The sequence below is a fragment of the Choloepus didactylus genome, chromosome 15 (assembly GCF_015220235.1).
Source record: "Choloepus didactylus isolate mChoDid1 chromosome 15, mChoDid1.pri, whole genome shotgun sequence".
NCBI classification, from domain to species: domain Eukaryota; kingdom Metazoa; phylum Chordata; class Mammalia; order Pilosa; family Megalonychidae; genus Choloepus; species Choloepus didactylus.
This window is the reverse complement of record NC_051321.1, coordinates 38,266,116-38,821,432: the sequence shown is the minus strand read 5'-3', so window position 1 is coordinate 38,821,432 and position 555,317 is coordinate 38,266,116. Positions and strand designations below refer to the sequence as shown.

The following is a 555,317-nucleotide window of genomic DNA, read 5'->3' as shown; positions in this document are numbered from 1 at the left end:
ATTTAAAAAAAAAAAAAAATAGCGTCCAAGGAGGCCATCTCGATTTTCTTAAGGGGAGCACCAAGAGGTGACAGATGAGATCTTCACGGAAAGTCTCGTGGATGAGTGCTTCATACAGTGACTGGAGATTTGGGTATGAATCTGAGAGAAAGTATATCAAGGACCAGCTCCAATTGTGGGGAAAGATCAAGAGGATCAGCCATGGACAAAAATGAACATTAAGTGTTGGAGTTTGTGACCCCACACTGGTGTTCCTACAACACTAAATGAAGATTTGAACTACTTTAATACTTCCTGGTTGCTAACTGAGGTTCAAATATTGATGGATGACTCCATATTGCTAATCGTGTGTTCTGGCTATTACTCTTCTCTCCTCAGGAAGACAGCAGTATCTCTTGACAATATCATCAGGCTTTATTCTTTTTCTAGTTTTCACCACAGTGTTTTACACTTAACATAAGTGTGATGGCAACTTGATGCTTTGGTCCCGAAGTCATTAGCGTCGTGTTATCTCCAAAACATAGACGCCCAAACATTTTATACACTTCACATAGTCATGTTTTCTTCCTTCTGTCTTGAAGTAAAGACATGAGAAATGGCATCATGCATTACCCTTCTCCCAGTTCATCTCCCAGGGGAAGCCACTTAAGCTTTGGCATGCATTTTTAAGACAACAAATATGTGTACTGGTGTACATATATATCTGTACACATATGTATCCACAAGTATGAATTCATAAATGATATGACACATGGGATTAAAATGGTTCTTTACAAATTTAGATTCATATTATACATATTATTCTACAATTTGCTGCTTTTCTAGTAATCAATATATTTTGGAGGGAAACCTCTATTATAATAGAAATATGGGCAAATAATTCAAAGGACAGAGTAAAGAAGAGGAAATGGAAATGACTAATGTGAAAAGAACTTAAAAATAAAAACTGAAAATAAATTACATTACATACCTTTCAACTGTGTTGACTGGCAATGAAAATAGTCTTCAAAATGTGGACAAACAGGCAGTCTTGTCATTTGTTATAATGTCACTTTATCTATGCATCCCACCCTAAGTATCTTACTGAAATTTTGTAATCTCCCTTCCATCACTTCTTTTTTCCTTATCGCTCAATATTTTATTTTTCTTTCATCATTTTTGGCATTTTGCATGTTTTACATTTATCTTTCTCATAATCTTATGAAGTAGATAATGATTAGGTCTGCTGCTGTAACAAATTACCACAAACCTAGTGCCTTAAATCGACACAAGTTACCGTCTTACATTTGTCGAGGTCAGAAGTCAAAAATCAGTCTCATTTGACTGCAATCAAGTCAGCAGGGCTGGATCGATCCAGGGGCTCTAGGGGATGCTCCATGTCCCTGCCTTTCTCAGCCTCTGGAAGCCGCCAGCGTCCTTGCCTCATGACCCCTTCCTCACATAGCTCCAGCCTCTCGCTTCTGTTGTCACATAGCCTCCCGCTATCTGTGGTGCCCCTGCTTCCCTCTTATTAGGGCTCTGGTGTACACAGGGAACTGACCAGATAATCCAGGGTAAGCTCCTCATCTCAAAACCCTTGATTTAAGCAAGGATTAAATCCCTTTTACCATGTACATTAACATATTCCCAGTAGTGCTGGCCCATCCATATCCAGTGCCCTCTTGCTATGTGGGGCTCTGGGAGGTGCAGGAAAGATTCACCTTCTCAGGGAGGAGGGAGGCAGGCATGGGCTATTCCTGCTCACCTCAGACCCCTCTCACCAGGAGACCTGCCTCATTCATGGGGCCACCAACTCCACCTCTAAGATGATGGGCCTGTCTCGGTGTCTCCACCTGTTCACAATCTGGCCTTGGGCTTCACATATTGCTGTCTTCAGCGGCATCTTGGGCTGGCCCTTGGGTGTCTGGGGTCTTACAGTTAGGGGATCGGGAGTGGAAGCAGCTCTGCCCAGCAGCCAGGCTGAGACAGAGTCATGCCTGGGCCCAGGGTTTTAATGTGGGCACATGGGGGATGGTGAAGAAGAGAACCTTGCTGAAGCCACAGGAACTGAGGAGAACAGACTTGGGTCTGAAAGAGTTGTGTAAGGTTGGAATGGTTGGTATTGTTTCTTCAATACCTTGACAGAATTCACAAGGAAAGAACCTGAGTTTGAAGTTCACTCTGGGGGGTCTATTTTGATTACAAATTCAGTGTATTCGATCAGTATAGTGCATTTTAGATTCTCTTTGATCCTGTGTCATTTTGTGACATTTATCATACATTGTGCCTTGGGTCATGTCCGTGGATGGAAAGTGGCACACTCAGAGACCTCACCCATTGCAGCTCCTTTCCTCACAGGGAATCCCCTCAGGATCTGCTGGACCTGTATGACTCACCAGCCTCTCACACACTGTTGTCTTTGGAATAACTCATCCAGATTTAGGAGCTGTTTTTATTGGGAACATTAGACTAATCGAGCTTCCTCACCATTTGCAGAAAGTGGGCCTCCCTGACTGCATCACTGGACAGAAATGAAAGGGCCCCTTTTCCTCTCCACCACGTTAACTCCTGCCCCAGAAAGAGTGGCTGGGAACAGGTTAGCAACTGATTTCAATGCCCGCTGATAACTTGATACAGCTGCAAATTCCACCGACGGTGAAGGGAAGGCAAGAAACCCAGTGGGCCCTCACCTAGAGCTGAGCTTTCTCACAAAGCCCTTTCACGACCTCCCTGGGAAAGTGGTCCAGGCCAGAGATTTCTCTAGGAAGGGCAGGGTCTCGAATGCAGGTCTCAGGGAAAGGAGGGATCTCCTTTTCTTTGAGTCCCAAGACCAGCTCAGGGGGAAACAGACAAGGAGCCTCGGGTTGAGTGAGAGAGGATCTCACAGGCCCCCGGCCTCCTGCACTGGCCTGGAACACACAGGGCCCAGAGCCCAAACTTATTGAATATTTTTAACTGTGAGTGAGGAGCTAACGATTTCAAACCTTGGTTAAGGGAAAAGGAGGACTGAGGCAGAAATTCAGAGAGGGAGAAAAAGCCTCAAGTCCTAATTATCTCCACAGGGCACTTCCCTGGGAGGGACAGGAAGACTCAGGCCTTTTTGTGCACCTGGTTTCTGTCGCCCTCTGCTGGTCATTTGGGAATCAACAGCTCATTGAATTTCCATGTTAAGAGCACGGGGCTCTTCTCAAAATGCCAGAAGCAAGTGTCAGGGAAGCAAAGCAAACCTGGGCAGTGGCTGAGCCAGGGAGGCAGCCCAAGCCCCTGCCCTTTCCCACTTGTCTTAGTTTCCAGGCTGCTATGACAAACACCACAGAACAGGCTGGCTTAAAAAACAGGAATTTATCTCACAGTTTTGGAGCCTGGGAGTCCAAAATCACATATCGGCAGCCCACGCTCTCTTCTGGAATCATCCTGGTGGTGACTTGCATACAATTCTGGTGCTCCTCAGCTTCTACATGCACCTGCTTGTGTCCCATGGTGATCTCTCTCTTTCTGCCTGGTGTCCCTGGTCTCCATCTCCTCCTTGTAAGGATTCCAGCCACAGTGGATCACGGCCCACCCTTATCTTATTCACATACGACTCACCTTAACCAATAACTCATTCCAAGATCCTGTTTATATTGACTTCACGCCCACAGGACCGTGGTTAGAACTTGAGCATGTCAGTTTGGGGGACATGATTCAGACCCCAGCACCACCCTTTGACCTCCCCAGCAGCACACCTTCACCAGGCCCATCCCTGATGCTTGGCCAGTGAGGTAGAACCTGATACCCCATAAGCCACACCCTCCTAGACTGAGTCCTGGAGAGGACATGCAGATGCTGGTCACAGTAACACCAGCCGCTGCACATCCACTGTGCAGAATGGCTTCTCAGTAATGCTCACAGCTCTTGTGACTGTGTCCCAGGTCCAAGGACCACTGGGAAGCCCAAATTACCCTGTCACTAGTCACCTGTACAAGGAGGTAGACACCAGAGGATCGTGGTGTAATTTGGCACAGATTCAATCAATGTACTGATGATTTAAGTCCATGAAATATTCTCACATCAACAGATAGTTCCTTGGCCAGACAGCTGGGCACAATCACCTGGAAAAGTTGACACATGCACCCAACCACCAGAGCCTGAATACCTTACAGTGTGAGAAAAAAAGGAATAGCTCAAAAAATGATGGGATCAGTCAAAAGGATACCAAATCCAATCATTAGGAGACAATTTCAGAATCAAAATAAAGAATGGTATTAATGGACCATAGCTCATTGAATAAAATTTAACTCATGATTTCATACTGATAAAATAAGTGAATAAATTCACAAATTGAGAAATGGATAGTTACATCTACATAATTTCAAAGAATATACCCAGAAAATACTCCTTAATTCTGAAGGTAAGAAGAATAACTTCACAGGGAAAGGCACTTACAGACACCATCTTATGATGGGATCAACATGGGCGTCATCCATAATGGAACAGACTGAAATTTTTTGTCACCTAATAGGATGCAATGAGAAGAAAAACATCATTCCTGCCAAAGATGCATAACCTGAATCTAATCGTGAAGAAACATCAGACAAACCCAATAGAGGGACATTTTATAAATCCACAAACTATTCTCTTCCAAAGTGGCAATATCACTGAGGAATTTTTCCAGACTGCAGTTGATGAAAGAGAAGTGACAAGTAGTTGCAGCATGAAATTATGAACTGGAATCTAAAATGGACCTATAGGGTCTCATTGGGACTTGTTGGTGAAACACGAATAGAATCTGAGAATGAGACATCCTAATTTCCCGTACCATACCCCAACCTTTCTATCTGCTTGTAACCAATTAAATATGTAAAATTATGTAAATGTATACTTACATAAAATGTAGATCAAGTTTCTTTAGAAAGAAACCATTCTAATCCACAATGCCAGCCAAGCCGAGGTCTGTGTTACCCTGTGACTGGGGCGGGTTCCCGCAGATGCCCTCCCTGTCCGCCAGGTGGGCCGCGATGGGGAAGCTCCTCCGTGTGAGAAGCCCCTGACCTGGGAGATGGGGAACCTGGGTTCTAAGACAAGCTCCTCTGCTGATGCACGGGGGACACACCGCCTCACTGCGTCACTGAACCCCCATTCCTAAAAGAAGGGACGGCTTAGATTAGTGGGTCACTGAGATCCTTTCTGTGTCTAAATTATCTGGAGTTTTTCATTCTATAGAAAGACAAGGGATCAAGCAGGAGCTCAGCAGGAGAAGGAGGAGCAGAACATAGACACCCATCTCTCAGGGAATAAAATGATGGCTCTAAAGAGATTGCTGGAGTGTGTTTTGCCCCTTGATAAGGAAGTAAAGTTATTTCGCGTCAGAGCTATGTGAGCCAAGCAGCTGAAGAACTGTTTCTCTTTGACCTGGATGCAGAGTTCACCGAGACCTAGGCTTACCCAAGTTTTAAAAAGGTTATAAACCTGAACTTTTCTGGCCTCTTTCTGTAATCAATTGGTTCTACAATTATTAATTCAATTAATGTTTACTGTGAAAATCACTGATTAGGATGAGTCACAATATACTGAAGCATAGTACACACTCAGTGAATCTCAGGCCTCTGTTGAATTGAATGTTTGCTTGGAGGAAAGCATGCAAGAGTCAGGGATGTGGGTTCCAGCCTCAGCTCTGCCCACTGCTGCCCCTATGGGCTCAGCCAAGGCAGGGAATCCCCAAGACCCAGATTCCTTCTCTCTAAAATGGAAATACTTGTACCTTAGGCAAAGATAATTGGGAGAAACAAAGAAATGTAATAGGTGTGAAAGTTCTCTTTAAATTGTCTGTTTCCCTGTGAACATGAGGCATTAATCCTTTTAGAAAGAACAAAGTAATGTTCCCTTAGCAATAGACCATAAAATAACTGCACTCATCAGTTAGAATACATTCAATAATGGACTGTGGCTCATTGAATAAAATAAAATAAAAACAAGCTCTGGATGGTTCTGGTCAGGTTTTACCATGAGTGACACAGCAAAACTCTAGGTATGTTTCAGTCCTCAGGACCATGAAATGCTTCTCCCCTTGGAGGTCTGCAGCATCTGCACATTGTTAATGAATTCCTTACCTCCTATTGTACTTGTTGTTCCTTCAATAATCTCTTTTCTTTACTGCCCATTACTTCATCCCATTATTTCTGGCAAAGAGCAAACAAGCAACAGAAGCAGCTGTGCCTGGAGGTGACTGGGAGGTGACGAAGCCATGGTCTCTCCAGCCCTCCCCCCCATCTCCTCTGTGACAGGCTCTCCCCTCAGTCACGCTGAGCAGGTTCACTCCACAGTGATGCAGAAAGGGGGAGAAATCCAGTCCCTTTTCCTTCTTGTGAGCACCTATGGCCCTGTTATTCCTGGAGTCAAATGAAGGGATTCTATTTCATTGAACCCTGGAAATTAAGAAGTCACGTCACAGGTTCATCGCCTTACACCTCAAACCTACGATCTCTGTTAGCAAAGGCCTGAGTCTTTCAAGTCTGATTCAGCTGGTTTGGGCTTCAAGTAACCTCCTACTCAAATAAGAGCATGGGGCAGACAATAGTTCAAAAGTAAGGAGCACTTAAGACAAGAATTCAAATTCAACACATGTACTAAAGAAGCAAAAACTTGTAAAAGGAACAGATTACAAGGCAAAAATGAATTGATACATTACCAAGCCTGGGGACTTCTGTCCCTTCCAGATGTAGTTGGATATGAGAGCAAAAGATCTCTCTAGTCCAAGATACAGAGTATTTGTTGAGCCTTTGATTTAGGGTACATTCAATTAAGTCATATTCTATTTTTTTATTTGAACTACAGGTGATGACCACAAGTGAGTGAAGAACAAAGGAGGGTATTCACAGCATTATCAGAGATTCAAACTTAACCTTGAATGCCTGCAAAACTTTATGGAAAATGCTTCTAATAAGCTATGACTTCTGTAAGAGCAATATAACATATCCTCTACTTATATAAAAACTATAAGTTAGAAGAGAGATGACTATTACTTATATCTAACTTAACATAGTTTCTTATTTCATTCTATAATTAGATTAGCCATTACATCATGTCCCTCTCTTCCTTTCTTTACTTGAGCCTGTTTCTCCCACAGGACAGTCTTCTAACATAGGACTCAAACGATATGAATCATCTGTCCCAGTTTATAGAGTAAGGACTTTCCACTTTTTATCATTTGCAAATTATACCTGAGTATTTTGGGGTATAAAGTTCTGATAAATATACTTCTATATCAGAAGGAATAACTGGCTCTTTACCATCAGAACAGAAAGCATTAGGTAGTATATGAGAGCAGCAAGGCTCCTCACTTATCTGATCCTTACATAGAGAGGAGTCAGCATCCTCATTTTCAGATTCCTCAGTAGATATATTATCCTGTGACAGCCAGTAATGTGTACATTTGGACTAGCCAATATTAGGGGGCTTCTTTTTGTCTTGCTAAGATTATTCTTGAGGAAGCCATGGTGTAAGAAACAATGCACCATGATGAGCATCAGAATAGCTAAGTTCAAATCCCAGTTCTGGCACTAATGAGCTATGTGATACTGAACAGCTTTCCTATTCTCCCAGAGTTTCCTTTCCCACATTTGTTGCTTTTGTTTGTTTGTTTGTTTGCTTGTTTGTTTGTTTGGAGGGGGTAGTTAATGGTAAAGGGAGTGGATATTTACACAGCACTTATTAATTACTTGATGTATGTTGGATCATTCAAAGTGTATGATAATGTTTTATATTAGCTATTTTATGTTTAGGCAGCTGTGATGTCAGTATAGTACATTGAAATATTTCAAAATTCTTCCATTTTCAAGGACAAAAATGATTATAGTGTTTGATAAAGCATAACAGGAGAAACATTTTTAAACGCAAGGCCTAAATTACAAAGATTACCCTCAATCTTAAGCTCCCAATTGATTATTAGTCTAAGAATTGAGAATGTTTGGCAATTTTTTTAATCAAATCATTTATTTCAGGAACTGCCAGAGGTGTTATTGTTTTTTACTTTAAATTTAAATTGGTTCCACTCAAGACCAATTAAATAATAATCTCCACGTTGCAGCCTTGGAAAAAAAGGAAAACAAGACTAAAGAACACTGTTTTTCAATCTTTATCAGTGAGCCAAAGTCCAATCAGAAAGGATCCAAGTGGATCTAATTGACCGGTCACTTTATAAGGTCAAACAGTGCAGAGTGATATAAAGGCTTTGGACGGCACATTCATAGTAGCCTTAGTAAGAAGAAAAGGTTCCGATGGATCCAGTCGTGGCTCTGGTTCTCTGTCTCTCCTGTTTGCTTCTCCTTTCCCTCTGGAAACAGACCCATGGGAACGGGAATCTCCCGCCTGGCCCCACTCCTCTCCCAATTGTTGGAAATATCTTACAGTTAAATGTTAAGGACATCAGCAAATCTTTGAGCAAGGTAAGTAAGCTTTAGGCTCCTCCAGTGCCTTGCAAATGGTAAGTCAACTCCTGAGAGTAAATAAAATACATCTTTGGAGTCAATGTATTAAAATAGACCATTGTAAGGTGAAAGTTCCCCTGTAGATTTTATTGTTTTTCTTGCTTTTTTGTTTTTGTTTTTCTGTCATTGTCAGAAATAATGGAATGAAGTAAAGCATTTTGCAAGAAAAGAAACATTAAGGCCATCGTAGGGTAGAGTCAAAGGAACAAAGTGGCCAAGCAGCAAAAGTAGGGCGTGCGGCTGCCCTTCACTGTTTCAGTTCTTGGCTATAATTTCCAGGCTGAAGGTCAAGGTTAATAGAAGTGTTTTTGTGGTTGCAGATTTCATTCAAGAGGACATCTACTGTATAAATCATGTGTTTTGTTCATTTGAGCCATAAAAACTAACCTCTGAAGGAGCAAACTGGGCTTGATGTTAAGGAAATAGCTATGTGGGCTCAGGACCACCATCAGTGAATGAAAGAAAGTTCTCGGTCAGGGCCCACTGGGTGGGGACAGAAATCTTTTGGGCTCTGCAGAAGCTGCTGCCTGTGGCCTCTGGAGCCTGCAGGGTGGAAGGAGATGCTGCCTGTCCCGGCACAGCCTCTGTGGTGCCCGCTCTCTTTCTGTGTTAGCAACACCAGCAGAACTCAAATGGGCTGGGCTTGGAGTCATCTCGGGTGGTTTATAAAAATACAGATTTCTAGGCCTCATCACACAGATACTGAACAGAATCCCCACGGGAAGAGGTTCCAGGTGATCCTAACACTGTCACATGAGTAATGATCCAAAATGGGCAATTGTGAAGAGAGACACTCATCAGGCATCAGAGGTCAATCAAGCAGGACCAAAATGAGTCTTTTATTTATTATATGGGGGATCATGGATACAAAATTTAAATTCTCTAAACCTCAGTTTGTTTATCTGTAAAATGGAGCTAAATAAACCTCGCTCGCAATAATTGATGATACCTTTGCCTGGCACATGGATACCCTCCAGAAATAACCAAAATGCTTGTATTCAACATTTAGAATATTTAATACTGTGTGGCAGAATAAAAACATCAACAATATTCTCATAACATCAGTCTGCACAATATATGCACAAGTTAGAGACCAAACAGCCACTTCTTTGCTTATATCTGCATCTCCTTCCCATTTCCCAGCTCTCTGAAACCTATGGCCCTGTGTTCACTCTCTATTTGGGCTGGAAGCCCACTGTGGTGCTGCATGGGTGTGAAGCAGTGAAGGAAGCTCTGGGTGACCATGGAGAGGAGTTTTCTGGAAGGGGCAGTTTCCCGCTGGCTGAAAGAGCTTTTAAAGGACTAGGTAGGTGGATGTGTGCCTGTGTTGGGCAGAGGTGGTGGGGATGGGGAATAGGGGATTGAAAACAGAGACCTGAATTGCTCCTCAGGACAGCCTGGTCCATAGCAGGGCTGCCCAGAACCCCTTCCTTGGCCAGCATCTCCTTCCTAGTGCCTGTGTCCCCTCTTTGTAGGAGTCGTGTTCAGCAACGGAATGACATGGAGGGAGACCCGACGCTTCTCCCTCATGACCCTGAGGAACTTTGGGATGGGGAAGAGGAGCATCGAGGACCGTGTCCAGGAAGAAGCCCGCTGCCTTGTGGAGGAGCTGAGGAAAACCAACGGTGGGTGATTCTTTACTCTTATTACCAACTGTCATAGACCAGTCTCTTAGGAATCCTTGAGTGACATTCTTGGAGACATTTCAGGAGCAGCAGGGTCTTTCCTGAGAGTAGCAGCATCAGCCGTCAGGTGGAGGAGGCTGGATTTGAAGCAGAGCCCCAAAGAAGTTTCTATGACTCTATGCTTGTTTGTATGTGTGTACAGGGGTGTGTTTGTGTATACGCATCATTGAGCACACAGCGTGGGTATACAAAGCTCATTTAACCCTTTTCTGTCCTGAGCTCTGTTTGTTTACTTGCAAATCAGAACAACATGAAGATAGAGGGCTTTGAGTCTCATTTTCTCCAACAGTTAAAGAGCAGTGTTTCCCCCATAACTTCATTATGGATTTCCTGTTCCAGAACATTTCACCAGGGAACACTTTTCCGGGTCACCATGGGAATGACCTTATCATTTCCCAGCAGAGCATGAAACAAGTGACTTGTGCTTTTCCTTAGTTGGACAACAGGTATATGGGCAGCCTCACTGGCATGTCCAAGGGTTTCTTCAAGGCCCGAGCCTGAAGCTCTGCCCTGTCACGATGCTTGTCTGTGGAGTTCCTAGTGGACCTCTCACATCGTGAATTCCCTCTAACTCAGGATGATTTTTAAAATATCAACATGAATTATTTAACATGACTCATTACCCACACAACTGATTTATATATTTTAAGAAATATATGCTAAACCATAATTCTATAAAATACACAAAAACCAGGCTATAAATACCAGACTTGAAAAGGATTTGCTTAACTAGATTTGGACTATTATTAATAACACTTGCCCTGTCTTGCCTAACTATAAGTTGCCTCTGTTTTCTCCTCTGCCTATGTTTTCCCTCCTCTTTATTGGATTTTGTGTTAGAACCTTCATGGTAATTATGTTCCCCACACTGCCAGCTCTTCTGACTTAGGAAGTCCTTGCCTCAATACTCCCACTTTTTCCTTGGGTTCTAAATCACCCCCTTCAAAAGGAAGTGAAAGACAGATAATCAGATTTTAGTCATGAATCACACACACACACACACACACACACACACACACAAAGAAATCCCAGAGGTTTCCCAAATTACCTTTCACCTCCCTTGCTAGAAGAAACCTTTTCAGAAAACTTATTGCCCTGGAGTGTTTCCAGTTACACTTGCAAAGGGTCCTGGCATCGAAGCAGCAAATCACAAAAGGGTTCCTACTATTCAGTCTCTTGTCATTTCTTCACAACACTTGATTCAGGTGGACGTTAGTTACTTTTATAGATGTGAATTTGTGTGCTTTTTGCACCTAAAGCTTATTGATCACTGATAACAATTGTTTCATAGACAAGTTGTCATCAAAAAGAGAAAATTTTCCTCTGCTTTAATTTTTCCATTTCTAAAATGATAGAATTGACCTAAATGCTGGCCAAGTTTTAAAATTTATTCTGGCATACTGTGTTCTGTTGATGGCTAATACAGAGCAAAATCCCAGAAATCAACAGAGAGGAAAGCTTTGCCCCAATAAGTTAAATTTGAGGTTTTGATAGGTGATAATGGATACAACTAGTTCAGGATTATCTTTTTTTCTATATTACTCCTCAAGTTTGAAAGAAAAAAAACTTGATTTGCTTTTATTTTAGGCAAGCTACATGTTTTCTCATAAGTTTTATTCATTTTTGTAATTTTTCTTCTTATACATAAGGATTTCTTTTACTTTTTCACATAAATAGTGAATTTACACATAATCTCTCTCTTTAGATCTCCACTCAGTGGTTTGACATATGGTTCCATCAACTACTTATTATGTTTTCAAAATGTGAGGTTCCTAACTATTCTCATCCTTCCTATATCAATGCTTCTCAACAGGCTTTGTAGACAGAGTTAATTCTGCATTGATAATTTGAATTATTAGATGTCTTGAAAAGTGGCCTCTTTACATTTTTTTCTTTCTTTCCTCAAAATATTAGGCTTGTTGGGTTAGAAAATTATAAATAAATGCAGTGGAGGTAATGGGATATTTGGAAAACCATGTCAAAATTAAAAGGGAATGGTCAACTCAGGTTGAGGGGTAAAGTGAGGCATTGATTCTATGCATGCTGAATTTTTGACTGATAAGAGAATTTCTAGATACATATGGTTTTATTGCTTCTGAAACTACCTTTTAATTTTAGTGATTCTAAAATTATCATTTCCTGTATCTCAAAGAGAAAGAGTTTTATATGTACATATTAATGGTGTTTTAAAAAAGTTTTCAATTCTTTAGGGTCTCCCTGTGATCCTACTTTTATCCTGGGCTGTGCTCCCTTCAATGTGATCTGCTCTGTTGTTTTCCACACATGTTTTCATTACACAGATGAGGATTTACTTACCTTGATGGAAAAACTCAGTGAAAACATCAGGATTATGAGCTCCCCATGGGTCCAGGTGAGACCAAGATCCCTTTTCCTGAGAAGCCATTTATTCTCTTTTCACTGACAAGTTCTAAATTCTATATGGAGCAAACTGTGAAATGTGTGTTTGAACACCACACTCCTGGCCAAAGCTTGGCATCATAGAGTAAACATTGGGGAAAGATAGGCAAGAAACTGCATGCCCAGAATATTGAGCTGAAATTCAAGACCATCGGCTCCCTGTTCAGTGGTTTTTCCGAAGTCCAGTTTCCATAAAGTACTTGGTGACTTCCCAAAAGCATGCCCATAGTGCTCATTGGATACCCGAGACCTTTGCTGACAGGCTTCTATCGCCCACAAAGCTTGTCCTCTCCACAACACTTGGAGACGTCTTCATCACATTACTTGGCAGAAATAGCTTAATTTAGGATATCAAGGAGGGAGAATGTTTGGGATCACGGTGCTGCCAGGAAACACTGACTAAGGTGTAGGGGTGTTTGCTGGTCAGCTGGGACCCTAGCAGAAAAGGTCACTGGGTTAGATGACAATATGATTGGGTTTTATGGTGTCTGAGCTGGGCTGAGCTGGTCTATCCTGGACTCTGCCTAAATGATAGTTGTGTGATCTTAGAGTACTCACTTACCTGCTCTGGTGCACAGCCACCAAATCTATAAAATGCAAAGCTGGGTTTTATGGTACCTTCGAGTCCCTCCATGTTTTACAATACCATTTCTATTTATGCGGCTTCTCAATAAAAGAAACAGCAGGTACTAGCTTTGTGCTCTACATCAGGCCATCCAAATTCACTTACCCTCTGTCCTCATCTACAAAATGTGTATCATAGCAATCCATGCCATCCTTCACTCCAAACTTGTAGGAAAGAATTGTTGTAAAAATGAGAAAATTGCTATAAAGAAGATTTTATTTTATAAAAGTAATGTATGTGTATAGGAAATGATTATCATCTTTGATCCTCTGGTTAGAATGTTCTCCCTCAAATCTATCAGCACACAGACTTCAAGATGTAGATGCTTTTTTATTCATCATTATAGCTCCAGTTTCTAACAAGAGTTGGGCATTATGATGTGTCTTCATTAAATTTTTTTTTAATAACTGATTTTTTTTCCCTTGTAGTTCTGCCATGCTTTCCCTGTTCTCATAGATTATCTCCCTGGGAGTCACAACAAAGTACTTAACAACGTAGAATTTTTTTAAAATTTTACTTTGAAAAAAATTAAAGAACACCAAGAATCCCTGGACATTAGCAATCCTCGGGACTATATTGATTGTTTCCTGATCAAAATGGAACAGGTAAAGTGTCAAAGAAAATTCAGTTCTTTGCTTGTGTATTTTGTGGTCCCTTGATTGATTCTGTACATACCAGGGATGTTTAAAAGAACAGACAAATAATGCTTATGTCCCTATTGTGTACATGGAAGATTTTGCAATTGAATTGTTAAATGAGTAGAATACATGGATCCTGTTCTCCAGGCACTAATAAGCTACCTGAAGAGAAGCAGAATGCTCACTTCAGATGAAACATAACAATTACAAGGTTAGAAAATTCAAAATAGCAAGCATTAAAATGAAGATGGAAAAGATCATGGCACACAGCGTCTGAGAAAGTGAGAAGGAAAGGCTTAACCAGAGTTGTCTTTGTCAAGTGTGTTTCACTCTCCCGACTTCAATTTATGGGAACTCTAGTCAGTGAGTCCCTTGGACTTAGCATCTGCATTAACCCCATTCTCTCCTTCATTTACATGGGCAGTTAATGCCTAAACTCTCTGTATTCATATTTGTTGTGTCTCTTCCATTTGGTTATTCCTACCCATTCATGCATGTTTCCTAGAACAAGTTGCCTAGTGCCTCACATGTGGAATGCAAAGGCACTGGCTCCCCCTTGGATTTGTGAATTCAGTCACTGCCTATAGTCCATTCTAGGTTGCACCACCATAATACCTTTTGCACAACTTTAGTTTCATAATGAGTCTACAGTCAATACTGAGTCCCCATAAATTCTTTAGCTGATGAAAACTGCCAAACATTGATTCAGGCTTAAAAATATCTTACATGTTATGGCCCTAATTTACCCTTTTCTATGAATTGTTAGTCTACAAATAAGAGAAAACCCAATTAATAATAGCTTAAGAAATAGTGGGTTTATATTTATCCCCTACCAAGAGTCACTTGGGTCCATCCAAGGCCAACACAGAAGCCTTGAAGGATCGTGAAATCAAGTACCTTCCATTTTTCTTTACCGCATTTCCTATTTAGGCCTTCATCTTATGCTCATATCTTCACATGCCAAGATTGTATCTGCCCCTCCTCCATGTTCCCATCTGTCTTTGGACTAAGAAGTAAAGAGAAAAGTGACACCAGCAGGGTTCTGCTTATGTCTCATTGGCATGAACTACATTGTATGGCCAACACAACTCTAAATCAGGCTGGGAAATGGAATTTTTAGGGAAGATAGGTTGAAAGGAGTAGGAGATAAAGATTGGAGCAACTAACATACAGTCTCCAATACACCTCAAATACTGCAGTCTCCGTTTTTCTGTTTCCTTAACTTTAAAATAATCTCTGTGATTTTGGATTCATTGTAATTAAATATGCAGGCAAACAAATTCATCTAATGAGTCCATCAAATCATCCCTAGGAAAAACACAATCCACTGTCTGAATTTACCTTGGAAAACTTGACTGTCACTGTAATTGATCTATTTGGTGCTGGGACAGAGACAACGAGCACCACCCTGAGATATGGACTCCTGCTCCTGCTGAAGTACCCAGAGGTTGCAGGTAGGACCACAGATGGTGGACAGGGTGATTTTTGGCATAGAAATTGGCAAAGCACTGTAGTGTACTCAATGTTGACTCTGTTAGAGAATATCAGTTAGCACAGCCACCAGCTGTAATTTGTTGAAATTTGATGAAAGAATAAAAATGAGACACCTTTTCATAAAAGGAGTGAGGAACAGTGGGGGCAGGATGAGAAGCTTGGAAGCCCTTGTGCACTGTCTGGGGTCCAATGGAGATTATTTCCTGCAGACACATTTGCATTGGCCTCAGATTGCATAATGTTGTTAGTGAAAAGGCCACTTGAATGGTAGGTATGTGCTTGTAGAAATCTCTCCTCATTCTGAAAATACAGTGCTCTATTGCGGGGTCAGGGAAAATGGAATTCTTCCTTACTGAAGCCGTAAGCTTCAATTTCTGAAAATTCTGGAGTCTCGATTTCTGGAAATTCTAAAAATTTAGGGAAGCAACCTGGAAAAATGTGTACCGTCTGGCAAGTACTCTAAAAATAAGGCTCATAAGGAAGGTCCTGCTATTTAGGAAGAAGATGTACCTAAGGGTATTTTGTTATTCCAGAAGTCTGTGTCCAAAAAGCATACTACTTGCAATGATAACAAGCTCTTTTATCAATACTTTTTATCTTTTATTAATAGTTTAATATTATAAATTAACCTTTAAAGATATTCCAATTATGCATAGCAGATAGGCAACAAACAGTACCTTTTTCTGTATCAGGATCCTACTGAAATAACTATAAATTAATTATAAATGAGAACTAATGCTTTTAAAGTTGGAGAAGAGGAGAACAGGAAAAACCTGATAAATCTTCAATAAATTTCTGTAACACAGGACCAGAGGGAGACATGATAACTAACTCAGTAGAGAGAATGAAATGTAACCTAAACATTAGATGAGGAAGATTTATCGATAAGGAGAAGTCAATTTCTGCCCTTACAATCCCCATCAGTCTGGTATTTAGAAGTACAAAATGTTAAAGAATGTAGCAAGAGAAAATGAGGCCAAAAATAAGAGGGTCTCCCCACCCAAGTTTGCTCCAAAACTCCTTTCAGCATGTAATTCCTTCCCCGCCACCCACACACACATATAAAGATAGAGGCTTATTCTAGAGAAAGTATACTAAGAAGCCCTGCACTCAGGCACATGGGCAGAGACAGTGATGGAATGAGGGGCAGGGCTAGAAAGAAGGGTTAGGGAAGAGTCCACCTCTTGAATCCTGAGATCCTTAGCTGCTTTCCCCATCCTGAGTTCTGGAATCCAGCAGCCAGAAATTGATTGCAGAGCATGAACAGCTCCAGAGGAAAGACTTCCATTCTCTGACATCCACAAAAAAAATTATGCTGAGTGTCCAGAAAGAGAATGAAATACAAGCGTCTGCCCAAGACACAGGGTTGTGGAATTTCAGAACATCAGGTTTAAGAGAAAATCATTAAAAATTTCAGAGAAGAGGGGAGGGGCAAGATGCAGCATAGAGAGGTGTGGAATTTAGTTATTCCCATGAAGCAACTAATAAACAATAGGAACAACTAGTAAATAATCTGGAACAACAGCTGGGATACAATCATGACTGTCCACCACAGAACACAAGCCTGGAACGGGTGGAATGACTGAGATGGCAGCATAAAACTGTAAGTAGAAACTGCTGAACTGCATCTGGAGCCCACTTCCCCCACGGCAAGCTGAGCTTGAAGACCTCATTCTGGGAGAAAGCAGTATTCCCGGAGCAAGTGAATACAGCTCAGCCTAGCACCAACAGGGTTGTAATTAACAGATGTGGACTGCAGAATACAAGCTACAAATATAAACAAACCCCTAATAAGTAGCAAAGTAACCTGATGTCACATCCAGTGGAAAGGAGGTAGGGATGACTGAAAAAAAAAATTTAATTAAAAAAAAAATACACAGTCTTTAGAGACAGCTGATGTTAGAAAGCCAGGAAACTCAGGTGTCCCAGGAAAGGGAGCCCAGAAGACCACGAGCTATCACTGGCTGATAGGCGAAACTGCAGGGACTTGGACTGGCTCTGAAAAGGGGGTTTCTTTCCCTTTTTTCTCTCTCTCAACCTCAGTGACTCAGTGGAGAGAGCCTCAGTCATTTTCAGTTCCCAGCACTCTGACCCACACAAGGGTGGAGTTAACAGAGTCAGCAAGACAAAGGAGTAATTCAAGTGCAGAACTTAACTCCCTAGGGGGTGTATCTTCCCTAAGAGGAAAGAGGTGGGGCCCAGCTCTAGTGCTTACCCTCCCTTCAGAACACAGACCACAGGGCCTGGGGTAAAACAGTCAAAACAGAAACAAGTCAAGCTGAGAATTAAAGGGACCACGTGAGTTAAAGTCTTACACCAGTGTGGAGCAACAGGCTGAAAGGCACCACCTGCTGGGCAGGTTAGGAAAAACACTGCCGCTAGAGGCCTCACAGGAAACTCTGTGAATCTTCTAAGACACACCCTCAGAGAAACCCAATACTGAATATAACCCACTTCTGAGACCTGAGTCCATTCTGGTCTGGGAAAATCTGGTTAGCCAAGGAATCCAGATGCCTAGACAAAGAAAACTATAAATTCCATTAGCAAAAATGAAGATATGGCCCAGTCAAAGGAACAAACTTATACCTCAGTTGAGATACAGATGAGATATTGTTTCACTTTAATGAAACAATCAATTTAAGATTTTCAAACAAATATGCTAAATCAACTAAAAAACTAAGTCAATGAATTTAGGGGTGATATGGAGAAAGAGATGAAGGATATAAAGAAAACACTGGGTGACTATAAGGAAGAACTAGAAAGTTTGAAAAAACTATTGGCAGAATCTATGGAAAAGAAAGGCACAACACAAGGGATGAAAAACAGAATGGAGACATACAACAGCAGAATTCAGAGACAGAAGAAAACACTCAGGAACTGGAAAACAAGACACCTGAAATCCTACACAGAAAAGAACAGATAGGGAAAACATGAGCAATGTCTCAAGGAATTGAATGACTTTGTGAAGTGCATGAATGTACATGTCATGGTGTCCCAGAATGAGAAGAGAAGGGCAAAGGGTCAGAAGCAATAATACAGGAAATAATGAAGGAAAATTTCCCATCTCTTATGAAAGCCATAAAACTATGGATCCAAGAAGCACAGTGTACCCCAAACAGAATAGATCTGAATAGGCCTATGCCAAGACACTTAATAATCAGATTATCAAACATCATAGACAAAGAGAGAATCCTTAAAGCAGCAAGAGGAAAGCAATCCGTCACATACAAGGGAAGTCTGATAAGACTATGTGTGGATTTCTCAGTAGAAACCAAAAATATATCATAAATATATCACTATATTTATGACACTGAAAGAGAAAAACTGCCAACCAACAATCCTATATCCGGCAAAACTGTCCTTTAAATATTAGGGAGAGTTTAAAATATTCTCTGAGAAATAGACAATGAGACAGTTTGTGAACAAGATACCTGCTCTACAGGCAATGCTAAAGGGAACACTACAGACAAATAGGAAAAGACAGGAGTAAGAGGTTTAGAGCACAATTTGGGGGATGTTAGCACAACAATGTAAGTACACTAAACAAAGTTGACTGTGAATATGGTTGAAAGACAAAGGTTAGGGGCATGTGGGACAACAGAAAGAAAGAGGGAAAATAAAGATTGGGACTGCATAATTTAGTGAAACATAGGGTGCTCAACAATTGTGATAAAATGTACAAATATGTTTTTGCATGATGGAGACCAAATGAATATCAACCTTGCAGGTGTTAAAAATGGGGTGGTATTGGGGGAAAAAAAACAATCAATGCAAACTAGAGACTATAGTTGGTGAAAACATTGTATTATGCTTTCTTTGATGTGGCAGGGGCGATGTATGAAAGCTGGATGCCTGTTAAAGGGGGATATAAGAGAGGGGTGTGGGACTCCTGGCATTGGTTATGTTGTCTGACTCTTATTATACTTTAATTCTAGATTTCCTTTTGTTGCTTTTTTAGCTGTCATCTTTTTGTTCTTACTTCTTCCTTTTCTTTTGTCTCCTCACCTTCTTTGACTCTTCCTCTTTCTTTGAGGAAAAAATGGAAAAGTCCTTTTATAGATAGTGGTGATGGTGGTGAATGCATAAATACATGATTATGCAGGGAACCATTGACTGTTTACTTATGATGGAACGTATAGTATGTGAACAAAACCATCTTAGAAAAAACGGGTTGATGAAGAAATCTTGAAGGCATTATATTGAGTGAAGTATGTTAGACACAAAAGGGCAAATATTGTATGGTCTCACATATGAACTAATTATAATATATAAACTCATAGACATGAAATATAGGTTACCAGGATATAGAATAAGGCTAAAGAATGGGGGGTTATTGCTTATTATGAGCAGAATGTTTAACTAGGTTGAACTTTAGTATTTGGAAATGGACAGAGGTTATGGTAGCACGTTATTGTGAGAATAACTAACAGTGCTGTATGGTGTGTGAATGTGGTAGAAAGGGGGAGCTTACAGTCACATATGCCACCAGAAGGAAAGTTGGAGGTTAAAAGATAAGAATGTATATCAGAGTGAATCTTGTGGTGGACAATGTCCATGATTAACTGTACAAATATTAGAAATCTCTTTCATGAACTAGAACAAATATATGACACTTTAACTAGAAGGGGTATATATGGAAAAAATATAGCTTTTGCAAACTATGTACTACAATTAGTAGTATTTTAACATTCCTTCATCAACAGTAACAAATGTACTATACCAATACTATGAGTCAATTACAGATGCAGGGGAGGATCATGGGTATGGCAGGATTTGAGTTTTTTATTTCTATTTCTTTTGTGGAGTAATAAAAATATTCTAAAATTGAAAAAAATTGAAAAAAATTAGTTGTGGTGATGAACACACAGCTATATAATGGTACCATGAACAACTGATTGTACACTTTGAATGATTGTATGGTCTGTGAAAAATCTCAATAAAATTGAATTTTAAATAAAAAGACGGAAAAAATTTTCAGAGGAGAAATCAGCTCTTATCTATTGGTTTCCTATTATAGAAGATGAAGAGTTGGCTGTCTTCCCACATGGCACATATGCCTTTTTCTAATTTCCTAATCTCCCAATATGATATTTGTATCATATATAAAGGATTAGGAATCAAAACAGCATCAGAATTCTCATGAACAATTGTCATCTTGTGCATTTATAGGAAAGGGAGAGTTTCAAACCTGTAAGTTTGCGAAAATTGTACCCTTTCTTTTCATTTACTCATAAACGTACTGGAGGATTTGCTCCATTCAAATATCTGAAACCAAATCAGAGGAAGTCATGGGCTCCAGGAGTTAGGAGAACCTGGGTAGGAGAATGGAAGTTTCAGGGAGGCCGCTGGGCATCAGGCCTGGGAAAGAACTAGTTAGAATGGACTGTGTTACAGAGACGCTGTGAGGGAAGATGAGAAAAGAGATGTGATCGATTATCTGAGACCTGAGCACTTGGGAAAGTATTTCCAGGAATTTGAAACAGCTACAGGATCAGTTAGAAATCATTCTAAATCATCATCTAGAAAGCTTAGAATTAAAATAAAGATATATTTTAAGGGTACATATGTACACAAAATGAAACATAATTGTAATTATCTTACCAGAGAACATTTGTGTAGTCCTAATTATGTAAATAATGAACATTACAATAACCAAAAATTGTGATTTAAATATTTCAGGGAAAGGGGGGCACATGTGTGTGCATGTGCACATGCACATCTGTGTGTATGTTTGTGGATTTGTGTCTGCGTTTTCATGGTTTAAAAGTAGAGATGTAAATCACTCATCTCTTTGAACAAAAAGTCATTAGATAGTATCTTAAAATGATTAATTAAGAAAAAGTGGTAGAGACTTCCAGAAGATGGCAGTTAGGAGAGACAAGGCAAAAAAAATCTCCGTGAAAAATACTAGATAAATGCCAGGAAGTCACCCAGAACACCAGTTCTGACAATGCACCAGCTGGACAAGGTCTGTTAAATCTACAGGGACTGTGCACTTGGTTAAACCAGGAGTCTGCATTCTGAAACAAATGAGTAAGCCTGCTGAATATCCGGCAGCCACACTGCAGTGTGGGGAAACTGCGGGTTGGCCTTTGGAGGTGGACTAGTTCTTTTTTAAAAACCCAAAAGTGGCTGCGGATATGGCAGCAAGAACCGCACAGGGAATTGTGGCAGGAACGGTGTCTCCACAACCTGTGAGTACACCTCAATATCTCGCATGGACAATAGGCTTTCATGCACCCGCTGCTAATTGTCTCAGAGTGAGGAAGGCAGAGATTAGCCAAAAGGGGAAAAAAACATGCCCCTTACACCCATCTTCCAGGCAGGCTGGGAATGCTCCTGCCTGGCACCGGTGCTACAGCCCAGAACTGAGCCAAAAACCCCGTGTGATGGGAAGTGTTTCCAGCAATGCGTGCATATGCCACAAGACCTGGTGTGGACAATAGCCTTTTGTGCACCTGCAGCTAATTGTCCCAGAGCGAGGAAGGCAGAGCAGTATGAAAAGGGGGAAATTAACACACCCCATTCAGCCATCCTTTCAGCAAGCTAGGAACGCCCCTACACAGCCCAGCAGCGCAGAACTTCCCTTGAGGGACAGTATGCACTTGTGATGTAGCACAGCCTTCCCTCAGCAGAGGCCCTAGAAGGGCATGGCTTCAAAGAGGGACCCACTCAGAAATCCCAGGGACCATACGCCAATACAAAGGACTTGTGGGTCAGCAGCAGAGACAATCTGTGGTGAGACCGAACTGAAGGTTTAGACTCTTGGAACAGCCTTAAATCTCCAGGAACACCTGGGAGGTTTGATTGTTAAAGCTGCCCTCACTCCCTAACTGCTCAGACACACACCCCACATTCACTGAGGACAGCACCAACTACACACACAAAACTGGTGTGCCAATTGGACCCCACAAGAATCAGACCCCCACACACCACAAAGACAAACTTGGCAAGAACTGACTTGAGGGGAATAGGTGGCTCACAGATGCCAACTGCTGGTTAGTTAGAGAAGGTGTATGCCACCAAGCTATAGATTGGACAAATTAGAGAGAAGTCTTTGAATTAGGATATGTATCCTAAAGGAAACCTATGCAGTTAAACAAATGCCAAGAGGCCAAAAACAACAGAACATTTTAGAGCATATGAAAAAACCAGTTGATATGGATAACCCAAACCCAAACACCCAAATCAAAAGATCAGAGGACATGCAGTGCTTGCAGCAATTAATCATAGAACTAAAGACAAACAATGAGACCATGGCACAGGATATAAAGGACATGAAGAAGAGCATGACACAGGATATAAAAGACATGAAGAAGAACCTAGAAGAGCATAAAGAAGAAATTGCAAGAGTAAATAAAAAAATAGATGATATGGAAATAATAGAAACTGTCGACCAAATTAAAAAGATTCTGGATACTCATAATACAAGACTAGAGGGAGTTTAACAATGAATCAGTGACCGGGAGTATGACAAAATGGAAAAGGAAAGAACAAAATAAAGAATGGGGAAAAAATAAAAAAAAAAATGAAACGGCCCTCAGCAATAAGATAGATAATATATAAACATCCAAATATAAGACTCATTGGTGTTCCAGAAGGGGAAGAGAAGGGTAAAGGTCTAGAAAGAGTATTCAAAGAAGTTGTTGGGGAAAATTTCCCAAACCTACACAACATAAATACACAAAGCATAAATGCCCAGTGAACTCCAAATAGAATAAATCCAAGTAAACCCACTCTGAGTCATATTCTGATCAGGCTGTCAAATACTGAAGACAAGGAGCAAGTTCTATAAGCAGCAAGAGAAAAGCAATTCACCACATACAAAGGAAAAAACATAAGACTAAGTAGTGACTACTCAGCAGCCACCATGGAGGTGAGAAGTCAGTGGCATGACATATTTAAAATTCTGAGAGAGAAAAATTGCCAACCAAGAATTCTTTATCCAGCAAAGCTCTCCTTCAAATTTGAGGGGAGCTTAAATTTTTCACAGACAAACAAATGCTGAGAGATTTTGCTAATAAAAGACCTGCCCTACTTCACATACTAAAGGGAGCCCTCCCAACAGAGAAACAAAGAAAGGAGAGAGAGAGATGGAGAAAGGTTCCATAATATTAGATGAAGATGCATTTTGTAAGCCATATAGTGACCACTGAATATAAGTTTGGCTTTATTATCATCATAGTCATCATAAGACACAACCCTACATTAAATTATTTTTAATTCTGTGTTTCAGAGAGGAATAAACAGACATTGCAGAATGGTGACATTATGAAGGAGAAAACATACTTGGTATCACATCCTATTCCATGCTACCATTTCTTTCACTCTATTTCAAATGGATAACTCAGGTTTATGGTATAGCATTCTTTCTGAAACACTAGAAGTCAGAAGATGAAGATACTTGCCTCACTTTTCTGACTTGCTGATTGTAAATATGGTCATCCCACTCAACTTGTAAGATGACTCTTAGTTTCCTAATTGATAAAACAGGAATGAGACTAAGAATAATTAAAAACTATTAAATTTAAGTCTGAAAATATAGACTTCTATTGAAAATCCAAAGGAATATTCTTATACTTTTTGAGAGCATTGAAAAATGTGTCTTCTCAATTATGTTTTATTTGTTGGTGTAGATTAGATGCCATTGTCTGGAGATAGGCATGGGATACATAGAGCAAAGTTACATAGGGAGGAGTGTTGGTGAAAATGTCTATTTAAATATGGAGAGACATCTGTTACTGTAGTCATTGAACCACTAAATTTAAGTAACAATTATTAACTTCTATTTCATAAACCAAAACAAAGAACATTAATTGTGGACCCAAGATTTGCTATTTATTGCTTACTCTCTGATCCCTAAGCTTCTATAGTTTACAGTGAGAATTCCTATAAACAAAAGAAAATTATCTCAATGCATTTTGTTCCTTGGTTCAGAAAAAAATAGTTTGAATATCAGGGGTTATGTGTAGGCATGTTTGTAAATATACAAGGGAGGAAGAAGGGGAAGTACTGATCTCTATTCAGATTTATTCTGCAACCTATGTATGGTGAGAATAGGGCAACAATATCCTCATCTGTAAAATTTATAACACAGCACTATATTGTGATATCAAATAAGATGACTATAAATATCTGAAAATTAAATACTATTCTGAAACTCCAAAAAAAAATAATAGAGGGGCATTTAGGGAAAATATACCTATTGCAAAGTAACTACAGTTAGTAGTATTTAAAAAAAAATAATAGAGGGGCATTCAGGGAAAATATACCTATTGCAAAGTAACTACTGTTAGTAGTATTTTAACTTTCTTTCATCAACAGTAACAAATGTACCATACCAATACCATGAGTCAACAATGGAGGGTCAGTAGTTAGGGGTATGGGAGGATTTGAGATTCCTTTTTTTTTTTTTTTTTTTCTGTATTTCTTTTCTGGAGTAATGAAAATGTTCCAAAAATTGAAAAAAAAATTAATTGTGGTATGCATGCACAGCTATACAATGGTACCAGGGGCAATTGATTGTATACTTTGGATCTTTGGATAATTGTATGGTATGTGAACAATCTCAATAAATAAAAAACAAATTTTAAATAAAAAAATAAATAAGTGAAAGCAAAAAAAAAGAGAAAAAAGGAATAGTGGTAGAAAGTGTGATTATTTTGAAATGTGAAAATACATTTCAAAAGAAACCACAAGAATGGTTCAAAGTGGAGGTCTTTTTGGGGTGGGGAGAATGGAGAAGATACTATTGTAAATTGCACACACACAGACACCTGCAAGCAAACACATATGTCCATATAGATCCAGGAGTAGGATGTAATTTTTCAAACACCATGTATTGTTTTAATATAAAATTAATATGTGACTTCCGTTTTTCTGTCTGCAAGGACAGTAATTTCTTGAGTCAATTATGTACTATTTATATTTTGAGACATTTCATTATTTCTATGTATTGGTCATCCTGTGTTCTAATATATAGGCATTTACAGATTACCTTAATGCCTATCTTGTAAGAAAGTTATATATACCTATATTATACTAATTTTCTCTATGCCTAGGTATACTTCTGGGCATATAATTTATGTATATAACAATGTTGGGACACTTTTGTAATACTTCATGTAACCCTGAGTTGCTATGGCACATGTGCATTTTTCTCCTTTGCCATCAGTTCTTACTTGTGTCTTATCAGCCAAAATCCAGGCAGAGATTGACCATGTGGTTGGCAGACACCGGAGCCCCTGCATGCAGGACAGGAACAGCATGCCCTACACGGATGCCGTGGTTCACGAGATCCAGAGATACATTGACTTCGTGCCCACCAACCTGCCCCATGCAGTGATCAGTGACATTAAATTCAGAAACTATGTCATCCCCAAGGTAAGATTTGTTTCCCCTACCCTGCACGTCAATCCATTTGAAGTTCTCATATTCACAGTATGATTCCAATGCTCTACCTTCAGGGGAGATGAGAAATGTGCAATAATCATACCTATGACAGCACGATGGATTTTGTGTTGTTTCCAGTTAGGGATTATAAAGCTTTCCAACAGATTCTGATATCTGGCAGCCTAAGTCTTCCAAATTTGTTTTTCTTCTTTCTTCTTTAATATTGTTATGGTCACTCTAAGCTGTTTAATATCAGGTTCTTGATTTCCAAAAATACTGTGTGAGGAATTCGGGTTAGAATGGCATTAAATCTAAATATTCTTGACGTGTTGAGTCTTTCAATTATTTAATATGGTAAATGTTCCCAATTTGTTTGTGCTTTCTTCAATTTTCTCAATAATTTTTGATCTCAGTACAGTGGCTTACACATTGTTTATAGGCTTTTTCCTATGTAATTAATATTTTTGATGCTATTATAAACTACATAATTATTGTAAAAGACCTTTCCATTTTTTTCTGGTATATGAAAATAGAATTCATTTTATTAATTTAATAATATATCTAGTAACCTTGACAAATGCACTTAATATTGCTAATAGGTTGTCTGTACATTCATTTGGAGTATCTATGTACACAATCTTGCAATTTGGATAAATATTTATTTGGTTTTTTGTTTTCCAATTCTCCTTAATTTCCTTTCGATTTGTATTATTGCACTGAATAGGATTTCTAGGATAACTGTTGAATAGGAGTGAGAGTAATAGGCATTCTTGTTTTGTTTGTTTGGGATCTCCAGGAGGGAATGGGATTTAATATATCACCATTGAAAATGGTATTTTATATATATTTTTGTTCATATTCTTTATCCGATTAAGAAAGATTCCCCCTCTTCAGTTTGCATGTATTTTGTCATTATAATTTATAATTTTATCAAACAGAGGATTCTCAGATACAGTGCTCTATTATGGCCCTTATTTCCCCACTAAATGCACAGACGCACGTGCACACGCATGCTCCCATGCACACACACACATACCTGGATTTTATTTTCTATATTTTGTGTTTATATTCATAAAAAAAAATTTCTGCAATTTTTCTGTCTCAAAGTTTTCTTTTCAGATTTCTCATATGGGGGTAATGCTTGCCTCAAAGTAGATGGGAAATATTCCCTACAGTGGGTCTATTTTTATTGCCTCTCACCCCATTCACTCTACCATTTCTGACCACTAAATTCTGTTTTGGAATGCCCTGTAATTTTGGGTTAAATGCCAGAGACTCTATAGGAAAAATGCAGAGGCTCAGATAATGTTTGTCTTCTTCCAAAAAGGGTTCATCCCTCCTCCACTAGGATGACAGAATGATTTAAATCTCTTGGCCTCTTTCAAAGCTGGAAATGAACACAGCCTAAAATTGACTGCACCTGTCAGCTTACCTCTCTGAATATCTTCCCTCTCTGGAATCTTGACACCAATTTTTGTCTGATCACTTTTCTGTTACATTCTAACACGTGGTTTCTGGATTTATTCAGACTTTCTGGTTCATATACTACAAGCTACTTTATCCCAATTAATGCCAGCATATATTAATATTATAATAAAAATGGAAATAACTAAAAATCCTATTTTGAAACTAAAGAAAGGGCTGTGCATTTGCTAAGGGTGCAATTACTGTGCCATCTCTGGGGAAGAGGAAATTGAAGCCATTACCAAGAAGCAAAGAATCTTGCCCCAATCAAGGGTCAGGAATTTGAGTCCACTTTTTTTCTCACCCAAAGTCATAACTAGGAGAAGCTTTTCCTTTTTTGATATTTGGTTGAGAATTATTATTAAAATTATTTCTTCTCCTGTGACTAACTAAATTGGAAACAGAGAAATCAGATAGGGATCGCCGATATCACCCATTATTGCCCTTCCAGTTATTTCTGGCTTTTCAAGAACCAGCAGAGATTGCTATTTTAAACCTTAATTCACATATAAGATGGGGTAAACCCTGAAGTGATGAAACAGAGCAGCTGCTGCTTAACCCAGCTTGGTTACATGGAGAGAGGATTCAGAAGGTTTGGCACTCAAGTACTCAAGTGCTCAGTATCTCAAATGTATTGGAGGCTATTTTACCAAGATCATTGCCACTGGACTTAAATACATCCCTGTTTATTACTTGGTCTCTCTTACTGGAAATGTCACTGCCCTTCATTGGACCTAGGTTTCCTCAGCTACAGAACAAAAAGATTGGACTAAGTGATTTCCTATATTTCCTCCAGCACCGTGAATTCTTTATAATTCAATTTATCTATCTGTCCATTCTAGGGCACAAACATAATCACATCGCTGACTTCTGTGATGCACAATAACAAAGAATTTCCCAACCCAGAGAGGTTTGATCCTGGCCACTTTCTGGATAAGAGTGGCAACTTTCGGAAGAGTGACTACTTCATGCCTTTCTCAACAGGTAATAGAAATTCATGTCCATCTCTACTTCAGGGGACAAGAAATCTTACGGGATCAGTTGGAACTTGGATGCTGCATAGCCTGGGGCTCAGAGAACTGCTCTTTGTGTACAGTCGTGAGCACTTCCGCCAATGTCCAGGCACGCGCCCACCACAGGGTACATCAGCATTCTTGGGCCAGATCAGTGGGACTTTGGGGAGTTGACCCAGTTCTTTCTTCCAAAGAGAGAAAGCTAGAGAACCAGTTGATTGAATTCTGCCTCCAGATACATCACTGGACTACCAAAAACTCCTCCTAGAAGGTGAAACTCATCCAGACTGTTCCCACCTGCCCTGAGAAGGACACACAAATACCACAGCTTTGCTGAGTATCTTCTATGTGGTGCCCCTCACCCCTTAGATGAGTTTGGGGACATAAGTACCCAGAAGACCAGAATAGGCATTCAGAATAGGAACAACACAGTTAGAGAAGCAGATGAGTGCAAAGATCAGTACAGTCAAATACTACCTGTGCTGTAAGAGAGGTAAGCAAAAGCTACACTGGGAGGTGAGAGGTGAAATTGCCTGCTTTCTGCTGTCACATGCCCAACAGTGAAGGACAAAATGGAATAAGCAGCATTCTAATAGAAGAAATGACATTTCAGCTATGTCACAAGGGGCAGGGAGCAAGGAAAGAAGAGAGATCACGGCATGATTACAAAAGTCATGGACCACAGGGAATGGAACAGGATGTTTGCTTTAGAGGGAAAATTTCAGAACCACCTGCCAAGACACTGTGGGTTCAAGAAACCCCTGAAAATTGCAGGATACCATCAATGATTCCAGAGCACCTTGCTCTTCCTACAGACACTCTATTGGATAATGGGTCTCCACTCCTGCAGTGTGTGCTGAGTCTCTGGACATGGAACTGCCTTAGGTTTTCTATGACTTTTGATGTTGGGTTTGTATCTGGCACTGTGGATGCCAAGATGGCAAGGACTGAACCCTCCCTTCAAGGAATGCACATTTTAGAGGGGTAGATAAGTAAATAAACAAAGAATAATGATGCAAACTGATCCATGTTTCAATGGAAGCCTGAATATAATGCTGAGGAAATCCAGTGAGGGCAAAATTTCTACAGGTTTCTTGAGGGGATCACAAAGATTATAAAGAGGTAATGACATTTGACCTCGATTATGAAGGAAGTACAAGAGAAAGGCACCTTAGTCAAAAGAAACAGCATGGCACATGGCTTGAAACTGCCTAATGTGTTGGAGATTGATGAGGGGTGGGTTTGTCTAGAACTGAGATTTGAGGGTATGAGTGACGAGTGGATGGAAAGATCATGGAATGTCAGACTGGGAAGAGAATGTAAACGGCCAGGTAAAATATTTGGACATAACCCATAGGACAGGCATAGGAGCCATTCAAAATTTAAAAGTGAGGGAGTGACAAGTTTAGACATATGCCTTTGAAGGTACATGAGGAAAAAAATCATTAGTTGAATTTGTGCCAGAGGTAGAAAGGGAAACAGATACCCTCTTCTCAGTCATTCTCCCTTTGTCCCACCTGGACAAGGAATGTGGGTGTGATTCTCAAAAAAAATGAACAGAAACTTGAAAAGTCCAAAGAGCCACTATAATGCAGAAATACTCAATGAAGTAGTTGGCACAGTGCCAAGTACTTAAATATTTCTACAATAAATATTTGTAGAATGATACTAGGTGGACAGCAAGTGTCTCTGTCCCACTTACCATCTATCTATCCAACTGTCCTTTCGGACATACTGTCTTCACTCACCCATCAATTTAATCACTCATAATACAGTTACTGAGTGTTCTGTGATAGTTCAGAAACATGGCATTCAAGGAGCATCTTCCCTTGTGTTTACAATTTCCAGGAAAACGAATGTGCCTGGGTGAGGGCCTGGCCCGCATGGAGCTGTTTTTATTCCTCACCACCATTTTACAGAACTTTACCCTGAAGTCTCTGGTTGAACCAAAGGACATCGACACCACCCCAGTTGAGAGTGGCTTTGCCTCTGTGCAGCCTTCATACCAGCTCTGCTTCGTTCCTATCTAAGGAAGGGGCAGCTGTCTGCCAGGTGCAGTGCCGTCTACAGCTTCCCTCCCCTGGGGCACCGTTCACCTCCCTCCCTCTACTGGGGTTGCCTCCTCTGACCTCCCTCCTCCACGTCTCCCCATGCCCTGAAGATCCAGGGAGAATCCAACCTCCATTAAAGACACTTTCCTGCATTTCACTGCACAGATTTACCTGTTGTTCTCCCCATTCTCTGATATTTATATTGACTACCACATAGTTTAATAATGTATCTCATATTGAATTATTACTGTTATCACTGTGAAACACGGCAATAAAAATGATTAGTGTGTGTTGATTCACAAACATACAATGTTCTATGTGTTCTAAAGAAGAAATGTTAATTTTTGCTAGGTCAGTTCTGAGACCTTCCTTCTTTTGTACATAATAAAGTAAGAAATGAAAAAGATTTTAAAAAAATGGAGTCCAAGGAGGACTTGCCAGTTTTCTTAAAGAGAGCACCAAGAAGTGGTAGATGAGAACTGGACGGAAGGTCATTTGGATGAGTGCCGCATACAGTGACTGGAGATTTGGGTATGAACGTGAGAGAATGTGTATCAAGGAGCAGCTCCAATTGTGGGGAAATATTGAGAGGATCAGCCATGGGCAAGAATGAACATTAAGTGCTGGAGTTCTTGACCCCACGTTGGTGTTCCTACAACACTAAATGAAGATTTCAACTGCTTTAATACTTTCTGTTTGCTAACTGAGGCTCAAATATTGATGGATGTCTCCATATTGCTAATCGTGTTTTCTGTCTATTAGTCTTCTCTCCCCAGGAAGACAGCAGTATCTCTTGACAATAACATCAGGCTTTATTCTTTTTCTACTTTTCACTACATTGTTTTACACTTAACATAAGTGTGATGGCAAGTTGATGCTTTGCTCCTGAAGTCATTAGCTTTGTGTTATATCAAAAACATACATGTCCAAACATTTTATACATTTCACATAGTCATGCATCATGCATTAACCTTCTCACAGTTCATCTCCCAAGGGAAGCCACTTAAGCTTTGGCATGCATTTTTAAGACAACAAATATGTGTACTGGTGTACATATATATCTGTACACATGTATCCACAACTAAGAAATCATAAGTGATATGACATATGGTATTAAAATGGTTCTTTACAAATTTACATTCATGCCTTACATATTATTCTACAATTTGCTGTTTTTCTAGTAATCAATATATCATAGAGGAAAACCTCTATAATAACAGAAATATAGGCAAATAATTCAAAGGACAGATTAAAGAAGAAGAGACAGAAATGACTAACATGAAAAAAACTTAAAAATAAAAACTGCAAATAAATTACATTGCATACCTTTTCAACTGTATTGATTGGCAATGAAAATAGAGTTTGCAAAATGTGGACAAACAGGCAGTCTTGTAGTTCTAATGTCACTTTATCTACGCATCTCACCTAAGTATCTTACTGAAATTTGTAATCTCCCCTCCATCACCTCTTTTTTCCTTATGGCTCAATATTTTCTTCTCCTTTCACCATTTTTGGCACTTTGCATGTTTTACATTAATCTTTTCATAGATTTATGAAGTAGATACTGTTTATGTCAATTACTACTGCTGCTGTAACAAATTACCACAAACCTAGTGCCTTAAAGCAACACAAATTATCATCTTACTTTTGTGGAGGTCAGAAGTCAAAAATAAGTCTCATTTGGCTGCAGTCAAGTCACCAGGGCTGGATCCAACCAGGGGCTCTAGGGGATGCTCCATGTCCCTGCCTTTCTCAGCCTCTGGAAGCAGCCTGTGCCCTTGCCTCATGACCCCTTCCTCACATAGCTCCAGCCTCTTGCTTCTGTTGTCACATAGCCTCCCACTAACTCTGATGCCCCTGCTTCCCTCTTACTAGGGCTCTGGTGTACACAGGGAACTGACCAGATAATCCAGGGTAAGCTCCTCATTTCAAAATCCTTGCTTTAAGGAAGGATTAAATCCCTTTTCCATGTACATTAAAATATTCCCAGTAGGCTGGCCCATCCATGTCCAGTGCCCTCTTGCTATGCGGGGCTCTGGGAGGTGCAGGAAAGATTCACCTTCTCAGGGAAGAGGGAGGCAGGCATGGGCTATTCCTGCTCATCTCAGACCCCTCTCAGCAGGACACCTGCCTCAGTCATGGGGCCACCATCTCTGCCTCTAGGATGATGGGCCTGTCTCGTTGTCCCCACCTGTTCACTATCTGGTCTTTGGGCCTCGTGTGTTTCTGCCTTCAGTGGCATCTTGGGCTGGCCCTTGGGTGTCTGGGGTCTTACAGTTACGGAATCAGGAGTGGAAGCAGCTCTGCCCAGCAGCCAGGCTGAGACAGAGTCATGCCTGGTCCCAGGGTTTTAATGTGGGCACATGGGGGGATAGAGAAAAAGAGAGCCTTGCTGAAGCCACAGGAACTGAGGAGAACAGACTTGGGTCTGAAAGAGTTGTATAAGGATGGAATGGTTGGTATTGTTTCTTTAATACCTTGATAGAATTCACAAGGAAAGAATCTGAGTTTGAGGTTCACTCTGGGGAGTCTATTCTAATTCAGTGTCTTTGATCAGTATAGTGCATTTTAGATTCTCTTTGATCCTGTGTCATTTTGTGACATTTATCATACATTGTGCCTTGGGTCATGTCTGTGGATGGAAAGTGGCACACTCAGAGACCTCACCATTGCAGTTCCTTTCCTCACAGGGAATCCCCTCAGGATCTGCCGGATCTGTGTGACTCACCAGCCTCTCACACACTGTTGTCTTTGGAAGAACTCATCCAGATTTAGGAGATGTTTTCAGTGGGAACGTTAGACTGATCAAGCTTCCTATCCATTTGCAGAAAGTGGGCCTCCCTCACTGCATCACTGGACAGAAATGAAAGGGCCCCTTTTCCTCTCCACCATGTTAACTCCTGCCCCAGAAAGAGTGGCTGGGAACAGGTTAGCAACTGATTTCAATGCCTGCGGATCACTTGACGCAGCTGCAAATTCCACCGACGGTGAAGGGAAGGCAAGAAACCCAGTGGGCCCTCACCTAGAGCTGAGCTTTCTCACAAAGCCCTTTCATGACCTCCCTGGGAAAGTGGTCCAGGCCAGAGATTTCTCTAGGAAGGGCAGGGTCTCGAATGCAGGTCTCAGGGAAAGGAGGGATCTCCTTTTCTTTGAGTCCCAAGACCAGCTCAGGGGGAAACAGACAAGGAGCCTCGGGTTGAGTGAGAGAGGACCTCACAGGCCCCCGGCCTCCTGCACTGGCCTGGAACACACAGGGCCCAGAGCCCAAACTTATTGAATATTTTTAAATGTGAGTGAGGAGCTAACAATTTAGAAACCCTTGTGAAGGGAAGAGGAGGACTGAAGCAGAAATTCAGAGAGGGAGAAAAAGCCTGAAGTCCTAATTATCTCCACAGGGCACTTCCCTGGGAGGGACAGGAAGACTCGGGCCTTTTTGTCCACCTGGTTTCTGTCGCCCTCTGCTGCTCATTTGGGAATCAACATCTCATTGAATTTCCACGTTAAGTGCACAGGGCTCTTCTCAAAATGCCAGAAGCAAGTGGCAGGGAAGCAAAGCAAACCTGGGCAGTGGCTGAGCCAGTGAGATAGCCCAAGCCCCTGCCCTTTCCCACTTGTTTTAGTTTCCAGGCTGCTATGACAAATACCACAGAACAGGCTGGCTTAAACAACAGGAATTTATGTTGCAGTTTTGGAAGCTGGGAGTCCAAAACCACATATCAGCAGCCCACACTCTCTCCTGGCGTCATCCTGGTGGTGACTTGCCTACAATCCTGGCACTGCTCAGCTTCTAGATGCACCTGCTTCTGTCCCATGGTGATCTGTCTCTTTTTGTCCCTTCCCTGGTCTCCCTCTTCCTGTAAGGATTCCAGCCATAATGCATCACAGCCCACCCTTATTCACTCACAACTCAGCTTAACCAATGACACATTCCAAGATCCTGTTTACACTGAGTTCACACCCAGAGGACCATGGTTAGGACTTGAGCATGTCAGTTTTTGGGACATGGTTCAGACCCCAGCACCATCCTTTGACCTCCCCAGCAGTACATCTTCACCAGGCCCATCCTTGACACTTGGCCAGTGAGGTAGAACCTGATACCCTGTTAGCCACTCCCTCCTAGACTGAGTCCCAGAAAGGACATGCAAACGCTGGTCACAGCAATACCAGCCGCTGCATGTCCGCCATGCAGAATGGCTTCTCAGTAATGCTTGCAGCTCTTCTGACCATGTCCCAGGTCCTATCCACTAGGAAGCCCAAACTCCCGTCTCACTAGTCACCTATACAAGGAGGTTCTGAGGCCAGATCCTGAGGCCAAGATACATGCCTCTGCTGTCAAGGCATAACAAGAAAGTCAGAGAGGATGATGGACATGGAGGTGATAGGAACTAGAACAGAGCATGAAAATCTCAGGCAGGGCTTAGAAGGGAACTTGAAAATCAACATCTTGAAGAAGCTTTCTACCTGTCTTAGTTCTGCAAATGTGCTCTCAAATGGTAGGTCAGCAGGCAGAGAAACAAGCTATGGGATGTGCTGGTGCAGGCTGCAGTTTAACCCTCAATCTCCCAGGCTGTGTCCCCGCCTCCCTTCCACCACTGCTTCTCTCATTGCATGGTCTCATAGGTACAGAGTGTCCTGGCTCTCATGGAGCTTTTATTTGCTTGTTTATGTGACCCAAACCCACCCCCTGAGGAGCAGCATTCTGGGCATGGGAAGGTGGATACTGTGTGCAGATGTGGAGTCTGCAGTTCAGAGAGGGGAGACAGTGTTGCCTCAGATGCCCTTGAACTTGCCCTCCTGTAGGCTCAGGATAGGTCAGGCCAGTCTGGCCCTTCTAGCCTGGGAGGCAGCTGTCCCCTCACTCTCTCTCTGTCTATGATTTCTAGCCCTTTGAAACAGGTCTAATAAGATGTTGTTTTACTTAGTCCTTTTCCAAAGTGGTTGTCCCTTTTTACATTTCCCTTAGCAGAGATTTAGCATTTCTCGGTTATTCACATTTTTGCACATCTGTTTTCATGATTTTAAAATTTAGCTTTTTATAGTAAGAGTGTGACTTGTATCTGATTTTTCATTAATGTGTCCCCTAAGATAGCGATGTTGATTCCTTTCCATGTACTTCTTGAGCTGTTGTATTTTTTCTTTATAAATTGTCTTTTCGAGGTGTTCCCATTTTAAAATTTCTGTGAACTTTTATCCTTTGGGTTTCACAATTAATTATTTAACTGTTTATGGTTTAGGGTAACACAACTAAAGTGGGGTGAGGATGGCATTGATGGAGAGAATGGGGCTGCTTGTCTGAGAGGGAACTTAGCACCCAGCATTCCTCTGGAGGGTGTCACCACCCAGGAGGCAGGAGGTTTCCACATGGAGCAGGGGCCAGAAGATGCCTTGTTTGGGGAATCACAGCCCAAGCAGGTTGAGGGGAGTATCCACATGTGGTCAGCTGCTGATGTGGGGTGTCAGGGGATGAACAGGTAACAAGGGCCGCCCCCACTGAAGGGGGCCCTGGTGTGGTTTCAGAGCCCAGTGTGAGGAGAGTAGCCTGATATGAGGTGTCAGTACCTTATCAGGGCGGGGAGGGTGTCCACAAGGAAGGGTGGGCTGCTGTGGCTCATGGTAGCCCCAGCAGGGTAAGGAGGGTGTCCGTTCTGGGGAGAGCGAGGTGGCAGAAATAGAGGGCTGTTCCCGAAGTGGAATTGTTCAAGTATGTAAAAACATTAAAGATAATGAGATCCAACTTTCCTACTGTAAGCAAAGGAAGTTCTAATAAGGAAAGGGAAAAAAACTAGAATGAAACTTGTGGTATTGAATTAGAATAAGATGTACCAGAATGAATTTATAGTTGCCAGTATTTGTAGATAAAGATAGTAGTAAATATACATATAAATGTATAAATGTACTATCCATATTATCTATCTATATCACATATATATACATATATATATACACACAAGCATATATATTATATATATAGAGAGAGAGAGACTGCACTGTTCACTGAGAAGTCCTGGGAGCTGTGACAGCCAATTAGCAATGAGCACAGATCTTGGCTTCTACAGAACATTTTCAACTAAAAGAACCAAGCTTCCTTGGAGAAATCACTGATTGGAGAGCTGGGACAGGAAAAATATATACCCTGTGTATTAGTCAGTGTTCTTAGGGAAACAGAAGCAATAAGAGATATCTATGAACAGTATGAGATTTTATAAAGGTGTCTCATGCAACTGTGGGGGTGCAAGAGTCCAAATTCTCTAGGGCAGGACACAATGTCCAAATTCCATAGGGAAGACAGCGAGCTGTCACTTCAGTGAGGGTCTTCAATGATTTCCCCAGGAAAGGCTGGATGGCTGAAGCAGAGACAAAAGTTCTCTCTTCTGTCCACTGAAACTATCTCCTTCCCTTTAAATGCCTTCCACTAATTAGGTTAAATGTGTCTTACTGCAGAAGACACTCCCTTGGCCAACTGCAGATGTAATTAGCCACAGATTCAATCAATGTACTAATGATTTAAGTCCATGAAATGTCCTCACAGCAACAGATAGGCCAGTGGTTGCTTGGCCAGACAGCTGGGCACAATCACCTGGAAAAGTTGACACATGCACCCAACCACCAAAGCCTGAATACCTTACGGTGTGAGAAAAAAGGAATAGCTCAAAAAATGATGGGAACAGTCAAAAGGATACCAAATCCAATCATTAGGAGACAATTTCAGAACCAAAATAAATAATGATATTAATGGACCATAGCCCATTGAATAAAATTTAACTCATGATTCCATACTGATAAAATAAGTGAATAAACTCACAACTTGATGAGGAATAGATACTTACATCTACATAGTTTCAAAGAATATACCCAGAAAATACTTCTTAATTCTGAAGGTAAGAATAACTTCACAGGGAAGGGGACTGCCAGACACCATCATATGATGTGATGAACATGGGCGTCATCCATAATGGAACAGACTGAAGTTGTTTGTCACCTAATAGGATGCAATGAGAACAAAAACATTCCTGCCAAAGATGCATAACCTGAATCTAATCATGAGGAAACATCAGACAAACGCAAAAGAGGGACATTTTCTAAATCTACAACCTGTTCTCTTCCAAAGTGGCAAAATCACTGAGGAATTTTTCCAGACTGCAGTTGATGAAAGAGAAATGACAAGTAGTTGCAGCATGAGATTATGAACTGGAATCTGACATGGACCTATAGGGTCTCATTGGGACTTATTGGTGAAACACGAATAGATATGAAAATGAGACCATCCTAATTTCCTGTACCAGACCCCCAACATTTCTACCTGCTTGTAACCATTAGATATGTATAATTATGTAAATGTATACTTATATAAAAGTTAAAGTTTCCTTAGAAAGAAACCATTCTAATCCACAATACCAGCCAAGCCGAGGTCTGTGTTGCCCTGTGACTGGGGCGGGTTCCCGCAGATGCCCTCCCCGTCCGCCAGGTGGGCCGCGATGGGGAAGCTCCTCCGTGTGAGAAGCCCCTGACCTGGGAGATGGGGAACCTGGGTTCTAAGACAAGCTCCTCTGCTGATGCACAGGGGACGCACCGCCTCACTGAGTCACTGAACCCCCATTCCTAAAAGAAAGGAAGGCTTAGATTAGTGGGTCACTGAGATCCTTTCTGTGTCTAAATTATCTGGATTCTTTCATTCTATAGAAACAGAAGGGACCAGGCAGGAGCTCAGCAGGAGAAGGAGAAGTAGAACATAGACACCCATCTCTCAGGGAGTAAAATAATGGTTCTAAAGAGAGCCCTGGAGTGTGTTTTGCACCCTGATAAGGAAGTAAAGTTATTTAGAGTCCAGAGCTATGTGAACCAAGCAGCTGAAGAACTGTTTCTCTTTGTCCTGAATGCAGAGTTCACCGAGACCTAGGCTTACTCAAGTTCTAAAAGGTTATAAACCTGAACTTTTCTGGCCTCTTACGTTAATCAATTGGTTCTGCAATTATTAACTCAATGTTTACTGTGAACATCACTGATATGGATGAGTCGCAAAATACTGAAGCATAGTACACACTCAGTAAATCTCAGTGCCTCTGTTGAATTGAATGTTTGCTTGGAGGAAAGCATGCAAGAGTCAGGGACACGGGTTCCAGCCTCAGCTCTGCCCACTGCAGCCCCTGTGGGCTCAGCCAAGGCAGGGAATCCCCAAGACCCAGATTCCTTCTCTCTAAAATGGAAATACTTGTACCTTAGGCAAAGGTGATTGAGAAAAACAAAGAAGTGTAATAGGTTTGAAATTTCTCTTTCAATTATGTTTCCCTGTAAACATGAGGTATTAATCCTTTTAGAAAGAACAAAGTAATATTCTCTTAGCAACAGACTGAAAAATAACTGCACTCATCAGTTAGAAAACAGTTAGTAATGGACTGTGGCACATTGAATAAAATAAAATAAAAACAAGCTCTGGACGTTTCTGGACAAGTTTTACCATGAGTGACACAGCATAACTCTAGGTATGTTTCAATCCTCATGACCATGAAATGCTTCTCCCCCTTTCAGGTCTACGGCATCTGCAGATTTTTAATGAATTCCTTACCTCCGATTGTACTTGTTGTTCCTTCAATAATCTCCTTTCTTTACTGCCCATTACTTCATCCCATTATTTCTGGCAAAGAGAAAATGAGCAACAGAAGCAGCTGTGTCTGGAGGTGACTGGGAGGTGACTAAGCCATGGTCTCTCCAGCCCTCCCCCCCAGCTCCTCTGACACAGGCTCTCCCCTCAGTCAAGCTGAGCAGGTTCACTCCACAGTGATGGAGAGAGGGGAGGAAATCCAGTCCCTTTTCCTTCTTGTGAGCACCTATGGCCCTGTTATTCCTGGAGTATTCCTGGGCTTCAAGTAACCTCCTACTCAAATAAGAGTATGGAGCAGACAATAGTTTTAAAGTAAAGAGCACTTAAGACAAGAATTCAAATTCAACACATGTACTAAAGAAGCAAAAACTTGTAAAAGGAACAATTTTACAAGGCAGAAATGAATAGACACATTACCAAGCCTGGGGACTTCTGTCCCTTCCAGATGTAGTTGGATATGAAAGCAGAAGACCTCTCTAGACCAAGTTACAGAGTATTTGTAGAGCCTTTGATTTAGGGTACATCCAATTAAGTCATATTCTATTTTTATATTTGAACCATGGGTGATGAACCACAAGTGAGTCAAGAACAAAGGAGGGTATTCAGAGTAATCAGAGATTCAAACTTAACCTTGAATGCCTGCAAAACTTTATGGAAAACATTTCTAATAAGCTATAACTTCTGTAAGAGCAATACAACATATCCCTTACTTATATAAAAACTAAAAGTTAGAAGAGAGAGGACTATTACTTATATCTAACTTAGTATAGTTTCTTATTTCATCCTGTAATTAGTTTAGCCATTACATCATGTCCTCACTTCCTCCTTTTTTTACTTGAACCTGTTTCTCCCTCAGCACAGTTTTCTAACATAGGACTGGAAGGATATGAATCATCTATCCCAGTTTATAGAGTAAGGCCTTTCCACTTTTTATCATTTGCAAATTATACCTGAGTATTTTGGGGTATAAAGTTCCGATGAATATACTTCTGTATCAGAAAGAATAACTGGCTCTTTACCATCAGAACAGAAAGCATTAGGTAGTATATGAGAGCAGCAAGGCTCCTCACTTATCTGATCCTTACATAGAGAGAAGGAGTCAGCATCCTCATTTTCAGATTCCTCAGGAGAGATATTATCCTGCGACAGCCAATGGTGTATGCATTTTGACTAACTAATATTAGGGGGCTTTTTTTGTCTGGTTAAAATTGTTCTTGAGGAAGCTGTGGTGTAAGAAAGAATGCACCATGATGAGCATCAGAATACCTGGGTTCAAATCCCAGTTCTGGCACTGATGAGCTATGTGATACTGAACAGGTTTCCTGTTCACCCAGAGCTTTCCTTCCCCTCATTTGGTGTTTTTTCTTTGTTTGTTTGTTTGTTTGCTTGTTTGTTTGTTTGGAGGGGGTAGTTAATGGTAAGGGGAGTGGATATTTACACAGCATTTATTAATTACTTGAATCATGTTTGATCATCCAAGGTGTATGAATAATGTTTTATACTAGCTATTTTATGTTTACGCAGCTGTGATGTCAGTATAGTACATTAAAATATTTCAAAATGCTTCCATTTTCAAGGACAAAAATGATTATAGTGTTTGATAAAGCATAACAGGAGAAACATTTTTAAATGCAAGGCCTAAATTATAAGGATTACCCTCAAATCATAAGTTCCCAGTTGATTATTAGTTTAAGAATTGAGAATTTTGGCAAATTTTTAATCAAATCATTTATTTCAGGAACTGCCAGGGGTGTCATTGTTTTTTAATTTAAATTTAAATTGGTTCCGCCCAAGATCAATTAAATAATAATCTCCAGGTTGCAGCCTTGGAAAAAAAGGAAAACAAGACTAAAGAACACTGTTTTTAAATCTTTATCAATGAGCCAAAGACCAGTCAGAAAGGATCCAAGTGGATCTACCTGACTGGTCACTTTATAAGGTCAAACAGTGTGGAGTGATATAAAGGCTTTGGACTGCACGTTCATAGTTGCCTCAGTAAGAAGAAAAGGTTCCGATGGATCCGGTCGTTGCTCTGGTTCTCTGTCTCTCCTGTTTGCTTCTCCTTTCCCTCTGGAAACAGACCTATGGGAACGGGAAGCTCCCGCCTGGCCCCACTCTTGTCCCAATTATTGGAAATATCTTACAGTTACATGCTAAGGACATCAGCAAATCTTTGAGCAAGGTAAGTATCCTCTAGGCTCCTCCACTGCCTTGCAAATGTTAAGTCAACTCCTGACAGTAAATAAAATGCATCTTTGGAGTCAATGTATTAAAATAGACCATTAAGGTGAAAGTTCCCCATAGATTTTCTTGTTTTTGTTGTTTTTTTGTTTTTGTTTTTCTGTCAATGTCAGAAATAATAGAATGAAAGAAAGCATTTTGCAAGAAAAGAAACATTTAGGCCATCACAGGGTAGAGTCAAATCAACAAAGTGGACAAGCAGCAAAAGTAGGGCGTGCAGCTGCCCTTCACTGTTTCAGTTCTTGGCTATATTTCTAGGCTGAAGTTCAAGGTTAATAGAAGTGTTTTCGTGATTGCACATTTCATTCAAGAAGCCGTCTACTGTATAAACCATGTGTTTTGTTCAGATGAGCAACAAAAACTAACCTTCTCTGAAGGAGCAAACTGGGCCTGAGGTCAAGGAAATAGCGATGTGGACTCAGGACAGCATCAGTGAATGAAAGAAAGTTCTCGGTCAGGGCCCACTGGGTGGGGACAGAAACCTTTTGGGCTCTGCGAGAAGCTGCTGCCTGTGGCCTCTGGAGCCTGCAGGGTGGAAGGAGATGCTGCCTGTCCCGGCACAGCCTCTGTGGCGCCCGCTCTCTTTCTGTGTTAGCAACACCAGCAGAACTCAAATGCGCTGGGCTTGGAGTCATCTCGGGTAGTTTTTAAAAATACAGATTTCTAGGCCTCATCACACAGCTACCGAATAGAATCCCTATGGGAAGAGGTTTCCAGGAGATCCTAACGGCGTCAGTTGGGTATTGATCCAAAATGGGCATTGTGAAGTGATAAACTCATCAGGCATCAGAGGTCGACAAGAGGGACCAAAATGTGTCTTCTATTTATTATATGGGGGTTCATGGATGCAAAATTTAAATTTGATAAACCTTAATTTCTTTATCTGTAAAGTGGGACTAAATAAACCTAGCTCACAATATTGATGATACCATTGCCTGGCACATCAGACACCCTCTGCAAATAACCAAAATGCTTATGCTAAATGTTTAGAATCTTTAATACTGTGTGGCAGAATAAAAACATCAACAATATTCTCATAACATCAGTCTGCACAATATATGCACAAGATAGAGACCAAACAGCCACTTCTTTGCTAATATCTGCATCTCCTTCCCATTTCCCAGCTCTCTGAAACCTATGGCCCTGTGTTCACTCTCTATTTGGGCTGGAAGCCCACTGTGGTGCTGCATGGGTATGAAGCAGTGAAGGAAGCTCTGGTTGATCATGGAGAGGAGTTTTCTGGAAGGGGCAGTTTCCCACTGGCTGAAAGAGCTTCTAAAGGACTAGGTAGGTGGATGTGTGCCTGTGTTGGGCAGAGGTGATGGGGGTGGGGAGCAGGGCATTGAAAACAGAGACTTGAATTGCTCCTCAGGACAGCCTGGTCCATAGCAGGGCTGCCCAGAACCTCTTCCTTGACCAGCATCTCCTTCCTAGTGCCTGTGTCCCCTCTTTGTAGGAGTCGTGTTCAGCAATGGAATGACATGGAGGGAGACCCGACGCTTCTCCCTCATGACCCTGAGGAACTTTGGGATGGGGAAGAGGAGCCTTGAGGACCGTGTTCAGGAAGAAGCCCGCTGCCTTGTGGAGGAGCTGAGGAAAACCAACGGTGGGTGATTCTTTACTCTTATTGCCAACTGTCATAGACCAGCCTCTTAGGAATCCTTGAGTGACATTCTTGGAGACATTTCAGGAGCAGCAGGGTCTTTCCTGAGAGTAGCAGCATCAGCCCTCAGGTGGAGGAGGCTGGATTTGAAGCAGAGCCCCAAAGAAGCTTCTATGACTCTATGCTTGTTTGTATGTGTGTACAGGGGTGTGTTTGTGTATACGCATCATTGAGCACACAGCGTGGGTATACAAAGCTCATTTAACCCTTTTCTGTCCTGAGCTCTGTTTGTTTACTTGCAAATCAGAACAACATGAAGATAGAGGGCTTTGAGTCTCATTTTCTCCAACAGTTAAAGAGCAGTGTTTCCCCCATAACTTCATTATGGATTTCCTGTTCCAGAACATTTCACCAGGGAACACTTTTCCGGGTCACCATGGGAATGACCTTATCATTTCCCAGCAGAGCATGAAACAAGTGACTTGTGCTTTTCCTTAGTTGGACAACAGGTATATGGGCAGCCTCACTGGCATGTCCAAGGGTTTCTTCAAGGCCCGAGCCTGAAGCTCTGCCCTGTCACGATGCTTGTCTGTGGAGTTCCTAGTGGACCTCTCACATCGTGAATTCCCTCTAACTCAGGATGATTTTTAAAATATCAACATGAATTATTTAACATGACTCATTACCCACACAACTGATTTATATATTTTAAGAAATATATGCTAAAGCATACTTCTATAAAATACACAAAAACCAGGCTATAAGTATCAGACTTGAAAAGGATTTACTTAACTAGATTTTGATTATTATTAATAACACTTGCCCTGCCTTGCCTAACTATAAGTTGCCTCTGTTTTCTTCTCTGCCTATCTTTTCCCTCCTCTTTACTGGATTTTGTGTTAGAATCTTCATGGTAATCATGTACCCCTCACTGCCAGCTCTTCTGACCTAGGAAGTCCTTGCCTCAATACTCCCACTTTTGCCTTGGATTCTAACTCACCCTCTTTGAAAGGAAGTAAAAGACTGAAAATCAGATTTTAACCATGAATCACACACACACACAGACAAAGAAATCCCAGAGGCTTCCCAAATTACCCTTCACCTCCCTTGCTAGACGAAACCTTTTCAGAAAGCTTATTCCCCTGGAGGGTGTCCAATTGCACTTGCAAAGGGTCCTGGCATCGAAGCGGCAAATCACAAAAGGGTTCCTACTATTCAGTCTCTTGTCATTTCTTCACAACACTTGATTTAATTTGACCTTAGTTATTTTTATAGTTGTGAATTTGTGGGCTTTTTGCATCTAAAGCTTATTGATTACTAATAACAATTGTTTCATTGACAAATCATCATAGGAAAAAGAAAATTTTCCTCTGCTTTAATTTTTCCATTTCTAAAATGATGGAATTGATCTAAATGGTGGTCAACTTTTAAAATTTATTATGACACACTGTGTTCTATTGATTGCTAATACAGAGCAAAATCCCAGATATCAACAGAGAGGGAAGATTTGCCCCAATAAATTAAATTTGAGGTTTTGATAGGTAATAATGGATATAACTAGTTCAGGATTATCTTTTTTTCTATATTGCTCTTCAAGTTTGAAAGAAAAAAAACTTGATTTGCTTTTATTTTAGGCAAGCAACATGTTTTCTCATAAGTTTTATACATTTTTGTAATTTTTCTTCTTATACATATGGATTGCTTTTACTTTTTCACATTTATTAATTCAAATAGTTAATTTACCCATAATCTCTCACTCTTCAGATCTCCCCTTGGTGGTCTGACATATGGTTCCATCAACTACTTATTATGTTTTAGAAAATGTGAGGTTCCTAACTATTCTCATCCTTCCTATATCAATGCTTAATTGTCAACAGGCTTTGTAGACAGAGTTGATTCTGCATTGATAATTTGAATTATTAGATGTCTTGAAAAGTGGCCTCTACATTTTTTTCTTTCTTCCCTCAAAATATTAGGCGTGTTGGGCTAGAAAGGTATAAATAAATGCAGTGGAGGTAAAGGAATATTTGGAAAACCATGACAAAACCAGTTAAAAGGGAATGGTCAAGAGGAGGCGGGGCAAGATGGCGGACTGTGAGCTGTATGTTTTAGTTACTCCTCCAGGAAAATAGGTAGAAAGCCAGGAACTGCGTGGACTGGACACCACAGAGCAATCCGACTTTGGGCATACTTCATACAACACTCATGAAAATGTGGAACTGCTGAGATCAGCGAAATCTGGAAATGGGCTCCACCACCAACTGTCCCGTGGGGAAAGACACGTGGTGGCACCTGTGTCCTGCTGTTTGGAGGAGAAAGCCTGGGCTGCTGGTGCAAAATGGGTAACCATGGAGAAGACTCAGACAGAGCAGGTGCTTTCGCCCATGCCACCAACACCAATCTGAGTAATTCCGAAGGTGTCTCCTCATCCCAGAAAATAAAACCAAGTGATGACATGTAGAGCCTTGATCCAGAAGGGCAGTAACTCTATGCTTGGCACATAATCAGCACTTGATAAATCTACATTGGAAGAATGAATGAAAGAACAAGCTTTGTAATGTTCTGAGGCATTAAGCATTTTTGAAAGATTGGGATGTCTCATTGCTAGGGATAATAAATAACATAAGCACTTTTTCAACAAAATAACTCCAGAAAAGTACACCCTTTGAACTCCAATATTCATAGCAGCAATATTCACAGTAGTCAAAAAGTAGAAGCAACCCAAGTATCGTTGACAGATTGCACATAAACAAAATGTGGCATATCCATGCAATGGAGTATTATTCAGCCTGAAAAAGGAATGAAGTTCTGATACATGCGACAACATGGATGAACCTGGAAGATGTGTTGAATGAAATAAGACAGACACAAAAGGACAAAATTGTGTGATCTCATTTATATGAAATATCTAGAATAAGGAAATTCATAGAAACAGAAAGTACTTTAGAAGTCTCCAGGGGCAGGAGAGAAGGGGGAGTAAAGAAAAAAAAAAAAGGGAATGGTCAAAAAGGGGGGTGCAAAATGAGACAAAATAGTTTCAGTGGCTGAGAGATTTCAAATGGAGACAAGAGGTCACTCTGGTGGACATTCTTATGCACTATATAGATAACACCTCTTAGGTTTTAATGTATTGGAATAGCTAGAAGTAAATACCTGAAACTACTAAACTCCAACCCAGCAGTCTGGACTCCTGAAGACAATTATATAATAATGCAGATTACAAGGGGTGACAGTGTGATTGTGAAAACCTTGTGGATCACACCCCCTTTATCTAGTGTATGGATGGATGAGTAGAAAAATGGGGATAAAAACTAAATAACAAATAGGGTGGGATGGGGGATGGTTTGGGTGTTCTTTTTTCACTTTTATTTTTTATTCTGATTCTGATTCTTTCTGATGTAAGGAAAATGTTCAGAAATAGATTGTGGTGATGAATGCATAACTATATGATCACACTGTGAACAGTTGATTATATATCATGGATGATTGTATGGTATGTGAATATATTTCAATAAAACTGAACTAAAAAAAAAGGGAATGGTCAACTCAGGTTGAGGGGTAAAGTGAGGCGTTGATTCTACGCATGCTGAATTTTTGACTGATAAGAGAATTTCTAGATATATACGGCTTTAGTGCTTCTGAAATTACCTTTTTATTTTAGTGATTCTAAAATTATCATTTACTGTATCTCAAAGACAAAGAGTTTTATATGTACATTTTAATGGTGTTTTAAAAATGTTTTCAATTCTTTAGGGTCTCCCTGTGATCCTACATTTATCCTGGGCTGTTCTCCCTGCAATGAGATCTGCTCAGTTGTTTCCACACGTGTTTTGAATACACAGATCAGGATTTTCTTACCATAATGGCAAAACTCAGTGAAAACCTCAGGATTCTGAGCACACCATCAGTCCAGATGAGATCAAGATCCCTTTTCCTGAGAAACCATTTATTCTCTTTTCTCTGGCAAGTTCTAAAACCTATACGGATCAAACAGTAAAATGAATGTTTGAAAACCACAGTCCTGGCCAAAGCTTGGCATCATAGATCAAACATCGGGGAAAGATTTGCAAGCTCTTTATACAATACAAGAAACCGCATGCCCAGAATATTGAGCTCAAATTCAAGACCATTGGCTCCCTGTTCAGAGGTTTTTCCATCAAAACTCAAAGTCCAGTTTCCATAAAGTACTTGGTGACTTCTGAAAAGCATGCCCATAGCACTCAGTGGAGACCCGAGACCTTTGCTGATAGGCTTCCATTGCCCACAAAGCTTGTCCTCTCAACGACACTTGGAGACCTCTTCATCACATTACTTGGCAGAAATATCCTAATTTAGGATATCAAGGAGGGAGAATGTTTGGGACCACGGTGCTGCCAGGAAACACTGACTAAGGTGTGGGGGTGTTTGCTGCTTCAGCTGGACCCTACCAGAAAGGTCACTGGGTTGGATGACAATATGATTGGGTTTCATGGTGCTGAGCTGGGCTGAGCTGGTCTATCCTGGACTCTGCCTAAATGATAGTTGTGTGATCTTAGAGTAGTCACGTACCTGCTCTGGTGCACAGCCACCAAATCTATAAAATGCAAAGCTGGGTTTTATGGTACCCTCAAGTGCCTCCATGTTTTACAATACCAATTCTATTTCTGAGGCTGCTCGATAGAAAGAAACAGCAGGTACTAGCTTTATGCTCTACACCAGGCTGTCCAAATTCCCTTACCCTTTGTCCTCATCTACAAAATGTGAATCATAGTAATCCATGCCATCCTTTACTCCAAACTTGTAGGAAAGAATTGTTGTAAAAATGAGAAAATTGCCATAAAGATGCTTTTATTTTATAAAAGTGATGTATGTGTACTGGAAATGATTATCATCTTCGATTCTCTGGTCAGAATGTTCTCCCTCAAATCTATCCACACTCAGAATTCAAGACGAAGATGCTTTTTTATTCATCATTATAGCTCCAGTTTCAACAAGAGTTGGGCATTATGATATAAGTCTTCATTAAATTTTTTTTTAAATAACTGATTTTTTTCTCTTTTAGTTCTGCAATGCTTTCCCTGTTCTCATAGATTATCTCCCCAGGAGTCACAACAAAATACCTAAAAACGTAGAATTTTTTTAAAAATTTACTTTGAAAAAAATTAAAGAACACCAAGAATCCCTGGACATTTAACAATCCTCAGGACTATATTGATTGTTTCCCGAACAAAATGGAATAGGAAAAGTGTCAAAGAAAATTCAGTTCTTTGCTTGTGTATGTTGTGGTCCCTTGATTGATTCTGTACATACCAGGGATGTTTAAAAGAACAGACAAATAATGCTTATGTCCCTATTGTGTGCATGGAAGATTTTACAATTGAATTTTTAAATGACTAATGTACAGGGGTCCTGTTCTAGAGACACTAATAAACTACCTGAGGAGAAGCAGAGTGCTCAATTCAGATGAAATGGAAATAATTAAAAGGTTAGAAAATACAAAATAGCAAGCTTTAAAATGAAGATGGAAAGGATTATAGCACACAGCGTCTGGGAAAATGAGAAGGAAAGACTTAAGCAGAGTTGTCTCTGTCAAGTGCGTTTCACTCTACAGAGTACAATTTATGGGATCTCTAGTCAGTGAGTCCCTTGGCCTCGGCATCTGCATTAACCCCATTCTCTCCTTCATTTACATGGGCAGTTAATACCCAAACTCTCTGTATTCATGTTTGTTGTGTCTCTTCCGTTTGGTTATTCCTACCCATTCATGCACGCATTTGCTAGAGCAATTTGCCTAGTGCCTCACATGTGGAATACGAAACCACTGGATCCCCCTTGTATTTGTGAATTTGTCTCTGCCTATAGTCCATTCTACATTGCACCACCATAATATCTTTTGCACAATTTTAGTTTCATAATGAGTCTGCAGTCAATACTGAGTCCCCATAAATTCTTTAACTGAAGAAAATTGCCAACCATTGATTCAGGCTTAAAAACATCCTACATGTTATGACCCTAATTTACCCTTTTCTATCAATTGTTAGTCTACAAATAAGAGAAAACACAATTAAGAATAGCTTAAGAAATAGTGGGTTTATATTTATCCCCAAGAGTCACTTGGGTCCATACAAGGCCAACACAGTAGCCTTGAAACATCATGAAATCAGGTACCTTCCATTTTTCTTTACCATACTTCCTATTTAGGCCTTCATCTTCATGCTCATATTCTCACATCGCAAGATTGTTATCTGCCCCTCCTCCATGTTCCCATCTGTCTTTGGACTAAGAAGTAAAGAGAAAAGTGGCACCAGCAGGGTTCTGCTTATGTCTCATTGGCATGAACTACATTATATGGCCAACACAACTCTAAATTAGGCTAGGAAATGGAATTTTTAGGCAAGCTAGGTGGAAAGGGGTAAGAGATCAAGATTGGACCAACTAACATACAGTTTCCGATATACCTTGAAATATTTTTTCAAACACTGCAGTATCCATTTTTCTGTTTCTTAACTTTAAAATAATCTGTGTGATTTTGGATTCATTGTAATTAAATATGGAGGAAAACAAATTCATCAAATAATTTCATCAAATCATCCTAGGAAAAACACAATCCACAGTCTGAATTTACAAAGGAAAACTTGACAGTGACTGTAAGTGATCTATTTGGTGCTGGGACAGAGACTACAAGCCCCACACTGAGATATGGACTCCTGCTCCTGCTGAAGTACCCAGAGGTTGCAGGTAGGACGACAGATGGTGGGCAGGGTGAATTTTGGCATAGAAGTTGGCAAAGCACTGTAGTGTCCTCAATGGCGACTGTGTTGGAGAAGATCCATTATCACAGCCACCAGCTGTCAGTTGTCCAGATATGATGAAGGAATATAAATGAGACACCTTTTCATAAAACAAGTGAGGAACTGTGGCGGCAGGATGAGAAGCTCTGAAGCCTTCCAGCATTGTCCGGGGTCCAATGGAGATGATTTCCTGCAGACATATTTGCATTGGCCTAATTTGCATAATATTGTTAGTGAAAAGGCCACTTAAATGATAGGAATGTGTTTGTAGAAATCTCTCCTCTTTCTGAAAATACAGTGTTCATTTCTGGATCAGGGATAATGGAATTTTTCCTTATTGAAGACTTAAGCTTCAATTTCTGGAAATTTCTGGAAATTCTAGAAATGTAGGGAAGCAGCCTGGGAAAATGTATACAATCTGGCAAGTACTCTAAAAAGTTAGCTTCATAAAGAAGGTCCTGCTATTTAGGGAGAAGATGTGCCTAAGGATAGTTTGTTATTCTGGAAGTCTCTGTCCGAAAAATACAGTCCTTGCAATGATAAGGAGATCTTTTATCAATACTTTTATCTTTTATAAATAGTTTAGTCTTAGAAATTAACCTTTAAAGAGATTCCAACCATGCACAACAGATTAGCAATACACATTGCCTTTTCCTGTATCGGGATACCACTGAAATAACTATAAATTAATTATAAATGAGAATTAGTACTTTCAAAGTTGAAGGAGAGAACAGGAAAAAGCTGATAAATCTTCAATAAATTTCTGTAACACAGAGAGCAGATGGAGACGTGATAACTAACTAAGCAGAGACGATGAAAAGCAAGGTAAATATCAGATGAGGAAGATTTATCAATAAGGAAAAGTCAGTTTGTACCCTTGCAATCCCCATCAGTCTGGTATTTAGAAGTACAAAATGTTAAAGAAAGTAGTAAGAGAAAATGAGGCCAAAAATAGGAGGGTTTCCCCAGCAAGTTTGCTCTACAACTCCTTTCAGCATGTAATTCCTGCCCGCCTTCCCCCCATATAAGGATAGAGGTTTATTCTAGAGAAAGTATACTAAGAGGCCCTGCGCTAAGGCACATGGGCAGAGACACGGAAGGAATGAAGGCCAGAGCCAAAAAGAGGGGTTAGGAAGGAGTCCATCTCTTGAATTCTGAGATCCTTAGCTGCTTTCCCCATCCTGAGTTCTGGAATCCAGCAGCCAGAAGTCCACTGCAGGGCATGAATAGCAACAAAGGAAAGACCTCCATTCTCTGACATCCAGATAGAAAATTCTCACCAAGTGTCCAGAAAGAGAATGAAATACAAGCATCTGCCCAAGACACAGTGTCGTGGAAATTCAGAACATTGGGTTTAAGAGAAAATCATTAAAAATTTCAGAGAAGAAAATCAGTTCTTATCTATTGCTTTCCTACTATAGAAGATGATGAGTTAGCTGTCTTTCCACATGGTGCATATGACCTTCTCTCATTTCCTAGTCTCTCAGTATCATATTTGTATCATATATAAAGGATTAGGAATCAAAACGGCATCAAGAGTCTCATGAGCAATTGTCATCTTGTGTATTAACAGAAAGTTTGCAAAAATTGTACCCTTTCTTTTCATTTTCTCATAAAGATTCTGGAGTATTTGCTCCATCCAAATGTCTGAAACCAAATCAGAGGAAGTCATGGGCTCCAGGAGTGAGGAGAACCTGGGTAGGAGAATGGAGTTTCAGGGAGGCCGCTGGGCACCAGGCCTGGGAAAGAACCAGTTAGAATGGACTGTGTGACAGAGCAGCTGTGATGAAAGATGGCAAAAGAGATGTGATCGATTATCTGAGACCTGAGCACTTGGGAAATTATGGCCAGGAATTTGAAACAGCTACAGGAGCAGTTAGAAATCATTCTAAATCATCACCTAGAAATCTAGGAATTAAAATAAAGATATATTTTTAAGGGCAAATATGTACACAAAATGAAGCATAATTATAATTATCTCACCAGAGAACATATATGTAGTCCTGATTATGTAAATAATGAATATTAATATAACAAAAAATTGTGATTTAAATCTATTGGGGAAAGGGGGGGTTGCACATGTGTGCGGATGTGTGTAGATGTTTGTGGATGTGTGTCTGTGTTTGCATGGGGTAGTGGTAGAGATGCAAATCACTGATTTCTTTGAAGAAAAAGTCATTAGATATTATCTAAAAATGATTAAGTAATAGTGGTAGCAAGTGTGATTACTTAGAAATTTGAACATACATTTCAAAAGAAACCACAAGAATGGTTCAAAGTGGAGGTCTTTTTAGGTTGGGGAGGATGGAGAAGGTACTATTATAAATTGCACACTCACAGACACCCACAAGCAAACACAAATGTCCATCTAGATCCATGAGTAAAATGTAATTTTTAAAACACTGTGTATTATTTTAATATAAAATTAATATGTGACTTCTGTTTTTCTGTCTGCAAGGACAGTAATTTCTTGAGTCAATTATATACTATTTATATTTTGAAACATTTCATTATTTCTATGTATTGGTTATCCTGTATTCTAATATATAGGTATTTACAGATTACTTAATGCCTAGCTTTTAGGAAAGTTATATGTATGTATATTACAGCAATTTTCTCTATGTCTAGGTGTTCTGTGGGCATATAATTTATGTTTATAACAATGTTAGGACACTTTTGTAATACTTCATGTAACCCTGAATTGCTATGGCAAATGTGCATTTTTCTCCTTTGCCATCAGTTCTTACTTGTGTCTTATCAGCTAAAATCCAGGAAGAGATTGACCACGTGGTTGGCAGACACCGGAGCCCCTGCATGCAGGACAGGAGCAGCATGCCCTACACGGATGCCGTGCTGCACGAGATCCAGAGATACATTGAACTCCTGCCCACCAACCTGCCCCATGCAGTGATCAGTGACATTAAATTCAGAAACTATGTCATCCCCAAGGTAAGATTTGTTTCCCCTACACTGCACCTCAGTGCATTTGAAGTTCTCCTGTTCACAGTATGATTCCAATGCTCTCCCCTCAGGTGAGATGAGAAATGTGCAATAATCATACCTATGACAGCATGATGGATTTTGTGTTGTTTCCAGTTAGGGATTATAAAGCTTTCCACAGATTCTGATAGCTGGCAGCCTACGGCTTCCAAATTTGTTCTTCTTCTTTAATATTGTTCTGGCCCCTCTTAGCTGTTTACTTTAATATCAAGTTGTCGATTTCCAAAACCACTGTTCTAATAATTTTGTTAGAATGGCATTAAATCTATAGAACAAATTGGAAAGAATTGACTTCTTGACATGTTGAATCTTTCAATTCTTGAATATGGTAAATGCTCCCAATTTGTTTGTGCTTTCTTCAATTTTCTCAATAAATTTTGTTCTCAGTGCAGTGGCCTGAACATTGTTTATAGGCTTTTTCCTATGCAATTAATATTTTTGATGTTATTATAAAATGTATGATTATTTTAAATGACCTTTCCAATTTTTTCTGGTGTATGGAAATAGAATTTATTTTGTTAATTTAATAATATATCAAGTAACATTGACAACTTCACTTAATATTGCTAATACATTGTCTGCATATTCATTTGGAATTTCTATGTACACAATAATGCAAGCTGCATTGATATTTATTTTGTGTCTTATTTTCCAATTCTCCTGACTTTGCGTTATTGCACTGACAAAGATTTCCAGGATAGTTGTAGACTTGAAGTGAGAGTAATAGGCATTTTTGTTTTGTTTTGCTTTGTTTCGTTTTGTTTTGTTTGGGATCTTTAGGAAGGAATGGGGATTTAACATCTCACCATTGAAAATGATATTTTATATATATTTTTGTCTATATTCTTTATCAGATTAAGGAAGATCCCCCTCTTACGTCTGCATGCTTTTTGTCATTAATGGATTTATAATTTTATCAAATGGAGGATTCTTAAATACAGTCCTCTATTTTGGCCCTTATTTCCCCACTAAATACAGACACACACACACACACACATATACACCTGGATTTTATTTGCTATATTTTGTATTTATATTCCAAAAAGAAATTTTTCTATAATATTTCTTTCTCAAATTTTTCTTTTCAGATTTCTGATATGGAGGTAATGCTTGCCTCAAACTAGGTGGGAAATATACCCTACAATGGGTCTATTTTTATTGCCTTTCACCCCATTCTCTCTTCGTTTGTGACCTCTAAATTCTGTCTTGAAATGCCCTGTAATTTTTGGTTGAATAACAGAGATTATATATGAAAACTGTGGGGGCTCAGATAATGTTTCTCTTCTTCCAGAAAGGGTTCATCCCTCCTCCACTAGGATGACAGAAGGATATAAATCTCTAGGCCTCCTTCAAAACTGGAAATGAACACAGGCTAAAATAGACTGCACCTGTCAGCTTAACCTCTCCAAGTTCCTTCCATCTCTGCAACCTTGAATCAAATATTTGTCTCGTCAGTTTTCCGATGCCTTCTAACACATGGCTTCTGTATTTATTCAGACATTCTCATTGATATGCAACAAGCTACTTTATCCCAATTGATGCAAGCACAAATTACTATTATAATAAAAATAGAAATAACTAAAAATCCTATTTCGATACTAAAGAAAGGGCTGTGCATTTGCTAAGGGTGCAATTTCTATGCCATCTCTGGGAAGCAGAAATTGAAGCCATTACCCAGAAGCAAAGGATCTTGCCCCAATCAATGGTCAGGACTTCCAGTCCACTTTTTTCTCACCCATAGTCACACCCAGGAAAAGATTTCCTTTTTTAAGATTTTATTGAGAATTATTATTAAACTTATTTCTCTTCTGTGACTAACTAAATTACATTCCTTTGTTTCTTGGCATGTTTGTTTCATTCAGAACATTGACATTTTTAAAGAGTCCAGGCAATTCATGTGTAAAATGTTTCTCAATCTGATTTCAGTGATATATTTCATGAGATTAGATCCCAGTTATGTGCTTTTAACAAGAAAACTACATAGGTGATATGTTCGTCCTACAGCATCGCATCAGGGAGGTGGGGGCGCACAATATCAGGCTATCCCATTATGGGTGATGCTAAGTTCCTCCCTTAGTAAGAGATGTCTGCCAGCTCTCTCCATATCAGATGTGCCATTTTTCTCATGTAATTAATAACAATCTCTGGCATGGTACTTTAAGACATTGTGAATATCCTGTTTCCAAACTGTTCACCCAACAGATTTAGCATTAATTGATGATCCTAGCCTGAATTGGTGATCCTTACCTGAATTGCTTTAAAAGGATGTTATTTCTAATTTTACTATCCCTTATTTGGCTTGTATTCATCTGCAAAGAAAGGTCTTCCATATTTTTAAATTAAGAAAATGAATTGCATTATTAACATTTGACAGTTATTACTGTATTTATTATCCCAGGAAAGGTCATTTTTAATTACATCACTCCTCTATTCCAAAAACCCTATGAACAGATTCCAGTTATTTCTGGCATTTCAAGAACCAGCAGAGACTTCTATTTTGAAACATAAATCACATATAAGATGTGGTAAACCTGAAGTGATGAAATAGAGCAGGTGCTGCTTGATCCAGCTTAGTTACAAGGAGAGAGGATTCAGAACTTTGGCACTCAAGTACTCAAGTGCTCGATACCTCAAAATATAGGAGGCCATTTTGGCAAGATCATTGCCACTGACCTTAACTGCATCCCTGCTTATTACTTGGTTTGTCTTGCTGGAAATGTCACTGCCCTTCTTTGGACCTGGGTTTCTTCACCTATAGAACAAAAAGATTGGACTAAGTGATTTCCTATATTTCCTCCAGCACCGTGAATTCTTTATTATTCGATTTATCTATATGTTCATTCTAGGACACAAACATGATCATATCACTGACTTCTGTGATGCACAATAACAAAGAATTTCCCAAACAGAGAAGTTTGATCCTAGCCACTTTCTGGATAAGAGTGGCAACTTTAAGAAGAGTGACTACTTCATGCCTTTCTCAACAGGTAATAGAAATTTATGTCCATCTCTACTCCATGGGGACAAGATATCTTATGGGATCATTTGGAACTTGGATGCTGCATAGCCTGGGGCTTGGAGAGCTGCTCTTTGTGCACAGTCATGAGCACTTCTGCCAATGCCCAGGCACGCTCCCACCACAGGGTACATCCGCATTCTTGGGCCAGATTGGTGGGACTTTGGGGAGCTGAACCAGTTCTTTCTTCCAAAGGGAGAAAGCTAGAGAATGGGTTGATTTCTGCCTCCAGGTACATCACTGAGCTACACAAAACTTCCTCCTAGAAGGTGACACTCATCTGGACTGTCCTCACCTGCCCTGAGAAGGCCACACAAATACCACAGCTTTGCTGAGTATCTTCTATGTGGTGCCCCCCTCACCCCTTAGATGACTTTGGGGACATAAGTACCCACAAGAAAGGATAGGCACTCAGAATAGGCACAACACAGTTAGAGAAGCAGATGAGTGGAAAGATCAGTACAATCAAACACGACCTGTGCTGTGAGAGAGGGAAGCACTGGCCACACTGGGGGCTGAGAGAAGTAGTTGCCTGCTTTTGTCTCTCATGTGCCCAACAGTGACACACAAAATGGAATAAGCAACACTGTAATAGAAGAAATGACATTTCAGCTATGTCACAAGGGGCAGGGAGAAAGGAAAGAAGAGAGATCACGGCATATTACAAAAGTCATGGACCACAGGGACAGGAACAGGATGTTTGCTTTAGAGGGAAAATTTCAGAACCGCCTGCAAAGAAACTGTAGGGTCAAGAAACCCCTGAGAATTGCAGGATACCATCAACGATTGCAGAGCACCTTGCTCTTCCTACAGACCCTCTATTGGGTAATGGGTCTCCACTCCTGCAGTGTGTGCTGAGTCTCTTAACATGGAACTGCCTTAGGTTTTTCTGTGGCTTTTGATGCTGGGTTTGTATCTGGCACTGTGGATACCAAGATGACAAGGACTGAACCCTCCCTTCAAGGAGTGCACATTTTAGAGTGGTGGATTGGGAAATAAAAAAAGAATTATGACACAAACTCATCCGTGTTTCAATGGAAGCTTGAATATAATGCTGAGGAAATCCAGTGAGGGCAGAATTTCTATAGGAATTCTGAGGGGATCACAAGGATTATAAAGAGGAAATGACATTTGACCTCGGTTATGAAGGAAGTACAAGAGAAAGGCATCTGAGTCAAAAGAAACAGCATGGCACATGGCTTGAAACTGCCTAATGTGTTGGAGGTTGATGAGGGGTGGGTTTGGCTAGAGCTGAGAGTTGAGGGTTTGGATGAAGACTGGATGGAAAGATCACAGAACATCAGACTGGGAACAGAATGTAAAGGGCCAGGTCAACTAATTTGGACATAGCCCATAGGACAGGCATAGGAGCCATTCAAAATATTAAAGTCAGGAAGTGACAGGTATAGACATATGACTTTGAAGGAACATGAGGAAAAAAATCATTAGATGAATTTGTGCCAGAGGTAGAAAGGGAAACAGATACGTAAGCCCCCTCTTCTCAGTCCTTCTCCTTTGTCCCACCTGGACAAGGAATGTAGGTTTGATTCTCAAAAAAGATTGACAGAAACTGGAAAAGTCCAAACAGCCACTATAATGCAGAAATACTCAATGAAGTAGTTGGCACAGGCCAAGTACTTAAATATTTCTACAGTAAGGATTTGTAGAATGATACTAGGTGTGTAGCAAGTGTCTCCATCCCTCTATCCACCTATCTATTCAATTGTCCTTTCATACATCCTGCCTTCCACTCACCCATCAAGTTAATCATTCATAATACAGTTACTGAGTGTTCTGTGGTAGTTCAGAAACATGGCATTCAAGGAGCATCTTCTCCTGTGTTTGCGATTTCCAGGAAAACGAATGTGCCTGGGTGAGGGCCTGGCCCGCATGGAGCTGTTTTTATTCCTCACCACCATTTTACAGAACTTTACCCTGAAGTCTCTGGTTGAGCCAAAGGACATCGGCACCACCCCAGTTGAGAGTGGCTTTGCCTCTGTGCCGCCTTCATACCAGCTCTGCTTCGCTCCTATCTAAGGAAGGGGCAGCCGTCTGCCAGCTGCGGTGCCGTCTGCAGCTTCCCTCCCCTGGGGCACCGTTCACCTCCCTCCCTCTACTGGGGTTGCCTCCTCTGACCTCCCCCCTCCACATCTCCCCATGCCCTGAAGATCCAGGGAGAATCCAACCTCCATTAAAGACACTTTCCTGTGCTTTGCTGCACAGATTTACCTGCTGTTCTCCCACTTAGTGATTTTTATATTGACCACCACATACCTTAATAATGTATGTAATATTGAGTTATTACTGTGGTATCACTGTGAAACAGAGCAAAAAAAGTGATTAATGTGTGTCGATTCACAACTATACTATGTTCTGTGTGTTCTAAAGAAGTGTTAATTTTTGCCAGGTCAGTTCTGAGACTTTCCTTCTTTTGTATATTATAAAGTAAGAAATGAAAAAGAAGGAAGGAAGGAAGGAAGGAAAGAAGGAAGGAAAGAAGAAAAGGAAGGAAAGGAAGGGAAGGGAAGGGAAGGGAAGGGAAGGGAGGGAGGGAGGGAGGAAGGAAGGAAGGAAGGAAGGAAGGAAGGAAGTAAGGAAGGAAGGAAGGAAGGAAGGAAGGGACCAAGGAGAACATGCCAGTTTTCTTAAAGGGAGCACCAAGAAGTGGTAGATGAGAACTGGACGGAAGGTCATTTGGATGAGTGCCGCATACAGTGACTGGAGATTTGGGTTTGAAGGTGAGAGAAACTGTATCAAGGAGTAGCTCCAATTGTGGGGAAATATCAAGAGGATCAGATGTGGGAAAGAAAAATCTTTAAAGTGTTAGAGTCCATGACCCCACGTTGGTGTTACTACAACACTGATTGAAGATTTGGACTACTTTAATACTTCCTGGTTGCTAGCTGAGGTTCAAATATTGATGGATGTTTCCATATTGCTAATCATGTGTTCTGGCTATTAGTCTTCTCTCCTCAGGAAGAGAGCAGCATCTCTTGACAATATCATCAGGCTTTATTCTTTTTCTACTTTTTACCACATTGTTTTACACTTAACATTAACGTGATGGCAAGTTGATGCTTTGGTCCTGAAGTCAATAGCAACGTGTTATCTCCAAAACATAGATGTCCAAACATTTTATACACTTCACATAGTCATCTTCTTCTTCCTTCTGTCTTGAAGTAAACAAGTGAGAAATGGCATCATGCATTATCCTTCTCCCAGTTCATCTCCCAGGGAAGCCACTTAAACTTTGGCATGCATTTTTAAGGCAACAGATATGTGTATTGGTGTACATATATATCTGTACACATAAGTATAAATTCATAAATAATATGACATATGGGATTAATATGGCTCTTTACAAATTTAGATTCATATTATACATATTATTCTACAATTTGATGTTTTTCTAGTAATTGATGTATCTCAGAGGAAAACATCTGCAATAACAGAAATATGGGTAAATAATTCAAAGGACAGATTAAAGGAGAAGGAATGGAAATAACTATTAAACATGTGAAAACAACCTATAAGTAAAAACTGCAAATAAACTACATTACATACCTTTTCAACTGTATTGATTGGCAATGAAAATAGTGTTTGCAAAGATGTGTGCAAACAGGCAGTCTTGTACTTTGTTCTAATGTCACTTTATCTATGCACCCACCCTAAGTATCTTACTGAAATTTGTAATCTCCCCTGCATCACCTCTTTTTTTCCTTATTGCTCAATATTTTATTCTCCTTTCAACATTTTTGGCACTTTGCATGTTTTACATTAATCTTTCTCAAAAACTTATGAAGTAGATAATGCTTATGTCAATTCTTATTGCTGCTGTAACAAATTACCACAAACCTAGTGCCTCAAAGCAACACAAGTTATAATCTTACGTTTGTCGAGGTCAGAAGTCAAAAATCAGTGTCATTTGGCTACAATCAAGTCAGCAGAGCTGAATCCATCCAGGGCCTCTAGAGGATGCAACATGTCCCTGCCTTTCTAAGCCTCTGGAAGCCTCCAGCTGCCCTGACTCATGCCCCTTCCCTCACATAGCTCCAGCCTCTCGCTTCTGTTGTCACATAGCGTCCCACTAACTGCGATGCCCCTGCTTCCCTCTTACTAGGGCCCTGGTGTATACAAGGAGCCTACCAGATAATCAAGGGTAAGCTCTTCTTCTCAAAATCCTTGATTTAAGCAAGGATTAAATCCCTTTTACCATGTAAGTTAACATATCCCCACTAGGGCTGGCCCATCCATATCCAGTGCCCTCTTGCTATGTGGGGTTCTGGAGGTGCAGGAAAATTCACCTTCTCAGGGAAGAGGGAGGCAGGTATGGGCTATTCCTGCTCATCTCACACCCCTCTCAGCAGGAGACCTGCCTCAGTCATGGGGACACCAACTCCACCTCTAGGATGATGGGCCTGTCTTCTTTTTCCCACGTATTCACAATCGGGCCTTCGGCTTCACATATTGCTGTCTTCAGCAGCATCTCGAGCTGGCCTTTGGGTGTCTGGGGTCTTACAGTTAGGGGATCAGGAGTGGAAGTAGGTTGCCCAGCAGCCAGGCTGAGACAGAGTCATCCCTGGGCCCAGAGTTTTAATGTGGGCACATGGGGAGATGGAGAAGAAGAGAGCCTTGTTGAAGCCACAGGAACTGAGGAGAACAGACTTGGGTCTGAAAGGGTTGTGTAAGGTTGGAATGGTTGGTATTGTTTTTTCATACCTTGATAGAATGCACAAGGAAAGAATCTGAGTTTGAGGTTCACTCTCGAGTCTATTTTGATGACAAATTCAGTGTATTCGATCAGTATAGTGCATTTTAGATTCTCTTTGATCCTGTGTCATTTTGTGACATTTATCATACATTGTGCCTTGGGTCATGTCCGTGGATGGAAAGTGGCACACTCAGAGACCTCACCCATTGCAGCTCCTTTCCTCACAGGGAATCCCTTCAGGATCTGCTGGATCTGCGTGACTCACCAGCCTCTCACACACTGTTGTATTTGGAATAACTCGTCCAGATATAGGAGCTGTTTTCATTGGGAACGTTAGACTGATCCAGCATCCTCATCATTTGGAGAAAGTGGGCCTCCCTCACTGCATCACTGGACAGAAATGAAAGGGCCCCTTTTCCTCTCCACCATGTTAACTCCTACCCTAGAAAGAGTGGCTGGGAACAGGTTAGCAACTGATTTCAATGCCCGCTGATAACTTGATACAGCTGCAAATTCCACCGACGGTGAAGGAAAGGCAAGAAACCCAGTGGGCCCTCACCTAGAGCTGAGCTTTCTCACAAAGCCCTTTCACGACCTCCCTGGGAAAGTGGTCCAGGCCAGAGATTTCTCTAGGAAGGGCAGGGTCTCGAATGCAGGTCTCAGGGAAAGGAGGGATCTCCTTTTCTTTGAGTCCCAAGACCAGCTCAGGGGGAAACAGACAAGGAGCCTCGGGTTGAGTGAGAGAGGATCTCACAGGCTCCCGGCCTCCTGCACTGGCCTGGAACACACAGGGCCCAGAGCCCAAACTTATTGAATATTTTTAACTGTGAGTGAGGAGCTAACGATTTCAAACCTTGGTTAAGGGAAGAGGAGGACTGAGGCAGAAATTCAGAGAGGGAGAAAAAGCCTGAAGTCCTAATTATCTCCACAGGGCACTTCCCTGGGAGGGACAGGAAGACTCGGGCCTTTTTGTGCACCTGGTTTCTGTCGCCCTCTGCTGGTCATTTGGGAATCAACAGCTCATTGAATTTCCATGTTAAGTGCACGGGTCTCTTCTCAAAATGCCAGAAGCAAGTGTCAGGGAAGCAAAGCAACCTGGGAAGTGGCTGAGCCAGGGAGGCAGCCCAAGCCCCTGCCCTTTCCCACTTGTCTTAGCTTCCAGGCTGCTATGACAAATACCGCAGAACAGCCTGGCTTAAACAACAGGAATTTATCTCACACTTTTGGAGGCTGGGAGTTGACAATCACATATTGGCAGCCCACACTCTCTCCTGGGGTCATCTTGGTGTTGACTTGCCTACAATCCTGGTGATCCTTGCTGTCTATATGCACCTGCTTCTGTCCCATGGCAATCTGTCTCTTTCTGCCCCTTCCCTGGTCTCTCTCTTCTCCTTGTAAGTATTCCAACCATAATGGGTCATGGCCCACCCTTATTCACTCAGGTTTCACCTTAACCAATTACACATTCCAGGATCCCATTTACATTGACTTCACACCCACAGGACCATGGTTAGGACTTGAGCATGTCAGTATGGGGGATGTGATTCAGACCCCAACACCACCCTTTGACTTCCCCAGCAGCACATCAGCCCTGGCCGTGATGCTTGGCCAGTGAGGTAGAACCTGAAACCCCGTCAGCCACTCCCTCCTAGACTGAGTCCTGGAGAGGACATGAAGACACTGGTCACAGCAATACCAGCCGCTGCACATCTGCCATGCAAAATGGCTTCTCAGTAATGCTCACAGCTCTTATGACCTTGTCCCAGGTCCGAGGACCACTGGGAAGCCCAAACTCCCCTGTCACTAGTCACCTGTACAAGGAGGTAGACACCAAAGGACCGTGGCCTGCCTGAGGCCTGATCCTGCAGCCTAGATGGACGGCTCTGCTCTGAAGGCACAAGAACCATGTGAGACGGGATGACAGACATGGAGATGATAGGAACTAGACAGAGCATGAAAATCTGAGGCAGGACTTAGAAGGGAACCTGAAAATCAACATCTAGAAGCAGCTTTCTACCTGTCTTAGCTCTGCAAATGTGCTCTCAAATGGTAGGTAAGCAGGCAGAGGAACAAGCTATGGGATGTGCTGGTGCAGGCTGCAGTTTAACCCTCAATATCCCAGGCTGTGTCCCTTCCTCCTTTCCACAATTTGCTTCCCTCACTGGATGGTCTGATAGGTACAGAGTGTCCTGGCCCTCATGGTGCTTTTGTTTGTTTCTGTGAGCCAAACCCAACCCATGAAGAGGAGTGATCTGGGCATGGGAAGGTTGATACTGTGTACAGATGTGGAGACTGCAGTTCAGAGAGGGGAGACAGTGTTGCCCCAGATGCACTTGAACTTGCCCTCCTGTGGGCTCAGGATAGGTCAGGCCGGTCTGGCCCCACTAGCCTGGGAGGCAGGCGTCCCCTTTCTCTCTTTCTCTGGCTTTCATTTCTAGCCCTTTAAAAGAGGTCTAATAAGATGTTGTTTTTACTTGTCCTTTTCCAAAGTGGTTGTCCCTTTTTACATTTCCCTTAGCAGAGATTTAGCATTCTCGGTTATTCACATTTTTGCACATCTGTTTTCATGCTTTTAAACTTTAGCCTTTTTTACTAGGAGTGTAACTTGTATCTGATTTTTCATTAGTGTGTCCCTTAAGAATAGTGATGGTGATTCTTTTTCATGTGCCTTTGAGCTGTTGAATTTTTCTTAGTAAATTGTCTTTTCAAGGATTTCCATCATAAAATTTCTATGAACTTTTATCCTTGAGGTTTCACAATTAATTAATTAGCTGTTTATGGATTAGGGTACCAGAAATCAAGTGATGTGAGGAAGGCATTAACACAGAGAATGGGGCTGCTTGTCTGAGAGGCAAATTAGCACCCAGCATTCCTGTGGAGGGTGTCACCACCCAGGAGGCAGGAGGCTCCCACAAGGAACAGGGGCGAGAAGCTGCCTTGTTTGGGGAATCACAGCCTAAGCAGGTTGAAGGGAGTGTCCACATGTGGTCAGCTGCTGATGTGGGGTGTCAGGGGCTGAGCAGGTGAGAAGGGCTTCCCCCACAGATGGGTACCCTGGTGTGGAGTTTCACAGCCCAAGCACAGCGAGGAGAGTAGGCTGATATGAGGTGTCAGTGCCTTATCAGGGTGGGGAGGGTGTCCACAAGGAAGGGTGGGCTGTTGTGGCTCATTGCAGCCCCGGCAGGGTAAGGAGGGTGTCCGTTCTGGGGAGGGTGAATTGGCAGAAATAGGGGGCTGTTCCAAAGGGGAATTGATGAAGTATGTAAATATATTAAGGATAATGAGATCCAAGTTTTCTATTGTCAGCAAAGGAAGTTATAAATACGGAAAGGGGAAAAACTAGAATGAAACTTGTGGTGTTGAATTAGAATAAGATGTACCAGAATGAATTCTGGTTGTCAGAATATGTACATAAATATAGTAGTAAATATACATATAAATGTATGCATGTACTATACATATTATCTATATCATATATATATATACACATATATATAAACACACACGTATGTACATTATACACATATTGAGAGAGAGAGAGAGACTACACTGTTCACTGAGAAGTCCTGGGAGCTGTGACAGCCCAGTAGCAATGAGCACAGATCTTGGCTTCTACATAACATTTTCAACTAAAGAAGCAAGGTTTCTTCTAGAAATCACTGATTGGAGAGCTGAGACAGGAAAAATATAGGATGAGCCTGTGTATTGCTCAGGTTTCTCTAGGGAAACAGAACTAACAGGAGATATCCATAATGAGTATGGGATTTTAGAGAGGTGTCTCACACAACTGTGGGGATGCATGAGTCCAAATTACATAGGGTAGGACACACAAATCCCAATCCCGTAAGGCAGGCAGAGAGCTGCCGCTCCAATGAGGGTCTTCGATGAATTCTCCAGGAGAGGCTGGATGGCTGAAGCAGACAAAAAAGTTCTCTCTTCTGTCCGCTGAAGCTATCACCTCCCATTTAAATGCCGTTCACCGATTAGGTTAAACGTCTGTTATTGCGGAAGACACTCCCTTGGCCAACTGCAGATGTAATTAGCCACAGACTCAATCAATGTGCTGATGATTTAACTCCATGAAATGCTCTCACAGCAACAGATAGACCAGTGGTTGCTTGACCACACAGCTGGACATCATCACCTGGCCAAGTTGACACATGCACCCAACCACCACAGCCTGGAATCTCTTACTGTGCGAGAAAACAAGGAATAGCTCAAAAATTGATGGGAAGTCAAAAAGATACCAAATCCAGTCATTGGGAGACACTGTTGGCATCAAAGTAGATAATGATAGTTAAATAAAATTTAACTCATGATTCCATACTGATAAAATAAGTGAATAAATTGACAACTTGATGAGAAATGGATAATTACATCTACATTGTCTCAAAGAATCTACTCACAAAATACTTAATTATGAAGGTAAGTAGAATAACTTCACACGGAAGGGACTCCCAGACACCGTCTTATGATGTGATCAACATGGGCATCATCCATAATGGAACAGACTGAACTTGTTTGTCACGTAATAGGATGCAAAGAGAAGAAAAACATCATTCCTGCAAAAGGTGCATAACCTGAATCTAATCATGAGGAAACATCAGGCAAACACAAAAGAGGGACATTTTGTAAATCCAAAACTTGTTCTCTTCCAAAGTGGTAAAATCACAGAAGTCAAGGAAAGACTGAGGAATTTTTCCAGACTGCAGTTGATGAAAGAGAAATGACAAGTAGTTGCAGCACGAGATTAGAAATTGGAATCCGAAATGGACCTATAGTGTCTCATTGCTTCTTAATGGTGAAACACGTATAGAGTCTGAGAATGAGACCATCCTAATTTCCTGTACCATACCGCCAAATTTTCTATCTGCTTGTAACCAATTAAACATGTATAATTATGTAAATGTGTAATAAAATAAAATTTAGATAAAGTTTCTTTAGAAAGAAACCATTCTAATCCACAATGCCTGCCAAGCCGAGGTCTGTGTTACCCTGTGACTGGGGCGGGTTCCCACAGATGCCCTCCCTGTCCGCCAGGTGGGCCGCGATGGGGAAGCTCCTCCGTGTGAGAAGCCCCTGACCTGGGAGTTGGGGAACCTGAGTTCTAAGACAAGCTCCTCTGCTGATGCACAGGGGACGCACCGCCTCACTGAGTCACTGACCCCCCATTCCTAAAAGAAAGGAAGGCTTAGATTAGTGGGTCACTGAGATTCTTTCTGTGTCTAAATTATCTTGATTCTTTCCTTTTATAGAAAGAGAAAGTTCCAAGCAGGAGCTCAGCAGTAGAAGGAGGAGCAGAACATAGACACCCATCTCTCAGGGAATAAAATGATGGCTCTAAAGAGAGCCCTGGGGTGTGTTTTGCCCCCTGATGAGGAAGTAAAGTTCCTTAGAGTCCAGAGCTATGTGAGCCAAGCAGCTGAAGAACTGTTTCTCTTTGTCCTAGATGGAGAATTCAGCAAGACCCAGGCTAACTCAAGTTCTAAAAAGGTTATAAAACTGAACTTCTCTGGCCTCTTACTTTCATCAACTGACTCTGCAATTAGTAACTCAATTAATGTTTATTGTGAAAATCACTGATTAGGATGAGTCACAATATACTGAAGCATAGTACACACTCAGTGAATCTCAGGCCTCTGTTGAACTGAATGTTTGCTTGGAGGAAAGCATGCAAGAGTTAGGGATGTGGGTTCCAGCCTCAGCTCTGCCCACTGCAGCCCCTGTGGGCTCAGCCAAGGCAGGGAATCCCCAAGACCCAGATTCCTTCTCTCTAAAATGGAAATACTTGTACCTTAGGCAAAGGTAATTGAAAGAAACAAAGAAATGTAATAGGTGTGAAAGTTCCCTGTAAATTGTGTTTCCCTGTAAACATGAGGTATTACACCTTTTAGAAACAGCAAAGTAATGTTCCCTTAGCAATACATCATAAAATTACTGCACTAATCAGAACAAATTCAGTCATGGAGCATAGCCCATTGAATCAAATAAAATAAAAACAAGTTCTGGAGGTTTCTCAACAAGTTTTGCATGAGTGACAAAGCATAACTCCAAGTATGTTTCAATCCTCATGACCATGAAATGCTTCTCCCCCTTTCAGGTTTGCGGCATCTGCACATTGTTAATGAATTCCTTACCTCCCATCGCATCTGGTGTTCCTTCAATAATCTCTCTCGTTTTTTTGTCTATTCATTCATTCCATTATTTCTGACAAGGACAGACTTAAAAAGCAACAGAAGCAGCTGTTTCTGGAGGTGACTGGGAGATGATGAAGCCAAGGTCTCTCCAGCCCTCCCCACCCAGTTCCTCTGAGACGGGCTTTCCCCTTAGGCACCCTGGGCAGGTTCACCTCCACAGTGATGGAGACAGGGAGAAATCCAGTCCCATTTTCTTTCTCATGAGCACCTATGGCCCTGTTATTCCTGGATTCAAATGAAGGGATTCTATTTCATGTGACCCCTGGAAATTAAGAAGTTATGTCACAGGTCCGTCGCTTTACACCTCAAACCTATAATCTCCGTTAGCAAAGGCCTGAGTCTCTTAAGATCTGATTCAGCCAGTTTGAGCTTCATCAAGCAGCCTCCCACTCATATAAGAGTATAGGGACAGACAATAGTTTAGAATAAAACAGCACTCAAGACAAGAATTCACTTTAACACGTATTTACAAACATAGCACTTAAGGTAAAAGGAACCAGTTTACAAGACAAAAATGAATTGATATGTTACCAAGCCTGGGGACTTCTGTCCCTTCCAGATGTAGTTGGACATGAGACCAGAAGACCTCTCTAGTCCAAGTTACAGAGTATTTACAGAGCCTTTGATTTAGGGAATATTCAATTAAGTCATATTGTATTTTTATATTTGAAACACAGGTGATGAACTACAGGTGATGAACCATGAGTGAGTCAAGAACAAAGGAGGGTTTTCACGGCATCATGAGAAATTTAAACAATCTTGAATGCCTGCAAAACTTTACTGAAAACATTTCTAATTAACCTATCGTTTCTGTAAGAAAATATAATGTACATTTTGCTCATATAAAAACTAAAAATTAGAAGAGAGATTACTATTACATATCTCTAACTTAGTATAGTTTTCTTATTTCATCCTATAATTAGTTTAGCCATTACATCATGTCCCTCACTTCCTCCTTTTTCACTTGGGCCTGTTATAGCTTCTCCCTCAACAATCTTCTAAAATAGGACACAAAGGATATGAATCATCTGTCCCAGTTATTAGAGTAAGGCCTTTCCACTTTCTATCATTTGGAAATTGTACCTCAGTATTTTGGGGTAAAAGTTCTGATAAATATGCTTCTATATCAGAAGGAATAACTGGTTCTTCACTATCAGAACCGAAAGCATCAGGTGGGGTATGAGAACAGCAAGACTCTTCAGCTCTCTGATCCTCACACAGACAGAAGGAGTCAGCATCTTCATTTTCAGATTCCTCAGTAGAGATATTATCCTGTGACACTCAGTGGCATGTACATTCAGACTAACTAATGTTTGGGGGTTTTGTTTGTCTTGCCAAAATTGTTCCCAAGGAAGCTGTGCTGTAAGAAATATTGCACCATGATGAACATCAGAATAGCTAGGTTCAAATCCCAGTTCTGGCCCTACTGAGCTTTGTGATACTGAATAGGTTTCCTGCTCTCCCAGAGTTTTTCTCTCCCCTCTTTGTTGGGCTTTATTTGTGTGGGGGGGGGGGCACAGGAGGGGGTAGTTAATGGTAAAGGGAGTGGATTCTTACACAGCACTTATAAATTACTTGATGCATGTTTGATCATTCAAGGTGTATGAATAATGTTTTATGTTAGCTACTCTATTTTTGGGCAGCTGTGATATTAGTATAGTACATTAAAATATTTCAGAATGTTTCCATTTGCAAGGACAAAAAGGATTATCCTGTTTGGTAAAGCATAACAGGAAAAACACTTTTAAATTCAAGGCCTAGAATACTCAAGTCTTAAGTTCCCAATTGATTATTAGTCTGAGAGTTGAAAATGTTTAGCAATTTCTTTAATCAAATCATTTATCTCAGGAACTGCCAGGGTTGTCATTGCTTTTTAATTTAAATAAAATTACCAAAACCAGAGTCCCACCCAAGACCAATTAAATAATAATCTCCAGGTTGCAGCCTTGGAAATAGGAAAGCAAGACTAAAGATCACAGTTTTTCAATCTTTGTCAGCGAGCCAAAGTCCAACCAGAAAGGATCCAAGTTGATCTACCTGACTGGTCACTTTATAAGGTCAAAGAGTCACAGTTGGAATGAGTGGGGAGTGATATAAAGGCTTTGGACTGCACGTTCATAGTTGCCTTAGTAAGAAGAAAAGGTTCCAATGGATCTGGTCGTGGCTCTGGTTCTCTGTCTCTCCTGTTTGCTTCTCCTTTCCCTCTGGAAACAGACCTATGGGAACGGGAAGCTCCCGCCTGGCCCCACTCCTCTCCCAATTATTGGAAATATCTTACAGTTAAATGCTAAGCACATCAGCAAATCTTTGAGCAAGGTAAGTATGCTTTAGGTTCCTCCAGTGCCTTGCAAATGGTAAGTCAATTACATCCTGAGAGTAAATAAAATGCGTCTTTGCAGTCTATGTATTATAATAGATCATTGTAATGTGAAAGTTCCCCTGTAGATTTTTTGGTTTTTGTTGCTTTTTTGTTTTTGTTTTGCTATCATTTTCATAAATAATAGAATGAAGTAATGCATTTTCCAAGAAGAGAAACATTTAGTCATCGTAAGATAGCATCAAATGAACAAAGTGGACAAGCAGCAAAAGTAGGGCGTGCAGCTGCCCTTCACTGTTTCAGTTCTTGGCTGTGATTTCTAGCCTGAAGGTCAAGGTTAATAGAAGTGTTTTTATGGCTGCAGACTTCATTCAAGAAGCCATCTACTATATAAACTGTGTGTTTTGTTCAGATGAGCCATAAAGCTAACCTTCTCTGAAGGAGCAAACTGGGCCTGATGTCAAGGAAATAGCTATGTGGGCTCAGGACAGCATCAGTGAATGAAAGAAAGTTCTCTGTCAGGGCCCACTGGGTGGGGACAGAAACCTTTTGGGCTCTGCGAGAAGCTGCTGCCTGTGGCCTCTGGAGCCTGCAGGGTGGAAGGAGATGCTGCCTGTCCCGGCACAGCCTCTGTGGCGCCCGCTCTCTTTCTGTGTTAGCAACACCAGCAGAACTCACATGGGCTGGGCTTGGAGTCATCTTCACTGGTTTTAAAAATACAGATTTCTACACCTCATCACACAGCTACTGAACAGAATCCCCATGGGTTCCCAGTTGATCCTGATGCCATCACCTGGGTATTGATCCAAAATGGGCAATTGTGAAGAGAGACACTCATCAGGCATCAGAGGTCAATCAAGCAGGGTCCAAAATGTGTCTTCTATTTATTAGATGGGGGATCATGGACACAAAATTTAAATTCTCTAAATCTGTTTCTTTACCTGTAAAATGGGGCTAAATAAACCTAGCTCACAATATTGATGATACCTTTGCCTGGCACATCAGACACCCTCCAGAAATAACTAAAATGTTTATGTACAAGCATTTAGAATATTTAATACTGTGTGGCAGAATAAGAACATCAACAATATTCTCGTAACATCAGACTACACAATATATGCACAAGATAGAGACCAAACAGCCACTTCTTTGCTAATATCTGCATCTCCTTCCCATTTCCCAGCTCTCTGAAACCTATGGCCCTGTGTTCACTCTCTATTTGGGCTGGAAGCCCACTGTGGTGCTGCATGGGTATGAAGCAGTGAAGGAAGCTCTGGTTGATCATGGAGAGGAGTTTTCTGGAAGGGGCAGTTTCCCACTGGCTGAAAGAGCTTTCAAAGGACTAGGTAGGTGGATGTGTGCCTGTGTTGGGCAGTGGTGATGGGGGAGGGGAGTAGGGCATTGAGAACAGAGACTTGAATTGCTCCTCAGGACAGCCTGGTCCATAGCAGGGCTGCCCAGAACCTCTTCCTTGACCAGCATCTCCTTCCTAGTGCCTGTGTCCCCTCTTTGTAGGAGTCGTATTCAGCAATGGAATGACATGGAGGGAGACCCGACGCTTCTCCCTCATGACCCTGAGGAACTTTGGGATGGGGAAGAGGAGCATCGAGGACCGTGTCCAGGAGGAAGCCCGCTGCCTTGTGGAGGAGCTGAGGAAAACCAGCGGTGGGTGATTCTTTACTCTTATTGCCAACTGTCACTGACTACCCCCTTAGGCATCCTTGGGTGACAACCTTGGAGACATTTCAGGAGCAGCAGGGTCTCTCCTAAGAGTAGCGGCATCAGCCCTCAGGTGGAGGAGGCTGGGTTTGAAGGAAAGCCCCAAGGGAAGGAACATCTTTGTCTCTATGCTTTTGTGTGTGTGTGTGTGTGTGTGCACATGTGTATGTGTATATACATAATTGTGCATACAGCGTGGGTATACAAAGCGCATTTAATCCTTTTCTGTCCTGAGCTCTGTTTGTTGACCGGCAAATTAGAACAACATGAAGTTAGAGGGCTTTGAGTCTCGTTTTCTCCAAGAGTTAAAGAGCAGTGTTTCCCCCATAGCTTCATTGTGGGTTACCTGTTCCAAAACATTTCACCAGGGAATGCTTTTCCAGGACACCATGGGAATGACCTTATCATTTCCCGGCAGAGCATGAAACAAGTGCCTTGTGCTTTTCCTTAACTGGGCTACAGGTATATGGGCAGCCTCACTGGCGTGTCTAAGGGTTTCTTCAAGGCCCGAGCCTGCAGCTCTGCCCAGGCACAATGATTATCTGTGGAGTTCCTAGTGGACCTCTCATCATTGTGAATTCCCTCCAAACTCAGGATGATTTTTAAACCATCAACATGAATTATTTAACATTACTCATTACTCACACAACTGATTTACATATTTTAAGAAATAAATGCTAAAGCATAATTCTATAAAAGACACAAAAACCAGGCTATAAATGCCAGACTTGAGTAGAATTTACTTAACTAGATTTTGGCTATTATAAATAACACTTGCCCTGTATTGCCTAACTATAAGTTGCCTCTGTTTTCTTCTCCGCCTATCTTTTCCCTCCTCTTTATTGGATTTTGTGTTAGAGCTTTCGTGGTAAGTATTTACCCCCCACTGCCAGATATTCTAACCTAGGAAGTCCTTGCCTCAATACTCTGTCTTTTGCCTTGGATTCTAAATTATCCTCTTTGAAAGGAAGTGAAAGATTGAAAATCAGATTTTTGCTGTGAAACACACACACACACACACACACACACACACACACACTCAGAAATCCCAGAGGCTTCCCAAATTACCTTTCACCTCCCTTGCTAAAAGAAAACCTTTACCAAAAGCTTATTCCCCTGGAGTGTTTCCAATTACACTTGCAAAGGCTCCTGGCATCCTCAACAGCAAATCACAAAAGGGTTCCTACTATTCAGTGAGTTGTCATTTCTTCACAACACTTGATTCAAGTTGACCTTAGTTACCTTTATAGATGTGAATTTGTGTCCTTTTGCCTCTAAAGCTTATTGATCACTGATAACAATTGTTTCATTTACAGAGCTTCACCAAAGAAAGAAAATTTTCCTCTGCTTTAATTTTTTCCATTTCTAAAATGATGGAATTGACCTAAATGGTGGGCAAGTTTTAAAATTTATTATCGCATACTGTGTTCTGTAAATAGCTAATACAGAGCGAAATCCCAGAAATCAACAGGGAAGTTTGACCCAATAAATGAAATTTGAGGTTTGAATAGGTGATAATGGATACAGCTAGTTCAGGATTACCTTTTTTCCTATATTGAAATGAAGAAATGAAAAGACTGTGTTAATCAATTTAACCTTTTTTGCTTGCCATACTTGTTATTCAAGTTTGAGAGAAAAAAAAATCTTGATTTGCTTTTATTTTAGGCAAGCAACATGTTTTCTCATAAGTTTTATGCATTTTTGTAATTTTTCTTCTCATACAACATGGATGGCTTTTATTTTTTACATTTATTACTTCACATAGTGAATTCACCCATAATCTCTCTCTCTTCGGGTCTCCAATTGGTGGTTGAACATATGGTTCCATCACCCTCTTATTATGTTTTCAAAACTGTGAGGTTCCTAACTATTCTCATTCTTCCTATATCAATGCTTAATTGTCTACAGGCTTTGTAGACAGATTTGATCCTGCATTGATAATTTGAATTATCAGATTTCTTGTAAAGTGGCCTCTTTACAATTTTTTTCTTTCTTCCTCCAAAATATCAGGCATGTTAGGTTAGAAAGGTATAAATAAATGCAGTGGAGGTAATGGGATATTTGGAAAACCATGACAAAACCAATTAAAAGGGAATGGTCTATTTTTCTACTAATAGGGGAAGGAAACAAACAAACAGACAAAGGTACCCAGTGCTCTTTTTTACTTCAATTGCTCTTTTTCACTTTAATTATTATGGTTATTTTTGTGTGTGTGCTAATGAAGGTGGCAGGGATTGATTTTGGTGATGAATGTACAACTATGTAATGGTACTGTGAACAATCGAATGTACAATTTGTTTTGTATGACTCCGTGGTATGTGAATATATCTCAACAAAATGAAGATAAAAAGAATTGGAAAAAAAAAAGGCAATGGTCAACTCAGGTTGAGGGTAATTTGAGACACTGATTCTATGCATGTAGAAATTTTGACTGATAAGAGTATTTCTTGATAGATATGGCTTTAGTGATTCTGAAATTATCTTTTAATTTTAGTGATTCTAAAATTTTCTTTTCCTGTATCTCAAAGACAAACAGTTTTATATGTACATTTTAATGATGTTTTTAAAATGTTTTCAATTCTTTAGGGTCTCCCTGTGATCCCATTTTTATCCTGGGCTGTGCTCCCTGCAATGTGATCTGCTCCATTGTTTTCCACATGCGTTTTGAATACAGAGATCAGGATTTTCTTAGCTTAATGGCAAAACTCAATGAAAACCTCAGGATTGTAAGTTCCCCATGGGTCCAGGTGAGACCAAGATCCCTTTTCCTAAGAAACCATTTATTCTCTTGTCTCTGACATGTTCTAAATTCTATATGGATCAAACTGTGAAATGAGTATTTGAACACCACAGTCCTGGCCAGAGCTTGGCATCACAGAGTAAACATTGAGGAAAGATAGGCGAGCTCTTTATAAAATACAAGAAACAGCATGCCCAGAATGTTGAGGTGAAATTCAATACCATTGGCTCCCTGTTCTTTTTCCATTAAAACCCAAAGTCCAGTTTCCATAAAGTACTTTCCATTAAAACCCAAAGTCCAGTTTCCATAAAGTACTTGGTGACTTCCCAAAACCATGCCCATAGTGCTCAGTGGAGACCTGAGACCTTTGCTGATAGGCTTCCATTGCCCACAAAGCTTGTCCTCTCAACGACACTTGGAGACGTCTTCATCACATTACTTGGCAGAAATAGCCTAATTTAGGGTATCAAGGAGGGAGAATCTTTGGGACCATGGTGCTGCCGGGAAATACTAAGTTGTAGGGGTGTTTGCTGCTTCAGCTGGGACCCTACCAGAAAGGTCACTGGGTTAGATGACAATATGATTGGGTTTTATGGTGTCTGAGCTGGGCTGAGCTGGTCTATCCTGGACTCTGCCTAAATGATAGTTGTGTGATCTTAGAGTAGTCACTTACCTGCTCTGGTGCACAGCCACCAAATCTATAAAAATGCAAGGCTGGATTTTATAGTACCCTCAAGTCCCTCCAAGTTTTACAATACCAATTCTATTTCTGAGGCTGCTCCATAGAAAGAAACTAGCTTTATGCTCTACATCAGGCCATCCAAATTCCCTTACCTTTTGTCCTCATCTACAAAATGTGAATCATAGTAATCCACACCATCCTTTACTCTGAACGTGTAGGAAAGAATTGTTGTAAAAATGAGAAAATTGTTATAAAGATGCTTTTATTTTATAAAAGTGATGTATGTGTATAGGAAATGATTATCATCTTTGAACTTCTGGTCAGAATATTATCCCTCAAATCTATCAGCACACAGAATTCAAGATGGAGGTGCTTTTTTATTTATCATTATAGCTCCAGTTTCTAACCAGAGGTGGGCATTATGACATAAGTCTTCATTAATTTTTTTTTTAATAAATGATTTTTTTCTCTTTTAGTTCTGCCATACTTTCCCTGTACTCATAGATTACCTCCCTGGGAGTCACAACAAAGTACTTAAAAACATAGAATTTTTAAAAAAGTTTCCTTTGAAAAAAATTAAAGAACACCAAGAATCCCTGGACATTAACAATCCTCGGGACTATATTGATTGTTTCCTGATCAAAATGGAACAGGTAAAGTGTCAAAGAAAATTCACTTATTTGTTTGCTTGTGTATGTTGTGGTCCCTTGATTGATTCTGTACATACCAGGGATGTTTAAAAGAACAGACAAATAGTGCTTATGTCCCTATTGTGTGCATGGATCTGCACTAAGCTTCATGGAAGATTTTACAGTTGAATTGTTAAATGAGTAGAATATCTGGGTCCTGTTCTCAAGGCACTAATAAGCTACCTGAGGAGAAGCAGAACGGTCACTTCAGATGAAATGAAAACAATTACAAGTTTAGAAAACATGATATAGCAAGCATTAAAATGAAGATGGGAAAGATCATGGGACACAGTGTATGGGACAGTGAGAAGGAAAGGCTTAACCAGAGTTGCCTTTGTCAAGTGTGTTTCACTCTCCCAACTTCAATTTATGGGAACTCTAGTCAGTCAGTGCCTTGGCCTTGGCATCTGCATTAACCCCATTTCTCCTTCACCCTCATGGGCAGCTAATGCCCAAACTCTCTGCTTTAATATTGTTGTGTCGCTTCCATTTGGGTATTCTCCTACCCATTGTTGCATGTGATGCCTAGAGCAGTTGCCTAATGTCTCACATCTTGAATACAATAGCGCTGGCTCCCCCTTGTATTTGTGAATTGAGTCTCTGACTATAGTTTATTCTAGGTAGCACTGCCATATTATCTTTTGCACAGTTTAAACTTCATAATGAGTCTGCAGGCAATACTGGGTCCCCACAAATTCTTTAATTGAAGAAAATTGCAAACACTTGATTCAGGCTTAAAAATATTTTATGTTGTATGACCCTAATTTACCCTTTTCTATCAATTGTGTTTAATCTACAAATAAGAGAAAACCCAATTAAGAATAGCTTAAGAAAGAGTGGGTTTATATTTATCCCCTACAAAGAGTCACTTGGGTCCATCCAAGGCTAACACAGTAGCCTTGAAACACCAAGAGATCAGGTACCTTCCATTTTTCTTCACCATATTTATTTCCTATATAGGCTTTTATTTTCATGCTCCTTCCCTCACATCTCAAGATTGTATCTGCCCCTCCTCCATGTTCTCATCTGTCTTTGGACTAAGAAGTAAAGAGAAAAGTGGCACCAGCAGGGTTCTGATTATATCACAGAACAGTTGTACATGGCCAACACAACTCTAAATTAGGCTGTGAAATGGAATTTTTAGGCATGCTAGGTTGAAAGGACTAGGAGATAAAGATTGGACCAACTAACATACAGACTCTAAAATATCATAAAAATATTTTTTCAAATAGTGCACTCTCCATTTTTCTGTTTCCTTAACTGTAAAATAAGGTTAATTACTTTATTTTGGGTTCACAATAATTAAATATGCAGGCAAAGAAATTCCTCAAATAATTTCTTCAAATGATCGTAGGAAAAACACAATCCACAGTCTGAATTTACCATGGAAAACTTGACAACCACTGTCATTGATCTATTCATTGCTGGGACAGAGACTACGAGCACCACCCTGAGATATGGACTCCTGCTCCTGCTGAAGTACCCAGAGGTTGCAGGTAGGACCACAGATGATGGGCAGGGGGAATTTTGGCACAGAAGTTGGCAAAGCACTGTAGTGTACTCGATGTTGACCTTGTTATAGAAGATCCATTATCACAGCCACCAGCTGTCATTTGTCCAAATATGATGAAGGAATAAAAATGAGACACCTTCTCATAAAAAGAGTGAGGAACTGTGGGTGCAGGATGGGAAGCTCTGAAGCTTTCAAGCACTGTCTGGAGTCCAACGGAGATGATTTCCTGCAGACACATTTGCTTTGGCCTAAGATTGCATAACATTGTTAGTGAAAAGGCCACTTGAATGGTAGGAATGTGCTTGCAGAAATCTCTCCTCATTCTGAAAATACAGTGTGAATTGCTAGGTCAGGAATGATGGAATTCTTCGTTATTGAAGATTTAAGCTTCAATTTCTGGAAATTTCTGGAATGTAAATTTCTGGAAAATCTAGAAATTTAGGGAAGCAGCCTGGGAAAATGTACACAGTCTGGGAAGTACTCTAAAAAGTTAGCTTCATAAAGAAGGTCCTGCTATTTAGGGAGAAGTTGTGCCTAAGGGTATTTTGTTATTCCAGAAGTCTCTGCCCAAAAAATAGAGTTCTTGCAATGATAAGAAATTCTTTTATCAATATTTTTATCTTTTATAAACAGTTTAGCCTTAGAAATTAACCTTTAAAGAGATTCCAATTAAGCATAGCAGATTAGCAACACACATTCCCTTTTTCTGTATCAGGATACCACTGAAATAACTGTAAACTAATTATTAATGAGAATTAGTACTTTTGAAGTTGGAGGAGAGTAGAACATGAAACGGCCAATAAGTTTTCAATAAATTTCTGTAACACAGAGAACAGATGGAGACATGATAACTAACTAAGCAGGGAGGATGAAATGTAACCTAAATGTCAGACAAGGAAGATTTATCAATAAGGAAAAGTCAATATGTGCCCTTGCAATCACCATCAGTTGGTACTTAGAAGTACAAAATGTTATAGAAAGTAGTAAGAGAAAATGAGGCCAAAAATAGGAGGGTTTCCCCACCAAGTTTCCTCTACAACTCCTTTCAGCATGTAATTCCTGCCCTCCTTTCTAAGGATAGAGGATTATTCTAGAGAAAGTATACTAAGAGGCCCTGCACAAAGGCACATGGGCAGAGACATGGAAGGAATGAAGGGCAGGGCTAAAAAGAGGGGTTAGGAAAGAGTCCATCTCTTGAATTCTGAGATCCTTAGCTGCTTTCCCCATCCTGAGTTCTGGAATCCAGCAGCCAGAAGTCCACTGCAGGGCATGAATAGCAACAAAGGAAAGACCTCCATTCTCTGACATCCATTTAGAAAATTCTCACCAAGTGTCCAGAAAGAGAATGAAGTACAAGCATCCGTCCAAGACACAGTGTCATGGAAATTCAGAATTTGGATTTAAGAGAAAATCATAAAAATCTGTGGAAAAGAAAATCAGTTCTTATCTATTGCTTTCCTACTATAGAAGATGACAAGTTAGCTGCCTTTCCACATGGTGCATATGACCTTCTCTCATTTCCTAATCTCTCAATATCATACTTGAATCATATATAAAGGATTAGCAATCAAAACAGCATCAGGATTCTCATGAGCAATTGTCATCTTGTGTATTACTAGAAAGTTTGCAAAAATTGTACCCTTTCTTTTCATTTTCTCATAAAGATTCTGGAGTATTTGCTCCATCCTAATGTCTGAAACTAAATCAGAAAAGGCATGGGCTCCAGGAGTAAGAAGAACCTATGTAGGAGAATGGAAATTACAGGGAGGCCCCTGGGCACCAGCCCTGGGAAAAAACCAGTTAGAATGGACTGTGTGGCAGAGCAGCTGTGAGGGAAGATGACAAAAGAGATGTGATCGATTATCTGAGATCTGAGTACTTGGGAAATTATTTCCAGGGATTGGAACAGCTACAGAATCAGCTGGAAATCATTCTAAATCATCATCTAGAAAGCTAGGAATTAAAATAAAGGTATATTTTTAAGTTAGACAAATATGTACACATAATGAAACATAATTATAATTATCTTACCAGAGAACATTTATGTAGTCCTAATTATGTAAAGAATGAATATTAATATAACCAAAAATTGTGATTTAAATCTATTGGGGAAAGGGGGGGCGCACGTGTTCATTTGCACGTGCACGTGTGTGTGTGTGTTTGTGGATGTGTGTCTGTGTTTGCATGGGGTAGTGGTAGAGATGCAAATCACTCAACTCTTTGAACAAAAAGTCGTTAGATATTATCTAAAAACGATTAATTAAGAAATAGGATAGAAAGTGTGATTATTTAGAAATTTGAACTTACATTTCAAAAGAAACCACAAGAATGGTTCAAAGTGGAGGTCTTTTGGGGGTGGGGAGGATGGAGAAGGTACTATTGTAAATTGCACACACACAGACACCCACAAGCAAACACATATGTCCATCTAGATCCAGGAGTAGGATGTAATTTTTAAAATACTGTGTATTGTTCTATTATAAAATTAATATTTGACATTTGTTTTTTTGCCTGCAAGGACAGTAATTTCTCGAGTCAATTATATACTATTTATATTTTGAAATATTTCATTATTTCTATGTATTGGTCATCCTGTGTTCTAATATATAGGTATTTACAGATTACTTTAATGCCTAGCTTTTAGGAAAGTTATATGTACATATATTATAGCAATTTTCTCTATGTCTAGGTGTACTTCGGTGCATATAATTTATGCTAATAACAATGTTGGGACACTATTGTAATACTTCATATAACCCTGAATTGCTATGGCACATGTGCATTTTTCTTCTGTGCCATCAGTTCTTACTTGTGTCTTATCAGCTAAAATCCAGGAAGAGATTGACCACGTGGTTGGCAGACACCGGAGCCCCTGCATGCAGGACAGGAGCAGCATGCCCTACACGGATGCCGTGGTGCACGAGACCCAGAGATACATTGACCTCCTGCCCACCAGCCTGCCCCATGCAGTGATCAGTGACATTAAATTCAGAAACTATGTCATCCCCAAAGTAAGATTTGTTTCCCCTACCCTGCACCTCAGTGAATTTGAATTTCTCATGTCCACAGTATGATTCCAATGCTCTGCCTTGAGGCGAGATGAGAATTGTGCAATAATCATACTATGACAGCATGATGGATTATGTGTTTCCAGTTAGGGATTATAAAGCTTTCCGCAGATTCTGACAGCTGGCAGCGAAGTCTTCCAAATTTTTTCTTCTTTAATATTGTTCTGGCCACTCCTAGCTGTTTAGTTTAATACCAGGTTGTCAATTTCCAAAAACACTGTGCTAGGAATTCTGTTAGAATGGCATTAAATCTCTAGAACAAATTGGAAAGTATTGACTTCTTGACGTGTTGAATCTTTCAATTCTCGAATATGGTAAATACTCCCAATATGTTTGTGCTTTCTTCAATTTTCTCAATAATTTTTGTTCTCAGTGCAGTGGCCTGCACATTGTTTTTAGGCTTTTTCCTATGTAATTAATATTTTTGATATTATTATAAATTCTATGATTATTTTAAATGAAATTTTGAAATTTTTCTGGTATATGGAAATAGAATAGATTTTATTAATGTAATAATATATCTAGTAACCTCGACAAATTCACTAATAGTACTAATAGGTTGTCTGTATGTTCATTTGGAATTTCTATGTACACAGTAATGCAAGGTGGATTTATATTTATTTTGTTTCTTATTTTCCAATTCTACTGACTTTCATATCTCTTTGCATAATGGCACTGACTAGGATTTCCGGGATATATGTTGAGTAGAACTCAGAGTAATGGGCATTGTTGTTTTTTTCTGTGTAGTTTTGGATCTCTAGGAAAGAATGGGGATTTAATATCTCACCATTGAAATTGATATTTTATATATATTTTTGTCTATATTCTTTATGAGATTAAGGAAGATCCCCCTCTTGTGTTTGCATGTTTTTGTCATTAATGGGTTTATAATTTTATCAAATGGAGGATTCTCAAATGCAGTCCTGTATTTTGGTCCTTATTTCCCAGCTGAACACACACACACACACACACAACTGGATTTTATTTGCTATATTTTGTATTTATATTCATACAAGAAATTTTCCTGCAATTTTTCTTTCTCAAACTTTTCTTTTCAGATTTCTGATATGGAGATAATGCTTGTCTCAAACTAGATAGGAAATATTCCCTACAGTGGGTCTATTTTTATTGCCTCTCACTCCATTCTCCCTTCTGTTTCTGACCACTAAATTCTGTCTTGGAATACCCTGTAATTTTGGGTTAAATGCCAGAGATTATATTAGAAAAATGCAGAGGCTCAGATAATGTTTGTCTTCTTCCAAAAAGGGTTCATCCCTCCTCCACTAGGATGACACAAGGATATAAATCTCTAGGCCTCCTTCAAAACTGGAAATGAACACAGGCTAAAATTTACTGCACCTGTCAGCTTACCTCTCCAAGTTCCTTCCAGCTCTGCAATCTTCATTCCAATTTTTGTCTCCTCAGTTTTCTAACTTCTAACACATGGCTTCTGTATTTATTCAGACTTTCTACTTGATATGATACAACCTACTTTATCCCAATTGATGCCAGCATATATTAATATTATAATAAAAATGGCAATAACTAAAAATCCTATTTCGATACTAAAGAAAGGGCTGTCTGTTTGCTAAGGGTGCAATTCCTATGCCATCTCTGGGAAGAGGAAATTGAAGCCATTACCAAGAAGCAAAGGATCTTGCCCCAATCAAGGGTCAGGAATTCCAGTCCACTTTTTTCTCACCCAAAGGCACAACTAGGAGAAGCTTTTCCTTTTGTGATATTTGGTTGAGAATTATTGTTAAAATTATTTCTTCTCCTATGACTAAATAAATTGGAAACAGAGGAATCAGATAGGGATCGCCGATATCACCCATTATTGCCCTTCCAGTTATTTCTGGCTTTTCAAGAACCAGCAGAGACGTCTATTTTAAAACATAATTCACAAATAAGGTGAGGTAAACCTGAAGTGATGAAATAGAGCAGGTGCTGCTTAACCCAGCTTGGATACATGGAGAGAAGATTCAGAAGGTTTTGGCACTCAAGTACTCAAGTGCTCAGTACCTCAAATGTATTGGAGGCCATTTTACCAAGATCATTGTCACTGGCCTTAAATGAATCCTTGTTTATTACTTGGTCTGTCTTGCTGGAAATGTCACTGCCCTTCTTTGGATCTGGGTTTCCTCACCTATAGTACAAAATGATTGGACTACGTGATTTCCTGTATTTCCTCCAGCACTGTGAATTATTTATAATTCAATTTATCTATCTCTCCATTCTAGGGCATGAACATAATCACATCGCTGACTTCTGTGATGCACAATAACAAAGAATTTCCCAACCCAGAGAGGTTTGACCCTGGCCACTTTCTGGATAAGAGCGGCAACTTTAGGAAGAGTGACTACTTCATGCCTTTCTCAATAGGTAATAGAAATTTATGTCCATCTCTACTCCGGGGGACAAGAAATCTCATGGGATCAGTTGCAACTTGTGTGCTGCATATCCTGGGGCTTGGAGAACTGCTCTTTGTGCACAGTCAGGAGCACTTCTGCCAATGTCCAGGCACGCTCCCACCACAGGGTACATCCACATCCTTGGGCCAGATCAGTGGGACTTTGGGGAGTTGACCCAGTTCTTTCTTCCAAAATGAGAAAGCTAGAGAATAGGTTGATTGAATTCTGCCTCCAGATACATTACCGGGCTACCCAAAACTCCTCCTGAAATGTGACACTCATCCAGACTTTCCTCACCTGCCCTGAGAAGAACACACAAATACCACAGCTTTGAGTAGTATCTTCTATGTGGTTCCTCTGACCCCTTAGATGAGTTTGGGGACATAGGTACCCACAAGCCCAGAACAGGCACTCAGAATAGGCAGAACACAGTTAGAGAAGCAGATGAGTGGAAAGATCAGTACAATCAAATACAACCCGTGCTGTGAGAGAGGGAAGCACTGGTCGCACTGGGGAGCAAGAGGGGAAGTTGCCTGTTTTCTTCTGTCAATGCCAAAAGTGAAGGACAAAATGGAATAAGCAACATTCTAATACATTTCAGCTATGTCACAAGGGGCAGGGAACAAGGAAAGAAGAGAGATCATGGCATGATTACAAAAGTCATGGACCACAGGGAAAGGAACAACATGTTTGCTTTAGAGGGAAAATTTCAGAACTACCTGCCAAGAAACTGTGGGGTCAAGAAACCCCTGAGAATTGCAGGATACGATCAAGGATTTCAGAGCACCTTGCTCTTCCTACAGACCCCCTATAGGGTAATGGGTCTCCACTCCTACAGTGTGTGCTGAGTCTCTGGACATGGAACTGCCTTAGGTTTTCTATGACTTTTGATGTTGGGTTTGTATCTGGCAGTGCAGATGCCAGGATGACAAGGACTGAACCCTCCCTTCAAGGAGTGCACATTTTAGAGTGGTGGATTGGGAAATAAAAAAAGAATTATGACACAAACTGATCCATGTTTCAAAGGAAGCCTGAATATAATGCTGAGGAAATCCAGTGAGGGCAAACTTTCTACAGGAATTCTGAGGGGATCACAAAGATTATAGAGATGAAATGACATTTGAACTAAGTTATACAGGAAGTAAAAGAGAAAGGCATCTTATTCAAAAGAAAAAGCCTGGCAAATGGCTTGAAACTGCCTAATGTGTTGGAGATTGATGAGGGGTGGGTTTGGCTAGAGCTGAGCTTTGAGAGTGTGAATGAAGAATGGAAGGAAAGATTGTGGAACGTCAGACTGGGAACAGAATGTCAAGGGCCAGGTCAAGCAATATGGACTGAACCCATAGGACAGGCATAGGAGCCATTCAAAATTTTAAAGTTTGGAGTGATGGGTATAGACATATGCCTTTGAAGGTACTTGAGAAAAAAAAATTTTTAGTTGAATCTGTGCCATAGGTAGAAAGGGAAACATAGACGTAAAGCCGTCTCTTCTCAGTCCTTCCCCCTTTGTCCCACCTGGACAAGGAATGTGGGTGTGATTCTCAAAAATATTGACAGAAACTTGAAAAGTCCAAACAGCCACTATAATGTGGGAATAGTCAATGAAGTAGTTGGCACAGTGCCAAGTACTTAAATATTTCTACCATAAGTACTTGTAGAGTGATACTATGTGGACAGCAAGTGTCTCTGTCTCTCTGTCACTTATCTATCGAACTGTCCTTCCAGACATATCGTCTTCCATTCATCCATCAATTTAAACATTCATAATTCAGTTAATGAGTGTTCTGTGGTAGTTCAGAAACATGGCATTCAAGGAGCATCTTCCCCTGTGTTTACGATTTCCAGGAAAACGAATGTGCTTGGGTGAGGGCCTGGCCCGCATGGAGCTGTTTTTATTCCTGACCACCATTTTACAGAACTTTACCCTGAAGTCTCTGGTTGAACCAAAGGACATCGACACCACCCCAGTTGAGAGGGGGTTTGCCTCTGTGCCGCCTTCATACCAGCTCTGCTTCGTTCCTATCTAAGGAAGGGGCAGCCGTCTGCCAGCTGCAGTGCCGTCTGCAGCTTCCCTCCCCTGGGGCACCGTTCACCTCCCTCCCTCTACTGGGGTTGCCTCCTCTGACCTCCCCCCTCCACATCTCCCCATGCCCTGAAGATCCAGGGAGAATCCATTAAAGTTGCTTTCCTATATTTCACTGCACAAATTTACCTGCTGTTCTCCCAACTCTGTGATGTTTATATTAACCACCACATGCCTTAATAATGTATCTAATATTGAATTATTACTATGTGATCACTGTGAAACAGAGCCAAAAATTGATTAGTGTGTGTTGAATCACAAACATACTATGTTCTGTGTGTTCTAAAGAAGTGTTAATTTTAGCTGGGTCAGTTCTGAGACTTTCCTTCTTTTGTACATAATAAAGTAAGAAACAAACAAGATTAAAAACAAAAAGAAACGACAACAACAACAACAAAAACAGAGATCAAGGAGGACATGCCTGTTGTCTTAAGGGGAGAACCAAGAGGTGAAAGATGAGATCTCCACAGAGGGTCCCTTGGATGAGTGCCGCACACAGTGACTGGAGATTTGGATTTGAACATGAGAGAAAGTGTTATCAAGGATCACCTCCAATTGTGGGGAGATATTGAGAGGATCACCTGTTGGAAAGAATGATCATTAAGGTATTACAGTTCATGACCCCATGTTGGTGTTCCTACAACACTAAATGAAGATTTGAACTACTTTAATACTTCCTGTTTGCCAACTGAGGTTGAAATATTGATGGATGTTTTCATATTGCTAATTGTGTGTTCTGGGTGTTAATCTTCTCTGCCCAGGAAGAGAACAATATCTCTTGACAATATCATCAGGCTTTATTCTTTTTCTACTTTTCACCACATTGTTTTACACATAACAGAAGTGTGATGGCAAGTTGATGCTTTGGTCCTGAAGTCATTAGCATCGTGTTAGCTCCAAAACATAGATGTCCAAACATTTGATACACTTCACATCATCATCGTCTTCCTCCTTCTGTCTTAAAGTAAACAAATGAGAAATGGCATCATGCATTACCGTTCTCCCAGTTCATCTTCCAGGGGAAGCCACTTAAACTTTGGCATGCATTTTTAAGACAACAAATATGTGTATTGGTGTACATATATATCTGTACATGTAAGTATAAATTCATAAATAATATGACATATGGGATTAAATGGTTCTTTACAAATTTAGATTCATATTATACATATTGTTCTACAATTTCCTGTTTTTCTAGTAATCAATATATCTTAGAGGAAAACCTCTATGATAACAGAAATATGGGGAAATAATTCAAAGGACAGATTAAAGGAGAAGGAATGTAAATAACCATTTAACATGTGAAAAGAACTTAAAAATAAAGACTGCAAATAAAATTCGTTACATACCTTTTCAACTGTATTGATTAGCAATGAAAATAGAGTTCACAAAGATGTGTGCAAACAGGCAGACTTATAGTTTGTTCCAATGTCACTTTATCTATGCATCCCACCCTTAGTATCTTACTGAAATTTGTAATCTCCCCTCCTTCACCTCTCTTTTTCCTTATCGCTCAATATTTTATTCTCCTGTCACGATTTTTGGCACTTTGCATGCTTTACACTAATCTTTCTCACAAACTTTTGAAGTAGACACTGTTTATATCATTTCCTATTGCTGCTGTAACAAATTACCACAAACCTAGTGCCTTAAAGCAACACAAGATATCATCTTACAGTTGTGGAGGTCAGAAATCAAAAATCAGTCTCATTTGGCTGCAGTCAAGTCAGCAGGGCTGGATCCGTCCAGGGGCTCTAGGGGATGCTCCATGTCCCTGCATTTCTCAGCCTCTGGAAGCCGCCAGCATCCTTGCCTTGTGACCCCTTCCTCACATAGCTCCAGCCTCTCGCTTCTGTTGTCACATAGCCTCCCCCTAACTGTGATGCCCCTGCTTCCCTCTTATTAGGGCTCTGGTGTACACATGGAACTGACCAGATAATACAGGGTAAGCTCCTCATCTCAAAATCTTTGATTTAAGCAAGGATTAAATCCCTTTACCATGTATATTAACATATTCCCAGTAGGCTGGCCCATCCATATCCAGTGCCCTCTTGCTCTGTGGGGCTCTGGAAACTGCAGGAAAATTCACCTCCTCAGGGAAGAGGGAGGCAGGCATGGGCTATTCCTGCTCATCTCAGACCCCTGTCAGCAGGACACCTGCCACAGTCATGGGGTCGTCAACCCCACCTCTAGGATGATGGGCCTGTCCCATTGTCCCCACTTGTTCACAATATGATCTTTGGGCTTCACATGTTGCTGTCTTCAGTGGCATCTTGGGCTGCCCCTTGGGTGTCTGGGGCCTTACAGCTAGGATATGGGGAGTGGAAATAGCTCTGCCCAGCAGCCAGGCTGAGACAGAGTCAGGCCTGGGACCAAGGTTTTCATGTGGGCATGTGGTGGGATGGAGAAGAAGAGAGCCTTGCTGACACCACAAGAACTGAGGAGAACAGACTTGGGTCTTTGCCAGTCTCAACCCACAGACAGCAGGCCAGGTTGTGCCAAACTGGAGTCTTGTCCACAGTCAAAACCCTTTTGAGCAAAGCAGCTGTCCAAGTCTTCAGTGGACCGTTTCACAGCACCTTCATGGTCAGCCAGATCAAGGTTTGTAATGGAGCTCCAGAAATTGGAGGCCATCTGACTGTCCCCAAATCTTGGGTTTCCCATCTATTCATGGTTTTCTACCATAAATATTCAAGTGCTCCTTCTCCCTTAACTTTCTGAAAGAGTTGTGTAAGGTTGAATGGTTGGTATTGTTTTTTCAATACCTTGATAGAATTCACAAGGAAGCAATCTGAGTTTGAGGTTCACTCGGGGGGGCGGGGTCTATTTTGATGACAAATTCAGTGTATTCACTCAGTATACTGCATTTTAGATCCTCTTTGACCCCGTGTCATTTTGTGATATTTATCATACATTGTGCTTTGGGTCATGTCCGCGAATGGAATGTGGCACACTCGGAGACCTCACCCTATGACAAATACCACAGAACAGGCTGACTTAACAGGAGTTTATGTTGCAGTTTTGGAGGCTGGGAGTCCACAATCACATATCAGCAGCCCACACTCTCTCCTGGAGTCATCCTGGTGGTGACTTGCCTACAATCCTGGTGATCCTTGCCTTCTAGATGCACCTGCTTCTGTCCCATGGCGATGTGTCTCTTTCTGCCCCTTCCCTGGTCGCCCTCTTCTTGTAAGGATTCAAGCCATAATGGATCAAAATTTAACCTTTTTTAGTAGGAGTGTGAGTTGTATCTGATTTTTCATTAGTGTGTCCCTTATGAATAATGATGGTGATTCTTTTTCATTTGCCTCTTGAGCTGTGGTATTTTTTCTTTGCAAATTGTCTTTTCAAGGTGTGCCCATTTATAAATTTCTTTGAACTTTTATCCTTGAGGTTTCACAATTACTTAATCAGCTGTTTATGGATTAGGGTAGCAGAACTAAAGTGGGGGTGAGGATGGCATTGATGCAGAGGATGAGGCTGCTTGTCTGAGAAGGAACTTAGCACCCAGCATTCCTGTGGAGGGTGTCACCACCCAGGAGGCAGGAGGCTCCCACATGGAGAAGGGGCCAGAAGCTGCCTTGTTTGGGGAATCACAGACCAAGCAGGTTGAGGGGATGTCCACATGTGGTCAGCTGCTGATGTAGGGTATCAGAGGCTGAGCAGGTGAGAAGGGCTTCCCCATGGATGGGTGCCCTGGTGTGGAGTTTCAGAGCCCAGAGTGAGGAGAGTAGCCTGATATGAGGTGTCAGTGCTGTATCAGGGTGGGGAGGGAGTCCACAAGGAAGGGTAGGCTGCTCTGGCTCATTTCAGCCCCAGCAGGATAAGGAGGGTGTCCATTCTGGGGAGGGTGAGGTGGCAGAAATAGGGGGCTGTTCCCAAAATGGAATTGATCAAGTATGTAAAAACATTAAAGATAATGAGATCCAAGTTTCCTACTATCAGCAAAGGAAGTTATAAGTAAGGAAAGGGAAAAAACTAGAATGAATCTTGTGGTGTTGAATTAGAATAAGATGTACCAGAATGAATTTATGGTTGTCAGTATATGTAGATAAAGATAGTAGTAAATATACATATATACATGTGCTATACATATTATCTATATCAACATATATACATATATATACACAACATATATATATTATATATATATAACACATATATTGAGAGAAAGGCTGCACTGTTCACTGAGAAGTCCTGAGAGCTGTGACAGCCCAGTAGCAATGAACACAGATCTTGGCTTCTACGTAACATTTTCAACTAAAAGAACCAAGGTTCTTTGGAGAAATCACTGATTGGAGAGCTGGGACAGGAAAAATATAGGATAAGCCTATGTATTAGGGTTCTCTAGGGAAACAAATAACAGGAGATATCTATAGTGAGTATGAGATTTTATAAAGTTATCTCACACAACTGTGGGGATGCATGAGTCCAAATTCCCTAGGGCAGAACACACAAGTCCCAATTCCACATGGCAGGCAGCAAGCTGGCATTCCAATGAGGGTCTTCAATGGATTCCCCAGGAGAGGCTGGATGGCTGAAGCAGACACAAAAGTTCTCTCTTCTGTCCGCTGAAGCTATCACCTTCCATTTAAATGCCTTCCACTAATTAGGTTAAATGTCTCTTACTGAGGAAGACACTCCCTTGGCCAACTGCAGATGTAATTAGCCACAGACTCAATCAATGTACTGATGATTTAAGTCCATGAAATGTTCTCACAGCAACAGATAGGCCAGTGGTTGCTTGGCCAGACAGTTGCGCACCATCATCTGGCCAAGTTGACACATGCCCTCAACTACCACCTCCTGGAATAACTTACCATGTGAAAAAACAAGGAATAGCTCAAAAATTGATGGGAAGACAAAAGGATACCAAACCCAATCATTGGGAGACAATTTCAGCATCAAAATATATAATGATAGTAATGGACCACAGCCCATTGAATAAAATTTAACTCATGATTCCATACTGATAAAATAAGTGAATAAATTCACAACTTCATGAGAAATGGATAGTTACATCTACATTGTTTCAAAGAATCTACCCATAAAATATTTCTTAATTATGATGGTAAGAAGAATAACTTCACAGCGAAGGGACTGCTAGACACCATCTTATGATGTGATCAACATGGGCGTCGCCCATAATGGAACAGACTGAAATTGTTTGTCACCTAATACGATGCAACGAGAAGAAAAACATCATTGCTGCCAAAGATGCATAACCTGAATCTAATCATGAGGAATCATCAGACAAATGCAAAAGAAGGACATTTTATAAATCTACAAACTGTTTTCTTCAAATGTGGCAAAATCACAGAAGTCAAGGAAAGACTGAGAAATTTTTCCAGACTGCAGTTGATGAAAGAGAAATGACAAGTAGTTGCAGCACGAGATTATGAACTGGAATCTAAAATGAACCTATAGGGTTTCATTGGGACTTATTGGGGAAACATGAATAGAGTCTAAGAATGACACCATCCCAATTTTCTGTACCATACCCCAACTTTTCTATCTGCTTATAACCAATTAAATATGTATAATTATGTAAATGTATTCTTAAATAAAATGTAGATCAAGTTTCTTTAGAAAGAAACCATTCTAATCTACAATACCTGCCAAGCCAAGGTCTGTGTTGCCCTGTGACTGGGGTGGGTTCCCGCAGATGCCCTCCCTGTCCGCCAGGTGGGCCACATGGGGAAGCTCCTCCATGTGAGAAGCCCCTGACCTGGGAGATGGGAAACCTGGGTTCTCAGACAAGCTCCTCTGCTGATGCACGGGTGATGCACCGCCTCACTGCGTCACTGAACCCCCATTCCTAAAAGAAAGGAAGGCTTAGATTAGTGGGTCACTGAGATCCTTTCTGTGTCTAAATTATCTGGATTCTTTCACTTTACAGAAAGAAAAGGGTCCAAGCAGGAGCTCAGCAGCAGAAGGAGGAGCAGAACATAGACACCCATCTCTCAAGGAATAAAATGATGGCTCTAAAGAGAGCCCTGGAGCATATTTTGCCCCAACAAGGAAGTAAAGTTATTTAGAGTCCAGAGCTATGTGAGCCAAGCAGCTGAAAAACTGTTTCTCTTTGTCCTGGATGCAGAGTTCAGCAAGACCAAGCCTTACCCAAGTTCTAAACAAGTTATAAAACTGAACTTTTCTGGCCTCTTACTTTAATCAACTGGCTCTGCAATTAGTAATTCAATGTTTACTGTGAAAATCACTGATTAGGATGAGTCACAATATACTGAAGCATAGTACACACTCAGTGAATCTCAGTGCCTCTGTTGAACTGAATGTTTGCTTGGAGGAAAGCATGCAAGAGTCAGGGACACGGGTTCCAGCCTCAGCTCTGCCCACTGCAGCCCCTGTGGGCTCAGCCAAGGCAGGGAATTCCCAAGACCCAGATTCCTTCTCTCTAAAATGGAAATACTTGTACCTTAGGCAAAGGTAATTGAGAAAAACAAAGAAATGTAATAGGTGTGAAAGTTCTCTGTAAATTGTCTGTTTCCCTGTAAACATGAGGTATTACACCTTTTAGAAAAGGCCAAGTAATGTTCCCTTAGCAATACATCATAGAATAACTGCACTAATCAGAACACATTCAGTCATGGACTATAGCCCACTGAATGAAATAAAATAAAAACGAGTTCTGGAGTTTTCACAACAAGTTTTGCCATGAGTGACATAGCATAACTCCAAGTAAGTTTCTATCCTCATGACATTGAAATGCTTCTCCCCCTTTCAGGTTTGCAGCATCTGCACATTGTTAATGAATTCCTTCCCTCCCATCGCATCTGTTGTTCCTTCAATAATCTCTCTCGTTTTGCTCTCCATACATTCATTCCATTATTTCTAACAAGGACAGACTGAAAAAGCAACAGAAGCAGCTGTTTCTGGAGGTGACTGGGAGATGATGAAGCCAAGGTCTCTCCAGCCCTCCCCACCCAGTTCCTCTGAGACAGGCTCTCCCCTCAGTCTCCCTGGGCAGGTTCACCTCCAAAGTGATGGAGAGAGGGAGAAATCCAGTCCCTTTTTCTTTCTCATGAGCACCTATGGCCCTGTTATTCCTAGAGTCAAATGAAGGGATTCTATTTCATGTGACCCCTGGAAATTAAGAAGTCATGTCACAGGTCCGTTGCTTTACACCTCAAACCTATGATCTCCATTAGCAAAGGCCTAAGTCTCATAAGGTCTGATTCAGCCGATTTGAGCTTCATCAAGCAGCCTCCCACTCAAATAAGAGAATAGGGACAGACAATAGTTTAAAAGAAATGAGCACTCAAGACAAGAATTCAACTTTAACACGTATATACTAACAGAGCACTTAAGGTAAAAGGAACAAGTTTACAAGTTACAGGGTATTTGTAGAGCCTTTGATTTAGGGTACATCCAGTTAGGTCTTATTCTATTTTTATATTTGAACCACAGGTGATGAAATACAGGTGATAAACCATAAGTGAGTCAAGAACAAAGGAGGGTTTTCATAGCGTCATCAGAGATTTAAACTTAATCTTGAATGCCTGCAAAACTTTACTGAAAACATTTCTAATTAAACTATCACTTCTGTAAGAGCAATATAACATACATTTTGCCTATATGAAAACTAAAAATTAGAAGAGAGATTACTATTACATATCTCTAACTTAGTATAGTTTTCTTATTTCATCCTATAATTAGTTTAGCCATTACATCATTTCCCTCACGTCCTCCTTTTTCACGTGGGCCTGTTTAGCTTCTCCCTCAACAACCTTCTAAAATAGTATCAAAGGATATGAATCATCTGTCCCAGTTATTAGAGTAAGGCCTTTCCACTTTCTATCATTTGGAAATTGTACCTCAGTATTTTGGGGTAAAAGTTCTGATAAATATGCTTCTATATCAGAAGGAATAACTGGTTCTTCACTATCAGAACCGAAAGCATCAGGTGGTGTATGAGAACAGCAAGACTCCTCAGCTCTCTGATCCTCACACAGACAGAAGGAGTCAGCATCTTCATTTCAGATTCCTCAGTAAAGATATTATCCGGTGACACTCAATGGCATGTACATTCGGACTAACTAAGGTTTGGGGGTTTTGTTTGTCTCACTAAAATTCTTCTCAAGGAAGCTGTGGTATAAGAAACATAGCACCATGATGAGCATCAGAATAGCTAGTTTCAAATCCCAGTTCTGTCACTACTGAGCTTTGTGATACTGAACAGTTTCCTATTCTCCCAGAGTTTTTCTTTCATTTTTTATTTTTCATTTTTCCATTTTTCATTTTTCATTTTTTCATTTCTTTCATTTTTATTCATTTTTTCATTTTTCATTTTTCATTTTTTCAATTTTCATGTTTTCATTTCTTTCATTTTTATTTATTTCTTTCATTTTTCATTTTTCATTTTTTCTATTTTCATCTTTTCATTTCTGTCATTTTTATTCATTTTTATAATTTTTCTTCTTATACATATGGATTGCTTCTCCTTTTTCACATTTATTACTTAAAATATTGAATTTACCCATAATCTATCTCTCTTCAGATATCCCCTCTGTGGTTTGACATAAGAAAACTACTTATTATGTTTTCAAAAATGTGAGGTTCCTAACTATTCTCATTCTTCCTATATCAATGCTTAATTGTCTATAGGCTTTGTAGACAGAGTTGATTCTGCATTGATAATTTGAATTATTAGATGTCATGAAAATGGCTGTTAGGTCAGAGTCGTACAAGAATCCACACAATGCAGTGAGTCAAAGTTTTAAGTAGAAAGTTTAAGGTTTATTAGAGGATGAATGCTGGTGGGGGGCAGTGAAAAGAAAGAAAATGGCTCCAGCTCTCTTTATGAGAGCAGCATTTTTTAAAGAGAAAAAAAAACCATGTGGGGAGGTGTTCTAGTTTGCTAATGCTGCTGGAATGCTAAACACCAGAGATGGATTGGCTTTTATAAAAGGGGGTTTATATGGTTACACATTTACACTCTTAAGGCCATAAGATGTCCAAGGTAACACATCAGCAATTGGGTACCTTCACTGGAGGATGGCCAATGGTGTCTGGAATACCTCTGTTAGCTGGGAAAGCATGTGGCTGGCATCTACTCCCAAGTTCTGGTTTCAAAATGGCTTTCTCCCAGGACATTCCTCTCTTGGCTGCAGTTCCTCAAAAATGTCACTTTTAGTTCCACTTGGGTTATTTGTCCTCTTTTATCTTCTCCAGAGAAAGAGTCTGCTTTCAAGGGCTGTCTTCAAACTGTCTCTCATCTGCAGCTCCTGTGCTTTCTTCAAAGTGTCCCTCTTGGCTGTAGCTCCTCTTCAAAATGTTACTCACAGCTGCACCGAGTTCCTTCTGTTTGTCAGCTCATTTATATGGCTCCAGTGATTTAATTTAGACCCACCCTGAATGGGTGGGGTAACACCTCCATGGAAATTATCCAATCAGAGTCATCACCCACAGTTGGGTGGAGCACATCTCCATAGAAACACTCAAAGAATTGCAATCTAATTAACACTGATAGGTCTGCCCACATAAGATTACATCAAAGATAATGGCATTTGGGGGGACATAATACATTCAAACTGGCACAGGAGGGAATGGTGTCCTGTGCTTTGAGTGGGTGAGGGCTTATCAACGTCTGAACTGATTGGTTACTAGGGTTCTAACACACTACTCTTCTTTGATGTGCAGCCATATTATCTTTATAGAGGAAGTAGGCCTCTTGGCTTGCTTGTACTTGTTCATCTTATGGACCTATCTGTTCTTGTCTTATCCACCTTTTGGGGTCAAGGTGCCACTATGACTGGGATTTCTAAAACGGCCTTTAACCATTAGTTTATGGTGCACCTGGTATCTATGCGATAAGCTGCAGGGGGTCTGGATCAGACATTCCTTCTATATGTTAGACTTTTTCTGGGGTCTGACAGTGGCCTCTTTACATTTTTTTCTTTCTTCCTCCAAAATATAAGGCATGTTGGGTTAGAAAGGTAACATAAATGCAGTGGAGGTAATGGGATATTTGGAAAACCATGACAAAACCAGTTAAAAGGGAATGGTCAGCTCAGGTTGAGGGGTAAAGTGAGGCATTGATCCTATGCATGCTGAATTTTTGACTGATAAGAGAATTTCTAGATAGATACGGCTTAAGTGCTTCTAAAATTACCTTTTAATTTTTGTGATTCTAAAATTATCTTTTCTTGTATCTCAAAGACAAAGGGTTTTATATGTACATTTTAATGGTGTTTTTAAAATGTTTCCAATTCTTTTAGGGTCTCCCTGTGATCCCACTTTTATCCTGAGCTGTGCTCCCTGCAATGTGATCTGCTCTGTTGTTTCCCACACTCATTTTGAATACAGAGATCAGGCTATTCTTACCTTGATGGCAAAACTCAATGAAAACATCAGGATTCTGAGCACCCCATGGGTCCAGGTAAGACCAAGATCCCTGTTCTTCAGAAACCATTTATCCTCTTATCTCTGACAAGTTCTAAATTCTATATGTATCAAACAGTAAAATGAATGTTTGAAAACCACAGTCCTGTCCAGAGCTTGTCATCACAGAGTAAACATCGGGGAAAGACAGGCAAGCTCTTTACAATACAAGAAACAAAATGCCCAGAATATTGAGCTCAAATACAAGACCATAGGCACACTGTTCAGTGGTTTTTCCAGAGTTCATTTTCCATAAATTACTTGGTGACTTCCCAAGAGCATGCCCATAGCACTCAGTGGAGACCCAGACCTTCGCTGACAGGCTTCCATTTTCCACGAAGCTTGTCCTCTCCACAACACTTGGAGCTCTCTTCATCACATTACTTGGTGGAAATATCCTAAATTAGGATATCAAGGAGGGAGAATCTTTGGGACCACAGTGTGGCCAGGAAACACTGACTAAGGTGTAGGGGTGTTTGATTCTTCAGCTGGGACCCTAGCAGAAAAGGTCACTGGGTTAGATGACAATTTGATTGGGTTTTATGGTGTCTGAGCTGGGCTGAGCTGGTCTATCCTGGACTCTGCCTAAATGATAGTTGTGTGATCTTAGAGTAGTCACTTACCTGCTCTGGTGCACAGCCACCAAATCTATAAAATGCAAAGCTGGCTTTTATGGTAACTTCAAGTCCCTCCATATTTTACAATACCAATTCTATTTCTGAGGCTGCTCGATAGAAAGAAACAGCAGGTACTGCCTTTGTGCTCTACAAACCTAGGCAAGCTAGTTGAAAGGAGTAAGAGATAAAGACTGGACCAACTAACATACAGTCTCCAATATACATTGAAATATTTTTTCAAACACTGCAGTTTCCTTTTTTCTGTTTCCTTAACTTTAAAATATTCTGTGTGATTTTGGATTCATTGTAATTAAATATGCAGGCAAACAAATTCATCTAATTATTCCATCAAATCATCCCTAGGAAAACACAATTCACAGTCTGAATTCACCATGGAAAACTTGACTGTCACTGTAAATGATCTATTTGGTGCTGGAACAGAGACTATGAGCACCACCCTGAGATATGGACTCCCGCTCCTGCTGAAGTACCCAGAGGTTGCAGGTATGACCACAGATGGTGGGCAGGGTGAATTTTGGCATTGAAGTTGGCAAAGCACTGTAATGTACCCAATGTTGACTGTGTTAGAGAAGATCCATTAGCATAATCACCAGCTCTAAGATGACGGAATAAAAATGAGACACCTTCTCATAAAACAAGTGAGGAACTGTGGGGGCAGTATGAGAAGCTCTGAAGCCCTTGTGCACTGTCTGGAGTTCAATGGAGATGATTTCCTGCAGACACATTTGCATTGGCCTCGGATTGCATAATGTTGTTATTAGTGAAAATGCCACTTGAATGGTAGAAATGTGCTTGTAGAAATCTCTCCTCATTCTGAAAATACAGTGCTCTATTGCTGGCTCAGGGATGATGGAATTCTTCCTTATTGAAGCCCTAAGCTTCAATTTCTGGAAATTCTGGAATGTAAATTTCTGGAAATTCTAGAAATTTATGGAAGCAGCCTGGGAAAATGTACACAGTCTGGCAAGTACTCTAAAAAGTTAGCTTCATAAGGAAGGTCCTGCTATTTAGGGAGAAGATGTGCCTAAGAGTATTTTGTTATTCCAGAAGTCTGTGTCCAAAAAGCACACTACTTGCAATGATAAGAAGCTCTTTTATCAATACTTTTTATCTTTTATAAATAGTTTAATATTAGAAATTAACCTGTAAAGAGATTCCAATTATGCATAGCAGATAAGAAACAAACATTACCTTTTTATGTATCAGGATCCTACTGAAATAACTATAAATTAATTATAAATGAGAATTAGTTCTTTTAAAGTTGGGGAAGAGGGGAGCAGGAAACACCTAAGTCTTAAATAAATTTCTGTAACACAGAGAACAGATGGAGACATGATAACTAACTCAGCAGAGAGGATGAAATGTAACTTAAACATCAGACAAGGAAGATTTATCATAAGGAAAACTCAATTTGGGCCCTTGCAATCCCCAATAGTCTGGTATTTAGAAGTACAAAATGTTAAAGAATGTAGTAAGAGAAAATGAAGCCAAAAATAAGAGGGTCTTGCCACCCAAATTTGCTCCAAAACTCCTTTCTGCATGTAATTCCTCCCCACCCACCCACACACACATATAAACAAAGAGGCTTATTCTAGAGAAAGCATACTAAGAAGCCCTGCACTCAGGCACATGGGCAGAGACAGTGATGAAATGAGGGGCAGGGCTAAAAAGAAGGGTTAGGAAAGAGTCCACCTCTTGAATCCTAAGATCCTTAGCTGCTTTCCCCATCCTGAGTTCTGGAATCCAGCAGCCAGAATGGATTCCAGAGCATGAACAGCTCCAGAGGAAAGACTTCCATTCTCTGACATCCACAAAAAAAATTCTTGCTGAGTGTCCAGAAGGAGAATGTAATACAAGTGTCCACCCAAGACACAGGGTCGTGGAATTTCAGAACATCAGGTTTAAGAGAAAATCATTAAAAATTTCAGAGAAGAGGGGAGGGGCAAGATGCAGCATAGAGAGGTATGGAATTTAGTTATTCCCATGGAGCAACTAATAAACAATCGGAACAACTAGTAAATAATCTGGAACAACAGCTGGGATACAACCATGACCGTCCACCCATAGTACACCAGCCTGGAACGGGTGGAATGACTGAGATCACAGCATAAAACTGTAGGTAGAAACTGCTGAACTGCATCTGGAGCCCACTTCCCCGATGGCAGGCTGAGCTTGAAGACATCATTGTGGGTGAAAGCAGTATTCCCGGAGCAAGCGAATATAGCTCAGCCTACTTCCAACTGGGTTTTAATTAACAGACGTGGGCTGCAGAATACAAGCTACAAACATAAACAAACCCTTAATAAGCAGCAAAGTAACCTGATGTCACATCCCATGCAGAGGAGGTGGGGCTGAAAGAAAAAAAAATTTTAATAATAGAAAAAATACAGAGGCTTTAGAGACAGCTGATCTTAGAAAGCCAGGAAACTCCAGTGTCCCAGGAAAGGGAGCCCAGAAGACCAGGAGCTATCTCTGGCTGATAGGCGAAACTGCGGGGACTTGGACTGCCTCTGAAAAGGGGATTTCTTTCCCTTCTTTCTCTCTCTCAACCTGAGTGACTCAGTGGAAAGAGCCTCAGTCCTTTTCAGTTCACAGAGCTCTGATCCACACAGGGGTGGAGTTAACAGAGTCAGCAAGACAAAGGATTAATTCAAGTGCAGAACTTAACTCCCTAGGGGGTGTATCTTCCCTAAGAGGAAGGAGGTGGGGCCCAGCTCTAGTGCTTATCCTCCCTTCAGAACTCGGACCACAGGGCCTGGGGTAAAACAGTCAAAAGAGAAACAACTCAAGCTGAGAATTAAAGGGACCACATGAAATAAAGAGTTACACCAGTGGGGAGCAACAGGCTGACAGACACCTCCTGCTGGGCAGGTTAGGAAAAACACCACAGCTAGAGGCCTCACAGGAAAGTCTGTGAGTCTTGTAAGACACACCCTCAGGGAAACCTGATACTGAATATATCCCCCTTCTGAGACCTGAGCCCATTCTGTTCTGAGAAAATCTTATTGGGGTAACCAAGGAAACCAGATGCCTAGACAAAGAAAACTACTAATTCCATTAGCAAAAATGAAGATATGGCCCAGTCAAAGGAATAAACTTACACCTCAATTGAGATACAGTTGAGATATCGTTTCACTTTAATGAAACAATCAATTAAAGATTTTCAAGCAAATATGCTAAATCAATTAAAAAACTAAGTCAACAAGTTTAGGGATGATATGGAAAAAGAGATGAAGGATATAAAGAAAACACTGGGTGACCATAAGGAAGAACTAGAAAGTCTGAAAAAACTATTGGCAGAATCTATGGAAAAGAAAGGCACAACACAAGGGATGAAAAACAGAATGGAGACATACAACAGCAGATTTCAAGAGGCAGAAGAAAACACTCAGGAACTGGAGAACAAGACACCTGAAATCCTACACACAAAAGAACAGATAGGGAAAACCATGGGAAAATATGAGCAATGTCTCATGGAATTGAATGACAATGTGAAGAGCATGAATGTACATGTCATGGGTGTCCCAGAAGGAGAAGAGAAGGGAAAAGGTTCAGAAGCAATAATACAGGAAATAATCAAGGAAAATTTCCCATCTCTTATGAAAGACATAAAATCATGGATCCAAGAAGCACAGCGTACCCCAAACAGAATAGATCTGAATAGGCCTATGCCAAGACACTTAATAATCAGATTATCAAACATCATAGACAAAGAGAGAATCCTTAAAGCAGCAAGAGGAAAGTGATCCATCACATACAAGAGAAGCCTGATAAGACCATGTATGGATTTCTCAGTAGAAACCATGGAGGCAAGAAGGAAGTGGTGTGATATATTTAAGACACTGAAAGAGAAAAACTGCCAACCAAGAATTCTATATCCAGCGAAACTGTCCTTTAAATATCAGGGAGAGTTTAAAATATTCTCTGACAAATAGACAATGAAAGAGTTTGTGAACAAGATACCTGCTCTCAGGAAATACTAAAGGAACACTACAGACAAATAGGAAAATACAGGAATAAGAGGTTAAGAGGACAATTTTGGGTGATGGTAACACAACAATGTAAGTACACTGAACAAAGTTGACTGTGAATATGGTTGAAAGACAAAGGTTAGGGACATGTGGGACACCAGAAGGAAAGAGGGAAAATAAAGACTGGGACTATATAACTTAGTGAAACATTGAGTGCTCAACAATTGTGATAAAATGTACAAATATGTTTTTACATGATGGAGAACCAATGAATGTCAACCTTGCAAGTGTTAAAAATGGGGTGGTATTGGGGAAAAATACAATCAATGCAAACTAGAGACTATAGTTGGCAAAAACATTGTATTATGCTTTCTTTGATGCGGCAGGGGCAATGTATGAAAGCTGGATGCCTGTTAAAGGGGGATATAAGCAAGGGGTGGGGGACTCTTGGCATTGGTTATGTTGTCTGACTCTTATTATATTTTAATTCTATATTTCCTTTCGTTGGTCTTTTAGCTGTCATCTTTTTTTTTCTTACTTCTTCCTTTTCTTTTGTCTCTCCACCTTCTTTGACTCTTCCTCTTTCTTTGTGGAAAAAATGGAAATGTCCTTATATAGACAGTGGTGATGGTGGTGAATGCATAAGCACATGATTATGCAGGGACCCATTGACTGTTACTAAGGATGGAACGTATAGTGTGTGAACTATACCACAAAACCATCTTAGAAAAAACTGGTTGATGAAGAAACCTTGAAGGCATTATATTGAGTGAAATATGTTAGACACAAAAGGGCAAATATTGTAGGGTCTCACTGATATGAACTAATTATAATATATAAACTCATAGACATGAAATATAGGTTACCAGGATATAGAACAAGGCTAAAGAATGGGGGGTTATTGCTTATTATGAGCAGAATGTTTAACTAGGTTGAACTTTAGTGTTTGGAAATGGACAGAGGTTATGGTAGCATGTTATTGTGAGAATAACAGTGCTGAATGCTGTGTGAATGTGGTGGAAAGGGGAAGCTGAGAATCACATATGTCACCAGAAGGAAAGTTGGAGGTTAAAAGATTGGAATGTATAAAAGAGTGAATCTTGTGGTGGACAATGTCCATGATTAACTGTACAAATATTAGAAATCTCTTTCATGAACTGGAACAAATATATGACACTATAACTAGAAGCTAATAATAGAGGGGTATATATGGAAAAATATACCTTTTGCAAACTATGTACTATGGTTAGTAGTATTTTAACATTTCTTCATCAATAGTAACAAATGAACTATATCAATACTATTAGTCAATTACAGAGGCAGGGGAGATCCTGGATATGGGAAGATTTGAGTTTTCTTTTTTATTTTTATTTCTTTTCTGGAGTAATGAAAATATTCTAAAATTGAAAAAAGTTAGTTTTGGTGATGAACACACAGCTATATAATGGTACCATGAATAACTGATTGTACACTTTGGATGATTGTATGGTCTCTGAAAAATCTCAATAAAATGGAATTTTAAATAAAAAGAGGGAAAGCATTTTCAGAGAAGAAAATCAGTTCCTATCTATTGGTTTCCTATTATAGAAGATGAAGAGTTGGCTGTTTTCCCACATGGCGCATATGCCCTTCTCTCATTTCCTAATCTCCCAATATGATATTTGTATCATATATAAAGGATTAGGAATCAAAACAGCATCAGGATTCTCATGAGCAATTGTCATCTTGTGTATTTGTAGGAAACAGAGAGTTTCAAACCTGTAAGTTTGTGAAAATTGTACACTTTCTTTTCATTTTCTCATAAACGTACTTCAGAATTTGCTCCATTCAAAGTTCTGAAACAAATTCAGAGGAATTCATGGGCTCCAGGAGTTAGGAGAACCTGGGTAGGAGAATGGAAGCTTCAGGGAGGCCGCTGGGCACCAGACCTGGGAAAGAACCAGTTAGAATGGACTGTGTGGCAAAGCAGCTGTGAGGGAAGTTGACAAAAGAGATGTGATCGATTATCTGAGACCTGAGCACTTGGGAAATTATTTCCAGGAATTGGAAACAGCTACAGGATCAGTTAGAAATCATTCTAAATCATCATCTTGAAAGCTAAAAATTAAAATAAAGATATATTTTTAAGAGTAAATATGTACACAAAATGAAACATAATTATAATTATCTTACCAGAGACCATTTATGTAGTCCTAAATATGTAAATAATGAATATTGATATAACCAAAAATTGTGATTTAAATCTAATAGGGAAAATGGGGGGGAGTGTACATGTGCACGTGCACGGGTGTTTGTATGTTTGTGGATTTGTGTCTGTGTTTGCATGGGGGAGGGGTAGAGATGTAAATCACTCATCTCTTTGAACAAAAAGTCATTAGATAGTATCTTAAAATGATTAAGAAACAGTGGTAGAGACTTCCAGAAGATGGCAGTTAGGAGAGACAGGGCGAAAAAACACCTCTATGAAAAATACTAGATAAAAGCCAGAAAGTCACCCAGAACACCAGTTCCAGCAATGCACCAGCTGGACAAATTCTGCTAAATGCACAGGGACCGTGCACTTGGTTAAACTGGGAGTCTGCACTCTGAAACAAGTGAGTAAGCCTGTTGAATATCCGGCAGCCACACTGCGATGTGGGGAAACTGTGTGTTGGTGTTTGGAGTCAGACTAGCTCTTTTTTAAAAACCCAAAAGCGGCTGCAGATATGGCAGCAAGAACCTCACAGAAGTGTGGCAGGAACAGCGTCTCCACAACTTGTGAGTATGCCTCAATATCTGGCATGGACAATAGGCTTTCACGCACCTGCTGCTAATTGTCTCAGAGCTAGGAAGGCAGAGGTTAACCAAAAAGTGAAGAAACCATGTCCCTTACAGCCATCTTCCTGGTGGGCTGGAAATGCTCCTGCCCAGCACTGGTGCCACAGCCCAGAGCTGAGCCAAAAAACCCCTTGTGGTGGGAAGTGTTTCCAGCAATGCGCACACACGCCACAATACCTGTTGTGGACAATAACCTTTCGTGCACCTGCAGCTAATTGTCCCAGAGCTAGGAAGGCAGAGTGGTGCGAAAAGGGGGAAATTAAGAGGCCTCATTCAGCCATCCTTTCCGCAGGCTAGAAACACCCCTACACAGCCGGGCAGCCCAGAACTTCCCTTGAGGGACAGCATGCACTTGTGTCATAGCACAGCCTTCTCTCAGCAGATGCCCTAGAAGGGCATGGCTTGAAAGAAGGACCCACTCAGAAATCCCAGGGACCATATGCCAATGCAAAGGACTTGTGGGTCAGCAGCAGAGACAATCTGTGATGTGACCGAACTGAAGGTTTAGACTCTTGGAACAGTCTTAAATCTCCAGGAACACCTGAAAGGTTTGATTGTTAAAGCTGCCTTCACTCCGTAACCACTCAGACACACACCCCACATTCAGGGTGGACACCACAAACTACACATGCAACACTGGTGCACCAATTGGACCCCGTAAGAATCAGACCCCCATACACCACAAAGACAAAGTTGGGGAGAACTGGATTGAGGGGAATAGGTGGCTTGCAGACACCACCTGCTGGTTAGTTAGAGAAAATGTATGCCACCAAGCTGTAGATCAGATAAATTAGAGAGAAGTTTTTGAATTAGCATACATATCCTAAAAGAACCCTATCAAGTTCAGCAAATGCCAAGAGGCCAAAAACAACAGAAAATTTTAAAGCATATGAAAAAATCAGAAGATATGGATAACCCAAACCCAAACACCCAAATCAAAAGATCAGAGGAGATGCAGGACTTGGAGCAATTAATCAAAGAAATAAAGACAAACAATGAGACCATGGCACAGGATATAATGGACATAAAGAGGAGCCTAGAAGAGCATAAAGAAGAAATTGCAAGAGTAAATAAAAAAAATAGATGATCTTATGGAAATAAAAGAAACTGTCAACCAAATTAAAAAGATTCTGGATACTCATAGTACAAGACTAGAGAATGCTGAATCAGCAACCTGGAGTACAACAAAATGGAAAAGGAAAGAACAAAATAAAGAATGGGGTAAAGAATTGAAATTGACCTCAGGGATATGATAGATGAAATAAAACGTCCAAATATAAGACTCATTGGTGCCCCAGAAGGGGAAGAGAAGGGTAAATGTCTAGAAAGAGTATTCAAAGAAATTGTTGGGGAAAATTTCCCAAACCTACACAACACAAATACACAAAGCATAAATGCCCAGCAAACTCCACATAGAATCAATCCAAATAAACCAACTCTGAGTCATATTCTGATCAGACTGTCAAATACTGAAGACAAGGAGCAAGTTCTGTAAGCAGCAAGAGAAAAGCAATTCACCACATACAAAGGGAAAAAACATAAGACTAAGTAGTGATTACTCAGCAGCCACCACAGAGGTGAGAAGGCAGTGGCACAACATATTTAAAATTCTGAGAGAGAAAAATTTCCAACCAAGAATTCTTTATCCAGCAAAGCTCTCCTTCAAATTTGAGGGGAGCTTAAATTTTTCACAAACAAATGCTGAAAGATTTTGCTAATAAAAGACGTGCCCTACTTCAGATACTAAAGGGAGCCCTACCGACAGAGAAACAAAGAAAGGAGAGAGAGAGATGGAGAAAGGTTCCATAATATTAGATGAAGATTCATTTTTTAAGCCATATAGTGACCATTGAATATGAGTTTGGCTTTTTATCATCATAGTCATCATAAGACACAACCCTATATTAATTATTTTTAATTTCATATTTCAGAGAGGAATAAACAGACATTGCAGAATGGTGACATTATGAAGGAGAAAATATACTTTGTATCACATCCTATTCCATGTACCATGTCTTTCACTCTATTTCAAATGGATAACTCAGGTTTATGGTATGGCATTCTTTCTGAAACACTAGAAGTCAGAAGATGAAGATACTTCCCTCACTTTTCTGACTTACTGATTGTAAATGTGGTCATCTCACTTAATTTGTAAGATGACTCTTAGTTTCCTAATTGATGAAACAGGAATGAGACTAAGAATAATTAAAAACTATTAAATTTAAGTCTGAAAATATAGACTTCTATTAAAAATCCAAAGGAATATTCTTATACTTTTTGAGAGCATTGAAAAATGTGTCTTCTCAATTATGTTTTATTTGTTGGTGTAGATTAGATGCCATTGTCTGGAGATAGGCATGGGATACATAGAGCAAAGGTATATAGGGAGGGGTGTTGGTAAAAATGTCTATTTATATATGGAGAGACATCTGTTATTGTAGTCATTGAACCACTAAATTTAAGTAACAATTATTAACTTTTATTTCATACACCAAAACAAAAGAACATTAATTGTGGACCCAAGATTTGCTATTTATTGCATACTTAATGGAAAATACTGAACGATTTTAGCTTCTGAGTTCAGATAGAGTGTTTGGCCAAAAAAAAATCTATTTACTCTCTGATCCCTAAGCTTCTATAGTTTACAGTGAGAATTCCTACAAACAAAACAAAATTATCTTATGCATGTAGTTCCTTGGTTCAGATAAAAATAATTTGAATAGCAATAGCAAGGGTTATGTGTAGGCATGTTTGTAAATATACAAAGGAGGAAGAAGGGGAAGTATTGATCTGTATTCAGATTTATTCTGCAACCTATGTATGGTGAGAATAGGGCAACAATATCCTCATCTGTAAAATTTATAATGGCACTATTTTCTGATATCAAATAAGATGACTATAACTATCTGAAAATTAAATACTATTCTGCAACTTTAAAAAAAAATAGAGGGCATGTAGGGAAAAATATACCTGTTGCAAACTAACTACAGTTAGTAGTATTTTAATGTTCTTTCATCAACAGTAACAAATGTACTATAACAATACCATGAACCAACAATGGAAGGGGGTTAGTTAGGGGTATGGGAGGATTTGAGATTCCTTTTTTTTATCTGTATTTCTTTTCTGGAGTAATGAAAATTTTTCTAAAAATTGAAAAAAAAATAATTGTGTTGATGGATGCACAGCTGTATGATGGTACCAGCGGCAATTGATTGTACACTTTGGATCTTTGGATAATTGTATGGTATGTGAACAATCTCAATAAATAAAAAAATTTTTGAAATAAAAAAATAAGTGAGAGCAAAAAAAGAATAAAAAAAAGGAATAGTGGTAGAAAGTGTGATTATTTTGAAATTTGAACATACATTTCAAAAGAAACCACAAGAATGGTTCAAATTGGAGGTCTTTTTGGTGTGGGGAGAATGGAGAAGGTAATATTGTAAACTGCCCACACACAGACACCTGCAAGCAAACACATATGTCATATAGATCCAGGAGTAGGATGTAATTTTTAAACACCATGTATTGTTTTAATATAAAATTAATATGTGACTTCTGTTTTTCTGTCTGTAAGGACAATAAATTCTTGAGTCAATTATATACTATTTATATTTTGAAACATTGCATTATTTCTATGTATCGGTCATCCTGTATTCTAATATATAGACATTTACAGATTACTTTAATGCCTAGCTTGTAAGAAAGTTATATGTACATATATTGTAGCAATTTTCTCTATGTCTAGGTGTACTTCTGGGCATATAATTTATGCTTATAACAATGTTGGGACACTTTTGTAATACTTCATGTAACCCTGAGTTGCTATGGCACATGTGCATTTTTCTCCTTTGCCATCAGTTCTTATTTGTGTCTTATCAGCTAAAATCCAGGAAGAGATTGACCGCGTGGTTGGCAGACACTGGAGCCCCTGCATGCAGGACAGGAGCAGCATGCCCTACAAGGATGCTGTGGTGCACGAGATCCAGAGATACATTGACCTCCTGCCCACCGGCGTGCCCCATGCAGTGATCAGTAACGTTAAATTCAGAAACTACGTCATCCCCAAGGTAAGATTTGTTTCCCCTACCCTGCACCTCAGTGCATTTGAAGTTGTCATAGTTACAGTATGATTCCAATGCTCTGCCTTTAGGGGAGCTGACAGTTGTGCAATAATCATACGTATAACAGCATGATGGATTTTGTGTTGTTTCCAGTTAGGGATTATAAAGCTTTCCAACAGATTCTGATATCTGGCAGCCTAAGTCTTCCAAATTTGTTCTTCTTCTTTATATTGTTCTGGCCACTCTTAGCTGTTTACTTAAATATCAGGTTGTCAATTTCCTAAAATACTGTGCTAGAAATTCTGTTAGAATGGCATTAAATCTCAATATTCTTGACTTGTTGAATCTTTCAATTATTGAATATGGTAAATGCTCCCAATTTGTTTGTGCTTTCTTCAATTTTCTCAATAATTTTTTATCTCAGTACAGTGGCTTGCACATTGTTTAAAGGCTTTTTCAATGTAATTAATATTTTTGATGCTATTATAAGCTACATAATTATTATAAAAGACCTTTCCATTTTTTTCTGGTATATGAAAATAGAATTTATTTTATTAATTTAATAATATATCTAGTAACCTTGACAAAAGCATTTAATATTGCTAATAGGTTGTCTGTATATTCATTTGGAATGTCTATGTACACAATCCTGCAATCTGTATAAATATTTATTTGGTTTTTTGTTTTCCAACTCTGAATTTCATTTCGATTTGTATTATTGCACTGAATAGGATTTCTAGGATAACTGTTGAATAGGAGTGAGAGTAATAGGCATTCTTGTTTTGTTTGTTTGGGATCTCCAGGAGGGAATGGGGATTTAATATATCACCATTGTTAATGATATTTTATATATATTTTTGTCTGTTTTCTTTATCAGATTGAGAAAGAGTCCCCCTCTTCAGTTTGCATGTCTTTTGTCATTATAATTTATAATTTTATCAAATGGAGGATTCTCAGATACAGTGCTCTATTATGAACCTTATTTCCCCACTAAATACACACACGCATGCGCGCACATGCATGATTGCACACACACACCCCTGGATTTTACTTTCTATATTTTGTATTTATATTCATAAAAAAAAATTTTCTGCAAATTTTCTTTCTCAAAGTTTTCTTTTCAGATTTCTCATATGAAGGTAATGCTTTCCTCAAAGTAGATGGGACATATTCCCTACAGTGGGTCTATTTTTACTGCCTCTCACCCCATTCGATCTTCTGTTTGTGACCACTAAATTCTGTCTTGGAATGCCCTGTAATTTTGGGTTAAATGCCAGAGACTATAAAAGAAAAATGCAGAGGCTCAGATAATGTTTGTCTTCTTCCAAAAATGGTTCATCCCTTCTCCTCTAGGATGACAGAATGATCTAAATCTCTTGGCCACCTTCAAAACTGGAAATGAACACAGCCTAAAATTGACTGCACCTGTCAGCTTACCTCTCTGAGTATCTTCCCTCTCTGGAATCTTGACACCAATTTTTGTCTCAATTTTCTGTTACCTTCTAACACGTGGTTTCTGTATTTATTCAGACTTTCTAGTTCATATGCTACAAACTACTTTATCCCAATTGATGCCAGCATATATTAATATTATAATAAAAATGGAAACAACTAAATATCCTATTTCAATACTAAAGACAGGGCTGTGCATTTGCTAAGGGTGCAATGTCTATGCCATCTCTGGGGAAGAGGAAATTGAAGCCATTACCAAGAAGCAAAGGATCTTGCCCCAATCAAGGGTCAGGAATTCCAGTCCACTTTTTTCTCACCCAAAGTCATAACTAGGAGAAGCTATTCCTTTTTTGATATTTGGTTGAGAATTATTATTAAAATTATTTCTTCTCCTGTGACTAACTAAATTGGAACTAGAGGAATCAGATAGGGATCGCCGATATCACCCATTATTGCCCTTCCAGTTACTTCTGGCTTTTCAAGAACCAGCAGAGATTTCTATTTGAAACCTTAATTCACGTATAAGGTGTGGTAAACCTGAAGTGATGAAATACAGCAGGTGCTGCTTAACCCAGCTTGGTTACATGGAGAGAGGATTCAGAAGGTTTGGCACTCAAGTACTCAAGTGCTCAGTACCTCAAATGTATCAGAAGCCACTTTGGCAAAATCATTGCCACTGCCTTAAATGAATCCCTGTTTATTACTTCATCTGTCTTGCTGGAAATGTCACTGCCCTTCTTTGGACCTGGGTTTCCTCACCTACAGAACAAAAAAATTGGACAAAGTGATTTCCTATATTTCCTCCAGCACCGTGAATTCTTTATAATTCATTTTATCTATCTGTCCATTCTAGGGCACGAACATAATCATGTCACTGACATCTGTGATGCAAAATAACAAAGAATTTCCCAACCCAAAGAGGATTGATCCTGGCCACTTTCTGGATAAGAGTGGCAACTTGAGGAAGAGTGACTACTTCATGCCTTTCTCAACAGGTAATAGAAATTTAACTCCATCTCTACTCCAGGGGGGAAGAAATCTTATGGGATCAGTTGGAACTTGTGTGATGCATATCCTGGGGCTCAGAGAACTGCTCTTTGTGCACAGTCAGGAGCACTTCTGCCAGTGCCCAGGCACGCTCCCACCACAGGGTACATCTGCATTCTTGGGCCAGTTCAGTGAGACTTTGGGGACCTGACATAGTTCTTTCTTCCAAAAAGAGAAAGCTAGAGAATGGGTTGATTGAATTCTGCCTCCAGATACATCACTGAGCTACCAGAAAGTTCCTCCTAGAAGGTGAAACTCATCTGGACTGTCCTCACCTGCCCTGAGAAGGCCACACAAATACCACAGCTTTGCTGAGTATCTTTTATGTGATGCCTCTCATACCTTAGATGAATTTGGGGACATAGGTACCCACAAGCCCAGAATAGGCACTCAGAATAGGCACAACACAGTTAGACAAGCAGATGAGTGGAAAGATCACTACAGTCAAATACGACCTGTGCTATGAGAGAGGTAAGCAAAGGTTACACTGGGGGGTGAGAGGGGAAATTGCCTACTTTCTGCTGTCACATGCCCAACAGTGAAGGACAAAATGGAATAAGCAGCACTCTAATAGAAGAAATGACATTTCAGCTATGTCACAAGGGGCAGGGAGCAAGGAAAGAAGAGAAATCATGGCATGATTACAAAAGTCATGGACCACAGGGAAAGGAACAGGATGTTTGCTTTAGAGGGAAAATTTCAGAACCGCCTGCCAAGAAACGGTGGGGTCAAAAAACCGTGGGGTCAAGAAACCCCTGAGAATTGCAGGATACCACATTGATTCCAGAGCACCTTGCTCTTCCTAGGGACCCCCTATAGGGTAATGGGTCTCCACTCCTGCAGTGTGTGCTGAGTCTCTGGACATGGAACTGCCATATGTTTCTCTATGGCTTTTGATCCTGGGTTTGTATCTGGCACTGTGGATGCCAAGATGACAAGGACTGAACCCTCCCTTCAAGGAATGCACATTTTAGAGGGGTAGATAAGCAAATAAACAAAGAATAATGACACAAACTGATCCATGTTGCAATGGAAGCCTGAATATAATGCTGAGGAAATCCAGTGAGGGCAAAATTTCTACAGGGTTCCTGAGGGGATCACAAAGATTATAAAGAGGAAATGACATTTGACCTCGGTTATGAAGGAAGTACAAGGGAAAGGCATCTGAGTCAAAAGAAACAGCCTGGCAAATGGCTTGAAAATGCCTAATGTGTTGGAGATTGATGAGGGGTGGGTTTGGCTAGAGCTGACAGTTGAGGGTGTGGATGAAGACTGGATGGAAAGATCACGGAACATCAGACTGGGAACAGAATGTAAAGGGCCAGGTCAAATAATTTGGACATAGCCCAAAGGACAGGCATAGGAGCCATTCAAAATTTTACAGTCAGGGAGTCATGGGCATAGACATATACCTTTGAAGGTACATGAGGAAAAAAATCATTAGTTGACTTTGTGCCAGAGGTAGAAAGGGAAACAGATATGTAAGCCACCTCTTCTCAGTCATTCCCCCTTTGTCCCACCTGGACAAGGAATGTGGGTTTGATTCTCAAAAAAGATGGACAGAAACTTGAAAAGCCTAAGAGCCACTATAATGCAGGAATACTCAGTGAAGTAGTTGGCACAGGCCAAGTAATTAAATATTTCTGCAATGAATGTTTGTAGAATGATACTAGGTGGACAGCAAGTGTCTCTGTCCTACTTACCATCTATCTATCCAACTGTCCTTTCGGACATACTGTGTTCCATTCACCCATCAAGTTATTCATCCATAATACAGTTACTGAGTGTTCTGTGGTAGTTCAGAAACATGGCATTCAAGGAGCATCTTTCCCTGTGTTTCCGATTTCTAGGAAAACGAATTTGCCTGGGGGAGGGCCTGGCCCGCATGGAGCTGTTTTTATTCCTGACCACCGTTTTACAGAACTTTACCCTGAAGTCTCTGGTTGAACCAAAGGACATCGACACCACCCCAGTTGAGAGTGGCTTTGCCTCTGTGCAGCCCTCATACCAGCTCTGCTTCGTTCCTATCTAAGGAAGGGGCAGCTGTCTGCCAGCTGTGGTGCCGTCTGCAGCTTCCCTCCCCTGGGGCACCGTTCACCTCCCTCCCTCTACTGGGGTTGCCTCCTCTGACCTCCCCCCTCCACATCTCCCCATGCCCTGAAGATCCAGGGAGAATCTAACCTGCATTAAAGAGACTTCCCTGCGTTTCACTGCACAGATTTACCTGCTGCTCTCCCCACTCTGTGATATTTATATTGACCACCACATACTTTAATAATGTATCTCATATTGAATTACTACTATGTTATCACTGTGAAACAGAGCAATAAAAATGATTAGTGTCTGTTGATTCACAAACATACAATGTTCTGTGTGTTCGAAAGAAGAAATGTTAATTTTTGCTAGGTCAGTTCTGAGACCTTCCTTCTTTTGTACATAATAAAGTAAGAAATGAAAAAGATTTAAAAAAAAAAAAACAGAGTCCAAGGAGGACTTGCCGGTTGTCTTAAGGAGAGCACCAAGAGGTGACAGATGAGAATTCCACAGAAGGTCATGTGAATGAGTGCCGCACAGAGTGACTGGAGATTTGGGTTTGAATGTGAGAGAAAGTGTATCAGGGATCAGCTTGATTTGCGGGGAAATATCGAGAGGATCAGCCGCGGGCAACAATGAACATTAAGTGTTGGTGTTCTTGACACCACGTTGGTGTTACTACAACACTAAATGAAGATTTCAACTGCTTTAATACTTTCTGTTTGCTAACTGAGGTTCAACTATTGATGGATGTCTCCATATTGCTAATCGTGTGTTCTGGCTATTAGTCTTCTCTCCCCAGGAAGACAGCAGTATCTCTTGACAATATCATCAGGCTTTATTCTTTTTCTAGTTTTCACCACATTGCTTTACACTTAACGTAAGTGTGATGGCAATTTGATGCTTTGGTCCTGAAGTCATTAGCATCATGTTATCACCAAAACATAGACGTCCGAACATTTTATACACTTCACATAGTCATGTTTTTCCTCCTTCTGTCTTGAAGTAAAGACATGAGAAATGGCATCATGCATTACCCTTCTCACAGTTCATCTCCCAGGGGAAGCCACTTAAGCTTTGGCATGCATTTTTAAGACAACAAATATGTGTACTGATATACATATATATCTGTACACATATGTATCCATAACTATGAAATCATAAATGATATGACATATGGTATTAAAATGGTTCTTTACAAATTTAGATTCATGCTTTACATATTATTCTACAATTTGCTGTTTTTCCAGTAACCAATATATCGTAGAGGAAAACCTCTATAAGAACAGAAATTTAGGCAAATAATTCAAAGGACAGATTAAAGAAGAGACAGAAATGACTAACGTGAAAAAAACTTAAAAATAACAACTGAGAATAAATTACATTAGGTACCTTTTAAACCATATTGACTGGCAATGAAAATAGTGTTTGCAAAATGTGGACAAACAGGCAGTCTTGTCATTTGTTCTAATGTCACTTTATCTATGCATCCCACCCTAAGTATCCTACTGAAATTTGAAATCTCCCCTCCATCACCTCTTTTTTTTCCTTATGGCTCAATATTTTATTCTCCTTTCACCATTTCTGGCACTTTGCATGTTTTACATTAATCTTTCTCATAGATTTACGAAGTAGATACTGCTTATGTCAATTCCTACTGCTGCTGTAACAAATCACCACAAACCTAGTGCCTTAAATCAACACAAGTTATCATCTTACAGTTCTGGAGGTCAGAAGTGAAAAATCAGTCTCATTTGGCTGCAGTCAAGTCAGCAGGGCTGGATCTGTCCAGGGGATCTAGGGGATGCTCCATGTCCCTGCCTTTCTCAGCCTCTGGAAGCTGCCAGCGTCCTTGCCTTGTGACCCCTTCCTCACACGGCTCCAGCCTCTCGCTTCTGTTGTCACATAGCCTCCCGCTAACTCCGATGCCCCTGCTTCCCTCTTACTAGGGCTCTGGTGTTCACAGGGAACTGACCAGATAATCCAGGGTAAGCTCCTCATCTCAAAATCCTTGATTTAAGCAAGGATTAAATCCCTTTTACCATGTACATTAACATATTCCCAGAAGGGCTGGTCTATCCATATCCAGTGCCCTCTTGCTATGTGGGGCTCTAGAAGGTGCAGGAAAATTCACCTTCTCAAGGAAGAGGGAGGCAGGCATGGGCTATTCCTGCTCATCTCAGCCCCCTCTCACCAGGAGACCTGCCTCAGTCATGGGGCCACCAACTCCACTCTAGGATGATGGGCCTGTCTCGTCCCCACATGTTCACAATCTGGTCTTTGGACTTCACGTGTTTCTGTCTTCAGCGGCATCTTGGGCTGGCCCTTGGGGGGTCTGAGGTCTTACAGCTAGGGAATGGGAAGTAGAAGTAGCTCAGCCCTGCAGCCAGGCTGAGACAGAGTCATGCATGGGACTAGGGTTGACTTGTTTTTCTTTATAATAATTTTTTAATTAAAGAAGTTGTAAGTTTACAGAAAAATCATGTAGAAAACAGCATCTCTATATACTTCCTCCCATTATTAACACTGCATTAGTGTGGCATCCTTGTTACAATTGATGAAAGAATACTAAAATTGTAGTATTAACTATAGTCCAGAGTTTATATTAGGATGTATGTTTTCCCATATACCATGCTATTATTAACACTTTGCATTAGTGTGGCATATTTGTTACAATTGATGAAAGAATATTAAAATTGTACTATTAACTGTAGTCCATAGTTTAAGGTAGAGTCCCCTGTGTTGTAGTCCTAAGTTTTATCTTTTAATTTTTATCCTAGTAGCCTATATATAACCTGCAATTTCCCCCTTTTAACCACATTCACATGAATGATTCAGTGCTGTTAATTACATTCACAATGTTGTGCTACCATCACCACCATCCATTTCTAAAACTCTACATATGGGCACATTGGGGGATGTGGGAGAAAACAGCATTGCTGAGGTCTCCAGTGCTGAGAAGAGGCTCAGAGCTGAGCCCAGGCCAGACTCATCCCCAAACAAAGGTCAGGCTCTATGATCCAGAGCCATCCTGAGCTGAGCAGCTATCACAGTTGCCACAGTAGCCATGTCACAGAACCTTCAAGATCAGCCAAATCAAGGTTTGTGATAGATTCTAGAAATCAGAGGCCAACTGACTGTCACCAAGCCTTGGCTCCCCCACCCCAACCGCACATATGCTGCAGCACTAAAAACTGTTTACCAGTGATCTTGGGGGCAGGGGATACCAGTGTGATTAGAGGGTAATGCTAGTACCTGGTACTCTGCAGGTTCTCTGGAATGAACAGCCTCGGTGTTGAAAATGGATGGGGAACGTAACCAGTGGTTCTCAGATATAAAGAAGCATCATGAGTGATAAGACTCTCTGTAGCTATGTGATAATTCATGGGAATAGCAAAGGATCAGAGGCAGATGGGAATTCATTTCATGGGGACACAGCTTGGGGACACAGGGTTAAGCTGCAGCCTGCACCAGCTCCCCCCCAGACTGTACTGTACCATCCTATATAGCCTGTTGCTGTACCATCTGAGAGCACACCTTCTGAGCAGATTCTGGTAGAAAGCATCTTCTGGGAGGATGATCAGGTTAAACCCCACCTGAGATTTTCATGCTCTGTTCTAGTTCCTATCACCTCCACGTCCATCATCCCCTCTGATTTTGTTGTTGTGCCCTGAGTGCAGAGCCTTCCATCTCAGCCTCAGGATCAGGCCTCAGGCAGGCCACAGTCCCTTTAGTGTCTACCTCCTTGTACAGGTGACCAGTGACAGGGGAGTTTGGGCTTCCAGTGGTCCTCAGACCTGGGACACAGTCATAAAAACTGCAAGCGTTACTGAGAAGCCATTCTGCACAGCAGACATGCAGCGGCTGGTGTTGCTGTGACCAGCATCTGCATGTCCTGTCCGGGACTCAGTCTAGGAGGGTGTGGCTGATGGGGTATCAGGTTCTACCTCACTGGGCAAGCATCAAGGACAGGCCTGGTGAAGGTGTGCTGCTGGGGAGGTCAAAGGGTGGTGCTGGGGTCTGAATCATGTCCCCCAAAATGATCCTTATAAGGAGATGACTGAGCAGGAGGAGAGGGAGACCAGGGGAGGGGCAGAAAGAGACAGATCGCCATGGGACAGAAGCAAGTACACTGAGAAGCTGAGGAGTACCAGGACTGTAGGCAAGTCACCACCAGGATGACTCCAGGAGAGAGCGTGGGCTGCTGATATGTGATTGTGGACTCCCAGCCTCCAAAACTGTGAGATAAATTCCTGTTGTTTAAGCCAGCCTGTTCTGTGGTATTTGTCATAGCAGCCTGGAAACTAAAACAAGTGGGAAAGGGTAGGGGCTTGGGCTGCCTCCCTGGCTCAGCCACTGCCCAGGTTGCTTTGCTTCCCTGACACTTGCTTCTGGCATTTTGAGAAGAGCCCCATGCTCTTAACATGGAAAATCAATAAGATGTTGATTCCCAAATGACCAGCAGAGGGCGACAGAAACCAGGTGCACAAAAAAAGCCTGTTTCTTCCTGTCCCTCCCACAGAAATGCTGCTGGGAAAAGAAGATATCCATATTCCAAAAAATGAAGGGGGACCCCTGGTTCATACCATATACAAAAATTAACTCCAAATGGGTCGAAGTCCTAAATATAAGAACCAGAAATATCAAACCCCTGGAAAAAAAAAATCAGGAAGCATCTTCAAGACCTGTGTTAGGCAATAGTTTCTTAGAAAATAAAAAATGGAGCAATGGTAATTCATTAAAATTAAAAACTTTTGGACATCAAAGGACTTCATCATGAATACAAAAGACAACCTACAGAATGGGAGAAAATATCTGGAAACCACATATCTGACAAGGGTTTTCTGCACTTATATATGTACATATATAAAGAACTACTACAACTCAAGAAAAAAAATTTTTTTAAATGGGCAAATCCTTGGGAAGACTGTTGCTGGAAAGAAGAGGTTAGGCCTGCCTACAATTGTGCCTAAGAGTCTCCTCCTGAATGCCTCTTTGTTGCTCAAATGTGGCCCTCTCTCTCTAGCTAAGCCAACTTGGCAGATGAAGTCACTGCCTTCCTCACTACATGGGATCTGACACCCAGGGGAGTAAATCTCCCTGGCAATGTGGAATATGGCTCCTGGGGAGGAATCTAGACCCATCATTGTGGGATGGAGAACATCTTCTTGACCAAAAGGGGGATGTGAAAGGAAATGAAATAAGCTTCAGTGGCAGAGAGATTCCAAAAGGAGCTGAGAGGTCACTCTGGTGGGCAGTCTTACGCACAACAGACACAACCCTTTTTAGGTTCTAATGAATTGGAATAGCTAGCAGTAAATACCTGAAACTATCAAACTACAACCCAGAACCCTTGAATCTTGAAGACTATTGTATAAAAATGTAGCTTATGGGGGGTGACAATGTGATTGGGAAAGCCATATGGACCACACTCCCCTTTGTCCAGTATATGGATGGATGAGTAGAAAAATGGGGGGAAAAAAAGGCACCCAGTGTTTTTTTTCACTTTAATTGTTCCTTTTCACTTTAATTTTTATTCTTATTATTTTTGTGTGTGTGGTAATGAAAATGTTCAAAAATTAATTTTGGTGATGAACGCACAACTATATAATGGCACTGTGAACAACTGAATGTACGCTTTGTATGACTGCATGCTATGTGACTGTATCTCAATAAAATTGAATTTTAAAAAATGGGCAAATTACTTAAATAGATATTTCTCCAAAGAAGATAGGCAAATGGACAATAATCACATGAAAGATGTGCAACACGATAAGCCATTGGGGAAAAGCAAATCAAAACCATATTGAGAATCACTTCACACTCACTAGAATCCAATTTGGGGAGTTATTTGGGAAGTTATCTGCCATTATTTCATCAAATATTCTTTATGGCCCTTCCTGTCTTTCCTCTTCTTCTGGATTCACAAAACATGGATATGTCATGCACTTGTTTGTATCCCAAAAGGCTCGGGGACTCTGCTTATTTTTCTTCATTCTTTTCTTCTTGTTATTTCTGAACCTAGATACTCTCAACTGATCTGTCTTTAAGTTTTCTGATTCTTTCTTCTGCCTTCTCAAGTCAGATATTGAGCCTCTTAATGAATTTTTCATTCAATTATTTTACTTTTAACATACCCTCTCAACATACACACACACACAAAATACACATACATACGTACATATACACACAAGGTTATATTTTAATAACCATTGCTAAAAGGCAGCAAGTATACATGACAAACTGTCAAGAGATCATTTCATGGAAGAGAGACTGGAGTAAATTTTATATTTTATTCTAAACATTTCTTAAGCTCATAGGATAATTTCTAATTTTTAATTGCAATGTTTTCCCACATTTTCCAAAATTATAACTTTAAATAAACACAAAATACAATATTTATAATGTTCTTTCCATTTGGTATGCACTACAGATGAGATGTAGTTTATGATCTCAGAATTGTACTCCAAAAAGAATTTTTATTGGAGATGAAATATTTAGCTTTATTTCACGAAGGGTATTTGAACTTGATCTTGAAGGACTGGGAAAATTAGAAGAGATAGAGACCAGAAAGGGCATTTCTACTGCTAGGAAAAGGGGAATGATGATAGGCTTGAAGGCCAGCATGCATCAGACTTGCTCAGATAAGGCTGGAAATTCTCAATCTGCAGTCTGACTGTGCTGTTTCTTCAGACTAGAATGAAACAGAGCTCAAAGAAAGGTGCTACAGAGCCTATCCCAGATAGAATTGGGGTGGTGTCGATGTCCTTTAGATCAACCAGAGGTTTTAAAATAAAAAGCTGTAAAATGTTGGTCAGGACTATAAACAGTTCCATGTGAGCCAGCCCCTCTCCAATACAAACTCTTTTTCCTAAAAATGACACATAAAATAAAAGACATTTAATTATATTTCTGAGTTAGCACACAGGGGAGCTTAAATAAATGCAGAATGAACTCATAAATAAATAAATATTATAAATGACTAATTAACCTATGGCTTCTTCAAACTACACCAATACGTGGTGTCCTTCCCTTCCTCAGCACCTATTTCTGTGTGTGCTAAAGTAAACAGCTTTTCTGTACCTCCATGGTGGAACTGCTTTGCTGAGGCTTGTCAGTGACCCCTTTCTATACACACACCCACAGACATCTACCCAATTGGTATGATGCAAAATACTGTACTTGTCCATCTGCCCCATCTGCCTCTGTGCCAAAACTCAACAATAGATATATTTATCTTTATCTGGATTCTAAAACATAATCCTAACCTTGCCACTTCTGTGCTTAAAAAAAAAAAAAATCAAGCGCTTACCATTTCAAGGTAGTAAAGAAACATATATATAAAAAAAAAGAAATATCAAAAACAGGCTGCAAGCAATTTTTAGAGCCTCATTTCTTTCCACACCTTCCACTCAGTTACCGTAAACCCCAGCCATTAACTATTCAGTCCCATGTTTTATCTCAAATTCTGGACATTCCTCTGAAATTCTGGAATGGTCTTCCCTTCTGCTCTACCTACTGATACTCTCCACATCTTCCTAGACCTGGCTGACATGTCAGTTATTCCAGACAAACTTTTTCAACAGAATCAGGGAACATTTCATTCCTTTATCTGTTTTCCATAATGTTTCTGATACAGCACATTTCATGTGAAATTATTATTATGTCTCACAGACTGGAATATAAGCTCTTGAGGTAATGCCTCAGATCTTATAATGGTATCTACTGGCGGGATAAAAACAAGCCCCCATGTCTTTTGAAATGAATGGCAATCTTAAGCAGGCTAGGTGTGGCATAATGGATTTCAAAATACTGGAAGAAAGTGGTGGCTTGCTTTGAGATTCCTGGGCATTGCACATAATCATGGGACCACAATACCAGGGTGTCCAGACACTTATTTGCAGATATTCAATCAGGTGCAAAGCTCCTATTTCTGCCCCTGTTTTAGTTACATCTATAGAAAAGGCTCTGCATTCTCTACTTTCCCTCCTGTTGCTCCTCTTGAGTGTGCTAACAGTCTCCATTCCTCCCTTCCTCCATGCCTGCTTTATGTCCAGGAAGCTGACTTCCATGAATTGAATTAACCAAGAAATTTTCTTCTTGGCTCTAGATAAATTCATAAGATTGGATGTTGAAAATGTCAGAGTATTTATTCCCTTAGTTGCATCCTGCTAGATGCCACAATTTTGATAGTATTTGCATTCCACTCCTTGTAACACATCTGTTGAGGCATGGACTCGCTCTTTATTAAAGGTCTATTCAGGTTCCAGTAACACCTTCCTTCCTTTGTCTCTTACAACCTAGGATGGTCACATCTTCCCACCGATGACAGTGCGTGAGCACTTTACAACACCTTATTACTTCCCTCTGAAGGAAGTCTCTTCATCAAGCTCTCTTTAATCAACCTTTTTGAACATGCCATCTGTTTCTTTCCAGGACCCTGACAAACAACACTCAAATGTTACTTCCTGCAAGAAAATTTCCCTTACCCTCCAACTACTCTCCCTTGTCCCTGAAGAGGTCAGACCAAAGCTCCTCTCTCTGGGCTTCCACAGCAACCTGTACCATAGTATTTGTCACAATGGAGTCTCAAGGCCTGTCAATTCATCTTCCTTTCTCAGTAAAAAAAGATCTGTTCCTTATTCACATTTGTATCCCTGCTGCTGAGCATGGGACTTCTTTGTACAAGGTGCTCAGGGAAATTTATTGAGTGAACTGGCTTCTCAGGACAGGTGAGAAAGGCCTTCATGGAGATGGACCTCCAGGAGAAGCTCTTGGTCATCTCAGTGATAAGACAGGAGGCAGATTTCACCGAGTGCCGCCTCCGACCCAGGGAGGATTAACATAAACTTTGCGAATGGTGCCTCCGGGCTCATACAAATGGCAATTCATCCAACCTAGAGCAGCTTCCCTGAGAAGCCCTTCCTCATCTCACTTAACCCCTGATATACAAATGAAAGTGAAGCTCACTTGCCTGTTGAAAAAGGCATGAAGTAGTCACTCATCTTGAAATTACCACTTTCATCCAGGAAGTGGCCAGGGTCAAACTTCTGTGGGTTAGGGAATTCTTTGTCATCAAACAGGACAGAAGACAAGAGACGCTAATATTTCTGTGCCCTGATAAAAACAGAAAAAAATAAACTGGATTATAAAGAAGGTCATGGAGCGTGAAAAAAATTAGGAGTTCCTCATCTGATTCTTTTGTGTTATAGATGAGGAAATGGAGGCACAAAAAAAGGAAAATTTATTTGCCCCATGACACCAAACAAATTAATGACCAAGCCTAACAGGTCTTAAGCCATTTCCAAGGCACTGTTATTGACTTCAAGGCCATCCTCAGCACTCTGCTATCTGATACCAATACTACCTTGGCATAAAACCAAAAACGTGCCCTGGAGGGCATTACTCTTGACAGATAAACTGCAGTATGGTTTAACTGTACTGGTGATATTTTTCATAAATTTGTTCACTACAAAAATTGAGAGATTCAAGAAACTCAGCAAAAATACTAACAGGCTTCCGGCTCCAGGTGCTGGGCGGGTGGCGAAGCGAAGTCCAAGATGACCGCGGCAGCTTCCTCAGCCTTGGTCTTCAGGGCCTCGGGCCTGACCGCAGCCTCCGGCTCGTACTAAGTCTTCTGCAAGTGACTCCCGCACTCTGCTTGCCTTCTTCGACTTGGCCTGGCAGCTGTGCATGAACTTGCCATACGTCTACATCGCAGACTCCGTTATCCTCAGCATCCGCTTGCAGGTACACTTTTGGAGCCCTGACTAAATTGCCCGCGTGGTGGCGGACGCACCCGCGGCCCGACAGCCTACTGGGGCTGCCCCGGGAAAGCCCCGTAGTATCGCGAGATTCCCAGGAGGCTTTGCTCGCCCGACTGTCTCGGATTTCTTGCAGGAGCGAGAAACAGGAATTATGCGATTCCGGAAGCAGAGAATTTAAATTAAGACCCATGGAAATATTTAAGACTTGCAACCTTAAAATAGAAACAGGAGAAACTTAAGGATGTGACAAAGGGCAGAGGGTGCATTATAAAAAAGGGAGGCTACTAAAGTTTTTAGAAAAAAATTTTTATGTGTGCAACAAACTCATGGCCCAAACCGTAAGGAAACCAGTACACTTCAGGAATTTTGGATTGTTTTGTAAGTAATACAATGAATGAGGAAGAAGACAAAGAGATTAAAGATATGATGTGGTAGCATGTATTTCTTCATCCCACAGGAGTAAACATCAGCAATCAAACTTGAGGTGAAAAACAACAAACCTGTACAGGAGAGGCATTCTCCAAATACCAAGCAGAGTAAAATGCTGCTGGATTTCTAACAATGGTGGTACCGTAAGAAAGTGAACTCTATTTCATTCTCCCTGTGAGTAATGTTTCAAGGACAATGTCAAGACCTTGGAACCTGAGAGAAGGGAATGCAGTCATAGTACAAAGTTTGGCTGTTCAGTGAATCACGTTTAAATAATCGTAATAATGTAAGTGCTGTTTATGTTTTTAATCTTTTAAGGGACTACTTAATTATGGTTACAAAGTAGAATGCAAATGTTATCAGCTTTGATAATGTAAAAAAATTAGGGTTTGCAAGTGGAAATATTGAAGGGGGAGGAGAAAGTAAATGGAATGATACTGGCGTCCTTATATAGTGGGAAGTTAAGAGGTACTGTGTGTTGTTGAAGGAAGAAAGACGTGTTATATTACTTAAACTCTAGCCATAAAGTCTAAAGTGATATATATCTTTATTAAAAAGGGAGGAGAGTAGGGGAAAATAGCATGAAATCAACAGGAAATGCCTAAAGATGGAGAGTTCAGTCGGGATATTTCAAAAAGAAAAATTGTTAGTAGTACTTCATGCATTTGAATGTACAAATAGATTTTTAGTTTTTCAAAGAGTTTGGAGGTTACTTAATTATGTATAGATTTAAAACATGAAGAAAACAAAACTGAGGCAATTGTGAACTCCAGGAGAAGTTAAAAGTTGTTAATGAACTACACTGCAGACGTCAACTGTGAATAATACTAGTCTATATATAAAGTAGGCCACTATTTTGTAAACACTGAATATCGATTTAACAAGAAATGATTATATAACATTGGGGGAATAGGAGAGGGGTGAAATGTGTTATGTAATTGGGGAAAGTCAATCAAAATCTAATATAAAAAACTATCCAGAGTAAGGAGTATAGACATGGTACTTAGAAAAATGGAGGTAACTACAATAAGAAATAGCTAAGATAAACATGGTTGTCTGGAGAAAGGAAATCAGTGGTAGATAGAGAAAAAGCAGAGCAATGCTGTATTTCACTACCAGTCTAATGGTATTGTTTTTTGTTTTTTTTTTTTAACTATTTATATGTATTTCTTTGAGTAAAGCTAATTTATATAAATTTCATTTTTTAAAATTTCCCAGATAATTGAAAGTATACGACACTGATTAAGATCCACCAAAGTAGAATGGGATTGAATTTTTAAATCAGGCAGACTTCTGTTAAAATACAAACTAGTTTCGTGGCTTTAGGTGAGTCTATTTATCTTCCTAACAGTTTCTTAAACTGTTAAATGAAGGTAAAAATACCCACTTTTGAAAGGTCAATCTGAGATTTATCAATGTCTGTCTTAGTGCTGGATATATACAAATTAAGTATTATATGTTGTAACAGAATATAATATTAAGATGTGAATAAAACATAAAACACACACACACAAATACAAACAGGCTTAACACAAAGTGAATCTCACCTAGGAACTTTATTCTTATTGGTGAAATATCAAATGCTTTCCCATAAGATTGAGCATTGGAAATAAGTAAAATGGTCTTTATACCAAGATGACATGATTGTTTACATAGAAATCACTAAAGACTATAACTACTAGAACTAATAGGTAAATATAGCAAAGTCACATGATTAAAGATGTATATTCAAAAGTAAATAGTATTCTAGGAGCAAATAACTGACAACTAAAGATTTAAAAATTAATCTGTAGTAACATCAAACATCACAAAATTCTTAGGAATAAATCTTGCCAAAAGATGTGCAAGACCTCTACACTGTAAACCAAAAATATTGCTAAGAGAAATTAAAGAACACTTAAATAAATGGAAATAGATACCATATTCATGGATAAGAGGCTGAATGTTGTTAAGATATCCATTTTCTCAAAATTTATCTATAGATTCAACATATTTAAATAAATATATCGCTGTAAATTTCTTAAATTTTCATGATGTAATAAATTATTTTAACATATAATGTGACAAGTTAAAGATACATATTATAATCTCTATATCAGCCACCAAAACACCCCAAACCAAAACAAACAAAACAAAATAAAGGAATAATTAAAATGCCATAAGGCCTAACTATAAAGTTTTTAGAGGTGATAGAATAGAATGGTATAAAATATTTGATTAAAGTAAAGTAAGGAAAGGGCAAATACAGGAAAAAGTGCAAGTAGAAATCAAATGCCAAGATGATGGACAATACAAGTATATAGGAAATCACAGTAAATGTAGGTGAGATAAACATTCCAATTCAAAGGCAGAGATTATCACACTTGATAAAAAAGACAAGAAGCAACTGTGTATTTTTTTCAAAGAAACAAATTGAAAGTAAAAGTATGGAAAAAGATTTACCATGCAAATTTTGACCTTAATAAAGCCAGTGTGGCTCAACTAATAGCAAACAAAGTAGATTTCAGGATAGAGTATTACCAGAGATAAAGAGGGGCATTTCATAGTGATAAAAGGATCAATTAATGAAGAAAACATTATGGTGCAATAAGTGAATACATCCAATAACAAATTTGCCAAACATGAGGTAAAAACTTACAGAAATTTAGACCTACAAACAAATCTACTAGACAATAGAACTGCCAATTACATGATTTTAAGGGTTTTGCATTGAAATGTGCTTCTTCTTCTTGCATCCAAACCCTTCAGTGAAGTTACAATTGAGGAGAAGTCAGGGCTTTGGGACAGGCATTTTTAAGCTGTAAGAGAACTGAGTCTGTTGAAATGCTGATGGAAAAGAGCCAGTAGGGAGGGAGAGGAAGAAGATAAAGTAGAAAGAATAATTGATTATTCAAAGAGGATCCGTGAAAAATGAGAGGAAAGAGGTCCATGCCACAGGAGAAAGGTTCACTTGAGATAGATGGAGAGCCCTTCTTCCACAATAATAGACATGAAAGAGAAATCAAAGGGTGTGGATGTAGCCAAGTTTATAAATTTAGTGGAGGAGAATTGCAGGAGTTCCCTTCCAATGGCTCTGATTTTCTCTGTTGGGGGAAGACCACATCACCTGAGGAGAAGGAAGATGGTGGAGAGGAAGAAGTTGTTTGAGGACAGTTTGATGTTAAGTTATCGTGGTGCATGATGGAGCATGATGGAGCAACTTGCATCAGGTTATACAGCAGGATTGTAGAACAGGATTGAGAGTGCCTTTGGGGATGGTGAAAATAACACTAGCATGCTAAGCCTCCTGCTCATTTCCAGCAGGGATCAATAGCTCAAGGGCAGGCAGGGAGGAAGGTGACTGATGGGTTGAACTACTGACAGGTAAGTGAAACAGATAGTGGGAGGAAAGAGTGTGGGATACTGATAAATGGTTAAGAGTGATACAGCATACACTGGAAGGCAGGGAAGAGGAGATAGGATTAGGCTAACGGACAGGCAGAGTATGGAACTATCCATGACTGAAAATCCTGGAAATTTTGGAAAATTGTGCCAATGAACTAAAAGGAAAGGAGTATGTAGTCAGGCAGTGAGGTGCCTAAATTATGATTGCCTCATACCTACTGAAGGTTAGGCAATGTATAATTCTACCATTGTGATAGTTGATGACCTCAGCTTCCTAAGGAGGACTATAGATGAAATAGCTCTCACCTTGGAAATAAGGTATTCTCTGAACCGAATGTCCCATGTCACCGCATGGGGCAGGCCAGAGGAGAAGAGGTTAGTGTATCTCTGGATCTCGTGGAGCACGGCATTTGTGTAGGGCATGCTGCTCCTGTCCTGCATGCAGGGGCTCCGGTGTCTGCCAACCACACGGTCAATCTTTTCCTGGATTTTAGCTGAAAAGAAACACATAAGAATGATGGGAAAGGAGAAAAATGGCACATTTCATCCTGCCCACTATCTGTGGTCATACCTGTGATTTCTGGGTGCTTCAGCAGGAGCAAGGGCCCATATAACAGGGTGTGGCTGGTTGTCTCTGTTCCCACTCCAAACAAATCCCATACCTTAGTAAGTCAAGTTGTCCGTGGTAAATTCTGACTTTTTGTTGTGTTTTTCCTAGCAATTATGTGATAGAATTACTTGATAAGAACAAAAGGCTTACCAGTAACATATAATAGCACAAGTCAAAGAATTAAAATCCCTTCAAACTGTTAAACCTAATCAGTTACAAACTTCCAACAAGTCCTTTCTGATTCCTCACTTTCCACACACTACAGCCAATCAGCCCCTCTTTGATTTCTTTCAAACAGAACTTTTATCGAGTCATCACTGCTACTCACTGTCAATTCTAACATCTATTGACTGTTTTATCAGATCTACATGTCTCATTCAGGCATCCAGAATCCTCCTCAAACTGCATCACTCCTCCCAATCACATTATTCCAACCTCATTAATTATTTTACCCACCACAGTTCCTCAATTACAATCAAGATAGGTAACCTCTTTGATCCTTTCTGCCAATCTATATCTTTTGACTGGGGAGTTTAATCCATTTACATTCAGCGTTATTACTGTGAAGGCATTTCTTGAATCAGCCATCTTATCCTTTGGTTAATGTTTGTCAGATATATTTTTTCCCTCTCTCTCTTAATGTCCTTTAACATACCCATACTGAATCTCTTTAGTACTGAACTTTTCTCCATATCCCTCTCTCCTTTCTTTGTTTCTCTATTGGTAGGGCTCCCTTTAGTATATCAAGTAGGGCAGGTCTCTTGTTAGCAAATTCTCTCAGCATTTGTTTGTCTGTGAACAATTTAAGCTCTCCCTCAAATTTGAAGGAGAGCTTTGCTGGATAAAGAATTCTTGGTTGGCAGTTTTTCTCTCTCAGAATTTTAAATGTCATGCCACTGCCTTCTCGCCTCCATGGTGGCTGCTGAATAGTCACTACTTAGTCTTATGCTGTTTCCTTTGTATGTGATGAATTGCTTTTCTCTTGCTGCTTTCATAACTTGCTCCTTCTCTTCAGTATTTGAAAGTGTGATCAGAATATGTCTCAGAGTAGATTTATTTGGATTTATTCTATTTGGAGTTTGCTGGGCAGTTATGATTTGTGTATTTATGGTATTTAAAAGATTTGGGAAGTTTTCCCCAACAATTTCTTTGAATATTCTTCCTAGACCTTTACCCTTCTCTTCCCCTTCTGAAACACCAACAAGTCTTATATTTGGATGTTTTATATTATCTATCATGTCCCTTAGGTCCATTTCGATTTTTTCGATTTTTTTCCCTATTCTTTCTTTTGTTCTTTCATTTTCCATTCTGTCGTCCTCCTGGTTACTGATTCGTTGTTCAGCTTCCTCTAGCCTTGTACTATGAGTATCAGAATCTTTTTAAATTGGTCAACATTTTCTTTTATTTCCATAAGATCATCTATTTTTTTATTTACTCTTGCAATTTCTTCTTTATGCTCTTCTAGGTTCTTCTTCATGTCCTTTATATCCTCGCCATCCTTTTCTTCATGTCCTTTATATCCTGTGCCATGCTCTCGTTGTTCATCTTTAGTTCATTGATTAATTGCTCCAAGTACTATGTCTCCTCTGATCTTTTGATTTGGGTGTTTGGGCTTGGGTCATCCATATCATGTTTTTTCATATGCTTTAAATTTTTCTGTTGTTTTTGGCCTCTTGGCATTTGCTTAACTTGATAGGGTTCTTTTAGGATATGCAGACCAATTCAAACCCTTATCTCTAATTTGTCAGGTCTTCAGCTTCGTGGAGTACACTTTCTCTAACTAACAAGCAGGTGGCATCCGCAAGCCACCTGTTCCCCTCAAGCCAGTTCTCCCCTACTTTGTCTTTGTGGTGAGTGGGAGTGTGAGTCTTGTGGGGTCCAATTGGTGCACCAAACTTGTGTGTGTAGTTGGTGCTGCCCGCCCTGCATGTGGGGCATGTGTCTGAGCAGTTCAGGAGGGGGGGCGGCTTTAATAATCAAATTTCCCAGGTGTTCCTGGAGATTTAAAGCTGTTGCAGTAGTCTAATCCTTCAGTTAAGTCTTGCCACAGTTTGTCTCTGCCGCTGACCCACAAGTCCTTGGTATTGGCTTATAGTCCCTGGGACTTGCGAGTGGGTCCCTCTTCCAAGCTGTGCACTCCTAGGTCCTCTGCTGAGGGATGACTGTGCTCCAGACTGTGTTTTAAAACCTTAACTTGGTTTCAGAGGCTAGATGTCTTGCTTTCTCTAAGGGCTGGTATCTTCTGTGTGGTCAGCAATCTTTGGGGCTCCTTGGCATTTCTCAGGTGTGCATTGATACTTCTAAAGCTCTTGAGATATTTCAGGCAGAAGGTCACATGTGGTGCCTTCAGTGTTGGTCCTGGAGATCTGGGCAATGGACCAGTCCCTAAGCGTGCCTCAGGCAAAGCTCACGACCACGAAACCCCCTCAGGCCTCAGGCACCACGGACGCTTCCGCCCTCTTTGAAGATTCAACACATTGGATCACAGCATTTACCAATCCCTGAACCTATTTTGTCCCCCCTGTTAATCTGAATCAGATTTTCCTCCTCTGTGAAGATTTCTTAGAGGATTTCTGAAGGTGAGCTTTTCTGAATTTTTTTTTGCTTTCTTATTCTTTCTTTTTTTTTTAATTAGAAGATTTGTGGGTTTACAGAAAAATCATGAATGAAATACAGAGTTCCCATAAAACACCCTATTATTCCACTTGCATTAGTGCAGTACATTTGTTACAATTCACAAAAGAACATTTTATAATTGTTAACTATTGACTATAGTCCATCATTTACAATAGGGTTCACAGTTTGTGATGTACAGTCCTATTTTCTTTTTATTTTTTATTCTAGTAACATACAACCTAAAATATTCCCATTTAACTACACTCACATACATAATTCAGTGCTGTTAATTATGTCCACAACACTATGCTACTACCACCCATTCCTATATTCCTTCCTTTGTTACATCTTTTGTAACATTTGTTTTAACATTTGTTTTAACACCCAATTTCACTTGGAAGAACAAAGCTAATTGAGGCACATCACCCACAAAGATGAATTAACAAAACAGGGTTCACATTATACGTGTTCCATTTTAATCAGGAAGTAGTCAACAAAGTCCTGAGGGTTATCAACATCCAGGGATTCTTGGTGTTCTTTTATTTTCTCCAAAACAAATTTTCTTTGTAGAGCAAAGTTTTTAAATATCACATTATGACTTCCTGGGAGATAATGTATGAAAAAAAGGGAAAGCATTGTAGAACTGAAAGAGGAAAAAATCATTCATTAATTCACTCAGGAAACACCAACAGGTATATATCAGACCCCTTGCTAGATGCTGGGTAGATAAAGATGAATAAAACATGTTTCTGCTCTATAACATAATTGGAATTTGAAGGGGAGGATACTGACAAAATGGCACTAAGTACAGTATGCACACGTTACAAAGCAATTTCACATCATTTAATTCATTTCCTAACCATAACTCTCTGAACAGCTAAGGAACATGCCACTGTTGTCACCTCTTTCCAGCTGAGAGTACTGAGGTTCATAAAAGTTCGTCAATGATTCTAAGACACCAAACTAGTGATATTAGGGCTTGAACCTAGTATTCATCCCAGTTTACCCAACATTGTATTTCTCCAGGGAGTCACCTAAAAATTATCAGTGCATCCATCCCCTTTTGTTCTAATGAAGAAATAGTACATAGAAATATTAAGGAAGTGCCCAAATCACTTAGCTTATTTTTATTCAGATATTTTAACCCTCAGGAATGTGCACATTCACCTTACTCATCTTGGCTATGCTGCTCCTAGATTTCCCTGCCTGGCTTTAGACAATACCTTAATGACTTAATGCCTTTGGTAAACACCAAAGCAATGTATTCAGGCTGTAACTTGAAACAAATTAGATGAAGAGTCAAGGAGTCTAAATTCTAGGTATGGCTCATTTCTTGCCTTGACCAGCTAGTTTGCAAAATATGCTTCATACCTCCAGTTCATTTTCCTGTTCCAAAAAATGAGGGGGTAGACTAGTTGGTCCACTCCTTCCCAAGTGGAACACATCATGACCTTATATCTGTACAGAATTTTAGTTGTTAAAGACTGTATAACATAGGTTACTAACATTTTCTGACAGTGTACCCTAGTAATACCACCCTGACCTATACATATGAAAAATCGGAAACAAAAGTTTCTCAATAATACCTTAACTATAATCGATGTACTCTGATACTATTTTTATTTTATTCTACTTTACCTTATTTAATGTTCTAAATTTCATTTCAACACACTAAATTGATTGGAAAACTCACTAATAGGTTACAAATGGCAGTTTGATAAAACATTGCTTTAGCCATTTTAAAATAGTACAGAGGGACATGGAAGTCATGCACAATAGATTAGCTAGAAAACTATAGATTCCCATTTAAAGAGAATCTTGTCCTCACTGCCATCCAGGGGGAGCTGCAAATTTTGAGGTTTTCATGAAAACTGTTGACCACCATTGCTAAAGTCTCATTAGAGTAGTCAAAACGACTGAAAAATGATGCAGCAGATCACTTTGCAGGGAACACAGCCCAGGAGGAAAGACGGATCACAGGGAGATGCTAAAAGTAATAGAAGTTGAAAGTTAGAACACAATTTTCATAAAAATCTTAAATTGAATGTTTAAAATAATAGGGAAGGTGTGACTTTTAGGATAGTTTAAACTACCCAGATATGCCATCTCTATAAACTCAACATGTATAAATTAAATTTATTGTGTTTCCTCAAACAATACTCTAAACCAGTCCACTTTATTTATTAATTTTCCCCAAGTATTCTCTTGTTTACAACATTCTCCAATAAGAGCTATGAGTTAATTCACAAGAAGGAAAATAAAGAAAAAGATGTCGTTTTAAAATATCTTAAAATGGAATTTAGCTCTCCGTATGGAACCCCTTCATGATGCCCACAGAAAATTGAGCAACACAGTAAGAAATTGGGAAACATCAGAAGCAGCAGAAACTTGAAATTATACCTTACAAAACACCGTTGAAAGAATTGGGTGGGTTTTTTTTTTTCATTTTATTGAGATGTATTCACATACCACACAGTCATACAAAACAAATCGTACATTCAGTTGTTCACAGTACCATTACATAGTTGTACATTCATCACCAAAATCTAATCCCTGACACCTTCATTACCACACACACAAAAATAACAATAATAATTAAAGTGAAAAAGAGCAATTAAAGTAAAAAAGAACACTGGGTGCCTTTGTCTGTCTGCTTTTTTCCTTCCCCCATTTTTCTACTCATCCATCCACAAACTAGACAAAGGGGAGTGTAGTCCTTATGGCTTTACCAATCCCATTGTCACCCCTCATAAGCTACATTTTTATACAGTCATCTTCAAGATTCATGGGTTCTGGGTTGTAATTTGATAGTGTCAGGTATCTACCACCAGCTACCCCAATTCATTAGACCCTAAAAGGGTTGTCTATATTGTGCGTAAGAGTGCCCACCAGAGTGACCTCTTGGTTCCTTTTGGAATCTCTCTGCCACTGAAGCTTATTTCATTTCCTTTTGGGTGTGTTTTTATTGCAGAAGAGAATAATAATGAGAAAAATTAGTTCTATTCAGATATTTGAAAAAAATGTAGTATTAGAAACATGTTTCTTATATGTAGTGAAGAATATATATATTGTTTTACTGCTAAGAGCTTTTAATCTTCAGCCATTCCCTCTTCTCCTTCTGCTTCTGATCTGGACAAGCTGATTATTTAAAAAAAAAAAAAAAAAAAAAAGCCTGTTTGCTCCCTCTGGCAACAGCAGATAGTTCAAAATCATACAATCCTTGACCCTCCACATGGGAACTTCACCCCAGCCCCAACCCCTAATCACCATAAAACCCTAAGCCAGTCTCCTTTCCCTGCTCTCTTGAGCCATTTTCAGTCCTGCTTGGGAGCCACTCTGCTCTCCACAGAAACTCAGTGTGTGTGGCATTATCGGTCTCAATATCTGAATCAAATTTTGGGTGGGGAGGTCCCACAACAGTGTACGTCCAGAAGGAAAAACTTTCACCAGGATTAAAAATTAGAAGTCACAAGAAAAAAAGATTCTACTCAACATGTGAAAGAAAATTCAATTACCCACTGATGAAATGGGCTTCCTTAAGAATGTGAAGTCCCCATAGTTAAATGGAATTAAGCAGAGCCTGGGTAATCAATTCAGAAAGCTGAGATAAGGACAAATTCACTATGGGAAAAGCTGAACCAGATATTTCAATCATTTGCAATCAAAGTAGACCTTTAGCTAAATGAAATTTCATGCAGAAACCCAACCAGGGCTGCTTTGGGTAAAGAAGGAGCCGTGCGCTTTGCAAATAGATCAACCAGGGCTTTCCAGAGCATATCTGGGAAACACTGACCTAGCTGATCTTTAAATTCCAACCCAACAAGTTTGAGCAATTAGAGCCTTCCAAAGAAAAAGTGCATAATCAAGTTCTAGAACAGCATGAGAATTCTCTCAATTCATGGCATTGGTGAGAGAAGAAAAATATTTTTAAATATGTAATTTGAGGAACTATCCTCTAAGATCATGTGAAACCAGAACCCCGCCTGGAGCTACACAAACATCATTGTTTGCCAAAGCATAGAGAAGCAATGTTCTAGCTCATGTGCTCCTTGAGCATTTTTTTAAAGTGTGTATTTAATAAAACATTTGTGCACAAGTGTCAGTGGGTTCACGATCTTTGTTCCCCAATAGCCTACATGACAGATGATTTTCATGGACATTGTACATTTCCAGGGATGTGACTGATTATCTGGGCATTGTAGTCATAAGAGCCTGAGAAATTTAATTCAGCCATTTAAATATGTCAAAATCAACATTTTTTTAGGAAAAAATAAAGCTAATATAATTTTGATGACATTCTTGTTAAGGAGGATTTTTTACTTTTTTGAGATCTCTATTTACTCCATACTAAGTGAAGGAAACATGGAATTTCAGGGAAGTAAAAATGAAACTTTTTTTTTGTTGCAAAATATTATTGTCCATATTATTAGCATCATCTCTCTGCCTTTGGTTTGTTTATATTTACCATCATGTCATTACCAAAAGAAGTGAGAATGAATGTCACCTACACTCCTAGGTAATGTCGATTGTGCAGAACCCATTCTTTATTCATCCATATTTGCCTATTTCTTTAGTTGAAGTAATGCTGGATTCCCTTCCTAAGAAAATGAAAACTATAAAATAACATGTAAAAACTATGATGGTCAATAATCATGACACAGTCATTGTCCATAAGCAATAATCACTGCCTCTTTGCTGCAGTCCCTCATGTCTAACCGAAGCACAGATGAAAAGGCTTCTGGTTATGTCTGTTTACAGTCTCGCCAGTTGTAACTTCCTCCTTTTATTTCAAATGCAAGAAAACCTAGCAGAGTCAGTGTCCACGCAGCATCATTACAAGGGAGATTTGAATATTCTCTAGTTTTATTTTTAAAAACTAACCACACAACTGCCAAATTTTAGTACTTTGATATAACTAAATGAAATTATTACTGATTTACCACATGATCATCTTGACACTCTCATGTTTTTGGTACATCACTGAGGTTGCTGTCCTGAAAAATGAACTACAGATACCTTTTTATCATAGTGCTCATCCTAATTTTAAAATATAATAATTTGTGTGATTATTTGTTGCTCAACAATAATTGTTCAAAGTACTGAGCATTATACATACATAAGCATGTACATATCACACATAACACTTGTTTAAAGTAGCTCAATTCTGCTTGAAATATAAATTAAGTGCATAAAACATTCCCCAGATAATATGTATCAAAACTCAATATTCAAGGACTCACTAATTCCATTTCCAAATTTTATTTTAAGAAAACTGTCAGAGGTCTGCAATGATTCTTATGGACTGCAGTTTTAATAATAATAGCAGCAAAGAACTGGCCAAAAAATTAAAAACTGGTTAAATAAACTATGGTACATCCAAAATAGTGGAATACAGTAGTATTCAGTCATGTTTTTGAAAAACATTTCAAAGTTAAAGGTGAAAATGTTCAATATGTTAAATTTTAAAATAAGGTTACAAAACAGTATATACAATATGATCTTCATATTCTTATCCCTTCTTCTGCCGGAGCGCTGACCCATTCCTAGTTGATATGTATCAAAAGCCCAAACAATGTTTATTGATGCTCTAATCCCACTTCCAGGAATTTATTCCAAGGAAGTAACCAGAAACATGCAAATAATTATAAGAACTGCATTTTTATATTAACAGCAGCAAAAAAAAAAAAAAAAAAAAAGAATCAGAAATAATCTCTCTGACCAATTGGTTAAAAATATGATGCTATTTCACCATAAAAAATATAATTTTATTAAGTTAATAATGTTCTTGAAGGGTATTTAAATATTGAGGTTGTAAAACTGCATATATCCCATGATTCTGATTTTCTTATCCCTTTCCTCCCATCTCCTGCCCACCTGCTTCTCATCCACTCCCTCACCCAGGTCTCAGTGTGTACACTAAGCAGATTTGTGTTACTGCAGCTCCCTTCCTCCATACCTGCACTCCTCCGGTGAGCTGTAATGGAGTCCTACACATTGAGAAGGATTTGGCATACCCTGGAGGAGTTACTTAGTTTTTCAAGTTAATGTGGCCGAGACTGCAAGCTGATTGCTAAAATCCATGTCCTCATCTTTCTATACACACAGCTAACTATACTTTCCAGTTCCCCTTGCTGTTAGATGCAGCCCTGTGACTGAGTTGTAGCCCATGGAAGGTGAGAGAAGTTTTGTGCACCAATTCCATGCTGGCCTATTAAAAAGACTATTTGCTCTTTTCCTTGTTCTTTGTTCCTTCCACTACATGCAAACAGATGAATCCTAGTGATACTGGAGGCCATATGCTGAAAATATCCAAGTCCCTGTCAGCATGGTGCCTGACAATGCTATTATGCCAACCACTTCATTTCTTACTACCGTTATGTGAACAAAAAGTAAACTTCTGTTGTATTTGAACCAACATGCATTTTTAAGTCTGTCTGCCTACCCAAGCTACACAAATGTATATATATATGTGGCTATACAAAAATACTGTTGTATTTGAACCATCATACATTTTTTTCAGTCCATTTGTCTACCTAAACTATTATGTTAATTGCTTACAGAAATACCCACTGTTGGTTTTCTTTAATGCTTCCACAAAAAACAAAGCTTCCTCTTGAATTTGATCTTCAGTAGTCCTCTTTCCCATCCCCAGATTCCATAGAAGCATGAGGGAGAAACGCTGGGTTTTCTTCCATATTTCTCCATTGCGAAAAACAATTCCTGGAAGAAAAAAACAGAGAAGAAAATCTTCCATTATCATGAAATTCTAGGAGAGAGTTTCATCTCAAGAAATGATACTGGCACTGAAACAGAGATCTAAATATAGTGGTTCCAGCCTTGGGAATTCCCACTGATCCTTACCTCATCTGACTCCTCTCTTAACTCATCCCAGGATTTTATTGTTGGGACTTTTGGTTTTACAGATTCCTAAACTCTTCATCCATTAGCTCCTATGAACCCCAGAATAACTCTGTGAATCAAGTGCTTTGTGCCCATTTTACTGATGAGAATGCAGAAGATCATAGAGGCAAAATGCTTACCTCTGATCTCAAAGTTAATAAATCATGGTGGGTCATAGGTTAAATTTTCAGGGCTGATTTTTCTGTTTTGTAAGTCCATTTTAAGAGAAGCAATAAGAGAAGTCAATTTTCAAGGAAGGTGAGACAATTTTTCTGTCACAGAAGATGGTTTGTCACAATCTGTTCTTCAGATAAGGGACACTGTCCTTGATAAATTTGCCCTTCCATTTTAAAATTTCCCCTCAATTTGTTAAACCTTTTCCATAAAAAGTGTTCCTAGCACCCAGAGAGTTCAACTTCAGTCTTTGAGAGTCAAGAGAAGACCAGGGGTAAAAACAATGCTCATAGGAAAGTTTTCCAAGAAGCCTCTTGAAGAACAGTGTGGAGCAGGAGATGACCTCATTTGGACTTTGTTTCTTCTCGCCACAACACAGTGAACCTCCAAAGTACTGGATAGATTAAGGCCACCTCACAAAGCAAATGGAAGACAGTTTAAGTATTTAATTGAAAAGCTTCTTTTAATATCATCAGTTCCAATCCAGAGTCACTAGGTGTTTCTTCATGATCCTCTTTTCAAAGTATATATGGGCTTTACATTTACATTCTATTTGATTCAAATTTTTCTTATGCTCTTTTAGAAAAATAGAAGATTAAAGGCAAAGTTGGAAATATTCCAAGCCTATGTTGCTTCTATGCAAGCTTCCTAAAATTCTCTTGGCATCCATGACTCAAACCAAGAAGCAAAATATCTGGGAATAGGATAAATTTCATTATTTTCCTCCTCCCTCCTTTTCCTCCATTTCTTTCCCCCTGCAAATCTCCTGTTTTCCCTCTATTTATTTCTTTCTGTCTCTTTCTAATTTCCTTAACTGATCATCATTTAGAATCGACATGTCTTAGTCACAAATTTCTAGAACATCAGTGGTTAGATGGTTTGCTTTCATTGAATTTAAGGTTTCATCAGGATTTTGTGTCATCTTCATAGATTTTAAATATGGATTAGTTATCCTTTATAGAAAAAAGTGTTCATGGACTTATGTTAAAATTATGAAATGTGTTTTCATAAATTTCTCTAGAAGCTAATTTCCTTAGCCTTTTTGGAATCTCTGTATCTAACAGACCTACAAAAAAGAAGCATACCTAATCTGTGGGAGACTCTCTCCATCACTGGCATATTGCCTCTTACAGAAAATGCCTCTCCCTGATCAGTCAGAGCTTCTTTCACCACTTCGTATCCATGCAACACCACAGTGGGCTTCATGCCCAAACACACAGTGAACATGGGGCCATAGACTTTTGCTAGCTGGAAAAATAACAGGATATGCATGTAATAATGAGAATTTCAAAACCAACAGTGTAGATAAGTGAGGGGAATTTTTATGTTCTTATTGAAGGAACAGTTTAATATTTTATCCAATCATTTAAAAATATTTCAATTTTTAGAAACAGTAATTTTAAAAGACAATTTTAAATGGTAATTATTATTATATTATTAATAATATTGCCACTATTACTATAATTATCAATAGTTATCTTTTTCTTTTTCAATGCAATTTTATTGAGATATATTCACATACCATACAGTCATCCAAAGAATACAATCAGTTGTTCACAGTATCATCATATAGTTGTGCATTCATCACCACAATCAATTTTTTTAACATTTTCATTATTCCAAAAAATAAAAATAAGAATAAGAACAAAAATAGAAGTAAAATAAAACACCCAAAACATCTCATACTCCTTTTTTCCCACTATTATTCATTTTGTCCCCGGTTTTTCAAGTCATCTGTCCATACACTGGATAAAGGGAGTGTGAGCCACAAGGTTTTCACAATCACACAGTCACACCATATAAGCTATATAGTTATACAATCATCTTCAAGAATCAAGGATACAGGATTGCAGTTCAACAGTTTTTATTTCTTTCTAGCTATTCTAATACAATAAAAACTAAAAAGGGATATCTATGTAATGCATAAGAATAACCTCCAGAATGACCTTTTGACTCCATTTGAGATCTCTCAGCCACTGAAACTTTATTTTATTTCATTCCTCTTCCCCCTTTTGGTCAGGAAGGCTTTCTCTATCCCACAATGCCAGCTCCAGGTTCATCCCCAGGAATCATGTCCCACATTGCCAGGGAGATTTAAACCCTTGAAAGTCATGTCCCACATAGGGGGGAGGGCAGTGAGTATACCTAGTAAGTGAGCTTAGACAGAGATAGGCCACATTGGAGCAACAAAAGAGGTTCTCTGGGGTTGACTTTTAGGCACAATTATAAGTGGGCTTAGCCTCTCCTTTGCAGTAACAAGCTTCATCAGAGCAAGCCCCAAGATTGAGGACTTGGCCAAAGACAATGGTAGTCCCCAATGCTTGTAAGACTATCAGGAATTCCCCAGGTGGGGAAGTTTAATGTTTCCACATTTTCCCCCAGTCCCTCAAGGGGGCTTTGTAAATACCTTTTATTCTATGCCCAAATTACTCTAGAATGTATTGGAGTTTCAGATTAACCTGTACAAACCAACCAGATCTCATCCCCTATTTAAGGTTCCATGTAATTATGCTGTTTGAATAAACTGACCATACAAGTTAAATTATATGGCATGCTACAGAAAATATAGATTTCACACCAAATAAACATCTCTTCCTTCAGTCTCAAACAGAAGTTGAGGTTTTAAAATACAGTCAGTATCATTCTTTTCCCTTTAGTCTGGTTTACCTTATGTTCTAATCAAGTCCATTGCATTATTATCTCTTTTTCAGCTACTTTAACAGTTGCTGTATGGAGTAATGCTGACATTCATAGCTGCCGAACTCTGGCTCTGAGTCTCAGGTGTTACACAGATACTCGAAGTTCCAGGTACCAACCAGGTTATACACAAATAGCTCAGCATGTCAGAATTTAGAGATAACCATTACAATTCATGACTATATGTGACTGCTTTAAGAGATTACAATCTAGGAAGCTTTACCATAAGCCTTCCCCTGATAACCTATGCTCTCAGATTCAATTGTCTGAGTTTGCACATTATAGTTAGTCCATATTAGTAAGGCATTGTAAAGTTTGTCTTTTCGATTCTGGCTTATTTCACTCAACATATTGTCCTCAAGGTCCATTCACCTAGTTGCATACCTCACAACTTCATTTCTTCTTGCCACCACTCAGTATTCCATTGTATGTGTATATCACAGTTCACCATTTATCAGTCAGTGTACCCTTAAGCCACCTCTATCCATTGTGAATCGTGACTACTGCTGCCATAAACATCAGTGTGCAATGTCCACTCATGTCCCTGCTCTCAGTTCTTCCAAGTATATACACAATATCAGGGTTGCAGGACCATATGGCAATCTCATAGTTTGCTTCCTGTGGAACCACCACACTGCCCTCCAGATGGGCTATGCCATTCTATTTCCCTACCAACAGGGAATAAGTACATCCCCCTCTCCACATTTTCTCCACCACTTTTATTCCTCCGTTTATTTTTTGAACAGTTTTGTTCACACACCATGCAATCCACCCTAAGTAAACAATCATTGATTCCCTGTATAATCACATAATTATGCATTCACCACCACAATCTATATGAGGACATTTCCATTTCTTCCCCTAGGAAAGAGGAAAAGGAGAAAAAAAATGAAGATTAAAAATACAAAACATAGAAGAAAAATTAAAATAAAATACAATGAAAGGGTCAGACAACACCACCACCACCAAGAATCACAATCCAAGTCTTTATCATCTATCTTTCCTTCTGATGTCATATATGCCCCTAGCCTTCCTCTTTGAACTATATTCACCCTAATCTTTGTTTACAGTACCTACAATACTGTGCTACCAACACACAACTATTATGCTATCCATTCCATTTCTAGATCTATACAATCAATCCTGTTAAACATTCTGTACTCCTTCAGCATCAAATGCCCAATTTCTAACATCTTTCTATCTCCTGATAACCTGTGTTCTCAACTCTCAAATTTTGCTCAACATTGTTAGTCCATATTAGTGAAACCATACAGTATCCATCCTTTTGCTTCTGGCTAATTTCATTCAACATAATATCTACTGTTGGTGCCGATTCGAATGTATTATGTCCCCCAAAACACCATTATCTTTGATGCAATCTTGTGTGGGCAGATGTATCAGTGTTGATTAGATTGTAATTCTTTGATTGAGTGTGATTGAGTGTTCCATGAAGATGCAACCCACCCAACTGTTGGTGATAACTCTGATTAGATAATTTTCATGGAGGTATGGCCCTGTCCATTCAGCATAAGCCTTGATTAACTTACTAGAGCACTATATAAGTTCAGACAGAAGAAGCAAGCTTGCTACAGCCAAGTGGGACATTTTGAAGAATGCACAGGAGCTGAGGGAGGAGCTGCAACTTACAGACACATTTTGGAGATGGCCTTTGAAAGCAGACTTTTGCTCTGGAGAAGCTAAGAAAGGACAAATGCCCCAAAAGCAACTAAGAATGACATTTTTGAGAAGCTGCAGCCTAGAGAGGAACATCCTGGGAGAAAGCCATTTGAAACCAAAACTCTGGAGCAGATGCCAGCCACATGCCTTCACAGCTAACAGAGGTTTTCCAGACTCCATTGGCTATCCTTCAGTGAAGGTACCCCTTTCTTTGGACACCTTGTGGCCTTAAGACTGTAACTTTGTAACCAAATAAAACCCCTTTATAAAAGCTGATCCATTTCTGGTGTTTTGCAGAAAGGCAGCATTAGCAAATCAGAGCAACTGTCGGCGATTTTGTCTCTTGGATTTTATATGTCATATCTTATTATTTTTCCTCTCTCTTTTTACCCTTACTGATAGTCTTCATTTCTACACTCTTCTCCAAATCTCTCTCCTATCTTTTCCTATCTGCCTGTAGTGCTCCCTTTAGTATTTCTTGTAGAGCAGGTATCTTGTTCACAAACTCTCTCAGTGTTTGTTTGTTTGAAAAGATTTTAAACTCTCCCTCATTTTTGAGGGACTGTTTTGCCAGATAAAAATTCTCAGTTGGCAGTTTTTCTCTTTCAGTGTCTTAAATATTTCACACCACTACCTTCTTGCCTCCATGGTTTCTACTGAGAAATCCACACATAGTCTTATTGAGTTTCCTTTGTATGTGATGGATCGCTTTCAGAATTCTCTTTGTCTTTGACATTTGACAATCTGATTATTAAGTGTCTGGAGTCAGTCTACTTGGATCTCTTCTGTTTTGTGGTATGCTGCGCTTCTTGTATCTGTAATTTTATGTCTTTCATAAGAGATGGGAAATTTTCAGTGATTATTTCCTCCATTATTCTTTCTGTTCCTTTTCCCTTCTTTTCTCCTTCTGGGACACCCATAACATGTATATTTATGTGCATCATGTTGTCATTCAATTCCCTGAGACCCTGCTCATATTTTTCCATTCTTTTCCCTACCTGTTCTGTTATGTGTAGGATTTCAGATGTCCTGGACACTAGGTCATGAATCCTTTCTCCTGCCTCTTCAAATCTGCTGTTGTATGTCTCTTTTGTGTTTTTCATCTCTCTTATTGTGCCTTTCATTCACATAAGTTCCACCATTGTTTTTTCAAACTTTAAAGTTCTTCCTTGTTTGCCCAATGTCTTCCTTATATCCTTCATCTCTTTTGCCATATCTTCCCTCAAATCATTGATTTGCTTTTTTAATATTCATTTTATTGAGATATATTCACATACCACACAGTCACACAAAACAAATCATACATTCGATTGTTCACAATACCATTACATAGTTGTACATTCATCACCAAAATCAATCCCTGACACCTTCATTACCACACACACAAAAATAACAATAATAATAATTAAAGTGAAAAAGAACACTGGGTGCCTTTGTCTGCTTGCTTGTTTGTTTGTTTCCTTCCCCTATTTTTCTACTCATCCATCCATAAACTAGACAAAGGGGAGTGTGGTCCTTATGGCTTTCCCAATCCCATTGTCACCCCTCATAAGCTACATTTTTATACAATTGTCTTCAAGATTCATGGGTTCTGGGTTGTAGTTTGATAGTTTCAGGTATCTACCACCAGCTACCCCAATTCATTAGCACCTAAAAAGGGTTGTCTACATTGTATGTAAGAGTGCCCACCAGAGTGACCTCTCGGCTCCTTTTGCAGTCTCTCTGCCATTGAAGTTTATTTCATTTCCATTCACATCCCCCTTTTGGTCAAGAAGATGTTCTCCATCCCATGATGCCGGGTCTAGATTCCTCCTCGGAAGTCATATTCCACGTTGCCAGGGAGATTCACTCCCCTAGGTGTCTGATCCCATGTAGGGGAGAGGGAAGTGATTTCACCTGCCAAGTTGGCTTAGCTAGAGAGAGAGGGCCACATCTGAGCAACTAAGACACATTCGGGAGGAGGCTCTTAGGCACAATTATAGGGAGGCCTAGTCTCTCCTTTACAGCAACAGTCTTGCCAAGGGCAAATCCTGTGGTAGAGGGCTCAACCCATCAAACCACCAGTTCCCTATGTCTGTGGGCGTGTTAACAACCATCGCAGTGGGGTAGGCCAATACCCCTGCATTCTCTGCCAGCTCCTCAAGGGGGTTCTGCATATTTGTTTCCTTGTTTGTTTGTTTTTTTAACGTTTTTATTAAATCAACTGTATGAAAAATAAAAAACATAAAAAAAATTAAAAAAACATACAATAAAAGAACATTTCAAAGAGACCACAACAAGGGAGTAAGAAAAAGACAACTAACCTAAGCTAACTACTTTACTTCCAACATGTTCCTACTCTACCCCAAGAAAGTAACCTAATATAGCAACATTTCTGTGAACTTGTTCCTGCTATATCCATCAGAAATTAACAGACCATAGTCGTTCCTGGGCATTCCCAGAACGTTAAATTTACCCCCGATAGCTTATCTGTTCTTATTAGATTATAGTTCCCCCTTCCTTAATTACTCTCTATTGCTAGTTCCCCTGCAGTCTACATTATAAACCATTTGTTTTACATTTTTCAAAGTTCACATTAGTGATAGCATATAATATTTCTCTTTTTGTGCCTGGCTTATTTCACTCAGCATTATGTCTTCAAGGTTCATCCATGTTGTCATATGTTTCATGACATCATTCCTTCTTAATGCCATGTAGTATTCCATCGTGTGTATAAGCCACATTTTATTTATCTACTCATCTGTTGAAGGACATTTGGGTTGTTTCCATCTCTTGGCAATTGTGAATAATGCTGCTATGAACATTGGCATGCAGATATCTGTTCGTGTCACTGCTTTCTGATCTTCTGGGTATATACCGAGAAGTGTAATCACTGGATCAAATGGTAACTCTATATCTAGTTTTCTAAGGAACTGCCAGACTGACTTCCAGAGTGGCTGAACCATTATACAGTCCCACCAACAATGAATAAGAGTACCAATTTCTCCACATCCCCTCCAGCATTTGTAGTGTCCTGTTTGTTTAATGGCAGCCATTCTAATTGGAGTGAGATGCTATCCCATTATGGTCTTAATTTGCATCTCTCTAATAGCTAGTGAAGCTGAACATTTTTTCATGTGTTTCTTGGCCATTTGTATTTCCTCTTCAGAGAACTGTCTTTTCATATCTTTTGCCCATTTTATAATTGGGCTGTCTGAACTATCATCATTGAGTTGTAGGATTTCTTTATATATGCAAGATATCAGTCTTTTGTCAGGTACATGGTTTCCAAAATTTTTCCCATTGAGTTGGCTGCCTCTTTACCTTTTTGAGAAATTCCTTTGAGGTACAGAAACTTCGAAGCTTGAGGAGTTCCCATTTATCTATTTTTTCTTTTGTTGCTTGTGCTTTGGGTGTAAAGTCTAGGAAGTGGCCGCCTAATACAAGGTCTTGAAGATGATTTCCTACATTATCTTCTAGGAGTTTTATGGTACTTTCTTTTTTTTTTTTTTTTTTAAGCTTCATTTTATTGAGATATATTCACATACCATGCAGTCATACAAAACAAATCGTACTTTCGATTGTTTACAGTACCATTACATAGTTGTACATTCATCACCTAAATCAATCCCTGACACCTTCATTAGCACACACACAAAAATAACAAGAATAATAATTAGAGTGAAAAAGAGCAATTGAAGTAAAAAAGAACACTGGGTACCTTTGTCTGTTTGTTTCCTTCCCCTATTTTTCTACGCATGCATCCATAAACTAGACAAAGTGGAGTGTGGTCCTTATGGCTTTCCCAATCCCATTGTCTATGGTACTTTCTTTTATATTGAGATCTTTGGTCCATTTAGGGTTAATTTTTGTGTAGGGTGTGAGGTAGGGGTCCTCTTTCATTCTTTTGGATATGGATATCCAACTCTCCCAGCCCCATTTGTTGAAAAGACCATTATGACCCAGTTCAGTGACTTTGGGGGCCTTATCAAAGATCAGTCGGCCATAGATCTGGGGGTCTATCTCCAAATTCTCAATTCAATTCCATTGATTAATATGTCTATCGTTGTGCCCGTACCATGCTGTTTTGATTACTGTGGCTTTATAATAAGCTTCAAAGTCAGGGAGTATAAGTCCTCCCACTTCATTTTTCGTTTTTAGAGTGTCTTTAGCAATTCGAGGCATCTTCCCTTTCCAAATAAATTTGATAACTAGCTTGTCCTAGTCTACAAAGTAGGTTGTTTGAATTTTGATTGGGATTGCATTGACTCTGTAGATGAGTTTGGGTAGAATTGACATCTTAATGACATTTAGCCTTCCTATCCATGAACATGGAATATTTTTCCATCTTTTAAGGCCACCTTCTATTTCTTTTAGTAGAGTTATGTAGTTTTCTTTGTATAGTTCTTTTATATCTTTTGTTAAATTTATTCCTAGGTACTTGATTTTTTTAGTTGCTATTGAAAATGGTATCTTTTTCTTGAGTGTCTCTTCAGTTTGTCCTTTTCTAGCATATAGAAACATTACTGACTTATGTGCATTAATCTTGTATCCCGCTACTTTGCTAAATTTGTTTATTAGCTCTAGTAGCTGTATCATTGATTTCTCGGGGTTTTTCAGATATAAGGTCATATCATCTGCAAACAATGACAGTTTTACTCCTTCCTTTCCAATTTGGATGCCTTTTAATTCTTTGTCTTGCCAGATTGCCCTGGCTAGCACTTCCAGCACAATGTTGAATAACAGTGGTGATAGCGGGCATCTTTGTCTTGTTCCTGATCTTAGAGGGAAGGCTTTCAGTCTCTCACCATTGAGTTTTGTGCTGGCTGTGGGTTTTTCATATATGCTCTTTATCATTTTGAGGAAGTTTCCTTCAATTCCTACCTTTTGAAGTGTTTTTATCAAAAAGGGATGTTGGATTTTGTCGAATGCTTTTTCAGCATCTATTGAGATGATCATTTGATTTTTCCCTTTTGATTTGTTAATGTGTTGTAATACATTGATTGATTTTCTTATGTTGAATCATCCTTGCATGACTGGAATGAACCCCACTTGGTCATGGTGCATGATTTTTTTAATGTGTCTTTGGATTTGATTTGCAAGTATTTTGTTGAGGATTTTTGCATCTATATTCATTAGGGAGATTGGCCTGTAGTTTTCCTTTTTTGTAGCATCTTTGCCTGGTTTTGGTATTAGATTGATGTTAGCTTCATAAAATGAGTTAGGTAGTGTTCTGTTTTCTTCGATGTTTTGAAAGAGTTTAAGTAAGATTGGTGTCAGTTCTTTTTGGAAAGTTTGGTAGAATTCCCCTGTGAAGCCATCTGGCCCTGGGCATTTATTTGTGGAAAGCTTTTTGATGACTGATTGGATCTCTTTGCTTGTGATTGGTTGGTTGAGGTCTTCTGTTTCTTCTCCAGTCAGTCTGTGTTGTTCATATGTTTCCAGGAAATTGTCCATTTCCTCTACATTATCCAGTTTGTTGGCATACAGTTGTTCATAGTTTCCTCTATAATTTTTTTAATTTCTTCGGGATCTGCAGTAATGTCACCTTTCTCATTCATTATTTTGTTTATATGGGTCTTCTCTCTTTTTTATTTTGTCAGTCTAGCTAGGGGCTTGTCAATCTTGTTGAACTTCTCAAAGAACCAACTTTTGGTGTTATTTATCCTATTGTTTTTTTTTGTTGTTGTTCTCTATGTCATTTATTTCTGCTTTAATCCTTGTTATTTCTTTTCTTCTACTTGGTTTAGGATTGGTTTGCTGTTCATTTTCTAGCTTCTTCAGTTGGTCCATTAGTTCTTTGATTTTGGCCCTTTCTTCCTTTTTAATGTATGCATTTAGTGCTATAAATATCCCCCTGAGTACCACTTTTGCTGCATCCCATAGGTTTTGGTATGTTGTGTTCTCATTTTCATTCATCTCTGTATATTTAGCAATTTCTCTTGCTATTTCTTCTTTAACCCACTGATTGTTTAGACGTGTGTTGTTTAACCTCCAGGTATTTGTGAATTTTCTAAGTCTCTGATGGTTATTGACTTCTGATTGTATTCCATTGTGGTCAGAGAATGTGCTTTGAATAATTTCAATCTTTTTAAATTTATTGAGACTTGTTTTATGTCCCAGCATATGATCTATTCTGGAGAAAGTTCTGTGAGCACTAGAGAAGAATGTGTATCCTGGTGATTTGGGATGCAATGTTCTATATATGTCTGTTAAATCCAATTCATTTATCAGATTGTTTAGGTTTTCAATTTCCTTAATGGTCTTCTGTCTGGTTGATCTATCTATAGGAGAGAGTGATGTGTTGAAGACTCCCACAATTATTGTGGAAACATCAATTGCTTCTTTTAGTTTTGCCAGTGTTTCTCTCATGTATTTTGTGGCACCTTGATTGGATTCATAGACATTTACGATTGTTATTTCTTCTTGTTGAATTGCCCCTTTTATTAGTATGTAGTGGCCTTCTTTGTCTCTCAAAACATCCCTGCATTTAAAGTCTATTGTATCTGAGATTAATAGTGCTACACCTGCTTTCTTTTGGCTGTAGCTTGCATGAAATATTTTTTCCCTCCTTTCACTTTCAATTTGTGTCCCTGTGTCTAAGATGAGTCTCTTGTATGCAACTTATTAATGGTTCATTTTTTTTTATCCTTTCTGCGAACCTATGTCTTTTAATTGGGGAGTTTAATCCATTTACATTCAACATTATAACCGTGAAGGCATTTCTTGAATCAGCCATCTTATCCTTTGGTTTATGTTTGTCATATATATTTTTCTCTCTCTCTCTATTAATATCCTTTAATGTACCCATACTGAATCTCTTTAGTACTGAACCTTTCTCCATCTCTCTCTCTCCTTTCTTTGTTTCTCTGTCAGTAGGGCTCTCTTTAGTATCTGAAGTAGGGCAGGTCTCTTGTTAGCAAATTCTCTCAGCATTTGTTTGTGAAAAATTTAAGCTCTCCCTCAAATTTGAAGGAGAGCTTTGCTGGATAAAGTATTCTTGGTTGGAAACTTTTCTCACTCAGAATTTTTATATGTCATGCCACTGCCTTCTCGCCTCCATGGTGGCCACTGAGTAGTCACTACTTAGTCTTATGTTGTTGCCTTTGTGTGTGGTGAATTGCTTTTCTCTTGCTGCTTTCAGAACTTGCTCCTTCTCTTCCGTATTTGACAGTGTGATCAGAATATGTCTCAGAGTGGGTTTATTTGGATTTATTCTATTTGGAGTTCGCTGGGCATTTATGATTTGTGTATTTATGGTGTTTAGAAGATTTTGGAAGTTTTCCCCAACAATTTCTTTGAATACTCTTCCTAGACCTTTACCCTTTTCTTCCCCTTCTGGAACACCAATGAGTCTTATATTAGGATGTTTTATATTATCTATCATATCCTTGAGGTCCATTTCGATTTTTTCAATTTTTTTCCCCATTCTTTCTTTGTGCTTTCATTTTCCATTCTGTCATCTTCCAGGTCACTGATTCATTGTTCAACTTCCTCTAGTCTTGTAGTATGAGTATCCAGAATCTTTTTAATTCGGTCAACAGTTTCTTTAATTTGCATAAGATCATTTTTTTTTAATTTAGTCTTGCAATGTCTTCTTTATGCTCTTCTAGTGTCTTCTTGATGTCCTTTATAGCCTGTGCCATGCTCTTCTTCATGTCCTTTATATCCCATGCCATGGTCTCATCGTTCATCTTTAGTTCTTTGATTAGTTGCTCTAGGTACTGTTTTAGAAAAAGAAAAAAAAAAGATAAAAAAAAAAAGGGCCCTCCTCGCAGATCTAATGGGTTATTGAAATGCTAAGACACAAAGCAATTAGGGCCATTAAGGAAAAGTCCAGGGGGCAGAGAGATCAGTTTTTCTTCAGGATTTGCATATGAGCCTCAGGGCCTGAGCTCTGCCCTTCCCCTTTCTGTGTTCACCAGAACTCCAAAAAGCCTCCACTTTTCTTTTGGGGCTTTTCTTGTTGTTTCTTGTTATCCCTATCTCCTCTCTGCTGGGCTGGCTGCTCTCAGATTCTCTGCTGTCTGGTCTCAGTCTATCTATGGTTGGAGTTTGGATCAGTAGAATGAGTTTCCGAGAAGAGCTGCCACTGCAGTTCTCCCTCCTCGTTCCCAGCGCTGACGGCCCCTCCTCCCATGGGACTGAGCCTGGCAGGGAGGGGCGCGGGTCCCCTGGCCACAAAAACTTACAGATTTCGCTGATCTCAGCAGTTCGACGTGTTCATGAGTGTTGTATGAAGTATGCCCAAAGTCAAATTGCTCTGTGGTGTCCAGCCCACGCAGTTCCTGGCTTTCTACCTGCTTTCCTTGGAGGAGTAACTAAAACATACACCTCACCACTCTGCCATCTTGCCCCGCCCCGACTTGCTCTTTTAAATTGATTTAGCATATTTATTTGAACATCTTTAATTAGTTGTTTCAACTCCTGTATCTCATTTGAAGTTAAGTTTAAGCCTGTGACTGGGCCATATCTTTGTTTTTCCTGGTGTGAGTCATGATTTTTTGTTGTCTAGGCATCTGGTTTCCTTGATTACCCCAATCAGATTTTCCCAGACCAGTAGGCTCAGGTCTAGGAGGAGGCTGTATTCAATATCAGGTTTCCCTGAGGGTGAGACCCAGCAGATTGTGAGACTTTTCTGTGAGGTCTCTAGACTCTGTGCTTTTCCCATCCTGCCCAGCAGGTGGTGCTTCTCAGCTGCAGCTCCCCACTGGCATAAAGAGATGTGGTGCAGTTAATTCTCAGTGGACTCTGTCCTGGCCAGTGACTAAGGGTGTCAGAAGCCAAGTGTAAGCTGTTTCTGTTCCCCAGCCCCCAGGCCCTGGGGTCTGATAAGCCCTTTAGGGAATTATCTCCTACACTTGAGTTTTTCCTTTGACTCTCTGACTATCTTCAATCCACCCTTGCCTGGGTCAGTGCTGACAACTGAAAATACCTGAGCTACTTAGAATGAGAGAAAAAAAAAAAAAAGGAAAAAAGAAAGAAGTCCTGTTTTCAGAGCCAGTCCCCAGTCTTCCAGTTCATCAGGCAAGAACCAGAATTGGTATCTGGTTCTGTGCGCCCCTTTTCTTGGGACACAGCCTTTTTCCAGTATTCTGAGCTCAGTAAACTCCAAAAGCCTCTGTTTTTATTTATTTATGTATTTTTCCATCAGTCCCATCTCCTCTCTGCCAGGAGAAACCTCCAGATTCCTTTCCTGCTGGCTCCAGGTTTATCTGTGTTCATAGTATGTATTCAGTAGTCCAAATTTGTTCATTAAAACCACAATTTGAGCTTGGTTGAGCTACATTCCCTTGCTCCTGGCAGGGACTGCTTCTTTTTCCCACAGGGAAGTTTTCCAACTCAGCCTTCCATGCCAGTGGGGGACAGGTCCCAGCTCCATGGTTTGGGGAACTTTACTTACAGTTCTATGCTGTGATCTCAGCCATTCCACCCATTCCAGACTGGTGTATGATGTCTGGTCACAGAAATCCCACTAACATTTGTTCCAGATTATTTACTAGTTGTTCCTGTCTATCTGCTTGTTGTCTAAGGGACTAACTAAATTTCGCATCTCCCCATGCCACCATCTGCCCCTCCTCAATAGTTATCTTTTATTCAGCTCCTACCATGTGAACAGGGCTGTATAATGCACTCCACTCATATTATTTTATTAACTTTTTTCTGTGACACCTATATTTGTACTAATTTTCTCCTTCCTTTCTACAGTTACAATAAATGATGTGTTTCTCCTCTTGTTTAAGGACAGGCTTTCCATCTCATCCAATGTCTGAACTAATAATTGTCCCTCATTATCCATTCTCCACATCTTCTTTATACTACTAGAGATCTCTTAGTTTTAATATGTGAGAAAATAAAAGCCTAGCCACAAGAAATTTCCCAGACTCCCTTGATGCTAGAAGTGACTACGTGCCTAAGTTTCTATGAATTTATATTAGCAGATGCAATATGTGCAATTTCTACATTGTTCCATAAAAGGCAATTTCTTGATCTCCCCCTACCCATGGGTTAAAAGGTTAACATAGAGATGGCCCCACTGTGACTATGTAAATGAGGGGCACAAGATTATAGAACAGTAAGACAAAACTGGTTCTTTAATGACCTTATATAGTAGACGCACCCCACCAGCACTGACCTCTAAATGACAATGTGAGACAGAAATAAGTTCCTATCTATCTTCTTTAAACCATTGTATTGTTAGGGTCTTTCTGTTATGGCTGCTTAGTTGGTACCCTAAATCATGTAGGACTTATACCCTTTCACTGTGTCCAATGTTGGACTCCTTTGGCCACCCTCCAACTTATTCTCTATAAAGTAACCAGAGGGACCTTTTCACAATGCAAATGTTAACATTATACTCCTTTAAGCACATTAACAGCATCACATTGCTCTTAAGAAAAGACCAATTTCTTATAATTCTTATAAGCCTTGTATGTTTTGGCCCATGTTTACTTTTCAAATCTCATCTTGCACTATGCTTTTTCTTACTTTTTAGGTTAGAACCACATTGGTTCTCTTTAAGAGTCTCCAGCAAGTAACTCTCTCTCAGAATGAAAAATACCTGAAGTGAACTTTTATCTATATTTTGTCTAATTAGTGCTTAATCATTCTTTAGATCTTGGCTTCAACTTTACTTCCTCAGAGAACCCTTTGCAGACTGCTTCCCCAACCCAACTCTCCAAGTTGTATGGCTTCTTTCTACTGTCCCCCTGTTACATAGTTCGTAATTATACACTTATTTGCATGATTATTTCATGAATATATGCCTCACCTACTAAGCTATAAATCCATGGTGCTAGAGTCTCTTATTTTTTCATTCATCATTGAAAATCCCCAGCATCTAGCATAATACCTAATGCAAAATAGGCATTTAATTACTTGTGGGATGTATGATATACTCAAGTAACCTGTGCAAAATGATTATTATTCTTATTTTAGAGAAATGAAAATTAAAGCTCAGAGAGATTTAAAAACTTGCCCAAGGCCATGAGTTAACAAACAATGAGTTGGGAGGCAGGCACAATCTCTTCAAATCCAGAGCCCAAAGCACAAGAAGGAGCTTCCAGGGGCAACACTCTAGCAACCAGCTGTCTCAAAGAAGAGACAGATTTTGACTAATTCCTTCAGGCTTCAAAGAACTACTCCTGTGTAAATAGCTAAGGGTAGAGCAGTTATTGACTCATTCATGAACAAGTATCACAGAAAATATACTGTGTGAAAATTCCTGAATCCTTAATTAAAATCAATGTGTGCCTTTAGGAAAATTTTAGCATTGTTACTCAACAATAAGAGGATTTTTTTAAATTGAAAGTACTTTCATTGCCATTAGAGTTTACCAAAGAATAATTACTAAACCTAGGTCACAATACAGATAGGGAATTCCTAGTTTTAGCAATTTCAACAATCTTCTCATGGCTCTCATTCCCTTTTGCAGACTTTCTATACCCATGCTAAAATTATGTCTGGATGTCCAATGGATGCTTCACTTTAAAAGCTCTCTTTAAAACTTCATGTCTGCATTCATATTTTATTTAAATATAGGACTGTCTTCTTTACTCACTGCAGCAACCATTGGGAGAAAACTAATCATACTTACCATACATAAGGACTTGGTGATGTTCTTAGAATTTAACTGTAGAATATTACCAACAATTGGGAGAGGAGTAGGGCCAGGTGGAAGCTTCCCTTTGGCATAGTTCTTTTCACATTAAAAAAAGGAGAATCAAACAAGAAAGAAAAATCACCATGATGGCAAAGAGATCCATTGATGTGCTTTGTATAAGGCAACTGAAAAATTAAAATCCAAATATTTTTATAAATACTAAGGGCAATCTGATCAGCAAACATGTACTTTGAACTTTTGAACAAATATTGTTTTCATTTGGAGCACACTTTGGCCTGTTGATAGAGATGAAACCAACTGTAGATAGCAGTTGATAGCAGACAGGAAACAACCATGTCAGTAAAAGAAACTACATATTACCAGCTCCCTTTCTTGAACATTCATTGCCAGTGAGGCTCCTATAACAAGAGCCTGCATTACCTGTTCTCACTTGGATGAGGAAATATACTCAGACTTGGAAAAGCTAGTTATCAAATTTATTTGGAAAGGGAAGATGCCTCGAATTGCTAAAGACACTCTAAAAAAGAAAAACAAAGTGGGAGGACTTACACTCCCTGACTTTGGAGCGTATTATAAAGCCACAGTAGTCAAAACAGCATGGTACGAGCACAAAGATAGACATATTAATCAATGGAATCAAATTGAGAATTCGGAGATAGACCCCGAGATCTCTGGCTGACTGATCTTTAATAAGGCGCCCAAAGCCACTGAACTGGGATTTAACAGTCTTTTCAACAAATGGGGCTGGGAGAGTTGGATATCCATATCCAAAAGAATGAAAGAGGACCCCTACCTCACACCCTACACAAAAATTAACTCAAAGTGGATCAAAGATCTCAATATAAAAGACAGTACCATAAAACTCCTAGAAGATAATGTAGGGAAACACCTTCAAGACCTTATATTAGGCAGCCACTTCCTAGACTTTACACCCAAAGCACAAGCAACAAAAGAAAAAAATAGATAAATGGGAACTCCTCAAGCTTAGAAGTTTCTGTACCTCAAAGGAATTTGTCAAAAAGGTGAAGAGGCAGCCAACTCAATGGGAAAAAAATTGTGGAAACCATGTATCTGACAAAAGACTGATATCTTGCATATATAAAGAAATCCTACAATTCAATGACAATAGTACAGACAGCTCAATTATAAAATTGGCAAAAGATATGAAAAGATGGTTCTCTGAAGAGGAAATACAAATGGCCAAGAAACAAATGAAAAAATGTTCAGCTTCACTAGCTATGAGAGAGATGCAAATTAAGATCACAATGAGATACCATCTCACACTGATTAGAATGGCTGCCATTAAACAAACAGGAAACTACAAATACTGGAGGGGATGTGGAGAAATTGGAACTCTTATTCATTGTTGATGGGACTGCATAATGGTTCAGCCACTCTGAAAGTCAGTCTGGCACTTCCTTAGAAAACTAGATACAGAGTTACCCTTCGATCCAGTGATTGCACTTCTTGGTATGCACCTGGAAGGTCTGAAAGCAGTGACATGAACAGATATCTGTATGCCTACGTTCATAGCAGCATTATTCACAATTGTCAAGAGATGGAAACAACCCAAATGTCCTTCAACAGATGAGTGGATAAATAAAATGTGGTATGTACACACGATGGAATACTATGTGGCTATAAGAAGGAACAATGTCACGAAACAAATGACAACACAACATGGATGAACCTTGAAGACATAATGCTGAGTGAAATAAGCCAGGCACAAAAAGAGAAATATTATATACTATCACTAATGTGAACATTGAAAAATGTAAAACAAATAGTTCATAATGTAGAATGTAGGGGAACTAGTGATGGAGCACAATTAAGGAAGGGGGAATGGTAACCCAATAAGAACAGATAAGCTATTGGAGGTAAATTTAACGTTCTGGGAATGCCCAGCAATGACTATGGTCTGTTAATTTCTGATGGGTATAGTAGGAACAAGTTCACAGAAATGTTGCTATATTAGGTTATTTTCTTGGGGTAGAGTAGGAACATGTTGGAAGTAAAGTAGTCATCTTAGGTAAGTTGTCTTTTTCTTACTCCCTTGTTATGGTTTGTTTGAAATGTCTTTTTTTTAATTGTATGTTTTTTTAATTTTTTTTTATATAGTTAATTTAAAAAAAAAAGTTAGTTAAAAAAAATGAGAAAAATATGCAGGGCCCCCTTGAGGAGCTGGTGGAGAGTGTGGGGTGTTGGGCTTCCCCACCTCAATGGTTGCTGATGTGCTCACAGGCAAGGGGGACTGGTGGTTTGATGGGCTGAGCCCTCTGCCGTGGGACTTGCCCTTGGGAAGACTTACTGCAAAGGAGAGGCTAGGCCTCCCTAAAATTGTGCCTAAGAGCCTCCTCCTGAATGCCTCTTTGTTGCTCAGATGTGGCCCTCTCTCTCTAGCTAAGCCAACTTGGCAGGTGAAATCACTGCCCTCCCCGCTAAGTGGGATCTGACACCTAGGGGAGTGAATCTCCCTGGCAACATGGAATATGACTCCTGGGGAGGAATCTAGACCCGGCATTGTGGGATGGAGAACATCTTCTTGACCAAAAGGGGGATGTGAAAGGAAATGAAATAAGCTTCAGTGGCAGAGATTCCAAAAGGAGCCAAGAGGTCACTCTGGTGGGCACTCTTACACACAATATAGACAATGCTTTTTAGGTTCTAATGAATTGGAATAGCTAGCAGTAAATACCTGAAACTATCAAACTACAACCCAGAACCCATGAATCTTGAAGACGATTGTATAAAAATGTAGCTTATGGGGGGTGACAATGTGATTGGGAAAGCCATATGGACCACACTCCCCTTCGTCTAGTTTATGGATGGATGAGTAGAAAAATGAGGGAAGAAAAAAAAAAAGGCACCCAGTGTTCTTTTTTACTTTAATTGCTCTTTTTCACTTTAATTTTTATTACTATTTTTGTGTGTGTGGTAATGAAAATGTCAAAAATTAATTTTGGTGATGAATGCACAACTATATAATGGTACTGTAAACAATTGAATGTACGCTTTGTTTTGTATGACTGCATGGTATGTGAATATATCTCAATAAAATGAATTAAAAAAATTTTTAAGTAAATTTTGGGTATTTTTCAAAAATAAAGTGCAAAATAGCTATGAGCAAAACTAGAAAGAAAGTTAAGTGGTATGGACAATCGCTCTAGAAGTTTCCTAGCAAGTACAGGAATCACATATAAATCCAAAATAAATGTTTCTTTAAATATTTTGTAGACTGAGATTTTACAGACTGAGCTGCAAGGACACAAAAGTATTTATTTGGAAGTCTTAGAGTTGCAATTCAGGGAGCACAGATTCAGGTAGCAACCCAACTATCTTCTACTGTGGGGCTTCCAAGCAAGGGTTTTTAAAGAAAAAGATGAAGATTATATACATTGTTTGTAAAGAAGTATGATGGGTGGATATTTGAGGCTTTCCAAATGCCCTTCAAGATAGTTTGCTGATTTCCTTGTCTTGCAGTTGTTTTAGGGAACTTGTGTCCTCAAAAACATTGTTGCTTTTGGTTGTACACCCCATTAGATCACTTAATATATTTAAAAAAAATGCTTTGAAATAGCCATGATTATGGCAGGATACCACCCTGCCCAGATCATTCAGTTAGTACACAGTAGAACCAGAATTTGAATCTAGGACAGCTGATGCCTCACATCTGCCAGCGATAGTTTAAGAAGAGAAGCAATGACTGCCCATACATCAGCAGCCTGAAGGGAAAGGAGTCCCTATCTCAGAAGCCATGGGCAGAAAAGCCGAACACAGGACTCCCAACATTGTCTTGTCTTCCACACAGCTGACATGAGCTGTGCTCAGTCCTGCAGCAGGAAAGATCAGTCTAAGAGGAAGGCAGCAAAGAGGTCCTGAGAGACCAAAGATTCCTCCATCACTTCTGCAGAAGCAGAGAAGCGTGGTAAATAGGCAGACGTGAAGAATGTGGGCTTTAGGCAGAAGGTGGAGAACTAACCACATCAAAAATACCTTGGTCCAGAAAAACCCCCATGTCCACATTCCACAGGCAAGAATAGGCTATATTAGCTCAGAATCCAAATGTAATAAAATCAAAATGCCATTCTTTATACCACATTACCAAAAGAAACAAATTTAAAAACAGTTATCTGTAAAGCCACCACTAGATTTTATGTATAAAGTACCTAGGATCGTGAAATGCTTTTTAAAAAGAAAGTAAATTGCTTTCCTTAATTCAAAAATAAAATTCTTTATGTTTGTGGAGTTCTGGGCAGTTTATAGAGCACTTTTGTGAATATGTTATCATTTGAATCTCATAATCAACTCAAGAGAAAAGCATTGTTTATCCATTTTACAGATGAGAAAAATGAGAATCAGAGCCAAAGGTATTTGCCCAAATCCCTTCTTTTAGGACAAGGTAAAGAAGACTCCAACCCTGGTTTAATAATTTGTGGCCTCTTCCACTCTGCTGTGGAAAGTTTTTCTATTAAATTATGTGTGACAACCATTTGCTGAGCAGTTATTATGTATCTTGCAGAGTCACTTTGGCTTTAAACAATTAGTTTAAAATTAAACCATTACTGTGTCAATTATTTCACCATGGATAAATAAAAAGGAGAGTTCAGAAAAGTTTGTCCCTTTGTAATCTTTAGAACATTGAGAAATCAGGACCAAAGAACTTGTTTAACCCAAAGAAATGAAGTTATTAGCCATCAAATCCCATACCTGGTGCACCTGGTCTCAAGATGCTTGCTACTAGAGAACAGCAATCCCTTTGCCTCAGAAAATTGTTATCTTGACTCTGCCAAAACAACCTTCCTGGAGGTGCATCTGCCTGGCCCTTTTACTCTTCAGAAAAGGAAGAAAGCATAGAAATAATTGGACTGGCAGAGATCCTAGAAATCATCTAACGAAATGCCTCAGTTCCTTATTTTAGGAGCAATGAAATAATGACCGAGTCAGGCAAAGACGTTTGCACATAGTCACACAGAGAGCTAATAGCAGAGCTGCTGGTTGAAAGGCCTTTGCTCCCTCAAATAGAAGATTTTTTTCAGTCTTCTCTAAGGAAATTTGTTAAATGGCATTTAAGGAGGGAAAAACTTGCATTTAGAGGGATGGACAAGATGGTGGCATAGAGAGGAGTGGAATTTAGTTAGTCCCCTGGAGCAACAAATAAAAAACCAGGAACACCTAGTAAATAATCTGGAATAACTGGTGGGGGACAACTGTGACTGTCCACACATCATACACCAACCTGGAGTGGGTGGGATGGCTGAGATAGCAGCATAAAATCTGTAAGTAAAAACTGTGGAACTCTGCTGGGAGGCTCCCTCCCCCCATGGCAGGTTGAGCTGGAGAACCTCGTTTTGGCCAAAACCAGTCCCAGAGCAAGTGAATATAGCTCAGCCTAGCTCCAACTGGGGTTTTAATTAACAAATGTGGACTGTTGAATACAAGCTAACAACATAAACAAACCCCTAACAAGCAGACAGAGGCTTTTAGTGATGACTGACCTCCTTAAAGAACCAGAGACTCCTGTGTCCTGGGAGGGGAGCCCAGAAGACCAGGTGTTACCTCTGGCTGACAGGTGAAACTGGGGGGCCATGGACTGGTTCTGAAAGGGGGCTTTCTTTCCCTTTTTCTCTCTCTCAACCTGAGTGGCTCAGTGGAGAGAGCCTCAGCCATTTTCAGTTCACAGTGCTATGACCCAGACGGGGTGGAGACAACAGAGTTAGAGACAAAGGAGCTATTCAAATGCAGAAGATAACTCCCTAGGGGGTGTATCTTTCCTGAGAGGAAATTGGTGGGACCCAATTCTAGTGCTGGCCTTCCCTTCAGCACTCAGACCCCAGAGCCTGGGGGAAAACAGCCAAAACAGAAACTAAAGGGGCCATACCTCCTTACACCAGTCAGGAGTGACAGGATGACAGGTGCCACCTGCTGGGCAGGTTAGGAAAAGCACAGCTGTTAGAGACCTCATAGGAAAGTCTGTCAATCTCTAAGACACACACAGAGAGAGACTTGAAACTGAATATAACACCATTCTGAGATCTGAACCCATTCTGGTCTGGGAAAATCTGATTTCAGTAACCAAGGAAACCAGATGCCTAGACAATAGAAAACTACAAACTACACTAGGAAAAATGAAGATATGGCCCAGTCAAAGGAAAAAACTTACAGTTCAATCACAGTACAGTTGAGATATTGTTTCACTTTAATGAAATAATCATTAAAGATTTTCAAAGAAATGTGCTAAATCAAATCAAAAACCAAATCAATGAGTTCAGGGAAGATATGGCAAAAGAGATGAAGGCTATAAAGAAAACACTGGGCGAACATAAGGTAGAAATCAAAAGTTTGAAAAAACTGCTGGCAGAATCTATGGAAATGAAAGACACAACACAAGAGATTAAAAACACAGTGGAGACATACAACAGCAGATCTCAAGAGGCAGAAGAAAACACTCAGGAACTGGAGAACAAGATACCTGAAATCCTACACACAAAAGAACAGATAGGGAAAAGAATGGAAAAATATGAGCAACATCTCAGGGAATTGAATGGCAACCAGAAGCACATGAATGTACATGTCATGGGTGTCCCAGAAGGAGAAGAGAAGGGAGAAGGGGCAGAAGCAATAATAGAGGAAATAATCAATGAAAATTTCCCGTCTCTTAAGAAACACATAAAATTACAGATCCAAGAAGCACAGCATACCCCAAACATCTGAGTAAACCTAAACCAAGACATTTAACAATCAGATTATCAGACATCAAAGACAAAGAGAGAACCTTGAAAGCAGCAAGAGAAAAGTGATCTATCATATACAAAGGAAGCTTGATAAAACTATGTGCAGATTTGTCATTAGAAACCATGGAGGCAAGAAGGAAGTGGTGTGATATATTTAATATACTGAAAGAGAAAAACTGCCAATCAAGAATCCTATACCTGGCAAAACTGTCCTTCAAACATGAGAGCAAGTTTAAAATATTCTCTGACAAACAGACAATGATAGAGTCTGTGAACAGGATACCTGCTCTACAAGAAATACTAAAGGGAGTACTACAGACAGATAGGAAAAGCTAGGAGCAAGAGGTTTGGAACACAATTTTTGGTGATGTTAGCACAGCAATGTAAGTACACTGAACAAAGATGACTGTGAGTATGGTTGAAAGAGGAAGGTTAGGAGCACGTGGGACACCAGAAGGAAAAAGGAAAGATAAAGACTGGGACTGTATAACTCAGTGAAACCTAGAATGCTCAACAATTGTGATAAAATGTACAAATATGTTTTTACATGAGGGAGAACAAATGAATGTCAACCTTACAATGTGTTAAAAATGGGGTGGTATTGGGGAAAAATCAATCAATGTAAACTAGAGACTATAGTTAACAGAAACATTGTGTTATGCTTCCTTTAATACAACAAAGGCAATATACCAAAGCTAAATGCCTATAATAGGGGGACATAAGGGAAGGGTATGGTACTCTTGGCATTGGTGATGTTATCTGACTCTTTTATTCTACTTTAGTTTAATTCTATCTTTCCTTTTGTTGCTTTTTAGCTGTCATGGTTTTTTTCTTCCTTTTTCTTTCTCTTGTGTCTCTCTATCTTCTTTGACTCTTCCTCCTTCTTTGTGGAAGAAACAGAGATGTCCTTACATAGTTGAATGGTGATGGTGGTGAATGCATAAATATGTGATTATACAGGGAACCATCAATTGTTCTTATGTTGGAATGTATGGTGGGTGAACAAAATCATCTTTAAAAAAAAAACAGGTTGGTGAAGAAACTTGAAGGCACTATATTGCATGAAATAAGTCAGACACATAAGGACAAATATTGCATGGTCTCACTGATATGAACTAGTTATAATATGTAAACTCATAGACATGAAATATAAGCTACCAGGATATAGAACGAGGCTAAAGAATGGGGAGAGTTTGCTTATTATGAGCAGCATGTTTAACTGGTTGAACTTAAGTGTTTGGAAATGGACAGAGGTGACAGTAGCACGTTATTATGAGAATAACTAATAATGCTGAATGGTGTGTGAATGTGCTGGAAAGGGGAAGTTTAGAGTCACATATGTCACCAGAAGGAAAGTTGGAGGTTAAAAGATAGGAATGTGTAAAACAGTGAATCTTGTGGTGGACAGTGTCCATGATTAACTATACAAATATTAGAAATCTCTTTCATGAACTAGAACAAATGTATGACACTATAACTAGAATTTAGTAATAGAGGGGTACATAGGGAAAAAATATACCTATCGCAAACTACGTACTACAGTTAATAGTATTTTAACATTCTTTCATCAACAGTAACAAATGTACTATACCAACACTAAGAGTCAATAATGGTGGGGTGGTGGTTAGGGGTCTGGGAGGATTTGAGTTTCCTTTTTTTGTCTTTATTTCTTTTCTGGAGTAGGAAAATGTTCTAAAAATTGAGAAAAAAATTAATTGTGGGGATGGATGCAAAGCTGTATGATGATCATCTGGGCAATTGATGGTACACTTTGAATCTTTGGATGATTGTATGGTATGTGAACAATCTCAATAAAATTAAATGTAAAAAAAAACTTGCTTTTAAATGTGAAATCTCTTACGCAAAAACTTGGGATATGTGGAGGGCTGAGAATCTTCTTGGTAGTCTGTCCTACTCCAGATGGAGGTGAATTATGCCCTCTGCAGTGCCAGGGCGAGCAAAGGGTTAGGGAGCAGCGTTCTTTTTTCTGAAACTCAAAGAAATTGGCTATTGTTAATCTTTGCCCTTTGCTCTTGGTAACCATCAAAATCTTTAATGTAGGCTATATGGGAATATTAGAGTGCAGAATCCCTTTTAAGATATCCTCACCAGGATTCTCATTTGTGGGTAGGTGGTGGCTAGGTATAAGAATATGCTAAAATAGATTGTAGTAAATGACACATATGTCTCAAAAGGGAGACACTTCTCAGTACCACAGATTGCATACACAACCACTGTAACCTATCGGGGCATGGCTGCCAGTGCCTGCCTGGCAATCTTCCCATCTCCTTCTGAACCATCAAATGTCTACCGTGAGACTGAAATTCAAGTTCTCTTCTATAATCTGGATTGTCATAGAGGTCTCTTCTTTCCTGAGTAAAAGTGATTTTGTAACTTCATAACAAACTGATATGGAATTTCAGGAGGAATAAAAATGGCAAATTAGCATCCAATGCTGTGTTTGACATGCATATGTTATTCTGAGGGAATCCACATTAGTTAAGTTAATATAGTGAAGTTAGGGACCTAATCTTTCCTATAATCTTTAAAATTCTTATTAAATTAATTACATGCCTAGTTCAGCTATGATGAATCCAAATTTTTCTTTTTCCTTTTAATTATTTTATTTTGCGATAATTATAGATTCATATATGCAGTTATAAGAAATAACAGAGAGCCCACATACCTTTACCCAGTTCCTTCCAGAGGTAACATCTTGCAAAAATATAGCACAAAATCCAACAAGGATATTGAAATTGATAAAGTCAAGGTACAGTACAATTCCATCACCACAAAGATCCCTTAGGTTGCCCTTTTATAGCCACACTCACTCCCCTCCCTCTACCTCCCACAACAATCTCAACCCCTAGCTACTACTCTGTCCTCCATTACTATAATGTCATTTTGAGAATATTATACAAACGGAATCACATAGTATGTAACCTCATGCAATTGGCTTTTTTCACTCATTGTTAAGTCTCTGGAGATTCATCAAAGCTGTTGTCTGTATTAATGGTATGGTTTTTTTTTATTGCTGAGTAATATTCCATGGTATGGATGTATCACAACTTGTTTAAGTATTTACCCACTGAAGGACTTCTGGGTTCTTTCCCAGTTTGGCTATTACAAATAGGTCCACTATGAGCACTCCTACATGGTTTCATAGGAACATGAGTTTTCATTTCTCTGGGATAAATGCCCAGGAGTACAGTTGCTTGGTTGTATGGTAGTTGCATGCTTATTTTTATGAGACTCCCAAACTGTGTTGTAGATTGGCTGTACCATTTTACATTCCTACTAGCAATGCATGAGTGAGTCAGTTTCTCTGCATGCTGTATCGATGTGGTGTTCCTTCTAAATTTAGTCATTTGATAAGTGTTTAGTGATATCTCATTATGGTTTTAATATGCATTTCCCTAATGGCCAGTGATGTTGAATATCTTTTCATGTGTTTATTTTCCACCTATATACCCTCTTTGGTGGAGTGTCTTTTCATGTCTTTTGCTTGTTTCTAATTGGGTTGTTTGCAGTTTTTTGTTTTGTTTTTGTTTTGTTTTGTTTAGTTTTACTGTTGAGTTTTGAGAGTTCTTTATATACTCTGGATATTAATCCTTGGTAGTTTGCAAATATTTTCTTCCATTCTGTAGCTTGACTTTTTAAACTGTTAACAGAGTCTCTCACAGAGCAAAAGATTTTTAATTTTGATGAATTCCAATTTATCAGTTTTTCCTTTTATGGATCACACTTTTACTGTCAAGTCTAAGAATGTTTTACTTAGCGCTAGAGTCTGAAGATTTTCTCCTGTGTGTTCTCCTAAAAGTTTTATGGTTTTACATTTTATATTTAAGCCCCTGAGTTAATTTTTCCATAAGACATGATGTTTAGGTCGAGATTCATTTTTTGACTATTGATGTCCAATTGCTCCAGCAACTTTTACTGAAAAAGCTAATGTTCCTGCATTGAGTTGTTGTATTAGTTTCCTATTACTGCTGTAACAAATTACCATGATCTCAGGAGCTTAAAGCAATACAAACTTATAATACTACAATTTTGGAGGTCAGAAGCCTGAAACGGGTCTTACAGGGCTCAATTAAGGTGCCATCAGAGATGTGCTCTTTCTGGAGGCTCTAAAGGAAAATTCATTGCTTGCCTTTTCCATACTTCAGAGGCTGCCTCTGGCTCATGCCTTGGCTCATGTCCACATCACTCCAAAGCTGCTGTATCTTCACATCCCCTCTTCTAACACTGCTTCTGTCATTACATTACCCTCTCTGCCCACTGTAGTCCTCCTTCCTCCTCTTCTAAAGACCCTTGTGATTACACTGAGCCTGCCCAGATAATCCTTAACTTAATCACAGCCATGAAGTTCCTTTTGCCATGTAAGGTAATCTAGTCACAGGTTCTGGAGATTAGGATATGGACATCTTGGAGGGGCCATCATTCAGCCTACCACAAAGTGCTTTTACACCCTTGGCAAAAATCAGCAGGGTATATTTGCATGGTCTATTTTGAGGTTCTTTATTCTATTCCATTGATCTATGTCTATCTATTGCCAATACCACTATGGCTTCATGACTGTAGCTGCATAGTGAGACTTAGTATTGGGTAGACCTCCCTCTTCTCTTTTTTCAAAATGTTTAGATACTCTAGTACTTTTGTCTTTCCATATAAATTTTTTTAAATTCTTTTTATATATACAAAAAATCATGCTTGAATTTTGATAAGAATTGCATTAAACCTTTATATAAATTTAGGAATAATTGACATCATTGACTATAATCAGTCTTTCAATCCATGAACACAGTATGTCTCCCTATTTATGTAGATTTTCTTTGATTCCTTTAATTAGCATTTTATAGTTTTTAGCATACAAGTCTTTTACATGTTTTGTTAGATTCACACAACTTGAGGAAGTTCCCTTCTATTCCTATTTTTTAGTTTTTATCATTAACGGGCATTGGATTTTGTTAAATGCCTTTTCTGCACTGATTGATCTGATCACAGATCTTTTCTTCTTTACCCTATTAATATGGTGAATTATAATGGTATTTCAAACTGAATCAGTCTTGCATCACTGGAATAAAGCCCTATATGTCATGGTGTATAATTCTTCTATAAGTTACTGAATTCTATTTGTTAATATTTTATTATGAATTTTTGTATCTATACCATGAGGTACATTGGTCTGTAGTTTTCTCTTTTCTTGTACTATCATTGCCTGGTTCTGTTATCAGACCATGTTCCAGTTTGGATGTATTATGTCCCCCCAAAACACCATTATCTTTAATACATTCTTGTGGGGGCAGATGTATTAGCGTTGGTTAGGTTGGAATGGAGATGTGACCCATGGAGATGTGACCCACCCAACTGTAGGTGACAACTCTGATTGAATTATTTCCATGGAGGTGTGGCCCAACCCAATTGATGTGGGTCTTGATTAGCTTACTGAAGCCCTATAAGAGCTCAAACAGAAGGAGTTCAGTGCTGCTGCAGCTTAGAGAGACACTGGAGAGATAGACATTGAAAGCAGACTTTTGCTGACACGTCAGTGAAGTGTTCTTCAGTGAAGGTAGCCTATTGTTGATGCCTTTTTTGGACACTTTTAGGGCCTTAGGACTATAACTTTTATGTAACCAAATAAACCCCCTTTATAAAAGCCAATCCATTTCTGGTGTTTTGCATAACAGCAGCATTAGCAAACCAGAACAAATTTATGCCAGCTTCAAGTAATGAATTGGCAAGTGTATCTTCCTCTTCTACTTTCTGGGAGAGATTGTATACAATTGGTGTTAATTCTTCTTTAAACATTCGGTAGAATTCTGCAGTGAAACCATCTGAGCCTATAGATTTCCTTTTGGGGAGTTTTTAAACTAAATTATAGAGCTATTCTAATTCTATATTTCCTATTGGGTGAGTTGTGACAGTTTGAGCTTTTTGAGGAGTTGGTCCATTTCATCTAAGTTGTAAAATTTATATGTGTAGAGTTGCTCATAATATTCCATCATTATTTTTTTGGTCTGTGATGATATCTCCTGTTTTACTACTAATATTGATAATTTGTCTCTTCTCTCTTTTTTCCTTATCATTCTTGCTAGAGGTTTTCCAATTTTATTAGTCTTTTCAGCTTTTTGCTCATTGATTTTTTTCTATTGTTTTTGTTTTCAAGTACCTTGATTTCTGTTCATATCTTTATTATATTCTTCCATCTGCTTGCCTTGGTTTTATTGTACTCCTCTTCTGCTAATTCTTTGTGGTGTGAACTTAAATTATTTATTTAAACTTTTCCTCTTTTTTAATGTAAGCATTTAGTGCTATAAATTTATCTTTCATCACTGCTTTAAATGCATTGCCAAAATTTGCATATGTTGTGTTATTATTTTCATTCAGTCCAATGTATTTTTTTTAATTTTCCTTGAGACCTCTTTGATACATAGGTTTTTTAGAAGTGTGTTATTTAGTTTCCAACTGCCTTGTTACAACCAGGGGTATGAAAGTTCTGGCTCCCTCCTCGGCCTGCTCTGACACATCCAGCACCCAAAGTGGGGGTGTGGCAGGATGTGACACGTCGTCAGAGCCCATAAAGTCTAGGCTCCTCACTAGGTCTTCGCTAGCATGGCTGGGGGAGAGGCCACAGTTTCTGTGATGTTTGGCTGGAGTGGAGTTGTTATTATCTCTAACTTTTCTTTCTTGCTAGGCTGCCCCTTTCCTGTCCTTTGACCAAAGACAGCAGACTTTTGTTGGAGCCTTTTCCTATCTGCACCAGTTGGTGTTTCTGAGTTGCCAGCTTCTCCAGCAAGAAGACCATGTTATATGAGACAAAAAGAAAACACAAGGAACTCACCACCATGTTGCTCCTTGAGTCCCAAGGCCCCCAGTCATTTCTGTCTTTTTCTGTCCACTTTTCAGTATCTTCTTATGTTTGTTTTATATATAGTGTCCAGGGCTTTAGTTCCAGGAGGAATAGGGAAAAATAGTTCTACTCTGTCATCCCTGAAATGGAAATCGAGATTCCAATTTTTAAAGTTATTTCATTTATGATAGTCATAGAAATTCTTGTCCCTGTGGGAGAATCCAGAACTCCAACTTTCAATAAGAATGTTTTCAGAAGTTCTAAGGAAACAGTGAAGTGGCAAATGAAAGGAAAAAATCTCTGAAATTTTGCTTTTCATAACGTCTTTTGAAGGGTAAAAAGTTTTAATTATGATGAAATCCAGTTTATTGATTTTTCATTTATACTTTGTGTTTTAACTTCCTATGTAAGAAATATTTGCCACACACAAAGAACTAAGATTTTCTCATGTTTTCATTTGAAGTTTTGTGGTTTTAACCCTTACATTTAAGTATGGGATAAAAAATGCAAATACTGTTCTAGCACAATTTGTGGAAAAGATTATCCTTTCCTTACTGAATGGCGTTGGGACTTTTGTCCAAAATTCCATGTTGACCAATCTCATATACATGGGTCTATTTCTGTACTTTCTATTCTGTTTCCTTAATCTATATGCCAATCTTAATAAAAATATGACAACATTGATTGCTCTAGCTTTATAAGTCCTGAATTTAGGTATTGAAAGTATTCCAAGTTTGATCTCCTTTTTCAAAGTTGTTTTGGATATTCTAGATCCTTCAGTTTCTCACATACATTTTAAGATTACTGTGGATTTCTTTAAAAAAAAAAGGCTTTTAAAATTTTGATTGCAAATGCATTGAATCTATAGAATAAATTTGGGAGAATTGACTCTTAGACAATAGTGAATCATCCAATCTAATAACATAGCATATTTCTCCATTTATTTAAGCCTTCTTTAATTTCTCTCAGAAATTTTTAGCATATACGTAGCATATGAAAGTCTTGTATATCTTTTGTCAAATTTATCCATGAGTATTTCATTTATTTTGCTATTGTAAATGCTACTGTTCTTTTAATTTCAGTATCTGATTATTTGTTGCCAGGATATAGAGATTCAAATTATCTTAGTTTATCTTGTTTCTTGCAATTTTACTAAACTCACTTATGAGTTCTGGAAACTCTTTTCTAGATCCCTTAGGCTTTTCTACATAGACAATCATATCATCTTTGAATACAGGTATTTTTGCTTCCTTTTGTTCCTAACCGGGTGCCTTTTATATAGTTTTCTGGGCTCATTGCGCTGGTTGGAGCCTCCAGTATAATGTTGTATAGGAACAGTAAGAGCAGATATTCTATTTCCATCTTAATCTTGGAAGGAAAGTATTACTTTCACCATTAATAATGGTTTTAGTTGTAGGTCTGTAATAGAGAGACTTCATACAGTTAAGGAGTTTCCCTTCTAATACCTAGTTTGGTGAGAGTTTTTATCATGCACAGAATTTGGATTTTATTACTGCTTTTCCTGCATTTAATGAGGTGATCTTATTTTTAAAACTTTTTGTTTACTAATACAGAAAATTACATTGATTGATTTTCAAATTTTAAGCCAACCTTGCATTTTTGGAATAAATTTCATTTGATCATGATGCATACAGTTGAGGCTAGATAGATGTATATAAATCTCTCTATATAGATATATAAATACATAGTCATTCTACTAAAATTGTATTTAGAATTTTTGTATATAAAACATCTATGAGGCGGAATATAGTGGAATAGAATAGGCAGAACTCACTCCTCCCACCATAAAACAACTAGAGAAAAAGCAGAAAATGACCAAAGCAGCAGTTCCAGAGGCTGGGTAACCAGAAGGACCTCTACATTATGTAAGGAAGACCTGGGTGGGAAAGCAGAGAAATGACAACTGAGAAATTGGGGTGGGTGTACTCAATCACAACCACCCCTCAGTTCCTCCACAGTGCAACGGCTGGATCGGGCAGCTGAAAGCGGCACACCCCAGCTTTGGAGCGGTAGGGGAGGCATTCTTCTGAGTAAGAGCCAAGTGTTCTTGTGTAGGAACCCAGGAGCCAGCAGACTCACATTATCCACACACAGAGATGCTGCTACAGTGCCCACCCCCCATACCTGAGGCAGGCTGCTGCAGGCACCAAGACTTGGGGGAGTCTGGGAAGCCCACCCCTCGGGAGGAGAAAGGAACACAGAGCACAACCGATCTGACAAAACACCAGCAAGAAAGACCCTCTGAGTCCTGCTGCCTCAATCCTAACAATGCAGGGGCCCAGGGTGCTCACTTCTACACACACAGAGGCGGGGTTGAGGGAGCTGCATTGCAACACCAGGTGCCCTTCCCCAACCCTCAAAGCAGTCTTGCTGGCCAGGGAAAAACAGTGCACTCCTGGGCTGGCTGCTGGCTGAACAAGTTGAACCTCTCAGTCCTGCAGCCTGGAGTCTTTCCACACAAGAGTCTTGGAATCACAAGACCCATCACACCTATAAGCTGGAGTCTGAGCCATGGTGCACAGTGCCCATGCTCCATCCCCAGAGCCAGAGGCTTCCAGCCTGCCCAGAAGCCTGCAGCCTTGACTGGATCTTCACCTGGTCTGGACATTTCCCAGCAGGCTGCTACAGTCAGGGACAGGCCGAGTCGTGGGGAAGAGGTAGCCCAAGAGCGCCATCTGCTGGGAAGACTAGGGAAGTGCAGTCTAGCAAGCTGCTCTTGTGCCCAGCCTACAACAGACTTCAGAAAAGGGCTGCACTCCCTGTGTTAGGCACTGGACTTCATTTGGCTGGGAATTACCAACAAACCAGTGCCAAAGGAGACCTTCAAAGCAAACCCAAGCAAAAAAAATATTAGACAAGTAAGGGAAACCAACCTTCAAAATAACATTATCAAGATAATCAAATGCCAAGAAACCAGCAAAACATCACAAATCATATGAAGAAGCAAGAAGATACGGTCAAGTCAAATGATCAAATTAAAAAGCCAGAGGAGACACAGAATTTGGAACAACTAATCAAAGATGCTCAAACAAATCTAAATAACTTCAATGAAATGGCTAAAGAGATAAAGGATATTAAGAAGACATTAGAAGAGCATAAAGAAGAATTTGAAAGAATAAATAGAAAAATAGAAGATCTTATAGAAATGAAAGATACTGTAGATCAAATTAAAAATATTCTGGACCAGTGATATCATCAACATGGCAATGTAAACAGCTACTAAAAACGTCTCTTCAGAGATTCACTGGAAAAAAAGGACAATTCTGAATTGTTTGAAACTCTGGAGGAGGATATAGACTGGATTAGGACCCTGCAAGTGCTAAATTGAAGAAAAGAAATGAAACATCAGATAGGAATCTTCTGTCCCAGACCAGCTGGTCCTCTCCCCTCCCCCCCTCACTTGATCTCATGTGGGAATGGCACAGAATCAGAAGACAGGACTTCTCCCACGACAGACACAGACTAGAAAATCTTTAACAGCAGTGAGACATTCCCCCACTGTTTGAAGACCCAAGGGACAGGGGAGGACATCTCAAGGCCCAGATCAATGAGGGACAAAGAGACTAAGAAAATGTGGACAGAGACAGTGTTTCCAGCCCTGGGTCTGAAAGCCCTTCCCCCACCCTTGAGGGAAGAAGCAGCTGGTGGCCATTTCCTTGCCTTTGGGATGGCTAAAGTATTGGGTCAGCTGAGGAAGTTCTCTGCCAGAGGCAGAGCCCCACATCAAGCCAGATTTGGGCTGGCAAACTGAGGGCATAGAAATCCTGCAGTTTCAGCACACCTGTATAAAAGCAGCCTGTGCTCAGAGGCAAAGCAGCCTCTGAGGATGAGTAAGTTACTGAACAGCGCCATCTGCTTGACATTCTTGAAAGTGCAAGGGACTTGAAATGCTTTTAAAATTTGCTCTAAACCCTTTCTTAGGACAACAGGACTGGTCTACACACTGTATAGAAAGCTGGCCCTGTTTTGGCTGAGAAATACAGAAGACTCAACTGTTAAAGCAGGGCTCTAAAACAAACCAAGGTCTTGCTGGCCAGCAGAAAACAGAGCACCACTGGAAGCCAGCAGATCTATATTACCACACAGAGTGAAATTGCTGAGGTCCTAGTGTCTACCTCCTATCCCTGTGGCAAGCCACAGTGGATGCCTGATTTGGGGGGGAAGATTGGGGTGCAAAGCAATGTGACAACTGGCCAGTGAGAGAAACAAAGAAAAGTTAGAGATCAAAGACAATCAACAAGAAAACCCTAGGCAAAAAAGAGAAAACAACCTCCAGAATAAACTAATCAAGAATATCAGATGTCTAGTCAGCAAAAAATCATGAGGCATACCCTCTCTCTCTAACTAAGCCACCTTTGCGGGTGATCTCACTGCCCTCCCGCCTATGGGGTCCTGACTCCCAGGGGTATAAATCTCTCTGGCAATGCAAGATATGACTCCTGGGGATGAATCTGGACCTGGCATCGTGGGATTGAGAACATCTTCTTGACCAAAAGGGGGATGCAAAATGAAACGAAATAAAGCTTCAGTGGCTGAGAGATTTCAAATGGAGTTGAGAGGTCACTCTGTTGAACATTCTTATGCACTATATAGATAACACTTTTTAGGTTTTAATGTATTGGAATAGCTAGAAGTAAATACCTGAAACTACCAAACTCCAATCCAGTAGACTTGACTCTTGAAGATGATTGTATAACAATGTAGCTTATAAGGGGTGACAGTGTGACTGAAAACCTTGAAGATTGCACTCCCTTTATCCAGCATATGGATGGATGAGTAGAAAAATGGAGACGAAACCTAAATGAAAAATAGGGTGGGATGGGGTGGGGAGGTGATTTGGGTGTTCTTTTTTTATTTTTATTTTTTATTTTGATTCTGATTCTTTCTGGTGTAAGGAAAATGTTCAAAAATACATTGGGGTGATGAATGCACAACTATAAGATGGTACTGTGAACAGTTTATTGTACCCCATGGATGACTGTATGGTATGTGAATATATCTCGATAAAACTGAATTTAAAAAAAAAATCATGAGCCACATCAGGAAATACGAAGATATGGCCCAGTCAAAGGAACAAAGTAGCACCTCAACTGAGATTCAGGAGCTGAAACAACTAACTAAAGATGTTCAAACAAATCTTCTAAATCAAAACAATGAGTTGAAAGAAAATGTGACAAAAAGAGATGAAGGAGAAGGACTTCTGGGAAGATGGTGGAGTAAGTGAGGCAGAACGTGCTTCTCCTCCATGAAAATAACGAGAAAGGGGCCAGAGGACAGCAGGGACCATGGTTTTGGGGTATGACCAGCCATAGAGGGTCCCCCACAGTATGTGGAGGAGACCGACAAAAAACAGAGGAGAGATGGCAGCTGGAGGGATACAGGGAGTTTGTTGCCTATCTGGACTGCACCCCACCCCAGGCCAGCAGCAGCAAAACAGCTGCCAGGCAAGGGGGTTAGCAGCAGCTCTCCACTCCCACGCACCTACCTTGACAGTTTGTGATCCTACACAGTCAGGCAGCAGGGAATTCCTGTGAGGGAACCCAGTGGGAAGCATTTGCTCTGCCCCTATGGAAGTCTGGGGAGGGGGGTGCAACAGCGAGAAGCAGGAAGGTCACAGGCACCATACCAGCGATCAGGAGCTCCTCCCACACCCCAGAGACTCGCAGGCGCCAGGCAGGCAGAGAACCAGAAGGCGGGGCCCACATTCCATCTACAGGGTGCCCTTGATTGGACTCCCTGCCTTCCTGCTCAGGGCCCACGTCACAGCCCCAGGACAGGCATTCCCCAGTGCACACAGAGGTCCAGTGCACTGATTGGTTCCCCATCTGGTTTGGACTCTGCCCACTGCACAGGAGAAGTTTTGGGAACATCTACCTGAGAGCGCCACCTGCTGGTACTTTAGGGAAACTGCACTCCAGCTACCTGTAGCTCAAGAATGCCACCTGCTGGTAGAATTGGGAAACTGCACTCCAGCAAACCAAATTATATATAAATGCTCAAATAATTCTGCATTTCCCAAAATAACCCTATCAAGACAAGCAAATGCCCCGAGGCCAACAGAAAATTACAAAGCACTCGAGGGATCTAAAAAATATGGATGAGCCAAATGAACAAATTAAAAAGCCGCAAGAGACACAAAATTTGGAGCAACTAATTAAAGAAGTTACAAACAAGATGGCAGAGTGGTGAGGAGCAGAATTTCGTCTCTCCCCTAGAGCAGCTGGCAATTACCCAAGAACTATATGAAACAGTGTTTTCGGGGTCTCCAGTAACCAGTCACACATTGGACACAAGTTTGGAATTGGAGGAAAAGCTGAGATCGCAGCGAACATTGCTTCAGTCAGCCACGCCCCTGACAGGATCAGAGTCACCAGAACTAAAGGCTCCACACCTCCTTACACTGGTGGGGGAGCTGCGGGCTGGCCAGCGCCACCTGCTGGACAGGAGAGGAAAAGCACCAATTCTAAAGGCCTCATAGGAGGGTCTCATTCTCAGGAAAACTCCATACCCTCCCAATGAGACCTGGGCCTCACTAGACTGGGAAAATCTGACTAGGGTCGACCATATCTGAGGAGACCCACTCACAAAAAGGTTACATAGAGGCAGAGCAAGAAACAGAAAAAACAAGAGGGGAAAAATTCTGATCAACTAAATAGAACCTAAGTTAGAGGTCTAGAATAAGTTGAACTGAATAACAGAGGCCAGAGAACAAAGCCAACCAACAAGAAAACCACTAGGTAAAAGACAGAAAACAAGCTCCAAAATAAACTAATCAAGAGAATCAGATGCCTAGACAACTTAAGATAAGAAGCCATACCAGGAAACACGAAAACATGGACCAGCCAAAGGAACAAACTAATAGCTCAGCTGAGACACAGGAGTGGAGGCAACTAATGCTAAATAAATTTGATGAAATGAAGGAAGATATAGCAAAAGAGCTGAAGGATATAAAGAAGACACTGGCTAACCATAAAGAAGAATTCATAAACTTAAAAAAACAAATGGCAGAACTCATGGGAATGAAGGCCACAATGGAGGAGATGAAAAACACAATGAAGGGACACAACAGTAGATTTGAACAGGCAGAAGAAAGGATCAGTGAACTGGAAGACAGGTCATTCGAATTCATACACACAAAAGAACAGATGGTGAAAAAAATGGAAAAATATGAGCAGGGTCTTAGGGAGCTGAGTGACAACATGAAACGCACAAATATACGTGTTATGGGTATCCCAGAAGGAGAAGAGAGGGGAAAGGGGGCAGAAAGAGTAATAGAAGACATATTCACTGAAAATTTCCCAACTCTTATAAAAGACAGAAAATTAGAGACTCAAGAAGTACAACGTACCCCAAATAGAATAGATCCCAATAGACCTACTCCAAGACACTTACTGGTCAGATTGTCCAATGTCAAAGACAAAGAGAGGATTCTGAAAGCAGCAAGAGAAAAGCAATCCATCACATACAAGGGAAAGTCAATAAGACTATGTACAGATTTCTCTGCAGAAACCATGGAGGCAAGAAGACAGTGGCATGATATATTTAAGATACTGAAAGAGAAAAACTGCCAACCAAAAATTCTATACCCAGCAAAACTTTCCTTCAAAAATGAGGGAGAGATTAAAACATTTTCAGACAAACAGACACTGAGAGAGTTTGTGAATAAGAGACCAGCACTACAAGAAATACTAAAGGGAGTGCTACAGGCTGATAGGAAAAGACAGGAGAGAGAGAGTTGGAGAAGAGTGCAGAAATGAATATTATCAGGAAAGGTAAAAGGAGAGGAAAAAATAAGATATGACATATAAATTCCAAAAAACAAAATGGTAGTAGAAAGTACTGCCCTTACAGTAATAACACTAAATGTAAATGGATTAAACTCCCCAATAAAAAGACACAGACTGGCAGAATGGATTAAAAAACAGGACCCATCTATATGCTGTCTACAAGAAACTCACTTTAGACACAAGGACAAACATAGACTGAAAGTGAAAGGTTGGAAAAAGATATTTCATGCAAACAACAACCAGAAAAAAGCAGGAGTAGCTATATTAATATCAGACAAGTTAGACTTCAAAAGCGAAACAATTAAAAGAGACAAAGAAGGACACTATATATTAATAAAAGGGTCAATTCATCAAGAAAACATAACAGTCATAAATATTTATGCACCAAACCAGAATGCCCCAAAATTCATGAGGCAAACACTGTGATCACTGAAAGGAGAAATAGATACCTCTACAATAATAGTTGGAGACTTCAATACACCACTCTCATCAATGGATAGAACATCTAGAAAGAGGATCACTAAAGAAACAGAGATGTTGAATTGTATGATAAATGAACTAGACTTGACAGACATTTATAGAACACTACATCCAACAACAGCAGGATACACTTTTTTCTCAAGTGCTCATGGAACATTCTCTAGGATAGACCACATGTTGGGTCACAAAGCAAGTCTCAACAAATTTAAAAATATTGATATTATACAAAACACTTTCTCAGACCACAATGGAATGAAGTTGGAAATAAATAAAAGGCAGAAGGTCATAAAATTCACAAACATATGGAGGCTAAACAACACCCTCTTAGAAAACCAGTGGGTAAAGGAAGAAATTACAAGAGAAATTAGTAAATACCTCGAGGCAAATGACAATGAAAACACAACTTATCAAAACTTATGGGATGCAGCAAAGGTGGTGCTGAGAGGGAAATTTATTGCCCTAAATGCCTATATTAAACAAGAAGAGAGAGCAAAAATTGAAGAGTTAACTGCTCACCTGAAGGAATTAGAGAAAGAACAGCAAACTAACCCCAAAGCAAGCAGAAGGGAAGAAATAACAAAGAGTAGAGCAGAAATAAATGCAATTGAGAACAGGAAAACAATAGAGAGAATCAACAAAACCAGAAGTTGGTTCTTTGAGAAAATCAATAAAATCGATGGACCACTGGCTAGGCTAACAAAAAAAAAAAAAAAAAAGAAGTTACAAACAAATCTCCAAAAAAACTTCAACGAGATGGCTAAAGAAATAAAGGAAATCAAGTAGACCCTACAAGGGCATAAATAAGAATGTGAAAGGCTAAATTTAAAAATAGCAGACCTTATGGAAATAAAAGACATTGTGGATCAACTTTAAAATACACTAGAAATACACAAGAGCAGATTTTCAGAGGCAGAAGAAAGGATAAGTGAACTTGAGGTTAGAGTAATTGAATGAGAGCACACAAAAGAACAAATGGGAAAAAATAAAAAAATCTGAAATGGATCTCAGAGAAATGATAGAAAGCATGAAGCGAACAAATATAAGAATCACTGGTGTTCCAGAAGGAGAAGGGTAAAGGGCTAGGAAGAGTGTTTCAAGACATTGTTGAGGAAAACTTCCCAGACCTTCTAAATGACATAAACATGCAAATCAAAGATGCCCAACAAACTCCAAAGAAAATAAATCCAAATAAAATTACTCCAAGATATATACTGATTAAATTCTCAAATGCTGAAGAGGAGAAACTTCTGAAAGCAGCAAAGAGAAGCAATTCACCACATACAAGGGAAACAACATAAGACTAAGTGCTGACTACTCAGTGGGTCACTCAGTGGAGGTGAGAAGACAATGGTACAACATAGTCAAGATTCTGAAAGAGAAAAATTTCCAGCCAAGAATTCTTTATCTAGCGAAACTCTCCTTCACAACTGAGGGAGAGGTTAAAATTTTTACAGACAAACAAATGCTGAGAGAATTTGTTAACAAGAGATTTGCACCTGCCCTGCAAGAAACATTAAAGGGAGCTCTGCCAGCTGAGAGAAAAAGAAAGGGGAGAGAGATCTGGAGAAGAGCACAGAACTGAAGAGTTATCAATAAGGGTAACTTAAAGGAAAAGAGAGAGAGAGAGAGAAAATATCTAACAACTAAAAACCAAAGGATAAGATGGCTGGTTCAAGAACTCCCTTCACAGTAATAACTTTGAATGTGAATGGATTAAATTCTTCCAGTTGAAAGACACAGACTAGTAGAATGGATTAAAAAATATGACCCAGAGATATGCTGTTGACAAGAGACTCATCTTAGACCCTGCAACACAGAGACTGAAAGGGAAAGGATGGGAAAAAAATATTCTATGCAAATTGCAATCAAAAGAAAGCTGGGGTAGCTATACTAATATTGGACAAAATAGATGTTAAATGAAAAGATGTAATAAGAGACAAAGAAGGACACTATATATTAATAAAAGAGATAATTCACCAAGAAGAAATAACAATTATAAATGTTTATGCACCCAATAAAGGAGCTCCAAATTACATAAGACAAACATTGGCTAAACTGAAGGGAGCAATAGACACATCAACAATAATAGTGGGAGATTTCAATACACCACTCTCTTCTATAGATAGAACTAGGCAGAGGACCAGCAAGGAAATTGAGAACCTAAACAATATGATAAATGAATTAGACTTAAGAGACATATATAAATCATTACATCCCAAAGTACCAGGATATACATTCCTCTCTAGTCCCCTTGGAATGTTTTCCAGGATAGTTCATATGTTGGGACACAGAATAAGTCTTAATAAATTTTAAAAGATTGAAATTATTCAAAGCACATTCTCTGACTACAATGGAATGCAACTAGAAATCAACAACCACCAAAGAACCATATATTTCACAAATATATGGAGGTTAAACAACATACTCCTAAACAACCAGTGGGTCAAAGAAGAAATTGCAAGAGAATTTGGTAAATATCTAGAGAAAAATGAAAATGACGACAGAACATATCAAAACCTGTGGGATGCAGCAAAGGCAGTGCTGAGAGGGAAATTTATAGCTCTAAATGCATATAATAAAAAGCAAGAAAGAGTAAAACTACGGCCCTAACTGAACAACTGAAAAGGCTAGAGAATGATCAGCAAACTAACCTAAAGCAAGTAGATGAAAAGAAATAACAAAGATTAAAGCAGAAATAAATGAGCTGGAGAACAAAAAAAAACAATAGAATAAATGAAACCAAAAGTTGGTTCTTTGAGAAGATCAACAGATTGACAGACCTTTAGCTAGACAGACAAAGTCAAAAAGAAAGAAGACCCAAATAAACAGAATCAGAAATGAGAAGGGGGTAATTACTACAGATCCCAAAGAAATAAAAAAAAAAAAATCATAAGAGGATACTATGAACAACCGTATGCCAAAAAGCTAGACAATTTAGAGGAAAAGGACAATTTCCTGGAAACACATGAACAACCTAGACTGACCCACGAAAAAATAGAAGACCTCAACAAACCAATCACAAGCAAAGAGATCCAACGAGTAATCAAAAATCTACCTACAAATAAAAACCCAGGGCCAGATGGCTTCACAGGGAAGTTTTACCAAACTTTCCAAAAAGAATTGACACCATTCCTCCTCAAACTCTTTCAAAAAATTGAAGAAAAAGGAACACTACCGAACTCATTTTATGAAGCTAATATCACTCTGTTACCAAGACCAGATAAAGACACTACAAATAAGGAAAACTATAGGCAAATCTCCCTAATAAATACAGATTCAAAAATCCTAGACAAAATACTTGCAAATTGTATCCAAAGGCGCATTAAAAGAATTATACACCATGACCAAGTGGGGTTCATTCATGGCAGGCAAGGGTGGTTCAACATAAGAAAACCAATTAATGTAATTCAACACATTAACAAATCAAAAGGGAAAAATAAAATGATCATCTCGATAAATGTTGAAAAAACATTTGACAAAATTCAACATCTCTTTTTCATAAAAACACTTCAAAAGATAGGAAATTGAAGGAACCTTCCTTAACATGATAAAGGGCATATATGAAAATCCCATAGCCAGCATAATACTCAATGGTGAGAGGCTGAAAACCTTTCCCCTAAGATTGGGAATGAGTCAAGAATGCTCACTATTCCTTCTATTATTCAACATTGTGCTAGAAGTTCTAGCTAGAGCAGTTCTCCAAGACAAAGATATAAAAGGTATCCAAATTGGAAAGGAAGAAATAAAATGGTCATTATTTGCAGATGATATGATCTTATATTTGAAAACTCCTGAGAATTCAACCACAAAGCTACTTGAGTTAACAAATTCAGCAGAGTGGTGGGATATAAGATTAATGCACATAAGTCAGTAATGTTCCTATACACTAGTAATGACCTAACTGAAGAGGCAATCAAAAAAGAAAATTTCATTCACAATAGCAACTAAAAAAATCAGGTATCTAGGGATAAACTTAACCAAGGATGTAAAAGACCCCTACACAGAAAATTACAAAATTTTACTAAAAGAAATTAAAAAGGACCTAAATAGTTGGAAAAAATATTCCATGCTCATGGATAGGAAGACTGAATATTGTTAAGATGTCAATTTTACCAAAACTGATCTACAGATTCAGTGCAATTCCAATCAAAATTCCAATAACCTACTTTGCAGACTTGGAAAAGCTAGTTGTCAAATTTATTTGGAAGGGAAGGGGGCCTTGAATTGCCAAAAACATCCTTAAAAAGAAGAACAAAGTGGGAGGACTTACACTTCCAGACTTTGAAGCCTACTATAAAGTTACAGTGGTCAAAACAGCATGGTATTGTCATAAAAACAGACATACTGATCAATGGAATAGAATTGAGAGTTAGAAGTAGACCCACAGATATATGGCCAACCGATTTTTTATAAGGCCCCCAAATCCACTGAACTGGGACAGAACAGTCTCTTCAACAAATGGGGCTGGGAGAACTGGATAGCCATAACAAAAAGAATGAAAGAGGACCCTTACCTCACACCCTATACAAAAATTAATTCAAAGTGGATCAAAGACTTCAATATAAGAGACACTATCATAAAACTCCTAGAAGATAATGTAGGGAAACATCTTCAAGACCTAGTATTAGAAGGTCGCTTCTTAGCCTTACACCCAAAGCACTAGCAATGAAAGAAAAAATAGATAAATGGGGACCCCTCAAAATCAAAAGCTTCTGTACCTCAAAGGAATTTGCCAAAAAGGTGAAGAGGCAGCCAACACAATGGGAGAAAATATTTGGAAACCATGTAACTGATAAGAGACTGATATCTTGCATATATGATGAAATCCTACAACTCAATGACAATAGTACAAACATATCAATTATAAAATGGGCAAAAGATATGAAAAGACATTTCTCCAAAGAGAAAATTAAAATGGATAAAAAAACACATGAAAAAATGTTCATCTTCACTAGCTATTAAGGAGATGCAAATCAAGATCACATTGAGATATCTCACAACAATAAGAATGGATGCCATCAAACAAACAGGAAACTACAAGTGCTGGAGAGGATGTGGAGAAATTGGAACTCTTATTCATTGCTGGTGGGACTGTACAATGGTACAACTACTTTGGCAGAGAGTTTGTTTCAGAGTTTCTCAGAAAACTAGATATTGAATTACCCTGTGACTTGGCAATTCCACTTCTTGGTATATACCCAAAATATCTGAAAGCAGTGACACAAATAGACATTTTTTTTTCTGAGGCTGTATTCCAGGATAAGTAGGAAAGAGTATCACATCTGCCATGGACTTGGGGGTGGGGAGTAGTGACATAGGTATAGTGTACTCATTTTCTCTGCTGAGCATTCTCATGCTTAAGTGACTTGTTCTTTACTCTCTGTTCTCTTTTTCCTGTCACACTTCAGCTTATCCATATTTTGAAAGCAGTTGAGTTGCCATATCTTCCACCTAATTTATTTTTAGGGTGGGATTGACCCATCTGGCTGGCTGGGCTGGGCTCTCTCCATGCTGCTGCCTTCTAAAGCAGTGTTTTCTCTGAAATCTTCCCAAATGGAGATCAGTTTTGGGTCTAGTCTACTGATAAAACCTCCAATTTATCGATGCCTACTTCGACTCTGGCACCCAAGTTAAGCACTGTCTTTCAGATGTGTTCTGACCAATATGGAGGCCAGGGGGATTAACAATATGTCCCTTGATCCTGTTAATGCAGCTTCAGGGTTGCGTTGGATTTTCCTCTGTGCACAAACAGATGTTTGTACACTGATGTTCATAGCAGATTGTTCATAATTGCCAAGAGATGGAAACAATCCAAGTGTCCTTCAACAGATGAGTGGATAAACAAAATGTGGTATATACACATGATGGAATACTATGCAGCAGTAAGAAGCAACAAGGTCCTGAAACATATGGCAACATGGATGAACCTTGAAGATATAATTGTGTGAAATAAGTCAGATACAAAAGGAGAGATGTTATATGTTACCACTTCTATGAACTATCTGAACATTGTAAAATCAATGTATTAAAATGTAGAATATTGGGGACCTAGTAGTAGACAGTAGCTGGTGAGGGGGAATGATAATCTAGTATGTTCAGATATGTTAACGATGGTAAATTCACAGGTATGGTAATGGACAGGGGTGATGATTGTTAATAGGATTACAAGTATCAGAGCTGTACTGAAGGTGGACAGGATTGAAAGGGGTTGTTTAAAGGCATGTTTCCCACAGATCAGCACCACAAATATAGATAGGTGCTTGCGTGATATACTTCTAAGGTATAACATTAGCACAGAGAGATGACAACAAAAAGGTATCTGGGAAAAATCTACATATTGCACACTAGGGACTATAGTTAATAGGAATACCATATTAGTATTACATAAATACTAGGGACAAATAATTGAGGGCTGACAGGAGCTACGAGATGTTTTGGGTCATAAGAATTGTTTAAAATGGAGAGTGATACTGTATGATTTCACTAATATGAAATAGAATATGTAAAGTCAAAGTCTTAAAATATAGAATATAGGATACCTAGAAATAGTCAGAAGCCAGAGAAGGGGGTGTGGTAAGCTAACATGTTCATAATGTAAAACCAAGTTGAACTTAAAAAGCTTGGAAATAGATATGGGGTGAGGGTAGGTCATTACTGGAATATAAGGAATAGTGCTGAACTGTAGGTGAATTTGGCTGAAAGGAGTTGTTTAGAGTCAAACATGTCACCAATTAACACTACAAGTTTAAATAATTTCTTGCATGAATTTCTACAAATGTACAACACTGGTACAAAGAATTAATAAGAGAATGGTATGTGGGGAAAAATACCTACTGCAAGCTATGGACTATAGATAATCTTAAAATTCTTTCATCAACAGTAACTGGTGTACCACACCAACACTAGAGGTCAATAATTGGGGGAGATAAGGGATAAGGGATGTTTGGGGCCTTCTTTTTGTCTATCTAATAATTTTCTTTGAAGCAATGAAAAGAGATGACAATTCAGTGTGATGATGAGTGCGCAACTAAGTGATGATACTGTGAGATACTGATTGCATACTTTGGATGGAATATACAAGGGAATATTTCTCAATAAAATGTGCAAAAAAACCTTGAGGCATAAGGGGCTGTAGTTTAATTTTCTTAAAGTGTTTTAATCTGGTGTTGATATCAGGGAAATGCTAGCTTCGTAAAATGGTTTGGGGAGTATTCTCTTTTTCCATTTTCTGGGAAGGTATTTTAGATATGGTATTATTTCTTCATTAATATTTGGTAGATTTCACCAGTGAAGGCTCTGGGCCTGGAGTTTACTTTGGATGAAGAACATTAATTATGAATTCAATTTCTTTAATATAGCTATCAAGCTATTCAGGTTATTTCTCCTTGAGTGAATTTTGGTAGTTTGGGTTTTTCAAGAAATGTGCCTATGAGTGTCCTCTCTGTTTTCCAAATCAGTCTGGTCAAAAGTTCATCAATTTTTTCAGTCTCTCAAAGAATCAGCTTTTGGTTTCATTGATTTTTTTCAGTTGGTTTTCTGTTTTCTATTTAATTGATTTCTTCTCTTGCCTTTATTATATCCTATCTTCTAGGGTTTAATTTGCTCTTCCTTTTCAAGTTCCTTAAGGGGAAAGCTTACAACATTGATTTTTGAGAACTTTCTTTTCTAATACAAACCTTTAGTGTTGTATATTTCCTTCTTCACAGCTTTAGTTTTTTCTTTTTGAATTTTATTTTTAAATAAATTCAAAGTTATAGGAACAGTTGCAAAAACAATACAAATGCCATACACAGAACTCCAGCATACCCTGACCCCCCTCCCCCAATACTCCAATCCACCAACTTTAACATGCTGTCACACAGCCATTTCTTTCCCTCCCTCCCTATCATCCATCATCTATTGCTCTGTCTTCTGAACATATGAGAGCAAGCTGCACACATCCTTGAACAAACACTATAATTCACATATACAATTCCCATGAACAAGAACATTCTTTTATGCAATCCCGTTAAGCTTAGCTAAGAAGTTCAAGAAATTCAACATTGATACAAAGCTTACATTCTATATTTCCTTTTTTTTTTTTTCCTCACATCTCAACTGTGTCCCTTTGAGCCTCCTGTCCTCCATCCTCAGATCCCATCCAGGATCATCCTTGGCATTCAATTGTCATCTATTTAGACTGTCTTTTTTTTTCTCAATTGTGGAAACATGAGTGGATAAACAAAATGTGGCCTAAATCTTCCTATTCTACCCCCTCCCTAGCATTCCATTAGTGGAATTAATCACATTTAGAATGTTGTAATGCTATTACCTTCCCACCATCCATTACTAGAAATTTCCCTTCACCTCAAACAGCAACCCTACACTCATTTCTTAACTCCTCATTGCCCCTTCCCCCATTTCTCTTAACCCATACTCTACTTTTCATCTCTATGGTCATATTCTCTGATAATTTCTTTGTGTTTACTGTGGGGCTTAAAATTAACCTCTTAAATCCATAACAATCTTGGTTTTCTTTGATACCAACTGTGCTGGTTTGAATGTATTATGTCCCCCAAACATAATGTCTTTTGTGGGCAGACATTATCAGTGTTGATTAGATTGCAATTCTTTGAGTGTTTCTTTGGAATGCACTCCACCCAGCTGTGGGTGATGACTCTGACTGGATAATTTCCATGGAGGTGTTGCTCCGCCCATTCGGGGTGGGTCTAAGTTGATAAGTGGAGCCATATAAATGAGCTGACATAACAGAAGGAACTCAGTGCAGCTGTGAGTGATGTTTGAAGAGGAGCTACAGCCAAGAGGGACACTTTGAAGAATGCACTGGAACTGAGAGAGGAGCTTCAGCTTACAGAGACATTTTGGAGATGGCCTTTGAAAGCAGACTTTTGCTCTGGAGAAGCTCAGAGAAGACAAACGCCCCAAGAGCAACTGAGAGTGACATTTTGGAGAGAAGCTGAAGCCTAGAGAGGAACGTCCTGGGAGAAAGCCATTTGGAAACCAGAACTTTGGAACAGACGCCAGCTATGTGCCTTCCCAGCTAACAGAGGTTTTCCAGATGCCATTGGCCATCCTCCAGTGAAGGTACCCGATTGTTGATGCATTACCTTGGACACTTTATGGCCTTAAGACTGTAACTATGTAACCAAATAAACCCCCTTTTATAAAAGGCAATCCGTCTCTGGTGTTTTGCATTTTGGCAGCATTAGCAAACTAGAACACCAATTTAACTTCAATAGGACATAAACTATGTTCCTATACTCCTCCATCCCCCCACCTTTATATAGTTCTTATCAAAAATTACATATTTTACATTGAGTTCAAAACTACTGATTTGTCATTAGAGTTTGTGTATTTTATATTGTGTAGGAAGTAAATAGTGGAGTTACAGTTCAGAAATTATTGACTTCTATTTGTATTCCATTGTGGTCAGAGAATGTGCTTTGAATATATTCAATTGTTTTTTTTTTTTCTTTAATTTATTGAGGCTTGTTTTATGTCCCAGCATATGGTCCATTCTGAAGAAAGATCTGTGATCACTAGAGAAAAATGAGTGTCCTGGTGATTTGGGATGTAAAGTTCTATATATGTCTGTTAAAATTCTCTATATCTCTCTCTCCTTTCTTTGTTTCTCTGTCAGTAGGGCTCCCTTTGGTATCTGAAGTAGGGCAGGTCTTTTATTGGCAAACTCTCTCAGCATTTGTTTGTCTGTGAAAAATTTAAGCTCTCTTTCAAATTGGAAGGAGAGTTTTGCTGGATAAAATATTCTTGGTTGGAAATTTTTCTCTCTCAGAATTTTAAATATGTCATGCCACTGCCTTCTTGCCTCCATGGTGGCCACTGAGTAGTCACAATTTAGTCTTATGTTGTTTCCTTTCTAGGTGGTGAATTGCTTTTCTCTTGCTGCTTTCAGAACTTGCTCCTTCTTTTCAATATTTGACAGTCTGATCAGAATATGTCTTGAAGTGGGTTTATTTGGATTTATCCTATTTGGAGTCCACTGGGCATTTATGCTTTGTGTATTTATATTGTGTAGAAGATTTGGGAAGTTTTCCCCAACAACTTCTTTGAATAGTCTTTCTAGACCTTTACCCTTCTCTTCCCCTTCTGGGACACCAATGAGTCTTAAATTTGGACTTTTTATTTTATCTATTGTATCCCTGAGATCCATTTCAATTTTTTCAATTTTTTTCTCCATTCTTTCTTTTGTTCTTTCATTTTCTGCTCTGTGGACCTCTAGGACACTGAGTCATTGTTCAACTTCCTCTAATCTTATATTATGAGTATTCAGAGTCCTTTTAATTTGGCCAACAGTTTCCTTTATTTCCATAAGATCTTCTATTTTTTTATTTACTCTTGCAATTTCTTCTTTATGCTCTTCTAGGGTCTTCTTTATGTCCCTTATATCCTGTGCCATGTTCTTCTTCATATCCTTTATATCCTGTGCCATGTTTTCATTCCTTGATTGTAGTTCTTTGATTAATTGTGCCAAGTATTGTGTCTCTTCTGATATTTTGATTTGGGTGTTTGGGATTGGGTTCTCCATATCATCTGGTTTTATCATATGCATTAAGATTTTCTGTTGTTTTTGGCCTCTTGGCATTTCCTTTGCTTGATAGGGTTCTTTCAAGTTGTAAAAAAAAATACCACTCTAATTTTTCAGAAATACAAGTTGTTGGTGTACACTTTCTCTAACTAACCAGCAGATGGCGTCTGCGAGTCACCTATTCCCCTCAAGTCAGTTCTCTTCAACTTTGTCTTTGTGGTGTGTGGGGAAATGAGTCTTGTGGAGTTCAGCTGGTGAACTCAGTTTGGGTGTGTTGTTGGTGCTGTCCGCCCTGAATGTGGGGTTTGTGTCTGGGTGGTTAGGGAGGCAGGGCAGCTTTAATATTCACACCTCCCAGGTGTTCCCAGAGATTCAAGGCTGTTGCAAGAATCTAAGTCTTCATTTCAGTTTTGCCCCAGACACTCTCTGTCGCTGACCCACAAACCACCAGCATTGACGTAGCGTCCCTGGGTTTTCCAAGTGGGCCCCCCTTCTCAGCTGTGATCTTCCAGGACCTCTGCTGAGGGAAGGCTGTGCTACATCACAAGTGCGTGCCGTCCTTCAAGGGAAGCCCCAGGCCGCCAGGCCATGCAGGGGCGCTCTCAACCTGATGCAAAGATGGCTGAATGGGGCATCTCAACCCCCCCCCTTTTCACACAGTTCCTCCTTCCCAGCTCTGGGACAACTGGCGCGACTCTGTGCTGTGGGTATGGCCCCAGGCAGGAGTGTCTCCAGCCCACCGGGGAGCCAGCTGCAAGCAGCGGGGTTTCTTTCTCCTTTTGGCTCTCCCGTCTGCTCCCCTGGTCCTGAGGGAATCTGCAGTGGGCTATCCTCCACGCCAGACACCAAGAGGTTGGCTCAGCCCACTCCTGCCGTGCTTCAGTGTGCGATTCCATCGCAACTGCAGCCACTCCTGGGTTTTTCCCTTTTTTTTTTTTTTTAAAGAACCAGTCCATCTCCAAACACCAATCCCCGGCTTCTCCACACTGCAGCGCGGCTGCAGGACTTTCAGCCGGCTTACTCACTTGTTTCAGAATGCAGACTCCTGGTTTCACCAACTGCACGGTACCTGTGGTTCTAGCAGAACTTGTCCAGCTGGTGCATTGCTGAAACCAGTATTCTGGGTCACCTTCTGGTTTTTATCTAGTATTTTTCACAGGGGTGTTTTTTGGCCCTGTCTCACCTAGCCGCCGTCTTAGGTTCTTCCACTGCTTTAGTTTGTTATGTTGTACTTCATTTTCATTCAGTTCAAAATACTTCCCAATTTCTTCTATGGTTTCTTCTTTGACAAATGAGTTATTCAGAAGTGTATGATATATTTGGGGATTTTCCAGATAGCTTTCTGATTTCTAATTTAAGTCCATGTGGTCAGAGAACACACTGTACAGGACATTAATCCTCTTAAATGTATTGAGATTTGTTTTATAGCCCCAAATGCAATCTATCCTGATAAATTTTCTACAAGCTCTTGAAAAGAATGTGTATTTTGCTCTTATTGGGTAGTGTTCTATAAATGTCAATAAGTTCAAATTAATTAATAGTGTTATTTAAGTCTGTTATCTTACTGATTTTCTGCCTACCTGTTCTTTCATTTTTGAAGAAAACTATTGAAACCCTTAATATAAGTGTGGATTTGTCTATTTCCCCTTGCAGTTCTATCATTCAGAATTGTGATCTCTTGATTAATTGATCACTTTATCATTATGAAATAACCCTCCTTGTCTCTGGTAATATTATTTGTCAAAAATCTACTTTGGTATTAATATAGCAACTCTACTATGTTTTGATTAGGGCTGATAGACATTTGAGTTGTTTCCACTCTCTAGCCATTATGAATAATGCTGCTATAGGCATTTGTGAGATTGCTTGGTCATGTGGTAAATTTGGGTTTAAATTTTTAAGAAACTGCCAAAAACAGTTTACCAAAATGGTTGTACAATTTTACATCCCCATCATCAATGTATAAGGTTGCCAGTTTCTTCCTACTCTAACACCTCTCATCTACCTTTTGTCTTAGAGCCATTCTAGTGAGTTTAAAGTGGTATAAGTGAGTATCTCACCATTTAATTTCCATTTCCCTAATGACTAATGTTCTTAAGCATCTTTTTGTACGTACGTTAGCCCATCCCATATCTTCTTTGATGAAATGTTCATTCAATTTTTTTCTTTTAACTTGGTTCATTGAATTGTAAAAATTCTTTATACACTGTATGCAAGCTATTTATTAGATATGGGACTTGCAAACCACTAGCTTGTCTTTCACTTGCTAAATGGTGTCTTTTGAAGAGCAAAAATTTTTAATTTTGATGATGTCCAACTTATCAATATTTTCCTTTAAGAGCTAGGGTGTTTTTGTTTTGCTTTGTTTCGTTTTGTTTTTGCATCTTATCTAAAAAATCTTTGCCTAACTCAATTTTCTAAAAAATTTTCTGTTCTGTTTTCTTCCAAAGTTATCATTTTATCACTTAAATATAAGACCATGATCTACTTTGAGTTCAACTTTTTTGTATGGTGTAAGGTAAGGGTCTGATTGATCTTTTTGTTGCTGGATTATCTGAGGATTTTTGCATGTATAATCATGAAGGATGTTGGTATGTAGTTTTCATTTCTTGTGATGTCTTTGTCTGATCTTGGTATCAGGTAATACTGGCCTCATGGAATAAGCCAGAAAGCTCTCCCTCCTCCTGTATTATCTAAATAAGGAATTTTTTTTAAGTATTCGTAGAATGACGCCAAATGTTTTAAAATTTCAATCTCATAATTTACATAAATTGTTGTCAAATGGAAATAGTTAAATGTTGCTATTTTAAAAAATTATGTCTTTTGAGTTATCAAATGCAACACACACTACAGGCATACAATTTTATTCTACGTGGGTATGTTCTTCCTAAATTTATACAGATTTACTGATCAAATAAACTAGCATTATATCTACTAGATATTTAAGATGATAAAAATAATAAATTTGCATTTAAGCAAATTGAATCATTATTCTGACAAACTTATTTTAACACTAATTATGTTTTATAATATGTCAGTTTAAGGACAGTTTCCAAGATCTTTTTGGTAACTTAAAACCTACACTTATGCTAAATTAAGTATGTACGGTATGCAGGATGTGTTTTTATTGAGGAGAAAGAGTAATCTTGTCCTAAAGTATAAAGACTGGTTGTTCCAGTTTGAGAAGAAGGGAAGATTAGGACAAAACTTGAATGGAGATGGAAAATTGTAGAAAGTTCACAGAAAACAATTTTATTTGTCATGGTAAGAGCTGGCTAAGATTCGAGAAGTTTATTAAAAAGATTTTTAAAGAGCTTTGGTATTGAACATAATGTTTATGCAAAACTAGAATTTTGTTTTCTCTCTGCTAAAATGACAATATTTTCTTGGATTATTGGTCTGCTCTTAGTAAGAGGTTATAAAAATTTTTGTTTCTGTTTTTTTTACCTTCTAAGTAATCTGCTTAGAAGGCAAAACTTCTGTGTCTTATCATACTAATTTCCTGCGCTTTATGTTGACTTTACCATGTGTTTTGTGGTTTAAGAGAACCAAGTCTTCTCACTTTTAAAAGAAGTAAGGTTTTGTTGTTGTTGTTGTTGTTAGAATCAGGTTAATGCCTCAATTTACGTCTAAAATCTTTTTTTCTTACTTTGGTTAAATGGGGAGGCAATATTATTTAACAGTGACCCAGGATCCTATTTAACCAAATGTTCAAACCTAACAACTTTTGATATTTTGCCCCCCCAAAATCAAACCCTAAATAATATCTTTTTAATTTCACACTGTCTTTAGAATTTCCCAGAGGGTTCCTGGAAAATCAAAAGGATCTTTCACCATGAAAAAAAGAGAGGTGCTAGAAATAATTAGGTTTATTTGATATGCTATGAGTTGCATGGGAAGTGTCAGCCCAGAAATAATAAATTAAGCTGCAAGGCAATAAAGGCATTTATTTAGGGTCTTAGAACTGCAATTTGGGGGGTGCAGATTCAGGTAGCAATCCAAATCATGTCACATCTTGGCATTTCCAGGCAAGCATGTTTAAAGGAAGAGATTAGACCAACTGTTGGTGGTTGGTGGATATTTGAGGTGCTTTAATTGTCTTTCAGGTTAGATAGTTCACTAAGTTCTTTATCTTCTGGTTTGTTTATGGCATCTAGATGTCCTTCGGATTTTGAGGAACATTGCTGCATAAGCCTTTGCATACTTGGATAGTTTGTGACACCTGGCTGAGACCTGCATAACAGTAACCTCCAGAATGAACTCCTGACTCTGTTTTAAATCTCTTAGCCACAGTAGCTCTATTTGGTTTTATTTCTTTTAACAGAAGCATTGTCAAATCAGAGGTGCTTAACCTTCCTTAGGAAAAGGGGTAAAAAAGTTATTAATATAAATATTTCAGAAATTATACAAAGTTCCTAGGGATTTGCTGATGTCCTGGCTGTCTGTGATATGTCCCAGCATGGCTCTGTCTGACATTAATTAGGCAGCAACGGTAGAATCTCATCGCTCATGATTTCAGTTATTCTTAAAAAAAAAATGGTATATACCACAGAAACAACCAAATTTTCTTCTCACTTGCATTTTCTTTGTAATGAATTCTCATCAGAACTTTCATTTTTGTGATACAGGGGTAAGTTAGCCGTGGCCATTTCAAGTCCTTTGTCAGCCGTAGAATTTTTGGTGGTACTCTGATGCATCCCTGAAAACACCTGCAGTCTGTGACAGGCCAGAGTGCTTCATCTCCAACAAAGGGACTGTCTCAGAAACCCATGGGAAGGACCATGCAAGGGAATCTGGGGCACAAGCTTCTTTCTAATGAAATTCCTTAAAGAACTTTGAGACCATACTATGGAATTGAGTCATGATTTCCAGAAAACTAGTGGAGAAGCTGATGGGCTCATGAGATTACTAACACAAGACAGAGCAGAATAAGAATTAGACAGACTGAATGAACAGATAAAGAATGATTATGGGTTTTATTTGGAATATTGCTGATGTTTTAATTTCTATTTTCTAAATACAAGGAATCCCTTTCTCTTTTTCCTTAAGCTATCTATCACTCATAAAACATTAATCTTTTTCTCCCTACCTGATCCTTCTAGAATTTGGAAACTGTTACTGAATATTTTCATAGCATTATAGTTATTTGCATAGGTTCAATAAGAATCTGTTATCCTTGTTAACGGCATAATTGGAGACAGTGGTTATATATTCAAGGCTTTGACTAGAATATCATATTTGAGAATGATGCTCATTTAATCAGATATAACTGGAAACTTTTAAGCAACTATGTCTGACTCTATGGATAATCAGTGCTTACAAAATCATCTTGGAAAAAACTGGCCTGGCACCTGGCTTACGGAGGTCCCAGCCTTACAGAAGAGTGAGGGAGTCACTTTCTGGCAGGCATAGGAACCATATACTTTGGGACCTCAAGAAAGAGGAATTCACCCAAATCTAGAGGTACTATAATTGAAATCTGGTGGTGAGTTGGCTTGGCTTCCTATCCTTGAGAGGCTTTTAAAAATCCAATTGAGGTTCCTTACGAAAACTTTCAGCAAAACAAACTTAAAAAGGCCTATGTGGTAAATCATCATTCTTGCTTCACTTATGTAAATAAACAAACCAAATCTAATGAAACCAGCCTTATTTTATGATCATAAATAATCTATCTTTGGGGTTATCTTTATGTCACTTATATCCTGGGCCATGGTCTTCTTGATGTCCTTTAAATCCTTTGCCATGTTTTCGTTCCTCAATTGTAGCTCTTTGATTAATTCTGCGAGGTACTTTATCTCTTCTGATAACTTCATTTGTGTGTTTGGAGTTGCATTCTCCATATCGTCTGGTTTTATCATATGCATTGAGATTTTCTGTTGTTTTTGGCCTCTTGGCATTTGCTCTGCACGACAGGGTTCTTTCAAGTTGTAAAAAAAAAACCTATCTAATTTTTCAGAAACAGTTTGGTGACATCCACTTTCTCTAACTAACCAGCAGATGGCACCTGTGAGTCACCTATACCTCTCAAGTCAGTTCTCTACCTTGTCCCCGCAGTGTGTGGGGAAATGATTCTTGTGGGGTCCAGCCAGAGAACTCAGCCCGGGTGTGTTGCTGGAGCCGTCTGCCCTGAATGCGGGGCGCTTGTACAGGTGGCCAGGGAGAAAGGAAAGCCTCAATATTCAAATCCCCCCAGTTCCCAGAGATTCAAGGCCGCTATGAGAGTCCAAGCCCTCATTTCATTTCAGCCCCAGCCCCTCTCTCTCGCTGTCCCACAAACCACCAGACTTGGCGTAGCGTCCCTGGGTTCTCCGAGTAGGTCCCTCCGCCCAGCCACGATCCTTCAGGACCTCTGCCGAGGGAATGCCACACTACATCACCAGTCTGCGCCATCCCTCAAGGGAAGCCCTGGGCTGCCGGGCCGTGCCAGAGCGCTTTCAGCCTGATGCAAAGATGGCCAAACGGGGTGTGTCAACAACCCCCTCCTCACACGGTTCTTCCTTCCCAGCTCCAGGACAACTGGCGGGGCTCTGGGCTGTGGGCATGGCCCCAGGCAGGAGTTTATCCAGCCCTCCAGGGGACCAGCTGCTAGCCAGGGGTTTTCTTTCTGCTTCCGGCTCTCCCCTCCGTTCCCTGGGCCCCAAGGGTGTCTGCAGTGGGCTGTCTTCCAGGCCAGACACCAAGAGGCTGGCCCAGCCCCCTCTTGCTGTGTTTTACTGTGTGGTTCCCACGATCGCAGCTGCAGCCGCTCCTGGATTTTTCCCTTTTTTTTTTTTAAAAGAGCCCGTTGGTCTCCAAATGCCAAACCCTGGCTTCCCCAGATTGCCGCACGGCTATGGAACTTCCAGCCAGCTTACTCACTCATTTCAGAATGCAGACTCCCAGTTTCACCAAGTATACAGCCCCTGGGAATTAGCAGATCTTGTCCATCTGGCGTATCGCTGTAACCGGTATTCTGGGTCACTCTCTGGTCCTTATCTAGTGTTTTTCACAGAGGTGTTCCTTTGCCCTGTCTCACTAGCCGCCATCTTAGTTTACCCTTCAGGGCAAAGACCTTTGGGGTTATCTTTGATCAAAAGGTTGAATTATGTTACCTCTCCCAAAAACATGTTCTCAATATTAATCCATTCTTATGAATATGAACCCATTGTAAATAGAACTTTTTAAAGATGTTATTTTTAGAGTGTGGCCCAACTGAGTGAAGGCTTTATGAAGAGAAAACCACATGGAAGAGTAAGAGACTGGAAGTCAACAGAAGTTGGAAGAGAAAGGGGAGGGCATTGTCATGGGCTTTGCTATGCGATGGAAAAGCCAAGGACCCAAGGACTGCCAATAGACAGCCCCAGATCACCATAGTCTTCAAGGAGAAAGCATCACCTTGCTGACACCTCGAATTTGGACTTCTCCCAGCCTCAAAACTGTGAGCCAGTAAGTTCCTGTTAAACCAACCCATTTTGTGGTATTTGTGATCACAGCCAGGAAACTATTTTGTCCTTCAATAGAAAATTAAAACACACTCTTGTGGGTTATCAAATTCTGCTCCTGTTAATTGTCTTTGAGCTACTTTATACCCCTTTATTAACTACAGATAACTGCATGATTTGTTACCTACCTGTAAATTGGACTGGATCCTGTCCTCTTGCACACCTTGTCAACCCTTACCAAATTCTCATTTCTTCCAGTTTCCTTTGGTAGCAGGCTACAACTCTCTAAAGTAATATCTCCAATTTTTCTTCCACCCTCCTGAGAAAACATCACTGAGAACTAAAACCTGTCAGCCCAAATCCCTACCAGGTCTCTAGGTTGCCTTGTAGCTGGCCTTTCCCCAGGATCTGAAGAAGCACTGCAAGTTAAACTCAACAACTTAAAATATACATTTAAGGATTCATCATTGCAGGAGACAATGATGGACTAGGTTTCTCCCTGGACAAGCCACTGACTGAGTCACTAAGGAAAACTGGCATCCCACTTTTAAGAAGACTGACCCTAAAACAACTGACTAGTACCACCACCTCTCAAAATATGGTTCAACTGATTTTCTAGGAACTGTGCCATCAACAGTCCTGAGTGGACTATTCTTAGATCCTACTTCATCCCATACAGATCTGTGATCCCTCTGAGTTGCTCAATGATGAATGAACATCATCTTCAACAAAGGGGAGACTTATAATGTTGAATATTACCTGAACCCTGTGATCCCGGAAAACAGTGGAAGATAAAAAATCCCCTACTCATTGGGTTACTGTCCAAGATGGACTTAACTTCTCCTTAGCTTAAATGAACTTTAGATAAGCTTCTCCTTGCCTTTGCAGAATTCAAACAGGACATGTTCCACCTGACCTCAACAGTAAACTCGGGAGATTATATCATTAGTGGACACACCCCATTGCTAGACCTCCCCCCCCCCCCCCCGCTCTTCAGTAGTCTCCCGTTAGCTCATCCCAGTCCTTAAAAACTCTCTGGCCCTCCACTTCAGTGAATTTGAGTCCTCTCTCTCTCCCCTGTTGTGATAGCCTTCTAAGTCACTCTCTTCTCTATTACATATAGCTTTGAATGAAGTCATCTTTGCAGTGCACTGAACATCATTGTTCAGTGCAGTTTTTTCTTTGACAATAACTAGGCTTGCGTTCTGGTTAGAAAAGAATAACACAGAGGATACATGATTAAACAATAGTAAAAGACACGTTATTACACTGTCATATCTGAAGACAAAAAGTAATTAAGATATTTAAAATATTTATGCTATGTGAAAGGCAACGATAATGGGGGGAGAGAATGGGTGAATTATTAATGCAGAGCAAAATACCTTAGAATTCCTTTCTTCCCATTATCCAACCTCTCAATATACCCTTCAAATCTTTTGTCCTCCTCTCAAACCCCAACTTCCAATAACTCAAGGGAACACCCAGCCAGCAAAGTAGCAAGGCAAATGGTTTCCAACAGAAGGGCAGAGACTGGAGGATAGGAAGTAACCTTGGGCAATGGAAATCAGGAAACTATCATTAATGGAGGTGACATTTTCACTGGCTATTTAATGATGATAAGAAGCAGGATAGGAAAAGAATCCAGAGCAGGTGTACCAAGTAGTGGGATGCACGATGCCCCAGAGGATGGAAAGTTGCAGGCGCCAGCCCAGCAGCCATCAGTCTGCCCTTCTTCAGGCAGGAATGAAGCAGATCTGGTACGAGGGTGGCACTGAGACAAGCCCAGTGATATCTGGGGTGGTGTCAATGTCCTTAGGGTCAACCGGAGACTTCAGGGTAAAATTCTGTAAAATGGTGGTCAGGAATAAAAACAGCTCCATGTGCGCCAGGCCCTCACCCAGGCACATTCGTTTTCCTATAAAGAAAAAATAACCCACAAAATTTAGGTTCTCTTTGAATCCTGTTTCTGAAATGGCACAAAGTGAATACCCCATAATTATGTCAAGAATGATTGGGCGAGTGGGTCAGTGGATACATGGACGGATGGATGGACGGATGGATGGATGGATGGTTGCACTTCCTATCCTTACCTTCAAGGATATTTACTGAGTGCTTGCTCAATAAAAGGAACTTCAGTAAACATTCACACAGTGAAACTGTTCAGCTTTTGATATTTGTACTTTCCAGAACAACCTGCACATTGATCTGGCAAAGGGATGGAGGAGGAGACAGAGGAAGGAGAGCTGTATAATTGTATTTTTCCTTCTAGTTCTGGTACAGAATTTAACACAAGGTTGATTCCTCTCATGCATTTTCTAAAGCACATGTAGACTACTTCACTCCCCTATTTAAAGACTTTACATGGCTCTCAGTGCTTGCCCTATAAGATTAGGTTCAAATTGTAAGGCCCTTTGCCTTCTGTCCCGTCTCGCAGTCCATGCTGTTTCCTTCCACACTTCCCACCCTCTACTCTCAGGTCCAGCCACGCCCAGTATTCACCCATTCCCAAACAGGACCTGCAGTTTTAAGCTTAAAATCTCATTCTGTTCCCTTTGACTGAAATGCACAGTTCCCCTCCTCTTCCCGGAGGAATCCTACACTGCCTTCAGGACCCAGCTCACATGTCATTTCCTGTGTGTACATCCCTCTGAATCCCTCTGGCAGTAGAATCTCGCCCTGTCTGGGTTCCTCCAGCCTCACATTCATGTTTCCACGGAAGCCTGGATCAGCCTGAGACATAATCCTCTCATTGTTGATCTTCCTCCCTGGCTGGGACGTGGCTCCTGAGACAGGGCCCTGTCCTAGACTTGGTGTCCATAGCATGACACCCAAGTCAGGCAGCAAATGCCAGGGAATAAAGGAGACTCAGGGCACACAGAGTTCACTGTGGGGGTGGGCACACCAATATCCAGGTTGGATGATGATGGTTCATGGAACATTTCAGGGCTTAAAAATCATTGCAAGTATCCTGCTACACTCCCAAGCTTGTCGGACCCTACAGTTCCTTGAAGGAAGGTTCTGACTATACCTAGAGCTTAGTCTACAGCAGCCACAGAGAAGCATCTAAAGTTGATGAGAGAGCTCTCTCTCCAGGGCAAACAAAGAAGATCTTCACAGTGTTGGGCTTCTGAGATCACTTGGGGACAGAGTGCAGTTACTCCAGACTCCTGCTGCCTCATCTTTGGAGAAAATGGAGCCAGGCCCCAAAGTACCACTGACCTGGTCCTATAAAGAAGATGTGTCATGAAGTGGAAAAGAGCTGGGGCATTGGGAGGGCTTAGGATCACTATAGAGAGCAGCTGTGACAACCCCAGAGAACCCCTCCTTTTCTCCAGGAGATCTCTTGTCTCAGATGGAAACAAATTAGTCTTGCCTGCTGAGAAAGCCATGAAGTAGTCACTCTTCTTAAAGTTTCCACTTTCATCCAGGAAGTGGCCAGGGTCAAACTGCCCTGGGTTAGGGAATTCTTTGTTGTCATGCAGGACAGAGGTCAGTGATGTTAAAATACCCATGCCCTGGAATGAACAGGAAAAATTCTTTGTAAGGAACACATGGAGCTGGAGATATCATTGAAAAGTACTAGCCCAATATCCTTAATTTATAGATGATAAAAGCTATTTCCAAGTAGAGGAAATGACATTCCCAACCCCACAGAACAATTAAGTGCCAGAGCCCAAATTATATCCCAGGTATCCTGACTTCAATTACAGTGCAAATTCCCCAAACTCTCATTTCCCTATCCCAAGATTAAATGATTTCTATAAAGTCACATAGTTAATTTTAGTTTATAATTAATATGACCTTTACTTAAATGATCATTTGAATTTTGACAAAAGGTGACTAAGATACCCAATATGGAAAAGAAAGTCTTTCAACAAATGATGCCAAAACAGTTGGAGATTCACATATATAAAAAAGTTTATCAACACATACCTTGCACCGTACACAAAAATTAGTTCAAGATGGACCTAAACATGAAACCTAAAACTATAAAACTCTAGAAGAAAATAGTAGAGAATATGTTTGTGACATGGCCATAGACAAAGCTATCTTACTATAAAGGAACAAATTTATTAATTAGACTTTCCCCAAATTAAAATTGTCTGCCAAAAGACATCGTTAAAAAAAATAGATAAGCTACAAATGGGGAGAAAACAGTCACAATAAATATTTAACAAACAATTGGTATCTAAGATATATAAAGATCTATAACTAAATTATAAAAAAGACAACATTAAAAATGGGCAAAAGATTTGAAGAGACATTTCAAAAAAGATATGCAAATTACTAACAAGCACACAAAAAAGTGTTCAATGTCATTAGACCCTAGGGAAATAGAAACTAAACCTCAGTGAAATACCACTACACACCAGCCAGAATAGCTAAAATCTAAAAGACTTACAACACCAAATATCAGCGAGGATGTGGAACAACAGAATTCTAATACATACTTTTTGAAATATAAACTGGGACAACCACTTAGGAAAATTTCCCTGAAGTTTCTTATAAAATTAAACACACCCCTATTTTATGGTCCAATAATTCAAGACTTGGTAATTACCCAAGAAAAACAAACAAACCAAAAGACATGAAAAAGAACAAATTTTATTCAAAATGGCTCTATACTGGAGACAGCCTAGGTGTCTACCAGCAGGAAAATGGATAAATAAATTGTATATTTATACAATGGAAAACCACTCAGCAATACTAAGAAACAAACTACTGATACATGCAACAATATGCATGTATCATATGCATCCTGAATGCATCCTGAATAAGAAGCCTTACACAAATGGCTACATACTTACCTATGGTAGAATTCCATTTATATTACGTTATAGAACTGCTCTTGGTTGAAAAAACTTCAATACAGTAGTAGAGTGGGCATAAGGGAACATTCTAGGGTGTTGGCAATTTATGTTGTGTTTTGATAGGGCTCTGAGTAAAAAAGGTGTATGTATTTGTCAAAATTCATTGAATAGTACAATTGTGGTTTATGTATTTCATAGCATGTAAGTTTTACCTCATCAGTTAAAAAAGGAACCTCAAACAAATAGTGAACTCTAGTAAATGATACACATGCTGAAGTGTTAAGGGGTAAAATGAACTGATGTCTACAACTTACTTTGAAATGCTTCAAAAGGTAATATTGGTTGATAGATGCATATAGAAATGGATAGATATATGATAAGACAAACATAATACAATGTTGTAAAATCTAAGTAGTGGAGAAGTGGGTTTTCACAGTACAATTATTTCAAAATCTATGTTATAATATTTTCATAATAAAATGATGAGGAAAACTTTTAAAAAGAGATCCTGTTTTACATACTGTTTTATATTCTGCTATTTACAATTAACAGTGTAGCATGAAGAAGCTTATGTTTCCATTAGGAAAGCTCCAGATCATCATCCAAATAATTGCAGAGTATTCCATGACATGGCTGTACTATAACCCATCGTTCCTCCAACTGTGGAAATTGGAATTGACTCTCCTACTTGCAAAATACATGATTCTCAGATAAAGTAAACAGTTCATATATGTTTTGCAACTTGTAAAATGCCATGTATGCAGAGGAAGGACAGATAAAAGGCTAAAGAAATTTAAGAAGTTATCAAGAGCTGTCGTATCCAATATATTTCAGGGCACAGTGAAGCTCCTGACCTTAGACCTCTACCCAAACCACAGTCCTCCAGAGACATCCCTACAATGGTTCATTCCTTCTTTCACTTTGTGATGGTGGAGAACTGACTGGATTCTCTGCAATTATATTGTGCAAACAGGTACTCCAAGAGCATTGGCATAAAGTGAAGGAGACACAAGACTTGCCTTGGGGATGAGATATCCTCTGAACTGAATGTCCCATGTCACTGCATGGGGCAGGCTGGTGGGCAGGAGGTCAGTGTATCTCTGGATCTCGTGAACCACGGCATCCGTGTAGGGCATGCTGCTCCTGTCCTGCATGCAGGGGCTCCGGTGTCTGCCAACCACGCGGTCAATCTCTTCCTGGACTTTAGCTGTTAAGACACAAGTATGAACTGATGGGAAAAGAAGAAACCCCTGTTTTCCCCAAAACTCATAATGCAGTGTCTGAACATTATTTTTGGCAAATCAAGAGCTAAATGTAGCTTTCTAGGCAAGTCTGAAGTTCATGAGAGCTACCAACCCATATGCCCAGAAGAACACCAAACCTAGACTGGTCCTCTATCAACAAATACCCACACCTACGTCAACTCACAGTGGCTGTGCCTGCCCCAAATATCTTCCCTTGGAGTCAAGACCTGCATCACAACTTTTCCTAAGGCACACTCATTCAGTCACCCTATCTTTTGTAGGTGGCTTTGTCACCATTGGAAACTACTGAACAGATGACAGCTACAGAAATATAAATTTAAATGATGAATCTTTTCCATAGTAGGACTATCTTTACTTGCTCATTTTTGTTGTCATACCTGTGACCTCTGGATGTTTCAGCAGGAGCAGGAGTCCATATCTCAGGGTGGTGCTTGTTGTCTCTGCCCCAGCCACAGATTACTTGCAGTGATTACCAAGTTTTCAATGAAAAATTTAGAATGTTGATTGTTCTTGTCCTAGGAATAATTTGAAGTAATTATTTTACAAATTAATTGGACAGCATATTTAATTACAATTAATTTAAAGCAACTCAGGATGTTGTAAAATTAAGCAAACCTAAAAATTGGAGAATGCCGTATTAGAAGTTGCTGTTTTAGCCTCCTTGCTGAATTGGTTATCATCATTTTCTATGTTACAAATCTGTAAGTCTTTTGCTTTCCCCACTCTCCTTTTGTCTTTGTAAATATTTAGTTTTTTAAAATTCCTTCATATTCATTTTAGAAGGACTTGTGATGGAAACACAAATATGTGTGTTCAACTGGTGTGTGGTATGGCAGACACTGTAGTTGTCTTCATTTCCAACCTCCTTCTCCTTTGCTCTCATATAACACAGTGACTGTAAAAGTAAGTATCAATTTATCACACACACACACACACACACACGCAGAGACAGGTTTAGCTATGTAATGATTTTTAACAATGAAGCATAAGGAGACATCTGTTGGTTTCATATATCCTCCTTCTTTCAACATAGATTTGAAGATGAAGGTGGGACAATATGCTAAGAAAGTTGAAGGAGAAAATGGAAAGCATCTGGGTACCTGACGCTATTACTGAGATACTGAACTGGACTTGGGCCTGTTGTTTTGGGAGAAACACACTTCACACACATGATGTCACTGGTCAGCTAGACACCAGAGACTCAAGCGAGCTAAGCAAGCAGTGTTATTTCAGACTTCTACCAAATTCTCTGCATTTCCAAAGTTGTAATGATTGTGTAGAATCTCATCATGCCTGTGCCGGTTTGAGTGTATTGTGTCCCCCAAATACCATTATCTTTGTGGTCTTGTGTGGGGCAGGCATTTTGGTGATGGTTGGATTTGCTTGGAATGTGCCCCACCCAGCTGTGGGCAATGATTCTGATGAGATGTTCTCATGGAGGCATGGCCCCGCCCATTCAGGGTGGGCCCTTATCGGTGGAGCTATATAAATGAGCTGACTCGGGGGGGAAGAAAGAGAGTGCAGCTGGGAGTGATGTTTTGAAGAGGAGCAAGCTTGCTAGAGAGGAACATCCTGGGAGAAAGCCGTTTTCAGGCCGGAGCTTTGGAGCAGATGCCAGCTGCCTTCCTAGCTAACAGAGGTTTTCCGGAGGCCATTGGCCATCCTCCGGTGAGGGTACCCGATTGCTGATGTGTTACCTTGGATGCTTTGTGGCCTTAAGACTGTAATTGTGTAGTGAAATAAACCCCCGTTTTATAAAAGCCTATCCATCTCTGGTGTTTTGCATTCTGCAGCATTAGCAAACTAGGACAATGCCAAATCTAGAAAATGAAAAATACCCTAGCTATCCCTTGAACTTCATTCTCCCAGTGCTCCAGAACCTTCTACAGAACACCAGAAATAATTTCCCTCAAACATCTTCATGCTGGTTCAAACTCCTACCTAAAAAACTCTAAGATTCCCAACCCACTATTCAAGTTTCTTCAAAAACACCAACCTCTGCCCAAACTCCTATTTTATTAAACCCAGTTAAACCTCCTGCTTTCATCCACTGCATCTCTTTGAAAGCCACACCTTTGGACCTCTACTGCCCACTTCACTGGAAATCCCCTCCCCTCACTATCAATTTATCCCATCATTTTCTTTCAATACCTAATCTAAGCTGGGGATATTCAGGAAGACTTCCTAGGTTATGCTCATTCTTCCCACTCTGCCATATACGATCTCCACTCATCAGTAACAGCCTCACTGTTTCCCATACTGAATTGTATTTCATAGTGACACTCATTTCTCCTGAAGTGTGTGATGTGTTTGATTATAAACGCCTTTCTTCCGTTAGATTATCAACACCTGCAGAGTAGGAATCAGGATTCCTTGTTTTTAACCTTTCACATTTTAAAATCCCTGTGATGCCTGGTACTGTCACTTATTTAAAGTCTAACTGCTTATAAAGTAGTGTTTTTTTTACTAAGCCAACTAAATGACCCCAGAAAGTACAGTACTAATCAATGAATTATATAACATAGACAGCCAATCATTTGTTCACATCTTACCTTTTCCATTTGGATCAAGAAACAGTCAATGAAGTCCTGAGGATTATTAATGTCCAGGGATTGTTGGTGTTCTTTTACTTTCTCCAAAATGAAATTATGTACATAATCTTTATTTTTAAGAAATCTATTATGACTTCCTGGGAAATAACGTTGGAAGATAGGGAACATATTGCAGATCTAAAAGGGGAAAGACTCATTTATTCAACGAAAAAAACATTTGAGCACTCCTATATATCCCACTCATTATGCCAGGCCATGGCCTCTTGCTTGAGGGATAACTTCATACTGTGCACACAAAACAATTCTCTACACTGATGAAGAATTTGAGGGAGGAATCCTACTAGATGATCAAAGACGATGTCATTTCCTTCAATCAATTCTCACATTCCTGCATCAAGTTTTTCACAGCAATCCTTAGATATAGGATGGCAGGAATTACATATGATCCACATTTTGCAGATAAGGACAGAGGCTAAGACAGTTTGGGCAACTTCTTATAGAGCACAAAACTAGTCACTACTCCTTCTACTTCCACCAGGCAACCACTAATACCCATAGTTTAGAAATGCTAAAGGGATTTTCAGGTGACTATTGCTTCAGAATCTCTACAAGTTACATACACTGTTATCTTAAAAACCAAGAGATTTATGTTTGTAATATCACGATATATATAGATTTCTATCATGAAATGAAACCCCATACTTTATAGTTGAAGTGGCCTTGGACTAAGAGACTAAGTGGTTTCTATAAAGTCACATTGTTAATTGTAGTTTGGGAAGAGTGCAAGACATAGCAGTTCAGCAGACAGTAAATGTGTGATATGTACCTATAATTCATACTCACATCCCAACATTTTAGCATCCCTGACCCAGATATCTGGAGTCCTGGCTGCTAGGGTGGCTACTGTAGCATGTGACTCTCTAGCTATAGTTCATATTATCTGTTGCCCCAAATCGTGCCTATTCTCCACATCCCAAAGTAGGATGTTTCAGTCCTGCATTACATTCAGTTAGAATGTTGCCCCTGCTCTACAGTAGAAGAGCTAAGAAGTCTGACTGGGTGGTCTGTGAGGTGTTCATGAGATTTGGACGTTCACTGAATATTGTAGGCTTGATCCTAGAGAGCGCCAGAGTCATCTATGTAGACATGGCGGCATGGGAGATGGTGAAAACATCACTAAATAGGGAGCCAGTGGGCTTGACTACAGCCCTAGATTCCACTTGAGCTTCATGAATAACCTTCCCTAAAAATTTGCTTAACATTTCTGGGCATTAGTTTTTTTATTCATAAAATTGGGGGGTTGGAATAAATGATCACCAGAGACTTTCCAAGATGTATAGTCCATGACTTCAAGCTTAGAGCAACATTTTGGTGTCCAGCTACTGTACATCATAGCTTGGTCCACAAAGATTTTTGAACTTTCCATCTCAAGAGCATAAATAGTTCCTGAAGAAAGGATCTTGACCTCACCTGGATCCATGCTGAGCTGAAGATCTTGAAATTGTCATTGAGTTTCTCCATTAAGTTAAGAAAACACTCATCATTATACTCAAAACGATTTTTGAAAATGATGGAGCAGATCACATTGCAGGGAGCACTTGCCAGGATAAAAGTGGGATCACAGGGAGATCCTAAACAGATAGAAATATTTTTTAAAACTAATACAAAAATCTCTTAGTTTTTAAGATAATAGTATATTTAACTTTTAGAAGTTTTGAAGCAATAGCCATCTAGAAATCCCTTTACCATTTTTTAAAAAGAGAATATCTAAATCAAACATACCCTCTTTCCCCCAAAACCAAACTAACTATTCCATTATAGCTAACATAATAATGGTTTTCCAAACACCCACTTACCTAATCTGCCTCTCAGGAGTGAGATTAGGGTATGAAGAGTGAGGCATTCTTCCTGGGCACAGAATTTAAGGGGGCAGCAAAAAACTCAGCAATTAAGAAAAATCATATTTTATGCAATATTTTAAAAATCAGAATTAATGCCAAAAATAAATGACAAAGATAATGTCAACAATTTTTTGTATTCTAAATGGTTATTTGTTCCAGAAGACTAAAGTAGTTGAAATACATCAAACAATTAAAAGGTTGGTATATTAAAACTCATAATTTCAAGACTAAATATTTTATTTATTCCTAAAACAGAAATGATCATAATTCTACTTTCCTGGCTTTAAAGGAAGCAAACGCATCAATAATATTTTCATTAAAACCACTAACCATTTAAAAAATACATAAAACCTGTGTATAAGGGCATACATTTTTCCTTTTGCTTCAAGCTCCAGTATGGCTCGGTACAGCACTGCTGCCTCGACTCACCCTAGTCTGTAACCCCATTAATTTGCAGGCAAACAAAACAAATATTAAGTAAAGCTATTTTTAATATCCCTTACATAGAGAACTTCGGAGGAAGATGGCAGAGGAGAGAGCTACTCCTCCTATAAAAAACAGACAGTGGACAGGCAGACCCTGTCTGAAACAACTGTTCTGGGGCTCCGGAAGCCAGGGGAGCACTGTGCAAGCTCCAGGGAAGAGCAGTTCAAGAAACTGCGTAACGCGCTCCGCGGCAGCTACTGGTGCCCATACCCCTCTCATGAGGTGAGCTGCCTTGGGTCTGGTCCCTGGGTGGCTGCTGCAGATGGAGATGGAGTCAAAACCCTTTTCCCCAAGAATGGGGGGTGGGGGGGAGGGGTACGGCTGAGCACTGATCATGGCTTTTGATCAGCAAATTTAGGTCGCTGATCTGTGGCTCTGACCCGCAGTTTCAGCTTGCCCTGGATGGGAACCATCAACCATGGTTTCAACCCCACCCCTGACAGGGGCAAAGGCAGTGGAGGTTTAAAGATGCAGGGCCTCCCTAGGGCTGTGGGGAAAAGTTCACGGAATGGCGCCTTCTGCTGGGCAGGCCAGAAAAGCACAGCTTTGGGAAGCTGACAAAAAAGGCTTTCCTGACTTTCTACCCAGGGCTCTTTGGAACCAGGCTACACCCCTTCATGGGTCCCTGACCCTACTTTGGCTGGAAATTCTGACTTGGGAAAGTCCTCTTGGGGAGAAGACCCTGCTCCCAGAATTTGTCCTACAGGCAAAAGCAGCTAGAGGCAGACACAGTGAGTTGTAAGTTGTCACATTTGGCCATCATTTCAGATTTTATCTTCATTTTATGGATGAACTAATTTAGGCAAAGGTAAAATGCAGTCGAGTGTATCTATAAAATGAGATTGTTGTGAGCAACTGATCAATAACCTAAGTATGTAAAAAAAGCCAATTCCCACAATTCTTACTTGTAGAGAGAATTAGATGACTTGAGCTGTATGCATTGTGAGGAAACTACTAGACAATGAATAGTTAACTGGCCCTGTGCCAGGTTTGTTTCTAGATTATTAAATAAAAAAAGACTGAGCTTTTAAAGGAAGTTGTATATTACCAAAGGAGATATTTTGAAAAGCTTTGAGACCTTCCTTTCTGCTTCTCAAACCAAAATCTTATTTTCACTCTTTCTCTTTCCTCATTTAAAAGAGGGAACTAAAAACTGTGGATGGGGGACATTTGGATTCCTAGATGACATTCAGGATCACATGAGTCAAAGCTGAGGTGCCACTGGAAACTCAACAGGAGTCATTAGAGTTGGCAATGGGAGGTAAATAATTACACTAAGATCCTAGTTCATAATAACCACAATCAAATAGAGTTAAAAACAAAAATAATTAAGCAGAACTGAGAACAGAGCCAAATTTCAAGCATAAGGATATGGTAAGTAGTATCTACTAATAGCTGAAATCTTATCAAAAGTTATTTTTACCCCAGTATTTGTGTATCTTTCATAAGTTTCATATACTTTTCCTTAAACTATATGAAACAAAACAGTAGTTACTGAATAATTAAACCACTTACATTACTAATTTATTATTTAAAAACCACATTGTGCAAGGATAGCTCTAACCCATCTGTTTTCGGAAGATCTGTGAGCTTAGCATGGTTTCTACATTTTAAGAGGCACAACAGTTATGTAAGTACCCACGTGATACCCTTGATTTTATTCTTGACCTCCAAAGCCTAAAATATTTACTTGCTGACATTTATATGTAAAATATTTGCTCACTGGCCCAGGATTTTGTTCACCCTTGTTTTTAGTGATAATGAAAATATGAATCAATATTTCCTACCATTGGGACATTTTGAGTAAAAAAAAAATTTTTAAAGCTTGGGTAATGATACAATTAAATGAGACTTTTATATCCCCACTGGTACCTATAATTGCATGTGTACCCCCAGAGAGAAGCTTCCTTGGTCCTCCAGCTGAGGGCTAACTTAGCCATTAATCAGAAATTGCAGGCAGCTGCTGCAATTTCTCCAAGGCTGTAATTAGAGAAGAGATCAGTCTGTTAAGGTCAGCAACCGAGTAAAGAATCACCCACCATTGGTTTTCCTCAGCTCCTCCACAAGGCAGCGGGCTTCCTCCTAAACACCGTCCTCAATGCTCCTCTTTCCCATCCCGAAATTCCTCAGGGTCATGAGGGAGAAGCGTCGTGTTCGCTTCCACATTTCTCCATTGCTAAAAAGGATTCCTACCAGGATGGAAAACAAGAGAAAATCCTCCTTCAAAAATGTGGTGGTCAGAATAATGGCCCCACACATACCCGCCTTCTAATCCCTGGAACCTGTGAATATGCTACCTGATAGGCAAAGAGCTCTGCAGATGTGACTATGTTAAGGACCTTGAGAAGGAGAGACTATCCTGGCTTATACAGATAGATATAATCTAATTACAGCAGTCCTTAAAAGCAGAGAACTTTTTCTGGTTGTGGTCAGAAGATGTGCCTATGGAAGGGTCAGATAGACACAGGTTGCTGATTTTGAAGTTAGAGGAAGGGGATCGTGAGCAATGGTAGGTGGAAGTCTCGAGAAGCTGGAGAAGGCAAGGGAAGAGATTCTCCCCTAGAGCCTCCAGACACTAACACAGCTCTGCCTACACTTGATTTTGGTCCAGTGAGACTTTAGTCCCATGTAAGACTCCCGACCTACAGAACTGTAAGATGATGAATGTGTGAAGTTTTAAGCCACTAATTTTCGGGTAATTTGTTATAGCAGGCATAGAAATCTAGCACAATGTGGCATTCCTGGAGGGAGATTAGGAGGAAAGACCTGGCTGGCATGCCACTGTGCCAACCTCTGCCTGAATAGCTCAAGCTGCCACTTGTAATGGTCCCACCACCCACAAAACACACATACATACAATGGGTAGGACTTTTTCCTCCATTATCTCATCTGAACCTCACCAAACCAACAGGTAGGCACTGTTGTCCCCATTGAACAGATGTGGACGCTGAGGCTCAGAGAGGTAAATGTCTGGCCCAAGATCACACCACCACGAAGGCTGTGAGAAAAGCACCATCACCTTTTAAATGAATTCCCTCCTGAAATCTGGTCAACCAGAAATCACATTGGAGGAGAGATCTCTGCAGGGTTTTTTGCTGAGAAGTTAAGTTCACTTAACACTTGACATAAACGTTTTACTCTTACTCCATATTCTTCTAAACCTTCGGTTTTGGAGGTTTCCACAGTCAAAGGAAATGTATAAGAGCCGCTGAGCTTCCTTGGGGCAGGACAACAGGGGAGGCCAAGGACTTTTGCAGGAAAGAGCTAGGAGAACTCTAGAAGGGCAATTCCCATGCTCTCTGCAGCTGTCAGGGCCTGGGTGGGTTCACTGGGGGTCCAGGTGAACAGAACAACTATCTCCAACATTATTACATGCCTAGTACTGTCCTGCCAGCAACACAGGGCTATCACACTTAATTCTTGTAAGAGCCCTAGGAAGTGGGTGCTATTACTATTCCCATCTTTACACATAAAGAAGTAAGACAGAGAATTATGAAGGAACTTGTCCAAAGTTACACAGCTACATACAAAGACCAGATAGTCAAGGAAGCCGTATGGGTGGCCTCGAGGGTCTGCCTTATTCACCATGCTTATTGGACGCCAGTCCCAAAAGGAAGGGGAAGCAGTTTCGTGTGACTATTAAGATAAGCTGGTCCCACATCCACCCTAATCCGGACTGAACAAATACCCATTTTAAAAACCTTTAAGGTTTCTTGCTTTGGTCCACTCCACATGGTAATTTTTGTTCACCTGTTTCTAACAGAAGATTTGAGGCCAGATCAAGGAACTTCTAGGCCTTAGTGTAAATCTAAATAGCCTGCAACCGTCACAGCTCTCATCTGTCCAGACTAGGGGTACGGAGGGGTACTTTAAGGGAGGAACAGGTTAACCTCCATCCTTCCTCTGGCCATGCCCCACCACTCTTTGCTTCTCTGTAATTCTCTCCTTCTACCTCTTAATCCTTATCCCTAAATGTCCAAAACTGAAAACTGAGTTATATTTTTCCATGTTTCAAAATGATCCAAGGAACTTCTATGGAAGATGGTGGAGTAGGGAACTACAGGACTCACTTCTCCTACAAAAACAGCTAGCGGACAGGCAGGAACCGTCTGAAACAACTCTTGTGGGGCTCTGGAGGCCAGGGGAGCACTCTACAGCATCCAGGGAAGAGTGGAATGAAGAGACTGAGAAACTGTGCTAAAAAACTGTGAGTAACTCGGAGGCGGCGGCTGGTGGCCATCCCCTCCCTTGAGGCGAGCCGCTTTGTCTGCTCCCGGGCTGGCTGCTGCGGATGGAGAAGGCTGTGGAAGCCCCCTTCCCAAAAGCAGCAGTGGGAGAGTGTGCAGGGCTGAGAACTGATCACGGGTTTTGATCAGTGAATTTAGATGGCTGGGTCCCGGCTCTGAACCACTGTTTCAGCCTGCCCCAGACAGGGACCACCACAGCCATTGTTTCAACAGGACAGGGGTGAAGGCGGTGGAGGTTTAAAGACGCAGGGCCTCCCTTGGACTAAGGTGGGGAAAGGTGTCTGAAGAGCGCCATCTCTGGGCAGACCAGGAAAGTACAGACAACCTACTTAGAGAAAATATTTGGAAACCACATATCCAATAAGGGCTTAATATCCAGAATATACAAGGAAATCCTACAACTCAACAATAAAAAGACAAACAACCCAATTTAAAAATGGGCAAAAGACTTGAATAGACATTTTTCCAAAGAGAATACAAATGGCTAAAAAGCACATGAAAAGATGCTCAACATCATTAACTATTAGGGAAATGCAAATCAAAACCACAATGAGTTATCATTTCACACCTACTAGAATGGCCACTATTAAAAAGACAGAAAACTACAAGTGTTAGAGAAGATGTAGAGAAATAGGAACACTGCTGGTAGGAAAGTAAAATGGTGCCGCCACTATGGAAGACTGGCAGTTCCTCAGGAAGTTAGGTATATAATTGCCATATGATCTGGCAATCCTGCTACTAGGTATATACCCAGAAGAACTGAAAGCAGGGACATGAACAGACATTTGCACACCAGTGTTCATTGTGGCATTATTCAGAATTGCCAAAAGCTGGAAGCAACCCATGTGCCTATCAACCAATGAATGGATAAATAAAATGTGGTATCAACATGTAATGGTATAGTTTTCAGCTGTAAGAAGGAAGGAAGTCCTGATGCATGTGACAACATGGATGAACTTTGAGGATATTATGTTAAGTGAAATAAGCCAGACACAAAAGGACAAATATTGTATGATCTCACGAATATGAACTAATTATAATAAACAAACTCATTGAATTAGAATCTAGAATATAGGTTACCAGAAGATTGAAGAGGGTAGAAAATGGGGAACTGATGCTTATTTGTGCAGAATTTCTAATTAGGTTGACTGTAAATGTTTGGAAATGAATAGAGGTGATCGTGCACACTATTGTGAATGCAATTAACAACACTGAATTATGTGTGTGAATATGGGTGAAAGGGGAAGTTTTGGGTCATGTATGTCACTAGAAGGAAAGCTAGAGGATAAAACATGGTACTGTATAACACAGTGAACCCTGTTATGGACAATGGACTTTGGTTAATCATATAAACATAATGTTCTTTCATGAACTATGACAAATGTACATCACTATTACAAGGTGTTAATAATAGGGTGGTATATGGGAAAAATATATGGAATGCAAACTATGGACTTTAGTTAACAGCAACATTTTAAATTCTTTCATCAATTGTAACAAAGGTACTACACCAGTGCTAAGTGTCAACAAGAGGGGGTAAGAGGGGTATGACATTTTTCTTTTTGGAGTAATGAAAATGTTCTAAAATTGATTTTGGTGATGCATGCACAACTTTATGATTATCCTGAGAGCCACTGGATTGTACACTTTAGATGGATTGTATGGCATGTGAATATATCTCAATAAAACTGTTTAAAAAAAAAGAACTTTGGGGAAAAAAAGAAAAAGTTAAAAAAAAAAGAGATTCAGTTCTATATTAGTGGATTATTTCCTGCTGTGTCATATTCAGAGATTTGAATATGTATTTAATCTGGTTGCTTGTATGCTACTACACACACACACACACACCCCTACCAAGTCCTTGATGAGTTTTCTCTACCACTGAAACATTTCCCCTTCCAGAAAACTCCTCTGCATGGTCCATCAGAGCTTCCTTCACAGCTTCATACCCGTGCAACACCACAGAGGGCTTCATGCCCAAATGTACAGTGAATATGGGGCCATAGACTTTTGCTAGCTGGGAAACCAAAATACAGGGCAAACATTAATGACAAAGGCATTTTTTTTTTTGGCCTGATATGGTTGTATGTGACTCAGATAGATACTGTTTTGTACCACTGACTTTCTTAATCTGCACTCACAATATCAAATATTTCTTTTATACATATACCCCATAATCTGCTATTCATGGAGTGCGCAGTGTGTGCTAGACATAAGCCTAGGAACTTAGTGCAAACCTTATTCCAATCATCCTTTTAACAACCTCTCAAGATAAGGTTACTTATCACCATCTTACATATGGCAAAACCGAGACTCAAGGAGTTTATGGATCTTTCCCAGGGCTCCATGTCTAAAGAGGAGAAGAGCACAATTCAACTACTGTTTGGCCCAACTAAAGCCTGAGCAATGTGTCACCTCCTCGTGCCTGCCTGGGAACCAACACCCAAGCTGAGAGTCCAGAATCATCCAGAAGCACTTTCAAAATGCCTGTTGCTGGGCTCTGGCTCTGGGAATTCAGATTCAGTAGATCTGCAGTGATTACTATAAAACTCTATTTTAAATATCCACCCAGACCCCGTTTGAGAACCCCTGGTGGAACCAACACAGTAAAAGTGTTAGGGCAGCAAGGGTTGCTGAGGTGTGAAAGCAGCTCTAGAAAGAACAACTTCTCCCGTCCTGCAGCCCATGCAGCCCAGAGTGCTCTGCGGGGTTCTGCGGGGTACGCCACCACCCAGCGGACCCCGACTGATGAACTCACTCACTCTGGCACTGAAGCCCTGGCTCTTTCCTTGATTTCAATGATAGTTTTCTTCTTTTAAAAAGTTTATCATATGTGCTGAGCCCTCGAGCATGGGACTTGCCCTTACGAAGCTCATTACCACAAAGGAGAGTCTAAAGGTGTATGTAATGGTGCCTAAGAGTCTCCCCCTGAGTACCTCTTTGTTGCTCAGATGTGGCCCTCTCTCTCTCTAACTGAGCCATCTCGACAGGTGAACTCGCTGCCCTCCCCCCTACGTGGGATCCGACTCCCAGGGGTGTAAATCTCCCTGGCAACGCAGAGTATGACTCCCGGGGATGAATGTGGACCCGGCATCGTGGGACTGAGAGTATCTTCTTGACCAAAAGGGGGATGCAAAATGAGACGACATAGTTTCAGTGGCTGAGAGATTCCAAATGGAGTCGAGAGGTCACTCTGGTGGACATTCTTATGCACTATATAGATAACACCTCTTAGGCTTTAATGTATTGGAATAGCTAGAAGTAAATACCTGAAACTACCAAACTCCAACCCAGCAGTCTGGACTCCTGAAGACAATTATATAATAATGTAGATTACAAGGGGTGACAGTGTGATTGTGAAGACCTTGTGGATCACACCCCCTTTATCTAGTGTATGGATGAATGGAGGAATGGGGATAAAAACTAAAGGACAAATGGGGTGGGATGGGGGGATGATTTGGGTGTTCTTTTTTCACTTTTATTTTTTATTCTTGTTCTGGTTCTTTCTGATGTAAGGAAAATGTTCAGAGATAGATTGTGGTGATGAACGCATAACTATGTTATCATACTGTGGACCGTGGATTGTATATCATGGATGATTGTATGGTGTGTGAATGTATTTCAATAAAACTGAATTTAATTAAAAAAAAAAAAGTTTATCATAACAAATCTAAAGAAAATACACTGCTTGTGGGGGCAGTCTGAGGAAATGGGGTTGGGAGTAGAAAAACAGCCGGTACAGGTAATAGAAGGTTGTATTTTTTAAAAAGAGTGTATTCACTATAAAGACTTTGTAAACAATAATAAAATTGGCTAAAAGTCAGTCTGATTTCTTATTATCAACACCATGCACCAGCAATTCTAAACAATATCAGCGATAAAATACTTCTCCCTGCTGGGAACACTGTTCCCCCTTCCCAGCCCCTCGATACATCACTGCAAGAGAACATATGACCTTTTGAATAAACATACACAAATCATATGCACTGCCATTTCACAGCCAGGGAAAAATCATTGAAAACAAAGACCTAATGTGGCCCTTTCACCTCTTTATTGTTTTTATTATTTTGACTCAGGCATACAGAGTCCTGTGTGTTTTACTTCCTGCAAACCATGTTGCTTCGTTCCATTGTTGTTGACAATGACAGGCCGAAAATGAAGAAGGTAGGAACAATTCCCCTAGTCAGCGTTACAATTGCTCAGTATTACAATGATCTATTTGAAGAGTTGGCCTCTAGGAACATATTTCATTTAATAGTGGGGACCATTCCTATTTACCCCTTGCAAGCCCCTGCAAGAACATGTGTACTTACATCATCCATGGATTTGCCAAGGTTCCTAACATTTAACTGCAGGATATTTCCAATAACTGGGAGAGGAGTGGGGCCAGGAGGGAGCTTCCCTTTCCCATAGTTCTGTTTCAAGTGCGAAAGGAGAAGCAAACACGAGAGACACAGCAGTAGGACCAAAATTGGACCCATCGGAACATTTTCTTCCTGCTGAGACAGCTGGTAAGCTTGGAGTTCAACACCTTATAACACAGTGCTCCCTTGACCTTTGCTCCATTAATCATTAAAGTGACCCATCAGTGTCTACATCAACTTGCATCTCTTCCAAGTGGACTGTGGCTGGCCACTAAACATCAAACTTGTGCACCTCTACAAATTTGGAGAAAGTCTAAAGTACAGAAGACAATGTTTAATTAAAAAAGGAAAAGAAAACATGTTTTTCTCAGAAGAGAGGTTACAATTGAGTGGATGTTTTTGAATGGCCCAGATACCTGTTTTCAAACACCCAGCTGCAACCCAACCTAGCTGGTGTCTGGGAGAGGGTTGGCAGACAAAGCTCTTGTCTCACATCTTTACCTTTCTAGTAGCTCTCTGTGTTTTGTCTTAAATTCTATTCATCAAGTATCCATTACCCCTGGCCTTCAAGGAGTTTATAGTCCTCTAAGCAAGTTCATGTAGAAATCAGGTTTATCATAATAAAGAATAGAAAAGCATTGGTGGTTCAGAGAGAATTTGAAGAAATTTGGAAAATACATAGAAGTACATGAGGTTCAGAGAAAGAACTACGGGAATTCTTAGGAGTGAAGGATCAAGTCAATTGAAATCAAGGAAGAAAGGATTTGTGGGAGACCTAATACTTAATCAGGAGAGGGAGTATTGATGAACAAAGGAGCATTATCACATGAACTACTCCAATTGGTTTTTATGTTATTTTACTCATTTTCCAAGTTTGAAGATTAACTGTTAGCATAGGAAATCTTGGCCTGAGTGAATTTAGTTCAGACTATTCAGTTCCCTATTCTTGAAAAAAAGTTTTGTATTACCCTGACTTCTGAAACATTTATGAACCATAGATAGATGAATACATCTTTTTTACTACCTGTTAAACTAACTCACAATGTAAAAAGTTCAATTTAGCATCAGTAAAAAAAATCACCTCATAAGTGATTACAATTTCTCTCTTTTTTTTTTTTTTTTTTTGCAAAGACTAGAACAGTAGTTTCCAAGTCTGGCTGCTTAACAATGAAAGAAAAAAAGAAAACAACTCTTATAAATTCTGATCTAATTAATCTGGGATAGAGCTGCCAGACAAAACACAGGACACCCAGATAAACATTAATTTCAGATAAATACTGAAAAAAAAATTTAATATAAGTATGTCCCAAATATTTCATGGGACATATTTAGACTAAAATATTATTTGGGATTTATCTGAAACTCAAATTTAACTTATGTCATGTGTATTTATTTGCTAAATCTGGCAGCAAATAAATAGAGAGAAGCTCAGGCATTGATATATTGTTTTACAGTCTCCCAGAGGATTGCAATATGAGCCAGGACAAAGAAACACTAGAACAGATGACTATTTTTTAAAAATTGCTAGCATCCTGAACTCTCATGGTGACATGTTAGGAAGGAATAATATTTAGGGCAAACAGTGTGATTAAGGCCTCATTTTTTTTGTTTTTTTGTTTGTTTTTTTTAATGGATCTTCAATTATGTCTTCAGCTAAAACTGTAATACCTTGCCCTTGAAAACAGATATCTTCTGAAATATTTTAAGATGCTATATTAACAGTTACAGCTGTATAAACATAAAATAGCTAGAATAATGCATTCACATTGAATGGGAAAATCATCTATTGTGTAATTAATATGTGCTAAGCAATTCTCCACACACTTTGCTATTAAACTCCTAAAACAAACCTATTGTTTTTTATTTTTCAAGTTAGAGAAAAATAAGATTTGCCCATCACACAACTAGTGCACTGCAGGGATCATTTGTGCACCATTGTAGCATGCTATCTCCTACCTCTCAACTGCCTGGAGGACAATTTCAGTCAAAAAAATCATTAGTTACAATGAAAGTACCACCCACTGATGACTTTCACACAAAATAGGAGCTCCTTTCTGATATAGCTGGTCACAAGTGCTCAAAAGGAGCCAAACAAAAAACCAAGGGGCTGCTTGCTCCCTTCCCCATGGTGGTGGAGGCGAAACTTGCTCAGCCAGTTAAGGAAAGACCTAGTTTCAGAGAAAGTTAATGGAAAAGATGGAGAGACAAGGACTTTCCCCTTCCCAATGCCTTTCTGCTACTCCCACCAATGACTTCTGTAAGAGCAAGGAAAAGAGATTCTAGAGGGAAGAGCCTGTGTGGCCCTAGGTGGAAGACGGGAGAGAGGGACTGCTCCCAACAAACCAACAGCACAGAACCACTACCACCTGCAGACATGGAGGACAGCACGCAGAGACCACGGGGATTTAAATGCAACATCACTGAATTCTGACACTTCACACCAAGCCACTAATGGGAATGTGTTTTTCCAAACTATTTTGTAAAGCTATTTTTATCAGATTTGTTTTCAATTAATCAGAGAAAATATTTTTTAAATAAAATTCTACTTTGGTATTTTCAAAGTGTTTTTATCACATTTTCTTACAAGGAGACAGACAATGTACAAAGCATTTTGACATCCATTATATCTGTTTTGGTCGTCACAATTGTCATTTCCATAAAAGTATTCCCATTTTTAGAGGTGATGAAAGAAAACCCCAGGTATTCAATGCCTTGCCAAAGAATACAAAATCTGTGAGTGGCAGAAGTAAGGCTTGGACCCCTTTTCTGGAATATTGGATTGTTCTATCCTGGCAACCCATTAATTTAAGTGATTGACCAGTATTTCCTGAGAATCTAATGTAACTGAGTATTGTGTAAGTCACTGAATTGTAACTTTCAAAATAAACAGTAACTGAGTTTAATAAACACCAGTTGATTAAAATGTAATTTAGGAAAGTCTGGAAAAAAACAAATTCACTAGCTCTCTTTAGAGCAATCTTTTCTTCCATGAGAACTGAGTCTCTGCTCTGCTTTTCTTTTCTGCCAGCGATGCTCCTTCATTATCCTATCACAAATATTTCAGAACATTAGGGACCTCAGGGATCCGCTGGTCAAAGCCCTCACTATCAGTTTGGGAACTGATGAGTTGGCAAGGTGAAGCAAAACATCAGTAGAAGGTCTTGAACTAGAATCCAGGTTTCCAAACTCCTCACATTGAATTCTGAGACCGTCAGCCCCTTCCACATTCTGTTCACAGGAACCCAACAGCCAAATACAGAATACTGTAGGGGTCTTCCCTGGAGAAACTGAATATCCCTGGAGAAATGACTTTCACATGCTGGCATTTAGATAGAAGGGGGCCATCCAGTGTCCAGCACAATGAATAGAAAAAATTATCCCACAACACACACAAGGATCCTAAAACTTCTGATGGCTGGGATTAAAGAGATCTGCAAAGCTTCCACAGAGAGACAAAGGGTTTAGGATGAGAATGCTTTCAGAGTGTTCAGGAGCAACACCAGATGCCAGCAAACTGTGGAGTCAGGCCTTCAAACCTTTCAGGAAAATAATTATCAAAGTGGAATTAGATACCTTTCATTACAAACGATAGATCCTTCTACAACCTTCTCCGCACTCTGACTTTTCAGTTCCTGGGATACTCTGGCGATGCTCCATCCCTGTTCACATGGACCCACTATGTTAGAGGCAGGGTAGTGTGACGGTAAAGATAACAGACCCTTGAGCCAGCCTGTGGGTTTGATCCTAGATCTGGGGCTGAGTAGCCACGTGACACTGGACATGTCAGTTAAAGTCTCTGTGCCTCCATGTTTCCATCTGTTAAAAGGAAATGAATTGTTACAATACTTACCTCATTGGGGTTTGATGGCTCTAGAATCAGTCAAGGTGTGTAAAGTGTTGAGAACCTTGCCTGGAACATAGTCATCTCTATATGATGATATGGATAAATCATGATTTATTTAAATAGTCTCCTGGTGAAGAACATGTAGATTGTTCCCACCTGCTATTGCATCTATCCTGTAATGTATATCCTTGTACATATCTCTTTGTGCATATACTTGAATATATCCATGAAATAAATTCTAAGAATTTGAATTACTAGGTCAAAAAGTATGGGCATTTAAATTTTGATAGATCAAGTTGTTTAAATTTTTAAATATAATAAATTTGTAAATATTTTTATCAATGCCACAGGACTTTTTTAGATTTTTTATTTTAGAAGTTGTAGGTTTATAGAAAAATCATTCAGAAAATACAGAGTCCCTACATACCCACCCCCATTATTAACACTTTGCATTAGTGTGGTCCCTTTGTTATTATTAGTAGAAATAGCATTAATTGACATCATAACCATCACCCAGTGATTCATTAAAAAATATATTTTTAAGTCCATCTGTCTTAGACACTGTTCTAGGAGCTTAGAATACATCAGTGAGCAAAATAGACAGATTATGTCCCAATGGAACATTACCTCCTAACGGAGAAAAGCAGATATTTAACCAATAAACATAATAAAAATATAGACTGGCAAAGTGGTTAAAAACCATGACACAGGGGCTCTCTGCCTGAAATCATGCCCTGGTTCTGCCATCTACCAGATGCATGACCTTGGACAAGATACTTCTATTTATCTTATACCTCATTTATTTTCTTGGTATATCAGGGTAATATCTACTCCAATAGGGTTAGAATGTGGATTGAATGATTTCAACACATCAGAGTTCTAAGAACAGTACCTGCACTTAGAACACGCTCTCCACATGTTTGTTGAATACAGCAGGTCTTTTGGGAGTTAACAAGTGCCAAAGGAAAATGAAAAAGTGGATAAAAGGGCACAGGAGATGCAGGGTTACAAGGGAAAACCGTTAATGATTTCCAGTTAGATGGCTGCAGTAGGCTTCATCGGAAGGTGACATTTGAACAAGTATAAAAGGGCATACTTTACAATACTTGACAATACTTTATATGGTAAAAGGTTTTTTTCTCATTGTCATTCAAGTAGGTGAAATATAGTTAGTTGTAGATTTAATTTTGCTTTTTTAAAGTCTTTTCATATGTTCACTAATCATTTGCATTTTCTTTTCTGAAACCTGCCCATCGAACTCACTTGCTCATGAATCTGTTGCCTAATTGTTCTTACAAAGATGTTGTTAAGTCACAAAAAATCAAGGTGCCCAATAATGTGTCTAACATGGCTCCAACTGAGTGAATGGCCCCATGTCCACACCAGTGTGTGCATACGTGTGCATGTGTGTACATGCTGGTCTCCTCTGGGAGGTGAGCTGGGAGCAGAGAAGGGGCTGATACCTCCTCTTATTTCATATCCTACTAAAAGGAAAGATGAAAGAAAGGAAAAAATACTATTTTTCCCAATATTTTTATTATAAGCCTTTAGTCCTTCATTAACATAACATATATATATCACTACAATTTAAAGTATATAAAATGTCCAGTCTTCCATGTATTGCAGGTGAGATGGAGCTAAAGACTATAAGACCCTAACAACACATTGCAATAACTGTCATGCATTTGTGAACTTAGTGTGTGGGCAATACTTGGAAAATAATAAATCCTGCATACAGCTTCATAACTAGGCATATATTTGGGGGAGGAGGGAAGATAACACATTGGACAGTTTCTTAAACCATAATGATACATATTATTCTATATGGACCATTTCTGAAAACTAAAAAGTAATGGAAAGTATTCAAATGTTATATGTACATGGCAACACCAATGAGGGGTGAAGTGGATGATTGATGCAGAGCAAAACTTAAAATAATTTTCCTCCATTCCTTATCCTCTCAATATACCCCTACTGGCTGTTGCTTGTCCTTGAAATCTATCTATATAAAATTCTTTAGAATAATATAGACTAATTTTTGTAATTTTTAAATCTCTTTTACAGACTATATTGTGGAGTTTAGACATGTAGAATTAAAATATATGAAAACAATATCATAAAAGATGGGAGGTGGGAAACAGAATTATACTATCACATTGTGCTTGATGTAGTATAGCATTATTTGAACATCAACTGCAATAAGTTGATGTATACTGTAAACCACTAAAAAAAATACACAATTGACCCAAAAACATGTAGGTAAAAAAGAAAAAATATATAAACAAACAACTAAAATGACAAAAAGAAAATTAATAGTTTATATGAAATTCTATGAAAAATTTATATGAATATAATTTTATATGAAATTTATATGAAATATAAATGGTCAAACCAAAAGGTAGACAAAGGTAGAGATTGTTAAGCTGAATGAAAAAGCAAGACCCAACCAAACTGTATGCTTTCTACAATAAACCAACCCTAAATATAAGGACAAAGATAGACTAAAAGTATGGAAAAAGACACAATGTGCAAACACAATATGCAAAAAGATATAACATGCAATGAATTCTGGGGTGGCTATATTACCATCAGACAAGGCATATTATCAGGGATAAGGATAGTCATTTCATAATAACAAAGGAGTCAACTCATTACAAAGTTATAATAATCTTAAATGTATATGCACCTAAAAAAGAGCTTTAAAATACATAAAACAAAAACTAATAGAATTTGAAGGAGAACTAGGCAAATTCATAATCATTGCTAGAGATTTCAAATCTCCTCTCTCTGTAGATGATTACACAAGTAGACAGAAAATCAGTAAGAATATGTAAGTCTTGAAGAACACTATCAGCCAATTTGACCAGATCTGACATTTATGAAATACTCCATCCAAAACCATAGAATACATATTTTTTAGGATGCACATGGAACATTCACCAAGATAGACCATGTTATGATCTACAAAAAAAACTGATAACTGATAAATTCAAAAGGATTTAAATTATACAGAGTATGTTCTCTAACTACCATGGAAACAAATTAGAGATCAGTAACATAAAGATCCTTGGAAAATCCCCCAAGTATTTTGAAATTAAATACAGCACTCCTAAATATTCCATGGATCAAAGAAGAAATCACTTTAACTGCACCAGTAAATGGCAATTAAAGACTACATATTTTTTCCCATTAAGGTCGTTTAAACATAGAACACAACTGGGGTGTTTTATTTCATAATATGTAATTATTTCACTTTGCTTTTTTATTTCATTTTTTAAACATCCACAGACTTTAGGAACTTATAAATCTTTGCAAAAGTTTGAAAATATTCTATTTTTTAAAAAACAGGTATGCTTCTACAAGAGAGATATTCAAATAAGGAGAAAACATCAATCCTCCAATTTTAGCTTTGTGATCAGTTCTATTAAATCTGCTACCTGGGATATAGGTGGCAATAAGTAAGCAATAATTGTTAAAGAAAAAATTTGTTTAAATTTTATCCAATGCTTCATTCCAGAGGGGCAGATTTCAGAGGTTCCTTTACCATTCATTCAAAGGCCTTTGAACCTTCCTTCTAGTGGTGGTCTCTTTAGAGCTCAAAAGCAATGGAGCATTTCAAAAGTCTGTATGATGGAATTCAATGTTAATTTTCAAATAAAAGTAAAATAATAAATTTTTAAAGGAAGAAATTACAAGAGAACTTGGAAACTATTTTGAAGTAAATGAAAATGAAAATACAATATATCAAATTTGTGAGATGCAGCCAAAGCAGGGCTCAGAGGGAAATTTATAGCACTGAATGCTTAGAAAGAAAAAAAATATTCAAATCAGTGATCTAAACTTCTACCTTAATAAAGTAGAAAAAGGAGAGAAAATTAACCCAAAGCAAGAAAAGGAGGGAAATAATAAAGATAATTGCAGAAATCAATTAGAGAACCAAAAAAAAATAAAGAAAATTAAACAAAACCAAAGTGAGTTCTTCGAAAATATCAATAAAAATGATAAACCTCTAGTCAGATTGCTCAAGAAGAGAGAAGACACAAATTACCAATCTTAGGAATGAAAGCAGGGTCATCACTGCAAGAGGGTAAGTGACTTGCCAAAATTTTTCCATGGAGAAGAGAGAAGGGCAGGAAGAGGCAGGCCCAGTATCCAAACACACTAGAGCAGGAAAACAAAAACAAAATTTAAAAAATACAGCATTTCCTCAACCCCAAAGTGAAACCCAGAGCCCAGATTCATTCTGCTGGTGACACATTTGGGTTCAGTTTGTCCACTGTCCTTGACCTTTGCCCACCTGCCCCCTCCAATCCCTATGGAGATGGGATATGTGGGCTCAAACCAAATCAAGGAGCCTGAGGAACAAACCAACAAAAGCCCACCACAAAAAAAAATCACCCAGCCTTCAGCAATCTGACACCCTGATTTCCAGCTTCTGTAACACAGAACAAGGCAAGCAGGTTTAGTCCGATTATTTTCTTTTAGTTTTTAGTGTTCGTTATGGACTGAATTGTGTCCCCTAAAAAGGCATAGTCAAGTCCTAACACCCAGTTCTGTGAGTGTGAACTTAACTGTAAAAAGGATTTTTGAAGATGTTATTAACTAAGATGTGGCCAACCTGGATTAGAATGGGTCCTGATCCAGTAGATTTGTGTCCTTATAAGCAGATGACCATGGGGCACAGGAAGGAGAGACAGAGATGCAAAGCAAGACGGCCATGTGATGGAGACAGATTGAGCTATGCTGGAAGCCAAGGGGCATCCCGGATTGCCAGTGACACCCGGAACCCACAGACCCCAGAGAGAGCCTGGCCCCACCAACACCCTGATTCAGACTTTAAGCCTCCAGAATGGCAACACAATAAATTTCTGTTGTTTAAGCCAAATATTCTTGGTACTTTGTTAAGCAGCCCCAGGAAACCAAGGCAGAGCTTAAGAACACACACTGTGCTTTCCTCTTACCCTGGGCTGGGCTCACCTGTGTGTCAGCAACAACTGACCCTCACCCCAGGCCTTGAACAAGGGCCGCTGATCACACACTGGGCCAAGAACCTTTCTCCTCAGACCCCAGAGTTCCTGCAGAACCAGATATAAGCGGACTGCTTTGGTTTCTTCACTCCTGTTTTTCCTGTAGCAACCATAAACCTCAGATGCTTTGCCTATGAGACAAGACTGCTTAGAGGCTGAGAATACTATAATCTATACAAAATATATAGAAATTCATTATGTGTCAGAAGTTAGAAAAAATTCACTATGCACCCCTCCCCTAACAAATACTATGCCCAAATCACAAGATAAACTAGATGTAATCACAATAGAGTAAACCTTCTCTTAATTCAAAGCAGACATTCTGCTAAGGATTTGAGGTATATTTGTAATCAGAACTGGCTGCTGCTTCAGTGCAATAAAAATGTCTTCTGTCAAATAGTTTCAGTAATTCAATTCCTTGTTGGCCTAATCCCATCAGATGGAATTGCTTTATTTCTTGTTAAATTGATTCAATAAGAGCATGTCAAGAGAATATTTAGAGGGCAGGAGGAGGAAGTTAATCACAACCCAACCACTAAAACAGATCCGCTGGGTCTTCTTGGTGCTTGGCCACAGGGATTCCTTCCACAGAGCAGAAATCATAGTGTTCTTTATGACAAATGTTTGTTCATGTTCCTATACACTCATAATTCTCATTTGCTCTGGGTCCGGGTTCCCTGCCTAGGAAGTAGAGGTAGCAGTACCTGCCTTGCCTATTAGTAGGGTTTGTGGTGCTCACAAAACAACACAAGGCTGTGAACGTATTTTGTAATCCTAAAGTACCCATCGTCGGTGTAAGGAAGCATTTTACCTGATAAACTTTCTAGGTGCTACGCTTTCTTCTCAAGCAGGATTCAGAGGCAGGGTGGGGGAAGGTGAGGGGCCAACCTTCAGCTCCTGTCCAGGGACTGGGGGTGCAGGCCACACCTCCCCAAACCCTCTTCTCCTGCCATTCTAGGCTCCAGGTGTGGGACAGTAGACAGAGAGGCACCTCCTCTAGGGCCCATTATCCAGGGCAGTTGCTCTTTGTTGTCTGGTCAAGGAAGGAGGTAGAAGGAGGCAAGTGTGGTCCAGTCCGCTCTACATTTAAAATCTACCAAAATCCAGTAACTTCTCTCCATCCTCCACCACACTTGTCCACTTGTCCCAGCCTCTCCATCTCTCACCTGGATGGGGACAAGAGTCTCCTAACTGGTCTGCTACTGCCCACTAGTGTGTGTGTGTGTGTGTGTGTGTCTGTGTGTGTGTGTGTGTGTGTGTGTGTTTACTGCAGTAAATACAACACAAAATGTCCCATTTTAATCACTTTAATGTGTACAGTGCAGTGATATCAATTATATTCACAATATTATGCTACCAACACCACCATCCGTTAGTGAAACGTCATCGCTATCCATTAAGCAATAACTCTCCATTGCCCCACCCTCAGCTTCTGATAACCTCTAATCTATCTTCTGTGTCAATGTATTTGCTTATTTTAGGTATTATATTTCATATAAGTGAAATCATCTAATATTTGTCCTTTTATACCTGGCCTATTTCACTCAACATCATGTCTTCAAGGTACACCCTATGTGTTACAGTATGTATCAGAATTTTATTCCTTTTTATGGCTGAATAACATACCATTGTACATATATTCCACATTTTGTTTATCCATTCATCTGTTAATGGATATCTGGGTTGCTTCTAGCTCTTGGCTATTGTGAATAATGCTGCCAGGAACATTGGTGTACAAGTATCTGAGTTCCGGCTTTCAATTCTTTTGAAATACACCTAGGAGTGGAATTGCCAGGTTATATGATAATCGTATGTTTAACTTTCTGAAGAACTATTGGCAGTTCTTCTTTTCCAGGGCAGCTGCACCATTTCATTTTCCCACCACCACTGCACAAGGGTTCATATTTCTCTGCATCCTCACCAACACATTATTTTCCATTTTTTAAATAGCCATCCTAGTAGATGTGAAGTGGTATCTTACTGTGGTTTTGATTTGCATTTCCCTAATGGCTAATGATGTTGAGCATCTTTTCATGTGCTTAGTGGTCATTAATAAATCTTCTTTGGACAAATGTCTATTCAAGTCTTTTGCCAGTTTTTAATTGCATTGTCTGTCTTCTTTTTGAGCTATCATGTGTTTTGACACAGAAAATAAATCACCAATTTTAATAGATAAATCAGTTTATATCATGTTCCTGTGAAAAACTCTCCAAATCAACCTCATCTTAGAACAAAAAAAAAGGTGTTATCACATCTGTGTCATGTTGGGTTAGCTGGGAACCAACTATGACCTGGAGATTGGTGTGCAGAATATTTATCAGGGAGTGCTCTTTATTTATTTATTTATTTTAATTAAATTCAGTTTTATTGGAATATATTCACATACCATACAGTCATCCATGGTGTACAATCAACTGTTCACAGTACCACCATATAGTTGTGCATTCATCACCCCAATCTATTTTTGAACATTTTCCTTACATCAATAGGGAGTACTCTTGGTACCACTACCTATGGGAGGTGAGGTGAGGTGAGGTGAGGTGAGGTGAGGTAGCAGAACTGGGCAGAGGGAGATGTTGAGCTACCAGTGGGCACCGTCTCAATGAAGGCCTCAGATGACCCCTTTGAAGTTATCCAGAGCTGGCCTGCCTTCCCCCACCAATGGACCACTCCACGAAGGGGGCTTGAGGAAATTCTCTTTGACTGTGGCAATTCTGCCTTCTAGGTTTAAGGATATAAATCTAACCACTCTGTCTTTAGGACTGAAGCCACGATCACACATATAAAACAACACCAATTATGTTACTCATCCCCCACCCAATCTGTCATCATTCCATGGGCCACTTCAAAAGAAAACTAAGGTATAGGTTTTTGGAAGGATTCTCCCCTGCCTCATCTCTTCACCCTACCCCCTACCCTCTCTCTTCCCCTTCCTTTCTCCCTTCTCTCTTCCCTCTTTCTCCCCCCAACTCCTGGGGCTCTTCACATACCCAGCTGGAAGCAGAGCCAGTCACAGCCGTGAAGCTCTGGCACTGCCCCTCACTCCAGCCATGCTTCCGTAGGACAGGACACAGCCCCAAACAGTGACGTACTCCTTGCCAGGGAAGGCAAAGGTTATGTAGAAAGACACATCTGCTGGTCACTCCTGCTGGCCGCAGCATCCCTCCCCTGTCCACACCTGCTCTGCCACTGTCTCTCTCCCTCCTACCTGCCTGGCTGGGAGGGCAGGGACCTGTGGGCACCTCCCCAGGGCAGGCGATGGGGCCCCCGAGGAGCTGTTTTAAGCAGGAGCACAGCCCACCTTTCCAGTGTGTTCTTCAAGTTAAATGCCCAACTCTTCTCTACAGGGCTTGACTTCTGAAACCTGCTCTCAGATAGTTAATTTACGTTATTATTGATAAGCTGTTATTCTTTTGCAGTAAGAGGTATATTTAAATCAAAATCAGAATAGTGGGACATCTTGGGGAGCAGCTCTTCCTCCCAAGGCTGATGTTCTCTTTGTTTGGTGTATGCTATGTCTAGATGCCACCAAGGGAAAACTAAAAGTGGCAGAGGACAAATCACAAGATCGTCATGCATTCTTCTACCAAACAGTGTTATTTTTAGATGCTTCTATAATTTAAAAAATTCTCAATTATTGTTCCAAAATAACATTTTTCTAATACTTGACAATTTGTAAAGCACTTGCATATCAATTTCCTTATTTGAAGCATTCTAGACCTGAATGAGAAATAATATCCCAAGCCAATGACTGAGAAATATTAATCTGAAACATACATCAAAAATTGAAATTTAAAAAAGTATTCTAATTACATATATTTTTATCAAGAGTAAGCAAGTCTACAATGATATGGTTTCAAAAAATGCAATAACTGGTTGAGTCTCCAAGGTAAAAAGTTGTGAGGGTCAGACACTTCAAACAACACATTACTGTACCCAACCTTAGAGTCTTAATAACAAGATCAACAGTTTAATCAAACGCAACTCTTTGAAGAAAATACTTCTCCCATGCTTTGTGTTCCATAGCCTCGTTCTGCCTGAAGCATATTTGGAGCAGAATGTACACCAGTTACCTTAACATTTAAAAGCCCATTTTAGGGGCTGAGGTCCCACTCCTGCAAGGCTCAGACTAGGAAACCAAGGGCCTGTCTCCCAGGGATTTTACAGCCAGGCCCACCTACCCTGTCTTGAAGAGTCGCAACCATCTTTGAGAGAGAAAACGCCCCTCCCAGAAACAGGTCTCCCAGAGGAGGAGTTCAGGAGCAAAGTCAGGAGGTTGCAGTAATTCATTGCGAAGGGCACCAAAAGTCCAACTTCCTAGTTGCCAATGGAAATGACAGAGTGGACAGAACCGCTAAAGCAGCTGCCCAAGACCCAGTCACCTTATTGGTGTTCGTCCTTAACCTCTCTCTCCTACCTACTACTCCTGTTTACACACAGGAGGAAGGAAAACTAGCAAGGGAATCAGAGGCAAATGGATAGATTACCAAAGAAGGAAAAATTTCCTACCAGTTAAGTTCAATGGACGCTCCTCCAAGGCCTTCATCAAGCTACCCATCTAGGCAGAGATGCTCTCACTACAACAAGAAGAATTTATGAAGGGCAAAATTTAGCCAAGACTATTAGAAAGGTCACTCGAAGTTGTGCCTTGTGTGCCACTAACAACCCTAATGCTAGCAACCTTGCCCGGCCACCAGCCCTCATGGCCCCAGTTCAGCAGCGAGGAACATGCCCAGGTGAGGACTGGCAAGTTGACTTCATCCATACATCGCCTTGCCAAGGGTTTAAATACCTATTAGTCTTTGTAGACACCTCTACGGGGAGGATGGAAGTCTTCCACACCTGAACAGAAACTGCTACCACATTCTCTAAGCTACTCCTCAAAGAAATTATTCCTAGATTTGGGCTGCCTGTTTCCAACCAAAGTGATAATGGGCCTGTCTTCATCAGCCACATAACTGATCAGACCTTTAACAAACATTAGCAAAACTTTGTCAAGAAACCCATATGCCGTGGGTACAAAATCTTCCCTTGGCACTCCTCAGAACATACTTAGCACCAAAGGAGCCCCTCCAACTAAGCCCCTATGAAAAGATGTATGGAAGACTATTTTAACCCAGGATTTAGGGTTGGACCCAGAAATCCATAACCTAACTAAACACTTCACTTCCCTAGGAACCACACAAAAACTCACACAAGACCTAGGGGCCCAATTTCTTCCTGTCACAAAGTCAAATGTACCCCTTCCCAAGGTAAAACCTGGGGATTCAGTCTTAGTCAAGACCTGTCAAGAAAGCAGGCCCAGCTCTCAGAGCAGAAATGGAAAAGACCTTACTCTGTAATTCTTGTCACTCTTAGGACAGTTAAGTTCAGCAGAGTTTCCAGTTGAATTCACCTGTCCAGAGTCAAATTCCTCAGCCAGGATCTTACAGACCCTCCTGACCAGAGAGAATCTTACAGCTGTCAACCACTAGACATCTACTAAAGAAACAGCTAAGTACAATGAGCTTGCTTGCTCTCTCTCATGCTCTACTATTGCATCTCTCATTCTATCTGAACATCCTTTAAAAGGCCTCATAGATTATACTGCCCACTGCCTTAAGCTACCTCATTGTTGGCTCTCTCTAAGGGTTCAAGAGCCACTGTAGTTTGGCCAGCCAACAGCACATATTGGGGAACTGCAAGCTTTTCACCCTGACACTGTAGCACAAGGAACCTTGGTCTCATTATACATGGGGCTCCTTAGACTCCTTCCCAGGGGCACTTTCCTCTGAACTAATTTACAGTACATCAACCTAAAATACCCCCCATTATGGGTGCTATATACTCCAGCGTAACTGTAGCCCCCAACACCTCTTTCCCTTTTTGTGTCAAGTCAAATTCCACCAAGGGTCTATACTTAGGAGAAATACCCCCTCATCTGTGCAAATCCATAATTCATGTCTACTCAAATGAACGAACATGGAACCTTGAGGTGGCAGCTACGGCATTAAATCCTGAGCCCAAGAAAACCCTTGAATAGGAGGCCCTACTTTCTGCAACAATCCCGACTATTTCCTTACTGCTAAGTTAGATGAGGTGGGCAGCTGTTTTCTGAAAACAGTCCTTAATTAACTGCCAAGATAAAACTCAATTCTGCCAAAACAGGTCAAACTCCAGGTTCTTCTTAAAAACTACTACTCAGCAGGAGGAATGCTGCAAGTTAGATGAAAGAATAACTAGCCTTTCATCATGATGTCTTGGCAGAATAAAGTGCCTGTCAGCATTCTGTTTCTTGAGCTCCCTATGGCACCAGCACACGCTCGTTCACCCATAACTGCCATTCAAATGAGTCTGTCCAAAATACATCTTCATGCCTGTGAGGCAGATAAAGGCAAAAATACCTGTGGAGCGACCCCAGACCTGGATGGACACCAAGCAGGCTGTATTACATCAATCTGCAGGCATCTCGCCACCCTATACTCTGATGTCACTCTTTTTTTTTTTAAGAAATAGAAAACAATTTTATTAAATGTTAACACAGTTTATTAGCTAATCAACATCAACATGCAAAAATAAGCACTGAATACAAGCCTCTACAATTCGATTTTGTATAAACTACAATGGTTCATCTGTTTGGAAAAGTCATCAGTAGTTATTTCAACTCAACTCTTTGTTTCTGTAATGAATAGTATTTAGACTCTAATCTTATGGAACCATCCAGCAAGGCCTCTGCAGAAGCCCTGTCCAGTAGGTTTCCAGGTGAAAATATTCTCAAAGCCAGAAATAAGGTGGTGCCGACAACACAACACTGAACCCTATGCACAGACTGATGCAGCAGACGGACTTGCTGCTGGTCAGACCGGGCCCAAGGCCAGCGATGCATGCGGGCACGTGCCACAAGTCAAGTTCAGTGTGACGTGGTGCTCCCAGTCCAGGCCACCATCGGTCTGGTGAGGGACCAACTCTTGTCCCCGAGTCTCATGATCAGCAAAAAGGAGGGAAACTCAAGAAACAATTGATTTTTATTTTTGAAATGTTCTACAAGTTTCCCTCAGTGTTTAAGTCAGTCTTTAAATAAAAGTTTCCTTGGAAGCGTGAAAGTACTGTTCAGAAGTATCAAATGGTTGACTTAAATTATAAAATCTTGCCAATCAAAATCTGCTTTCAAGTACAAACTTACTAAATCATGTTTCCTCTCATCCTAGGAGCATTTATTGTTGCTCACTGATCTTTGGTCACAAGAACAGTAATGCCACGGCAGGTGGGTGCTGGGAGGGCGGCCGGCCTGGGGCTGCCACGGCATGCTTGGTGACCTGGCCTAGACAATGTACACTTTCTCAGCCTGGGAGAAGCAGGAGACTTCTTTGGTTCTTGGGCAAACAACCTTATCATCTTGGCAGACAGAAAGCAGGGAATTGTAGCCGCAGATGTATCCATTGGGCAGCATCATGGGTGGGTTGTTCTCATTCATTACGTCGTCTGAGATCTTGCAGACGAGGTGGGAGTTGGTGCAGTGGGATATGGGCAGGGGCTGCGCCAGCTTGTTCAGTGACTGGCTGCATGTGGGGCAGTCGGGGCTCCTGGAGCTGCCATCCCCTTTGTAACACTGTGATGTCTTGAACACCAAGAGGCCAGCCTGCAATGTCAGGGTGAAGACAAGCTGTTTCCAGCTAGTGCAGCTGGTAGTTGTCACAGCAGAACTGCTGAATCAGCATCAGCCACCCAGCCGGGTCCAGAAGGTCCTTCGTCTTGTGTAGCCAGGACTTGCTGTCATGGCACCATGTCAGGCAGTTTGCCATCCCCAGCCTCTCTGGGGACTCTTCCGCCTCCTTGGCCGTCAGGAACATCTCAGTGCTCACCAGGTCCTCGATGCCACTCTGCCATGCCAGCTTCGCTACTGTGCTGTGGTAGCCACAGTGCAGCAGGTGTTCCACCATCATGTGGTCCCTGTGTTTCTGCTTCCACAGGCTGGCAGTTGTCGGCTTTTCGCTGCTATGCCCTTTGAGCATCTCAAGCCTGTGCGTGCACAGCTTGGCGCTCTCGTCCTCGGCCTGGATGGACTCCATGGCCTTGCTCTCAAGGACACTGAGCTTCTCTACCACACCGTCCAGCAGGCTGACCATAAAGTCCATGGCGGGGGAGCTGCTCAAGGTCTTCTTGAGCTCAGCCACCATCATGGGGACATGGCTCATGTCCCAGTGATGCTTTTCTGAGCAGCCTGAAAGCACTTACTCAGGGTCTCGTAGGGCACCTTGAGGGTCAGCTACTCCTGCACCTTGAGGGTCATGGAGACCTGTACCACCATTTTGAACTGGCCCAAATGTTGGGGAGAAGCTGCCAGGCGTGGGGCATGCTGGGCAGTGATGTCCGGCCAAGGGGCAGGCCATGGTGGGCGCAGCAGGACTGGTGCATCTGGCCAGTGGCCTTTGGTGTCCCTCTTAAGACTGAGGAGGGCTTGTTCTTCGTCTGCGGAAATAATACTTACCTAATTCTACCAAGCAATTGGACTGGCTCTTGCTCCCTAGCCTATGCTAGCCAAGAACTCTCCTCATTGCAAGACTCTCATCCAGTTCCCCTTCAGTCCTTTACTGTGTTTTCCTGACCAAAACGTGCATTTCCCCTCCTGATCCCTCTTCTACTGGGAGTAGGCATGGGAGGACTTTTTACCAACCATCGATTCCACCACAATCTTTCCCTAGAACTCACACGTAGTGTAGAATCCACTGCCCAGACTCGAGGCCTCCTCCAGACCCAGAGTCCCTAGCGACAGTGGTGATCCAAACACTCACTGCAGCCCGAGGGGAAACTTGCCTCTTTTCACCTTCGAAAGGTGAAAGTACTGTTCAGAAGTATCAAATAGTTGACTTAAATTACTTAAGTGCTGCTTCTATGTCTACCAGCAGGTGAAAGTCCAGAAAACCTGTGAGTTCTTTGGAAACAAGTCCAATGAATTAAAGGCAATGCTGGAAGTAACTGGAATCCTTTTTCGCCTCTGCCTAATCTAATGACTTGGATCCTCCCTTTCCTAGGTCCTTTAATTCCTTGTCTTTTCATCTTGATGTTTGGCCCATGTGTATTTAACCTGCTTGTTAAATTTGTCTCCAACAGACTGCAAGCATTTCACACTAAACTCGTGCTCCCCCCTGAATATCAAGCTATTCCAGAACAGAACCAGCCTCCCCCAGCCCTAACTAGAATAGAGAAAGAGTTTTACACCCCCACGGGCAGGGACTACAGCACATGAAACACAGGAAGAAGCTCCAGAAGACTGACCTTCACCCCGAGCCTCCCCTTAAGATTAAGGGTGTCTGCCCAGGGGAGTGAATCTCCCTGGCAACGTGGAATATGACTCCCGGGGAGGAATGTAGACCTGGCATCGTGGGATGGAGAACATCTTCTTGACCAAAAGGGGGATGTGAAAGGAAATGAAATAAGCTTCAGTGGCAGAGAGATTCCAAAAGGAGCCGAGAGGTCACTCTGGTGGGCACTCTTACGCACACTTTAGACAACCCTTTTTAGGTTCTAAAGAATTGGGGTAGCTGGTGGTGGATACCTGAAACTATCAACCTACAACCCAGAACCCATGAATCTCGAAGACAATTGTATAAAAATGTAGCTTATGAGGGGTGACAGTGGGATTGGGAAAGCCATAAGGACCACACTCCACTTTGTCTAGTTTATGGATGGATGAGTAGAAAAATAGGGGAAGGAAACAGACAGACAAGTTACCCAGTGTTCTTTTTTACTTCAATTGCTCTTTTTCACTTTAATTATTATTCTTGTTATTTGTGTGTGTGGTAATGAAGGTGTCAGGGATTGATTTAGGTGATGAATGTACAACTATGTAATGGTACTGTGAACAATCGAATGTACGATTTGTTTTGTACGGCTGCGTGGTATGTGAATATATCTCAATAAAATGAAGATAAAAAAAAAAGATTAAGGGTGTCTAACTCTTTCAGGGTGGAGTTGAGGCAGGATAGAATAGGGCATTTAGGCTGCGGTCCCTGGTCTCCCGCCAGCTCCAAAGGAGCTAATACACAGCTACTAATTCCCAGGAGCAAAAATTTCCCCTAAAGCCCCCAAACCATAAAACTTGCAAACCAAGAGGCTGAAGGAACTCTTAGTACATATCAAAAGACCTACAAACACTGAAGAGCATCTCTTCCAGAAACAATGCAAACAATATAAGCACCCAGTGTTCCAAGTTTATCTTGTCTGGGAACAATGCAAATGATGAAAGCACCAGGTGTTCAAAGGTTACTACTGCCAGCAAAGACCTCACTATAAAACAAATTAAACCCCTGCCTGGCAGGCATCTCTCTCTCGAGCATACCCATGCTAATTTCTCTAGCACGTACTATCCTTTCAATAAACGCCACTACTTACTACTGGCCTTTCTTGTCCTTAAATTCTTTCTCATGCCAAGACCCCAAGCCTGGAGCATAGCTCCGCTCTGGTGTCAGCAGAGCTCTGGTTACAACACCACTAAATTGTATATTTGAATGTGATCAAAAGAGAAAATTTTAGGTTGTATATTTATTACCAGAATACAAATTTTAAAAAAACCATGGAACTGGACCACAGAAAGAGTGAGCCCTAATGTAAAGCATGGACTACAGCACAATAATAATAATATTGTTTCTTCAATTGTAACAAAGTTACTACACTAAAGCAAAGTGTTAATAATACAGAAAACTGTGTTTGAGATGAGGGTGGTATATGGGAACTCTATACTTTCTGCATGATTTTGCTGTAAACCTACAACTTCTCTAATAACAAAAAAAGTATAAAGTATTTTTCCTGACAATCAATGCAATTGCAGTATTGTAGCCTAATTGACCCTGAGTTATGGCAAAACCCAGTTTTATGATGAAATGTGATTCATAACCCAGCAGCACCAGCAGCACCTGGGAGCTTGTCAGAAATGCAGAATCTCGGGCTTCATCTTGGATCTACTTACTGAATCAGGCTCTGCACCTTCACAAAATCTTCAGGTGATTCTCATGCACATTAAAATGTGGGAAACACTCTCTAGAAGGCTTGACAAATTATTTTTATAATCAAGGCTCTTTAACCTGGCCACGGGGAAAATATGGAATTAATAAATTCTAACCCTTAGTCCTCAAGTAAAGTACGATAGGGCTACAGTTTATCCTCACAGGAGATAAACCATGTTTTGCACAAGGGAAGAAAACATTTAATTTTTGCAGATTTGCTTTAAGAACCCTCTCCATGTCTAAAAAATATTCTTGCTTTCTATTCAATACCTCTGTTAGTGAAATCCAGTTCTTAATACCTCCAGTGAGGTAAGAAAGTAGTGACTGGACACCACTCTGACCAACATTTTCTGCCCTGGGCAGAAAGTTAAGACACCTTTCCCGTTTTAAGTTGTCATCTGGTCATTCCCTGGCTCTGGGTGCAGGTCATGCTCCTTTAAGCCTCTCCTTCAACTTAGGGAAATTCAAAACAGCTGAGAAAATCTGGAGGAAATTCACCAAAAAAGGGCAGAACCCAATACAGGTAAAATTTAGATAATGCTTAGCATTGTCTTCAATGGAGAATAAAAGGGAAGAAGAAAATCCCTTTTGTCTTTGGTTCTTGTTTCGGTTTGCTAAGGCTGCCAGAATGCTGGTTGGCTTTTAACAGTGGGGATTTATTAAGTTACGTTACAACTCTTAAGGCTGTGAAGATGTCCAAATTAAGGCATCAACAAGAGGTTACCTTCTCTGAGGAAAGGCTGCTGACATCTGGGTTCCTCTGTCACATGGGAAGGCACATGGCAACATCTGCTGATCCTTCTCTCCTGGGTTCTGGTTCTGGGCCTTCCTGCTTCTCCCAGGGCACTGTCTTAGCTTCTCTGAGCTCTCTGAGTTTATTCTGTCTTTTATCCTCTCACAGAGGACTCCAGCAAGGGGATTAAGACCCACCTTGAATGGGTGGGTCACATCTCCATGGAAGCAACCTAATCAAAAGGTCCCACCCACAATAGGTCTGCCCCCACAAGACTGGATTAAAAGAACATAGTCTTTTCTGGGGTACATAACAGACCCAAACCACCCAGGTTCTTAAAACTTTGGTCATTCTGTTTTCTAAACAAAGAAAGGCTTTACCTGAGGTGGGAGACCTCCTGATTTTGGCAAGGAGACATTTAGAGACCCAGAAAAGTAGGAACTAGCTGGGAAAATTCACAATCATGCAAAGGAAAGAAAGCAGCAGCTTCAAGAGGCCCTGGGTGAGCAGCAATGGAAGTGCCACCAGGTAGATGAAGGCAAAGAGGAGGCCCTTGGGTTTTGCTGGGAGGAAGCAACAGGAAGTCTTCAAAAAAGCATCCTAGTCGGGGGCATTCTAGTAAGAAAGCTAGAATGCAAGGTAGTTAGAAGAGATTTGGTGGATCTGTAGGACCAAGGAAAAAGAATGTGGTACTTAGGAGGGAAGCAGAAATCCAAGACGTCTTTGTTTTAAGGTGCTGTCCAAAATGGTGGCCCCTAGCTACAGGGGACTACTGAGTCCTTGAAATGTGGCTTGTGCAACAGGTTGAAAAGATAGTATTTTGGATATATTGAGTTAAGTAAAATATATTATTATAATTAATTTACCTGTTGATTTTTTTAATGTGGCTGCTAGAAAATTTAAAATGTCATATGTGGCTCACATGATATTTCCACTGGACAGGGATGAAGTAATGTTCATTCCCTGAACATTTGTAGACTATCCCTGTCACTTGTGAGGCACTGAGCATGGCACTGAGGACATAAAGCTGAAAAAGACAGAGAGTTGGCTCTCACGGGGGCTTCGTTCTTTTCAGGAGACGAGTGACTAGTACCTTGCAGGATTTGCGGGATGAGTGCCAAGGAGCTGTGCCTTGGATTACGTGAGCATAGGAGAGCAGGAGCCAAGTCCACAGGCAGGGATGCTTCCTAAGCTCGAAAGACAACAGCTGTTAACTGCATCAAGAAGTGGAGGAAGAGCATTCCAAGTCAGAGAGAAGAGCTTGAACACAGCCTGCCTGACTCTGGCTGGGTTCCTCTTTAGGAAATTTTCCGAAAGCTTAGTAATTTAAGAAGTAATTAAGGCAGGTCTGATCAGAGATAGTCCAATATGTTCCTTCCATTCTGCCTTCATTTTAGGGTAAGCATGAAAGGGGGGAAAAATTAGAGGAATATGGTTATTATCAAGCACAAGAAATAGGCAATGTTAAATTGCTCTTGGCAGGAAATAATTTTATAAGCCAAATCCTAAAAAAATATAATAAAATGCAGGTAACAACTGCGTTATGCAACCTGCACTTCGGGAGGGTGATGCTGACATCCTGGTTCATTCTGTCAGGAAATGAATTAGCCACAGAGCCCCAGGTAACATTTAGAGTGGTCATGTGATGCTCTAGGGACCCGGCCTCCATTAGAAGTGATGCACCTGTATGTAAAACCCACTCCTAAGTAGAAGTAATTCTGTAGCTGGACAAGATAAACATCAAATATTTGATTGGCATATTACCCAAGGAGAAAGATTGGAGAAAGTCCTAAAAATCTCTCTATTACCCATCCATCCCCTTCCAAGCAACAAATCTGAATCACAGCTGTTACTGTTTTTGTAAATGAATCAAACTTGCCAGTGGTTCAGAGTTTTCATTTTATGTTGATTTCCTGGAATTGCCAAGTTTAAGCCATCTTGCATTTTAGACGGGGTTTAAAGTAAAGGCTAATACATTGCAACAAAACAAAACAAACAAAAGCTCTAGAGCTTTAACATTAAGTAATGTTCTAACTGAAAGGTCTCAGCTCCGGGTTTTGTAGCACTAGAATGGCTCATGTCTGCGCTGTCCGTGGAGTGTTCTAGGTGCAGAGACCCCAGCACACAATGCTAGGCGTAAAACTCATGTACTGCTGTCCAACTCAAATCCTTACTACTAGTGTAAGCACTGAAGAGGGAGTCCTTTCTTCAATATAAGCCTTAAGCAGCGCCCATGGTGGTGAAAACTGTGTAAGGGTAGATGATTTGGTCCTCTGGAGGAAAGGGTGTTGACTGGACTGCCCTGTCCACACTTCTTAACAATTGCTTAGTCTCAGTCTCTGGGATGGTGGCACCACTGCTTTGGGTAAATGACTCCATTAGGAGTTAGTCACCAGGAGGTGATCCTTGGTGACCTCAGATCTATGGCTCAGGCTCCTTAACGGTCAGGATTCCCAGGCTCTTCCGTGACCATTCCCCTGTGCTCTCCACAGGTTTAATACTGCTGGTCACATCTCTGAGTTTGTTTTCCTTCACAAAGGAGAGGGGTTGTGATGGCCACCACCAGCTTGGAGGGGAACTTGCCTGGAAATATTTCAAGGTCTCCTGGTAAAGCTCCCCATCTAACATCTAAGAAGCTCTCATTTCCTCGGATAAGCCCCCAGAACAGCCAGATGTGAAGAAAACATCTTTCCATTAAAACATAACCAAATATCTTACATTTGCAACAGAGAGAGAAAGAATTTGGATTAGGTTTCAAAGAAATATAAGAGCCCAGCCCATTCAGATGTCAGTTTTATCACACCTGGGGGAAAAGGCTTACAAATCTCCAAGAAGGGGGAAAAGCCTCAAAGGGAGAAGAGGCCTCCGAAGTCTCATCAGTCCTGAGGTGGGAAAAAAAGGACATATGGCCCAATGATAAAGGACAACACACTGCTTTGGAGTCTGCAAATTTATTGAGTGAAAACAAAATCAATGTCAGACATAAAATTCAGTTTGGTTCAAATTTAGCTGATGTCCATATGCAGCAGAGAAGAATTGGGGCAAGGAGATGTGGTGATGCAGGCAGGAGAACACCGAACAAAACAACCTCCCGTTAGTTGTACAAGCAGACACCACACGGCCAACGTGAGTCATTTAGCAGAGGCTGGGGGACTCGCCATTTAGTGAGCAGAGAGGAAACCAAGGTAAGCACAGAGCTTCCAAGAGAAAAGGGAGCCAGTCAGAGGACAAACTGCAGTAGGGACTGGCTGGAGAACAGTGGTCCAGCAGACCTTGCTGGTTCACTTGGGGAACACGGTGACCACATCATAGCCCTCAGGTGGCGTGACCCGTTCCCGGGCGTGCTTTTCGCAGTAGATTTGATCCTCCACGAAGAAATGGCCCTTCTGTTTCAGGTTAGTGCCACAGTCGGTGCACACGTAACACTCTGGGTGGCGGTGCCGGTCCCGCAGCTTCACAAAGACGCCGCTGCAGGAGGGAGGGCAGAAAGGGTCTCTGTTAGTGACAACCACCTGCAGGAGGCACCAGGGCTCTGCAGGAGTCATGCCTGGGCTGGAGCCTGGGGACGGCCAAGAGGCCCATCAGAGGGCAATGCTGTGCTCCCCAACTGGCCTTCAGTCATAACAGGTTTCTCATTCCTGGGGTTCAGTAGACCTCCTACTTCAACAGAGCAGCCTTGCTTTTTCTGTCTCACGTGCTCATAACCTTCTCCACCTGGCTCTGGGGCATGCAACCTACCTGGTCTCTTCTCTCCATTTTTCCAAGCAGGATTTTTCCCCTTAGCACCCAAAAAGTGCAACATCCATCACTTTCCACATTTTCATGATTTACCCAACCCGCCGGGCCTCTACGCTCTGGGGAGCAGATACTCACACAATGCCAGTGCCGCATTTGTCACACATGGGCAACTTCTGAGCATTTCCAATCGATGCAGCCACTTTGGTGACTGGAGCCTTAACACTTCTGAATCCTGAGGGCTTGTTGGGATCCCCTAAAATAAGGCAAACACTCAGGCTGTCAGGAAGGACAGAATCGAGTAAACATCATTTAGCTTTTTCAGAGCCACATAATGATCAAGTGAGGTCAAGGGCTCTGCTGTGTGATCCTTGGAAAATTACTTAACCTCTCTGGTCCTCACTTTACTTTTCTTAAAATAGGAGATCATTTTTCCCTTCACTGTTGTACAAAAGGATGAGAAAATATACACAAAGCCCTCTCACGGTACCTGGCATGTGGTCAGTCCTCAGTAAGTGGTAACTATTAATATTACTATCATCACTATATTCAACTGGCTGTACTTCCATGTCACTGTTTTCTGTTTTCTGTTAACTGTGATGTGGCCTAGCAGTATTGTGTTCACCAGTTAATTTCACATGTCTCTTTGCTTGGACTGCAAATTACTTGAGTTACAAGAACCTTGTTTTATTTGTTTTTTAATTTTGCACAGGGCTTGCAAATAAAGGAGCCTCAACAAATACACCAAAATGAATGATGAAATGCCATTACAAGTACATGACGGTCCATACCTTAGTTCAACATGCTTTGTCCCAAGAAACTAGAGAACACTCTACACCAGTGATCGTTTTGAACAGGCACCTGGCCAGGCCCTAGCCCAGACCTGTTGAACCAGCATCTCCATGTGCAAGGGCCCCAAGAGATTCTGTTCTGCACCTCTGGTTAAAACCCAGTCCCTTAGACTAAAGCAGCCGTTCTCAAACTTTACTATGCATCAAAATCACCTGGAGGGCTCATTAGAACAAAAATTGCCAGGTCTCGCCCCCAGAGTTTCTGATTGAACAGGTCTGGGGTAGGACCCAAGAATTTGCATTTCTCACAAGTTCCCAGGTGCTGCTGCTGCTGCTGGTTCTGGAATTACCTTTTGGGAACCACTGGACCAGAGCAAAGAAATAGCTTTCTGTATGAAGGGAGGGGGTAAGGACGGGGTGAGGAGACGGCCATCCCATAACTGCTGCCATGCTGAGCAATCCTGGGGCTCACAGATGTGGGCCCTGACTCTAATGTCCTTTGAGAAAATGAGTCCCCATAAGTTGATCAGTGATTTCGAATCAAAAATTGAGACACATATTCAGACAAGGGGTATAGTTCCTCTGACTGGGTGCGGCAGATTGTATATTTTATCCACAATTATCCACAGCCTCTCCATCCTTGCCATGCTTCCCTTGGGATCAGTGGTTCTCAACTGGAGGTGATTCTGCCCCATAGAGAACATCTTTTATTGTCACAACTTGGCAGGGGGGAGGGGCAAGTGCTACAAGCAGATTATCTAGTGGGTAGAGGCCAAGGATGCTGCTAAACATCCTAAAATGCACAAGACAGTCCCACAACAAGCTGCCAATACATCAGGAGTGTTGCAGTTGAGAAACCCTGCTCCAGGGGAGTACACATCTCCATCCCACTAACTTTGGGTTGGGCCCCACGACTTGCCAGTGGAATGTGAGCCATGTTCAAGCAAGAGCACTAAATGCACTTCTGTGGTTTGGCCCTGTCTGCATTTAGCTTCTGCCCTCTACCATGAGAACAGCACATACCAGAGAGTGGCAACTCCCTTCACTGGGCTCCCAGAATTAGAAGACACATGGTTCCAAGCCCAGCCCTGTCAAGCCCCACGAAGCCACAGCTGACCAGCAGCTCTCATGTAACATGAGTAAGAAATGCATCCACTATTGCAAGCCACTGCTGACTAATGCAACAGGAGAGCTGATGTAAGTTGCAGTTTAAGGTACTTTGCTGGCTTATGGGGGAAAACAAGAGGGAATATTTGAAAGCAGCCTGGGACTTATAATGACCCTATCATGGGTTGTTTATGGCACAGTCTCTCAGGTTTCCCTGATCAGTGCTGGGAACCCCCTGCATTAGTTCCCGATGTCCATCTAGCAACACATGATTAAAGGGAGCAGAAATTAGGAAGCTCAGGTTTTCTATTGTTCTAAGCTGTGACAAATGATGGTACAACCAGACAAATTCTACAGTGGGGCTTGCGGAGGCCTGCTTCTGCCCCATCAGCAGACCCAGAGAAGAAATTCCCTTGGTGCTTGGGTTATCCTCCAAGTCTGAGGCACCATGTTGCCCTTCCCAAATCTTCCTCCCCTCCTTGGCCACAGCCCCAATTCTGTTCATCATGGATTGTTGTGAGGTTTTCTGGGTTCTTTTTTTCTTTTTTGCATCAATTTTGATTTTTAAAATTCTGCATTAAAATATTATAAATCTTAATTACTGAGTTTTTGGCGCCCCCTTAAATTGTGTACCTGAGGAAAGTGCCCTGCTTCACCCTAATCCTGGCCCTGCCTAAAGGGATCGGGGAAGGGCCTGGGTGGGAGGCTTCTCCAAGCATCCTGCCTCTGCCCAAACAGGCTCTCGCATGTTCTGGCTGATGGCACTGGAGCCACCTCGGCTGCCACCCCCTATGGAAAGGAGAGATGGCAGCAACTCTACACACCTTGGCAGCGAGGGAACCAACTCAAGGAGGTCAGGTCACAGGGCAAAGGTGGCACGCCGGGCCAGACGGGCCTGTTTTTCACATAACTCAGCAGGAAAAAAAAAAAAAAAAAAAAAAAAAAAAATTACCAGGAAAGGGGAGGGGATGCAAGAGGGCGAAAGAAGAGAAGCCGAGGAGGCACATGCAAGCCCCCTTTGGTAGAAGAATGCACATCCCCTTCTGGAATGAAGAGAAGTGATCTTGACAAATGTGGACACAGCTGGGGCAGAGGAGACTGCTGGACAAAGTAGCCCCAATGCAGCGTGTCCAGCCCCAACTCCAACCCTGCAGCACCACCTGCTGGCATGATTTTTCTCTCAGCCAACATAGCAAATTCAAAGAAATTTCTCTTCCTTTCTTCTCAACTAGTTTACAGTAAAAATATTAGCTCCCTTTGTCACTCTGGGAAACTATAAAAGATTCCAAATTTCTCTTTCTCCAATGCATTCTGCATCCCAAAGCTTTAAGAAAAAAAATGAGTTAAATAAAGCACAGCTTTTTTCCTATCCTCTCCACCGCTCAACCACCTTCCATGGTTCCTTTAGGATCAAGTTCACGGTCCTTAGCCCAGCACTTGATGGTCCTCCATGAGCTGACCCCAGGAACCCTAGTCACCATCCAAAAGGAGCCTTGATAATTCCTGGGCAAGCCTTCAGCTTTCTCATCTCTAAGCTCTGGCCACATTTTCTCAGTTCATAACATCTCCATCCAGGAGACTGTTAAAAGTCTTCTCCTCTCTTCAAATTTTGGAATCTGATTCAGAGCAAGATGAAATTGAGGAACACAGGACCCTTTCTTTTAGTCCAGGGGCTGAATTTCATCCAAACTGAGAAGACCCACATCATCAAATCCATGGAGGTTTATTACCACGCTCTACAGCAGCAGCCCTCTCCCAATCTCCTGCAGGGAGCTCACTGACTGAGCACCTGCTCTTACCTAGTACTTTACAGACACAGCTTCCATTAACCCTGTCAAACACTCCTGTGAAATCACTATTACTGGCTTTACTTGATGTGTGCAGAAAGAGGGCTTAGAGAGATGAGCAACTTGCACCAGGTCTCATGGTTCAGATCCTAGATGCAGGGCTGCTTCTGCAGCACAGGGCTACTTTCTGAACCAGAGGCCCTTCTGAATAATAGTAGCTCTGATCAAGTGCTTTTACTACGTTGTATCAGCTTCTGCACTAAGCTCTGCACATTTTATCTCAAATAAAAGCAGGCATTCAGGTTACCTTCCCAGAGAGCCTTCTGCATGTGGTATTTAACTGGATGGAATTTATCCTGCTGCATTCAGCAAAAAATTTAATGCAAGTATACATTAGGAGGTATGGGAGAAATTGCAATATCCATTATCTCCTTTTTTACCAAAGAAAGAATTTTGGGGGAGGCAAGAAAACATCCAGCCTAAGGAGAAAAAATTCTCTAATTCCCAGACTCCCTTGTAACTATATGTGGCCATGTGACTAAATTGTGGTCAATTAAATACAAATGGAAATGGTATGGGACTTCTAGGAAGGAGAAAACTGACTCATCTGAAAGGAGGAGCCCCCAATTTGCCCTTTCCTTCGTCTTCCTTCTTGTTGCTTGGAAGTGGACATGATGGCTGGAACTCCAGCTGCTAGACAGGACTATGAGGTAACCTTGAGAATGGAAGCCATGGGCTTGGTTGATAGAGCACAGGATGGGAGGAGCCCAGATTGTGATGAGCATGGAGTGCCAACTATGTCAGGGCAGCTCAGTGATCTTGGGGCCTTAGTCCTTCTGTGACATAAGGGCATTTGACTCGGTGAGCTCCGAAACATCTTTCCATGTCCTAGTTTGGACTGAAGTGGACTGACGTTTACTCTCTCTAGTGAAGGGCTGCACACCCACTTAGAGTAGAGTAAATTGTGGTTTCTCAAACATTTTGACAAAGCTGCCTTCCCCTCAAGGTTGACCCCCAGTCCTATGTCAGTGGGGCCTAATACTGGAACTTAAGAGAGACTAGTGCTCAGTTACTTCCCAACAAGCAAAAGGGAATGGAGTGGATGCTCCTAGAACAATAGCTCCTTTTAGCATAAAAGAACACTTTCTTCCTAATTTCCTGTGGGTGTAAACTACCACTCTCTCTAAAGAACCCATGCAAATGAGGGGGAAGCAAAGGTATCAGGTGTGTGCATTAGAGGAATTTCCAGCTCAAAAAGGACTCCCCAGGAAGCTGAATCTGCAGCTGGGGGCTTTGAGGAGGGAAGTTACTCCTCCACAGGTGCCTTAGCTCCAACCCTCACTGGCTTCCCTGAGCAAACAATCGACCCCTTTGAAGCCCAGCTAAGGCGGGTCTCTCCCTATGTGATCCTCCAGATGTCCCTCCCAGGAGCAGTGACTCTCTTCACAGGGGAGGAGGTGGAGAGAGCCATAGAAGGAAGAACTCTGGGGGTCAGGAGACAAAGGCAGAGTGTGGAGGGCGGGCATCGGTGTGGGACCAGGCCGGGGCACAGAGCCCAAGTCTCCAGGGAAGTCACTGGCAGCTCAGATGACTCACAAGATGCACCCGTTCACAATAACCTGCTCCACAGGTTGCCTTTGCGAGAATGAGAAAAAGGCATCCCTTCCCCAATAGTCCCATCTCTCACTGATTCTTCATAAAATGCTGTTGGCGTTAAGACACTTTTATTGCTGGCTGCTTGAAAATTAGGATAAAAAATATAAAGTGCGTGACATCTCCAACGCAAAGGGTGTTTCCTGAGACCTGCAGAACCACGCAGGGTGGCCGACCTGAAGCTCTCTTGCTACAGTTTCAAACACAATAATAATTAGCAAGGACCCATTCTGTGCCGGTCACAGCGACAGCTGTTTTGCATGATTATGGTATTTGATCCTCACAACAATTTTTAAGGAAAGGATTTATATCCCCAATCAGCAGATGAGAGAACAGGCCTGGAGTGGTTCAGAGACTTGCCTAAGGTCACACAGCAAGGACGTGGCCAAACTAGGGGCTCAGGCCCTCAAGATGGAGCCACCCATGCTGGAGCAAGAACACACATGACCCCAAGTGAAAGTCCAGTGCCTGGTGTCATCGTTCCAGTTCATTTTCATTGTGCTTATCATTGCCCCTGGCCTTCCCCCACTGGTGCTCACCAACCACCGCAGGAATGCGGTCTGCTGGCTCAAGCCAGACAAATGGCCAAGGGACAGACCAACCAAATCCCACACCAGTCAAGTTCATTGCCAACCTGTGCACCCTAATGCACCTGTGACAGGAAACAGCCAGGTATTGAGCTTCTTAAACAAAGCCCAGACAGCGAGGTGTGATCAGGGCCTCTCAATCTCCATCTCTCCTTCTTTTTAAAGAGTTTTTAGCATTTTAAAGTCCCATGCATTCCAAAGCACAAAGTGAGCTTTCCTCCCACTCTGGGCTGTGCTCACCTGTGTTTTAACAATAACTGACCCTCACCCCAGGCCTGGAGCAAGGGCTTCTGACCACACACAGTGCTGAGTACCTTTCTCCTCCGACTCCAGAATTTCCTGCAAAACCAGGAATGAAGTGGACTGCTTTGGGGGCTCATTTAACTCCTGTTTCTCCTGAAGCATCTTGTAAACTTCAGATTCTTTGTCTATGACGAGACCGCTTGGAGACTGAGAGTGGTCTAAGCTGTAAAGAATGTTTGGAAACTCATTAGGGTATGTCGGAAGTTAGAAAAAATTCCCCAGGCACCCTCTCCAAAGCACAGACACCCTTGGATCAAAGGATTGACAGAAATTATCCCAGTGAGTCTTAACTCAGACACAGACCTGCCAAGATTGTGAGTGGTATTTGCAGGCTGGCTGCTTCTTCAGTGCAGTAAGAGGCTATTTTTCCAAATAGTTTCAGTAATGCAATTTTTTTTTGGCCTAATCCCATGGAGTGGGAATACTTTGCTTCTTTTTAAAGTATATAAACATTATGTCAAGAGAAAATTTAGAAGAGAGAAAATATCAACCACAAATTGACCACTAAAACTCAGCAGGTCCCCTCAGTACTGGCCACATGCATTCCATGTACAAAGTAGAAATCAGTGTTCTTTATTCCTGATTATATCAAAGAACTTCCCAAGTCCCTATAAACTACTCTCAATGCTCTTTGCAAGGAGCTTTGGTCTCCTCACCTATAATGCAGAGGTGACAGCACCTGCTCATTCCAAAGTAAGGGTGCGAACCTCAGCTCAGTCTGGGGTCTAGGCAAGCCGGGTCATGCCTCCTGCACCTTCCCCCCGTCATTTTGGGTTCCCAAGAGCAGGACGACATAGGCAATGTCCTAGGAGCTTCCTCCCTCGGGGCTCCATTTTCCAGGAGGAGGAGGCCTCTGTGACCAAGTCTCAAGGAAGCAAGAGTGTGGAAGGGAGGTAGAATCCAGTCAGCTCACCTGTGAAATCTATCCTGAATCTGACCCCTTCTTACTACCCCACCTCCACCTGTTTGTCCAAGCTATGCCTTTGCTCACCAGCAAGAATGAATGCCTAGCCACAGAACTTATCCCGCTGCTCCCATTCCACCCCACAGGGCAGGCTGACCAGGGGCCAGAGTCATATTTCAAATACACAAAACGGATTGTGTCGTGCTGTGGCTCAATGTATTCCCAGCTGACTCAGAACCAAATCTCTACAGCTCTAATAACAAAATAGAAGTTTAATCAAATTCAACTCCTTTGTAGTAAATACATTACTACAAAAAGTAGGAAGATCCTAAAGGTTCCACCCCTGTTGCCACCCCAAATGCAGCCCAGTCATCCCTTGCTCACTTGGCTCTCCTCATCCAGCCTTGCATCTGATTCTGGAACACACAGAGCACACTCCAGACTCAGAGCCTTCACCCCTACTGCTCCCGCTGCCTGGAAGGCCACCTCCCCACATATCCCCACTGCTCCCCTGCTTCACTCAGGCCTCTGCTCAAATGTCACTTCTCAGAGGGGGCTCCCCCGACCCCGACTTTAAATAGCCCACCCCATCCCCATCACTCTCCAGCCCCTTACTCTACTGCATCTTTGTCCATTTTATTTAGCATTTATTACTTTGTACTATACTTGTATTTCTTTATTGTCTATCTCCTCCTAGAAAGTCAGCCCCATGAGGGCAGGGACTTTGTTCACCATTTTACTACCAGCTCTGGATGGGTGCCTGGCACATGGTCAGAACTCAGCAGATATTGGGTAAGAGAATGAAAATTGTGAGCCTATCAGTCCCTCCTCCCTCCTTGCTGTGCCCTCTCCCTGCTCCTGCAGGTTCACACAGGGGATCCTCGGGGGCAGCAGGGCCTCAGGGGCCATGCACAGGAGCTGGGCAGCCCAGCCTCCTGGGCCCTGGATCCCTAACTTCCTCTCAGCCTTGGCTGGGGGACTTTGTATTCAGTGGAGCCAAAGAGCACACAGCAGATGAACTGGTGGTGGTATAATGTATAGGTGCAGATGGGTAGGCTTGTACAGTTAATCAAGCTGCCATTTATGAACAATAAAGGTACATGCTTTCCAGTCCACCAGGCTGCCTCCCAGGTTTAAGGATGCAGTCAGTGGCTGAAATGGTTTTTCTCAGCATATCTAATCAGGCTCTCTTTAGGGCTGAAACCATTTTACAAATGCAAATTAATTATATGAATTATGCTTACATACTCATTTCCACCATTCTGTAATTATTTCACATTCCATTTTAAAAAGAAAACCACATATGTTCTCCATATCACCCTCCCCATGTCAGCTCTCTGCTTCTGACTCCCTCTCTCTCCCTCTCTACTTCTCTCTCTCTCTCTCTCCCTCTTTTCTCTCTCTCAGCCTCCTGGGGCATTGTAAGTAATCCACTCAGGTCCCCCAGCTGGAATGAAACTCCAGGAGCTGCCTTTTCTTTCCAATCATGTTCTCATGAGAGGACACAGCCCCAAACAGTGACATGTGCTTTGCTGCTGCCAGGGAAGGTCAAAGGTTCAGAAGAAAGACCCACTGGCTCCACCGCTGGTCACTCCTGCTGGCCACAGCATCCCTCCCCTGTCCACACCTGCTCTATCACTGCCTCTCTCCTACCTGCCTGGCTGGGAGGGCAGGGACCTGGTGGGCGCCTCCCCAGGGCAGGCAATGGGGCCCCCCGAGGAGATGTTTTAAGCAGGAGCACGGCCCACCTTTCCAGCCTGTTCTTCAAGTTAAATGCTTACTTAACTCTGTCTTTGGGTCTTGCTTTTTGAACTTACCCTATAATAAGTGTATTACATTATTTTTGATGAATATTTTTCCTATTAGACTTAGAACTATTTTAGAATCAAGATCAGAACCATGGAATGTTCTTGGGAGGAATCTTTCGTCTTTTTCTGGAGTATGTTATGTCTGGAAGCCACCAAGGGAATCCTTAAAATGACAAAGTACAAACCACAAGGTCATCACCTATTCTTCCAGCAAACAACCTTTTAAAGCGTTGCCATGATTTTAAGAAACAAAACATTTTACTAATTCTGATATAATGATATCTTTCTACCAGTTGACAATTTATAAAGAACTTTCCATACTCATCCCCTTATTTAAAGCACTGGTATGCCTAAATCAAAAATAACATCCTAAATCCCAACGTCTATGTCTTAGATGCTAGACCATAAGATACTGACACATAATACCACAATATCTTGAAAAAATAATTCTAGGAAAGAACAGGCATAAGAAATGGAAAAAAAAAAAAAAACAAACCACAATCCTTGTTTTTATATACAGGAATAGCAATGAAAGCAAGAATTCTATAGTAATACAACTTCAGAAACTATAATAAACATGACTGAGAGTCACCAGGAGAAAAAGTTTTAAGGCTGAGAAGCTAGAAGTAATCACATTCTTCTGAACTCACCCTTTACAGTTTAAATAGCAAGGGTTTAATCAAATTCAACTCCTTTACATTACACCCTTTGTGTTTGGCACCCTGGGAGCTGAATGTCCACCAGTTACCAAAATGTTTCACATTTTTCCCACTATTTTAGGTCCTGACTTCCCAGGCTCAGAGTAGGAAACAAGGGCCTGTCTCCCAGGGCTTTCACAGCCAGTCCACACCCAGCCTGTCTTTAAGGATCCCAAGTCATCTTGAAGAGAGAAGATGTAGCTCCCGCAAAACTCATCTCCCAGAGGAAGAGGTCAGAGGCTGAGCCTGCAGACTTGATGTCACCTACAGGCCTGTCCAGCCAAAAGAGCACTGGGGTCCAGGGGGACAGACAGCAGCTCACTCCAGGGTGCTGGGGCCTGAAGCAGTTCAGCTACCCTGAGATGAAAGAAGTCTACTCCATCAGAATAATGAAGTAACCACAGTTGGGACATAAGGAGCAATTTAATTTTTTTTTTTTAACCTGTACCAGCAATTTAATTATCTGTATAAATCCCCACTAAAATGGGGAAGCCATGAGATAAACTTTCCACTGTCAATACAATTTTAATGGGTCATTTTCTCATAAAGTAGGTGAACTCTGGTTCTTCACTAAAAACTGCCCGTATGGGAGACAGTTTGGGTCAGACTGGGGGTTACTTGAGTTCTAAGAAGCATCCAGGACAGAAGATAGTCTCTTCCTAAAAATCTTATCCCCAACTAGGAAGATGAAGTAGATGTTTTTCTCCCTAGTCTTCCCACTAAGTACAACCAAAACCCCTGGACATTATATAACAAACATAAGAAGACTCTGACAGTTGGGATGAAGAAGGCAGACCAGCTAGGAACCTTGGAACCAGAGAAACACATGGTAGTGAGGTCTCTGGGTTTTCTTTTCACTTCATACATCTCACATTTGGAGCTAAAGAAGGCAGTGACCTGGATATGGCAACAGGTACAGACCAAAAAAAAAAAAAAAAAAAACAAACACACACACGCACACATACAAACAACAGTCTCAAGAAAAGCCTGCTCTTTCTAGCCGAAGGACCAGGAAAGGGAAGGCCTAGTAGAACAGAAACCTTCAGACAGACCACTCCACTCCAGTGAAAAACCACATAAGAAAAAAAAAAACTATGGCCATACCCCCACCATGCCAGAAAATATCAGTGGGGAGCTAGACTTCGACCCTTGCCAGGCTGTAATCAGGTGCCCCAACCACCCTCTTGAGGTGGTGTCAGAGAAGGTCAGGTAGGGAGCCCAGATTTCATCCCCTCCTGGCTAAATGGAGACAACCTCACCCCTCCATCCTCCCTGGATATCAGTGGAGACCACATGGAGAGCCTAGAGTTTCGCCCCCACCCAGCAGTAATGAGGCGCTCCTCCCTCTCCCCACTGCAATGGTGCCAGAGGAGGCCTGGCGGAGAGTCCAGACTTTCACCACCACTCAGGAGTAAGGAGGCCCCACTCGCCTCCACGGTCCCAGCAGAGGTCCTGCCGGTGCTGGTTCTCCCACGTGCATCCAGCCAGTAACTTCAGGTGTCATAGGAAAACTGGACTTCTACTTTCACTTGAGAGTGCTAAGGCAGCACCCCTTCCTGGCTGTAGTGGTTTCACAGGAAGCCAGTGGAAACAGAACATTTTACTAAGACCCAGAGTTTCCTAATAATAAAAATGTCCCGATTTCAACTGAAAATCACTCAACTACCAAACATCAGGAAAATCTCAAACTGAATAAAGACAATCAATTCATGCCAACACAAGATGACAGAGATGTTACAATTATTTGACACAAGTGTAAAGCAGCCATCATGAATATCCTTCAATAAATAATAACATGCCTGTAACAAATTAATAAATAAAGCCTCAGCATAAAAAATAGAAAGTCACAACAAAGAAACAAGATATAAAGAAGAACCAAATGGAAATTCTAGAACTGAAAAATACAATGACTCAAATTTTTTAAAAAACTCAGTAGATAGGCTTAGCAAGAGCATAAATGAGACAAAGGAAAAAATCAGTGAACTGAAATTTCCCAATCTGAATAACAGAGAGAAATAAACTGATGGAAAAAAAGAAGAAGAAAAGAGCCTCAGAGACCTGTGGCACCATAATAAAAGAGCTAACATTCATGTCATTGGAGTTCCAGAAGGAGAGGAGATGGAGCATGCAGCTGAAAAGGTACTTTCAAGAGTAATGGCTAAAAACTTCTGTTATTTGGCAAAAGACAAAAACCTACAGATTCAAGATGCTAAGCAAACCCAAACAAGATAAACCCAAAGAAATCCACTCCAAGACACACCATAATCAAACTTAAGAAGAATAAATACAAAGAAAACATCTTGAGAACAGGGAGAGAGAAATGAACGCCTTACCTATAGGGAAAAAGAGCAATTTGAATGACTGCAATTTCTCTTCAGAAATCACAGAGGCCAGAGGAAGTGGCATAACATTTTTCAAGTGTTGAAAGAAAAAAGTTATCAACTCACAATCCTATGTCCAGTGAAATACCCTTCAGGAATGAAAGAGCAATAAAGTTATTCTCAGATAAAGGAAAACAAGAGAAGCTGTCATCAGCGGGTGAAACCCTAAAAGAATGGCTAAGAGAACCTAAGATGGTGGCTAGGTGATACAGGGCAAAATAACACCTCCGTGAAAAATACTAGACAAAAACCAGCAGGTGACCCAGAATACCGGTTTCAGTGATGCACCAGCTGGACAAGGTCTGCTAGAACCACAGGGGCCATACACTTGGTGAAAACGGGAGTCTGCATTCTGAAATGAGTGAGTAAGCCAGCTGAAAGACCCGCAGCCATGCTGCAGTGTGGGGAAGCCGGGGGTTGGCATTTGGAGACGGACTGGTTCTTTTAAAAAAAAAAAAAAAAAGGGAAAAACCCAGGAGTGGCTGCATTTGCCACGGTGAAAACTGCTCAGTGGAAGCACAGCAGAAGCAGTCTGAGCTGGCCTCTCGGTGTCTGGCGTGGAGGATAGCCCGCTGCAGATTCCCTCAAGGCCAGGGGAGCGGAGGGGAGAGCCGGAAGGTGAAAGAAATCCCGCTGCTTGCAGCCATTCCCCGGCGGGCTGGAGACACTTCTGCCCGGGGCTGTGCCCACAGCCCAGAGCAGCGCCAGTTTTCCCTGAGCTGGGAAGGAAGAACTGTGCGAGGAGAGGGGAGGTGTGGAGATGCCCCATTCAGCCATCTTTGCATCAGGCTGAGAGCGCCCCTGCACGGTGCGGCAGCCCAGGGCCTCCCTTGAGGGAAGGCGCACAATTGTGACGTAGCACAGCCTTCCCTCAGCAGAGGACCTGGAAGATCACAGCTGAGAAGAGGGGCCCACTCGGAAAACCAGGGACACTATGTCAATGCCAGTGGTTTGTGGGTCAGCGTCAGAGAGGATCGGGGGAAGAACTGAAATGAAGGCTTAGACTCTTGCAACAGCCTTGAATCTCTGGGAACACCTGGGAGGTTTGAATATTAAAGCTGCCCTGCCTCCCTAACCACCCAGACACATGCCCCACATTCAGGGCGGACAGCTCCAACAACACACCCAAATTGAGTTCACCAACTGAACCCCACAAGAATCATTTCCCCACACATCACAAGAACAAAGTTGAGAACTGACTTGAGGGGTATAGGTGACTCGCAGACACCATCTGCTGGTTAGTTAGAGAAAGTGTACGCCACCAAGTTGTAGTTCTGAAAATTAGATTGGTATTTTCTTTTTTACAACTTGAAAGAACCTTATCAAGCAAAGCAAATGCCAAGAGGCCAAAAACAACAGAAAATCTTAATGCATATGATAAAACCAGATGATATGGAGAACACAATCCCAAAGACCCAAATCAAAATATCAGAAGAGACACAGTACTTGGCACAATTAATCAAAGAACTACAATCCAGGGATGAAAACATGGCAAAGGATATAAAGCATATGAAGAAGACCACAGAACAGGATATAAGGGACATAAAGAACACCCTAGAAGAGCATAAAGAAGACATTACAAGAGTAAATAAAAAAATAGAAGATCTTACAGAAATAAAAAAAACTGTTGACCAAATTTAAAAGACTCTGGATACTCATAATACAAGATTAGAGGAAGTTGAACAATGACTCAGTGTCCTAGAAGTCCACAGAACAGAAAATGAAAGAACGAAAGAAAGAATGGAGAAAAAAATTGAAAAAATTGAAATGGATCTCAGGGATACAATGGATAAAATAAAACATCCAAACTTAAGACTCATTGGTATCCCAGAAGGGGAAGAGAAGGGTAAAGGTCTAGAAAGAGTATTCAAAGAAATTGTTGGGGAAAACTTCCCAAACCTTCTACACAATATAAATACACAAAGCATAAATGCCCAGCAAACTCCAAATAGAATAAATCCAAATAAACCCGCTCCAAGACATATTCTGATCAGACTCTCAAATACTGAAGAGAAGGAGCAAGTTCTAAAAGCAGCAAGAGAAAAGCAATTCACCACATACAAAGGAAACAACATAAGACTAAGTTGTGACTACTCAGTGGCCACCATGGAGGCGAGAAGGCAGTGGCATGACATATTTAAAATTCTGAGAGAGAAAAATTTCCAACCACGAATACTTTATCCAGCAAAACTCTCCTTCAAATTTGAGGGAGAACTTAAATTTTTCACAGACAAACAAATGCTGAGAGATTTTGCTAATAAAAGACCTGCCCTACTTCAGATACTAGAGAGAGCCCTACCAACAGAGAAACAAAGAAAGGAGAAAGAGATATAGAGAATTTTAACAGACATATATAGAACCTTACATCCCAAATCACCAAGACACTCATTTTTCTCTAGTGATCATGGATCTTTCTCCAGAATGGACTAACATGCTGGGACATAAAAAAAACCTCAAAAACGAAAAAAAAAAAAAAAAAAAAAAAAATTGGATATACTCAAAGCACATTCTCTGACCACAATGAAATACAAAGAGAAGTCAATAATTTGTGAACTGTAACTCCACTATTTACTTCCTACATGACATAAAATACACAAACTCTAATGACAAACAAGTGGTTTTGAACTCAAGGTAAAATATGTAAGTTTTGACAAGAACTATATAAAAGCGGGGGAGTGGGAGAGGCGGGACAAGATGGCGGCATAGAGAGGAGTGGAAGCTAAGTAGTCCCCCTGGAACAACTACAAAAAACCAGAAACAACTAGTAAATAATCCAGAATAACTGCAGGGGGACAAACGAGACCATCCACTCATCATACACCAACCTGAATTGGGAGGAATGCCCGAGAACACAGCATAAAATCTGTAAGTAAAACCTGCGGATCCAAGACGTGAGACCCCCTCCCCCATAGCCCAAGCTGCAAAGCCTCGTGGTGCCAGAGAGAAGCTCTCTCCCAGCAAGCGAATATAGCTCAGCTGAGCTCCAACTGGGGTTTAAAGTAGCGAGAGTGAACTGCTCACTACAGGGACGCATCCCCAAAAAACAGAGGCTTTGGGTGACCACTGACCTTGGAGAGCTGGAGGGTTGCCTTGGACTGGGTCTGAAGGGGACTATCTGTTTCTTTTTTGGCTCAGTGGAGAAAGCCCCAGTCATATTCAGTTTCCAGGGCTGTGACTTGGGGAAGGGTGGAGACAGCACAAGCAGAGAGTGAGACAATTGAAATGCTAATGACCTCCACCTGGGGGCTCTGTCTTCTCTAGGAGGAAAGGGGTGGGGCCCTTTCCATTCAGAACCAGACCCCAGAGCCTGGGGGAACACAGCCATACCTCCTCACACCAGTCAAGAATTATAGGCTAACAGGCATCACCTGCTGGGCAGAAAAGCACAGTGACCTGAGGCATCAAAGGCTGGAGCAATTTTCTAAGACACACCCGCGGGGAAACCAGATACTGAATATTTCTTCCCTCTGGGACCTGAGCCTGCTCTGGTCTGGGAAAACCTGATTTGGATAACCAAGGAAACCATGCCTAGACAACAGAAAATTGCAACCTACACTAAGAAAAACAAAATTATGGCCCAGTCAAAGGAACAAATGTACACTTCAACTGAGATACAGGAATTTAAACTAATGCTAAATCAAATCCAAAAGTTTAGAGAAGATATTGCAAAAGAGATAGAGGCTGTAAAGGAAGCACTGGGCATGTATATGGCAGAAATCAAAAGTTCAAAAAAAACAATCAGTAGAATATATGGACATGAAAGGCACAACACAAGAGATGAAAGACACAATGGAAACATACAACAGCAGATCTCAAGAGGCAGAAGAAAACACTCAGGAACTGGAGAACAAAACATCTGAAAGCCTACACGCAAAGGAGCAGATGGAGAAAAGAATGAAAAAATATGAGCAACGTCTCCGGGAACTCAAGGATGAAACAAAGTACAATAATGTACGTATCATTGGTGTCCCAGAAAGAGAAGAGAAGGGGAAGGGGGCAGAAGCAATAATAGAGGAAATAATTAATGAAAATTTCCCATCTCTCATGAAAGACATAAAATTACAGATCCAAGAAGCGCAGCGTACTCCAAACAGAAGAAATCTGAATAGGCCTACGCCAAGACACTTAATAATCAGATTATCAAATGTCAAAGACAAAGAGAGAATCCTGAAAGCAGCAAGAGAAAAGCGATCCATTACATACAAAGGAAGCTTAATAAGACTATGTGCGGATCTCTCAGCAGAAACCATGGAGGCAAGAAGGAAGTGGTGTGATATATTTAAGGTACTGAAAGAGAAAAACCACCAACCAAGAATCCTATATCCAGCAAAGCTGTCCTTCAAATATGAGGGAGAGCTCAAAATATTTTCTGACAAACAGACAATGAGAGACTTTGTAAACAAGACACCTGCCCTACAGGAAATACTAAAGGGAGCACCACAGGGTGATAGAAGACAGGAGTGTGTGGTTTGGAACACAATTTTGGGAGATGGTAGCACAACAATGTAAGTACACTGAACAAAGATAACTATGAATATGGATGAGAGCGGAAGGTGGGGAGCATGTGAGACACCACAAGAAAGGAGGAAAAGACCGGGACTATGTAACTTGGTGAAATCTAGAGTATTCAACAATTGTGATTAAATGTACAAATATGTTCTTTTACGAGGAAGAACAAGCAAATGTCAACCTTGCAAGGTGTTGAAAATGGGGAGGCATTGGGGGAGGGATGCAGTCAGCATAAACTAGAGATTCTAACTAATAGAATCATTGTATCATGCTTCCTTTAATGTAACAAAGGTGATACACCAAGGTAAATGCAGATAAGAGGGGGGGATAGGGGAGGCATGTTAGACACCTGACATTGGTGGTATTGTCTGATTCTTTATTCTACTTTGATTTAAGGTTATTTTTCCTTTTGCTACTTCCTAGCTGTCATTTTTTTTTCCTCTTTCTTTTGCTTCTCTACCTTCTTTGACTCTCCCTCCTGCCTTGTGGAAGAAATGTAGATGCCCTTATATAGATAGTGGTGAAGATGGTGAACATATAAATGTATGACCATGCAGAGAACCATCGATTATTTACTTGGGATGGAATGTATGGTGAGTGAACAAAACCATATTAAAAAAAAATGGGTTGATGACAAAACCTCGAGGGCAATATACTGAGTGAAATAAGCCAGACACATAAGGACAATTATGGCAGGGTCTCACTGATAAGAATTAATTATAATATGTAAACTCATAAACATGAAATATAAGGTGCCAAGATATAGGATGAGGTTTAAGAATGGGGAGTGGTTGCTTAGTATGAGCAGAATGTTCAACTAGGATGAACTTAAATGTTTGGAAATGAACAAGGGTGTTGGCAGCAAGATGTGAGAATAACTAACAGTGCTGAATGGTGTGTGAATGAGGTGGAAAGGGGAAGCTCAGAGTCATATATGTTACCAGAAGGAAAGTTGGAGGTCAAAAGATGGGAATGTATAAAACTGAATCCTATGGTGGGCAACGTCCATGATCAACTGTACAAATACTAGAAATCGCTTCCATGAACCAGAACAAATGTATGACAATACAATTAGAAGTTAATAATAGAGGGGCACATAGGGAAGAACTATATACCCATTACAAACTATATACTACAGTTAGTAGTATTTCAACATTTTTTCATAAACAGTAACAAATGTACTATATCAATACTACGAGTCAACAATTGAGGGGGGTTGGTTAGGGATAGGGGAGGATTAGAGTTTCCTTTTCTTTTTTTCTTTTTTCATCTTTCACTTTATTTCTTGTCTGGCGTAATGAAAAGTTTCTAAAAATTGAACAAAAATTAAGTGTGATGGATGCACAGCTGTATGAGGGTACCCAGGGGCAAGTGATTGTACACTTTGGATCTTTGGATAATTGTATGGTATTTGAACAATCTCAATAAAAATGAAAAAAAAAAAATGAAAAAAAAAAAAGTGGGGGAATGGAAGAGTACAGGAGCATAGTTTACGTGTCCTATTGAAGCTAAGTTGGTATCAAAGAAAAACAAGATTGTTATGGATTTAAGAGTTCAATTTTAAGCCCCACAGTAAACACAAAGAAATTATCAGAGAATATGACCATAGAGATGGAAAGTAGAGTATGGGTTAAGAGAAATGGGGGAAGGGGCAATGGGGAGTTAAGAAATGAGTGTAGGGTTGCTGTTTGAGGTGAAGAGAAATTTCTAGTAATGGATGGTGGGAAAGAGATAGCATTACAACATTCTAAATGTGATTAATCCCACTAATGGAAGGCTAGAGAGGGGGTAGAATGGGAAGATTTAGGCTGTATATATGTTTCCACAATTGAGGAAAAAAAAAAAAAAAAAGACAGTCTAAATAGATGACAACTGAATGCCAAGGATGACCCTGGATGGGATCTGAGGATGGAGGACAGGAGGCTCAAAGGGACACAGTTGAGACATGGGGGAAAAAAAAAAAGGAAATATAGAATGTATGCTTTGTATCAATGTTGAATCTCTAGTACTTCTTAGCTGCGTTTAATGAGATTGCATAAAAGAATGTTCTTGTTCATGGGAAATGTATATGTGAATTATAGTGTTTGTTCAAGGATGGGTGCAGCTAGCTCTCATACGTTCAGAAGACAGAGCAATAGATGATGGATGATAGATAGGGAGGAAGGAAGGCAGGGAGGGAAAGAAATATTGGTGTGACAGCATGTTAAAGTTGGTGGATTGGGATATCAGGGGAGGGGGTTCAGGGTATGCTGGAGTTCTGTGTATGGGGTTTGTATTGTTTTTGCAACTGTTCCTATAACTTTGAATTTATTTCAAAATAAAATAAAATTAAAAAAAAAAAAGAATGGCTAAAGGAAGATCTCTAAACAGAAAGGAAATGATAAAAGAAGGGGCCTTTAAGCATCAGAAAGGAAGAAATATCACATAAACAAAATTATGGGTAAAAACAATAGCCTTTCCCTTCTCCGCTTGATTTTTCTAAATTATGTTTGATGAGTGAAGCAAAAATTATAACACCATCTGATATAGTTTTAAATGTATATAAAGGATATATTTAATACATTATGTTATAAAAGTAGGGGAGAGTAGAGAGGTAAAGTTTCTACACTCACTGGAACAGGTAAAATGATGACACCAGGAGACTGCAACAAGTTATGTATACACAATGAAGAACACTACTGAAAAAGTTACAGAAGAGACTAAAAACCATTATAGATAAATCAAAATGAAACCTAAAAAAAAATAATTGTTCAAATAACCCACTGGAAGGAAAGAAAAAGAAAACAGAAACAAAAACAGTACAAACAGAAAATTAAAAATAAATTGGCAGACTTAAGCCCTAAGATATCAATAATACATTAAATGTTAAAGATCTATAAAACAATTAAAAGACAGACAGGCAGAGAGAATTGAGAAGACATGATGCAAATATATGCTGTCTATTAAAAAAATTCATCTTAAACTCATACAGGCAGGTTAAAAGTAAAGGGGTGGGAAATATATATCAGGCAAATATCAATCAAAGGAAAGGAGTGGCTATATTAATATCAAATAAACTAAACTTCAGAACAAAGAAATTTAACAGAGGGACATTATATAATGATAAAAGGTTCAATCAGCCAAGAAGATACAGCAATTCTAAATGTGTGCACCAAACAACAGAGCTGCAGAACATGTGAAGCAAAAACTGACAGAACTAAAAGGGGAAAGAAACAAATTCACAATTACAGCTGGAGACTTCACCACCTCTCTCCGACTAACTGATAGAACAACTAGACAAAAAATCAGCCAGAATAGAGAAGAACTCAACAAACAACAGTATCTAATCAAGATTTATAGGACACTTCACCCAACAACAGCAAAATACACATTCTTTTCAAGTGCCCATGAAGTACATGCCAAGACAGACCATATCCTGGGTCATAAAACTAACCTCAACAAATGTTAAAGAACCTAAATCACAGAGCATGTTCTCTGATCACAACAGAATCAAACTAGAAATCAATAACAGAAAACAAAACAAAAACAAACAAAAAAAACTCTAAACACTGAAAATGAAACAACACACTTGCAGTGATGGAAGTGTTCTGTATCTTGACTTATATCAATGCCAATATCCTGGTTATCATATTGTCCTACAGATTTTCAAGATATTACCACTGAAGGTAACTGGGTAAAGGGTCCAAATGAACTGATCCAGCTCCAAATGAGTCAGGGTCAATATAATCCCTCTGATATAATTTGAACAGAGAACAAAGCATCCTTTTATTTCTATTGCATCTGCTTAGAAATATATCTCATTAGTGTTGGGGGAGAAAGCCTGAGAACAATTTGGCAGAGCTAGTCTCTTGAGGCCGCTGTGTTGGTTATGGGAACTCAACCAATTATTCCAGGAAGAGACGACTCCTCCGTCAGGAAGCTGATTAACTGCACTGGCTTGCTGGCTGGCTCAACCACAATACCTGGAAAGTAAAGTTTTCTTAGCAAAACCTACTCCATAATATTTGTCACTCTGTTTTCCACCCTTCTGGAGCCTTCATTACTCAGAAGTGATGGAAATGGGGTTCCTTTTAGGCAATGAAATCAGTTATAACAAGCATTTACTGTCTACTGAGGCCAGACACCTTGCTTGAAGTTTTACAGACACCTCATTATATCCTTTCAACAACCTGGTGGAGAGAGAATATCCCCTCCAATTTAGAGATGAGGAGGAGACTGAGTTTCAGAGAAGTTGCATGGTTTGCCCCAAGCTCACACAGCTAGTAAGAGGCAAAACTGGAATTCAAATTCTGGCCCCTCTATCTACAAGCCTGGGCCTTTAGGAAAGCGTCAGGCAGCATCACATGGATAATGAAATCCAGGCCTTGAATTACCAGAAAATGGCCAGAGCCCCCAAACTCAGTACAAAAAGGCCAGGGTCAGGTTCTAGCTTTCTGCTGCATTGAGCAACGTTTCCTTCACCCACCTGGTCAACAGTAGGCACTCAATAAATGGCCAAGCTGACCTGAGCAAGAGGAAAAAGGCTGCTGAGGCTTCTCACACCGCCAAGTGCATGCTGGGAGCAAGGTCAGAGGCACCCTCTCGCAAGACTTCCCAGGTTAATTTGAAAATGTTCTGTGTTCTTGGATGAACTGAGGCATGGCTCTGGGAAGTCCTACAAGACATAGAGCCACACACACACCCAAATGCATGGCACAAAGAAACCCAGAGTCAGCCCCAGGGAATCAGTAATGACCTCATATGCAAAGTTATGTAGTGAGCCAATTCTGGAACCTCAGCGAATTTCACATAAACAGTGGGAGTGAGTGAGCGTTTTGGACTTGTGCTAACTGAGCAGGCAAGGTTACCCAGTGGCTGCTGGGCTCACAGGAGAATCTTTCTTAGCCATTCTTTGCAGAGAATGCAAGTGGCCTCTCTAGGAACAGACCAGTAAGCAGAGACCCACACACAGGCAGGTTCAGCAGGTTCAGCAGGTTTGCTGTGAACTGCTTGCTAGTTTTCCCACTGTTCCTGGATTCCTTCTCAAAGAGTTTGAGATGGAACAGAGGCCTGGCCCCCTCTGCTGGGAAAATCTGGAAGGAGACTTTTGATAAAGCCTCAGATGCAGCTACAGCCAAAAAGTCTGCAACAGGAGGGGACAAGGGCTGGAGGAAAAGCTGACACAGCCTTCAGGCAGTTGCAGATTTAATTGTTTCATGTGGGGGGAGGAAGCAGGCAGGGAGCATGAGAGAAGAAAGAAGGCATTAATGAAGGAAAAATAGCCAAGGCCATACTAAAAATACTTCCCAGGCATATACTTTTCCCAATGCGTAGCAGCTTTTCCAATTAAGGATGTGTCATTTCCTGGGTTATTAAATCCAGATCACAGAACATTCCACTCTGGGACAGTGAAGGAGGGTCACATTCTCAGCCTCCCCCAAAGCAGCACAGAACAGGCGTCACCGCCCTCGGTGTTTCCACCATCAGCTCCTTGCTGAGCTGCTTGGGAGGATGCTTCCCTTCAGGGTGTGCCTCTGGAAAGCTGGGGGTGCCCAGCATGATCTTCTTCTCTCAGATATCCCGCATGCCCCACAGCCGCCCTGAAGGGCATCATCATCTCAAGCCAGTAAGGTCTCACAAGAACCAGAACTGGGGGGAAGAAGCATTTATGGTCACTTTGCCTTGGTTTCCGTGATAAGTGCCAGTGACTTTTGTATCTTGTACAGCCAAAGCAACAGCAAAAAGGGAGTTTGTTTCTTTTGCTACTCGACTTTAAGAAACTTAAAAGGCAATCACAGTGTCTTCTCAGCAACAGGCACTGAGACCTGCATGCAGTAGGTGCCCAACAAAGTTTTTTTGGGGGGGTGAAAAGGAGATACATGCACACTGTACCAGTGAGCCCTCGAGAGGGGTTCCCACAACAGTCCATTCCAAACATTTAACTAGTTTGGAGCCTCTGGTACCTTACTCTAAGTGAAACAATTGGTTTGCAATTTAATTATGCTAAAAGTTGGGGAGATTCTCTCTAAAGGTGAATTGAAGAGAAACAGAATTAAGTGAGCTTCAGAGTTAATACAAGAACTGAGGACCCCGAGTGGGAAAGTGCCCCAAAGAACAGACAAGTTTGGCCCACCTGGCTTTTTCAAGCAAATCTGAATTTAAAAATTAGATTTCTGGTAAAAAGAGGCTTGCTGAATTCTGTTTCAATAAAATAAATCAGTAGAAATGGGAAACAGGGCCTGCATATGACAGCTGGCTGACCAAGGAGCAGCCCCTCCATCTGGCGGGCATGCACTGTCTGCTGCCACAGGCCCCTGGCTCCTCCCTCTTGCTTGTGCTCAGAGCTCCGCCCTCCTTTTCTTCTGCCACTTTTGAGCATTTGAGGTTGCAGCTTATGACCTAATCCAACCCCTTTTCACCCACAGAGAACTGGTTGCATCTCCTACTCTCTATCCTCAAACCTAGTGTTTCTGGATTCATTCTCAAAGAGTTTGGGATGAAGCAGAGGCTGGCCCCCTCCCTGGGAAGATCTGGAGACTTCTATCTGGAGGCCCACCTTTTCCTGGTGCTGCCTGCCTCTGCCTCGGCCCCCAGCTCAGAATCCACTCCTGTGGAGAAACATTTATATCATTATGGACCTCTCTACCTCCTATGCTTTCTAGTCCACTATGGGAAAAAAGCAAACACTGCTTAACCAGAAATGTGCATCATGAAGTGTTTCCTCCTTGCTCTGGTGAGATGGTAAACACAAGCAGAAACTACTCTAGATTCTCTCACACATTCCCCAACCATAAATACTGAAGAATTTCTCAGGAAGCAGCACAGCTATTAAGGAAGGAAGGTGGTCAATTACAAGATGACAATAACCACAGAACTTGGGACAATTAACAACAATGGGTCTCAGTGATTAAGCAATTAGTTTGTGCGAGAAACAGGGCTGGGCATTTTACACATTACTTCTTATTTTTACAACAACCCAATTAGGTATGTGGTATTATCCCCATAACACAGATAAGGAAAAGGAACACAGAAAGTACTCCCCTAAAGTAGACATTTTTCCCCTTGGGGTAAACGGTTGGACCTTCCTTCACCTGCCTGCAGGAACCTGGTCTTGGTGTGAAAAGCCCATTGCAGGAGGAGAGGCTAGGCCTCCCTATATTTGTGCCTAAGAGTCTCCTCCTGAATGCCTCTTTGTTGCTCAGATGTGGCCCTCTCTCTCTGGCTAAGCCAACTTGAAAGGTGAAATCACTGCCCTCCCCCCTACGTGGGATCAGACACCCAGGAGAGTGAATCTCCCTGGCAACGTGGAATATGACTCCCGGGGAGGAATGTAGACCTGGCATCGTGGGACGGAGAACATCTTCTTGACCAAAAGGGGGATGTGAAAGGAAATGAAATAAGCTTCAGTGGCAGAGAGATTCCAAAACGAGCCGAGAGGTCACTCTGGTGGGCACTCTTAAGCACACTTTAGACAACCCTTTTTAGGTTCTAAAGAATTGGGGTAGCTGGTGGTGGATACCTGAAACTATCAAACTACAACCCAGAACCCATGAATCTCTAAAACAGATGTATAAAAATGTAGCTTATGAGGGGTGACAATGGGATTGGGAAAGCCATAAGGACCACACTCCACTTTGTCTAGTTTATGGATGGATGAGTAGAAAAATAGGGGAAGGAAACAAACAGACAAAGGTACCCAGTGTTCTTTTTTACTTCAATCGCTCTTTTTCACTCTAATTATTATTCTTGTTATTTTTGTGTGTGTGCTAATGAAGGTGTCAGGGATTGATTTAGGTGATGAATCTACAACTATGTAATGGTACTGTAAACAATCGAAAGTATGATTTGTTTTGTATGACTGCGTGGTATGTGAATATATCTCAATAAAATGATTAAAAAAAAAAAAAAAAAAAAAAAAAAGCCCATTGCAGGACTGGCCTGGAGAGCGCTCTTGGGCCTACTTACGGTCTGCCGTTAGTCTCCTCCACGCTGGCTGCAGTCTTTGACTCCAAGGCGTTGTTGAAGTTGGAGATGTTTTCAGAAGAGTAGAGGCCAGCTGGGTTGTTGTACTGGTTTGTGATGACCCTGGGGGTAGCACTGGAGACGGGAGAGGCGGTAAAGGGCATGGCGCTTCGGTTGTGGGCACTTCCTATGTGCAGGACTTCCTGCAGGCAGGGATCAGAGAAGAAATCAAGGGGGATGTCCAAGGTGTATGCCTCGATGGACAGAGCAGGCTGAGGGCCAGAGGGTGAGGTTCCAGCTTAGCTACATATGCCCTAGTTCAACACCAAATTTTAGCTCAGGGGCTCTGACGTACCCACTGAGACCACAAGCAGTAACCGGTGAAGTCTCCTGAGATGGCACGTGTGCAGGTTCACACCCAGCTCTGCCTTCTGATTCTTCCTTGGGGCCCAGAAAAGTCTGATCTTCCACTGGGTACCTTCTGGGCAGACACCTCTTGATATCCGGGACTGTCAGCATCCAAATCAGAGCTCAGGGGCACATTTCAGAGGGATTAAAGTAGCAGGAGGAGAGGAACATGCAGAGGCACTTCAGAACAGTTCACAGCAGGAGATGATAAAACATGGAGATAAATTCCCCAGAACTGAGCAGGGTTAGACAAGCAAGATAAGAGGGTTGTGGTGTCACAGGGTGAAGCAGCCGCTGAGTAGGCAGAGGTGACCTCAGTCCTCTGGGCCACTGTGTGTTGTGGGAGAAAGACCAAGTTAATCAGACAGAAGGTCAGGGACACCTGTTACAGGGGCGGTGCCCAGCAGAGCTGCATAAAGGACTCTGAGTTCCTTGTGCTCTCATTTCCCTTTTTTTGAAATTTGAGAAAGTGCTTCCCACCCCCCACCCCCAACCTCACCCAGGTCTTGCTAGGAGTCTGGTGAATAATTATTACAGCTACAACATCTCAGAGCTTCTTTACGAACACCCCCTCAAAGAACTTTTAAATGAACATTTCTTTTGAAAAAAATCACAACTTTCTGATCACTGAATTAGCAAGGACCTTTCCACCAGGCTGTTCTGAATCAACTCACAGCTTCCAAGTAGATAACATGCTACAGTTACTGGGTTCTCCAGAAGATCTTCTGAACCCTGATCTCTTAAACATCCAAGCCCAGAATAATTGCCTAAAAAATGAGTTCATGTCTTGTGTTTGCTCCTCCTTTTTTGTTCTTTTTTGCTAAATCCTCAAGCCTTGAATGCTTTCTTAGAAAACATTTTGCACAAAAACTAACAGCTTAATTCATTATGCATGGAATTTTAAATGAAAGACATGAAAATATTTTTATATTTAAGAATTATTTTTCACTATTCAGATAGACTTTCTCTTCAACAAGTCAAAACCAGTGAGGTTTTACTGAATAAATTTAGTTGACTTTGTCTACATTCAGAACCCAAAAGCTAAGTCTGCATGGAGCACAAAAGGGGATGTATAACTAGTCAAGAAAAAGGAAATTTCAGCAGTCATCAAGATGATTAAGTAAACTTCATGGCATAACTACCCAAAGGAATAATGTGTCATTGTGAAAGGCTGTGGTCGTGATGACAGCAGCCTGGGACTTTGGCCCAAGTCAATGGCTGCTCTGGGGTAGACACCGGCCTCTGCCAGGTCCACAGTCCCTCCCCCTCTTCTCACAGCTATTCCCAGGAGCAGAGCAGGGGGCCGAGCACTGGAGAAGAGCTCCTATTTTTCTGTGTTAGCTCAATTTTGACCCTGCCCCTTCCCGTTTGGCCTTGGCAGGCACTACCTCTCCGAGCCCCTTTCTCATCTTTAAAATGAAGAAAACAAGGCCTTCTTCACAAGGACTTGGTGTGACATGCACAGTGCCTGGCACACAGCAGATATTGACCCAGCATCCATTCCCTTCTTCCTCCAGAGAAACACATTTCCAATGAGATTGGAGGTCAATGGGAAATCAGAGTTGAAAATTCTGATCTTTTTAAAGGGAATCTCTCAAGAATGTAGCTGTTTTGTACATAAAAGGAATATCTCTCCCCCCATGTGAATACTGGTCTTTCCAGAAATCAGGAGAATTCAGGGCCTGGCTTTTCTAAGGGATGATGTAATTGTTTGGGCTTTGTATTTATCAGTTCCCAAGGAAACTCAATAATGAGGAAATACAAACTAGGTGTGTAACTGGGCTGACCTCAGATAAGCTGGGGTGTTGGCTGGCAGCACATGAACTAACAGATCTTTTTATTATAGACTAACTCTGCTCTTACTCACTCATCCTCTTTTTAAAATGTCTGGAAGTGTTTAAAAAGTTATGGAAAAATTAGCATCGGGAAATTCGTCATAAGAGTAATTACCGGAATCAAAAGAAAAATATACCCAAGTTAGATTTCAAAATATCTGAGAATTTTTCTTTTAATCTGAAGAGAACTACCTTCAGAATACGAATACAGGTTTAATTCAAGTATAGTACAAATAAAAAGCATAACTGAAATCTGAATGATTACCTTATTTAAGCAAACACTAGGATTTCAGAAATACCAAATTAAAACACAGTACTTAATTATGTGTCGTAAAATATACGAAAACTTAACACTTAGCATTTATAGTAAACTTAATGAACTGGCTGAGAATTCTCAGGGAAATTGGAATTACCTGTGGCATGTTTTAAAGTAGTTTGCAAAACTGCCAGTTTAGAGACTAATCATTTAATAAATGCCATTTTATGAACTTTCCTTATAGAAGTATGGAATAATATGTTCATGTCCGCTTTGAAATGGCAGGGGCAAAATGATTCTTAAAGTGACTCTTAGCGTTCTAAACATGTGATTTTTATTGTATTAATGGAAAAAATTTTGCATATGACTGCAATTCTGGCATTTTAATAGAAGCCATTTGAGAACACACGACTTAACGTATAACACTCAATTTACAAACACGAATGCGTCAAATGAGTTTAACTTACACAACTTCTGTATTATGGATAAAGGATAGGTACTTTTTTTTAATTATATCTCAATTCACCATAAAAATTAGTGTTTCAAAGTAAGAAAACAATTTAAACTTCAAATCTTCAATTGGGGATAAGTATACTAATCACAAACCAGTCCAAAAGTAATTTTCAATAGCCATTATCAATTTACTTATTAATTTGTCAGTAATCATTCATTCATTCATCTAATATATATTTTGTAAAAAGTAGTATGTTAGGCGTGGGGAATTTTACAAAGATGTTCTATACATTCTTCTTTAAGTTTTCTCCCCCTTATTTCAAAAGGAATCTCCTATGATTATAAAAACCTTGTTACTGGCACTCCCTTTATCCAGTATATGGGTGGATGAGTAATAAAATAAAGACATGCATGAAAAAAATAATAGTAGTAACAGGTCGGGAATATGGGGGAAAAATACCCCTACAAAAACTATGGACAACAGTAATAGTACTACTTTAATAATCTTTCATCGATTGTAACAAGTGGAACTACTGTTAAAAAAATAGAATTACCAAAAAAAGCATTATCTTCAACTGTAACAAATTTTCCACACCAATGCAAGTGTTGGTAGTGGGTAGTGTATGGGAATCCTGTATATTTTGCATGATTGTTCTGTAAACACACAACTTCTCTTAAGAAAAAAAAAAAAAAGGAATGTCCATTCATTATAGATAGTTTAGAAAATGCACATAAGGAAAAAGGAAATAAAATCACCTATAATCTAACCACTGAGCGATTTATTTACAAATATGAGATACTAGGGCAGTCAACTGTCCCGGGAAATTCTATGAAGTCAATGGAATTTAGCCCACGACTTGTACTCAGAGTCCTTACTGCATTTTTTCAATATTAATTACTATTTTATTTTAGTAATTTCTATTTTAAAGTCTCATTAGAAGTCATGCATTCCCTGTAACAAAAATACAGATTTCTACCCAAGAGCTCAAGAAAACCAGGCAGGGGGATGGAGGAAGGAGAAGCAGAGTTTACTATGAAGCTTTCCCTTATTTCTTCTAGGTCCTGGGCCTTAGGACCTAGACTAATTTTCATGCCTGGCATGATTTGTGTCTGAAATCTATATGGAGCTTCATTTTACTATGGTCCTGCCAACCCTATTCCGGCAGGAAGGCTCCCGCCTGCTTCCTTTATCGCCCTCCTACCACCTCTTTCCAGCCCAGGCCGCGGCATCACTGCCCTGAGCAGAAAGAACAGGAATGTGCTGAACACTGTCAAACGTAGAAAAGAAGTAAAAGCAGCGGCAGTGATGAACAAGTACTTACTTGAGGTTCAGAAGCTAAATTCATCTTGTATGGATGACGTTTCCCTTCCTCTGTCACCAGAGGAGACCAGATTTTATGTTCAGATCTGCAACAGATTAACAGAGCTGTTGTTTCATTCATGCTAAATAATGCATACTAAAAGCAGAATGGAAAAATGTCCCCTCTTGCCTGGACTACTAGCTTTTGGATTAGTGTCCTGCTGCCAGCCTTGTGCTCCAGCCATCCTTCATTTTGCCACCAGCATGCTGTTCTGAAGCATCAATCTGATGACACCCTTGCTTGATGGCTCCCCACCCAGCCCTGATGGGGTTCGCAAGCTGGCTCTGACTCCTTCCAGCCTCATCTTCCCTCACTACGCTCTGAGTAGCTGACACCCAGCCACTAGCATGCCTCATGCTGTCCCACCTCTGCTCAGGATGGAATGCACTTCTCCCCAGTGTTCTTGGTCCAGACCAAATAACCAACTTATTTGTGACACTTATCTGGCCCCAGTGAAAGTGATACCTCCTGTATGAGTTTGTAATTACAGCAGGAATTTCAGTCTAGTTTCAATTTTAATTAGTGTGTTTTTTCCCACTCTTGGAGGATAGAGAATACTTGTACTTACCTTTGTATTTGTCAGAGTGCCTAGCACAGTGCCAGACATATACAAGATGAACCTGCTGAATTTGTTGATAAATGAATCAAGAATCAATAATATGTGAATGAATGAATGAATGAATGAAGGTCTCAAGCTAGGGCTTGAAGGTGAGGATCTGGACTGAGATAGAAATGGAAATGAGAATGAGGGGTCAATGTACTTTTGAGGGGTAGTAATGAACTGGCACACGTCCCATGGGAGTGGGGCTCTGAAGCATGCAAATGGTTCTGACGTGCACCCCCACTCTCGGTCCAGCCGCCCATCCTGTGACATAGGGAAGAGTTTCTCGCTTCACTGATGAGAACCTGAGCAAAGGCTCATGGCAAAGAGCTGTGGAAGCTAAGGTGAGGGAGGTGTTAAAGAGAAGGTTAACAGAAGGTCAGAATGTGGAATCTGAACTCGATCCAATAAGAAATTAGGAGCCATTAAAGCCTGAACCAAATCACTCCTGAAACCCTGCCCTTGCAGGCACCCATCCAAGACCAAACTAAAGAATAGAAATTCTACACCAGTTACAACTCCCAACGTACTCTCCTCACTCACCAACCTGTTGAGTCCATTCAACCCCAGCTCTCCTTGTTTGTAATTTACTTAAAGTTACACTCAGCCCTTGTTTAATGTGTTGAAGTCTTTCTCTGTTATTGTAATCTCCTGGCGTGGTAGCTACCGCTCAGCATAGTGTGGCAGGAGCAGCATCCTACGTAGATTCTAAATGGTGTCCAGGATGAAATATTCATTTCACTGTATGTGACAATATTTTACTGATTTTGGTTTCTCAAAATTTTTGGCTAGTTATGTTGGACCATGTGAAAATACAGATAACTCTAAGATATCTTACAGAAAGAAGCCCGCAGTGTTTTATTGCACTGTAAAAATTAGAGGGGAAAATGAGCAATCTGAACTCCTAATTGCACAGACCTTCTGCACGCCTACAATACATATGGCACCGAGTTAGGGGGAAAGGGAATCCTGAAGCAAGTAAGGCAGTCCCTGTCCACAGGCAGCTTCAAATGGATCAGAAATGATGCGCATTTCCCTGGGTCTCACCTGGCTACCGTGAGAGTCATGTTGTCTGTGCAACCCTTGATTTTGTTCTGCGCTTCCAAGTGTGTCATACTGCTAGTATTCTCCCCGTCGATGGCTGTGATTACATCTCCAATACACAAATTAGCTATGGCAGCCTTGCTCCCGGGAGTGACCTAGGAAAAAGGGGAGAGCAGGCTGGTTACTATTTGTCTCCAAGGAGACCACTAAGTTACCACAAGACTAAGTATTCAATGACGTGAAGCAAAGAATTTAAGAAGGCAAGAAGTCTGAAATCATGTTTAAATAATAACATCGTTATATAACATTATGGTTTACAAAAAGTCTTTTTCTATATTTTGATCTCATTAGATCCTGACAACACCGTGAGAAAGGACAAGCATCTGTCTCCAGGAAACTGAGGCTTAGAAAGATCTGTGACTACCCATCCAATTAGTATAATGCCATATTACTAGTCACCCAATTAGTATATTACAAGAGCCAGGACTCAAACCCTGAACCAAACCCATCAATGTTTTTTCCACTGAACCTGGTTGCCTCCTTAAAGTAAGTCAACAACTACATAACTATCCCCCCCAGCCAACACACGCACACATACACACATGTAGAGAACAATATGCATAATAAGATATTATTTCCATAAAAAATCTCAGTAATCACTAGGCTAGTATATGCACACAAACACTGGAAAACTACATACCAAATTGTTCACAAGTATATACATTTCCGTATACTTTGGTAATGAGAAAAACCAATAAAAAATATTTTAAAATCATGCGAAGCAAAAGATGGTAATGAAGTAAACCTTGCTGAGCCAAATGTTTCTTTGGCTCATGGAAACATGTATAAACCTGAAGCCATTTGGCCTCAGCTCTCTGTCTCTCTGGCATGAGAAGTAGCCTGGATTCCTTCTAAAACAGGAATCCACAGAAGACCTAGGATATGCCCTTGTACCTCCCTGTTGAAGTAGGGCCTTGGGTGGGTTTACACTGGCTCATTTCCTCCCACCTGAGACACTGACTATGGTTGGGGTCATCCCCTATAGGTGGCTGGTTCTCTGTCAGTTGATATCTCTGGACCACTGGTTCCAAATGTGTGGGTCCCAGATGCTTGGGGGAAACCAAGCAATCACCGCAATGGGTCCTCAAATCCATCTGCTTACAGAGCACTGCCTGAGACGTACAACTGTTTTTCGAGGGAATACAGATGCTGTTGTGATGAATGAAGTACAAACTCATTTTGAAATAGTACTAAGCTCAGAGTAACTTTTTGCTGTTAGCTATCTTCTAAACCAAGGTATACTAAAAATATTACTATCATCATCTCAGCCCATTACTCTTTTTAACATTAAAAGAACTTTCTTGATGGGAATTCCCCATGGGAAAGGTAGCACTTTCGTACACAGAATCCCAGTCCCGGAAGGTTCTGGCTTCCCCTTGGAGGAGGCCCTTGACTCCTGGGGGCCAACTGAGGAAGGTCTTGTGAACTCTTGCTTGTCTCTGTAAGGCTGAACCACAGGTGAGAGACCCTTCAAGGCAAACAAACCAGAACCCAAGACTTGGGCCTAAGGCCTACATTTTCAGCAGCTACAGTTCCCAGCCAGCCCTCCCCAATCCGAAAATGCTGACCCTCCTGGGGTGGCCAGTGTCAAGCCGCTGTTATGGTCCCTCCCCACCATCAGCACCCTGACCGCATGACATAAGGGGTGGATGAGTTCATCCTGGGGGTCCCTTCCGCCTCGGACATGCTATGAACTTATCAAGCAAAACATTCCTGGAACGTGGCAGGATGTGGAGCCCAGTGCAGAGATCCTGACCTCCCAACCTTCCTTTCTGGCTTTCCCATCATCTGTTTAGCAGGGAACTGGCTTTTAGAAAATGAAAGCCCCTGGTCCAAGGCTCAGACCGTCTTCTCAGCCACTAACAAAAGACATTTCTAGGGGCTAGCACTGGCTACTCACATTTCAGTCAACACTGGGGAGTTAGCTTCTGAGTCACCCAGTACCTGCAGTAAAAACAAATTCCTCTCATTTTCTAACCAGTCTTCCTGATGTGACTTCATGTACATTTCTCTCTTTCTAAAGGACAGTGCAGACCCCTCTTTTTAGAAATGACCTTAATCACCACTTAATTTGGGATTGGCAATGTTTCTGGATTGGTAAACTCCATCTCCAGGGACAGCAGACCAAATCGACAAGAAAAATGCCTGATCAAACTCATATATCATGACCAAAGCTAACAGTGTTAAGTAACAGTCCCCTTAGGATAAAATCCAAAATCATTAATCCCCAACTTAGCTCTAGCTACTGTGGCCTCCTTAGTTCCCTCTTCCTCAGGGCCTTGGCTCCTGCTTTTACCTCTGCCCGGTTAACTCCTTCTCATCCTTCAGAGCTCAGCATAAACGATCCTTCCTCAGAGAGGCCTTCTCTGATCTCCAATCTAAGTTCAGGCCCCCCTGCCGCCCCCATCGTCCTCTTACTACACTCTTCTTTTTGGCACTCGTGGAGTCATGTTTGTCAGTCTATTCTGTGGCTGTATTAATGTCACTGTCTGCCAAATGGAAAGGTGAATGAGGCAGGGGTCTGTCTGCCTTTTGTGCCAGACTGGCAACAGTGACTGGTACATAGCATGTGCTCAATGAATACTTACTTAACAGATGACTGACTCTAAAACATCCAGTGTTACCGAATACTTAAATCACGTGCCTCATTTGGTCCCTTAAAAATATATATCACACAGAATCACAAATAATTATTTCCCTGAATATCACTATCCAGGAATGTGACCACTTGCAAAAGTAAAATGAACAGATTGGGCAAATGGGTTTGAGAATATGAAATTAGATGAAGTTTCTTTTTACTTTCATATGTTTAGCTGCTGAGAACTATGGAATTTCCAGCATTTGTTTTAAACTGTTTTGTGGGAGAGGCATTTCTGCTAAGTACATCCCAACAAGTCCTGGACAAGATGGAACCAGTCTTACGTGCAGCGGGCCTGAGTAATTGAGGCCCAGCAGCTTTGGTCTTTTTTTTTTTTTTTTTAAAGCCAAACTGATGGAAAGCCGAAAGAGATCTCAGAAAATTACAAACAACATGGGACTCTGATGGAATCATACATAAATGGATTAAGTGCACATTTTTTTATGAACCATCTCTTTTTTAAATAAAACGGATTTAAACAAATTATGGAATTTGCCTTTTACAAAGTCCTTTCACATACAACCTCCTATCTGAGATAGTGATGATGATGTCCTCACCGCCAATATGTAAGAGAAGTTTACAGATGAAATAATCGAGACTCAGAGAAGCTATGACTGGCTTAAGTTCACACAGCTAAAGGCTTGAGCCAAAACTTGAAACTAGATCTTCTCCTTCCAAATTCCATTCCCTTTCTGCTTTACCACAAGCAGAGGCTCTAAACCCAACTGTCGGAGCCAAAGAGAAATCCAGAGATTAAGAGAATATCATCTGCCGTGGCGTTGTGTGAAAGGAACTGGACACCACAAACTCCTGCCGCTGACTGGGCACCTCCTGGCTATCATTGCTGTGTAGTGAGCTGGAGCCCAGTGACCCCAATCCTTATAAAATCATAACACAACTGAAAAGAGCCTCAGGAGGGAAAACCTGTGCCTCCGGTACTGGTTAGTTTCTGTCCTGAATGGTGAGCTCCAGTCCTCACCAAACACTGTTCATCCTAACAGTAGTCATAACAGCAGCCATCAGTCAGTGGGCATCTATCGTGTGCCAGGGGTGGTTTAAGTGTTCGGCAAGAGTTAACTAACATATCCGATCCTCATGTGATGCTATTAGGTGGGAACTATAATTTGCATCATTACAGATGAGGAAATGGAGGAACAAGGGGTAAGTAGCTTTGCCTGAGGTTACACAGCTGGTAATTGGCAGGGCTCCCGAGTCCACGCATTTAACCCATTATACCACACTGCCTATTCTAATTTCCTCTTGACCATCAAATTCCTTCACAACCAGCTCACAATGGAGTCAGCTGCAAATTCTAAGAAATCCATACTTTCCTCTAAAAAAGAAGATCCATTAGTTCAACGGACATCCCTAAACCCCTCTGCCATCTTTTTTCCCAGAGACCACAGCCCTAGATCATACAAGTGCTGCTGTGTGAGAATAAATGGTTAAGTCATGACAATTCCACTGCTGAGCAACCTGACATTTTCTGCAGCCTTCACTCATGTCTCCCTCACCATGGGCCCCCTAGGTGAACAGTGCTTGCTCAGAAGCCATCTGGTTTGCCCTCCCTATACAGCAAGTTAATGTATCTTTAAGCCTGTGCCTTCCTAACAGACTCGTGATCAAATAAGAAGGTTTTTGAAGAGTGTAATTTCACTGCTAAATGGTACAAAACAGAGTTATGATGTAGCTCCCCCCTGTTTTCTTCAACTTACATCTAAATAACTAAATATTGCTATTACATAGAGTGGGATATATAGCCAGGGCCTTGAAAAATGAAAAGAAAAGCTTCCACCCCTATGATAATGGAATGTTTCTATTTTATGCCTCTCCTGCTCCCTCCTTTTCTCTCTCATTTAGTCTAACAATTATATGTAATTTATTCACTGATCATACAGTCATTCACTATGTACATACGGAAAGACAGTGTGGCTTGTTGATAAAGAAGTCGCTTCTGAAGTCAGATGGCCAAGGTTCAAGTCCTGCCTCTGCTACTAAGAGCTAATATCCTTGGGCAGGTTATTTCACCCCTGTAGTGCCTCAGCCTTCTCATCTATGAAACGGGGATGATAATAACGCTGACTTTATAAGGGCTGAGGATTAGAGATTATTCTGGTTGAGCACACCATCTGAGCCCTAGGGGCATGAGCTATTGTTAGTATATTCCAGGAACCATCCAAGACCCTGGAATACAGATGTGAAAAGGATGGCTCTTGCCATCAAGGAGCTCACAATCTCCAGGCAGAGAAAGGCATGTACAACAGCTGATGAGTATTGGACTAGAAGCAAGTAAAGAGGTTACAGGCACCTAAAGGAAGAATCAGGGAAGGCTCCCTGGAGGAGGTGCTGCTTAAAACTGCCCAAAGGCCCAAAAGGAGGTGGGAAAGAACATGGCCAATTATGGGAACAGTATGTGTACTAGTACGGATGAAACACAGGAAGTGAAGGGAGAGGAAGGGGATGAAGCTGGAGATGTAAACACAGACCAGGCCATAAGAACCTTGCTATTTTCCTGCCAAGAAGTTTGTTCTTTATCTGGAGAACGATGGGAGCCAACAAAGGATTTTAAACATAGCATCTGCTATCAACTGCCCAGTTACTGCTAAGGGACAATCACTGAGCCTTAACTCTGTATGTGACAGACATTCTCTAATGACAGTTCTAAGACCCATTCAACGGGCCACCCATCCAGCATCTTGGTGAGCCATTCTGGGGCAGACTTCCCCTGGTGGAACATTCCAAAGGTAGGCCTACTTAAAGTCAATGTCCTATTAATAGCCAGTGGGGTTGCATGAAATGAATTCAGTTCCCAGTCTTGTTTTGTTTGGTTTCTAATTTAAGTCAGTGGCCAATATTTACATATTGGTAGATTTCACACTAAATCCTAGATTCTCAGTTTTTTGTGTGAAAAAACAGAAGATTTGTCAACTCTGGCCCCACATTCCCAATTGGCAGCAGTTGGTGCAGACTGAGGAGCCTCTGTCCCCTTTAGATGAGGCAAGTGCTCCCCTGGTAGCCAAAGGCCCCACTTCTCTATTGTCCCCAAACACACCAATCTTGAGGCTATTAACTTTCTTACTACCTAACCCCCTACTCCAAACACATTTATGTTACCACCGGCCCCTTCATAGAAATGAGTGTGTGACCATGAACTTTGTTACAAAGTTATTTAACTAACTTTAACAATTATACATAATTTAACAATTATATGTAGAAACATTTTATGACTAGGATTACCAGACGCCCTGGTTTGCCCAGGATAGAAACCTGTTTCCCAAGCTTAATAACCAAAAGCCTCCCCTTTCACTCTCAAAAGTGTGCCAGTCTGGAAGATAAATTGTATTCTCACCCTCTGACAGAGCTCTGAGGTTTTAACCAAATATCTGTCAAATGCTTTAAACAGTTCTGATTCAGGGCTATTTTCCTTGATTTAAAAAAATGTAAAAGGCTTGATTTAGAAGGTTCTCTGACTTTTACTTGTGGGCAAGAATACAGGTCAATCTCCCAACTCTTTACAAAACACTGTGTTCACCTTGCCCCTTGACATCTGCATCTAAACCTTGGGCCAGAAATTTATCCATCTCACCAACAGCTCACTGGAGAACTCTGATATTTGCAAGGATGAGGCAACAGTTTGCAAACAAGTTGATTACTAGACCCTTTGTTTTTTGTTTTGTTTTTTTTTTTTAGTATATAGCTAGATCTCCACACCTCACCTCAAATCTACTGAATCAGGGTGTACACAGTGGAACTTGGGAATCTATACCTTTTTTAAAGCTTCCCCAATAATTCTGATGCTCATCAGGTTTGGAAATATCAAGGGAGAGGGTGACTATCAGCTCCCCTTCAGCTCTCTCCCTGAAAGAAGGTAAGTCATCAGGTAAACAAAACTTACTCTAAAATTTCAGTTCCCCCAGAAACAACTTCAAGAGCTTACACTTCTGGTAAGGTAAATAGAAGGCCCTCCTCTATCTATCTCTTACCAAACCAGAGTAAAAAATACAGGACCTATGATGTGGTCAACATCCCTGAAGGTGCTGTGCAAATGGGGCAGTGTACGAGTAATTCCATTCCAGATGCCTAAATAACATAACATGGTTCCTATTTTGCCTTGGCCAGAAAACTCACAGCTAAATGTAGTGTGCAATTATAGAAACCAACTGATTTAAAAGCTCCTGGCACATCTCTCTCTTTCCTCTAACACCTTCCAATTTTTTGTTAAATCTTATTGTGTTCTTGTGTTTTTAAATATTGTAAATATGTGTTTTGGTGTTGTAAATCACCTTAAATCCTTCCTACAGGTAGGTGAGGTAAAAAGTATAAATGATGATGGTTATAATTCAGACTTATGCAAAACATGGCTAAGATAAAGAAATTTAGAATTCAAGTTCAATCACAGGGCCATGTGTCTTAAGGGACAACCTCCACTGATCTAATAATGTCTGTGTCAAGGTATTTACGTATAAATGCAAAAGATTCTGAGCTGGGGAAGGAGCCAGCCCCAGCCCTGTGGTATGCCATTCTGACGTGGAATTTGAACTGTCCAGGCTCCTCTGACTCACTCTGTTTGTGGGCCCCAGCAATGGCTCAGACTTGAAGCCATAATACAACAACAGAAGTTATGTGAGCTTAGGCAAGTTAGCCTGAAAACCCCAAGAATGTCACAGAATGCTCTTAGTGACTCTCTAACCATTTCTCGGTGAAATGGGGCAAATAGAGCAGGGTTCAGGTGGTTGCAGATGAGTTGTGCCTTAATCTAGCTTCACCTCATGCAGGGTGCAAGAGGAAGCTATTAGTGCTGAGGGTGGCAGTTTGAACAGTCAGAAAGACTTACTGCTCTCTCAATCTCAAAGATCAACCACAATTTCTTCAATAGGAATATACGAAAAAGCAGGTAGCAAATAGAATACCCTGATTAATTTCTCCAGAAGTCATCAAGTTTCCCAAAAGTCTCCAAACAAACCCCTATGAACCCATGTGCTTTTTTTTTGTTTTTTTTTTCTCCATGCGCTCTTAATAGCCTTAACAACTACCCCTAACTTAAACCCTGAACATTCACTAAAGCCTTAACTTTGGGCAAGTTACTCTCTATGCCTCATTTTCTTCATTTATCAAATTAAATTCATAACAGTATCAATGTCATCAGGTTGTTGGAAGGGTTAAATGAGATAATTTTGTAAAGAGTTTAGAACAGGGGTACACAGTGAGCCCTCAATACATATGGCTACTATAATATTTTTTTAATAGGACCACTATGTCCTGGTGCTATCAGTGAGCTGGCCATTCAGCCAGGCTCTCTCTGTGCACCATCTTCATCCTCACCACAACCTTTAAGGGCAAGTACTGTTTTTCCCATTTTCACAAATGAAGAAACTGAGGTTTCAGGGGCTAACCTGCCCAAGAACATACAAGCAATTGGACAAGACAGGGTTTGAACCCAGAGCTGGCTAAGTCCAAGACTATATTTTTCCATGACACCAAGCTGTCTTTAATTCTTGATTTGCTGCAGTAAAAATATGGCAGAAAGTACAAAGCAATGAAGTCTAAATAGTTCACTGTGATAAGTAATTTCATTTTAAACAATGCCATGTGAATAGAAACAAGTCTGGAAAGCTTTGTAGCAAACTTTTAACAGTGCCCCCACCCCCCACTCCAGGAAGTAAGATTGGGAAGGTGTGGGGAAGGCTTTTAACTTTTCCCTCACACTTTTATATTATTTGACCATTTTATAACAAGCATGAGTATTTTTTATGTAAACTTTTTATTGAAGTACAATATGCACACAAAAGTGCAGGCATCATAAGATATACAGAGCTGGGTATATTCTCACAAAGAGCCACTTGTGGAACTAGCAACATGTAAAGAAACTTCTGAAGCCTTCATACCACTCCCCCCAAAAGTTGTCATGATCCTGACCTGTAATGTTGTAGATTAATTTTGCCTGCTTACATTTTTATAAATAGTATCACACAATATTTACTCTTTTGTGCCTGGCTACTTTCTTTCAACATCTTTGTGTGTGTGTGTGTGTGTGTGTGTGCACGCATGTGTGTGCGAGCCCCTCTTCCATGCCATTGTACATAGTTGTGATTCCTGCATTCTCATTGTCATGTTGTCTTATATTATTTAACTGTACCACCACTTATTTATCCATTCTACTATTGTTAGACATTTGAATTGTTTCCACTTTGGGTCTGTTATGAACAGTACCACTTGGAAAATTCCTAAACATGGGCCTTTTCGTGCCCATGTGGACACATTTCTATTGGGTATATAACTAAAAGTAGAATTGCTGCATTGCCAAGTGTGGGTATGTTCAGCTTTAGAAGCATTAGTACGTTTTACAATTTTTTTAAACAGAAATGGGTGTAAATGGCTATTGTATCACCTGAATTTAATCTATCTGTATTTATTTTAGTCATCTTTATCATATACAGGTCATATCTATGATATGACTTGCTTTTTTGCTATGATATGAATAGTTATATTAGCCCCTGAGTCCTTGGTCAGGAGTCTGGCTTCCTATAAGACCACTGCTTTCTTTGGAAAATCATTTTTAATATTTATGGCCTTTACCAAAAGGCAGTGTACTCTACATATGAAAGTTCACCATGTACCTCCGTTACAAATGAGCACTCCAGTTCACCCACGATGAGGCTAATGATAATACAGACCATCACACAGATTGCTAAGAGCTGTACAGGAAGCACCTGTTTTTGTCTTAGGTTTCCATGGGTATATTTAGTTTTGAATGTAGCGGGGCTGCCACTTTCTAGGCCCATCATTGGCTAGGCAAGGTGGATCTGTCCACTACTCAGTCATCTTTATGTGCCACAAAACTCCCTGAATCCCCCCACTAAGCACCCAGGTAGGCCTTTCTCGGACCAATCCTTTCTCTGGTCTCCATTGTCTGCAGAAGCATGCCGCCCTATAACTGAACTTGAAATTCTCCCAGGTGGGGCCATGGCTTCTGGCTTTTCAGGAGAGACAGGGAGGGAGGTGCTGCTCTCCAGTCGCTCAGAGCTCCAGGAATACGCGGGCTGAAACCCCAAAGCAGCTGGAAGGCCACCCTGGCCAACCCTCAGGGGTGCAAGATTGGCTCTCGGGTGAGGAGCCTGGGGGGTGGGGTGCCTAACCCTCAGGTTGATGACTCCACCACCATGATCATGGAGTTATGTGCTAGATAATATTTTTCGCAATGAAATAGTAACAGTTATGGCTTCTCAGAAGCTAGAATGTAGGAGTGACATTCTGGCCTGGGAGTCAGGCTGCCTGGCTTCTAATCCCATGACTGTATGATGCATGACCCTACAACACTGGATTATGGGGAATCTGGAAGAAGATAATGTCAGCTGCTATTAATATATTTGGGGGGCATAGCAATTAAGACCACAGGCTGCGAAGCCAGACTGCCCAGCCAAATTCCAGCTCTACTACTCATTAGCTGCCATGATCTGGGTAAGGTACCTAACTTTTACATGCTTCAGCTTCCCCACCTGTAAAATGGGGATCTTAACTGTACCCACTTTTGAGGACTTCTGAGTGACTATATAAAATGCTTAGAACAGTGCCTGGCACATAAAGGGTTCTGTATACATTATTATTGCACACAAATCAAATAAATATCTCTCACACAAACTATTTCAAGTATAAATGGAGACTCTTGTGATTAACAGAGCACAAATTCATCAGAAAATGGTCCTGAGTTTATAATACATTTTTTTCAATTAATACATGGTTAAAGGCACAACTGCTACCAAAGGCTGAGACACATTTTAAAGATAAAAAGGGAGCCACTGGGTTTATTGTTTATCATTTTGTTTTATCTTTACAGAGAACTGAGGCCCACAGAATGCACATAACCTGTCCAGGGTCACCCAGTGAGGTGCCCAGGACTAGAGCTCAGCTTAAGTCCCTGCCCTGGACACTTTACAACGTACAGAAGTCCTGGCAGCCTCCTCGAACTTTCCCCTGAGATGTCAAACAATCTTTTAAAAATTAATTTTCTGACATAGCCACTTTTGCTCCTTTACAAGGAAGTTAAGAAGCAGTTCAGTCAATGAAAACTTGTGTAAATACAAACAAATTACCTAACCTGTTGGCCCTTGGGCTTCCCACTTGGTAAAATTCAAAGAACAGAAGCTTTCTTCTCTTGCATAGCAAGGCATGGCCCAGAGAATACGCACAGCTTGGCAGCCAGTCCTAGCCTGTCCTAGCACAAGAACAAGTCCATGGTGCATTCACCAGTCCTGACCGGCCTAGGAGAGTGTGGCCTCAGTGTTTAGATGATCATCTCACCTTAGTCACCTACCAAGCTGCAATACCTTAAAGTCACTCTTCTCCCTTCTTTCCATCTCAAAGATAAAGCAGCAAGGTTGCCATCAAGAAGGTTGAGGAAGGGAGAGGGGATCTGGCTAGTGTCATAACACGGTTTGGGGAATTTCAAGTCAGTAAGCTCCTTGCACACGATCACCTTTGATTCAAAGTCTTGCTTTCTCTCCTCTTAGGTCAGCTAAGAAACTAATCAGCTGGAACAGCTAAATTTCCCAGGTGATCAGTTTCACAGAATGAAGGAGTGCAGAGCAAGGGCGGTTATCGTCTGATGAGCCTTTGTGGACATTTCTTGCTTTTCGTAATCTGACAATCAAGCCAAGCTCTTTCAACCTTTAGGACAAGTTGCAAAACCTACTTTGAGTCTAGAAATGATACTCCTAAAAAGCAGACAGAACTCTCTTGTTACAGAACATCTGCTTTTAAGCACCCCTTGTGATATGTGCCCAAAGGGTACAAGCATTAGCCATAAAACCACATGGCTCTTAGCAAGTGTTCCCCAGAACTCCTCCCCTTAAACGCATACCCATATCTCTGGCCCCACCCCTTCCTGTCTTTTGTCAGTTGCTGAGAAAAACAGTCAACATAAACTGAATAGCAATTTTGACCTGGGTGTGGATTCTCTGAAGGCTTCCCCTGAAAGCAACTAGGGGAAATGAAATATTGACATGGGGCGGGGAGGGGGGGGGAGTACTCAAGAGGTTGGACAACATGTAGTTTGGAACAGGGCCTGAGAGACAGAAAATCTCCAGGAATCGTAGTAAATGTGTGGCTTGACCATCAAGGAGTCCAGGGTAGGGGCCCTGAATGAGAAACTGGGAGAAGGAAGAAGTCTAGTTTATTCAGCACCCCCGCTGTTAGCATGAGAACGTCACCTCTTCCAAGGCACTTTCACTTTTAAATTAAAGCACCTACCAAGAGCATTATAAGATTAGCTTCACTCAGTAAACCATGAACACGCTGAGGATGGAGCTGTGTCCTCATTTCTGAGTCCCCAAGGGCTTTGACATTTTTGGCATATGGTATGTGCTCATTAAACTTGTGCCAATAATTGAATAAGTGAATGAATGAGTATATGAAGGCATGAACTAATGAATTTGCAGTCAAGTGTTTTCCACACTCTACTGTCCCTCCTGTGCAATGACGCCTGCATTAAGATTTTTAAAAGTGGCTAATATGACAGGCAGTAATTGCCCTTTTAATAGATTGCCAATATATCCTCCACTACTTAAAAAAAGGTTTCATGCCATGTATAAATCTCAGAAGTAGAAAGGGCTGACAGGTTAATTATAGACACAAAGAGCAAGGGCAAATGGACTATATGAGGTAAGCGAGTCTAAATGTGCAGAAGCAATGCCTTCCCTGGGCAAGCATTTATTAATAAGCCTGCAAGGATTTACCAGGCACAGCCAGGTTCAGCTCTGTGCCAGGCTTGGGGGAAGGGGTCCAGATATGGGGCAGGCACAGTTCCTGCGCCTGAGGAATTCAGCTAATGGCTAGGAAGACAGTGTGTACCTGTGAGAATAATCAAAGAGGTCATGGCAAGACAAGGTGTGCAGGGGGAAGACAGGGCCTAAGAACTGGGGTGCCTGCTCCTTTTCAGGTGGGATGGTCAAAGATCTCCTCACTTGGCCAGGTCCACCTGGACAGAAGTGTGAATAGAACTGGGGATGGCAAAGAAACCAAGAGGAGGCCCCCAATTAATCTCCTCCTGTACCCCACCCCACCCCCAACACACTACTTCAGCTGCTGGAGGCGAGATTTGAGTCAACTCATAGGAGCCTCTCCAATTCCTCCCTGCACCCCCACCCCTCACCTTCTAGAAGGAAGAGTGACGTTTAGAAGGCTCAGGAAGGCAAGTTTCATCAGCAGGCAGGCGGACGAGCCCAAAGATGGAATGTGCAACCTCCAGGCAGGTCGTGGCCACTAGCAGGGTGTGTTTTTTGCTTTCTTTCTTGATTCAATCAAAAATATTTACTGACTGGCTTCTAGGTGCAGACACCCATTGTATCCACTCTCCAAGGGAGATCAGCTGTGTTTGAAGCAGACTAGATGGCTAAAGCCTGGGGCTCCAAACACTTGGGTCTTTGAGCCTAGGTCTCCCTAAGGTTCCCACTTTATTTGAGGGTGATGGGTCTCGTGATCACCGTGGAACCTGGGCCCTTCCATAGAGATGATGCCCCTAAGAAGTTTTCAAGCACCCCACCCCACCCCTACCTACCTGCCAACACACACACACACACACACTCTGCCTGAAAACCCCACCCTGTCTCACTCCCTGGAGAAAAATGGCTAGTTGGATATAATCCGGGAGTGCCAGGAAGAAAGATGGCATGGCCACCGCAAGGAGAGGAGAGTGACTGAGAAGCTTATTCAGGTTTGTCTGTCTATTTCCAATACGTCGCCTTTTCTCCAAAAGTCAGAGAGGCAAGACCCGGCCACAGGTAAATTCAGATTGGGTAACCAATTATTTCTGTAGTTGTTACTTAATCCCACTTGCCTCCCAGTAAATTTACCACCCACGCACTCCGCCTCACTTTCCAGGTCTTTCCTGCTGCTTTCCAAACTGCTTTCAGCCACACTGCGACTTGGTGAAGAACGAGAGTCACACCTAGCAGCATGCGGGATCTGCGGGGACCCCCATCTGCTCGCGGGTTCACAAAGCGCGTACACACGCCTGGCCGCCTTTGCAGGGAAAAGGGACCCCAAGTGCCCTCGTCACGCCTAGACCGTAAGTGAGCGCCCGGCCGCCCGCGCGCTCGCCCCTCAGCGCAGCGCGGGGTCCGAGGCCAGCGGAGAGCGCCCGGCGCACCTGGACGCGCATCCCGGCCCGGTCCCCGGCGTCCGCAGCCTCGGTCCCAGACAACGCCCGGGGAGCGCAGCCTCCCCCGGTCCCCTCCCGGCGCGCCGTCCCCAGGCCCGGGAGCACCCCGTTCCCGCGCGCGTCCCAGGCTGCTCTTACCCGGGAAATGGCGAGAGGCTGCTCGAAGTCCTTGCCCCCCACGAGGCGGAAGCCCCATGGTCCCGGGCCCTGGAGGACTATCTGCTGGGTGGCCATGGTACGGCGGTGGCGGGTGGCGACACGCGGGGACAGACGGAGCAGGACACGGTTAGACTCGCCGGGCTCCCCGAGCAGCCGTCGACGGAAGAGCGCGCGGCGCGGGCCGCGGGGGAGGAGGGAGGCGAGGGCGGGGGCGGCTCCGCCCAGGCCGCGTCGCCGCCGCCCGCCCCGCCCGTCCTCCCGCGGGCTTCCCGCAGTCGCTTCCCGCCCCACGGGTCCGCTGAGGGCCCCGGCAGGAGTCGGCTGGAGAGAGCGCCGAGGCGGGTCGGGGAACCCGGGCTCTCGACACCTCCACCCCGGACCCCGGTACCACCTCTCTTCCGCCCCCTCCCTCTCAGCTCAGCTCCCAGCCGCGCCGCGGGCGCCAGGTGAGAGGGAAGCAGGTTCCCACAGACCGGTGGAGGAGACAAATCCGTGTTTGGTGCTTTTTAAAGCGAGTTTAAAAGTTCTGTGTGAAGTCGACCTCTGAAGTCAGCTCCATTTTCACTTTTGCTTTTTGTCAACGATAATGATAAAGATGTGTTCGCAAGATCTCATTTAACCCCATTTTACAGATGAGGTAACTGAGTCTGCCTCAGGTTGGAAGACTTGCTTGAGGCCACACAGCTCGTCAGCTGCGTACCTGGACCACTGCCCGCGCTCCAAGCGCTAGAGAACCCCATACTGGAGCTTTTCTCATGTTAATGAGACCATCACACGATTCTCTAATTGGCTTCAAAATCTTCTGGAAACCTTTCCTCCAGGCTGGGGTTCTCTATGGGTTCCGACCTTTGCAACAGTTGATGGATGATTCAGACCTCAACTCTGGGGAAGGCCAAGGGCTAAATGCATGGGAAGGGCTCAGGGTTGGTTGGAAAACTGGGTTCCCAGCCTGCCAGTAGCCTCCGAACTGGGCTTCCTGTCCTCCTCCTGTAGGGTCCTCCAGGACAGCCCCTGTCTCCTGCTGTCCACGGGCTCTCCCTTTCTCTCAGAGCAAAAGCCCAAGTCCCCAAATGCCTGTAGGGCCATCCACAGAATGGCCCCCAAACTCCCTGGCTGACCTCATCTCCTCCTGCTCCCCATCCCCTCTGCAATCACACTGGCCTCCTTGCTTGGCTTCCGGGCCTTGCCTTCTGCTGTCTGCAAGGCTCTTCTCCCAGGCATCCCAAATCTCATATAAGTGCAGCCTTTTCTGAACACTCTGTTTTAACCTCTCCAGAATGCCCTGTCAGCTTCCCCTGCTTTAATTTCCTCTATTGTTTTATCACTGTCCTGCATTCTATATATTTTACTTACTTCTTTGTCCTACCCCCACCCCTTAGCCTTAGCTCCATGAGGCAGGGTATCTGTTTTGATCACTGTTGTTTGCCAGTGTCTAGAATGTACCTGGCACCTAGTGTTTAACGAATTTAACACATTGGTCATCCTTGTGACCACTTACCCTCTCTGGGCCCCCAGGTTCCTCATGGTTTTCTTGGCACCATGCATCCTGGCACCCAAGCCCCAGGCTCAAGGTGTTTATTAAATGCATGGCCGTCTCCCTGTGACCTCAGCCTAAGACCAAGGAGATCTGTGCACAGATTTACACCTAAAAGGACCTTCTTGTTTGTCCATTTCCCTCAGAGTCTAGGTGTATGTCAGCAAAGATATCTTCAATTGAGAATGGTTTGCTTATTTTTAGAAACCAAAGTGTTGTAGTCTCTACACATCTCTATCACTCCCTTGCCTCCTGATGTTCGTTTTTGAATCTGAAAAAAAGACATAGAGTTATAACCAGTAACCAGCCACCTGTTTCATCAACACCAAAAATGTATCCTCTTTAATTATGATTCTGTTGATTAGAAAACGTGCTGGTGTTTCAAGTCCCTGAAGAATTTGGGCTTGGGGGGAATGGCCAAATTCTGAGTCTGCTGTTGGATGGATGGCAGTTTGGAATATTGTGTGCCCTAGTGGAAGAAGGTTGAAAAGCCAGCTTCTCTGCTCCCTAAGAGTAGGACTGACTCTCATTCATCCCCAGGTGTTTTGGGCTAGCAGGAACCTCATTCATAGTAGGTCTACTCAGTGTTTATTCTATGCCATATTCTATACAAATATAGTTCATTAATAAAACATTTGCAAGGACTTATGAGCCCTCAGTTGCTTTGTGTTAAATGTTCTCAGTTGCAGTCTGGCTCTACACAGCAAGAGCTATAAAACAGTCAACCCTTTGACTCAGTCAACCCCTTTCTGGGCACTGATTCCAAGGGCATAATTTAAAAGAAGAAAAAAAGCTATATGTACAAAGATATTTATAGCAGTATTATTTATAATGGCAAAAAACTGAAGTCAACCAGTAACAGAAAAGTGACTAAATATGGTATGGCTATATGAGGGAATACTATGCCACATAAAAATGATAACGATGAAGACTATGAGGAAACAGGGAAACATGTTTGCAAAATATGTACAAAATTATGCACAGTTATTTGAATACCATATTTAAAAATAAAAGCTTTGTATAACTATTGATAAAAATTGGGCAAACATATAGAAACTAATGTATTGGAAAATGGAATTGGGTAGAATCTTTTAAAATAATTTTCTCTAATGATGATGTAAGGGTTTAAAAATAAAAATCAGTAAAATGGCCTCAGCTCCTTGAATGGGGGGGGGGACTAAATGCTAGTGTTTCTGGGGGCAGGAACTTCATTGTCTATCTTTTTGACCTCCCTTCCCTCAGCAGCTGGTATGAGCCAGTACAGTGTGTGTGCTCAGAAAATACCCAGTAACTGATTGACAGCTCTGACCCTTCACCCCCAAACATAAACAACCTTCTCTTATCTTAAACACTATTACTTATTTATTCATACTCTCCAGTTGCCTCAGACTGGTGACTCCTGCCCAGAACTAGTGGAGTGGCCTTAAACAACCTCTTTGAACTTCAGTTGCCTTGTTATTATTATTAGGCATTCCATAACAGTTTGTTGATCTATTGAGGAGGCGCAGAGGGGGGTTGAGTGCGTGGGAGGGCAGAGAGATTGCAGGAGAAATGGAAATAAGTTGGGCAGGAAAAAGCAGGCAGAGCAGTGGTCCCGGAAGTCAGGGGAACAGTGGTTCTCTCCAACTGTCCCCCCAGTTCTACAATGTGGACTGGGTGGGAACGGCTGCTGCCAGGATTCCCCCAGGACTGGCCTCTGTAAAGCGGGCAACCCCCACACTCAGTGCCATTGCCAGGCCCCTCCACAGATGCTGGATGGAGGCTTTGCTTCCAGTAACATCAGCCCCCATTTCTTAAGGGCAATCAGCCTTGGACTGTGCGAAGCTTTACATATGGTCGCATTTAATCTCCAGGACAAGTCCTGGACTTGCCCAGGTAACTTGTCCAAAGCCACGCAGCTTGCGAGATCGCCGCCAAGACCCCTTCTCTGAAGCCAGCGCCTCGGGCGCCGACCCTGGAGGGAGCATAGGTGACGCCGGTACCGGGGGGCCTGCTCCGGGATCTGAGGTCCGGCGCAGCCCAGCGGGTGAGTCTCCCGGTAGCGGCACGCTGGGGGCGCAGCGGCTCCCGCGTCCCCAAACCCAGGCAAGTGCCCGGGGCGCCCTGGTCACATGACATCCGAACGCCTTGCTTTTCTTTTCTGTGACAAAGAACCGAAATCTAAGGTCAGAGGCACAAAGTAAGGCGTCTCTCTCCGCCCGGTTTTACCCCACCTGTCTAGTCCCCTTCGACCTACAAACCCCTTCCCGGAGTCTGCGCGCCCTATGCTGGGGTCCCACGCGCGGCTCCTCCCGGCGCCGCTCCGGGCCGGCGGGCGGCGGGACCAGACCGAGAAAGGTGCCCTCGGCTGCGCCAGGGACGGTCGGGGCTCCCAATTCTTGCTTTTCTCGCGTTTCCTGCTCTCGCCCCAGGGAAATCCTGAAGTGGCCACTCGGGATTGGGCGCCTCTCAGATTCCAGTCGGCACAGAGCGTGCTCGGTGGAGCGTCCTGCCGTATGGACAGCGAGCACAGGCCCGGGCCGGAGTTCCCTCGGGGCTGGTGAACCTGTGAACGGAGCACTTGATGTTCCGCGGCAAGGCGAGGAGAAGCGGTTGAGCAGCGAGCCGAGCCGGAGGGCTGCAGCTAAGTTGTTCAGCTGCTTCTGGCTCCCATCCCAACCCAATAGGCCAGCCTCGCTGCTTGTGGTACCAGGGTTCCCAGAGGCAGAGGGGCCTGGGCCACTACCATTTCTCAAGCACCCCAAATATTAAAAGGAGAAGAAGAAGAAATTCCAAAGCAGGATCATAGATAAGGTGGCTCATATTAAACGTGTATTGGAGAAATTAAAGACAACAAGACAATGTAATAAATAGTGCTGTTCACAAGATGATTAACTAAAAATGTAATTCATCCGCTAGTTGAATGCAAATTTAAATTTCCATGATGAACACATTTCATTTGTTATTTATTTATGTGACTGTGTTTATAACCTCATCTAGAGAAACTTCAAAAGTCTAAATTTGAGATTTAGCTCACGTGAAGACAACCTCCTAACTCCCCTGACCACTCTGCACACAACATGCACACATTATGCACAAGCACCCCGCAGTCACCCCAGGAGCAGAGGAGTGGCCTGGGCTTGGCATTCCCCAGCAGGCTGGAGACCAATACCCACATACTAAATATCCTGATCTGGTAACAGTGACTAAGAGTGTGTGCATTGCTGCATTTCACTCTGCGAAGAGCCTAATGAAGTATTATGATCCCCCTTTTACAATGGAAGAAGCTGCCCAGACTCCCCATAAAGGAAGGACTTGCAGCCCCAGCAAGTCCCCTTCAGGGATTCCTCTGTTGCAGAGAGCAGCCTTGCCTGAGAGCACACCCTTCCCCAGGCAGCCTGAATGCAGTCAGTAGTGGAGGCGGGGGCAAAGGACTGGCCATTTGGCCCAATATGGGGCCACTCTGGGGGGTCATTTTGGCTGCAGAGCTCTCCATGAAAAAGGTCACATCTGTCTGGCCTATGTCACGGTCCAAAATCTCTCTCTGCCAAGTCCAGCGTCCTCCCTACTCCCTTCCACAGGTGGATCCCAAGAGCCCTTCTAAATAAACATCCTGTGCACTGAGCTCTGACTAGAACCAAAGGAACCCAGCCTGAGACAGACCCAGAGAGATTAAGAGACTTCCTTAAAATCATTCAGTAAACAAGGAACATGGCAAGGGGAGGCAGGGAAGCAGACAAAGAGCTGTAGGATCTGGAAGGCTTTGTAACAGGAGGGAAGGAGGGTCAGGAGGTAAGCCAGAGGTTCCTGGGACCTTGGAAGAGCCCCTCAAATCCACAATTCAGGGAGGTTGCAAGGACCAGGTCTCCCTGCTCCACTGGCAGGGACACCCACAGCCTAAGTGTCAGCAAATCAACCAACTAGATCCTTTCAGAGAAGGCCTTCTAGACATCCTCCTTGGAGGAGGTGGAATTTCAGATAAGCTTTTAAAGTCTGCACAAATATGGAGGCAGAAAGGCCATTCTGGGCAGCTGAACGTGATGAACAAGAAAGTAGGGGGGTCAAGGGGAGGTCTGGTAGAAGACATTATTGGATGATAAGCAGCCTGGAAAATTTGGTGGGGGAGGGTTCTGAATGCCAGCGATCTGATTCTGTGTGCAACGGAGCCAAGCAAAGACTCGCCTTCAGTCCCTTCTCATTCCACCCATTTGCTCTCTTCTCTGTGACTCCATCCTCCCCCCAAGTCCATTTCATCTTGAGAGTTTGCCTGTGTTATTGGCCTAGTCTGCCCATGGCTGATACTGTAGCTGACTATTTATAGCAGTTGAGGACAGATGGAGTGGCAGGGCCAGTTTCCATGACGCCAGGGCTCCTAGAGGGTGGCTTCCTCTTGGCTGGCTTCCCACCCAGCCCCTCTGGGTCCATTTTCCCTCCTATTATCTCCAACCCTCTACTTCCATGTGGTCATTCCGTGGGTGGGATCAGGGCTGCAGCTGGGTGAGAACAGAGCAAGAGGCTGGCTGCCAGTGGCTCTGCTGACTCCAGACACCACAACCCCCACTAGGACACATTCCGGGCTAGGGGAGGCCTCAGCCATCACTGCAGGGCCATGTGGGTCTGGGTCCAGTTCTCCTACCCCCACCCTGGCCACCCAGCTTCTCCCGTCAACTTACCACCTGTTCTGGTATGCTAATACTGCCATTATGCAAAATATCAGAAATGGATTGGCTTTTATAAAGGGGGTTTATTTGGTTACAAAGTTACAGTCTGAAGGCCATGAAAATGTCCGAATGAAGGCATCAACACAAGTATACCTTCACCAAAGGAAGGCTAATGGTATCCAGAAAACCTCTGTTGGCTGGGAAGGCATGTGGCTGGCGTCTGCTGATCCCCAGTTGTGTTCCAGCTCCACTCTCAGCTCCTGTGCATTCTTCAAAGTGTCTCTCCTAGCTGCAGCAGTCCAAACTCCTTTGTCTGAGCTCTTAACGGTGCTCAGGTAAACTAATCAAGACTCAGGCTAAATGGGCAGGGCCATACTTCCATGGAAACATTCAATCAAGGGTCACACCCTAATCAAATGTGTCACCCACAGTTGAGTGGGTCACATCTCCATGGAAACAATCTAATCCAAATATCCCAGGAGACTGGATTTAAAGATCATGACTTTTCTTGGGGGACATACTATATCCAAACTGGCACACCACCTGAGGTTATGAATCCCAGAGAGTAGGGAGAAAGGAAACAAACTACAGAGGTAAGTCCAGGAAATGGCCACAAAGACGGCTGCTATCCTGGGTGCAACCAGACTTCAGCTCTTATTTCAGGCCTTTGGAGGAGTAAGGACCTTCCCCGTGACTAGCATGGCAAAAACAGAATGCTGCCATTTGTCAATGTGAGCATTTGCCAAGTCAAATTAGCCTACTGGGGCTGTTTATTTCTTCTCTTTTATTGAACAAATATTTATTGAAACTTACTGTTTGCTATGCACTGCTCTATGCACAGCAAACAAAACAGCAAACAAAACAGACCAAAATTTCCTCCCTCATGGAATTTACATTTTAGTCTAATGGACAAACTACAAAATAAGTGAGTAAACTATATGGTATGTTATGTTTATGTAGTCTGCGTGCATTTATGTAGGTATGTGTGTGTATGTATATATGTGTCTGTGTGCATTTGCATGCATGTTTCCCTGCCAAAAGGGCCTAGAAGGAAAGATACTCCAGATAAATGAATACACCTAGTGCCCATATCTTGGTTTCTAAATACCATAAAAGAGAAAAGGAGCCAGGGCACCTCAGAGAAATTCCAGGGCTTTGACAGGATGGATCTAAAATGAGCCTTACCAACTTGTTATGCAGAAAATGAAGTACTCAAAAAGTAATGGGGCATGTTACAAGGACACAGAAGCCAGCTTAAAGGGGCTCCCACTGGCCACATTTGGGACAATTCGAGGAGTAAAATAATAAGGAATTATAACCCACTGGAAGAAAGAAGAACCCAGAAGTCCATGGAGATAATAACTAGATGGATGGATGGATGGATGGATGGATTAGAAGGGAGGGCTCTTACGGTAGAATTCTGAATGCCAACAGATAAATGTGGCGGCATGGCTGGAGCTTGAAAACCATCATGTTGCAACAATCATAGTAAGGAGTAACTCAGGCAAGGATCATCACTGGATGCAAAATCTACAGTGAGAATATGACAAGGAGCAGGGTATCGGTATGACATAAGTTTCCTCCCCACAGATTGCTTATTAGCTGCAAAGGGAAAAATAATGATACGAGGGGGAAATCAGAAAATACTTTGCCAAGAAATCAATATTAACATCACCATTGAGGGGCAGAAGGACATTGTGTGATGCAAATGTGATACCCTGAGAAGGACACAACATCTTTTGTGTGGCATTCTGGCCAGGAATGCATAACCTGAATTTAATCATAAGGAAACATTAGACAAGACTTAAATTATGAGAAAACATCAGATGATCCCCTATTAAATAAAAGGGGGTGGAGGGTCCTATTCTTCAAAAATGGAAATGTCATAAAAAAGAAAGAAAGAAGTTGGAAAGGTTTCCTATTAAAGGAAATTAAAGAAACAGACAACACAAATACACTATCTGATACTAGGCTTGACCCTGTACCAGAAGGGAAAAAGTGCTATAAAGGATATCATTGGGTCAGTTGACAAAATTGAATACAGATGGTAGATTACATAAAAATATTGTATCAACCTTAAATTTACTAAAGTTGATAACTGTACTGCGGTTATGTAGGAGAATATCCCCATCCTTAGGAAATACACACTGAAGTATTTAGAGATAAAGAGCTATGATGGATGTAACTTACTCCCAAATGGTTTGGAAAAAAGTTATGTGTGTATGCATGTGAATGCATGAGTGTGTGTGCATGTGTGTGTGTGTGTGTGTGTGTGTGTGTGTGTGGAGAAAGGGGGAGAACAACAGAGCAAAAGAGTAAATAATGAAGCAAATGGGGTAGAATGTTAACATAGGTGACTCTGGATAAAAAGCATATGGGGGGACTTTGTAATGTCCTCATTCTTGCACTTTTCTGTAAGCTTGAACTTATTTCCAAAGATTTTTTTTTAAAAAAAGGAAAAAAATAATACAGTATGATAGATGATATGCTCTATGGAGAAAAATAAAGCAGGATGGCAAATGTTAATAACAAGAGTGATGAGGAAAGACGTTCTCTGGCACATGATTTGAGTAAAGACCTGAACAAGGTGAGTGAGCAATCCATGCAGATACGTGGCGGAAGAGCATTCCAGACGACGGAATAGTCAGTTCAAAGGCAGGAACTAGTCTGGCATGAGGCCGGTGGAGATGGAGCTGAGTGAGGGGGAGAATTGCAGGAGATGAGCTCAGAGAAATAACAGCTAGCCAGGCTGGGCTGGGCCTCCTCAGGCATTTGACAATCACTTGGAGTAGGAGGGAAGCTTTGAGCAGAGGATGTACATGATCCCACTTATGTTTTCAACACTCTGATTGCTGTGTTGAAAACGGACTGGAAACGGAGGAAGAACAGGACCAGGGGATCAGTGGGTGGGTTATTGTAATAATCCAGGCGAGAAATGATTATTGGCTTGTAGCCAGGGTGGGAGCAGAGGAGTTTGGGAGCAGTGCCTGGATGCTGGCTGATCAATGGGAAGGGAGGTACAAGGGAGGTGTTGAGAATGACTCAAGTTTTTTAGCCTGAACAATAGCTACAAGGATAGAATTGCCATTAACGGAAAAGAGAAAGCCTAGGGGAGAAGCAGCTTTTGGGGTACGGTGAGGAATTTAGTTTGGGACCTATTTGTTTGAGATAACCTTTAGATATTTAAGTGGAGATGCAGAGCAGGCAGTTGTATATAGAAGAGGTCCATGTAAGAGAGTAGCATATAGAAGATATTTAAAGCCACAAGAATTGGCGAGGTCACCAGAGCATAGGAAAAGGGGTAAAGGTGCAAGGATTGGGCCTGGGGACACCAACTTTATGAAGTATGGGAAATAAGGAGGAACTAACAAAGGAGAGTGAGAAGGAGCAGCCGCTGAGGTAGGAGGAGGACCAGGAGAGGGTGGCACCCTGGAAGGGAAGGGAAGAAAGTGTTTCCAGCAGGAAGGAGTGATCAGGTATGTCAAATGCTACTGAAAAGCCAAGCGAATTGAGAACTGAGAATCGACTGCAGGACTTAGTGGCAGGAAGGTCACTTGGGGTCCTTATGAATAGGACAGTTTTGCTAGGGAGTGGGGCCAAATCCTGATTGGAATAGGTTCAAGAGGGAATGAAAGGATAGGAATCACAGACAGCAAATATAGATGGCTCTTTTGAGGAGTTTTGCTATAAAAGGAAAGAGAGAAATGAGGCAGAAACAAGGATCAACAGAGGTTTTCCTTAAATGGACAAAGGGGGCTAGGCCTTCTTTCCAGGGTCGTTGAAAGGTTGCTGTAATTGTGCATAAGAGACTTCATTGTTTCCGGGTAAACAGGAGCAACTGTTAACTCTGATTCTCGGTCTGGCCTGACCCTGCTCGGGGTTGACCCTTAAATGCCCCCTAGATTAAAGCTTAACTTCCTATCTGCCATGTTTCTTTATGCGGCTCTTCTTGAAGTTCCAATCCCCCGTTTCCTCTGTCTCATCTGACCTTTTCTCCCATAATTTTCTAGAATTGCCCTCTAGTTCTACACCAACAGCTCTGGCACACGCCCCTTGACAATGGCGGCTGTCTGTGACTCCCAACCCCCCACTCTGATTCTTTGGAAACATTTCAAGAATATGCAAGACCTCCCCTCTACCATTGGACTCCCAAACTGAGACTGATGAGGGCATCTCTAAATCCACATCATTTTGGGAATAGGAAGCATTTTATCACAGAAGAAGAGATTTCAGGAAGTGATATCAGTTGAGGGAAGAGTGTAGGATGATGTAATAGACAGAAAGAAAAGGACAAATCCAAGATAGTTTCCAAAGAAGAACTGACAGGTTTTATCAACAGTTGGGTGACAATATATACGTGTTGAAAGCCTTAAATATGACCTATCTTTTTGATCTAGCACTTCTAGGAATTTATCTAGGAAAAAAAAATAGCTATTCAGAGTACTGAGAATATGTAAAAGAACATTCATCATAGAATTGTACATAATTGCGAAATATCAGAAACATTCCAAATGTCAACACTAGAGGGCTGGCTAAACTTACCAAGGTACATTTATACCATGGCATACCTTGGAATCATTAAAATGATGATATAGAGATAAATATGTATTGTCAAGAAAGGTGTTTATGATATACTAAGTGAAAAAAAGCAGGTTACACACACGTACATATACACACATATATATAACATGTTTATGTATAAATACGTATGTTTGTTAAACACTTAAAGAAATTGTGTATTTGTGGTAATGATTTATGAGAGTTGTTTGCTTCTTAAATTTTAACTTTGTGTTGTTTAGTTTAAAAAGTGGAAAGAAGTCACTTGCCAAGGGGTGGTAGTTAAAGCAAGGGGAATAGATGAGACTGGTTATAGAGAGAAGCTTGGGGAACACCCGTATGTAGGTGATATGGCAAGGATGGGAAATAATTCAAAGACTAACAGTGAGGGGGAAAGCAGGAAGATAATCATGGAAACCAAAGAAAAAGAGAGCTCCCAGAAAGGGCTTACATGTGATACTGCTGGCTGGCTACCCTAAAGCCATTCCCAACCCTTTTCTGCCTTGCCCACCTCCTAGAAGGTATGTCTCTGCAGCTAGGAGTATTCATGTGATCAGCTCTAGCCAATGAGATTGGGAAGATGTCCACAAGGGGGGCTTCCTGGAAAGATTTTTCTTCCCCGATTAAAGAAGTGTGCAAAGAGAGAAAACCTCTGTCCTTTGTTGTTCCCTGCTTTCTGCCTTCAAATGCAGTTGTATGATGCATTTGTATGATGTATGGAACTGTCATGGTAGCCATCTTGTAATCATGAGAGAAAGCCCAAGAGTTAGAAATGCTTACCCAGAGTCCTGTCTTCTTGTTTGATGAGCTAAGTAGACACATCTATGTTATGTGAGCTGTCATTCATTGGGTCATCTGTTAGGGCAGCTGAAGTCATGCTTAACTGATAAAGAAAACATGGAGGAGTACAAAACTTTTGGTGAACTTTCAGCTTTGCAGATCTATAACACTATGGGGGGAGTCAAATTGCAGGCGATGAAGGGGTTAGTGTGGTGGTGAGGAAGTAGAGGCAGCAAGGTGGGACCCACTTCTGAGAGGCTTGTGCATAGAAAACAATAAGATGGCACAGAATCAGCAGGGGACATGGAAATTTCTTCTGTGCCACTTCTGGGAGAAGACTGATTGAGACCTTTCACTGAACTTTCAATGTTCAAGCACAAAATGAGTCCTCATCAAATGGTAGCCATCATTGTCGCTATGATTGATCCATGAAGTCACTGCTCTTGGAGATGCTATAATCTTTTGGTGAACTTTAGATGTTCCGGAAGGATACTGGTCTACAAATTTTCCCCAGCTGTCTGTCACTTGGAGGCACTATCATGTGATCAATGGAAAGGACACACTCTTTTGAAATCAGACCGAATCCACTTACTTGCTGTATAGCCTGGGTTTAAATCCTCAGTCTGTTTCTTCACATGTGAATGAAGATAGGAATGCCTACCTCATAGGGTTGTTGTGAAAAACATAGGAGATAACACAGAGAACGTGCATGGTACAAAGCAAGCACTGCAATAACTGGAGAGCTCTGTGCTGGTTGCTGCAGGTTGCCTTCCACTCATCCCTCCCCCTTTGTCTCTCCTAACAGAAGGCCACCTGGTCCAGGTATATGCCCCTCCCACATGTGGACACCAGGCTCAAAAAGCTTCAGTGTCATTTCTGAGATTCCCCAGCCTAATACTTAACAGAGGCAGTACCAGAACCCAGGTCTTTTGACTCCCAGTACATTGCTTTTCCAATGGTTTCTTCTTTTTGGAGGAATTAGCCCATTTATCCAACATGAAAAGGTAACTCAGATGTAGAGTTTCTCAGCTGTAGCTTGCTTCCTCCTGGAGTGAGTGATCCAAGAGCAAGAGAGGCAGAAGCCACAACTTCTTTCATGATTTAGCCTTAGAAATGACATACCATCACTACTGCCATATTCCCACTGGTCCCACAGGCCAACCCTAATAGAATGTGGAATGGGACTACTACACAGGGTGTGAATTCAAGGAGATGAGGATCACTGGAGGCACCTTGGAGGCTGGCTAACGCAAGCATCTTAGCATTATTATGAATGGCATTGTGGATCTCTTGAAAGGATGTTGGGGAGCCCAAGCAGTCTGCGGACCACACTTTGAGATCCACTGTCAATTTACATAAATGCTACTATCTTGCTACTCTCTTGAAGATGATTCTTCGATCCACCCGTTTTTCAGATCCATATAAGAAGTTTGTCAGATCTTACTTAAACACACACACACACATGCCAGAAGGAACCAGAGACTCTTAATCTACCCAGTATTTTGCCTCCTATGATGCCAGGGTGACGATGCTGGGAGAGCAGAGTAATTATCTTTCAGAACAGATTTCATAAGCTAAAGCATCGCAGGGTCACTAACATCTCAGTTTAGGTTTTGCATCTATGGATTCATCTTAAAATTTTTTTGAGTATTTTCAATTGGAACCACCTTCTTGGCTAGTCCTAATCAATTCCACAAATTACCTGTATAAAGTCTTAACTTCTTTAATATGTCCAAAAGTCTCAGCTAAGTTTTCATGAAACAGGCATGATTTCTACATGCCAAGACTTGGTGAACATACCTGTGTACAGCTCATTCAACCATCCTCCGTGACTTCTGAGACACTAATCTTTGTTCCCTTTCAAATATGTTTTTAGCATGTGTCAGTTGTGCCATGACCCATGGTCACATCAGCCCCTTCTGGATGGACACTCCCTTCCACTATGTTCTTCTCAGGACTCGGGCAAGCAGAACTGCAGCACATAGCTTCAGCCACAATGAAGTTTGTATTGGGACAGGACAATAGTGTCCATTGTCTTCACAATAATTCTCAAAATCCAGTTTGCATAATGGACCATTGAGTTGTCTGTCCAGCTCCTTCTTCCCTTCCTATAGCAGTACTTTACCCCCCAAAACCCGAACTTTTCCTTGGGGAACTCTATTTCATTCCATGAGCTTCTGGTGGGGCTTCCAATCTTCCCTTTTGGCCAAAGTAATTAGCTCAGGGAAGGGTGAGTAGCCAGATTGGGCCTGCTAAGTTCTGGGAAGTCAAATAGGAAGGCCCTTTGCCTCTAGAATCTATTGTAATCAGAGAACTGGAAAAATGAGGCTGGAGCTGCCTGCAACCTTGTTTCCCACTGCCGCATTCAGTAGGTGAAAATGTAGACAAACAAGACCAACAGAGCCAAGAATAAGACAAACACAAAGCTTGAGTCCTGGATTCAATCCTGCCCAGTGACACGAGTCAACAAATGGCCAGTTTCTACCACTTACCATTTAAAGGGCCCTCCTACAACAGATTCTTTTGGCCATAATTATAAGGAGCACATGATAGAAAAAACAGGGCTGAGAATGCAGTTTAAATCCAGAAAGGATTGAGAAGGGGCAGGCCAGCCCAAAGGCAGGTGAGCCTAAGAACAGCATTTCATGGAAGCTGACAGTGGATTAATTTTAATTAGGTGTTGTTCTAGTTTGCTAATGCTGCAGAATGCAAAACACCAGACAGAGATGGATTGGCTTTTATAAAAAGGGGGTTTATTTGGCTACACAGTTACAGTCTTAAGGCCATAAAGTGTCCAAGGTAACACATCAGTAATCAGGTACCTTCACTGGAGGATGGCAGATGGCATCCGGAAAACCTCTGTTAGCTGGGAAGGCACGTGGCTGGCATCTGCTCCAAAGTTCTAGTTTCAAAATGGCTTTCTCCCAGGACATTCCTCTCTAGCAAGCTTGCTCCTTTTCAAACCATCACTCACAGCTGCACTCCGTTCAGTCTCTTTGAGTTAGCATGTTTTATATGGCTCCACTGATCAAGGCCCACCCTGAATGGGTGGGGTCACGCCTCCATGGGAGTATCCCACCAAAGTCACCACCCACAGCTGGGTGGGGCACATTCCAAGCAAATCTAACCAGCACCAAAACGTCTGTCCCACAAGACCACAAAGATAATGGCATTTGGGGGACACAATACATTCAAACCGGCACAGGTGTGGGGAAAAATACAAATCCCATCAATTTGACGGGAGCATAAATTGCTACAATATTATTTGGAAGGTAATTTGGTTTTCTCAAGATTTGAAATGTACCTGCTCATGGAGCCAGTTATTCCACTTAATACATTGTTTGTTGTGGTAAAAGCTGACAATAACCTCAAATGCCTGCATTATTAGTAGAGGATTTATTAATTATGGAAACATGCCCAGGTTCTATTGTTAAGCAAAAAGAAAAAAAGAAAAAAAATGTGTAAGACTCTATAAAGCATTTACTTTACATATGTGGGTGGTGTTTAGTATATGCTCGGAGGAGTATACAGCAGTAGTTATCTTTGTGGAGAGATGAGTGTAATTATGGAGAACTTTTACTTTTTATGTTTGTATGAGCCCAGGGTAATTTGAGAGATTTGTCCTATCACTGCTACTGTAAGAAAATGGCATGATGTTTCCCAGTCATTATTAGTAGGACATATTCTGAGTTCTAGGATCTCTCAGGCATTCATTCATTAATTCACTCATTTGTTCAACAAATGTTGGAGTGATTGAGTGGCAACTGTGCATCAGGCACTTTTCTTGGGGCTGGGCATATAATAGCAAAACAAAATTATTACCCTTATGGTCATATATCATTGTTTGTGAAAACAAATATATGGTATAGCAGGTATGTAATGGAGAGACATAGAGGAAGAGAAGGGGGATAGGGTGTCGAGGTGGGGATAGCTGACTCCTATCACATAGAGACAACAGGCTGCACTGAGAAAGCAACATCAAGACCTACAGCAAGGCAGGAAGAAAGCCATGTGGCTACTGGGGGCAGGGTCCTTCAGGCACAGGGGATAGCAAGCATAGAGAGCTCAAAGCTGAAGGATGCTTGAGGAGTTGAAGTGGGTATAAGGAGAACAGCAAGGAGAAATTAGTAGATGAGGTCAGAGGTAAGGAGAGGGGTGGCTGTATGTTTGTGGACCTGTAGACCCTTGCATACGACTGAGTGAGATGGGGAAGTAATCCACCCTTGAGGGTTTCTGACAAACTTTGAAATGACTGTTCTCATTGCTGTGTTCAGACCAGCCTGGAAGGAGAAGAGGGAAGCAGGAAGAGCAGTAAGGCTGTTGCAGCGGAGCAGGTGAGCGATGGCTGGGCCTATGGTGGGAGAAGTGGCTGGTTCTGAATGTATTTTGAAGGTGCAGCAGATGGATGTGCTAATGGAATGGACAGCGCGAGTGCTCCTATGACTCAGGGCCCAGTACTGAGGCTTTCGGACTCCTGGCAGAGAACCCCTCTCCCAGGCCTGTATGGGCTCTAACTCTGCTAAGAGGGATTCAATCCTGGGTCACTGTAAAAGGGGGAGTGATCGGGAGGGTGGGCACAGACTGGTGTTTTGAGCGAAGGAAGTAGGGAAGCACAGAACCAGGGAAGAGTGGGTGGGAGGTTTGGATTTTCTGTTAGGGCACAGATCCCATATGCAAGTAGAACCCCACCCACACTTAGGCAGGGATGCCAGTAGAGGCTGGATCCCTAATGCTGCAAACTTGGTTTGGGGGGGTGGGGGACAGACTGCATTTCACCCTAGCAAGAGAGCCAAGAATAAGACAAACACAAAGCTTGAGTCCTGGATTCAATCCTGCCTGGCTTGAGTCCTGGATTCAAAAATTGGAAAAAAAATTAGGAAAATCAAGTGTTGGTGTGTCATTTCCTATACTCATTTCTATGGAGCAAATCCAAACTCACAACACATCTTATATGTTTTTGTTTTTGTTTTTTTTAATTTATTTTATCTTGTCTTACTTTCGTTTTTAAAAACATGCATGCATTGCTTTTGCAATCAGAACAAATAAAAAATGTATCATAAAGAATGGTGAAGTAGTCAACAGTAATCAATTAATTCAAAGAAGGTCATGGAATTAGGTTAAGAAAAGAGTAAGGTAATAAGTGGTGTTTTCAAGAAGCCAGATGGTAAGTCTTTAAGAATGGAAAAGGATAGCCTTAAAAACTGAAGCAATGAATGTAAGCCTCATGAGAAACTTGGCAAAGGAAGAAAGACACAATAAACAGTAAGAACAAATACATGCCACACAATTCTGCATAAAGTTTATTAAATAATATGTACAGCAAATGTAGTAGTAATTCAACACATCTACTTATCAAATCAGTCCACTGCAATAAAGAAAAATAAACGAACAGAAAAATCTGTGTCTGAGTAGGACATGCTATCGGTGTGTAATTTAAATGGCAATACTTTAAATTAATTGGTTATATAGAATGTCAGTGATTTTTCCTTCAAAATATAATCTTTCTTGTAGTAACCTATTCTAGCCATAGGACTTAATACTACTGCAGATAAATAGAATCGCAATAACAAAAACAAAACCAACAAAAAACAAAAACACACACAAAAAACCAAAACCATAACTGAGATTACAGTTACTGTCTCTCCCAGAAAGTATGAGTATTTAAAATTTTAACACTTTACAATGGCTATTTTGGTGCTAAAAATATGTAGATGAGTTATTTGGAATTCCTTCATTTAAATAAAAATGCAAAAGATATCATGACTTCCTTATTTTACCCCTTCTGTTGAAATTTTTAAAATTATTTTTCTATACAAGGTAGGTACATGGGCTATACAAAGTTAAATATACATACATACAGTCCCACCTCTTAAGCATACAATTTTTCTTTTACTGATCCCAAAGAGACTGCAAAAGTTAAGTAATTTGGGGCTTGCCTTTACCCAGAGCATGGCTAATCTATCAAAATGTGTTGCAAGGCATGCCGCCAGTTAGTTGCACTTGCTATTAATAAACCTGTATAAACATTTCAGCATAAAAATAGGTATTTTACATTACTAAATGTCTGAAGACAAAAGAGCGATTGGTAACCTTTGTTCCTTGTTTGATCATACATAGGAAGCTGAAGTTTGATGCAAATTTTAACAAGTGATTTTATTAAAGATGGGCATATTGGTGAGGCATACTTCTGGAGACAGACAAATGCTTGAGGCTGGCGTCATATGCAAACACGGCTTTACAAATTGGTTTTATCTTCTAGCTGTATTTAAAGAGGTGTTCAAAATTCCTACTTAATCAAGAAGCACCCCTCAAAAAACTATTTGATAAGAGTGTGTTATTAATGGTTTGAATCTAAGAAAGATCAAGAAACACATTAGCCAATACAAGAATGACATTCCAAAATGGGTGAAATGCTGCCATGCAAAATGCACGTGCATATGCACTTTTATTTGTTACTATATTCCTTCACAGAGAGAGGCAAAAAATCTCAGTAGTCTTGGACGGTAGAGTGGACCTTCCAAATCAATGGATTTTATGGTCTTACTGTTAGTGGGTCCTAAGGTATAACAAGGAGGCCCTTTCTGCCCAGGAATTCCCCACACCCCTTCCCCTATCACTAGTTCCATGGCCTTTTCCCTTAGGATTAAAAGGCTCTGGCCTAGTAAAAACAAATGTCTTTGGGAAGAGGTGACGCCTTCCTCTTATTAGTCATTCAGACTTTAGTGTGAATGAGTTGGTGGCAGTTTCTTTCCTGAGAGCAGGATTTGAAAGGAGAATAGGGAGCGAGTAAGGGTCCTATGGCTGTCTGGTGGGGGGTGGGAAGTAGGCTGCCAGATGGGTGGTGGGGACAGAAGCTGAGGCAGAGGCACTGAAGACAAACTTGTCCGACTCGTGAAGACTCCAGATTTTGGGACAATGGTCCTGGGCAGTCCTGAGTTACGTGCAGAGTCGGGGGTTCTGTACACCCTGACCACCCAGAATTGCTACTACTCCTATTTGTGACGTTGGCAGTGTATTTGTGGGGAGGATGAGAGTATGGAGACACTGGAAACAGTGCCAGGTATCTTCAGACACAAACTGTCCCCAGATGAATGTTCTTCCAGCTAGTTGCTCGAAGATAAATAGACACAGAAATATGACAATGCTTTCTAGGCTCCCTCCAGGAAAAAGTCATCTCTTCCTTACTCACACCCTTCTTAGCACGTATCACAGTCTCTCTTGATTTAGTTTTTAAGTTTTTTTCCTGTATCTGTCTCCCCATTCACCTCTCAGATTTCAGAGGGCAGGGAATGGTTTATTTAACGGAGAGGTTCCTACACATCCTGGAATTGGACAGAGCTGTGACCGAGCATCCCAGGGCACTCCAAGGGCCTCTCTCCTCAGATCTAGCCCTCCTGAAGGCCAGGCCTCCTGATCACCACTGGTCGTGGCTGAAACGCGGCCACACACCCTCACAGCTTCAAGACAGGGCCCACCACACTGCCTTTTCCACTCTGAGAAGCCTCACCAGGTACCTCAGGGCCTTAGCCCTGGGTGACTACATTTCAGGTTGTCCTTGAACTCCTATGGTGAGTAAAATTGGGGACACCATGAGCCCCTTCTAAGACGTGGAGAACATCTTGATCACCTGTGTCCCCAGTATCTGGCATGTATCAGTGTGTGTTAAATGAATCACTGATTACCATTCTTGGTTTTCTATGAGAATAGACTTACCCACCCTAAACTCTCTGAGCCCAAAAATATGTCAGAAAAGAAAGTTTAGTAATGGTGTCCTGTCAAATGAGGCTGCACTGCCCAAACGGTGACCGTTTTAAAAAGCCAGTGAATAAGAAAGGAATACACTGCAAGCAACCTCAAGAGCTACAGGGCTTCTTAATCAGCTAGAAATACAAATCTAATCTACCTGCCTGTCTACCTGCTCCCTAATTCTGTGCAAACCTTGTGTACTTTCTGTCTGAACGCTGTGGGAGCTGTGGCAATGCTGCAGGGCTGGCTGAAAGCACTGGGAGCCAGTTTTGCCTCAACCCCCCCAACCCCCTATATCTCAGCAGATCCTGTGAGAGATTCAGTCCAGGGCAGTTTGGGGGCCTCTGCCACCACCTAGGGACAGCCCCGGATGCCCACACTAGGTGTGGTGGAGACAGCTGGCTCAGGGATGGAGGCTGCGGGAGCCTGCATCTTCTCAGGCTTGGAGCCTCTGGAGAATGGCTGGGGATCTGTGTGGCTCTCCAAGGGTTGCTTCTGGCTAATTGACCCCTTTGAGCCAGAAGCTGGTCAAGGCCAGCAAGAAGCATTTCTGGCCTAACTGTGCTCCTGGACTGTGCTCTGGGTCAGAATATCCAAGGGGTGCAGGGGAGGGAAGCTTGGACTGGCTCCCAGAAGCAGCTAAGTAAATACAGATTTGCCTCATTCCTTTTTGCTCAACACACGCACGGTTCAGCCCTGCCTGACATACGGTAAGCTTAGACAGGCTTGGGCTTTAAACAACACCACTTCTCTGTCCCTCTCTTTTGCTTCTTACTTTATCCACTGCATTAATTATCCTATTGACTTGACACTTAAATAAAGAGACCGGTTCGTGAATTATGCTTCATCCGCCAATAAAAATAATATCTGTAGTTTTCAGTCTTCTTATAAATACAAAGGCTTTACATAGTTGCCTGGAAAAGTACCAAACTGCCTTGTCCTTCTTGAAGTACCTATGGAAAAAAACACACACATACAGAAAATGAGAAGACTCACCCAGAGACAGTGCTGCAGAGACTTCTGCTCGAGTGTCACTTGATAACAATCCCAAAGGCTTCTGGAATAGGGTACAGTTTCCAAAGCCCATTCCCTTATCTTATCTCATTTAGGCTACAAAATAATGCTGGGTGGTAACCAAGGCAGGCGTTCCTAATATTCCTGTTCTTCAGAGAAGTAAGCCCAGGCTGAGGCTGAGGTCCCACAGACTAAGTATCTGAGACGGTGCTTGAACCCAGAGCTTCTCACTCCCAGACCACTGATCTTTCCAATACTTCTTCTTTTTGGAGAAATGAGCACATTTAACCAACACAACAGGACACCTGGATTCAGAATTTCTGAATTGTAGGATTTCTAAAAGTCCACTGGCTACGACTCCATATTAAAAGAAAATTCCTCTCAGAAGCCTGGGCCCAAGTTCCAAATGGAATCCCTTCCTTCACTACTGAGCTGGTTAGGATTCCTGTGGAGCTGGGAATATCGAGCCACCTGGGATCAAAGCTCTGCTTTGGCTGCTCCATCACCAGAATTACTGGATCTCTAATCTGGTTCCTTCCCTCAGGATGTTCTCTCTGAGGTGGGTGTGGCAAATATAAATTGTTTCATCCCCTACTCTCTTCCTAGCAGACATCACCAATCGATCATTGCAACCTTCACCCACTTGGCTTGGAGATGGCCTCAGAATGCTTTTGAACACGTTTCAAGCAGCCACTACCTGTGGATTGCAGTTGCTGTCCATGGTGAAACTGCTGAGCTTAAAGAATGTGTCAGAGCTGGAGAGACCTAAAACATCTAGTTAAACCCTGTCTTTTTATGGAGTAAAAAGAAGTGGTAGGAGAAACTGGATGGTAAGACCAAGAGATGGTAAGGAACTTGCCTGTGCTCATATATCTGGTTAGCACCATTCTTTATAGATGAGAAAATGAGCTCTGCTAGACTTCTTTGTAAATAGTCTGAATACTAGGTGATATTTTGGAAGTGCATTTATTGTTCTTGTGTTAATTATGTAAGAAATTTAAAGTTCAATACAAAAAAATCACTAGCAGATAGCAATATTGATATTTTTGATGGATGATTTACCATAACATATATACAATATAAAATTCCCCATTTTCACCCTCTTTCAAGTATACAATTCAGAAGCATTAATTACACTCACAATGTTGTGCTACTATTACCACCAACCATTGTCAAAACTTTTCCATCATCCCAAAAAGAAACTCTGCACCCATTAAGCAATAACTCCCCATTCCCTACCCCCTTGCCTTAGTTCCCTGTACTCTACTTTCTGTCTCTATGAATTTGAATATTTTAGTTATTTCATATAGGGAAATCATACAGTTATCTGTCTGCGCTTGGCTTATTCCATTCAACGTGATAGCTTTAAGGCTCATCCATGTTGTGGCATATATCACCTGTTTCTCCTTTGTTCAATATGACTTCCAGAAAATTTTGTATTTCATATGTGGTTTTATTATTTTTTTAACTCTCAGATATGGTCTCCTTCTGAAGAGAATGACTCAAGGCAGAGAGGGCCTCAAACTTCTCAGGCAGGAAGGAGGAACTTGCTAAGAGGCTGGGAAGGGCCACAGAAAATCTTTCTGGTTTTCCATTTACACCAAGGCCTGGCTGTTCTTATCACCTGAAACGTAACATTCTTTTGCTTTTACAAAGCTTTTCCAGAGATATCAAAGAAGAACTGGTCTTTGTAAAGATGATAAAGATGAAGCCATTTGTACAGTAGAAAATTGAGGCAAAGAATGAGTCAGTGGCTCCCAACATAACATTCATGTCTGGGCAGAAGGAACACAGGCTATGGGGAGGGTCGAGCCTGAGCTCAAATCCTGGTCTCACCATTTACTACTTGGGTGACACTGGGCTATAATTACTTAACCTCTTTGGGCCTCAGTTTTTTAAATATGTTAACTTAGGAAAATTCTATGCTTATTTATTGGGAGGAATTAAATAAGAAACATATCAAGTTTAGAGTCTGGTTGCTAACAGATTCTCAATAATTATGTTTGTCTTTCTCTCCACTTTCCTAGAAAAGCTAATCCTTTATTTTAACAAGCTGGTTGCTTTGTTTAAGGCTATTGGAAACCCAGAGTAAATAAGAAGGTCTTTGGAATGTCTACATATTGAATTTCGTGGCAGAGACCTAGGCTCAGTCAAATTTTTGTGTTGTTTCATAGGAGTTTAAAAAAATAAAATTTCCAAATGTAGAATAGATATATACACAACAGAAACAGAGACCTAATTAATCAATCTGGTAACTGCCCTTCCATGTGACAGATGTTGGCATATTTGATTTTTAGGTCCAATGTTACTATCATACACACTTTCTTAAGGGCAAACATAGACTGCATGGTATGTCATTCTGACTGTTGTATATAAACTGAAAAGACTCTATGTGCAGAGAATATTGCTTTTGTATGCCTCATTACTTGTAGTTATTTCTTAAGTACACAACTAGGAAGAAAAGCATGATGAGGTTACTTACCAACAAACCATCCATCATCACATTTTTCCATGACATCAACGATATCTCCATCTCGGAGTTCCAACTCGTCATCGTTCTGTGGTATATAGCTATATAATGCTTGGTAGCTAAATCTATAAATGTGAAAAATGAGTAAGTGACTCGAACACCAACAGGACTAAAAAGTTTTGAAAACCCACTTCAATGAAATCAAAGTTTAAGTAGTTTTTCCTACCCAGCAGTGGGGATAAAAGTATTTTATTAGGTATTTCTCTGATAATTTAGCATTTGAGTAGATGCATTCAACATAAGTAAATCAAGATTAATGGGGATGGGGAACTTCTGACCACAAGTTTTGATAAGTCCTCTTATTTAGTTCCATTCAGTTACCATAGATAAGTTTTTTGTCTAGCTGTCCCCTCTTAAAATTAACCAAGACTTTTTCTTAAAACAGGATATTATATATAAATTTTCAAGGATAACAGGAAGTTACTTGAGACCAGAGATATTAATGAAATCAAATGAAACAAATCTATGCATACTAGTCGTATTCACTGGAGAGCATTAGACAGTTGTAAAAAAAAAAAAAAGATATTAAAGATACAAAAAGTACTTTCCAATTGCCTCCCTGTGTTGCTTTACATGCATAAAAACATTTCATTGATTGATTTTAAATGAAGAATTATTTTTCTGAAACTCATGAAACATTTTGCTTTTGACCTATCCCAGTAATGTTTAGAGTAAGATTTTCATTTACTTGCTAGTGGCCCTAAAGCAAATTGGTCCATACTGTTCTGTCTGTTCTAATAGCTGGGGAAAGTTGGACTGCTTCTGGTGAAATCTGATACCTGCTTTGGCATCAAGGAAAACTTTGTTTTCATTTATTCCTTCCTACTATATACCAACTTCACATTTCTGTTCACTTGCTATTTAGAAGCACAGCAGAAGCAGACAAAACTTTGCAAATGAGCCAATCATCTACCATTTCCAGATTTCACTGAATCTCAATGAATGAGAGGTTCATTCTGCTCTGCTAAAATCAAAGGGACAATTTAACTTTAGACATTTATCCAAATGCATTGAAAACTTTGGCACCGCTGGCTGCCAGAAGGAAGATCTCTAATGAAGAATTAAGAAATGCAGATAGATTTCCAGTTGGTAAATAAATACATTTCTTTCTTTTTTGATTTTTTTTTTTTTTTTTAAACTGTTGTCTCCTACTCAACCTGGATTCCTACAGCTGGCCTTTTAACACATGCCTTGCCAACATCTTAGAATACCTAGTCCCCTTAACTTCCACCATTGCTGCTTTGCTGGCCTGGGCTCCGGGAAATAATTCCTGATAACCACTTCTCTGTTCTCTCTCCCAGACAGTGGAGACTGCTTGGCGAAAGCCTGGTAACCTTCCTGCTTGGGGCCACTGATCAGAGCTAATTTTGGGTGGGCTCCTCAGCCCCTCAGCTGAGGAGACCTTTACTTCCCTGTTCTAGCTCTCAAAATCATACTTGTTCTTCAATGCTTGGTCCAAATTCCTCTTGCTCTGTGAACAGAATTTTCTCCTACATGCTTGGAGCATAGGAGGTATCCAGTAATTCTTTTTTTGAATGGATCAATCAACCAGCCCTGTTCATTCATGTCCAGTCAGAATCAACTGCCCCTTCCTCTATGTTCCCACAACACTAGGATCAAAATCAGTCAACACAGCTGTTGTTTATCCTTGTGCAGCAGCTAATTCTTTACCTCTCTCTCTCTCAGGAATCACTGATCTCTTCTATATATCTAACACCTGTTTTCATATTGACTGGGGAGAAACATGACTATAACTAGGAATTTTCAGAGAAGCTGGGAGAGGTTAGCTTATTCCCCTAAATGGCTGCCCCATGGTCAGCCAATAACCCACTTTTCTACGGCCAATGGTGTAAGAACTCTAGAACTGAAGTTCGCCCAATGTACTTACAAATCTTGTGAGGACTGACTCCTGTCTGGGGTGACTCTTCGCTGCTGGGCTTGAGGTTGCTGAGAAATGATTAAAGATGATTTATTGTCAGAAGGGGACACCTTGTGATGAAAGTCAAGGGGATGAGAGACAGTGCTGCAGTAATGAACAGATTTTTCGGCAATGTTTATGATCTCATTGCAAACCGCTTCCTGTGATGTGGCCCGAGATATCCAAAAACCCCCATAAAACAGTCAACAAGGGGACAAAAAAAAGAAAAGAGAGGAAGAGATGTAACATTCCAGACGAAGCACAAAAGTCCAGGGAAACAACAGAGTTGAAGATCCAGGTTAAAAAAATACATATTCCAGAAGTGGAGTGCAGGAGGAATCCAGGCGTAAGCATGGAAAAACAGGTAAGATACAGAAAAATTTGGGATTTAGTATGAATATTAAAAAAAAAAAAAAAGGCAGCAGCATAAAAGCCTGTAATTCGTGAGTAACTGTTACCAATGGAATAATTTCAGGATAGAAATGCAAGTATGTACCCCAATCATGCACTTATAAATTAATTTAATCCCACGTGGACGCAGAGTGGAAATATTGTCTCTAAATTCCTCTGCTTTTTTTGGGGGGGGGCAGAGCTGGGGGTGAGGATGGGTCGCCTAACATCTCTTCCTATCACAATAGCCATACAAATTTTGTAACTCATGGCTTTGTGAGTTAACCAGGCATTACTCTAGTCTAGACTCCAGAATCGGTAAGGATTCTTTTTAGAAAAGCTACAGTTTTATTCAACAGGCATCTTACCACATAGCTCTTTTCAGATTCTGTGAGATCAGGTCCTGCTCTCAATGAATGATGAGAAGGCTGTGATCACCAAGCAAATTATAAGGGAGACATTTTAGCAGATGTCACATAGGAAAGGATTCAAAATAAAAGTGTGTGCAAATACACGTACCACACCATCACACTCGGATGACACCAGATACTTGTGGCTATGGCCACTGAGTTTCCACAACAATACCACCAGCTCACAGTGGATGCACAGGAGAAAATGCAAATGCATACAGTTAAAAGCAAGTATCCAGGCAATGGAATGGGAAACTGGAAACAAAGCTGCAGTGAGGTGAGAATGAAGCACACAGAGTCCCCAGGCTGGCAGGACAGAGACTGTAAGGGCTGACTTAAGGAAAGTTCTGTCCCTCCATAAGCCACACATCTTGGTCCCCTCACTCTGGGCCAGGAAGTACCTAAGGAAAGGTTACTGTATTAAAAGTCAGCTTCAGTTATTCTGTTGACTGGGAGCCTCTTCTGGGAGAACAGGCACATAAAATGATTGGATTATGTTATTTTTTGGTAGTTAAGAACGGAAAAAGAGAGTAACACTTTTGAAAAGCTCCTTGGAAATATATAAAGTATCAAAGAAGTACACCCCCTTTATCCAGTTATATGGGTAGATGAGTAATAAAATATAGACATGCATGAAATAATAATAATAGGCTGGGAATATAAGGAAAAAATACTCTTAGGTAACTACCGACAAGAGTTAATAGTACTACTATAATAATCTTTCATCATTTGTAACAAATGTAACCATTGTTAAAAAAAATAGAATTACACCTAAGAGTCACCCCAGAAAATCTCTTTTGTTACTCAGATGTGGCCCCTCTCTCTAAGCTAACTCTGCAGATAAACTCACTACCTCCCCCTGCCCCATGTGGGACATGATTTCCAGGATGTAAGTCTCCCTGACAACATGGGACATGACTCCTAGAGATGAGCCTGGCCCTAGCATCACAGAATTGCATGACGAAAGGGGGAAAGGAAGTAAATAAAGTTTCAATGGCTAAGAGATTTCAAATTGAGTCGAGAGGTCATTCTGGAGGATACTCTTATACGAATATCAGCCAGATATTACAACCTGTCACAATATGGGAAGCCCCAACCAAAAGTGTTCCTAAAAACCCTAAAAGATACCTTGGGCTCTACAAAAGTTTTACTTATGAAGTTTTTTTCAGAGACATAAAGCCTATGCTTTTTCCTATGCTAGATAAGCTCTGTAACCCAGAAGTACCAGTCTCTCCAGGAACAACAACCAGTTTCATCCCTCTGCCCCATAATTCTGACATCCCCTTTTCAGCACAAAGCAGTTAGAAGAGTCATCACCCAGATATCCCTCAAGATTGAGGGAAAATTATCAAATGAGAGGCAGGAATTGTAACAGAGAAATTAGGACTTGAGGATTGATTATGATTACTTAATCGTTATACAGATATTCCTTTTTACTTTCTGGTATATGAGACAGAAGGAAATACCTGAAACCTGAACTGTAATCCAGCTGCCTTGATCTCCGATCATGACTGTATAGCCTTTATCTTGTGCCCTTGTGACTATAAAAACCTTGTGAGTAACCTTCACTTGTACCCATTTATCCAGTTTTTCAACTTTAAAGTCTTATGATCACTAAAGTCAGGCCCTAGTGTTTATTAATGAAGGGTCTTGGGTCAGCCCAGAACTCACCCACCCCAAGTCCGAAGTTATCTTGATAACTGAAGCTGGATCTAACCAAAATAGGCCTGCCTGACATGTGCAATGGCTTAGACTTTAACTTACAAGTCACCTATACCTCATTATAATACTAAAAAATCACACCCATCATATTAAAGTCGCCATTTTCTTACATATGTACTGTGACTAAGCATGTAATCAATCTGTGCATGCTCAATAACTGAATCACTTCTAATTACATCATCTGGGGCCATTATACTCATTATCCTAAAACCTGCCCATCTTTTGATACTATAAAACTATCAGAATTACTATAGTTCGGGGAGACAGATTTTGGACCAATAGGCCATCTGTTCTCCTGCTTTGTGTCTAGCAATAAAACTCTTTCTCTCTTTGGGAAAAAACAAAAAAAAAACAAAAAAAAACAGAATTACCAAAAAAAAAAAAAAAAAGTGCTACGATGTGCCATGGCTGGTCTGGGTCACACCTCAAGAAAACAAAAAGTTCCCATTAACCAGTTTGGTGGCTGTATGACCTCACCTTAAATGCAGTACAAAGAGGGGAGGTGCTCACTCTCTTGGCATGATCATCAAGGTTTATGGAAGCCACCTGTTTTCCTTCAATCAACTTAATCCCAAAGGAGTGACTGGAATTCATCACCTAGCAAATAACTGGTACTTCAAAGAGGTCTGGTGAATCAAATATGGCGAGGACAACCTGATATTTTACTATCTTTATCTACATAAAATATTCCCCCCTTTTTTTCTAACAGCTTTCAAAACATATAGGTCCACTACCCCATCCAACTGTTATACTAACTCTGACACGGGGAAGGCAAAATAGGAGATTTTAAGGCTCAGGTTATGGAGCAACTGAGTGTGAAAGCTGGGCCTGTTGGCGGCTCAGCACCACACACCACCTCCCTCTTGGGCCATGATGGGATAAGCTGGCATAACTATGATAGCTACACCCAGCTTCGGCCTCTTCTGAGAACACGCACTGTAAATTCACTTCTTGAGTAATTTTTACTCCAGGTGCTCAAGGACCTTTCCTTATGTCAAAGGTATGATAGACAGTAATAGATACGTCCATTTTTAAGCCGGGGAACCACAGTTTTGGAAGGGATACTGATGACCCAGCTAGTACCTTTCTTGGTCTCAGCCCATATCTAAATCAGAGGTGCATCAGCATTGTCAACTTTACATCTGGATGACACAAACTGAACCCCATCCCTGAGAGGTAGGGATGACTTGGTTCCTTGTTTAATAAATGACGGAAGAAGGCAAGATAAATATTTATCCTTATAGTGAGAGAGAAGACAAGATAAACATCCTATTAGCTGAGATTCTTTTTCTCCCTATCTGAAGTGCATCTTAGATTTCTATGAAATATCTCATAGAGCTGAAATGTTAACCAGTATTAGGGTTATGAGTGTGGAAGTGGGGTGGTGTGGACCCTCAGTGGAGATGGACACCACTAATATCCATTGCTTTAAGGGCTGCTAAGCCTCAGATTTTTTCCTCTAGGCCTGAGTATTTTCTTTCCCTGGCCTCACATTTCTAATGAGTGTATAGCTTTATGGAGCTCTTCCTCTGAACTTACACTGTCCAACATGGTAGCCAGTAGCCACATGTGGCTATTGAGAACTTGAAATACGGCTAATGTGAATTGAAAAGTTCTGCAGGTATAAAAATACACACTGGTTTTTAAAGACTCAGCACAAATTAAAGAATGTAAAATATCTCAAAAATTTTTATATTGATTATATGTTGGAAAAACATTTTAGATATACTGGGTTAAATATATTTAAAATTAATTTCACCTGTTTCATTTTGCTGTGGCTACCAGAAAATTCACAATTGCGAATGTGGCTCACATTATATTTTCACTAGACAACAGTGATCTGAATGCCCCCAAGATCCTCAGTGCCTGCCGTTATTTAAGCCTCAAAGTGGATAAAATTGTAACCAGGACCTTACCCAGGATGAAGAATAAAGGTAGTATTATCACATGCAAAGTTCATTTCAGACTTCTGGAGATGGCTTAAGTTTTTCACATGTTTATAAAAAAAACAGCAACCAGTCCAACACGTGTGTGTGTGTGTGTGTGTGTGTGTGTGTGTGTGTGTGTGTGAACATGCTGCTCTCCTCTCCCCATCCTCCCTCCATCAATACTGAGCAAGTGATAGTCCCTGATCCAGAAACTGCTTTTCTTCCATATTTGCCCATAAACCACCCCGTTTGTCTTAGAGCGCTAGTCCGAGAGAACTACCCCGCATGCACCCTTGCTCTGTTGTCCTGCTGTCCTTCTATCTTTGGTTCACAAAAGTCCCTCAGAAATCTGATCCTAGCCTCCCTGGGGCTGTTAATCCCTCTGGATCCACAAACACCTGGTGCAAGTTACCAAGTATTCTCTTCTAACCTTGAAGCCCAAAATAAGTCCCACATAGGCTAAACGAGAGCAAGAAGTCCTGGAGATGTGGCCAGAATGGAGAAACACAATCACCCCATGGCTCCAATGTGGAAATCCCATGAGTCTCTTCTGCTCTCCTCAAATGCCAGAGTCCCTCAGGGATGGCATCCTCTTAGTCATCTCACATCCCTCTATCTTCTCAGACCCCATCCCACCTTTCAGGGATCTACATAGGCTTCTCAGTGAGGACACTGGTCAAGAAGTAAGAAAATCTGGGTTCCAGAGCAGGCTCTGATGATTCTTGTCTTTTGAGCAAGATGCTTAACTTCGTCAGACTTCAAGTTCTCAGTTTGTAAAATGATGAGACTGGGCTTTACATTTTTGGAGGGCTTTTGATGGCAGCCTCCAGACATGGATGGGTAGCTAAAGGATTGCCCTGGGATGCTGAGAGAAGATTTGCAGCTCCTGGAACACTGGATGAAAACTCTTCTAAAGAAGTTTAAAGGCCTGAATGTTTCAGGCCACTGTGTTTCAGATCCAAAAAATCTCCAGGGGACCTTCCCAAAAGCCTCTGACTCCACAGAATTCAAAATTATCTCAACTTAATAAAAACTAATTATAACCCATTAGTTGAACTGCTTCCCACTACACTTAATCTCCTTGCAGATCACTCAACAGACATCACATTAACTCTGTAATCATATGAATTTGATTATAACACTAAACATGAATGCTCAGCCTTCTCTTCATAGTTGGTAGTATAGGTGTCCTTTTCTTTCATAAAACAATCAGGGGACTAATGGTAGATGTGGATCAAAGCACGAAGACGCAAAAGCTTCTGAGAGTAACTTACGCTTTTGTATTAGAGGTGGAAGAGAATAAGCAGCACTTATTTGGAGGGCGCAAATTTCAAACTTTCTAAATTCTGGATTTGTGTTACCTAAAGGAGAATGATTCTCCTATCTTCTACTCCCTCCCCGCCCCGTCCCCATCTTCCTCTCTTAGGCTGAGGGTGTGAGGGGAATGAAGTAGACTATTTTCATTTCTTTTCCCTCCTACAACAGTATCATACAACAGCTATTTACTGAGACCCAACTACATGCTAGGTGCTTTCATCTCCATTATATCTCGTTTAATGCTCATAATTCAATAAGGTGGAAAATATTATCTCATTTTACAATGAGAAAATAAGACCCAACTTGTCTGAGTTGGGAATTTGAAGAGCCAGGATTTGAAACCATCTCTTTGACTCCAAGTCCTGTGTACTTTCCACTATACTCTGGGTCACCTCAACTCATATAGCACTCTATGGCTGGCATTTGGGATTCTACTGATAAGTACCACTTATCCTAACATATTTATAGGAGTGGACACTTCAGCTTTGGGGCTCAGTTTCCCAACTAAAGTGTTACAGAAGGATACCTGCTAGTTATTTCTGAAAGAACTGCAGTCAGTGTCTCTCCCCATCCCATAAATGGCTAAACAGCCTCTATATCTATTTAGACATTTCCCTTCCTAGTAAGTGAAAGGGAAATATTTTCTATTTCTACTTGGACTTCTTAACATTTTATATTTCCTTTTTGTTCTTGCAAGTTGCAACACAGGCTCTCCCTTCTATTTCCAATTTCCATGCTCAAAGCAGGCCTATGCCTTTGTGGGTTTTTTTTGTTGTTTTTTTTTAAATTTCATTTTGAAATAAGTTCAAAGTTATAGGAACAGTTGCAAAAACAATACAAACCCCATACACAGAACTCCAGCATACCCTGACCCCCCCTCCCCTGATACCCTGAACCACCAACTTTAACCTGCTGTCACACTGCCATTTATCTTTCCCTCCCTCCCTCCCTCCCTATCATTCATCATCTATTGCTGTCTTCTGAACATATGAGAGCAAGCTGCACACATCCTTGAACAAACACTATAATTCACATATACAATTCCCATGAAAAAGAACATTTTTTTATGCAATCCCACTAAGTGCAGCTAAGAAGTTCAAGAAATTCAACATTGATACAAAGCTTACATTCTATATTTCCTTTTTTCTTTTTTTTTCCTTATGCCTCAACTGTGTCCCTTTGAGCCTCCTGTCCTCCATCCTCAAATCCCATCCAGGATCATCCTTGGCATTCAATTGTCATCTATTTAGACTGTCTTTTTTTTTTTTTTTTTCAATTGTGGAAACATATATACAGCCTAAATCTTTCCATTCCACCCCCTCCCTAGCATTCCATTAGTGGGATTAATCACATTTAGAATGTTGTAATGTTATCACCTTCCCACCATCCATTACTAGAAATTTCCCTTCACCTCAAAGAGCAACCCTACACTAATTTCTTAACTCCCCATTGCCCCTTCCCCCACGTCTCGTAACCCATACTCTACTTTTCATCTCTATGGTCATATTCTCTGATAATTTCTTTGTGTTTACTGTGGGGCTTAAAATTAACCTCTTAAATCCATAACAATCTTGTTTTTTCTTTTATACCAACTTAACTTCAACAGGACACATAAACTATATTCCTATACTCCTCCATTCCCCCACCCTTATATAGTTCTTGTCAAAAATTACATATTTTACATCGAGTCCAAAACCACTGATTTGTCATTAGAGTTTGTGTATTTTATATCACGTAGGAAGTAAATAGTGGAGTTACAAATAAAAAATTATTGACTTCTATTTGTATTCCACTGTGGTCAGGGAATGTGCTTTGATTACAGTCAATTGTTTTGTTTTGTTTTTGTTTTTTAATTTATTGAGGCTTGTTTTATGTCGCAGCATATGGTCCATTCTGGAGAAAGATCCATGATCACTACAGAAAAATGAGTGTCTTGGTAATTTGAGATGTAAGGTTCTATATATGTCTGTTAAAATTCTCTATATCTCTCTCTCCTTTTTTTGTTTCTCTGTTGGTAGGGCTCCCTTTGGTATCTGAAGTAAGGCAGGTCTTTTGTTGGCAAAATTTCTCAGCATTTGTTTGTCTGTGAAAAATTTAAGCTCTCTTTCAAATTTGAAGGAGAGTTTTGCTGGATGAAGTATTCTTGGTTGGAAATTTTTCTCTCTCATTATTTTAAATATGTCATGCCACTGCCTTCTCGCCTCCATGGTGGCCAATGAGTAGTCACTACTTAGTCTTATGTTGTTTCCTTTGTATGCGGTAAATTGCTTTTCTCTTGCTGCTTTCAGAACTCGCTGCTTCTCTTCAGTATTTGACAGTCTGATCAGAATATGTCTTGGAGTGGGTTTATTTGGATTTATTCTATTTGGAGTTTGCTGGGCATTTATGCTTTGTGTATTTATATTGTGTAGAAGGTTTGGGAAGTTTTCCCCAACAATTTCTTTAAATACTCTTTCTAGACCTTTACCCTTCTCTTCCCCTTTTGGGACACCAATGAGTCTTAAATTTAGACGTTTTATTTTATCTATCATATCCCTGAGATCCATTTCTATTTTTTCAATTTTTTTCTCCATTCTTTCTTTTGTTTTTTCATTTTCTGTTCTGTGGTCCCCTAGGACACAGAGTCGTTGTTCAACTTCCTCTAATTTTATATTATCAGTATCCAGAGTCTTTTTAATTTGGCCAACAGTTTCTTTTCTTTCCATAAGATCTTCTATTTTTTTATTTACTCTTGCAATTTCTTCTTTATGCTCTTCTAGGGTCTTCTTTATGCCATTTATATCCTTTGCCATGCTCTCATTCTTTGACTATAGTCCTTTGATTAACTGCGCCAAGTACTGTGTCTCTTCTGATATTTTGATTTGGGAGTTTGGGATTGGGTTCTCCATATCATCTGGTTTTATCATATGTTTTAAGATTTTCTGTTGTTTTTGGCCTCCTGGCATTTGCTTTGCTTGATAGGGTTCTTTCAAGTTGTAAAAAATACCAATCTAATTTTTCAGATTTACACCTTGGTGGCGTACACTTTGTCTAACTAACCAGCAGATGGCGTCTGCAAGTCACCTATTCCCCTCAAGTCAGTCCTCCTCAACTTTGTCTTTGTGGTGTGTGGAGAAATGATTCTTGTGTGGTTCAATTGGTGAACTCAGTTTGGGTGTGTTGTCGGTGCTGTCTGCCCTGAATGTGGGGCATGTGTCTGCATGGTTAGGGAGGCAGGGCAGCTTTAATAATCAAACCTCCCAGGTGTTCCCGGAGATTCAAGGCTGTTGCAAGAGTCTAAGCCTTCATTTCAGTTTTGCCCCAGATTGTCTCTGCTGCTGACCCACAAGTCCCCGGCATTGACGTAGTGACCCTGGGTTTTCTGAGTGGGCCCCTTTCTCAGCTGTGATCTTCCAGGACCTCTGCTGAGGGAAGGCTGTGCTACGTCACAAGTGCGCACCATCCCTCAAGGGAAGCCCCAGGCCGCCAGGCCATGCAGGGGCACTCCCAGCCTGATGCAAAGATGGCTGAATGGGGTGTCTCAACCCCCCACCCCTTTTCGCACAGTTCCACCTTCCCAGCTCTGGAACAACTAGCTGTGTGTGCACCCAAGGCCACTGTCCACAGCTGCACTCCCCGTCACACTGGGTTTCCTGGCGCGGCTCTGGGCTGTGGGTACAGCCCTGGGCAGGAGTGTCTCCAGCCCACTGGGGAGCTGGCTGCAAGCAACATGGTTTCTTTCTACTTTTGGCTCTCCTCTCTGCCCCCCTGGCCCTGAGGGAATCAGCAGCGGTCTATCCTCCACGCCAGACACCGAGAGGTTGGCATAGTCCGCTCCTGCCATGCTTCACCGTGTGGTTCTCACCATCATAACTGCAGCTGCTCCTGGGTTTTGTTTTTTTTTTAAAAAAAGAACTAGTCCGTCTCCAAACGCCAACCCCCCGGTTTCCCCACACTGCAGCGTGGCCGCGGGACTTTCAGCTGGCTTACTCACTCATTTCAGAATGCAGACTCTTGGTTTCACCAAGTGTGTGGTCCCTGTGGTTTTAGCAGACCTTGTCTAGCTGGTGCATCGCTGAAACTGGTGTTCTGGGTCACTTTCTGGTTTTTATCTAGTATTTTTCACAGAGGTGTTTTTTTTGCCCTGTTTCACCTAGCCGCCATCTTAGGTTCTCCCTCTTTAATCTTTCAGGCCTATGCCTTTGTACTTATCTTTCTGGGAAATAACCCAGTTTCCACGTGGTAAAGGATGTTCCTTCTCAAGTCACCAAAGTACATCTGTCGCTCTTCAGTTGGGGAGCTACTCCTTCTCCTTTTTCTAAGGTTTTGAAGTGGTTTATTCTTGTGCTTCTCAAGCAGACATTTTGAGGACACTTGGCTTTCCAGAATAATTGTATTTTAAATTTCTTGTCCTCAGGTTTTGTTTTCTGTTGGTTTCCATCACTTCAGAATTCAAATTCACATCACAAAAGTTTTCTCACTTTTCTTAGGTCTCAGTTTCTCATCTCATGAAAAAGTCGACTAGATTGGGAGTTCTTAACCCAGGGGTTTATGGACCCGTAAAGGGTGTTCAGATGAACTCAGATGTGAACTTTTTCTTTCTTTCTTCTTCTTCTTTTTTTTTTTTTTTTTTTTGGCTTAAACAACAGAAATTTCTTTGCTCACAGTTTTAGAGGCTGGAGGGTTTGTGTCCTGCCGCGGTAGGTGGCATCCTTGCTGGCTGGAAATCTCCGGGTTCCTTGGGTCTCCTGAGATGTGAACGTTTCAAAACTTTCTGCAAAATTGTGTGTGCACCACGCTAGCTACACTGCCCCCAGCGCCTCTCCTGGACTCCTCAGCTGACCTCATATTCTCAAAGGTTCCACGATCCAGAAAAGGTTATGAGTACTGGAGTAGATGATAACGTTTTTGTTTTTTTGTTTTTTGTTTTTTAATTCAGAAGTTTGAAGAGGCTCTCTGACAAATTGTAGGCACTCTTAAAATCCAAGGCTGGATGCCAGTCAGCAAAGAGTGCTTCTAAATGATTGACAATGTATTGGCAGACATTTTCAAGATGGTCTTCCCCTTTATTGTCTTGATCAACTGTTCTAAAATTTCTTGGCCAAAATTACTCTCAACAAAATCAAGAATTTAGCTGATAGTTTTGAACTCAAATGCACTGTGTGTATGTGTATGTTAAATTACTTGTCATACCTTAAAAAAGCAAATAAAAGGAGAAACTTCGTTTTTTACTTGGGAGGGTCTGCAGGTCTGTAACAAAATTCCCAAGCTAAAATTAGAAATTTGTTCTTGTTTTTCCTTTCAACTGAAATTCACACAGGATTTTCACTTAATCATAAAATATCAAAGCTGAAAAGAACTTTAGTTCCCTTGTCTGAATCTTTTATTTATGGAAGGGGAAGCTGCCAGGGAAGGAAACTGACTCATCCAAAGACACACAACAGATTAATGGCAGAGCTGGGGCTAGAACCTGGGTATCCCCACTTTCTGTGCAGTTCTCTTCCCACTCTCTCCTGGTTTCCCCAAGAGGTCCCCTGTACTTCAATCACCCCCTTCTGCCACTTAGAGCAAACATCTAAAAACACGAGCAGCCAATCCAAAGTGAAACCACAGTTCGGGAGGTCAGACATCTGCAGAGTTTTAGGGGGAGAACAGGTGACTATGGGGAAGGAAAGCTGCAAAGTGGGGACTTAGCACTATATGGGGAAGTTTACTGATTCTCAAGGGCCACCAAGTCTACGAGAAAGATGACTCAACACACTGTGAGGAGGTGCTGATGAACATCGGGAGCGCCAAGGAGCCCCAAGGAGCCCCCTCCATGCCCAGTCCCAGCCGCTTCTCCAGACTCATCCCTCCTATTCACCCGTGGATACCCTCAGCTCCACCCAAACCAGAGACTCACCATTCTCCAGCACCTTTCACATTCCTGCCTCTGGGCCTCTGCGTGGGTTCTTTACCTCGAATGCTGCCCTCTCACTGTATGACTAGCATCAAATTCTCTTTTCTTTAAGGCCCAGATCAAATACTACTTTTTTCATGATCTTTCCAGGTGACTGCCTTCCTCCTTCCATCGCTTATTATTTCTCCCCATCTTGAACCTCCAGATTGTGCTGTTTGTGACTCTCTTTTTGTGTTGGCATTATAATTATTTCCAAACATGTCTTATTCCCTCTCCAATGGAGAGCATAAAGCCCTTTAGTTGGGGCTTGTCTTTGTCCTTTCTTTCATCCAACAAATATTCACGGAGCACCTTTTGTATGCCAGGCGTCATGGTCCCTGACCTTTGGTTGCTAATACTCTAATGGGGGCACAGACAAGTAAGGGGGTAAATACAGTGTAGCTGACAAGTGTTCAGATAGGTCAAGGGCAGAGGGCAGTGGAAGCACAAAGTCAGAGCACTTAATTCAGGCTTGCAGGTGGCAGGGGACAGGAGTAAGGCTTCCTGGAGGAAGTAACACCTGAGTGCAGATGTGAAGGATAGATAGCAAACAGGCAGGCAAGGGGTTGTAAGATGAGGCTGGTGGGGTAGACAAGGGCCAGATTACATGGGGCCTTCTAAGTCCATGAAGGAGAAGAGACTTTCCTACAAGCTATGGGAAGCCCCTGACATTCATCCCTCTCTTGTAGCACTTAGCACAATACCTGGAATATCCTGGATACTAAAATGAAAGAGCAACTGATCATAATATTTCAGAATGTCTTTTCACTTAAGGATCTCAGATAAAATTCACTCTACTTACTGATCAGATAGTCTAGTTTCCCAACAATTACAATAAAATTGAACTTTTGGTTCGGCTCCCCACAGCAAGGAGAACATTGGCTGGCACTTTTCTCAAGACTGGCCTGGAATACAATTACCCAAGTCACCAAGCTTGAGGTCACATCATCCTGACGGGGCTGTATGAGAATAGGTATCCTTTACATTCTGTCCATATTTAGCTCTGGTTAGAACCTGAAGAGGGGCTCAAGAGGTAGGAAGTTGTGCAGGATCCTGCTCTTGCTCACAAGAAGGGGCGGTGTGTGAGCAGGGGTCCTTTTTACCCAATCCTCCAGCTCTCACCAAGAAGCAAGCTCAAGGTCCATGGCCTGGGCACACACATTGAGAATCGGCTTGTGCTTGGGAAAGCAGGAGGCAGGGATGAGACAGGAAGTGGTGCACTTAAGGTCTGGAGGCCCACCAAGAATAAAAGACTAATTTTCAACAAATCTGACTTTCTAATCAACATAGTTTCCAGGGCTACCGGCCACTCTGCTCCTTTCCTCCGTGAGGAAGCAGGGAACATATACCCCAGCCTCACAGAGAGCTCCGGCACTGGGCGCACTTCCTGTCCACAGTGGATCCTGGAATTAGACTGTGTTGATGACTCACCACTGACAATAACAAGGTCTCCAGGCACCTTGGTTCCACTTGGAAAATTTACAGAACTGTTCCTGTGTTGGAGACATTTAATTCTTTTCAGCTAATCACTTCATCACCTCTCCCAAACTGTCTTTTCCTCAGCAAGACACACCCTTTTCTTCCCCCAGAGAATGAACGTTCTGGGAACACCTGCTCCAGGGCTAGGCAAAGCCTTCACCAGGTATTGCTGCTTTCCCTTGGCCTCACACTTGGGACTGGGGCAACAGTCCACAGCAACAGCAGTGGGAAAGCTGCCAATCTATGGAGACTTAGCGCATGCCAGGTATCACCCTAAGGCCCTTACATATACCGTCTCATTTAATTCTTACAACTACCCTGTGAAGGAGGGCCTATTGCCCTTCCTACTTTGCACACGAAAAAACCGTGGCTCAGAGAAGTTAAGTGGCTTGCTAGCCAGAGATGAAGCCCGATTTCCTATCAGTCTCCCACACTGCCCTTACCCCCAGCAATCCTCCACTCCTGACACACTGGCCAATGGGCCCACAAGTGTTAGGCTGGAGCTTGAGGTCTGGCCTAGTCTGTTTTTTTAGGGCTTTGTGCTCTTGAGGTCTCCAAGTATTACTGAACTTGGGACATCCTTGTGTCTGCCAGTCTCACTGGAACACAGGCTCCTCAAGAGCAGGTATGCAATGACCCCTGTATTCTGTCCAGAAGCTGGTACTGTAGGCCTTAATGTTTTGCTGAGTGAATAAATGAAGCTTCAAAAGGAAAGTGGTTGGCAGATCTGAGGATCAAGCACAGTAGACACTAAATAAATGGACTAGAGATGCCTCCCCTAATTCCATCTGTTTCTAAAGGGGTTCTAGAATGTGTTCAGTTCCAGAAGCAGCTCTAGATCACCCAAAATGGGGGCTCCAATTGACAAAGCCTGACCATGTTCCCAGCCCCTGTGCTTAGCACTTCATGTGCATTATTTCTTGGAACCCTCTCAACCACTCCATGAGGTTGGTGTTATCAAATCCATTTTATAGATGAGGAAACTGAGGTTGAGAGAGAAGTAACTCCCATATCACCAGCTAGTAAGAGGTGAAGCAGATATTCAAACCTGGTTCTAGCTGACTCCAAAGTCTATAGGTACTCTTACCCAAAACTCTATCCTAGGGGCCACCTACATCCAAACACTGAAATCTTCATGGCTTATCCAGAGAGAAGATGGGACAGTTACCCCAAAATATGGCATGCCCATTGGATGAACAACCTGCCTGTTGGGGCCCCAGCACTGGGCCTGCATACTCCTCTCCTGAACCAAAGGGCATTTGTTCATCAGCGAACAAAGGCCCCCATGTTCCCACACAAACACAAGACAGGACAAAGACCTGACAGAACTGAGCACTAGAGGGGTGCCATGGGTTATGGAAACAAAGTGCATCGCACACAAAACCAAACCACATCAAACCAAACCAAAGCCTGGTCTTCTCAGCTGTGTTAGTCAGAGCAAACTGAGGGCAACTGCAAGGCATAAACAGGGTGTGAGGAAGACTTTCCTTCTCATGGACTTTTGCACCAGGCCTAGAGACAGCCAAAGCGGGGGAAACCGAATCACCTCAAGAGGCCAGAATACAACCTCTCCTTTGCCTCCAGCTGTACCCAGCCCTGGCATTTTAATCAGTGGCCCCTCCATTCCCTCCTGGGCCATATCTTTGCTCCCAAGGCAACCAAATAGGTCTCACCCACATCCCACTTGGCTTTAGAAGATGGCCCGCGGGTGAGACATCCGGCCCACCCTGCCGAGAGAGATGCCAACGGCACAGTCATGCTGCAGGCCTACCTGGCTCACACCACTCTGAGGAGCTTTCCTCTCGGCCTGCTCACCACCTCTATGCAGCTCTGTCTGCTCAGTCTCCCTTTCGGGAAAAGGGCTACCCAGGCACTTGCTGGGCTGGCTTTCCTCAGGAGTGTAGAGATCTGAGAGTCTCTGTTCAGTGCTCAGGCACCTGACCACGTCTGAAGGTTTCAAACAGCTCTTCTTAGAAATCTTGGGTCCGCCAGGGCATCTCTCACCTGCTTCCCTCTCGGCTTTCCTCTCATACTGTATGCTCTCTTCTTGCCACTGTTTCTGCTTGCTCTGGCTGCTAAAGGCATCGCTAAGCTCCGAGATGACCCTGTTGGAGCTCCCAAGTGGCAGCTGGGAGAAGCTATCCTGGTGAACACCTGCAGGTGCTATGTGGACACCACTGTCTCCATTGAGGTGAAGGGAGGCCTGGGCACTGGGCACCGGGGAGTAGGCTTTGCGGGGGTAAGTTAGGGCCAGTGGGGTACATCGATCTGACCAGCTAGAATGGGGGAGGGAGAGGGACAGGGAAGGACTGGCCCTTGCTGACAAGGCAACATGGTCAGTGTTGTAGACAGAAGCCTCTGGCAGAGGAGGCAAGGGTGGGGTCAGGGCTAGAGGACGCCTGCCTGGGACCCCTACAGTCAGGGAGATCCATTCAGACGTGATAGCGTGCATCTCGGGGGACAGGGTCCGGCGGGGCTGGGGCAGAGATGAGGAGACTGGCGCGATGAGCTTGCTATGACTTGGAAACTTAAAAGAGAAACAAGGAGAGACAAAAGGAGGGAAAACAAAAGAAAGAAGCAAAAGGTACAAGTGTCAGCATAAAGAAGAAGAAAAATAATCACAGGGGCTATGTATATAAAGAGGAATGAAATGGAGAAGATGAGCAGGACACACTGGTGCCCAAAAGGAAATCATTTGGTTAGGTTTGGAGAAAGGCTGGGATGTGGGGGAGGACGTGGGCATGTGTGCAGGCCTGTGTGCGGACAGGGGGAAGATGGGAGAAGCAAGTGGTGTGGAGTTGGGAGCAATGTTCCCACGTGAGTAGTTATAGACAGCAGGCCAGTGCCCACTTAGTTTGCAGAATCGGGTTTTCAAAGGGCCACATTGAAGCCCCAATTCTCTCCTTTCCCCCACCCCACCCTCCACAACTGAAATACTGACTCAGAACCACAAGGGATAATAAAGGTGGTCCACCATTGCCCTGGTCCTTCCTTGGGCTGTGATTCTCTCTAGAGGTTTCAGTAAAAAGTCTCCCAGAGGGGTATATGGGTAGCGTAGTCATTTGTTTTACAACCACTCTTGGCTACGGTGAAGTGAAGAATGTAGTGGAATTCCCCATGTCATTACAAAGCAAAATGCCCTGTTCCAACCTCACCACCCTTCCTGTTGGAGCAGGATACAGATCTTGCCATGCAGGAAGCCCCAGGGCAGCCAAAAACCAATCTATTAGGGTCACAGAAGAGTGGGTGGGAGAAGAGGAAATGACTAGAGGATGAGAAAAGAGGCACCAGCTGAGTGTCGGCTGTGTTCACGGGTCCCGTGTTCAGTCTTCTGGGCAGCCTCCTTACAACTCACATGGTGTTACGGTCAGTCCATTTCCAAGGACATCACCGCAAAGTGCATCTCCAGAACCTAAGACCTCTTGGCTTTGAGGAGGTGGGGATGGTTTTGAAATAATTTATATTTTAAAGCAAGTTTATTAATAATTCATGTTCAGGAAAACAAACATCTCATTATGCCTATAAACCTAATCCCTTTCAGCCCAGTACAGAGAGAGGTGCTGTAAGTGCCTTTTCCAGTTTGGTGCCCAGCATTGCTTGCAAACTATACTCTGGAGCTGGTCTACCTGTCTGAGAATGAGAAAGTGAAATTCTCTCTTTCAACCTTTGGCTTCTCCAGGCCAACCGTGGCCAACCAGATAACTGAGAGAACCACACCAGGCTATTGTATTCATGATACAATGGTGGTACCCGGATCTCCAGCTTCTTTAGCATTGGATACTAACAGTCCAGAATTTTGCACCAATGATGAAAGCTCCTGTTTCTCTTTCCCCAGTCACCTTATCCCCAGAGCAATCACCCTAAGATTTTCTTTTCCCCAAGATAATTTTTCTCCAACCAAGTGATTGAAAAATGCATGAAAATAAGCCCTGGCATATACTTTGCATTGCTGCGGGTAGTTCTGAATCACTGTGCTAAAGGACCAGCCCAGAGGGACTGTGTGCCATCAGCTCTGTTAGTCTGTCAGGCTGGGTGTGAATACCAGGGACAAGCAGCTTAGATACCTGTGGGCTCGCAGTGGCACTACGACTTGGGGAGGAGGAGAAAGGCAGGTCAGCGTAATCCATGGGGTTTTTCACCAGTGGCCGTTTGATGACATCCACGTAGGTGATGGGGAAGATGCCTTGCCTGGACGTTCCCGGGATCCTCCCTTCGTACCAGTTCTCATCCACCTGTCGAAGCAGCGTGATCCTCTCACCCTGCAAGACATAGCAAGGCAAGGGCGCTTTCCCACCATGCCTCAGCACGTCAGAGGGCTCTGGCTGCACCCTGTCTTGAACTGCAATATTGATCACATTCTTGGCTCAGAAAAACCTCCCCAGCTACAGTTGGCTGGATTAACATCACTGGGATGGAGATCCTAGCAGCACTCGAGCTACCTTGATGCTAGGAAGTCAAGCTTGGTCTCTAAATAAAGGAGAATGTCAGGTTCATATCCCGCCAAGCTTACAGGCAAAGGTAGGTTTTTCGATTCATTTAATGCAAAATGGATATCCACTTTTTCTCTAAGGCAATGTTTTTTGGGGTAATCTTTTTTTTCTTTCCTTTTATAACTTTATTTTTTCATATATAATTATAAAAAAATTAGAACAAAAATAAACGTAAAGAAAATCACAATCACCCATAATATCAGCACTTGCTAATCCCATTATTAATATTTTGATCAATGTTCTTTCAAGATTTATTTCTACGCACATGTATTAGACTTGCACATGTTTTCTTATGAAAATTGAGTATGAACTGTATTTTCTTTTGGCAACTTGCTTTTTCGTACTTAATAACATTCACTGAAATTCCTTGTTTATTAAGAAATATAATTCTACATTTTTAATGGTATTGCACAGCTTAATGGGCCACTTCAGGGTATTCGATTGTACGCACACATGACTTCATTACTGATCCCCTGCTGTTGGACATTCAGGTCGCTTCCAATGTTTCTTTTATACAGGGTAACTCGTGTTTTCTAAGACCTGTGTCTGCTTCCTCCAATCCTTGATAAAATGAGTAACTTTAACAATATTAGCAAGGTAGAGAATTTTGACATGTAAATAAAGCGTTTGAATTCCTGGGAAGAAGAGTCTCTCTGCACAGCTTAATTATGTACAAAGTAAACATGCTGAGTTCCTCAAAGGCAATAATGATAATAAAAATACTGACAGCTCCTACTGACTTAGCAGCAATGTTATCTCACTGAATCTTTTTACAACAACCCTATGAGAGGGCCAATATCTTCATTTTATATTTGAGGAAGTTGTGGCTCAGAAAGATGATTTAATTCCTCAAAAGCTGCACAGTTGATAACCTGTGACTTTGGCTTCAAAGCTTTTTAAAACTTCCCCTGGGGTCAAAGCACTTGTTTTTTCTACTAGGCCACATCAGTATGTTGTAAAATCTAGCCCCCATCACAATATTTATCACATCATTATGTGCTCAATAGATGTTAGCTGAATACAGTTTATGAAAGGTGTCTTTTATCATATTTTTTATTATAGAATATAACATATATACATAAAAGTGATAACTTCCCAAGTACAATTTAACAAGTGGTTAGAGAGCAAATTTCAAAGAATAGTATAGGTTACAATCCCACAGTTCCAGCTATTTCTTTATTATGAAATATAACATATATACACATGATGGTTAGGTTCATGTGTCAACTTGGCCAGGTGGTAGTACCCAGCTGTCTGGTCAAGCAAGCACTGTCCTAACAATTGCTGCAAGGATGTTTGTGGCTGGTTAATAAACCAACAGGCTGGTTTATTAAATTATCAGTCAATTGGCTGCAGCTGTGACTGATGACTCACCAAAGGGCATGTCTTCTGCAATGAGAGAATGCAACTGGCTGGATTTAATCCAATTAATCAGTTGAAGACTTATAAGCGAGACAGATAGAGGACCTTCACTTTGGCTGCCCAGCAAAGTGCTTCCTGAGGAATTCGTCAAAGCTGCCGATTCGTTTCCTGATGAGTTCATCGAACACATTTGTCAAAGATCCCAGTTCATTTCCTGAGGAGTTCATCGGACATATTCCTTGGAATTGACAGTCTGCTGACTGCCCTACAGAATTTGGACTCGTGCATACCCACAGTTGCATGAGTCACTTTTATAAATTTTATAGTCAATAGATACCTCTCATTCTGTTTCCCTAGAGAACCCTAATACAACTTGGTACCAGGAGTGGTTCTTGAGAAACAGAATCTTAAAATGGGCTTTTACAATTTGTTTTCTACTCTGCTTAGATTCAAAGGCACTAATGACTCTATTTCCAATAATCAAGAGGGCACTGACAGTCCATGGCATGAGTTGGCAAAGGAGATAGGCAAAATAACACCATTTGATTCTCCTAATCATACTCTTGTATGAAGCAAGGCTCTGGGTGACAGTGTTTTTGACACCTTCACCGAGTTTTGCAGAATTAAGAGGTATAATGATGTTGGCTGGCTGCTCTTAGATACGTTGGATAAAGTTGTAAGAGAAAGGGATGAGCTAAAGGCTTCAAATTCAAAACTTAAATACCGTATGACAGATGTAAAGGTTTCTATGTGTGCTCTGAAAGAAAATCTTATTTCCTGTGCCCGCAGACTTGAGGTTTCTGAAAACTAGATGCAGACTCTCATTGTGCGAGTAGCAGATTTACAACATAAACTAAAATCTCAACCCCTCAGGGTGTCTGCTATTAAAGTAAAGAAAGGCATTGACTGGAAAAGAATGGGATCCCGAAACTTGGGATGGGGACATATGGATTAATAATAATGGAGTGAGGACATTGGAACCCTGGATTCTGCATTTAGGTGTGCTACTCTGGCCCATTTACCAAGTGACCAGAAAAGCTTCCAGTTTTGAGTGGGGACCGGAACAACATGAGGCTCTGCAACAGGTCCAGGCTGTGGTGCAAGCTGCTCTGCCACTTGGACCATATGATCCAGCTGACCCAATGGTGCTGGAAGTGTCAGTGGCAAATAGAGATGCTGTTTGGAGCCTCTGGCAGGCTCCTATAGGAGAATCACAATGCAGGCCCTTAGAATTTTGGAGTAAAGCTTTACCATCCTCTGCAGATAACCACACTCCATTTGAGAAACAGCTGTTGGCCTGCTACTGGGCCTTAGTAGAGACAGAACGCTTAACCATGGGCCAACAAGTTACCATGAGACCTGAGTTACCTATCATGAGCTGGGGGTTGTCTGACATCATAGAATGGAAGTGGTATATACGAGATAGAGCTCGAGCAGGTCCTGAAGGTACAAGTAAGTTACATGAGGAAGTGGCCCAAATGCCCATGGCCCCCACTCCTTCCACCTTACCTTCTCTTTCCCAGCCCACAGCTATGGCATCTTGGGGAGTTCCTTATAATCAGTTGACTGAGGAAGAGAAAACTCGGGCCTGGTTTACAGATGGTTCTGCATGATATGCAGGCACCACCCGAAAGTGGACAGCTGCAGCACTGCAGCGCCTTTCTGGGATGTCCCTGAAGGACAGTGGTGAGGCGAAATCCTCCCAGTGGGCAGAACTTCAAGCAGTGCACCTGATTGTTCGCTTTTCTTGGAAGGAGAACTGGCCAGAGGTGCGTTTGTATACTGATTCCTGGGCTGTTGCTAATGGTTTGGCTGGATGGTCAGAGACTTGGAAGGAACATGATTGGAAGATTGGTGACAAAGAAGTCTGGGGAAGGGGAATGTGGATAGACCTTTCTGAGTGGGCAAAAACCATGAAGATATTTGTGTCCCATGTGAATGCTCATCAGAGGGTGACTTCAGCAGAAGAAGATTTTAATAACCAAGTGGATAAAATGACCCATTTGGTGGATACCAATCAGCCTCTTTTCCCAGCAACTCCTGTCATTGCTCAATGGGCTCATGAACAAAGTGGTCATGGTGGTAGGGATGGAGGTTATGCATGGGCTCAGCAACATGGACTTCCACTCACCAAGGTTGACCTGGCCACAGCCACTGCTGAGTGCCCAATCTGCCAGCAGCAGAGACCCACACTCAGTCCCCAATATGGCGCCATTCCCCGAGGTGATCAGTCTGCTACCTGGTGGCAGGTTGATTACGTTGGATCACTTCCATCATGGAAGGGGCAGCGATTTGTTCTTACTGGAATAGACACATATTCCGGATATGGGTTTGCCTTCCTTGCACGACACGCTTCTGCCAAAACTACCATCCGTGGACTTACAGAATGCCTTATCCACCCCATAATGGTATTCCACACAGCACTGCTTCAGACCAAGGAACCCACTTCACAGCAAATAAAGTGAGAGAATGGGCACATGCTCATGGAATTCTCTGGTCTTACCATGTTCCCCATCATCCAGAGGCAGCTGGGTTGACAGAACGGTGGAATGGTCTGTTGAAGACTCAATTATGGCGCCAACTAGGTGGCAATACCTTGCATTGGGGCAGTGTTCTCCAGGAGGCTGGGTATGCTCTGAATCAGTGTCCACTCTATTGTGCTCTTTCTCCCACAGCCAGGATTCATGGGTCCCGGAAGAAATAGGAGTGGTACTGCTCACTATCACTCTTAGTGATCCACTAGATGAATTTTTGCTTCCTGTCCCTGCAAGCTTAAGCTCTGCTGGTCTATAAGTCTTTGTTCCAAAAGGAGGAGTGCTTCCACTAGGAAACACAACAATAATCCCATCGAACTGGAAGTTGAGACTGCCACCTGGCCACTTCTTATGCCTCTGAATCAACAGGCAAGGAAGGGGATTACTGTACTGGCTGGGCTGATTGATCCTGACTATCATGGGGAAATAGCACTGCAACTACACAATGGAAGTAAAGAAGAGTTTTCCTGGAATACAGGAGATCCCCTAGGGCGTCTCTTAGTGCTACCATGCCCTGTGATTAAAGTCAATGGAAAACCGCAACAACCCAATCCAGGCAGGACTACCAATGGCCAAGAAACTTCAGGAATGTAGGTTTGGGTCACCCCACCAGGCAAAGAACCACGGCCAGCTGAAGTGCTTGCTGAGGGAAAGGGAACATGGAATGGGTAGTGGAAGAAGGTAGTGATAAATATGAACTATGGCCACGTGACCAGTTACAGAAACAAGGACTATGAAGGCATAAATATTTCCTCCTTGTTTTGTTATGAGTATGTTTGTATATGTCTGTAAAGCAAATATCTTCACTTTCTTCTCTGTCTTATCCCCTTATCATATGGCATAACCTGTACTGTTCATTTTGCTGTATTTAAGCTAAAGGAAATCAATTTTAAGAGCTAATGTCACCCAAGGACTTGCACCCTATTCTGGATTTAGTGCGTTTCCAGGTGTACGCTGCACAGCGGAGTATTGTTAGGCAAAATATATGTCTGTTGTTGTTATCTACTTAGAGATAAAGTATGGTTTTAGGTGATGTGTATAACTGCCAAGTTCACAAGGGGTGGACTGTGATGGTTAGCTTCATGTGTCAACTTGGCCTGGTGATAGTACCCAGCTGTCCGGTCAAGCAAGCACTGGCCTAACAATTGCTGCGAGGATGTTTGTGGCTGGTTAATAAACCAACAGGCTGGTTTATTAAATTATCAGTCAACTGGCTGCAGCTGTGACTGATGACGCACCGAAGGGCATGTCTTCTGCAATGAGAGAATGCAATTGGCTGGATTTAATCCAATTAATCAGTTGAAGACTTATAAGTGACACAGATAGAGGACCTTCACTTCTTCTTCGGCTGCCCAGCGAAGCGTTTCCTGAGGAGTTCGTTGAAGTTGCTGGTTCGTTTCCTGAGGAGTTCATCGAACACATTCGTCAAAGATCCCAGTTCATTTCCTGAGGAGTTCATCAAAGTTGCCGGTCCGTTTCCTGAGGAGTTCATCGGACATCTTCTTTGAAGTTGACAGTCTGCTGACTGCCCTACAGAATTTGGACTCGTGCATACCCACAGTTGGCGTGAGTCACTTTTATAAATTTTATAGTCATAGATACCTCTCACTGATTCTGTTTCCCTAGAGAACCCTAACTAATACAATACAAAAAGGTAATATCATATGAAAGATATCTTAAGACTCCAGAAATAATTGCCTTTAAAAGTGAACTCAGTGTAGTTAAATGTTGACACTAGGCTATGGTTTCTTTTTAACATACCTAAGCTCAGACATTCTCCAATTGCCCTTCACTCAATCCTTGATGGGTGCACATCTCTTGGGGATACAGAGAGCACTGTCAGACTGACATGCTTATCAGAGCCACAGTCCCATGGCAACAGTACATCCGACAGAGCCCTAAAGCATGGATGCAAAGGGTGGGCTTACCTTTCTGAAGGACATTTCTACTTGCGTATCACCGTTGAAGTTAAACTTAGCAACAGCTTCTCCGTATTCCAAAATCTGCACTGGTGTCAACTTTTTTGGCTGAGCCTTCTCAGCAGGAGGAAGAAGCTGAGAAAGGAAGGGAGGGAAAAGAGAAGGCAAAAGGAAAATATTCAGAGACAGATTGTGGTGATGAACGCATAACTATGTTATCATACTGTGGACAGTGGATTGTATATCATGGATGATTGTATGGTGTGTGAATGTATTTCAATAAAACTGGATTTAATAAAAAATAAAAAAATAAAAATAAAATAAAAAAAAAAAGGCAAAAGAGAGCAAAAGGAAGGGAAATAATCACAATACATTCAGTAAATAAGTGGTGCTTTGAAGGACTGGGCTTTTCCTTAGAAAGAAAAGCAGCTGCGCTACCTCAATGTAGGTGCGTGGGAAGATCCCCACTCGGCCGTGATGTTCTCCTTCGTACCAGTTCTGATCAATCTGCTTATAAATGTAAACAATATCTCCCTTCTGCAAAGGAAGCTCCCTGTTGAAAAAGAGAATCACATCATTTTAGCAGATGTTTCAATATGTATAAGACTAAGACACTTCAGTTATTTAGCCAAGGGAGACTTTAATTGGGGTTGAAGGGGACAAATGGCAGAAGAGTGGGTGCCATACTTGGAAGTGAAAACCACTATTGAGGGAATTACATCACATTTGGCATTTTTCCAGTCTTTTGTGGGATGGATGTTAACAGTAAACTGTATAGCATGTGAAAGTGCTCAGAAACCTTTTAATTTGTATTTTGGTTTCCTCAATGAAATTTTAAATGTGAATGCTGTCTTATGCTCAGAATAGTTACCTCAGACACAGTGATGCACCTAGCAATCTAAACTGAAGTTTATTAAATGATAAAAAAAACATTTCCTTCCAGGCAATTGCCTTCACTACTCTATTCCATGCCCTAACAAGGCATGTCTTCATTGCTTTCAATTACCCTCATAATATTTGTGAAATATTGATATCCTATCAGTCCATTCATTTAGCCTTCCATCCACCTACCCATCTCACCATTCATCCATCTAACTATCTATCATCACACAGTAGAAAGATTCTGATGTTAGGCAGATTTGGGTTCAAAACCCAGTTCTACCATTAACTATTTCTGGGACCTGGGGCAAGATGCTTAATCTCTCTGAGATTCTGTTTCTTTATCTGAAAACAGAAGCTCAGAATTCTGGGGAGAATTCAGTCTCATACCACAAATAAAGCACCTAGAACAGTGGTTGGTATATGGTTAACACACAGTAAATGTTAATCCCTTTTCTTTTCAACATGGAAAAGAAATCTTAGAATGACAAGTGCATTCTCCTTCATATGTTCATCAGGCTTTTTTTCAATTTCTTCATATTCATTCTTTTGCTTGTCTCAAGAACAATGTCAAAATCTAACCAAGATCCCTTTTTTAAAATGACACAAAACATAAATGCTAAACAAAACAAAAACTTAAAAGGAGAGAGAAAATTGTAACTTGAAGTTTTCTTGAATTAAAAAAAATGCCTAGGTCTTTTCCATTTGCGTCAAACCAATAGCATGAAAGAAAGGTCTCTGACTGTAATTTGGAGGGGGTGTGCCTGCACTGAAGTGTGCCAGGAAGTCCCATGGTACGTGAAAGATGCTGGCTAAACAATGGGGCACATCTGGAAAACTTTACAGCAAGTCAGCACTGTGCTGAATGAAAGAACAAGGCAGCCTTTGTGGGTCCCATGCCCGGCAGATGGTAATCTGATCTTAAAGAGCCCAGGGAAGGGGATCCAGGGCACTTGTCTGTTAAGAAAGAACACCTTTGGCCAAATTTTACCAAATCCCTCTTTGGAGCTGTTGTGACTCAACCCCACTCACCCCCCATTAAACCCCACCCTGGCACACAGAGAAGCAGAACCCTTGGCATGCCCACCCCCTGCTGGAGAACGTCTCCCAGCTGGAGGGGTGTTTAGGAGCTGTAATGGTCCCACTGTTTAGCATCAGAAGACAGGCACATGTCCTGATTAAACTGAAAGTTAACTCACACATCTCTGTTATCCTCTCTTGGTTAACAAAAGCAGGACGGTGAGTTAACATATTTTGAGTACTTATTTTTACTACACTGTGCAAAATGTTTTCTAGGCATTACATCATTCATATCCTTAGCTGCCCTGCACAAGAGGTACTTTTTATTCCCATCTCACGGGATGAGGAAACTGAGGATGGGAGAGATTGGGTAACTTCCCCAGGGTCACAGAGACAGTAAGCGGCATGGTCAGGATTTGAAGTCAGGACTGCCTGACTCTAAAAGCCCACAATCTTTCCATTACATCATGCCGCCACCTCCTGTGCAGCTGATGAGTCAGATGATTTGAGTAATTACTGACAAACCCAAGTGGACCAGAACCATGGCTGTTCAGCCCCCACACAGTGCTTCCCAGCATCCAAGGATGAGGCGCTCCCCCTCTTATCCCAAACACGGAGACTCCCATCGAGGCTCCCAAGGGCAGGACAATGGGACAGCTGTTGGTCATTTTACTTTCAGCTGCCAATGAAAATTCATGGTGCAGTTATAATCCATAATTAGAAATGAAATGAGCAGGCTCTTTTTGGAACCCAGTCTCCAGAAGCATTTCCCAAACAGTGTTCCATGGAAAATATAAAGGTTTCCTGCTCACCTAAATTTATAAAGCACTGGGTTAAATAGGCCAATCAGGTTTCTTCACTGCAGGACTCCTAGAGCCATTAAAATGCCAATGATACAGCATGCAGTGGTTCCCGAACTCATTTCCATGACGGAACACTCTTTTTCTTGAGAAACATCTAGGTGGTTAGTTAGCATTCTGAGGAACATATTTGGTGAAAGGCTAGTCTCTCATGGGTTCCCACAAGCCTTTAATTTCCTGGGATACGGCAGCACAGCGGGTTATTAAACTGGAGGCTGGATTTGGTTCCTTCTATAGAAAGGGATCCTCAGATCAACCCACCGCTTAAAGCAAACTGCACCTCTATATAGCAGGAGTCAGGGTGTTGCAGTGGGTAAGAGCACAGGTTCTGGAGCCCGGGTGCCTGGGTTCAAATCCTGATTCCCTCACCTACTGGCCTGGGCAAGTTTCTTTCCTTTTTTCTTCTTTTTTTTGAAAGAGAAAGAATTACCTGTAGTCTTTCAAATAACTAGTAAGCTCCACCAGACAGGGATCTTCCATTTTGTTTTCTCCTGTCTCCTTAGTACCTATTACAGTGCCAGTATGAGCAAGTTTCTTAACCTGGAAGCCATCCTCATTCATATAGTGGGGTCATGACAGCACCACCCCATAGAGTCATGGGAGGGTTGAGTGAATTAACATTTTGAACAGTGCTTGGCACATACTAAACTCTATAAACTATTGTGTTTTTTTTTTCATTATTGTCGTTATTTATCCAACGCTTCTCTAAAAGTGAACTGCTATGTTTCAAAGAGGCAGCTAAGAAGACAGATAAATATGACTGGTGGCACTTACTTTAGTGTCTGAGCTTTAAAGTCAAATTTGGCTCTGGCAGGTCTCATCTAAACACAATGAACAAGGACAAGTTAAAATCACAAGTCGTATACAATGAAAAGGACACACTCTCACAAGTCTCCTGAAAGCAAAGCAGAAAAGATTCACTGTAACCAATTCATTATGGTGTAGAATTCTGGGCAAAATTCCTTTTGTCTGACGTTAGCAGAATACTAGATGGATATTCAGTCAACTACATCATTCATGAGAATACCCCCAAAGGGGGCCAGATTTGGGGGAAGAGATGGTTAGAAAAGTCCCAAAGCTGAACTGCTTCCCCAAAGCTGACCATGGCCATCAAAAAATGATGCTGTGGTGACCAAACAGAAATCAGCCAGAAGTCCGGAGATGTTTTTTATCTTACTCTCTGGGGGACAATTATGATCTGCGAATCAATGAAACCCTGATTCACCTTTCATATCATCTTTGACTCTGTATATTACTCATGGTCTATGAGATCATCCCCAAAGCCAGATAAGTGAGCCCTGAGCTCACTGTCTTTCTGCCAGTGCTTTCCCATTCCTGGTGGGGTAGGCCTCTCTTTCCAGACCCACAGGCTTGGAAAGCATCCTCAACCCCAGTCTCCACCTTCTCATCAAGTCTGTCAACAAGTTGCCCTGACCCTGCCTGCATTCCTCCACAACCCTGCTCAGGTCTGACCTCTTATTCCTAGAGGCACAAAGCTTCCTTTTATTTCACATTCTCTTCACTCTAATCTGTCACTCAGGAGCACAAATAACATTCCTCAAATACTTCTGTCACATCACTTCTTTGCTTTGAAGTCTGCCAAGGCTCTCAATTGTCCCTCAGATCAACTCTCAATTCCTGACGTGGTTAAGACCTCTGGGTAATTTCTCTCCACTCTCACCTAACAGCCTTTACCTCTGAATACACTCTTCCTGTTCCTGTCAGGCACATCTATTTGCTGCTACACCTTATCTAAACCTCCTTCTTTGCCTGAAATTTCGTCTCCAATTCCAGCAAGAAGTGTAACTTTACTTACCACATTCTTTTGCATATTTTTCTTCCCCACCTTTAAAAGTAATTATGTTAGCTATTTATATTTAATAGATGGGAGGGGGAGGAACCGTGTGAGCAGGCTGTTTCTGGCTGCCAGTGTAATCTGTCCCCCAGCCAGGAGAAGCCCCCAAAGTCAGCAGGAAAAACTAATATCTGGAGCTGCGTGAGCACCAAAGCTTCCATTCAGCAAATGGGGTCTTCCAATTTCTTCAACTGCTATGACCTTCTGGTCTAGGGAAACAATGTGATGAAAATTAAATTACACATCTTAATATTGGAGAGCATGAACAAAAATGGAGGAAGAAAACTGGGAGCCTCTAGGTGAGAAAATATGGTCTGCATAAGCTCCATCAGGCTTAGCAGTAGTAGATTCTAATCCCTCAGTAACACGCTCCATATTGCCGGGCTCCTTACAATGGGGTCTTTCAGGGATCTTCTTAAGGGACATGAATTCTCCACAGGAATTTTTTTATTTTTGGATTTCCTTTTGGACCTCTCCATCCATCTATTCTGAACGTGTACGTATTAGGGGTCACCTCAATAGCTGCCTCATAAATAAGTTAATACCACACAATTTCAAAGCCTGCATTTGTGTCTGTCTGTGATTAAATAGCAAAATTCAACAGTTGTGGGCTAATGAGAAAAGAACAGTTATGACAAATACCAAGTTCACAAGAGAAAACCAAAAGACTGAAGGGTGCATTGTAAGGACGAAAATTTCACAGCGATTCCAATAGAAAAAACAGTAGGGGGAAAAGTGAGTCACCACATGGCACTCAGCTGCAGAGCAGGGTGAACTTTAAAGACCTTACATTGAAATACACTATATTCATACCTTGAGTGGTAATGCAGTTTGAATAAAACAGTATCACCTATCAATTAAATTAATACAATTGTATAGGTGTATAGTTTGTTGTTGTTGTTTAGCATTTAAGTTGTAAATTAGTTTGGGTCAATACTGGGGGTTGGTGAGACTTCTCTTTTTTTTTTCCTTTCTTTTCCTTTCCTTTTTTTTTTTTTGCCATTAAAGGTTGAAAAACACCTTTACTCAAAGTTGAGAGTCTCTCTCCAACTCTTCTCTAGAAGTGAGAAAAACCTATTCCACCGAACTCAAAGTTGAGAAACACCTATTCCACTGAACTCTTAAAACTTATGTATGTGAGTCATTTTTGGTTGTACAAAGCATCATCTCCCTCCTCCTCTTTCTAATCCTTATTGAAGCCGAATCCATTGTTCCCTCCTCTGGGTCCCACAGCCTTGAGTTATTAGGATACAGATAACCAGTGTATGTGACTGCCTCTCTTACTAGATCACCAGCTCCTCGCCTCCCCACAAGGTCTTACACAGACTTAATGGTCAACCAAGTTCTACTGAATGTGACTGAAGCAGTCCACATAGCACAGTGTACTTGGGACTTTGTGGTCTCTACTTTCTCATGTCTGTCAGCCAACTTCTAGGACAGCGTGTTCTAGGCTAGCATCAACATCACCTAGGAAATTGTAAGAAATGCAAATTCTCAGGCTCCACTCCAGAATCAGAAACTTTGGAGATAGGGCCCAGCAATCTGTTCTTTAACAAGCCTTCCAGAGGATTCGGATACGTGGCTCAAGTTCAAGCATCACTGCTCTCAGAGAAGGAAGGTAAGGCAGGTTAGGCAGAGCTTGCCTGCCTCTCTCCTTGGTTATTCCATTCTTCTTTGGCATGAATTACCTACTCATGTAGGTGCAGCCCTGGGTGCCTTTGCATGCTCCTGTCCTCTCCCTCAATCATGCACAAGCAGGAAGGCCATTTTGAGGAGGAGCTGGAACGCTGACAGCCAAGGGGCTGTCCTTCCCTTGAAATTGAGTAACACTTGCTAACTTTGCCTCTTCTATGTTACATTTTTTCTCCATCATTCCTTCTTTTAATCTGGTTCCCTCTTTTCTCTATCTCTTCTTCCCAGACAACTTTTATTTATTTACCATTTGATGAATGCCAAGAGATGCCTCTGCCATGCAAAAGATATAAACGTGAGCATTTATCAACTATTATATTGAAAGGTTAAGAAACTTGTGCACACTTTGGATGTCACTACCCAACCTCCCAAATCCCCATTCCCCTTACTCAAAAGGAGATAATCTTCTGCAGGGCCACTTAGGGTCAGGTGGCAAAGCATTCAACTCTGATGCAAGATGCAGTATTTGGCCAGCACAAGAATTTCAGCATGTTGACATTTGTGTAGGAGGCCAAGACCTGGATAAAGTCACTTCAAAGGTTTGTTCTTCTTCATCCCTTTTATAAATAATATCAAGCTTTTGGAATCTAAACCTAGAAATGTCAAAATTAAGGGAGCAAATGGAACGTCTCACAGAGCTCTCTTGGCTGCTTTCTTAGCCTAACTGAAAAACTCTTTGGATTTCAGAATTCTTCAGTAAGGAGCTTCAGCACTACTGAAGGCTTTATATATTGAATCCATCCATACATGAATGGCAGTCTTGTTCTCTGATATTTTCTGTTAACATCACTAAATTTGAGGGCCTTGGTAAACGGCATAAATAAAGAATTGCTGGCTAACCTCTGGAATATGTGTTTCCCTATACCATCTCTTCAAAGAAGACCCTTGAAATTGCCCACACCATAAGCTGCTAATGCATATGGACTAAGGTATGAGGTTTCTAAGCAGAATGCACAGGTACACAGTATCATGATAAAACACAAGATGTAGAGGACTCGACTCATGAAGGCAGCCGATACTCTAGAGGCATGCATTAGGGGTATGCGCCAGCAGATCCCAGTCCCACAGCCAGGCATGCTTGAACATACAGAGCACAGGACATGGTGGGAATCATGTCCTTTACCAGCCACAAAAGAGCCAAAGCAAGCCTAAGTGCAGCAGGATGACAGATGCTATTTGGAGAACTAATTTGACCTAGAGGAGGCAATGCTGGGGGGAAGCAAATATTGCTTTGGGTCAAGCAGCAGATCGAGGTGACCAAAACAGACCTCTGACCCAGATTTCCTTTTTGCCGTATCGTCTATATTGAGGAGGTCCCCAAAGCGCTCGTTAGTGATAAACTGATGGTGTGTCGGAATGACGCCCGTGTGGCGCCGAGCTGCGATATCGGCCTCTTCTTGCTCGCGCTTAAGTCGTCTCTGGTCCGCTAAAAGTTTCTGCCATGAAATTGCATAAAATGGGCAGTGAATTATCTGGTCCATGATACTGGGAAACTGCCAACAAAAGCAACTAAGGAAGAAGGTGCTGGGACAAAAGGGAGGAAACTTTAAGGATCAGATGGCAGGGGTGTTACAGCCACAACTATGATATTCCCAGTGTAAACTACCTCCGGTGCACTCTGCATAGGAAGGAGACAGCACTGCACAGGAGAAACCTGGGGGAAGCTGGGATACCGGGAAAGATGAATTCCATACAATTACACTGTCTGGCAAATCATCTCCTGTTTCAGCCAAAAGCCTCCTGCCCCCTGAGACATGGGCAACAAAGGCCAGGTACCCCAGGGGATAAATCCAGAGCATGCATAAGCATTCTGGGCTGGCCACAGGGGCTAGAAGAGCTCTCCTTACCTTACTTAGGCAGTGCTGAGCTCCCACAGTGTATTCCCACGGTGGGACCAGGGCTGGCCTGATTCCTCCTACCCCATCAGGCCTATTAAACCTGCTATGGGCTTTCACTATGTGGGGTCTATGGAAACGAGGTCATTTTTGTGTTTCCTTTGTCTTTTCCTCTAATATGCTTGACAGAGTGAAGCTGCCTATTTCAAAACATATGGTGTCCCTTCTCCTAGGCCAGCCAACCCTTCCCTTGGGCACAATTCTTAGGAGGCCTTGGCACCGATAGAGGGCATCAGTTACTTTCTTACTGTACTTTCTTACCTATTTATTTATTAGGTGAGATGCAGCAGAATTTAAGAGAACAAGTTAGAATATAAACATAGAAAATAAATCAAGAATAATGGTGCCTAGGGTTAGAAGAGATATGCTCTTCTAGATTAAGGAAATAGTCACTTATTTCTCTTAAAAAGCCTTTTACAAAAATTCAACAACATTGCATTTTATTAAATGCCCTTTTGTTACCTAATGAAATAATCCTATGGAATATAATTTTCATCTTTTATCTTATACTATGCTATTTTACATTCCTGGGATTAACTCTCCTTATAGGAAAGCATTAATTGTAACCAATAGGATAATTCTTAGCAGGTTCAATAAAGCATCAGAATTCTTCCAGGAGGCAATTATATGCTTCAAGTGACATTTAGCCCCAAGGGATGGTGGGCCCAATTTTTCTCCAAAGTCTCCATATAAAGTGGCAACTACTCATCAAATGGCTGTGGGATTTCTAGTGCTCAGTTAAACTGCTGTAAAGATTAAATGAGAAAAGACAAGAGAAAGTGCTTTGCAAAGCACAGTTGTGGAAAGAGCACTGGCCCAGGAATCGGGAACCCTGGTTTCCATCCCTGCCTCTGGTATAAGTTCACTTGCTATGTGGCCCTGGAAAAGCCATGACCTTGCCACGGTCCTTTCCTGGCTAAAATGAAGGAGGTGGGTAGATGATCACTGATGCCCCTTCTAGGGCTGACACTTTCTCATTTTCTGAAATGTCATTATCATCAATGTTAACAATAAAGCACTTGCACAGGAAAGTGCCAGGACCAACACATCATGAGCTGGGCATTCTGAGGCATTTCTGTAGCGAGGGGAGTGGACTGATGCTTGAGACCACCATGTGCCCTGGCTCAATACCCCAGTGTTCTTGCCAGGCCTAAAGAGAATCAGTGGATGTCAAATGGAGCCAAGCTCCCAGCCCAGTGCTTGAATCTGACCTCAGTAAATGCATCAGCCCCAAAGCTTATCAATCACATAAGCCAAAAACCCTGGGGAAGAAAACACAGAACCTTTAAGGATCTCCGAGTCTATGTTATTCAGGAAGCAAGCTGCTCATTTTCTATATGCAACTTTTAATATATCAATTACCAATTGCTAAACAAAGTAAGTAAAATGTGCTTCCCATGTGGTAGGCAAAAATTCTACCAAAAAACCTTCCAGGTTGGAAGCCAGGTTTATACCACTAAAAAGGAATTAGATCTTCATTCATCACAGTAGCCCAGGCCTATGTAAGTGGGAATTTCATATCTCAGTGACAGTGCACCCTTAACCAAGAGCTATATAAATGAATCTATTCTGTAGTCTGATGGACACTCAATGAGAATGAGTTTTGCTCTTATTACTACAGATAATGCTGTGTATCAAATGCTTCGTATTGTTTCTTTCCATCAACAGGTGCAAGTGTCTTATTGAATACTGTTGGCATTGTGCCTGGAGAGGAAGAGAGGTATAGTCATTTCTTTTTTATCTTTTGTTTCACCACCTGGCAGCAATGATTATTAGTATTCAGTTCTCCTCAAAATCAGCATTACCCTAAGTCCTTTAGGAAAATTCACCTAAACTCTGGAACCGCCCTACAAAACAGAATATAGAAAAAGGATTTTGGACTTCAAACGAAAAGGAACTGGGTTTTATACATGTGAACACCCCCACTCCCACCCCGCCACCAACAGGTTTAAAGCATTCTTCATCTCAATTCATTACAGGAAAATGGGCATCAGAGTTTTGTTTAATCTATAGGTCCCTTTCTCCTGGAATGTAAAGACTAGAAAGCACTCATCGTAACAACATTGTATGATAATAGAAACTTTCGATTTTGCCTATTGGGCAGATATTTAGAACTCTCTCTTCCTAAATCGCTGAGAGAAAGAGCTCCATTCTCTGCCCTGTCAGTCATACCACTGTTAGCACAGACATTTCGGTAGCAGCAAGAAAATCTACATTTTGAAGGAATTGGCTGGGATTTACTAACGATTATTGGGGTTTCTTCCTTCTTCTCAGTTATAGGCAACAGAATTATTGCCAGTCTTCTCAAACTGTTCTATAAAATGTACCATTCATTTTCTTCTTTCTCCTACCACATCCTTCTAAATTTGAATTATGCTTCATGCTGAGAGGGATGGGCAGTACTGGAGAAAGATGTGAGTGGATTTCCCTACAGACTATAGAGGTGGGGGAGGGGAAAGAACAAAGCAAATTCTGGTTTCCAACTTACAAACCACTGAATGCAGTGGTGCAATCTCATTCTGTACCTCCTATACACTAGTGCTGACTGGACTTGACACTTACAACTTAGTACTTGCAGGGAGATCAGTCCTACTTTTTGGATAAGAAGACTAGAAGGGGAATGAGTGAGCCTATGTCATAGACAGAGGCATTGGTAAAGACCTCAATCTTTGCTTCTAATCACTAGACTATGTCACCTCTGATACTTCCTTCAGATTTTTAGCTTAGGAAGAGCTAAGAGATTTTAAGGTGGGTTTACCTCTTTATCATCATAACGCCGTCGAATAAATTCTTCTGTGGATTCCAGATAATCAGCTGGTATAAAATGTCTTGGTGATTCTGAATCTTTAAAACAACAAAGTAGAGTTAAAATAGACAATGATTCAGTTCAGGAAACCAGGTTGAGAAAAGATTTCCAGCTATTAACCTGTCATCCATTGGAAATATCAAGTTTTTAGAGTCATTGTTGATTAATGATCAATAATCAAATTTTGAAGAAAAAACAAACTCTCCCTCACCCCCACCCCCACCTTGGATCTACTAGCGAACTAGTCCAATACAAAGAAAACCAATTGGAAGGCAAAACGTGAGCAAAAACAGAGGTCCTGTTTTGAAGAGTGTCCCTACTAAGTAACGTGCAGTGTCTTAAAGGGACAAACCATGCACTCTCACACACACATACACACACACAGGGCCACCGAGAGAGGCTGCCTCTCAAAAAACCATGGGATAAGTCAGGGATTGGTGCAAATACATTTCTCAGATGAGCTAAACGGCCAATTTTTCTTTCGAAACAGAGTTTGGTGGTTAGTCTAAATGACACAAGGGCTTTGTTTTTAAAGAAGTGCAGCCGCTACGAGCCATGATTAATTGCCAAGCAAAATGAACAGAAAACAAAAGACGGACCAGAAGATGAGCACCAAGGGCACACGGGAGGAGGGGACAGAGCAAGCAAAGTGGAGACACGGATGAGGTGAGACTGGTCAAAGACACAAAATGCCACCTCCGCGGGACGTTCCCAGTTCACTGTGGGGGTTGTTGTTTCTATCCAGGCCATGGTCTGGGTATGGCACAGAGCTCCCATTAGTAAAGACCCTTGGGCAGGCCTCTGGGACCCAGGGTCTCTCCTGAGGGGGCTTGGAGATCCGGCTAAACCTCTCCATGGTGTGTCGGGAAGACAGACGTTTGGGAACAGAGGGCTTCCCCCTGGAGGGAAGCTCGTCCTGATGGGGCTGACTGGGGCGCTCTGGTTTCTGGCCCGGCGGGAAGCCCAAGGAGTCACTGGGGGACGGCTGTCTGGGTTGGTTCTGGAGGGGCTTTTTCAAGCGGAAAGGGAGGGGGCCCATTAGGTAGATATTCCTGAGGAGAGTGCCCTTGTCCCCTCTGGAATCCAGGCGCCAGTCAGGCTGTCTGGGGATCTGCTGCTGTTCGTGCTTCCGGATGGTGGTAAAGCGGGTGTACGAGGCTGGGCAGGTACCCTTGCACTTGTTGAGACGATGTCTGGGGAAGTCTCCGTGGACACTGCCACTGCTGCCCTCTCTGCTGTCACTGGAAATGTTTGAACAGCGGTCTAGCTCATCGGAGCAGGCTGCGAGGGGGTCAGAGGGCACAAGGCCTGTGACGGCCAAGGTGCCGGGATCCGCCATATTGCTACATGCTGGGGAGGCATAACCCCCCCTGAGGTTCATCCTGTCCATCTCCCTGGGCCGGAGCTTGGTTGACTCAAGGAGGGACTCAGCCGAGCGGGCTGAGGTCAGGCCGCTCCGGGATGGCACAGGTGTAGGGGACTTGCTCAGCCTGCCGGACAGGTCCAGAGATGGCATGGACCGGGACCGCTGAATCAGCTGCTCAAAAGCTGTGATGCGGGATGAGACAGTGTGCTTGGGGATGTGCTCTGAGCCCTCCTGGCTGGGGCCCAGCTCACCCCTGGACAAGGCCAGACTGCTCCTTTCAAAGTGGGAGGCAAGGTCCCGCACACTCGAGGAGACGGATCCCAGGAAGAGGCCAGCTCGGTTGATCTGGTGCATGTCCCGGTAGAACATGGTGAACTGCATTCCAGTCTTGCGTGAGAGAGGGCAGGGCCTCCTGGCACTGGAACTATACTCCTGGAGGCTCATGGTGCTGCTCGACTTGCTGTCATAATCTCGCCGAGAGCGCATGAGCAGGTTCTCAATACTCCCTCCCACGTGGAGGGGGTGACCTCTTTTGGAATCATTCAAAGAAGCTGAAATACAAAGGTTCTCACAGCTCTGAGCCTTCTCTGAAGCCAACAGGACACTCTTCTGTTCTTGCAAAAGAGCGCTGGGAGCAGAGAGCCTGGGTTTGAATTTGGAAGGAAGGATTTCCGAAATGCAGGCTTTTGCAGCAGACAGGGGCTTCTTGTGCTTACACACAGGGCCTAACACATTGCTAGTGTTAAACGTTCGGCTATGAACCGAAGATGAAGAAATCATGTGAGCATTCCCACCTTTACGATCCACTGGTAAGCATGCAGAATAAAATAAACAGACCCATTAGGTTAGAGCTGAAAGCTGCTTAAAATAAAAGGAGAGGTAACATGCTCAGTTTTCATAAGGGCTTTTTTTTTTTCCCCCAATTTCCAGTCAATGTCTGGAAGCAAAATAATTTGTGCTGCAAAGCAGGTGCAAAGATGCAACAAAAAAAATGGCCACCCTGCTAGAGCCAGGAAAAGCCAAAGCTCAGCTAATTTCTAAGGGAATTAGAGAAAAATAAAAAGAGATGGAGAGAGAAGAGATGCTTCAGGGAGAACAAAGTTAGGGGTTCAAAGGAAGGGAAACTGTTAATACCAGAAAGAAAAATGGCCGGTGAGAAAACAGGAGGGGAATTAAGAGGGCTAGAAGTCCTGAATCTGGATCTGAGCAAGTCAGAACCTGTCCCAGATGTGGAGGTTCACGTGCTGCCAACATTGAGATAACACGTGTATACAGGAGAAACGCCTCCACGCTACACCCACCCAATTACCTTTAGTGGAAGCTGAGCTGGATGGTCTCTTGAGCCCACTCAGGCCCTGAAGAGGGATGTCTCCACCTTCCAAGACACTTTTATAAATCTGCCTCTCGTTCTCCAAGCTAGTGAGATCCCCAGAGGCCCCATCTGATTCCCTCTTTACAGCATGGAAGTTGGAAGAATATATACTACAAACAATGTAATTTTAAAAAGAAAGAAAGAAGAGAAAGAAACAAAAAGATATGGATAAGAGTTAGCATCTTAAACATTTTTCTAAAAACCATATTACCAGCTGAGGACTAGGAAGACACTTCCAGCATCCTAATCAAGCACTGTCCTCGCTAAAGGGCACCCTTATTTAGACATAGATTTCTACAGGTAAGATAGGCCCACTGAGGCTCCCAAGTGCTCAGGAGTCTCATCCAAATAGCAGTGCTCTCACTGGGATGACAGTGTCTGTGCATAGAGGGTAATGCTGTGAAGCACTGCCTTGGGGAGGGACGGCTGGGGGCCCAGAGATCTGCACACTCGTTAGTACAGTCAAGGACATGAGTCGAGCCTCTGATGTGTCATTGGCCAGTACCAGCTATTTTAAGCCTACTACTTGAATTATTTTTCTGGATTATTCTTCACAAGCGCCTTGGTTGATGAAGGAGTAAAATTAACTACCAGTCCAGCTGTCCTGTGCCTCCAGGAAAATCAGCAACCAAGCAAAATCAGAACCAAACATTCTATGTGCTTTCATTGTCACAGCCCAAATCTGCACATACTTCTTTCAAAATGTGTTCAGAACCTTATGATAAGTATTATGGGGATAAACTATTGCTCATTGTATTCTTCATTTATTTTTACCTTGTTGAAATCTAGGTATTTTTTACAAGTTGCCACAAATCCTTTTTCGGAATGAGGTGTGGCATGGAAAAAAACTAACAGCACTTACTCATTGTAGCCTTCCCTTCCCCTTATCCCAGTTTTCTATGCCCTCACACACCTGCACATTGACATGACACTGAGCCGCACAGACACACACACACACCTGTGTGCTCTTCCCAGTTAAGTCAATGACCTCTTTCCCACCAAAGTACTTAGGCTTCTCCTCAGCTGCTTTTCAATCCTACTGAATTCAGTTTACTGGTATTAAATGGATTTCTCAGCTCTGAAGATCCTCAGCATAGTGGAATTCTTGCCACCCAATATTTTATGCATATTTCAAATACACAGAAAAGCTTAAAGAATTATGATAGTGAGCTCTACAATGAACATTGGGGTGCACCTGCTCTATCACACATCCGTCTTTCATTCTACCCGTCCATCAGTGGATTTTCTTTTTGCATTTCATGCGGCTGGCCTTTCATTTTGTACATATCCCCAGCCTGAGGACCCGTGGCACAGACAAGGACAGCACTAACAACCCTACACCCCACTGGGGAGAAGCCCTAGGTGGGAGGCACTGCCCTAAAGGCTTGGCAAACATTTTCTTCAATCTTCACAATCCTTGTTTATTTTCCTTCCACTTCTCAGATGAAGAAACTGGGGCACTGAGACATTCGGTAACTTGTCAAATCAGGGACAGTTAGTAGAATAGCAGAGTTAGAACCTGAACCACGTCGTCTGACACCCTCAGCTGCTGTTTTATAACATTTCCCTTGGACCGAGGCAGCAGTACCTACCACAAGCCCCAGCTCACCCAACCACAGAACCAGAAGGGAGCTGACGGGTGCTCAAGCTCCCTCTACATCACCCCACTGAGTGTCACCTGGACCCTACTGTGAGCACATTCCCAGGACAAGCAGCACCAGACCCAGGATTTAGCGCTGGAGGGAACATGACCATCTGTCCGCCTCAGAGCAGTTAAGTACCCCCCCCAAGCAATGCTACTGCCCCTGGGAAAACCTCTCATGGGAGCTGCCATTTATTGGGACCTTATCATGGGCTTCATGTGTCCTATTTCAGGGAGCTGCCCAGGAGGAGAGGGCTCTCCCAGGTCCCTCCTGATATTCTCAGGCTTAGGTAGGAGATCAAATCCTTTTTCCCTTTCCCAAGCTGAGACAGAGGACCTGCACTGGGAATCTAAGGGAAAAGCAAAACAAACTCTTAGGGCAGAAAATATAAAAGCACGCAAATGAAGCGAATTTACAGAGCAGACACCAGGGTGTCTGTCAGAAAGGAAGGGTGCCAAACTTTTTGCCAGGTTCCTTATTTTCAGGAGCCCACCAGATTACCGATTCCATGAAAGCTCTCAAATATCTGTTGAACAAATGAAAGGTCACACTTCTCAGAACCAAAATTGCCACATGAGAGCTGATAGAGGATATTTTCTTTTTTAAAAATTTAATCTATTAACAATAGTCCAAAGGTTACATTAGGTTCACTGTTTGTGTTGTACAGTTCTATTGTGTTTTTTAATTTTTTTATTCTATTACCATATATACAACTTAAAATTTCCCCTTCTAACCACATTCAAATACATTATTAAATGGTGTTAATTACATTCACAGTGTTCTGCTACCACACCCAGCATCCATTACCAAAACTTTTCCATCACCCCAAAGAGAAACTCTGTACCAATTAAGCATTAACTCCCCATTTTCTAAACCCATCCCAGTCCCTGGTAGCCTGTATTCTAGTTTCTGACCCTAAGAATTTGCTTATTTTAATTATTTCATATCAGCGAGATCATATAGTATTTGTCCTTTTGTGTCTGGCTTATTTCACTCAACATGATATTTTCTTCAATGTTCATCTAAGTTGTTGCATATATCAGAAATTCATTCCTTTTTATGGCTGAATAATATTCCATCGTAGGTAATACTACATTTTCTTTCTCCATTCATCTGATGATGTATACTTGGGTTGCCTCCATCTTTTGGCAACTGTGAATAATGCTGCTATGAACATTGGTGTGCAAGTTATCTGTTTACGTCCCTGCATTTAATTCTTTGGGGTATATAACTAGAAGCGGGATGGCTGGGTCATACAGTAATACCATAGTTAACTTTCTGAGGAATGACAAACTGTTTTCCATATCAGCTGTACCATTTCACATTTCCACCAACAATGAACAAATGTTTCTATTTCTCCGCATCCTCACCAAAACTTGAGACTTGCCACTTTCTATGGCTTCCAAATACTTTCTCCCATTCCATAGCTTGTCTTTTCACTTTTATGACAATATCCTTTGATATATAAAAGTTTTATATTTTGGTGAAGTCCCATTTATCTATTTTTTCTTTTGTTGCTTGGCTTTTGGTGCAAAGAAAGCTGTTGGAAAGATTGGGATTGCATTGAATCTATAAATCACCATTGCCTACAAAAGGTCCTGAAGATGCCTGCCTATGTTCTCATCTAGGATTTTATAGTTTTGGTTCTTATATTTAGGTATTTAATCCATTTTGAGTTAATTTTTTTTAATGGTGTGAGGTAGGAGTCCACCTTCATTCTTTTGCTTACGGATAGCTGGTTTTCCAGGCACCATTTGTCAAAGATACTATTTTTACCCCATTAAGTGAACTTGCACCCTTGTCAAAAATCAAATGGCCATGTTGAAAAGGGGTGTATACTTTATGCAAAAAGGGGATACATCTAGCTAATGTTCTTGAAGAGGCTATTGCCTCTGGGTTTTGGGTCTTAGCTGTCATAGTTCTCCGAGGGATTTAAGTTTCTGAAGAATAAACGTAGTGAGTGAAACTCTTATAGAGTCTCAGAGATCCGGGTATTCTTTAGGGTTTTCGGGACAACTGCTGACTTGGGCTTATCTTACTGTAGTCATTTGGCATATCTAGGTGAAGCTTGCAGAGAGGAGTAACCTCCAGGACAGCCTCTCGACTCCACCTGAGCTCCCCCAGCCACTGAAACCTCACTTTGTTTCCTTTCTTTCCCCCTTTCTGGTCAAAAAAGGCACTCTCAATCCCTTGATGCCAGGATCAGGCTCATCCCCAGAATCTGTGTCCCAGGTCGCCAAGAAGACTCACTCGCCGGGGGGATCCTATCCCACATTAGGGGAAGGATAATTGAGGGTTGTCACTGCCCAGACATCCCCGAAGTTCGGGAAAGTGATTCAACTAGAAGAAGGAGTAGCAACAGACAAGATGGAATTTAACAAAGGATTATTAATACTGAATCCCTGTAATAATCTTCTTTTTCTTGGTTGTTGGGGTGTTGGAATAGCTAGAAGGAAAGAACTGAAATGGTGGAACTGTAACCCATAGCATCCTTTGAAATTTGTTCTATAGCTACTTGTTAAATTGTAATTTGAAAGTTATCACCTTTTTGTATACATGTTATATTTCACAATAAGGAAATAACTGAAACTGTGAAACTGTAACCCATAACGTTCTTTGAAATTTGTTCTCTACTTGTCAAATTGCACTTGGAAAGTTATCACTTCTATGCATATGATATATTCTACAATAAAAAAAATATGATTTACAACAATCAATTGGCCATAAATGCATGGGTTTAGTTCTGCACTCTCCATTCTATGCCAGTGGTTTATATGTCTGTCCTTGGTGCCAGTACTATTCTGTTTTGATTACTGTAGCTTTATAATAAATTTTAAAATCAGGAAGCATGAGTCCTCCAACTCTGTGCTTCTTTTTCAAGATGGTTTGGCTATTTGGGGCCCCTTACCCTACCATATAAATTTGTTGATTGCCTTTTCCATTTCTCCAAAGAAAGCTGTTGGAAAGATGCCTAGGATTGCATTGAATCTATATATCACTTTGGGTAGAACTGACATCTTAACAATATTTAGTCTTTCTGTCCATGAACACAGAATGCCCTTCTATTTATGTAGGTCCTTTGATTTATTTTAGCAATGTTTTATACTTTTCCACATACATGTCCTTTACATTCTTGGTTAGATTTATTCCTAGATGTTTCTTTTAGTTGCCATTGTAAGTGGAATTTTTTTTTTCTTGATTTTCTCTTCAGGTTGTTCATTACCAGTGTTTAGAAACACTCCTGATTTTTGCATGTTGATCTTGTACCCCACCACTTGGCTGAATTAGCTCTAGTAGCTTTGCTGTAGATCTTTCAGCATTTTCTATGCATAGGATCATGTCATCTGCAAATAAGGAAAGTTTTCCTTGTTTCTCTCCAATTCAGATAACTTTTCTTTCTTTTTCTTGTGTAACTGCTCTGGCTAGTACAATGTTGAATAACAATGGTGACAGTGGGATTCCTTATCTTGTTCCTGATCTTGTCTTGTTCCTCATCTTAGAGGGAAAGACTGCAGTCTTTCACTGTTGAATATGATGTTAGCTGTGGGTTTTTTTCATATATGCCCACATACGTGTGTTGAGGAAGTTTCCTTCTAGCCCTAGTTTTCTAAATGTTTTTATCAAAGGGTGCTAGATTTTGTCAAATGCCTTTTCTTGCACCAATTGAGATGATCATGTATGTTTTCTCCCTTCATTCTATTAATGTCGTATATTACAGTAATTGAATTTCTTATATTGAAACCACCCTGCATACTAGGGATAAATCCCACTTGATCATGGTGTACTTCACTTATGTGTTGTTGGCTTTGGTTTCCTATTGTTCTTTGAGGATTTCTGCATCTATATTCATAATTATATTCTGTAATTTTCTTTTCTTTTGGTAGCCATACCTGGCTTTGGTATTAGGGTGATGTCGGCTTTGTAGAATGAATTAGATAGTGTTTTCTCCTCTTTAAATTTTTAAGAAGAATTTGAATAGGACTGGTGTTAATTCTTCTTAGAATGTTTGGTAAACTTTACCAGTCAAGCCACCTGGTCCTGGGCTTTTCTTTTTTTGGGAGGTTTTTGATTACTGATTCATTCTCTTTACTAGTTATTGGTCCGTTGAGATCTAATTCTTCCTGAGTTAGTGCAGGCAGTTTGTGCGTTTTTAGCAATATGTCCATTTCATCCAGGTTATTGAATTTGTTGGCATACAGTTGCATAGTATCCTCTTAAAAACTTTTTACTTCTGTGGGGTTGGTAGTAATGTCCTCTCTTTCATATCTGATTTAGTTTTTTGCATCCTCTTTTTTCTGTCAGTCTAGCTAAAGGTTTCTTGATTTTATTGATCTTCCAAACAGCCAACTTTTGGTTTTGTTCATTCCTTTGGATTTTTAATTCTCTATTTCAATTATCTCTACTCTGATCTGTTTTTTTCCTTCCTTCTGCTCACTTTGCGTTTAGTTAGCTCTTTTTCTAGATCCTCCAGTTATGAGTTTCAGTTACTGATTTGAGATATTTCTTCTTTTTTGACATAAGCACTTAGAGCTATAAATTTCTCTCTCAGCACTGCCTTTGCTACATCCCATAAGTTTCAGTATATTGTGTTTTCATCTTCATTTCCCTCAAGATGTTTCCTAATTTCCCTTGTGATTTCCTCTGTGACCCACAGGCTGTTTCAAAATGTTTTGTTTAATTTCCACATTTGTGATTTTTCTTGTTCTCCCTCTGTTATTGATTTCTAGCTTCATTCCAGTGTGGTTGGAGAAGTAACATTGTATAATTTCAATATTTCTAAAATTTATTGACCTAACATATGGCCTATCCTGGAAAATGACCTTGCATACAAGAAGAATGTGTATTCTGCTGCTATTGGGTTAAGTGGTTTATATAAGTCTGTTAGGTATAGTTGGTTGATAGTATCATTCCAGTCTTCTATTACCTTATTGAAAGTAGTGAATTGAAGTCTCCTACTATTAAACACACCATCCATCTCTCCCTTCAAATCTGTCAATATTTGCTTCATATATTTTGGGATTCTGCTGTTAAGTACACATATATTTATAATCGTTATGTCTTCTTGTTGAATTGGTCCCTTTATCAGTATATAGGGACCTTCTCTGTCCCTCATAACAGTCTTTGATTTAAAGTCTATTTATCTTATATTAGTATGACTACCCCAGTTCTGAGATGATGTCTAGCTGTTCAAAGATTCTCTGGGGGAATGGCACATTGGAAGATCTTACGCCACCATCTTGGGTTGACCAGAAGTCTATAAGAGCTGATTCATCACCATTACTAATGGGATTGACTTCCACTTTCTTCTGAGGCTGCCTCACTTTTCCAAGTGTCACATTACACACATTTTTTTCAGACTTATGTCTCTGGCCTGGATCATTCACTCACCTTCTAAGTAGTTTCTCTGTTTGTGCTAAGGATATTTTTTTCATTTGGGAAATCATTTATTTATCATTTCTTCCAAATGTATAAGAATGATACCAGCTTTACGTAGGGCTCCTAGCTTCTGACATCAGTGAACATGGAATCATTACAACCGTGTAAAGCGTAAGATTGCAGGGAATTAGGACAACCCAGGCTTGGGCTGCCTGCCCTTACTGATATCTCTGGAGCTAGCCACTCCTGTCTCCAGAAACAAAGTGCTTTGATTTTTCAGGCTCAGGGGCCAGCTCTAAGGAAGGACATGGGCTACCACTTGAAACAGCTTTAGGGGTTCCTGGCTTTGGCCTGCAGAGAGCATTCACAGGCTTTAACTTAGAATTTCCTATTTAAATACGTCTCTCCCTTTTCTAAATTTCCCTTTCATAGTCTACTTTCTTCCCTTTGGTTGAATTTTTCTGATTTCTGCTCTTCAGTTCAAGGCTTTGCTTCTCCTTTTTGTCCAATCCCAACTGCAAAAAGATCCATGTATAGATGCCCCTCTCCTTGCTGACTAATAGCTGCTGTTGACTAAGGCCCATTTCATGAGGGGCTGTCTCTAAAGCACAGCTTGGCTCAGTTTTGGGCAACAAGACCTCTCTGAGCACTGGGGCAGTGACTCTGAGAGCCAGCTTCCATTTTGTCCTTTGAATTGCCTACCCTCAGCCAGAATTTTTAACCCCAAAATTTCTAACCTAGTTCCTCTTCCTTCAGTGTTGACTCTAGGCCCTAACTGGCTGCCTCACCTCACACCTCCTCTACTTTAACAGCCTTCAGACCACCCCCTCCAACCCGCACACCCCGTCCCTTACCACACTCTCTGGCTTTATTCCACCCATTATCACCATTTTTTCCTGCTTCCCCACCAGAACAAAACAGCACTAAGGAAACCTCTCGAAATGGATTTGCTATGGCCAATTGTTTTCTTTCTGATACCAAAGCCAACATGCTTTTCCCAGATGTGTAATACCTTGCAACTGAGGAGCGTCTTATTGAGCAACAATATATAAGAGCTCTTGAACAATGTTTTTAAATTTACTATCTCCATCAGATCTCTTAGTATTGGAAAGAACAGCATGATTTGTCCCTTGTTCTGTGTCCAAGTAGATCAGAGAGAATGAGAAAAGCAAACCGACACCCCAGGCTGAATGAGAAATGCCCAATCACGAACAGCAGCTACCAGTTACTTAACAAAACAAGTCACATTCAGAAGCTCAGCTGTGAGCAGCCAGGGTTCAACCAGCTTTTGGAATAAGCCAAGAGACAGAGCAGAGAATTCAGAGGCAGAACTGGCTGTCGAGTTCCAAGGCGATAAAACACACTCACTGGAAGACTCAAGTGAGAAAACAGAACATTCATAGTAGGGCCAATCATTTCCAATTGCACTAACAGGTGGGCTCTGGAGGAGGTGGGTGACATCCTGGAAGCCTGGGATTTCAACTTGACTCCAACAAAGAATGTGGATCAGCTGAGGCAAATTTGCTCTGTTTAAAAACATGGAAACAATCTCTCTTAGCCTCAATTTCTTTCATTCGCAGAACTAAGAGCTGTGGTCGAGACTGCCCAAAAAATCCACCTTCAAAGCTGTTTTCTGTACAGACCATTCCTGTAAGCACCAGACAAATGCATTCAACTACTTTCTAGACATCTCCATTTGAATGTTCCTCAGGCATCTTAAACCTACCATATCCCAAACCAAACCCAACTGTTCCTCCCCCCATCACTCAAGCCAGAAAGCCCAGGGTGTGTTCCTGCTTTCTCCTGCTCCTTGTTCCCCAAAACTAATCAGTTACCAAGTCCTTTTTACTCCCTCTCCTTCATACAGCTCATGTTAATCCCTCTGCTCTACCATCCCAGTCACCACCTCACCACCTCTCATCTACATCTCCCCGGTAAGCACACCAGCACTCCTCCAGCCTCAACTCCAACCATATTTGCAAATTACTCCAGGAATACTTCTAGAAAACACCTGGTCATGTCATTCCACTGCTCATTTATTCCTCAAGAAATATTGAGCACCTACAAAGTGTCAATCACTATCCAAGGTAGACAACTACCTTCCAGTTCTTGTCTGGAATTACAGATATAATTCCACCCTCATGGAGCTTACATTCACTGTTCCAAACCATTTCGTGATTTCAGGAAAAAAAAAAAAGTAATTGTTGTTACAATCTGGAGAGGGATGTTTCATTTTAAAGCCTTTTGTAATGTATGAAAAAAAAAAACATGCTCTCATGTTTTATCTGCAACTCCTTGACCTTTCCTCCCCCAAAACAGGGATGCTCACTCCCTCCTGAGTCCCACCACTGCACTTACCACACTGGATTTTGATGTTACTTCCAAGTCTGTTTCCTCCTCTATTACACTCTAAGCCCCCTAAGGCAGGACGTTTATTTTACTAATCTTTGCATGCCTGGTGCCTAGCACAGGTGTTCAATAAAAGTTGAATAAATTATTCTATAAAATTAAATGCCTATGTGTATGCAGATTTCTGACACATTTGAAAGGCACTGGAGAATTCCTAATGCTTTATATAGTTCTTCAGGTTACAATTTGTGTTTTGTTAGATAAAGGGGGATTAGATTAGATTAAGGGGGAAAAAGTATTCTCTCTAGCTTTAGTTACTATCACCATTTAGGAAACAGCAGCTTGTTCTTGAGTGTCACCTGGTGGCCAAATAGAGGAAAACTCTTTGCTTAGGCAAAGAATGTTAGTGCTAATCAATGATGAAAACAATAAGTAGTCCCCACTGACAATTTATAGAGCTGATAATCATAGGGAGGAAAAGTACAAAATTTCACCATACACGGTGATGACAACTATTTATATATACAGTTATAAATTCATATATAAGTTCTTGTTCTAGACTAGAACTTGAAGGTAGTTGTATTAGTATATTGAGACTATGGGTAGAATTTCTTCCTCTCTGTTGCCAGTTCTCTTTGGTTGTGGTTTTTGTAAGCATGTTAATTAATAAAATTCTGAACTGCAGTCTTTCCAAGATATGAAAACGGATTTAAAATACCATCACTTCCAGTCACCACATAGTTTTGAACCTGGGCCATCTATGATTACTCTTTCTTCTTCATTCTTTGGATTAAGTCAAGGCCTCCTAATGCTTCTTTCATATCATTCATATAATCCCCATCTGCCCAATGAAAGGGACCAGATCCAGCTCACAAGTTGCCCGCCTCAATTCTAAATGAGCTGGATTCTAATTAGTTTAAGGTTTACAGATGAATTCATTTATTCAGTAGACATTGCTGTGCACTTTCCTAGGTGCCAGGCCTTGCACTTAAGCTGGTTCCTCATCAATTCCAAATATGGAAAAATCTTACTTGAGCAAACTGGAAGAAAATAAAGCCTGAAACACTGAAAAATCCCAAATGGCAGAATAGCAGGAGGAAAAAACTCATCTATTCCTGCCAAGTATTTCATGAACTCTAGGTTAAGGCTGAAAAATGAAGGTCTTTGGAGACCTATTTCAATGATATAAATAAAAGTGTATGGTAAATTAACACATCAAATGCCTATATGTACATAAACATATGATTCCAAACACAAAGAGATTCACATTCTAAAGATAAAGAATACAACATGGAGAAAAGCTTATCGAAGGAAATATGAATCATCACAACATTAAACTAGAAGAGGAAGAGAGAACAGAACAAAAATAATTTGAAGCAATTAGATTGCTACTTGTCACCAAACAATATATTATTCAAAGCCAATAGACTGCTACAGACAAAACACACTTTGGGTCCAAAGACACAAGCCCTTTCCCATTTCAGACATTTTATACATTAAGCCACGAAAACAGTGCGACTTACTATCCAGGAGGCTCTGAAGAAGTTTCCGGAGTGGGGCTGACTCCTGAGCTCTGCCAATGTCAAAAAAAAACAAAAAAAAAAAAGTGTAATGATTTATTTTGACCCGGAAGTTTCATGCTAAGGGGAAAAAGAGAAAAGTCACTGTCCTTTTCTAATTTAGATAAGCACTTCTGGGAGACAAGAAGCTGGGATGGAAGGTTTTTCCATGATAATGGAGGGTGTTCTCTGTCTTTGGGGGGAAGATTTCGGAGCAGGTGGACTCTACTACCCTGCACTTTTGCCTTCCAGTGGATGCAGCTAAGGCTCTCTGAGTGAGTCAGGAGACGGCCTCTTGGTTTATATTTCTCTCAAGTCCCAGGTACACTGGAAAATGGAGGAAGGGCCTGCCATTGGCCAGCACGCATTAGTGGCACAGACAGCACCTGCTTCACCCTTCACCAGCTCCTCCCCAACCCTCAGACCTCCCTCCAAGCCCACTGCAGATTCCTTCATGCACCCCAACGCCACAGCGAGTGTCATTCAAAACTTTAGATACAGAATGTAAAAAATGTTATTCTGAAATACCACACTGTATTTAGATAACTTGTTTATGCCTGCAGATTTAGAAGCGTGGAAATGAGGAAAAATATAACCCCACAAAGCCTATTAAGGACCACTTCCACATGGGTGGGGAATGCTTTATAAAATTAAAATTATGGGCCAAAGGAAGAAAACAATTAACCTAGACCTACACACAGAGATAAACCAATGTAATTATGTATTTAGTTTTCCTGTTGTCTTAGAGAGAAAAATGCAAAGGATTCAATGTACTCATTAAAAAAAAATTAACATAGTAGTTAAGTAAATCAATGCAAAAGGTAAGTTTTAAAAATACTCCTATCTCTAATAACGACCACTGAGAGGGAAAAATGTAATCTGGAGGAGGAGAGACATTTGGGGAAAGGAGAGAAAGGAAAAAAAAAAAAGAGGAGATTATGAAAGAGGAAAACAAGATGACAGGGAGGGGAAGCAACCTTCCCCTGGGGCTCACCCATCTGGCCCTCTGGCTGCTCAAAACACCCACCCCCAACTGTTGCATCCTCTCATCTCTGAGGTCACCTTTGGCCCAGGATGAGGACTCCCCCCTACCCCCCATTATTCCTCAGCATTAATTTGTCCAGTCCTTTTGGCAGCACTGGTTTCACCTGCCCATCCTCCTCCCACCTTGAGCCTCCCACCCTTTGACACCTGTCCCATTCTGGTTCTTCTCCTACCGTTGACAACCATGCCATGGTCTCCAACTTGGAAAAAACTTTTGCATGGCCTTGCTGAGTCCTCTGGAAACATCCCACTTGCCTCCTTCCTTTTAAGATCACATTTTTTCAATCAGTGCTGCACCCCTCATTCTTTGGCTACATATTCTCACTCACATCAACTACCCACCCAGCAACCTCCAAAGTCTTTGGAAACAATCTAGTTATCAAATCCATTGACCTTTCTTCAGATTAATTTTTTTCTGGACCTCTTTGGAGCACTGGATATCTCTCATGCTTTCTCCTCCTGTTCTATCATTCTTTTTCTCTCACCTCTCCGAACTACTAATTCTCTGAACTCTCTCCCCCACCCCACCCCGCTATTCCATGTCAGTGTGCTCCCAACAAGCCGTTATTGGTCTGTCATCCTTTCAACATGATCCCCCACCCCTGGATCTTTCATCTACTCCTAAGTTGGGTGTCCTCATTACCACCTCTCTTTAGATGACTATAATCGACTTCCCAAGTCTTTGCCTCCTTCATGAGGCCTACTCTCACATTTCCAAATGCCCACTGGATATTCCCTAGGTGATCTGTAACCAAAACTCCAAAATGAAGCATCTAAAAGCAACTCCCTCATCTCACCCTTGCACTGATTTTCCTTCCATCTTTCTTATATCCCCATTTCTGATAACCCATTCTTTCAGTTGCTTGGCCAAAATCCTCAAGAGATGTTTTTGTCTCCACCCTCTACCCCTCCACTAATTCTTTGTTCTACCCATCAACTATTTAAAATGTCCCACTGCAATTTCCTCTGTGCTCTCTCTCACATCTGCCCTTCTCCTCCCTTTGTGCTGGGACCACTAGAGTATAGGCTTGCACCACCTCAAGCCTGGACTGCTGCGACAGCCCCCTCCCCAGCCTCTCCGACTCCAGGTGCTTCTCCTTTGAATTTAACCTTTCTAGAGTTGATCTTCCTAAAATACTTCCTAAATTACACCATTGGCCTGAGGGCAAAGCCAATCTTCTCCTTAGTTTTACTTCAAGCCTCTGCAATCCAGGGTCAACCCTCTTTCCCAAACCTACTTCCCACCATTCCTACCCAAAACTTGTCTACTTTAGTCCTTGAATATACCTTAAACAATCACTTCTGTGCTCTTTCTAATGCTTTTACCATGCTTCAAATGGTTGCCCCCTACCTCTGCCCCACGTAAGTTCCATCCATTCTTTAAGATCTTCTAACTCCTTGGAGCAGCCGTGTCCCTGATTTTGACAAGAGTTCTCTCTCTTATGGCACTCAGAACCCATACCATTCATTTAGCGATCAGCAGGCACTGCCATGTACTGCTGGAGAGCTTTTATTTATAAGGGTGTGACGAAATTGTCAAGTTCTTGAGGGCTAAGTCTGTTTCTTATACTGATTTAGAACCCTCCTAAAGGGTTACTAACAAGTAACAATTAACTAAAGCACTAAGTCCTGGGCAGGATTCTAGGTATTGGAAACGGTCTCTGCCCTCAAGGAAATGGCAGTTCTCTAGCTGCCTTTCACCCTCACATGTGTTACAGAACCTCTCATTATTTTGGACTATTTTGAAAAATGCTCCCAGATTTGTTTTTAGCTGACCTGTAATCTCAGAGCTACCAACCATGCCTCAATACATTAGGACTTACCTGCAGCCACGGTTCTCACTCTAGAGACCATTCTAGAGTGAGATCACACCGTGATCATTCCCCACCAAAGACTTCAATCCCATCACTCGGTATCCCCTATCTGCCTCGAAGGTGCGCAATGTCACTCACCTCTTGTACCTCCTTCAATTTCTGATTCCTGGGTCTAACCCTGGTCCCTGCTGGCTCCCTCATTCTCCAGAGATTCTCTGGACTCCTGAGTCCTAAGCCCCCAGGATCTGCTTGCAGCTCCACAGCGTGTGACCCTCTTCTCCCAGCCCTCCTTGGCTGCTGCCATCATCTCCTGACCCTTCCCAGGTTTGAGTCTCTGGTACTTACATGACTTGTTTGTACCCAAGTCACTCGTGCCAGTGGTCTGACCCTTCTCATCTTAGTTCTGCTTAAGTATTGTATGGGTCAATTAGCACTTTCCACTTTGCCTGCCATAGTTTGTGGGCCTTCCTAGCCTCTCCATCAATGTCCACATTCCTTTATTTTCTATAAAGATAACAGGTCCTTGTTAAGAGTCTCTTGTTTTCAGGGAGCCCCGGGACAGTTTTGCAAACATTTGGCACTTTTTAATCCCGAGAACCCATTTACCTTGGATTCCCTCTCCAACAGACCCTTTAATAAGCCACATTTTAACATAGCTCCTTTTTAAAATATAATGTCGGTTGAGTTTCAAATGCTTGTTCCTGGCCAGGCCATCTGGCCTCTGGAATGCATTTTTTCACTGAGAACTTTCTGACCTTTAAAATTACAAATACTACTTCTCTGACAGTGCCATATACATAAGAGGGACTCAAATCGCTGCTGCTGTATTTTTGAAAAGGATCTCTGAGGTTGGCATCTCCCAGGGCTGCAAAAAAGGCATGGAAATTGTCCAAAATGGCTCCCTGAGATTTGAGAGAAGGTATTCAGAGGCATAGGAAGGGAATTTAAAAAGGTCACCCCCTGAAAGCAGAGAAAGAAAATGATAAAATGTGTGTGTGCATGGAAGTGGGGTGTGTGTGTGTGTGTGTGTGTGTGTGTGTGTGTGTAAGTCACCAACCATTCTTCATAAATTTGAAAAATCCCCTTTAAGGAAGATGCCAAGCTCAAAACAAATCCAAGCAAAAATTAACTTGGGGGAAAAGAAATCTAAAACAAAATTCAGAAAGCCATGCAGCTTAAAATAACCAGCATAACCATCCATTACCTAAACTACATAAAAACCATAGAGCAAAGAAGAAAACAAACAGAGCTTGAAAAGGAACTGATGGCATGAGAAAAACTAGGAAATACCTGTGACAGGTTTGCACTGGGTACTTTATTAAGCGTCTCCATTTTTTCTAAATCTGCCTCTAACTCTGTCTGGCAGAGGTTGAGATCTTTTTCTAGATTATTCTGGTTCAAGAAAGAAAAGATGGGAAAGAATGTTTTAGTTTAGAGGAAAGGGAGAAAGAATGGAAGGTTAAGTTTGAAAAATGAATTTTTTTAGCGTTATACTTTTTAAAAAGCAAAGATGGTATGACTAAAACACAAGAGTTCACTAGAAATTAGTCAAAGACATGAAAACAGAGAATGCAATATTAGTCATATAAAATACAAATCCTGAGGCAATCCGAACTTCTAAAATCTATTCTACTTGCTAAAGAGAAGAACTACCAATGCCACAAAAACCTACCTTTAGGAAATATCTATTTTCTCTTTCCAGAGTGTGGTGAATATGACTGTTGCTATATGTCAGAAGAATAAGTACTTGCTTTAAAAACCTCTAAACATTAGTACGTGTTTTAGAGACTTTGTTAAACAGTTTTATCACCAAGCCAAAAAAAAGTTATCACCAAGTTAAAAAAAAAAAAAAAAAGTGATTTAAAAGAAAGAAAAAGGAAGAACAAAACAAAACAAAAAAAACTCACAGCACACTCACACTAACCAAGGCTAGAGAGCACACACACAGTTCAACGGAGGAGGCACAGCGGAATTACCTTTCTATCCTCTCTAGGAAGGATAGAGCAGTCTCCAGGAGTATAATCCCATATCTTTTTGGGAGGCTGACGGGAAGCAGAGGAGGAAATGGAGAAATGAGCATAAAGACATAAAGACAAACATGGAGACTGGTTCAAACAGAGAGGGCCAGACTCAGAGAACCGTATCAACACACAAAGGTGAACTCAAAAGCAAACGGAGCAGGCAGTTTGCTGTTTCAGGGAGGCTGAAGAATACAAGGCTGCCCCCCAAGGAGGGACTCTGGAGAACCTGGGAACCGGAAACATAACTAGGAAGTTTGTTTCTCTGTCTGCGTCTCAAAAGTAAATAATTGCTGAATCCCAAACATTGAAAACTTAATAATAAAAAAAGAAGAAAGCATTAACAAAAATGAAAACTTTTAAATTCTCATGGTTCATTTCAAATTAAGAATGACACTGGAGACTCTACATGTTTGGAGGCGTCCTCCCCACTATAAAATTCATTAAGTGATAACAAACGTGTGAATTTAGAGATTTGGCGAAGGAAGGGTGAACTGAACTATAAATGTGTTTTGTGGTTTTTCTCCCCTCTTACGGCAATGAAATCCATTTACAAAATGGGTGTTAAATACTGCACTGCGTAACTAGACAATTTCACACCAGTAGCTTTCAAAATCTCATTTTACAGTTTAACTAGACTTTGCTAGCACTGTTAGTGATACAGACATACCTTGCACACCCCTTAGAGAACAGAGTTTAAACAGTGGACTGGAAGGCTATTTCTGTTTCCTCCTTTAACCTTTCATGTTAGAATTAGAGCTACCTTTCAAAGACAGAAATCTGTCAGGAGATTGTTATAAAGTTTAATGAGGAAGGGGTAGGAGGGTGGGACATTCAGAAGTTACAGACCACCTCTAACTCTGGAACCTCTCTCCTACCATTGAGCAAACCCTCCGGTTCTCCCAACTTAGACCTGAAATTTCTTACAAAGTGACCTCTGAGTTGAAAAAGGGGTTAATGAGTAGCTCCAAGAATTTTGTGCAAATTTCATTGTAACTAACTAAAAATGGATTACATCGTGAAATTTTGTCTGGAGCTTACTGGAGGAAATGATATTAATTTCTATAAAAAGAAAAAAAGAGTAGAAAAAGCCAATATCTGGTCTCTTTGTAATTAATCTGTAAATAAAATGTGATCTGAATCTAAGGTGCATGCACCACTGACAGCAACAGGCCAACGATATCATTTCTGTATTTTGTAAAGTAATCAATATTAGCAATTCTCATTCACCTTTAAGCACTTAATACATATGGATTATTCATCCAGAGAGAGAGACTTTTAAGGCCACTTATGTTATTTCTAGACATTTCTTTACTTACTGTAAAAAAAAAAAAAAATCTACAAATTAAATTTATTTTGAATAAAAATAGAATATAATTCTTTGCAATCAACTATAATTAATTAGAAAAAAACTGTTTCATATCTTCTAAAATATAGTATTTCAGATAAGGCTAGTTTAATTATTAGGAAAATATGGAGATGGCTAATTTCTGGATTCAGACAGAGACTTCAAAAATCCATGGCATGGGCTGATGATTATGTGTAATTTAACTCCAAAACCAACAGCTTTGATTTCTTTGATAAAGGTATGTCATTACAGCTACATATACTAATTACAGTGGGGTTTTTTTAATGGGAGAGTACTGCATATACGAAAAGAAGCTTTTTGTGGGATAACTGAGAATTTTTTTTTAAGAAAAAAGGAAAAGGATGGAAATACCGTTAAATATTTGCATATGGAAAAAGGTGCCCGAGGCAGACAACTGATGTCTGAATGGTGAACAGTAGAGAAAAAAATGGGGAGAAAGGAGAAGAAATGGCATAAGCGCCCAAGTCCTGGGGAAGAAGAAAGGAGATGGTACAGACTTTGGCCCCTAGGTGGTGCTGTGAGCACGGCAGCCTGGCTGCTGTTTGGAAACTGTTTCGGAGGCGAACATGCAGGGAGAAACGCTAGTTCCTGCAAGCAGTATGTTTGCAAGTTAAGGTGCTCATGACTCAGAGAGTGCCTGGACTTTCAAACAAAGCTCAGCATTGTTAATTCAAATTAGCACGTCCAGGCCACCTGCTTCATATCTCTTGGCCTTAGTCTTAACGAAAAATACATATGAAATTTAACATTTTATTGAATTCCTGCCTGCAAATAAAACTATCATCCCAAACTGCAGTAATTCAAATGCTGCAATTCAATGCTTAAAGCCTCATACGAATATCTAATAACATGTTTCATGTTTATACACTTAACCCCTCAGCTTGTATATTCTTTTTTTGTGGCTGTAATAAGATTTTAAATAACTAGAGTTGTAAGGTCAGCTTCCAGTCATCTCCAGTGGAAGAATGGGCTAAATTCTCCCTTCTCGTTTGACACTCCTCTGGATACAGAACTAAGAATATCCTCCTTTAAGTGACAAAAGTCAATCTGCAGCAAGGCAAACTCAGAGACATTGCTGGCAAGCTGCCGGAGTATTAGGGTGAACACTAAATTTGCTAGAATTCCTAACTCCCATTTCACACTGTGGGAAACATTACCCTAACTCATGGAAACCATTCCCTAAAAGTCATTTACAATGGGGTTGCATTTGTGGATCCTATCTGCACAGAGGGGCCCTTTCTGGCCTGCTTTGGTACTTCCCTTACTTATGTGCTTTAAAAAATGCTCTTCAAAGCAGTGACAGAGCTGGCTTTCTCTGTAATGCATTTTCCTGCTTGTGTTTGGCAGGGCATAAAATCTTTAGCCAAGGAAGGGAACTAACAACTGAAATAATGCCATCCACAGGTCCTTGCAATATGTTATTAGTGGTGGGAGATCCTGAGACAAGCAATGATTTCGTGTCTCTCTCTGGGATAGTCTGGCAAGATAAACTTCCAGAGCTCCTGTCCTTTCTTGGAGAAGTAAAACAATGGAAACTTTACAGGCTGGAATGAGGATAGAAAATCCCCACAGTTGACAACTGCTGCAGCTGCTCCACACTTCCTGAATTCCTTACAAATAGATCTGATGCTTTAGCAGCAACAATGCATCCACAGAATATTTTAAAAAGGCGTCTATAACCACTGAAGCTATTAAACTTACCGGTTTCCCAAACTCCAATTCCGAAAAGAATTTATACCAAGGTTCATTCTTTAAATCTATCTCTTCTGGGCTTATATCCCGACTCTATAGGGGTTGGTGATAGGGAAATGAAAGAGAGAAGGATAATATTATGCAAAGATTACATAGGAACAGGCCAGTAGAGATGCAGTGGTTTCCAGGTATATATTGCAACTGTATTCAACAGCAGCAATCATCCATTTTTACCTACATCAGCAAAAAACTGGAAGCACGCAAACAGGTGGGAGAGGATAGGTTTATAAAACAGGAACAAGAGGTAGGGAGCAGTGAGTGAATCCTTCTCAGTCCTCAGGCAGAAGGCAAATGGACTGTAGACGAAGAACTCTGTACCAGGCCACTCCCTCTATAACATATGGGGATACGGGTGTAACAGTATTCCTTAATAATTTTCAGTACTTAGGAGAAAAGAAAGCCCTTATTTACTCTTTACAAAGAACTATTATTTACAAACAAATAATCTGGTGAGTACACCAAACATTTAGCCATCTATGCCAGGCGAGCAGAGCAAACAATTTCATGGGCTAGTACAGCTTTAGTACTTATTTGCAAGGCTGCCTAAAGGTTTCCAAAATAAACACAAATACTGACACTTTATAAAAGCCAGTCTGTTAATACTGCATCTTTAATGGCACATGAGTAGGTGAGAAACCATGTCCTATACACAGTCAAGTGAAGGATGACATAAGTAAAAACAGAGGACACAAGTGAAAAAACACTTTAAACAAGTATCTGTGGGGTTGAATATAGAGAGAATATAGTTCGTGTTCTAACAAATAAATGTTAAAGAACTGAGAAAGTGAGATAAAAGCTGGACAAGATAAGACGGGGGTAAAAAAACGTCTGGGTTATATTACAAAAATAAGTTAGATTTCTCACTTTATATAACTTTAAGAGTTCACACAGACTGATAAATTTGATTACATGAGATTTAATACTTAATCAAATATTTATAAAGTTCTGGTACCTTACTCTGTGGAATAACGTGTTTCTGGAAATCATTAGTCAGAAAATGAGTGCCTGGAAAGCTAATCCGGTATTCCCCTTAATAAATTGGAGATACGTTCACATGGGACCAGTATTTGAGGCTTACGGCATAATTATATTTTGAAAGATTTTGATAGTTAAAAAAAAGAGAGAAACGGTGATTTTCTGACAACAATGCAAAACATAAAACGCACAAATTTTCTACTGAGATTGAAAACATCATATGAGAGAACCCTTACTCCCTCAGGGCTATGACCCATGAGAAGTGGGCTTCCGAGCCCTGTGTCTGCATTTTCAATGCTAGTGCTCCACAATGCAGGCCTCCTGGATGCTATCCTAATAGTTAACAGCCCTTCTGCAGCTTGGCGAAAAGACTGTGAACTTTCTTAGTGACCTTTATCAACCCCCTTCTTCTACGATCCTTGGAATAATCTTTAGCATTATTTCTATTTTTGCTATAGGTGGAGGAAGATACGGATATATAACAGAGAATCTTTCTTTAACTGAAATGAATATTTATGCTAGTTGAAACCATAGGGAAGTATATATGAACACACAAGGTTTGTCCTCTTGGATCCAGTTAAAGCCTCCTCCAATTGGCTTTCAGGACGTACAGATTAAATCTTGAAGGAGAAGCCTTGCCCCACTGCAGTAAGTGAATTCTAAGTACTTATTCACCGAAATGAGGCACAGTATCTTGAAGGACACAAGGATTCAGGAGGGACAATTTAGACTCCGGGACATTCTAGATCCTTACAGGAAAGGGTTTCATGAAACCTTATTTTGTGTTTATGATCTTTACAAAGACTATTTATAAACTACTCGCTCTGGAAATAGATTAGGCTTTTTTTTTTTTTTTTTAAATAAAATGTACCACCTCTTTTGGGACACAGCCGGAAAGTTTTGGAACTCACAGTCCTCAAAGATTTAACCCGTTTTACTCCTAAAGGTTATAGGCAGATTGTTTTACTCCCGAGGCTAACGCTGTTTATACCAAGGCTAATGTTGTGTTGAGAATAAAGTCAGGAGGTATCATCAACCAGCTTGGGTACACTGCAGCCTGCCTGTGTGTCCTCTGAGCTGCTTGGAGAGAGAAGGTAAAAAGGCAATACCACATAGCACTAACATCTGCTTTTGAATTCGTCATTTTAACTCAACTGGAGACCCAATTCTGTAAAAGTCAAATAGAAAATATTCTTTTGGCTGCAGAGCAGGATATTTCTGTGTTAGTAGGCAGGGCAAATTCCACAATGTCAGCTTAAGTCCTCTGGTGCTACAGGTTCTTTCTTTCCCAATTTGACAAAATCCTTGGAAAGGGGAGGTGACTCCCCAGGAAAATGCCTGATTCTCCTCAAGAAGAGTTTTGCTGCTTGAACAGAAGCCAGAGACCAGCTTAAGATTTTAAGGAAACAAATCATATAAACCTGATGTGTTCATTTATGCAGCACTTTATAACATTCATAGTTCTTTCACATACATTACCCCATTTGCTCCTGTCACTCAGTAGAATTGGCAGGCCAGGCAATATTTCCATTTTATAGATGAAGACACTAAGGTTTAGAAATGTTAAGTGACTTGCTCCAAGATATAAGGCAGAGTCAGAACAGATCTGGGTCTAGCACTCTTCCCACTATACTGTATTCCATTTCTCATACCACACACAAGAAGGGGGCAGACCCACTAAGTGGGCAGATGACGCTAAGTTAAAGCAGGAGTAAGTGACTAACTTTGAGAAGCCAGGGAAGGAACTCAAGGTGACATTTGTGAATGAGGAAAAAGCCACCTCCAAAACATATATCATGTGTGTAATTACTATCTGAATGTCTGTCCTCCTATGGCAGCAGGACTTCAACATCTAACACAGGGCTTGGCACATAAAGTAATTCCATAGATATTTGTTGAACTGATCCCAAGTTCTGTAAGGGACTTTGGAAGAAAGTATAAAGGAACAAAGCCTGGAAAAGGCCAATCTTACAAAATGGGGACTGGCCAATAGATCACCATCTCCACGGCTGGAAGAGAAGAAAATGGACTCATCGTATAAGAGGGGGATCAAGTAAGTAGGAAGAACTTCATACAGGTTTGTCAAACAGCTGTGGGGGTTTTGAAGGTAGTGGAGTGTTTCATCTCTCTGGGATGGCTTGGGCATGCTTCAGGGGACAAGATGAACTCTAGGGTGGCCTTAAGAGTCTACCATTCAAGCCTTCCTGCTAATAACACAGACATGAGCCTCTGAGGTTGAATTTAAAATTGCCAGGTGTAAGCAGACACAAATTCCTCAAATTGGAAAAAAAAAAAAATTTTCTTTCCAAAGGTATTGTGTATATCTGTGAGCAAATTCAGATTCTACATCTGTCAATAGTTAATATACTTATCCACAGTCAATAAAAAAGTGTGTGAGTGTGTTTGTGTATGTGTAGTGTCTCAAATTCTGGCAAACCTGATACCGGATACCAAAAGGCAAGTCTTGTGCACTGACGCATTCCAACTTCTCTGTTTATGTGGGGAAAAAAAAAAGGCAGGAAAACCCCCTCACAAAAAAAAGACTAATTCAACTGCTGAGAAGGTTAGACTATTGAAGGGTTAAGACTCAACTGAAATTTTTCTCTAAAATTAAAAACTTCTATTTGGAAGAACAGTGCTAAATTGGGTAAAAGGCACTAAATTAAACAATTGCCTGGTCACGTTCCTCTTTGGCCCACCTTTCAGTGTTTATGTCCGAGTACTGGGTCTGCCTAAGAGTGTGGTGCAGAACACAGGAGGTTCTTGTGTAGAAACACCTAACTGGTGCTTCACAACCCATTTATATGGTCAGCACTACTCTCCAAAGAGGCATGTCCATGGAGGTACGGAAACAGTCATTTTCAGGATTTGTAAAAACAACGTAAATGATCCCAAGAACTACTGTATGGAAGATGCTTTTAACTATTGTGGTATCAGTGAGAAAAACAGAACTACATTTTTTCCCTAGTTCTGCAAAGTGTTAAATTATTAGGAACCAAGGAGAGGAGAAAGGAACAGAGAAGAAATTAAGAAGGAGCAAGCCTTCAATAAAAGCAGTGACAACCTAAGAACAGTAATACTGCCAAAACAAAAACACCCAAAGGCCTACAAAGAGTCCCTGAAATTAAGTAACAGTATTAAAATGTTTGGTGAGTCCTAGGCTTGTTATTAGAGTATTAGGAATATACCCTAAGAGCATGGCTTTTCAGGAATACCTGTGTAGAAGGTGATCTCCTTGTTTATTATGTACAGATACCTCATAACAGGGAGAGAATCTCCAATGAAGGATGGAGCCAGAGGCAAAATTCTCTGCTCCTTTCTGAACTTTTTGCTCAAAAAAAAAAAAAAAGTAAAAGCTGAAGAATGACAACTCCTTTTTTCCTAATTAATGCTTTTAAAGATGTCACATTTTATTTTAGTAAAAATCAAATTAATTATTCCTTAAAAAACATGTACAGCAGAAGAGGCAAAGGGAAAATAATGTGAACCCACATTTCAGAGGCCATGGTGTGGTAAAAACATTTTAATAAAAAACAATCTCCAGAGTGATAAATCCATCCTGCTGCCAGGATTGGAGGGCTGCAATTTTCATGGAGCTTTGGAGAATCCCTTAACCACAATCAGAATTACAAACCAGTTTTTCTTATGATGGGTTAATGAAAGGAAGCATGGTTGGCAGGATAGGAAACTAATCAGTTAGTAAAAATACTTCTGTTTCACAAAACAGACTGCTTTTTCAGGGTGGCCATTTTCCCTGCTCAGAACTTCTTGGAGATGTGAACTGGGGCAGGGAACCAGGAACCAGACTAAATATGAAACTGGCCCTCAACATTGCACATGTCAGGAAAGGAAAGCCTAAAAGACATATTCTAAGGGACTGGCGCTTTTTGTCCAAGACATAACATCATATTGTTTATCTAGCTTTAAATGATGCACTAGTAACTTCTACAAAATTCAGGTATGTTCAAGTAAGAGTAACTTGTTAAAAACATACTTCAGTCCAGTTAATAAAGAGCCTGATAAATTGTTAGATGTTTAAAAAAAAGTCAGCAGCAAATCAATCTTTACATTAGTATAAAAATTAAAATTAGTTAAAACCATGCACAGAAAGAACAGAGTCACAGTAAGAGGATTCTTTAAAAGCAGACTTTCAGAACATATGTTACGAACACCTGCAAACATGAAAAGGGTAAAAATACTTCATTTCATTGTCTTCTAAACAAAGCAAGACTATCTCAAGAGGGAAAGAATGTAACCCACTGCGCGATGCATCCAGATTAAAGAACACGGGCAGAGTGAGATAAAAGAACTTGAATATGCACATTACCATCCTTTCGTTGGTCAGAACGGAAGACTTGCCCGGCTGATATTCGTAAATGCTTTTGGGCTCTGCGCGGTATTTTCTCGTGTCCACTTTTTTATCTGGGGGCTCCCAGTCGTTTCTGTAGAAAGAAAATTCTATGAAAGCTATTTTCATGAAAACTGGCATCAGCTTTCAACACAGTCAGACTTTAGCTGACTGTACTCTAATCAAGGAACTTTTATATATGAAGCCCAAAATTGGACTCGGGACGTACAATTCAGTTGTGCTGGTTTCCTTCTCAAAATAAACCAGCTAAGCCTTGGTGTTTGCTTCCCAAAGGACCTGAGGTGTCCTGTGCTTCAAACCGGGCTTTGAGAAAGACGAGGGAAGGAGGAAGAAATAGCAAAGCTTACTCTGGAAAAATCTTTTGCTTTGCTCTGCTCTCATGAGCTTATTCCCAAAACATGCCTATACTTCTCACTAACTCTAGGGCAGTGAGGAAACACAGGTCCTGGAGTAGGTTGGCTGGGCTTCAAATTCCTGCTACACCATTTGCTTCACAACCAAGCACTTTACCTCCTGGTGCCTCAATTTTCTCATCTGAAAAATGGGGGGTGCTGTTATGAGGACTAGATGAGATGGAGCATGTAAATCACATAGCATAGGGCCAGGCCTGCAGTAATTACACAGTAAGTATTAGTTGCTTTTGTAACTGTTCTCTTCCTTATGTCCTTCCCCACTCTTTAGCCAACTTTAGCAGAGATATGTAACCTGGCATCCAGCAATGGGTTTCAGAGTTTTCTAGGCATGTGCATTTTTTACATTTTGCACTGGGATTATATTTACTTCTTCCTGCCAAGGCTATCAACCTCTTGAAGGCAGGGATGACAATTTATATATGTTTATATTCCTCTGCAACACCTGGTTCAATCTGCACACAGATGGTACCCAGCAGGTGCTTGAGGGATGCACCTGTAGAGGATTTATGAACGTGCCTAGGCTTCCTTTCTAATTACTTATCAAACTCCTCAGGGAGATGCGACTCGAGTATGTATGGGGCTTTTAAAACAGCCATTCATTTTCCTATGAAGATGGAAAAGGTATGGACGTGTGAAATTGAGTGTGTATTTGAAGAAATAGTAGTTTGGCCAGAGTATTTTTTGTATTAGAAGTGGTAGAAAATGGAGCCGGGAAAGGGGCATGGTACCCCAGTCCAGATGGCGTGAGAAGCTTGCTCCATAGCGCAACTTTAGAGGCGAAGAACACAGAGGAAAACGGGTTGTTCCATGCAGGCACCGAGAGATGACTAATGTCATCATTAGAACCAGTCCCAAGCCTTATGGCGCAATAGTGTGTGTCATATGAATAACAGATATTAAAAATGTGGCTTCATTTCAAGATTAGTTTCCCTATATGGGCCCTGTAAGTATGCACACAGAGTATGAAACCATGTGACAAAACTTGCAGTTAAGATTTCTCATGTGAAAAGTTAAAAAATAATAATTACAGTGAACATTAATTAAGCCCATACTATGAGCCAGGCACCACTGAGAATGTTACGTGCCTTCTTTCAATTTATTCCTACAACATATGCAGAAGGGTGCCATTTTTAATCTCCATTTTACAGATGAAGAGATTGAGACTCCAAAATAAGTCACTGTTGTCAGATGAGAGAATTGGGATTCAAAATCAGGTCTGGCTCTGACATGTCCTACCCAGCAGAGAAATTCCACACTTAACTGGCAGGTTATGCAGGAAGGCCAAAAATCACAGAGCCGACTGTGTCTGTCTACACCAAAGGGGAAAGAGAATGCTCTGCTTCCATCTTCCGAAGGAAGGAGGCTCCTCGGTCTCCACAAATGTTTGCTGAGGTCCTGGCTGGGAAGGACGAACAAACAGAGAGCACCTACCTTTCTGGGCTTGACTTCAGAGAGGAAGAACGGGCTGGGAGGGGTAGCGTGGCCGACCTCTTAACTACCTTCTCACCATCGATGTAGCTCATCTCACTTTTTGAGCGAGGCACAGAAATGGGAGACTTTGCTGGAGAAACAAAATGCATACAAAAGCTTTTACAACTGATGGTTCCCCAGGAAAGCTAAAAACAGAAAGATGTCTTCCCTTATCCGCCACCCTCCCTCGCGCCCTCAAGACCAGGCAACTGTCACTTACTGTCTTCAGAAAAGGAGTATCGAGGAGAGTACAGATCTGAATCATCATCTACTGAACAAAACAAAATGAAATCAGGAGAAATTCTACTAAGGTAAGAGAAGCGAGTTACATGGTCCCCAGTTCCAAGGTCCTGCACTGGTGTCCTGCCACATCAGGGAACCCAGTGGAAAGAGAGGAGGAGCCAAGAACTGGAAGCTACACCACAGCAAACATTCCAGAGGAATAATGTTTGTCAGCTCCATGCAACTAAGCTGGACTTGCAGTCCGGAGAGCACATTCAGGATGCCTGGGGGGTGGCTGCGCCTGACACCAAGTACATGGAGACAAAGAGATTCCCCACAACCAAAGTGGGAATGCAGGGTCCCTGGCCTGGCTGGGGGAGCTGAGATGGATCCATGGATACTCAAGCTGGAGAGTATCTGGTCTAGGCTGCTGAGTTCGGCCTGCGAGTCCTCTTCCCAGGGGTCTTGGGCTGCTACTGGATGGGATGGGTGTGGTTTCAGGCTCCCCATCTCAGCTTTGATCTGTTTTATATGTTAAGGTCCCATATACATTGTCATTTAACAAAAAGGTTCTGAAGCTGAGAAAACAGTTCAAGAAAACCACTATATTACCCCTATCCTCCTCATCATAATTTGTTTTGATTACACCTCGACATGGTTCCTCCAGTGGGTTTCTTTCCTTGGAACACAACACCTGTGGGTAGACGTGGCTCTACAGTTTGCTCTGCAAAGATCCCCTCAGGGGGTCTAAAATGTGACTCTGGAACAAATTACAACTCACATGAGTTTATGTGGGGTGAGAAGGCCCTCTGAGGGCATGACATAGCCTAAACGAGCTGAACACTGGGGCCCTAAGACCTGTAGAACCAAGACAAGATCAGAATCCCTCATGGTAGTGGCTGGATTTTCTGTATTTTCAAATTGGGACTGATAGAGGAAATGCAGATATGGAGTCATTAAATTCATAATGACCCCCTCTAAAGATTACTCTAAAAAGAGTTAGAGGGAAACAGTCAGCCTTTCCAACGTCTTACTATCTTGCTAATCTAGGATTCAGAATTCATGAATATGGAATGAAGACCCAACTCCTTCCCTAAAAGCACATGGTGAACCTGCAAAGGAAGGTCAAAGAATTCAATGTAATATGTTAATGAATAAATGCTAATCAAATCCTTGTCTCTATGCAAATCATTTTAAATTTCAGAGAAGAAGCCAGAATTTTTTATAAAATGTACATAAAGCTAACACTGCTATTATTTTGAGTAAATTATTGTTTGAGAAAGCCTCTCTATCACCCCTTCTTTGCCCCATTCCTCTCCCCATTTTTATCTGTCCCAATTCTCCCCCAGCCTAATTAAGGGAAATCATCAGGTACCAAGGTCCCTCCTTCCCTCCTTCCCTCCTTCCTTTTTGCCTACAGTTAAGAATTAGTCAACATCATGGCTGAGCAAGGCTTAACATTCTTCTACCAACAGAGCAAGCCTTTCCCTGCGATAAATTGAGTATGGAAACTTATTCATGTAAACTGCTAAAAATGGGGCAGGGGAAAAAGTTAGATAAAATGGGTGGGGCAGGGGAAAAAGTTAGATAAAATGGGGTCCAGAAATATGTAATTTGAAAGATTATTCTGAATAATTTTGCACTGCCAGTTTTTTTTTAAGAGAATTTCTGATTACTGCACTGCTAAAATGCCACAATGTCAAAGAGAACCAAAAATTAGCTTTATTTTCAGGGATTTGATAGAAAATGGTGCTTCCACCAAATGAACAGTTAGCTTGGTTAGAAACAAAGGTATGTATAACTTAAAATCCAGCTTAGCATTTTAGTTCTAAACCCCGTACTGCTCTGAATCATGGAAAACGTACAGCCTATTAGTAGACAGTGAGGTGAGGGTTAATTTGTAACTATTACCTGGTTTTTGAAGTAAGAAGCAAAGTTTTCATGGGTGGGGGAGGGTGGCAGCATTTAATTATTCAAAGATTTTTTTTTTAAAAGCCTGAGCTCTTTAAAAAAATTTTCTCCCTGGGGTTTCTAATGTAGAATTCTAGAAAGTTCACTAGAAGGAAATAAATAGTTTCTATTAAATGGGAAATAAATATCACTACTGGGGAATTAAACAGTTTATGTATTTTAAAAAGTAGAAGTGGGAAAGATGGCGGATGAAAACAGCAGAGGAGGTGTGGATGACTGAATGTTCTTAAAGCTATTTTCTTATTTGGTATTGGTGGAAAAAGAAACTTCACTCCTCCAAGGCTAACACAGGGCAGGACATCTCTGCATGAAGAGACTTCATCTCTCACACAGTGTCCACAAAATGCCAGTGTGACACTTGGATTTCAGTCCATCAACTTTTAAGAGGGCAAACTGTCAAGTTGTACCAATTCATCTGAATAACTTTAGCAATTAGGACGAGTTCCACGGGGTGGATAATTTGTTCTTTTAAATTTTGATGCTTCCTTACAAATCTAGTAAAAGACGTTTATATCTCAGCTTATGAATAAAACAAACTAATAGTAGCTACCCTTATTATGTACTTAATCAGCACTGTTAATTTACTAACGCTGTCTCACTTAATCCTTGTGAACTAACTCCACAAGGTAAGTACTATTTGCTCATTTTACAAACAAGGAAGCTAAGGCCCAAGGAGGTTAAGAAAAATGCCCTTAGCTGCACAGTGAAAGAGAGACAACACAGAAATGGATTCAAGTGCTTTCTGACTCCACTTCCCTATGCCGCCCCTTGGCCCTGTGACAAGGATGGATGGGTGCCTTGTCACCTTGGCCTCATCTGCCTAATCCTGGGAAAGGTGAAAGAGTGTGACTATTCCATTACAAAGTTTATTACAGAAGAGGCAGGGCAGAGTGTTGTCTTGAAACCCAAGTCACACACTGCAGCACTGGTCAGGCCAACTTCCAGTCCTTGAAGCCTTTGCCCTAGTTTTCTGCATCACCCCTCCCTGGTGATGCTTAAGCAAGTTACCCCAGTTACAATCCCCTCCCCCTTCTTCTAGTTTTCCCTCCTGCTGCTCTCCAGGGACACTGGGTAAAACCAAGCCACTGTTGCCACATCTTTCACTTGCTGCTTCATGCAACCTCCTCCTAGTAGTTTCGTAACTGGGAAAATGGGCATGGAAACAGAAATGACAACAAATGAGAAAATGGGGCAACGGGAAGGTAAGGCTCACCCATCTGCATTTGTACACACTAGACAAATGGAATGTGTGTGTGTGTGTTTAACCACAGCTAAGTCATACTTAAAACGATTCCCAGGTTTTATACAAACCAGAGTCTAAAACTCGGCCCTCACTACTCCTCTGAGGGGCTCTTCACACAATCCCATATTGGCCTCAGCTGAGCTGGGATCTCATGACTGATGCTTGTGGTGGAGCCACACGCTGGTTGAGCCCCTCAACCAAGTGGCTGCAGCACTTGGCGCTTCCTGTGCCAGAGATATAAAAGAAGCTCCAACACCAAGCAGGATTTACACAGGGTGAAAACTCACTTCCGGGCCCCAAAGGCCCCTGCTGTGCTCTGATGTTTACACACCAATGGTTCTCAACTGGGTTTTGGCAATCTCTCCTTAGAGGCTCAATCTGGGGACAGCTACTCTCCTAAAACTGTCAAGAGGCACATAATTTCCTCTTCAATTTCCTCTTCCACAGTGACTTTAAATGAGCTTCTAAAGAACTTTTGTTGTTGAGAATTTATAACAACCTTAGCAACAACTGGATAAAGTGCTGGTTGAGAATTGTTGTTCTACAAAAAGTAATTGACAAAAAATAGGATAATGGGCAAGCAGCAGTATTTACATAATCACTTGCCTAGACTGATTCAATTTCAATTTCATGCAATTCTTAGGCCTTTACACTTAAAATTATTTTTATAACATAATAGATTATTTTTATAACATTAATGGATCATTTTTAATACATTTTTTTCCATTGCTCATACTAATTTCTTCTCCCACTTTCCCACACATATGCAGGAAAAAACATGATAAAGGGAAAAGATAGATACAGACAAAAGAAATATTCAAAGATTGAGTACGCAGAATTAGATATAAAATCTGGATGGAATGGAGGAGTTAGAACAAGCAAAAGGAGAGATGATGCAAGGTCAGGAAGTCCAGAGAGCTTTGGAAAAGACTGACAAAAGCTTTGTATGTTTCAGTTAAACAATCAAGCTCTAAAGTATGAAAAAAAAGATCAAGATAGGGTGTTAGAGTAGCAGTAGCAGACAAATTCAGAAAAAAATAGAATTCTGAAAGAGTAGATGAGAATGAGGCCGCACCAGAGAGGAGTTACAGGATTAAAAGTTTGGGAGGACCAGAGAAATGGAAAAAGACTCACCTTCTTCATCTCCTCTCGTATTCCTGGGCCTCAAAAGTGGAAACGGACAACTGCCACTGTTTCTCAACTGTCAAAGACTTTTCTGCCTGCTGGGCTGAGCATTCTGGGGCTGTTCTAGTTTGGAGAGCAGAGGTGACTGCTCTGGGCAGCTCAGCCCCTCCCCTGGGCACATTAGCTGGAGTTTGGGGCAGGAGGCACAGATCCTGGCCAAGCATCTTTGCAACAGAACTATTTGCTTGAAACTCAAGCAAAATAAGGCTATTCTTAGGAATCCTGTAAGACCAGTGGAGGACTGTTTTAACTCAAATACAGATGTCCCTGGGAAAATCAGCCACCTTAAATCCTTGCCTTACCACATCTTCATCTAGCAATGAGGAAAAAGAGCAAGGAGACAGGGCACTGTGCCAAATATGCCACCACACCCGGGGATGCCTAGAGGTGTCTTGAGTCACTTCACCAGAAGGTGGCAGTGGCCACCAGTGGCCTAAAGGGTGGTGGAAGAAGTATTCAAAGGCAAGGGAAAAAGCCTGGTCTCTGGGACTTCTGCTCTGGCCGACAGCCCTTCACCCTGACATAGCTGCAGGGTCTAATCCTATACCCAAATTCCCCAAATTGCATCTGGGTATCTTCCTGTTTCTTGGGGTGGAGAAGGGAGGTATACCTCCATTCCAATGGTTCTCAATCCTGGCTGTGCGTCAAAATCACCTGTGGAGCTATCCTAAGTTCGTATTCCCAGACAACCTCCTGGGGGACACCAGCTCAACAGACGGACTCACAAGCAGTGGGGAGGTGGGGGCCTGAGCTGAGAGAGCCCTTGACAAGGGCCAAAAAATCAAGAACACACAGTGTAGCAAGGGAGGGAAAGGCCTCAGTAGAGCAGTAAAAGCCCACAATTGGGAGCAACGCCAGCCTGGGTTTGGATCTTGGCTCTGCCACTTACTTGCCCATGTTACTTAACCTGTCTGAACTTCAGATTCTCCCATGATAAAACGAGGACCTACCTCATAGGGTTGCTTTGAAGGGTGAAAATGAGATAACTGTGATGCACTCAGCTTGGGGCCATGTATATAACAAGAGATCCATAGTGGCAGGCACATTGTCATCGTAGTGGTTATGTTATTATTAATAGGATTACAAGTATGAGCTGCTGACATGCCAATCACCACACTGTTAATTCTTAAAGCAGGAGGGAGGGGAAGAGGCAGAGACAGTTTGTGAAGCTGTCTCTCTGTAGCTTACTCCAGGTTCAGGAGGAAAGCAAGGATAGGATTTCTGAAGACTCACCCTTGCAACCCTTCCATGACTTAGGGTGCAGGGATGGGTGCAGGTGGAGCTGGTGATGGTGTCTATCAATACCCATCTCCTCACCCCACAATCATTTTGAGCAAATAGCATCTCAGATGCAAAGAAAAGACATTTGCCTGCAACAGAAAGAATGGAATGTGTTCATGATAAGTAGCTTTGGATTAGAAGAGAAGGAATGATGGAGAGGAGAGGGCCAAGTGAAGATTAAAAAGCAAAGAAAAACTCATTTGCCTAGGCTTACCTGAAAGTTATTACCAAAGGAGTTCTGAGAAATTATTTTGTGATAAGGTTCCTAATGATTGGGGCGTGTAGTGAAATTACAAGAAATAAGCCTCCTGAGTTTATTCTATTCTTCCCAAAGTTCCTCGCCCCAATTCCTCCCAACTTCCTCATGAAATGAAGTGTGATTATATGTAAGATCTCTCCTATCCCATATAGAGTGATCTCAAAGATCATAAAATGACTAGAAGTGGCTGTTCCTTGTTGGAATCTACAGACTTTTTCTTAAAGGAACACTTTAAACCTCACTGATTCAGACATGATCATTTATCTCCCAAAAGTCTGGCCAGTAGTTTACTTTTTCATTGTTGCTGGGGAAAAGGGTTACTAAGCCAGGATAAACAAACTTTAATACGGTCATTTACTAATTAGGAGCATCAGCTTTGAGAATTTTAGGAATGTCATATATATATACATACACACACACACATACACACACATATATATACACACACTATATGTACACACACACACAAACACACACACTGTATGAACAACTGGAACTTAGAGGCAACAACTCTTAGGCTAGGCTTTCATATGCTTATTACAAATAATTTTAGTTCCCAATTATGAATTAAAACAACATTTTCCTTCCCAGAGGATAGACTTTGGAATGACTCACATTTCTCAGCAAAGCTGTCTATTTGTTTTTTATTGTTCATTAAAATCAGAGTAGAGCCTCAATCAGGTGCTAACCTGTCTTTAACATCTTTCTTTGAAAGGTATAAATCTTTGCTATGTAAAGAAGGATGTGCAAAGAGCACAGGGCCACCTGTCAGAGTGCAGGGCTGGAACAGCACCAAGGACAGGGCTGACGAGGGACCCTGGGAGCTCACAGACAACATCAAAACCATACATCATGGGTCCAAAGACACCGAGAATCTCCTTAAACTTAAAAAAGAAGAAAGTAACATTTAAAAAACAATCTAGGTAAGAAAGAAGATGGCGGCATAGAGAGGAGTGGAAGTTAGTTAGTCCCCCGGAACTACTAATAAACAGCCAGGAACAACTAGAAAATAATCTGGAATAACTGCTGCGGAGGGACAAACATGACCGTCCACTCATCATACACCAACCTGAATTGGGAGGAATGCCCGAGATCACAGCATAAAATCTGTAAGTAAAAACTGTGGACCCAAGCTGGGAGCCCCCTCCCTCCATGGCCCGAACGGCAAAGCCTCACTGTGCTAGAGAGGAGCACTCTCCCAAACTGCAAAGCCTCACTGTGCTAACGAGCAGCACTCTCTGAGCTAAGTGAATATAGCTCAGCTGAGCTCCAGCTGGGGTTTTAACTAGCACACATGGATTGCTCAATAAAAGCTACAAATCCCCAACAAGCAGACAGAGGCTCTCAGTGACAACTGACCTTGGAGAGCTGGAGGACCTCTCTGGGAGGGAGGGGGAGCCCAGAGGACCAGGTGCTGTCTCTGGCCGACAGGTCAAACTGAGGGGGACTGCAGACTGACCCTGAAGGGGGTCTTTCTGTCCCTTTTTCAGCTCAGTGGAGAAAGCCTCAGCCATTTTCAATTCCCAGTGCTCAGACCCAGACACAGGTGGAGATAGCAGAGTCAGAGACAATTCAAATGCAAATGACCTCTCCCCAGGGGGTATATCTTCCCTAAGAGGAAAGAGGCAGTGCCAAGCTCTACTATCTGCCTTCCATTCACAGCCAGACCCCAGAGCCTGGGGGAAACAGCCACGGGCCACACTTCCCTATACCAGCAGTCTGGAGCTACAGGCTGACAGGCACCACCTGCTGGGCAGAAAAGCACAGTGACTGGAGGCCTCACAGGGTGCATCAATCTTCTAAGACACCCTCAGGGAGACCTGAAACTATTGCCTCCTTCCAAGACATGAGCCCATTCTGGTCTAGGAAAACCTGATTGGGGTAACCAAGGAGGCCAGAGGCCTAGACAACAGAAAACTAATACCTACACCAGGATGGGTGAAGTTATGGCCCAGTCAAAGGAACAAACTTACACTTCAACTGAGATACAGGAATTTAAACAACTAGGGCTGAATCAATTCAGAAAATTTAGGAAGATATGGCAAAAGAGATGAAGTGTATAATGAAAATACTGGGTGTACATAAGGTAGAAATCGAAAGTTCGAAAAAATAAATGGCAGGATCTATGGAAATGAAAGGCACCACATAAGAAATGAAAGACACAATTTAGACATACAACAGCAGATCTCAAGAGGCAGAGGAAAACACTCAGGAACTGGAGAACAAGGCACCGGAAAACCTACACACAGAAGAACAGTTAGAGAAAAGAACGGAAAAATATGAGCAATGTCTCCAGGAACTTAAGGACAAAATGAAATGCAGGAATGTACGTGTCACTGGTATCCCAGAAGAAGAAGAGAAGGGGAAAGGGGCAGAAGCAACAATAGAGGAAATAATCAATGAAAATTTTCCATCTCTTATGAAAGACATAAAATTATGAATCCAAGAAGCACAGCATACCCCAAACAGAACAGATCCAAATAGGCCTATGCCAAACACTTAATAATCAAATTATCAAACATCAAAGATAAAAAGAGAATCCTGAAAGCAGCCAGAGAAAAGCAATCCATCACATCCAAGGAAGCTTGATAAGACTACATGCGGATTTCTCAAAAGAAACCATGGAGGCAAGAAGGAAGTGGGGTGATACATTTAAGATACTTAAAAACCACCAACTAAGAATCCTATATCTGGCACAACTATCCTTCAAATATGAGGGAGAGCTTAAAATAGTTTCTGACAAACAGATAATGACAGAGTTTGTGAACAAGATACCTGCTCTACAGGAAACACTAAAGGGAGCACTACAGACAGAAATGAAAAGACAGGACTAAGAGGTTTGGAACACAATTTTGGGAGATAGTAGCATAGCAATGTAAGCACACCAAACAAAGATGACTGCAGGTATGGTTGAAAGAGGAAGGTTAGGAGCATGTGGGACACCAGAAGGAAGGAGGAAAGATAAAGACTGGGACTTTATAACTCACGGAAACCTAGGGTGCGCAACGATTGTGATAAAAGGTTCAAATATGTTTTTACAGGAGGTAGAACAAATGGATGTCAACATCGCAAAGTGTTAAAAATGGGGTGGGATTGGGGGAAAAATATAATCAATGCAAACTAGAGACTATAGTTAACAGAAACAGTGTATTATGCTTCCTTTAATATAACATAGGCAATATACCAAAGCTAAATGCCCATGGCGGGGGGGGGGGGGGACATAGGGGAAGAGTATGGGACTCTTGGCATTGGTGATGTTGTCTGACTCTTTACTCTACTTTAGTTTAATGCTATCTTTCCTTTTGTTGCTTTCTAGCTGTCGTGTTTGTTTTTTCTTTTTTCCCTCTCTTTCTTCTTTTCTTTTTCTCCTGTCTCTCTACCTTCTTTGACTCTTCCTCCTCCTTTGTGGAAGAAATGGAGATGTCCTTTTACAGATAGTGGCAAAGGTAGTGTAAACATGAATATGTGACTATATAGGGAACCATCAATTGTTTACTTAGGACGGAATGTATGGTGCGTGAGCAAAACCGTCTTAAAAAAAATGGGATGAAGAAACCCTGAGGGCACTGTATTGACTGAAATAAGTCAGACACATAAAGACAAATATTGCAGGGTCTCACTGATATGAACTAATTATAATACGTAAACTCATAGACATGAAATGTAAGTTATCAGGATATAGAATGAGGCTAAAGAATGGGGAGTGGTTGCCTATTATGAGCAGAATGTTCAGGTAGGGTGAACTTAAACATTTGGAAATGGACAGAGGTGACGCTGGCACATTGTGAGAATCACTAACAGTGCCGAATGGTGCATGAATGTGGTAGAAAGGGTAAGCTCAGAGTCACGTATGTCACCAGAAGGAAAATTGGAGGTTAAAAGATGGGAATCTATAAAACAGTGAATCTTGTGGTGGACAATGTCCATGATTACTGTACAAATATTAGAAATCTCTCTCATGAACAGAACAAATGTATGACACTGTAACTGGAAGTTAATAATAGAGGGACATATAGGAAAAAAATACATACCTATTGCAAACTATATACTACAGTTAGTAGTATTTTAAGTCTTTCATGAACAGTAACAAATGTACTATACCAATACTATGAATTAATAATGGAGGGGGGGTGGTTAGGGGTATGGGAGGATTTGAGTTTCCTTTTTTTGCGTGTCTTTATTTCTTTCTGGAGTAATGAAAAATGTTCCAAAAATTGAAAAAAAAATACTAACTGTGGTGATGGATGCACAGCTGTATGATGGTACCATGGGCAAGTGATTGTACACTTTGGATCTTTGGATAATTGTATGGTATTGTGAACAATCTCAATAAAAAAAATGGAAAAAAAAATGATCTAGTCAAATGTTTCACGTAAAAAGGCTTCATCTAATTAAATAAGTCAATGATCTGTGTCTGGCTCTGTCAACAAGGCAGGGGTGAGTGTGAGAGATGGAATCCACCCTAGGGTACTTACTAGTAACTCTTTGTTACTATGAATTGTTGATGTCCAATCTAACTTTTTCCTTCACCATTAAGCCTATTTGCTTTTGGTCTTCAAAAATAAAATAATAGTGGGATCTGCTTCTAAATTTTATGTGAAACATTAAGTCACCCCTTGCAGTTTTTGTTTCTAGGCAAAATAACTCCAATTCCCTTATGTCTGACGATGTGTTCTAAAAGGCAAATGGCAATGTTAGCCCGGGTTGCTAGGTGTGGTGGCTGATGGCATGGAAGCTTGGGAGTGAGGCTGTGAAACCCTCACTTCAGACCAACGGTCAAGCTGAATGTGTAAGCAGTTGATACTGCCCAGGACAAGCTAGAGCAGTCTTCCAGTCCAATGGGAGTCGCTGTTCTCCACCGGAACTTCTCCAGGTGGGCCTCCCTCTCCCCACATCTATGAGAGTACCATGCCTTCCAGCATGATGTCTATCAGAGATATCTGTCCTTGTCATTTCCCCTAGGGGGGAGCCCTGTTTTATGAGTGGGTTGGGCTCTCAAGTCCAAAAAAAGTCCAAATCAAAAATTGCATTTAACCAAAATTGCCCTGGAAAAATTCTGTGTCCCCAACTCAGCTATAGTTATGTCTTCAGCAGTGCTTCTGGATAGACTCAGCACTCTAAGATAGAAAGACTAAGTTATCTCACACCAAACAAAAGCTCTGGTTGGCACTGAACAGGTCATTGATCAATGTTAATGATTAGATGTTTGTTTTTTAAGTTCATGTGTGTTTAGTAAACTTCTTTTCTTTCAGAATAGGCCCTAGGAATGAAATAGATGGAAACCACTAATCTGGCACATAACAGGACACTCGACTATCCCTTAGATTGAACTAAACCTTGCTCAGTTTGGGGAGACCAGAACTGAAATGTAGCATTTTAACTAAAACTGTAATGTATCCCAGCATTTTATCTCATACATGTTATTAAGCGATCAGTAAGAGTAAGTGGAATGATTGAATGGATGACTTTATCAATGATGAGAATGGCTGTGCAGGTTTAGAGAGAGGACCAGTGAGCTGATGGCTCTGGGCTTCATCCCTTTTGCCATGGTCCAAACCCTTCACTCATTGACATCCTCCAGGTATTTACCAAGGGCCTACGATGTGCCAGCGATGCTTTCTGTGGCCTTTTGGACACATGCTCCTATAATTGCCAGCACACTGGACGTAATTCACCAGAGTGACCTTATCAAATTCCTCTTTGAGGACAGGAGCTGTGTCTTGTTCATGGCAATATCCTCAGTGCCAAGGACAGTGTATGGCACCCAGAGAGTTCTCAAAACTGCTTGAATGATCTTCTGAAGTTCAAAGCCCTCAACACCTCATCCTAGAATAACATTTAACAAAATTTCCTCCTATGTATACCACCCACTCCCCCTTTTCTGGGCCACTGACCCAATGATCAGATAATACCTGGGACTAAGATAAGTCTCAGGATATTGCTCTTCACTCATCTTGTAGAACCTTCTGTGGCACCATTTTAGCATACTTCTTTTAAACTTAGACTTTCTGCCCCAGAAAAGAATATCTCTTAGATACAAAGGTGGCTGTGTGCTCCACCAGGGCCAATTTCCTAGGCAGATCTTTTATAAAATGTTTTCCAGCTTGCCAAAAACTTTACTTTCAAGAGATATCATCTCCCACCATAACTGAATATTATACCTGGCTATCTCTTTTGGAAATCTCCTACCAAGGAGATACACCTTGAGGGCCCATGACCAGAGGGGCCCAGTGGTGAGTTTGTTGCACATATAGGACGCTGGTGATTTTTATGTTGTTGGAAACTAGCAGGTCTACCTCCTTCTGCCCAGCAGCCATAATGACTCCACTTTCCCGAGTCACTGCCTAACTGCCAACACCATGCAACCTCACCAAATACAAGCCCTGGGAGCTAACTAGGGGCAGTTTTTCCAAGAGTCCCAAATGTTCAAAGCATTAAACTAAGTTACATTAGATACCCTATTAAGCATGAAACCCTAAGGGGACAGGATTAAAATACTACCTGTATAGACTCCGGTTACAGAGCTGGGAAGGAGAACGACAACACAGCAAAAACATAAGGTTGGAGGGAAGCAAATGATTGATAGACAGCCCTTAGCAACCAGGGAAAACAACAAGGGGAAAAAAAAAAACGAAGCACCAGTACAAAGAGAGGCACACAATTTTCCTTTAATTACCTTCAGATTTAGGACTAGGAGTAGATGCAGGAAACTGGTAGGTAGGAGTGTAAGGATTGTCCTCTGTGGCAGAGAAAAGCAGTGGATTTTGAAACTATCCACCATGAAGTGGAGGAACTGACAAATCCCCAATTGACTCTTTTAAAAGATTACCTATTTTAGTGTTGTTAAAGCACACAGGCATCACACTTAAAAACAGATTAATGAATTAGAAAGGACTTAGTTATTTTAATACAGCACATCATGCAAATGAGTGAAATAAAATTTTCACCAACCAAAAACAACTATAAAAATAAAATCTAAAAGCCAAAATCTTATTTCTATGATGGAACTATAAGAATTAATTTAAATCTAGGACAACAGATATACTGTCTAAGTTTATGGTACCTTCAGAAATTTGCTGGATTTCAGGAAGTTCAGGGAATTTGTACGTAGGGAAATAAGGGTTTTCTTCAGGAGTGTCTAGGCAGAGGAGCAGGTTTGGGAGAGAGAATAGAGGAAGATACAAATGGAGAGAATGAACGAATAGGAATCCACAGGCAATTTTGGCTCCTTCAATTCTGGAACACAGTAAGCATCACTAGCAATATGAAAAAAAAAAAAAAAATCAAACTGCTTTAAAAAATCCAGTCCTTTTGCCTGAATTACTGAGACACATCTAAAGAGACAATATAATTTCTCTTTCTTGGACAAAAAGTGTATACAGGCTGTAATGGGTAAGAGCATTTAGTACAAGGTTGCAAGTTTTCACTTTTTATATAAGGCAAGAAACAGTAAGTATGCTAGTAAATAGTATGTAATGAAAACACTATCATAAAATGATTTTTTTTTGAAATCAAAGTTTGTGTTGTGGACATTAGAATCAAGACAAACAAGTGGATTCTTAACTTTTAAAATACCTTGGCCAAATATCAGGGCAGGCAGTTTCGTTTCAAAGCTGTAATTTAGGTTGATGTAATAACTATAATGTACAAGAAGACCACAGCTGCCTGGGGGCTAAATTACATATTTTGCACGTATGTACCTGTGTCTCAGCATCTGAGCTGTCAAAACTGGGCCTAAAGGTGAGAGAGACATGGACTGTTCTAAGAAATGGACAGTAGCTTTTAGAAGTAACCAGTGGAACTGACACCATCTGATCAGACACCCAGCATTTAGCATGGCCACAGTGACTCAGCTCATTCACCCAAAAACAAGGGATTTCCTCTTGACTCAGAAATGCTAAACACTGAGCATCTCGATATTCAGAAAGAGTTTGAAGAGGGGCACACCCAGGTTCATTCCAAATACTGCAGGAGCTAATTAAGTGTTAGCTGGAATCCACAGCTAATCTGAGAAATTAGACATTGTGGCATAGGTGGAACAGTGACCCGAATGCTTTTTCTTTGCCTTCATGTGTCGTCTGTGCCAGGCAGCCAGACTGGATTTGGCCACAGGGAAGGAAAAGATGCTTGGCCTGTGGGAGGAGTAGTATCCTCCCACCATGCAGCTACATGCCTGCCTATCAGCATGGGAGGCGATGCAAGCCGGTGGGGCTGGGAACTGCCCGAGCATTGGCCTGGGGTTCTCCCTACATGCTGGGTCACCTGCTGACAGCCAGCAGCCCCCTGACTGGGAAGCACTTCTCTTCCAGCTTGAGCGGGCTCCAGCGTGTCAGCTTGTAACTGACTCTCAGGGCTACCTGCCAAGTGCTGGCTCCCAGCTGGGGAAGATTATTTTTCATATTAACGCTGTTTAAAGGTGCACCATGTGGTCTACTTTACAAGGCACAATTTGCTCTCATTTGGACCCTGCAGCATCCCTTGGAGGAAGGGAGGCAGGATAAACAGAAACATATGGTTGGCCCAAGGTTACATGAGTGCTTGGAAGATTAACCTAGGTAAGAATACAGCATTCTTAACAACCTGCTCAGCACTTCCTCAACTCACTCTGTCCACAAGGCAGTCATGGGCTGACACATGGTGGTGCACCTGAAGCGGGAAGCAGGTGGGAGTTGGAGCTGCTTGTGTCCGTCCCTAGGCAGGGACACAGGCAGAGTGCTCAGGCTTGGCCCTGCTGGCATTCTACAACGTTTGGGAGGAAAGACTTGCGAGTTGCCCTCAAATTCCAAGTCTGAGGCAGGTGTACAAGTGCTTCCTCCCGCCTTTGCTGGGAAGGGGCACAGCTGGGCTCAGGCAAGCCAGTACCTGATGAGGTCCACCCAGGACCCATCTTCCAGCACCTAGCAAAGTGAGTCTTAAGCCCTCATCACAACAGTCTGCATAGGGGCACCCAGTACAGCACAGCTTCTATAAATGAAAATCAGTACCTCGGTTTAGTTTGTGGATCTGTTTAAACATATTCTTGTACCAGTCTTTTGATCTTTCAGTGTTCTGGATAAAAACAAAGGCAAATAGTAAAATAAAATGAAAATCTTGGCAAGTTTGAGAACTTCCATATTTACAAAACCAAACAGGAAAGTGACAACATCTTAAGTCAAAACTCAGCCATGGACCTCTATAAATCTTTGCGATCTGCTTTATCTTTGAAAAAATGCAAAAACTCTTGAGAATGGACAGACAGACCAAGAGATTCACACCTGAATCTGCAAAGTGATACTTGGCCAAAAGGATGCAGATTTTAAAGAAAGTAGACAAGGACCCACTTGAAATGTGTCCATTATCATATAATTTTTAAATTTCATTTTTAGAGAGAATCTCTCTCTATATGGATTACACTAAACTGAAGTAAATGCTCCTAGAATATGAGACTGAATTTGCTTGATAGGCCATACCCTGCCACTTTCAGGTTATTCTGCAGAAGTTCATCTAAGTCACCTTGCACAAGGCCAGATTTAGAATGCATACATTAAGACATACCCATTATAGCATCCAATGCCATAGATTTTTCACTCTAACTGCAAAACTTCTTTTTTTTTTTTTTTTAAGATAAAAATAAAACAAGGAAGGAGATGGCTAAGTGATCAGACCAGATATTTTCACTCCCACTTTACAGGTGAGGAAATGACATAGGCAAAACCAAAGTGAGTAGCCCAAGGTCACAGAGCTGGTGAGAAGGTGAATGGGAAAGCCACCTAACATGATAATTACTGACATGGCTTTGAGAGTTGGCCAGACCATCCTGTCACCTATGAGCTGTGCAATCTTGGGCAAGTAACAGAATCCCTGATTCCCTGCTTCCTCATATATAACATGGGAATGATACTAGTATCCACCTTGCAGAGTGAGTGATGTTTAAAAGAGAAAATCGCTCAACAAGCAGTAACTACCATTACTCTTAGTAATAATTCTCTTTCTATATTATTATCCAGGACCAGAAAACAGCTCTTTGGAGGCTTAGTTCACTGCTGCTTCTATCAGGTGACGCACCTCCTCCAAAGGGATACCCAAAACAGTCCATTTATCTAAACAGAAATCACAGAGGAATATACTTGCTGGTGGGCAAGTGGAGAGGGTTGGAATTCACCCTAATCCAGTTTCAAAAGTCGGGCTTCCCTGGAATTCCTTAGGGTCTGTAGGAGGATTCATCAGCCTGGTACACTGGGGGAGAGCTGGGGAGGGCCGCCATAAGACCCGCTGTTCTGGAAGCCTCGGCAGGCTGGATCTATTCTGTGCTTTTACTCGGTCTAGAGAACAGGGTGTCTCCCACCAAGAAGGAACTTCTTCCTGAACCCATAAACAGGGTCCCTGGGCCTCTCACCCTCCCCAGGTTCTGTAAATAACCCTGGACCACAAATTACCAACGATGCCCCACATAACAATAAAGCAATAACTGGGAAGCACTGCCTACCACATTCTCCCCTAGAACACTTACAAGCCCAAAGCCTCTCAGAAGTTCTGCTGCAGAGAAACCTCTCTGACTCTGTTCCACTTGCCTTTCCCCCCTATTCACTGAGCCACAAAACCCTTTCATCTTCAGGACTAAACACCCAATACATTTTGGAAAAAACTTCTCTACCCTGAGCCCAGGACCAAGATGGGCTCGGGATGCTGGAGGGCAGCTTCTGGGGGCTCTGCAGCCATCGATGCACTTGGAGAGTTGACATAGCAGGGACCCTGCCCCCGAGGCCCATGTAACCCACAGATGAGGTTCATGTGCACTCAGGGGTGTGCACTTGTCACTGGCTTAGGACAAAGCCTAAGAACAACTTTGAGGTCCACGCTCATACCCGGAGTGGGATGCCCACTTCATCCATGGAAACATCACTCAGGTCCTGTGTGCTCTTCACCACCTGTCCGTCATCCTTTGCTTTGTTTTCAGTAGCCCTGACAGGTGAGGTGGGTTTTTCCTTGGTTCGGGTTGAGTCCTGCTCTTCTACTCTTCTTTCTGAGACAGGGTCTGGAAATGAAGAGCAATTGTTAGCTGAAGCTCTTCTGGTCCCTCCCAAAGCAAAAAATTCCCAAACAGGTCAGCTAGGGGAAATGGTTTTCAATTTTCAATTGGAACTGCTTTCACCTACAGCAGGGGTCAGCAAATACAGCCCATGGGCTGGCCACCTGTTCTTGTAAATAAAGTTTTATTGGAACACACCCACAGCAATTCCTTTATGTATTATTTATGGCTGTTTTTGAGCTACAACAGCAGAGTCAAGCAGCTGTGACACAAACTGTATGGCTTGCAAAACCTAAAATATTTAGTACCTGGCCCCTTAAAGAAGTTTGCCAAACCCTGACCTCAAGGATGCTGAGCAAGGCACCCCCAGACCTGAAGGTTTTATTTAACTCATGCGAATTTACTTGGCCACTGCTTTCTCTTTACAGCCTTCAATAACCAGCTGTGGAGAGACATAGTTTGGATATTAAATCTTGACATAACTTGCCAAGCAGGATAGGAAAGGAAGGGTGTGATAAAGACATAATTTTGGATTTGGAGGAAAGGAGATTCATTTTTTCTTGGATTACTGAGTTTTTAAGGACCAGAAAGGTTTATATTCTATAGGTTTCTTAATTTAAGTGTAGTCCCTAAACCCACAGCATCAGGAGCACCCAGAAATGCAGAATCACAGACCCTACCCAGAGCTACCGGATCAGATGCTACATGTTAACAAAAGCCCCAGGTGATTCCTGTGCACATTAGTATTTGAGAAGCACTATTCTCTAAGACTGTAGTAGACAGCATTTCCGGAAGGAGTACAAGAAATACAGCATGATGTGGAAAGAGCAATGCGCCACAGGTCATCTGGATTTGAATGCCACTGACACTTAGTAACTGTGTCACCTTAGGCACCTGAGTTAATCTCTCTGAACTTTACTTGCCTCCATTAAAAAGTGAAGACCTACAAAAGTCCTTAAAAAAAGTCCTGGTCTGGAAGAGAGCAGGTGCTCAGTCAATGAGAACGCCCCTTCTCTATAAAAAGGGGGAACTCTGCAAGGCAGTTTCATGGCATCGCCTGCTCCATGGGCTGACTCTGCCCAGTGCTGACACTAACTTCTGAAACGAGGGCTCATCCTGTGCCCACAGAGCGATTTTTAAATATCCTATTAGTGAGAATTAGCTTAGTGAGGGCTTCAGAAAACCTGGTCCTGACCATCATCGTCATAAGCTTTAAAAGATGTGAAAACCAGATGGGCTTTATTGCATGAGTTCTCATGCTCACAGCAAATTCCACATGAAGCCAAGGATTCAGCAGGAAGTCTGGAAGAGTAGGGGGATATCGAGGTACTAGAGTCCGCTCTTAATGTGATTCAGCTGAGCGTTCTCCTCCTGCCCCAATGGCATCTCCAATGTGCTCAAAAGGAAGCAGGTGAGGCTGATTTCAAGCTGTCTCACCTGGGTGCTCAGAGGCGCTCACACTCCTTTACCTATGGTAGCATCTCTTAAGAAGAGAAAGATCACAGACATGCCATTCTCAGAGATTCCAGATGCAGAGTAATTTTTCTTTTTTTAATTTAGGGTAGGTGGTTCTAACAACAATCACTTAACTGCAAAACTCAGGCTGACAATCCTTGGATTTGCTCCAAAGCTGCCTGAGTCCTGATCTATTAAAAAAAAAAAAAAAATTGCCCTGAAATATTTTACTTCAGAAGCTTGTGACCATGTGACTTGTGATTCAGTGGATTTCAATATACAGAGGGTAGAACTGCAGCCCTTGAAGAAAAAGTATTACTTATATAGTGAAAACCTAAGTGACATTTAATTGCACCATGCAGGTGACAGGAAGACCCTTTGACAACTGTGTTACAATGAAAGCTTGCTGTTATTTCTCAACAGGCAAATATTCATCCCTAATATAACATCCTGGGGCAATTCCTTCCAGTTTTATGCTATGCTTTAAAAAATGAAGGTCCTGGAAGGACCACTAAATAAATGGCAATGCTGACTACCTCCGTCAGGGCCCCTGTGTTTGGGGGAATCAGGAAAGCCTCCCTTTTCTTCAGCCCCAAAGCTGTGTGATTGAGGATTACAGCAAGTCTTCCTCCTCTTTGAGGGAAGGAACGGTGCCCCTCTAACCCTGGACCAGCTGTTCTGTCCTAACCCTTATCTTGTGTTCTTGTCTATCTACCCAGGGAGACGCTGAGCTTCATGAGGCCACACATCAGGTAGGTCTCATTCTTGGATGAATCTCACTGAGCAGCAAGTCAGCAGGGGTTCAGAGAAAATCTGTGAAAAAGATGAAGGCTGTTGGTGACCCCTCCAAGTCCCTCACTGCAAATGTGCTAGGGAAAGCCTTACTCCAAGGCTCAGAGAACGCAGAATGCCAACCCAGCCAGCCCTGTCTCCTTCCGGAGCTTCTGCATGTAATGGTGTTTTTTGTTTTTCAACAAAAACTAACATTCAGTGAGCACTTACTTTATGCCCCACTCTCCCAAACATCACTGTTAGATCTGTCCCAACACCCAAGGAGCAAGAAAGCATTAGGCTTATTTTAGAGCCGAGAACCTGGCTTCAGCCTGGCAGCCCCACGTTGAAACAGCAATTTACAGTCTGCAACACATGCTTCCTCCTCCTGTCACATATGAGCCTTACAATACCTCTCCTAGGCAGGGGCAAGGATTATCATTCTCATCTCCCAAACGAGAAAACTGTGGCTCAGAGAGGTAAAGTCACTAACCCAGGGACAAACAACCTTAAGGGAGTAGAGCCTGGACCAGGCGCTGGGTCTCCTATCTCATGGTCAGATGCCTTTCTCATCTATTCCATTGTTCCTTTCAAAATCCCAAAGGCATGATCTGCATACCTGGAGGTGTGAGCCCACTGTAAATAGGATCTCTTGAATATGTTATTTTAGTTTAGGTGTGGCCCCACTGAATGAGGTTGGGCCTTAATCCAGATTACTGCATTCCTTTATAAACAGAAGAAATTCAAACACAAAGAGAAATACACAGGGAGGAATCAGAAGCTGGAGGTCAATGGAACCCGGAAGAGAAATGAGAGCGACAGGAAAGCCAAGGAACCTAAGGATTGCCAGCCAGCCAGAGCACTACTGCCCCTAGGAGGAAACAAGCCATCTAGCCTCTGAAATTGTGAGCCAATAAATTCCCATGAGACAGTGTCTTTTGATTTTAATGCCAAAAGTTTTCTCTGGGTGACAGAAACTTTGTTCCTTTTTATCAAAAGTTTTGTGAACTAATATGTTGAGAACTGCTTGGCATAGAAAAATCAAGCTGAATTTGTTAAAAAAAATAAAAAAGTAATATAAAGCCAGTTTATAATTAAGATATTTCTCAGAATAAATCTTTCCATATCATAAATTCTTACATCAAACAAACAAAAATTCCAAAGGCAGGAAGGAGCACCCTGGAACCTCCTTTTCAGAACTATCCTGTTCTCAGCAATTTGGGCTGGGGCAAGGGAATGAAGTAGACTGAGTGTGGCAGCTCGAGGAGGGGCAGCAAAGGGCACCTTGAGCTCAACCACAGCCTGTCCTGGTCTCGCAGCCAAGTCCTGATAAAGCTGAGAGGGTGTGAGAGCCCCATGCCCGCCCCACCCCGTCTCTCCACAAATCACCAGGACGGCTGCGGGATGAAGTCATGCAGCAGGCGCTCAGAAAATGGTGACTCTTATTATCCACCAGATCAGGGGTTCATAACCCTGAGTATCTGCAAATCCACAGAAATAATGTATGCATGTTTGCACGTGCAACTTCTGGAGAACAAATCTACTACTTTCATTAGATTCTCCAAAGGAATTCATGACCAAAGAAGGATTACAAACCACCACACCACACGATAAGGGGCTTGAGGGCAGCACAGTTCCCTGATGTAGCCCCAGAGCCCGGCACTGGGCCTGACACATAGTAGACACTCAAGAAAATGATGGTGGGAGTGACTCAATGGAGGCTTCTGATATGACAGTAACTCATGTCCATAAAGCACGAGATAGTGGGCACCAGGTCTCATTTGATCTTCCTAACAACCCGTGAGATAGCCACTACCCTTTCCCTGTTTTACAGATAAAGAAACTAAAGCCCAGAAACACTAAATAACCTGCTTGAGGTTATGCCAGAAGTAATCACTAAGGGGAAAACCAGAATCAAAACAGAATGACTATGGGAAGCCACAAAGAGACAGCTAAATAGTCTCATTCTTGGGCTCCCTTGTGATTTCAGCATTTAGGATTGTTTCCTCCTCACCCCCCAACACTGTCCCAACCGTGCACATTTTAGCAGGGAGTGAGCCTTGAGATCTGATTACATTTGCAGTCACCCCCCTGCATTGTTTGCTTTTGATGAAACATGTGCTACCTGAAGTGTGGTCATACAGAGGACAGCATCAGCATCACCTGGGAGCTGGTAAGAAATGCAAATACGCAATCATATCTATTAAATCTGAATTTCTGGGGATGTGGCCCAGGAATCTGAGTTTTGACATGTTCCCCAGGAGATCTTACTGCTGATCAAGTTCAAGAAGCAGTGTTTCAGCCCTTCCAGGCACCGCTGGTCTGAAGCTCTCACCTGGGCCTAGCACCCTGGGCCATCTAGTGGCATCCGAGCTGGCCACCTAAAAAGGAAAGAACTTGCCCATATTTCCCAACCCCTGACTTGTCACATCCTAGAAGACAGAAGGAATAGAAAGGTGACCTTTTCAGACAGGCCTGCCACAAACTATCCGTCTAAAGCATGACCCCTGTTGTTTTTATTCAGAACATCATGTTCTTATCCATGCAGGCACGCAACACAGTTCCAAAGGATGTGTTTATTCAGTTTGGTTCACCTGTTTGGTCTGCCCTCACCAGCCCGCAAGCTCCTGGGAAGCAGGAACCACGGTAATGTTTTCATCGTCCTTGTATCCAGCAACAAGCAAGGTCCCCGACATATCAGAGCAGCAATTTTAAGACTGTGCTGACTAAACATCAGGTGGTGGGCCAGAAGCCAGCTTTAACAGAATCAGCAGTTAACATGTAAATAAACATTTCTCACCTACCTGAAAGGCTACTGAGGCGTTTTTGCTGTTCTGTGACAAAAGGAAAAAAAACAAAGTACAAGTGAGATGTCAATGGCACATGGTAAGACATGGAATAACTCATTAGGATCCCAAACTCTGTGTCTTCACTGCCCACGGGCCTAGATGCTGAAATGCTGAAGAGCCCAGCTGACTACAGGGACCCCGACATGGCTCCCATTAACTGGGTGTGGCCCATCTTCTAGATCCGTGCCAGGATGCAGAGGACTGCCACTATTTTCTAGCTGTGTCTATCTTGTCTTAAGGACAATCTGATCATCCTCCCACCTTCCCTGGGTTCCAGTGAGCAGGACCTTATATGATCTCAGTCTTGGTACCTTTTGAAGGAAATGTAATTGTAATTATAACCATGGTAGCTGCCATTTCCTGAGAGCGTGCTAAGTGCTTGACACTATTTTAAGAGCTTTTATGCATATTAATGCTTTCAATCTTCAAAAGAACCCTAGAAGACAAGTAGAATTGAGGTCCCTATTGTGCAGATGAGAAAACTAAGGCACAGGAAAGTTACGGAACTTCTTTGAGCTCATACTGTCAGCCACCGTACCAATCCGGCTGGCCCACAGTCCAGGAAAATTCTAAAAAGTCAGCATTGGCCAAGCGCCCCAGATAAGGGACACAGATTACCCAAGATCACGCCGAAAATCAGAGCTGCATCTAGAACTTGGACCTTACAACTCCTGGGCCAGCAGCTGTTTCCAGCTCTAATCACCACAGACTCACTGTTCTATTGGTAGTTCACTCTCCTGGGCACTCGTGGTGGAGAGGAGCCCATCTACTTTGGAGAGTCCCGTGTGGACGTGCTATGGGATATGGACAGAAATGACCTTTACCTACCACAGCTGCCAAATATAAAACAGCCACAGAGCTAAAAATAAAATGCTTGCTAGCCCTGGGGTGCTCTGTCATCATTACAGAACAACCCCCTTGGTTGTGTCTCCACCCTCCACCAGAATCAGTGTGGGCAAGAAATAAACAGCAGCCACGTAGAGCTCATAGCTGCTGAGAGTGGGGCCTGTCCATCTTCTTGGCATGTGGATGAGGATCACCATGGCTAGATCGCCAGAAGCTCAGCTGGGATGCAAGGCTCAGCTCTGTCAGAAACAGCAAGATGACACTGGCCAATTGCTTAACATCTCAGCCTCAGTTTCCTCCACTGTTTGATCAATGTTCTCGATTAGAACTATGGTTCCCAAATCATGGTCCCTAGACTGTTTCACGTGTCCATAAAACCCAGAAGCTGGGAATCATTAACCCCCGGTTCTCTGAATGTAGCCCATGGACCAGCTGCATTGCCATGTCTTGAAAGCTTGTTGAAAATGCAGACCTTGGGCCCCACCCCAGACCTCCTAAAACCGAATCTACAAATTAACAAGCTCCCTCCCTGCTCCCCACCTCACCCCCACCAGAATTCCCTGCACATTAAAGACTGAGGTAGGGCACCCAGTTTTGAGAGTTTTCTGTTTTGAATCCTCCCTTCCTAGATTGATCAATCCTAGGTGATTTGCCTGCAAACACATGTGGTGCGAAAACTCAGGAAAGAGGGAAATCAGGCTAGTTGTTCACAACTGTCAGTGTCAGGCAAGAGCTCAGTGCCCTGAGGCTCAACAGAGCCTTTACAGTAGCGGGGAGCTGGGCTTGCATAGACAGAATCACTGTTACACTGTGCCCTGGGATAATCTAAGCATAAAAAAAAAAAAGGAGGGGAACCATTTTTGGGATGACAAAACTAGAATTTCAGAAGTGGAGCAGAGTTATCAGATCCCTCAGGAGACTTCGCAATAGTTAAGAAATTGTTTTTAGGGGTTCTCTCTTTGAGGGAAAGCAGAGCTGCCAGGTTGGGTAGATTCCAAAGCAAAACCACAAACACTTGACCTAAACCCCATCTGTGATTAGTGACATGAGGCTGGGTGGCTAGGCCCTTCTATTCTCTTTGAATCTTCCCGCCCCTCCTTCTTATTGAACACATGGTTTGCTCTTTACAGGATGCTACTGTTTAATTCCAAACACTCCAATGCCATCACTTGTATCCTTCACTGAAGGATGGGTCTCAAGCTACACAAGGGCAAAAACTGGGCAAAAGAGAAAGGCTTCTTGAGAACCAAAGGTTGTCTGGGTAAACAAGAGGATTCCATTTGTTCAAGGAACAAACAAAAAGCAACTGCAGGCATTTCTGCGCCTGAAGATGTCTCACTAGGTGTCATCAGAGGAACTTGGCAGAAGCAGCTGACATTAGACTTGGCACTTCCCAAAGACCAAGCTGCCTTGGGAATAAATTCCATTTTTAAAAGAAACTGCCTCTCCTGCTGGGAACTAACTTGCTTCTGTTTGACTGAATTAAAAAAAAAAAAAGAATGAGTCATAAAGAACTTCATAGAGAACCAAAATTTCACTTTGTCCTGCATTATACACATGATTTCTGGGCAGAAAAAGCTACTGCCGGGAAGGGCAGGCCACTGCGGAGAGAAAGGGCTCTTACATATTTTAGTTGGGGGTGGAGACCCTTTCAATCTTTTAAAGAACACAGATTCATAGGTGACAAGGGACCACACAGTAAAAAAAATAAAGTTACTAAACGACTAAGATTTAAGTGGGAAGATTCTGAGTGAGAGAAAGAGAAAATGTTTCATTCATCTGCTTTTCAAATTAGAAGCAGGAAACAGAAAACTCTAATCTGGAAAACAATTAAATATAGATTTTGCTCTCATTCTCATCCAAGTTAATGCAGAAAGGGAAGTGAAGAGGAAGGTAAAACAGCTATGAAGTAGGTGCACTGAGCTCTGAACAAAATAAATCCTCACTGCTTTCTGAAATTCAGACTAAAAAAACCCTTTCGATACTAGGAAGCAGCTTAAAAACTTTACATTTTATGTGCAAAGGCTTTTTTGAAGGGAAAGTTTATTCTGTGGAATTTCGAAAAAGAAAACTTGGGATTGAGAACCATCCTCTGGAATTTTAAAGCAGAAGAGTCAACACATACTAGTATTACTTCAAAACGCTTCTGCTAGCCTAACTCCAGTGCCTCTTCAGAGATGGGGAAGAGCTAACCAGAAGGAAACAGAGAAACCATAGAAAACAAACACAAAAACTCAAAGCAGCGCTGTCTGCAGCCATGTAGTGTAGAAGCAAAAAGCCTCATGAACTTGGTGTCCCCAGAGGGCACACTGAACTAGAGCCCAGTGAAGGCCAGTGAGTCACTTAGGAAAAATTCAATAATCTCTGATTTAGAGGTAGAAAAACATGTTTTATATTTTAGAAAATTTTCTATCCAAAATGTTACCTTTTTAAATTTTGGCACTTAAAAGACATAGGTATGCTTTCTAGAAAATTCAGTATCAAAGAACTAAATCATTTATGACACTGATTAAAATAGGTATATTGTGCCTAGATTTTCCAAATAAAGCCTCTGATTAGAAATCCTCATGTCAAGGAATTAATGGGCACAGACTCTTCCCCCACCCCACCTTTTTTTGTTGGTGTTACATTGGAAGATAAAGGCAAACACCCAGCTTATTTATTCAGACAGTTGACATCACCCCAAACTGGGGGCCTCTGTCAGCCTGCTGTGATCTATTTCATGGGTCAAGAGGGTGGGTAAATTGGTGCAGATGGCCTCAGGAAAGGGAGGGATTTGTGAAAATTTCTGTGGAATGGCAGAATTCTTGCCATAGATGTCACGAAATAGCTACATTGATTTTGGTGATCAGAGGGTGAGGTGATGGGGTAAACTCCTTTACCTCGATTATGTTGCAAGAGGACAATAGTAGGATTCACAATTGTTGTGGAGGGATAAGCAGATGATGGTTTGATGACTGGTGTGAGGGTTTGGGAGTCAGTCCCAACACGGGAAGAAGGAACTTCATTTAGTAGAGGACTTGAACCCTGAAAAGAAAACAACATTGTAACTAACATAAACACTTGGAACTTAGAGGTAATGCTTTTTAAGATGAAGGAGTTTAAAATACAAGGGTCTTAGTTATAAAAAGAAATGTAATCAATGAAAGATATACAATCATTAATTCCAGTTAGAAGTTCAATCTGGAATACATATTCTGTTTGTCGGTATTAGTTAAGGAGGGAAAGAGGAAAGGTGAATGTTACTGAAAGTTTCAGCAATACCATTCATTATTTTCACCTGGTCAATCCGGTTACTGAAAGAGCAAATTCAAATAAAAATAGAATAACATGCAAACCACATGCAATTCCAAATGCAATCCAAGAATGAGAGCTGGTTTAAACAGGAAAAAATCAGGAGAGTTTAGTACACTTGTGTTGAGAAACATGAGACAATATAAGCGCAAGAAGACATCAATGTAAGGACAGGGAAGAGTTAGGTAATAGTACTCTTGGAAAGCTACTCTAAACATCAGCATCACTGAGCAAGTCTACTAAAGTTTGCTTCTGAGATTCGGATATTACCCTGTTCTGCTGTGACATTTTTTCACTCCAATATTGAAGTGACAATGGTCCCTGATTTATGAAATTCCTGACTTTACAAAGCTGAGGTCTGTGTCTGAAATACCAATAAAATTATGAATACTAATGTATTTCAACTGCATGATGAAAACAATGTTAGTTTTTTAAACAAATGAATGAAAATAAGACCTCAAAATGTAATAAGAATATTCAAACACTTTTCTCAATCATACCAATAAATTTTGTAGTTCCTATTTTGGAATTTGGAGACTCTAAGATCAGGATGTCATTCTTAAAGGGTTCTAAGAACAAGATTTTGATTGTTACTCTCAAAGCAATTATTAGGCTCCATGTGAGATCAACTACTCCGTAGCACCTCTAGGACAAGGGCCACGCCTCCCCTTCTTCCTGCTCCGCTCAGCATCTAGCACAATGCCCTATAGACAGCAGGTGCTCGGCAAAGCAGGAACCATCCACCAGCAAATGTGCTTCAGGACAAGAGAATATGTGTCCATCAAAAGAGATGAATGTGTGTCAGCACCCAGGACAGTTCCCAACACACAGTAGGGTCTTCATAAATGCTGGCTGGGTAGGGCCATCTCCTTGGAAAGCTCCATATTCAGCAGCACCTGTTAGTTATGAGGGGCAGCTTAGTCTAGCGAATAAAGCCTTTTCCCAAGACTTGAGAGGCACAGTATGATCTTGTACAAAAGTGCCTCATCTCAAGCTCTTCATTTGTAAAGTGGAAAACATTGCACTTTCCTTAGTCTACTTTCCAAATGATATAATAAAGATTAATGACATTTTCAGTGACAACTCCGCCAAAATGCACCCAAGAAACACAAAATACCAGACATACGGGTCTTTAAAGCATAAATGCATTCTGGATGGGTTGTGTGAGAAACAGGCATTTTATAAATTTTACTCTGTGGTGTGTATCTTATTTCTTGAACATCACACACACACAAAAGCTGTTGACTAAAGACCTCGAATCAATTAACATGAATTTTATTCTTCCCCCTTATTCTCAAATAACTGCAGAGCATGGATCAGACACTATCCACTGGGCTTCCTTCTCTTCTTGACAATTCTTATTCAATGGAGGAGGAGCCCAAGCAGTTTCCTTTTTCACCTCTTTCTCTGTTACCTTGGGCCAAACCAGAAGTTATCAGGCTGAGTGAAGCCTTCCTGGGAAGTCTATACCAAGCTAATTAGTTGGATTTGAGAAATTGAGGGTACTGTCCTGCATCGTTCACTATATGGTATACCTCAAACAAACTCAACATGAAAACCTACATCCTATGCATTGATAACTAACACAACAAAACTTACTCAACGTAACTACTTACACAGTAAACTACTCACAATTGTATCCTAGTGCATTAAAAATAAGACTCACTTTACATGCTACTCTAGAGAAACACATCCTTTGCCAAAGGGTAGAATACCTGCAACTCTCCAAAACAAAAGGAGGCTCCTAAATTCTCCTGTAAGTTGAGCTGGGGATGGGGGAGATCTTGGTATAGGCCAGGGCAGCAGGGAAAAATCTAGCATTGTTCTCCAATAAAGCTGAGCTACAAAGCTCAAAACTCAAAGGAAATTCAGCCCCTGGGCTGCATTTGGCCAAGTCTTGACCTAACAGCATTGTGCTGCATCTAGAGATTTGAGAAGAGGCCCTAGCCGAAGATGTAGCTGTTCCCAGCTTTGATGCACCTGATGCCTCACTGTAATTTCTCTAACAAGCCAAAAGAAAGTTTCCTTCATACTTTCTGGGTGACCAGCTTCAGCTTAATGAGCCACTTGGCCTGGTTTTATAGGCAAGTCTCTTTACTCAAAGGGATGTCAGTGAATAATTAGTTCTATCAGCCAATTACATAACCCACCAGACCACCATTCCTCAAAACACGGTTTGTAGATCCCTAGCATCAGAATCCCCCAGGCTGCTTGCTACCCAGACACATTCAATCAGAAACTCTCCCAGTATAAGCCAAGAGTCAATTTAAATGAGCTTCCTTGCCCATTAGATAACTCCCAAATCAAAAACAAATAAACAAATACCTCTGAGAGCAGGGGCCATGACTCGTTCCTGATTGTACCCACAGCACCCAGTACCTACCCACCAAGGACTAGAATATGGTAGGATCTCAACGATTTATTGTTAACTAGCCAGTTACTTACTTTTGAGTGACTTTGGCCCCCAATTTACTAGGCAAGCCCTCAACAACATACCCCCCCTAAACTCCATTCAACGATGGCAGCTAACATTTACTGGACACTTGCTCTGTGCCAAGCACCATACTAGAACTTTTAAAGACTTGATCCCACTAAACTCCACAACCCTGTGGGTTGATCCATGAATCCATTTTATGACTCACATTTTATGTCTCAGAGTCTCTCAATTCCCCAAGATCCTGAAAAAATATACCTGAGTACTTTGATTTTTCTCTAAAGTAGTTTGGGCTCTCCCACCTATGATGGGGATTTGTCCCCAAAAGGATGAGACCCAAGGAGTCAGGGCCCTTTAACTTCCCATGACCACTGGCCTACTGTTTTACCACAAAGGACCCTGGAAGCCATGACTCAGGAGACCCATCCCTTTTCTACCTCACATCTGCCTTGCCTCTGAAGAGTACAGCTAGCCAAAGGAAAGGCGACAGATGTTGTTTTCTCTGAGGGAAAATGGAAGTCGTTCAGGAAGATGCACATTCTAAGGAGGACAGAGAAGAGGTCCTTAAAAGATTCATGAACAGCCACAAGAGATCCAGGGGACACACAGGGGGAACATGCACTCTAGTGAAAGCAGACACGGTTCCAGTCATCAGACAAGCACAGCGGCAGCCAACGCTCTTTCCTCAGCACTTAGTATTCCAGTGAGAAAGGGGTTTTTCACTGCTGGGAGGAGACATTCAGGAAAGTCGTAAGGAGGGAATTCCAGCAAGCTTACGGTACTTGAGACAGCTCCCGTGAGGTCAGGCTCCAAGACTCTGTGGAGGTCCTCCGGTCCTGGAGGGACCAGCGGAGGTGGTGGTGTCTGGCTAACGGGGGGAAAGGAGCCAGGAGCACTGGCTGGCTGGCTGTGGGGAGGCCGCCTCTGCAGATGAGGGGGAATGAAATCATCTAGAGTCGGCAAGGTCAGAGGTGGGCCGGCAGAGGCGGTCGCCGGGAATGTGGGAACGCGGCCAAGTGGCCCCAGAGATGCTGGAGGTCTGGCAGTGCCTTCTTGCCCTCTGTCAGTGTTAACCAGGTAGAGAGGGACAACTATTACCTCAGGCTGGGCTGAGCTGGAGGAAGTGGCATCCTGTGGGAAATAAGGGGGGCGTTACGTAAAGGAGTGCTGCAGGAAAGAAGGAATTCCGTATTTAAACAGTTCAGAGTGGACACACAATGATACACTCCGAGAAATATTTAATCGGTGCCCTTTCCTCAGAGTACATGACACAGTCGGGGCTAGCCAGCTGGCTGGCTGATACTCTAGGACACAGGGAACCCCATCCAAGTTTACTTTCCATCCATCTATTTTTGAATCCCTGTAACACTTTATGAGAAAGAAAAGACAGAAGACAACAGAACAGGCAGGCACGCTGGGTTTAACCCCACAAAACCACTGTACAGCCTGAAACTGTACCGGGAATAAACACGATTTCTTTGGCACCTTGCTACAAAAAATAAACACTTATGTATCTCACCATATTTGTATTAGTCTGTGGACGCAACACTTTGGAATACTTACACATTTACAGAAAAGAAAGAGGAGACAGAGGGAGGACTGTGCTAAGTTGTTCAGAGAGAAGAATTCAGGATTGAAGCTGCAGCGATATTACCAAGGAAAGGGAGGGCGGAACAGCCCAGAAAACAAATGAGCTACTTGCATCAGTTTAAAAAGAGACGAAAGACACACAAACATTCCTAGTTCCTTGCCTTGGCTGGGTAGCACGGCTGCAAAAGGGAAGGTTCTTTTCTCTTCCAGTTTTCGGGATCAGAGGTAATCTGGGGGCCTAGCACAGGTGGTCTCACTGCAGCTGGGAACGACGGCCGAGTCCCCACAGAAGGACCCTCACCATAGTTACCGGCATCTTTGTGGACATCAGAATATAGCTTGGGAGCATCAGGAGGAGGAGAAAAGGGTGGTTTTCCTGTGCCGGCTGTGTGGGAGACAGTGCAGGGGGCTGGTGCCCGGGTGCCCACAGCTTCCCAGGCAGTGCCTTTGGCGGGGTCACGTGCAACACGAGAGGCGCTTTCCAATGCCGCTGGGCAAATGTTATTGGATAAACAAGGTACATATAAGCTGCTGACCTTTTTATTCCCAACTGCCTTATGACGTGGATTAGAGCTCACATTCCCACTATAAACCGTCCTGGTGGCTACACTGAGGTGCTGGGGTTGGGATAAAGCACTGGGGAACGTGGAATCGGGAAGCGTGGGACCAGGACACACAGTGTCTCTGGGAGCTGCTCTGGCTGCCAGGGGGAGAGAGAGGGGCTGGGGTCGTGAGGGGCTCTGCTGGCCAGGGGTGCTGGGTGGGATGTAAGGCTTGGGTGAGCTCAGGTAAAGGGAGTCCTTGCAGGTACTGCGGACGGCAGGGGGCTGCCATGCAAAGCAGCCCTCTTCAGGGAGAGGAGGACGTGGAGGAGAAAGAACCTTTAGTATTATTTTCAAGACATGATACCAAACAGAGGGAAAAAGTAAGAAAGAAGAGGAGAAATGGAAAGAAGGACGACCATTAGAAACAGCAGCATAATGTGATATTAAGAAAAAACAACATTTTACATGTAAAAACAAATCTTCAGTTTAAACTCCTCAGGGTTCTGGTATTTCTCTTCTGGGTAAAGTAAGAGGGCCAAGGATTTAATCCCACTTGCCTGTGGAGAGGCAGGCCTGACTCTCCTGCACAAAGGGAAGCTGAGTTCTGCCTAGGAGAGGCCATTGGCTAAGTCAACTTGGACTCCACTCCCCGGTTGGTCTGTACTTTTGAAAATGTCAGTAGAAGCAGCCCCAAAGACCCCATTTCCTTCCACATCTCTTCCTCAAAGATTTTTTTTAAAGTCTTTGGCTTTACAAGTTTAAGTTCATTGAAACTCCTTTGAGTGCCTTTCATTCTTTGCTCTTGGGAAAAGGAGAATTCCAAGAATCATCCTTATTTGTGTTCACAGCAGCAGATCTTAATTGAATCATTTAGATTTAGCAATTGATTCCATAAGCATAACAAATAATGTTCACAAAGAAGAGAATGGTAAGGATTTAGAATCCACATGTGCTCTTTTCTCAGAGGAAACAACCTGATGGGACCAATTTTAAGAAGGAAGACAGGCATGAGATTAAAAGCATGTAGTCACCCATATTTGATGTGCACAAAAAAGGGGACCAGGCAATGAAGGCTGATTGCCTGGTTTGATTGGCCTAACAGGTTGTGCTGCTTTATCAAATTCCAGGCCCTACTCCACCACGGGCACAGGAAATCCTAGGTGGGCAGTGACCAGTCTCAAACTCAGGGCTTAAGCCCAAAGCTCTGGCTACATGTGCAGAGCCAGAAAGGTGTACTTTGCAGTCTATTTCCCCTCCCCCCAGCCAGCACAGCTCCCAGTTCTTCCTTGAGTCTTCATGGGGCACAGGGCCAAGAAATGGGGTGAATGACTGATCTTCGTTTCACCAAGAGTCACCTGCCAGCCTGTGCGCAACTGGGACTCACAGCCTAGATTTTCTTCACTGGTCCTTATCTTTAAAGATCTCCCTGCACTGGAAGAAAATGTGAACCTTCCTCGAAACTGCAGAGGTAAGATATATTAGAGCTTGGTCAATATCTGGTGAATGGGTTGTAACCAAAAAAATGGGGAGCGTGGGAGAGCATGGCTCCATTTTAGGCTTTGTTTTTATTTTTTTTGTGTGGAGTGCAGGTGGCAGGGGAAAAGAATGTTAGAAAGAGTGGCTAAATGAAAAATGAAAAAGTTTGAGACTGGGTTTAGAATATCAACCCAGAGACAGTAAATAACCTTAAATTCAGTTTTCAAAAATCAAAGAATCCAAATGGAGAAACAGCTACTTGGATAATTCTAGGTTAACTTGGTATCGATCAATTCTACAGAGTGCCCAAGACAATTCCAGTGCAATATGGCCAAATGTAAGAACCCAAAATACAAAGTGATCAGCTCCTCTTTTTCAATTAGCACGAGCAAAAACTTTTAGGTGAATTTACTTGGTTTCAGTCAACTTAGGGTCTAGCCTAAGTTGGGGCATGTTTACAGACTAAATGATACTCTCTAGAAACAAAACACTTGGATTATCATGGACCAAAGGGATTGAGGGATAAGTTGATAATAGCTGCTGTGCCAGTTTGTATATATTATGTCCCCCATAAAAAGCCATATTCTTTAATTCAATCTTGTGGGGGCAGATTAATCTTTTTGCTTAGGGTGTGACCTCTTGATTGAATATTTCCATGGAGATTTTACCCTGCCCATTCAGGGTAGGTTTGATTAGTTCACTGGGATATTTAAGAGAGCTAAGACAGGCCCAGATGCTTGCTGATGCTTTGAGATGCTGGTCCAGAGTTTGCTCCAGAGAAGCTGAGAGAGACAAGCCCACAGACACTTTGGAGAAAGCCATTTTGAGATGCAACCCTGGAGCAAAGGATCAGCAGACAGCAGCCACGTGCCTTCCCAGCTGACAGAGGTGTTCTGGATGCCATCGGCCTTTCTTCAGCAAAGGTATCCTCTTGCTGATGCCTTGGTTTGGACACTTTTATGGCCTTAGAACAGTAAATTTGTAACTTACTAAATCCCCTTTGTAAAAGCCAGTCCATTTCTGGTATTTTGCATAACGGCAGCATTAGCAAACAAGAACAGCTGCTAAGGATGTAAGTAAAGGACTATTTTGATTTGGGCTCACATTCACTTTTACTTGGAGCTCAAGTGTCCCACATGTGATTCCTTCTTGTTCAAAGATAGCAATCAGTTTCAATGAGTGTTTAACTTAATTTGGCTGTGGCCATATATGGTGGCCAGGGCTGTATTACATCAGGCCTCAAGCTTTCCCAGAGCTTTGACCGTTTAGAGGATGCTTCCCCAGAGTGTTGACAATGTACTTGGAGCCAGAGGTCTTCCTGTCCTGGGACTTTAGATAGATCCAGTGACATTACATGGAAGAAACTACTTTCCCCACTCCACCCCTCTTTTTTCTTAAAGCATTGTAGGAACCACAGAGGCAGTTCAAATTCCTACCTATCTGGCTGTTAAATGAATTCCACTGACCTTTTTAGAAGGCAGGCCAGCAAAAAAAAATCTGGTATGTTCATAGTTTACACAATTCCAAAAACTACCAATCCTCACCTCCGCCGGGGACCACCATGATGATGATGTCAGAGAGAGGGAAGCAGCTGTTCCCTGTTACTGAGGGTGGGAAGAGCAGGGCAGGAGGTCCCGGCTGCCGGGAGGAAAGGCCTATGGGAGCATCAGGAGACAGGATTCCCCTCTGGACCAAGGGTCTCCTAGATCCCACCTTGTTCTTTTTTGAGGAGATTTATGCTAGGCCTGCAGGGGTCTGAGGGCTTTCTTCAGCTAAAACCAAGTCAGGACAGTTACCAACTCAGCCCACCATGGCTTGGCCTGTGGTGGTGCACAAACACCTCTGGCAATAGCTACACACAAGAAGTCAATTTTGCATTTAGAAGGAACAAATCCAAGAGGTAACACAGGACTTAAAGGTTCTTGAAATTTCTTTAGCCAATTTTACCTTGAAAATGCACAATACCTCTACATTCAATAATTTACCAGGTTCCCTTTAAGGAGCCCCAGGAAAAAGGAAATTCTTGGCAAAGTGACAGATAATAAGAAAACGTGTTGTCCGTAACAGTTAATACAGGATACTTCATCCTTATTAGACCATAAACTCCTTGAGGGAAATGTTTAATGCTGTGATCTGAACACAACAGATGCTCAACAAATCTGTGTTAAATACATGTATTTTAAAACACTTGAGGAATTTTTTCATATTGCACATGCTTTTTAAAAATATCTCTTAGTAGAGCTGTTTAATAAGCCAAAAGGAGTCACATAGTTACCTTTTGGGGTAAGTCACTGATAGCAGAAGAGGGTGTGCTCCGACATTTGCTGTGAATTAATCAGCACTATTCCCTAACGTGGAAATAGCCAATTGTATCAGTTCTTGAGAGGGCAGAGAACAAAGCAGGTCTGCCACAGGCAGCACATTTACATGCCAGGAAAGGTTTGAGAAAGGGAAAAACCATGACAAGTCATTTATTGGAAGACTGACCCCGAGTCCCCATGTCTGATGAGGACTGCAGGAGGCCACCCACACTGGCAGTCCCTGCTTCTAACCCGTGGCCCTGTCTGCACATGGCCGTCCCAATTGGAGGCAAGGGGTGGGTGGCCTCAGGAAGCTTAGGCTGCTGCTCAGCACACAGGGCAGACGATGTAACAACATGCTGCAGGAAGGAAGGAAGGCATTTCTGATTCGGCTTCATTTCAGGGGTCAGTACTATCTCACGTTCTCAGGAGAAGAGAGAGGAGGAAGGTGGGAACCAAGGGAAGACGTGGAATTTCTGAGCTCCCTGAGAGAGGGGGCAGCAGGTACAGGAAAGTGGACTGCACAAGCAACACACTTCTGTAGCATTTTTTGAGCAGCACAGTTGCCTAGAACAGAAAGGACTGCTCTATTCCATGGATAGCGCTCCTTGATGTAAAAACAGGGTCCATCCCTTTCATCAAAATGAAAAAGCAGCAACAGGAAGGAATAGATCAGGAAACTGATGGAAAAGAATTAGGGAAAACTGTTCCTGCTCCGTACTGTTCAAATTTGGAGGATTTTCTTTTGTAGAGTAGAGCTATGGCTCTTTAATTTCTACTGTACTCCCATTCTAATTTCAATCTGCCTGCTCCTCAGCTGCTGAATTTAGGGTCTGGGCACAGCTTTATCTGTAAGGATATAGTTGCTAGAACTCTTGAAGCCCCCACTCCAGCTAATTAATGAATAAACACTAATGTGTAGTCTTCTCTTGCATATTATACACCAAAAAGTTAAAAAAAAAAAAAAAAAAGCTCAGACCTTTTCCCCACTTATTCAAGGCTAACTACATTACATCAGTCAAAATATTTCCACAGAAGAATCAAACCTGGAAACATTGGGCCTGTGTAAGATACCCTGGTACAGACCAACCTCATTCCATGCCCCTAGTCTCCTTGATCCCAACTTTTCCCCTAACACAGGTCCTTGCAGAGCTTTTCCAGGGTTGGGGAGAAGCTTGACTCAGAATTTGGACCATCATCCAGTTGAGCAAGCAGGAAGTCCTATGTCTAAGCTAAAACACTTGAGAAAAGGTACCACTCACCGGTCCCAGCCTGTGCTTGGGCGGATGCCTACCTGGGGCTTGTCGGAAGGAAGGCTGGGATGCACACTTCTGAAGCCCTTGGCAGCGAGCGAAGAGGGTTGGGCGTTTCCATTGGCATCAGAAGAAAACCTCCACTCATCTAAAATGAAAAACAAAACAAAACAAAACCCTCTCACCCACAGGGAAGACTCTCTGGCCCCCCCACTAATTTAGGGGTCCCTGGTGGAAGGCAAAGACAGAATGCACAAGAAACCATACCTGCTGAGGAATTCTCTGGCTCCAGACCTACGTGGGGTAAAAGTGATGAAAACAAGAAGGGGAAAACCAGAAATGGTTACATTTGCAGGAAACAAGTATGAACTGCACGGAAGGATGAAGACGGTTGTCTGACACAAAATGCCCTCAGTCACGATGGCCGAATTACCATAGGAACCCACTCTAAACCATGATGTGCTCACAGGCGCTGACCTTTGCAAACACAAGGCTCACATTCACAGTAATGAAGAAACAATTGTTCCTTGACATTCTTATTTTACAGACAAAAAGGCAGCAGAACTCTCTGGTTCCCGGGCCCTAACTCACTGACTCTCGTTCCCCTTTGTCGAGCTTGGTGTGGGTTCAGAATGACCTCTCCGCATTAGCAGCGGAGCTAACTAACAGACCCAGGAGAGGGAGAAGTGGAGAGGCACTTTTTCCAGGGGTGGTGGTGCTAGGCTACCAGCAGAAAGCTATTTAAGCCCCAAGGCATCTGCCTTGATAAGGACACTTTTTTCTCCCTGCCTGCTTTTCTTCTTTCCATTAAACGAGCCATGTAAGCATTTCAAACTTGAATCGCCATTCCTGAGTTTTCATCTTACTACAAGGCACCCTTGGTCTCCCTTCAGCCGCTACCACCCTGCCCGCCCAGCTGTAACCCAATGAATCTCAAAAGCCCGAAACATTTTTCTCTAATTTGACCCATCTAGGACCACAAGGATGTAGATCATAGAGGTTATGAGCTTGGCTAGGGAGGCACCGTGTCAAGTTAAACCAGGGTGTTCTGGTTTGCTAAAGCTGCCGTTAATGCAAAGTACCAGAAGTGGGTTGGCTTTTATAAAGGGGATTTATTAAGTTACAAATTTACATTCTGAGGCCATAAAAATGTCCAAACTAAGGCATCAACAAGAGGATACCTTCACTGAAGAATGGCCGATGGCATCTGGAACACCTCTGTCACCTGGGAAGTCACATGACTGCTGTCTGCTGTTCCTTTGCTCCGGGGTTGCATTTCAAAATGGATTTCTCCAAAATATCTCTAGGTCTCTCTTAGCTTCTTCAGCTCCTGTGCATCTAAGTGTTGGAGTCCTCTCTTAGCTTCTCTAGAGCAAACGTCTCCAAGCATCTCCAAGTGTCAGCATGAATGTCAGCTCTTAGCTTCTCTCCAAAATGTCCCTCTCAGCTGCTCTGAGCTCCTTCTGTTTGTGAGCTCTGTTATAGGACTCCAGTGATTAAATCAAGACCCACCCTGAATGGGCATGGTCCATATCTCCATGGAAATAATTTAATCAAATGTTTCACCCACAGTTGACTGAGTCACTTCTCCATGGAAACACTCAATCAAAAGATTCCAACCTAATTAACACTAATATGTCCACCCCCATGAGACTGCATTAAAGAACATGGCTTTTTCTGGGGGACATAATATATCCAAACTGGCACACCTGGCTTCACCACCTATGGGCTCTGTGACCCCGGGCAAGTTACAAGCCTCAGTTTCCCCAAGTGAATAATGGGGATAATAATATATCTGCTTCACAAGGGTTGCTATAAGGGTGAAGTGACAGAATATGTGTGAAATGCTTAGTACAGTGCCTAAAAGATGTCCGTAAATGTTTGCCATTTGTCACCATCGTCTGCATCATTGCTCTACTCTCTATCCCCCACCTTGCCCAGAGGTCAGCAAACTTCCTGTGAAGGGCAGGATGGTAAATGTTTTAGGCTTTGGGGGTCATACAGTGTCAGTCACAACTACTCAACTCTGCTAGTGTAGCATAAAAGGAGCCATAGACAATATGTAAATGAACGTGCATGGCCGTGTGACAATAAACCTTTATATTTATGGACAATGAAATTTTAACTTCATATAATTTTCACATGGCATAAAACATTCTTTTGATTTTTCCCCTGACCATTAAAAAATGTAAAAAACATTCTTAGCTCGTGGGCTGTACAAAACAGGCCAAGGCCAGATTTGGATCATGGGCCATGGTTTGCCAACCTGTGACCTGGCCAATCCGTTCTTTTCCTTCTTCTCCCTGGCTGCCTGCTCTTGTCTCACCCTATGTAGAGATAAAGAGGGGTCTTGTATCGCAGTTCTCACAGCTTCCATGTGGGTTCCTTGAGGGCTAGAGAAGGGCTTGCCAGATGTCAAGTTGAGATTTACAAATATTTATTGAACACCCTTCTCAGTGCCAGACACTGTTAGTCACGTTTGCACATATTTAGTATTTAATTTAGTGCACACAACTCTGGGAGGTAGGTAACCACTCTTCTTCACGGATGAGGAAGCAGAAAGGCCAATGACTTGCCCAAAGTCACACAGCCAGGATGCAGCAAAGCAGCCAGTCCAGGTCTCCTGCAAATGCAGTGCTCTGCCCATCACCCAGCTGCCAACCCCAGCATCAGCTACAACTATAGTAGAAGCTATATTACAGGGAGACAGTGGGAGCCAAAAGGTGTTGGTATAAAAGGTAAGACAGGGGTAAAGGTTTCAAGTGACTCGGCAGTAGTTTAGATGCATCAGAATCACCTGGAAAGCTTGTTAAAACAGATTGCTGGGCCGCACCCACCAGAGTTTCTGTTTCAATAGACTGGAGGCAGGCAAGACTCAAGAATTTGCATTTCTAACATGTTCCCAGGTAATGGGTTGCTCTAAGGATTCCCAGATCAGGTATGTGAAAGTATTTCTAAAAATGAACATTTTTAACACTCAGTGTTGCTTCCATTCAGGTTCCTGGCCCAGAGATCTCCTCGTACCTGGAAGGCCCCCAAACACTAGGTGATACACTGTGACAAAGCATCACCTTTGTTTTACAGGAAAACTCACGTTCTGGTCTATATAGGGAAGGAATTTCTCTGAATGGCCACATTTTTTCAGATTGGCTAGGCATCAAATCATTTTTCTCTTTAAATTGCAATAATGATGAATGAAAAGCTTTTTAAAGTGTATTTCACACTTTTTCTTAGCTTTTTCTCACAGATACATTGAGCTTAGTGAAATCTTCTTCTTGATGACTTAGCAAGTGCGGTATGGACATCTGTAACTCTGGTGGTGACTCCAGGTGTTGCTGAGGCATGTGGGGTCACCAGTACCTGTGCTACATGGTCCTAGACTGCCAGGATTTGGGGGATGCTTGGTCCTCCCCCTCCCCTGCATATATTACTTCTATCATATCTATTACTGTCCCATCTTCCTTTCTGAGTTGCTACATCTAATCTACCTTGGTCTGTCAAGTCATTTTATCAAATTTGTTAATTTGTGCATAAACTAAATATCAACAGGTTGGGAGCGACGGGATGAGCCAATCGAGTACGTAAACTTTGTACATGAATTTGGGGGCCTATTATTTTGCCCACTTTTTGATTCTCAGTTGAGTTGTCAAACAGCTGTATCATAGAAAGTGGAGATGTGACTGTCCCTCCAAACCTCTAGGTATCATAAAAGGACTATCATTTTTGCATCAGACTCAGTCTGAGTCCTGACTCTACCTAACTGCATGCCTTGCAGCAAATGACTGGGCCTCATCTGTGAATTGGAGATATTATCTACCTCTTTTGAATCATGAGGAAAGTATTTGGCACAAAGTAGGTGCTTAGCAAAATCAGAATCCAAATCATAAGGAAAATATCTTCCCCAAACATAGAAACAAAGCAGACATCGTTGACCTCCACCAATTGATAGTTTTAAGAACATAACATCCCTGGGGATCAATTCACTTTTTCTTCTCATTCCAAGTCTTTAGAACTGTTCCACTTCCCCCACCACTAAAACAGGCAGTTCCCAGGACCTCTTTAAGCATCCCTCTATTAGAGCATCCTTATTAAAAGAGAGCTGTCCTTCCGATGTTTCATCATCCCTCGTTTGCTACATAGTCTTCCGAAACCTCGAAAGCTGGTAGCAGCCCAGGGCCATTTGTGCTTGAATGTGGTAGGATGAAATTTTATATGCATAATCATCAATTATTAATTTTTGATTGAGGAGACTGCCAAAATGCTTCTTCCAAAAAATGTTACCTTAGAACTCTTGGGGGATGGGGGTGGGAGAGATCTCAGGCAAAGCCTTGGAAAGTTGGATCCCAGATAGGTTTTGCAGTCCTGAAGACAGACCTAGTCTTTCAACAGGAAGCATAATTTATTTTGCCTTATCTTTTCTTCCACCTGTTCTTCATATACAATCTTTCCTGGCCTGTGGCCTGATATTCTCTTTTAGCTCATTCTGGCCTAATTTCATTTTGGCCTCCTCTAAAGATTTTACTCATCACAGCTCTTCTTGGGACTTTAGGATAATTTTAACTGAGCTGGTCTTGATGTTTCCCAGTAGAGTATCCAAGAGTTACATGAGAAATGTTAAAAGTGGATCTAAGAGTGTCCCAAACCATGTGTGGGCTTATTTTTCACTCATGCACTCATATGGACTGTGATTTAGCAGAGGTGAAGAGGTGATTTTAACTGCTTTAGTGTCCATTTTTTTAGGGTATCTTTTTGCTGTCACTTCTGGAAAGCAAATCTGAGAGTCAAACTAGAGGAAATGAGCTGACTGGAGGTCCAAGATTCTTTACATCCAAAGCTAACTCTGTAGTCAAGAATCACACAGTAGGGACTGGAGCCAACTGGCAAAGAATTAGCAAAACAAGAGTTGAACTAGACCTTGGTGGCCGAGTCAGAACACAGGAACTGATATATCAAGCCACAAGATCTTCAGGCAAAACCAGACAGGAAGCTTGGTATCGCACCCACCAGCTCGGGCTCCTTGTCTCCTACTGAGCGAAAACACCCTGACGCGGACACTCTGGACTAACATGGCCAAGACCCAGACCTGGCTAGACATGAGATCAGAAAGCAGGCAGTCAGGACTGGGAGTACTGCAGCTCTTTCCATATGGTTCCTATTCAAAAACCAAGGTCCACATACAGAAACTGGGAAGCTGGTTGGGAAGCTATGATCAGGGATCCAGAGTCAAGCTACCCCTGGAAGGCAGGAGTCCGGAGAGTGGGTTTAAAGTGGGCAATCTCAACAGCTCTATTACTCCACCCTCTCAATGTTCACATCAACGCAGATGACCCCAAATCCACACGTAGTATTCAAATCTCTAAATCCCTACTAGAAACTTCCTCCTAGAAGTTCTTCCCTTGCCAAGAAACTCAACATATCAAAAAAATGGAGTTCAACGTTGCTTTCAACCCCTTTCAGAAAATCCCACATGTCCATGAGTGCCACAGTTATTCTCACAGTCAACCAAGGAAGACACCTCCTGGTCACCAGGACTCTGCCGCCTCCTTACTCCTTAAATAAACAGCATCAAGCCCTGTATTTTCATCCTTCCAAATACACATTTATACTTGGCCCCTGCTCTTCATTCCCTCTGCCATCACCCTAGACCCAGGTCCTTATGACCTTAAACTTAAATTATTTCAAGTCTTTTGCAGGCCTCCCAACCCACAGTAACTAGAATGGCCTGTATGAAAGAGCAACTGCTGTATGTCTGGCTCTGCACTAAATGTTTGCTATTAAAGAGCTCATTTAATCCCAACATGATTATCCTATTTTACAGATGAGGAAACAGAGGCTCTCTAAGGTTGAGTAATTTGCCCATATCACAAAGACAGGAAGGGGCAGAGCTGCAACTCAGCAGAGGACTGTCTGACTCCAGAACTATTAACACCTCTCACAGGATGAGGGAGTTGGAACAAGGAGTGGAAATAGGGGCATTCCTGAAATGTGGGTGTCAAGGGCCACGTAAGGAAAGAAATCAAGAGGACATAGATGCTGGGTGGTAGTACAAGGCTGGAGCTTCCAGTCCAGGTAAATAACCAACCACATCTATAGGGCTTTAAGGGGCGCTTAAGGCCAGGGAGCAAAGCAGAAAAGAAGCAAAGCAGCTGGGGGACAGATGTTGGCCCTGACGAAAAGAGAGGGAGCTGGACACTATCTGGGAAGGGGCTGGAGATAGGAAACATGTGGCTGGAGATAGGAAGCATGCCCAATCCTTGGTAAGAGGTGCTCACTGCCTCATACTCAGGCTCCCATTCCAGGCTGGACATTGCCAAAAACTGTTTTCACAAGACCAGTCAAGGCACAAGGGCTCCCAGGTCCCAGGACAGGCCTGGAGATGGGTGGACCAGCAAGTTTCCATCCAGAGGCCCATATGGAAAAAGAAGGCAAGGGTGAGAGAAGGTAGCATCCGGAGCCAGCAGGATGATATCCTCTTACCCTACTACCCATTGGCCAAGATCCCCATTCCTGAACATTCTATCTCCAGAGTTATATCTTCTTTTAACCTCACTCCCCAGTGCTAACTCACTCCCGCATACTCTGCACTCTTGGTCGGTGTAGGTTTTTTTTCCTTTTCCATTCAAACTCAGCTTGTTCTTTTCTACCCACACTGCCCCAATGTACAATCTTGAATTTATCCCCAGGAATGGGATCCTGTTTGTGTCAGGTCAATTCCCAAACTTCCCATAGCCACAGAGCACTTTGAAACAGAAAGGCCAGAGCCCCTCATCTTTAAAAGGGCTTCGGAGGCACTGTGACTTACCCTGGTCAGAAAGCAAGCTAATGACATCCTGACTCTTCTGTTGCAACAGACTGCCTCTTGCCCTCACCTGTTACACTCAGAATTACTCTCCCTTTACCACCCTTCACCCCATTTCTCATCACAATTCCCAAAGACTAGCTCAGTGTCTGGCATATAGAGGATACTGAATGAATGTCTGCGCATATGGATTCAATGATCTCAACTTACCAGGAGGAAAATAACCTAGTAGGATTAGTTGACTATAAGGTGTGAATAACTGATAGCTTCCCCCTAACTCATCAGAATATCTGCATTTTAAAATGAGATCTATTTTCATCCAAATTAATTTGTATAGCTTTGTGAGATACAAGGGAGTTATTCTGGGAATACAAAGAGCTTCCTAAAGACCCTCAAATCACTGTAGAGTACTCAAGAATTGGCTGCACACGGTGAGGTGGTTAAGAGTTCTGCATTAGAGCCACACTGTGACCACTAGGGGGAGCCCAAGGCTCGCTCTCTCTCCTCCACCACCTCCATTTCCCTGCCTAAAGATGGGCCAGAGGTTGATTAGGTCATTTTATTGGGCCATGGAGTTGCAGGCATGGCATTTCTCTTTGAATCATCCCTTGGGATTCTCTCTTCCCCAGGTGTACTCCAGCTTGGGAACTGGATCTTCCTCAGTTAGGCCTGGAGAGACTGGATTAAGCTACTGGAAGGAAGAAATTCTTTTGTCTTCTCTCCTCAGCCCCACCTTTCTTGGAGATTAGAATTGCAAACTGAAAGGAGCCAAGATTCAGGTGTAGGCTCAGGAGAAGGGGCCAAGAAGCCACTTAGCTGTAGGCCATTCAGGCCTTCCCTGAGCCTAGGGGAAAAGGAGCCCTCCACAGAAGCCGACATTACTAGAAGGGGGCTTGTGCCTAGCCAGGTCTCATCCTTGGACGTTTGCCTCCTGTTACAGATGGCTGGGACAGAAAGTCCTGGGAGCTGACCATCTCTATCCTACATAATTACATCTTATCACAACACACCACTTCCCTTTGTACCCCAAAAACATTTGTGTGCCCACTTCTCTTGTCCCAAGGGAGTGGCTGTCACCCCAATTCAATGTATCCCTTCAGCTCCCTCAAGAAAGAAAGAAAACTCCCATCCCCTATAGCACTAGTTCTCAGAGTGTGAGCCAGAGCAGCATCAGCCTGACCTGGAGACTTGTCAGAAATGCAAATTCTCAGGCCCCACCTGCAACCTATGGGGTGAATGAGAAACTCTAAAATTCTGGGGTGGAGTCCAGCTATCTTTGTTTTTATTCCAGGTGATTCTGGTGAAGCTCAAGTGTAAGAACCACTGCCCTACAGACAGGAAAGGGGCCACCTCACCTGAAACTGTGTCTGTAGAACCTCAAACCAGCCTTTCCCAACTCCCAGAACACTTGGACTGTAGAAAGCACTGTCCAGAGAGGCCAAACTAATCATAATCATCATCTAATAATAACAGCAGCAAACATCTAACAGCTTATTTGGAGCACAACTCTTTATATACTTCAACCTCACAATAATCCTATACAGCAGGTACAATCCACCCCATTCTACAGGTGAGATCATTAGGGTTAAGGGAGAGTAAATGACTCATCCAAAGTTGCACAGCCAACAGGCTGGCAGAGGTAGGACAAGAATACAGGTCTATCAGGTTCCAAAGCCCCAGTTCTAAACCTCAACATTGTGCCCTAGACACCTGTGCAGATATGAAACTGTTATATACCCCAGAAAAGACTATGTTCTTTAATGCAATCTTGTGGGGGGCAGACTTATTAGTCTTTTGATTAGGGTAGGACCTTTTGATTGGGTTGTTTCAATGGAGATGTGACCCACCCAACTGTAGGTGAGCCATTTTGATTAGATCACTTCATAGAGGTGTGAACTACCCATTCAGAATGGGTCTTGATTAGTTTACTGAACTCCTTTAAGAGAGCTCATGGAGAGAAGGAGCTCAGAGAAGTTAAGAGAGACATTTTGGAGAGAAGCTAAGATATATAATCCAGAGTTTGCCCCGAAGAGAAGCTAAGAGCCCACACAGACCCAGATGTTTGGAGATGCAGACAGAAAGACATTTGGAGATGCTAAACTAAGAGATGAAATCCAGAGTTGGCTCTGGAGAAGCTAAGAGAGGACCCCCAGACAATTAGAAAGAAACAACCTGTAAGAACAAGCAAGAATGCACATGAGCTGAGAGAGAGAGGCTGAGAGACAGAAGCCCAGAGACATTTTGGAGAAAGCCATTTTGAAACCAGAACCCAGGAGCAAAGGACCAGCAGACGCCATTGGCCATTCTTCAGTGAAAGATATGTATCCTCTTGTTGATACATTAGTTTGGACACTTTTATGGCCTTAGAACTGTAAATCTGTGACCTAATAAATCCCCTTTATAAAAGCCAATCCATTTCTTTGGTATTTTGCATAATGGTAGCTTTAGCAAATTGGAACAATACCCATGTTCCCCAAGCTATGGATCAGGGTGGGGAGGTAGGTTTCAGACTGGCTTCTTTCATATTCCTTCACTCATAGTTTGTACTGGCCTTTAGAAAATGCTCCCCTGATCCCACTCCCTCAGCTGCCTTGTGGTCATTCAGCCACCTGCACTTCTAAGTCTCCCTTGGCTCCTTCTCCAGCTCCAGCCCTGCCTGGATGGGTCACAGCCAACCTCTCAGAAACAGGAATGGGCTCAGAGAAATCTAACGTCTAGCTCATCTCACCACATCCTCCTCATACTCCTACACATCTCTGTCCACACAAGTGCAGTCTGTAGAGCCACTGGCTCCTGTAACAGGATTCTCTACTCATCTGCTCAGTTAAATGCTAAAATAAAGTGGTGGTCACTGCAGTGCCTTTCCCGGAAGCATGTGAGGACCTGTCAGTTCAGGGCTCTGACCATGACCAAGTACAGAAGAGAAAAGGAGCAGACTTCCCTGGGTCCCCTGGGAAAATCAGGAGGCAGCTGCTAAATTCATGCCCTCCTGAGAGTAAGCAAGATGGTCTCCCCCTCCCTCCAGTGGTTGAACCTCTCCCTCCAGTCTGAGGCATCGCGCACCTGGTTTGCTTTCCGAGTGTGGGATTTCCTGAGGGCTCACAGGGCTACTGCTTGGGATTTCCCTGTAGGAGGAGGAGGCCCGGAGAGTCACTGCTCCCTTCCCAGTGCAGATTCTTGTAGGATCCATGTCTGCAAAGAAAAGACCCAAAAGAGAAGACTGAGTCCAAGACTCCCAAAGGATTAAAACAGTCCGTTAGCAAATTGTTACAGCCAGGGAATGAGATGAACCTGGTAACAGCCACGCAAAGTCATCAAAGGGTTGTGGTGGTCAACAGAAATTAATGAGTGGGTGGGAGAGTGGGACAAATCATGTTTTCAGATTTCATTTACCACATATCATGAAGTTAAGGAAAAACAGAAGCAAGAGTGAGTTCTGAGTAAATGTATGCGTTCAAATATCAGCAGAAAACATTTCAAAATGAAAGCAAGTTTGTTCCTTTTATTAAATGAAGTTTAGATTGGTGAGCAGACTTCTGACCAATTAGCAAGGCACAGATAAAGAAAGAAAGAGTTTATGTAAGATTTTCAAGTTTCCAGACCATCCTTCTTGTAAAAGAACAAGCTGGCAACATAGAGAATTAGGTGTGTTCTAAGGAGAATCATGGGTTCTTGCAGTTCTCCAAAGAAAAAGGAAAAGAAATCTCTTTGCATCAGCAATTCAAAATCCCTGAAATGATGAAACCGAAGGATATGCTGCCTGGGGAGAAAGATCATGGATGAGAGTTCCTCACATTCCAAACTTAATGAAGAACTTCACACCAAAGGAAATGACAAGAAGCACTAGATCCTTCAATGAACGGTGTTTACTGAATGGCCAGCTGAGCCTCTGCTGGGTCCCGACCTCTCCTACAGTTTCACGATGGCCTAATGACAGACCCAGGTCATCTCTGAGAATTCCGTTTAGAAGGATTTTGAAATAAACTGCAAAAAGAACTGGATGCCATCCTCCAGGAAAATTCAGTTAAAGGGAGGCAGGAAACCAGTACACACCACATAGTTTTAGAAGGCACACGTTTCTTTCTGTGCAGCTAAGCTGAGCCAAAATCCATGTTTTTTGTTTGTTTGCTTGCTTGTTTTTCTTAATTGCCCACAGCATGGCTCTGTGACCTAACATTAGCAAGATTAGGAATATGGGTTAAAGTTCAAGGTGGGAACAGGGCAGGATGTGAGCTCAAGATGTCCATCTCATCCCCATTTCTGTGCCAGGGCAGAGAGAAGTAGAGCCTCTTCCCTCCTGCTTTCCACTCCAGCAACCCACTTTCTGGCAACTCAGAAAAATCATTAGTGTTCTAGAAGAGAACAGATCTGTCCTGTCAGCACCTCTTCCAATGAAAGTGAAGCACAAAAACACAATGTATGGCAGAGCTGGCAGAGGCCTTCAGAGCATCTGATTTGTCCAACCCAATCAAGAGGACGAGTGACTAATGTCACAAAACTCTTGGGAAAATGGGTTCATGGTCATTCCAAAAGGATAAGGAGCAAACTGGCAGATCCAGTACATTGATAGGCTCCCAGACTCACTAACAGTTTTGCTCAACTCCCCAAAGCACCACCGGGATAGAGCACCACCTTGCCTCACCTGTCCCATTTTGTACAGCAGCAAAGCTCCCCTCCCCCGCACTGAGAGAAGAGAGGCAGGAAGTGACTGCAGCTGAAGGCAGGCAGGGGGTGTGGAGTTCTCTGGGAAATGGCCCAGGGAGCATTATAGAGGCCAGTCTAAGTTTTGGCATCCAAGACAGCTGCTTCAAATTCAGCTTAATTCCGAGGTTCTCTGCAAGGCCAAATTAATTCTGGGGGATCCTGGAATCTTCAATAAAGTATTAGGAGTTGAAAATCCCCAAGTCAACACACCTCACATCCACCCTCGAAAATATATGTTTAACCTCTACACTGACGCTTCCTTAAAGACGGCAGAGGCGAGGCATCCGTCCTCAGCTCTTCTCCAGATTTGCTGGCTGGCAGCAAAACACATATGCACATTCACATACCCACACAGAGGAAGAAAGGAAACCAATGGACTGAGGAAACGAGAGAGAGAGAATGTCTCTTAAACACGCAAGGATTAAGGCTCAAAGCATTTGTTAGAATGAAAGAGGGAAGGAAGGAAGGAAGACCATGCATGATCTGCTAACAGTTAAACAAAAGAAACAAACCAACCCAAAGAGAGATACCTGTAGGGAGTACTAGGCCTGAAGAGTTTTTCACTGTCTTCACAGGAATTATTTTAACAGCAGAAATAGAGCGTACACGTAAAAGGTCGGCAGTTGCTGAAAACACAAAAGGGTAAATGGTACATCCAGAAAGAACATTTGGGAAACACTCAGGCAGTTGAGGAACTGGGCAGGGACAATAGAAGGAAGTCGCCCACACAAAAAGAACAATACAAAGATCAGTAGATGCAGTAATTAAAAATAACCTGCTTTCTCTCTTTTGAGTCATGAGCCAACCTCCCTGCAACCATCACCCAACTACATTTGGTCAGTGCCTGTGCCTCCTGCCACACCAGAAGCTTGCCAAGGCTCTGGACAAAGAGATTTACAGAGACCCAGATGGCCTGGCAAATAGAGGAAGGGGAGAGCAATCAGGGTCCAAGGGGCCCTTGGGAGAATGCTGGATATCTGCCTTGGGGGAGGACTCAGAGGAAGAGAATTACAGCCCACAGGGCCCCTGACGAGAGGAGGAAGGAAAGGAGCACGTCCATGAGTTGCCTGGTCCCTTAAACCATTACAAGTGTTTCCCCAAATTATAAATTCCAGGGTCCTGTGCCTGCTCTGACAATCGTATCCCTCTTACTCCAGGCAAATCAGAACCCCCTTCTGTCAGGCAGCAGACAGTCTTGCTTAAATCCATGCTTTCCTGGTTGAGAGGTGGCCAAGCATCCAAGTACATGCTCAAGACTCTGGGCAGATCCAAGCGGCACAGACCAGGGTCCAAGCCAGCTGAACTTCCAGGAGAGCAGGATAAATGCCTCGGATGCAGTGAAGGCTGGTGTGTGTCCTTGAGACCTGGGAGATCATGGCTATCTATCTGCGGGGTTCCTTGGGCTCCTTTCCTTCCCAAATTCTGGAATCTCAATGGTGGGTGTGTCCTCAAACCCTCTTTCTCAGGACAAGTCTATAATGAGGTGTCCACTAGTCCTCTCTCTCCAATGGCAGCAAATAGAGAGGAATGGGGGCTCACTCATTCTGTGGTGCCAGTGTCGCTCCACTGAGTGATTCCCAGAGGTCTTATGGCCATAGAACCAGGAAATAACCGAGGGGCAGAGCTGCTGGGAAAGCAAGGATGCCATTGCTAAATCAGCAGTCACACCAGCAAGCCTGTCAAAGGGACAGTGGAGATGGGAAAGAAGCACCTCAGTGCTGGAACATGCACCCTCCAGTAGAGCAGTCAACAACTAAGTTGCTAACAACAATAGTACACATATTAAGACAGGAAACTGGCTGGCTGGGAGGACTTTTGTCACTATTTTCAGATGAAGAGGCAAGAGGTTCAGAACTGCTCAGGATCCTTCTGTTCTCAAGTGGAGAGACTGCAACTCAAGCACAGCTGTCCTGGCTCCTGGGTCAGGGATCTCCCCACGCCACCCTGATGACCCTCAGGACACACCTGCCTCCTTGTTTCCAGCCAAAGTTGGGTCTAACAAGGAGAGAGTGGAATCCACGTCCACCTGTCACCTCCCCTCCCTTACTCGTTGGTCCCTTAAGTGTCCTGTAAAATGAATTCACAGGGATGGGGTTGATGGTCCCCAAAGGCTTTTAAAGCATCAGAGCCCCACTCCTCTCCACATTCATCATCAGATGCTTCAACATTCCTTTGTACCACTCCACAGGCACCACCCTTCAATGTTTCCTAAGCCGTCTCAGCCAAGAGACCCCAAGGACACAGCAGAGCAGCCCCACACCAAGAGTGAAGAAGGGCAGCAAGATGAGAAGCAAGGAGGCAAGGGCCCTGCCACCAAGGAACCCACCCCCAAACCAACTGAGCCCCCACACTCCCCAGCTCCTTCTACTCTCCCTGCCTTCCCTCTCTAGCTGGTTCCTTCTGAGTGTGTATTTCTCCTTGTTTCAAAAGGAACACTTGGCTGAACCAAATGGAAATTGCAAACAAAGGCCAAACATGCTAAACTCTCTGAAGGTCTCCTTTGAGAGATGTTGCATTTTGATTTATATGCCCAATGCCAGGATACGAAAAAAAACTGCATGAGTGTTCCTAGGAGACTGGAACCCAGAATTTGAGAGCAGGAATAAATAATGTTGGTCAAATTTCCTCATTTTACAGATGAGGAAACTCATGCCCACAAAGATAAAGGACCTCCCAAGATGCCTCTGTTTGTGAGCCATGGAACCAGGACTTGAACCTGGATCTCCTCATCTCCAACTCAAGTGGCTCCATCACACCAGCCTGCACACATGGCCTCGGTCAGCCCTGCTGCCTGGCTGTTGGGGAAGCCACATTCACGTCGAGAATGCCGGGAGAGGCTCCAGGGCAAGTGGGAACTTAATGGTCATCTTATCCATCACCCATTTCACAATTAAGTCTTTCATCCTAAAATTTTTAAAAACTGAAAATATGAGAGGAAGCTCATGAAACTAGTACCACCAATAATTTATTTTAACGATTCAGGCTCTTGCCTTAGGGTCCAGACTGTGGACGTGTCACTACCGTACTGTGGGTGAGGATGAAATGCAGGGTAAGGGAGAGCGCAGGCTGACAGATGCCATGTGCACCAGACACAAGGAACACCTCACCCAGCGTACGTGATCTGTTATTCACAGCATCCCTGTGAGCTAGACAACGCTTTTAATACCATCGTCTCTCAGTGGGGAAATGGCAGCCTCAGATGCAGGAGATGCAAGATTGTGCACAATCTCAGAAAGTCGGTGTAGGAAACAGGTCTCCTGTGCAGGGCTGATCAAGCCAATGACCATTCTCACCAGGCAGGTGGGCCAGACTGGGTCCGACCTACTCTGCTCCTTCTGGAAACGCTTTCCGGTACTAAAGCCAGGCTTCTCTTTAAGAGCCTTACCTTTGTCTTGCCCATTGCTGCCTGGTGCCAACCCATTCACCACAGCTTTAGATGCACCATCATCACATTCTGAAGGGAAGAAAGAAAGAAAAAGAGCATGTGGCTGGTGATTAGGCATCCCCAACATTTACTCAGTGCCAAGCGGTGCAGGGTGCTGTGGACAGAGTGGGGGAGCGAAAGCAGATGGAGCCCTGCCCTCACTGGCTTTGGTGCGGTCCCTCTACCTCCACACACACATCCTGTTAGCTCATCCCCATGCAGGCTTCCTCAGGCTTGGGGACGACCCCCTAGGACGTCATGGGAGAGCTCTGAGATTGCTGTGTGGCCTCAACCTGGGCAGGATGCAAGGGCTGTTTGGGGACGGGGAGTGCGTTATGGGTCACGCAAATTCTCTTGCCTCCTTGCTTTGGCTTCCTTTCTGACATTTAAAAATATCTGTGAAACTGTTCGATTCCCTCAAAGCAGCATCTCCTGCCTGACAAAGGCCTGCCTACCCATTCAAAGGCCAGCTCCTATGTGCCTCTGTGTATCCAGAGTGAATGTTTCACTCAACTGGGATAGAAACCTCACCCCCACATCCCACCTGCCGTCAAAACCACGTTGTTCTTCCCATGAAATGTCTCTAGATGCTGATGCTCATCATCCCACTCTCCCCAGTTCAGACCCCTGTGTTACTGTCCCAGAAATGACATGGCTTTCTGACTTGCTCTCCCTGCCTCCTTCTGTCCCTTTTCTAACCCAATCCTCAGTGGGCAGCCTAAGAGTGCTTTCTAAACCCCAATCTAACCACAGCCTTCCTCCTAATTTAAAACACACACACACACACACACACACAAAATTAAAAAAAACAAAAAACCAGGGTACAGGATAGATGGAAAATTAGTGGGACTTTGCAATATGATTTTTTTTTTAAATCCCTCTACTTTTATGTAAACACACTGTGTTATACCTCTATTATGAATATATTAAGATTTGGGCCTGTAACAATCAGACTCCCAAAAGACTGGTCTCTCGATGAAAACTGTGCTGACGGGCCATGCTTGCTGCTGCCTGTGCTCCGATGTGAGCTGCACCACAGCCCATCCGACCCAGCGTCCTGGACACACTGGCCTCTTAGGGTGTCTCCTGCTCACCGGCCCGATCCACCTGGGGTGAAGACTTTCTGTCCTAGAAAGTCCCCCGCGCCCCTGCATTTTTAGGATGGGTGGAGGCAGGGCACTGGTGGAAATGCCAAAAACCCAAGTAAAAGAAACTTGAATCTCTGAGTTTCCACAATACCCAACTCATGACCTCCTCCCTTTTTATTTCAACATAACCACACACAAAGAAATTTTGAAAAAGTTTCTTAAAAAATACCAATAATTCCATCACCTCAAACTCAAACCTTTGCAGCACACAGTTTTGGTGTCAGACAGCTTGGGTTTGCCTCAGCTCCACTACAAACAAGCTGGGTGATTGCAGACAAGTTATTAATTTCTTAGGGTTCCAGTTTCCTCATCTATTTAATGGGGGCCCACCTCATGAGGTGTGTCAGGAGAATGAAATGAGATAATTCTGGTAAAGCACTTCCCTCAGTGACTGACAGCCCTGTCCAAAATTGGAATCAAAAGTGCATCATTTTCATTCTGCTCTTTCCACCAAAGATTAAAACAAGTATTCTTTTCCATGCAGCTGCTTTCATTTTTAATAGCATAATATTTCCTCAAGTAAATGCACTTTATGCACTTACTCATTCCCCCACCTTCATGTCTGTGATATTTTTGTTTCCTTCGAATTAAGACAGAAATTCCCAAGAGCAGGATTATCCGGTTAAAGGGTCTGGATTTGGGGGACGCTTCCCATGTTACACCTCCTTCCGGCACCACACCTGACTGGGAGGTCCTGAGGCGAGTCCCCTGTGCATTTCCACCCCCTCACTCTCCCTCCAGGCCCCTCCCTTCCTCCTTCCTCACCCCTTTTTAATGCAAGGAGTGGCAATGCCAGTTTAGGTTAATCTCAACATTGGGAGAGGTAGAAACTTTAGGTTACAGAGCCAGAGTTTTTTTTGTTTGTTTTTTTTTTAAAAAGCCCTTGCCTGTGTAAATGACAACAAAAGCAAAAAGTGAAACAGACCTGACAAAAACTAAGTTGCAATGCAGGAGCTACTGGCAATACCTGTGACCACTTGGAGAGGAAAAGAAGGTTTGTAGCCTCTTCACATGCAACAGAAGCACTCAAGGGATCAGGAACAAGCCAAGTCCTTCTTGCAAGGAGGAAATCTGGGCTAACAGTAATAACTGATGGATGGAGCTCTTTCCACGTCATGGGAACAGGCTAAGCACTTTAAAAGCATTATACCAATGACCCCTCACAAAATCCCGATGATCTGTTGCTTTTATCGTGTCCATTTTACAGAGGCAAACACAGAGAAGGGTCAAGAACAGGCCCAAGACCATGCGGTGGGGAGGGAGCGGGGAGGGCTGGCATGTGACCTAGTAGTGCCACCTCAGAGCCCTCCTCACTCCTAACCACGCACTGTCCTGCACAGCTTAGGAGTTGGCTAGAAGATCACTGTATGTAAATAAATGAAAATGTCTGGTGATGCTCTAGAAATAATGCAGGATTGGGAGACCCCTGAATGAGATGGCCACATGGTCACCCTCCCCCCACCCCAACCCTGCCTGTAGTCTTGGAAGTCTCCAGGGCATGCTCAGTAGCCAAGGTTGGGCCTTAATCTCCAGATGGAAACTTCTCTGCCTCGAATCCTGGGCAGAAAACCTGACAGCTCTTGGCTGCACAATGAGCAGGGATCTGTTCCTTCTCTGTCTTACCCAACCCATGCTTTTCACCCCAGCTCTAAACTAAAAATACTCAAAACCAGTCATTTGTCTAAGTCTTGATTTGTACTACCAAAGGCATGGCAAAAAGGAGAGCAGACTGTTCCACCAGCCCAGATAGAGATTAGCTCACACCCTGGGGCAATTACAGTCAATCTGCTTACTTTTGCTGCTATCATCCAGATTAAGAAATGCCACTGAGGTATATCCATATGTCAAAACTTATCAAATTGTATACTTAAAATATGTGCAGTTTATTATATGCCAATCACATCCCAATAAAGCTGTTTAAAAATAGAAGGATAAAGGCTATCATAAAGATTAAAGGACACGGCACGTGTACAGTATATAGCACTGTTGTTGACACAAAGACGGTGCTCAATAAATCATTAATAATGATGGTGATGATGATGATTTATGACAACACTTGGGCTCTCACCCAGGTCTCAAAAAATAAGACATGGTGCTGAGGCCTTCAGAGTACATGGGAAATCTGGGTACACTGCCCAGTTTTGTAGATTTGCCAAGAAGAGAAAGAGAGGGTTTTAAATGACTTACCAGAGCTCATGGTGGTGACAGGACAGGTCTTCTACAACTGGGGCTCTGAACTGCTCTGCAGAAAAACACACACACAATGGCACTGATGAATGGCAGGTTCAAGATAAATCCCTCTGGTTAGCATTTACAAATGCAAACACCACAACCCTTGATACAGGCAGAGCAGAACCAGGAGTTGCTCAGTCAGGCTTCTGGTTCTTGTTCTGCCACAAGCTATAGTGACCTTGGGCACATCACTCAACCTTGACTCTGTTTTGTCACCCACAGTTGGTTTTGATACTATCAAGGCTGTCTTCCTGCTCTAAAATTTCTGTGAAGTTACATGAATGCACATGGATTGAGGGAAGGGTGAAGGAAAGGAAAGAACCAAATTTAGGAGAAAGTGGTAAAATAACAATACAAACTGATCACCAGTGGTTAACAGTGAACACATATATATATATAGCGCTATATGCAAGGAAATGTTTAAAGGCTTTAAATCTAATAACCAATTTGATGTTCACAATAGCTCTAAGGAGTAAATACTAATATTGTGGGGGATTTTTTGAGGAAACCGAGGCACAGAGAGAAGAAACTTGCCTGCCTATGTAGAACAGCTGATACTGGAACCCAGATAGTCAGACTCGAAAGTCTAAGCTCTTAGGCACTATACTCTACTCCTTAAGGTGGGAACACATTCCACTGGTATTCAAATTGATAACCTTCCAATTTAGTATGGTGTCAAATCAAAGTAACTTCTAGTTTTACCAGTGATATACTAATACATATCCAGAAGATCTTTTATTGAGGTATAATTTGCACACATTAAAATGCATGCAGAGGCGGGGCAAGATGGCAGACTGGTGAGCTGTATGTTTTAGTTACTCCTCCAGGAAAGTAGGTAAAAAGCCAGGAACTGCGTGGACTGGACACCACAGAGCAATCTGTCTTTGGGCATACTTCATACAACACTCATGAAAACGTGGAACTGCTGAGATCAGCAAAATCTGTAAGTTTTTGCGGCCAGGGGACCCGCGCCCCTCCTTGCCAGGCTCAGTCCCGGGGTAGGAGGGGCTGTCAGCTCCGGGAAGGAGAAGGGAGAACTGCAGTGGCTGCTCTTATCGGAAACTCATTCTACTGATTCAAACTCCGACCATAGATAGACTGAGACCAGACACCAGAGACTCTGAGAGCAGCCAGCCCAGCAGAGAGGAGACAGGCATAGAAAAAAAACAACACGAAAAACTCCAAAATAAAAGCAGAGGATTTTTGGAGTTCTGGTGAACACAGAAAGGGGAAGGGCGGAGATCAGGCCTTGAGGCGCATATGCAAATCCCGAAGCAAAGCTGATCTCTCTGCCCTGTGCACCTTTCCTTAATGGCCCTGGTTGCTTTGTCTATTAGCATTTCAATAACCCATTAGATCTCTGAGGAGGGCCGTTTTGTTTTTTTTTTTTTTTTAAATCCTTTTTGCTTTTTCTAAAACAATTACTCTAAGAAGCTCAATACAGAAAGCTTCAAAGAATTGAAATTTGGGCACGTCAAGTCAAGAGCAGAACTAAGAGAGCTCTGAGACAAAAGGCAATAATCCAGTGGCTGAGAAAATTCACTAAACAACACAACTTCCCAAGAAAAGGGGGGTGTCCGCTCACAGCCACCATCCTGGTGGACAGGAAACACTCCTGCCCATCGCCAGCCCCATAGCCCAGAGCTGCCCCAGACAACCCAGTGTGACGGAAGTGCTGCAAATAACAGGCACACACCACAAAACTGGGCGTGGACATTAGCCTTCCCTGCAACCTCAGCTGAATGTCCCAGAGCTGGGAAGGGGGAGCAGTGTGAATTAACAGAGCCCCATTCAGCCATCATTTGAGCAGACTGGGAGCCTCCCAACACAGCCCAGCAGCCCAGAACTGCCCTGGGGGGACGGCACTCACCTGTGACATAGCACAGTCATCCCTCAACAGAGGACCCGGGGTGCACAGCCTGGAAGAGGGGCCCACTTGCAAGTCTCAGGAGCCATACGCCAATACCAAAGACTTGTGGGTCAGTGGCAGAGACAAACTGTGGCAGGACTGAACTGAAGGATTAGACTATTGCAGCAGCTTTAAAACTCTAGGATCATCAAGGAGATTTGATTGTTAGGGCCACCCCCCCTCCCCGACTGCCCAGAAACACGCCCCACATACAGGGCAGGCAACACCAACTACACACGCAAGCTTGGTACACCAATTGGGCCCCACAAGACTCACTCCCCCACTCACCAAAAAGGCTAAGCAGGGGAGATCTGGCTTGTGGAGAACAGGTGGCTCGTGGACGCCACCTGCTGGTTAGTTAGAGAAAGTGTACTCCACGAAGCTGTAGATCTGATAAATTAGAGATAAGGACTTCAACTGGTCTACAAACCCTAAAAGAACCCTATCAAGTTCAGCAAATGCCACGAGGCCAAAAACAACAGAAAATTATAAAGCATATGAAAAAACCAGACGATATGGATAACCCAAGCCCAAGCACCCAAATCAAAAGACCAGAAGAGACACAGCACCTAGAGCAGCTACTCAAAGAACTAAAGATGAACAATGAGACCATAGTACGGGATATGAAGGAAATCAAGAAGACCCTAGAAGAGCATAAAGAAGACATTGCAAGACTAAATAAAAAAATGGATGATCTTATGGAAATTAAAGAAACTGTTGACCAAATTAAAAAGATTCTGGACACTCATAGTACAAGACTAGAGGAAGTTGAACAACGAATCAGTGACCTGGAAGATGACAGAATGGAAAATGAAAGCATAAAAGAAAGAATGGGGAAAAAAATTGAAAAACTCGAAATGGACCTCAGGGATATGATAGATAATATGAAACGTCCGAATATAAGACTCATTGGTGTCCCAGAAGGGGAAGAAAAGGGTAAAGGTCTAGGAAGAGTATTCAAAGAAATTGTTGGGGAAAACTTCCCAAATCTTCTAAACAACATAAATACACAAATCATAAATGCTCAGCGAACTCCAAATAGAATAAATCCAAAAAAACCCACTCCGAGACATATACTGATCACACTGTCAAACATAGAAGAGAAGGAGCAAGTTCTGAAAGCAGCAAGAGAAAAGCAATTCACCACATACAAAGGAAACAGCATAAGACTAAGTAGTGACTACTCAGCAGCCACCATGGAGGCAAGAAGGCAGTGGCACGATATATTTAAAATTCTGAGTGAGAGGAATTTCCAGCCAAGAATACTTTATCCAGCAAAGCTCTCCTTCAAATTTGAGGGAGAGCTTAAATTTTTCACAGACAAAGAAATGCTGAGAGAATTTGCTAACAAGAGACCTGCCCTACTGGAGATACTAAAGGGAGCCCTACAGACAGAGAAACAAAGACAGGACAGAGAGACTTGGAGAAAGGTTCAGTACTGAAGAGATTCGGTATGGGTACAATAAAGGATATTAATAGAGAGAGGGAAAAATATGGCAAACATAATCCAAAGGATAAGATGGCCGATTCAAGAAATGCCTTCACGGTTTTAACGTTGAATGTAAATGGATTAAACTCCCCAATTAAAAGATATAGATTCGCAGAATGGATCAAAAAAAATGAACCATCAATATGTTGCATACAAGAGACTCATCTTAGACACAGGGACACAAAGAAACTGAAAGTGAAAGGATGGAAAAAAATATTTCATGCAAGCTACAGCCAAAAGAAAGCAGGTGTAGCAATATTAATCTCAGATAAAATAGACTTCAAATGCAGGGATGTTTTGAGAGACAAAGAAGGCCACTACATACTAATAAAAGGGGCAATTCAGCAAGAAGAAATAACAATCGTAAATGTCTATGCACCCAATCAAGGTGCCACAAAATACATGAGAGAAACATTGGCAAAACTAAAGGAAGCAATTGATGTTTCCACAATAATTGTGGGAGACTTCAACACATCACTCTCTCCTATAGATAGATCAACCAGACAGAAGACCAATAAGGAAACTGAAAACTTAAACAATCTGATAAATGAATTAGATTTAACAGACATCTACAGGACATTACATCCCAAATCACCAGGATACACATACTTTTCTAGTGCTCACGGAACTTTCTCCAGAATAGATCATATGCTGGGACATAAAACAAGCCTCAATAAATTTAAAAAGATTGAAATTATTCAAAGCACATTCTCTGACCACAATGGAATACAATTAGAAGTCAATAACCATCAGAGACTTAGAAAATTCACAAATACCTGGAGGTTAAACAACACACTCCTAAACAATCAGTGGGTTAAAGAAGAAATAGCAAGAGAAATTGCTAAATATATAGAGACGAATGAAAATGAGAACACAACATACCAAAACCTATGGGATGCAGCAAAAGCAGTGCTAAGGGGGAAATTTATAGCACTAAACGCATATATTAAAAAGGAAGAAAGAGCCAAAATCAAAGAACTAATGGATCAACTGAAGAAGCTAGAAAATGAACAGCAAACCAATCCTAAACCAAGTACAAGAAAAGAAATAACAAGGATTAAAGCAGAAATAAATGACATAGAGAACAAAAAAAAAATAGAAAGGATAAATATCACCAAAAGTTGGTTCTTTGAGAAGATCAACAAGATTGACAAGCCCCTAGCTAGACTGACAAAATCAAAAAGAGAGAAGACCCATATAAACAAAATAATGAATGAAAAAGGTGACATAACTGCAGATCCTGAAGAAATTAAAAAAATTATAAGAGGATATTATGAACAACTGTATGGCAACAAACTGGATAATGTAGAAGAAATGGACAATTTCCTGGAAACATATGAACAACCTAGACTGACCAGAGAAGAAATAGAAGACCTCAACCAACCCATCACAAGCAAAGAGATCCAATCAGTCATCAAAAATCTTCCCACAAATAAATGCCCAGGGCCAGATGGCTTCACAGGGGAATTCTACCAAACTTTCCAGAAAGAACTGACACCAATCTTACTCAAACTCTTTCAAAACATTGAAAAAAATGGAACACTACCTAACTCATTTTATGAAGCTAACATCAATCTAATACCAAAACCAGGCAAAGATGCTACAAAAAAGGAAAACTACCGGCCAATCTCCCTAATGAATATAGATGCAAAAATCCTCAACAAAATACTTGCAAATCGAATCCAAAGACACATTAAAAAAATCATACACCATGACCAAGTGGGGTTCATTCCAGGCATGCAAGGATGGTTCAACATAAGAAAAACAATCAATGTATTACAACACATTAAAAACTCAAAAGGGAAAAATCAATTGATCATCTCAATAGATGCTGAAAAAGCATTTGACAAAATCCAACATCCCTTTTTGATAAAAACACTTCAAAAGGTAGGAATTGAAGGAAACTTCCTCAACATGATAAAGAGCATATATGAAAAACCCACAGCCAGCATAGTACTCAATGGTGAGAGACTGAAAGCCTTCCCTCTAAGATCAGGAACAAGACAAGGATGCCCGCTGTCACCACTGTTATTCAACATTGTGCTGGAAGTGCTAGCCAGGGCAATCCGGCAAGACAAAGAAATAAAAGGCATCCAAATTGGAAAAGAAGAAGTAAAACTGTCATTGTTTGCAGGTGATATGATCTTATATCTAGAAAACCCTGAGAAATCAACGATACACCTACTAGAGCTAATAAACAAATTTAGCAAAGTAGCGGGATACAAGATTAATGCACATAAGTCAGTAATGTTTCTATATGCTAGAAATGAACAAACTGAAGAGACACTCAAGAAAAAGATACCATTTTCAATAGCAACTAAAAAAATCAAGTACCTAGGAATCAACTTAACCAAAGATGTAAAAGACCTATACAAAGAAAACTACATAACTCTACTAAAAGAAATAGAAGGGGACCTTAAAAGATGGAAAAATATTCCATGTTCATGGATAGGAAGGCTAAATGTCATTAAGATGTCAATTCTACCCAAACTCATCTACAGATTCAATGCAATCCCAATCAAAATTCCAACAACCTACTTTGCAGACTTGGAAAAGCTAGTTATCAAATTTATTTGGAAAGGGAAGATGCCTCGAATTGCTAAAGACACTCTAAACAAGAAAAACGAAGTGGGAGGACTTACACTCCCTGACTTTGAAGCTTATTATAAAGCCACAGTTGCCAAAACAGCATGGTACTGGCACAAAGATAGACATATAGATCAATGGAATCGAATTGAGAATTCAGAGATAGACCCTCAGATCTATGGCCGACTGATCTTTGATAAGGCCCCCAAAGTCACCGAACTGAGCCATAATGGTCTTTTCAACAAATGGGGCTGGGAGAGTTGGATATCCATATCCAAAAGAAGGAAAGAGGACCCCTACCTCACCCCCTACACAAAAATTAACTCAAAATGGACCAAAGATCTCAATATAAAAGAAAGTACCATAAAACTCCTAGAAGATAATGTAGGAAAACATCTTCAAGACCTTGTATTAGGAGGCCACTTCCTAGACTTTACACCCAAAGCACAAGCAACAAAAGAGAAAATAGATAAATGGGAACTCCTCAAGCTTAGAAGTTTCTGCACCTCAAAGGAATTTCTCAAAAAGGTAAAGAGGCAGCCAACTCAATGGGAAAAAATTTTTGGAAACCATGTATCTGACAAAAGACTGATATCTTGCATATACAAAGAAATCCTACAACTCAACGACAATAGTACAGACGGCCCAATTATAAAATGGGCAAAAGATATGAAAAGACAGTTCTCTGAAGAGGAAATACAAATGGCCAAGAAACACATGAAAAAATGTTCAGCTTCACTAGCTATTAGAGAGATGCAAATTAAGACCACAATGAGATACCATCTAACACCGGTTAGAATGGCTGCCATTAAACAAACAGGAAACTACAAATGCTGGAGGGGATGTGGAGAAATTGGAACTCTTATTCATTGTTGGTGGGACTGTATAATGGTTCAGCCACTCTGGAAGTCAGTCTGGCAGTTCCTTAGAAAACTAGATATAGAGCTACCATTCGATCCAGCGATTGCACTTCTCGGTATATACCCGGAAGATCGGAAAGCAGTGACACGAACAGATATCTGCACGCCAATGTTCATAGCAGCATTATTCACAATTGCCAAGAGATGGAAACAACCCAAATGTCCTTCAACAGATGAGTGGATAAATAAAATGTGGTATATACACACGATGGAATACTACGCGGCAGTAAGAAGGAACGATCTGGTGAAACATATGACAACATGGATGAACCTTGAAGACATAATGCTGAGCGAAATAAGCCAGGCACAAAAAGAGAAATATTATATGCTACCACTAATGTGAACTTTGAAAAATGTAAAACAAATGGTTTATAATGTAGAATGTAGGGGAACTAGCAGTAGAGAGCAATTAAGGAAGGGGGAACAATAATCCAAGAAGAACAGATAAGCTATTTAACGTTCTGGGGATGCCCAGAAATGACTATGGTCTGTTAATTTCTGATGGATGTAGTAGGAACAAGTTCACCGAAATGTTGCTATATTATGTAACTTTCTTGGGGTAAAGTAAGAACATGTTGGAAGTTAAGCAGTTATCTTAGGTTAGTTGTCTTTTTCTTACTCCCTTGTTATGGTCTCTTTGAAATGTTCTTTTATTGTATGTTTGTTTTCTTTTTAACTTTTTTTTTCATACAGTTGATTTAAAAAAGAAGGGAAAGTTAAAAAAAAAAAAAGAAAAAAGACAAACAAGGAAAAAAAAAAAAAAAAGATTTAGTGCCCCCTTGAGGAGCCTGTGGAGAATGCAGGGGTATTCGCCTACCCCACCTCCATGGTTGCTAACATGACCACAGACATAGGGGACTGGTGGTTTGATGGGTTGAGCCCTCTACCATAAGTTTTACCCTTGGGAAGACGGTTGCTGCAAAGGAGAGGCTAGGCCTCCCTGTATTTGTGCCTAAGAGTCTCCTCCTGAATGCCTCTTTGTTGCTCAGATGTGGCCCTCTCTCTCTGGCTAAGCCAACTTGAAAGGTGAAATCACTGCCCTCCCCCCTACGTGGGATCAGACACCCAGGGAAGTGAATCTCCCTGGCAACGTGGAATATGACTCCCGGGGAGGAATGTAGACCCGGCATCGTGGGATGGAGAACATCTTCTTGACCAAAAGGGGGATGTGAAAGGAAATGAAATAAGCTTCAGTGGCAGAGAGATTCCAAAACGAGCCGAGAGATCACTCTGGTGGGCACTCTTACGCACACTTTAGACAACCTTTTTTAGGTTCTAAAGAATTGGGGTAGCTGGTGGTGGATACCTGAAACTATTAAACTACAACCCAGAACCCATGAATCTCGAAGACAGTTGTATAAAAATGTAGCTTATGAGGGATGACAGTGGGATTGGGAATGCCATAAGGACCAAACTCCACTTTGTCTAGTTTATGGATGGATGTGTAGAAAAGTAGGGGAAGCAAACAAACAGACAAAGGTACCCAGTGTTCTTTTTTACTTCAATTGCTCTTTTTCACTCTAATTATTATTCTTGTTATTTTTGTGTGTGTGCTAATGAAGGTGTCAGGGATTGATTTAGGTGATGAATGTACAACTATGTAATGGTACTGTAAACAATCGAAAGTACAATTTGTTTTGTATGACTGCGTGGTATGTGAATATATCTCAAAAAAATGATGATTAAAAAAAAATGCATGCATACATGAAAAAAATGTATGCAGTTTAATTGTACGATTCTATGAGTTGACAATTCTATAACCACCACTACAATCCTGACATAGAGCATTTCCATCACTCCAAAAAGTTCTGTTGTGCCCTTCTATAGACAAGTCCCATCCCAAGTCCCTGACAACCATTAATCTGCTTTCTGTCACTACAGTTTTACCTTTTCTAGAATTTTTTAGAAACGGAAACTTAGTGTAGGTGATCTTTTGTGCCTGGCTTCTTTCACTCAGCCTAATACTTCTGAAAAATCAATTAGTCATATATGTGGGTCTATTTCTGGCCTCTATTCTGTCCCACTGACCTGTATTATCTATCTTTATGCCAAGAACATACTGTCTTGATCACTACGGCTTTATAGTATGTCTTGAAAGCAGGTAGTGTGTCTTCTAACTTCACCCTTTTTCAAAATTGCTCTGGCTATTCTAGGTCCTTCACAATTCCATATAAAGTTTAGAATCATCTCGTCAATTTCTACAGAAAAAGTTTAGAATTAGCTGGAATTCTGATGGGGATCGTGCTAAATTTACAGATCAATGTGGAGAAAACTAAGATTTTCAAATACTGAGTCTTCTGATTCATGAGTATAACAAATGTCTTTCTTTACTCAGGTCTTCTTTAATTTCTCTCAGTAATGTTTGGTAGTTTTTTGAGCACAAGTTTTACATATAGCAAGGTCTCAGAGGACACATTTGACAGGTACCTAATTCAAAGAGCGAGTCTTGAGGAGATGTAGAAACCTTGCTCCTTTAAGTGTGGTCCCCGAGCCAGCAGCATTGGCATCACCTGGGAGCTCATTAAAGATGCAGAAGCTCAGGTTCTGCTCTAGACCTCCTGAATCCAAATCTGCATTTTAACAAGATCCCCAGGTGATCCCTATGTACTTCACAGTGTGAGAAGCAATGATGTAGACGAAATCAACTCCTTGGTTCATGAATTCTGTAACAGGGATGTCAAGATATGGTAGTAAGAGTCTGCGCAAGGAGATACACTTTAGCTTCCTTTTTTAACACACCAAAGTCAAACACTGGTTTCCTGCTAGGGCAGATGCCTTTACTCACTGTCCTTGGAATTGACAGAACAGAATGCTAGAGGCAAAAAGGAATTCATTCTAAATTAGTTCTCTGCAGCCCAAATCAGCAGTAACTTTGCCTCTAACGCTACTAAATACACCTGAGACTATCCGTGACCTTCAATAGCTCCCTCGGATTGTTTTCTGAGCTGTGCAAATGTTTGTTCTTTCGGTCAAGGAATACAAAACCTGTTGTGTTCTATACGCCCCGGTGGTCTCCAGTCCTAGTTTTATAATACCTCTGATTGCCACCCAGGACCAAAAGAGCTGGCATGATATCATCCAAATTTTTTTCTCATTTTTAAATAACTTTAATCATCAACTTTATTATCTTAAGGTTTTATTTATTCAACTTTTAAAGCATAACTGAAGAAATCCTTTTAAATTTACCATGAAGCTGTCTTAATAGAAACTATTTTTATTCCTCTGCAGTCCTTTCCAACCTTTATCTATATACATAAATAGCATTCACACAGCTGTTAAGATAATGTCTGGACAGGTTTGGGGTCTTATTTTTTTATTCAGTTTTACTGAGATATATTCACGTACCATACAATCATCCTTGGTGTACAATCAACTGTTCATAGTACCATCATATAGTTATGCATTCATCACCCCAATCTATTTTTGAACATTTTCCTTATACCAGAAAGCAGAATAACAATAAAAAATAAAAGTAAAAAAGAACACCCAAATCACCCCCCATCCCACCCTATTTTCATTTAGTTTTTGTCCCCATTTTTCTACTCATCCATCCATACACTGGTTTTCACAATCACACTGTCACCCCTTGTAAGCTGCACTATTATGCAATCGTCTTCAAGAGTCAAGTCTACTGGGTTGGAGTTTGACAGTTTCTGGTATTTACTTCTAGCTATTCCAATATATTAAAACCTAAAAAGGGTTATCTATATAGTGCGTAAGAATGTCCACCAGAGTGGCCTCTCAACTCCATTTGAAATCTCTCAGCCACTGAAGCTTTATTTTGTTTCATTTCTCATCCCCTTTTTGGTCAAGAAGATGTTCTCAATCCCACAATGCCAGGTCCAGATTCATCCCCGGGAGTCATATCCTGCACTGTCAGGGAGATTTATCCCCCTGGGAGTCAGGTCCCACGTAGGGGGGGAGGGCAGTGAGATCACCTTGCCACGGTACTTAGATAGAGAGGGCCACATCTGAGCAACAACGAGGCACTCAGGGCGAGACTCTTAGGCACAATTATAAGCAGGTTTAGCCTCTCCTTGCAGCAACCAGCTTCATAGGGGCCAGCCCCAAAACAGAGGGTTCAGCATACCAAGCCGTCAGTGGGGTCTAACTTTTAAATCAGTTATTTCTTGAAAAATTTTCTGGGTTTTCTACATAGTCATCATATCCATTATTTAATGGCTATATAATATTTCATCATAATACTCCATAATTCATTGACCAATTCCCTTTATATAGTTTAATTTATCCTAATTTAAAAAATAAATACATACCACACAGCATTCTTGGGCTGAGAAAGAGATGAACAGAGATGTCTTATGAACCAAACAAATAGGCTGCCTCAACTCACACTTCATGGAGGGTAAGCACTGTCCTATGTGGGTAGCCTTTGCACATTTTATATTTCTGTATCAATACAGAAACTAACATCTAAGTGTCAGCCCCACCCTTAATTGCAAACTGATCTGAAGTACACAGGGTCAGGCATGAAAGTCAAAGTATTTAACAGTTACTTTGCCACAAATGTCCACCAACTGGAATGGATGCCAGCTGTAGCACTGAGGACCCTCACTGTGCCAGCTGTTAACCCTCTGTTGCTGGCTGGTAAGAAGGTGGAGGAAGAATGGGTCCAAGGTGGTAGAAAACTATTTCAATATTTTAACAACTATTATGATAATGATGATACACAGGTGAGTATCGGCTCTGAATACAAAGACTTCTCCAGTAGTAGATTCAATTGCACAAGCTCACTTTCAATCATTGACACAAGGAAGCAGGGGGCAGTTTAAACATTTAAAAAAAAGCCATCCAGGAAGCTGCACAAACTGAGTCCGACAAGAATGCAGGAAGGGAAGCTCTGAAAGTCATAATCTAGTCTCTGTAGTTTATTTAGGGATAATGCAGGCTATTACAATCATACATAGAACTTGAGAGTTTATTTTACATAAAAAGCTCTGACACCCAATATTTATTTAAAAACTAAAATGTAAGGAGCTTAATGTCATTGAGAACATGATGGTGCATCTTTGGAATTTCTCCCGCAAGTTCCCTCCAAAGGAGCCAAGCACCTTTGGGTAAAAGCCAAAGATGAACAGTGCCATCTAGTGACAAAACAGAACACCTGCAAGTGGGCAGTTATCCCTGCATGGGTTGCAAGAGCCTATACAAATGACACAGCTTGAGTGGGCCAGCAATGGTCAAGTCTCCATTCCTTGCCCAGGGCTGTTGGGACCTACCATACTTGGTCAAAGCACCACAACATCAACACAGACATTCCACCCAGAAGAACAAGATGTGAAGTCACCAGAGTTGTTAAGAATGCATTCAGATAATTAATGGTTCTACATGATCCCTCCCTAATTCCATGATCCCATAATTCTAAGACAAGTTTTGATGATGCAGAATGAATAATCACTAAAAAAGTAAAAGTTATACTCATGCTTCCAGCTGAAATAGGGTCAAATAACTAAATGTGAGGTTGTTTGTTGGGTGGTTCTGGGATCTATCACTAGGGAGTTTGACTATAAACATGAATTAATGGTCTAGCAAAAGGTTCCTGGAAGAGAATGAGCCCGCTCCACTTTCTCCTATACAGTATGGTGTTTTGCCTCCAAAGCTTCCCACCCAACCCACTCCTCACTAGACCGTAAATTTCTGTAGAGCAAGGGCTGTGTCATCCTCAGCACTGAGAATTCAGTGCATACTCGGTAATGGACTTGCCCTCGTCTTCAATTAGCTTTGTGAACCTAACTTTGGAGTTTTACCTTCAAGATAACTGGGATCCTCCTTAACTATGCTGTAACTGCTTAAAAGAAAGGTAGCACCCCACTCCAACAAAACCCCAGTTAGGCTCTAGCTTTGAAATCCAGTCTGGGACTTGACTTGACATTCCTGCAGCTACTTCCAATGGCTTAAAAAGAATCGAGACAGTTCAGAAAGCCCCAGAATAAATGTTTGGCCTTATTTCATCATTCCTAGCTGATCCACAAATGAACCCACATTTCTACAATTTTTTGATGGCTTCCCTTCCTCTTCCTCCTCTATTAATGCTATTTCTCCTCAAATGCACTCTCTACATTATTGGAGAGGGTGCAGAAGGTTCTACAGAAAGCCAGAAAGGGTAAGCACTGGGTTGCTGACACTTCTTTCAAGTGGAAGAAGCTAGGATAAACTTGACCCTGGTATTAACTTCGGTCTGGAATCCTATGACACGGCTGGGGGCTCAGAACACAACAAGCACAAGGTTCCTGTGAAAAGACTGATGTTTCTGAAGAGGTAGCAATAGGAAAACACAACAGAAAGGCCATACCCCAGCATCCTCCCATTTCCTCCTGGAGTCCCTCCAATGCAGCTTCCGTTCTAACCAATTATCTGAAATGGCTTTCAGAAAGGTCTAGTTCACATACATGGCCATGTCGAGCAGTTTGCAATGGATGGGGCCTCACTGACCTTTCCACTGAACTTAAGACAGTTAACTCCTTCCTCCTCTCCACTATTTACATCCTCACTTCCTTGAGGAATTCTCTAACATATGAGAACCAGGAGGATCCTGCATTTCCATAGTTTTCCAACTGTTTGAAGGAGGTTCCGCGAAGTGTCCTCTGGCCACAGTGCAAGCACCGACCCACACACTCTCCACCTTTCACTTCAACCAGAGCAGCTATGCTGTTACTGATTTCATTCGTTTATACTTTCTGAGCTTTCCTTTGATAAATGTGTTCTGTGGCTACAAAAAAGACTCGTAAACTAGGAATCTCATCCAACCCCCTTAACACTGATGCAGAAACTAAGCCCAGACAAAAAGTCTCCCTCTGCCCTGTCTGGTACTCTTTCTACTAAGTCATCCTGCCTGCTTCCCCTCATATCCCTCTTCTGCTTCCTTCAAGCATCTCTGGCTTTCCATTTCTTGGAATAGATACTGAATTCTAGAACAGGATTAGCCCTCCACACAATAAATGCACAGACTGTGTCACTCCCACCTTGTGAACTTTTCAATAATTCCCCTTTACTCACTGGAGCAACACAAAAGTCCTGATAATGAGCTACCAGAACCAGCTGGTCCACTACTCAGCTCACACTTACCTGCCTTCCCTGCCTCTGCCCCTCCAATCAGGCCCACTATATCCTCAGACATGAAATCGACTAGACAGTAAACACCTTGCTTGCAGGGTCTTATTTATCTCTTTATCCTGACACCTAGCACAGTGCCTAGCACAAAGCAAGCACCTGGTCAGTACTGGTGGAATGAATACCTGTTCCTCAGGCATGCTTCTTAGTACACTGCTTTTTCCTCTTTCCCTTACCAACCCCTTTCCACTCCCAGACCTGATGCATTGCCTGCCCCATCAATTCTTCCATCTTCATGACTCATACATCCCAGCCACCCCTTCTTTTCCATCCTTACACTCATGATTTTATTCCATCACTTCATTCCTGGACCATTAAAATAGCTACAATAAGCCTCAGAACCATGTACCACCATGTTCTGACTTTAGCAATAAAGAGTTCCTGGGTCAAATTTCAATGGGAAAAAATAAGTCCACAGGGCCATAAGCTCAGAGGGGTTGCCTGGGCAATATAGGGAAAAAGGGAAAACGACAGTGAAGTTCTTGGGAAAAAATACTGTATCTAAAACACAGATCAGATGATATAATTCAAACAATGTTTCTTTAGAACCTACTGTGCACCCAGCCCAATGCCTGGTCCAGGGGAGAATAATGAATCAGACACAGCTGCTCTCTCACATGCTATCACAGGATTTTGGGGTGACAGACATTTTCCATTTAAATGTAATATGATGGGATAACACTCATGCCAGCAATCTGAGCTGAGTCTTCTGGGAGCAAAGAAAGAAAAGGAAAAATTTCTGTATTGAAGAGAGAATCAAGAATGAATAAATTCTATCATTTTTTTTAAATTGAGATTGTTCACATACCATACAATTATTCAAAGATCCAAAGGGCACAATCAGATGCCCCTGGTACCATCATACAGCTGTGCATCCATCACAATTTTTTTTTCAATTTTTAGTACATTTTCATTACTCCAGAAAAGAAAGACAAAAAAAGGAAACTCAAGTCCTCCCATACCCCTAACCACCCCCACCCATTACTGACTCATAGTATCGTATAGTACATTTGTTTCTGTTAAAGAAAGAATATTAAAATACTACTAACTGTAGTATATAGTTTGCAATAGGTGTATTTTTTTCCCTATATGCCCCTCTATTATTAACTTCTAGTTGTAGTGTCATACATTTGTCCTGGTTCATGAAAGAGATTTCTAATATTTGTACAGTTAATCACAGACATTGCCCACCACAAGGTTCACTGTTCTATACATTCCCATCTTTTAACCTCCAACTTTCCTTCTGGTGACATACGTGACTCTGAGTGTCCCCTTTCCACCCCATTCATGCACCATTCAGCACTGTATTCTCACAACATGCTACCGTCATCTCTGTCCATTTCCAAACATTTGAGTTCAACCTAGTTGAACATTCTGCTCATAATAAGCAACTGCTCCCCATTCTTTAGCCTCGTTCTATATTCTGGTAACCTGTATTTCATGTCTATGAGTTTACATGTTATAATTAGTTCCTATCAGTGAGACCCTGCAATATTTGTCCTTATGTGTCTGCCTTATTTCACTCAATATAGTGCCCTCAAGTTTTCTTCATCAACTCTTTTTTTTTAAGATGGTTTTGTTCACACACCATACAGTCTGTCCTAAGTAAACAATCAATGGTTCCCTGTATAGTCACATATTTATGTATTCATCACCATCACCACTATCTATATAAAGACATCTCCATTTCTTCCACAAAGCAGAAGAGTCAAAGAAGGTAGAAGGACAAAAGAAAAAGAAAGAGAAAAACAAAAACAAAAACAAAAAACAAACATGACAGCTAGGAAACAACAAAAGGAAAGACAGCACTAAACTAAAGTAGAATAAAGAGTCAGACAACATTACCAATGCCAAGAGTCCTCTACCCCTCCCTTATGTCCCCCTCTTATATGCATTTAGCTTTGGTATATTGCCTTTGTTACAGTAAAGGCAGCATAATACAAAGTTTATGTTAATTATAGTCTCTACTTTGCATTGATTGTATTTTCCCCCCAATACCTCCCTATTTTTAATACCTTGCAAGGTTGACATTCATTTGTTCTCCTCATGTAAAAATATACTTGTAAATTTTATCACAATTGTTGAGCACTATAGGTTTCACTGAGTTATACAGTACCAGTCTTTACCTGTCCTCTTTCCTTCTGGTGTCCCACATGCTCCTAACCTTCCTCTTTCAACCATACTCACAATCATGTTTGTTCAGTGTACTTATGTTGCTATGCTAGCATCATCCAAAATTGTGTTCCAAAGCTCTCACTCCTGTCTTTTCCTAGCTGTCTGTAGTGCTCCCTTTAGTATTTCCTGTAGAGCAAGTATCTTGTTCACAAACTCTGTCATTGTCTGTTTGTCAGAAAATATTTTAAACTCTCCCTCATATTCTAAAGACAGTTTTGCCCGATACAGGATTCTTGGTCAGCGGTTTTTCTCTTTCAGTATCTTAAATATATCACACCACTTCCTTCTTGCCTCCAAGGTTTCTGCTGAGAAATCTGCACATAGTCTTATCAAGCTTCCTTTGTATGTGATGGATTGCTTTTCTCTTGCTGCTTTCAGGATTCTTCGTCTTTGACGTTTGATAATCTGATTATTACGCGTCTTAGTGTAGGGCTATTTATATCTATGCTGTTCAGGGTATGCTGCACTTCTTGGATCTGTAATTTTATGTCTTTCTTAAGAGATGGGAAATTTTCATTATTTCCTCTATTATTGCTTCTGCCCCTTTTCCCTTCTCTTCTCCTTCAGGGATTGCAATGACACGTACATTCCTAGTTTTTTGTTTTGTCCTTAAGTGCCTGGAGATGTTGCTCATAGTTTTCCATTCTTTTCCCTACCTGTTCTTTTGTGTGTAGGCTTTCAGGTGTCTCATTCTCCAGCTCCTGAGTGTTTTCCTCTGCCTCTTGAGATCTGCTATTGTATGTCTCCATTGTGTCTTTCATCTCTTGTGTTGTGCCTTTCATTTCCATAGATTCCGCCAGTTGTTTTTTCGAACTTTCAATTTCTACCTTATGTACGCCCAGTGTTTTCATTATATGCTTCATCTCTTTTGCCATACCTTCCCTAAGCGTTTTGAATTGATTTAGCATTAGTTGTTTCAATTCCTGTATCTTAGGAGAGCTGTAAGTCTGTTCCTCTGACTGGGCCATAACTTCATTTTTCTTAGTACAGGTTGTACTTTTCTGTTGTCTAGGCAACTGGTTTCCTTGGTTACCCCAATCAGGTTTTCCTAGACCAGAATGGGCTCAGGTCCCAGAAGGGGGCAATATCCAGTGTCAGGCTTCCCTGAGGGTGTGTCTTAGAAGATTAACACATCCTTGAGGCCTCAAGCCACTGTGCTCTTCCTAGCCTGCCTAGCAGGTGGCACCTATCAGCCTGTAGCTCCTGACTGTTGTAAGGAGTGTGGCCTCCTTAGTTTCTGTTTTGGCTGTTTCCCCCCAGGCTCTGGGGTCTGGTTCTGAATGGAAGGCAGGTAGCAGAGCTGGGCACCACCTCCTTCCTCTCAGGGAAGACACATCCCCTAGAGAGTTATCATCTGCATTTAAATAGTTTTTTTGTCTCTCTGACTCTGCTATCTCCACCCTTGTCTGGGCTTGAGCACTGCAAACTGAAAATGGTTGAGGCTTTCTCCACTGCAGAGCACTGCGAACTGAAAATGGCTGAGGCTTTCTCCACTGAGCCACTCAGGTTGAGGGAGAGGAAAAGGGATAGAAAGCCCCCTTTCAGGGCCAGTCCATGGCCCCCAGTTTCACCCGTTGGCCAGAGCACCCGGTCCTCTGGGCTCCCCTCCCAGGACAGAGAAGTCCCCTCACTCTTCAAGGTCAGTCATCACTAAAAGCCTCTGTCGGCTTGTTGGGGATTTGTAGCTTGCATGAGCAGCCCATGTTTGCCAATTAAAACCCCAGTTGGAGCTGGACTGAGGTATATTCGCTTGCTCAGAGAGTGCTGCTCTCTATCACAGCGAGGCTTTGCAGTTTGGGATGTCATGGGGGGAGGGGGCTCCTGGCTTGGGTCCACAGATTCTACTCACAGATTCCATGCTGCGATCTCAGGCATTCCTCCCAATCGAGGTTGGTGCACGATGCGTGGACAGTCATGGTTGCCCCCCAGCAGTTATTCCAGATCATTTACTAGCTGTTCGTGGTTGTTCATTAGTTGCTCCAGGAAGACTAACTAACTTTCACTCCTCTCTATGCCACCATCTTCTTCGTTTCCTCCTCTTATCATTTTTAAATGTTCAACCACAGACCTTCTAAAATGACTTCAAATGTCGTGTTTTGGGAAACACTGGCCTCGAAAAGTCAATTCCAAATACCCCAGTGTGGTATTCAAGGCTCTGTAAGATCTGGCCCTAATTATTTTTCTAGTCTCATTTCGCTATGTCCTCTGTAAGTCCTAAACTCCACACGGACCATATTTGTCATTCCACCTAAAGCCTGACAAGATTTCCCATTTCCAAGTTTTTCATCTCATAGTGACTTCCCATTAATGCCCTGTCCCTCCCTCATCTCCCCAAACTTTAAGGCCAATACCATTCACCAGATGCACTGGCCTAACAAAAATGTAAGAGCTTTAGTTTCGTTTTTAACCCCTATTAAAAGTCATGGAGATGAGGAATTCATTTCAGTAAGACCTATTTATAATCACAGAATTCAGAAATCCCATGTCAAAGCTCCCACCAAAGTCATCACACTCTCACCCTGGGTCCATGCCAGAGAGAGGTCATATGTGAAAAATGCTTCCCCTTTGTAGGAACTAGAATGTTTCTAACCATCAATAAATCTGCAAGCGTTGTTTACCTTTTATACGTAAATGGAGCCCTTAAATAAATACACAAAGGTGAATTCTGCACACAAAACTGCTAATAAGCAAAAAACAATCTCCAAAATAATTTCAATCCTTATAAATGCAATATTTTTTAAGCTTTAGACAACAGAACTTAGGAGATAATTTGTAATCATATATTACATTGTCTATGTAATAAAATGCCTGGTTTGCAGCAAACATAATAGAGGGTTAATATCCTTATTTTACTGTGCACTCACACTAATTACAAAGAAAAAAATCTTAAAGACATGAAAAAATAATTATCAGAAGAGAAAATGCAAATAATAAACAAACCTATGAGAACAAGTTCACTTACCCTGTTTTGTTTTTTTTTTTTTTTTTTTTAGAAAAAAAATAAAGACCAAAATAATCAGGACTAACCATTTTTCCACTTAAATTTGCTCACAAATCTAAAAACACATACACTGAATGTGGGCAAAAATGCAAACACAATGGCATTTTCCTACATAGCCAGTGACACCGTACAGCCAGTGACACTATACACCTTTCTTGGCAATACTCATCAAGAGCCATACGCTTGGTGCTTCAGGGGACGCTAGCCCAAGGAATGAACCCCAGATGACAATGAAGCTAGATGTAGAGATGTTTATCACAGCTCTATTTAAATGGTGAAAACCTAGAAACACTCCAGTGTTCAATAACAGGGCACTAATTATATTACCACATATCCTCTGGGTGGACTGAACAGTTATTAGAATAATAGTTCTGTAGGGCAAACAACATTAGAAAAGACTTATTGTAAGGTTAGGTGAATAAAGCAGGATATATGGCTACGTGACATCTATGATTAGAATTATGTAAAAAACAAAATACACGCATATGCTTGAAAAAAAATATAACCAAATTCTAATAAAAGATCAGAGTGGCATGGAACTATAGACAACTTTTCTGACTCATTTCTAGTTTCCAAACTGTTTATAATGTGGTTATAACACATTTCTTTTTTAAATGAAAAGAAAAATTTTTTAACTCATACCCTGGCATTTGATATGCAATTATGTAATCTTTAGAACCTTCAAGAGAAAATTCTAGGACAGGAGCTAATCAATGCCACTAACAATCTTTCTCATTAGAACATGGCAGCCCCATACAATTCAATCTTCCACTGGACCACTGAAAAATACCCCAAATGCAGAATTCCAGCATTAATCACCAGTGGTTGCTTTTGTTTAATGAAGCCAAACTACTCTGGTGCAGTTCCTTATGAGGACAAGGGATGGGGGGGAGTAAAAGGACTTGAATGTTCAGCCAGATTTCCTAAAGAAGTAATTGCACCAAAACATTTCATCTTAAAATAGTCATGAGGGTCTGCCAGGTGACAATGCATACAGTCCCCTCTACTGTTCACTGCCAATTCCCTGCTCCTAACTCGACTTCATGGCATTCCATAGCCCTGAGATCCTTCTCAAATTCTTTATTTGTACAACTCTGGGCACACAAGTTTTCTTAAACATGCATTGTTACCCAAGACAAGTCTTCGGTGCAAAACCGGCCCATTTGTGTTTCCCAAATATGGTTATGTCTACAGAACCAAAACAAAGCTGTCTAATTACAACATCCAGTAAATTTGGAGCTCTCCACTTAGACAATCTAGATAATTCAAAGAAAGGCACATTTCCAAAGTCATTAAATAAGAGCAAAACATCTTAGCTCTATTTGAATTGTAAACATACAACCTCAAAATAAAAAAGGCAAGCCCAGGGTATGGATGATGCCTTTCTTCTGGAGTGGTCACTCTACAAGGTCTACCTGTTGAGACAGCGTGAAAGAAAGCATTTTAAATTCTCTGGAGAGTCAAGTTTGGGTCATAGGCTCCGACATAGGCAAACAAGACCAATAAGTTACTGTATGTGGCTGAAAAAAACATTTGGAAAAGAAAAAAAAAAAAACTGAAAAGGGATCTGTTAAAGCTTGAGCCAGGGGAAGAAGGGTGGGTGTGACATGGCAGGGGAGGTATCTGCACTTATAGGCAATCCATAGTTTCCGCTCAACTTTTTTTTAAACCACAACATTCCTAAGGCTATGTATTTAGCACATCATATATTAAACAGACATCTGCAATACAGGCCCCATACCATGCTCAGAAATGAGGGCACAGAGGCTCCATTCAGTAAAAAGACTTTGAGTCTTTTGCAAAAACATAACTTAAATACCTCAATTCATAACACTGGCTTATTGAGAAATTGCTTGTTTTCCTTAAGAAGTTTTGAAGTTCTACTGAAAACGTATCTACCAAGAAGCCAATAAGAAACATGGAAAACATTATCCTTTTCTGAGAAACCCTCCCTTCCCAGTAGCATTTGTTTAATAATCGAGGTAGAACATAAATACAAAAGCACAAAATCAATAATCCCTGAACTTGATCTGTAGAGGCCAAGGGCCACTTCAGATCATTAGTTTCTACCTGTAATATATGTTAGACCTTCAGTTCCCATTATTCAATCAGTGAATTATTTTATATTAGCTATTTTCTCTATTAGTTTTCTCTTGCATTAATTTTAAACAATTTTCAACTATATCTGATATAAAAGCTGAATCCAAGCACCTGAAAATACAATGTTAGTTTCTGAAATGGCTTTTCTTCAAACTAAATAATGCCACTAAAACATTCGATCTATTCCCAAGGTTACAGTAAACATTCAATAAACGTATTCTTAAAAACCTATGTGGTCTCTCAGATTAGACTACTGGAAATAGGCTGGCCTCTCACACACATTTATATATTAATATAACCATATCAGAATTAATGGTTATGCACATGGAAGGACCCTGAATCAGCTGGTATCTGGTAAACACTTTTCTGACTTCAGTTGCCACATGTATTTGGTGGCTGTGGAAAAACAAACAAAAAGCCAGGGTCAGATGAACTGGATTTGAATCCAAATTTTGCTAGGACTGTGCAAATTGGGAAATCCTTTAATTTCTCAGCCTGAGTTTACTCATCCATAAAAAGGAAATAGTAGTACCTATTTTGCTGAGTTATTTTTAAAATTAAATGTTTAAAATATATATGAAAGAACTTTGCATGCACTATAGAGATGGAATACATTATAGAAAGCTAAAGTATTCTATTGAAGAAGATGTCAGTCTAGCCCTTTTTATCCTTTATTCATTGTTTTAATAGATTGACGAATATAATCACTACACATCTGATCATGAGGTCAGTATTACCAAGACTTACATGTACTAAATAAAGGCTTTATGAAATGAAGTAGAAATTGGCTCTGGCTCTACCTACCAATGCGAAGTCAGGCAATAAAGGACACTCTTGATAAAGGCATCATGTTTTAGGAGACTTCAGCATTGCTCTCTCTTTAGGACTAGGGCTCAGGAAACCAAACCATTATTATCAAGACTCATTTGAAAATGTATATAAAAGACTTTTGTAGAATGTAAATATATGTAAATATTAATTGTGATCTTTTAACCTTGACTGGTGATTATCACAGCAATTGTTTATTATGTATACGCCTATGAACTGAGTCCCTAACTTCAGCTCAGTTTTCCATGGTCAAGGAGGAGTGAAATTAAAAACATAAAACTAAAAAAAAAAAAAAAAAAAAAGACTCATTTATTAGGCATGCCTTCTGAGCAAAGCCCTACGCTCATGCTGCAGGACAGACAGATGAACACCTCTACATTCCCAAAATGCCTACGGTGAACCAGCTACTTTATATACCTCACTGCTAAGCCTCAGAATACCCTACAAAGTTTCTATATCCGTTTTATAAATGGAGAAACTGAGCCTCAAGGAAAGTTAAAAGATTCAGTGAACAGTCTCACAGACACAAGTAAGAAAGCTGACATTCAAATCCAGGTCTCTGGAGACAAAGCTCAGGCTCTTCCCACTCTACCACCCAGCCTCATCCATGGAGGTACCAAACTGCTTGCGCCTGGGACAAGATGCTCCTGTATGCAGGCTACTCAGAGAATACATGGATTTAAAAGAAGAGATGAGTAATCCTCATGGGCATTTCTATCCAGCTGTGGTCATAGAAGGATCAAACATCAACCAAAGTTGACTGAAGCTTGTTCCTGCAAAGGAGAGGCTAAACCTGCTTATAATTGTGCCTAAGAGTCTCCCCTGAGTGCCTCTTTGTTGCTCAGATGTGGCCCCCTCTCTCTAGCTAAACCACCTCGGTGGGTGATCTCGCTGCCCTCCCCCCTATGTGGGACCTGACTCCCAGGTGTGTAAATCTCCCTGGCAATGCAGGATGTTACTCCCAGGGATGAATCCGGATCTGGCATTGTGGGATTGAGAACATCTTCTTGACCAAAAGGGGGATAAGAAATGAAACAAAATAAAGCTTCAATGGCTGACAGATTTCAAAAGGAGTTGAGAGGTCACTCTGGTAGACACTCTTATGCACTATATAGATAACACTTTATAGGTTTTAATGTATTGGAATGGCTACAAGTAAATACCTGAAATTATCAAACTCCAACCCAGTAGCCTTGACTCTTGAAGATGATTGTATAACAGTGCAGCTTACAAGGGGTGACAGTGTGATTGTGAAAACCTTGTGGATCGCAATCCCTTTATCCAATGTATGGATGGATGAGTAGAAGAATAGGGACAAAGACTGAATGAAAAATAGGGTGGGATGGGGGGATGATGTGGGGTTCTTTTCTACTTTTATTTCTTATTCTTATTCTGATTCTTTCTGGTGTAAGGAAAGTGATCAAAAATAGATTGGGGTGATGAAGGCATAACTATTATGATGGTACTATAAACAATTGATTGTACACCATGGATGATTGTATGGTATGTGAATATATCTCAATAAAACTAAATTTAATTAAAAAAAAGTAAATCAACAATGGGGGGAGGAGGGAAGTAGAATGTTTTGGATGTTCTTTTTTATTTTAATTTTTATTTTATCCTTTGGAGTAATGAAAATGTTCAAAGATTGATTGTGGTGAATGCACAACTATATGATGATACTGTGAACAACTGATTGTACACTTTGAAGGATTCTATGTTGTGTGAATATATCTCAATAAAATTGCATTTAAAAAAAAAATCAACCAAGGTAAGAGATGGTGGCTTCCCTCGGAGATTTTATATTCTAGCTGGGGAGAAGAGATTAATACCCTTGAAAGTAGATGAATCACTAAAGACCGCCTGGAAAAATATCTATGGACTGCCCTCTGCTGCTGGAACATACCTGCTAAAATTCACCAAGCTTCGAGCCTTACCCAGGAAAGGCCAGGGGCATGCTGACAGAAGTACCCTTTTCTATAGAAAGTGTTCATTAGGGAAAAGTTAAAACTGAGTAAGTTCACATAGACATTTTCTGGCAGCCCTTAGGAGGCAATGATACTTGCCAACACCTCCCTACCCACACACACCTTAAAAAACATGCACAGGAAATCTAGAATAAATAAAACTTGGATTGGCGTTGCTGCGCTGCATTTATTAGATGTGTGGCCTGGGGTTAGTCAGTGAAACTTGCTAAGCATCAGTTTCCTCATCTATACAGTGGGAATAACGACTACCATCACCCTCAGCGTGGTATGGTGGGGATTATGATGAGATCAAGCACTTTGAAGCACTTAGCACAGTATCCCTTAGAAAGTGCTCAGTACATTTTAGCAGAAGCATCCAAGGGTGAGGCCCATACCAATTTCTCTTTGGCTGGTTTCTCTGAGTAGGAGCAGATGCTCTTCTTTTTCAGCTACAGGCAGGCTAGTCTTTTCAAGCTAATTAAAAGAACAGTCTCAGTCAGCTCTCCTTTCAAGAGCTTACAGAACCTACTTCCTCTCTCTCATGAAGTCACATGGCCTGTGTTTCCCCAACAGCACAATCCCCTCTATAATTTAACTTCCCAAAAGAAGCAAATGACTTGTCTACTCTCCCTCCCAACAGTTAATTCTCATCAATGCTACCACTTGATTTACATATAAAACTTATTTTCTTCTGGGTCTTTTGCTATTAACAAGCTGTTCTCATAAAGAGCCTAATCTAGAGTTGCCAAGGTAGTTTCCATACAGATGGGGCCCTAATACATAGCATAAAACGTACACAGAATAGACAGAAGTCTAGCTCAGTTAATGGAAAGGGTTTGTATTGAACAGTATGGAAACAACATTGGGTAGACGGTGTGCACAGACCACAAAAAGGCCTGGAAATGCCGGGCAAATGGCATTTGTATTTGCCTTCTGTAGGCCATGGGAATCCAAGGTAAATTCTTTAGAAGACAATTTTCATAATTCAAGATTAGTCTGGCTAAGGCACACATCTACGGAGGTGGCAGCAAGGAGAACATGCGGGCTGGCTGCTTGTGTGAGCTGAAGCCAGACCTGAGAAGGGGACGGTGATGCTCAGTGAGCTTTTTATCAGAGACCTCCCCCGCCCCAAGAAAAAAACAACAATCCCCTCAACTATATATACCCTCTCTGCCCAGGAAATAAGCTCTCAGCAAACTTGCTTCACCTATTTTGCTGTAGAGGACTTGACTGTGGCAGCCACAAGTGACAATTTCTATAGTTCTCTTCTCTTGCTTATTTGTAGCAAAAACTGTTCAAAGAGAATTTGATTTTCTGAGCTTACTCCTGCCCACTGCTAAGCTTTTTTTTTTTGCCTTGGCAGCTAACAAGATAAAATTATCAGGAAGTAAGAGATGTCAAAAAATCCTTTAGAACTCAAAGTTTCAATAACTAAATAGAGACGATACAACATCAACCAAAAATAGAATAGGATGGAGTCATGAATGTTTAAGAGATTGTTTCTAAGCAAATAATTGTTAAAGAGAACAATTCTCAATGCAAGATGCTGTTGTCTTTAATCAATTCACAGCTTATATAAATAGAACATGCTGGAAGAAAAGAGCTATGTATTCAATCACAGTTGGTAAAGGACCCTGACTGAGAAGAGTCCCAGAGACAGAGTGTGAGAGAGACTGAGAGAATAATTAAATCTCTAACACCCAAAACACCCCAACTCTCTCAGTCAAGTTTTAGGCGCTTAGGCAGTCACTCAATTGCTCTGAGCCTCGGTTTCCCCACACATAAAACAGCGACTAACACAGCACTGACTTCCCTGTTGTGAGGATTAATGGAGCCATGAATCTACCCACACAGTGCCTGGCACACAGTAAGAGCTCAATAAACCATCAGGTATCGATGCAACCAGTTTATTGCCCATTTGTCTCTTTCTAAAGCCAAAAATAAAGGGCAAGGAGAGCTGGAGGTGGGTGGAAATCCTGGTTAATAAAAGGCTCTAGTTAGACACTGTTTTACTATAACAGTTTACTGGCTCCTGTGTGAAAGAGGTGAAGAGGCACTGCCAGGAATGAAGGTTTTTTGCTTTGAGCAGGGAAAACTCTCCACACAAACTTGGTGGTGGTACCACCCAGCAACCCTGGCACTTGTACAGAATTCTGCAGGTTAAAGAGCAACAGTGCTGCCCGTGGCTGTCTGCAAAACAGGTCAGCAATCCAGTTCACTCTCAAAAAACAAAAAAAAGAAATGCAATGTAGTCTGTCTTTAAGAAGGGTTTCATGTGACCAAAAGGACTTAAAAGATCACAGAATTTCTGGGATGAAAAGGACCAGTTTCCAAATGTTATGAGCCTTTAAGTCCTGATCAATCCACTGAGATAAGAAAATGTACCACCCTGGCACACAGCCTCCCTGAAATCAAAAGAAGCCCCACCTTGCCCCAGTCCTTCCATCAGGACAAAGTGGGGACAAGCAAATTATCAACAGACTTCAGTTGCTGTGTTTGTCTATGGTCCTGCTGTCCTTTCTAGAGGCTAAATGTCCTGGAGATAGGTGTCCATGTCTAACTGCATAACATTTGTGAGTCCCAAGGGCACTAAACTATCATTCAACGTGTTTTTAAAAGTGTAATCATGACATTCCCTCCCCACCCCCTCTCATTAAAAAAAAAAAAGAGTATTAGAAAATTAAAACCTTAAGTTTCATAACATTTACTGTAAATCCAGATGTCTCTAAAACTAAAATCCTATCTACAAGTTAAGGAATAAATGCCTTCCCCCCCTTTTTTTTTGCTTAAGTAAATCATTAATTTAAGGCAGGTCCACAATCAAATGCCCTTTCGTGCTTGTGCTTCTGAACTCATTAATTCATTTAATAAAAATTCTCTAAGTACAAGGCATTGACAAGCAGGTCCTCTTGTCTCGCAACATGTCTTGCATATCTGGAAATCAGAACCATCAAAGGTTCTAACAGTATTTTAAGCTGACTGCAGAGATGGGCAAACGGATAAAGGTCCCAAACAAGAATCCCCTTACCCTTTAAGCATGCAACAAAAATTCTTCAGAAAATGTGACTTTAGAACTCTTGGGTTGGTTCCCAATCTTCTTAAAGGGAGCTTTAGTTATTTGTGGAGTTTGGTGAATATATTAAACTTCTGAAGGAAATCCATCTTAAGCAGCACACAATTGCAGACTTTCTTCCTGTTTAATAAAAGCGCAAAAAGGTTTTTTTCTTCTGTAAAAATGTAAAGGCTAGGTAAATACACTAGATGTTAGAAAGGAAAACTAAAATATATGCCTAAAACTCTTACTAAAAACAGAAATGCAAAACACTTGAACTCAGCATTGTAACAAGGAATTTCAAATTCCCATCTGCTAATATCACAGCTCTAAAAACTAACCAGCAAATTTAAATGTGAAGAATCAGGTGCAGTGGGACTTTGGGTAGCCTGAAATCCAGGATGACTAAACAGGTTTGCCAACAGGCTTTGCTAAATCGTCGAGTCCAACCAGTGGATAGAGACAGAAAATCCCAGTGACTCCAAAAGTTACATATATGTACGATTTTAAATACTCACATTCCTCATGCATTGCTGGTTAGACCAAGGTCTATGGAGAAGAGGAGGGAGGAGCAGGCTGACTCAGGAATGTGCCCTAGGTCATTTCTTGGAGTCACCCAGCAGTCAGCACTGACTCATTTAGCAGGGACGAGGAGGGAGTCCCTCCCAAAGGGGTGTCACAGGGGGAAAACCCCTCCCTGGTGGCTCGGCTCCCTCATCCAGTTCAGAGTGAAACCAGCTGCCGGGAAAGGCAAAGGGTGACCCCAGAAGAGCTCTGGAAACACCTAGACAGGAAAGTAGAGTGAGTGCCTGGGTCATGGGAGCTCACAGATCACTGTGCTGGGAGGGAGATTTCAGGCGATTAAAAGGAAGATAAAGAAATCGTTGCTCTTCCAATTCAAAGACCACTTGGCAGCATTGGGGCTGCCCTGGAGTCGAGAAACAAGAACGCTGCCTAGCCATGTGCATCTGCTCCTGGCTGGAAATCAAGTGTGGCTTCACTGTAGGATGTGTTGGGTCTGAATTCCTGTCCCCTCGCCCACACCTCCTCAGGGAAACGGTCCCATTACCATCAGGGAGGGACCGCCAAAGGAGGAAGAAACAGGAAGAGGGACAAGGACTCCCTAAAGAGCAGCAAAACGATGTGAATAAATAATCGACCAATGGTTCCCAACCCAAAAAATAATTCAACTGGAAAAAAATGATCAATTGTGCACAGAATCATTGAAATTACAGACATAAATACATGTAATATTCTCCACTAAAAAGAGGTTAAAACATTCTATTTAAATCCCATTTCATTCATTTCTTCTATTACTGAAATCTACACAAAGGTTATGTGAAACAATTATAAAGTCACTTAAATTTTAAGATAACCAAAGTCATTGTTTCTCCAACATCCCGATGTTTTGCTCCTTAAAGATCACACAATCTGGCGGCAATTCAGAGTACCACCAGACACAAACTCCCTTCTTGGGACTTCGATTTCATTACTCCAAAAGCCAAAAATTCTGCTTCAATTAAGTGTATGGGTGAAAGACCCTTATAAAACTTTGTCATCTTTTTGTGGAGAACTGGTATTGCCTTTCCTTTTACTCCAAAATAAATTATATTATACTTATTGAATTAAATATTGATTATAATCCTCAATATGAGGTCATGTTGGGTCTCTCCCTTCATCTCTTTTCCTCCAAATTTACTGCTTTACAGATTCACAAATGACTTAATAATTAATACATTTCCCAAACGTAAGTATTCTTCTTAAGGAAGTTAAGAAAACATTTGAAATTAACACGAGGCTGCTCCTAATCAACGCTGATGTATTGGAGAATTCAGAAAAACAGTAGGAGCATTTTGTAATTATTCTCACATGTGCCCTCAAACTTCAAAAATTGGTTTTGTTGAACAAATTGAAGACACTATTCAGAGTGGCTTGAAGTCTCAAATCTCATTCAAATATGAGAAAAAGCATGCCTCCCCAAATAAGTCAGCTTTGCTCTCTGATTTTCATTATAAATTTGAATTCTTTAGATTTAAAGATATTTCCAGTTCAGCTAACTTAAATAATCTTTGCAAAATTCTCACTGTAATATAGGATCTCAACAAAACTGTTGTGCATTGATCACCTGGAGAGGCACTATTTAAAATGCATATTTACAGGTTCTGTTCCCAAATATGTTAATTCAGAAGTCTCAGGGGACCCTGGAATCTACATTTTTGGCAGATATGCCTTAAAGATACACTCTGAGAAACACCAGGCACTACAACTAAGTTACTACAGCACCAAGCATCAAATGTCCATGCTCAAACTTCAACCCTTCACACAAAGCTGTTTGTGAACCCACTGTACCACTTTAAATATAATGTATAATTAGTACTGATTATGTAAGAATTTCTTTTAAGCAGGGAGACAGATCCCACCCCCCACAAAATGTTCACAGTGAATAAAACCATGTGTGAATGTAACTTGGAGTGCCTGCCAGTCATGACTGCTGCCCCATCTGCACACAGTCTGGCACAGGGTTTTCGAAAGAGAAATTTACTATGACTGTAATTCATCTCTTAGCTTAAATATTTCTATTGGACATTTGAGAAAGCATTTTACTGCACCCTTTAGGATTACTTCATATCATAATCCATAAAATGACTAACCTAAAAAATGGATATATTTTGGCACACCTGTTGAAGAACAATTTTTTTAATTTAAACAAGCCTTGACTTTCGTTAGTCCGTTAATACTTTATCCTATCATGTTATTGCAAAGAGGAAAGCTTTCATTTTGTATCAAACTCAAACTCACAACTTCTCAACTTGTTTCCACTAAATAATTTTATTAATATTTCAGCAACAGAAAATAGTGTCTTGTAGAAAATAATTGGAAAAGCAATTAGAACCAAAGAATTCAAAAGTAGTTGTTCAAGTATTAAACTTTTTTTTTTTTTTTAACAAGAATCCCTTTTTCAACTCATTGCAAGAACACAGTTGCATTTTTTTAAAACTGGTTCATTTTATTTTTAAACATCTTTTTTAAATTACAAAAGAAATATAACTCTAGAACTAAACATTTGAAAATAAATCAAAAGATCCTAACCCTAACACAACCACACTGATACAACCTCTTATCATTTTGCTGAATTTCCTTCTAATCTTTCTTTATATTATCTGGTTATGATCATGGTGTATGTATACTATTGTCTCATAAGCATTTTCCCTCTTCCTATAAAAGGTTTGAAATATGGCCCCAATTCATGTTTTCTATATAAATAATGCTTGATAAACATCAGAATTCTGAAGGACCAACATTTCCAGAAATGCCACTCATACCTTGGTGAATTGCCTCTGATTCAGGTAATTGCAAAGTATTCAGTGTTACACACTTCAAACTTTTTTCTTTGGGGGACATACAATCAAGTTGTGCTTCCTGTTTCTTTTGAAGTTTTGTGTTTTGTTTTGTTTTTTTAACTGCTGGGAGGAGAGCCCCCGTTTGAAGTACAGACACTATGCTGAGCATGTTGCATACAATACCTTATTTAATCCTAACAGCCTATGATTTAGATGCTGTTATCACTGATTTATAAACGAGGCGAGCAGAGGCTCAGAATGACTATGTGTCTTCTCGGAGATCACACCACCAGTTATTGGTAGAACTATGATGTAAAAACCTGGTCCATCTGACTCTAAATCCCAGGCTCTTAACCACTGCCTTACCCTACAAGATGTGCTTTTCATTGCATTGCCCATTCTTCTACTACCTGTTCATTTTTCTGCGGGAGAGGGAGGGGGGTTAAACAACAGTATTTATTAGCTCATGGATTTGAGGTTAAGAAAAAGTCCAAATCAAGGCATCATGAAGGCGATGTTTCTTCTCAAAGACTGGCATTCTGGGGCTGGCTGCTGGTGATCTTTGGTCCTGGACTCCCCTATCACATAGCAATGTACATAGTGGCCTCTCCTGTCCTCTCCTTTCTATTAGGGATTCCATTGACTTTCAGCTTCTTGCTTCCTGTGGCTTTCTCTGTGTTTGAATTTAATTCTGCTTATAAAGGACTCCAGTATAGGATTAAGATCCATCCTGACTGGGTTGGGCCACACCTTAACTGAAGGAACCTCACCAACACGTCCTACCTACAATGGGTTCACACCCACAGGAATGAATTAAGGTTAAGAACAAGTTTTTCTGGGATACACAGCTCCAAACCACAACACTTCGTTGGTGTATATATGTAACCAAGAAAAAAGAAATATATGGAAAGTTACATGTCTTTTTTTTTTTCAGTCAGTACACTCTTTATTCTCTGAAGCTTTAAGAGCCAGTGTCCCTTTATCTACTCTTTTTATGCAATTTTATTGAGATATATTTGCATACCATACAATCATCCAAAGTATATAATCAATTGTTCACAGTAGCATTGTATAGTGTGCCTTCATCATCACAATCAATTTTTGAACAATTTCATTAAGTTCTTCATTGCGATCTCAGCTGTTCCACCCATTTCAGACTGATGCACGATATGTGTCTGGTCACAGAAGTCTCAGAAACAGCTGTTCCAGATATTTCCTGGCCATTTACCAGCCTCCCTAGAGGGGAAACTAAATTCCACACCTCACCACTCTGCCATCTTGCCCCCCCCCCCCGGCATTCATTTTTAAAACACCTTTCCATTGCATTAGTTGTTATGGTAATTAAAAGAATGTGCTCAGTAAGTCAGTCTACAAATTTACCAAGCATTTATGAAGTTCCCGCTTAGTGCGACCCACTGTGCTAAATGCTTGACTAGAGGTGAAGACTATCACTGCCATTGAGGGGCTTACAATCCAAGGGGGTGAGGTGCTTTAAAGCAAGACAATGATTTTTTAAAAGTCACTTGATGCCTGGACACTGTCCACTGCTGGCTGCTAAGAGAGTGACAGTGAACAGAAGCTTGGAAAGAGGCCTGTGAACAGATACAAGTGACCCCCTTCTGTCCAAGAAACGAACTGAGAGCTAATTAAGAACTCTTCATTGTTCATGCTAAACCTTTCAAAATACACTTTCCAAAATTAGAGTTTTTTGGTTCTGCAACTGAAGGCATTAAGAGAGAAACCAAGTTTAAAGCAAAAGTATTCAATAAAATCATTACTGGGTTTGGAAAATCAGAAAAAAAGTTTTTTAATCTTTTCAGTTATTACACTGTTGGGGTCAACCTTCAAGCCCAAGCGACTTTTTGAATCCAGACTGTTTACTGCCTCAACTTGGCTCCTGTCAACTCAAGCAGCAAAGATACCCCAAGTTCCAGTAAACACATGGTCTTTTTTAGCACTGGCAGGAGTGCTGGAGGGGAGCCAGCAGGAGTTTTTTTGGTCAAGCATGGAACCAGAACCTTAACAGGGAGGCAGTATTTCCCAGGGTCCAGCAAGGAGTTTACTGGTAACCAAGGCGAGAGAACCCTAAGGAAATGGTCTGGTTGGCAGCCCACGGTCATGAACATTCCCTTTCCCTGCTATCGCTGACCCTTGGCAATTCCATGTATCTTTTAATAAGAGGCTCCTCTTGGTCCACGCCCTCCCTCACCTTCCCTCAGGCACAGTGGTTAAGAACATAGGCTCAAATGCAAATACAGTGCCACCCCTTACTAGCTGTGTGACCTTGGACAAGTTATCTTGGTGTCTTCATCAGTAAAATGGGATCTAAAATGCAAGCCTTGGTGAAAAGCACTTGGAAACACTTGGCACTGTGCCAGGCATGACAATGTCCTTGAAAAGTAACAGCTGTTACTCAGGTCTGTCTATCCCACTAGCTGACACTCATTTGACAGTTCCTGTATCGTTCATTCTTCCCCAAACCTGACATAACTTTCTGAAGGTGGGGCTGTGTGCTCTCTGCATTCTGCCACTCTCTCTGCCCATCCCAGCACTCAACTCTTGCAGGATGGTTATTTAGCTCTGAGGGGACTTTGAAAGTTCCCAGAAGTAAGAGACTCTCTTATACTCGCGATCTTAGTACCTGAGATAGTTGAAAGTATTCAGTAAAATCATTATTGGGTTTGTTTTGTTGTGAAGGACCTTAGAAATGATCTAGTTTGACACCTTCAAAGTATAGATGAGAACACAGTCCAGATGGGGAAAGGAGAAGCCAGCCCATGAAGTCGGACTGTTTGTGACTTGAACAAGAATGAAACAAGGGCTGCTAAAATCCAGAGCTCTTTCCACCACACATGCTGCCCTGAGGAAGGACATGGCTAACTGGCTTTACCTTCTACAGACCAAAGGGTAAGGAGAATGTCCTCTTTAAAAGTCGTATTTAAAGGGATGCAAAATTGCGCATTCACCGCAAACATCTTTTCTGAATTTTCATATGGTGTCTTAGATGTAGTAAAGGGGAAATAAATATTTTTATTGATTTTACTTAAAAAGGCAAATGATACTAGGAAATACACCCTCACTGCAAAAAATTCTTCTAGATACTTAACACTTTCATGTACAAAGAAAGGCAGAGGTGATGGAATGTTTTGGCTAAAAAGTCCGATTTTTGAAGAATGAGAAATATCTGAGATGAAATACACTTAAAGCATCCTTAATACTGTTTATCTTTTTATGGGTCAAAAGGCATCTAGACAGCATGGCTTAGGGCATTAATGACCATAAATCTGGGTTGCACCACACATTAGGACAGCCCAGGTTCAAATTTTCTGTCCCTGTGCCAATAAATAATTTACAATTCTTCAAAAAGTCCAATTCTTCAGAAACTAGTAAATGAATAAATCAAGTCAGTACATACTATAAATAAAAATAAACATAAGCCATAGCAGACTGAAAAGCCACAAAGGGAAGGTTCATGAGCTTATCCGCAGAAGCATGTACATATGAATAGAAGTGATTATGTCTATAGCTGTAGATGTGGCACATGTGTACAAGCCTCCAAATGTGGAGTCAACTGACAGCAGACACAACTTGAGCAGCAACGCAGATTCTACAACCAGAATCTTCTCTTACCCATTTTTATGAGAAAGCAGCAAATAGCATGGAAAGTGGATATCAAAGATTTCTTTGAGGGAAAAAATCAACTCTCTCTCTCTCTCTCTCTATATATATATATATCATATTTAAGGTAAGAAAACACTGGGCTCAATCTCCTACATCTTCCATATCACCTTGGGATTTTATCATATGAAATTGCTTTTATAAACCCCCCCAAAAAAAAAAGGACAAATATCTGAGTATCATGTTTAACCTAATATACAGCATTATGAGGTAACCTAAAATATCAAAGAGCCTCATACATAGCGTCAGGAAAATTATTTCTATTTTAGAATGATTCTCCTCAATAAGTTCTAGGATGAAAAATGTAGGGGGGATTGGGATTCACAATTTTGTAAGTTATCAAAACTCCACTGAATATAGCTCTTGATTTTCAAAAGCATTCCTATTTCAGTTTTACTGCAGAGTAACTTACGAGATGTCTGAGGCATGTTGAGAAAAAAATTCATCTGACATTTAAGACTATTTTAAAACATCTCTCTTGTAAAAAGTGCCCGAGGTGTGGCAGGTTTGGGCCTCGCTTGCACCCAGGAGAGACTTTAAGTTTTCAGTGGTTTGGGGCAGGAACCTGACACGGCTTCAAAGCTCCGAGGCCCAGGCCCGCTCAGCACACATCCTGAGGCACTATTGGGGAAAGACGGCATCTCTGTTCCTATCTGGGGCCTCAGACCCTCTGTTTGCCCTTCAAGGTTCCCTGCTGCCTGAGGAAACATGTGAAATATTTCCGTGAAGACTGCTGTGTGTAAGCAACAGGAAATAAAGGTTTACTCAAGTGACTCCCCGCTAATAAAGAGGTGGGGGTTGTATCTGAGGAATCACAGTTTCCCAAGCAACTTGTTATTTTTACCAGATGTTTTCAAAGTCAGGTCTTGTGCACAATATTTGAGGTGTTTGGGGTTTTTTTTTTGGAATAAAAAGTTCTTGACCATAAGATGAATTCTATTTGAACATTAAAAGTCAAACCAAATTCAAATTAACATGGGAGAAAGAAGCCCCCTCAGAAACCCAACTTTTAGATTTTTTAGGGGAAAAGGGAAATTAAGCATTCATATACTCTGAAACTTCCTAAAGGAAGTAAAATCAGATCTCTGAAAATTCAATCTTTACATCTTCTAACAAAGCATGGTCCAGATATAAAAACTAGTGTCACAAGGACCCTCAGATCCCGTCATGACCCCTTCCCCAAACTGCTTGCCCACCACTCACCATCATCATCCTTATTCCCATGTGGTTAAGGCACCCATGAAGACAGCACCCCTTTCATTCTATTCCCGTGGTCAAGCCTTCACAAGTTACGCCACGTCTGAAAATTTCTTCCTTTACCTATTCCCAACCCATACAGTTTAAGCTGCCTCATTCATGACTTTCAAATGGCTCCTGCATCTTCCAAAAAGATTTCCTAGAAAGGATGGATCCTAGTAAAGGTTGGAAGACAGATATCCATAGTTCCAACCCACCTAGACATGGAAACTGAAGGTTTGCAAACTTTCTCTCCTCTCCGTGTATGTAATTCACATACTTTTGTTAATTTATGTATTCATTTACTGATTACTCAGAGCAGCATATCTAGCTCTGAGACCAAGGGCTTCTAGAGAGCAGTGTTTTCAGCCTCATCACATGGAGAAAGATTGAAAGAAGAGAGAGTGTACTGACTAAAGAGATGTGTAGGGGAAAGCATAGGGCTTCAGGTCTGAGAAATCAGAGTTTGAATTTTGCCTCTTTCATTTACTAGCTACTAACCAAGGGTAATTTGCTTTGTCTCTTTAAGTTTCATTTTCCTCTTCTGCAAAGTGTGAAATAAAAAAAACCTACCTTGAGGGTTATTATGAGAACTGATTGTGATCCACATAAAACCATGAGCATATAGAGGAATTCAAGTCCTGTACCAACCATTGTCGCATTTCCCAAACTCTGCCCACAGCTTTAAAATACTTCCTTTATTAAAATATCCTTAAATTACCTGATTTGAGTGTGCCATATGTTTCCTGTCAGGATTCCAATGCGCTCAGTAAATAATATTTTCCTTTTCTCATCTTCTCTACCTCACCCCTAATACATGGTTTTCTACCTAAGAAAAACCAGCTGCTTTAAAAACATATAGCCCTTTATTGTTCAATGTTTAGTTACTTCCATATCATCTCAATGTTCAACTCACTCAATAAAGTCTGTTTTGCTAAAAAATTACAAATTCTGGAATCAGGTGTAACTAAAATTATATTTGAAGTTTCTGTTCAGAATTTCTCACTGATTTACAGGGCAATAAAATCTCAGCGCTCCAAGTACCCTTACATATCACTTAAGCCAGCATCTCCCAAAACGTGTTCTGCAAAACATTGCCCCTAGAAAGTTAGCAGGTGTGAGGAAGGTGTTCTAGAGTCTAAAAAGTTTATGAAATTCTGCCTTCAATGTCCTTCCATGGAGACTTTCAATGACATGTTTAAGAATCTGAGAAGTCCTGCCATAAAGAAACCTATTTAAATAATCTAAAGTAGCATTTCCCTAACTTATTTGGCCACAGAACCCTTAGCCCATCCCTACCCTTAGAGCATCCATTAACACCCTGCAGAACAAATTTCTACAAAATACCTCTGGAGGGGAGAGAAGAAAGAAAAACTCACTTTTCAAGATCAGTCAGCTAGTAGTAAATGAAGGAGTTGGGCTTCAAACCCAGGTCTCTCAGATGCCCCAAACCCCTGCTCTTATCACTCTATCAGTGGTTCTCAAACTCCAGTGCACAGCAGAATCAATCATCAGGATGGCTTGTTAAACCACAGACTGCTGGGACTCAGCCTCAGGCTTTCTCATTCAGTGTGTCTGTGTGGGGCACAAGAATCTGCACTTCTCACAATTCCCCAGGCACTTCTGCCAGGAACCACACTTTGAGAAACACCATATTACACCAATCTGTAGGGGTCCAGGGGATCGATAGTGCCTTGCCCTAAAGAGTAAAGACCTAGTGGGGAAGCCAAGCATAACACTGTGAAAATACCTAAACAACAATACAATTAATAAACAGCAATTCAACACACAAGGCCATATCTGACATGTTCAGTCCAACAGCCTGGAGCAAAGAAACACAGAAGTTGGACAGTGGGACTCTAGCTACATCTGAAAGGATAGGAATGTCTGAGTTAGAAAAAGAAGAATGGGAAGAACACGCCAAATGAAAACAATAACTCCTATTATCCAAATATTTTTGTTTGCAGAATTGCAGACTTTTAAAGCCAGAAGGGACTTCGTCCGCACGTCTTTGGAGAGGACTCTGGTTCTTAGATTTGAGTATGGTTTTGACTGCTGTTTCAAAAATTCACCATGAGCTAGCCAAGGTCTTCCTGCTCCCTTTCCATGGGTAGCTTTACTTCCTCTGCTTGCTCCCTTTGCCCAGCTGCCCACAAGCCCACTTCCAACACAGAGAATCAAGACCCAAGCAAAGCTGGCCACTGAGTCTGAAAGCCAGTTGTCTCATGTTTTTCTTGGAAGTGGGGATAAAATAGCTAAAGTTGTCCTCCCTCAACTGCCATTTTGAAACAATTTCTAGACACTCCCTTTGTTGCCCCCTTACCCACCCCCCACCCCCATCCCCAAAAAAGTTTATCTGGGAAAAGAATTTTCATGAGTAGCAAATTTCTTGTAAGGAATACCAAAGATAAAAATACCATTTTACATGACCACTTCAGGGACTACCATAATTCACTGTGCTCCCCAATGCCAATCTTGCAAGGCTGTTGCTAGCTACTGCTTTCAAAGAAACAGTAAGGACCTCACTAGAGTAAGGAGATGGCAAGCCTGACTAATTCACTCACTTGCAAGCATTCATTGAACATTTAGCTAACATAAGGTAGATTGCAAATGACAGCGATTGAGACAGAGGCTGACCTGCCAGTCAGGGCAGAGAAAGCACACCGGTAAACCATACTGCATGAGCCAGGGGGGAAGAGAAGATGAAGAACTCTGCAGTTTGAAGTGAAGGAGGTTACTTCCAGGGGACCGTGATGGTGGCAGAAGGCAGTGGGAAGCAGGAGAGGAAAGGTAAAAAGAACTGATGGTGGCATGCAAGGATAGTTCAACATAAGAAAAACAATCAATGTATTACAACACATTAAAAACTCGAAAGGGAAAAATCAATTGATCATCTCAATAGATGCTGAAAAAGCATTTGACAAAATCCAACATCCCTTTTTGATAAAAACACTTCAAAAGGTAGGAATTGAAGGAAACTTCCTCAACATGATAAAGAGCATATATGAAAAACCCACAGCCAGCATAGTACTCAATGGTGAGAGACTGAAAGCCTTCCCTCTAAGATCAGGAACAAGACAAGGATGCCCGCTGTAACCACTCTTATTCAACATTGTGCTGGAAGTGCTAGGCAGGGCAATCCGGCAAGACAAAGAAATAAAAGGCATCCAAATTGGAAAAGAAGAAGTAAAACTGTCATTGTTTGCAGATGATATGATCTTATATCTAGAAAACCCTGAGAAATCGACGATACACCTACTAGAGCTAATAAACAAATTTAGCAAAGTAGCGGGATACAAGATTAATGCACATAAGTCAGTAATGTTTCTATATGCTAGAAATGAACAAACTGAAGAGACACTCAAGAAAAAGATACCATTTTCAATAGCAACTAAAAAAATCAAGTACCTAGGAATCAACTTAACCAAAGATGTAAAAGACCTATACAAAGAAAACTACATAACTCTACTAAAAGAAATAGAAGGGGACCTTAAAAGATGGAAAAATATTCCATGTTCATGGATAGGAAGGCTAAATGTCATTAAGATGTCAATTCTACCCAAACTCATCTACAGATTCAATGCAATCCCAATCAAAATTCCAACAACCTACTTTGCAGACTTGGAAAAGCTAGTTATCAAATTTATTTGGAAAGGGAAGATGCCTCGAATTGCTAAAGACACTCTAAAAAAGAAAAACGAAGTGGGAGGACTTACACTCCCTGTCTTTGAAGCTTATTATAAAGCCACAGTTGCCAAAACAGCATGGTACTGGCACAAAGATAGACATATAGATCAATGGAATCGAATTGAGAATTCAGAGATAGACCCTCAGATCTATGGCCGACTGATCTTTGATAAGGCCCCCAAAGTCACTGAACTGAGTCATAATGGTCTTTTCAACAAATGGGGCTGGGAGAGTTGGATATCCATATCCAAAAGAATGAAAGAGGACCCCTACCCTCACCCCCTACACAAAAATTAACTCAAAATGGATCAAAGATCTCAATATAAAAGAAAGTACCATAAAACTCCTAGAAGATAATGTAGGAAAACATCTTCAAGACCTTGTATTAGGAGGCCACTTCCTAGACTTTACACCCAAAGCACAAGCAACAAAAGAGAAAATAGATAAATGGGAACTCCTCAAGCTTAGAAGTTTCTGCACCTCAAAGGAATTTCTCAAAAAGGTAAAGAGGCAGCCAACTCAATGGGAAAAAATTTTTGGAAACCATGTATCTAACAAAAGACTGATATCTTGCATATACAAAGAAATCCTACAACTCAATGACAATAGTACAGACAGCCCAATTATAAAATGGGCAAAAGATATGAAAAGACAGTTCTCTGAAGAGGAAATACAAATGGCCAAGAAACACATGAAAAAATGTTCAGCTTCACTAGCTATTAGAGAGATGCAAATTAAGACCACAATGAGATACCATCTAACACCGGTTAGAATGGCTGCCATTAAACAAACAGGAAACTACAAATGCTGGAGGGGATGTGGAGACACTGGAACTCTTATTCATTGTTGGTGGGACTGTATAATGGTTCAGCCACTCTGGAAGTCAGTCTGGCAGTTCCTTAGAAAACTAGATATAGAGCTACCATTTGATCCAGCGATTGCACTTCTTGGTATATACCCGGAAGATCGGAAAGCAGTGACACGAACAGATATCTGCACGCCAATGTTCATAGCAGCATTATTCACAATTGCCAAGAGATGGAAACAACCCAAATGTCCTTCAACAGATGAGTGGATAAATAAAATGTGGTATATACACACAATGGAATACTACGCGGCAGTAAGAAGGAACGATCTCGTGAAACATATGACAACATGGATGAACCTTGAAGACATAATGCTGAGCGAAATAAGCCAGGCACAAAAAGAGAAATATTATATGCTACCACTAATGTGAACTTTGAAAAATGTAAAACAAATGGTTTATAATGTAGAATGTAGGGGAACTAGCAGTAGAGAGCAATTAAGGAAGGGGGAACAATAATCCAAGAAGAACAGATAAGCTATTTAACGTTCTGGGGATGCCCAGGAATGACTATGGTCTGTTAATTTCTGATGGATATAGTAGGAACAAGTTCACAGAAATGTTGCTATATTATGTAACTTTCTTGGGGTAAAGTAGGAACATGTTGGAAGTTAAGCAGTTATCTTAGGTTAGTTGCCTTTTTCTTACTCCCTTGTTATGGTCTCTTTGAAATGTTCTTTTATTGTATGTTTGTTTTCTTTTTAACTTTTTTTTCATACAGTTGATTTAAAAAAGAAGGGAAAGTTAAAAAAAAAAAAAGAAAAGAAAAGAAAAACAAGGAAAAAAAAAAGATGTAGTGCCCCCTTGAGGAGCCTGTGGAGAATGCAGGGGTATTCGTCTACCCCACCTCCATGGTTGCTAACATGACCACAGACATAGGGGACTGGTGGTTTGATGGGTTGAGCCCTCTACCATAAGTTTTACCCTTGGGAAGACGGTTGCTGCAAAGGAGAGGCTAGGCCTCCCTATATTTGTGCCTAAGAGTCTCCTCCTGAATGCCTCTTTGTTGCTCAGATGTGGCCCTCTCTCTCTGGCTAAGCCAACTTGAAAGGTGAAATCACTGCCCTCCCCCCTACGTGGGATCAGACACCCAGGGGAGTGAATCTCCCTGGCAACGTGGAATATGACTCCCGGGGAGGAATGTAGACCCGGCATCGTGGGACGGAGAACATCTTCTTGACCAAAAGGGGGATGCGAAAGGAAATGAAATAAGCTTCAGTGGCAGAGAGATTCCAAAACGAGCCGAGAGATCACTCTGGTGGGCACTCTTACGCACACTTTAGACAACCCTTTTTAGGTTCTAAAGAATTGGGGTAGCTGGTGGTGGATACCTGAAACTATCAAACTACAACCCAGAACCCATGAATCTCGAAGACAGTTGTATAAAAATGTAACTTATGAGGGGTGACAATGGGATTGGGAAAGCCATAAGGACCAAACTCCACTTTGTCTAGTTTATGGATGGATGTGTAGAAAAGTAGGGGAAGGAAACAAACAGACAAAGGTACCCAGTGTTCTTTTTTACTTCAATTGCTCTTTTTCACTCTAATTATTATTCTTGTTATTTTTGTGTGTGTGCTAATGAAGGTGTCAGGGATTGATTTAGGTGATGAATGTACAACTATGTAATGGTACTGTGAACAATCAAAAGTACAATTTGTTTTGTATGACTGCGTGGTATGTGAATATATCTCAATAAAATGATGATTAAAAAAAAAAGAATAAACGAATGAATAATCCCCCCCCCAAAAAAAAAAAAAAAAAAAAAGAACTGATGATTATTAACAAGCACTTGCTCTGTGCCAGACACTGTTGGGTCTTTAACCTGCTCTCTCCTGGCATCCTCATAAAGCCCTATGAGGAGGATGGGTGACCCAATTTCCAGTCGGGGAACCAAAGCCCAGGAAATTTAAGTGACTTGGCCAAGGTCAAACAGCTAGCAAACACCAACCTGGACATTTTAGCTCTGGTTTGTCTGAATCCAAAAGTGGTGACCACTGATGGGTGATACAATATCCTAGAACTTCTACCACCAAAGTCAACTAAATCAGGATAAGTATACTTTTCATCTTTTCCAAAGATTCAATTTGTAACTTGTAGTGATAAAATCATTTAATTAATATTGAGTCATTTATATATAAATATATTTGCCTGAACATAAAAACATTTATGTATTGTAAGGTTCTGAATCAGTTATGCTATAGGGGGTAAAACTTAAATCATTTGTTAAAAATACCACAATTTGGGGGGAAAAAAGAAGTATTGAGGCTTCACAGAAAAATCAAAACTTTGTTGCAATTTCTGACAGGTGTGAGGAAGGTGTTCTAGAGTCTAAAAAGTTTATGAAATTCTGCCTTCAATGTCCTTCCATGGAGACTCTCAATGACATATTTAGGAATCTGAGAAGTCCTGCCATAAAGAAACCTGTTTAAATAATGTAAAGCAGCATTTCCCTAACTTATTTGGCCACAGAACCCTTAGCCCATCCCTACCCTTAGGGAATCTGTTAACATCCTGCAGAACAAATTTCTACAAAATACCATTGGAGATAAACTCACTTTTCAAGATCAGTCAGCTAGTAAATGGAGAGTTGGTTTATAGTTTGGTATTGGGTTAAAGAAAATTCATAATTGAAGTGGTAGGCACCATAATTTTTCACGGTTTATCTTACAGGAAGCAAAACTCATACTTAAAGAAATGAAATGGCTTACTTACCCAGGGCCATGCAGCTAATTAGTTCTAGACACAAAACTTTAACTCTGGGTCCTGGATCCCAGTCTATGAATCTCTATACAATGCTTCAATCCTCTCAATGATGCCCAGTCAACAATTTGGGGCTAATGTCTGCACAGAACTGTCTATCTTGCCTAACAAGATGCTTTGATACTATGCCATTTCAACTTTTTTTGGAAATTGTTTTGTAAAAGTTGAAAATAGAGATTAACACAACAAACACCCATATGTCCACTGCTTTGACTTAATAAATGTCAATGCTTTTGTTACATATGCTTCAGATCTTTTTTTTTAATCAAAGAAATAAAACATTAAAGGTCAATATCACCATTGGCAATACATTTTATTATGCTCATAAAGGGTATGGACACATTAGGATGATGGCCTGAAATATACCATCTTCCCTGTTTTCCTCCAGGATGTTACACAAAAGCAATAAGGAAAACGGGGGCAGGGATGAACATGGCATTTGAGTAAATCTAGGAGACAGATACAACCTACAGATTCAAAAATTGTTATGGCCTATAAAAGCCCCAAGAGTGGTTCAGAAAACCTACAGGTATAAGTATACCTTAGGATTCAGGTGTTTCCACATCATACAAAATAATAACAGTAAATATATACAGACCTGCCTAAATGCCTGACAGATCTATTAGCTTTATATTCAGACTAGTGTTTTTAATCATTGTGTAAGAAAAGGATAAGTTTAGCTTTCACATAGAGACAGCATGGAAAAGGGAAAATGGAGGCAGAACCAGCTTAAACAAGCTCTGTGGTAAAGGGAAGAAAGAGAGAATCTGCGCTAGCTCCTTATATGGAAAAGTAACCATGGTTACTGGAATGTAAGGAGATATGAGGTAAAATCAGAGCGGGAACTCCCAGCAGGAAATTTAAACTGAAGGAACTCTCTCTGATAGGCTGATCAATTCAAAATCTCAATAATGAGCTAGTTGGCTCTCTCAGATAGGCTGTACAAATTAAAATCTCAAAGATGGGCTAGTTAGTTCTCTCAGATAGACTGTAACCTCTGTAGTACCCAGCCAATGGGGAAACAGGGGAGGGACTTGCGTATTAGGGACAGGAGATTAAAAGATCGCCATTCGCTTCCTCTGGTGCGCCAGCCTACCACATTTTTGGCTGCGTGCCCTTTCTTGGAAGATCGTAAATAAATTCTTTTCTCCTCCAGAACTGAGTGAGCGTTTATTCCCTTACAGGTACCACTTTATTTCTGACAACTGCATCCTATGAGAGAAATACTATCTTACAAATGAGGAAACTGAGGCACAGAATAACTGACCAAGACCAAACAGTTCAACAGAAAATGGAGAAACTGGGACTTAAACATCCTTGGGCTTCCACAGAGACAGACTGCCTGTCCTAGAGCAGATATACAGGATTATTCATTATACCATGATTGTATTGGCAAAAGTTTAAAAACCATGTGTCAGCAACTATTTCAATAAATAATGGCACTTCTAACTCAACAGAAAACTACAAAGCTGGGAGAGAGAACGAGGTAGTTCCATATGTGATGTGGAATGATCTTTAAGATTATGGATAAATAAAGAAGCAAGGTTCAAAATACTTTAGTAGGATGCCTTATGTGTGGGGAAAATATACACAGATTTATAAATGCCAAGAAAATCTCTGGAATGGTTTATAAGAAAGTGGTGCCCAGGATTGCCTCTGAAGAGGGAACTAAGTACTTGGATATAAGAGAGGTGGGAGATTTAAACTGTTAAATTTATTTTCTAATTTTTGAATTTTGTACATCATCATGTTCCACCTGTTGTTTAAAGCAAACCTGAGACCAAATAAAATTTTGGAAAAAATCATGGTGAAATGTTTTCCCTCCTAATTCACAGTGGGTAGGGAGGGAAGAGAAAAAGTGATCAGAACAGCCATTCTATGACAACTACTCTTTACTCATCCCATAGAGGAAAGTGAATAATTTCCTATGACTTCCCACTGAAGAGATCTGAAATCCTTAGAACTAAAAAAAAAAAAAAAAAAAAAAAAAAGAAACTGTGCCATCTACTTTCTTTCACCAAGACCTTGTCTCTTAAAAATGCAGTGGACTGAGGTAGCAGGAACGAACTCCCTGAGTGGATCATAAGAAGAGCTGTTTCAATGTTTGTGTGTGCACCTGGTATGCATGAGAGAGAGAGAGAAATCCTTTAAAAAAATAAAATACAGATGGCAGGTAATGACCCAGCACAACTACGGTGAGGTTAAAATAGAAATGGGTATGTCACCTTCATGCCCCCAAAGAAAATCAGTCTCTCATATCCTACAAAGCATGCAAGGCATCTTGCCTTGCCAAATTTAAACAGGGACATTATTTTTAAGCTACTATTATTAGTTCCCATTTGTCTATGAATCAGCCTTTATGAGGCAACAGCATCTAAGCCCCATCAGATGAAACCTGAAGCAACATCATCTCTGTTTATTATTTTGAAAAGAAAGAGAGGGTGCCAAGTTTCCTGCAACACCCAACTCAAACACTGAAATTTGGAGGACAGAATGTCCTGTTGTCCATGTTTGAAGATAAGAATATATTTTCATCTAATACATCAGTCCCAGGTTCAGCTGGCAACAGGAAGGAACTGAATTCCAGAGCTCAAAAATAGGACTTAAGCACTAAAGCACCTTTCATTGCTCATATAGGATAAAAATTATGTTTTAACCCCTTACTTTGAAGTGTTGTTTAAAAGTGCCCATGTGTGTGAATAAACATGAAAAGTTTTAAACTAATGATAACTGCCTAAGTGATAAAAGATTGGCAAATCCAAGTGTTTTAAAGCTATTTTTACACTCCCTTATATACTGCTTTCAAAATTAAGTTTCTCACAAGCAATAAAAGGTTTCAACACCAAATATAAAAGCAGGGTGGGGGTTCCTATTTATTCTGGGCTTCCCTTGAAAGAAATGGCTCCTTTAAGGAAGCCCAGCCAGAGAGCAGGCAACACTAAGGCTGTTAGAATCTGGAAGAGATTTAAACTGGCAATCTTAGTAAGTCCCAGAGACCCAGTTGGAGGGTACAAGTTTGATGCTGTAATTCCCAGAGAACATGAGTTAGCAATACGCCAGGGGATAGTGGCACATTTGAGAGACGATAGTGGATGCAGTAGTGCAAGAGAGGAACACACTCCTATTCACTTGTCTTTAGATTTGTATTTATTATATTAAAGGCTTAACATTTTCCTTTGCCCTTGATAAATGTGTATAGGTGCACCTGTATCTTCTTTTATAGGAAGTAGTATGGGTTCTGGTCCCAGTTCCAATATTTACTAGCCTGGTTCCCTTCAGCAAACTATTTTGACATATCAGAACCTCATTTTTTCCCCCTCAGATATAACAACAAAAATAGGAGATGAGGTGGGGGGAGAGTAATCCTTGCCCTGTCTAATCTCACAGGATATTTTACAAGAACGAAAATGAAATAGTATTTTTATAGTTTTTTTAATTTAGTGTTTATAGGACACCATACGCCAGGAGTGAGGTTTTCCATTTCTTACTTTTAACACCCTCTGATATGGGTACTATTTTAATCCCCGTTTTACAGATAAGAAAGCTAAGGAGCAGAGAGCTTCAATAACTTGCCCAAGGTTACATAACTAGTAAGTGGGATTTGAACTTTGGCAGTTTGTGTCCGGAGTGTGTGCTATCACCGTGCACTATAATATGCATCTTGTCAATAATTATTTTACAATTTTATAACAATTATCATTACCACTTACTCATATATTAATCCCAATTCCACAAATGAGGAAAATGAGGCTCCGACAAGTTAGCCCAAAAGCACATCAAGATCATAAAACAAGGGAATAGCAAAAAGTCAGGATTTGAAACCAGGTCTATGGTGACTCCCGATCCTGCATGCTCAACCACAAAGTAAATAAATTTCAAATCCACAATTGTTCACTCCACAAATATCTACACCTACTGTGCTCCAGGCTCTGTGTTCTTGTTACCACACCAAGGCTTTGGATTCTTTTGCCCGATGCACTCAAATGACCACTTGCTGAGACACTGGGGTTTTAAAGAGAGAAAGAGTTTTATTGCTATGCCTGAAGCAGAAGAACAGATGGCCTATCAGTCCAAAATCTGTCTCCCCAAACTGCAATAATTCTGATAGTCTTATAATATCAAAAGACGGGTAGATTTTAGGATATGAGAACAATGGCCCCAGATGATGTAATTAGAGGTGATGTAATTATTGAGTAAGTGCAGACTGATTACATGCTTAGTCATAGAATGTATGTAAGAAAATGGTGGCCTTAATATGATGATGGGTCTGATTTTTAGTATTATAATTAGGTATAAGTGACTTGTAGGTTAAAGTCTAAGCTACTGTACATCTCAGACAGGCCCATTTTGGTTAGATCCAGCTTTGGTTATCAAGATAACTTTGGGCTTGGAGTGGGTTAGTTCTAGGCTGACCCAAGACCTTTCATTAATAAACACTAGAGGCTGTCTTTAGTGATCACAAGACTTTAAAGTTGAAAAACTGGATAAATGGGTACAAGTGAAGGTTAGTCACAAGGTATTACAATCACAAGGGCACAAGATAAAGGCTAAACCATCACTATCAGAGATCAAGGCAGCTGGATGACAGTTCAGGTTTCAGGTATTTCCCTCTGTCTGCTCTAATATACCAGAAAGCAAAAAGGAATATCTGTATAATGATTCAGTAATCATAATCAGTTCTTAAATCTTAACTTCTTGGTTACATTCTAAAACACTATTTTTTTAAAAAGGTAAATATTTTTATTATTATTGATTGCGCCCTCCTTAGCCAAAAGGCTTTCCCAGATATAGTTTCAAAAGAGAATCCAGACTACTCAATTTGGAAGGGAAAAAGCTTACAGGGCAGAAAGCGATCAGTTTTTAAAACAAGGGGAACAGAGGAAGTTTATCTCATGGAACATTTTAGGAACTTTGTGGTTGTTAGTTACTTCCAATCAACCTTTCCATTCCTGAGATAGGATGACCAACTCATGCCAATTTGCCTCAGACTTTCCCAATTTTAGCACTAATAGTCTCCTGTCTGGACAAATCCCTCAGTCCCGGACACTCCAATATGGTTGGATGCCCTGGAGGGCAAGTTCTAGGATTTATACTCTTGATATACCCCCTCCCCCACCAAAACATTCCAGCACAGTGCCTTACAATTTGTCTTAGTTGGTTAGACGGAAAGAAGGAAAGATATTTTATTATTTTCAAAGAACATTCACTCCCACTAACTATACAAGGGTTGCCAGGCAGCAATCTCCCCACTGCTAAAATGACTATGTGAGAATCATTTTAATTAGGGCTTTCATTGTTTGCATGCAAATGTACATTCCTAAAGTGAGTTTAAAAGTTCCTTAAAAAGCTTTCCCTAAATCAGCATCCCTGAGATTTCTCTCAGTAAATACCCTTTCCATAGATAGTAAGGAGATAAATTTCAACCTATTAAGCCCGAGCCTTAATGATCCTGAATTTGTAATATTGGAATCAAGATGCTTTTCTTTATAGGAATAATTAGGTCCAAAATGAGGAAATGTGATATACCTCCAGGCACCAGGTTAGAGCGATTCCGTGACTTATGTCATCTCAAAATAGGACTGGTGGCCCTAAGAGGGGAGCACTTTCCCAACACTGAGTCAAGTGGAGCTTCTCTTGCAGAAAAGTGGACTGGACTGGCCACCTGGGTCCCACAGATTACACATCTCTGAGTCTTCAGAGTCATCACAAATAGTTTCCTTTCAACTTCTTCCTCTTCTCCCTTCTCCAAGTGTTTCACATTCAGCTCAGGGAGCCGTTCTCTCTGCAGGCCTATCCCTGGCCTGTTCTCTTCCTTTGGTCTCTGACCTAGGGGCTGGGTGGCCTTGGTCTTGTGCCACAGCTTAGATGCTCCTGGAGAACTCAACCCTGGCAAAGGTATCAGTGGATCCAGCCCAGCCCTGCCTGGGTGGGGTCTGAGGAGATGGTCACTAGGGAGCCAGGGTGGGAATAAAAGATCTGGGTGGCCAGCATGGCTGAATCCCATCCTGAATCACTAACTCAGTCCTGCGTGGTTATTCCAAGCAGCCCCATATAGCCCAGGGAACCAGGCACAAATTAAAATTAGCGAGAACACAGTGGTGAGAAGAGAACTTCTTGGAATGGCAAAAGGGGCATCAGAGGCTATCTGAGCTTGAAGAAAAATTCCTGCGGTCAAAAGAGGGTGGGTAGGTCCTGGAGCCAGGAAAGAACTGGAAAGTCCTTTAAATGGCTGCAAAGCACTCCCTGCCTAGGAATGCTCTATTTGCATGTGTGGGTCACACAGAGTCGAAGTTAAACAGCGGACAATATCATTTATTGATCAGAAGAAGGTCCAAAAGGCTAAGGTCTGGGTGAAATGACACGTGAAAAAAATGTGAATTACCATCATGGGTGATTTTTTTTTTTAAACTATAAAGAGCAAGATCAAAGGGGTAATAGGCCTGCTCAGGGAAGACGGTGTAATGTTGCAGCAGAGATGAAGACCTACTCCTCATCTGAGCTGTTTCTACCTCCTCCAACTGAGAGAACAAACGATCTTTTTTTTTTTTTTTAACTTGCCATTAGTTTTATTTTTTTTATTTATTTTTTATTTTTTTTTAATCATCATTTTATTGAGATATATTCACATACCACGCAGTCATACAAAACAAACTGTACTTTCGATTGTTTACAGTACCATTACATAGTTGTACATTCATCACCTAAATCAATCCCTGACACCTTCATTAGCACACACACAAAAATAACAAGAATAATAATTAGAGTGAAAAAGAGCAATTGAAGTAAAAAAGAACACTGGGTACCTTTGTCTGTTTGTTTCCTTCCCCTACTTTTCTACCCATCCATCCACAAACTAGACAAAGTGGAGTTTGGTCCTTATGGCATTCCCAATCCCATTGTCACCCCCCACAAGCTACATTTTTATACAACTGTCTTCGAGATTCATGGGTTCTGGGTTGTAGTTAATAGTTTCGGTATCCACCACCAGCTACCCCAATTCTTTAGAACCTAAAAAAGGTTGTCTAAAGTGTGCGTAAGAGTGCCCACCAGAGTGATCTCTCGGCTCGTTTTGGAATCTCTCTGCCACTGAAGCTTATTTCATTTCCTTTCACATCCCCCTTTTGGTCAAGAAGATGAGAACAAACGATCTTCATACCAGAAAGGTTAACTCTTGGAAGTGGGGGACTGAAGCAGAAAGCAGGTGTGGAGCTAGAAGAATTGCCACAGGATCAAATGAATCACATACATGGACACCAAAAGAACTTCCAGTTGTCGCTGATGAATCACTGTCAGTAATTCTTCAAAAACCTCAGAGAAGAGGAATGGTATTGAAAGATGAGGTACTAAATAATTAACAAAAGGAACAATCTAGACGTATACACCAAGAAGCTCGGCATCGATCTCCAGAGAATTCTAGCTTGGATTATTAGCTTGGAATACTTAAGAAAAGAAAGTGGTGATAACCAAGAGCTGACACAGATTCACTATGAACAAGCAGCAAACTAGTCAACTATTTTTTTTATTAGGTTTATTAAATCAATAGTTCAAATAAGTGTAACCTGACTTCAGTCAGGCTTTAACAAAGAGTTCTGTGATATTCTTGAGTATATGACAAAAGAAACATGAGCAAATGGGCAGATTTCTATATAACCAATTGACTCACAATCCCTAAAGCATCACTGTCATGCCACAGCATCTGGATTTAGCCCTGTCCTGAACATTTTGGTAAACAACTTGTGTCTAGAGGTGACACAAATGAGAATGACTACCTTGTTAGATGCCACAAGCTTCAAATGATGAATCAAATCTAACAGCATGAAACTTAAAAGTAATACATGTAAAGACATAGCATTTTTAAAAAAAATTTTTTAAATTCATTTTTACTGAGATATATTCACATACCATGCAGTCATACAAAGCATACATTCAATTGTTCACAGTACCATTATATAGTTGTGTTCATCACCAAAATTAATTTTTTAACATTTTCATTACCACACACACAAAAATAATAAGAATAAAAATTAAACTGAAAAGGAACAATTAAATTAAAAAAAGAAAACTGGGTGCTTTTTTTTTTTGCCCCCATTTTTCTACTCATCCATCCATACACTGGTCAAAGGGGAATGTGGTCCACATGGCTTTCTCAATCACATTGTCACCCCTCATAAGCTACATTTTGATATAATCGTCTTCAAGATTCATGGGTTCTGGGTTGTAGTTTGATAGTTTCAGGTATTTACTGCTAGCTATTCCAATTCATTAGAAACTAAAAGGTGCTGTCTATATTGTGCATAAGAGTGCCCACCAGAGTGACCTCTCGGCTCCTTTTGGAATCTCTCAGCCACTGAAACTTACTTCATTTCCTTTCAAGTCCCCCTTTTGGAAAGACATTGCATTTTGACTCAAATACTAATCTCTATGAGTGAAGTTTTGGGAAAACCTTGAGGAAAAAGTGTGGGGGATATTGAGGAGGGGGTGGTACTCTGGTTAACTATATATTCCACATGAGCCAACAGTTTGAAGTGATTACTAAAAAGACTGGTCAGTACTTGGCTGTATTTAGGGTCCTTATTATGACCCCCAGAGAGCTTCAGAACGGAGTCCCAATTCAGCTCTAGCGTCCCTTCAGAGCCCCTTCTGACCCTCTCATTCATACACCCAGTTCCTTGGTGCCACACAGAAAAATTACACACCTAGAGGCAAACTCAGATTGGGGCCTGAGAGAGGCCACTACTTAGGCTCTCTCTTAAATCCCACCTTCAGGCCACAGACCAGCAGTATGTCGGCTGGTGCCTTAGAAACACCTATTGATGGGATCTGCTACAGCTGAAGCCGGCCCTGCTTCAAGGCTGTCATTCTCAAAACAAGCCAGCATGATACCACCGCCAGTGGGGCAGGGAGGAGGGGGAGATGTCAGGAGCATTTTTAAATTTGTGACACCATTCTCACCTAGTGAGTGACCTGTAACTGACAAGCAAAGATCCCTGAATGGAAACCGCCTAGTTGGAACGCCTTCTTAGATCATCAGACAAGCATCTTTGGAGTTATTTTTTACAAGGAAGGGGACGTCCCTGAAGGAAATGAGTAGATGCCAAGGAGAGAATATAGCAAACCAAAATACTTCCTAATGCAGTTGAAATCCTTGGTTGATATACTTCCAGTCCAATACCTGGAACTCAAGACAGCCCAGGGAGGGTCAGAAACAGGCTCCCCTGTGGCTGGGAACCAAGCAGGTCCAAAGGGACTCTGAAACCCCAAAAACCAATGACAGTGGGCTTGTTCAAGTAATAGATTTCTGAGCTACAGAGGGCATTGGATATCATCTAGTTCCTACTTAAAAAAAAAAAAAAAAAAAAAAAAAAAAGTGAGCAGAATGTCGAAGGGCTAAGGAGAAAAGTGTTGCAGAATTCCTTAAGTAATGAAGAATTTAAAGAACCCAGTATTCATAGTACTTGTTCAAAATGGGCATTTTTAGTCATGAAGTGTTAGGTTAATTAACAGAGGATCCCTAAGGTTCAAACCAGTCACCATGCCCCAGCTGTTAGCAAGTGAACCTTCCAATCCTGCAACTGACCCTAAGGAACTAACCCTGAGGTGCTTCAGACCAAAGGTGACCAGAAATGGTGCAGATGATCTGCAATCATCCAAAAACAACCTCAGAAAACTGGGTCATCCATGGATAGAAGGAAGGAACCAGCCACACCCTACCCTCTGTCATGCTGAAATTTAACCCTGAACAGAACAGTTTAAAGATCAAATATTGCCCACCAGCACAGAAGAAAGTTTTGAAGATGGAAAATATACAAACAAGCAATTCTAAACACCCAATCTTGTATTCTATCTTCCAGGGACACCTGGGTCTGGACACCAACAACATTGCAATTTTTTTTAACTGACCCAAAATGGTCCACATGAGTGTCCACCTTCTCTCTCCTAAGGCTTCCCTTTTCCAATGCCCTGTCATTTCTTCTGCTTGCCCCACAAAGGGACTCCCATTGTATATTAGCAGTTTTTAACACTTGCTAAGTCAGGGCATTTGGAGACAGGCATAGCAGTGACAGCAGCCAGACTGAGAAAGGCTGAGGCTAAGGCACTAAATAGTTGGAACCACAAATCCTAAATCTGCAATTCTTCTATTTACTTAGAAACGGTTGCTGATGCTTATCCTACCAAAGATAAACTTGGACAAACCCGGAAAGGGAAAGGGAAGCAGTGAGGTAAGGGCTGTTGTAAACCTGGCAACATGCAAAGGAAAAGCTCTTCGGGTTGTCAGGACACAGTTTTCCTCCCTACGAGAAAAATTAGTGTATAATGACACTGGGCTGTAATCAGGTGCTAAGCAGAGACAGAGGCCTGCCATCTTCACCCATTCAGAAATCATCGACCGGCACATTTGGAGATCCTTGTGATACAGTGGAAAGACATGGCACTGGGAGTCAGAGGCAGTGACTCTGAGTCCTGATTCTGTCTCGAGCAAGCTGTGTGACATTGAGCCAGGTACTCTACCTCACTGAGTTTTGGTTCTTCATGAACAATAAAATGAATGAGTTAGACTAGCTGATCTCGTATGTTTCTTCCAGCACTAACATTCTGTTATACAGAAAACAGTTATGCATCCATTCAGCAAGCATTTCCTGAACACCTTCTGTATACCCAGTGCTCTGTGAGGTACTAGGAACAGTTGCATTCAAGGAACCTTCCCATCCACAGATGCCAGCAGCCTGTAAATGAGCTTCTGCAGCAGAGTGGGGGAGACAGAGACTTGCAGACAGGGGGAAGGGTCAGCTAACCCAGCAGAGAGTGGAGCAGAGGGCAATAGGAAACAGCCAGCTCTTTGAAGTACGAAGTAATTAGGCCAAAGGAAAGAGCAAGATAAATAATATGCACAAAAGTAAACAGGAATGACCCCAGAGAGCATGCAGGTAGGAGGGGTTCTGAGAGATAAAAGACGGTATAAGCCATGCTAAGAGCCGTTTCCCAGCACCCCCAAGCCCTCACCTCCCCTGCTGTCCACCTCAATATCTCCTGAGATGGCCATACCCTCAGGATCAGAAACAGCTCCTGTACCAAGTCTACTAATGCCGAGAGCAGGTCCACAACCAAGCAACCAGCCAAGCCCTCCCCAACAGCCCTCTCCGTTTGTCCCTGAGTATCGTCTGGCTCCTGCCGCCCTACACAGCCAGGCTGCACCTGCTGTACATAGAGGTTTCCCTTCACACAGCAGGACTTGCTTTCAGCTCTTGCTCATCCCCTGGTGCCCAACCCATATCAGCTGTTCCAAATAGTTTCCAACTTCCTCAAAGCCACAATCGCATCCCACCCACCCCACTCTCATGCTCGGTAAATGATTCCCCCACCTCCTCTGTTCCTGGGAACGACTGTTCCAGCACAACTCCTGCAGCAACCCTCCTCTGCCCACCTGTCCCACGTTCCTTCCCAAATGGTTCAGATATAGCACATGCTCAGGGATGTCTATGGGTATCTCTGCTTACAAGTACAAAAGAAAGTAAAGAGAACAGAATTTATTAAGAAACAGAGGTCACAGTCAACAACCAAGGCAGGCTGTTGCCCATGCATCAGACTGGACTCTGAAGCAAGCACACTCAATGGGATAAGGTATATGAATGTATGCTACATGTCGAAAGGCATCACACAAATAGTATGAACATGCCAAAAATGTTGGCTGAGTAAATGAGTAAATTAATAAATGGATTTGATGTTGATGAGGAGATCTAAAAAGTGACAAAATAAGCAGTATCTTCAGGCATGCGAACCCAGAATACAGTATAGAATTTTGTTAAGAAGATCCTTTCTGCAGCACAGTGGAAAGGCTTTGCAAGCCTGGTCCTCTGCCTAGTCCCTGTTTTGCTCTTACACACGCAACCCATTTAATGCCAGCCCAAGCAGCACTAAATGTATTTCCTAAAACAAACATGATATATTTAATATAAAATCTAGGTACAATAAATTTAATATATAGTACATATATATGATACAACACTGTGTGTGTGTGTGTGTGTGTGTGTGTGTGTGTGTGTATTTCCATGCTCTAACTACCATTATAAGCTCTCAGCCAACAAAAAGCTCTCAGCCAACAACTGCTGGCACATCGCCATTGCAAAACACCCTCAGCAGCCTCCATTCCACTATCCTGGGTTGAGCATGTTCTACAACAGTTATTGTTTATTCTGCTGAGGCCAGTCTGTCATTTATTTTTTGTTATGATCCACAGTTTTGACACATAATGGCCAAGAGATGGTGTGCAACTGGGTTGGACCTTCCACAAAGAAAGAAAGAAAGCATATCATCAGGGCTGTAAAATGAAAGCATTAGGGTAGCCCAAGTCCCATGGGCGCCAGTGAACATGGATCAGCTTATAAACCTGGCAACACCAATCACCTGAAATACTCTACAGAGTACCAAAAAGATTAAAAAAGAAACTTCTACCTGGTTTATCTCTGTACGATCTACCAAACAAAGCTACAGAATTCTCTCCCAATGCTGCTAGCTCAAGGTTACGCCATGAGCTAGTGAGAACATAACTCATTCCATTTGATTCTTCTTTCATTTATTTCTCTGTACTGCTTATCATCTAGGGAGCCATGGGGAATAAATGATGACGTTAGAACCCTTCTCCAGTGAGACTATACTCTTCTAACCCTCAGAGTGTTACATGTAGCCAGTATTCGGGATTTCTCTGACCTCATCTCCAACATTAAACATTGTACGACATACGACAGAAAATAGAATCCTAGACAGAGTTTGCGGGAACCCTGAACATGATATCATTTTAAAGGAGAAACAAATGAAGCCCAGAGAACCTGGCTAATTCTAGAGTTGGTAGCAAGTTAGGGCTGGTAGATAGCCAGGGAGCGAGTTCTGTCTCCTCAACCTCTTGTCCAGTACACCAAAGGAATCTGGGATGAGCCCTCACCACAAAACCAAGAAGCTAAAATTGAAAAAGAATAGAGGTGCTCTCTCTATGTCGGCTAGCATTGAATTTTCAGAAGTTTACAAGGGTAATCTGGGGGATGGGGAGTGGGGTGGCAGTATCAGAAGGAAAAAACTGCCAATCACAGTAATTCATATGGGGAAGATTTGGATTACAGTCACATGGTTGGTGATGTTGGCTTTTTCTTGTTGATGTTAAATTCCTTTTCTATAATCTAATGGATACTTTGGAAGATAGGGAGTCCAAAAAACTAACAACTCTGTATCATTAAAACATTCGTGGCTCCTCTGTTGTCCAGTTTCATTTTTTTTTTTTTTTGTCTGCTTGTTGCAAAAAAGGGGAAAAAACTAAAAAATGCTCAATGTCATATTCAGCAGCTCAGTTCCATTTGAAAGAAAAAAAACTGGAGATATTTAAGAGTCAGTGTCATTAGATTTCTATAAATGTACTCAACTTGGAAATTTTATGAGCAAACCACATTATAGAGTAGTTTCAAAACTAATATAATGATTCGATATTTCTAAAGAATACTAAAAAAAAGCAATTGCATTATTGCTTTGTTTCCTTCCCCTCTTATTTAAAAATGCACATTTTTTAAAAAAGAACACACAAACACATTTGTTTAACCCCGCGGTCCAACAATTTCTCTCCCTAGCATCTGAATTAATTTCCACTATTAAAAAAGGGGGATACCAAAATGATATTTTGTTGAACCTCAAGATCTCTTGCTTTTTCAAGATTTTAAACTTTAAGTCAGGGGCTGCAAAACCAAAAGCTAAAAGGGTCAAACGGTAACAAATTGGGGGTGGGTGGGGACTGCAGCAAACTGGGGCCCTCTGAGGGGACAACTGCTGTTCCACTCCAGCTCACCATTCCATGTGAGAATATGGGCCAGTCCTGTTAGATATTCTAATTTCTCAAGAGTAGCGGAAAACCACATTATATGAGATATTTTGATTTTTAGCATTCTGGCCACCACTTCAAAAACTTTCAAAACACTAATAACTGCACAAAACAAACCTGTTGGAAGCCAGTTTGCCAACCTGCCACAGAGGACAAAATGCTATAAATGAGATTAACTTGAGGTACAAACACAACATCTAAAAACATGAATTTTGTTGGAAATGAAGGTTGATCTCTCTATATACTTTTTTGTTGTTGTTAACCTGTATTCCCTTGTAATAGCTGTTCCCTTGGCTGGGGGCAAGATGTACAAATGAACCTGAGGAAAGTGAAACTTGCTGTTAGGGTAGAGGTGTCTCTGCTTCCTTTTTTATTAAAAAAAAAAAAAAACAGCAATTCATACAAGAATATTTCTAGCTTCTGATTCCACATGAAGACAATTCCAGAAGCTGCACATTTCACTACAGTTAGGCTGTTTGAGCACAGCTGCCTTCCCTAATCTTCCTCCATGTATTCAGAAATGCCATCTTAGAGCAGTACCTGCCACACAAAGCTATCCAGACACTGCCATATTTTATAATGGTGTGTGTGACTAAGTTAGAAGGAGTAAGTGGGGAGACAGTGTTAGCACTAAAAATGCAGAAGTATTATCTATGCAAAATGTGTATGTGCTTACGCACCTTAAAGGGGTTCTTGACCCTCTCCCCCTCAACAAGACTAAGAACCAATACATAACTGATTATAATTGTGAAAGTTTAATTATGCAAGTTCAACCAGCACAAATAATGCAGCCCTTCCTTCAAGCATATCTCCGCAGGAACTAGTTTTTATTTAATCACAGCCATAATCGGCAGACCAGAGAAATTCTCTTTGAGTGAGAAGAACACAGAGTGAGTGATCTCTATATGTTGATAAAAAAGATTACAGGATGAGGGCACTGCTGTAAAGCGGGCATGAGATGGTGCCTTGTCTTAGTCAGTGGAGCAATCAGAATGACTTCTTTCAATGACGGATATAATCACTAGAGATGATACTGGTCTCCTTGTTTTAGTGACAACCCCAAGCACCATCTAACATTTACTTTCCCAAGCCAGGAAAAAAAGGAAACACAAAAAATGTATTCCATTCTCTGTTTGTAGTCACAAGATAGAAAAGGAGAAAATATCTTGTTTTCACACGCAGCCAGCAAATGTGATACAACTTTCTGTTTGTTCAACAAGTACAAAATCCAATGTGTAAATCTCTTGAAGAAATACCAACACCTAAGAGATGCTGCTGCTGCATGAAATGGGTATTAAATCTTTGAAGGAAATAATGTGCCAGAAAGTGGTCGCATAAATTTCTGGTAAAGCAGACCACTATGGACCCCAAGGAGAAACTTGTAGATAATGACACCTGCAGAAGCTGTCACCAACAGCACACAACTGAACAGAAGTGTGATGATCAACATCACTGGTTCTAGAAGCTGAATTCTATCCTTTGCTTCCAGAAAGGTGACAACAAGCTCTACAAATTCCACTTTGAGAGAAGGTAGCTCAACCAAGTTCCAACTGTGGTTTTAGTTAACGAATTTGGACTACTGAATACAAGCTACGAGCACAGATAAACCCTGAGCAAGCAGGAAAGGAATCCAGAGGTCTCTCCCAGCAGAGAGGAGGCAGGGCTGATGGGAAAAAAAAAAATACGCAAATAAATTAGAACAGAGGCTTTTGGAGGCAGCTGATCTCAGAATACCGAAAAAGGGCTGTGAGCCAAGAAAAGGGGCATACGGAACCAGGCAACAACTCTGGTTCTTGACTGGAAACTGGGGGGCTAGGGACTAGCTCTGAAAAGGAGATTTCTTTCTTTTCTCCTTTTTTCCCTCTCATTCTAAGTAGCTCATTTAGGATTGATTATATAGATCCAGAAACAGATAGCGTAATACTGTGTGATGGTAGCACAATATTGTAAGTACTCTGAACAATGATGAGTGTGAGTACATTTGAAAGAGGAAGGCTGGGGGCATGTATGACACCAGAAGAAAAGATATAAGATAAAAGACTGGGATTGTATTACTTAGTGAAACCTAGAGTGGTCAATGATGGTGATTAAATGTACAAATATAAGAATGTTTTTAAAAGGGGAGAAGAACAAATGAATGTCTACATTGCAAGGTGTTGAAAACTGGATGGTATACGGGAAAAAAATACAACCAATGCAAAGTAGAGTCTATAGTTAGTGCCAACATTGTAAGATGCTTCCATAAATTGTAACAAAGGCAATATACCAAAGTTAAATGTCTATAAGAGGGGGTTATAAGGCAATGATATGGGATTCTTGGTGGTGATGTTGTTGTCTGACCTTTTATTGTATTTTACTTTATTCTTATTTTTCTTCTATCTTTTATATTTTTTATTCTTCAGTTTTTTCTCCCTTTCCTCTTTCTTTGTGGAAGAAATGGAAGTGTCCTCATATGGGTTGTGGAGGTGAATGCATAACTACGTGACTATACCGGGAATCACTGATTGTTTACTTAGAATGGATTGTATGGTGTGTGAATAAAACTGTTTAAAAAACAGAGACATACAAGTGCTGGAGAAAATGTGGAGAGAGGGATGTACCTACTCACTGTTGGTAGGGAAACAGAATGGTGCAGCCCATTTGAAAGGCAGCATGGTGGTTCCACAGGAAGCTAACTATGGAGTTGCCATATGGTCCTGCAAACCCACTACTGGGTATATACTTGGAAGAACTGAGACAAGGGACATAAAAGGACATTGCACACGGATGTTTATGGTAGCAGTATTCACAATTAGCAACGGATGGAGGTGACCTAAGGGTACATCAACTGATAAACAGAATGATGAACTGTGGTATATACATTCAATGGAATATTGAGCAGCGGCAAGAAGAAATTAAGTTGTGAGGTATGCAACTAGGTGAATGGGCCTTGAGGACATTATGCGGAATGAAATAAGCCAGAATAGAAAAGATAAACATTGTAACGCCTCACTAATACGGACTAACTATAATGTGCAAACTCTGAGAATGGAATCTGAGAGCATAGGTTATCAGGGTAAGGCTTGTGGTAAAGGTTCCTAGAATATAAGCTCTTACAGAAGTCACATCTATTCATGAGTTGTAACAGCTATTTCTATATTTGGAGATAATGAGCTATTTGTGTATAACCTGGTCAGTCCCTGGAACTTCGGGTATCTGTGTGACACCTGAGACTCAGAGCCAGAGTTTAGCAGCTATGAATGTATTACCCCATACAGCAAATATTAAAGAAGCTGAAAAAGAGATCAGACTTTAATTAAAGATGTGAACAAAACGGACTCGGTTAAGACTAAGGTAAATCAGACTAAAGGAAAAGGATGATATGACTGTGTTTTAAAACTTCAACTTCTATGTGAGACCAAAGGAAGAGATGTTTATTTGATGGAAAATCTATATTTTCTGTAGCACACTATATAATTTAACTTGTATGGTCAGTTTATTCAAATACCATAATTACATGGAACCTTAAATAGGAGGTAAGATCTGGTTAGTTTGTACAGGTTAGTGTGAAGCCCAGATACATCCCAGAGTATTTTGGGCAGAGAATAAAAATGTATTTGCAAAGCCCCCTTGAAGGACTGAGGAAAAATTGGAAATATTAAACTTCCCCACCTGGGGAATTCCTGATACTCTTGCAAGCATTGGGAATTATCATTGTAGTAGGCCAAGCCCTCAAATTTGAGACTTGCCCTTATGAAGTTTGTTACTGCAAAGGAGAGGCTAAGCCTACTCATAATTGTGGTTAAGAGTCACCCCCAGAGGACTTCTTTCATTGCTCAGATGTGGCCTCTCTCTCTAAGCCAACACTGCAGGTAAACTCACTGCCCAGGGGTGTAAATCTCTCTGGCAATGCGGGACCTGACTCCTGGGGATGAGCCTGGACCTGGCATCATGGGATTGAGAAAGCTTTCTGGACCAAAATGGGGAAGAGAAATGAAACAAAATAAAGTTTCCATGGCTGAGAGATTTCAAATGGAGTCAAGAGTTCATTCTGGAGGTTATTCTTATGCATTTTATAGATATCCCTTTTTAGTTATTAGTGTATTAGAACAGTTGGAAGGAAATACCTGAAACTGTTGAACTGCAATCCAGTATTGGTGATTATTAAAGAAGATTGTACAACTATATAGTTTATATGGTGTGACCATGTGATTGTGAAAACAGTGGCTCATACTCCCTTTATCCAGTGTAAGGACAGATGAGTAGGAAAAAGGGGGACAAAAAGTAAATGAATAATGGGGGGCGGAGGGAGTATGAGACGTTTTGGGTGTTCTTTTGTACTTTTATTTTCTTATTTTCATCTTTATTTCTTTGAGTAATGAAAATTTTCAAAAATTGATTGTGGTGATGAATGCACAACTATATGATGACACTGAACAATTGATTGTATACTTTGTATGACTGTATGGTATGTGAATATATCTCAACAAAATTGCATTAAAAAAAAACATATGGTAAAGGAACTTTAAATTTTTTAAAATCATTTATTATCCCTATAAGGAATATTATTGTTTATTATCCGTTTTTAAGGTAATGCATAAATGATATAAAAAAATTAAAAATTCAAAAGCATAAATTTTGAAAAGTAAGTCCCTTTCCCACACCACTGACCTTTTCACAAGATTATCAGTCTCTTGCATCTCCTCCTAGAGATAATCTACACATGTACAAGTGCTACTCTGCAACCCTTTGCTTTGTTTAAAAAAAGTAAGGAAGATATTAGGAAACTATGTGTTTGTTTCTTTCTTTTTTTAAATGCCCTACCACTCCAAGTTTGGGGGTGGGGAAAGTAGAAGACATCCTTTTTAAATTCCTGAAATTCTTACTGAAAAAGGAAACAGGGAGAAGAAACCCTCCTCTGTGACTGCCAGTAAGTGTCATTCTTTTTAATCTCAGGTTCCACTCTGTGAGAATGAAATCCAGGGTTGATGTCAATCATCATGAATGCAATTCCACTGAAACTTTCATTTTGCCAGAAACCATTGGTTACGGATATAGAATGCTACACAATCAATGCTCATTTTCCAGACGTTGGATGCTCCAGAAGTCTCATTCTGGATATTTTCACCAAAACACAAGGGTATTGAAATTCATGTAAGACCCATTTAGGGCTGTCCATTCATTGCCCAAGGGGCATTTTAGAATGCTGCTTATCACACTGCCCTCATTAGCTGAGCTAGTTTTCCATGCATTTGTCATCATTTCCACAAAAGACCAGGCTTCGGAAGAAAGTGAAAATGTTTCCAAAGAAGGTAAATTTGAGGATATTCAAAAGCCTTGGAGGAAGGGCTAAACCGAGAGGCACACATGACTGTCTGGGACAGTGGAGGATCAGAGAGGCTTTGGAGCCAGGGAAAGGGGCAACAGGGACAAAAATGCCTTTGGGAGCTAGTGATAGAAAAACTAACAAAAATTCACCAGGAAGCCTGAAACTTGCCGTTGAAAACCCAAAGGGCCCAATGATAATATGGAGGAAGCTCAGTAAGGGGATTTGTTTGGAAAATGGCCAAAACCAATTCTGAATTTTATGCCAAAAGCCCACAAATAAATGACAATGTGTATGATTCAGAACAGATTCTCTTATATCAGGCAGTGGTAGTTTAGAGGTATGGGTGGTACGTGAAAGGCATATATCTAATACAACCATCACAGCACATTTTTGCTGCTTTTTATCTTACAGCCTTTATCCTGATGTTTCTAAGAGTACTCTCTTTTAAATCAGTGGCTCTGTAAATTATGGTGCTTGTCTGGCCTTCTTCATAGAATATTAGTACACCTAATTTGCATTCTAAAAGTACTGATTTTCAGGAATGTTTTCACTTATGAACCTTCACTTAATAAATTTTTGGATGACATGATTATAGGATGAAAGAATATCTGAAATGTATTAACAATGAATTAAACTTAACAGTCATCAAAGTGGCTCCCAGAAGTTCCAGTGCATATAAAGAACAGTGGAGTTTACAGTTTATTGGCAAAGCATGCTGATCTCCCGGCTTACCATCCAAAGGCACAGCCATGTGCCAATTGCATAAATGCAGTTTATAATTCACTTAGCTGTCCAAATTTGAAATTGTGCAATCCTACAACTAATTTTCTTGATTTGAGGGAGTCACAATATTTCAAATCCGTACATAGGTGAGGCTTTATTACTACTTTTATATCACGCTATCTCGTTTGCTTAACCATATTTGCATGAAGTGGAATCATACCACATTTAACAGAATGTATCTTCATTTACTTCTTAAGAGAGATTTTATATGGAAAAAATTCACCCCTTTACCTCTTTTCTCTGTCCGAATTCTATACATCCTTTCCTTTCTCTCTGTAAGTGAACTCAACCAGTCTCATAGCCTTAAATTCCACTGAAGATGACTCTCAAAGATACTGTCTTGAGCCAGCTGATTCTACATCTCTACAAGAATGTCCAGGGGGTATCTCAAACTTACTATGCCCCAGAACTCGTAGCATCCCCCTGCCCTCAAGCCTCCATCTGCCTTCCCCATCTCAGTAAATGGAAACACTATCCACCCAGCCAAAAACACTGGACTCTTTCAAATACATCCTGAGCTTGACCACTTCACATCACTCTATAATCGCCACCCTAATCCAAGCCACACCCTTATCTCGTGTCTGGACCCCTGGGAAGGTCTCCCTATGCGTTACAGTGATTCTACTTTTGTCCCCTATATCTATCAGAGAATAGATTATAGATTATATCCAGAGGAATAATTTTGAAAGCACAAAGATCACATCTACTATTCTACTCAAAACCCTAAATGTGTCCAATCACACTTGGAGTAAAATCCAAATCTCTTATCACAGCCTACAAGATCTGGCTCCCATCTATTTCTCTGATCTCATTTCACAACAAGGTCCCCTCCTCATAAGAACCACCACCACCACCACCACCCAGCCCAAGTCCAGTCAAACCGGCTGCCTTCCTGTTGCTCTATCGTGGCCAAGCTCATCCTACATCAAAGGCCATTCTTATCTCTTGCTGCTCCCTCTACCTAAACACTCCTCCCAGACCCATGCCCAATTCCTTCACTCTGTTCAGGTCTCCACAAAAGGTATGTCTCTGTTTGTGTCTCACACCCACACTTGGAGCCTTTTTAGAACACTCTTTGAAAAACAGCCCCTCTAGTCCCTTCATCCTATAGCTTTTCACCTTGCTAAATTTTTTCATAGCACTTACCAGTACCCTAATTACATACTTAGTTACTTGTTTACATCGTTTATAAAACAAATACTTAATGAGCACCCATCATGTGCAAGGCACAAGCAAAGATGCCCTGCCTTCGGGGCACTTATTCTTGTTTGTCACTCCCACTGGAAACATGGCTCCATGGACATGAATCCCCAGTGCCTAGAGTAGTGCCTTCACACAGAGTAAGCACTCAACAGATACTTACTGAATGAATAAATAAAGTGCCCCACCCACCTGAGGCCATCTGCTTTCCAAAGGACTCCCACTACAGAGTTCTTCCTGCTACCAGAGGGGACTCCATTCGTAGGACTCAGGATGTCCACACAGCAGTCTGGACAGGCAGCTGCCAATGGCGGAGTTGAGTCCCTGACAGTCCTTTCTCCCTGGTCTAAGCCCCAGCACCCTGCAAGCTCTATGCCACAGAGATTTGACTCACTGGGTCACAAGGGCACCCGATCCACATGGTGGGAGCTGACCCAGGTGGTAAACAGCTTTTCTCTCCAAAGAGTGGTGGGAATCAACATGCACAAGTCATGCTGCCTCCCTAGCTTGTGGTGGTCCCTCCATTCAATATCTCATGTGAGACCGTCAACATCAACTAGGTATGATGCCTTGAAGCATTCTCATCCTGGCATTGGAACACAGATAATAAGAACATATTTTGGTTCCTTTCAACTGCCATAGAGACGCGGTGTTTACCTGCTGTGATGAGTAATTAAGTGTCTTTCAAAAGAGGAAGAACATTTGTCAACTGTGAAATTATCTGACTGCAAATAAAAATGAAGGTAATTGTGATGTATAGTTAATTCATCTTTCAAGAAAACAGCAGCTGCTGTGATAGGTATTTAAAAAAAAAAAAGAAAATACAAATCTCTTGAAGAACCACTCCAACATATTCAGTCACATTTTAACTTAATTTATCATTAGCTTAGAATTGCCACATCTCAGAACCAAACATTACCTTACATTTGCCTGGCATTTTATCCATTTTGAAGCACTCTCACACACATAATCTCTTTCAACCTTCATAGCAAACCTGTGATATAAGCTGGGCAGGACTTAATTTCTCTGTTTGGGGCCCAGAGAGGTCAAATAATTTACATAAGATCCCACAGCAAAAGTGGCAGAATCAAGTAGGTGCCAGAACCCAGAAATGCCTATGCCCAGCCCAGTGTCCTTCCTTCAATAATAGAAAGAACAGCATGGCCCTCTGTAAATCATACTCTATAGTCAACTGAAAATATTTTCCTCCACTACAGAAGAAAAAAAATCATATATTCACCAGTGGATTATGGGAAGATGCATTGGTCCTGGAGCTCCAGGCAGAGAGAGGGTCTCACAAACTCTTCCAATAGATGCCAACTCCTGCAATGACAAGCATACAAAACACCTGCTGTGAATCACAGGCACTCTGTGGCCTCTCCTCAGTGGGGGCCCATGCAAACATCAATGGGCAGGCACCCTTTTGGAGTTCAAAGTCCCGATCCACCTCTTCCTGTTGTTCCCTTCCCCACCCTGACTTTCCCAAGTAGAACAAGAACCTTTGTTTCACCAGCTGAAATGGTCCCCAGGCTCAATAAACTACATTAAAGACATTAGACTCATGGGGTCTTAGGCACAAAAGAGCTTTAAAGATTATCTATAATAGGGATTAGAACCTGGTAGCCCAATTGGTCATATTCAGCTTACAGATGGTTGCACGGGATCTACAGGATATATTTAGAAAATCTGAACCAAAACTTAAAAATCAAAGATATCACATAAAACCCAGATTTCTGGCTTCTCTTTTCAAAAAAGTAATCAAAGGATCTGTCAACATGGCCCACATTCATACACAATGATCAGCTGGTGCTGAGTAACAGCTGCCCTTCATAGGCTGGGCTTGACTACTCCAAATGTCACAGTCCTCACCAGTCCCCATTGTCTCCTCACACCAAGGAGAGCTGTGGTTGCTGAGTATCATTGCCCTTGCATTATTGTTTTCTTACAGTGTAGATATACTTCCCTTTACCTATGTCTCCAATAAAAGTGGGAAAAGAAAAGATAAAGGGCTGAGTTCTGGGGGGGGAAACAGTAGAGTATATACAGCAATTTAAGTTAACAGTCTGCCCCAGTAGACATTTGTTAACTCCTGAGCAAGTACAAGTACAACACTCCCATTTAACATATGGGTTAAGGGTAAGAAGGAAGCTGACTTGCCCACTCCCACAGTAAGGGCAGAGCTAATTCTAGACCAGGTAGGTTTCTTGGCGGCCAATCCAAGGCTCATTCACTATGCCCCACTGCACAGTAGCCTTGTATTACGGGGAAAAAAATATATCTATATACACACACATATATATATATATATATACACACACACACATTAGAGATATATGTGTATATTTATCCACTTTAGCTTTGAGAGAAGTATTAAATTCAAGGAAACACAGTTGACATATTCAACCCGCTTTCTACTAAACTGCTTGCCATACTTTCATTTGTCACCAAAGAATAGAACAGTAAATTATATCATGTTCCCTAAGGTTTTGTCTCCTACTGTAATATCTTCAATAATTTCACTGCTTTAAATACAAAAAAAATTCTCACAAATACTGTTTCAAACTGTCTAAACTATTCTTTAAGCTAGAAAAAATCTCCCTTAATATTCACCTTGAATTCAAGACTGTATATAAACTTATGAACAAGGTACCAACACTATAATAAATCAGTAATGTTCAACTATAAGATCTTGGTGGAAGTTATGCCATGCACTCAAAGAATGTATTGATTCTTTCACTCAATAAACATTTACTGAACCCTATGACATGCCAGGCAGTGTGTGAGGTGATAAAGACAAAAAGATGAAGAAGGCCAGTCCTTGCCCTTAAGTTTTTCTGTCTGATTAAAAGATAGACTGAGGAAGTATCATGGTCTACAGTCTGGGGTTGGTCTCTGGAGCTTTGACAACAAACACACATTACATGAGGATTTACGGACAATGGCTGCTTTGGATATGCCAGATTTCAAGGAAGAGCTTACTTGTTCAAACTGTTTACACTATTTGACCAAACCAATTGCAACTGAATGTGGATACAAGGCTCTTTTGTTATGAGTGCCTCTTAAAAAGTTGGAAGGAAAACCCTGGTGGGGGCACCTACCTTGTATGCAAGGGTATTTATAAGTTAAGGGATCCAAAGTATAACTTGCAGCTGGGAACGATGTCTGCAATAGGAAAGCATCTGAAACCTCACTAAACAGACTTCAAAAATCACCACTGTGAGGTACACAACAAAAAAGTGAAGAGGTTCTGTGTGGTAGAGCAGGTGCCCCTTTGTGAAATATGTTTTCTATCTCAGGAAGACAAGTCTCATAAAACATTAACCATTGAGGGGGCAAAAGAAGTCTTCAAGGAGGAGATCAAGGAAATTCTGAATTTTCTACACAAAGCATTAGCATCTCACAAGAGAGGACTTCCCTTGGAGAAAAATGAACAAGTCCCCAGCAGTGGTTCACTTAAGTACCACTGCAAGATAATGAACTTTCCCAAGGTGGTTTTGAGAGGATTGAGCATGAAACAAAGACGATTAGAATGGATGAGAACATTTTCAGTGGATATAACTCTGGATGGGGAAACATCAAGTACTTATCTCATTGTACCCCTGGATTTGAAGACTGTGGTTAATACAGGAGTCAAGTAGGACCTGACTGAACACACTGAAAGATTTGAGATTATCCTGCTCTCATGGGAACCCAAATCTTTACCTCTGGAATATATTATTGGGAGGTGATTGTGGCAGAGAAAAATGAGTGGGAAGTGGGAATCTGTAAGGCATCTTTGGTTAGCAAGAATGTTCTTCTCCACTACTATATCTGTTTAAGTGTGCCTGGCATGGACAATACATCTTCTTTAACCCCAATTCTTTGGTATCAGTTCCTCTTGCAAAGTCTATTACAAACAAGGTGGGAGTTTTACTAGATTACAATTTGGGGGCTATTTTATTTTATGATGTTATGAGAGACTATCCCCTTTTTGTTTGCCAGTTTTGTCATTAGGACCGCTGCTTACTATCTTCTTTCCTTGTTCTCGCAATATACAGGGATTCTGTGCCATTAACTATCTGCCCAGTACCCAAATCTTAAAGAATGAAAACATCTACTTAACTCTTCTATGAAAAAAAAAATGTGGATTAAGAGTTAGAGTTTTGGAACAAGCTGGGAGATAACATGTAGATATGGCTACTACCCCAAGGAGTTTATAATTAGAATCATAATACACACTGGCATAGTTTATCAGGCTAAAGACTGAATTAATTGGCAGAAACAAAATACTATTTACTTTCAAAATTGTAATCACTGAAATTTTTAACAGATCCCTAGATTCTATGTGACTTCTAATAAAGCACTGACAAAGCTCACGTTAATTTATTCTAACACTAATTTAGACTGTTAGTCTATACACATTGACTTGACAACTATCAGAAGAGATTGAGACCAAGCATTCAAGTTGGCATCTACACTATTGGAAATGATACAAATATTGAGATTTAGTAATGTTAAATATTTTTTATTTATATGTCCCTGTCACAAACTGAGATGAATATATTAACCAGATGGTGTCTCTGCCAAATTCATTCCCTCTTTGACCTTATCTTAAAGGGGGTGATGATCAAAAGTTATTTGCACTCAACTTTTTTTGGGAATGTAACACTAACAGAGGTTATTTTTCTTTTTGTTTTAAAAGAACAATATCTGAAGAAGCATGCTAAGCATAGGCAGACGAATCCCATGAAAACTTCTAAGTCTTAGAAAACAGGGGCTTTTGTGTTTGGTAATTTTGGACAGGAGGAACAGTTGTTTTTTATAAACAGTCTTAAAATGTATACTAAAATATTTGTGTCCATTCGGAGAACTTTTCCTAAGGAGATATATCCATAAAATATTCATTATTGACTTACCTTTCAAAAAAAAAAGACAGACTCAGACACTCAAAAAGATAATTATAAAAACGGTTAACGACCTAAGTAATGAGTAATGCATATGTACTAGTATAGGTATGAACAGGTGCATGGGAACACTGAGCAGAGGCAGCTAATGGAGCTGAGACGAAGAGACGCTTCCTAAGGTGCACTGAGGCCTGAGGAACTTCTAAAGCATGAGTAGGAGTGGGCCAGGTAAGAGAGAGAATGGAGGGGAAGTGGGAATTGCAGGCAGTGGGACAATATCGACAAAGACAAGGAGGCGAGAACAGCCCCTCCAATTTGGTCTTGGTTCCAATTCCATATTATCTTACATGTTTTAAAACCTCTGCCTTATTCACAACAACCAAAAGGTAGAAACAACCCAAGTGTCCATCAACAGATGAATGGATAAAAAAAAAAAAACTGGGATTATCCATACAGTGGAACATTATTCAGCCATAAGAAAAAATGTAGTTCTGATACATGCCATTACATGGATGAACCTTGAAAACATTATGCTGAGTGAAATGAGGACAGATATTAAATGATCCCCCTTATATGAGATATCTAAAACAGGTATATGCGTAAAGACAGAAAGTGGAATAGAGGTTCCCCAGGGACTGGGGGCAGAGAGGAATGGACAGTTACTGCCTAATGGGTGCAGAGTTTCCATTTGGGATGATGGAAAGGTTCCTGAAATAGTAGTGATAGTTACACAACATTATGAATGTACTTGACGCCACTGAATTGTACGCTGGAAAATGGTTACAATGATAAATTCTAAGTTGTGTATATTTTGCCACAATAAAACTTTTTTAATGCCTAATGCCATGTGACCCAATCAATATCTCAGACTTGGAAGTGCACTCTTGGAAGTTTATCTCCCTAAGTGCACAGATCAATAATGGCACCAACTCAGCTCTGCTCCCTGGCAATGTCCTACCTATGACTTCCTTGAGGCATGCTGTCCCAGAGTCTGCAGGGCCCAAGAAACATGGTGGAAGAAATTCTGAGCCTTCCATAATGTCTCAGAGACAGTGGTAAAATCAGATTTTGTCCTGTGTCAGCCACAAGACTATCCTATCTATCTCCCCCCAGTGTCTGGATTCCCACGTCCAGACTCTACTTCTCAAGCAAGCCTCAAGCAGAAAGTTTTGAGAGAAAATGTTCCAGAATACCTGCCCATCTAAATCCCCAAGTGGAGTTCTCTTTTTCTTCATGAAAAAGATCTAGGTAAGGGGGGGAGCATCTCAAAAACACAGGCTGGAAATGTAGTTATTTTAGATTTTTTTTTTTCTTATTCTTTTTTTTGTTAGGGTTTGTTGATTTTCTTGGGGTATGGTAGGGACATATTGGAAGCAATGCAGTTATTTTAGGTTATTTGTTTTTCTTATTCCTTTGTTCTATTTGAGGTTTGTTTTTTTTTTGTTTTTTTTTGTTTTTGATAAATTAAAAAAAACCCACACACACGGCTGGAAAGAGGCATAAACAAGAGTGAAGGCCAAACACATGGCCTTGAGTTAAAGTTTGGGGTTCAAGTTCAGGGTGACAAAATAAGGAGGCAGAATTAAGGCCTAGAGAGTGGGAAGAGCTCTCCTGGATCTATAACCAGTGGGCAGACTCTCAAATCTGGCTGAAACCTCTCACCTGGAGAACGTTAAAAAAAAAAAAAAAAAAAAATTCCTTAGTTCCAGACCCACTGAATCAGAATCTCTGCTTTGAAGGCCCAAGAATTGTTCAGATCTTCCCTATAGGAGATTATGACCCTCATTTGAAAAGGAGTCTTTCACAAAGAGGCCTCAGAAGCTCTAGAGAAATCTCAAGGTTGTTAATTCAGCATCCTCCAAGCAGGATTCAAGGATACAGGTTTCCTTACCTCCTTTTTATTTTAAGTAAATAAAACACAGGATATCAGCAACAAGGATGCTGACAGAAGGGGGCCTCCCTCTGTCAAAGTCATTTGTGTACCAGGACCCAACATCAGTGCCTTCAGATAGTCTATTGGGGCTGGCCAGTCTTAGCAGCAGAGCTGAGCTCTCATATTTATGTTAGCTCATTCTGGCAGAAAAAGGTCTGGGAGCATCCAGTCACCAAGGTGGCCTTCGAGGAATAGCTCCAAGGCACGCAGTACCCTGATCAGGTCCTTACTGCCCACCAAAGGGCAGAACACTCCAGATCAATGCAATCCTGGAAAACTGCCAAGCCAGCTGAGCACTTCTGTTCTCAGATTTCTACTTTGTGGTCACATACTGACCTGAGCAATCTCAACTCAAGTCTGGCAAAGTAAATGCTAAATACCGCAACAATGACAGCTCAGAGTAAGCTGGTTCCCTGAATGGACCAGCCTGGAAAGACCTCTTCCCTGACATCACCAGGTACTACCAGGTAACCTTCACACACAGCCCAACACCAAAGGAACCCATGGCTGGTCAGGCTTACCTTCCTGATTGCCAGGTCCAATAGCAATCCCTAGCATCCTTCACAGAGCAAGGAGACTCTCAGACATCCCTTTAAGGCTCAGGATCCTCCACTTGAGTCATAATGACAATTTGGCAGAGCATGGGTGGGGGAGGAAGTCTAGGAAAAGCTCAAGATACTAATTCCACCCTTCCGGATTCATCAATTTTTAGGAGATCCATTATTTCCTGCAGTTCTTATACCCCAACTTCAAACCAGACCTCTTTCTCTGACACCATCCTCCAAAAGAAATTACAAGAGTTACTCCAGGCCCTGCCAAAGACTGAACCTTCACCTCCCTCACCTGTATCCTCATCTCTGCCCCATTCCAAAAATACAGAACAACACAGATTGTTGTGGAAGTCACCTTAGCACCCAGGCCATCCAACAGCTCTGGCCTCTCCTGTTACTTGCCTTCTCCTTCAAAGTCTGGATCACTCACAATTTTACATTGTTTTGTGTGTGTGTGTGCGTGCGTGTGTGTTTAACTATGTCTATTTTTCCACTAACCTATATATGCACATGAATCTATGCTGTCATTTTTGTTTTGCTTTGTTGTTGTTTGTTTTTTTAAGGGTTTTGTCTGTTTAACTTCCAGGTTCCTTAAAAATACATTCCAAATTTCATGCCTTCCAGAAAAAGAATGATTAAAAGCCAACCCATTTCCCAACTAATCAGTCTTGCCACCAGCCTCTGGAATCTAGGTAGCCACTAATTAGTCCAATAATTTGGTGGATTAGAAAGAACTCTGCTCAGAAGGCTAGTCTAGTCCTGGTGACCACTTGGTGACTCACTTGGACTTCCAAGGTGAGGTTCACCTGCTGAGGTTCACCTATCATGAAAAAGCAGCTTACCAGGTGATGAGTGAGAGAAGACAATCAACACATGAAACTCAAGGCTCCTGCTGGACTCCAACAAGAGTCTTCACCCTAGCCTGATGCTCAAAGCATCTGCTCTCCACATTAAGGTACCACTGACAAGTGTGGCCTGGTTTCTGTCTCAACAGGAGTCTTATAATAGATCTAGTTACAAGGCATGAAGCTGGCCCAAATTTCAGGAACTGTTTGGCTCCTATAAACTTCCAGGTCCTTGACCATTCCCTGGGATTCCGGTTTTACCCATCGTCTCAATATCTGCTACTTGTATGTACCCTAAGTCCACTTAATTACGTGACCTTGATGCATCCTTCCCCCTACTGCTCACCTAGTTCAGACTCCTGGCACTGTCCTGACCAAAGACCCCAGTACAGGCTAGACACGCTCCCAGAGCCTTGTGCACAGAGCTTGGCACACCAGGAATGTCTGTTAAAGGGAAGTGGACTGTACCTATCCGTCCTCCTTGCTTCCTCAGACTTGGCCTCTCTCTCCTTGTTCTGAATCCAAGGTCCAATTTGGTTCCTGGGCTCATGGAGACATTCTCTGTCCCTTTCTCTCCACAGACTCCAACTCCTCCATCAACAATCCAAGACAGTCCAAGAGAGATTTCCCAAGTGGTCTTGAAGCTGACCAACTTGGGAAAAAGACAAATCAGAATAATTATCTTTATTTTGTGTGTGTGCAGTGGTGTTTTTTTTTTTTTTAATCACACTGCGTTTATTATTTTATTTAAGATGACTTTTTAAAAAAAAATGTTCTAATGTGCAAAAGTGAACTCCTTTTGACCTTAAGAACTTCCCTGTTTCCTAGAATAAAAGTCATTGAGCTCCCACCCCCCAGTGCCACATCCTCTGAACTTGAAGGCTGCTGAAGCATCCAAGATGCACAATGCCAAGGTGGCTCACACTTCCCAAACGCCTCTCACCTCTGGTCCCAATCCCAGCTGTCCTCCTTCCACATCCATTGGCAGAGGAAAGTGGGTCTCTGGGAGCTTTTTAAAGCTCTCCCACCTACTCTACAGATTTGGTAGGAGGGAGAATGAATGTTTCCAAGTTCTCTGTATGACATAAAGCTCACAAAGTAGAATAAAATTAGTTGAAAAATAGAATGACTTTAGTCCCCCTCTTAAAAAAAAAAAAAAATAAGCACGCCTACTTGAAATGATTCAGTGACTTCATACTTTTTCTTCCACTGTGATATTTCTCCCTCCTTCTCCACTCCTAAGAGAATATAGGGCCAGGACAAGATTCCTGTTCTACTGAGAAAATCTTCCCCCAGTTCTTTGCATTTTCTGTTCTCTCTTCCTGCAAAGCTCTTTCCACGTCTCTTGCCATGCCTGGAGCATTCTCACCATTGAGAGCTCAGCTCAAATGTCACCACTTCTTCACTGAAGCCAACCCTCACTACCTAGCCTTACTCCCACCAGCAAAAGCCACTATCACATCCCTATACTGATAAAACTTGTCACAATCTGTAATCATCTTAGTTATTCATGTTCCTGTCCTCAGGGCAGGAACCTTGCCTGACTACTGCTGTAACTCCAGCACACACAACAGTGCCTGGCACATAAGATGTCTTCCATAAATAGCCGCTGAGCGGGTAGAGAGGGGAACAAGGCAGGTGGGAGTAGAGTTGAGAACCCTCCAAAAATGCCCCATGGCATGTCGGAGCCTCTGGAATGGTGTTCCCAGTCTGTCTCTCTTGTCTTGATTCTTCTCAATCCTCTTGCTACTTCCACCCCCTGTATCAACCTACTAGCACACACTGGGCATCCCTTGGAGTCTTAATTCCCAAGTGTGGCTGTTCCAACTCTGCTTCCACCCAGCCATTCTCAGCTTAGAAAAGTCAGACAGCCACAGGGATAAATGACCTTCTATGCTCTCAAGACCCTCAAGGATCTGACCCAAGCTCACCCTTCCAGTCATATCTCCAATACCACAGCTTCCCACTTAACCCTCCATCACCACCAACCAGCTCAGTGCTGCAGACCCACCACTCCTAGAGTCTAAACCTTTGCTCAGGCCTCTTCTTCAGCCTGAAATATCTTTCTGCTGCCTCAACGTGTTAACAACCTCTCATCCTTCAAGGCTCCCCAAGTTGGGTTTGGCACCTTTCCCCGCCATCCCACAACCATGACATTTACCTCAATACCCTGAAATTATCTCTCATCTGTGTTTCCTCCAACTGACTGACAGTTTCTGGATGGTCAGGGCCCTATCCAAAACATCTGTGTTGGCCCTGAGCCTGGCCCAATAAATGTACACTTCACTGAATTACCTTGTTTTCTCCTTTATTACTCCCATTTCCACAGTGACTTTCTGAAGAACTGTAATACTCAACACAAGTGATAGACAATATTCTCTGTTAAGGCATGTTTATTTAAAGTCAACTGAAAGGAAATTACTGGGGTGGTAATTTCATTATTTTCTTCATCATCATCACACTTGTATAAGGTTGAAGATCTGAAAGTCGAGATGCAGAAAAGCATGGCAAAGGGTACCAGTTCCGGGTTCCAGCCAAACTTGGCCACTCACTAACAGTATGCCCTTGGGCACACCATTTTCCCTCTCTGACCTCAAGTCTCTTTTTCTGTAAAATGAAGGAGCTACACTAGAATAGAGTTTGCAAACTAGAGGTTCAGCAGGCCATGCCAGGCCCATGGCATGTTCTTTAGATCTAAACATAGTTTTCATTCATTTGCACAAACTATTTAAAAGTCAAATATTTTCTTGATTGTGATGGCAGTTACTCATATCTATACATGAAATTATTTAGATCTACATACACACACACACGAGTGCATATAAAATTGGTAAAATCTGAATAAATTCTACAGATTATGCTAATGTCAATTTCTCATTTTGACCTTGAACTACAGTTATATAAAATGTTACCATTGGGTAGAGCTGGGTAAAGGAAACATTGGATCCCTCTGAACCATTTTTGCAACTACCTCTGAGTATATAATTTCTAAATAAAAATGCTAAAAGCAAAAGCCAAAGATTTCACATTTTAAAATTCCAAATGTGTGGCTTTTCCTTAAAAATCACAAGCTCTGGTCCCACTGGGCCCCAACGGAGGGGGCTGGGTGGTAATTGCTCCCTTCATGTAAGGCGTGGCTCTCAGAATCATCTCCCTAATGCTGAGGCTGTGCCAATTGCCATTTATCACGGTGCTTATACTGTTTTTTCTTTTAAAAAAGAGAAATACTTCTCTATCAACAGCAGGAAAATAAAAAACCAAGAGGGTCTTGTGTTTCCAGAAAAAAAAGAGAGACCGCAACATTTTTAGGAAAATGAAGAATATTCTTAAGAGTTTACTTTGCAAGCTCCCATCCTTCATCTCGTGTTACCTGCTCACTTAGGAGGCATTGAGGTTTGGACTCCTGGACTATAATTCATTAGAACGAAATTTCTTACTCTAAATCAGCAATAAATGTTAAAACCAAACCAGTGGAAAAGAATACAGCCTAAGTACACAGTACCGCCTTCTCTCCTAAATATTTTGGTTCTTTCGTCTCACCTTTCATAAGAACACAGGATCCCACCAGGAGCTCTCGGCCACCAAAAGAGAAGGTTCTACCCCCTTATGCATGATCACATCCAGATAAATAAGCAGGGTTTCTTTTCTCCAAGGAAACTGCAATTCTAATTAGCAGGGAAGGGAAAAGGCCCTGTGTGTATGCATTCCCCCACCTTTCCCACCACCACACCCCAACCCCACCGCATTCCACAGGGTGAGATAAGTCAGAGAGAACCCCAGGTAAATTGCCCAGTGAACATTTTCAGTGCTGTGACTATTTCTGACCTACAAAGAATCACTGGGGCTCTAGCCTAATTCAGGAATCTTAATATCCTCCTGCCCAGGTGACACTCATGCAGACTGCCCAATACTGATTCACCCTTTGGCATTTGGAAACCATTCAACTAGAAAACTGCCACCTGTTGCTGTTCCAGGAAGCCAGGCAGGACACATTTCTGGATAACTATCCAGTCAAAGATGCTAGAACTTTGCTGTCCTATACGGTAGCCGTCAGCCCCACTCACGTGGTCACTGAGCACCTCGAATGTGGCTGGTGTGACTTAAGATGCAGTGTAAGTGGAATCTATGTACTGGATTTTGAAAAAAAACAGAATGTAGATTATCTAACATTTTTACATTGATTACATATCAAAATAATATTCTGGATATACCAGGTTAAAGAAAATACAGTACTGACGTTCACTTCACCTGTTCCTTTTTTTCTTTTTTATTGTGGCTACTAGAAATTTAAAATGACATGCATGGCTCACATCTTATTTCTATCAGAAAGTGCCCTGCTAAATAAACAACCATGCTCTAAGAGACACTCCTCATTCAGGCATGGGGATTACAGTTGTGATTATAAAAGCAAGGGCTTTGGTCAAATCTGGGTCTCCATCCACCAACTGTGCAATCCTAAGCAAGTTATTCACCTGCCATTTAGGCTCCTCTCCTAGCCATGGGCGTGATAACATCCAGCACACTGGGCAGGAGGTGAGAGCAAATAAAATAACGTAGCTGGCAGCAGCTAGCATGGTGCCCGGTACACAATACCACAGGATTTCCCTCCCTTCATCCATCTCTGTATTCACAGACATGGAATCTGAACCTAGGATGTCCTGGAGTTGCATTTACTAACCATGACATCTGGCTCTGCGCAGTAGCTGCAGTTGGCACAATAATTCTCCATCTACAGGATACAAAGGAATCACCTGGGAAGCTCCAATCCCTCTATCCCCACTCTGACTCTGTCCATTTGGTGTGGGGCCAGGAACATGCCTTATGCACAAGCACCTTGGAGCACTGTGATGCCTGTGATCCCGGAGTCATTCTAAGAAACAGACACAGCTGAGGAATTGTGAATGACCCCATCATGGCTGCCCGGGGGCTTCCCCTGGCCCACAGTGACACAGGGCAGCCTGGACAAGACAGGTGTGGCCCATGGAGAGGCCAGGAACTGACCACGGGCCTTTCCCCAGCAGGGGGCTACTTCCTCAAACCTAAGTAGGAAATGACTGTCTGCCCGGGCACTGCTTCAAACGCTGGAATACAGCCGATACTTCCTGCCCTTGCACAAAGCCCTGGAAAGGGTAAAGGACATGCACGATTTTAAGGTACCCAACAGAATCACCAAGCAGCCTCTAAAAAGACTGTGTTGCTTAGCACTCCCATCAGCAACATGTGAGAGGACTCCAGGACAGGCCTGCATTCTGTCCTCGCCTGGAACCCACTGTGCCAACTCTTGCCTCAACTCTCTGGATGAGAGTTCTTATGCAGAACTCTTCTGCTCTTGTGCAGAAGGGTTTCTCCTGCTCTCCTAGGCACCAACAGAAGGGGGCCAGGACATCCATGCACAGACTTGCAAATTCCAGCAGCCTGTTTATTCCGGGGCCTTTAGCCATCTGAAGCAGTCATCTTACTAAATGTGAATGTTGGCCAGGCAGAGCACACAGGTCAATCAACCCAGGAGGCACACTGACAGAAGAAAGCGCTCTCTTTAGCTAAACCAAACAGTTGTCATTCCTTTCCTTGATCTAAAAGCCCTTCTCAGCGCTAAACCACCTCTACCTCAAATAAGTGCAAAAGAGCAATTTCTTGGGGAGCAAAAATTTTAAAAATAATACTTCTGTCAATAACAGATGGCCAAGAAATTCAATTTTTTCTTCTTCCTAGGGATAATTTCTATCTACCGAAAAATGCAATCTCAATGAATTGTCACATTTCCCCTACTAAATCTGAACTGCCTCAAATTATTTTTGGAAATAGGTATAAAATGAATAAGCAACTGAATCTGAGAACTCTGACATATTTATTTCTAATGCATGAAAACTATCCGGGGTTTGTTCAGAGTGTAGTAACACAAACTTGGAATGCACCCTAACTCTAGCACATCAGCTCTGGACCCTGAACCCCCAGGGGAGAGCATTTTCCCCAAATCACCCACCTCCTTTGAAAAGAGTCTGCTTCTCACATTCTACCGCCCCATAATCAGCCTTTGTCTCATAAATAAAACATGCCAGTGTAACCTGAACATAATTGGGTCTCCTTGTAGCCCAGTGTCCCCCTAGTATTCATACAATCATATTCATAAAAATTTAGAATTTTACTGGATCTCTTGTAGAGCACCAAAGGGAGGGAATTAAATTCCTAATGCACAGGCATATTATCTTTAAAATTCTTCCTCCTTCCCTGACCCTTGGAATTCCATACATAGACAGCAGCTGCTCCTCTAAATACCCTCCTCTCCTCTTCACCTCCTCACTCTCCCCAACACTCAGCTCTTAAGTACCCACATTTTTTGTCCTGCTGTTCTTTCTTCTCTCTCACAAGTATTGGGCCTTTTCCGACAAGTATAGCTTAGATATAAGTATAGCCTCTCCTTACACACATTTGTGCGCATGCGTGCACGCGCGCGCACGCACACACACACACACACACACCAACAAACCAGCCCTACCCCAATCCCTAGTCCTCCAACTCAGCCTCTATTCACTGCCCTGATTCTATGTGAGAAAGATCCAGGAACTGCCTAACCAAGAGAAAATCTCCTAAGAAGGCAGAGTAACAGGGAAAGATGAGTAATAGAAGATAAAACCCTTTTTAGAAGAGAGAAGAGGGAAAGTCCATGAACACTCATGGTGGCATGTGGCAAGGGGTAGCGAGTGCAAGGCACTAATGCCTGGTGCTGCTAAATGGCACCAATCAGATCAGCTGGGCTGGACAGAGAAACCCAGCACAGCCATTAATTAACCATACTGCCTTGGCACCCCAAAACTTCCTTACTGGGCTGGACAGAGAAACCCAGCACAGCCATTAATTAACCATACTGCCTTGGCACCCCAAAACTTCCTTAATGCTCACACTGCCCGGACATATCCATAGCTGCATTAACTAGGATAAAACAGTATATGGAGATGGCATTTCCCACGTCTCTATCTGCAGCAGAGATTCATCCTGGTGCTTGGAGGAGTTAAGGACAATCTGAAAGTGTGGAACTGTGGGCCTAGCACCAGGAGGAACTTCTGAGATGGCTTTGCTTATGAAAATGGGTCCATCCTTCATTCACCACGCACTAAGCTCCAGCAGGCAGTGTGGGAGGCAGTGAGAAGGAAGCGAGAGAGAATGTGATGACAATGACCCAGCCCAAACTTTCAAGGAAGCAAGTAGAGGGGATGAGAGCCCTATAAGGTAAAAACTGATGAGTTTTGTCTGGTTGCCAAGAGAATTACAAGGACAAAATAAAGGAGACCCACAGGCATGGCACAGCAGAAAGAACGCTAACCTCAACTCTGGCTCGGCCACGGATTAGCTCTGTGGCCTTGGACAAGTTCCTACACCTCTCTGTGCCTTTTTCCATTCCTGCAAAACAAGACAAGTTGGCCACAGGTGATCCGAGTTCCCTTCTAGCACTGACAATCCTTGGCTCAATGATTTTAAGGCTACCTGCTGTGGGGGTCATGAATAAACAGGTGGGGAGTAGAATGGCATGCAGCAGGTGTACAAACAATCTAAGTACAAAATCTTGATACTAATAACTGATAGTTGCCCTAAAAAATTACTCACTGTTAGCTTCAAAAGTTGCCATTGTCAAGTGTCATCAGTAATCATGGTTCAGTTTCTGAGCTCGATGATCTTAATAACAGAACAATGTGCACACTGTACTTCAAGCAGACTGCTTATGGGCTGCACTGAAGTCACATTAAGGGATTAAGGCTAGTGCTTTCCTCCCACATGGTGAGACCCTCCACATCCTTTGAAGGGAGTGGGCCAGAAATCATTACCCTGGTTTGCGGATGAGCAAACAGGCTCACGGAGACTGAATGACTCCCCACGTCACACAGCTTGGAAAATGGCAGAACCAGGAGAGAAGCCCAGATTGTCTGACTCCCCACCTAACGTTAAATGTCAATTAGATAACTGCGTGGGTGCCCTGCAAAGCTTGGACACTTAGAAACTCCCACTCAGATGCACCTAACTGGTCCAAGAGGATGGGGGAGGATTGGGCGGTGAGTAGGTGGGGAAGAAAACCCAAGAGTGGCCTTTCCTTCCTCTACCACCTTGATAAGCAGGTTGGTCACCTGCTGTGGGAGGTAGCTGGTATCCACCAACTTATCCTGTCACATGTACAAATTCCCATCTTCAGCAATGCAGGTACAGTGGCTTGTACTCTAAAATAGGGGCTGTTAATCTGAGGCCCAGTCAAAACCATATGCAAATGTAACACAAAGAATGAAGGCAAATGTAAACTATGGACTACAGTTAATAATATAATAATATTGTTTCGTCAGTTGTAACAAAGGCATCACACTCATGAACAATGTTAATAAGGAAAACAGTGGGGGAGGTTATATGGGAACTCTGTACTTTCTGCATGAATTTTCTATAAACCTAAAATTCCTTTAGCAAAAAAAAGAAAAAAATTAATCATATGCAAAGACTGCACCACTTTCTAACTGCATCCACAGGCAACTCATTTAGCCTCCCAATGCCTCAATTTCCTAATCTATGAGATGGAGGTAATAATACCTACACCTTGTAGGGTTATGATGAAGAATACAAGAGATATTATATGTAAGTGCTTAGCATGATGCCTATGATATAACTGTTAGTTATTATCACTCTAATTTTTCTGGGAAAAGAGTTTAGAACTTTCATCAGATGCTCAAAGGCTCCAGGATAAAAATTAAGAATCCCTATTTATACACTATCCTAGGAATGGAATTCAGGTCATCCTGTGGGAAGGGAAGCTCCTCCTATGGCTTCCTCACTTCTCCAGAAGAAAGGGATGAGACTTTCTATGCCCCCTACTCCTGGAGGGTAGAAGACAAAGACTAATGAGTTGCACTAAAGGCTCTAGTCATTTTTGTGCCTGGAAAATGCCTCCTCATGTCACTTAAGGTCCCAATCTAAAAGTGAGAAATTAGGAAAGAGAACTCCAAATCCAAGCTCCAGTTCACATGCACTCAGGATAAATCCATTCCTGCCTCATCCATCAGGGAGCAGGAACAGGAGCTTCTGGCATTAGGGCCAGTCCTTCCATTCTGGGTGTCCAGTCACCTTCCCTGTACCTCCTACTGACGAACTATGAAAAACAAGAGTTGACTGACTCCTGATGTACTAGAAGGTTATACGCTGGGATGGTGTGCCAGTTCGATGTACTATACCCCCAAAATGCCATTATCTTTGATGTAATCTTGTGTGGGCAGATGTATCAGTGTTGATTAGATTGTAATTCTTTGAGTGTTTCCATGAAGATGCACCCCACCCAACTGTGGGTGATGACTCTGATTGGATAATTTCCATGGAGGTGTTACCCCACCCATTTAGGGTGGGTCTAAATTAAATCACTGGAGCCATATAAATGAGCTGATAAACAGAAGGAACTCAGTGCAGCTGAGAGCGACATTTTGAAGAGGAGCTACACTCAAGAGGGACACTTTGAAGAACACACAGCAGCTAAGAGAGTAGCTGCAGATGAGAGACAGTTTGAAGATGGCTGTTGAAAGCAGACTCTTACTCCAGAGAAGCTAAGAGAGGACAAACACCCCGAGAGCAACCAAGAGTGACATTTTTGAGGAACTGCAGCCTAGAGAGGAACATCCTGGGAGAAAACCATTTTGAAACCAGAACTTTGGAGCAGTGCCAGCCACGTGCCTTCCCAGCTAACAGAGGTTTTCTGGACACCATTGGCCATCCTCCAGTGAAGGTACCCAATCATTGATGCATTACCTTGGACATTTTATGGCCTTAAGACTGTAACTGTGTAACTGAATAAACCCCTTTTATAAAAGCCAATCCATTTCTGGTGTTTTGCATTCTGGCAGCATTAGCAAACCAGAACAGATGGATTAAAGGGAAAAGAGTACATAAGGAAGAAGAGGGAAGCAATTAAAATCCTGGCTTTGCTGCTTTCTGACCTCATGACCTTGGACAAATTACTCAACCTCTCTGAGCCTTGGTTTCTCCATCCATAAGACAGGGGCTAATTAAAAGTCTTTAACAAACTGAAAAAGAAACCAAGAAAACAATTTGGTTTATAATAACATCTAAAATACCTAGGAACATTGTTAATGAAGGAGGTGAAAGACATGGAAAACTATAAAACACTGCTGAAAGAAATTAAAGAAGACCTAAATAAATGGAAAGATGTCTCATGTTCACGGACTGGAAGGCTTAATATTATTAAAATGTAAATATTGTCCAAAGTGATCTACAAATTCAATGCAATCCTATCAAAATTCCAGCAGCAATTTTTTGCAGAAATGGAAAAAAGCTGGAATGCAAGGGAATTGAATAGTGTCCATGAATGGACAAAACAGTACAGAAAAAGAAGAACAAAGTTGGAGGACTCATACTTCCTGATTTCAAAATTTAGTACAAGCTACGGTAATTAAAACAGTGTGGTACTGGCGTAAGATCAATGGCATATGATCTGTGGAACAGAGACATACAGATGAACAGAATAGAATTGAGAGTCCAGAGATAAAGCCATACATCTATGGCCAGTTTATTTGCGACAAGAGTGCCAAGTCCATTCAATGGAGAATAACAATCTCTTCAGCAAATGGTGCTGGGACAACTGGAAATCCAGATGCAAAAGAATGAATGTGTACTGAGAGCCACTGATTGCACACTTTGGATGGATGGTATGGTATGTGACTAAAATTGCTTTTTTAAAAAAGAATGACTATGGATCCATACCGCTCACTATATACAAAAATTAATTCAAAATGGATTGACAACCTAAATATAAGAGCTAATACTATAAAACTCTTACAAGAAAACACAGGGAAATATCTACAGGACCTTGTAGTAGACAATGAATTTTTAGATTTTACACTAAAAGCATAAGCAACAGAAGAAAAACGGATAAAACGGACTTCATCAAAATTTAAAATTTTTGCGCAAAGGATGTTATCAAGAAAATGAAAAGAACCTACAGAATGGGAGAAAATATTTGGAAGCCATATATCTGATAAGGGTCTAATATCCAGAACATATAAAGAAATCCTACAACTCAACAAAAATACAAATAACTCAATTAAAAAACGGGCCAAGGATCTGAACAGACATTTCTCCAGAGATGATACTTAAATGGCTCATAAGTATACAGAAAGATGCTCCACATCATTAGCCATTAGAGAAATGCAAATTAAAACTATAATGAGATACCATTTCAAACCCACTAGGATGGCTATTATTTTAAAAACTGAAAGTAAGTGTTGGCAAGGATGCAGACAAATAGGAACCCTCATGCACTGCTGGTAGGAATGTAAAATGGTGCAGTCACTGTGGAAAATAGAAAGTTAAATGCAATCCCACTCCCAAAAGAATTGAAAGCAGACACTCAAATATTTCTACACCAGTGCTCATTGTAGCGTTATTCACAATAGCCAAAAAGAAGGAACAACCTATGTGTCCATCAACAGAAGAATGGATAAACAAAAAAATGTGGTATATCCATATAGTGGAATATTATTCAGCTGTAAAAAGAAGTGCTGGTGCATGCTACATGGATAAACACTACAGACATCACGTTGAGTGAAATAAGCCAAACTCAATAAATATTGTATGATTTCATGTATATGAGATATCTAGAATAAGCAAATTCATAGAGACAGAAAGCAGAATAGTGGTTACAGGGGTTGGTAGGGAGGCAATGGGGAATTGTTGCTAAATGAATATGAGTTTGGGTTTGAAATGTGAAAATAGTCTGAAAATAGATAGTGGTAAAAGTCACACAGTATTGTCAATGTACTTAATGCCAAAGAATTGTCCACTTAAAATGGTTGAAATGATTTTTATGTTACATATATTATCAAAATTTAAAATTATTTTAAAAATAAATTAAAAATTTTTAAAGTTACTGCTTCACAGAGAAGTTATGATGATCAAATGAGATAATGTGTATACTAAACACAATAACTGGCATTCCTGAGTGATCACTCGATTAACGCCAACTATTACTACTATTATAATGATGATGGTGAAGGTTGAGGTAGACAAAGGTTAGCACAGTCGTGAAGTTTTATTTTATTATTGATTTTTGATTATTTAGATGTTGTTACATTAAAAATAAAATCAAGGTGGGTTTATTAGGAAAAATACCATCACCAGAGGAATCTAGGGCCCTTGGCCCAGAACACAGAAGAGGTCTAACTCTGGGTTCTCAATCCGAGAAGTTCCATGCAGGTAGCAGCAAAGGTGGAGGACATAGATCAGTGCCTAACAGAAGGGCCAACACAAGTGCCACATGTTTTCAGTCTCACCTGGAACAGCCTCAACTCCATAAAGTAACCTGGGTACTCTCTAACACTTAAGTCTACCTTTGATTAATCAATAGCGGGGGAAGTAATTGCTACTTAATAAATGCACTGTTGGGTTAGAAGAATTCTTTCAAAGCAAGGAATACTTAGAAGAAAAGTATAAGAATAAAAGAGGGGTGGTCTTTGACAGCAAACAGGCCAAGACAACTGTTCCCATGGCAGCTCTGGCTCCCAACATCCCTGAACTCCAATCTGTCATTTCTCCACCACTTCAATTCCACTGGCAAACCGGGAATGAGTTTGCAAACAATGATGTTTTTTCCCAAGTGATTTTCTCTAATATAGAAGGAATACATGTTCATCACAGAAAGCTTGGGAAAAAAGAAGGAAGTTTCAGAGGAAACAACAATCCAGTCAACAGTGTTGACTTGTTGATTAACTGCTTCCAGTCTTTTAAAGGCAAATAAAATTTATTTAAAAACAATGGCATATTAAATTTCCTAAGTTGATGTTTTAGATTCCTAGCTGCTAAAGCAAACACCAGGCAATGGATTGGCTTAACAGGAATTTACTGGCTGTCAGTTTCAGAGGCTAGAAGGCTTTCTTCCTCCCAGGGTATCTTCTGGTTGGCCAGCAATCTTTGGGGTTCCTTGGCTTTTCTGCACACATAGTTTCCTTTCTCTTCTGGGTTCCTTTTACTTCCAATTCCATGCTTGTCCCGGGCTTCTTTCTCCATCTGACATTCACTCTGCTTATAAAGGACTCCAGTTACCTGGATTAAAGCCCAACCTGATTCAACTGGGCCCCACCTTAACTGAAGGAACATCTTGAGAGATCTTATTTACAATGGGTCCACACCCACCAGAATGACCAAGAACATGTCCCAAATTGGGGTACACAATTCAACCCACCCTAGCTGGCAAGCATTTCTGAAGATTCAGTAAAAGCGGTAAGAGTCAGGAAAAGTTTAGAACTGCTTGACAAAAGGCAGACAGCGCAGACACGTGCACGCACGGGGGCAGGTCTAGCCACTTGCACAATTCAAACTCTCACAATACAGGAGGGTCACTATAGCCACCCCTGAACTAAGAAATGTTTTTAAACTTGGAGGATCAAAAAAGAACTCCACCCATGAAAACAATGTTCTTTAAGTATCAAAAAGTCTAGCATTTCAAACACATATTTTTAAAAACACATTTTAAAAAACCAAAACCTATAATGTGGTCCTTGGCACAAATCTGGGTCACTTCTGGTAGGGCTCCAGGATAGAATTTCAAAAGATACTGTAATTATTCCTCATGTCACTGATACTGTTCTATCTCACTCAAACACATCAAAATCATAATGAAAAAGAAAAACAAAACTTAACCTCACTGGCATCCCTCTCAGTGCTTAGAAAATATGAGTCTTTACCAGCTCCTTCTACAGCTGCCTCATAAAATCATTTTTAATACCGCTTGTGCCAAGGCAATAGGAAGAATAATTTGTTGACTGGTTTCAACAAACTGCATCCAAGTGATTTTTCCAAAAAGGGTCAAAGTATTTTAGGGCAAGGACAAAAGGGAGGGGACTAGTGCAGGGTGGGAGAACATACAACAGCTGCCTGTTAGATTCATTTTAACAAAACTCAAATATACAACTTCAAGATATTTGCTACTGGTATTTACAGAACCGGTCCTCCTCCCCAACCATGTCTAGACACAGGAGGGTGAGGCCTTGAGGAAGGATACAGGCACTTCGAAGTGAGGGATGGAGAGGCCCTGAGATCAAGAAGTCAGCTACCCCCATCTTGAAAGCCTGGGCTCTTAACCATTAGGCTATTCTTTCATCAAAAATATCTAATTCCTTCCTTTCATGAAATATGACCTACTTACTAGATGATCTCAGTCAATAAGATTGAAAAAGTAATTTAGTTTTCAATTTCAGAATTTCCTTTTTTACGTGATGGTTCTTGCTTAGTATCTAAACCCCCCCCCCACACACACACACACAAATGCATACAGAGAGATATATTACAAAGTAACACATAGAAATTAAAGGACATCTAAGCCAAAGCAGTTCATGGCCAGACTATTCTCATATATAATTATTTGACACTTCCATGGAATAAAGACTGAATGTGGCATTTTTCAACATTGAATAAAGCTCCAGGAAACTTTGTTTAGGTTACTGCAGTGTTCTCAACCAATGGAGTACACATTGCTGAAAGTTCAGATCAGACTCATCTAGGTTGTTAAAGTTGATTAATAATGTTATCTTGCATTTGTATAGCACTGTTACTTTTTCCAAAGTGCTTATTCATCTATTACTTCATTTTGTACTGCTTATGACAGCTCAAAAGGAAGCAGTAACTTATTCACTAGTTTCAACAAACTGTACTTAAGGCTATCCTCAGCCTCTTGAGTTGTTAGGAGTCCCAAACAAGATGTTAGTTCATCAGGCAAAAACTTTCCAATGGAAAAAAAAAAAAGCCACCCTACATTGGAAAGGGTGGCTCCTAGAAAGAGGGAGCTTCTCACTGTTGGAGGTAAGCAGGCAGAGTTGTACATGTTGGCTTCAAAGGTCCCTTAAAACTTTAAGATTCCTAGTCTTAAAGTTCTTGTGGTGGAAGCCACAAGGGCATTGTCCTGTTGCCTTCTCTTGTTCCTCACCAATGAGAAAGAAGGTAAGATCACTGATGAGGGTCCCAGTGAGGTCTTCTCCAGAACTCAAAAGGACCATAAATAGAGGCAAAGGGTAAGAGATGGAGGTCAATCACAAGCCTGGGGGGAAACAGGGTACATCTCCTCAACACATGGTGCTGGGAAAACTGGATCTCCATATGCAAAAGAATGAAGGTGAACCCCTACCTCATATCATATACAAAATCAATTCAAAATGGATCAAAGACCTAAATATTAAGTGCCAGAACTATAAAACTCCTAGAAGACATAGGGAAGCATCTTCAGGACCTTGTGTTAGGCAATGGTTCCTTAGACTTTATACCCAAAAGCTAAATGGGACTTCACCAAAATTAAAAACTTTTGAGTGACAGACTTCATCATGAAAGTAAAAAGATAAGCTATAGAATGGGAAAAATATCTGGAAGCCACATATCCCATAATATCTAGAATATATAAAGAAAGCCTTCAACTCAACAACAAAGACAACCAAATTTAAAAATGGGCAAATGATTTAACAGACATTTCTCCAAAGAAGATATACAAATGGCCAAAAAGAACAGGAAAAGATGCTCATCATTAGCCATTAGGGAAATGCAAATTGAAGCTTCAAGGAGATGCCATCTCACATCTACTAGAATGGCTACTATTTAAAAAAAGGAAAGTTACCACTGTGGAGGATGTGGAGAAACAGGAACACTCATTCAGTGTTGGAGAAAACGTAAAACAGTGCTGCCACTGTGGAAGATGGTTTGGCAGTTCCTCAGAGAGTTAAGTATAGGATCAGCATATGACCCAGCAATCCTACATCTAGGCATATGCCCAAAAGAATTGAAAGCAAGAACTCAAACAAATATTTGCACACTGATGTTCATGGTGGCATTATTCACAGTTGTCAAAAGATGCAATCAACCAAGTGTCCATCAACTGATGAATGGACAAACAAAACGTGGTATATACACAATGGAATATTATTGAGCTGTAAAAACGAATGATGTTCTAATACATGCAACAATATGGATGAACCCTGAAGGCATCATGTTGAGTGAAATGTGCCAGAAACAAAAGGACAAATATTGTATGACCTCACTGATACGAAGTAATTAGAATAAGAAAGCACATCAAGTCAGAATTTAGAATACAGGTGGCCAGCGTACAGGGTGGGGTAAGGAATAGGGAGTTAATGCTTAAAATTTACAGACTATCTGGTGAGATGGAAAGTTTTGGTAATGGATGGTGGTGATGGTAGCACATTATGACCATAATTAACAGCACTTTTGAAAGCTGTGAAAAGAGGAAATTTTAGATTGTATGTATGTTACTAGAATAAAAAAAAAATTTTTAAATCCATGTAACTGTACAACACAAACAGTGAACCCTAAATTAAACCCTGGACTATATATAGTTAATGTTACAATTGTAAAAAAGCACTTTTGTTAACTGTAACAAACGTACCATACTTATTGCAAGGTGTTAATAATAGAGTGGTATATGGGAGCCCCGTATTTAATGCATGATTTTTCTGTAAACCCACAACTTCTCTAATTTTAAAAAAACAAGTCTTATTGGCAAGATCTCAAAGGCCAAGGGCTGTGGATATTACTCCATGTAAGGAAAACTTTTCCCCCTAAGATAAGGCATGACACTCATGACTTTCAGAGAAGCAAGACAGGACTCATTTTTTCTCAAAAAACAAGGTGGGGGGGGGGGGTGCACAGGGAAGGGAAAAGAGCTAAATCCTTATCGTACATGGTGAGAGGTTAAAAGATAATGCCCAAAAGTAGCCAAAACAAGTAAGTTATTTTCAAAATATGCAAGTAAATACCAAAAGAATCAGCTAAGGTTTTAAAGTGGCTACCACTGAGGAGGAGAAATAGGGGTGAGGGAGTCAGTAGTTTGGGGATACCACAGAACTATTTGATTCTTGCTGTTTGACTCTTTAAACTATATGCATATGTAACTTTGCTAAAAACTACAAATTTCTAAAAAGGACCAAAAAAAAAAAAAAGGAATAAAAGGGCTAGAGTATTGTAGACACATGTATTTCCAAATTTAGGGGATAAAAAAATAGATATTTTAGGTAAATGACAAATTTAAATATAGTTTTTGCATATTTTCCAGCCAGAGTGTTATATTCTAATAACTTCCTTCTGATTAAACTAATACAGTTCATTGAAAAAAAATTTTAAATTAACTCCCCTCAAAAAGAAAATAAAATCATCCAGATATAACCACTGCATGATTTAAAAGTATTTCCTTCTCTATATATGTGTATATGTATATATACACATTGCTATAAACAGAAAATTTGCTTTAACGCTTTGAAATCATCCAATGATGATAAGGCTTTTGATTTTGGTGTATTGGGGGAAGGGAGCATTTTACTTTTAAGAATATTAAATATATTGGACCTTTGCTTCTTATAACTTTAGTCAATATCAGGATTTCATTCTACAAGGATAGGAATGTCAAAACTATGCATATTTTGATGCCGTCCTTTTTGGAAAGTGGTGTTGTGATTTTTTTTCAGAATTCCTAGGACATAACTGGAGGAGGGGGAGGGATACTGCAAATGGTTTCGCCCCAAGTTGTGTTGTTCTCTTCCCTCTCCCTCTTTGCCCCCTCATGGGTCCCTCTCTTGTGTACCTTATTTCTTTCTTTGCTTCGGTGCATCTCTTTCTCCCCTCAATCTCCACCTGTCACTAGCTTTCCTCCCCCCACCCCAATTTCCTGTTTTATTCCCCTCTCACCTCTATACATTCTCCCTTGCCACCCTTAGCTGGATACAATGTAGAACTGAGATCATATTCTTATTACTTTTTTAATTTGCAGAAGAGAATTGGAAATTCCTTGTCTTTAAGTTTAAATTGGAATATAAACCGGAATATAAAGCATTCTGTTTATCTATTTTCTAAAACCCATGTTACTGTATTTAAAAAAAAAAAAAAAAAAAAAAAACCCTCAAAGGCAGCTGCTGCCCCCAGACCTAGGACCTGACCAGAAATAAGAAAAGTCCTGACCCCTGACTAGCGAAGCCAGTGAGATGGAAGAGGCTTTGTGTTGGGGAGAGGATGGCTTCCCAGGGTAGAGACCAGGGAAGAGGGCTAGTGTCAATGCCAACTTGCCCTGTTCCTGGGGTGCCAGCCAGGGGGAAGAAGGGACACACACTCAGCATAGCATCGCCCCGTGGAGAGGAGGCAGTAGGCTCAAAAGGCAAACCAAAAACTATCCAAGCGTCCAGCTAAAGACCCACTCAATCCTCCTCCCTCTAATAAAGCCCTCCCTCTTCTGAGCATCCAAAACTCCAGAATTTTTTTCCACAAAGGCTTTGTAAATCAGGTCACCCTATCCTGCACATATAGAATTTTTTTGTAATCTAGAGGCTAGATGGATTTTACATGAGCTTCCCAGGTCCTGATTACACTTTGAACTGTAAGCTTGCTCTCCAGCTCTGAGAAGTCTCATACTTCCACATAGCTTCTAGATCTCCAAAAACATATTAACCAGGACAGGCCCAGGCACAATCCCAGGTCTGCCACAAGTGCCCCCCTCATGGAGGATGCAAATCCATCTGGTAGTTCAATCAGCAGTGAATCCCCCTGTTATCATCCAGCCCTCGCTCTCCCGGTTTAGTCACAGGCTCATTATGCAATTCTTCTAGTTAGATGTTTCACTGAAATCAGCATATATGGAGCGATCACTGCTGCATATCTCTATGTCAGAAAGGAATTACAATTCATTTGATGTAACCTGAACTCTGAACTTACACTGGTTCTTAGTCACCACTGCATTCTTGGTAACTGTTCCCAAGCCATCTCCCGATGAAGACACATGAAAAGAGAGAAAGAGCAGCAAAAAAAGGCAATTGTGCTTCCCCCAAGAATTTCCTCAAGAAAGCCAGGCAATAGCTCCAGTTGTGAAAAACAGCCAGTAAATTTCCACACAGTAAGTTTGCTACAAATGAGGTGGACCAATTCTCTTCAAAGAACAAAATGAGTTTTTATACAGTGGCACCTGTTCCTTCTGGACTTGCTTCAAACCTGTGTGTGGGCTAATTCTCTGAAATAAACACATTCTCTTGTATAACAGAGGTTATGGGGTGATTAAGAGGGTGAGGACTCTGACAGAAAAGAAATCACCCATAAATCACCTTTGCCTAAATGAGGGTATCAGTTCTGCTGCCTGCACTAGGTTTGATTCGGCTAAACCGGACCAGAGACGTGGGGCCATAACCAAAGGATTGATCCCCATAACTCTGCATAGCCGGGTATTCGCTCCAATTTAAGTTCAATGACAACCTGAACTGATAAAGCCTTTAAGAGCCTTGAAACTCCCTGTTTCACCCAGCAAAGAGCTGGAATGCCAATGCTGGCATCACTCAGCACCCATAAGCCACAGATGGGGGCACAATGTCCTGAACAGCAGTCAGCCAAACACGTGTGAGGGAGGTGCAGCTGCCCAGCCGCTCCATGTTTACCAGGAAGAAAGAGTGTTGATTTTGCAGATTTTTGTTAATGTTTGCACAGCCAGTGTTATTCCCAACCCATTTTAAAATGCAATCTGAACACCACCCCTGTCTTCATCAGACTCCTTGTACTTAAATGGTTCCATCAAACTTGGCCCTGGAAACCCTTTTCTCTCCACTGGCCACACCTAACATTTGGCCGAGTGGAGGAGCAGAGGGAAATATAAGGATCTCTGCAATGGCAGGGCAGGGCAGGGCAGGCAGAAGAAAACTAAATTTAGATACAGGAGACCTGGGCTTAGGACCCTGGCACCAAGTTGCTACAAGATCTCTGTGGGCCAGAGAGGACTATCTAGAAAGGCCCCTCCCAGCTCTAAACATCTTTTAACTCAGCGGTTGTAATGAACAGACTCTATGTTCTCGCTTTAAAATTAGTTACCCAAATGCAGTAAGCCATGAAAATTAAAAAGGACTAGAATGAAAAGTTACTTTAGATTGAGAGCAGAGAGAATGGGCAAAGGAACAGGCAATCCTGCCGGAGGGATCTGGCATACCATCCCAGCAGTGATCCAGCCCAGAAAGAGCCATTGACAAAATACTGAGAGTTTGCCCAGGCCCTTTTGAAAATTGAGTTCTTGGGTTGTGTCCTGATTTTTTTTTTTTTTTAAACACAATCTTGAACATTGACTATTATGTAGGAAAAAGAAAAAAACATTTAAGAGAGAAAAATATATCCTTGGGAGACACAAGAAGAATGTCGTTTGAAGTAAGAACCTTTTCCCTCTCTCTCTCATACACACAAACTCAAGCACACACACACTCAACTAGTCTTATGAGTAATTTGCTGCAATGGCAGATGGCCCAGCTGTATCTGTTGTGGTCAGTGGCCTCTGCCAACCACTGAAGCAGCGAAATAGTTGTTTGACCTGCTACCTTCCTGATACCAGTCTATTTTCGGTCAAAAACCTCCGGCTTCAGTTTGGGCCCAGACAGGGTCCCTTTGAAACTATGATTTGACAGCTGTGATCCTCAAGGGCCTATACCCCAAACAACCTTCAATCTAAGAGACACTGTGGCTATCAGGCCAGTTCTAGACCCTTATTGCCATGGTTTTGGAATCCTCATAAGGACCAAGTGGTGGTCACCCCACCCCAGAAACATCATGGTGGGAACCTACCCATCCATCATTTATTAGATATTTGTATGCCCAGCACCTTGTAGATTCCATAACCTCCATGATGCTTCAATTTTAGAGATAAAATTAGCCCAGTGAAAATTAGTCAGATAGCTATATAGACAAAAGAAAACTCAAAAAGCCCATCATGAGCTATAAACAAGTTCCAAGAATGAATTAAGTGTGGGCTATAAAGGTCACCCAGACTTCAGATGTACACTGGGCCTTGAGGCATGAGTCGAGTTTGTATAAGTAGAGTAGGAGTGGAGGACACTCCAGGTAAAGGACCTCTTTCTTCAGAGGTCATAATGGAAACCCTGAGGTTTTCATCTTCTCAGATAAATCAATGGCCAGGCCATCTGTTAGCTGACCAAGAAAGCAACCCAACCCACCCTCACCCTCACTCCTCTGTCTTAGGTATAGACTCTAAGGAGGACGGATGTCCAAGCAGGGGCACCTGGGTGGCTGGAGTAAAAGTGGCAGCCACCATTTACTGGTAAACTCAAAAGCAAGTCAAATTCTCTTTGGTTATCTCCCTAAGTTCTCAGACCTCTGTATCAGAATCCCTGGAATCTCTCCAGACCTGAGAAATCAAAATCTTTGGGGCAGGGTTGGCCAGGGAATCAGCATTTTTAACAAACCACTCAATATGATTCCAAAAGTGTGAGAACTGCTGCTAGCCTGTTACAGACTGTTCTCTTCTGAAATGGGGGTAATCAAGGAAAAGGGTAGAGGTCTCAGTTAGGAACAAGAACTAATGCAGAAATCAAACACAGGAGGTTGGGGAGGGGAGGGGAGGGGAGGGGTATCACAGATCACTCCCACCCAGGGCCTAGAACCCCCGAGTTCACTCTCTGACAAGCATTTAGTGGGAGATATCTTCCTAAGGTAAGAGACAGCTGTGATGATCAGCTACCCAGCTGCACAAGGAGACTCTCCACTTCGACCTTGGAAGATTATAAGAAAGTAGGGAATTTCTTTATAGGAGCCAAAGAGGGCTTGAGTTTGGGTGGATCTGGGCCAGTCTCAAGAAAGGAGAAGTTCACCAGTGTGGATGGGTCTGTTCAAGTTTGGCCTAAAGCACCCTGGTAGACCACCTTCTCCCCCTGACACACAAGCCAGGGCCCCGATGTGCAGAGGACATCCCAATTCCCCAGAGATCCAAGGGAGCATTGAAGTTGCCGCCACCTCACTCTGGACATCACAGACACTGACCTGTAGCTCTGTCTGGCTACAGCATGGCCCTGAAATGACATCTACACTCCCCTCCCCCAAGGGCAAATCAGCTGGGCCAAGAGATTCCAGACCCAGAAGGAATGTGCCAGTGGTTCTCAAAGTGTGGTCACTGACCCAGGAGCATCAGCAGCATCCAGTAATTGTAAGAAACCCAAATCCTCGGGCTCCATCCTAGAGCTACTGAACCAGAAACGCTGGAAAGGCCTGGTAAATTCATGTTTTAACAAGCTCTCTACAAATTACAATGCTGCTAAAGTTTGAGAACCAATGTGTCATGCTAGAAATAACATGAACCATGACAGCAGATTAACAAAATTGGCACTCATTTATTTACACAGACCTAGAGGATATTTTCAAATATGTCATCTTGGGGATACTCCCTTCTAACCCTAAAGCTCTATAATGCATTTGAACCTCACAGCAATGGGGAAGATAAAACATCATTAGTATCCCATTTTATAGATAAGGAGACTGAGGCTCAGAGAGGTGAAGTGACTGTCACAGATCACCCCCTCCCAGGGCCTAGAGCCCCAGAGTTCACTTTCTGAAAAGCCACATGAGAGTCATGGACACTTTAAGTAACTAAAAATTACCAGCCCATACCAATTTCTTTTCCCCATGGCCCAAGAGGATACTGCTGACAGCAGGACTGAATTTGGCATGCTCTCTTTTTATCTGGCCCATTGTTATCTCAAGCGATTATCTCTGAGGCTGGCCTCCATTAAGTGTTGGTTGGAACTGAAAAGAAATTTTAAATCCATAGCAAGGCAGATCCATGTAGTCTCAACGCAGGCCTGAGCCAGAAATGAGACAACAGTCCTCAGCTGACAAACAGGCCATGGGCCAAAAGGTCATTTATAAGTTGGAGGCCTGGTGCTTGGACTGATTCTCCCACGGATACGACACCAAGACAGGGTTACATTCCCAGGTCAAGCCACAAAATCTGTCTCAGAGAGGGACAGGCAGAAGGGCATCGGTAGATTTGGCAGTGACCCAGGGGATTCATCAAATCCCAGCTTTCTGATAATTAGCCAACATGAGACTGAGCCTCAGTTTCTTCATCTGGAAAGCAGAAACCATAATACTCACCTTGCAGGGCTTTTCAGAGTATTAAACAACAGTGTATGAACAGGATTCCACCAATGGTTGCAGTTTACAGTAACTCTTAAAGGAGTAGCCATACACTATTTTTGCATGAAAAATGATATAATTTAAAAGAGTAGAATACATTTGAAGTTATAAATTTCAGGATTCCCTGCAGGGGGATTAACCGTCTTGTTATAGACCAAGGAAAAGAAGGGAGGGTGGTGGGTTCAAGGGGTGGCACAAGAGGTCAGGGCTCCCACAACAAGTCAAATCTCCAAAAGCCCCAAGTACCTCCTCTTCATAGCCTTACAGCAGTTATAATTTTATACTTACTTGCTTAATGTCTGTCTTCCCCTTGATTCCATAAGCCCCATAAAGTCCAAGACCAGGTCTGTTACTGCTCACCAATGTGTCTTTCCCTGACACTTGCCCTGCATCTGGAACACAGGAGCCACTCAATAAATAATTGTTGAATGAATCATACCAGGGCAGCTGGGCAGAGATGGGTAATGGTTAAGAGGCGGTTGCATGCAAATGGATGAGGGCATGTTCAGATAATGCACAAGTTGGAAGTTTGTGACTGGGGTACTTGGAGGAGCACATGGCTCTTTTTCCACCCTGATAAAAATCAATGTATTTCTGCCATTCCACAGGACCAAAAGGCTAACTATTAAACTGGCAGGCATCCTCAACCAATGGGCACACATCCCCCAGGGCCTCAGTCTACTCACAGAGGGCATGTGCTGAACAAAGTGAAAATAGTGCAAGAATCCAGGCAGGTTTGGGATTTGTTGCAGTTCTCCCTACCTCAAGATCCAGTGAGGGGAAGGGAAGACTGCAGCCTCCCCACAGCTGGAATCCTAAAGCAAGGTGTGGAAAACGATGCTGCGAGCCACAATGTACTGAATGTCCATACGGACCAGGGAACTGTCCTGGGGGAACCTCAAAACCTAACAAGGTGGGTGGCTCCCCATTCTACAGATGAGGAAACTGATCTGTAAGGCTAGAAAGGCTAGGAACTTACCTTCAAGGTCACAGTTAGTAAGTAGCAGAACCTGAACTAGAGTCCAAATTGGTCACCTTGAGAAGTTCATGCTCTTAACCAGTGCTACCTATTGCTATATAGGGTGTAAGTTTCTTCAGACCATGAGGGACATACAAGGCCTCAGTGAGTCAAAGCAACATATAGGTATAAAACATACTACAGACAAGAGACAATTCTAAGACTGAGTTCCTCCAATACTGTGCCCTTGGATCAGTCATTTCACCTCCGTGGACCCCAGCTTCCTCGTCAGTAACATAAAAGGGTGGACCAGAGGACTGCTAAGAGAGGAAATGTGGTGCTATTGAATATTAAAAAACACCCAATAGTCAAGAACCATCACAAGACAACATCTGCCTGTCCGCTTACCCAGGACCCAGCTTGCTGCTGCTCAGCCCTCCCTCACTCAAACTGGAGGTTAATGAGAAACTTTGAGCTTTCTGGTAGGGAGAAAAGGAAAGACAGTGGCCACTAACTTTTCTATGAGGGCCCTGAAGCTGGCTTGGAATAAATCAAGGATCATCACAAGAGAAAGGAGACTGTTTACCATATATTTAAATAAGCCTGAACCTCCCTTCCAGCAGCATATATCTACCATATGCTGTGAAAGAAGCATGCGTCTGCCCCAAGCCTCACTGGGCTCATGCCCATCAGCTCTCTATGCAGCCCTCTTATACAGTTCCAGCTCCCTCTGGGATTGCTCAGTATACACCCAAGATTAACTGCAGGAACAGCCTTCAGAAGTCAAGGCCATCGTCCAAGTACAGATTCTCCCTGGCTTCAACCCTTGCACCACTGTACGGAGCAATCTGGAAATTACAGTCTCTCCTATAAAGCCTTACAAGGTCAAAAATGTTCAAGTTGGGTAATTCCTATGACAAAAAGGCTGTGGAATATGCACAGCTAAATGGTCAATACAAATGACACTTCAGAAGCCAAAACGTGGAGTCAGCAATGCGCAGAGTAGGAGCCAACAAGCCTGGCGCTGGCCAAGCTTCAGCAGGACTGGGGCCTGTACCATCACCAACCCAGTCAAAGTTAATACCTCCTGCTATTCCCCACCAAGAGTGTGCAGTCATCCTCAGTGCTTTTCCCTGTTGAACCCACACCAAAATAGGAGTCACAAATAGCTAACATCCATTTGGAGGAAGGCTGCTAGCCCCTGACCCAGGATACTCTTTGCAAAACCCACTATTGGCTTTTATATGTATGGCAAGGCATGAGGAAAAACGCCAAAGCCATTCTGCAAAGAGTTCTTCAAAATGAAACCCGAACTATGAGGAGGAGAAAGAGGAGTAGAGGAAAAGAACAACCCCTCCTTCACCAGAAGCCTAGGCGCACTAAATCTAGCAATGTACACAATGCATCTTGGGGGTGGAGGGGCAGGGAAGGGGAAATAGGGAAATAAAGAGGGAGAGACGGAGAAAGAAAGAGAGGGGAATGGAGTGAGGAGAAAACCCAGGGTCTCATTACTACAATCTACAACTGCCTTGGGAGCATTAATCTTGCTCCCCCATCCCTACTCACCGCAGCGACTTAAAAGAATGTTTGGTGATTCCACCCTAAATATCAACTAAAACAAAATCTAACTCTAAATATCAACTAAACAAAATCTAACCAACCAATTGTACTAAGTCAGCACCTAGTCTCCCACAAAACAAGAAAAGCAGACTGATAAATGCCAAGTGAGCCCCCCACCATGGAGGACAACAGAAACAAAGTTTGAAAACATTACCAACTTCTAAAATAAGCTCCTAAAAGCCTAAGTATATTTAGGCAATCCCTTTAGAATTAAATGTCAAAATATACCTTTATTTATGAATAAAATTTATGTTATTTAAAAACAAAGGAAGTACTATTCTGGCATACTGGAAGAGTATGAAAAAGCTACAAGATTTTGCCAACACTGGAAGGCTTAAGAAAATGGGGTAAGACTGAGAATAGATCTAATTTATTAGATCTAAAGCTATGGTTCTCAAAATTAGGGAAAAGAGGAGGTAAATTGAGACCAATAGATTTCAGTCTCTGTAAAATTTGTAAAAATGGCAATTCTAAAAAAAGACTTTAAAGTTGTTTTTATATATTAACAAGAGTACTCTGAATATCACCTACCCTACTGTTTAGATCTAAGAAAAACATAAATACAAAGGACAGCTACAGTTCTACCCGAGCCTTAAATTCAACACCATCACACCACCTGTGGTGCCAAAAAAGAAAGACAAGGCAAAAGAAAACATGTTTGTTAAACACCCACTGTATGTCAGAGCTCAGAGCTAAAGGTCCCCCTTCTGCCTGACCCTCTGTCCTCCCAATCCCCAAATGGTCATGACAGGTTAAGAATGGAAGAAAAAGGGCTGAAGGTCACAACATGTCTTCAAACACAGCTCATATTTAACAGCAGGCAGAAGTGAAGGGTAGAGAGAGAGAACTCAGGGCAAAGCGTAACCAAAGTATATGTGAGCCTTAATTTAGAGATGACTTTGTCATCTTAAGAGGCGAAGAAATGTAGATTGGTTAACTCCTTCCTCATCCTTTCTCCAGTGGCCTCTGAGCCATCTTCGCACTCTCCAGGCCCCCCTGATTGAGGGAAGAATCTCCCCACCTAATTTTATCTTGTATCTGGTCAGCAATAAGACTGAACCCGGGAATCTGCCAGAGTAGAAAAGTAAAAACTGGGGCTATCCTGAAAAAAATTGTGAAGTCACATCACTAACTTCAAGACAATAAGTTTCCAGGCCCTCATAAAGCTCAGAGCCAGGTGCCAGCGAGGCTACAGATTAGAGAGAAAGGTGGAAGCTTTTATAGCATTCCAGAACCCAACCCAGAGGTGCCTCACCTCCTTTTCTCCCTTTTCTTCTCCAGGCTGTCCATCATTCCCCCTTTGCCTTCATAGTCTATCAGCACATACTTCGTAGCCTTACTTAACACACATGTTTCCTGGTTTAACACAGCCTTCATCAACATGATGCAACCATTCATAGTACCTGAGATTTCATGAATTCTCCCCTTCAGGAATCTCGTAGAAAGTCTTGTAAAAAAACATATCTGAAGAGAAAGTTCACAAAACTTTAAGGTGGACCACAACTCCCACAAGCTCCCCACACCATTCCACCTTCAGGTCAATGCTGAGAATCATGAGAAAGAATATAGAGATAAACCACTGATGAAGAACACAGGGCCAGAGGAGTTCTGTATATGCATGACCATGTAAAGGACACACATGAGTTGGCTTGCAAGGCTAGACCAGCAATCAAACAATAAGGATGCCAGCCATGAGATACTGAGCACTGTTTGTACCTCAGGCATTAGGCCAGGTATTTACATACATTAGTTCAATCCTTCCAACAACTAAGCTCAATTTTAAGAAATCAGTTTAATATAGAAGGAAATCTGAGCCAGGATCATAGAGACTCCTATGCTTTGGCATTGAGCTATCCTTTAAACTCACTGTATGGATAAGTCTGAAAGAGAGCACTTCCACAGGTCAATATGCAAGGACTGGGAAAAGGTATTTTCTTCTCTCTCTCTTTTTTTTTTTGGTTTGGTTAATTCCTGGCATTCAAGGAAAGCTCTATCATACACTAGATGGATTAAGGAACAGCTGCCTCAGAGTCTAAATTCCAGCAGTAACCCATTAAAGTATCAAAATGTTCAGGTTTCAACAAAAAATTACAAAACACACAAAGAAACAGGAAGCGATGGCCCAGGCAAATGAGATGATTAAAGCATTAGAAAACATCAATGAAGTGAAACAGATCTGGGACAGTCCAGACAAAAACTTTTAAAAAATAGTCCTAAATATGCTAAAAGACCAAAAGGAAAACATGGACAAAAATACTAAAATAAATTAGGAATATGATAGATGAACACAAAGAGGGAATCAATAGAGAGATGGAAATTATGAAAAGGAACCAAACAAAGCTCATAGTAACAGAAATTAAAAATTCTCTAGAGGGGTTCAACAGCAGATTGGAGCAGGCAGAAGACAGAATCAGTGAATGTTAAAATAAGACAACTGAAATCATCCAGTCTGAGGAGCAGAAGGAAGAAAGAATGAAGAGAAGTCAACAGAGCCTGAGGAACCTGTCGGACACCATCAAGCATGCCAATGTATGCACTGTGGGAGTCCCGAAAGAGAAAAAAAAGAGAAAGGAGTCAAGAGAATATTCAAAGAAATAATGCTGAAAACTTACCAAATTTAATGAAAGACAGTAACATACACATCCAAGAGAGTCAATGAACTCCAAACAGGATAAACCCAAATTGACCCATGCTGCAGCATGTGATAAACTGCTGAATGCCAAATATAAAGAGAGACTTCTGAAAGCGGCAAAGAAACAACGAGTCACGTACAAAGGAACTTCATTAAGGTTAAGTGCTAATTTCTCTTCAGAAACCATGGAAGCAAGAAGTCAGTGAAATGACATATTTAAAGTGCTGAAAGTAAAAAACTGCCAATCAAGAATTCTATATCTGGTAAAACTGTCTTTCAAAACTGAGGGGTTGATTAAGACATTCCCAGATAAACAAAAGCTAAGAGAGTTCATCACCACTAGACTGACCCTATTAAGAGATGCTAAAAAGAGTTCTGCGGGTTGAAAGGAAAGGACAGTAGGCAATAGGTCAAAGCTTCATGAAGAAATAAAGATCTCCAGTGAGGGTAACAACATGGGTAAACAGAATTGCCAGTACTATTATATTTTTGGTTTATAACTCCATTTTTACTTCCTATAGATATGAAGGGCAAAAAGACAAAATGTAATGAGAAATCAGTTGTTTTGGACTCAATGAATAAATGTAATTTTTGACAAGAAAGACAAAAAGGTGGGGGGAAGAGGGATATAGGAATATAGTTTGTGTATATTATTGAAGTTAAGTTGGTATCAAAGCAAACAAGATTGTTATAGGTTTAGGATGTTAAATTTAAGCCCCATGGTAGCTATAAAGAAAATATCAGAATATGCAAGCTCATACAAATAGATATGACAGTACAGGTTGCCAGGAGTGGGGAGCAAGGGGAAAGGGGAGTTAATACATAATAGATGTAGGGTTTCTTTTCGGGAGATGAGAAGGCTTAGTAATGGAAGGTGGTGAAGTTACAGCAGTATTGTGAAGGTGATTAATCCCAATGAATGGTACGCTTGAGATGGGAAAATTTATTGGAAGGAAGGAGCAACTCAAGAGATGAATATTAAATGCAATACATGATCCTGGATGGGATCTAACAAGGGATGGTAAACTGAGACTTATGAAAAATTGGGAATACAGATTGCAAGTTTTTTTAATCAGTGTTAACTTTCTTGAACTTCATAACTGTACTTAAGGTGATTACATAAGTGACAAGGTGATTCCTTGTATTTAGGAAATAAATATGGCAGTGATAAGTGTTCAAGGAGCATGATGTATATAACCTACACTCAAGTGTTCAGAAAATGTATTGATGAATAGATAAATAGAATAATAAGGCAAATGAGGCAAAATGCTAAAATTGGTGAATCTGGGTATCTGGGGGTAAGGGTATATCAGAGCTCCCTGGATGGGATTTGTATTATTTTTTAACTGTCCTGTAAGTTTGAAAATATTTCAAAATTAAAAAGTTCAAAAAACAATCATATGGGAGAAAGGGGTTTAAGGGAATGAGACTTGGGTAAATATCCCAATTTTAAAGCTAGAAAGTGGTCAGATTGTGACATCTACAAATAAACCTTGATAACTACAATCCTGTAGTGATTTCTAACAAAATCATAGAACGTATCATTTGGGGACATTTAGAAAAGAAGGTTAGCCTTCAGAAAAGCCAATGTAATTTCAAGATGGCCAAATCATGCCAAAAATCAACCAATTTTTCCCTTGTGTTTACCAACTTGGTAGACCAGGTGAAATGAGACAGATATAATGTACCTTGATTTTGGCAAAGCATCCAAAAAATCTCCCATGATTCACTTGTAGGTAAGTTGGTGAAACGAAGTTCATCAGAGCCCACAGTGACAGGAGGAAATGCAATCTTAAATGACATTAAAAGTAGGAAAGTGTCCAGTTCACAGAAAAATAATATTATTCCCACTGTACCTGCACTGGTCAGGCCAAATGAGAAGGATTAAGTTTGGTACACCGCACTTTTTCAAAATATATTTTTTAACAGATCACAATCATATAATTTAAAAGGCACCAAAGGATTTATAGCAAGAAGTTCCCACGCCACTCGGTCCTGCGGCCACACAGCCCCTCCCCAGAGGCAACCAACATTAACTGTTTCTTAGGTATCCTTCCAGAGATATTTCATGCATATACAAGCAAATAAACATATGTACTTCTCCCTCACTTGGGCCTAAAAGGTAGCATGCCATATATACGGTTCCACACTCTGCTTTTTTCCTAGAAAGCCCCATGCCAGAACTTGAAGAGTTGCCTCATTCTTTTCTGTGGCCACACAGTATTCAATTGCATGGAGATTCTAAACTGATGGACACTTATGTTATTCCAGTCTTTTGCTATGACAAACAATGCTGGAAAGAAGAAACATACATCATTTCTCTCATATGCAGCCTTATCTGTAGGACAAATACCAAGAATGGAATTACTGGAATAAAAGGTAGGTGCATTTGTAGTTTTGATGGCTACTGTCAAACTAAACTCGATATTTTAAAGAATCATGGATAAAATGGAGTTTTCGAAAAGACAGGGCTGGAAACCATGTCCCAAAAGGCAGGGAAAAAAAAGGATTAACTTGGAGAATAGAGGGCTGAGAGGAAAGATGAGGACTATCATTTTCCAAAATCCACAGCTACCACGTGAGTTCAAGACTCGTTCACTTACTTCACATGCCTAACGCATCCTCGGAGGCTTACATACATCACATCCTCTCACTCCACTGTTACCACAAGCCTGGAGGATGAGTGTTTTTATCCTTATTATGCAGACAGGAAACTCAGGCCTCGGTCTTCTTGCCAAAGGTCAAACAGTTGATAGGCAGAGCCCGGACCCAAACCGAGTAAATCCAATGCCTGTGCTCCTCACCCCCACAACTTCCTGTCCCTATAGATTGGGCCCTGCAGCCACAGCAGCGGCTCTCAGCCCTGGCTCCACGTGAGAATCATCTGCACGGGTTCTGTCAAGGCCCCACCCCCAGAGATTCTGCTGTAATTCTCAGGGGTCAGCAACACAGTTTTAAAAGCTCCCTCACCCTGACCCAGGTGAATCCAATGGGCTGTCAGGTTGAAAACTATTGCTCTGTTCTAGAGCTGAGGGTCCAAGTACGGCAGGCATCAGATTCACTTGGAGGGCTTGTCAACTAGTGACTGGGTTGAGTCAATAGGTCTGGGGTGGGACCCAAGACTGCTTTTCTAACAGATTCCCAGGTGATGCCCATGCTGCTGGCCCCAGGCACCATACTTTGAGAGCTACTGCTCTAGTGGCAACAGCTATTCCTACTTTTAGTCATATATAGCAATTAACATTTTTTAAGGTACATTACCCTGGAAGATCTCACTAGGATAATGCCCTCTGTAAAATAAAGTGAAAAGAGATACTTCAGTGTTTTATACAAGTTGTACAGTTATAAATAGTACAAAACATTTTTTTTTTTTTGGGGGGGTAAATTTTTTGGGTTCGTACTCAGGTCTTCTGACATAGTTCAATGCTCTTTCTCCTACGCTAACACCAGATTCTTAAGTTCCAGGAGGGCAGGAATTGTGCCTATCTTGTTTACTCTCATTCCTCCTGAACATAAAAGAGTGTCTGCCACCTAGTACGTGTTCAATATATATGTTTGAATGGACCACTGTATGTAAATATTATGGGACATGGGAACTAAAGGAGAAAATTGTAAGACAAGTAGATTTTAGCACATACCCAAGGCAGACTGACCTCCATCATCTTTAACATCTTTCGCAAAGCTAAATTCTAATTCTTTTGCATGCCAATAGAGAGGAGGTGTTTTAAAAAACCTTCTGAATTACTGGTCAACTAGCCTTCCCATAGCGCCACTGGGTAAATTTAGACCAATTACTTCACATCTTTGCCTCAGTTACCCTGGACTCAATATGAAGGGGTTTGTCTGACAATCTCTGTGAATTGTCCAATAAAATGACTGGCAAATAATAAACAACTAACAGATGTACAAAAGGGTTTAAAATGCACACAAAGTCTGCCTTCTCTCCCTCTCCGCCACTCTGCACTGTAACTAATCCTGCATCTAATTGATATTTCCATGAAAATTAAAGTTGAAGAAGAACCAAGGGCAAATTCAAAATCATATTTATCCACACTTTGAATTCCACACCTTCACCAGTTTAATTACTGGGCTATCATTTTAAGAAAATCCATTCTTCCAACAGCCACTAACAGAGCACACACTGTCAGCAGAGGGCTGTGCAAGACCCTTGGGGACTACAGAATAGAGTCACAGCAGACCCTGCCTTCGTGCACGTACCAGTAACCACCACGTTCATCTTTTGAAGTTAGCTTGAGATTTTCCCCACTTAGGTAAGGTCAGGGGGTTCATCAGAATGTATTAGAATTCTACATTTACAGGTTGATTTCAACAAGAAAAACAACAACACAATAAAAGAATCAAAAGTGAATCAAGATCTAGAGGAAAGTTCTTAATTTTCAAGATGTAGGATACTAGCTGTTGAGGTTTCCATCTTGGTGCCTGGCTCTGTCCTCACCTGAGAGGTATTTCACTCACACCTGAATGATGTGAAGCAACTGCTTCTCAGCATCAGTAGCACTGTGGAGTCTTAGGGGCTATCAGGAGGATTTCTGACGGGAAAGGATAAGAAACTTCAGGAAGACTTCCCAGCAGCTATATAAAGCCCTATTTACTTACTTTGAACATTAAAAACTGTGTTTCCAGACAACAAAAAATGAGAGCACTCGCAACAGCTATTAAAACATTGTGATCATCCCTTGATGTCCTTACACAGACAACTGGGTGGGAACCAAAGTGGAAGTTCCGTTTTGTCAAAGAGAAGCTGAAACCTCGGGCTCAGATGCTGGACAATGTAAATATCCTCCTCAGAATGCAGGAGACTGAGGAAGAACAACTCGGAAACTGAAAGCCAGTCAAACACTCCACAGCCAGAGATGAAAAACTGAGATAGGTGTTTGTCGTAATGATACAGCTTGTAAACAGATTCAGGTGCATGCTAACAAGGCTCTTCTTCCTCAAGGAAAATCAAAACCAGCCCGTGGATCAGCTTGTAAGCACACACTGTCAAGATTCAGGCCACTCAAACTCCAGAGCAGTCTGCTAAAGGCATCACTGCAAGCAGAAAACCTCCAGAAAATGAACATTTTATTTTTCTAGTTCCTGTGGATATATGGATGAGGGCATTGGGGATGAAAAAGATTAGAGGTTGAAATTGTGTGACCCAAGGGCCCCAGAACCCTTGGCCTAGCAATCTCCTGAAATGCCTGTTTAAATGCACATTCCTAGGCCTTGCTCCCAAAGCATCTGACTGCATGAACAAGGAGGAGGCACCATCCCACCAGGACTATATTTCAGTCAGTATCCCCACACTGTTCAAAGGCATGTGCTCCCTAAACAGCCTCTTGAGAAACACTGATGTGGTCCAACAATCTTTTTTATAAGTGAGACAAATGAAGCCAAAGAGTGACCTACCCACATCCAACTTTCCAGTGCTGGCTTCATAAGGAAGAAACCGGAAACATAAATGAGATTTCAGCTTCTCTTTGACAAAACGGAACTTCCACTTTGGTTCCCACCCATTGTCTGTGTAAGGACATCAAGGGATGATCATAATATTTTAATAGCTGTTGCGAGTGCTCTCATTTTTTGTTGTCTGGAAACACAGTTTTTAATGTTTAAAGTAAGTAAATAGGGCTTTATATAGCTGCTGGGAAGTCTTCCTGAAGTTTCTTTTCCTTTCCCGTCAGAAATCCTCCTGATAGCCCCTAAGACTCCACAGTGCTGCCGATGCTGAGAAGCAGTTGCTTCACATCATTCAGGTGTGAGTGAAATACCTCTCAGGTGAGGACAGGGCCAACATGCTGATGGGCAGGGTCAACCCCTATGGTAGCAGACAGCAAGCGAGCTTCTTAAATACAGCCTCTTGCCAATTAAAGAAGCTGCGAAGGGGTCCTCAGGAGGAAGACTGCTGAGCAAATATCAGTAACTGAATTAAACAGAGGTCCCTATGTTTCCTCAGGACCGTGTCCACATGCCAATCACACTGTCGTTTCCTCTTCACCCTTGACTTCCCTACTAGACTGGGGGTACCAGCAGGGCAAGGACTAGCCCCACGATCCCACAGCAGGCTTCCATGAACTTTTTAATTATGAGAATGCATGTTGTGACCACCTTCCGCCTAGAACGCCTTCCAAGAGGCTGGTCCACTTGGCACTTTTCCCTCCCAGCCTTCCAGCCCCAGCTCAGGTGTCACCTCCTCTAAGAAATAACTATCCCCGCCCCCCCACCAGACACAACCAGGTGTTCCCGCCTACCGCTCCCAGAGGATCCTGTACATACCTGCTAGCACTCATCCCACAGCTTTGTAATCATCTTGTTTACCTACGAGACTCCTCAAGGGATGATTTCTGTCTTGTTCATCTTTGAAACCTCAGAATCAAGCTCAGGTTGCCATGCAGAAGTGGATCAACAAACTTTTACAAGGTGTTTGATAACAGGAGGGGAAAAGGATGGATGGGAGGAAAAAAACGAATCTTAAAGGCCTTACTCCAGACTCAAAACCCTACAAAGTTGTGAGTGTATTTCACTGGGGGAAAAAAAAAGTTTTTCCCTATTATTTCATCTTCCTATTTGCAAAGTCAAGACACCTTCTCTCCACAGCACCTGTATCAGCAAGGTGTGTTGGCTGCACTTAGAAAGGTCCTCACCTGTCAATGCCACTCCCCACCCACACACCAACACACACACAAACATCTGTGGTCCACCCTCAACACACATCTCCAGCTCCCACCTTCCAGCTTATCCAGTGCTTCCCGAGCCCCAGGGCCCTCCCACACCAACCCCGGTCTGCACAGCCTGTACTGAGCACAGGACATGTATCTCTGCCCACCTTGCGCTCTGTTATCACCCCATGGGCATCCACAGAGGCAGCCAGCTCCCGCACGATACTCTCTGGGGCGCAGGCCAGGCAATGTGCCAAGGGAGGGACTCCAAATGTCCAGAATCAGAGAGGGGCTTCCGAGGTAAAGACAATTTCTCTTTGTGAAGATCCCAAAAACAGACTTCTGCCCTTAGCCAGCTCTTACTCACTCCTGAGCTCTATGCAAGCAACTAACTGCTCACAACCAGATACAGCTGAACTAAACTTAAAAATTTGAGGGGCCAAATCTGTGGCTTAAACCCTGGCATGCCCTCATTTTGCAAAGCTTTTCACATTTGGCAAGGCTTGTTCCACCTTTACTTTTTGGCTCCCTTGGCCCATCAAGCTACAATCCAGGACCCCATTTTACATGTGAGGACACTGCTCTGAAAAGTCAAATAACTTGCACAAGGTCACATGGCTCAAAAGCAGCTAAACTAGGGCTCAAACCCAGGTGTTCAGACTCTCCACCCAGCCCTCCTTACTGCTGCTGCACTGTCCACTATTTATCACCTCCCGAACCCAGGGTGGTTTTCCTACCCTCAATCAGGGCCCTTCCATTTTCAAATCCAACAAAACTTTAGGCTTTTTTGAGAATTTTGCCTGTGCACATTTTAGCTGCTATATAACAAACCAGATTTCCTGTTTCTCTCATATGTTTATTATGCACAGGATATTTTTGCCTAATGCCCTGAGAATTATTCCCATAGGAAACATTCAGCTCCTTTGGAACTCTTTTGACACTAAAACCCCTTTCCTTGGGAACCCTCCTTCAGGGGCACAAGAAGGCTGGTTGCCACTGATAAGCCTCAGTGTGGAGTGGGGAACCGGCACTGGATTTGCTATACATCAGACAGCCCGCCGCTCTGGCTCCACCACGGTCTACTTCCCCTCCCTGAGCCTCAGTTTCCCCACCCATAAAATGAAGGTAATAAAACCTACCTTGAAGTTGTCACCAGGATTTAAAATATTGTATGCATAAGATCTAGCCCAGAGGCTGGCATGAGTAGGCCCCCCAAAACAGCTGATGTTATTTCAACTGCTTTCCAGACACAGCCAATTTGGAGGTGGGGGAAGCACAATATGTATTTTTCTAATACCCTGATTATAAGAAATAATCAAGAAAGCTTCCTGCCCCACATAACTGCAGTCATGGAGGAGAAATGAGAAAAGAAAGGGCCTCTCTGACACCTGAAGAAGACAAAAGAGGATGACTACCATCTTGGGGCTAAAAAGGCCTCTCCAACAGTCCAGTTCCCTCACTCCCAAACCCCACAAGCTATTAAGCATGTTACCTAGGACGACTTACTGAACCTGAGTCTCACTTCCTCATATGCACAACAGAGATAAACTTGCCTACAACCCCCAGCTGTTCAGGATGACGTGAAGCCAGTGTTTCTCAGTGTGTGATCTAGCCTCTGCTCCTTCCTTTCTAACTGCATCTCCATTTTGTTCGGGTATCTGGGCCTCCTCCAGGCAGCTCCAGCACGGGGCATGAGTGGACCAAGTGTACGCTCCTTCCCGTCAACTGTGATTGGCTCAGAGGTGGACAGGTGACCCAAGTCCAGCCAAGGAGGCATGACGGGTAGAGTGCTGGAGGTGCCTCCGGAAGCTCTGCCACTTCTGAGAGAGCCAGAAGTTGGTCTATATCCCTCTTCTTCCTCTAGATGCTGTTGTGCCTGACTGAGATGTTTGAAAATGCTGCAGCCATCTTACTCCCATCCTGCAAAGCTAACACCAAAGGTGGCAGAATAGAGAGATGGGTAGAACATGGGGCCTTGTTGATGTCACTGAGCCACTAAACTATAACCCCAAAGCCTAGCCTTCCTCTGGATTCAGAGCCACCCCACTGCACAGCTCCAGGGGGCACCGTTCACATCACAGTCCACATGAATGGGGGGGTCCTGGAGTTGTACAGTGCACCACTCCCGCTTGAAAGACAATGAATTTCCCTATTTTTGATCTGAGTTGGAGTTTGTTACTTCCCTCTGAAAATATCCAGACATAACCTATATCATCTAGGGAGCATGTTAAAAATACAGATCTTGGGGTCCCACCAGAGGGTAAGCCCTGGTAATCTGCATTTTGAAACATGCACCCTAGGTGATTCTTACGCTCTACAAAGTTTAAGCACTGATTTAATGAAATGTAAAGACACCAAATGCAGCCAGGCACCCAGTCAACACTCCAAACTTCAGCCCAAAATGGACCTACAAAGAAATGCCATCCTACCTTCCTATTTCTCATGAAAAGCTACTGCAGAAAGAACAACAGATGTGGACACCAGAGAGGAGAGTGTGAGTTGTCAAATGAATCTCACCTCCTCCCCAGTTTTAAGAAAATGTCTGCTGACATTCAGCTACAACCCTCTTCCACAACAACCCAACACTGTTCATGTCCTCTGCAGCTGCACATTACCTAAAACTCACTTCCATGCCAGCCACAGCACACAACACACTGCTCATGGTTACCTTCATTCTCCCAGGGGCCCTTTCAACCTTATTACAAGGTCATTTTCCTGGCCTGATTCACCCCCTGTGGCACAGGGAGACTAAAAGGGAAGTTGGATTTAATAAAAGATTAAAGAAGGAGCAGGCTGAGCCATCTTGCTGATTCTTAGAAACCTCTGTTTTCTGAAGTGTCAGACCTTTAGGGATTCTTGGCGGTCATAGCCCACACCCCTCATTCCAAGAAGGAAACCAAGACCAAAGAAGGGGGTAGGAATTGAAACTTCTATTCATGCAGCTTTTTCCTTTCCACACTCCTCAGAGTCAAGGAGGGTTTTCTTGCTAAAGCAATGCCACTGGATGGAGAGGGGAACAAAGATGGCCAGAGTGTGGGTCAAAGGCAGGGGGACTGAAAAGGGAAGGGCAGGCACCAATCTTGAGGGGTCCACACTTGTTATCACTTGCTTGGATAAACCCTGAAGGCCAAGGCAACGAAGAACCTCTCACCCCCCCCCCCCACCTTTTTGATGGAAATCTCCTTGAGGCTAGAACATTTTAATTTGGGTTTTTTCCCATTCATTTGAGTGGCTACTAAATGCAGAGCACTACACAGGGGTTGCAGTGACAGGAGCGGGGACCAGAGATGATGAGAACATGAAAGATCTCAGTCTAAGAGTGAAGATAAGGCAAGTGAAAACAAATCTCACTAAAGGAAGTGTCTTCTCCAGGAAAATTCCCCAACCCTCCCAAGCTCCAAAGGATCAAGCACCCTTCCTCTGTGCTTCCTTGGCACCCTGGGCATAAGGCTTTCATTGCAGCTACCACACTGCACAGAAATTGCCTGTTCCCTCATCTATCTCTCCCTATCTCCTAGAGCAAGAGGCTCATCATCTTATTCATTTTTACCTCTCTAGCACAGGTCCTGGCACAAGGAGGCACTCGGTGAGTGCTGGCTGACTAACTGGACGAATGGAAGGATGGATAAATAGATAGATGGGTGGATGAGTGGATGGAAGGGGATGCCAAGGAATTCTGTCCAGGAAGATTAGGGAAGGGCTGAGGTATCTGAGCTGGATCTACAAGAATTTAGACAAGTGGAGAAGAAGGGAGGGCCCACTTCATCCAAAGCACCTAGTACCCTTAAGCTGGTGTTTAATGAACATTTCCTCAGTGAGGTTATTCTGAACTGGCTTTTTGGAAGTGGAGGAACCTGGCTTCATGTTCCACAGTCCTTGGCTTCTCCCTAGGTAAACAGAAACAAACCTTAATAGCAATTGCATTGATAAACCAAGAGAAAGGCAACTGCAACTGCCTCCCAGTCTCTACAAACACTATGCTTCGAAGACAGTTCAGCAGAATGAAGACACATGCACCATATCTACTGATACAGAGTTTTCCAGGATATATTGTTATGTGACAGAGGCAATGTATAATGTCTGTATCTGCACAGGGAAATATTAGAAGGATTCACAAGACACCAATAAAAATGATTACCTAGCTACAGGGGAATATGTAATTTATCACACAAACTGGGTCACTTCTGAAAGAGAAAGAGGGTGATACTGATCCTTTCACTGGGACAACAAACATAAACTAAGACTGCCCTGGGCAAAAGGGAATGTATGGTCACCTTGCCTAATGGCAAGGGGGAAGGGGGAGTGGAGTGTGTAGAGCAGGGGTGGGAATGAACACTTCCAAATACATACATTTTTACAGATCTTTAATTTCTGGACCATGTGTATGTATCATCTCTTTTAAACTTAATAATCTTTTATTGGGAAGGAAAAAGAAAAAGAATTTAGTTTTCAACTCTTCGGCAAAGAAAACTCATTTGGGTGCAACTCTGCATTGCCATCCTGAAGAGCATCCCTAGTTATAAAATGACATCACCACTCACAGCACAACCCTTTTGCAGTGCACAAGAAAACAGCCCTGAGAGAAGAGAGCTGAGCATGGCCTAAAAAGGCTCTGACTCCGTGTGGGACCAGCTGCGATGGGGAACATCAAGGAACGTAAACAGTGCAAGACAGACATGAAGCAGTTCAGGTTTTATACAATCATGGTAACAAAGTGAGATTGATTCAGGGCTGAATTAAGCTCTTTATATTGTTTCTACTTAAAAAGGAAATGTATTGACTACAGTCCTCCACACAGATTTATCTTTCCTGACATCAAGCACATTCATAACCTATTTTAAATTCCGAGGAACAATGCCGGGGGGTTTAGGCAAGTGGATCCCAGCATGTTTCACCAGACCGTTTTAGAGGCTGGGGAGAAGCTCTCTGACTTTTAATTGCTCAGGAAACAGGCACGATGTAGATTTTTTTCCTTATCCGTCATAATTTCAAGTTAGAGAAATGCTTGTCCAGGATGCCTGAACTTTAGAATGGGTCTATCTTTGGAAGAGCCACAATGGAGCCATTTTAGAGACCAGGCATGGTGTCGGTTCAGCCTGTAGTCTCTCCTCACCATCTCCTTTCAGACATCACTGCAGCAATTCAAGTTCAGGCCTGAATTATCAGGACTAGAGGTCTGCAAACTCATCTCCTGCCCCCAGGCTTCACACCAAGCACTGTAATCAATGACCTTCCTAACCAGGTCCCAACAAAAAACCTTCCGGGGACTCCACGCAGCCTATAGGATAGCAGAACTATATAATTTATAATCCAAACAGGGTTAGTTGAGAATGAAAGGGGCATTATTAATAATCACACCAGGACAACAGGCAAAATGGGGACCATCCTGGACAAACTGGAAGCTGAGGTCATTCTATACCACACTAAAGTACAATCCCTTTAACATAGCTTGAATTCAAGACTCTCCATCCTCAGACCCCAGGTTACCTTTCTGGTCTCTTTGCATTTCACCATCTCACACGGTCCAATCAAAAATGGACCCACAGTAACCCAATGTACCTTAGGCTTTACTATCTCTGTGTTTGCTCACACAGTTTCCTTCTCCTACCTTCACACCTCTCCCACCCCCTCCAGTCTGTAATGCCTCTCCCCCCTTAATCTATGCATGTTTTGAATCCTGCCCTTTCTTCAAGACCCAAATCTAATGGGACCTTTCATTAATTCATTTGACAGTTATTTATTGACTGTTCATAATGTGTCAGGTGCTTGGGGAACAAGACTGAAAAACTCCAGGTCTCGTATGTGTTTGTAATTTTAGATTGTGATAACTGTTGTATAAAGGACAGACATGGGGTACTATCCTGGTGAGCCTACCCAGGGTTATGGTTTTGTTCTGACACACTCAAAGCCAGAGACCGAGAGCCCCATCTTTATAATCCTGCTGAATCCATCACAGACCTTTGGATATAGCAAGCACTCAAACATTTGCTGAGTCAAAGAATTAATACTAAGGAGAGTTTACTTAGCCTGAAGCAAGTTTTCTAACAACTAGTTCTAGGTTGAATCTGTCCAGGATCAAAGGAGAAGCTGAATGTCCACCGACCTTAGTAAAACTCACCAGGTCCCATAATTGTGACTCTCATTTGGCACTGATGCTGGAAGGGAATTTAAATCACTTGGTCCAACCCAAAGTCACTTCTCTTGAGGTTAAGTGACTCATCCAAGATCACACAGCTCATTAGTGACAGAGCCGCTGGGGAAATGAGAAGGTTACACAGGAAAGACTTAGAATTTCATGACAGGTGAAATACCCAAAGGAGTTATCCAAGCAGAGGGCATCTGAGGAGAGGCAACAATGTCAGCTGGAGTGACCAGCTTCATAAAGGAGGAAGACCTTGGAAGTGGGGGATCGTGCCTGCCAGCGAGGCCAGCAGGAAAAGGGCACTGCCGTAGGCATGTATCTGTGGCCATGGCAGAGGCTGGACAAAGGAGGACTGGCTCAAAACCAGGGTCACAAAAGGAGGGCTCTGCTGCTGAGGTAAAAATGAGACCTGGTGATGTGCACCCTCGGAGACAAGGGCACACAGCAAGCTTTTTCCGAGTCCGACCTGGAGGAGGGAACCTGAAGTAACGGCGGACAAAGGGTAAAGCAGTGTGTGGCTTTCCTCGGGATGACCCAGGCAGTGCCCTGTCAGGAGAGAGGGGGCTGCTCTGACTCTACTCAGACACCAGCAGTTCCCAGAAAACAGGCTCAGAGAAGCTCAAGAAAAAAGCCAAGGGCCCTAGAGTTTTCCCAAATTTGAAGCACGAATAGACAGTTTGCAGTTCTCCCCTAAGTGGAATGCAGAGGACTAGAGTTTGATTAAACAGTAACTCAGAGAAGTTTGGCAAGGCACACACATATTTGAGTTTAGCTGTGCAACTTGTGTATCCCTTCTTCAGTTATTTCTGATGGCGAGTAGCCATAATTATATAATGAAAATTGAATCAAAACATTTTTCTCAAAGGAAGAGAAGTACAACTGGCTAGATCTGACTTCTTATTTCAGTTACACACAGCAAAGTAGCCAAATCAATTTTCAGCAGCCAGGACTGGGCCCCACCCACATCTCACCTGCTGCAGCTCAGCTGCAACAGGTGGTCACCCTGGCTTGTCACACCTTGCTGGAATTTTTCTTCCTGGACTCCTCCCACCATTACCACCACCCTAGCCCCTCCTCTATCAGTGAGGAGCCCAAATTGCAGCCATTTAAGCATAACAGAAGCCTCTGGAGCACTAGGAACAACTCAAGTTCCCCAGATAGGCTGTCCAGATGGTCCTTCCACTAGCCCTGGGTTCTGAGTGGCAAATAGGCTCCCATGTCCCCAGTGGGCAGAGTTTCTCAGCCTTGGCACTATGGATGTTTTGCACCAGATAATTCTTTGTTGTGGGGGGCTGTCCTGTGCATTTTAAGATGTTTAGCAGCATCCCTGGCCCCTACCCATCAGATGCCAGTAGCACCCTTTAAGATGTGATGACCTCGAAGGCATGTCTGGGTCGGAGTCCTGGTTCCTCTTACAGATGCTGTGACTTGAGGTAAGTCAGCCTATCTGAGCCTCAGTTCCTTCATCTGTATAATGGGGGGGGGGGGTCAATAAAACAGTCCCTACCTAATGGGTAGGCCATGACAGGTAAATAAACCCAACATGTAAAGACTGTCTGGAACAGTGAGTATGCAATAAATGTTAGCTATTATCAACAGGCCTGGAAAATTCCTTTTAGCCAAGCCTGGAGTTTAGGCTTCTATTTCTGACTTCTGATCTTCCCCCTCCTTCTTATGCTCTTTCCAACTATTAAATGTCTTCCGTCTTAACCTTTAAGGAATCCTTCCTGCTGGTTCAAAGGCATCTGAAGTTAAAGGGGAGGAAAGAAAACATGCACACACGCAAATGTGCACATGCATACACACGTGCGCACACACACAGGACCTTTTAGATTCAACCCTGCCCCAGACAAAGGTTTCCATTGTTGTCTAAAAACAAACCTTTCCACTGGGAGGACTTAACACAGACACACGGACCAAAGTCTCCAGACTCTTCTAATTCTCATCCCCATTCTGCCATCGACCTTGACACACCCCTTCTCCTTTCTGGGCCTCAGTTTCCCAATCTGTAAAATGACGGTCTTGGACCCTGGCGAGCCCTAAGTGCCTACCATCTCCAACTCTCTAAGATTGTGCACTGTATTGGAATGCCACAGCATGGGTGGCAGTTGGATCCACATTTTAAGTAAATGCCTAACTGGGAATAAGGGCCACAAAGACAATTCATTTTCTTATTTCCTACATTCCCCTGAGAGGCAGTAGAATATAGTGGAACAAGCATTTGTGGGCTTCGGAGTTAAAGATCTGAATAAAGTGAAATCCCAGCCTCAAAATTGAGCCCTTGGTTAAATTAGTTCATCTATCTAATCCTGTTGCTTTATCTTTAAAATGAGACAAAAATAGAAGCAGAAATGATGTAAAGATTACAAGACAAAGATTATGAAAGCACCTAGTGCAGACTAGGTTCATACTAGGTATTAAAAACATGCCTTCCTTTCTGGACTCTCTATGTTAAATTTTGTAATAGAACTCTCCACGTCATTCTCCTCCTCTGGAAAGACTTGTCTCTCCCCTTTTGCATATACGGTTGGCCTTTGAGCACTTTGTACATGTCCTCCTCCAACAACCTGCCATGACTCCTCTCTCCCACTAGATCAAACCTAGACTCTCCTGCCCAACACATCCGACCCCTAGGAAGCAGCTGCACCCATGCCACCCAATCTGATTTTTCCCTCCTCTGGGCCATTGTTCATGTCATTCCCCTCCTTTGGAAAGTTTTTGCTTCTCTCCTTTCCCATACCCTATTGGTCTTCCAAAGCTCTGTTCAAGCCCCCTCCATCAGGAAGCCTCCCCTGACCTCCACAGTCCACAGAGATCTCGGACTCCTTTGCACACAGTCACCACTGCATGGTTAAGGGCCTAAGCCTGATAACCCTCCCAGCCTCACATAGTCACTGAACGGCTTGAGCTGTCATAACCTGATCTCCCTCACCAAACAGCAAATAAACACTCGCCAACTTGGCCATGCCCCTTCCAACCTCAGCCTGGCACTCATCCCACTGACATTACCTGAGTCCCTCTGACATGCTCAGAAAGTTCTTATCCCTCCTCTTGAAACCCTCCTCACCCTTCAAGGCACAGTTTAGGTGCTACTTGCTCTATGACTCCTACCCCAACCCACCCTCACCCCAGCCCCAGGAGTCTTCATCTCTCCCCCTTAGGACCTGCTTTGCCAACAACTAGTAGAGTGCTGATGTCATTCTGACTTGAATCACAGTGAGTGGAACTCTCAAATCACTTAGTTTCCCAAGCTCATGTCCCCACTATGCCCTGTATGAGAACTGGGACTTTCTCCTCCTTATGGCTAGGACTCCCACAACACCCTGTACCAGGAAGACACTCAATGAATGGCTTTCACAGTGAACTGAAACAGAATCTGTCCAATTCTCAGGCCAGTCTGAGCTCCTGGGTGGCCTCAAGCTCCGTACATCCAAATGACCTCTCTTACTGTTCTTCCAAGATTGGATTTGGGCCCAGACCGAGTCAAATGACCTCTTATCATTCTTCCAAAATTAGGCTTTCCTCTTTAATTACACCTTATCTAACCACATGCTATGTGGATTCTAATTACATAATTACTTCAAGCCCTGAGACTTAAAACCAATAACAGAAAAGAAAGGAGTGTAGATGATTAATTACATAAGTAAGTAAATACACCAGTTACACTTACTTACCTATACCAAATACAACTTTCTTGTTCATATACAATTTTGTTACCCAGAAAATACAGCCCAAGGAGGGGTCTAAATTACATTAAGACAAAAAAACCCACCGGGTAAGAGACAGCCATGGAGAACTTCACAGGGAGGCCTACAACTGAGATGGACTTTGAAAGAGCCTTGAAGTCAATGTCCTGACACTTCCCCGGGTTTTGCATGAAGAAAAGGGCTTTGTGATCTTGGCCATGTTAGATATCTAAGGCCTGGCCAGGCCTGATCCCTCCTTACCAAGATATTCACTGTTCTAAATTCTAAGTATTCTCTGCTATCTCTCTCCTAAGGCAGTCTGGCACAATTCTCCTCTTCCCTATTAGACTGGGTCCTTCCTACAGGCAAGAGCTCAGTCTCATCCAGCTTGGAATTCCCGATTCTCAACACCTTGTAGAGGGCACTTAGCAGGCCCTCCTTCCCCCTTATGCTCCAGTCTTATTAAAGTACCTGCCCTCCCCCCAATGAACTAAGCCCCCCTGTGCCTCCCTGCCTTTGCACAAGCTGGTCCCACTGTGTCTATCTGGAAAGCCCTCTTCTGGCCCCTCCCATCATGGCCCAGGTCCAGCTCCCCTCCTGTGTGCACCCACTGCACCCTGTACTCGCCCTAACATGATACTTATCACTCTTTGACATAAGAACCTTCTCATTGCCCTAACTCCCCTTTCAGACTAGTGAACCCCAAACTTTTTTGTCACATCTGCCTACTAGTAAAACAGCTTTGCACACATTTATTTATAAGTTAATTATAAAATCTGTACTACTGTAAGTAGAAAAGCTACGTCTTTCTTCTACTTTAATTAAAGAATAGATAGAAGGTCAACAGATAATGTTTTCTTCCTGTGCCTCAATGGTTATCTTGAGTGCTCACCCACCGTTCTGGGTTAGGAGCTCCATGAGGACAGCAGGGGTATTTTATTCTCTCCGTATTCCCAGAATCTGGTTCAGAATCCAAAACTTATTAAATGAATAAATGAATTAATTTGCTTCACAGATAGTGAGCACTTCTTTGGGGCTAGGGCCATGCCAGGCATTGGGGTATAAAGGGGAAAAGAAAACAGCCCTGGTGCCTGTCATCACGGATCCTACAATTGGTGGATTGGGCAGACAAACAAATGACTTTCCAAACAAGTTTAACAAAGCAGTGAGACAAATGCCATGAGAGAGAGGTACCTGGTGTCAAGAGAGCTTCACACAGCGTGTGTGTGTGTGTGTGTGCGCACACGTGTGTGTGTTTCACCTGGTCAGGAACGTCATGCTTCAGGTGAGATCTGATGGTTAAGTGGCGCTATCTAGGTGGGTGAAGGGAGGAAAGGGCACTCCAGGCTAAGGAAAGAGTAAAGGCAAAAGTCCTGAGGGTGGACGGAGAATAGTGAGTGCCAGGGAGGAACCAAGACCAATAAAACCGTGAACAAGCCCAAAAGAGATGGCGAGCTCTCCTCCTGCCCTTTACTCCTTTCCACTTGTCAAAACACACCACCCCTGACTTCCAAGGGGGCCGCTCGGCTCAGCTACTGCACAGCTCTGAGCCAAGCAGAGCAGGTGGGCTCTCTGCATCCCAGTCAGCCCTCCCAGAATTAGGGCCTCCTCCTCCTTTGAGGCACCCAAGGGCCCCAGGAAGACACCCCCAAAGGCCATGCACTTTGCCACGGCGCCACTAATCAAAGGCTCCTGGGCAGTTTAATTTTTTAAAGAGCATGTTAAATATTTTACATATTCTAACAGCACTGTTTCTTCCTCGTGTACAATGGAAAGGAACATCCTATACTCCCTGAATTAAGGACTTGTGCAAAATAAATGCCAAGCTACAAGACAGGCTACAGAGGTCCTCACCTTGCTTTCGAGGGCCTCCTATGCACTGCTGGTTGTCCCAGGAGTATATTCTTTGAGGGGGCCTCCTGGGGAATCCAGAACTACAGGCCTCATAAACCTCTTGTCTGCTGGAGCGCCTCTGACCCCAGGAAGGGAAAATTATTCACAAAGATGCTGCTGGTGAGTGCTTAAAGGGCCATGACTTTAATAATTAAAGACAAAACCAAGAATGTCAAGTGTAATGCAGGCTGGCGGGCTGCAGGGCCTCCTCCTGGAGCAGCTGTCTTGAAGAGGCGCTGTATGTTCTATCAGTGCTCAGGCATGACCGTGTCCCAGTTCCTGGGGGACTCGCCCCCTCACACCTGCCAGTGCTGGCTCACAATGTACCACATCTAACATGGCTCCACAGAGCAAACACAAAATCATCCTAAAAGGCCTGACACGGCCCAGGTCCAGGCTCATGGGCCTGGCAACTTGGTTTTCAGCAACCACCACCAAACCCTGCTGAGGCCCTCAGCTCTCCCAAGTCCCAGCTTTCACCAGCTACTCTAATTTCTGTCCCTATTGGGATTGTGCTTTCTCCAGAACCTCTATTCACTTTGTCCTGTTTAAAACAGCCTAGTCCCTATTTTCACTTTGGCCTCTCCACTCAAATCCCTGGCCAGCTCTCAAGCCCACTGCCCAGGGCACTGGGGCAGCGACTCAGATGTCTCAGCTCTAGTTCCCACCTTTGTTACCTAACCCCTGGCTTCAAGATCCTGCCCAGTCTCCCCTCACCAGCTTCCTATGTGCACTATCTACACAGAAAGGCCCAAGCACACAGAAGTCAGCAGTGTAGATGTTACAGCAGCCTCAGAAAGACTCCCTGACATTAACTTACCAGGAAAATGTTCCCATTCCCACCCCTCTCCTCAGCCCCCCCACCCCAACACACACTTTCAATATGTTATAAGCACCTACAACCCCTGGTCATCATTTGATGCTTGCAGGAAACAATCACCCAACACTGGATCTGCCCCAACTAAGGACATACTCTAAGTGGAGAAAAGTAACCTGTAAATGCATTATCTATTTACACGCCAAACAAGGAAATGACTCAAATGTGTAGCCACCAGGTTCCACAGACTCCTGGCAATAAAAGAAACTGTTTGGATTTCAGAGGGATGTCATAGAGACTTTTCAAACTGGGAAGCCAAGCTCAAAAGCTGGCACACAGGCTGCTGTTAATAATCGATGCATAAGGCATCATATAAATGAGTAATGAGCTTTCACACTGACATGCAGGCAGAAGGGCAATTCCAGGATCTACTAAGAGCCCATTCCTGGTACTGCGGCTCTGAGCTAGAACACTACCCACCCATGATGATAGAAAGTCAAGGTCCAAATGGAGATGAGATGGGCAGAGCCAGTTTATAGGTCATGCTACAAGTACTCAATATCCCTGATCACTGGTACTCTGGCAGAATCTGCATTTTTATGCCACATTGAGAGTCCAGGGTGGCAGGAACAGTCTCCTTACAAATCAGTCCTGCGTCCAGCATTACCAGCCACCTGATCGCAGGTACACTCCTGGCCTCAATCCACTACCTGCCCTGTGAGCCCCACGTGGGTTATGCACATCTACAGTGCCTGGCCCCTCCCCTCCACCCCACCCCTACACTTTGTCACGCTAAACCCTCCTACATTATAACCTGAAACAAGTTGTTGAATGCCTGTGGGAGATGACAAGAGCCACGCCTTCTCAGATGTTCATGAGGAAATAAACTCCAGAAGTCCCAAGCCCATGTGTACTTCATTCACCAATATTTGTATAATGAACGAAATGAGACTGTGACTATTAAGGCATTTCATAAACTGAAGTTCCATGCACAAGCAGGGATTTCCCTATCAAATGGGCACCCTCCCATTCCTGGGACTAACGTCGGAGTTCTCTTTCTCCTCATTCAGCAAAAATGGGGCACCTCCAGAATACACTAGATGTCCCTGCTAGCAAGACTGAGCAGCAGCAGGAACACAAACCAAGAAACAGAAACCCCAAAGAAAAGACCAGGATCCAACTGCTAAACTAGCCGGGCTTCTGTCTGCCCCCTCTCTCTTCCGTACTCTTCTGCTCCGTGGTAGTGGTGGTAAATGTCTGTAACCCACCCTTCCAAGATGGAGATGTATGAGGGGTCCTCTTCCCCACTGTGGGCTTGAAGGGAACTCACAGAGAGTTGCCTCTCCAGCCCCAACCTTCCCATGAGAGGGAATGGCGGGAACAAGAGGACTGTGGGGACCAGCCTGGAGTAGAAGTAGACCAGCAGGAAGGAGACGTCAAAAGGATCCTTGTTCAGTGTACCAGTGACTAGTACTGGGACTCAGAGGACTTTATAAATGTGCTGGCATTTTTACATGAGCTCACATGACCGATGCAGTCCGTGGCTTAGAAACATTCAGTTGTGTGTCCCTTTCCAGGTGGCCAGTCAGCTCTACAAACAGCCTCGCCTGCCAACATTCTATTTCCACTCCACAGTCTCCTATCTGAAAATGTCTCCTTGACCCTACCATTAACTTCTGTTTCCTTCTCATTTTAATAATAGTGTACAACATATACTGAGTGATTACTATGTATCAGGCAGTTCTAAAAGATTTACATTACTGGATCATCTAATTCTTTTCACAAACCTATGAGGTGGGTACTATTATTTGCCCCATTTTACACATGAGGTAACTGAGGTACAGAACAGGACCCAAAGCTAGGAAGTAGTAGAGCCAGGATTTGAACCCAGGTGGCCTAGAGTGCAGAGATTACACTCCCCTATTTCATTTCAGGGAGAGAAAAAACAAGCTTGAAGACGAGATCTGGTCCCAGCTCAATCCCAACCAGTCATTTGAGCTGAAGCAAATGGTTTTTCTATGGCACCACTGGCACGATTAAGAAACAAGGCTAATCAGAGCTGCCTGGCCTAGAAACACAGTATTTTAGTTCTCTAGTCTAGAACTGGCTGAGAGAACATCCTGAGATGACAGAACTGTTCTACATCTGGGCCATCCAATATGGCAGCCACTAGTCACACGTATCTGTTGAACACTTGAAATGTGGCTAGTGTGACTGAGAAACTGAACTTTTAATTGTATTCAATTTTAACTAACTTTACTTTAAATAGGCACATGTGGCTAGTGGCTACCATGGGGGGAAGCACATTTCTAGTCTATAAGCTCCAGGAGGGCAGGTGCCATTTCTCTCTCGTTTACCCCTATATTCCCAGGGCCAAGCATAGACTCTGGTCTATAGGTGGTGGACAAATTAAAAGCAAAGGACTTTTCAGGTGTTCTAATACTACGTCACCTCCCACACAGGCATTGATTCTTCAGGTTTCCTAACCGATAGCCAGCCAGCCTTGGCTTGACAAGGAGCTCTAGGCCTCCCAATGCAGCATGTTGGGGAACAGCTCTCATGATTACAGTTCTTTCTTCCAGTCAGCTAAATCATCTCCCTGAAATTTCTACTTACTAGTCCTGGCACATAAACTCAGAGGTTTGGGAAAAACAAAACAAGTTATGAAAAAGTATTTAAAATTTGTTAAACACTGTAAATGCAGGATTATATTAGCAATTCATTTTCATAGTGAGGATGAATCTGATCTTAACTTGTAACCACATGAGCCCGCTTGAACAAATAAACAGCTGCAATCTATTTGGGTGAAAACAATCCTCTAGTGTCAGAGCTGTGGTCCAGAATTTCTGTCTCCACTGGCTTTAGTGCCAAAGCATTCAAGCTCCCTGCCCCGCCCCACCCAACTCCGTAGGTGAGCCAGGGAGGCTGCAAGAGACCAGCTGGATGTCCAATAAGCTGAGCCTCGTTCCCCAAGCAGAGTCTGGGGATTCTGGCAGAGTGCCTCACATTTTTATATCTCCTTGATAATACTCCTTCTAAGCAGAAAAATACAAAATTTATTATACACTTCCTAAGTGTCAGGACTCTGGTAGATATAGGGAATGCAAAGATGACTATGATGTGGTCTTCACTCTCAGGAGGTCCATGGTCTAGAAATAATAAGACACAAAATTTATCAAGTACTTAATTTGTGCAAGGCACTAAACTAAGCTCAAGAAAAAGACATATAAACCAAACACCTTCAATTCAGTCTGATACATGCCGTAACAAACCTAGGCACAAAATACTGAAATGATGCCAATGTACGAATAAACTGGCTGCCTTAGAAGAGATAGCTGAAAGGATGCTTACCTAGTACCTTGCTTTGCACGTAGCAGGTGCTCAGTGCATTGAAATAAATCAAACCTTAACCAATGCTTAATTTTAAGGCTGAGGAAATCAAGGCCCTAGTAGGTAAGTGACCTTTCAAGGTGCCCTAGGCAGTTAGTGATGGGGCTAGAGGTAGCCCCTGGGCCTTGCCACTCACCAGCCAGAGTATATAATGTTATCTCATGGTATCCTATGCTGCATGGTACATGGGCAGGATCCGTTACCTCTTATGACTATCTCAGAATAAGCAATGGATTTTTTTTTTGTAAAACTGGGTGTTTGGGGATTCTGCTGAAATTTGAAGGCTTTCATATCATCTTGGAAGCATTCATTCTGCCATTTAACCAACATTTCTTGATGTCTTGGGAATATACTACATATCAGGTACTGGTTTAAGGGCTTGTATAAAGAGAAGAAACATACTTGAGGTCAAATCAGAGGATCGCACACACAGGTTTATCTCTGCTCTCTCCCAGAACCCCAGTAAAAGGACAGTAGTGGAAAGGACACAACAGCAGACAAGGAATGTCAACAGAACTCTGGAACCTAGGAAGATGACCAACATGCAGTAGCCAATTTAGATTTCTGCCCTTGTCTGCTCTGCTAAAGTGCAAGCACTCAGAGAACTAAGGAGCTGTTAGAAAGTAAAACATACAAGCAGGTTGCATGTAAAAACATGAAAGCAGAAAAAGAATTAAAAAGGGTTAAAGGTAAAGCTGAGGCCATCTCTCAAACAGTAAAACAAAAATATAATAAAATGGAAATAAGAGAATATTTTAAAAATTATGAACTCAATCCAGGAAGGAATTCCAACCTCCACCTAATAGGTGTTCCAAAGACAAAACAAAGAAAACGGAGAAAAGGAAAGGAAAACAAAATTTCTCCAAACTGAAGGATGTGCATCTTCAGATCAAAAGGGTCTACCAAGGACCCAGCACAGTAAGTAAAAAAGCAAGGAAATTTCAAATACAGAGAAAGGGAGAAGGTCTCAAAAACTTCCAGAGAGAAAAAAGCAAGTTACCTATAAACAATCAAGAATCAGGATGGCGTGTGAATTCTTCACATCAATATTGGAACCTAGAAGAGAGTAGAGCCTTCAAAATTCAATGGGAAATGGCTTTCAAACTAAAATGCTGGACCAGTCAAACCACCAATCAAGTGTAAGTATAGAATAAAACATTTCAAACATGCAAGTCTGAAGTGATCAACTTCTACAAACCCCCTCTCCTAGACGAGTAAATCAAAAAAAAGGGGAACAATTTCCATAAACCCATAATAGAGGATCCCACCCAAGACAAAGTGAGGGAGTTCCGAGGGTGACAGTCATGATACACACCTAGAGGTCAACGAGCTGACAATACAGCAGAGGGATGGAGGCCTCTGGGAGGGAAGTTGCCAATGGAAAACAAATTGTAAAATAAAAAGATGTTTTAAAATGTTGTCAGAGACTTTGGGACTTGTTATAAGTACAAAGAAAGTTAAGTAAATAGAAAAAAGGAGGCAATTATTCACCCAAAAAAGGTATACAAGGAAGGAAATGTCATTATAGTACACTCTATGGCTCTGGCATAAAGGCTATTTACACAGTCAAAATAATGTAAACATTGAATATCAATGTAACCAAAACGTATGATATGACCATACTGGGAGGATGGGAAAGATGTGGGTGGGGGAAGGAAGAATGAGGGCTCCTGTAACGCATAGTAAGATATCAAGAAATAGCACCTAAAACTGAATAATCAAGAAACAGCACTGTAAACAGGCAATCTGCAAATAGGACAGTGACATCAAGAAAAGCAGCTCTCTGTTTCCAGATCTCACAGCCTGGCCGAGAGACAGATGAGGGAACCAGCAGTAACAGAGGCAGGATGGTGAACACAGCTGCTCTGGGAACATGGAAGAAAAGCATCTCTTTCAGATGTGAGATGAGTCTGAAAGGAGAAGTCAAGCCTGGTAAAGGAGAAGAAGGCCTGCGGGTGAGGGAACAGCAGACAGCAAGTCCAGAGGTGGCTAGTGACAGGGAGAACCTGGGCCTTTGGGGACATGGGTAAGTTCTGAATGGAACATATGGTGAGTCTGGCAGAGCCAGAGAGGGAAAGGCTGGAGGGCAGTTTTCATCTGCCATGTTTGATGCCTGCCCTGGCTTCTCTAACTGGGGTCCGGAACCTGCTGAGCATATTTGGGGTCAGCCACAGCAAGTGAAGGCCCAAAAGAAACATACTTTCCTGGGCCATCAATGGTACTCAACAGTAAAGAATTTTAAATGCTCTTGTACTCAAACCAGCACAGACATTATAGAGCAGCATACAAAATTCACATGAATTTTTAACATAAAACCAGAGACTTCAAGGGCACTTCTTGTTTGCGAGGCCCACTTAGGGCACTAAACTACCTGCTGACCTCTGGGCATCAAAACTCAAACCTTCTCTGCAATTAGCCAGCCAGAATTAAAAATGATGAAGTAGCCCAGCAGGCATCCATCAAAGCGTCTGGGACTTCACACCAGCAACTTGTCAGTGGCTGCCCATCTTCCCTCCAAAAGATACCTCTGAGGTCCCTCCCAACACTAATCCAAAAATTAATAAGCATCTCATTATTTTCTGAAGGAGTCTGGGTCCTGCTACTGCCAGTTGGGCAAACTCAGCCTGGGGAAACGAAGAAAAACCATCACACTGAATTCTTCCTACTCTTGGCCATAAGCCTGGCTTCCTCCCCAACTCTAAGCAAGTCCAGAATCACTGACAGCTGCCCCACCTCCGTCATCAGCACCCCCCAGCCCTTAGGCACAGTGCTCTGTTAACAATACAGAAGGAACACTCTTTCCCTGGGAGGAAGTCAAGAAATAGGGCACATTTCCAGAGGGAGGGTGTCCCCTGTGGTCTACAATACATGGGTGGAAACTCTATTGTTGTAGCCGTTTTTGTTGTACAAGCAATAATAACCATATGACAGAGGGTTGAAAAGCTTTTTCCTATAAAGAGCCACTACTGACCACAGAAGGGGTGGAAGGAAAAAAATCAATGGAAGGCTACACAGAAGAAAAAAGCAGTTTAATTGGGTTTGGGTTGTTTGCCTCTTACTTGTTTTTCGTGTAAAACACATACACTCACATTTGAAAAGCATGAACCCAACAGATTTTGAATTAAGAACAGAGAACATGAAACTTTAATTACACAATAAATATATTAAATTACACTACAAAGCTACATTATTGACAATTAAAAAAAAAAGGATGTGGAGGGAGGGCAAGGAGAGAGATACAACAGGAGCGAAAAAGAAATGCATAGAGGAGGGAAATGTGGGAACAGAAGGATGGGATATGGCTAGATGCAGGGACAGACATGCCTAATCATATCCAAAAACAGGAAGCAACTAAAGGGTCCACAGATATGCTTCCTAGCACCTGAAAGAGTAGCCAAAGTAAATTACACTGTTCATGGCTTGTGGTTGGCTTCAGCTACAGACTTCAAAGTAATATCACCTTTTATCCTTGCCTTTGAATGGTTAATGATCTGGTTAACCACTGTTAACAGCTCTAAAACTGCTCATTGAAACATCATGAGGCTTAACTCAGGTCATAGGCCAGAAGCTTCTCCCAACCGAGCGACAGGTCAGTAAACTATGGTCACCTCCAAGTATCTCCTTTGAATAGGGAGTAAATGAAAAACTATCTCAGGAAACATACCAAGTACCTATGAAAATCAGAGAAAATGCTGCCTGAGTTAAAAAGAAATTGCATGGAAAAAAAATGCTTTTTTTTTTTTTTTTTTCAGTTTTGCATTAAAAAAACAAAAACGGGACTTCAGCAGAACTGGGTCCCACCTCAGCATTCTCCAGCATCATGACCAGCACACCTGATTCCCACGTGTTCAAGCCCTGCATGCCCCAGTGGAGCCAAAGGCCTCGGCTGGCCATGAAACTAAGCAGCTACCTCATACTGGAGGGTCAACCAGAGACAGCCCAACGAGACTCCCAGGTAGTGCCTGCCCCAAGCAAGACCCTCAGTCCATCCCTACTCACCCCACCCCCACCCCATCCCACCCCCAACACAAACTCTTGTCTAAGCCAAGCCTCTCCTTACTCCGAGGACTGCAGAGAGGCTCTCCTATTTCACATCTCACAGTGCCTCCCCAGTCAGCCTCAACCCTCTCTCCTTCCTCACCTGACCTGTCCCCAACCTCTCACCCTCTGTTTCTCCAACTTCTCCCTTCCTCTGCTCCTATATCACCCTTACCTTCCTCCACCCCATCTTAGACTCATACCTCTTTTACAAGAGGAGGGGGCTTGAGATATTTCTAGAACATAGGACCTAGAATAAATCTACCAGGTATCCTGCCCAGCTCTGCCTCTGACTAGCTGTATGACATCAAGCAAACCACCAAGCCTCCCAAACCCTCCAATTCCTAGCTGGGGGGGAGGGGTCTGAACTTGGCAAACACAGAGGTCTCTTCCGACTCCAATGTTCTAAATATCTAAACATTCACCTGTCTAACCATAAATGAAACAATGAGTTAAACATACACAGGAAGAGAGAGTGAATATACAAACTTCCTTTCCTCAGGGTTCTGTCATCCCACCCTTATCTCCCTGGCCAACTGCCCATTCTGAGAGTCTGCGCCTCTCACTCTGGGCTATTCTAGCTCTGAATTTTTCACATATGGTAAAACTTCACAAATCACACTAATCAAGGAAGAAGTGAATCTGAATCCATCAGGAGCCTTTCACATGCCACTGGTCAATACTGTGAATTTAGCATCAATTTAGCAAACAGAAAAGAGTTTAAAATGCCATCTCCAACTGTACTTATGACTCTAAGGAAGATAATGCTCTCAGGAACCCTGGAGACCATCTGCTCCAAACCCTCCTACTTAACCAACAAGGACACTGAGGCCTACAGAGTGGAAATCACTAGCTCAAAACCAAGGAGAAGACTGCTCGCCAGGACCAAAGCCAGCTGTCATGCCTCTGGTCCAGAGCTCCTCCAGCAGGGCTTTTTGAGACCATCCGTTTCCTTTTCATAGAGTCATCTTAAATCCTAAATTACTAGTGAGTGCCCTCTACTGCAAACCTGTTTCCATGTCCCAGGGAAGGATCCAGAGCTATGTTTGGATAATCAGATCATTACCAATTCTGCACAACAAAAGCTCTCTTTCCTGGACCCTGCCCATTCATTTTCTGCAAAGAAAACCCCCGACCCTGCTATCTGTATCATACTCTATCTTGGAGAGAGTAAAAGATGGAAGAGCTGAACAGGTCTTTGTTCCACCAGTAAGAAGCATTGGGTCATCCTTTCCTACAAACCCCTACCTCAACCCTTAACATTCCCAATCCCTGCAGAAAAGCCCACAGAAACTCCCAACTACAATAAAATGAAAGCAGTTAAGCGGAGAAAAGGGCCAACAGGGGATGGGTGTTGTAGACGACAATACCCTCCCATCTCTTCACCCTAAGAGGTAGAAAGCATTTCTTTTCAGTTGCTAATTCCCCACTGCAAAGCCACCAGTTCATCTCCGGGCTCTTCAGCTGAGAAATGTGTTCTCTACCACCCGTGGAAAACTAACCTTTTCCTAACCATCTATTTCAACAGTGCCCAAGGCAGAGGTGCCAACCCACCAGCCCTTCCCTGCCTTTCCCCTGGGGCCAGGAGGGAGACATCAGAACTTGGCTGGCATGGAGCTATTTAAGGCAGCATCTAGAGGGTGGGGCAGAAAACTGCTGGCAGCATCCTTCTCCTCCACCCCTCCCTTCTCACAGCCACAACACACACCCGCGCATGCACACACAAACACACACCTCACTCCATAAGACAGCCTCCTCCCTCACCGAAGTCTCTTAGGGCTGAAGAACTGGAGTCCCCAAATATCTAGCATATGGTTTTCTGTCACTGAGGATGCTGTCCCACTCAGCCACCCACTCCATCTTTAATCCACCCCCTTTTCAGTCACCACCAAGCTCCCTTTCCAACCAAAACCACAGAATTGAATCTAAGAAGAGGGGCTTAAAAAATAAGGAGGAGAACGGAGACAGACAAGCCATCCCTGGCCTTCAATCAGCAGAGGAAAAAAGGGTGCAAAAGGAGGGGGTGGAATTCAGGGCCTGATATGCCGGATAGGTTCCAGGATGTCTCTAAACGCACCTCCCTCCCTACTGACTGCGAAACCAATTCGGGCCATTTCAGCAGGTCGCCCTGTAACAACAGGGGCATCCCGGCGCTCAGTGTTTTAAACAAAAATCCTAATGCTCAGCCAGAACATGCTGGGGAAACCCAGGGTCTGGATGAAACGAGCCCCGCTCAGGGGGATCCCTTTTGCTTTTCTGTAGCAACGTAATAGCGTAATAAATTCTGTCTGCCTGAAGAAAGCATGCACTGGTCAATCTCAAAGCCATCTTACGACATCTTACATGGGGATGCAGGATTCGACAGCACGGTCTCCCATGAAAGGAACATAATGACTTCAAGCATCTCTTCCTTCCCATCTTGAATGGCGCTACTGCTTATAAAGGAAGCCACGACGGAAAACAGCGAGGCGGGAGCCGGGGATGCCCGGGGAATCTTGGTGATGAGCTGCCTAGCAAGATGCTGTCAGCCTCTCTGGGCGATGAAGGAGCATGGGCGGGATAGGCAAGCACGGTGTCCCCGGGCACACACACGTACCCGCTCGTTCAGGCGGGTCGTCCTAGCGCCCCTCCCGCGTCCTATCCTCCGGGGCGATGCTGATGAATGAATACTCCCGAAATGCCTCCATCCTGCCGCTCGCTCCCTCCTTCTTCCTCCAGCTGCTGCAGAGCAGCCCCTCCTCGGTAGTTTCACTTTACAGCGAAAACCCACCCGGGCTTTGATGTCTCCTTCACCCACTCATATTGCAGCCAGCCTGAAGCAAGAGGACATTCTCTTCCAGCAGAGGCCACGATCCCAAGAACAAACCCCACCCCACGCCACCCCACCCCCCCAAAAAAAAAACAGAAAAAAAAAAACTGGACTACCCCCAGACCCTCCGCATCCCCGGGAACTTTCCTTGAAAGACCAAGCAGGCAGAAAGGAGGGTTTGGCCGAGGGAAGGCATGGCTCCCCGACCAAGGGAAAGGGATGCTCTGGGGAAGGTGGTCCCCTAAGTCCCTCCAACAGCTGGCCCTTTAAACGCACCTTCTCCGAGCGCGGAACAAAGGCGCCGCCCGCGGGGGCCGGGCAGGCGCACGCCCCCGGCGCCGCCGTCGCTGAACGTGCGAGCGCGGCCGAGCGGCCCGGCATCCGGCGCGGACTTACCTTGAGGGTCGCGGGATAGACGGGCTGCGCGCGTCCTGCCCCACTCGCACTACACGCTGCAGCTGGCCGCGCTCTGTTTTTCTGGAACTCAGCGCTGACTTCACAGGCCCTCCTCGGCCGGCCAATGGGCTGCGACGGCCGCCCCCTCATTAGCATGCGTCTGGAACCGTCCACTTGGGCAGCGCCCGGGCGGCGGGCGGTGGCAGGGGGCGGTGACAAGCCCGACCATGACAGGAAGGGGAGTGTGCGCCAATCGGGACGAGGAAGCGCGCGGCCCGCCTCGCGGTATTGTGAGTCCGGCGCGCGGGCCCGCGGATTTCGGGCCGGTAGCGGGTGCGCGCTTGCGCGCGCGAAGCGAGTCACCCTTTCTGTCCTGGCCGAGCCGCGAGTTTGCCCGGGTGCTGACCCCTCTCGGCTTCGGGTCCTTGAAAGGGGTCGCCCAAGGGGAGCTTGGAAGGAATCTTACACATAAAAATAATAGTTAACGTGTCTTGAGTGCATGTAAATTATTTAACCTCTGTGTCCCGTAGCTTATCTGTAAAATGGGATAGTAATTAGACCTATTTCATAGGATGTAATGAACCTCAATATAGTTAATATATTTAAACGTTTAGTTAGATCAATGCCTGGCCGTAGCGCTAAGTAAATGTTTGCTATTATCATTATTATACTCTCTTCCAGCCAGTGTGCCTAATGCTTTCCAAATATTTTCTCTTTTGATCATCATAACCTTATAAGAAAGACATATTACTAATCCCTATTTTTCAAGTGAGAAAACTGAGGTTTAGTGGTTTAAGTGGTTTGCCCAAGGTTATACAGCAAGCAGCGCAACCAAGATTTGAACCCAGGCTCTGAGATTTCTTTCTTGCAATGCACATTTTCGAGAGGGGTGCTCCATGGAAGGCGCTGTGCTGGAGCCCGGGGTTACTGCAGAAAACAGGAGAGGCAAGGTCCCGCCCCTCGTGAAGCTTCAACGTAAGAGCGGGAGACAAACAAATGAATATAGAAGATCATCTTCAATGTGAAAAGTACAGTGAGAAGTATTAGAGTAATGTGCACGTAGGGGTTGGGGGCATTCTGACTGCTAGATTGAGTTCAGAGCCCTTAACCACTGTGCTGCACTGTACCCCTGACCTACTCCAGATTCCCTGAGTGTTACAGAAAAGGACACAGACTCAGAAAGAGGAAACTGCTTGTGAGCCCAGAACTTGCTCCCTCCATGCCTAGCTTCCTGCTTCCCTAGGACATCCTTGAAGGTAGGACAGTCACCCTTGGGCTGAGCACAATGGATTTTTGTCAACTGCCCTTGGCAAGAATCTTCTGCCAGAGCAGGATCCCAGTTTACAGGCTGTATGTGGCTAAGTTAAGACTTACCTTGATGACTGCACAGGCTGATGGGAAACATCTGCAAAGGTTCTTAGATGTCAGGTAATCATGACAAGTCTTTGCTGATTGCCTGCTGTCTGTCCTCTGCTGTGTAAAAAAAAACATTTAGAAGACTCCTACCTGTGTAGGAGCTTACTCTGTAAATGAGGAGACAAAGAAACCACTAGAGAACTACTCAATTTAGGGAGCCCCCACCCCACAGCTCCTCCAGCCGTACCTCATCCTGCTGATTTGGGAAGAGCACTGGACTAGGAGTCAAGACTTCCCAGCGTCTACTATTAACTTGCTCTACCATCTGGACAACACAGTTCCCTCTAGGCCTGTAAAGTAATAAAACAGCTAATATTTATTGAGCACATCTAGCCAGCTGCACACTCTACCATTCTTGTACAAAGAGCTTTGCATGCATTAGCTCACTCACAACACACAACTACTGGAGTATTATCATTCTGATTTTCCAGAGGTAGGAAATAAAGGGTAGAAAGACTATGTAAGTCACCTCTTCTACAAATTCAGGACAACACAGTTTAGAAAAGCAAAAAAGTTGGAAATGATCCAGATGTCCAATTTGAGCAAAATTGGTTTAAAAAAAAAAAGATTACAGCCTAACAATGTGATAGAATACCATGTAGTCATGAAAAATGGAAGGTATACTGACACCTATTGGCACATAAAATGCTCAAGATATATTGTTGAATGGGAAAGTAAGTTGAAGACTAGTTTTATACTGCAATCCTATTAGAACTATCTGTTATGGGATTATGGGTAATTATTTTTGCTTGTTATATTTTTCTTGTTTCTTTCTTCAATAAATGTCCATCAATTGTTCAATGAAACTAAAACAAAATAATTTTTAAATGAAAAACCAGACTCTACTCGTGAAGAGTAGCTCTAAAGGCAAGGCCATTCCTACAACTAGGAGACTGCCTCAAGGAATCTTAGGTGGGACCAACTCTTCAAATGATCCCCATGAATGTGTAACTCCTCTACTGGTTCCAGCCTGTGTGACTGTTGCTTTTCTCATTGTAAAATATAACATTACCGTTTGGGTTTATGAGAAAATGGCAAAAAAACAAAAGGACTGGAAAGAGGGAAATAAAAAAAAGAAAATCCTACTATCTTTCAAGGCTCATCTCAATTGTCTTCTTCAAGAAGTATTCAAAATCATGGCCTAATATCTTTTATTTTAAACTTTTTATTTTGAAATAATTTCAAACTCATGGACAGTTGCAAATACACAGCCCATACAGAAATTTCAATAATTTGCCGTCTTTGCCATGTCATTCTATTTTCTGAACATTTGAGAGCAGATTGCACATATCATACTCCTTGAACACCTAATACTTCCATGTGTATTTCCAAAAACAAGGATATTCACTTATGTAATAACCTTAAGTGCAGTTACCACGTTCAAGAAATTTAACATTGATATAAAGCTTATATTATATAGTCCATTTTTTCTTATGTCCCAGTAATGTTCCTATGAACCTTTTCTCCTGGATTCTTAGATCCCATCCAATATCAGTATTCCATTTAATTGTCATTATCTCTTTACTTTCTCTTTTTTTTTCTTTCTTTTAAATTGTGGAAACATACGTATAACCTAAATATTCCCATCCCAAACTCTCCCAAGCATACCAGTCAGTAGGATTAATTACGTTCACAATGTTGCAGTACCCTCACTACCATCCATTACTAGAACCATTTCTTCACCCCAAACAGAAACCCTACACCTGTAGTCAACTTTCTGTCTCTTTGAATTTGCATATTCTCTGGTATTTTCTTTGGGGTTATTATAGGGCTTAAATTTAATATCCTAAATGTATAACAATCTCACTTGCTTTGATTGCAACTTAACTTCAATAGTATACACAAACTGTATACTCCATCCCCCCAACTTTATGTAGTTCTTGTCACAAATTACATGTTTATACATTATGAGTCCAAAACTACTGATTTATCATTACATTTTGTGTATTTGTCTTTAAGATCCTGCTGGAAATAAAAAGTGGAGTTACAAACCAAAAATAAAATTGTATTGATATTTATATTTACTCATGTAATTATCTTTACTAGAGATCTTTATTTCTTCATGTGGCTTCAGTCAATTGTCTAGTGCCTTTCATTTAACCTGAAGAACTCCCTTTAACATTTCTTGAATGGCCAGTCTAGTAGTAATGAATTCCCTCAGCTCTTGTTTATTTGGGAATGTCTTAATTCCTCCCCCATTTATAAAAGACAGTTTTGCTGGATATACAATTCTTGGTTGGCAATTTTTTGTTTTCAGCACTCTAAATATGTCTTCCTATTGTCTTGTTGCCTCCATGATTTCCAATGAGAAATAGGCACTTAATCTGATTGAGGCTCCCTTGCATGTTGCTCCTCTCTTGCAGCTTTCAGCAATCCCTCTTTATCTTTGGCATTTGACAGTTTGATTATAACATGGCACAATGTGGGCCTGTCTGGGTTTATCCTGCTTGGAGTTTGTTTAGCACCTTGGATGTGTATATTCATGTCTTTCATTAAATTTGAGAAGTTTTCAGCCATTATTTCTTTGAATATTCTCTCTACCCCTTTCTCTCTTTCTTCTGCGTCTGAGACTTCCACAGTATATATATTGGTATGCTTGATGGTGTCCCACAGGTTCCTCAGGCTTTGTTCACTTTTCTTCATTCTTCTTTCTGCTCTTCAGACTGGATGATTTCAATTATCTTATCATCAAGTTCTCTGATTCTTCTGTCAACTCCAATATGCTGTTGAACCTCTCTAGTGAATTTTTAATTTCTGTTACTAAGGATTTCATTTCTATTGGATTCCTTTTCATAATTTCTATCTCTCTGTTGATGTCCTCTTTGTGTGTATCATTTTCCTAATTTCATTTATTTCTTTGTCCAGAGCATATTTAGGACCATTTTTTAAAAGTGTTTGTCTGGAATGTCCCATGCCTGATCCTCTTCATTGATTGTTTCTAATGCTTTAAAATTCTCCTTTGCCTGAACCATTACTTCCTGTTCTTTTTATGTTTTCTTATCTTTTGTTGTGACCTGAATATTTTGGTATTTTAACATATTATCACTGGAATAGATTTTGAGGCATCTGTTCCTTAAGCTTGTATCCAGCTAGTGTTATGACAGAGCTTTTCTTGAATGCTAGGAGAGGGGGGGGGAGGGGGAGGGGAGGGGAGGGGAGGGGAGGGGAGATGTCATGGGATCCTATTACTTTCAAGTGGCCTTTTTAGCGGTTGCCCTAATACTGCAGCCCTTTATTTTCTGGAGCTTTGAGAAAAATGTTTCTGCCAGTTCTTTCTGGTTGTTCAGAGCTTCCTTGGAGGAACAGAGCCCTGAAGCTTCTCACTCCACCATCTTGATCAGGGCAGAGCT

General features: G+C 41.5%; 5 protein-coding genes and 5 pseudogenes across 54 annotated transcripts; 4 read left to right on the top strand and 6 right to left on the bottom strand.

The window, feature by feature from the left end:
• Positions 1–8,199: 8,199 nt before the first annotated feature.
• LOC119509786 lies at positions 8,200–30,664 on the top strand (annotated as a pseudogene).
• Positions 30,665–40,837: 10,173 nt separating this feature from the next.
• Positions 40,838–57,661, top strand: LOC119509788 (annotated as a pseudogene).
• A 10,833-nt stretch (positions 57,662–68,494) lies between these two features.
• Positions 68,495–83,711, top strand: LOC119509789 (cytochrome P450 2C18-like). The gene is made up of 9 exons (XM_037803795.1): positions 68,495–68,677; positions 69,862–70,024; positions 70,194–70,343; positions 72,984–73,144; positions 74,296–74,472; positions 75,863–76,004; positions 78,845–79,032; positions 81,330–81,471; positions 83,346–83,711. The coding sequence occupies exons 1-9, from the start codon at positions 68,510–68,512 to the stop codon at positions 83,525–83,527; spliced, it is 1,473 nt and encodes a 490-aa protein (XP_037659723.1). The 5' UTR covers positions 68,495–68,509; the 3' UTR covers positions 83,528–83,711.
• A 2,263-nt stretch (positions 83,712–85,974) lies between these two features.
• Positions 85,975–110,170, top strand: LOC119509874 (cytochrome P450 2C42-like). The gene is made up of 8 exons (XM_037803886.1): positions 85,975–86,184; positions 86,708–86,772; positions 89,483–89,607; positions 93,819–93,980; positions 94,929–95,102; positions 105,287–105,474; positions 107,774–107,915; positions 109,818–110,170. The coding sequence occupies exons 1-8, from the start codon at positions 85,975–85,977 to the stop codon at positions 109,997–109,999; spliced, it is 1,248 nt and encodes a 415-aa protein (XP_037659814.1). The 3' UTR covers positions 110,000–110,170.
• Positions 110,171–116,319: 6,149 nt separating this feature from the next.
• On the bottom strand, positions 116,320–149,999 carry LOC119509763 (annotated as a pseudogene).
• A 41,412-nt stretch (positions 150,000–191,411) lies between these two features.
• LOC119509765 lies at positions 191,412–209,501 on the bottom strand (annotated as a pseudogene).
• Positions 209,502–224,589: 15,088 nt separating this feature from the next.
• LOC119510631 lies at positions 224,590–226,462 on the bottom strand (annotated as a pseudogene).
• A 6,378-nt stretch (positions 226,463–232,840) lies between these two features.
• PDLIM1 (PDZ and LIM domain 1) lies at positions 232,841–278,273 on the bottom strand. Its single transcript, XM_037804289.1, has 7 exons — positions 278,059–278,273; positions 264,071–264,222; positions 262,384–262,468; positions 258,113–258,312; positions 239,880–240,031; positions 233,779–233,896; positions 232,841–233,373 (listed from the first exon to the last, which is right to left on the bottom strand). The coding sequence occupies exons 1-7, from the start codon at positions 278,152–278,154 to the stop codon at positions 233,187–233,189; spliced, it is 990 nt and encodes a 329-aa protein (XP_037660217.1). The 5' UTR covers positions 278,155–278,273; the 3' UTR covers positions 232,841–233,186.
• A 2,325-nt stretch (positions 278,274–280,598) lies between these two features.
• On the bottom strand, positions 280,599–282,341 carry LOC119509873. The gene is made up of 3 exons (XM_037803885.1): positions 282,303–282,341; positions 281,854–282,236; positions 280,599–281,753 (listed from the first exon to the last, which is right to left on the bottom strand). The coding sequence occupies exons 1-3, from the start codon at positions 282,339–282,341 to the stop codon at positions 281,456–281,458; spliced, it is 720 nt and encodes a 239-aa protein (XP_037659813.1). The 3' UTR covers positions 280,599–281,455.
• Positions 282,342–294,863: 12,522 nt separating this feature from the next.
• SORBS1 (sorbin and SH3 domain containing 1) lies at positions 294,864–550,771 on the bottom strand. 50 transcript variants are annotated; one of them, XM_037805198.1, is made up of 36 exons: positions 550,552–550,771; positions 485,566–485,648; positions 447,583–447,747; positions 420,407–420,461; positions 417,033–417,101; positions 414,178–414,273; positions 412,007–412,135; positions 402,412–402,438; positions 402,186–402,292; positions 395,758–396,111; positions 392,135–392,279; positions 388,362–388,391; positions 383,168–383,337; positions 381,308–381,371; positions 379,387–379,461; positions 379,000–379,062; positions 366,383–366,433; positions 366,124–366,253; positions 364,238–364,352; positions 358,885–358,968; positions 355,773–355,838; positions 355,087–355,188; positions 350,903–350,952; positions 339,949–340,121; positions 337,970–339,445; positions 337,226–337,311; positions 333,841–334,008; positions 329,800–329,846; positions 326,705–326,819; positions 326,276–326,401; positions 320,026–320,220; positions 317,733–318,488; positions 303,557–303,616; positions 302,769–302,959; positions 300,833–300,945; positions 294,864–298,289 (listed from the first exon to the last, which is right to left on the bottom strand). In XM_037805198.1, the coding sequence occupies exons 4-36, from the start codon at positions 420,414–420,416 to the stop codon at positions 298,222–298,224; spliced, it is 5,511 nt and encodes a 1,836-aa protein (XP_037661126.1). In that variant the 5' UTR covers positions 420,417–420,461; positions 447,583–447,747; positions 485,566–485,648; positions 550,552–550,771; the 3' UTR covers positions 294,864–298,221. The 50 variants fall into 50 exon arrangements, with proteins under 50 accessions (XP_037661126.1, XP_037661125.1, XP_037661123.1 ...); XM_037805197.1 differs by lacking the exon at positions 550,552–550,771 and adding an exon at positions 549,690–550,176; XM_037805195.1 differs by lacking the exon at positions 447,583–447,747.
• Positions 550,772–555,317: the final 4,546 nt, after the last annotated feature.

Coding starts and splice junctions, on each gene's coding strand:
- LOC119509873 (XM_037803885.1), bottom strand. CDS start 282,341: ATGGTAGTGGCCCAGGCCCCTCTGCCTCTGGGAACCCTG. Junction 282,237..282,302: donor CTCTGCCTCTGGGAACCCTG/GTACCACAAGCA, acceptor TGAACAACTTAG/CTGCAGCCCTCCGGCTCGGC. Junction 281,754..281,853: donor CGCGCAGACTCCGGGAAGGG/GTTTGTAGGTCG, acceptor TCTTTGTCACAG/AAAAGAAAAGCAAGGCGTTC.
- SORBS1 (XM_037805198.1), bottom strand. Junction 350,953..355,086: donor CCAGTGCAAACCTGTCACAG/GTATTTCCTAGT, acceptor TGACATTGGCAG/AGCTCAGGAGTCAGCCCCAC. Junction 340,122..350,902: donor TCTTCAGAGCCTCCTGGATA/GTAAGTCGCACT, acceptor CATTGTTTGTAG/TATATATTCTTCCAACTTCC.
- LOC119509874 (XM_037803886.1), top strand. CDS start 85,975: ATGTGGTGGGATGGAGAAGAAGAGAGCCTTGCTGACACCACAAGAACT. Junction 105,475..107,773: donor GAAACTACGTCATCCCCAAG/GTAAGATTTGTT, acceptor TGTCCATTCTAG/GGCACGAACATAATCATGTC. Junction 107,916..109,817: donor CTTCATGCCTTTCTCAACAG/GTAATAGAAATT, acceptor TCCGATTTCTAG/GAAAACGAATTTGCCTGGGG.
- LOC119509789 (XM_037803795.1), top strand. CDS start 68,510: ATGGATCTGGTCGTGGCTCTGGTTCTCTGTCTCTCCTGTTTGCTTCTC. Junction 68,678..69,861: donor TCAGCAAATCTTTGAGCAAG/GTAAGTATGCTT, acceptor CCCATTTCCCAG/CTCTCTGAAACCTATGGCCC. Junction 74,473..75,862: donor TCCTGATCAAAATGGAACAG/GTAAAGTGTCAA, acceptor AAATGATCGTAG/GAAAAACACAATCCACAGTC.
- PDLIM1 (XM_037804289.1), bottom strand. CDS start 278,154: ATGGCCACCCAGCAGATAGTCCTCCAGGGCCCGGGACCATGGGGCTTC. Junction 262,469..264,070: donor ATGACTCTCACGGTAGCCAG/GTGAGACCCAGG, acceptor AATCTGTTGCAG/ATCTGAACATAAAATCTGGT. Junction 233,374..233,778: donor AAATGCGGCACTGGCATTGT/GTGAGTATCTGC, acceptor TCCCTCCTGCAG/CGGCGTCTTTGTGAAGCTGC.